General features: G+C 32.5%; 7 protein-coding genes across 8 annotated transcripts; 2 read left to right on the top strand and 5 right to left on the bottom strand.

Moving 5' to 3' along the window:
- Positions 1-16,397: 16,397 nt before the first annotated feature.
- On the bottom strand, positions 16,398-18,902 carry LOC139524197 (toll-like receptor 4). Its single transcript, XM_071318874.1, has one exon. The coding sequence runs from the start codon at positions 18,900-18,902 to the stop codon at positions 16,398-16,400; it is 2,505 nt and encodes an 834-aa protein (XP_071174975.1).
- A 71,399-nt stretch (positions 18,903-90,301) lies between these two features.
- Positions 90,302-282,543, top strand: LOC139514520 (plexin-A4-like). The gene is made up of 36 exons (XM_071303881.1): positions 90,302-90,503; positions 95,189-95,308; positions 100,296-100,399; positions 119,307-119,412; positions 139,208-139,355; positions 164,474-164,576; positions 167,051-167,141; positions 184,517-184,636; positions 186,795-186,899; positions 208,038-208,116; positions 211,977-212,155; positions 227,940-228,079; positions 234,036-234,150; positions 241,167-241,318; positions 242,383-242,592; positions 248,382-248,451; positions 254,794-255,021; positions 255,489-255,653; positions 257,063-257,288; positions 258,443-258,591; positions 258,766-258,896; positions 259,964-260,023; positions 261,227-261,298; positions 262,619-262,685; positions 263,047-263,193; positions 263,902-264,058; positions 264,704-264,874; positions 266,583-266,627; positions 270,686-270,786; positions 271,170-271,217; positions 272,691-272,771; positions 273,859-274,013; positions 274,480-274,627; positions 277,997-278,128; positions 278,338-278,418; positions 278,898-282,543. The coding sequence occupies exons 2-36, from the start codon at positions 95,294-95,296 to the stop codon at positions 278,988-278,990; spliced, it is 4,194 nt and encodes a 1,397-aa protein (XP_071159982.1). The 5' UTR covers positions 90,302-90,503; positions 95,189-95,293; the 3' UTR covers positions 278,991-282,543.
- Positions 282,544-284,074: 1,531 nt separating this feature from the next.
- On the bottom strand, positions 284,075-292,215 carry LOC139514622 (plexin-B-like). The gene is made up of 6 exons (XM_071304058.1): positions 291,594-292,215; positions 290,824-290,978; positions 290,335-290,482; positions 287,472-287,603; positions 285,250-285,333; positions 284,075-284,216 (listed from the first exon to the last, which is right to left on the bottom strand). Exons 2-6 carry the CDS (start codon positions 290,889-290,891, stop codon positions 284,112-284,114), a joined length of 537 nt encoding a protein of 178 aa, XP_071160159.1. The 5' UTR covers positions 290,892-290,978; positions 291,594-292,215; the 3' UTR covers positions 284,075-284,111.
- Positions 292,216-295,260: 3,045 nt separating this feature from the next.
- On the bottom strand, positions 295,261-325,991 carry LOC139514537 (plexin-B1-like). The gene is made up of 16 exons (XM_071303905.1): positions 325,886-325,991; positions 324,802-324,956; positions 323,545-323,736; positions 319,901-319,970; positions 317,573-317,776; positions 315,939-316,112; positions 314,528-314,753; positions 312,427-312,575; positions 309,627-309,757; positions 308,599-308,658; positions 307,746-307,817; positions 305,108-305,174; positions 303,939-304,085; positions 303,481-303,637; positions 296,236-296,400; positions 295,261-295,785 (listed from the first exon to the last, which is right to left on the bottom strand). Exons 1-16 carry the CDS (start codon positions 325,940-325,942, stop codon positions 295,616-295,618), a joined length of 2,196 nt encoding a protein of 731 aa, XP_071160006.1. The 5' UTR covers positions 325,943-325,991; the 3' UTR covers positions 295,261-295,615.
- Positions 325,992-326,490: 499 nt separating this feature from the next.
- LOC139524125 (plexin-B-like) lies at positions 326,491-372,189 on the bottom strand. Its single transcript, XM_071318747.1, has 15 exons — positions 371,175-372,189; positions 365,597-366,738; positions 364,645-364,827; positions 362,987-363,112; positions 361,041-361,141; positions 359,227-359,329; positions 357,755-357,917; positions 356,752-356,836; positions 352,842-352,929; positions 332,475-332,576; positions 331,509-331,631; positions 329,909-329,987; positions 327,931-328,025; positions 327,227-327,363; positions 326,491-326,548 (listed from the first exon to the last, which is right to left on the bottom strand). The coding sequence occupies exons 2-15, from the start codon at positions 366,590-366,592 to the stop codon at positions 326,491-326,493; spliced, it is 2,439 nt and encodes an 812-aa protein (XP_071174848.1). The 5' UTR covers positions 366,593-366,738; positions 371,175-372,189.
- A 145-nt stretch (positions 372,190-372,334) lies between these two features.
- On the bottom strand, positions 372,335-428,357 carry LOC139514495 (plexin-A2-like). Of its 2 annotated transcripts, XM_071303824.1 has the most exons (32): positions 428,224-428,357; positions 424,184-425,305; positions 419,146-419,331; positions 416,958-417,080; positions 412,920-413,020; positions 410,912-411,014; positions 408,754-408,952; positions 407,142-407,226; positions 405,216-405,276; positions 401,046-401,179; positions 400,169-400,277; positions 397,241-397,401; positions 395,667-395,855; positions 395,116-395,185; positions 393,405-393,608; positions 391,591-391,755; positions 390,512-390,737; positions 387,637-387,785; positions 386,419-386,549; positions 385,501-385,560; positions 384,980-385,051; positions 383,496-383,562; positions 382,736-382,882; positions 382,271-382,427; positions 381,488-381,652; positions 380,944-381,050; positions 379,135-379,212; positions 378,142-378,296; positions 376,977-377,124; positions 376,401-376,532; positions 375,163-375,249; positions 372,335-374,705 (listed from the first exon to the last, which is right to left on the bottom strand). In XM_071303824.1, exons 2-32 carry the CDS (start codon positions 425,180-425,182, stop codon positions 374,601-374,603), a joined length of 4,875 nt encoding a protein of 1,624 aa, XP_071159925.1. In that variant the 5' UTR covers positions 425,183-425,305; positions 428,224-428,357; the 3' UTR covers positions 372,335-374,600. The 2 variants fall into 2 exon arrangements, with proteins under 2 accessions (XP_071159925.1, XP_071159934.1); XM_071303833.1 differs by lacking the exons at positions 372,335-374,705; positions 375,163-375,249; positions 376,401-376,532; ... (1 more) ...; positions 378,142-378,296; positions 379,135-379,212 and adding an exon at positions 379,228-380,412.
- Positions 428,358-448,555: 20,198 nt separating this feature from the next.
- LOC139524048 (uncharacterized) lies at positions 448,556-450,820 on the top strand. The gene has a single exon (XM_071318629.1). The coding sequence runs from the start codon at positions 448,556-448,558 to the stop codon at positions 450,818-450,820; it is 2,265 nt and encodes a 754-aa protein (XP_071174730.1).
- Positions 450,821-459,678: the final 8,858 nt, after the last annotated feature.

Here is a 459,678-nt window from a genome sequence, read left to right as displayed (position 1 = left end):
ATATATGAAGACTCCCTTAAACAATAAATTATTTCCTGTCTATTTAACTGTGTGATAAAAACCTTCTTCATGCTGGAAATAGAAATTTTGAAGCAGGGACAAAAAGTTTTTATCTTTTACTACACATTAATCAATATAGATCCCTGTTTGTTTGAACTTACAATAGAAATAGAATTGAAAGCATTGAAAATGATTTGAACACTTTCTGTATTTAATTATTAATAGTAATTATAATTGACCAGGTAAAGATTGGTTTTTATAGTAATGACAACTCAAAATTTCAATCGACCAGTATTTGCCGGTATTTCCCAGTATTTGCCAGTATTTCCCGGTAATTACCGGTATTTACCACTGGCATGGTCAATACTAGTATTGACCACTTTTTTGCCAACCTTGACTATATGTCTCCATTCAATTCAAATGCATTGATCAACAAAAAAAGGGAGGTTCCAACCCCCAGAATCCCCCCCTGGATCCGCTACTGCTTTCTGTAACATTATCGCATGGCATTCCGGTGGTACTCTGCAAATTCCGGAAAATTCACCTCAATGGTACGTTTTCAGTGAATAACATTACAAAGTAGGGTACAAAACAATTATTTGGATACTGGAAAGTATATTGTGTAAAATGAAAAAGAAAAAACAACAAACTACAATGTAATGATAAAATTTCAAACATAATTCAGAAAGTTACTTTAAAAATGTTGACCTTTCCAAAACAGTGTTCATTATTTATACTGTTGAAATATTTTTATGCTTCATATTAAAATACATTGATCATGCTGCTGTTTTTCTTCTCTGTTAAGGCATATGCTAGAAAGATTTCATATCGAATGTACTACATTTGGGGTCCGACAACTGAAATCCGTGAACTTTTCACTCTTTGAACTTCTATTTGAGAACAATGTAAAAGGATCAATATATTAATCTGTTATTTTTCTCCATTGTTGAAGCATATGATAAAAAGATCATAACATCATTAACATGTCATTTTTCATATTGCATGTATTATCAGCCCTCTAGCCATGCGGCTCATGCTGTAATACATGAGATATGTAAAATGCCATGTTATAATCTGACAATTTATTTATGATTATTTTTTGCTGTATGTCTTATTTGCAAAAATTCAAGTTGTGCATATTAAAGGGGCATTAGCTGTCAAATTCATGTTCTCGAATTTGACTCAAATTCTAATATTTTATGTACATGATTGTATTACGTTCTAAAATGTATACGGTATCTAAATTTTAAAAAGTGTAAAAGATCAATAACAATTCACAATTCATTTACTGGCATGGGTAATATGTATCGGCATTTTATGTGTATTTAAGCCTAGGCACCTTCTAATTAACCACCAAGGTGACCACTTCTGACTGTCATTTTACTCAATAATATAAATATAAATAGAAAGTGATCACGTCTTGCAATTGGATTTTTCTAGGTCTCTTTGATTTCATATTATAGGTAAAAAAATATATGTTAATCATCATTTTTACCTGTATAAGAATGAGTTTTTGTGAATTGAATCAGTCAACCAAATTGTTTACCATTGTTTTTGACTTGAATCTGTTTTTGTTAAAATAGTTGAACATGCCTACATGTAGTTCATGCATTCCCATCTCTATTTAAGGGGTTAAGTTGACATTAATGTGGATTGAATGAGGTCAATTTATTCACTTGCAGGTGAATAATTCATCAGCATTGTTTCTTTGTCTATTTTGACAAAATTGAACCATTATTTCACTGTTTGAATTTCATAAATGATCGAACCATAACAAAAAATGTTAACTGATTTATTTCTTTTTGCTAATGTCCTTTTAATTTACCCCTGTCCATGCTCTGTTCGGTATTATTTTGGGTACATGGTTGTCTGTCAAGATGTTTATGATAGGACCTTCTAGGGTAGTCGAGTCAAGTTCTGCTGTATATCTTTCATTGTGAACTTCATTGATACATACACAGGAAAATAATTGCTGTCTTGTTTACTTTCAGATTCACAATTGTATAATGTATACTTGAAAACTACATCACAATGGAGAAAAGGCATCAAGAATCTTTACGTAAAAACTGGGTTTTTCTTATGGATAGTTTAATTTTGGAAGATCTTCTGGACTTAATGATAGAAAAAGAAATTTTTACACCAAGTATGGGAGAAGAAGTTAGTGTGAAACATACAAAAAAGGATAAAGCTACACAGTTTTTATTCACCTTAATAAGACGAGGACCTAAAGCTTTTGAAACATTTGTTGAATGTTTGAATGAATCCTCTCAAGACTTTATAGCTGACAAATTAATTTCAACTTTGAATGAAGAACCAATGCAGCAATAGTATATAAACATTTGTTTTGTAATATTTAACCATAGCTTGACTTCCATATATTGACAATTTACGTAACTCTTTTTAATACAATCATACATAAAATTCTGTACAAAAGTATTATTTGTATGTTTTAATTTTTGTCTCTCACACAAAGAATGTCAAGGGGCACACTTTATTCAGATACCACTGGAATTTGTAAGAACCTTGTTATTTTATATTTCTCAAGCCCCCTGTTATTTTTCAGGAGAATATATAGTGATTGCTTTGTCAATCTGTCTTTTCTGTCTGTGCTATCATTAACCATTTGGCCATCTGAATATTTTGAAATATATTGTTTCTTGATGGTAACTTAAATTTCCCTATTACTTATTGTTTTTTTGGTCAAAACTAGAGCAGTAACTTTTTTTTAAACTTTGGTTTCCTTGAAAATTGTAAAAAATAGTCAGCTTAGACAGACCATATATGTTTGGCATTTTTTCTCTCTTTTTTTCCTTTCAATTCATATGCAGTTTAGAGAACGTCTGTTTTCTTGTTTCAATCTAAGTCAATGGAATTTTGTATGGCTGCTGAATATGATTTAATCTTGAATGCCATTCACTCATTGTTCCCTGGCCTTATATTTACTCCTTGTTATATTGAAAGAATGTTCATCAATGAGAGCAAATGAAAATCACAATTAAACAAGGGAGGGCAAACATTTAGACCTCAATAATAGAAATGGTTCTACAGTGAATCTACACTATACCTAAAGCTTCAAACCACCCTAAGCTTAAACAAGTTTAAATGTTTGCACTCAAAATAAATTTAGAAACAATCATCCTTTCAATAATGTACCCAAAAGGCTGTTCTTTGACCCATAAGGGTTTACTTTTACAAAATGTGACTTGTTTCATTGGCACTCATACCACATCTTCTTATATCTATCAATATAACAGACTTTAATATTTCAATGACATCAATATTTTGCTTTGTACAAAAATGAAATTCAATCTATTCTAACTCCTTAACATAGTTATAATAACCCATTAAGTAGTTTGTATGTATTAAACATACTGGAAAAGATATTTTGAAAATTTTACTTCGCCATGGTATTTTGACCCCCTGCGGTATATTGAACCCCCTACTCAAGACCTTGAATTTCAAAAATTCTAGCTATTCTAACTCCTTAACATAGTTGTAATACTCCAATAAGTAGTTTGTATGAATTAAACATACTGGAAAAGATATTTTGAAAATTTTACTTCGCCATGGTATTTTGACCCCCCTGCGGTATATTGAACCCCCTACTCAAGACCTTGAATTTCAAAAATTCAATCTATTCTAACTCCTTTACATAGTTATAATACTCCAATAAGTAGTTTGTATGTATTTAACATACTGGAAAAGATATTTTGAAAATTTTACTTTAATAGCCATGGTATTTTGACCCCCCTGCGGTATATTGAACCCCCTACTATAGACCTTGAATTTCAAAAACTCAATCTATTCTAGCTTCTTTACATAGTTATAATAATCCAATAAGTAGTTTGTATGTATTAGATATGCTGGAAAAGATATTTTGAAAATTTTACTTTGCCATGGCATGTTATTTTGACCCCCCTACCATGGTATATTGAGCCCCCTACTATACATCTAAAGACCTTTAATGCTAAAATATCTAGCTCCTTTCCATATTTATTATACTCCAATAAGAAGTTTGTATTTATTTTAGTAGCTTGAAAAGATGTTTTGAAAATTTTACTTTTTAGATTAACTGAGCCATGGTAATTTGACCCCCTCCCCCTTTTTTTACCATGGAGAATCAAAACTTAAGTCTACCATTCTATATAAATATTACAAATTTCAAAAAATTAAAGTGTCCAAGCTACATGGTCTAGTTATAATGCTTTCAGAAGTTTTTTGATTGAAATTTTGTTGGTTAAGACTTCAGAGCACTAAATATACCAAGCAAATATTTTTCTTTTAACCAATCATTGAAAATTGACCTCCCCTTCTTGTATTAATGATTTTTAATATTTGATTAGCTTTTATATAATGTTAAATGTTTTATTAATCATCTAGAATTAAAAAAACAGGGGGGTTCAATTTACCATGGGGGTTCAATTTTCCATACAGGGGGGGTTCAATTTACCATGGGGGGGTTCAATTTACCATAGCGGTATTTTGACCCCGGGGTCATTTTACCATGGGGTTCAAAATACCATATGACACCGGTATTTACCGCCCCGGACAATACTCTCCAAGTGGTCAATACTGGCAAATACTGGTCAATTGACATTTTCATGGTTGTTTTTACTATTAATTGAAGTACAAACTTGATAAAAAGTTAAATATACTTAAACTTTAATTTTTATGCATGTGTCAGCTTATAAAATTAATCAATTTGATATGTTTTATTCATTTATAACACTTATTCCTACTGATTTAAAATTTAGTTATTCAAATTATGATACTGTATACTTAAGATATATATAAAAATGTACATATTATTTCAACATTTATAAATTAATATATTTTTTATTCAAAATGTATGATTTTACAGGTAACTAAAATTAAAGGTAAATAAAACCACAGGTAAAAAAGTTACATGTGTCTTTTTACCTATCACCTGGCATTGCTAGGTGTGAAATTTTAATTACTAAAACAACAGCCCCCAATAAAAGTTGTCAGTACATGTGTTGAAAGTAATAAAAGTGATATATGAAGACTCCCTTAAACAATAAATTATTTCCTGTCTATTTAACTGTGTGATAAAAACCTTCTTCATGCTGGAAATAGAAATTTTGAAGCAGGGACAAAAAGTTTTTATCTTTTACTACACATTAATCAATATAGATCCCTGTTTGTTTGAACTTACAATAGAAATAGAATTGAAAGCATTGAAAATGATTTGAACACTTTCTGTATTTAATTATTAATAGTAATTATAATTGACCAGGTAAAGATTGGTTTTTATAGTAATGACAACTCAAAATTTCAATCGACCAGTATTTGCCGGTATTTCCCAGTATTTGCCAGTATTTCCCGGTAATTACCGGTATTTACCACTGGCATGGTCAATACTAGTATTGACCACTTTTTTGCCAACCTTGACTATATGTCTCCATTCAATTCAAATGCATTGATCAACAAAAAAAGGGAGGTTCCAACCCCCAGAATCCCCCCCTGGATCCGCTACTGCTTTCTGTAACATTATCGCATGGCATTCCGGTGGTACTCTGCAAATTCCGGAAAATTCACCTCAATGGTACGTTTTCAGTGAATAACATTACAAAGTAGGGTACAAAACAATTATTTGGATACTGGAAAGTATATTGTGTAAAATGAAAAAGAAAAAACAACAAACTACAATGTAATGATAAAATTTCAAACATAATTCAGAAAGTTACTTTAAAAATGTTGACCTTTCCAAAACAGTGTTCATTATTTATACTGTTGAAATATTTTTATGCTTCATATTAAAATACATTGATCATGCTGCTGTTTTTCTTCTCTGTTAAGGCATATGCTAGAAAGATTTCATATCGAATGTACTACATTTGGGGTCCGACAACTGAAATCCGTGAACTTTTCACTCTTTGAACTTCTATTTGAGAACAATGTAAAAGGATCAATATATTAATCTGTTATTTTTCTCCATTGTTGAAGCATATGATAAAAAGATCATAACATCATTAACATGTCATTTTTCATATTGCATGTATTATCAGCCCTCTAGCCATGCGGCTCATGCTGTAATACATGAGATATGTAAAATGCCATGTTATAATCTGACAATTTATTTATGATTATTTTTTGCTGTATGTCTTATTTGCAAAAATTCAAGTTGTGCATATTAAAGGGGCATTAGCTGTCAAATTCATGTTCTCGAATTTGACTCAAATTCTAATATTTTATGTACATGATTGTATTACGTTCTAAAATGTATACGGTATCTAAATTTTAAAAAGTGTAAAAGATCAATAACAATTCACAATTCATTTACTGGCATGGGTAATATGTATCGGCATTTTATGTGTATTTAAGCCTAGGCACCTTCTAATTAACCACCAAGGTGACCACTTCTGACTGTCATTTTACTCAATAATATAAATATAAATAGAAAGTGATCACGTCTTGCAATTGGATTTTTCTAGGTCTCTTTGATTTCATATTATAGGTAAAAAAATATATGTTAATCATCATTTTTACCTGTATAAGAATGAGTTTTTGTGAATTGAATCAGTCAACCAAATTGTTTACCATTGTTTTTGACTTGAATCTGTTTTTGTTAAAATAGTTGAACATGCCTACATGTAGTTCATGCATTCCCATCTCTATTTAAGGGGTTAAGTTGACATTAATGTGGATTGAATGAGGTCAATTTATTCACTTGCAGGTGAATAATTCATCAGCATTGTTTCTTTGTCTATTTTGACAAAATTGAACCATTATTTCACTGTTTGAATTTCATAAATGATCGAACCATAACAAAAAATGTTAACTGATTTATTTCTTTTTGCTAATGTCCTTTTAATTTACCCCTGTCCATGCTCTGTTCGGTATTATTTTGGGTACATGGTTGTCTGTCAAGATGTTTATGATAGGACCTTCTAGGGTAGTCGAGTCAAGTTCTGCTGTATATCTTTCATTGTGAACTTCATTGATACATACACAGGAAAATAATTGCTGTCTTGTTTACTTTCAGATTCACAATTGTATAATGTATACTTGAAAACTACATCACAATGGAGAAAAGGCATCAAGAATCTTTACGTAAAAACTGGGTTTTTCTTATGGATAGTTTAATTTTGGAAGATCTTCTGGACTTAATGATAGAAAAAGAAATTTTTACACCAAGTATGGGAGAAGAAGTTAGTGTGAAACATACAAAAAAGGATAAAGCTACACAGTTTTTATTCACCTTAATAAGACGAGGACCTAAAGCTTTTGAAACATTTGTTGAATGTTTGAATGAATCCTCTCAAGACTTTATAGCTGACAAATTAATTTCAACTTTGAATGAAGAACCAATGCAGCAATAGTATATAAACATTTGTTTTGTAATATTTAACCATAGCTTGACTTCCATATATTGACAATTTACGTAACTCTTTTTAATACAATCATACATAAAATTCTGTACAAAAGTATTATTTGTATGTTTTAATTTTTGTCTCTCACACAAAGAATGTCAAGGGGCACACTTTATTCAGATACCACTGGAATTTGTAAGAACCTTGTTATTTTATATTTCTCAAGCCCCCTGTTATTTTTCAGGAGAATATATAGTGATTGCTTTGTCAATCTGTCTTTTCTGTCTGTGCTATCATTAACCATTTGGCCATCTGAATATTTTGAAATATATTGTTTCTTGATGGTAACTTAAATTTCCCTATTACTTATTGTTTTTTTGGTCAAAACTAGAGCAGTAACTTTTTTTTAAACTTTGGTTTCCTTGAAAATTGTAAAAAATAGTCAGCTTAGACAGACCATATATGTTTGGCATTTTTTCTCTCTTTTTTTCCTTTCAATTCATATGCAGTTTAGAGAACGTCTGTTTTCTTGTTTCAATCTAAGTCAATGGAATTTTGTATGGCTGCTGAATATGATTTAATCTTGAATGCCATTCACTCATTGTTCCCTGGCCTTATATTTACTCCTTGTTATATTGAAAGAATGTTCATCAATGAGAGCAAATGAAAATCACAATTAAACAAGGGAGGGCAAACATTTAGACCTCAATAATAGAAATGGTTCTACAGTGAATCTACACTATACCTAAAGCTTCAAACCACCCTAAGCTTAAACAAGTTTAAATGTTTGCACTCAAAATAAATTTAGAAACAATCATCCTTTCAATAATGTACCCAAAAGGCTGTTCTTTGACCCATAAGGGTTTACTTTTACAAAATGTGACTTGTTTCATTGGCACTCATACCACATCTTCTTATATCTATCAATATAACAGACTTTAATATTTCAATGACATCAATATTTTGCTTTGTACAAAAATGAAATTCAATCTATTCTAACTCCTTAACATAGTTATAATAACCCATTAAGTAGTTTGTATGTATTAAACATACTGGAAAAGATATTTTGAAAATTTTACTTCGCCATGGTATTTTGACCCCCTGCGGTATATTGAACCCCCTACTCAAGACCTTGAATTTCAAAAATTCTAGCTATTCTAACTCCTTAACATAGTTGTAATACTCCAATAAGTAGTTTGTATGAATTAAACATACTGGAAAAGATATTTTGAAAATTTTACTTCGCCATGGTATTTTGACCCCCCTGCGGTATATTGAACCCCCTACTCAAGACCTTGAATTTCAAAAATTCAATCTATTCTAACTCCTTTACATAGTTATAATACTCCAATAAGTAGTTTGTATGTATTTAACATACTGGAAAAGATATTTTGAAAATTTTACTTTAATAGCCATGGTATTTTGACCCCCCTGCGGTATATTGAACCCCCTACTATAGACCTTGAATTTCAAAAACTCAATCTATTCTAGCTTCTTTACATAGTTATAATAATCCAATAAGTAGTTTGTATGTATTAGATATGCTGGAAAAGATATTTTGAAAATTTTACTTTGCCATGGCATGTTATTTTGACCCCCCTACCATGGTATATTGAGCCCCCTACTATACATCTAAAGACCTTTAATGCTAAAATATCTAGCTCCTTTCCATATTTATTATACTCCAATAAGAAGTTTGTATTTATTTTAGTAGCTTGAAAAGATGTTTTGAAAATTTTACTTTTTAGATTAACTGAGCCATGGTAATTTGACCCCCTCCCCCTTTTTTTACCATGGAGAATCAAAACTTAAGTCTACCATTCTATATAAATATTACAAATTTCAAAAAATTAAAGTGTCCAAGCTACATGGTCTAGTTATAATGCTTTCAGAAGTTTTTTGATTGAAATTTTGTTGGTTAAGACTTCAGAGCACTAAATATACCAAGCAAATATTTTTCTTTTAACCAATCATTGAAAATTGACCTCCCCTTCTTGTATTAATGATTTTTAATATTTGATTAGCTTTTATATAATGTTAAATGTTTTATTAATCATCTAGAATTAAAAAAACAGGGGGGTTCAATTTACCATGGGGGTTCAATTTTCCATACAGGGGGGGTTCAATTTACCATGGGGGGGTTCAATTTACCATAGCGGTATTTTGACCCCGGGGTCATTTTACCATGGGGTTCAAAATACCATATGACACCGGTATTTACCGCCCCGGACAATACTCTCCAAGTGGTCAATACTGGCAAATACTGGTCAATTGACATTTTCATGGTTGTTTTTACTATTAATTGAAGTACAAACTTGATAAAAAGTTAAATATACTTAAACTTTAATTTTTATGCATGTGTCAGCTTATAAAATTAATCAATTTGATATGTTTTATTCATTTATAACACTTATTCCTACTGATTTAAAATTTAGTTATTCAAATTATGATACTGTATACTTAAGATATATATAAAAATGTACATATTATTTCAACATTTATAAATTAATATATTTTTTATTCAAAATGTATGATTTTACAGGTAACTAAAATTAAAGGTAAATAAAACCACAGGTAAAAAAGTTACATGTGTCTTTTTACCTATCACCTGGCATTGCTAGGTGTGAAATTTTAATTACTAAAACAACAGCCCCCAATAAAAGTTGTCAGTACATGTGTTGAAAGTAATAAAAGTGATATATGAAGACTCCCTTAAACAATAAATTATTTCCTGTCTATTTAACTGTGTGATAAAAACCTTCTTCATGCTGGAAATAGAAATTTTGAAGCAGGGACAAAAAGTTTTTATCTTTTACTACACATTAATCAATATAGATCCCTGTTTGTTTGAACTTACAATAGAAATAGAATTGAAAGCATTGAAAATGATTTGAACACTTTCTGTATTTAATTATTAATAGTAATTATAATTGACCAGGTAAAGATTGGTTTTTATAGTAATGACAACTCAAAATTTCAATCGACCAGTATTTGCCGGTATTTCCCAGTATTTGCCAGTATTTCCCGGTAATTACCGGTATTTACCACTGGCATGGTCAATACTAGTATTGACCACTTTTTTGCCAACCTTGACTATATGTCTCCATTCAATTCAAATGCATTGATCAACAAAAAAAGGGAGGTTCCAACCCCCAGAATCCCCCCCTGGATCCGCTACTGCTTTCTGTAACATTATCGCATGGCATTCCGGTGGTACTCTGCAAATTCCGGAAAATTCACCTCAATGGTACGTTTTCAGTGAATAACATTACAAAGTAGGGTACAAAACAATTATTTGGATACTGGAAAGTATATTGTGTAAAATGAAAAAGAAAAAACAACAAACTACAATGTAATGATAAAATTTCAAACATAATTCAGAAAGTTACTTTAAAAATGTTGACCTTTCCAAAACAGTGTTCATTATTTATACTGTTGAAATATTTTTATGCTTCATATTAAAATACATTGATCATGCTGCTGTTTTTCTTCTCTGTTAAGGCATATGCTAGAAAGATTTCATATCGAATGTACTACATTTGGGGTCCGACAACTGAAATCCGTGAACTTTTCACTCTTTGAACTTCTATTTGAGAACAATGTAAAAGGATCAATATATTAATCTGTTATTTTTCTCCATTGTTGAAGCATATGATAAAAAGATCATAACATCATTAACATGTCATTTTTCATATTGCATGTATTATCAGCCCTCTAGCCATGCGGCTCATGCTGTAATACATGAGATATGTAAAATGCCATGTTATAATCTGACAATTTATTTATGATTATTTTTTGCTGTATGTCTTATTTGCAAAAATTCAAGTTGTGCATATTAAAGGGGCATTAGCTGTCAAATTCATGTTCTCGAATTTGACTCAAATTCTAATATTTTATGTACATGATTGTATTACGTTCTAAAATGTATACGGTATCTAAATTTTAAAAAGTGTAAAAGATCAATAACAATTCACAATTCATTTACTGGCATGGGTAATATGTATCGGCATTTTATGTGTATTTAAGCCTAGGCACCTTCTAATTAACCACCAAGGTGACCACTTCTGACTGTCATTTTACTCAATAATATAAATATAAATAGAAAGTGATCACGTCTTGCAATTGGATTTTTCTAGGTCTCTTTGATTTCATATTATAGGTAAAAAAATATATGTTAATCATCATTTTTACCTGTATAAGAATGAGTTTTTGTGAATTGAATCAGTCAACCAAATTGTTTACCATTGTTTTTGACTTGAATCTGTTTTTGTTAAAATAGTTGAACATGCCTACATGTAGTTCATGCATTCCCATCTCTATTTAAGGGGTTAAGTTGACATTAATGTGGATTGAATGAGGTCAATTTATTCACTTGCAGGTGAATAATTCATCAGCATTGTTTCTTTGTCTATTTTGACAAAATTGAACCATTATTTCACTGTTTGAATTTCATAAATGATCGAACCATAACAAAAAATGTTAACTGATTTATTTCTTTTTGCTAATGTCCTTTTAATTTACCCCTGTCCATGCTCTGTTCGGTATTATTTTGGGTACATGGTTGTCTGTCAAGATGTTTATGATAGGACCTTCTAGGGTAGTCGAGTCAAGTTCTGCTGTATATCTTTCATTGTGAACTTCATTGATACATACACAGGAAAATAATTGCTGTCTTGTTTACTTTCAGATTCACAATTGTATAATGTATACTTGAAAACTACATCACAATGGAGAAAAGGCATCAAGAATCTTTACGTAAAAACTGGGTTTTTCTTATGGATAGTTTAATTTTGGAAGATCTTCTGGACTTAATGATAGAAAAAGAAATTTTTACACCAAGTATGGGAGAAGAAGTTAGTGTGAAACATACAAAAAAGGATAAAGCTACACAGTTTTTATTCACCTTAATAAGACGAGGACCTAAAGCTTTTGAAACATTTGTTGAATGTTTGAATGAATCCTCTCAAGACTTTATAGCTGACAAATTAATTTCAACTTTGAATGAAGAACCAATGCAGCAATAGTATATAAACATTTGTTTTGTAATATTTAACCATAGCTTGACTTCCATATATTGACAATTTACGTAACTCTTTTTAATACAATCATACATAAAATTCTGTACAAAAGTATTATTTGTATGTTTTAATTTTTGTCTCTCACACAAAGAATGTCAAGGGGCACACTTTATTCAGATACCACTGGAATTTGTAAGAACCTTGTTATTTTATATTTCTCAAGCCCCCTGTTATTTTTCAGGAGAATATATAGTGATTGCTTTGTCAATCTGTCTTTTCTGTCTGTGCTATCATTAACCATTTGGCCATCTGAATATTTTGAAATATATTGTTTCTTGATGGTAACTTAAATTTCCCTATTACTTATTGTTTTTTTGGTCAAAACTAGAGCAGTAACTTTTTTTTAAACTTTGGTTTCCTTGAAAATTGTAAAAAATAGTCAGCTTAGACAGACCATATATGTTTGGCATTTTTTCTCTCTTTTTTTCCTTTCAATTCATATGCAGTTTAGAGAACGTCTGTTTTCTTGTTTCAATCTAAGTCAATGGAATTTTGTATGGCTGCTGAATATGATTTAATCTTGAATGCCATTCACTCATTGTTCCCTGGCCTTATATTTACTCCTTGTTATATTGAAAGAATGTTCATCAATGAGAGCAAATGAAAATCACAATTAAACAAGGGAGGGCAAACATTTAGACCTCAATAATAGAAATGGTTCTACAGTGAATCTACACTATACCTAAAGCTTCAAACCACCCTAAGCTTAAACAAGTTTAAATGTTTGCACTCAAAATAAATTTAGAAACAATCATCCTTTCAATAATGTACCCAAAAGGCTGTTCTTTGACCCATAAGGGTTTACTTTTACAAAATGTGACTTGTTTCATTGGCACTCATACCACATCTTCTTATATCTATCAATATAACAGACTTTAATATTTCAATGACATCAATATTTTGCTTTGTACAAAAATGAAAAAAGGGCCAGATATAAACTTGCAGGCTTAACAATCATCATACCTATACACCATTACTGTAAATTCAGAAATTATTGCGAGGTTTTTATTATTGCGAATAATGCGACAGAGTTATAAACGCAATAATTAAAACTCGCATTTTGTAATATTTTAACTAAATTAAGCATGACTTTTCCCAAAATCATAAAAATTAAAATCGCATTTAAGTTGAAACTGACAAAATCGCAATAATAAATGCACGCAATAATTTCTGAATTTACAGTATTCACTTTAAGTCATTCTCCACTATGTTTCTCATTTCTAATTTGCTTTAATTGATAAGAAGTGATATCCGGTTTTAAAGATTGCAAAATATTTCTGAATTTATATTCAAACTTATTTGAGGTCAAATAGAGTTCGAACTATACGAGTTATTTTAAAAATAAATAAGAAAAATTATTGGCAAGATTAGATTATGCTTCTTTAAATGCTCTAAATTAACAGCTTTCAAGTGAGTATGTGTTCACAACTTTGTCCTTTAATACAAGTGCGTCTTTCTTCAAAGGTTTCAGTGAACTTGACAGTTTTCTCAATTCTGTGTGATGAAAAAGGTGCGTATTATAGTCGGTCACTTACGGTATATCTTTTCACTGCAAATTCCATTTCGTTTATATTTTACAGCTTAAAGTTGACGTAATAACATTCACATTACTAGAGTACCAATATCATGTATTAAATACATACATGCAGGTTAAGTGAAACATATTTTTAACTCAGTAATGACAGCTAAATCAAGATGCCTGAGAGGAAAAAAAAGTTGAAAATAATTAATTGAAGTGAATTCATTTGTATTTCTTTGACATCTGTTATCATAAAATTGTGCAAACTAATTGTCTTATTCATGTAAAAATTAATTTAGATAAAAGCACCCCTTAAATTATGTCAAACACCATTGACGACATAATTTACTTTTTGATCTTGAAGAAATTTCTAATTGATGTCATGATTTCTGTGGCTATTGGTATTTTTCAACTTCGAAAGTATGTTGTCAGCCCTTTAATAAAATATCTATGCTGGTTTATTTAAGTGTCTTAAACTCGAGCGCTCGAGCACAGGAATTTATTAAAGATTTTTTTGATTTTTTTTTTTTATTGTTTCCACTTAATTAATATCATGACAAATATTTTTTTTAATTTGTATACCATATACTTCAAAACACTACTGTAATGCCTTTTGGGATTCTGATTCTGGACCGATTTTCATATTTTGCTGTCTCGTATCAGAAAATCGCTGCAGATTAACTTAACACTTCTATATAGATATAAGAAGATGTGATATGAGTGCCAATGAGACAACTTTCCATCAAAGTCTCAATTTGTAAAAGTAAACCATAATAGGTCAAACGGTACGGTCGTCACTGAACACGGACTCATCACTCTAGCCTTATCTTACACCGAACATCAAGCCAATAACGGACCCAATAATTTACTAGTGCATGCAAAACCATTCCAACAGGAAAACCAACGGTCTAATCTATATAAAAACGAGAAACATTTATAAACCTCAACAAACGACAACCACTGAACATGTGATTCCTCACTCTATGCAGGGACTTTATAGATTAACTATACTAGTATAGAAAGTCCCTGCTCAATTCCTGATTTTACTATCCGTTGGTGGTTTTTTTTTCTGAATATTTATCGTAAAATCAGCATCCATAAAATGCCACTGATGCTGATAATCGATCAGTCGCTAATCATTCAATGGAAGATCACCAACAGCAAACAGAACGACACAAGTAATAAATAAGAATAACACAACTATCCACCAGAAACGTTACAAGTTAACGGGGATGTAATATACTCAATAGTTTATACACTCTTGACCAAACATGATAATTTGACTGTGAAACTTTACAACTCATGATATGATACGAATATGACGAAAATCGGAAATTGAAATTCTTGTTGTGCCAAGGTTAATTGATCTTAATTAGAAAAACATTCTGGAAAAAAATAAAATTGTGAAGCAAAACTATATGCATGTTTCACAAAATATCGTCAAGCAGTTCAGGAGCAATATAAATGAATATAAAAATGGAATGGATAAAGAGATCGAAGGACGTAAAACGGACATACATGTTATCTTAAACCAACGCGAAATATTCTCTAAAATTTATTAATCAAACAGATTAAAATTCACTCGCTCTCGTATAAGCATGACGAAATCAGAGATCTGTATTGTAATTCTATTGGTATGTAATATATGGTGTGATTTTGGTTTGCACTAAGGAGTAATCTCATATATTCCAAACCTAGTGATTTGTTTGAAGTTTAGTTTATCTGTAATAGACGAGAGCAATTCATCGATAAATGAATCACTAAAACATCAAATATACATATTAACATCCTTCCTTGTCTCTTGACAAACAAACCACATCGTATTATTTTATAATACATGTACTGGGTAGGACACACCCTTGTGTGAGTTATGTTTTATTAATGTGACTTCAAGAGTTTAAAATGTAGAAGTTTATGCATGAATAGAAGATGATACAAACACGAATTCTACAGTCCCCATGCAACTATAGGCACTGCATGCAGATGTGGATCCAGGGTTTTGAAAAAAATGAACCCGGGACCCTAACTAGGCAACGTTTGGAGTGAGACATGCATAAACCATGAATATATAGCTCAATAAGGGTGCCCACTAAATCCTCATCTTAGCAGGCTTCTATGCAAGATACCAATCCCTATAGCTAAATACGAAACGAAAAACGTTAGCAAAGGAAAAATTTATATGTTATATAGTAGTTTTTACTCTCAGTATAGGTTGAAACGTTGTCGCGGGCTGCTGGGGTCAAATAACTTAATAAATAAAGAGCATATTTTAAATATAATATAGATTTAATATAAACTAGACACATGTGTTATTAAATTCTTTGACTTTCAATTCGTGTTGAAAATATAAGGCATGGAGTATACTAATTCATTGATATGAAATGTTTGTTTTCAAAAAAATACTTATAGATTGTTTTAATCGGTCTAAATCAAGCATCGAGTCATTTCAACAGCTGATTCTACCGGCTATGACAGTTCTGACCATAAAGCTAGCTTTAATGTTTGCCATCCATTGTCTGATTCATTTTCGGGCCAAGTTACTCCTATAACATCTTTCCATATATGACAGAGTTCGTCTGGAATACATCCCATGTCTGCTTTTCCTGTAATAACAATTATTTTTTGTAAGAAATTAGCATCTTTCTCATATCTAGCACGATCTATTTCAAACCGTAGCCATTGTTCATCTTTAGAATCTTTTGATATGAAGAATATAACATGTCTGCTTTCGCTGATAGCATTTGCAATCGCTTCAGATTTCGACTCCCCAACAAGAAAGTCTCGATCTCCTATGCAAACCTTCATTTTCCACGTCTCTTCTAGTTTCGGACGTAAAGAGTTAATGACCCAACTTTGACTGTCTTCTGCATATGAAAGATACACATCATATTGACATTTCTGTCTCAATCCCTTTTCTACAACTCGTCGAAATTTTTTATAAATGTAAAACGTTATTTTCCACCTATAACTTATGATAATAGCAACAGGAACGGCACACACAAAGAACGCCACTATTAAACCGATTCCAACTTGAAGCCAGGTTTCACTGTCACAATGACTGAACAGGTCATGAAAGTTTGTATTTGCGTGTAATGTATTGATGACTGAACCGTTACTGAGGCGACAATCAAAATCTCTTTGGGGTCTGTCAAAATGTGTTTTCGTTGTGAACAACCACTTTACGAAATCCATGGTATCGCAGTTACAACTGAAGGTATTTCCACCCAAATACAGCTTTAACATTCTCGGGTATTGTTGATCTAACCACTTTCTTATTGTCTCATTAATTGACTGGATGTAGTTGTTCCTGAGATCTAGAAATTCTAAATTTGACAAAGCAGTTACTGCTGTCGGTATTTCGGTGAACGAATTTATCTTCATGTTAAGAATTCTTAGCTTATTGTTATACATAAATGCATTTTTAGGTAGAAACCACATATTGTTCGAAGATACATCCAAATTTTCTATTACTGGAAGAAGATTGAAAATGTCACATCCGCTTAATATAGCTTGCCCAAGTTTGATATTTTGCATGACGGCTACTGATAGGTTTTGAAAAAGACTTTTTACTTTTGAATGTTTCAAACAGTAAAGATTTGCATCAATTCCAGACATATTCATGAATTCAATATTGTGGTCACCATCAAAATATATCTGAGGAAAATAACTAGTTTGAAAATATGACACGTCCAGATGACGCAAATTCTGTGCTCTTTTGATCATCAAGTTTATCCGACTGTCCGTCGGAGTAAGATAATGTGAAAATCTCAGAGCTTCAAGGTTTGGAGGTAATGAAACCGTATAGGTATAAATATATTGGTCTTTATGCGGTGATACGTTTTGTCGAACTAGTGGATTATTTTCGTGTTGTAGTGTCTCGTATTGGTATTCTCCATCTGAGTTATTGTTACTCTGTATATAGTCAGAACCATAGTCAATATTTGAGTATTTGATTGGGTTGTATGAATAATCAAATACCCGTAGGTTAATTGTTCTTGATTGGAAAGTAATAAATTCCATTGTCTTAGATTTTCCATCGCGCATTGAAAACCTGTTCCCAGTAAAAACTATTCTTTTGAAACATTCTGGATGGTTGTAGGTCAACAAGGAGCCTGGTTCAAAATCAACAATACCGCTTTCTGCTAAAACTAAATCATCTACACATATAGTTTGTAAATATTTCATCATTTCTCTTGTGACTCTGACTGCATACGGATATTTGTTTGAATCCTGAAAATCAACAGTTACCCTTTTGAAAATTATAGATGTCATATTCTTATTTTGAAACGGATATAAAAGTTCTAATGCCCTCGATAGATGAATGAAAACGCCACAAAGTTCTAAAATCTGTAGATTCAAAAACGGTTTTAAAAAATTAGCTTCAACTATTTTCACTTTTTCACAATTGTTGAGATATATTTGTTTTACAGAAGGTGGCATGTCAACAAAAGTACCATTAAGCATTTCCTCAAGAGTACAGCTCGAAAATCGAACTGTATCAAGGTTCTTTAGTTTATATAATCCACTTGAGTTAAAGACTGGAAGATTCACTAGATCCAAGTATAAAGTTTGTAAATTTTTCATATCTCCGAAATACGGATACATCGTCAGTGTAGTATATTTGTGAGTTGTTACCTGGTTGCTTCCGATATCCAGATATCGCAGTTGTGGAGTATGACTAAATATTCCATTGGAGTAAGCTGTCGAAAGATTCAGTTTGTTATTATTCATAGACAATTTCACTAAATTGTGTAATCCAAAGAATGTATCAGCATCCAGGAAATACAGGTCGTTACTAGCAATTGTCAAAGCAGCTAACTGTGTATATCTTTCAAATGAATTGTTCCCGAGGATTTTAATTCTATTTTTACTTAAATCCAGCGCAAAAATGATATGATTTAGATCTTGCGGAACTCGTGTAAGTCCAAGGTTTGAACAATCAGCCGTTAATTCCAGTTTCTCTTGTTTCATGGTACATGATATTTTTCGTTGTCTACATGATTTTCCCGAAAAGATGATACAAACAAGTACTAAAATAAGCCTTTTTAATTTCATTTTAACATTAACTTTTTACGAATGATTTTGCAGAGAAGAACACTGTTAAGTTAAAATATTCAGATAAACTGATTGCCAGGAAGTAAGTTTCTTTTAACCCTATCATTTCAGTGAACTATCTTTTTAGTGGAGATAATTAACATGTGTTTTCGGAACACATACTTTTAAATCATAGGAAGTAAATATTTACATTCCTAATTTGTAAGTAAAAGTTGTGCTTGTTATTAACTGGACCCCTGCTGTTGTTACAATCTTATCTACACAGTATCAATCAGCGGGTGGCCAGTTAATGCTTGTTAAAGTTTTACTTGGTCGTCCGGTTACGAAGCTCTGGGTGGGGGTTTCCGGATAAAGAACAATGAATGGGCCAATGATATAGTAGAGAAACTCGATCTTAGAATAAAATAAAGAATAGAGCATACCGAGGTGTTCAACTTTAAATAAAAGAGAGTTTAAATTGGCAGACAAAATTCGAGTAGAGAATATGGACTAAAATTACAAAATACAGACCCCTCTTTCAGACCTTCGGTTATCATATGGTACAACTTGTGTAAATATAAATGATTCTTGAATTGTCGTATGAGGTATTGACCATGATTAAGTGAACCGCTGGAGATGTGAAGTCCAGCGCGCTGTCCTGGGATGTAAAGTCTAGTCCGGTAAATATAAATATTTCTACCTGACTGCTATCCGACCTTAACCAGACCATTCACGACTCCTTAACGACTCTATCACGACTCAAACCCGACCACTAATTAAAAACATATTCGATAATTCCAACAAATTCACGATCTCTACACGATCTTTACTCGACTAGCTCAACCAAATCAACTATAATCGATCTCAGCAAGATCTCGGCCAGACCAGATCGACTTGATCGTATAGGGGTCGTAGGGATAGTCGGTCATTGGTCGGGTATGTACAATTTCAGTATAAAAACATATGATTTTTTTTATATCACCCGCTGCAGCGGAGGAGGCATTAAGTTTTGCCCTTGTCCGTCCGTAAGTACACATACGTACGTCCCAACAATTAGTTTCCGTTCTCTAATTTTATTTTGCCTCAACCAAATTTTATGAATAGCAATACCATAAAACACAGATCAAGTGCGAATTTTGGTGGTGTCACTTTTACCGTTCTTGCATGAGTAATGACTCTAAATATAACGTTATATATGTAAGCTCGGTCGTTATCTGTGTCCAATGGACACGTTCCCCGTTTATTTAGTTATACTCAGTAGTTCGCAGAGGGTCTGCATGAGTAAAAGTATACATATAAAATGCCTACATGGAAATAAAGCAGTTGGATTGTTTGGCAAGGTGGTTAGAGCTTAGAGGTTATAAATAGCTGTGACGGAGCTTGAAGAGAGCGTAGAAAACGAACAAAAACGGGTAGACAGCAAAAAGTGCCAAACAATCTAGATGATGTAGCGGCTGACAATGCAACCACTGTGTGGATAGTATAAATTGTAATAAACTACGAGGAAAATTTAAAACGGAAATGGCAAAATCAAAAGTATGGGAGACTTGCAGGAGCTGAGCAAAGAGGACCTCATTTGTTATAAAAACTTCCTGAAAGTAAAGTAGGGCGTTAAGCCTACTGTTTGTGTCATATATGTACATATGTATGTAATCAGTATTTTCCATAGATCTGGTACCCAGTAGTTAAATGGTTCAAGATATTTCTTTTTGATGTACGGAGTGGCTATTTGTCCGGCTAGCCGGACGAATAGTGCCAGGGCTATTTGTCCGGCCATTGCAATGCGCATGTCATATAATGTGCTTTCGGAAGTGTGTGTAATATTATCTTCAGTAGCACCGAGGGGGCGCGTTTAATCCGATCACTGATTTTCAATTTTAAGATCGTGGCTGAAAACGGTGATATCAATATTTGTGATAAATATTGCAGTTTTCGGAATTTGACAATGAAAAACGATAGTATGAACTTCAAAAAATGATATAATCTTATGAAAGGAACTAAAGAAAGGGGGGGGGGGGGGGAGGTTACAACCTTGAAGTGGGGATGTTGGATATAGGATTATAAAAAGTGGGATAATGAAATACAGGGGACAACAAAGATGAGATTAGGAGAAAAAAAAGAAAAGAGTAATTTGGGAAAAGGAGCACACCGTGTCACCCCGACCCCTCACGTAAATAAAATAAAATTCAACCTAGAATTTCTGAACAAGATTTTAACAGTATTTTCCACTTTTTTTTCTTTTTTTTTTTTGGGGGGGGCATTATAGAAAAATCTCCCATCTCTCACTCACAATATGGATAACTTTATGTCAAGGGGTTTATAATTCTATTTGACAGCTACAGACATAATAATTTTGTACCTTTTTCAGCTACACAAAATCCTTCACGTTAACTTAAAATGCACTACTGAGTCAAACAATACTTAAGTTTGTTTTACTAGTAATTTATTCTCTCTACTTATTTAAAAAATATGGAATATACATGATTTTTTTATAATTATTCGTCATCCACATTGGACTGTATGAAGAAAATAACAATTTCAATTACTAGTAACAAGATTAGGCCCTAACAATAAAGATTACAAACATGTGCTACCCCCTGGTGCTGCTGAAGATAATATTACACGCACACACAAATAGTGACACATGCGCATTGTATTGGCCGGACAAATAGCAACTGCCTTTGATGTATCCATGGCAACAACCTGCCTTTTTACTAATAATAATGCAAAAGGGGGTAAAGATGTCACATAATTTCCCAAAATTTAGCCAAAAATAGAATTTCAATCCCCTGGAGGATATCTTTTCTGAAAATGATTTCATATATCTATCACGAACCCTCCTTTCTTTCATTAAAATAACAGCTATGAAAGAAAGGAGGGTAATACCTAAATTTGAGTAATTTTAGACAATATTTTGAGTTATGACAAGCAAGAACATACCTCTTTAAAAAAAAAGGCTTTATCATCACTATCTTCATACATTCATCTGTTTAAGATGAAGGACTGCCTAAGGCCGCATTCTTTCTAACCAAAATTTTGTAAGCGTTGTGTCGCGTTTGATGTTGTTTACTAAACGCTACAAAAGTAGAAACAAATACATCGTTTAATCAGTGTTTACTGACCCTGTTTGAACTTTCAATACTGCATGCACATGTTGTTGGTAAACAGACTTTTTACAAACGTAGGAACACATACTCCGTTTGATCAGGTTGGAGTTAACTTAGAAACAAATGTAGCTTTGGTACTGACAAACGACAAACGACAAACTGCAGACGCATTTTTAGCGTGTGCATAGTTTGTCAAAGTTTATGCAAACTTTGCAAACGTATGTTTGAAAGAAATGATCAAAACATGTGCGCGCTTAGTCGTTTGCATCGTTTGTGTTAGAAAGAAATGCATCCTTAATATTTATAGAGGAGAGATTTTCTCTGAGTCTATAACAGCTTCTACGGAGACTATTTCCCCCCCGTAATAAGTTCAAATAACAACAAAATGTGCATGCGTTTTTAACAGTTCAAACGTGGTCAGCAAACTCTGATTAAACGATGCATTTGTTTCTACTTTTGTTTAACAAACTATAACAAACGACAAACAACGTTTACCAAACTTTGGTTAGAAAGAAATAAACTCTTGACCATCTCTTGATAGATATATGTAAAGTTGTAAACAGTTTCAGAACAGGTATCACTCCAAGGGATTGAAATTCTACTTTGGGTCAAATTTTGGGGAAATTTGTGACATCTTTGCCCTCCTTTTGTAATATATTTTAGCAAATACATGCAGGTTGTTGCGATACAGCAAAACGAAACTAAATATTTTTTACCATTCAACTACTGGATATCAAATTTATGAAAACTACTGATTACATACTTATGCACATATATGACACAAACAGTACGCTTTGTTTGTAAGAAAGCACGGAAGGTAAAGTTTATGTACATTGCAATCTAGTATAAGTACTAATCCAGTGACAAATCTCATTTTGTGATGTCATTTCCAAAAAAGGGCTACAAAACTACCATTAGATAGCAGTGTCCACTATGAGGAAGTTTTTATAAGCATTAGGTTCCATTTTATTGATTCTTGTGAAAGTCTTTTATACTGCCAACTCAGTGGTCGTCGTGTCAGCCACTGCCCCACCTAGATTTCTCGGCGCCCGTTGCTGTCTACATCATCTTGTTCGTCTTCTATGCACTCTTTCAGCTCCGTCACAGTTATTAACCTGGGGCCGGTAACAAGAAGCATTCTTATGTCTTACGAACATCTAAAGAGTGTCTTAACATTTATAAGAGTGTAACAAGACCCGACCTCAGACCTATCTTAGAATGATTGACAGCCCTTAATGTTTTGAAAAAATGCATGATTTAAGAACGATTCTTAGGTCTAACTTAAAGCGATCTTACTAATTCCGGTAACACGAAATCATTCTTAAATTTTGGTCAGTTATTAAGTGTTCTTAAAACAAACTTAGCAACTTAGGGGTGTACCAAAAACAATTCGCAACAGCTTCTCTTGATATTTTTTATAAGAGTGGTCCCGACTACTCTTAGCTGCACATTCACTTGTTAATCTAACAAGATGCTTTTTGAAAAAAGACAAAACGTGAACCCTGGAACTTTTTATTATAATAATTAAAACAACTAAATAAGAAATTATATATAAGTGTTATCTTGGCCATGTGTGTAGGCCTTCCTAGGTCAAAGGTCAAGGTCAAAAACTTTGGTTTCAGTTGACAACCCCATGTCCTATGGTAAAGATCGTGTCCGCTCTATATCTTGAGAACCTTTATCATTTCAAAGTTTATACTTCACATGTTTATAAACCAACACCAAAGGGTGTGTCATAATTTATTTACAACTTCATAGGTCAAAGGTCAAGGTCAAAAACTTTGATTTCAGTTGACAAACCTATGTCCTATGGTAAAGATACAATTTTTTAATGCACATTATTCACAACGGGGCCCACAGAGATGGCTCCCATCTCAATGATATCTAGTTCAATTTGACTTTTATTAAAAATGCTTTGTAGCAAAGGGGGATAATATATGAGGTCTGAGGCCAGAATTAGTTTCCTTACGTTAAATGGGAAGTTTATTGTTGTCTGCATTTTATCGTTCGTTTTTAAAACACGGACACGCCGGATAATTATTAAGAACTCGTAACTTGAAAACTATTACGATGCAACTTAAGGGGGAAATAAGACCGATCTACGAGCAACCTGAGGGAGCTTTGATTTACACTCTTTGAATGATCTTAGGATTATCTTATCTTCCCCTTAAGAAGTTGTACAAGTTTATTTGATACAAATGTATATGGCAGATCAACATAACTTATATCTGAAATTAATATAAAAAGTTCAATAGTAATTGAAATAAAAACTTTTCATATTATAACTATTTTAAAAAAATCACGCTTATTCAATCTGTTAATCTCCTGTATTTAGCATGTCAGTAATTCATTAATAGCAGCCCAGTATGCTCATTGAAACTATCTGAAGTAAACATAGGGTGGAAGAACAATAGTTATAGAATATTTAGGAACTTTACAAAAAAATGCATATGCAAAGGAACATGCATGAACAAAAAATGTTAATGTAAAAAAAATATGACGTTCTCTGTGGAAACCAGTGTCACCTTGAGTAACAAAATAAAATTATCGGATAAACAAATATTTAATTTCAATTGTTCCCTTATTCACTTTATCCATCCATGGAAGTAATATTTGAATATTACTTCCATGATCCATCTATTAAACTGTAATAATAACAATTTATATAACGAAAAATAAAGATTTTGATAAATGTTTGTTTGAATTTAACCCATATGATCCCAAAACATGTATGGTCAGCTGGACCGTACGCGTACGGTCCAAATACTCGTATGGTCTGGAACATATACGCCGTTTAATAAAATTTTGTTGAGGCGAAATAAAATTATAGAGAACGGAAACGAATATTGTTGGGACGTACGTGCGTACGGACGGACGGACAAGGGTAACACTTAATGCCCACTCCGAAGCGACGGGGAATTTCCGATTATCCCTACGACCCATATACGATCAGGTCGATCTGGTCTGGTCGACATCAGGCTGAGATCGTGAATAGTTGATTTGGTCGAGTAAAGATCGTGAATTGATCGGAATTATCGAATAAGTATCCCTTTTGTTGTCGGGATGGAGTCGTGATGGAGTCATTAAGGAGTCGTGAATGGTTGAGTGAAGGTCATGTACAGTCACATGGCGGTCGGGTAGAAGTCGTAAACAGGCCCGATCAAGAATTTGGTTGAGCTTGGTCGTGGAAATGTGGACAATCGGGATCATCGAGTTGATCTGATCGGCAGTGTGAACCTAGTTTTAGGTTAGATCGTTTACCTTAGTTACAGGAGTCGATTTCACAAAAAAAACCTTACGACTAAGATTGGTCTTAAGTCATGAACAATAAATAAGTTTTTTTGTGAAATCGACTCCAGGTCAGCAGGAGCCTTACTTTTATGTATTTGTATATATACTTTCTTAAAACATAAAAAAAGAACAAGATATTTGGCGGGTAAACCTGAGGTCAGATCAAATGTGAAGGGGGTTTTCAAAGGAAACTGTTAATACGAGTAATTATATATGCACTTTGGAAGAACACCCCTCCTTCCAATGGCACGACTATACGGTATATATATGTTCCGGACCATATGAGTATTTGGACTATACGCGTATGGTCGGACCATATGAGTATATATACTGGATTGGTTATTAACCGGACGGTCGACCATATTATATGAGTATTTGGACCATATAGGTATTTTTTCAAATATTAATAAACTTTATCTAAAACAAACAACAATGATGTTGACATGCAAATGTATTAATTTTATAATACAAAGGCTATATAAAAATCAAATATAGTTGGCACAGTTAGTTTACATCGCGAATTTTATTCTTAAATTTACGCTTAGGAAGGATTTACTTCCACATGGTAACATAACTTTTACTGCAGTTGCACGTATTGATTGTGCACGATCCTTTGCAATAACATCATTTGCATTCGAGCAGAAAGCTAGCCTTCTTATCAGCTGTGTGCAGTGATACCGAGGTATCGGCCTTCCTAATATAATGGGAACTGCAGTTTCAGATATAAGGAAAATTTTCACATGTTGTTCAATAACTTAAAAAACCTTACATAATTATAAAAACTAGTGAACATAACAAACTGTTTGAGTAAAAAAAAACCGATATTTCATTCCCGAGTTATGGGGCTTTGACCCTCAGCTAAAAAAAGCATTATTAAATGTGCACATAGTTTCTACTTTTGAATAAATTGGTCATGATAAACTTAACACTGTTGTTTGGATAGGTGAATATAGACACACTTTTGATTTTGAGAATCGACTGTTTTGGTCAATACCACAGTTGAGCAATAAAAAGGACGTTTGCGCGCCAAAGTGTAGGACATTAGTGTGCCGAAATCAAAAATAAGCACAGAACATTTGAGCGGGGAAAAATGGAGTAAGAGAACTTCTTCCGTTCATTAAATATAATCTGTTACCCCTTATCATCACGAGGAGGTGGACGTAGGATTTCGAACATGATAGTTGATACCATATGGAGTGGATAAGATATATTTTATTTCCAATAGTGGACCCATTACAGGCATAATCAGTACATTGATTTATGTAGTCACATATGTATGTTTAGTGATTATTGACCATGCACCAGTAGCCATTTTCACCCAGTTTTTTTTCTCTATAATGGATCAGAAGCAGCATCACATCAATTATAGAGAAAAAAAACTTAGAGTTAAGTCCTTCCTCGTGGCTGGTGCATATGAGCAAATATTATTGTTGTTCATATGCAAGAGACACCAAGGGCAGGTGCTTAAAGGACACTCAAGCCTATTCACAGAAATCTGAAAAATTTAATCATTTTACAACACAGGCATAAACTAATACTTAAAAAAGAATTACTATATTATAGTCCTCCTTGTGGCTGAAGCACATACATAAGATTAATATGTAGTTATCCAAATGCAGGAGCCACCAAGGGCAGGTGCTTAAAGGACAAAGTAATATATTGTGTAAAATTTCTGTGTGAAAATATTTGGATTTGGATGCAGCCTCTAGTACAACCTGTCCCAATGCTCTAAGAGAAAAAAGAGAATACACAAAAAACACAAACAATGAATTATGAGTATTTTTCATTTTATTTTATAAAAGCACACATTTCATACAAGATATCCTTGTTCTCATTACTCATTAACCAAATAAACTGGTCTTTCATTGTCAACATATCAAAATTAGCACAATATTTCCAAGCACAAAGTATTAATTTATTTCTCTCATTATTTAATGAGGTACAATTAAGAAGAAAATGTAATTCATCTTCAACTTCAGAACTTGAGCATCTGGGACAAGTTCTATCGTGTCGAGGATTACTCTGATATCTTCCCTTTTCACTCTTTAGTGAGTGTGCTGAAACACACAGCCTTATCAGATTTTTTCTAATATCAACATTGTGGATTACAGATAAATATTTTTTCACAGACAAAATTATTTTTATAAAGTACATAAGAGCATAGTTTACTACCAGCATGTATTTGTAATGTCTGCTCCCATTCTTGTAAAAAACAATTCTTTATAAACTTACTATTTACATTTAGTAAGTTTTGGTTGTTCGCTGGGTTAGCAGATTTAATTATTTTTAATATCCCATTGAAACTACCATACCATGAAGTTTTTTTTTGCATCAGATAAAAACATTGATTCAGAATTCAGATAAAACAGCTATATTTGTTGCCTTTGAGGGGACACCAAGAATGTATTTACAGAATTTTAAATGCAGTTTTTCAGCTTGACATTTATCATAAATTAATGAAAGGTTAACAAGCCATTCCTTAATTTAGATGTGAATGGATTAAACATTCCCCACACTTCACAACCATATAATAGAATTGGTTTAATTGTCATGATGATAAAAAAAAATGCATACTAGTTTTAACAGAAGGATTCAGTGACAATATATCTTTTGATAATTTGAAGTATGCTTTTAAGGCTTTTTTATACAGTCCTTCTTGTGCAAAGGAAAATGATCCTGATGCACAAAAGTGAATACCAAGATATTTGTATCTATTTACACATTCAAGCAACACATTTTAATCGTAAATATATGATGGATATGTTTGTCTGCCTTGTTGGATATTAATACGTTTGTTTTATTGGTATTTACAGTAAGACACCAATCATTACAATATTGATCAAGTAAATCAAGTTTCTTTTGAACTGAGTCCTTCCAGAGAACTTGATAGTAAAATAATGTCGTCTGCATGCATTGAACAATGAACCTAACAGTCAGGATCCTACTTCGTCAAAATTATCTCCCCATTACGCCAGTTCATTTTCACAATCGTAAAAATGGAAGCCATTGTAGCGATGACGCGCTACCAATTTTGCTCTTAGAATCCGATAAATTTATCCACATTGCACCAATACGATCCTTATATGTCAGTTATATTTTAAAAGACAAATGTATCAACTAGCTAATGAGCATCAGTTAATGATATTGTCTGCATTGATTCAACTTAAAACTATTGTCTGATCGGTTGTTAGGTGGAATTTTCGAAAAATCATAAACATTTAAAAAAAATCTAATTAAATATTTCGTGGAAGGGCAGACTAGATTTTTTTAGTGGTTGAAGACTATAAATAAACCCTAGTTATCACACACAAAAAAATTATAATTTTTCGAAGATATGCATTTTCATCATCCAACTTGCAAGACTGTCGTCAAGTACTTTCAGTAAAAAAATAGCTATTCGAACACACCTTCCCTGTTTTTGTGACTCATTAGATAGGTATTTCACTTGACCCATATATTTCATCTTTTAGTACTGTTATTTTTTTGTGTTATAAAGTCAACCTGTAGCTTTAATATATAAAAATGATAGAATCTGAAGCGAGACGATGTATGAAATATTCTTACTTTGAACGATATCAAGACAAAATACTCAACTCAAACACGCCCTAACATAAAAAGGTGCACTCGATTTTCTCTTTTCGATACAATTGTTACCTATTTTTTGGAATTTTTTCTTCAGTCACATAATGGAAGGGCAGACACGAAAATTACTGAACTAATAGATTGATATCTTTTCCGTCCGTGGTAATTTTTTCAAAAAAATCGGAGGTTATGCATTTTTGTCATCCAACTTGAAAGATACCCATGTCGTCGACTTGATATCTAATTGTTCTGCTTAACTATGTACTAGGTAAATTGAAAACTTATGCAAATGGTGTTTTTGAAATAAAACACCTCGTAATTGAGAAGAAAATTGCAGTTTTGTTTGTTTCTATTAACTTTTTAAAAATTTGTCACTATAGTAAACAATACAGTAAACATTTATCGCCTTCTCTAATAGAGAGCTTCGACTCTTTTGTTCTATTTCAACCTGGTTTCCGACTGAACGGTTGTTCAAGGTTATAGTATCATCTATAGTCTGTAGGTATTTTGGTAAATTATTAATAAAAATATTAAAAAGATTATGGCTAAGGTTAATATCCCCTTGTTTAACACCAAGCTTGACACCATAACTTTCTGTTACAGGTATTATTTGTCTTGATTATTTGCTCAATGCATACATATTCTTTATAATGTTATAGAATAGAGACCCAACACCGATTTCCAAGAGTTTCAATTTAATACCAGTGTGAATAACAGTATCATATGCTTTTTGAAAATCAACAAAGCAGGCATACTGTCTTCCATTACCTGAATTACAATACTTATCAATAATCGTTTTTAAAACAAACATATGGTCAGAAGTTCTTGCTTTCGTTTTAAAACCAATTTGACACTCATCTATAATATTAAATTTAATTAAAAATTTGTCAAGACTTGAATTTAAAACACAATTAAATAATTTGCCTATCGAGCTTGTAATTGTCAATCCACGATAGTTGTTCGGATCATGAATATCATGTGCTTTATGTTATGGTGTTATGTAACCCTCTGCCCAGCTTGAAGGGTATTGTCCTGAACTTAAACAGACATTAAATAGCTTCTTAAAACATTTTAAGAGAGCTGACTGGCTACATTTTATCATGTTATTTCTGATTTTATCCAAACCTGGAGATTTTTTCTTTTTAATCTTTGATATGGCATCTGCAATCTCACTCTCAGGTATTGGAAAATCAAGCTTGTTGAAACATTTTATATTTTCCAAGCTTTTTTGTTTTATTTCAAGTTCATTTATTCTTGAAAAAAAGTGTTCTTTTTGTGGTGTTTATACATTTAACGACATCTTTTAATTGTAAAAAACAAATCAGAGCACTCTCATTTATAAAACTTAAAACTCGGCAATTGAATTATTTATAAGTTAGATCGGGCTTGAAATTATTTGTTAATCTTCTGACAAAAAAAAAAACCCAACTTTTTCTTACATATAGTGTGACGCCCATTTTCACTGAACTAGTACACATTTTTGTTTAGGGGCAAACTGTATCATAAAGCAGAAGATATGTTTATGGTTAATCGTATACTCATACATGTTTTTCTTCAGAGCCGACATATCATATGCTTCTGATTATATAAATGCCTTCTAAATATCCCATTTTATTATTGCAACCATTTAAATATTCACAATAAGGACATATCATTATGTAATATGCTCTTCAACTTGAAGCAACTGTTTCAAATTTGTTTCGTCTTTAATATGCATAAAGAATTTTCCACTACACTAGACGATAGACATACCAACAATTAATCGTCTTGGAAATGTATGACAACACTGAGCTCCTTCGTTTATCATTCGGGTCATATTGTAATTCCTTAATTCCCCTTTTATCTAATGCACAATTTCATACAAACAGACCAATATTTGTCAGTTGACTGCTTTTGCGTGTACAAAAAATAGCCGATTATAAAAAAAATACTCTATATTAGTGATTCATCAAGTTAAATTATCTCATATATACAATACAAGTAGTTTATATGATGATCATCTAAAACAGGAAGGCCACTCCTTTATTTCCGATAAAACAGGAATGTTTCAGTCCGACAGTGTCACTTGTGATGTTTTTTCACATACAAAATGTTATGTTACTGAGAAATACTTATATAAACCTATCGAGAAAGGAAGAGTGAAAATACCACACCTATATACATATATAGTGATGAAATTTATTTAGATAGTCTGCAATCAAATAAGTAGCTACTTGTATCACGTGATTAAAAAAAAAGATAATAACGAAACATTAATTATGTAAGAAATACTGTCAACAATTTCAATCTTAAATACATATTTTGTAATGAAAAACATTTCAACTAATGTAAATACGTGTACATAGTGATGTGACGTTACCATGAAAAAGACAACAACCCAACTGAACAGGTTCGAAAAAAGAGACATTCGAACATGAATTAAAGAAGGTATGGGTATATACGAGACAGCTATAAACCAAAAGACATAAAAGGTCAACATTGTACAGACTTCGATATGTGTTAGAGGCTGTTTCCATATAAAGAAAAACAAAAATAGTTCTTCTTTTGGTGTGTCTTTTTAGTCATCTTCGCTAGCCAAGGGTTACGATCCACGTGATTTGTATGGGATTTTAATTAGTAAAGAGTCAAAATTCGAAATTCTACCAGTAGATCTTAGAATTTCAATAGAACTCGTTGTATGCTTGTTTTAAAGAACACTTTGCAATTTTATGAAATTTTGAGTTTTATTGAGCTCACCAGCATGAAACTTAGGAAAGGTTATATACGACAGAATGCTTAGCGAAAACACCTAGGCAACCAATAGGTATAAATTACCAGCACTTTAATTACTAGTATCATAAATGTACCCTTGTAAAGTTACTGTGATTGCAATGCTTACTGACAGTATAGAAAGTCCCTGTTCCAACCTTCAATATTTAGAATCACAAGGAGCTTGTCATTCGGAAACTTCAAACGGTCACCGCCGAAACTAAGTTTTTTGAAGTGTGTATACAATAAACACTTCAGAAATGAATTTCATATAATTTGCTTACTTTACAATTCAATCCCTTTTAAAGTAGTCCATTTCCGTTCGAAAGCTAAGACTATTAGACGCTTTCATTATATAATCTCTTCACGAACTACAAAGTTAGAATTGCAATACTTTTTCTTTTAACGTTCCCTAGTCGGGGTCTGTGGGCCCATCGCAACACCTGCACTGTGATAAGCGCCCTTATAATAGACCATCCTTAAATAAAGTTATGAAATAGTAAAAATGGATGACGACCACTACCAAACGCTAAAACTACATTCATCCTCTTGTCTTACTTAGTCAAAGGACACTATCACCTATATAACGCATAACACCGTATTACAATGTTTAATTGTGCATAGTAAACAATACAATACAATATTTTTTATTTTCCAAATTAAAGGACCCATTAAGAGCATAACATTATTAACAACATGATATAAACATTACAGAGTGATTAAAGAAACATAAAATAATAGTATTAATTTTGACCGTGAAATTCAGCTTAACAATGTTAGATCATTCTGCTTTCCTTTTTTCACCTGGATATGATCTTCGCTCGTTTGAATTGTCATTTTTATGCGATTGATAGCCGAGTATGCGGTATTAATTTTGCTCATTGTTGAAGTCCGTACGGTCATCTATAGTTGTTAATTCTATGTCATTTGGTCTCTTGTGGAGAGTTCTCTCGTTAGCAATTATAGTACATCTTCTTATTTTCATTTTGTTTAATGTATAAATATATTTGTGTGTCCTCATAGTAGGCTACCTTTTTTTCTTATTTATTCACATTCTATACCATTTAGAAAATGTTTGTGTCAAGTTTCCTTTTTACTATTTAACTCAAAATTTGTCAAGAGTTGCTCTTAATACCGTATTCATATTTCTAATAAAGACTTTATTCAACATTTTAAGTGTTCGAGAAGAGATGATAATTACAAACATTTATATGTTTAAGTGTTGATACATTTACAAACCACATTGACACCCTACATATCTTGTAAACATAAGTCAAGAGCTGGGTGTACTTCAAAACGAAGCGGAGCAACGCGTTCGTTTATTTTTTATTTTTTTTGTTTGCGTAAAGATTAGACATTTTTAAGTATATTTGAAATATTTAATAAGTGTCAACATTTGTAAATAATACAATCTATGTTTTAAAGTATATCGCAAACAAGACGATTTCATATCCTTCAAATTAAGTAGAAAGTTAAAATTTGTTAGGATTATTTTCGTAATATAAAAAAAACTGAGAATATCATGATGTTTAGGTACAAAAATTCATTTATTACACTATTAGTTATTATTTTATGATATGGTACAAAAATCAACCCAAAAAATCGATTCGGTTTGGCCCCAGATGACTTTTAAAATGTTCATTGAAAAAGCTCCAAATTATCTCCCTTTGGTGCAACAATGCCATTTTTTTTGCATTAAAATTTGAAACTTTTTAAAACTTCTGTGACCTTTATTTTTTATTATTGTTTTCAAAAAAGCTGTACATAAACTAAATAATTGTAAAATTTAAGCAATTTCTGTAATTTAGTTCTTTTTTTATTTCGATATTACCCGTCTATTTCTCCTATTAGTGCAACCGAAAAAAAGGACATAAACAAAAATGTATGCGTCTTTCGGAGGCAGATTGTGACCTTAAATGAACGGTGACCCCATTTTTTTATTTCATTTTTCTATTAAGTATATGCTAAAGTTCATTTATGAAAAAAAATAGCGAAATCCTATATTAGAAAAAAAAAAGATTTATACCCGCGAGCCCCCTTAAAAGTCTTTTAAAACCAATGTGAGCTATATTTTCTTAATTTGCTATTATTATTTCATAAGCTCATCTCAAAAGGTTGTTTGAAAGCATGTGTTCGTTTTGCTCGATCTTTAGTTTTCCATGTTGTGTTTTGTAGACTATTTGCTTCCTTTTGATCGTTTTTCGTTAATTTTCACATGTTATTGTCAGTTTGTCTTTTTCTTATGATATTAGAATGATAAGATGTGGTATGGCTACCAATGAGACAACTCTAAACCATAGATCATTTGACGTATATTAGTAAGCATCTATACTATGAGTTTGATTATACATTTGATACCTTCCACTCCTCCTTTAGAGAAGACGAATGACATTACACATCTTACATTGGAGTTCAATCTAGTGAACTCAGCTCCCAGCATTCCCGGTAAATAGAGAGGCTTGTTTAGGGGGGGTATCAATATCCCATATCCCATTAAGTTTTTATCCCAATATCCCGTATCCCTATAATGTTTACCCCTAATATCCCAATAAATATGTTTTACAAATATCCCATATCCCTAAAACTATTTTGAAATATCCCAAAAAATCATTATAAATTCATTCCCAAGCCCATTTTTTCCCGCATCATCACAACTTCAACAATTTTGACTGAAAAATGACCAAATTATATTATTTATTTTCAAAATACTAACATTTGATTAAAATTATATTCCTTGTTGAGCTAGAATATAAAGGGAAACAAACTAGTAGTAAAGGAAATTTACAGTGCATACTTCCAGTGTTAAATAAGAATATATGTGTCCAAAAGATGAAGTGTTCCATCTTACAGCATTATCTTTTTATGTGATCTTAAACGATAAATTTTGTCGGAGATTGCTCTGACATCCAACGGCTGTTTTGCCAGACAAGCTGAGATTGTGGGACGTCAGAGTGCGTCCTATCAAAAAGTGGATATTTAGCATGCAAGTTCAATAACTCAAAATCTAACACAAGAAAGCTTTTCGCTAATGCACTTACATTAAACTTAACTGTTCCAATATTTTTACAGCAGGCAAAATGTGCACAGCCCGGTTTTGCAAAGACATAACCCAGCATTTGACTCTGTGATCTTGAACTTTATGAATTTCATAGATCACAATATGTTTGTTACCTTTTTTTTAATTTCCTTCCTCAAAACACCAGTAATAAAAGACAAATATATTAATTTACATTGATCATTTAGTAATTATTCGTTATTAACACAGTTTAAGCTTTTAAAAAGCTGTTTAAGAGATAATTTCAAATTCAAACAAGGCATCCATTTTATACGGCGAAATATCTACTTTTTTATATAATACGTGCTCTGACATCCCTCGGCCCCAGCTTGTCTGGCATAACAGCCGTTGCACATCAGAGCAATCTGTGAAAAGTGGAGACCTCTGAAGATCCTCGCCACGTAAACAATAAGAGGTAAAACACTAGAAAATATCCTGTAATCATATAAAGCATCAAAATAAATAAAAATATTGACAACAATAAAGCTTTTAACTCATCAGATGGATACACCAAAAATCTATGACTATTTCAAGAAAATTATCAATGCATATGAGCATATAATATAAAAAAAGAAGACGTGGTATGATTGCCAATGAGACAACTCTTAACAAGAGACCAAGTGACACAGACATTAACAAGTATAGGTCACTTTACGACCTTCAACAATGAACAAAGCTCATACCGCATAGTTAGCTATAAAAGGTCCTTAAATGACAAATATAGAACAATTCAAACGAGAAAACTAACGGCCTAATTTGTGTATAAAAAAATGAACAAAAAACAATATGTAACACAGCATCAAACGACAACCACTTAATTACAGGCTCCTGACTTTAGACAGGCACATACATACAGAATGTGGCGAGGTTAAACATGTTAGCAGGATCCCAATCCTCCCCTTAACCTGGGACAGTGGTGTAACAGTACAAAATAAGAACGAACTATAGAAATCAGTTGAAAAAGGCTTAACTCATCAGATTAATACACATAGAAATACATCTAACAAAAACACAGGGTGGACGTGACCGAGTACTTGTACATCACATCAACAACAAAACAAAAACGAAGTACAGATCTGAGAGTACTCGCAGTTACTGACAACTAGTTCAAAGCCAATAACAACTAATACAAAAAGTAATGCATCTGAGACTTAATTATCTATCATTACACATCCAACATCCAATGGCACGGTAAACAACATCTCTGTAAAATGAGGATGTGCTATCCCATTTGAAATAAGTTTTCTACAGGTAGAACCAAACTTCAAAACCAAATCTTTACATCTACGGAAGAATTTAGTAAAGATTTTAAGTGATTTGGGGTAACGAAATCCCTGACTTAATAATTTACCAGTAATACATAGATTATGTTCATTAAAATTTGAAACGTTAGAACAGACACGGGCATAGCGGAGGAGTTGTGATATACAAACACCGTAAGATATTGCCAAAGGAACATCATCATCCAAAAAAAAAGAAAATTAACAATAAGGAACGAAGTATGGAAAGCAAAACAAATACTTTTAAAATTATCACTACATATGAGCATATAAATATCGAAAAAAGATAAATACTTTTTGCTTGGGTGGGTTTGGATGACTTATAAATAAAACGACCATAAACTCAATGAAAATCGACAAAACACTAAAGTGACCTTCAATATTAAACTTTTTTTGGCAATTTTATCAAGTGAGATGTAAATATTTCTGTATTTAACTTTTAAATTCAAATATTTTTTTTCATGTTAAAAATTCAATATCCTTATAAATGCATCAATATCCCATATCCCATTTACTTTTAGGACAAATATCCCATATCCCTAAAATTAAAATGGCAAATATCCTGTATCCCAATATAACCTATACAAGCCTCAATAGAGAAAGATAAGTTTGACTCGTAATGAAAATTTATTAAAAAAAATCTGTGATAAAAAGAATTATATTGTCGCGATATAGCATTTATTACCAGCAGGATCTGCTATGCCTTTCCGTAGCACCTAAGATCAACCCCAGTTTTTAGTGGAGTTCGTGTTGCTTAGTCTTGAGTTTTCTATGTTGTGCTTTAATAGTATACTATTTGTCTGTTTTGTCATTTTTCCTTTTTAGCCATGGCGTTTTTAGTTTATTATCGATCTATGCGTTTGAATGTCCCTCTGGTATCTTTCGTCTCTCTTTTACTAAAATGACATAAAGCAAACACAAATCAATCTTCACCAATTTTTAAAAATCGGATTAAACCCATCTTCAATTTCTTTTTTTACAGAATCTATTTATCAAACATGTATAAAGTTGTCCTTGATATCGTTCATCGGATGAACAGAAAGAGGAAGAACCGTTGAAATAACATCTTTTTGATGTGACTAGTCTAAAAGTAAGTACTAGTATCATATTTACATACATTCCTGGAAAAAAATTCATGTATGTAGTTACAGTAGTACTAGTATTTACAAACAGATGAACCGATATCGGCTTCAGGGTCAATAGTAAAGAAGAAGTACAATATACAACAAGTTTTTCGATATGAATAATACATAACAAAAACCTCAGCTAAACTTGTAAATGTCCAGTATCTTTTTAATTGTAGTGTTAACATTTAATAATAACAATGGTAAGATCCTCCTCTTGGTGTTCACTCTACTCACGCGTGACGCGGAGTGCTAAACGGTTCATGTACAGCAATTGCGCGAATAGATTAAGGGAGTGTACAGCAGTACGACAGCAGTTAAATTCAACAATACAGTAATGTCAGTAATTTAAAAGACATCTTATCATCTTCCTTAAACCAAACAATAGGCATTTCCAACAAACAACTGCATGTGAATAATAACATAAGGCCAGCGTGGATGCGCATTAAGTCATTTTGAAAAGGAAGGTTCTACCCCCCCCCCCCCCCTCCCCTTTCCGGAAGGACTCTGAAACGTTAACATATTAAAAACAATGGGGTTCAAATCCCCCAGAACGTATCTACTGGATTTTCCAATGAAAAGCATGATAATAATATAGAAATGTCATATAATACTTATCATTACAATAATGCATTTAATCAGTGATTTTTTTAACATTTTAATGAGGGACAACACGCATCCATCATGATCTGAATTAACATCAACATTATAGTTACATCAGGTACAAATGAGGGAATGCTGTCTATACCACTGTTAAACAGGTCATATCAGGGGCGTGTCCAGGATATTTGAAAGGGGCGTAGAATAAAATATTTCGCCGAGCGAAGCGAGGCGAAAATTTTTTTGGACCTGTTTTGGCTTAAAAACATAAAATAATAGAGAATTGCACTAATGTAACGGTTCCTGACTTGGAGCATGTATATTTTATAGTTAAAGTGTCAGGGTGTGACATTTTTTATGCCGAGTTTTCTCCATTAATTGTCTATGGTATATTAAAATGATTGGATGGATCTTAACAGCAGTAGACCAATAACGAGAAATTCCAAACTCAAGGGTATAAGGAGTAACTTAAGGTTCATCATAAGGAATTGAAAAATATGGCCGTATTTACACCTCCAAAATTACTATGAGTACAGACAAACTGGTACATCCAGGAAAGTTTTAAGGCATGGCAGGAACTAGATATATAAAAGTTATATGAAGTCTACGTTTCAGAAAATTAAAAACTTACCTGGATTTTGATGTTCATTTTTTTCCAGTCTGCAGAAGATAGCAAAATAAACAAACACCCGAGTTTCATTTGATACGGTCCACTCAGTTACACAGTTTAAACCTGTTAAATCACCTATTGTTTACAGGTGTCTATTGTCCATCTATTGTCCATTTAAATCAATACTACTCACAACATTGATTATATGAGGGGAGCTTCTCAATCGTTTTCACTACTTAGTTAATTTTTGCACCTTCTGCAGGAACGAAAAAAAATGGATAGCAAAATCTAGAAAAGTTTATAATTTTCTGAAACATGAAATGAATTTAAAATTTATATATCTAGTTCCTGCCATCCCTTAAAACTGTTGCGGGTGTATAGGTTAGTCTGTACTCAGAGTAAAATTTGGGGTGTAAATACGGCCATTTTAGCCAAAAGGTTATGATGAACCTTAACATTTCAATACCTAGGCCAGGATTTTATGAACGAGAGGCGTGATTACGGTTGAGGGTCCATGGGGAAGCTCAGAAGCTCCTGAATTTCAACAATTTAGCATCAAATTATGAAGTAATCCCTCTATTTTTGATTAAGTTCGGGTTTCGTTGAACGACACACATGATACAAGACAAATAAACACTGAAGAATAAAGTTCTTTCGTTCTGAGTATTGCTTTAATGTGGAAATATACATATTTCTAGTATACATGTACCTTGACGCAAAACCTAAAATGAACACAGAAAAATACTGACAGACTCTCATTTTCAATTACTAGAGTGGATTCATAAGAACCATTTTACGTGGATTTTTGACATCGACATCTTTGCGAATTCTTTATCACATCAACAACAATGGATACTAATCGCAGAGTCGAACACGCCGGACTCCGAGAAACGAAATTTTACGGTTGATGATGACCCATCAAATTGGGGAATCAGTATAAAAAGAAATCAGAGTATGTGTTTAATTAATGAATATGATAAATTGCCATCATTCAATACAATACTAGCAGATTATAACGATAGTTTTTTTTTTTTTTTTTTTTTTTTTTTTAAAGGGGGGCGTACGCCCATTACGCCCTTACCTGGACCCGCCCCTGCATATGCATAATCTATTTCGACTGAACGACTTCTTGAAAAAATTTCTTAAGTGTTAAATAAATGCAAATGTGCAGATAGTATTTTATTCCATTGAAACATTTAAAATATGTCAATAAATGTTCATAACTATGAAATAATGTAGGGTAAGATTACATGACTTACTAATGCAATCATTGAATTCGATATTAGGCTATGCGATGCAACAAAGTATGGTGCGATGCAACACTGTCCAATACCGGGCGATGCGGCACAGTACGGTACGCGACGATGCAATGAGATGCGGTATGATATTTTACGATGCGCGATAAAATACGATATGCTACGATGGAATGCGGTACGAAACGATAATATATGATGCAATGTGATAGGATACGATATGATTTGATGCTGTGCGACAGGATACAATACAAAATGATACGATGACGTGCGATGTAATGTAATGTATTGTAATGTAATGTAATGTAATGTAATGTAATGTAATGTAATGTAATGTAATGTAATGTAATGTAATGTAATGTAATGTAATGTAATGTAATATTATGTAATGTAATGTAATGTAATGTAATGTAATTAAGGAATGATTGTAATATTTTTTTCTGTCTATGCAGAAATAACATAAAAAATGTGGTGCACACTGAATAACGCGCGTAGCGAGTTATTGAACAGTGTGCACCACATTTTTTATGTTATGTCGAATAGACAGAAAAAATATTACAGTCATTTCTTACAATTTAAATCGTAGAAAACCACGAAAAAACGTTGATGACGTCACGGTCACATGACTAAATTATGTCTATGTGCTGATAACAAAATAACGTCGGCCAATCAGAAGACGCGTTACATCCAAAATTAAATTATTGTGATGTAATGTAATGTAAGGTAATGTAATGTAATGTAATGTAAATACAAAAGAAAAGAAGTACAATACAATGCAATGTAGTACAATACAATAGAATACAATAGCTGATATCAGTGAAAAACTCTCCAAACAGTATAGTAAGTGCAATTATTCAATACAAGGACTAAACGACTGATTCATTATATGATTGCTTTAAAAATAGATACAACAGAACATGAAAATGTACACACACACATACCTATATAAGTGTTGACATTTCCTGAGACGTTGTCATTTTAAATATTTTAAAATTAATTGTCCACCATATTTGTTAAGAAATTTACGCTAAAAGACAGCGAATTATTGTTCTTTGAACAAAACTGCAACATAAATGCAAAATGTTTTATTTAACTACCATGACTACCTGGACAAAAAAATAAACGAAACTCATTTTTTTATAATAGAGGATGAATAGGTCTTGTCTTGGGTTGTTCATTTAAAGTTGATCGCCCTCAATTTCATTGTCCTTGGGATAAGTTAATTTAGTTATTTCTTCCTCATGCAGTTATACATCAACATCTACTTATAAAGGCCCTTAGCTATCAGGAAAATCTAATGAATTGTTAGTAAAAGCACTCTGACAATGAGGAAGTAAAATCTGGTCTACCGAGAAAGTCTACTGTAAAAAGTGTGTGGTGTAAAATGTGAGAAAGGTAAGACTTTAATTAAGTTTAATTTAATCTCGCTCATGTGAAATGTTAATTCTATTTATCATATCTCTTGATATCTCTTTCTAAGATATATGTTTGGTATAAAGGATACAATCTATAATTATGCTTGGTCTTTTGGTTGATAATTGTCTATTAGACCATTAAGTTTTAATCTCGCTCATGTGAAATGTTAATTCTATTTATCATATCTCTTGATATCTCTTTCTATATATTTATTATAAAGGATACAATCTATGAACATCACATATCCTTATGTTTGGTCGTTTGTTCGATGATTGTATACGGCCATTAGACCATATTTAATTACTATTTATTATAACATGTAGAGGCGGACTAAGAGGGCGCCCCACCCCATATGGAGCTACATTTATGGTTAATGCAAAAACTGTTCAAAAGTCCGACTCCTAACGTTACCTTATACGTACCCCCTTATCAAAATCATGGATCTGCACCCAGAATCATCAGAATCTAGCTTGAATACTGTGACCAGGTGTTAACTTAATTCATATAATTGAGAGCAGACAGAAATAAAACGATAACAAAGTCCGATGACGCTATATATATACAACAACGACGAAGTAATGAACACGATTTGATATATTTCAAATACTCAACGCGGAAAGTTGATGGATAATAGTTAAATTCCAAACTGCATGAAATAATACCAATATTCAATGCTGTTTATCATGCTAGTTCGTACCATCAGAGACATTATACACATGTGTCTGGTATCATGCATCTTCTTGGAGTATATAAAATTGGCCATATCAGGGGCGGATCCAGCCATTTAAAAAAGGGGGGGGTTCCTAACCCAGGACAAAGGGGGGGGGGGGGGGGTTCCAATTACATGTCCCCATTCCCCATCAAATGCATTGATCGTCCCAAAAAAAAGGGGGTTCCAACCCCCGGACCCCCCCCCCCCCTGGATCCGCGCCTGCATATAGATACAGATATAACCCCTAATCTTCCCAACAGTTACATGGTTTTGATTTTTGGTCAAGCAATAGAATGATACCACAATTGGTGGACTGTTAGTCCCCGAGGGTATCATAGCTTTAACTCATTGGTCAGTGCTTCGGTGTCGTGACATCAGTTTTAACAAATTTGACTTAAAAATTACTGTATGGTCATATAGTTTTTTCCTGCATTTATTTAAGTCTGGTACATTCTTGGCTTTCAAATTTTTCAGTTCTTGGTAAAGTAAATATAGAAAGCGCGTCGGAAGCACACAATCAATAAAGTATTTTTTGCATGGCATAAGTCGAATAGATCTAACTCGAGAACTATATAACTAAATTTATTTGAAAGGTACGTTATTTAGAAAAGCGATGATAGTTTGTTATAGGTGTATATTAATTTCATTCAGGAACCAAGTCATGTATTTCTGTCTCATCACATGACTACATCAATTTCGCTCTCAAAATAAAATAAATCGAAATTATTCGAAAAAATGTTTAGATTGACGGTGGCTTGCAGATGCTTTCATAGGATATTATCTTCTTAATTTAAGAAAAAAAATGATGTAAGCTTTACTTTCTTGTAGGTTTAACATGGATATGCATTATATTCGTGATTATTTTGCCCGATCGATAATGAGGCCTAAAATAACACGAATAAAATGCCTACCCAAGTTAAAACTACAAGCGATAGTGAGATCTAAAATAACACAAATAAAATGCCTACCCATGTTAAAACTTCAATGAAGTATAGCTTGCATCAATTATTTCGATTCTGATTAGGACAATTAAGGTAATTTCTATGTCCTTTTGTCATGGTAAGTGTAGATTGTTTGTGTATGCTCTTCCATGAACCCCCTCCCCTTTTTCAAGTTTCGTTTGTAAACAAGCAAACGATTGTCCTATATCTACTTCAAATATGTCAATTTCGAATTGCAACACATGACAGCCGTAATAAATAAATTTGTAACAACATGTGCATTATTTAAGAGTTTGGAAGTGTTTTAAGTTAAACTTAATGAAATATATTAAATGCATGCCAATTTGATATAATTCATAATTCTGCAGTAGTCAATATACGCATGTGCAATCAAATTTTATTAGATTTAGAGCATGCACGGGTTTCTTCACAAAGCGAAAGAAGCACGTCATATTAGAATATCCCGTAGTATTTTGGATAGAATATAGTTAAATGGAAAATCTCTGTCATGTTCATCATGCAATGTATGAAATGGTTTTACACTAGTAAATTTGGGGCCCTTTATACGGCTTCACGGTTGTTCGGTGTGAGCCAAGGCTCCGTGTTGAAGACCGTACATTGATCTATAATTATGGTTTACTTTTATGAATTGTTATTTGGATGGAGAGTTGTCCCCCTTTATTTTTGCCGATCAATGCATTTGTATCGGGACATATGTTTTGCACCCCCCCTTTGCCCTGGGTGCCCTGGGTTAGCACCCCCTTTCGAAAATTCCTGCATCCGCCCCTGCACCGAACAGCAAGCTATAAAGGTTGAATACTTAAAATTCTTTACTTGATTTTTTGTTATGGTTTGACCATCAATTTTCCTAATATGATATCGAACGTTCTTTCAGATTATTTTTTTTACTTAATTGGCTTTAAAAGTTACAATGCATGATGTCGTCTGTTTATGTATAGTTCATATGTGTTTTTCGTTTCTCGTTGGTTTTCCCGTTTGAATGGTTTTACACTAGTAGTTTTGGTGCCCTCTATAACTTGCTGTTCGGTGTGAGCCAAGGCTCCGTGTTGCAGGTCGTACCTTGACCTATAATGGTTTACTTTTATGAATTATTACTTGGGAGGAGAGTTGTCTCATTGGCACTCATACCACATCTTCCTATATCTATCTATATCTATACATTTTTTTTTCAACAAAAGAATACATCACAAGAATATAAGTTTTGTAAGAAACGTGAGAAATTGTGTTGGACTTGAAGATAAGGCAAAGTGACAAATATCTGAAAGAATGAAACGTTTTATGGTATTAAACAAAGAAATCAAATGATTTTTTAATTATCCAGAACTCTTCACAAACAAAACCCACATGTATACGCATTGAATAAATAGTAGGCCATTCTTAAATGATCACACCGTAGAAGTAGTTGTGCTCTTAGTTGTGCTCTTAATCAATGAGATATTTTGTGAATTAACCCCATCAAGTTTTTTTTTACAATGGATAAACCTATTTTTTTTATTATTATTAAATAATATCATCTCTGAACATTATTATTCTTATAAATGACACGGTTGTGTGTGATGATTATAATAAATATCTAAACCAAATTCCTTTCAAGCTTTGTAAAAAGAAAGTTTCATTTTATGTATCGGAATGTGTAACAAGTGAATATTTCAATCCCCACTGGAAGGCCTCTGACAGACTGGGTGAGCATAAAATCATAGCCGTTGACAAACAAGTTACAACCTACAAACGTTTTACTGTCGACCACACTGTTATGCAATTAATTCTATTATTACATTGGTTGCAATGAATTACATTGATTTCCCAGTTAGATAAAAACCGATAATTTCACATGTGAAATAAACGTGGTTATTTCACTCTCTGACGTCATACAACAATAGGCGTTGTCAAGACGTCGATAACGTCGGATCAAAACAAATTGTCAATGCGTAGGAAAAAGATATAGTTCCTTACATTTTCTACATTAATTTCATAAAAAAGCCATTTGCCAATGTAATAAAAAGAATAACTAATCGCCGTATTTGAATATCAAAAATAAGACAACTTGTGACCGAACGCCGCTATGGATTAAACTCGTGCTGCGCACTCGTTTAATCCATGCGTCGTTCGGTCACGCGTTGTCTTATTTTTGATATTCAAATACGGCACGAGTTTAATCCATAGCGGCGTTCGGTCACAAGTTGTCTTATTTTTGATATTCAAATACGGCGATTAGTTATACTATAATTAACTTGGACTATCAATGCTATTATTAGTTAGTAGTCGGTATCAATGTATAGAGGTTAAATCAATATAGTGTTCATTTATGTGCATCCTACCCACTGAGACTACGGTTACACTGAGTCTCAGATCTCAAAAGATATATGGATATTTAGACGAATTATATAAATGTATATAAATTTCAAAAATGACGTTTTTTTGTTGATGTGTGATATTTGATTTATTTTGTGTATTCATGATTTCTCAATTATGAGGAAATAAAGACGTGATTCACTTCTTTTAATATGAAAAGTTTTATAAAGTATTTTTACGAGGAATATAAAAAAACTTAAAAGATTAAACTTGTATCAGTTCGATTGTCATAAGCTGTCTCCTGTCTTTTTCGGACGTGTATCAATTTTGATTATACATTAGGCTTTGGTGTTTCCAGTCTTTTTGACTTGTAGTCTTGATTATCCTATTGGTATGCTATATTCCGTCAGATTTGGTATTTGTTTTCAGTCATATGAAAACATGTTATAAAAATAAGATGTGGTTTGATCACAATGAGACAAATCTCCACAAGAGACTAAATGACATAGAATCTGAAAGTCAGAAGTTTTAAAACAACTACACTGGCCGCCAAGGAAACCGTTCGGCCTTCAACATGTATTTGCAGATTTATTCTTTATTTAGTCTAGAAGTCCTGTCACTTAGATTATATTTTTCGTTTTGATAACTGAATGATATTTAATTCATAATTTAACAAAATCTAGATTTCAAGGAAACTCTTTGAAAGAAATAAAAGAAAGAAGTCTGAAAAAAATATATCAACTGAGACTATTAATTATAACGTGACAGTCTGCAGTGTTATAGTATTCTCAGATAGTGGAATTTCAGGTTTCGCCGGGTTTTCGATTCTCTGTCCAGATCCGGGTTTTGGCAACCAAGGATTTGTCAAGGATTTGTATAGTGACAGTCTTACTATACAAATCATTGTGTCAACAAAAACATATTTTTCATGATTAGTTTAATTTTTGATTTTAACAAAATTTTGTATTTTCAATTTTACAATCGAAAGTTGAAGGACATCCATTGAATATTTAAAAGTTATTAAAGTTAGAAAAAGTCCGACCATAGATTTGTTCAGCCAGAGACATATATACACATATATATAATTTAGCCTCTTAATTCCGATTTCTCCGTGCAGCGGGTCCAAGTTTCGTTTTTTTTTATTTGAAACATTTTATTTTTGATAAAATATGGTTCTTAACACGAAATAAAAAAAAAATCTAACTTGGAGAAAATCCACTGAAAAATTAAGAAGTTATTGTTATTTTAATTTTGAGTCGTATATCTTCAAGTTTTTCAGGGTTATTCAGGTCTTTTCAGTTTCACCTTCGGTCTTTAGTGTAACCCCCGAGGAGAGGAATTACCAAATGGCGGGAAATATTTTTCTGGAGGTTTGTGAACTGAATAACCGGGCAATGTTACATTTTAAGATAGGCAATTATCTTCTTGGAAAATGATCAAGGAATATAAATCGGTAACTGACCCTGAAATTTTCTGAAGGAAAAAAAGGGGGGTGGGGTGGGTTATATAATCAACAAGAGGTGCCTGGGCACCCTGTCCCCCCTTAAATCCGCCTCTGTAAGCGACTTTGTGTATAAGTGGTGTTTATAGCTTAACACAATGTGTACAGTTCATTAGACATCACCCTATTTATTAAACATGTTTAACCCTCGGAGGTTTAACCCCACCACATAATTTCTGCATGTAGGGGGTCTCATTGGGGGGTTACGATCCAGGATCCCGCTTACTGTTTTGTCAGATCCCGCTTACACTATGTACGTAAACAATTCTCATTTTTTTGTCATTTCCCTGGTCCCGCTAGACCTCATTTAAGATCACCGACACGAAACATGGAAAATAAGTAAGGGGAAACACGATGCACGCTAATCGAGCCAAACACGAGAAAACGAGAAATAAAACACCAAAACACGAAAATATGTGATATAAAAAGGCCGAAAACGTTGCACAAAAAATAAACATTAACCTGTTAAACACCCTCTTAATATAGCACAAGGTACTTAACTCCAATTTAAAAAAAAAATGGCAGCTGGTTGCGAAATTCTGTTAAATGCCTATTTCTCAGTTGCCAACCCCACTAAAACTTGTTTTGTCGTAAATATAAATTGGTTTTTCTACACAATCATGGTGTATAACACGCCTACTTTTGTTGTAAGAATGATCTGTATCAGGCATACTGAAGTATGTCAATCGTAATTATTTCGACTGCCGACGATGGATTGGAAACACAAAACTTGCTGTAAATGATTAATTATAAAAATTGTTTCAGAAAAACTGTTAGATTTTGTCAGAATAGAACATGTAGAACTTATTATCCAGTTAGTAAAATTGTAGATATATATTAAAAATACTGTGAAACAAAATCTAACAAGTGTTATTTGTGGTATGTCTAATAAGTTGAGTTTCCTTTTTTAGACACAAATTTTCCCATTACGTCAATATCATTGAAGCTCTCTTGACTTTATGTATGAAATGAAATAAGATCAGATAACTCCGAGAATCATTTAGACTTTCCCATTAAATTTGACCAATCGGAAACAGAGATATATAAAGAGAGTTGGGAAGATACCTTTTACTGCAAGACGTTTATTTCCAATCTGCGTCTGTAGACGAAATAATTATGATTGTTATACTTGGATAGGATTGTGATGAATGATTCCGACAACAATAGTAGGCGTGTTATACACCATTGTGAAGATAAATCAATTTTGATTTATGACATAACAAGTTTTAGTGGGGTTGACAGTTGAGAAATCAGCATATAACGGAATTTCACCATTGGCTGACATTTTTTTTAAATGTGAATGAAGTACCTTGTGTTATATTAAGGTATATATAGGAAATTTTTGTCTGAGACAAGTGCCTGTAGACGTCTGGCATTATGACATCAATTCATTTACCATGTTTACATCCCAATAAAATTTAAAGAAGAAGTTTTATTTCTAATAATTAAATTCTAATTGAAAAACCATAAAAATGATACTTGAATATTTTTTTTTCTGAGTTGTCATATAAGAAAAATTGTGTGATTCTGAAAAGACTTAAAGTGGGACAATTTGGGTTTTATTTGGCATGCAAATTGTCTGAAAATATAAGAATTGGATGTTTTTTCTTTAACCTTCTAAATACAGCCCTGGGGTCAGTCTTCTATGAAGATGCAATGTGATTTTGATGGCATTAAAATAACCTCATATAAATGGGGATTAAACTATTGACCAAAATAAAATCGTCAAAATGGAAGACTCGATAAGACCCGTTTTTGGCCCCTAAATATAATCTTTGTACAAAGTTGTTGAATATGTAAACTTTTTGCTATCTATTGAAAAGTTGAATATTTTGTTACATATGGACAGTTTGTTGACAATACAAAAGATATATATACATCAGGTACTATCATCATAAAAGTTAGGTAAATAAAAGCAGCATGATTTATATGTGTTTGTAAATATAAATTTTAGTGGTAACCATGATGACACAATGTAACTAAAATTTTCCAGAACTTATATAGCTAGGATGTTGTAAATTCTTTCATAAAAAAGTCAAATAGTTTGATTTACAAACAAATATAAACGTGAGAAAATTTTATTTATATGTTTAAAAAAATTGATACACAAGTTAAAAAAAACACAGATGTAACAAAAGCTGACTTAATATACCTGTAAGACAAGAAATACCCTACAGTCATTTCAGATTTAAAGATATGTATGCTAAGGTTTTAGAATTTAAATTCCGGGTCATGATACCAGTGTGGTTAGTAAAAATCGTGTCGCACAGTAAATACTTTTATCTTTTCACAATATTCTAAATTTAATTATAGAAAATTTTGACATTTCTCAACAAATCTGCATCTTGCTTATAATAAGTAAATAAGTATACATACCAGTGAGTGAGTAAACAGTCTGCCTAGAAATTGGGGGTACATTCATATTTAAAACAATAAACCTACTACCCTAAAAATCTCTTTAAAGTTATCTGATGGTCAATATACAATCTTCAACCTTCAATCTATTCAATGTCCCTAAGTTCTCTATTACAAAACTTTGAATAATATGCAATATTAGGATTTTAATAGATTACCTTAGTTAACCATATATTATCTTAAATAGCAAATTACATTATCTTAAACTTGCCAAAACATGACTTACTTCACCTGTTATTTAAAGCGGTTCAGAAGATATAAAAAGACTCTTTGAGAAAATATCAGTGTATTCTGTAAAATTCCTTATATTTTCATTGTTTCATATCTTATATATACTTTTGAGAATATATATTTTATTTGAAAAGAATGGGATCCATCCCTAAATTAGCTTTCTATATGTAGGTATTATTTAAATACTTGGCATGTAGGTATACAGCTTTTGAAAAATTGTATTTTGTAATTTTGCTTTTGGATAATATTTTTTTGTTAATGGTCTCAAATTAAATTGTCATGAATTGAATCAAATTCAGGGTTTTAGTTGAAAGGACTTTATCCTCAAATGTATATAGTCATGGGTTATGATTATCAGTTTAGTTTGCATTGGATGTATTTTGAATATAAGTATCATATGACAAGTGTGTTATTCATTCACTTTATATCCAAATATGTATCAATGAAAATGACTTATTATTAATAGTACTATATTAACATGTACATGTACATCACCAAATGATTTTGAATCATGAATTTTGTTTAAAGTGCTTTGTAATTTTCAAATAGAATACACACATGTACAATGTACACATGTATATTATGGCAGAGGTATACAGAGATTTGTATGGTGGGTCTAATTTTATTTTTGATAGATTTTTTTCTTAAGTGAACTTTATTTGTACCAATAACAGAAGAAACAACTTGATAAAAAAAATTTGCAACAAATTATGTGGAAAACTGTGCTCTTTTAGTATTAAGCAACATATATGTACCATTTGTTCTCACTAGATATTATTGAAGGTGATTCTAATATGACGTCCTTATTCAATTTGTAACCAAAGCCGTGTTCTAATGAACACAAAATATGTTTGACACATGCGCACAAATTTACTGTTTATATTAAAGTTATTTCCATCGTTATCCTATAAAATATATACATTCAAGTAGCTTACATAAAATTTTATAATATATGTTATATTGAACAACATATATTTACCCTGCTCGTATTTTTAACCTTATCAAATATGAAATATAATGTACAGACTCCTCGGGAAGGAAACAGGAACAGCTAAACATTTTTACAGTATTTTCGTACGCTTCGACCTATAAAAATACTGTATTTGTCCTATTAGAATCGAAATAATTCCTTCATGTCATGCTCTATGCTCATTTTAATATGGGTAGGCATTATATTTGACCACAATTTACACCTCGCTAATGCTCAGTGTAAAATATTGACAAATATAATGCCTACCCATGTTAAAATGAGCATAGAGCATGACATGAAGGAATTATTTCTTAAGTCGCATTTTTTGCCACAGCATTTCCAACAGTGAAAAGAGGATTTTTTATTATTTTAGACCCCCATGACAAAAAAGATTAAATAAATGATATATAATTTTTGATAAGCATAATGAATGTGTATGTGTTCAGTTGATACACACTTATAATTTTGATGCATTTTGGACTCACCAGATTTGAAAATGAAGAATAAAGACAGATTTTTATGAGTCAAGGACTCATGGAGTACCCTGAGTTAAAACTCTACTAAAAATAATTTTGAAAAACAAATCTGACATTTGTACTTTCATTTGAGTACAATGTACATGTATTTAAAAAAAAAAATTGTACTTCTTAGTTTCTTGTGTATATTTTGAAGTTCTAGTATGATGTCATTATCACTGAATTAGCATACATTTTTGTTTAGGGGCTAGCTGAAGCACACCTCTGTGTAAGGGAGAGTTTCTCAATGCCTCAAAGACCCATTATCGCTATTCAGCTGTTATCTGCTCTTTGGTCGGGTTGTTTTTAAATCTTACATCCGTACTTCAACTAGTGTATTTTAAAAACAAATCTGACATCGATACTTCAACAAGAGTATTTAAAAAAACAAAAACTGTCCTTTGTACATCAACTAGAGTATTTAAAAAAACAAATCTGAATTTTGTACTTCAACTTGAGTATTTAAAATAACAAATCTGACATGTGTACTTCAATATTAGAATATTTAAAAATCTAACATTTGTACTAAAGTTATAGTATTTTAAAAATCAAATCTGACATTTGTCATGTTTGTACTTCAATTATAGAAACCTATATAGAAAATCAGATAGGTTTGTTCCAAATTTACAGCATTTTATATTTTTATGTACCGTAATAAAGTTATGTCATTAATGAATACACATTTTGTTGTTGTTGAAAGAAACACGGCATAGACAGGATACAACTTAGCAACAAAAAAAGACCGATTTATTCTTCGTTCCCTGTATAATAGCTATATATAGAGATATACAACAATAGTAGTATAAATAGTAGCAACTCAATCTTTTTAGTAGTGGGTTTGTTGGTAAGGAAATTATTGCAATTTGTATTAATACAAGGTTAGTTATTATCCAGATAATCGTGAAATCTTGTTATATTGCTTTAAATCACACAAGAGCAGGAAGATGTTTATAAAGCAAACATTTAAAATATTGCCTTCCAAAATGGTAGGATTATTTGGAATAGGTTTATAAATAATAGTTATAAACAGTAAAAGTAACCTTTAATTTATTTTACTGATCTTTCTACTATTGTAAATAACTTTTTGATTAAACTTTCACTCAATTCAGCAAATTAAAAGTACCACCAAACATTCATTCACTTGAGCTATGTCTTTTTACATAAATGGTGATTGTTTTTTTTTACATTGAGTCAATGGGAGCAACATTGTGACTTTAACAGTGCTAAATAAAAAATGGCCAAACGAACTTTAGGGTCAAGGATAAAAATAAGGGTAGGTAGGGTTACAGTAAACACACATACTTTTTTTTTGCCCAATTATGAATCTTATACACAATGCTTATTGACACTAAACACAGATCAAGTTCAAAAATATGTGGTGTTTATTACTAAATAAATACACTGTTATTCAGTTACCCCATCACTGTTTGTTATTGCAGTCAAACACCCAAGCAATCTTGAATTACAACACACTGAAACTAATTACTTTAAGTTTCAAAGAAAACAAATTGAAAATAGGTATGCATGAAACAGTGACCTTTAATTTACAAGCAGGAGCCCACATATGTGTCCCATGGACACATTCTTCTTTTATTTGTATTGGAAATTGCATTCTAGTAAAAAAAAAAGTGCTGGCAAAACAGCCACTGCCAAAAAAGAAAGTAATTAATGTGGGTAAAGAAAAGTGTTGTATTTTCTTCAGATCCTGGCACAGAGATTTTCATATTATTTCAAATTTTGTATAAGGTTATTAATGATTTGTGGAATGCAACGTTTTGAAAAATAAATTATTTTTGAAATTTGGAAATTCCTAAGGAACCACTGTTATTTTACTTGAGCCTTAAACCAAAATTGAACAGGAAGTTTTTATTGATCATAAAATTGTGAAAGAAAATTATTTGGATTTATTATACTAGTATTGTGTTTCTGCTGACTATCATTAAGTAACATTCACTAGGTCATATTTTCAACTTCCTACTTAAAACTCAATGGCACTTGTCTCAGAAAAAAAGTTTCCTTTATACCTTTAATATTATAATACATAAATTGTTATATTAAGGTATATAGGGAAAACAAATTCTGAGACAAGTGCTTGTGTTGAAACTTTGGCCTAATAATAAGCTTTACTTGTGTACTTTGGCATAGGAATTATTTGATATTTATGATTTAACATCTAATATTGCATATTTTAAAGAAGGGTATACTTACACAAAAGCCTATTGTTTGAAAAATAAAATTCAATTATAATTCTGTTCCACTTGACAAAATCTTCAAAATTCCTGTTGTAGAAAGTTTTATATATAAACATCAAAATCCGAATTTTGAGTATAAAATGTGACACTTCATCATTAAATTTAATTCACATCTCCTGGTTGATTCTATTTGCATTGGTACACTGAAGGATGGAAAACTTAAAGACATCACAGTCCACACTGTCAGTCCCTGTGGGAATCATCAGCTTAATAGTGATTTTCAGTACTGAGTTCTGACATGATTTATAACCAACCTTTCTCAAAAAGTCTGCATAAAAATTTGGAAATTATTAAAAGATGAAGGTTTCAACTACCTCTGGCAAAGTTGACCTAAGATGGATTTGGCTTTTATTTTCTGGTCATATAGCTCTCCAACTGTTTTGATATTTATAAATCCTTTGCTATTAAAAATTATGTTTTGAGCATCCTGATAAACTGGTAAATCAAGAAAAGAACTTTAGACACACAATTTTAAAGTGTTGCTTTAATTTTTTTTTATTAAGTCTCCCAAACAAAGTTTGGAGACTTATTGTTTTTGCTCAGTTCTTATTATATTTTTATTATTCTTCTTCTTCTTCTTCTTTTTCTTCTTTTTCTTCCGCCACTTTTAAAAATGAACTTGTCCGCAGCGTTTCTCTAAAACCGCTTGTCAGATTTACTTAGGGTTTCATAGAATGGTAGACTAATATGTCTAGGTGAGCCATCAATCTTTCGTTTGTGCATTGGGGTTTATTAAGGGGTATTTTGGGAGGTAGAAAGGAGGGAGGGGTTTACTATAGAACCCTATGGGATTTTATTTTCTAAAATTTTCAAATGAATATAACTTGAAAACTGTAAGTGATAGACACATGCAGTCTTCAGAAATGATTATAGGACAATAAAACAAATCACATGAAATATAGGGGGAGTCCCTAGGGGGTCATCCCCACCCCCTTAAATTTGAGAATATGCTTTTATCTTGTAAACGGTCCAAATCCCCACCCCTAAACCATATATATTCTTGAATGGGACGATAAAACAAGTCAAATGAAATTAAAGGGAAGTCCCCGGGGGTCATCCCCACCCCGTTCAATTTTAGAATGTGCTATTATCTTGTAAACGGTTCAGATCCCCACCCCTAAACCATATATATTTTTGTAGGGGACAATAAAACAAATGAAATGATATAAAAGGGAAGTTCCTAGGGGGTCACCCCACCCCCTCTTGTTTGAAAACTTGTAAACGGTCAACATCCCCACCCCTAAACCATATATATTCTTGAATGGGACGATAAAACAAATCAAATGAAATTAAAGGGAAGTCCCCGGGGGTCATCCCCACCCCGTTCAATTTGAGAATGTGCTATTATCTTGTAAACGGTCCAGATCCCCACCCCTAAACCATATATATTCTTGTAGGGGACAATAAAACGAAATGATACCAAAGGGAAGTTGCTAGGGGGTCAGCCCACCCCCTCTTGTTTGAAAACTTGTAAACGGTCAACATCCCCACCCCTAAACCATATATATTCTTGTATGGGACAATAAAACTAATCAAATGAAATTAAAGGGGAGTTCCTGGGGGTCACCCTTACCCCGTTCAATTTGAGAATGTGCTATTATCTTGTAAACAGTCCAGATCCCCACCCCTAAACCATTTATATTCTTGTAGGGGACAATAAAACAAATGAAATGAAATAAAAGGGAAGTCCTGAGGGAGTCACCCCACCCCCTCTTGTTTGAAAACTTGTAAACGGTGAACATCATCAACCCTAAAACATATATATTCTTGTATGGGACAATAAAACAAATCAAATGAAATGTACGTAAAGTACCTGGGGGTCACCACCACCCCTTCCTGTTTAAATACTTGTAAATGGTGGAGATCCCCACCCCTAAGCCATATATATTCTTGTATGGGACAACAAATCAAATCAAATGAATATGGGACCATATGAATGGAGAGTTATGGGAGCTTTGTTTGGGAGACTTCGTAACAGCATCCTGTTACAATTACTTCTTGTTCAGTTTAAGAATACTCAATACTTGATTTTTATTGCATTTTGATTTCAACTTATATTTAAGCTGTGATCAGTTATTTAACTGAATTTCAACATGTTCTATGACCTCAGTGCATGAAAAACAATTAGATGAATATTTATTAGACTTTGATTCCAATTGACAATCAGATAAGGGATTTTAAATATATTCCTAAAAGCCTTACCTGGCTTGTCGTTTTTATACGACCGCAAAAATTGAAAATTTTTGGGTCGTATATTGGTATGAACCTGGCGTCGTCGTCTGCGTCGTCGTCTTCGTCGTCATCAGAATACTTTTAGTTTTCGCACTCTAACTTTAGTAAAAGTGAAAAAAAATCTATGAAATTTTAACACAAGGTTTATGACCACAAAAGGAAGGTTGGGATTGATTTTGGGAGTTTTGGTCCCAACATTTTAGGAATTAAGGGCCAAAAAGGGCCCAAATAAGCATTTTCTTGGTTTTCGCACTATAACTTTAGTAAAAGTAAATAGAAATTTATGAAATTTTGACACAAGGTTTATGACCACTAAAGGAAGGTTGGGATTGATTTTGGGAGTTTTAGTTCAAACAGTTTAGGAATAAGGGGCCAAAAAAGGGCCCAAGTAAGCATTATTCTTGGTTTTCGCACAATAACTTTATTATAAGTGAATAGAAATCAATGAAATTTAAACACAAGGTTTATGACCACAAAAGGAAGGTTGGGATTGATTTTGGGAGTTGAGGTCTGAACAGTTTAGGAATTAGGGGCCAAAAAGGGGCCCAAGTAAGCATTATTCTTGGTTTTCGCACCATAACTTTATTATAAGTAGATAGAAATCTATGAAATTTAAACACAAGGTTTATGACCACAAAAGGAAGGTTGGGTTTGATTTTGGGAGTTTTGGTCCCAACAGTTTAGGAATAAGGGGCCCAAAGGGTCCAAAATTGAACTTTGTTTGATTTCATCAAAAATTGAATAATTGGGGTTCTTTGATATGCCGAATCTAAATGTGTATGTAGATTCTTAACGTTTGGTTCTGTTTTCAAATTGGTTTACATTAAGGTCCAAAGGGTCCAAAATTAAACTAAGTTTGATTTTAACAAAAATTGAATCCTTGGGGTTCTTTGATATACTGAATCTTAAAATGTACTTAGATTTTTGCTTATGGGCCCAGTTTTCAAGTTGGTCCAAATCGGGGTCCAAAATTAAACTTTGTTTGATTTCATCAAAAATTGAATAGTTGTGGTTCTTTGATATGCCAAATCTAACTTTGTATGTTGATTCTTAATTTTTAGTCCTGTTTTCAAATTGGTCTACATTAAGGTCCAAAGGGTCCAAAATTAAACTAAGTTTGATTTTAAGAAAAATTGAATTCTTGGGCTTCTTTGATATGCTGAATCTAAACATGTACTCAGATTTTTGATTATGGGCCCAGTTTTCAAGTTGGTTCAAATCAGGATCCAAAATTATTATATTAAGTATTGTGCAATAGCAAGAAATTTTCAATTGCACAGTATTCAGTAATAGCAAGAAATCTTCAATTGCACAGTATTGTGCAATAGCAAGAAATTTTCAATTGCACAATATTGCGCAATAGCAAGAAATCTTCAATTGCACAGTATTGTGGCCCCAGGGGTTTCATTATCTTTCATGTTGACTGGTACTTTCCACGTTTCTAGGTGGTACTTTTCAATTTAGTCCATGAATATCTTATATAAAAATTCCTACATTTTGGCGGTACTTGTCAATAACATAGGAGTGTAAAAGTACCGGGTACCGCCTCCTAATGAATGGCCTGATTGTGCAATAGCAAATATTTTCAATTGCACAGTTGCACAGTATTGCGCAATAGCAAGAAAAATCTAATTGAGCAATATTGTGCAATAGAAAGAAATTTTCAATTGATTGTAGTTATGTTTCTTTGTCCAGAATAGTAGTTGAATCAACTTAAGGTGAGAGGTATGTAAATGAACGCCTCTAGCGGAAAACGGGAAAATCGACGTCTGTTGTTATGGGAGTTATCTCCCGTACACCAGAAAATATATTTTCAAGATGTCAGAATATATTCCGCTTCGTCGAAATAATGGTCCATTTGGTGGAAGAGTATTGAATGCACCTCATCAATATATAACAAAAATTGAAGTATATAAATGAAATATCTTGTCACAGTTAAACAGTGCTTCTCTCCCATGGAAATAAAAGTAACTTGGCATGTCGTGATGGTCGGAGAGGGATTGACTTGGGTTTACTAGCCACTTAAAGCTTGCAAGAACTGCTATTCACCATAATGTTTCTACAAAACTGTTTAAAAGAACAAAGAATCGGTTTCGGAAGTATTTTGTTTATACCTTGGGGTAACTGTCCATATATTAACTTACTATACGCTGGCAATCGGCACAGATAAGACACTTAACTTAAAAATTGGGAATGTTGATATGGGACGTGAAAACGAAATCAATCCTCGACAAAAATGATGTTAATTCTGATATTCCTGTAATATAACCATTTTCTCATTTAAATATAAATAAATGAATGTTCATAGAAAAAAAAACCCTTTATTTACAGTGCTTTCTTTCACGTCCGCGATATGGTCTATAAATAGAATTTGAAAATGAAAGTACTAGTACTGTTAACAATGATTAAATTTAAAGTGTTAAAACAAATGATTTATAGTAAAAATTATTGAAGCAAAAGAGTTAAATGCTGTGTGACATGAACATGATGAAACTTGTGAAATATACCCTCATGAAAATATTTTTCTGAATTTTTTCTGAACTCAATGCTGAAATTTTACTGAACACATTTAGTAAACCCTTTTCTTAAAAATGCCTGAATTTGGCACGTTCCAGCAAGTTTTCAGCACATTTTCAGTAAAAATTCAGCAGTATGTTTTCAGTAAATATTCAGCAATATTCAGAAATAATTCAGCATTAATTCTGAATTTTTCTGAACACCTTGCTGAATTTTACAGAATCTATTAAAAACCTTTTGCTTAAAAATGTCTGAATTTGGCACATTCCAGCACATTTTCAGCAAATTTTCAGTAAATATTCAGCAATATTCAGAAATAATTCAGCATTAATTCTGAATTTTTCTGAACACCTTTCTGAAATATTCAGAACCTATAAAAAACCTTTTGCTTAAAGATGGCTGAATTTGGCACATTCCAGCAAGTTTTCAGCAAACTTTCAGTTACAATTCAGCAAGACATTTTCAGTAAATATTCAAAAATAATTAGTATTACTTCTGAATCTTTCTGAACAACTTGCTGAAATATTCAGAACCTCTTAAACACCATTTTCTAAAAAAAAATCAGCTATAATTTAACCCGTTCCAGTGGGTTTTCAGCAAATTTTCTGTTAAAGTTCATCTAAGACTCTAAAGGTAAATTTTTTAGCATTTCTTTCTAAAATGTTCAACAAACAAAACAATATTTAAGCAAATATTCAGTAAAAATTTGAATTAATCTATACTCAGCCAATATTCAGTCTTCAGCTATTGTTCAGGATGGGTTCAGACCAATTTCAGCTTTAGCTTACATTTTTCAGGAAAGGTTCACATGATTTCAGTTATAATTCAGGAAAGTTTCCATTGGTATTTAGACAATATGAGCTTTTTAATATTCTGTCTGAAAGACACTGTTTATCCAAAACAAATAAACATTATTTAAGAAATACAATGGTGTCATATGTGAAGTAGAATAATTAGTTGTGTCTTTGTCTTTTTTATTATTGCTTTTTATTTTGTGTCTTATATAGTTGCAATCAGATAAGTCAAGCCTTTTACAACTGATGATTAGTTTGTTATGTTGTGACATCAATGACCCAGCATTGTGACATAAGAAATTTATGAGAAAGTGGACACATTTTGAAGTCGGTTATACATAATACAGTATAGATTTTGCCCATTTTAATCTTTAACTGACCAGTAATGACCATTTATTATATCTCTGGGTTTTTTGTTTATTTTTTATCTATGAATTGTTTGCTCAGCATCAATCATGCCACATCTAATTATTTTTATATTTTGTATAATAAACTTATAATTGTCCCAAGTGAAAGCTTCCATGCTGCTGTTGATACTTGGGCCAAGTATTGTACACCGTTAGGTTACCACACGAAAGGAGCACTACAGTAAATCTACATGTAATCTCACGTCTTTCACTTGAAACATTTCGTATCTATAACAGTAACATTAACAATATGCGTCTTGTTCTATTTTTCCAACTAAAAAAAAGAAGTCTTTTGGACTCTTTCCTGTCCTTCAACCCTTTGAAATTTTCCTGTGTTAATAGGGAAAATCATCAATCCAATTTCAACGGCCTGATAATTATTTCAAATAATGTGAATCATGAATTATTCATGAACTTTTAATTCTATTAATTCAGAAATTGAGAATCATTTGTATATTAAATAAAAATCAGATTATAATATATGTAAACTTCTCTTTCTTTCTGTATTAATCAAAATTGAAGTTTCAGAGCTTCAAACTTAGATCAGTTCAATTTCTGCTTGAATTTCAAAAAGTTTCTGTGGAAGATGCAGGACTTTCACCTGCAAGAAAATACAATCCACAAAGAATCCAATGTCTTACTTATTTTTTAATTCAATATAAATTATGATTTTTTTATAATGCCATTTTTTTAATTGATTGATTTAATATATCATGAAAAAAATAAATTTTAGAAGGGAAGCGAAAAAAAGTATAAACATTTCTTAGAGTTTTCTGTATTGAAAGGTGCAGATCCATGATTTTGTTAGAGGAAAGGGCGCCCCTTTTTTTTTAATGATCAATGCATTTGTCGATTTGAATTAGGACATATAGTTGCCGCATCCCCACTTTTTAAAATGTCTAGATCCGCTCCTGTTGGTGTGAATACTTGTAAAAAGTCTATGCAATTATCATATATATGAAGCTCCATATGTGGGACCCTGGCACCCTGTATCTGCCATTGATTGATACTTTCATAAAGAAAAGCAATGTGTCATATCTAAGTTCAGGTTAGGCAGCAACCATTTGATTTTCTGGGGAGAGCTATGGTTTTTTTTCTGTGCAAACTTTTTTTTTCGCCTTTGGCGAAGAACAATCTATCAATCTATTTTTTTAGCGACAAACCGAAAACCATAGCCCCCCCCCGAAAATCAAATGGTTGCTGCCTTAGGGGTACAATATGGTTCATTTTCCGAAATCCTGCTTTTTTGTATTTTTTTTCCATTATTCCTCTCACATTTGACATCTTCCCCCTCACTCAATTTCATATCCCCACAATCCCCTATAATTCACATCCCAAACTTTGCAAAAGCATGCCCCCCCCTTTTGTCCCTCAAATTAAAAAAAACTGCTGGTTCCCAAAATATGGTTCATTTACCAAATCCGGTTATTTTGTAAAAAAAAATCATGAATTCTCTCACATTCTCCCCCTCCCTTTGTTCCATATTCAACCCATGTATCTCACATACCAAAACTTGCAAAAGCATGTCCCCCTTTTTCTTTTTTCCCCATTAAAGTAAAAAAACAGCTGGTTCCTAAAAAAACAAGAACATTCCCCTTCCTCCTCTGATTTTCTCTAAATACATGTAAGTTGAATGGTCAGTGCACAAGTTCAATACATAATTTCAAGGATTTTCTTCATTTATAAATATTTATTTTCTGGTGTTGACTTTCTCAAAAATGGTATTTATAGATTGTCTCAATAAACTTTTATCTTTAAATATGATTTAAAATTAGCAATAAACATTTCAGTTCAAACTGTAATATACTTATCTGATAAATATAGCCATCATTTCACAAATCGTATTTAGGGCGCCTAAATAGTTTTTTGTTGACGTAATTTATTATGCGTTTCCGGTTCAGAAAGGTTTCACTTATTAAACTGGTATCTACTTTCTACGAACATAGTGTAGAAGCCAGCAGGGGATCAGCTTAGATCATGAAAACGTTTTAACTCCCTATATAACTCACTGTACTATCCGTGCTTGTAAATAACACTGTATTAGTTTACAATTACGATTGACTAATCTGATATTTTTCTTAGTTCTTTTTTATGCCGAAATACAATTAAAGTAAGGCATATTTAAGAACTTGGAGAGAGATTCAGAAAACTTCTTCTACAGATAAAATTAACACTGGCAGTGCACCAACAAAAACGGATAGGCTATGGAACAAATCGGAAATAATTTCAACATAAGTTCCCTTTTCAAATTTTGAATTTTTATAAATACTTCGACATCAAGACACATAATGACACCTGTCAAGACCTCCGGTGTCAATATTTTAATATAACATAGGTCCTTGCTGGTATAATTTTGGTATGCCTCTCAAGTCTTCATATAAATGAATTCTAGACATTCCTGCACCTTGTCAAATCGGCACCGTTATAGACAGTTCGGCACCAAGTCAAATCGGACCTGGTTAATTCGCCCCCAAAATTAACAGATTATGTTTTGCAAGTTGGGGAATCATGACTTTTTAAGAAAGGAAATTTATTATAGAAAAAACAAACTTGTTATAAATTGTAATTGATATAAGATCTTCAGTTTTTAATGTGATTACCAATCATAACATTATTAATAGAGAACTCATGACTTTAAACAGAAAGCCAGCTTATTATTGTTTATTGTAGATTTCACAGGTACCTGTGGACATGATTACATTTTGGGTGCCCCTGAGTGGGAGAAGCTTAAATGACATCCCCCCTTTTTTTTGGTACATGTAGTTAATGATTTTGAGATTTTTTTATTTGTTTATATAAACTATTTTCACTTATATTTTGATTTTACTGATTGGCTAATATCTCAAAAAGATACGACCCAAATTCTTAAACTTTCCCTTAAAAATCATATGTCACAATGCTATGTTATATCAATTACTCTTGCTCTAAAAATTAATTGTTTACGTTGTTAAAGCCAATTGACTTCAGATCAACTCATGTTATAAAAAAACAACTTCAGTTTGGTGGTCTTTGGTGTACATGTATTCTGCTATGGTCTGATATAAAAGTTTGAAAAATATTTTTTATGCCCCACCTACGATAGTAGAGGCCGGTGGCATTATGTTTTCTGGTCTGTGGGTCTGTTCGTCTGTCTGTTTGTCCGTCCATTCATCTGTCCGTCTGTCTGTCCCGCTTCAGGTTAAAGGTTTTGTTCAAGGTAGTTTTTTTATGAAGACTTGAAGTCCAAGCAACTTTAAACTTAGTATACATGTTCCTGATGATATGATCTATCTAATTCTAATGCCAAATTAGAGTTTTACCTCAATTTCAAGGTCCACTAAATATAGAATATGATAGTGTGAGTGGACACATTCTTGTTTGTATTATTTTCAGAAGATTTTCAGTATTCTGTCTGAACAGTTCAGCATCTGGCAAATCTGTTCATATAAGCTCTTAGAGCTGTTCTGAACAGTTCAGCTTTCTATCATTTCAGAAAGGTTTTTTTTTTAGCTGTTTTGAACAATTCAACACTGTCTGGATAGTTCAACACATTTTCAGATGTCTCTCTGAAAAATTTAGCAAGTATTTATTCTGTTCAGAATGATTTCAGTATTGTTTCTGAACATTTCAGGATCTTGAAAATCTGTTCAGAAAGTTTTCAGGGCTGTTCTGAAAAATTCATCACTGTTCAAAGATATCAAAAAATTCTCAGCATAGTTTCAGATGTTTGTCTGAGGAGTTCAGCAATAACTGAACAGTTCAGATTATTTTCAGCTTCAGTTCAGCGATGTCTGAATTTTTCAGCACAGTCTGAACTTTTCAGAAAATGTTACAGCACTTTTTCAGCAAATCTGAACATTCCAGTAAGTTTTCAGTATTTGTTCAGAATTTGGAAAAAGTGCTTCAGCACGTTTTCAGATCCCAAAATTTGGTTCAGCATGCATTCAGCTAGGGTCCAGAACCTATTCAGCAAAACTCAGCAAAAATTCAGACATTCTTTTTCATGAGGGTAATGTCGGAAATTTCTTCAGACGGGTAAGGAAGAGAAAAGAAAAGAAACTTGAACGAGAATTGAAATGGGGATGGTGCCTTGTATAAGGACAAACGGGAAGTAAAATTGTCTTTAAAAATGAACGAAAATTTAAAAAAAAAGTTACACGTTGCTTTTCAGTCAATTTGAATTAATGGAACATTGTGAACTACAAGCTTCCTGCACCAAAATGCGGTAAGGGAAAATAGAGACCCGCTGCATAAAAATTACTCTTTACCGCCACTCCGCAAAATCGTCGGTGCTTTTTAACTACTTATTTAAAATTGATGTATTTTAGTTTTTTGAAAAATAACATTTTAAAAAATCATAAAATTCTAACATTATAAGAGCAGTGATAAGCAAACAATTGACGTTAATTTGAGTTGAGTTGGTTTTTACGTCAAAAAATGGTGATGCGACAACGTTGTAAGCCTGAAAAATCGCTCATAAATTATCATATATCATTTTTCAGGATATTTGTCCTTAAATTCATAAAATGAAGCAAATTAACATTGATGTAGTGAATACAAATACTAAACTTTTTTTCATTTTAGATGTATGTTTTTTGTTTCTCAAAACTGGAATACCAATTTTTTTCCCCGTGGGACAGATTTGCCCTTGTAGTATGAAACGCGTTATTTTTTCTATGACGTCATCATAACGTCATAAAAAATGCATAATAGACTGAAGGAATCATTCTGTTTAATAATGGAAAAAACTGTTTTTCAAAATACTAAATAGTTTTGACGAAAATCATAGTTCAGTGGTTACAATAAATGAAAATGATATATGAGTTCATGTTTGTGTTGCGTTTTCGTGCCATTGAAACATAATTTTATATATTTTATATGCATGATTTTCTGCAACTATCGGGCGAATAAAAGTATACTGTTGTGTTTTTATTATGCACCCGCCGTAGTGGAGGTGGCATTACGTTTTACACTTGTCCGTCTGTCTGGGTTCGTCCATCCCAAAATTGGTTTCCGTTCTCCGACTTTAGTTTGCCTCAACCAAATGTTAGGAAATTTATACGTTATACATAGTGCTGATTACCACAAAACACAGATCTAGTTTTTAGTGGCGTCACTTTTTTTCGTTCTAGAGTTATGCCCCATAACAAATTGAAAAATTGCTACCTTTCCGTTTCCGTTCTCTAAGTTTAGTTTGTCTCAATCAAATGTTACGATACTTATACTCAATGCTTATTACCACAAAACACAGATCATTTTGAATTTTGGTGGCATCACTTTTACCGTTCTAAAGTTATGCCCCATAAAAATTGAAAAAATTGCTACCTTTCTGTTTCCGTTCTCTTAGTTTAGTTTGTCTCAATCAAATGTTACGATACTTATACGCAATGCTTATTACCACAAAACACAGATCATTTTGAATTTTGGTGGCATCACTTTTACCGTTCTAGAGTTATGCCCGTTTACAAATGAAAGAATTGCTGAATTTTTCGTTTCCGTTTTCTCACATAACTTTGCCTCAACTAAATCTTTTGAAACGTATACACAATGCTTATTAACACAAAACTAAGATCAAGTACAAATTTGGGTAGCGTCACTTTTTCCGGTTTTGAGTTATGTCACTTTATAACATTATATGCTAGTGGGAGCCTCATCTGTGACCCATGGACATATTTCCCCATTTATTTACTATTGTTTGTCTTTTGACCGTTTTTCGTTTTTTTTTCTCTCATGGCATTGTCGTATGTTTTCGGCTTATAAGTTTGAATTTCCCGTTGCGGGGTATATTTCGCCTCCCTAATTGTGAAACAGCAAAATTGCGGTCAAAAATATTAATGTATATCTATTTTAATGACAGATCTTTTATTGTTTTAGTTAAATATGTTTATAAACATGTCAGTGGCGGATCCAGAACTTTTCATAAGGGGGGCCAGCTGACTGACCTTAGGGGGGCCAGCTCCAGTCATGCTTCAGTGATACCCTGTAACTAAAATTTTGTGTGGCCCCTAGGCCCCCCCCCCCCCCCCCCCAAACTTGGCCACATTTATCAATTGGGTATCTAGTTAAAAAATACATTGAAGATGGCCAACATTTCTAAAAATAGAACATAGGGGGCAAATTTTTTTCAGAAAGTTGAACTTTACCAATTGTTCATACAGGTTAAAACTGTCAGACAAATTCTTATAGGAGTTATTGCCCTTATTTTAAAAAGACAAATTTTTCCATTTTTAGCTCAGCTTTCTGAAGGAACTGTGAGCCTTTGCCATCACTTGGCGTCCATTGTCATCTGTCATCTTCCGTCTGGTGTAAACTATTTCAAACATCTTCTCCTCTGAAACTGCTGAACCAATTCCTACCAAACTTTGGCTCTAAAGGAGTTATTGCCCTTTGTAGTCTATTTTTAACAATTTTCAAATTTTGTAAATTTTTACAAAATATTTTCCTCTGAAACTACTGGGCCAAGTTCATTATAGATAGAGATAATTGTAAGCAGCAAGAAAGTAAGATCTACAAACACATCACCATCACCAAACACAATTTTGTCATGAATCCATCTGTATCCTTTGTCTGATATGCACATAGACCAAGATGAGCGACACAGGCTCTTTTACTAAGAGTCTCTAGTTTCATTTTTGCATAATTTCTTGAAAATTATGATAGATAAAGATAAACTTTAAATTGCAAAACTAATCATCAAGACAAGATCTACAATTAAGGTATTTAATCAGGGTGATGGTTCAACAACTTCTTATTGGAGTTATTGCCCCTTAATGACAATTTGATTTTTTTTTTGTGTTTTGCCCTATATTAATAAAATTATAATAGATAAATAGACACTTTAAATAACAAAAATGATCAGCAAGGCAAGAAGGGGGTAAAGCCTTCCATATAAATGTATCAAATGAGTTTTCATTCTCTAACTTTAGTTAATGCCTCAACCAAATGTTATGAAAATTATACACAATGCTTATCACCACAAAATACAGATCAAGTTCTAATTTGGGTGGCTTCACTTTAATAGTACACAAGTTATGCCCCTTTACAACATTATGATAATATATGCAAGTGGAACCTGGAATCATCTGTGTCCCATGGACACATTCTCCATTTATTTTTAATTGTATTTCATTGATATATCAAAAAGCATACTGAAGATGAGATGTGCATTTACATGCATGTGCATATTACAAATACACAATTTAAAAAGATTGAAATAGAAAAGAATAAAATGACCAAATTAAACGATGAACTTTTTATGTAATGTCAGTATAATGAACATGGAGGAGAAATAAAAAAAAAAAATAAAACTAGTATCTCAATTGTTTGTAAAAACAATTGAAAGGTCTTTGCTGTAAAAGTGATGTTTTCGTAATGTACTTTCTAGGACCTTTCGATTGATATACAACAAGCATAACTTCTGAAACTTTTCATTTTTTACACTTAATGACCCCATCCGCCTACTTTTTCGAGATTGGAAGTATGATATATGTAATGTAGACTTGATGATCTTTCATTTGATATGCGACAATGCCATGTTCTACAAAGTTTGATTTTTGCACTATATAACCCAATCCAACCAATTTTTTGAGGACAGGAATTTGATATTTGAAATGTACAGGTTAAGACCTTTCATTTGATATACAACAACCTTATCTTAAATGAAAATTTATTTTTTGCACTCAATGACCCCACCCAACCAATTTTTTGGGGATTTCAGTTTGATATTTGTAATGTACGCTTTATGGACTTTCATTTGATATGCCACAACCTAAGCACCAGAGAAGTTTGAATTTTTTGCACTAAATGACCCTACCCTTCCCACTGGGATGAGAAAGGGGTTTGAAATTTTCATTTTTGAGTAGAGCTTATTTAGATGTCCAATTTGATATACATAATGACCGCATTTGGCCAAGTGCCAAAAATGACACAATATCAATTATATAAATAGAACTTATGAAACTTACAAAGTCAATGTAAAAGATGAAAATTTCAAATTGATTTTATTTTTGAGTTTTTCATTGAAAGTTTTTGGTAATAAGTCAAATATATACCCATGTTAAACTCTTCAACTTCTGAAAATTTCAGGTGGTAAACTGTTGATTCAGAAATACATGCCTCCGCTCGCCAAATTTCAAATTGCATTATCTCTAAAACGCAATAGATATCTCAAATCTGTTAAATGATAAATGATCTGCAGTTGAAGGACAACTTTGGGACAACTCCGAAGTTCATCAAGGTCACAATGAATTATCAAATATATGATGCAATACAAAGCTTGAGAACCAGAAGTCGTAGAGACATGGGACTACCACCATTCAACTCAGCACCACTTGACCTTTCAAATATCAGAAGGTCAAGGTCATAGTTCACTTTAAAGGTCAAGGTAGTTTGATACCATTAAAAAGATATACACACAATTCTATACTTTTAAGAATCATCCAGTCGATATTTTTGAACAGACAGTTGGACATTTTTGGGCTTATTGTATAAAATGTAGAGCTGGTCGAGAGGAACATTTTATACACTGTATGTATGCAGCAAATTCTTATTGTTTTCTTAATATGTAAGATTGAAATTGCAGCTTAATTTCTTTTTGCACTTAGTAACCTTTGACATTGGGTGTAAATTAAAGGTCACATGAACTAAAGATTATTGGTGAAGGTTCCAAGTCTCTACGACTTCCAGTCCCCGAATTAGAATTTTTCAAAAATTATGTATAATCTTGCAAGAGAAATAACTCCCTGTAAGGGTTGATAACAAAATACTTGTTTATGTTTATTAACATTGCCAGCTGTTCCTGTACATGTTGCCGTTTTCAATTCAATTCTATCTCTTATACTTTTTAAGAAAAATGCAATTAAAAGAAATTGCTTCAAAGGGATACAACTTTCAAAGGGGATGATGAAATCCTATGCAGCCTCATATGGTAATACATCATGATGAGCCATTGTGAAAAAAAATCAATGAAAGGGAGATAACTTCTAAAGGGGATGATGAAATCCTACAAAAGTTCATCTGGTAAAAGTTCATGAGGAGGTCTATCGAGGGTTCAAATTTGGTAATGATAACTCCTAGATAGAAGCGGTAGGAGGGCGTGCCAAAAAAACAGAAAAACAATAAGGTCTTTCCTCGCCTAGAGGAAAGACCTAAATTCCCCAACAGATTTATGAGAATTTTTGTTTACATGGGATGATAGCTATATATAGTGAATTGTTCATGTTATCACAAGTATAGGTGTTGTCCATTAATGAAGATGATTGTATAATAACAATATCCTGGTCTGTTTATAAGAAATGTTACAAATAGAAGGTTTTATTGTCTTATAAAGATTTTAAAATACAAAACTGCACATTTAATGTGTTAAAGTTAGAACATTTGTTTTGTGTTTTTATAGATCCTGATTTTATGACCAAAGAATTTTCAAACAGTAAAGACCTTTAATGCATATTGGTAAATATACAATAAATATAGAAATAAAGAGATAGGATAATTTTATAGTTTGATGGTATGGTAAAACATATTTTTTAAATTGTCACATAAATATGTAGTAAGCTTTTGAAGGAAATAAAACGTACCTTTTCAGAAGTATATAACTTTTATTAATTAACTTTATAGTCGATCATTTTTATAAATGTTTTTCTAATTTCGTAATTAGTTGAAAAGTATTGTATTAAATTTTAGTATTGCATGTCATAAATTAGTATCACTTTTCTCAAGTTTAGGCATGATTTGTCATGCAATAGAAATTGCAATATATCCATTATTGCAGGGTGAATGTTAATTCAACCTAATTTTGGCATCTTATATCAAATATCAGAATTGATAATCGAATATTTTAAATGATGACAATAAATTAATTTTGTTTTTCTTGGGCAACCTTTACAACAGAAATTGAAACATTCACATGCAATCACTGATTTCATTTGATTTTGAACAGTATTATATGTTGTATCATGTATAATCATACACAAATAAGTTTCATAGTGACTTATCATTGTTATTGAATGCACAGATCAGTCAAAATGTGACCACATTTGCAATTTGCTAAATCATTAAATAAATTTAACCAGTTCTACTGCACCATTGTTTTTACCAAACTTCTGTACTGTACCCACAGTCAAGTTTTCAATGTTAAAAGTGTCAAGTGAAAAATAACCTTAATGAGTACTTTTTTATGCTCCCTTCTCCAAAATTCAGGAGCATACAGTCGTAGGTTTTTTTCCTCCCTCCTTCCCTCCGTCCTTTAGTCTTGCTGTTTATTGGAAACAGTTTTTTTTTATGTGGTAATTTGAGATTCCATTGCTTGATTGGAATAAAACTTGTACAGATATATTAGGAAGGAAAGGAAGCAGAGGTCGAAGTTCAAGATCACTGACTTCAAATACAATTATTATGGAAAATTGATTTCATAATGGTAACTTAATTGATCTAGTTTCTTTTACCTGCTTTAGTTCAAAACTTATATGTTAATGGAAATATAAGAAAGGGGAAGAATCCTACTGATTTCAGGATCAAAAGGTCAAAGTTCAACTGTTCAAGGTCACTATTACCATAAATAGAATTTTGGATAAATGCTTTCCAGATGGTAGCTTGAGATTACCTTGCTTAGTTGGAAGAAATTTATACAGATGGAAGATTATAAGCATGGGTAGATACCCTGAATATTTTTGGGTCACTGGGTAAATTTTTCGGATTCATTTCATGGCTTTGATATATATTGGTATTCATGCATAAATTATTGAAATGACAATCTTTTGGTAGTCTAATCAATTACAAGATGAAATGAAAAGAAGTTTTGTTTTGGTAGAGTTTTTTTTTTAATAAAAATTCAGTTGTCTAGTTACAGGAAAAAATTGCCGGAGCAAAAATAAAAACTAAAATTTGACATTTAAAATTTGAACATAGAGTATGTATTAATTCCATATGAACTTCATCACCCTACACAATGATTATACTTCCAAGTAAAGAACAAAAATGTAACATTACACCTACATTCAAATTTAGATGGAAGTTATTGTGTGTGAAATTCAACCATTTGACATGACTTGTTTACAAACATATTGTATAGTGAATACCATCGTTTTACATTACATATTACCAACATAACTGTCCTTATTTTCAATTTGGACCAAACCTACTTTTATAGTGGTATGTAAAATGGTTAACATCAGTGTTCATATTGAATTACATGTAATGAGGTAACTTTGAAGGCCATAGGTGATTTTAAGTTTATGGGACAGTAAATTATAAGTATTTCTATTTTTAGATCAGGTAACTTCCTGGTTTGTGTAGTAAAGATGAAGAAGTCATTTTAATTTGGAAGAACTGAAATGCTTTAAGTGCAGTCAGTGTCACTTTCAGTTTTAGTGAATTTGATAATATATTGATCATTGTTGATTCTAAGTGGAATAATTTTGTTTATCTTGTGGAAGTTGGTGCTGTACAGATTTACAATTTGAAAAGTTCGGTAAGGTTAATTACCATTTTAAAATATATTATTATAATTACAAGTGTGGACACAGATGAGAGTGGATAGTATGTTTGGATGTTTGACAGTGTCTAATGAAAAAAGGGAGTTCTATGTTTTCCTATATGGTGTTATTAACTGTGTTGTAGGATGACAACCAACCTGAGCATTAGGAGTTTTCTTTATTTAATATTTAGGTTTTATGTTCAAGACGGGCATGGAAGAGACAGTAATTACAATAGTTACCAAATGATTATGATAGAATATGTTCCACATCTTTGATTTTGGATACATTTTGTAGCTAGGAGAGCAACACATAATAGGTTCATTTTTTCATGTGTTTTTTTTTCTAAATGGGAGATGATATATATAGATTTGATAACATGATATAAGGAGCCTGTAATTCAGTGGTTGTCGTTTGTTTGTGCGTTACATATTCACTTTTTGTTTATTTTTTGTACATAAATAAGGCCGTTAGTTTTCTCGTTTGAATTGTTTTACATTGCCATTTTGGAGCCTTTTATAGCTGATAATGGAGTATTGGCTTTGCTCATTGTTGATGGCCATATGGTGACCTGTAGTTGTTAATTTCTGTGTCATTTTGGTCTCTTGTGGATAATTATCTCATTAGCATCATACCTCATCTTTTTAGCTCACCTTTCCAAAAGGAAATGTGAGCTTTTGCCATCACTTGGCGTCTGTCGTCGTCCGTCCGTCCGTCGTCGTAAACTATTTCAAAGATCTTCTCCTCTGAAACTACTGAACAAATTCAAACCAAACTTCATCTGATTGATTCCTAGGGTATCTAGAATAAAGTTTGTGTTTTAATTCCCATTTCATCAAAAAACATGGCCGCCATGGCTAAAAATAGAACATAGGGGTAAAATGCAGTTTTTAGCTTACAACTCGCAAACCAAAGCATTTAGAGCAAATCTGACATGGGGTAAAATTGTTTATCAGGTCAAGATCTAACTGCCCTGAAATTTTCAGATGAATCGGACAACCTGTTGTTAGGTTGCTGCCCCTGAATTGGTAATTTTAAGGAAATTTTGCTGTTTTTGGTTATTATCATGAATATTATTATAGATAAAGATAAACTGTAAACTGCAAAAATGTTCAGCAAAGTAAGATTTACAAATAAGTCAGTTGACCCCTTTAGGAGTTATGGCCCTTTATAGTCAATTTTTAACCATTTTCTGTAAATCTTTGTTATCTTTTACAAAAATCTTCTCCTCTGAAACTACTGGGCCAAATTGAACCAAACTTGGCAACAATCATTATTGGATATCTAGTTTAAATATTGTGTCTGGTGACCTGGGCATCAAATCAAGATGGCCACCATGGCTAAAAATAGAACATAGGGGTAAAATCAGTTTTTGGCTTGTAACTCAAAAACCAAAGCATTTAGAGCAAATCTGACATGAGGTTAAATGGTTTATCAGGTCAAGATCTATCTGCCCTGAAATTTTCAGATGAATCAGACAACCGATTGTTAGGTTGCTGCCTCTGAACCAGTTATTTTAAGGAAATTTTGCTGTTTTTGGTTATTATCATGAATATTATTATAGATAGAGATAAACTGTAAACAGCAAAAATGTTCAGGAAAGTAAGATTTACAAATAAGTCAACATGACCGAAATGGTCAGTTGACCCCTTTAGGAGTTATGGCCCTTTATAGTGAATTTTTAACCATTTTCCGTAAATCTTAGTTATCTTTTACAAAAATCTTCTCCTCTGAAACTACTTATCCAAATTGAACCAAACTTGGCCACAATCATCATTGGGGTATCTAGTTTAAAAAATGTGTGGCGTTACCCGGTCAACCAACCAAGATGGCCGCCACGGCTAAAAATAGAACATAGGGGTAAAATGCAGTTTTTGGCTTATAACTCAAAAACCAAAGCATTTAGAGGAAATCTGACATGGGGTAAAAATGTTTATCAGGTCAAGATCTATCTGCCCTGAAATTGTCAGATGAATCCGTCAACCCGTTGTTCGGTTGCTGCCCCTGAATTGGTAATTTTGAGGAAATTTTGCTGTTTTTGGTTATTATCTTGAATATTATTATAGATAGAGATAAACTGTAAACAGCAATAATGTTCATCAAAGTAAGATTTACAAATAAGTCAACATGACCGAAATGGTCAGTTGACCCCTTTAGGAGTTATTGCCCTTTATAGTCAATTTTTAACCATTTTTCATAAATCTTAAGTAATCTTTTACAAAAATCTTCTCTGAAACTACTGGGCCAAATTAATCCAAACTTGGCCACAATCATCTTTGGGGTATTTAGTTTAAAAATGTGTGGCATGACCCGATCAACCAACCAAGATGGCCGCCACGGCTAAACATAGAACATAGGAGTAAAATGCAGTTTTTGGCTTATAACTCAAAAACCAAAGCATTGAGAGGAAATCTGACGAGGGGTAAAAATGTTTATCAGGTCAAGATCTATCTGCCCTGAAATTTTCAGATGAACCGGTCAACCTGTTATTGGGTTGCTGCCCCTGAATTGGTAATTTTGAGGAAATTTTGCTGTTTTTGGTTATTATCTTGAATATTATTATAGATAGAGATAAACTGTAAACAGCAATAATGTTCATCAAAGTAAGATTTACAAATAAGTCAACATGACCGAAATGGTCAGTTGACCCCTTTAGGAGTTATTGCCCTTTATAGTCAATTTTTAACCATTTTTAGCTCACCTGGCCCGAAGGGCCAAGTGAGCTTTTCTCATCACTTGGCGTGCGGCGTCCGTCGTCGTCCGTCGTCGTCCGTCGTCCTGCGTCCGTCGTCGTTAACTTTTACAAAAATCTTCTCCTCTGAAACTGCTGGGCCAAATTTAACCAAACATGGCCAAAATCATTATTAGGGTATCTAGTTTAAAAATTGTGTCCGGTGACCCGCCCAACCAACCAAGATGGCTGCCATGGCTAAAAATAGAACATAGGGTTAAAATGCAGTTTTTGGCTTATAACTCAAAAACCAAAGCATTTAGAGCAAATCTGACATGGGGTAAAATTGTTTATCAGGTGAAGATCTATCTGCCCTGAAATTGTCAGATGAATCGGACAACCCGTTGTTGGGTTGCTGCCCCTGAATTGGTAATTTTGAGAAAATTTTGATGTTTTTGGTTATTATCTTGAATATTATTATAGATAGAGATAAACTGTAAACAGCAAAAATGTTCAGCAAAGTAAGATCTACAAATAAGTCAACATGACCAAAATGGTCTGTTGACCCCTTTAGACGTTATTGCCCTTTATAGTCAACTTTTAACCATTTTTCGTAAATCTTAATTATCTTTTACAAAAATCTTCTCCTCTGAAACTACTGGACCAAATTAAACCAAACTTGGCCACAATCATCATTGGGGTATCTAGTTTAAAAATTGTGTCCGGTGATCCAGCCAACCAACCAAGATGGCCGCCATGGCTAAAAATAGAACATAGGGGTAAAATGCAGTTTTTGGCTTATCACTCAAAAACCGAAGCATTTAGAGCAAATCTGACTGTAGTAAAATTGTTTATCAGGTCAAGATCTATCTGCCCTGAAATTTTGAGATGAATGGGACAACTCTTTGATAGGTTGCTGCCCCTGAATTGGTAATTTTAAGGAAATTTTGCTGTTTTTGGTTATTATCTTGAATATTATTATAGATAGAGATAAACTGTAAACAGCAAAAATGTTCAGCTAAGTAAGATCTACAAATAAGTCAACATGACCAAAATGGTCTGTTGACCCCTTTAGGAGTTATTGCCCTTTAAAGTCAATTTTTAACCATTTTTCGTAAATCTTAGTTATCTTTTACAAAAATCTTCTCCTCTGAAACTACTGGATTAAATTAAACCAAACTTGGCCACAATCATCATTGGGGTATCTAGTTTAAAAATTGTGTCCGGTGATCCAGCCAACCAACCAAGATGCCCGCCATGGCTAACAATAGAAGATAGGGGTAAAATGCAGTTTTTGGCTTATCACTCAAAAACCAAAGCATTTAGAGCAAATCTGACATGTGGTAAAATTGTTTATCAGGTCAAGATCTATCTGCAACAACAAAAGAAAGAGAGTTTTTCACGACCTCAGCTGGCTATACAACCCTTGCACTGGTGGCAAAGTGGGTGGGGGGGGGGGGGGGGGGGGGGGGGGGTTACGCAACAACAAAACTACTTCACAACTTTCTCATTACTTTGCATTTCTTGTTAGATAAATTTTACAAAAATTCTCCCCTGAAACAACTGTCGAATTTAAACAAACTTGGTTTAAATCACCACTAGGATATCCAGGGACCACTGTGTATGATGACCCTACCTGCCCACATGGCTGAAATAAAACATAGGTTTCAAATGCACTTTTTAGTATTATATCTCTGAAACTAAACGACAGTACAACAGTTGCATTTATCATGCAACAATTGTAAATAAAAATATCAGGTGAGCGACACAGGGTCCTTCTAGTTCATAAATCTTAAGTAATCTTTTACAAAAATCTTCTCTGAAACTACTGGGCCAAATTAATCCAAACTTGGCCACAATCATCTTTGGGGTATTTAGTTTAAAAAATGTGTGGCGTGACCCGATCAACCAACCAAGATGGCCGCCACGGCTAAACATAGAACATAGGGGTAAAATGCAGTTTTTGGCTTATAACTCAAAAACCAAAGCATTGAGAGGAAATCTGACGAGGGGTAAAAATGTTTATCAGGTCAAGATCTATCTGCCCTGAAATTTTCAGATGAACCGGTCAACCTGTTATTGGGTTGCTGCCCCTGAATTGGTAATTTTGAGGAAATTTTGCTGTTTTTGGTTATTATCTTGAATATTATTATAGATAGAGATAAACTGTAAACAGCAATAATGTTCATCAAAGTAAGATTTACAAATAAGTCAACATGACCGAAATGGTCAGTTGACCCCTTTAGGAGTTATTGCCCTTTATAGTCAATTTTTAACCATTTTTCATAAATCTAAGTAATCTTTTACAAAAATCTTCTTCTCTGAAACCAGTGGGCCAAATTAATCCAAACTTGGCCACAATCATCTTTGGGGTATTTAGTTTAAAAAATGTGTGGCGTGACCCGGTCAACCAACCAAGATGGCCGCCACGGCTAAAAATAGAACATAGGGGTAAAATGCAGTTTTTGGCTTATAACTCAAAAACCAAAGCATTGAGAGGAAATCTGACGAGGGGTAAAAATGTTTATCAGGTCAAGATCTATCTGCCCTGAAATTTTCAGATGAACCGGTCAATCTGTTATTGGGTTGCTGCCCCTGAATTGGTAATTTTGAGGAAATTTTGCTGTTTTTGGTTATTATCTTGAATATTATTATAGATAGAGATAAACTGTAAACAGCAATAATGTTCATCAAAGTAAGATTTACAAATAAGTCAACATGACCGAAATGGTCAGTTGACCCCTTTAGGAGTTATTGCCCGTTATAGTCAATTTTTAACCATTTTTCGTAAATCTTAGTTATTGTTTACAAAAATCTTCTCCTCTGAAACTACTGGGCCAAATTAATTAAAACTTGGCCACAATCATCTTTGATGTACCTTGTTTGAAAAATGTGTCCGATGACCTGGCCATCCAACCAAGATGGCCACCAAGGCTAAAAATAGAACAGGGGTAAAATGTAGTTTTTTGCTTATAACTCTGTAACCAAATCATTTAGAGGAAATCTGACAAGGATTTAAATTGTTTATCAAGTCAATATATATCTGCCCTGAAATATTCAAATGAATTGGACAACCAGTTGTTGGGTTGCTGCCCTCCAATTGGTAATTTTTAAAGAAATTTTGCTGTTTTTGGTTATTATCTTGACTACTATTATAGATAGCGATAAACTGTTAACAGCGATAATGTTCATCAAAGTAAGATCTACAAATAAGTCAACATGACCTAAATGGTCAATTGACCGCTTAAGGAGTTATTGCCCTTTATAGTCAATTTTTAACAATTTTCATTAATTTGGTAAATTAATGTAAATTTTTACCAAATATTTTTCTCTGTTACTAATGGGCAAAGTTCATTATAGATATAATTGTAAGAAGCAAGAACGTTCAGTAAAGTAAGAACTTCAAACACATCACCATCACCAAAATACAATTTTGTCATGAATCCATTTGTGTCCTTTGCTTAATATGCACATAGACCAAGGTGAGCGACACAGGCTCTTTAGAGCCTCTAGTTTATACTTTCATCATAAATTATATTATGAACACGAGACAAATGAGACATTTCAGTGTGTCCACTCTTGTTTTTGCTTTTGAAGAAGATATGACAGAATCGAAGAGCCATTTATATAAATTGAAAACCCAAAATAATCATTCATGGAAGATTTAAGCAAAAAATTTAAGGTGAGCGATTCAGGCTCTTGAGAGCCTCTTGTTTATATGTATTTGCTTACTATTTATCATCAGTATTATTAGTAAAATTTTTTGTTAAAAAATGTTCCTCAGATTAGAATACATTTATTGGTTTTTAGCTCACCTGGCCCGAAGGGCCAAGTGAGCTTTTCCAATCACTTTGCGTCTGTCGTCCGTCGTCTGTCGTTGTCCGTCTTCGTTAACTTTTACAAAAATCTTCTTCTCTGAAACTACTGGGCCAAATTAATCCAAACTTGGCCACAATCATCATTAGGGAATCTAGTTTAAAAAATGTGTGGCGTGACCCCGCCAACCAACCAAGATGGCCGCCATGGCTAAAAATAGAACATAGGGGTAAAATGAAGTTTTTGGCTTATAACTCAAAAACTAAAGCATTTAGAGCAAATCTGACAGGGGGTAAAATTGTTAACCAGGTCAAGATCTATCTGCTCTTAAATTTTCAGATGAATCGGACAACCCGTTAATGGGTTGCTGCCCCTGAATTGGTAATTTTAAGGAAATTTTACTGTTTTTGGTTATTATCTTGAATATTATTATAGATAGAGATAAACTGTTAACAGCAATAATGTTCAGCAAAGTAAGATTTACAAATAAGTCAACATGACCGAAATGGTCAGTTGACCCCTTTAGGAGTTATGGCCCTTTATAGTGAATTTTTAACCATTTTCCGTAAATCTTAGTTATCTTTTACAAAAATCTTCTCCTCTGAAACTACTTATCCAAATTGAACCAAACTTGGCCACAATCATCATTGGGGTATCTAGTTTAAAAAATGTGTGGCGTTACCCGGTCAACCAACCAAGATGGCCGCCACGGCTAAAAATAGAACATAGGGGTAAAATGCAGTTTTTGGCTTATAACTCAAAAACCAAAGCATTTAGAGGAAATCTGACATGGGGTAAAAATGTTTATCAGGTCAAGATCTATCTGCCCTGAAATTGTCAGATGAATCCGTCAACCCGTTGTTCGGTTGCTGCCCCTGAATTGGTAATTTTGAGGAAATTTTGCTGTTTTTGGTTATTATCTTGAATATTATTATAGATAGAGATAAACTGTAAACAGCAATAATGTTCATCAAAGTAAGATTTACAAATAAGTCAACATGACCGAAATGGTCAGTTGACCCCTTTAGGAGTTATTGCCCTTTATAGTCAATTTTTAACCATTTTTCATAAATCTTAAGTAATCTTTTACAAAAATCTTCTCTGAAACTACTGGGCCAAATTAATCCAAACTTGGCCACAATCATCTTTGGGGTATTTAGTTTAAAAAATGTGTGGCATGACCCGATCAACCAACCAAGATGGCCGCCACGGCTAAACATAGAACATAGGAGTAAAATGCAGTTTTTGGCTTATAACTCAAAAACCAAAGCATTGAGAGGAAATCTGACGAGGGGTAAAAATGTTTATCAGGTCAAGATCTATCTGCCCTGAAATTTTCAGATGAACCGGTCAACCTGTTATTGGGTTGCTGCCCCTGAATTGGTAATTTTGAGGAAATTTTGCTGTTTTTGGTTATTATCTTGAATATTATTATAGATAGAGATAAACTGTAAACAGCAATAATGTTCATCAAAGTAAGATTTACAAATAAGTCAACATGACCGAAATGGTCAGTTGACCCCTTTAGGAGTTATTGCCCTTTATAGTCAATTTTTAACCATTTTTAGCTCACCTGGCCCGAAGGGCCAAGTGAGCTTTTCTCATCACTTGGCGTGCGGCGTCCGTCGTCGTCCGTCGTCGTCCGTCGTCCTGCGTCCGTCGTCGTTAACTTTTACAAAAATCTTCTCCTCTGAAACTGCTGGGCCAAATTTAACCAAACATGGCCAAAATCATTATTAGGGTATCTAGTTTAAAAATTGTGTCCGGTGACCCGCCCAACCAACCAAGATGGCTGCCATGGCTAAAAATAGAACATAGGGTTAAAATGCAGTTTTTGGCTTATAACTCAAAAACCAAAGCATTTAGAGCAAATCTGACATGGGGTAAAATTGTTTATCAGGTGAAGATCTATCTGCCCTGAAATTGTCAGATGAATCGGACAACCCGTTGTTGGGTTGCTGCCCCTGAATTGGTAATTTTGAGAAAATTTTGATGTTTTTGGTTATTATCTTGAATATTATTATAGATAGAGATAAACTGTAAACAGCAAAAATGTTCAGCAAAGTAAGATCTACAAATAAGTCAACATGACCAAAATGGTCTGTTGACCCCTTTAGACGTTATTGCCCTTTATAGTCAACTTTTAACCATTTTTCGTAAATCTTAATTATCTTTTACAAAAATCTTCTCCTCTGAAACTACTGGACCAAATTAAACCAAACTTGGCCACAATCATCATTGGGGTATCTAGTTTAAAAATTGTGTCCGGTGATCCAGCCAACCAACCAAGATGGCCGCCATGGCTAAAAATAGAACATAGGGGTAAAATGCAGTTTTTGGCTTATCACTCAAAAACCGAAGCATTTAGAGCAAATCTGACTGTAGTAAAATTGTTTATCAGGTCAAGATCTATCTGCCCTGAAATTTTGAGATGAATGGGACAACTCTTTGATAGGTTGCTGCCCCTGAATTGGTAATTTTAAGGAAATTTTGCTGTTTTTGGTTATTATCTTGAATATTATTATAGATAGAGATAAACTGTAAACAGCAAAAATGTTCAGCTAAGTAAGATCTACAAATAAGTCAACATGACCAAAATGGTCTGTTGACCCCTTTAGGAGTTATTGCCCTTTAAAGTCAATTTTTAACCATTTTTCGTAAATCTTAGTTATCTTTTACAAAAATCTTCTCCTCTGAAACTACTGGATTAAATTAAACCAAACTTGGCCACAATCATCATTGGGGTATCTAGTTTAAAAATTGTGTCCGGTGATCCAGCCAACCAACCAAGATGCCCGCCATGGCTAACAATAGAAGATAGGGGTAAAATGCAGTTTTTGGCTTATCACTCAAAAACCAAAGCATTTAGAGCAAATCTGACATGTGGTAAAATTGTTTATCAGGTCAAGATCTATCTGCAACAACAAAAGAAAGAGAGTTTTTCACGACCTCAGCTGGCTATACAACCCTTGCACTGGTGGCAAAGTGGGTGGGGGGGGGGGGGGGGGGGGGTTACGCAACAACAAAACTACTTCACAACTTTCTCATTACTTTGCATTTCTTGTTAGATAAATTTTACAAAAATTCTCCCCTGAAACAACTGTCGAATTTAAACAAACTTGGTTTAAATCACCACTAGGATATCCAGGGACCACTGTGTATGATGACCCTACCTGCCCACATGGCTGAAATAAAACATAGGTTTCAAATGCACTTTTTAGTATTATATCTCTGAAACTAAACGACAGTACAACAGTTGCATTTATCATGCAACAATTGTAAATAAAAATATCAGGTGAGCGACACAGGGTCCTTCTAGTTCATAAATCTTAAGTAATCTTTTACAAAAATCTTCTCTGAAACTACTGGGCCAAATTAATCCAAACTTGGCCACAATCATCTTTGGGGTATTTAGTTTAAAAAATGTGTGGCGTGACCCGATCAACCAACCAAGATGGCCGCCACGGCTAAACATAGAACATAGGGGTAAAATGCAGTTTTTGGCTTATAACTCAAAAACCAAAGCATTGAGAGGAAATCTGACGAGGGGTAAAAATGTTTATCAGGTCAAGATCTATCTGCCCTGAAATTTTCAGATGAACCGGTCAACCTGTTATTGGGTTGCTGCCCCTGAATTGGTAATTTTGAGGAAATTTTGCTGTTTTTGGTTATTATCTTGAATATTATTATAGATAGAGATAAACTGTAAACAGCAATAATGTTCATCAAAGTAAGATTTACAAATAAGTCAACATGACCGAAATGGTCAGTTGACCCCTTTAGGAGTTATTGCCCTTTATAGTCAATTTTTAACCATTTTTCATAAATCTAAGTAATCTTTTACAAAAATCTTCTTCTCTGAAACCAGTGGGCCAAATTAATCCAAACTTGGCCACAATCATCTTTGGGGTATTTAGTTTAAAAAATGTGTGGCGTGACCCGGTCAACCAACCAAGATGGCCGCCACGGCTAAAAATAGAACATAGGGGTAAAATGCAGTTTTTGGCTTATAACTCAAAAACCAAAGCATTGAGAGGAAATCTGACGAGGGGTAAAAATGTTTATCAGGTCAAGATCTATCTGCCCTGAAATTTTCAGATGAACCGGTCAATCTGTTATTGGGTTGCTGCCCCTGAATTGGTAATTTTGAGGAAATTTTGCTGTTTTTGGTTATTATCTTGAATATTATTATAGATAGAGATAAACTGTAAACAGCAATAATGTTCATCAAAGTAAGATTTACAAATAAGTCAACATGACCGAAATGGTCAGTTGACCCCTTTAGGAGTTATTGCCCGTTATAGTCAATTTTTAACCATTTTTCGTAAATCTTAGTTATTGTTTACAAAAATCTTCTCCTCTGAAACTACTGGGCCAAATTAATTAAAACTTGGCCACAATCATCTTTGATGTACCTTGTTTGAAAAATGTGTCCGATGACCTGGCCATCCAACCAAGATGGCCACCAAGGCTAAAAATAGAACAGGGGTAAAATGTAGTTTTTTGCTTATAACTCTGTAACCAAATCATTTAGAGGAAATCTGACAAGGATTTAAATTGTTTATCAAGTCAATATATATCTGCCCTGAAATATTCAAATGAATTGGACAACCAGTTGTTGGGTTGCTGCCCTCCAATTGGTAATTTTTAAAGAAATTTTGCTGTTTTTGGTTATTATCTTGACTACTATTATAGATAGCGATAAACTGTTAACAGCGATAATGTTCATCAAAGTAAGATCTACAAATAAGTCAACATGACCTAAATGGTCAATTGACCGCTTAAGGAGTTATTGCCCTTTATAGTCAATTTTTAACAATTTTCATTAATTTGGTAAATTAATGTAAATTTTTACCAAATATTTTTCTCTGTTACTAATGGGCAAAGTTCATTATAGATATAATTGTAAGAAGCAAGAACGTTCAGTAAAGTAAGAACTTCAAACACATCACCATCACCAAAATACAATTTTGTCATGAATCCATTTGTGTCCTTTGCTTAATATGCACATAGACCAAGGTGAGCGACACAGGCTCTTTAGAGCCTCTAGTTTATACTTTCATCATAAATTATATTATGAACACGAGACAAATGAGACATTTCAGTGTGTCCACTCTTGTTTTTGCTTTTGAAGAAGATATGACAGAATCGAAGAGCCATTTATATAAATTGAAAACCCAAAATAATCATTCATGGAAGATTTAAGCAAAAAATTTAAGGTGAGCGATTCAGGCTCTTGAGAGCCTCTTGTTTATATGTATTTGCTTACTATTTATCATCAGTATTATTAGTAAAATTTTTTGTTAAAAAATGTTCCTCAGATTAGAATACATTTATTGGTTTTTAGCTCACCTGGCCCGAAGGGCCAAGTGAGCTTTTCCAATCACTTTGCGTCTGTCGTCCGTCGTCTGTCGTTGTCCGTCTTCGTTAACTTTTACAAAAATCTTCTTCTCTGAAACTACTGGGCCAAATTAATCCAAACTTGGCCACAATCATCATTAGGGAATCTAGTTTAAAAAATGTGTGGCGTGACCCCGCCAACCAACCAAGATGGCCGCCATGGCTAAAAATAGAACATAGGGGTAAAATGAAGTTTTTGGCTTATAACTCAAAAACTAAAGCATTTAGAGCAAATCTGACAGGGGGTAAAATTGTTAACCAGGTCAAGATCTATCTGCTCTTAAATTTTCAGATGAATCGGACAACCCGTTAATGGGTTGCTGCCCCTGAATTGGTAATTTTAAGGAAATTTTACTGTTTTTGGTTATTATCTTGAATATTATTATAGATAGAGATAAACTGTTAACAGCAATAATGTTCAGCAAAGTAAGATTTACAAATAAGTCAACATGACCGAAATGGTCAGTTGACCCCTTTAGGAGTTATTGCCTTTTATAGTAAATTTTTATCCATTTTTCATAAATCTTAGTAATCTATTACAAAAATCTTCTCCTCTGAAACTACTGGGCCAAATTAATCCAAACTTGGCCACAATCATCTTTGGGGTATTTATTTTAAAAAATGTGTGGCGTGACCCGGCCAACCAACCAAGATAGCTGACATGGCCAAAAATAGAGCATAGGGGTGAAATGTAGATTTTGGCTTATATTTCTGAAACCAAAGCATTTAGAGCAAATCTGACATGGGGTAAATTGTTCATTAAGTGAAAATCTGTCAGCCCTGAAATTTTCAAATGAATAGGACAACTGGTTATTGGGTTGCTGCCCCGAAATAAGTAATTTGAAGGAAATTTTGCAGATTTTGGTTATTATCTTGAATATTATTATAGAAAGAGATAAACTGTAAACAGCAATAATGTTCAGCTAAGTAAGATCTACAAATAAGTCACATGACCAAAATTATTAGTTGACCCCTTAAGGAGTTATTGCCCTTTATAGTCAATTTTGACCAATTTTTCGTAAATTTTTGTAATCATTTACAAAAATCTTCTCCTCTGAAACTACTGGGCCAAATTTAACCAAACTTGGCCACAATCATTATTGGCGTATCTGGTTTAAAAAATGTGTGGCGTGACCCGTCCAACCAACCAAGATGGCTGCCATGGCTAAAAATAGAACATAGAGGGGAAATGTAGATTTTGGCTTATATCTCTGAAACCAAAGCATTTAGAGCAAATCTGACTGGGTAAAATTGTTTATCAGGTCAAGATAATTGCTCCAAAAGTAATCTGATAGAATTTCAAGCATGTCAAGTGGATATTTTCAACAGCTACTATGTCTAAATATCTAAAAAGTTATATATTCAAAAGGTTATGCAAAATTATTCTCTTTTCATTTTTTGTTTGTTATATGGATACAAATATAAGTGATACATGTGCCAATACAGTATTTGTTGTGGTATGAAAGTGTAGTAATTAACATTTACTGTAACAATGTTAATTCACACAAATTAAGAAATAAACAAATGAATGAAAAATGTTAAACGTACAATGAAACAGAATGACAGATAGGCCTTATAATTTTTGTTTAAACATAATTGAAGGACCATTTACACTCAGGAGTGAGTCATCAGTAGGCAGTACAGATGTACTAACAACCTAGCATTATATTGCTAGTAGCGGGAGTAGCATTGTCTGGCAAATTTGGTATTTTTTTAAAATTTGGTCAATGGACATATAGGTTATGCAAAATTATTCTCTTTTCATTTTTTGTTTGTTATATGGATACAAATATAAGTGATACATGTGCCAATACAGTATTTGTTGTGGTATGAAAGTGTAGTAATTAACATTTACTGTAACAATGTTAATTCACACAAATTAAGAAATAAACAAATGAATGAAAAATGTTAAACATGTACAATGAAACAGAATGACAGATAGGCCTTATAATTTTTTTTTAAACATAATTGAAGGACCATTTACACTCAGGAGTGAGTCATCAGTAGGCAGTACAGATGTACTAACAACCTAGCATTATATTGCTAGTAGCGGGAGTAGCATTGTCGGGTAAATTTGGTATTTTTTTTAAATTTGGTCAATGGACATATAGTGTTTGGTTAAAATCGAAATAGGATGCTTTTATCTCCCTATTACTTACATTGTACATAGAGGTGATACTTCTTTGACAAATCCTTGTACATGAGAGTTGTCCGTCAAATCTTTATTTTACAAAGAATGAATTGCATTACAATGAACTGAGCTCAAAGCAAAGTATTTTAATAATACACTGAGACAAAGAGGTAAATCCAGTGATATACTTTGTACTACAGGTCCTTCATGAACATCCATCGACCAAAACCAAATCTCAAAAACATGCCATACTACGTATACATGGTTGGATCAGAAGTCCTGAAAAAGACATGATTTTTTTGTTATCGTATTTTAAGTATATATGCACAGGTTAAAACTTTCTTGTGGTATAAATTCATTCAGTATCTAGAAACTATCAATTTGCTTCATGCACAAATTGATTATAGGTTGAGTGCCCCTCTGTTGGAAATAAGAACACACCTCCACCTAATTTTAGTCAACTGATGAACAAACATTTAAAACTATATAATGTTATCTAAGACTTGTCAGTGTCTATTTACCATTGCCACTGAATCAGTGATATATGTACACATAACTATATACATGTAAGACTAAAATGTTGAAGTACACTAGAACACACTCGAGATTTCACGGGTTCGTGACTAAATTAAAGTATATATCTATGCGTAAATTAAGCCTTATTTTAGTATTGGTATCAGTGTCATCTGATAAAGTCATGAAGATTATAAGATGTACAGTTTTCTCTGCTTTCAAAATCTTTCTGTTAGAAACTGTCAACCTGGAACTTATCAATTATTGGTAATATTAATTATTTGGAAAACAAAAGGGCCTGGAATGGAGTTTTTTTTAATCAACAGCATTGTCCTATATGAGTTATAAATAAAGTTGAATTCTTTGATTCTCTGTTTTACGTCATTCCGGCTTACAAATTGAAAACTGTATCTATACGCCTTTTTAAGTCCAGATTTTTAGTATTCGTATTGTCATCTTAGACAGTTATACTGATTTAAATACTACAATAGGGAACAATGTGACAATGATTGAATTTAGTAGTGTCAACCCTGTGAATATGACCCGTGTATATAGCAAAATCATAAATACACCATTTGGTGGTACAATAGGTAACAGGTGAATATACTATTGGTATCGGTATGGATTCGACCCGGAACTTGTTAATTATTGCCAATATTAATTATGTGGAAAACGAAAGGGTCTGAAGTGGTGTCATTTTTAATCAACATCATTGTCTTATACAAGTATTAGCCTTTTAAAAAAGGCTAGCCATCTCTTAGCTGATGAAAATGGAAAGTGTTCTCGCTTTGTAGATTAATTCATTTAGAATAGCCACAAGCATCAATCAACAAATTTTACCACACACGTGAGGTCACACGTTATGAAGTATTTTATATCTTTTAACGTTGTTGTTTACAAAACTCCAGAAGATTTGGCTATTTATAGATAAAAGTTACCTGTGTACCAATATCATGAATATGCATGATTAATGACCAGGAAAAATCTAATTGCTAAAATAGAGAGGACAAATCCGAAACTTTACAGGATTGAAGGACCTTTACTATGTTTGGATTGTCCTAACCAATCAATAAACTTTGATTATTCACGTCTCGTAATATCTTCCAATCATGTAGTAAGGAGCATTCACTCACTAACTGTCCTCCGTTCAATTCTTTTAGCTTTATATAAAGTTGAATTCTTTGATTGTTGTTTTTACCTGATGACGGCTGACAAATTGGACCTTGTTATTTTAGAATTATATATATATAAGACTAAAACTGACATTCGGTCTTTACTGACAACTTCATTTTCAAATCTGACTTCATGATAAAATAAGATTCCATATGTACATGTACAACCAATGAAAATCAAATATCCCTCTAATAGACTAGGATTGAAATCCAAGTTTTCTAAAATTGTAGCTAGGGGAAACCTAAAATTAAAAAATTTGAAACAATATATCTTAAATATTTCAAATGCATGTACATGTTATAATATAAATTCTCCAAAATTCGCTATATTTTTCTTTTTTTTTGTCTTCTGTTCAAGACTGTATAATGACCTCTAGATGTCTTTCAATTACATTCAGTTTGGTGTTGATGTTTGATTGTTGTACATATTACAACCAGATGCAGGGTGCAGCTTTATACGTCACCGGCTCCAAGTTTAATAGACAGTTGGGCACCGTAGGAGACATATTTCATAGACATGATTAATAGACAGTTTGGCAAGGCAGTAGACATTTAGAGAAAAATATAGAGAAATCCTACATGTATATTGAAAAAAAAAATGATTTAGACCTGCGAGCCCCCTTTAGCACAATGATTGTGGTTTATTCACAACATATCATGATATGATGAAACAAAGAAAACATGGATAAGAATTAAAAGCAAAAATTTGAGTATTTTACTCTTTGTTTTTATCGATATCCATCAGTATGACCCTCTGTCTTGAGACATTGACTTTGCAGATCAAACAGATGGTCGTTACCAACCCAGGATAAAGGGGGTGGGGAGGGGTGTGTGTTCCAACTTCCAACTATATGTCCCTGTTCAAATGCATTGATTGTCCAAAAAAAGTGGAGAGGGTTCCAAGTTCCAACCCCCAGAACCCTTCCACTGGATCCGCCACTGTGGAAGCCACATTTCAATTGAAGCAAAACAACATTTTTTTCTATTCAGGGAGATTTCTCATGGTAATTTTCATTATGATTTATTTTTGTATTTTCAGATTACAACAAGTTTGTCATACTGGGATCATCTTCTTATTCTTCTAGAAACAGAATTATACATAAGGGAGTGTATGTCTGCTTTTGATTCTTAGGGGTATTGCCACCTTATTATTCAGTAATGCCACTTAACACAGTGTCTGGTCTTTGGGTCATTATATTATACATCACAAGTGAATTCAGTTGTAGTGGTGAAAAATCATACAGAAATTATACTGAGAAATTTATTAACTTAGCTGTGTCAACAGACTATGTGTACATTGGAGGAGATTCAAGTTTGATTCAGTTAAGTTCATCTCTTCAACTCATTCAACAAAAAATACACAATAAAACTGTCAAGTTAAAGAATTGGTTATTGACTGTCTACAACAACGAAACTTTAATTGAATGCATCTATGAATTGGATTACAATACGAGATGTCGAAGTTATAATCATAGTCTTACTCAGCTCCAAATCTCAACAGCTCTGAAATTCAAAGAGCCATTAGCTAGATTTGTCACTACAATGGTGGGAGGTGAAGATATTTTAATGATAGCATCTTCCAGTTGTTTAGAGTTTAATACAATAACTGTGGACACAAATTGCAATGCCATATCAAGTTATAAGTTTCAAAATTCTTTTACAAAGTACTCCTCACAGTATGAAGTCACATATATTGAAAAGACAAAGCGAGTATATTACAAAACTTTATTCCAAAATGACAAATTTGTTTATGCATTATTTAACACAGAGGAAAAGCATTCTAAATTGGGAAAAATGTGTACTGTTATCAATGCTGAAACGAAATTTAACACGTATGAACATATACCCATCCGATGCATTCATAACTCAAAAGTCTACAAAATAGCGCAAGATGCAGTATCTTGGAAAGAATATTTGTATGTTGCCTTTAATGATGATTCTTCAAGTGTGATCTGTAAATATAAATTTGTGGAAATCAAAGCCAAATTCATGGAAGCTAGAAAAGAAAGACTTAGCTGTCCATACAGTGATGTGCATAACAGTTATTTTAAAAAAACAAACTTACCAGGATGGTGCTTTAACACAACATCAAAATTATGTCAAGGAAATTCTCGGAATGTGAGTAATTTTATTACAATACAGGAGGCTCTGGGAGTGGGGTTCTCCATTTCTGTATTCATTGATTTATTATGCCATTTTATGCTTACCTGGCCGGAAGGGCCAAGTCAGCTTTTCACTTATGACATGTGAGTTAACCATGATGAGTTACAGATCAAGTTTAAGTTTTGTTCCGCTCCACTTAGTTATGCCGAAATTATGGGCTTTGGACTTTGATAAATTGTTAAAAATAACAGTTATGGCAGACTTATTTTCTATACACCTCCAGATTTTGAGCAGATGTTTGATATATATGTGAGACTACCATCCTGTTTGTGTCCACATGTGTTATTCGAGACGGGGCTTTTCATGTCACTTTGACACATCTAGTTTGCAATACTATATGCAATTGGTCTACTATATTTGGTGTATTGAAATATTTTATGATGTACATGTCAGACTTGCAGGTTTTATTTGACCTTGACTCGATTTTCATGATTCATTGCTTGATTAGTGTTATGATTTTGTGTTTTTGTCTTTTTCTTAAGCTATAACTTATAAGCAATAGTGTTGTATGGAAGGATAATGAGCTGTACATGTTTGACTGGCATGGTTCACCTGACCTTGACCTAATTTCATTGGGGAATATTTAGTTTTTCTTGTTCAAGTCTGTTTCTTAGAAATTATAAGCACTAGGTCAACAATATTTAGTGTATTGAATGATTGTAAGGTGTACCGGTACATGTATTTCTTCTTAGGTTTATATGAACTCATTTTCTTGGATCATGTAAAGTTTATGTAATAGTTGTAGTAAATAGAGAATAATACATGGCAAAATCCATATCATATGTCGTATCATCCCGAGACATCAATATCGGCCCACGGGCCTTTAGGCCCGTGGGATGATATTGATCGAGGGTGATACAGCATTTGATACGGATTTTGCCATGTGTTATACGCTTTATCATATATATTTCAACAGAAGAGTATTATATTATATAAACTGTTTTCTGATCCATAGCACCGGCTTACCTTCAGTTCTACCTTTGTCTTATTTCAAAGGCCTTAAAAGAACTGCTCACTTACTTAAATGAAGCACCTGGGTTACCTTACAATTTGTGTGCTGTTGTTTTAAAAATATTTTGTTTATTATTGTATTTATTTGTGGGTTTTGTATTTTTTATAGTTGCATTCAGTGTGCCTAAAAATATGAAAACTTGACGTTTGTGACGTCACATACCAAAGAATGACGTCATTCAAAAAATTGACCTATTTTGAGGAAATTTTTTCTTAAGCAAAAAAAAAAACCAAAACCGACTTTATGTAAAAAAAAAAGAAGGTTGGGATGTGATAAAGGGTAGGGGTGCGATAAAGGGTAGGGGTGTGATAAAGAGTATGCGATAAAGGGTGCGCATCAAAGTTGCGCGATATGGATTAAACAGCAGGCTATTTATCATTTATGCAAAACTGCTGTATTTACTACTAAACATATGATAAAGCTTTTTATCATATGTTTAGTACAAAATACAGCATTTTTGTATATCTGATAAAGGTTCTTTTTTCCAGTCTGTATCACCTACCCTGTATCGCATACCCCGTATCGCATGGCTAAACTCGTATCGCATAGCAAAATCTGTATCGCATACCTGGTGTGACGTCATAAATAAAATGACGTCATCGTTTGAAATATGAAATCCTGTTGCTGCATTTTCAGGCTTAGGGAAAAAATGATTTCTTTTTAAAAAAACATCCTATCATTTCAACTAAAATCGATTTTTTTCCAAATAGTTATTACCCACTAACTTGACGAGCGATTTTAATATAAAATAGTACAATAAGATGTAGAAATATCTGAAGTTTTATTGTTTATTTGGTCATAACTTTCGTGAAGTTTTTTTCTGCACAAATGCATTTTTTTACGATTTTAATTTGGTTTTAAAAAATATATGATAAACAGAATAATACATGACAAAATCCGTATCACATGCCGTATCACCCTCGACCAATATCATCCCTCAGGCCTAAAGGCCCTCTGGCTGATATTGGTATCTCGGGATGATACGACATATGATACGGATTTTGTCATGAATTATTCTCTATATATTTAGGACTATCAACATTATATCAATGGTTAGTAAAGAAGTGGGACATTTCAGCGTTTGCACTCTTGTCAAAAAAAGAAGCTGGGATAAGTAATGATTTATCATTTCAGAGCTCTTGTGATGAAGTAACTGATGAAAATAATGGTTTTTGCAAAACAAAATTTTTTGGTTCAGTGGAAGGAAATTTATCTTTAACAGTGGACAAAACAATCTATAGTGAGGATATTTCAGTGAGCGGTGCAATAGTAAAATTGGGTGTACTTCAGTTTGACCATCATGCTGTGATTTATGCAGGAACAGCAACTGGGAAAATTGGAAAGGTTTGTTATTATTGTTTTAGATTGAGTTAAAAACATCTTCTATGAAGTCTTTGCATGTCTACTTAACCCTCTTAAGGCAAATGATGCCTCAAGGCATTGCTGACGTCATGCCGAGTGATGCCTTGAGGCAACACCTTAGCCAGGCCGAATGATTCATGAAGGTATTGTCAGTCACATGATAAAACTATTGTTATACGACAGCAAAAATTGAAAATTTTTTTGTCGTATATTGGTTACTTATTATGACGTTGGCACCGTCGTAGTCGTCGTCTGAAGAAATTTGGTTTTTGTACTATAACTTTAGTATAAGTAAATAGAAATCTATGAAATTTTAACACAAGGTTTATGACCTTAAAAGAAAGGTTGGGATTGATTTGGGGAGTTTTGGTTCCAACAGTTTAGGAATTAGGGGCCAAAAAGGTCCCAAATAAGCATTGTTCTTGGTTTTCGCACAATAACTTTAGTATAACTAAACAGAAATCTATGAAATTTTAACATAAGGTTTATGACCACAAAAGGAAGGTTGGGATTGATTTTGGGAGTTTTGATCCCAACAGTTTAGAAAGTAGGGGCCAAAAGGGTCCAAAATTAAACTTTGTTTGATTTCATCAAAAAATGAATTATTGGGGTTCTTAAATTTAATATGCCAAATCTAACCTTGTATTTAGATTCTAAATTTTTGGTCCTGTTTTCAAATTGGTCAACATTAAGGTCCAAAGGGTCCAAAATTAAACTTAGTTTGATTTTAGCAAAATTTGAATTCTTGGGGTTCTTTGATATGCTGAATCTAAACATTTTCAAGTTGGTCCAAACTGGGGTCCAAAATTAAACTTTGTTTGATTTCAACAAAAATTGAATATATGGGGTTCTTCAATATATGCCGAATCTAACCATGTATTTAGATTTTTAATATTTGGGCCTGGTTATCAAATTGGTCCACATTGAGGTCTAAAGGGTCTAAAATTGAACATTATTTGCATTTCATCAAAAATTGAATTCTTGGGGTTCTATGATATGCTGAATCTAACCATGTATTTAGATTTTGAATATTGGACCATAATAGGTATATTTGATATATCTTTGAAAGAGGTCTCCCCATGGAAGTGCTCACAAAACATATTACTATTAGGCCCAGAGAAGGACATCATTGACTTTTTCCCGACCTTTTCTATCTGACAAAATTGTACAAAATATGATTAAGAAAACTGATAGTTATGATAAGATAAGGCCTAAAAAAAATAATGTTGTGTTTCCGATCACCCCCTTGAAATTTTGAAGGGACGGTAGGTAGGGATTTTTTTTTTTTTTTTTTTTTTTATTATATATATCATACCAGACAAAAGTTTGGGATTTAATAGAAAGAGATTGATTACCCACTTTAAAAATCTCCCTGAGATAAATTTTAGTTTACCCCTTTTAAAATCCCCCTGAAGTAACTTTTAGTTTACCCCCTTTTAAAATACCCCTGAAAAAAAAAAACTAAGTCCAAACCTAAAAAAAATTGAGGCAGCACATCCCCTAGAAAATTAGCTTTTTAAACCCTATTCCCCTATTTTAGGACCAAAAGTTTGGGATTGTCAGAGAAAGAAATTGAGAAGATGTGGGGCAGTTTCATTTATAGGAACATGAACCAAACATCATCCCAAACCGACAGATAAACGAATATATTATATACACTGTACCTGGCAGGACACTTTCTTTTGGCATAGTAGGAGATTACTCTGACGTCCGACGGCTGTTTTGCCAGACAAGCTGGGGCCGTGGGAGCCCAGCTTGTCTAGCAAAACAGCCGTCGGACATCAGAGTAATCTCGGACTATTTTGGCAAAGCATCTGTGGCTTTTCATCAGAATGTCTAAAGCGTTGATTGGCTGACCAGTTTCAGATGGATTAATATCAGGTTCATATTGAAGAAGGGTCTGGCATGAAAATTTGATAAATTCAATTCCAAAAGATTGCATTGTTCCAACAGTTGTGTTATTGTCATCAATCTCGGTCCAGTCATTTTTGCCGGTGGCCGAGCACAAAATTTGTGTTGTGTATTTTTTTCATCGATGTTAGACATTGGATGAATTTCATTGCTAATGTCAAAAATTTAGAAATATTTTTTTCTCCGCGAAATGGTCACACTTTCCGTGTTGAACATTGAATAGGACGCGTTGTGTTGCCATGTACAAACACTGACAAGAGACAATAACTACTGCGCATGCTCCCGCATATATAATTAGCAAAGAAGATCCCACTTTCCAGTACATTCTAAAAATAAGCCTCGAGTTTAAAATTAGCGTTGTTTTCTTTTGGGGCGATAAAAAGATCGAGGGACTTAAATTTTTTTATTTTCTTTCAGAAAAAACGGTCGGTAGGTATACAAATTATTTTTTTTCCCACATCAGCTTTAAAAACTTTTGAGTCGGGGGGGTCTGAAGAACGGTAGGTCAGGTGACCGGAAACACAACATTTTTTTTTAGGCCTAAGATGAGATATTTTATCCCAATTAAAGGGCCCACGGCATGAACTGATGAATAGCAAAGTAATTTATCACAATGATTTCGATAATTGACATGATGATGTTGATATAAATCACATATACATATGAATATAAGTTATTGTAATCATCTCAATTCTAAGATATTAAACCATCCAGATCAGAGCCACGTACATATTGATCACATATTAGTAGTAGGCATAACAATTATATACATGATATAAACAGGCACTTATAATCAAGGAGGTTACATAAAAACGTCTTTTTAACACAATATTTATGCCCCACCTACGATAGTAGAGAGGCATTATGTTTTCTGGTCTGTGGCTCCGTTCGTTCGTTCGTTCACAGGTTAAAGTTTTTGGTCAAGGTAGTTTCTGATGAAGCTGAAATCTAATCAACTTGAAACTTAGTACACTTGTTGCTTATGATATGATCTTTCTAATTTTAAAGCCAAATTAGACTTTTGACCCCAATTTCAAGGTCAACTGAACATAGAAAATGAAAATGGGAGTTTCAGGTTAAAGTTCTTGGTCAAGGTAGTTTTTGATGAAGCTGAAGTCCAATCAACTTGAAACTTAGTACACTTGCTGCTTATGATATGATCTTTCTAATTTTAAAGCCAAATTAGACTTTTGACCCCAATTTCAAGGTCAACTGAACATAGAAAATGAAAATGGGAGTTTCAGGTTAAAGTTTTTGGTCAAGGTAGTTTTTGATGAAGCTGAAGTCCAATCAACTTGAAACTTAGTACACTTGCTGCTTATGGTATGATCTTTCTAATTTTAAAGCCAAATTAGACTTTTGACCCAATTTCACGGTCCATGGAACATAGAAAATGATAGTGCCAGTGGGGCATCTGTGTACTTTGGACACATTCTTGTTTTTATATAAGTTTCTGTGATATTTAGTCCTTGACTGATTAATTTTTACATTTAAAATTTCTACTTTTCAGGATAATCCAGGTGACCTTTGCTATATACATTAATCAGTTTGTCATTGTGTATATATTTACTAAGAAAATTTTTGTCACCCCCAGTAACAGGAAAACATCCTTGTGACAGTATAAAACTTAACCCCTGAATAATTAAAATAATGTCACTCACTATTTTAAATCCTCTTAGAAAAATAAATTCTGGGCAGATTTTCACTTTTAATGCATCAGTCGATTTGTTTAAATAAGTGGTTCATGAATAAAGGTCAACTGTACCTTGAAATAAGTAAAGGTGTTTTCCTTCAATCAGATACATGTTACAAATAATCACTGTAGGAGAGGAAAAGCAGCATATGATACTAGCTCTATCAGGATCACTCATCAACAGTTACAAAAAAGCAAAAAATTACACAACCTCCAACTAAAACTACAGAAATATAATATTCACACTTAGAGACTTCAGGAAATATATGATAAGAGACACAAAAGAAAATACAAAATGAGACTACAGAATACAAACAAAACACCATTGAAGTTTGTATAAAATTCTAACATGACGTCCTTCAAATGCTTTGAGTACACACCCGTGGTAAAATAAGAATATATTGGTTGGGCGATTGTACTCCCACGTCATATGATTGTTTATGGATGGAGAACATGACTTCATAGAATGATAACGTAATAGTTTAAGCATTTTTCGGGAAAATACACGCTTCTGATACCGAAAATCATCACCAGAATGAAACGTAAACAAACAATACTAAAATGTGGTATAAGCCCTTTTTTATATACATAGAAGATATATAAGTAAATTATCATTAAAATTCATCCAAATCTATCTAAATATATTATTGTAAATAGTTTGAGCATGTCACTAAATCTGTTTGCTCCGTTCTTTACCGCCAATCTTAAAGTGGGTTAATTTATGGGAACGGCAAATATTTGCCTCCATCTAGTGCGCTTTGAACCAAAACAATTGCTATATTTGTCTTATCAGAATCGAAATAATTCATGGGGGCTTGAGTATATCTAAATTTTACCACGGGTTGTCCCTTTATGCCGATATTTTACCCCTCGCTATCGCTCAGGGTAAAATATTTGTCATAAAGGGCCAACCCGTGGTAAAATAACGATATATTCAAGCCCCCATGAATTATTTCTTAATTATATTTAGTGGAGAAATATTGTAACTTACTTTAAGCAACATAAGTATAAGAATTTAATTGATTTATGATAGTTTGTTTTACCAGGAGTTTTTTACTTGCAGATATTTCTGAACAAGATACATAGCAAATCTTTAGGAAGATTCAAAACCGTTCAGAATTCTTTTCCTGTTTTGGACATTAAAATTCATTTCCAGGATGTCTATGTAATGACTGAAAATATGGTAATATAAACTTATATTTATAAAGTTTATCATCAAGTCTACAATAAATATATCAAACTTCTAATCTCGAAAATTTAGGCAGATGGGGTCATCAAGTGTTAAAAGCAAAAAGTTTCAGAAGATGTGCTTGTCGTATATCAAATGAAAGGTTGTATTAAAAGTACATTACTAAAACATCACTTTTACAGGAAAGACCTTTCAATTGATCTACAGATTGAGTTACTAGTTTATAAATCAATTTCTATGTCAAACCTTAATGGAACCACTACATGAGGGCTATAATATATATTATCCCCTGCAAAAATTTGAAGGTGCATTAAGCAAAAGTCTGGTGTAGATTAGAACTCAATAATCATACAGTTATGAGTCCATATCCAGGCTGACATGACACACAAGTTTATAGCAGTGATATGCATGAAATATGTATTAACCTTAGCAGCATAAGTTGAAATTATTATTATAAAGCCAGTTGTAAATATTGTTACAGGCAAAAAAATACTTGAAGGCTTAAATAATGACACCCAGGATGTTTTGAAAGAAATGATCCGGTGAACATTTGTAGCTCACCTGGCCCAAAGGTTTTCTCACCACTTGGCGTCTGTCGTCGTTAACTTTTTATACGACGTCGTATATTGCTATCACGTTGGTGTCGTCGTCGGCATCGTCGTCCGAATACTTTTAGTTTTCGCACTCTAACTTAAGTAAAAGTGAATAGAAATCTATAAAATTTTGACACAAGGTTTATGACCACAAAAGGAAGGTTGGGATTAATTTTGGGAATTTTGATCCCAATATTTTAGGAATAAGGGGCCAAAAAGGGCCCAAATAAGCATTATCTTGTTTTTCGCACAGTTTAGTTTAAGTAAATAGAAATCTATGAAATTTTGACACAAGGTTTATGACCACAAAAGGAAAGTTGGTATTGATTTTGGGAGCATTGGTCCTAACAGTTTAGGAATTAGGGGCCAAAAGGGGTCCAAATAAGCATTTTTCTTGGTTTTCGCACCATAACTTTAGTATAAGTAAATAGAAACCTATGAAATTTAAACACAAGGTTTATGACCATAAAAGGAAGGTTGGTATTGATTTTGGGAGTTTTGGTCCTAACAGTATAGGAATAAGGGGCCCAAAGGGGCCAAAATTAAACTTTGTTTGATTTCATCAAAAATTGAACAATTGGGGTTCTTTGATATGTCGAATCTAACTGTGTATGTAGTTTCTAAATTTCTGGTCCAGTTTTCAAATTGGTCTACATTGGTATTGATTTTGGGTGTTTTGGTCCTAACAGTATAGGAATAAGGGGCCCAAAGGGGCCAAAATTAAACTTAGTTTGATTTTGACAAAAATTGAATCCTTGGGGTTCTTTGATATGCCGAATCTAAAAATGTACTTAGATTTTTGATTATTGGCCCAGTTTTCAAGTTGGTCCAAATTGGGGTCCAAAATCAAACTTTGTTTGATTTCATCAAATTTGAATAAATGGGGTTCTTTGATATGCCAAATCTAACTGTGTATGCAGATTCTTAATTTTTGGTCCTGTTTTCAAATTGGTCTACATTAAAGTCCAAAGGGTCCAAAATTAAACTTATTTTGATTATAACAAAAATTGAATTCTTGGGGTTCTTTGATATGCTGAATCCAAACATGTACTTAGATTTTTGATTATGGGCCCAGTTTTCAAGTTGGTCCAAATCAGGATCTAAAATTATTATATTAAGTATTGTGCTATAGCAAGAAATTTTCAATTGCACAGTACTCAGCAATAACAAGAAATCTTCAATTGCACAGTATTGTGCAATAGCAAGAAATTTTCAATTGCACAGTATTGCACAATAGCAAGAAATCTTCAATTGCACAAGATTGTGCAATAGCAAGTATTATCAATTGCACAGTATTGCGCAATAGCAAGAAATATCTAATTGCACAATATTGTGCAATAGCAAGAATTTCAATTGGAGTTATCTTTCTTTGTCCAGAGTAGGTAGTTGAATCAACTTAAATCATTGTTTTATACAATATACAATGTATATTCACTTTTACTACCAACTGATAAATTAAAACAATCTTTACCATTCAGTGATAACAAGCACTTTTTTACATTTTAATATTTTATGATGTATTTAAATGAGTAATTATTGTTGCAAACTCCATTAGAAATTTGAATTGAGATCAGTTTTGGAATAAAGGATAGGGGGATTTGAAAAAAAAAATTGGGCAGGGGGTGGGGTGGGGCTGTTTCAATTTTTCTCATTTGAAATTTCATAAATAAAAAGAAAATTTCTTCAAACATTTTTATGAGAGGATTAATATTCAACAGCATAGTGAATTGCTCAAAGGCAAAACAAAAATTTTAAGTTCATTAGACCACATTCATTTTGTGTCAGAAACCTATGCTGTGTCAACTATTTAATTGCAATCCAAATTTAGAGCTGAATTCAGCTTGAATGTTGTGTCCATACTTTCCCCAACTGTTCAGGGTTCAACCTCTGCGGTCGTATAAAGCTGCGACTTGCGGAGCATCTGGTTACATTTTGAACTTCTTCTAGGAACCACTGAATGGAATGAAACCAAACATGGCATGAATGTTCCTTATGAGGTGCTGACCAAGTGTTGTTACTTTGTAGCCGATCCATCATCCAAGATGGCCGCTAGCGGGGGACTTAGTTTAAGATTGAAATAAACAATTAATTTCCCCATAGGCGACAATGGTAGCCTTTTTCGAGATACAGACTTTAGAAAGTTGATTTTTTTAACGAAACCTTGCTAGAAGCAAAGAAAAGTTATTAGGACAGTATTTTTTGGTCCAAGAAATATAGGTTCGCGTTGCTTTTCTTAGCGTATTTTGTACTTATCTCCCATGCCTATCAATTTTGCCCGTAAAAATACGTGTCTTGTCCAAGCGTTGAAAAGTCATCTCAGTGCCTTTAGGGCTACGGAATAATTTTTATTTTGCCTTTTGTATAAAGCAGAGTGCACGAAGTCTCTAATAATAAAAAATAACGGGCACACATATCGACCAATCAGGATTCGCCATACTCTTAATTCTGAATACCATGTTATGCTCATAAAATGGCTGCGCCCATAAAATCTAATGGTGTTGTAACCTCTAACATAGGGCCCTATGGGAAATGCATACAAATGACTTCTTTTAGAGAACCACTGAATGGAATGAAACCAAACATGGCATGAATGTTCCTTATGAGGTGCTGACCAAGTGTTGTTACTTTGTAGCCGATCCATCATTCAAGATGGCCGCCAGGGGGGAACTTAGTTTAACATAGGACCCTATGGGAAATGCATACAAATGATTTCTTTTAGAGAACCACTGAATGGAATGAAACCAAACATGGCATGAATGTTCCTTATGAGGTGCTGACCAAGTGTTGTTACTTTGTAGCCGATCCATCATTCAAGATGGCCGCCAGGGGGGAACTTAGTTTAACATAGGACCCTATGGGAAATGCATACAAATGATTTCTTTTAGAGAACCACTGAATGGAATGAAACCAAACATGGCATGAATGTTCCTTATGAGGTGCTGACCAAGTGTTGTTACTTTGTAGCCGATCCATCATTCAAGATGGCCGCCAGGGGGGAACTTAGTTTAACATAGGACCCTATGGGAAATGCATACAAATGACTTTTTTTAGAGAACCACTGAATGGAATGAAACCAAACATGGCATGAATGTTCCTTATGGGGTGCTGACCAAGTGTTGGTACTTTGTAGCCGATCCATCATCAAAGATGGCCACCAGCAGGGGACTTAGTTTAACATAGGACCCTAAGGGAAATTCATACAAATGACTTCTTTTAGAGAACCACAGAATGGAATGAAACCAAACATGGCATGAATGTTCCTTATGAGGTGCTGACCAAGTGTTGTTACTTTGTAGCCGATCCATCATCAAAGATGGCCGCCAGCAGGGGACTTAGTTTAACATAGGACCCTAAGGGAAATTCATACAAATGACTTCTTTTAGAGAACCACTAGTACTGAATGGAATGAAACCAAACATGGCATGAATGTTCCTTATGAGGTGCTGACCAAGTGTTGTTACTTTGTAGCTGATCCATCATCAAAGATGGCCGCCAGCAGGGGACTTAGTTTAACATAGGACCCTAAGGGAAATTCATACAAATGACTTCTTTTAGAGAACCACTGAATGGAATGAAACCAAACATGGCATGAATGTTCCTTATGAGGTGCTGACCAAGTGCTGTTACTTTGTAGCCGATCCATCATCCAAGATGGCCACCAGGGGGGGACTTAGTTTAACATAGGACCCTATGGGAAATATATACAAATGTCTTCTTTTAGAGAACCAATGAATCTAATTAAACCAAACATGGCATGAATGTTCCCTATGAGGTGCTTACCAAGTGTTGTTACTTTGTAGCCCATCCAACATCCAAGATGGCCGCCAGCAGGGGGACTTAGTATTAACATAGGACCCTACGGGAAATGCATACAAATGAATTCTTTTAGAGAACCACTGAATGGAATGAAACCAAACATGGCATGAATGTTCCTTATGAGGTGCTGACCAAGTGTTGTTACTTTGTAGCCGATCCATCATCCAAGATGGCCACCAGTGGGGGACTTTAGAATGAAATCAAACAGAGCCTGAATGTTCCTTTCCTAATATGAGGTTGTGTTGTTACTTTTTGCCAAATTTTATATTTTTTTTATATGATTCAAAAACCCAAGTAGAATCAGGTGAATGATACCGGCTCTTGAGAGCCTCTAGTTCAAAATTAAACTCATTGGTATAAGATTTTAAGGCCTGGAAATTAATTCTGAATTTTAAGCCTAGTTTAAGTTTATGGTTCTGTGGTACCTTGTTTAGGCTTGTATACTGTTTTCTAAATATTGCCATAACACCAGGTATGAATTTGATACATGGTTTCTATACTGATTTTACATTTGATACAGGTATCTATAATTTTTAATGTAGCATAATTGATAATAAAATTTCTATTTACAGGTTATAAATGTAGCTAACAAAGAATCATGTCCTTTGTCCAGTTCATGTGAAACTTGTATGACATCAGATAATCCTGCTTGTGGATGGGACATAGCCAGTTCAAAGTAGGATATATTCATAAAATTTGTGCTTAAATCAATAATATTAATGTTTGGTTTCAGACATTCTATTTGTAATTTCATTGGAATTTTAACACAAGGTCTAATAGAATCTTCTTATGATGGATTTTAAATGTTTTAATATGGAAGATGTTTTTCAGGTTATCTATTCCTATGTAATCTTGGGATATCAATGCATTGAATAAAATACCTCAATTCAGAAGTATAGATTTTAACCATCATAAATTAGAGTTTTTGTAACAGCTTTGAGGTACTGTCAAATCAATATCAAAAGGGTACAGTATAAATAATTAAAAAAGTTAAAGTTATAATTTTAATGATGTTGTGTATCAATAATAACTGAAAAAATGGTAATTCCAACACAATTATATAGATAAATATTTCCACAGCCCTAATCTTTTACTGATTGGTATGGTTGGTATCATGGATGCTAGCCAATCATTGCTCTTGATTTATTTAAATTATCCAATCAGATTGTTAATTACAGTCTTTGTTTTATCACAAGCGCGCTTGATCACTTTTGAATTTGCACAAAGCGTGTGCAGGCTGCTTTTCATATTCCAGTTACAATTCAATTTTATTTATCACTGGAATTATTCAATTTTTAAAGCTAAATGTTTTTTAAACATGTTTGTTTAAAATATGACGTCTGAACGTGCATATGTTCGTGCAGAACAACAAATTAGAAACATTCTAAATATTCCGAAATGGTATATTTTCTCCAATGCGGAAATTCGGTATGTGGCCAGAATATTAAAGAATTGTAGAGGAAATTTAACGAGCTTTTATTGGATATTATGAATGGATTGTGCAGCGCAATGCAACAGGTGTCTATTCTGTGGAGAAATTCTTAAATTGTGTAATATTCACAACAGATATTCCAGACAGGTGTAAAGGATTTTATAAAGCCATTGGATTTACATTTTGAACACTTTCATCGTTAATAAACTTAACCCTTCACCGATTGCTGCCCAGACAGAAGCTACTCACTAACACCATGTTCACAGTTTTGTTCATGTTTTGATAATTTTTTCTTCATAAAAAATTCAAATTTTCGGCATTATCTAGGTGAAATTCTCAAAATTCTGCTCTTTGACCCCAAATCGTAATTTTTCAACCCAAAACAGCAAAATTTTGAAAAAATTTATGAGGCTGTACAAATTCCTCACACTGAACGATGTTCCTTCCAGGTGTTTTGTACATAAAACAACATTTAATGTCCAAAAAGTATACTAGTTTGGCTTCATTTCTTCCATATTCCTTCAAAAAAATGTTCCCTCATTTCAAATTCTCTTAAATTCCGTAAATTTCCTCTGATTTTGACACGGTTTTCAACAAACGGAAGCGCCATGTTTATACTTTCATCCAGGTATTCATCTAAGAAAGATAACTCATGTTTGCACTGTTTGAGCAGGAAATATAAAAGAGGTATTCCGATCCGGTAAGACGGCACTCATCGTCAGCTGTCTGAATCGTGAATCCCGGTAAACCGGGACTCATCGGGGAAAGGGTTAAACAATGTTTGAATCGGAAAACAAGGAGATCGGAAACCCGATGGTCAAACTATCTGACATTGACGGGGTCAAAAAGTAAGCGGCCAGCAAAAAAGTAATTGAACATTCTGCGGCTGAGTTAATCAGGCCAGGATATGACTCTATAGAAGTGCTTTCTTGCCTCCTGCCTGAGGATTTGAAAAAGTCCAAGATCCCAATCGGACAACAAAAGCTACTGCTGCGTGCAGTAAGATTTATGTTTCCAGTGGAGAGCAGGAACAAATCCAACATGGCGGCACAGGAACAACTTTCGGCAACTTCACCTGCAGCCCAACTCAACACATGCGCAACAGAGACAATAGATGGCTGTGCAGTTCAAACCTGAAGTGGAGATATATACATTCAAGCTATAATGAAACAGCTTCAACAGCAACAATTGTTACTGTTGGGCAATAGTCTAAACAAACACCAAGGACAATCAACAGTGCATCCCGAAGGTATTTAAGATTTTGACTGTGTTTCTAACATTATTTCGTGGAAAGACCCACAAATATTTTTTAAATCTTCCTTCAATCAATATGTAACTATAAATTTTTATGACATTACTGATTTGTAAATGTACAAATGCCAGGTACTTCAGAGGAAAAACTTATTTCAGATGCTTCGGGGGGTCTGCTGATTTGCAAATCTGGTCCAGTTAAGCCCAAACTTGGGTCCCTGAGTTTGTGTCAATGGTCTAGTGAGAATTTATCTATTATGTACAAACTGCTGTCCTCTGGTAATTTGCCACAGACTCAGTTACTTGATTACCTATCATATACTGCAAGGATTTACAATCTTGTATCTTGTGACATGGTTTCTGTTTTTTTAGGCCACCTGGCCCGAAGGGCCAAGTGAGCTTTTCTCACCACTTGGCGTCCGTCGTCCGTCGTCGTCGTCCGTCGTCGTCGTCGTCGTTAACAATTTACATTTTGAACTTCTTCTAGAGAACCACTGAATGGAATGGACCCAAACATGGCATGAATGTTCCTTATGAGGTGCTGACCAAGTGTTGTTACTTTGTAGCCGATCCATCATCCAAGATGGCCGCCAGCGGGGGACTTAGTTTAACATAGGACGCTATGGGAAATGCATACAAATGACTTCTTTTAGAGAACCACTGAATGGAATGAAACCAAACATGGCATGAATGTTCCTTATGAGGTGCTGACCAAGTGTTGTTACTTTGTTGCTGATCCATCGTCCAAGATGGCCGCCAGCCGGGGACTTAGTTTAACATAGGACCCTATGGAAAATGCATACAAATGACTTCTTTTAGAGAACCACTGAATGGAATAAAACCAAACATAGCATGAATTATCCTTATGGGGTGCTGACCAAGTGTTGTTACTTTGTAGCCGATCCGTCATCCAAGATGGCCGCCAGCGGGGGACTTAGTTTAACATAGGACCCTATGGGAAATGCATACAAATGACTTCTTCTAGAGAACCACTAAATGGAATGAAACCAAACATTGCATGAATGTTCCTTATGGAGTGCTGACCAATTGTTGTTACTTTGTAGCCGATCCATTATCCAAGATGGCCGCCAGCGGGGACTTAGTTAAACATAGGACTTAATGGAAATGCATACAAATGACTTCTTCTAGTGAACCACTGAATAGAATGAAACCAAACATGGCATGAATGTTCCTTATGTGGTGCTGACCAAGTGTTGTTACTTTGTAGCCGATCCATCATCAAAGATGGCCCCAAGCAGGGGACTTAGTTTAACATAGGACCCTATGGGAAATGCATACAAATGACTTCTTTTAGAGAACCACTGAATGGAATAAAACCAAACATAGCATGAATGTTCCTTATGGGGTGCTGACCAAGTGTTGTTACTTTGTAGCCGATCCATCATCCAAGATGGCCGCCAGCGGGGGACTTAGTTTAACATAAGACCCTATGGGAAATGCATACAAATGACTTCTTCTAGAGAACCACTAAATAGAATTAAACCAAACATAGCATGAATGTTTCTTATGGAGTGCTGACCAAGTGTTGTTACTTTGTAGCTGATCCATTATCCAAGATGGCTGCCAGCGGGGGACTTAGTTTAACATAGGACCCTATTGGAAATGCATACAAATCACTTCTTCTAGTGAACCACTGAATGGAATGAAACCAAACATGGCATGAATGTTCCTTATGTGGTGTTGACCAAGTGTTGTTACTTTGTAGCGGATCCATCAACCAAGATGGCCGCCAGCGTGGGACTTAGTTTAACATAGGACCCTATGGGAAATGCATACAAATGACTTCTTTTAGAGAACCACTGAATGGAATAAAATCAAACATGGCATGAATGTTCCTAATGTGGTGCTGACCAAGTGTTGTTACATTGTAGCCGATCCATTATCCAAGATTGCCGCCAGCGGGGGAACTTAGTTTAACATAGGACCCTATGGGAAATGCATACAAATGACTTCTTTAAGAGAACCACTGAATGGAATAAAACCAAACAATGCATGAATGTTCCTTATGAGGTGCTGACCAAGTGTTGTTACTTTGTAGCCGATCCATCATCCAAGATGGCCGCCAGCAGGGGACTTAGTTTAACATAGGACCCTATGGGAAATGCATACAAATGACTTCTTTTAGAGAACCACTGAATGGAATAAAACCAAACATGGCATGAATGTTCCATATGAGGTGCTGACCAAGTGTTGTTACTTTGTAGCCGATCCGTCATCCAAGATGGCCACCAGTGGGGGACTTTTGAATGAAATTAAACATGTTCCTTTCCTTATAAATGAGGTTGTGTTGTCACTTTAAGCCAAATTTTATATATTTTTATATGATTTCAAAAACCCAAGTAGAATCAGGTGAGCGATACAGGCTCTTGAGAGCCTCTAGTTTTATGACCGAGAATATAGGCAGCTGCAGAAACAGCTCAAGTTTCGTTGGGGTACAGATGTTCCACATTTACATTCCATATATTTACTTCCAAAGGGTTTTGTAAAGCCTCAGACAGGAGGCTTCAAATATCAGACCTGGGGTTAAACATGAGATTTCATATGCTTCCCATACATCAGGTGGGCGGGAAATATGCAAAAGGTTTAACAGCAGGAAGGGATGTTTTCTGTCAAATTGTAGGTTTGAGCATGTTTGCGCTGTACCAGGCTGTGCTAATAAGCATCCTGCTCATTCTCACTCTAACTCAATGCATGGCAATCCAAAAAACAGGGTATAATGGTAAAGCCTGCACGTGACCTCATCCTGTCTGCCTGGTCAAACGAATTACAAAATGATTTTGAGAAAGAATTTCTTCTTCATGATATTGAGTTTGGCTTTGACATTATTGATGCTTCTGATATCCCTTTAAATATTCAAGCAAAAAATTACCCCTCTGCTAGTCCGTCTGGCCCTCTTTTCAGTAAAGCACATACACAAGATTTGATTGAATTTGAAAACGGTAACTATATTTTTGCAGATGAAAAACCCAAAATTATTAGTCCCATGGGTGTTATACCTAAGCCAGGGGGCGGTATACGGCTCATACATGATTGTAGTAGACCTGAAGGTTCTGCTGTCAATGACTTTGCAGGTGACCCATTGAAAACAAATTTTTCAAACTTTAGATGCTTTATTCTGGACATAGTTTTCGAAGAGGAGGGGCCACGTTTGCCTTTCAGTGTGGTGTTCCAGGGGAACTAATTTAGTCTCAGGGAGACTGGAAAAGTGATGCATATAAGGGCTATTTGGACCCCTCTCCTTCATATAGATTGCATGTTATGAAAACTTTTGCTAATGCACTAAAACTTTCTACTTAACCTATCTCTACACTATTCCTACATTGTACCTGGTTTGGGCAAGTGTTGGAGTACCACAAAAATTATCAGTGAATTAATATTTGTGAAACAATTGACTTTTTATGATTCTTTCATTGTTCTTTGTCATGTTTATTATATAATGAAAGAAATTAATAAAACTGTGGCTAGTTTGCTCAAACCAGTATTTTGTCTCATTTCAACTTATATGTGTTATAATTATCTGGTCCAACCTGTACATAACGGTTAAAATACAAGATTCTGTACGGCTTCAGTAAACACAAGCTCTTCAGGGTCTGGTCTTACATCCAATTGTGTTTAATATGGGCATGGACCAGAATATAGCCTTTGTCCGCTGGGTGCATATTACATACACACATACTTTACATGTCATTCTCTCAGATACCCATGATCGAGGAGGTGGTTTGTGCCAGAACAAGTGTATCGGGATTAATGTGCTTATTTTTATTAAATAAAGTATTAATACAGAGGAAACTTGAACATAGCATTTGCTTAATTAATTACCGTCTCCAGGAAGTTCTTTTTATCCAATCATGATTGGTAATCATAATTTCTGCAGCCTTAATCTTTTACTAATTGGTATGGTTGGTATCTAGGAAACTAGCCAATCATTGTTCTTGATTTATTTAAATTATCCAATCATATTGTTAATTACAGTCTTTGTTTTATCACAAGCGCGCTTGATCACTTTTGAATTTGCACAAAGCATGTGCAGGCTGCTTTTCATATTCCGGTTACAATTCAATTTTATTCCCACCCACCACATTCCTCGCAATACTTGAATGTATGTTGATTTTGTTTTTTTATGACTATATGTTGTCATTGTATGACTGTCACCTATTTGTAGATTTTGTTTATTTGATGATATTGTATTTTAGTGAAATCTTTTAATTTTTAATTTCATGTGTTTTAGTAGTATAGTTTCCATTTTCATGTTGATAAGCACAGTTGTTTGGCTTTCAGCTTCCTGTGTGGAGTACCACAGACTTATCAGTGAATTAATATTTGTGAAACAATTGACTTTTTATGATTCTTTCATTGTTCTTTGTCATGTTTATATATACTGAAAGAAATTAATAAAACTGTGGCTCATTTGCTCAAACCAGTATTTTGTCTCATTTCAACTTATATATGTAAGACTCAGATCGATGTCCGGTCTCTAATCGACGTCCGTTCCTCAAATCGACGTCCAAATGAGACGTCATAATAAAATAACATTCCAAATCGACGGCCAATTTTATGCCTATCTAATCGACGTCTATTTCTTGGCATTTTCTAATCGTCGTCCGATTTTGAGCCTTTCTAATCAACGTCCGTTTTGGATAAAGAATACAAAACTTAACTGAACAGCTCGTGTTATTAAAACAAAACAGTTATGTTTTTCTATCGAAAGGAAAAATATGTCCACAAATGCGTATTTTTAGGAAATATCCGAAATTTGAACCTCAGTTTACTTAAAAAGTAGCACATGAAGGTATATTTTTTTATAACATATTTGATTTAATCAGGTAAAAAATAGCCTACATGCAAATTTTCATCAAAATTTCAATATTGGGTCAAAACTGTATCGTATGCCATTAAAAAGAAATGTGTGTGTGTGTTTTTTTTTAATTTGTTACATACTACACTAAGTATGTAAACAGGTTGTGATATCATCCAATTGTGTTATGGGTATGGACCAGAATATAGCCTTTGTCTGCTGGATGCATATTACATACATAACATGTCATTCTCTCAGATACCCATGAGGAGGTGGGTTGGGCCAGAACAAGTGTATCTGGATTAATGTGTTAAATGCCTTCGATTGGCCAATTTCTATATATACAAGGTGATAGCATGTGCAGCTGGAATAGTTCACATTTTCCAGCTGAAAATGTGTGAACAGATGGGGAAAATTATCAGAAATATATGATATAAGTTTATTAGTTTAATAGATATAAAATTTGTAAGGGTTCCGAGGAACCCAGTGTCTCGCTACTTTTGCTGTAAATTGTAGGCTCAACAAAAATGAGGAAAAAAATAAATAAAAAAATATTCCTCTTTGTTCTATCTTTTGATTGTAAGAAGCTTCTGTCAAAATTTTGCAAAAATCCAGGATAGTTTATGAATCTAATAAATGTTTTAAAAACTTTAACTGCAGACCGTATGTAATGTTAACTGGAAGAAAATCTAAGTTGATTTAAAAGTAAAATACGAAAAAAACGGATTTATCTTTTTACAAAATTTATTTCTGGATACTATCTTATCTTCATAAATGAGCTTCTGTCCAAGTTTGGTACAAACCCAGGATAGTTTAAGAAAGTTATTGAGCTTATAAAAACTTGAACCACAGAGTGAATGTAATGTTTCCTCACAGAAAAAAACTAAGTCCATTTTAACATGTTTAAATGTCAAATACGGAAAAAATGGATTTTTGTACCCCCGTTTTAAAAAAAGGGGGGGGGGGGGTATACTGTTTTACCTCTGTCTGTCCTTCCGTCAGTCTGTCCGTCCATCCATCCGTCCGTCCCATGAATATTTTTCGTCGCATTTTTCTCAGGAACTACAATACAAGGATTTCTGAAATTTGGCTTCAGGGTTTATCTAAGTCAGCTATACTGTGTGATGCGTTTTCAGATTGATCACTTGACAACTTCCTGTTTACCGAACACTTGTATGATTTTACACATGATAGCCAAGTTGAAAATTTCGTCACATTTTTCTCAGGAACTACAATACAAGGATTTCTGAAATTTGGTTTCAGGATTTATATAAGTCAGCTATACCATGTGATGCGTTTTCAGATTCATCACTCGACAACTTCCTGTTTACCGAACACATGCATATTTTTACACTATTAATATTATCCACTTGCGGCGGGGGTTTCATCAGTGAGCAGTAGCTCGCAGTTTCACTTGTTTTTTTTTTTTACAAAATTTACTTCTGGATATTATCTTATGATCATAAACAAGCTTCTGTCCAAGTTTTGTACAAACCCAGGATAGTTAGAAAGTTATTAAAATTCTAAAGACTTTAACCACAGAGTGAATGTAATGTTTCCCCGCAGAAAAAATCTAAGTCCATTTATAAGTAAAATACGGAAAAAATGGAATTTTATTTTTACAAAATTTACTTCTAGATACTATCTCATGATCATAAACAAGCTTCTGTCCATGTTTGATAGAAATCTAGTATAGTTTAAGAAAGTTATTAAAACTTCAAAAAACTTTAACCACTAGTGAGAGTGAATATTTGTGGACACCGGCGACGACGGAATGTAGGATCGCTTTGTCTCGCTTTTTCAACTAAAGTTGAAGGCTCAACAAAAATGAAGATGTGGTACGAGACAACTCTCCAAAGCCCCCTTGACTTGTAATATGAAAAGCCCTGTAACTTTTTCACAGCTGAAAGTTTCATGTTCAGTAAAAGTTATTTAAGGAATTTTTTTGCTCAGTGCAAAGGAGATATTTTATCGGTTATGTCATAATGTGATTTTCATCTAAATGGGAAAGGGTTACATTTCTACCATCGCAGTACATGAAAAGGCATACATTTTTGTCGAGCCTGCAACTTTTGTTGCAGAAAGCTCGACATAGGGATAGTGATCCGGCGGTGTTAGCTTACTTTTTAAAAGCTTTATATTTTAGAAGGTGGAAGACCTGGATGCTTCATACTTTGTATATAGATGCCTCATGTTACAAAGTTTCCGTCAGTCACATGTCAAATGTCCTTGACCTCATTGACATGGTTCAGTGACCTCTTGAAAAAAAGTTCATATTTTTTGTGATGTTGAATTCTCTCTTATTATAAGTAATAGGATAATTATATTTGGTATGTGCGTACCTTGCAAGGTCCTCATGCCTGTCAGACAGTTTTCACTTGACCTCGACCTCATTTCATGGATCAGTGAACAAGGTTAAGTTTTGGTGGTCAAGTCCATATCTCAGATACTATAAGCAATAGGGCTAGTATATTTGGTGTATGGAAGGACTGTAAGGTGTACATGTCCAACTGGCAGGTGTCATCTGACCTTGACCTCATTTTCATGGTTCAGTGGTTATTGTTAAGTTTTTGTGTGTTTTTGTGTTTTGGTCTGTTTTTCTCATACTTTATGCAATAGATCTACTATATTTGTTGTATGGAATGATTGTAAGGTGTACATGTCTAGCGGGCATATGTCATCTGACCTTGACCTTATTTTCATGGTTGAGTGGTCAAAGTTAAGTTTTTGAGTTTTGGTCTTTTTATCTAATACTATATGCCATAGGTCAACTATATTTGGTGTATGGAAATATTTAATGATCTATATGTTAGTCGTGACAGTTTTATTTGACCTCGAAATCATTTTCACGGTTCATTGCTCAGTGTTAAATTTTTGTGTTTTGGTCTATTTTTTTTAAAACTATAAGTATTAGGTCAACTATATTTGTTTTATGGAAGCATTGTTAGCTGTACATGTCTGCCTGGCATGGTTAATCTGACCTTGACCTCATTTTCATGGTTCATTGGTCTTTGTTTAGTTATCTTGGTTAATATTAAGTTTATGTGACAGCTTTAAATAAAGCTTTATACTTAGGACTATCAACATAATATCAATGATTAGTAAAGAAGGCGAGACATTTCAGCATGTGCACTCTTGTTACAATCTAAAGGTGGTATGAGAGTCTTAATTAGGGCCCCGCCTTCAGGCGGTTGCCCTATAGTGATCAGTCTGTCCGTCTGTCCGTAACACTTTAACTTTGTGTCCGCTCCATATCTAGAGAACCATTATGATTTCATACTTTATACTTTACATGTTTATTAACCACCACCAGAAGGCGTGTCATGATGTATGTAAACTTCCTAGGTCAAAGGTCAAGGTAAAAAAACTTTGGTTTCAGTTGACAACCCTGTGTCCAGTGGTGAAGATCGTGTCCACTCTATATCTTGAGAACCGTTATGATTTCAAAGTTTATACTTTACATCCATTTTAACCAACACCAGAGGGTGTGTCATGATGTATGTACAACTTCTTAGGTCAAAGGTCAAGGTCAAAAACTTTGGTTTCAGTTGACAACCCCGTGTCCTGTGGTGAAGATCGTGTCCGCTCCATATCTAGATAACCGTTATGATTTTATACTTAATACTCAACATGTTTATTAACCAACACCAGAGGGTGTGTCATGATGTATGTACAACTTCCTAGGTCAAAGGTCAAGGTCAAAAACTTTGGTTTCAGTTGACAACCCCGTGTCCTGTGGTGAAGATTGTGTACGCTCCATATATAGATAACCGTTTTGATTTCAAAGTTTATACTTGACATCCATTTTAACCACCACCAGAGGGCGTGTCATGATGTACGTACAACTTCCTAGGTCAAAGGTCAAGGTCAAAATAACTTTGGTTTCAGTTGACAACCCTGTGTCCTGTGGTGAAGATCGTGTCCGCTCCATATCTTGAGAACCGTTATGATTTCAAAAAATCTTGACATCCATTTTAACCAACACCAGAGGGTGTGTCATGATGTATGTACAACTTCCTAGGTCAAAGGTCTGTCTGTCTGTTGGTCTGTCCATCGCTAACAAATTTGATCCACACTATATTTTGAGAGGACAGCGGTTATTATTTCATACTTTATACCTGACAAACATTTTCAACTTAACATATATATTAACCAACACCAGAGAATGTGTCATAATGTATGCATCCTAGGTTAAAGGTCAGTCCGTTGGTCTTTCCATCCATTCGATGTTCTTGACAAATTGTGTCCGCTCTACCTCTCGAGAACCGTTAATATTTCATACTTTATACTTGACCGTCTGTCTGTCGGTTTGTACATGACACCAGAGTGTGTGTGACACCAGAGTGTGTGTTACCAGAGTGTGTGTCAACTTATTTACCCCACATTATTGACAGGGGGGCCCACAGAGATGGCTCCCATCTCAATGGTATCTAGTTAAAACTGATGGAAATTGTTTATACTATGCCATAATGAAGTATTTATTGTGATATGTTCTAAAATATAATAAAAATGATTGGTCACCAGGCAATTTTTCAAGCTAGTCAGGTTGTGACAAAATTACACATTTTGTATGGATTATACAGGAAAAACATCATTATGTGATAAGAAGCAAAACTAAATGATAGAAAAGGCAGACCTTAGGTTATCTGTTATTTGCAATCCAAGATAAGGAAAGACACCCATACCACTTAATGTACCGACTGTGCGAGGGCTGAAAAGCCAGTCAAGGTCGTTAAACACTTCCATATACACTTAATGTAAGCCAGTCATGTTCGTTAAAAACTTCCATTTGTTGTCACATAATGTACAATCACAGTCACGTCTCAGTCATTACAGCTGAATGGACGTGCTGGGCCAGCTTTCTTTTACTCGCTATCTTCGATGAGGGTTTACAGTTAGATGATCATCGACTTACTACTGTAGAGGACAGAAACCAATCCAAGCCAGACAGTAGATGTAGTAGTAGGTGTACCCGCGTTAACATGCACTCCAAAACCCATTGTATCATTGGGGAGTGTTATGCTGTCATCTATAATACTACGTCCGAGACTCATCTACCTGTGAGTACTCCTTCATCGAAGTAAGTTGGCTGCCAAGCTGACCAATCTGGCCCTGAAAGCGGCCGTTGTGAAATAAAAGAAAAACATCAAAATAGTCAACAAAAGAAAAACAACTCGCCAAAACCAAGATGGCAGCCTACATATGGTGTCCTTACCTGTTCCTGACCCTATTCATCAAAATATAATAAAGCTCACCAAATGCTTCCAGCACAGAGCCGACCATGCGAGGGCTGAAAAGCCAGTCAAGGTCGTTAAACACTTCCATATATATACATACCTGTCAACCTGTGATGAAATCTCAGGTCATAACGCTTACAAACTTTTCGAGCTGAACTTTAGTATTTAGGGTACATTTTTAAATCAAGAATCAAAGTTACCAAAACATCAATGCATGTCACTTGGTTAAATACTTTGAAATCTTATTAATTATTATTTCATTGCACTTTTAAAAGATTTGGATACATTTGTGTAGCACTGTCTTATATCCTTTTCTTAATGTTATGATGAGTTTCAACCTAATACTATCTACAAGGTATTTGAAATTAGTCTATAATACAATATAGTAAAACAGTTAAAGGAAGTATAGATACGGTAAACAAAATAATTTTCAACTTTTTTTTTATAATTGTATAAAGGTATGAATATAATGTAAAGTTATATTTCATTATGTATTTGAATTTTATTTTTTCAAGATATAATCTTTTTTCAACCAAAAAACGTAAATATAAGGAATAATTTTGAATGGTGGCAAACTAAGGGGAAGTAACTCAGGTGAAATATGTTTGTAAAATAACTGCAATTTATTTATGACCTAAAGCTAAGGTAATTGGTGTTAATTAAACAAAAGCTGTCAAGTGAACCCATGCACTTAATGGGGGTCACTTAATTTGACAGTTTACACAGCTAGATGAACTTCCTGTTCATGGAAAAATTACGAATTTAAAGGAATATCACTTATGAAATCAATCTCAAGGTTAAGAAATCTGGGTGAAAACGGGTCATTTTTGGAATTCCCGGGTTATTCAATAACCCAGAGGGTGTCCCGGGCCGGGTGATCCCTCAGAATTGTGAAAATCTCGGGTCACACCCGCAAAATACTGGTCAGTTGACAGGTATGTATATACATTTTGTATATGAAAAGGGTACGGTGAAAGAACCCCACCCCTGCAAAATCCCAGCACTGGTAATTTTGTAAATCCTGATATTTCTTATTCTCTTAGGACTTCAGATTATTAACAGGAATTACTGGGATATTTCAAGTCTTGTCTTGTCTTGTACGAATAGCGTATCACAAGGGGAAACGTTGTCAATTTGTATATATACACAGAAATGTTATTCATACAGTCAGGATTCTACTTCTTCAAAATTATTTCCCCATTACGCCAGGCAGTTGATTTTCACAATCGTAGAAATGGAAGCCATTGTAGGAATGACACGCTGCCAATTTTGCTTTTGAAAATCAATACATTTATCCACATAGCACCATTACTATCCTTATCTGTCAGTTGTATTTTAAAAGACAAATGTATCTACTAGCTAATAAGCATCAGTTAAAGATCTTGTCTGCATTAATTCAACTTAAAACTATTGTCTAATCGGATGTCAGGTGGAATTTCGAAAATTCTTAAACATTTAAAAAAAAAATCTGATTAAATATTTCATGGAAGGGCAGACTAAAAATTTTCAGTGGTTGCATGAGGATTATAAACCCTAGTTATCACACAAACACACAAATATTTTTTCGAAGATATGCATTTTCATCATGCAAATTAAAAGACTGTCGTAAAGTACTTTTAGAAAAAAATAGCTATTTGAACACACCTACTCTGTTTTTGTGATTCATTAGATAGGTATTTCACTTGACCCATATATAGACAATAATAGTGCATTGACTTGACATATCAACGATATCAGGATGAGGCTTAGAAACGGGGAAAGCGAGGCTATGCCGAGCATTTTCCCCGTTTCGTGCCGAATCCTTATATCGTTGATATGTCAAGTCAATGCACTATTATTGTCTTTATACTGCAACAAAAAAAAAACATTTTCAATTGTTGTTTAATGTGTGAACTTTATTATTTTATTTAAATATTGGGAAACCGTCCCCTTTTATAAAAAGGCCTCATATCATGCAGGTGGAGAAATATACAACACGATGAAATGGACATTTCCTGATGAAACCCTTAATCGATGGTGAAAGAATTGTTTGAGAATGAACTAAAAGATCAACAATAAGCATAAAACATAATGATTAAAGTGAAATATTTTTTTTCTAAAAATTGTAAAAGAAATAAGTTTGAGTCGTTGTATACATTGAAAACAAGAACAGGTTGAATAGCCAGGTCGCATGAATAATTAATTACAATTTGGGCAATTTCTATTTAAATATCCATGAGGAAAAGTGATATCAGGTCAGTGACTGTATATGACATAGAAATATACAGTCAACGCATTTTGACTGCTCAAATAGAACGAGTGCAGTATAAATAAAAATTGTAGAATCTGAAGCGAGATGCTATATCAAATACTCTTGCTTTGTACGTTTTTATTTAAAGACAAAATATACACCTCAAACAAGCCCTAACATAAGAAGGTGCACTCGATTTTCTCTTTTCGATACAATAGTTACCTATTTTTGGGAACTTTTTCTTGATTCACATAATGGAAGGGCAGACAAGAAAAATTCTGAACTATTAGATTGATATGTTCTCCGTCTGTGGTAAAAAAAAAAAAATCGGAGGTTATGCATTTTCTACATCCAACTTATAGTACCCATGTCGTCGACTTGATATCTTATTGTTCTGCATTACTATGTAATAGATAAATTGAAAACTTTGGCAAATGGTGTTTTTAAAATTAAACACTTCGTAATTGAGAAGAAAATTGTCGTTTCTAATAACTTTTAAAAAATTTGTTACTAAAGTAAACATTACAGTCAACATTTATCGCCTTCTCTAACAAAGAGCTACGATTTTTTGTTCTATTTCAAATCGGTTTTCGCCTGCATATATCAAGACAAATTAAGATTTTAATCAGCTTCCTCTGGAACCATACTCATGGGCTCGATTACCGAATATTCATACATGCATGTATTATTAATGTTTTTTATGCTCCGGCCATTTATGAACATTATGTTTTTTTGGTCTGTGCGTGCATTCGTCCGTTTGTCTGCTCGTTTGTCCGTTTGTCCAGCTTCAGGTTATCAACTTGAATCTTAGTACACATTTTCACTATGGTATGATCTTTTTAATTCTAATGCCAAATTAGTTTGATCCCATTTTCAAGGTCCACTAAACATAGAAAATGATAGTGTAGATGAGGGATCCGTGTACTAGGGACACATTCATGTTTCTTCAAATTTTCGTCGTATTGCTGTCAATTTGTATTAAAATTTTAACATCGTTATCAATAAATATTTCATTGTTTACGAGAAATATGCAATTTACTATCATTGTCATGACCCAAAATACGGCCAATAGTTTAAAAAAAGAAATTTATGAAACATATTTATATCCGCTAACCGAGCCCCTATTGAAATCGACAACTCAACGAAAAGCTTTGAATACAAGTACGGATATTTTTTAGAATTGAAGGTCGTCCTTTATAAATTACAGTCACCCTTTACAAATTACGGTCATCCTTTACAAGTTACGGTCATCTTTTTACCAATCAAGGTCATCCTTGTTATATGTAACGGTCATCTTGAAAATATTTTGATTATGATTTAATACGGTCATCTTTTTTTAAAATTTTTATTATTTTCAAGATTTACAACAAATACAACACATCAAACATACATACAGTAATATTAGCGATAGATTTGAATATATATTTGTTTATGACAATAAACATTGTTGTAAATTAATGTTTTCTATTTATATGAAAAAAAAGGACCAAGAAAATACAGAAAAAAATATAATTAGAGTTAAATGTTTACGTACCACTGTGTGGCACTTGAAAATTGTAAAGAATTTTATAAAAATAAAAAAAAAATAAAAAAGAATTTTGAAGAAGTTAAAAAATATCCCGTAAGATTTTCAGTACATAATAAATTGTGCTATTAGATACTATAATATTTTATGTTAGTTTTGACAATAAATATAGATTGTAAAAATAAATGACAAATTGAATTATAAAAATAATATTTTAAACGCATTCCACACGCTATCAAAGTGTTTTTGTCTCTTTTTTTTGACTGCCATTATTTTTTCTAAATTGTACATATATTTTAACTTTTCTTTAATGGCACCGACTGAAATACGGTCATCTTAACGATTATTTCAAATGGAATTTTCCATTTCATGCACATTTCTCGGTAATTATTTGTGATTTCCGAGTGATTCTTTTATGAACTTATGTCGTTTTAATGTATGATTTGTAAAGAAAATGATATAGAAACACTTTAACAGACAATACAGAAACTGACCTAATTTTTCATCCGACATCTTGGGATGACCGTGAATGCAGTGTAACGGTCGTCAGCTTTACCCCAGTGAAAAGATTCTTGCAAGGGCTGAGTGAGAGCCGCCTCATATCAACTAATGATCTATAGAATTTTTTCTTCAATCACTGTTGACATTAAAAGCAGTTTAACATTTGTGCAACTGATGAGCGTCATATCAATAACTGACCTATTGATTGCTTAAAATTAGTGATGTCATCGCTCGGTAGTACCGAGTATTGATTACCAAAATGATATTTGACTAATTGCTTTACTGTTAGAGTGTTGTTGCTTTCTTAAGTTTAAACAAAAAACATTTTTATCTAGAAGTTAGAACATATGATCTCCTGGGACCATTATATATTATTCAAAATTAATAAAAATTGAAAAAGATTCAAATGTTTGTGTTAAACTGTCATTTGAAATTCCCCAGGTATATGTAGGATATATGAGCAAGAGCATTTTTCAAAGGCTGGCACTTTTAGCTAATTTTTAAGTCACTCCCTACCTCTGTTCTATCAGGGCATATATTTTCATTAGCGGGACTGTTGAGAAATCTATACATTGTATGTCCTAGAAAAAATTGACAAGATAATATTTTCAAATAAGAACAATTTTGTTGCACCCTGTATCGACCCTCAGAAAATAACTAAAGGCATAAGTAAGTTATAACTATCACCCCTTTCTTGATCATTTAATGTGTTTATATACAGTTTTCAAATACTGTTGTTCGAGTTATAATTTTGCTATAGATACTAATTATTAACTTGATTAGATTTACCTGTTTACATAATTAGTACAGGCAGTAAACGAGTGATAAACTGTGGAATAAAACTTCTTGGACTATTATCTAGTCCTAGGTAATTATCCTGAAGATTTTATGATTATGTGACAACGACCTACAATACATAAAGTAGTATAATTTTGTGTTTCCATTTTGTTACCTAAATGTTTTACTTAGCAAGTACTCAAGTATTGCTTGGTAAATACAACAAGTAATCGATTATTAAATCCTCACCGAGTTGACATTCCTACTTAATATGGAATAAAAAAAGTAGCAACTCAAATTTATAGCATAAATTAGCCCTGTCAAACTAATATAACAATACTGTATTTACATATCATACATGTGAACCTCCAGACGGGAATACAATAATCCTGTTTTCATGGGTCTCCTCCCATCCTCCGGTTGAAGAAAAAAAAATCCTGTGTATGAAATGTTTCATGAATGGATTTCAGTGGCCATTTTTTTACCATTGAGTTTTTAGCTATCTGGCATTAAAACATAAAACATTTAACATGTCCAAGTGTCAAAGACTACAGTGTTTCAGTTACTAAACAATATTCATCAATTTCAGATGAACATTGATTTAGCTTAAAAATAGAAAAATATTTTACACTGTTTGAGTCTAAAGTTTTCTAGAAAAAATGACTTTTATAATGCTCAAAAACCATGCATAACAATTGTTATTGTTTGTTATTTTTTCATTTATTTATCATGTTTTATATTTACATGTATAGCATATTTCTTTCTTATTTATCTATACCATTGATAGGAGATGGCGACATGAATACAAATATATATATATGTTGTGTACAAGATGTAAGTTTGTACAAATTATAATTTGTACAGGATTTTTGTACAAGTTATAAGTTTTTTGACACCTTCCTTCTTGCAACAGGTGATACAGGTGTATCTTATAAAATGTACCAGTGGAATGTTTTAAATTCAAAATATTATACTTCAACCTAACATTTAGTGCTTTTCTCCTTGTCTTCAAACTGGAAATGAGGATACCTGAATGGTTTAAATTCTAATTTTATTTTTTTCCTTATACCATATTCATCTCCATACAAAATCTTTGTGTGGTCTTATAATGTTTTTGTGTCAATGCTCAGTATCAGACTGTATCATGAAGTTATGAAAATATGACAGAAATATGCGAAGCAAAAGACTGTGTGCTTGCATCATCAATTTGTGTTCAGCAGGTCATAAAACACTGATAACTTGTACAAAAAATCTGTACAAATTATAATTTGTACAACATTACAACTTGTACACAACATATACACAAAAAAAAGGTCATAAGCACTTTATTAACACACAGCTGTCAAGAATCAATTATAGAAATACAAAGAAAGAATCGGAATCTTCTCAATAATTTCTTTTAGCAATGTGATATCATTCAAATAGAAAGGCTACATGGGTACTATAAACATATTATATTCAGATAGAAAGTTGAAGAAAAAACACAATTTCTACATGATATACAGTTGCCTTTACTATAAAATTTATGTAAATAAAAACCTCCTGATCTGAGTCCTAATCTCCTGACCAAAATTTCCCAATCTCCTGATCTCAGTTTCACAGTCCATCACATGTATGACATATCGTTCTTGAAATTTGATAAATTGACAAATTTAGTACAAAATGTACGTTGAAACGGACATCTGTATTGTTCGAATTCAATTAATTAGAATGACTAGTTGTGGCACAATTATGGCACCAATTGCTTCATTTGTCTTCTTAAAGCTTTATAGGATTATTTGATACAGTTTGTAGTAACTCTTTTTCACTTTCAGATGTGTGATTAATCCGGATAAAACTACATGGTGGTTGCCATCTATTGGTAGGCAGTGCTTAAAAGTTATAATAAAGGAACACCAGATTAGTGAGACCACAAGTTCTGTGAGTAACAATATAAACACTTGATTTTAAACATTTTCAACTGAGAAAAATATTTTACCTATATGTTATATAGATATTTTGTTAAATTATCAGTGGCGTAGCTAGGTAATTTTTACATGTACGCCCGAACCTCGATGAGGGGCCTGAAGGCCCAAGCTCACTCACTTACAGGTCCAGGTCGAAGAACCTGCTGGTAGTGTATTAGCGGGAGCGAAGTCTCCCAGAATGACATACCATTCATGTCATTAAAAACTCACTGATAACAACATTCCTAAAAATACTTGAGACAAAATGTTTTTTTTTTAATGATTAATCTATTCATTGATTTTATTTAGAATCTAATGGCGGTCATTGGCTTAATTTGGAGTAAACGTCAGAAGCAGTTACTTTGAAATATGAATAAAGCCGGGGAGCCGTGGGGTAAAACACTCAATCAATAAAAGCACATGATTTTATTTATATGCAAATTTCGTAAATGAACATGAAATAATTAATTTTCTGAGTTGTTCAGGTGCAATATTAAAATGTGTAAGGGTTCTCTATGAAACCCTAAGGCTTAATGTTCTTCTGGCTGGGGATTTCTCCCCGCGAAAAGTAAATTTATTTATCAGTCCATTACAGGATTTAAACTTTTAACAAATCAAATATTTTCATTAGATGTTTTTCTTGGTCTGGAATATTAATTTCTGCACAACTTCATGGAGAAAATGGAGGTTTAATTTAGAAAGATTAAAATTAAATTGTACTTGTGCCAAATGCGAGTTTTGTTTTAAGAGACCCATCAATGTCGCTGGAAACAAACGTGACAAAAATTCAAGATGGTCTGACAAAAATTGTGAAAAGAATTTTTTAAGTCTGTCTGTCAGTATAAAATTGAAAATGAACGAAAACAAATTGATTCAGAACTTAACCATGAAAAAGACCCTCCAAGAAAGATGATGAAGATATGAAAAAATTACAAAGTAATTGATATGTAACAAATTTTAACCTTAGAATTTAAATGCAAAACGAAATTTCTTTTATTCATAAAATTCAGGAAAACTAAATATATATAATTTCGTCATCATTATCTGGATACTCTTTTAATCATAAACAGTTTTTGTTCAGCTAAGGTAAATGTTTACGAAGGTTTGACAAAGTTATTGACATCTTAAAACTTATCACATAATGAACCTAGTTACATTGTATAATATTGGCACCGCTGATAAAATTTAGGATCCAAATGTCTCGCTTTCGCAGCATAAATGTCAATGGCGCGACCAACAATGCAGACCTCATATCGAATCATAGCACATGATAATTGCTTTAAAAAATTTGTAAGGGTTCGACGGAACCCAGTGTCTCGCCTACTTTTGCTGTAACTCCCAGGCTCAACAAAAATGAGGAAAACAATCAATAAAAATATTCCTCTTGATACTCTCTTTTTGATTGTAAGAAGCTTCTGTCCAAGTTAGATAAAAATTTCAGGATAGTTTATGAATGAATAAATGTTTTAAAAACTTTAACTGTAGACTGTATGTAATGTTAACTGGAAGAAAAACTTAAGTCCATTTATAAGTAAAATACAGATATACAGGTACCAAATATTAACAAAATTTCCTTATTAGATACTAGCTTTTGATCATAAACAAGCTTCTATCCAATTTTGCTACAAATTTAAAATAGTATAAGAAAGTTATTAAATTTAAAAAAAAATTAACCACAGAGGGAATGTGTTGTTTTCTGGCAGAAAACCCAAGTCCATTTAAAAGTATAATCGGAAAAAATGAATTTATTTTTTTACAAAAATTTATTTCTGGATACTATCTTATGATCATAAACAAGCTTCTGTTCAAGTTTGGTACAAATCCAGGATAGTTAAAGAAAGTTATTAAAATTTTAAAACATTAACCACAGAGTGAATGTTATGTGTCCCCGCAGAAAAACTAAGTCCATCTATAAGTAAAAAACAGAAAAAATGGAATTTAATTTTGGCAAACTTCACTTCTGGATACTATCGTATGATCATAAACAAGCTTCTGTCCAAGTTTGGTAGAAATCCAGTATAGTTTAAGAAAGATATTCAAATTTTAAAAACTTTAACCACAGAGTGAATGTAATGTTTTCCCGCAGAAAAACTAAGTCCATTTATAAATAAAATACGGAAAAAATGGAATTTTATTTGTACAAAATTTATTTCTGGATACTATCTTATGATCATAAACAAGCTTCTGTCCAAGTTTGGTAGAAATCCAGTATAGTTTAAGAAAGTTATTAAATTTTCAAAAACGTTAACCACAGAGTGAATATTTGTGGACACCGCCGCCGACGACACAGACGACGACGGAATGTAGGATCGCTTAGTCTCCCTTTTTCGACTAAAGTCGAAGGCTCGACAAAAAAGGAAAGTGAGTCACAGTAGATTTAGACTTTGACAGAAAGTGAACAAATATATAATATGATATTAAGTTTTGTCCCTTGTATTTGCAATTACAAGTTATCGAGAAAAGACTTAGAAGGTTGATATACTGTTAACCAATTCTTTTATTTTTTTTAGATGATTTTTTTTTTTTACCAAATTCAAATTCAAATCCAATAAGCCTGGGCGTTTTGACGTTAATGTAGCTACGCGCATGATTATTAAATGCCAAAAAAGGCCCAAGCCAGTGCCCTACCGTGCAAGGGCTGTAAAGCCAGTCAAGGTCATTAAAAATTCCATCTTAGCTATTGTTTATACGAAAAAAACCTTTTTCAGTTTACAAATATAATTTATGTTATGACAAAGATGCTGACATCCTGGATACAATTCCTTAACATTATTTACACATACCAGTTTTTAGCTCACTTGGCTTCTTTTATCACTTGGTGTCAGGCACATGTCTGGAAACGGCCATATATACCAGACATGACCGATTTGGAAACTCAAAAGTCCCAAAGGATTTATTGCATGGATTTAGGATTTTTTTACAGAAATAATTTCATTCTTTCATTGAGATTAGAGTTTTTCAATCGCCATTTTGAACTTATTTTTCACCAGCTATCATTTTTAGCTCACCTGGCCCAAAGGGCCAAGTGAGCTTTTCTCATCACTTGGCGTCCGTCGTCTGTCGTCGTCCAGCATTGTTAACTTTAACAAAAATCTTCTCCTCTGAAACTACTGGGCCAAATTTAACCAAACTTGGCCACAATCATCATTGATGTATCTAGTTTAAAATTTTTTTTTGACCCGGCCAACCAACCAAGATGGCCGCCATGGCTAAAAATAGAACATAGGGGTAAAATGCAGTTTTTGGCTTATAACTCAAAAACCAAAGCATTTAGAGCAAATCTGACATGATGTAAAATTGTTTCTCAGGTCAAGATCTATCTGCCCTGAAATTTTCAGATGAATCAGACAACCCATTGTTGGGTTGCTGCCCCTAAATTGGTAATTTTAAGGAAATTTTACTGTTTTTGGTTATTATCTTGAATATTATTATAGATGGAGATAAACTGTAAACAGCAATAATGTTCAGCAAAGTAAGATTTACAAATAAGTCAACATGACCAAAATGGTCAGTTGACCCCTTTAGGAGTTATTGCCCTTTATAGTCAATTTTTAACCTTTTTTCGTAAATCTCCATGATCTTTTACAAAAATCTTCTCCTCTGAAACTACCGGGCCAAATTAATCCAAACTTGGCCACAATCATCATTGATGTATCTAGTTTAAAGTTTGTGTTTTTTGACCCGGCCAACCAACCAAAATGGCCACCATGGCTAAAAATAGAACATAGGGGTAAAATGCAGTTTTTGGCTTATAACTCAAAAACCAAAGCATTTAAAGAAAATCTGACAAGGGGTAAAATTGTTCATTTGGTCAAGATCTATCTGCCCAGAAATTTTTAGATGAATGGGACAACTCGTTGTTAGGTTGCTGCCCCTAAAATTGGTAATTTTAAGGAAATTTTGCTGTTTTGGGTTATTATCTTGAATATTATTATAGATAGAGATAAACTGTAAACAGCAATATAAATGTACAGCTATTTAGCAATTTAAGACTAAAAAATAAGTCAAAATGACCAAAATGGTCAATTGACCCCCTAAGAAGTTATTGTCCTTTATAAACAATTTTTAACAATTTTCATAAAATTTGTAAATTTTTACTAACATTTTCCACTGAAGCTACACGGACAATTTAGTTCATTATAGATAGAGATAATTGTAAGCAGCAAGAATGTTCAGTAAAGTAAGATGTACAAACACATCACAATCACCTAAACACAATTTTGTCATCAACTGTCTGCTTCCTTTGTTTACTTCACATATACCAAGGTGAGCGACACAGGCTCTTTAGAGCCTCTAGTTCCTATTGCTCGTGCTGAATCTGTGATTGTTACTTTCTTTTGATAGAGAAGCCGTTTACATTATTCTATTAAACCTTTTTTCCTTTCAGAAGTTAACTGTAAAGTCATATTGTTTATAATGAACCCCAGAAAAACAATTCCTTGAGTAGGTAAAAATACTGATTTTTCAGGATGAATTGTGAATCCTCATACATCTAGTAAAGTAACAGTTTCTTCAATATTTTTCAAACACTCATGATATGTATCAAGGAATTTGTTTTTGTCTCGGCCGATAAAGCTGTTAATAATATTATTATTGTTTGACGTAAATTTTACATTGAGGTTCTGAAAAAAGATATGACAAATTCCCCAACATTCCAACTGATATATAAAAAAGAAGATGTGGTACGATTGCCAATGAGACAACTATCCACAGAAGACCAAAATGACACAAACATTAACAATTATAGGTCACCGTACGGCCTTCAACAATGAGCAAAGCCCATACCGCATATAGTCAGCTATAAAAGGCCCCGATAAGACAATGTAAAACAATTCAAGCGAGAAAGCTAACGGCCTTATTTATGTAAAAAAATGAACGAAAAACAAATATGTAACACGTAAACCAACGACAACCACTGAATTACAGGCTTTAAATAAAGCTAATACTAACAATAACCACTGCCCTTACCTCGATCTTGATATCTATATCACTAATGGAAAGCTGAATACTAAAATTTATGATAAAAGAGATGAATTTTCATTTCCTATCGTTAATTATCCATTTTTAGATGGTGACGTTACCTTGTCACCATCTTAAGGTGTTTATATTTCTCAACTTGTACGATTCACTCGTGTATGTAACAATGTTTTAGATTTTAACGAGAGAAATTTATGTATTACTGAAAAATTATTACATCAGGGTTTTCGATATCACAAACTAGTCAAAACATTTACTAAATTTCATCATCGGTATAAGGACATCATTCGTAAATATAGCTCAACATGCAGACTTCTTATACGTTCAGGTGTTTCACATCCAATTTTTTATGAAAATATTCTTTATAAAGCACAAAGGTGTCAGTATTCACCTCATAAACTAACTAAATCTTTGAATAGACTTATTAAAAAGGGATATAGTTACGATACTGTTGTCAGGTCATTAAAGATTGCATATTTTGGCGTTAATATTGATTCACTTATAGGGTCTTTGCATTGGAACTAAACATATTTATTCAAAAACCAATTGTTGGCATGACACGGGTTATGTTCTTCTCATATATGTTATGATGGTATGATACTAAACCCCTAACAGGAAGGATTGTGCCTGATTTGGTTACATCTTCTGACAACAGACATGGACTTCTCTTGAACTGAATTTTAATGTAGGTATTGTTATGCGTTTACTTTTCTACATTGGCTACAGGTATAGGGGAGGGTTGAGATCTCACAAACATGTTGAACACCGCCGCATTTTTGCGCCTGTCCCAAGTCGGGAGCCTCTGGCCTTTGTTAGTTTTGTATCATTTTAATTTTAGTTTCTTGTGTACAATTTGGAAATTAGTATGGCGGTCATTATCACTGAACTAGTATATATTTTTTTAGGGGCCAGCTGAAGAACGCCTCTGGGTGCGGGAATTTCTCGCTACATTGAAGACCTGAACAGTTCGTGACCTTCTGCTGTTGTTTTTTTTTTTCTATGGTCGGGTTGTTGTCTCTTTGACACATTCCCCATTTCCAATCTCAATTTTATCACCCAATAATAAACTGTCATCAATATAAGGCACATTGACATGTCCCATTTCACGTTATTTTCCATAAACAGGTTTTAACAATTTGGTAAAAACCCTTGGGCTGCTCGATAACCCTTGTGGAAGTACTTTAAATTGGTATTCACTATTGATCATTTTTCCATCTAAATCTTAAATACTTTTTATCACTTTCTTGTATCGGCACACTATAATATGCATCTTTCAAGTCGACTGAAGCCATAAATTTGTTAAGTTTAATGTTGTTTAAAATAGCTGTATGCAGAGTTTCCATTTTGAAATATTTTTTGACAACATTATTATTGTATGATTTGAGATTTAAAATTACTCTAACACTACCATCCTTTTTGTTGAGCTTTCGACTTTAGCGATCCTACATTCCATCCTTGTCGTCGTCTGCGGCAGTGTCCACAAATATTCACTCTGTGGTTAAAGTTTTTGAAATTTAAATACCTTTCTTAAACTATACTGGATTTGTACCAAACTTAGACAGAAGCTTGTTTATGATCATAAGATAGTATTCAGAAGTAAATTTTGTAAAAATAAAATTCCATTTTTTCTGTATTTTACTTATAAATGGACTTAGTTTTTCTGCGGGGAAACATAACATTCACTCTGTGGTTAAAGTTTTTAGAATTTTAATAACTTTCTTAAACTATCCTGGGTTTGTACCAAACTTGGACAGAAACTTGTTTTAGATCAGAAGATAGTATCAAGAAGTAAGTTTTGTAAAAATAAAATTCCATTTTTTCCGTATTTTACTTATAAATGGACTTTGTTTTTTCTGCGGGGAAACATAACATTCACTCTGTGGTTAAAGTTTTTAGAATTTTAATAACTTTCTTAAACTATCCTGGGTTTGTACTAAACTTGGACAGAAGCATGTTTATGATCATACGATAGTGTCCAGAAGTAAAGTTTGCAAAAAAATAAATCCATATTTTCCGTATTTTACTTGTAAATGGACTTAGTTTTTCTGCGGGGAAACATTACATTCACTCTGTGGTTAAAGTTTTTAAAATTTCAATAACTTTCTTAAACTATCCTGGGTTTGTACCAAGCTTGGACAGAAGCTTGTTTATGATCATACGATAGTATCCAGAAGTAAAGTTTGCAAAAATTAAATTCCATTTTTTCTGTTTTTTACTTATAGATGGACTTAGTTTTTCTGCGGGGACACATTACATTCACTCTGTGGTTAAAGTTTTTAAACTATCCTGGGTTTGTACCAAACTCAGACAGAAGCTTGTTTATGATCATAAGATAGTATCCAGAAGTAAATTTTTGTAAAAAAATAAATCCATTTTTTCCAATTATACTTTTAATTGGACTTAGGTTTTCTGCCAGAAAACAACACATTCACTCCTGTTTGAAAACTTGATAACGGTCGAGATCGCAACCCATAAACCATATATATTCATGTATGGGACAATATAAAAAATCAAATGAAAAATAGGGGTAGTCCCCAGGGTCACCCCACACCCTCTTGTGTGCGTTTTGAGAACTTGCAAAAGATTAAGATACCAATGCCTAAGCCATATTCATTCCTGTTTTTCATTTAAAAAAAGATTGAATGACATACAAGGTCAATCTCATAGGCGACACATATGCATATCACTTTGCTAGACCCTAACACCTGTCATTTTATTCCAAACATAGACATCATGAACTTAAAGTGAAGGTGGGAGTCATTTACATTTACTATGGACAGGTCAGTCAGACCTCACCATTGATCCCTGTAGTAGTAAACATTTGTCTGATTTGTGTCTCATAACTTTTGTACTGTACAACACAAACTCAGTTTTCTTTCCAGGAAAGCAAGTCCATTCATACTTTTACAAACTTGTACTAAAGTCAACTTGAACTACTAATAGTCAACTAATACGAACAATTACGATCAACTAGTAGAACTGCATTCATTGCAAATTTGTACCACTGCTGACTTATGAAAGGCTCATGACCATTCGTGGTCATGTGCGTCGCTATTGAAAACCTTGATAAAATATGAATTATTTGCCTTAATGATTAATTCATTAAATGAACATAAATGTACAATTATATATGAATGTTTAATGTTTGTTCTTTTAAATCTTAAAGAAAATGTTGAAGCAACATTGCCACAGTTTTCATAATTATGTTTGCCTTGGTTTTTGGTGAACTGCCTACAGTGCTTACAGCGCTTTGATTAAAAGACCTTGTATACAGAGATTGGCAAAACCACAAAATCAAATACCCACGAATATGCAAGTTTTTAGCAATCCACGAAAATTGATACCCAAGAAAATAAATGAATCCACAGTAACATCAAAGGGTAGATAACTCAGATACAAGGGGAGGTAAATCGATTAAGTAACTTTTGGAATTAGAATGTGTTGTGTATTTATCTATTTTATTATGTTACTGTAACAGAGATGCAACTAATCGTCGGACCTGTTGGACCTAAGGGGCAGAATTTATGCAGGTCCGGCAAAACTAGTTGCTCTGCAGGACCTGATGGCCGGCAATATTTTAGTCTGCTTGGGTCAGCCAAAACTGATTTCCCTGTCGGTCCCAGCATAGTATTTTGTTTATAAAATTGTGATTTTACAACCACGTTGCATGATTAGATAGAACAACATGCAAGGCTTCGATTACATAATAGAAATTGGGAGTTCAAACTGTTTTAATGATAAATATTATAGCCTGACACAACTTCCAAATATCCCTCCTTAAAAAATAAAAAAATAAACCTTTTGCAGTATAAATTTCTGTTTTGAAATGGTAAGTTTTGACATCTCAATTTATTGAAATATTTATATCAAACGCAGTTGATTAGTTGTAACAGAGAATACACACCATTGGCTTGAAAAATGATGTAACTTTGACCCCTAGCAGAGTTCCAAAAATATATAGGTCACTGAATATTCATAATATATTTCAGATCGTCTGTTGTTTTGATGTCTAAAATTGTTTTATTTTTTAAACTTTTCTTTCAAATTAGTTTTAATCCATAAAAAAATTAAAAACATTGCCTGACTGTACCTTACATGTAAGTTGAATATCTATATCCAAATTCAATTAATTAAAGCTGTAATCCATGATCACAAATTGAATGCTTTGTTTACAATTGTTGAAAGCCATGTACTTTTTGGCGGGAAAATTCGGGAAACCCCTTAACAGAAAACAGTTACATTTCATTGTTATTTATAAACAGTAAGAATTTCATTTTTATTAACTGCTAACATTTATTCATGAAAAATAAAAAAATTCTTGAGGTGAAACTGATAATACTTTTTATACTCTACATCTACTAAAGGGATGGTAAAATGGAAAAAAAGGGGGGGGGGCTGGGTTTTTTTTTCATAATATTACAAAAATAGATAATTTTGAGTGAAAATATAGGTCTGGCAGAAATGTGTTGTTATGTATTAGGGTTGAATTCTGTTCGAGGTCGGGGCTATTCCAGGTAAGGGTGTAAGGTCAGACCCGTAATGCTGTTTTTGATGTTTCTTTAGTATGAACGTGCTTATGGAGAATAAAGACGTGTTTGTAATGATGTCTTGTCTATTTATTTAGTCCCCGTAAAAGGCAAGAACATCTCATGGTGGAGGACTTCAAATGGATTAATTTGTTTTGTAAACCGCTTTTGACAATTTGTTTCAATTTTATACTGTGTAACTGAAATATTTTTGTGAATTACCACGAGGATCGATTGGCGTGCACTGAAGCGTGACATTACATGTAGGCGGCAAGCACATGGTTTTTACACAGAGACAATTTTTATTTCCGTTGGTTGTTGAAATTTTTGTACCCGAATGAGTCTTATTTCTAAAGCCGAGAAAAATCTCACCAACTTAAGTCCGAGGTTAGAAAATGTGAGAATTTATCTCGCTGCTCTTTGTATTGATACATGAACATGGTTGTATGTATAGTGGTTCAGTGTATGTGAGAATTAACTCGCTACACAAGGCATTAAACAAAAGCGTATTACATTTAGACTGAAGTATACATATAAAAGCGTAATATCATTCTAGCTCGCTAGACCCACAACTGTTGATTTTTGCTCTTTATATTAAAATGACTTCTTATGAATGTGTATGTGAGAATTTACTCGCTACATGTATAGGGTAATCCTGATCGTTGGTAACATAATTTTGTAAATGACTTCAAATCAACTCTCGGCAAATTTTTCTGATAACGAGTACGACAGTGAGGTCGAATTTGGATTGATATCAATTAAGTCACCTGAAACCCCACTACTGCCTTTACCCGTTTCTATATCACCATTGTCCCAGTACTCTGACGATTCCCTAGAATTTGAACTTGAACAACCAAACTCTGTTCTATCAGACGAATTTTTGTCGCTAAATCAGCTTCGGGAGCCAGATATTAATTATTTACTTACTCCGTCCCCAAAACTACCTTTGAACTTTTCAACATGTAATTCAAATCTTGCAATTTCAGACACGATGGAAAAACTAGCAAACTGTCGGAAATTTGGCGGCTATCCCCATGAAAATGCTGCATTATTTATTGCTGAGTTTGAATCATATGCAACCTTACATAACATTTCACCACTGGACGACAACCGCATAATAGCGGCGCTTCATTTACATTTGACTGGTCCAGCATTAACCTGGTTTAATTCACTATCGTCTGAAAATAAGGCATCATGGGAAGCTATAGTACATTTGTTCACAAATAAATATGTTGATTTAGACTGGCAAAATCCTACAGTTATGCTTGATAGTGAAATCTTTGAAAACATGTCTTTATCGTCAGGCCAGTCAATTGATGATTTTTATTGCCAACTTGTGGAAAAAGCAAATACATTGAAAAAACCTGATCACGAAATTTTAGTTAAATTTATTAAAGGGTTACCCGAACAACTAGCATTTTTTGTAAGAGCCGGTCACCATAGAGACAGTCCATCGGCATTAGCAGCCGCTAAAATGGGCGAAGCTTATGGGTATAGGAAGGCTGAGCTACAAGTAGCTGTGGCAAGTAAACAGGCAAAACCTAGTGATAAACGTGACTCCGAGTTCGCCTCCTTACAGTCACAAATAGACACTCTCACTACGGCAGTCCAAAATTTAACTGCATCTAAAACTGATGAAAGTACAAAACAAAACAGACGTACCGATCGATTTGCTTATAGTCGTCAGCAGGCAACGTACCCCCCTCAGGCAACAAACAGTCGTCAGCAGGCAACCAACCCCCCTCAGGCAACCAACAGTCGTCAGCAGGCAACCTACCTCCCTCAGGCAACAAACAATCTTTGTTTCAATTGTAATTCGCCAAATCATATTAAACGTTATTGCAACTGGAACGGACAAGGAGTTAGCAGTTCCGATATCACATGTCAGTTGTGTGACCAAATTGGTCATTCAGCGGTTACTTGTAAGAGTTTTTCGGGAAACTAAACAGTCCCGGAGGACACCAGGCACGGTTTTTCGGGAGGACTGATATAGGTGCCAGATGTCGTAGTCGTTCGCCTTCTAGGTCATTTATTAACAGTGTTCAATCTGAACATTTTCAAACTTCGGATGATGAAATGCAGTGTTCTACATCAAATATGGAAAGCCGGAATAAGTTTATTTATTTGCCTGTACAGATTTTGAATTTGAAAATTGCAGCCCTAGTAGATACGGGAAGCTCAATAAATGTAATTTCACAACAATTATTTAATTCAATACCTGAAACTCACAAGTCATGGGTAAATTCAACTAGTGAGAAAATTGTTTTAGCTAATAACCAATCTGTTAACATTATTGGTGTTTCACGAATTAAAATACAAATTCCACAAGGAAAACATTGGATTTTAGTACATGTATTTTCACAAACATCACATCCGTTATTATTAGGCACAGACTATTTGGTCTCGAAGAAAATAATGCTAGATTTTTCAAAGTTGACCGTATGTTCCCGTTCTTGTAAAGTGAAAAATCAAAAGCGTTTGTCAGTTTTGCCAAATTCTGAGATGATAGTATGGGGCAAAGTTCATAATGATATTTTACATGGTATGCAAGGAATATGCACGAACCATAATTATTTGTTTAAATTAGGTGTTTTGACAGCGAAATCGGTAGTTTCTGTAAATAAAGATAAACTGGTGCCTGTCAAACTGTTTAATTCTACAAGTGAAATAGTTGATATTCCAAGGGGTCAGATTGTTGCGAAATTTGAGATACTTGACAATGACTCTGATTTAATACCTACATGTATAGGAAATAGAGAAAATCCAGAGGTTAATAATGTACAGTTTTTGACCGAAAAGTGTGAAGATGAAGAACTTAGTGGGACAAAATTTTTCTCCTATTTTGATATTCCAAAACATTTATCTGAGTCTGAACAAGGACAATTGAAAGGGTTTTTAAAATCGCATGACAACATATTTGTAACAGATGAAAATCCTGCTTTAGGTTTCACGGACGTAGTGCAACACAAGATTATACTAAAACCGGATTTCAAGCCAAAATATCAGCGATCGTATCGCCTTACCCCAGATAAAAAACAAGTACTTCGGGATCATCTCGATCATTTGCTAAAACAAGGAATAATTTCCCCGGTTGGTGAAACCGAAGATATACCCATCACAAGTCCCATAGTGTTAGTTTCAAAAAGAGCCAAGGAGTCCCGAACTAGCCAAAATAGCGATTTCAATCAGTCTTCAAACAGTCTCTCTCAGTTCAGATTTTGTTGCGATTTCCGTTATTTAAATTCTCAGTCTCAGCAGTTTTTTTATGGACTACCAGAATTACAGGATTTAACAGAGTCTTTCTCAAACAGGACCCCGAATTTCATAACTCATATCGATTTAAGTTCAGGATTTTTTCAGATGCCTATATCTCCAGACAGCCAACGATATACCGCATTCAACACTTGTTACGGTACATATCAATTTCTCCGCCTACCAATGGGTTTAAGTTCATCGCCAGGATCATTTCAACTTTTAATGGACAAAGTGCTCCATGGGTTAACATTCAATTCTTGTCTGTGTTATTTAGATGACGTTTTAATAACATCAGAAACCTTTGAGCAACACCTTAGTGATTTACATGAGGTATTTAATCGTTTACAAGCCGCTGGCCTAAAATTGGGCCCTAAGAAATGTCATTTTGCACAGAAATCTTGTTTGTTTCTTGGCCACCTTATTTCTAAAGACGGTATACAACCACCGCCTGATCGAATTACAGCAGTTCAAGAATATCCGTCACCCCGATCAGTACGTGAACTTCGCCGTGCACTAGGTCTGTTGAACTGGTTCAAGAAATTTATTCCAAATTTTAGCGCTGAAATAGAACCTCTAACCAAACTTCTTCGGAAAAACGCCAAATTTCGTTGGACATCAGAACAAGAAAATGCATTTACCAAGTTGAAATCTTTATTGACAAATTCTCCGGTCTTAGCATTTCCAAATTTTCATACTGAGTTTTATTTAGCAGTGGATACCAGTTCTAAAGGTATAGGATACATGTTGTACCAGTATCAGGAGACAGCTAGCGATAGTAAGGATGTCAGTGTAATTCGTTTTGGTTCTAAGTCATTAAGCAAATGGCAAAGATCGTACGGACCTACAAAATTAGAATTACTAGGGATGGTAACAGCTATTTTAGATTGTGCAATGTATTTGAGGGGTCGTAAATTTATTGTCGAGTGCGACCACCAGGCCCTTCGGCCTATATTTCAAAAACAACTTAAAGGGGCCATATATGAACGCTGGGTAGCAATATTGCAACAGTTCAATTTTGAACTACGATATAAACCGGCAAAAGATATGCAGGTTGCAGACGCTCTATCTCGGTCAACTCGATTGACAAGTTGTGAAGGTATTGATAGTCCTGATCAAGAGGACCCATTTTTTCCGTACGTTCCCGAACATGTTGGTGATATACAATTTGAAGGAAAGCGTGTTAAATTTCCGAATTTTATGGATTCTGAAAGTACTGATTTTCAAGAACACAATCTTCCGGAAGTTAACAACGTAATGCAAAGTCACGACTCCATTAGGAATTTAAAACATTTTAAGCGCAGTAAACAATTTCAAAACAAACAATTAGATTTTGGATATGATGCTGATACAGAAGATTACGATGTAGCAGATCAAACAATTTCCAAAATAAAAAGTCAGTTACCAGATTACATAAAATATCAACAATTCACGGACAAATGTGACTCTGAAGACCGTAATATAACAGCAGATACAGGAAACCGTGATATACCGGAAACTTCATCTCAAAATATTGACACTGAAAATCAGTCAGAATCAGTCGATGAAAGTGCTAAAAATCAGGATACAGAAATTTCTACGGAAAAGGAAGATCATTCAAATTTTACAACGTTAAATACCGATGGTGACGAAACCCAAACTAATCTTAGTACAGAAACGGCTACAAGTGAAAACAATACGCAAGTTAAATTCACTGATTCAATTGAAATTTTTAGACATGGTGATTTTAGTAAGGACACTTTTCAAAAACTGCAAGTGCGGGACCCATACTTTGGACCTTTTATATCATATTTTGAACAGAATAAATTACCGTCTTCACAGAAAGCTGCTAGAAAACTTCTACTCGAAACTCCAAATTATGACATGGTGGATGGATTGCTTTTTCATACTCGTACAGCAAAGTGTAAACGGACAAAACTTTTCACTTCGTATCAACTAGCATTACCAGAGGTCGCTATTAAAACCGTTCTTCGATTGTACCATGACTCACCGTTAGGTGGACACGGTGGCATTCAACATACAGCGGACATGTTAAAAGAACATTATTATTTTCCGAAATTATTACAGAGTGTGACGGATTATGTTAGAAGTTGTCACGATTGTCAGAGCCGAAAAGTTACTCAAGTTAAAACAAAAGCCGGTATCGTCGCTTTTAAGACACCTGAAGCGCCTTTTCAGGTTTGGCAAATGGACCTATACGGACCTGTACCAGTGTCAGCAAAAGGAAACTCTTATATATTTACAGCCGTCGATGCGTTCACAAAATTTTTAGTTGCAGAGCCTATACCAAACAAAGATGCGTTGACAGTTGCGGAAGTCTTGTTTAAACTTGTATCTCAATATGGAGTTTGCGATACTCTGATCAGTGACCGTGGTTCGGAAGCCACCGCTCGTGCAATTAAGGAAGTGTGTCGATTACTGGAGATAAATCAGCAATTCACACCGAGTTTTACTCACCACTGTCTTGGTTTGTGTGAAAGAACGCATAGAACGTTTGCAGAACGCATGACGCCTTACATTCAACAGGGAAAACATTGGGAGGATATGGTACCATCTATTTTATTTTCATTAAATTCAACTGCCAATGACAGTGTAAAATATTCACCTTTTGAAATTCTTTACGGCAGTCGTCCTAAATTTCCTTTGTCGGGACACGTTCGTGATTTGAATTTAGCGTCAATCCCAAAAGATTATCATGACTATCTTAAACAATTTTCCGAAAGATTAGATATTATTCGGAATGAAGTAAAGGATCACGCACTAAAGTCGCAAACAGCAATGATGGAACGCGCTAATCAAAAAGTTCATAACTTAACATTAAGACTTGGCGACTTTGTATACATGAGTAAAGACCCGACAGGTGCAGGACATAAATTTAAATTCAAATTTGCAGGACCATATGTTGTTGAAAATTGTGAAAGTCCACACTTATATACATTAAAAGACCAGACTACATCTAAAATTTTCCCGTCAATCCATATTAACAGACTAAAGCCGGCATATGTTCGCAAACCTAATCAATGTAACTATTTCATGGATCCAGTTATTACAAATGTCAATCAGTTCACAGTAGAACACGATTTACTATCAGATGAACATTCGGAACACAGTGAGAACGATAGTCCATGCAATGATCTTGTTTCATCCGAAAATAAATTATCCAATGTCCCGGATGTAAGCACATCAGAAAATAATTTACCCGTGCGACGTTCTAAAAGGACACACAGAAAACCCATGCGTTTCCGAGACACTAATTTTACGACACCTGAATCGTCCACAGATAGTCATATCAAAGACAATGTTAAAATCAAACGTATACTAGCTTGTAAAATAGTGAACGGAACACATAAATATTTAGTTCATCTTTGTGGCGAACCTGCACAGAACGCACGTTGGATGGATATTTCTGATCTCAACGTTAAAGCCAAAGAGATTATTAATAAAAGGCCCCCGCCTATAATAAATTAAGTGTATTATAGCTTGGGCGTGTGGAAATTATTCCGCCGCTTACAATGAAATAAATGATCAAAGTAGCGTCTTCTCGTAACTGCATAAGCGTGTGGGATTTTCACCGCCGCTAATTCATAAGTATCCAGAGATAAAGTTTGCACATTTAGTAATGTAAGAAAAAGAAAAGAAAAGAATCACCAGCATCATCTCTTTTGCACCTGATATTTGTGCGAGGTTTATCTCGCCGTCATTCGTATTCTTGTATAGATGTCCAACAATTTGATAAACTTTGAACTGTTAATTGAAGCACTTTATTAATGTTAATCGTTTGTTCAAATTTATTGCATTTCATTATATTTTTGGTTGACTTGGAATAGCCCATTTTTTTGAAAAATAAGTGTGCATAAATTCATTCAAGATTTGCATATCAGTTTTCACTATTTGCACATAACTGATTTTCATCAAATTTGTTCATGATAACGGAAATCATTTGATAGCGTGTACATTTGATACAGTAGAAGGAATGTTTATGTGGAATATTGTCAGTAGCGGTGTGATAGAAATCATAAATTGCCGTTTCAAGAGGTGTTGCTTTTCTGAAACATGTTTCATTAACTATAAATACGGATCCACGAGTCTGTGAGAGAGAGTAGGGGGGTGGGGGTATGAGAGTGTGAGAGAAACAGTTATGGTGGATGAAACCTATTGTGGAAAGCTCATTTTCAATAAGAGGTAGCGGTCTCTGTTGGATTCTTATCGATGTATAATAAACAGCTACAGTCATGACAACATTGTTTCACTTATATATATGCTATTTTACAAATAATTGTATTGTGATTTCATAACGTTATCAAATTTTACTAGAGCATATGGAGTAAGATGTGAGATTGTAGAGCAAAGAGTTGAAACGTATTTCAATAAGATTTTTGCATATGGAGTCGTATTGTACTGAAGATTGTTTTTTATAAATTTATATTTACATAGTATTATGGTTTGAACTGAATTCAACCTGTGGAAAAAAATTATCCAAATTTTTGCTAAGCGGGGGGATGTTATGTATTAGGGTTGAATTCTGTTCGAGGTCGGGGCTATTCCAGGTAAGGGTGTAAGGTCAGACCCGTAATGCTGTTTTTGATGTTTCTTTAGTATGAACGTGCTTATGGAGAATAAAGACGTGTTTGTAATGATGTCTTGTCTATTTATTTAGTCCCCGTAAAAGGCAAGAACATCTCAGTGTTGGGTCTGGCAAAACTTGGTACCCTGAAGGCCCCAATGTCTGACAGGAAAAAAAAACTGTTTGCATCTCTGTACTGTAAGCTAGAAAACTACTCATTTGACCCCATTATTTCTTTTTCTTATCATATTTCATCTTAAAATTCTATGATGTAGTTTTCTTTTTATCAACCAAATTTGTGTTTTCCATGCATATTCTATACAAAATCTGTCTATTTTGCACAACCTGTAGCATGAAAGAATTAAGCACTGTGATCAATACTTTTATTATATTTATGTTAAACACTTCATTTTAACAAATTATCAAAACATTCTATGGATTTAAATCCGTTGAAATTGGTCTGTGACGTAAAGCAGTAGCAAGAAGCCTCTGTCTTGTTAAAAAGTAATCTGACTTGTGCAGAAGCATCTGTTATTGTTTGCAAAATTAAAGCCAGTATTTTATTGCATCTATGAAAACTAACAAGTTACAAATGTGTTGTCTACTTTCTTCTTCTTTATTCTTTCCTCCAGTATCTGGAGTACCACTACTTTTATAGTGTAGCACGGATAAGCAACTGATTACTGTAAGCAAATGTGTGCATGTGCAGGAATATTGTACAGTGAATATGATCGGTGCACAAACCAGTATTATTTCGCCTAAAATATATTGTTCTAGATACTGGTATAAAGGATATCAACACAGCCTGGCATACCCTTCACCAATTTACAGCCCAACGACAGTTGGTCTTATCCAAAGTGAGCTAAGGCTGCGATCCCAGCCGGGTGCTCAATTCAAACATAAAACTTTAAAATAACTTAATGTCAAATCATTTTTGTAAACGTGCAGGAAACTGTTCCATCACCATACTATATACATTTGAGCTCCATATAAATCACACATGTTATGTCAATTATACACTAATCAATGTATATTACTTTAAAAGTTCATGCACTGTGGCATATACTAAAATCTAAAATCACTTCGTGTACCACCAAATTATCAATGTTACTGTGACAGTTTGTAACTCAGCATTTAACTCAACTTTCTATTGTTCATTCTAAATTAAACCAATATGCACATCTTTATTGGTACTTCACTCATGTTTCCTTACACTGCACCAGTAGCCTTATATCTCCTACTTCACTAAAAAAACACACAACAAGTTAAGTTAGGGAGAAAATCAGTAGCTTACATAAGGCCACAGTTTTTTAATTTGTTGGTTTACAGATTTTCCCCATAAAAAAGTCGGGTCGGTAGGTCGGGAAAAAAAAAGAAAAAAAAATATCTTTCAAGACAGAAAATATGCAAAATAAATATATATTTCACCTTTCTAACATGCTATTTTGTCATCATTTCTTAAATTTTAGTTCGATGAAATATTATAGCTCAGCTGTCATAAACATCGCATGACATTGTCTAATAATTTCCCGTAAAAAATGGGGGTGCACGGACAAAGACGAAATTAAATCGTCATTTCACAAACAAGAAAAACAGATTCGCGTAGCTCTTAATCAATTCCAGAAAACTTGGTGAATAATGATCTTCAAGCACGAAAACTGATAAAAAAAAAATGTAAAAACGTCGTACGAAAATAAGTTTCAACACACGTGTCAAAAAACGTAATAGACTCGTCCACTGGAAAAACGAGAATATTGGGTTAATCTGATGTCATGCATTCCCGTTTGTTATCCAAATGCCGATATTTTTTTTTTATCTATGAAACAAGAAAATTCCAAATGTTTTTTTAATATTCAGTATTTTAACTTGATATCCACATTTGGACAAGTCTATTCCTATGAGATGATGCATCTTACGGACTGATGACAAATAAGTGAAACGAACTTATTGTGTAAGTGGTTTTAAACACAGGTTTCGTTCTGCAAAATTATTTGTGCAAACGACATTTCAAGGTCAGTTATAATTGATTTGTCTATTTTAAGAACCGTAAACTGGAAGTTCTATTTTTTGACAACAGAAAGTGTTATCAATTTTGTTAGTGATTAATGCATTTCATTTCATAAAAAAAGAATATTTTGAATTATTTTTCATGGATAATGCATTTGTTAGGGTCGGCGGAAATAAAAAAGCATGAAAAGTCAATTTTATTTTTATTCTGAAAATCGGCAAAATCGGGTCGGCGGATCCGTAAACCAACAAATTAAAAAACCATGGCCTTATATCAAAACGTTAAACCTCCTATGTTTAACTGTTATATATTCTCATTCAAACAGATTCTTAAAACTATATACTAGTAATTAAAAAGCAATATATTTAACATTGCTTTTGTATAAAAAAATATCCTGTACATATAAAGCTAATGCATATGTATATATATATTTTTTTTGTAGTCACACCATGAAGATATTCCAATCAATTTTAGGCTTGATCCAGATTTGATATTTTATAATGTTGGTTGTCAGAAGAGTCCTTCAGGTCCAATAACAGCACTTAAAATGGGCAATGGTTACTTTAGATGTAACATGTCAGTAGGATCTGGTAAAATATAGTTTATATAAATTTTCATATAGATAACAGGTTGGTTTGCCTTATTAGCTCACCTGGCCCGAAGGGCCAAGTGAGCTTTTCCCATCACTTTGCGTCCGGCGTCCGTCGTCGTCCGTCGTCGTTAACTTTTACAAAAATCTTCTCCTGAAACTGCGGGCCAAATTAAACAAAACTTGGCCACAATCATCATTGGGGTATCTAGTTTAAAAAATGTGTGGCGTGACCCCGCCTACCAACCAAGATGGCCGCCATGACTAAAAATAGAACATAGGGGTAAAATGCAGTTTTTGGCTTGTTACTCAAAAACCGAAGCATTTAGAGCAAATCTGACATGGGGTAAAATTGTTTATCAGGTCAAGATCTATCTGCCCTGAAATTTTCAGATGAATCAAACAACCCATTTTTCGTAAATCTTAGTTATCTTTTACAAAAATCTTCTCCTCTGAAAATACTGGGACAAATTAATCCAAACTTGGCCACAATCATCATTGGGGTATCTAGTTTAAAAAATGTGTGGCGTGACCCGGCCAACCAACCAAGATGGCCGCCATGGCTAAAAATAGAACATAGGGGTCAAATGCAGTTTTTGGCTTATAACTCAAAAACCAAAGCATTTAGAGTAAATCTGACATGGGTAATATTGTTCATCAGGTCAAGATCTATCTGCCCTTAAATTTTCAGATGAATCGAACAACTCGTTGTTGGGTTGCTGCCCCTGAATTGATGATTTTAAGGAAATTTTGCTGTTTTTGGTTATTATCTTGAATATTATTTTTTTTTTTTTTTTAACAACATAATTAAATATTTATTTCAAATATTGGCTTGTTACATTATCTTTCAAGAGTCCAAGCTCCTCCTGATGTTCCCTGTTACAATCCACTAATCACTCAGGGTAGTGAAAAGTTGTAAAATACATATTACATGTGTATAGCAAATATATATTAAATAATACACTTAGTATGACTATTCATATGTTTTCTAATAGTTGCTAAGAAATTACTTTTTATATGTAGACATACTCTTCTATTGAACTCATTGAGAAAAATTGAGAAAACATTGACATTTTTTGTCTTTTGATCAGATATGTAATAGGATTTGTAAATTGAAAAACCAACAATTGTTAAAAAATAGTTAAAGTCAAAATATTCTTCGTCAGAAGTTTTATATCCAAATATCAAGTGTCTTAGTTTTATCTTAAACGTTATTTTACTGTTCTTTAAAACATCATCTATTTTATTCCAAAAAAGTTTTAAATACGGACACAGCATAAAGAAGTGATCATAATCCTCTTCTTGTGTACAAAAATTACAAGAACTATTGTTTACAATTTTCCACCTGCATAAAAGTTTCTTTGTAGGTAGAATATGGGCAGGAATTCGCTAATGCTACTTTAGTGTGACATTGTAAGAAAAAAATAAAAATCATTATAAGCTTCTAAATTTTTTACAAATTATTGCTACAAATGGTGTCTTTCTATTTGTAACCAAAAAAATCATTTTTAAACTTGCGTCAGTTTGGAACCAAAGCAAATAATGAATTTGGAGCATGTAACATGGACACTTTTTCCAAATTGAGATTAATGATTCCTTAACCTATTCAACATTCAATATCATATATATTGATCACAAAACATTGTCTATCATCAAAACTCTAAAATGTATATTTTCATTTCTTTCAGAAATTTTGTGAAAGCAAGTTTCCTCTACTTTTCTGTCAATGTTACATGCAATGTTTAAGAGATAAATACAGTAAGAATCATTTTCTTTCTGAACTCGTAAAGGCTCTTTTTCATTGTGTTACCCTCACATTAAAAAATTGTATTAATATTTTTGCAATTATCTCATTTCTGTCATAAAATAGTGACTTAAATGTTGCATGTAACGTGGACACAAAAAATATGAATAATGAACCATGCCAGAATTGACCTTAAAAGATATAAAAAGCCTCCAAACAACCATCTGAATGTAAATTATACAATTGTACTGCCACATTTCTCATAAATGATATTATTTAAATAGTGGTTAATACCAAAACCATTCACCTAAATTTCAGACAGCAGACATATTTTTTAACTATACCAGTAGTTATGATTGTTCATTGTGGTACACTATGGAAGGCTAAATTAAACGATATTCAAATGTCAAAATAACCAGAAAAATAAAATTAAGACCAAAGATAGATCAATTGATGAAGGAGTCATCCAAAATTTCCACAACATGAAACATTTTTATATCAGTTAGTAAGCAACCCGTTTTGTTATGCACAGGGATGAGATTGATAAGAAGACAACCACACAACCATCAGCATCCACGAAGTTTCTCACTCAATAACTAATACTGACAAAGTAAGGGTACAAAATGATTACCTGTATCCCTCATTCATGTGACACAGTTACACTTAAAACTAATAGTATGAAAAACCAAGACAAAATATGGACAAATCTATGAGAGGTTGATACAGCTGCATTTATTGAGAATCTTATTTTCAATCGTTTACATAACTTCTATAAAGAACAATTTGGGTTTCATCTTTGAGGTTGTTGTCTGATAGACATATTACCCTATATCTCGTTTTATTTCTGCTGGTTAATCTCACATTTATGATAACTTATTAAGGTTTAAACAATAAATTTTATTTCAAACATTCAAAACAAGTTTCTTGTTTCTTGTTTTCTGTCTCCAACATCTTCAACTATCTATCTGAAAAAAGAAAAAAAACAAAACAACAATTAATCTATCCTCAATCAGAACCAAAATCCATGCATAGATTATAAAATTTACAATAATATAGAAACTCTCAAATATCTTGTTTCGATTTTTCAATGCTATTTCATCTTGAAAACTTGTTACCTAAACTACAGGAAGCTACAATTTAAAGGGCCCCATAATGACCAGTGTAAAACAATTCAGAAGAGAAAACCAACACCCATTAGACCATAGTCCTGTTTTCAACTTTATTTGGCCTTCTTTTACTTTTTTGTTTCATTAATTAGCGTCACTGAATAGTCTTTTGTAAACGAAAAGCGTTTCTGGTCTACAAAATTTCAATTCTGGTATCCATGATGAGTTTATTATTATTATTTTGAAATCAGAAGGAGCCTGAACCTCTTATAATGCAAAAGATATTCTGGAATGTCAATTATTGGCATAACAATTTAAAAAAAAATGTTACAAATTGAATTCCTCATGATTTCTATAATGAGCATCAGTAAATACATATGATACATGTGTTGACTGGTGAATGAAAAGGGATAAATAAACAAGATTTTGAAATAACTATCTTCTACACTGCTGTAGAATGGTCAAATTGGAGATCACTAGTATGTCTGCATACACAGTCACCATCATCTGGTTTTCTGACACAGAACTACTATCTGACTGGCTGAAAGGACCGTCACCCCCCGATGACTCACTAATAGGGACCTTATCAGACTGGCTAACACAGACATCATAATCTGCCAGGCTGATAGGGTTATCACCATCTGACAGGCTGAAAGGGATATCACCATCTGACTGGCTGACAGGGACATCACCAACTGACAGACTAATATAAACATCACCATCTGCCAGGCTGACTAGGACATCACCATCTGTTGGCTGACAGGGACATTACCCTCTGACTGGCTTACAAGAACATCACAGACTGACTGACAGGAACATCACCAACTAACTGATTGACTGATATGTACATCACCATCTTCCAGGCTGACAGGGACATCACCATCTGTCTGGCTGCCAGGGACATTACCATCTGACTGGTTGACAGGGACAGTATCTTTTTGCAGCATCTTCCTGAGAGTTTTCTTCATCACATTTATTGCTGATCATCTTTTTCTTTCTTAGGTTTATATTGCCTGTAGATTTTTTTAATTAAAAATTGCATGTAAATTTTCAAGACGGACACTAATTTTGTTGTCAATGAAGAAAATACACTTCTAAAAAAAATATCTATATTTAGAAATAAAGATGAAGTTTGATGGTGGTAAAACAAGTTAAATTATCAATAATCTCTTTATAGAGCAAAGGAGTAAGTAAATGTTATCAGTTCTGTTCATGGGTGTAACATTGACAGAAAAGTAAAAGGTTGTATGTCAATGTTACATACATGAAGACCAGAAGATGAAAGTGGTGTGCTTAATAGTCAACTTTGGAGAAATAATATAATTGCTGCCCAGTAATATCTAATTAATCATTTAGGTTATAAAATGTTATATAAATGTCTGACTTTAAGGAAGTAATACCTTTGCATGTAACATAAAAAAATCTTGACACAAAATATTGTTGTCAATGTTACTAACTAGTATTAAAAGACAAATTAAACAGGAAAACATGAAAACGCTTTAATTTTGTAAAATAAAAATAAGATAATAGCTCCATATGGCAGTAAGTTTTGTTTACGCATGTAACACTGGCCTGAACATGTAAAAGTCTAATTAATAGACTCTGTCAATGTTACATACACAATTTCTTAATGAAAAAAAAGTTTAATTTGGGTTTACTTTATACATTATTTTTTAAAATAGGTATCATAATAATAACTTTGAATATTAAAAATTAGATTAACTGTTGATTTCAACACAGTAAAATCTTCTCATGTAACACAAAAAAGACCTGATACAAAAATCGTAGTCCATGTTACTCATAAAGTTATCATAGGAGCATCAAAGAAATTGTGTGATGACAATATTTCAGATGTTAGTCATTTATAAACTCAGATAAACTCATTTTAAAGCTCATAACAGAGGTTTGGAAATCAATGCTTTTAAAACATTATAATTCTGGGTTATGTATGTAACATTGACAGGAACACCAACAAATGATGAGGAAAAATTGCTAGTCAATCAGGAAAAAAATAAACACAAATAATTAAAACTCATTTATTTCTTTAATATCATTTTAATGAAGCAAATTTAAATTTCAACAAGATTTTATTGATTGAATAATTGTATGCACATTTATTAGGTTGTAGCATGTAACCTGGACGCAGAAGATGTGTCAATGTTACATGCCTTTAAACGATAAGAATTACAAGTAAATATTGTAAAGTCTAGAAATCAAGAAAGATCAACAACTTCTCTGTTAAGAATTCAGCATAAATTTACATTTGATTTAATATTATGCACTGGCCAATTATGCTTTAAGTGTAATAAAGTAATATTGATTTTATTCTGGTGTCAATGTTACATTTTATGTTTTCAAATTAAGTGGCCAGTTATCTTTATAATGCTGAGAATGAATACAAGTACTAGTTAATCAAATTGGCAATTAATCTGTGGTATTTCATGTAAAAAATTAGATTGATAAGGCAAACCGTACAAAAAAAAGCTTTTGCATGTATCATAGACACCTTTCCTTGGTAAATATTTTCGTGTCAATGTTATGTACAGAAATCTCTCCAGCAATAAAATGAATATCGTAAGGGTCAAACCTGTTTAAATACAAGATAAACTTATATTTTTTGACAAAATTGCAAAGCAAGTCACACATCATTATCAAAGAACCTAATTTACACAGAAAGTGCATGTAACACTTCATTGTGAGGTCAAATTAACCTGGTCCCACTCTCTTATCATCTGCTTGATCACTGGTAGATGCCTAGTGTGAAAGATGACAAAGCCACATTTTAATGAAATTGTCAGTGGGTTGAAATGTGAAAAAAATAATTATGGTAATGCTTACTATAAAAAGAATACAACTGTTATAAAAAGATGAGTATTATTGGGCAGTATTGACACGAAAATGAAATAAATTTTCTTACCTTCTATATTTTTCAAACTTCAGTTGATTGATGAAAATCATGAAATCCAAATTGTACCCATTGTTGACACCTTTCAAAATTTGCCATGCTGGACCAATAACTTGTTTCCAAAGCTAATCAGCTAATGAAAAGGTGCATGTAACATTTGTTGACGCGAAAAGTTACATGCACTTGTCCATTTTCAAACGTATTTTATTTGCAGCAATAATCGGATTCTGTACAAAATGGGGTTTCTAAATGATAGACGGATCATTTTGCAGTTGTTTTTCAACTATTATAGTAGAACAATTCTTCAGGCATATTCTAATTATGACTAGGGGTTTTGCCACTGCAGAAATGTCACACTTTTTGTCTACAGTTTTCAACTACCAGCACATAACAAGTGCTGATTTTTTGTTGATTTTTTTAATTGGATCCATTTTTTTTGCATTTGGCAATAAAGACTAACCCACTTTGATATTTAAACAATGTTTATTCTCCATATTTGCATGATTTCTTTATTTTTTAATTGGATAAACACTATTGACCCTAAAATTTCACTAGCGAATTCCTGCCCATATGTTGTAGTAATTTCCATCTAAAAATTTTAAGTTTATTTTCTTTTAAATATATGAATAAAAATTTATTTAAATTGTTTTGATATAACACATCATCTATATTAAATATACGCAGCCATTTTTTAGGTCCAATAGCTGGTTCAAATTTTTTATCTATCAGAGACTTATATAAAAGTTTATTTGATAGTGATTCTAATTTTATAGGTAAACCTTCCATTATAAATTGGTTTCTTTTTATATTAACAATACTTTTTACAGAATTTTCCGATTTTAAAGTTGCTACCCAATCTTTCGGTATTGATTTCTTTATTAAATTAATTTCAGCTATCCAATTTGATTTATTTTTTAGTTTATTTAAAATGATGTCTTCAGAAATACAGCCTTTTTCATCTATGATATCATTTACATAAACAAGATCGCTTTTAATCCAATTTTTTAAAAATATAGCTTTATTTTCAAATTTAATAAATTTATTGTTCCATAATATTTGTTTTCTTATGTCTGTAAATGTTTCTGGTTTTTTTGTTAGTCCTCCGCCAGTTAATTTCCAACATTTAATGATATCTTTATAAAAATCTGGGATGTGTTCAATGCTTTCGTCTGGCTTATCCCCACTGTTTGTTTGAAACACTAACCAATTTGACCCAAAATTATAAAAATAGTGCTGAGGTATAATTTTCCAACCTCCTTCACAATCATTTACTAATCTTTTTACCCAAATAGCTTTTAAAGCAGTGAAATAACTCCTTATATCTATCATATCTAATCCCCCCTTTTCATATGGACCAATAATTGAATTTCTTTTTACTTTATCTGGTTTATTATCCCAAACAAATTTAAAACAACTTTTTTCTATTTCTTTTAAATATTTCTCTGGAACTATGCAGGCAGATCCCACAAAAGTAAAAATGGGCACAATTAGTGTTTTGATTATCAAAATTTTTCCTAAAATAGTAAGATTTCTTTTTTGCCAAGAACAAAATAATTTATTCATCTTTTCAATTTTATTTTCCCAATTTAATTTTTCACATTCCTCCCTACAATGCCCAAAGTATATACCAAGAGTTTTGACTGGTCCATTACTCCAGTTGATTCCCTCAATTTTGTCTTTACATGATTTAAGCTTGCCTACCCATAACCCCTCTGTTTTATTTCTATTTAATTTTAGTCCTGAATAAGAACCAAATATTTCAATTTCGTTCATAGCTACTTGAACGTCATTTTTAGAACAACAAAATAAAGTAGTATCATCTGCTAGTTGCGAAATTTTTATACTATGACTTTTGCAATCTAATTTGATTCTTATACCTTTAAAATCAGTATTGCTTCTCAATCTTGAAGCCATTATTTCCACAGATAAAACAAATAATAATGCAGATAAAGGACATCCTTGGCGTATACCTCTGGTGTTTTTAAAGACATCAGATATCCAACCATTATTCATAACACATGTTTGAATATCGCTATATAAAGTCTTAACCCATCTTATAAAAGAATCATTAAATCCAAAATGTTTTAAAACTGAAAACATAAAATTCCATTCTAATGAGTCAAACGCTTTAGAAAAATCAACGAAGACTATAGCCCCCTCAATTTTGTATAAATCAGTGAAATCAATGATATCTTGTATCTGTCTTAGATTAAAACCAATAAATCTATTCTTTACATATCCAGTTTGGTCCTCTTTAACAAGTTTTGGTAAGATTTTTTTCAATCGTTGTGCTAGAGCATACGATAGAAGTTTCATGTCTATATTTAAAAGAGAAATAGGACGGTAATTATTTAGTGACAATGGATCACCTTTTTTAAATAATAGCGTTAATACACTTGTACGCTGTGAGTATGTAAGTGTTTGATCTTTATATCCACTATTAAGAATATTTACTACTATAAACTTTAATTTATCCCAAAATTTTCTATAAAATTCAACTGTTAAGCCGTCTAATCCAGGAGATTTATTAAGTTTCATTTTATAAATAGCATCTGAGCATTCTTCTACTGTAATATCCCCATCGCAGAGTGATTTATCATTTTCGTCCATTTCTTTCTCTAGTTTTGTCTTAAATATATATTTATCACTTAATGTTTTATCAGGGCTGTGCGTCGAGTATAACTTTTTATAGTATTCTTTAATATTAGATAATATATCACTTTGATCTGTTAAAATCTCACCATTTTCCCTTTTTAATTTATTAATTGACTTTTTGACCTGTCTCTGTTTTTCTAAACCTAAAAAGTACGAGTTATTTTTTTCCCCAAATTCGACCCATTTCTCACGTGATCTTATTTGAGCCCCTTTAGCCTTTTGTTCATAAATTTTGGTGATATTATTTTCAAGTTCTTCAATATCTTTATCTAAAAAGTTATTCTCAGATTCTTGCTCATCTCTAATTTTCAATTTTATTTCTAATTTTTTTTCAAGAGTTCGTAAATTTTCTCTTGTACGTTTGGCTTTAGATTTACAATAAGCTATAGTTGTCTCCCTTACCTTTATTTTAAATATATCCCATGCTAAACCAAGATTTTGTAAATTACGATTACCCTTAAAGCAGCTTTCCAGTTCTTTATCAACTAATTTTATGTAGTCATTATCTTCTAATATAGAATTATTTATTTTCCAGTACCCCCTTCCCTTTTCTGATGCACCAGTTCTAAATCTCATAAAAACACTTTGATGATCCGTAGAATTAATAACTGCAGGTTTAATTTTGCAACATTCTACTAGTGGTATGAAGTCTGAACCTATCAGAATCATATCAATCCTACTTGCCTGCGATTTATCTTTTCTCCGCCAAGTATATTGTTGTTTATTCTTATTTGAATATCTCCAAATGTCTGTTAAGTTATTTATTTTTATTAAAGATTTTAAACTATTTACAGATTGGATATGTTTTACCTCAGAGCTAGTACTTTTTCTGTCTATCCCTTTCATCGTATCATTGAAATCTCCCCCCATTATTGTAATTCCTATCCCTTGTTCTTTTAATATATTATTAACTTTTTTGAAAAATATATTTCTATTACTTTTACAATTGGGTGCATATATACACATTAGTGTAAAAACGCTTTCATCAATTTCTACGTTAAGAAGAACTAATCGTCCATCAACATCGTTGTGTTTATTTATCAACTTATAATTTAGAGACTTTTTAATGAGAATAGCCACACCCCTACTAGAGGTCGTTCCGTGACTGCAAAATATATCATATTCTGAATTATTTCTTATTTCTGTTTCTATTCTTTCGTCAAAGTGAGTTTCTTGTAAAAAACAAATAGAACTATTTTGACATTTAATCCATTCAATTACTCTGTCTCTTTTAGCTTTATTATTAGTACCATTTACATTTAAACTACTTAAGTTTATTAAAAATTTAGAAGCCATTTCTAAGTATAATTTCATATTTTTGTATTATTTCCTCACATAACTGTACATGCCTACAAACAGTACAATTAAAACACATGCGTATAACAATCATACAGAAATCAACAATGTATAACTTTCTATTTCTACGAACATAAAAAGTACAATTTATCCGACCACATAAAATTACAGGTAACAAATAAAACACACTACCTGTGAAAACGGCGTTTAAATTACCGGCCTGATTTGACCTTATGTTAAAATCAATAGACAATAAAATTGACACTGAAATAATCAACAGCCACGTGTGATTTGTTACAGTATTACAATGACTATTCGGATGGATATAAATTTCCAATATGCAGCATGTCTTATTCACATAATGTGTGAATATATTTTTATTTAAATAAGTGAAATGGAGAATGCAGACAAATTTAAGATAATAATGTATGTCAACTTCTCCGTTTTTAAAGTCTTCTATAGCTGTTTCGTTAGCTATGTTTACTAAAGAAGTAATCTGTTTGCAAAAAATAGATATTTTACATGTATCTAATAGGAAGTGTGAAGGAATATTTCGTGGATTTATTACATGTACAATATTCAAATATGTTTCGAAAATATATTGTGTTAAACTACAAATACAGTATTGATGAATACGCTGACAGTGAGGTAAGTATTTATACATTTTAAATAGCGAAAAGTTGTGTATAGTTGTATTCAGTGTTTTACCTAATGTCAACAATTGTTCATTTACTATTAATAGCACACAGCATTTGTATACTTGCGCTAAATATAGCACAGGTAAAAACCAACATAGAAGCAATATGTTAAATATAACAATAAACATGATAAATATTCGCTGCTTGATTTTGTTCAGCGATTGACCTATAGTAAATACCATCTTTGTTATCAATGTTTCAAATGTAATGCACATTATACAAACACACATTTCATGAGATAGCTGGTCTTCACTACTCCAAATATAATACATTGATCGATTGAAAAAGTACTTTTGTTTGATTAATGTATAAAGATCAATTATAACGGACAAACAAAGAAAAATCATGTGTAGCTCTTTCCAGATTTCAAAATAAATAGTTATTAGAACTTTTACTTTCCACAAATATGATTCAGAATTTAATATTTTTGATAGTAAGTTAAAAAATATAATAGTTAACAATATACTTCTTTTTGACATACAAATCTCACACTTTATATATCTTTTGTTATAGCTTAATAAAGCCTTTAAAAAGAAGGTTATGAGTTTGCATTTATAAAAATTTCTACCCGAGTTGCATTTATGACCAATGGTTAACTTCACAACCAACAACATCAACACATTGAAGTAAACTCTTTGATAGAGCTGAAATATCTTGAATATTATTATAGATACAGATAAACTGTAAACAACAATAATGTTCAGCAAAGTAAGATCTACAAATAAGTCAACAAATCCAAAATGGTCAGTTGACCACTTTAGGAGTTATTGCCCTTTATAGTCAATTTTTAACCATTTTTCGTAAATCTTAGTAATCTTTTAGAAAAATCTTCTCCTCTGAAACTACTGGGCCAAATTTAACCAAACTTAGCCATAATTGGGGTATCTAGTTAAAAAAATGTGTCCAGTAAATCGGCCAACAAACCAAGATGGCTGCCATGGCTAAAAATAGAACATAGGGGTAAAATGCAGTTTTTGGCTTATAACTCAAAAACCAAAGCATTAAGAGCAAATCTGACATGGGGTAAAATTGTTTATCAGGTCAAGATCTATCTTCCCTGAAATTTTCAGCTGAATCGGACATTCCGTTGTTGGGTTACTGCCCCTGAAATGGTAATTTTAAGGAAATTTTGCTGTTTTTGGTTATTATCTTGAATATTATTATAGATAGAGATAAACTGTAAACAGCAATAATGTTCAGCAAAGTAAGATCTACAAATAAGTCAACATGACTACTTTAGGAGTTATTGCCCTTAATAGTCAATTTTTAACCATTTTTCGTAAATCTTAGTAATCTTTTAGAAAAATCTTCTCCTCTGAAACTACTGGGCCAAATTTAACCAAACTTAGTCATAATTAGGGTATCTAGTTAAAAAAATGTGTCCGGTAACTCGGCCAACAAACCAAGATGGCCACCATGGCTAAAAATAGAACATGGGAGTAAAATGCAGTTTTTGGCTTATAACTCAAAAACCAAAGCATTAAGGGCAAATCTGACAGGAAGTAAAATTGTTGATTAGGTCAGGATCTATCTGCCCTGGAATTTTCAGATGAATCGGATAATCGGTTGTTAGGTTGCTGCCCCTGAATTGGTAATTTTGAGGAAATTTTGCTGTTTTTTTTGTTATCTTGAATATTATTATAGATAAGAGATAAACTGTTAACAGCAATAATGAACAGCAAAGTAAGAACTAAAAATAAGTCACTATGACCAAAATAGTCAATTGACCCCCTAAGGAGTTATTGCCCTTCATAGTCAATTTTTAACAATTTTCTTAAAATTTGAAGATTTTCAATAACATTTTCCACAGAAAGTACTGTTATAGATAGAGATAATTGTAAGCAGCAAGAATGTTTAGTAAAGTAAGATCTACAAACACATCACCATCACCAAAACACTATTTTGTCATGAATCCATCTGTGTCCATTGTTTAATATTCACATAGACCAAGGTGAGTACACAGGCTCTTTAGAGCCTCTAGTTTTTTTAAATGGGACATCTGTTTCCATGGACAGATTCTTTTTTTACTTTCAAATGGCAGAAGTGAACAATAATTATGCTTTCACTAGGAATTACATGTCAAGTAAGAAAAAGCCATTTGTCCATCATATACTATAAGAATAAAAAAAGATATTTCCCTCTTCAACACAGTCTCCATTGTAAGTTGAATTAAGGTCTAGTCAAAGAAAATTGGTTATGTCACAGATTTTGGATACAATTTAAGCTAATTAAACTATAAATGAAAATTAAATAATAATGAATTAATCTCTTTAAAGGGATAATTCGCGATTTTTCACTTTTCATCTTATTATGTTCATAATACCATAAAAAACATATTCACCAAGTTTTATTTTGATATGAAATCTAATAAAGAAGAAAATTGGGAATTATTAATTTTATTTTTTGAAACTTCCTGACTTATGTGACGTAGTTTAAGTCTTTGATGCATGCCGGGAGTGAAAATATCTCATTTAAGTCTTGTTCGTTAACCATCTAATAACGCGATTTAAAGCGCATCGACGACTTTTGGTGTAGCTATTAACCAACGAAAAATAAGTGATAGCCATGCAACTTTTAAAATAAGATCGTTTGGATTTTTTAAAACGAATTTTAATAAAAAAAAAAGTAAATCATACAATAGAACATTTTTATGATTTTTAGCTCACCTGGCCCGAAGGGCCAAGTGAGCTTTTCTCATCACTTGGCGTCCGTCGTCCGTCGTCGTCCGTCGTCCGTCGTCGTCGTCGTCGTCCGTCGTCGTTAACTTTTACAAAAATCTTCTCCTCTGAAACTACTGGGCCAAATCAAACCAAACTTGGCCACAATCATCATTGGGGTATCTAGTTTAAAAAATGTGTGGCGTGACCCGGTCAACCAACCAAGATGGCCGCCACGGCTAAAAATAGAACATAGGGGTAAAATGCAGTTTTTGGCTTATAACTCAAAAACCAAAGCATTTAGAGCAAATCTGACATGGGGTAAAAATGTTTATCAGGTCAAGATCTATCTGCCCTGAAATTTTCAGATGAATCGGTCAATCGGTTGTTGGGTTGCTGCCCCTGAATTGGTAATTTTGAAGAAATTTTGCTGTTTTTGGTTATTATCTTGAATATTATTATAGTTAGAGATAAACTGTAAACAGCAATAATGTTCAGCAAAGTAAGATCTACAAATAAGTCAACATGACCAAAATGGTCAGTTGACCCGTTTAGGAGTTATTGCCCTTTATAGTCAATTTTTAACCATTTTTCGTTAATTAAAGTAATCTTTTACAAAAATCTTCTCCTCTGAAACTACTAGGCCAAATTAATCCAAACTTGGCCACAATCATCTTTGGGGTATCTAGTTTAAAAAATGTGTGGCGTGACCTGGTCAACCAACCAAGATGGCCGCCACGGCTAAAAATAGAACAAAGGGGTAAAATGCAGTTTTTGGCTTATAACTCAAAAACCAAAGCATTTTGAGGAAATCTGACATGGGATAAAAATGTTTATCAGGTCAAGATCTATCTGCCCTAAAATTTTCAGATGAATCGGTCAAATGGTTGTTGAGTTGCTGCCCCTGAATTGGTAATTTTGAGGAAATTTTGCTGTTTTTGGTTATTATCTTGAATATTATTATAGATAGAGATAAACTGTAAACAGCAATAATGTTCAGCAAAGTAAGATCTACAAATAAGTCAACATGACCAAAATGGTCAGTTGACCTGTTTAGGAGTTATTGCCCTTTATAGTCAATTTTTAACCATTTTTCGTAAATTAAAGTAATCTTTTACAAAAATCTTCTCCTCTGAAACTACTTGGCCAAATTAATCCAAACTTGGCCACAATCATCTTTGGGGTATCTAGTTTAAAAAATGTGTGGCGTGACCTGGTCAACCAACCAAGATGGCCGCCACCGCTAAAAATAGAACATAGGGGTAAAATGCAGTTTTTGGCTTATAACTCAAAAACCAAAGCATTTTGAGGAAATCTGACAGGGGATAAAAATGTTTATCAGGTCAAGAACTATCTGCCCTGAAATTTTCAGATGAATCGGTCAATTGGTTGTTGGGTTGCTGCCCCTGAATTGGTAATTTTGAAGAAATTTTGCTGTTTTTGGTTATTATCTTGAATATTATTATAGTTAGAGATAAACTGTAAACAGCAATAATGTTCAGCAAAGTAAGATCTACAAATAAGTCAACATGACCTAAATGGTCAATTGACCCCTTAAGGAGTTATTGCCCTTTATAGTCAATTTTTAACAATTTTCATTAATTTGGTAAATTTATGTAAATTTTTACCAAATATAGTTCTCTGTTACTAATGGGCAAAGTTCATGATAGATATAATTGTAAGAAGCAAAATCGTTCAGTAAAGTAAGAACTTCAAACACATCACCATCACCAAAATACAATTTTGTCATGAATCCATTTGTGTCCTTTGTTTAATATGCACATAGACCAAGGTGAGCGACACAGGCTCTTTAGAGCCTCTAGTTTTTCTAAAAATACTTTAAACAAACATACGAAACTGACATGATCGATAGTGTATTAAAAATACATGTTTGTATTCTGACCTTTTTGCTTCATTCCAGCAATCATTTTCACTTGCTTGTACGGTGGAAACAATAAAATGTGTATTGTTTTGTGACACCTAAAGACTGTGGAATGCGTAGTTTAACTCAAGGTAATTAAAAGATTAGCATTATGTAATTCTAATCTTTTGATCCTCATTCAGTGAATTCTAGGCGTCACGGTTCACTGGCATTTCAGGTGTGAACAACATTTCGTATCAATTGTAAACGGGAGTCAGACAAAGTTTCAGACACATGAATGTAAAAAAAAATAATTAAAATTAATTAACGGGAATAATAAGATCGCACAATAACTGGATAGCTGTATATTTTTATATTTTGCATAAAATCACTTTTAATGAATTATGACTTTTGATTACTTTAGTAACGATAAAATACTGAATTATTTTAATTGAAGAATTTATAAATAAAAATAGCCTTCTAAACACGAGTTTATGAACTAAAAATTGTACTATTTCAAATTAGGAACGGCAGCCTTAAATATTTCAAACAGATCATTAACAATTGCAATTATATAATTTAGTCCATCCAAAGTGATCTTTTTAATTACCTATTTAGGAATTAAACTGCTCACCAAATATTTTAAATCTCACAACACATGAATACTTCAGATATTTGAAAAAAGATGTTTTGAAAGATTGACAGGAAATTAAAGGATCTAATTGGAATGGAATCAACAAATCACGAACAGATATGCTTTTCAAGTGTGAAAAACATCAACAAAATTTATACATAATCGGGAATGTCCTTCTTAAAATACTCTTTGTCTCACACCGTAACTATATATAATACTTTAGCTATTTGACCAACGATGTATTAAAAAAAATGAACGAATTAAATGTCATCTTTCCCTATTTTTTAATGTAATTATAAGTCTGTTTCAACTGGCAAGAATACCACTAAAACGGACAAGCAGTTTATTCTTTAAATTGCTGTCATTGAATATCAAGAGAGAAAATAAATCCCGAGATTGATTTGAAACTTTGATACTCTATAGTTTTCCTGGAAAATATTCACATCCCTCGGTATTGATGTACTTCCAGTTGCGTATATATATTACATGCATGTCGGAACAATTGTGATCACGGCGAATTTCTTCCTTTTTTCGAGAACAATCTAATTGATATATAAATGTCCATAACTTCGATGAGCCAAATAAAGTTATATATCGACCTGTATTTAAATATCTTCTTCTTCTTTTGATGATTACATACTGTTGGCATACGTGGACTTGTCATTTTACAAAACTTTTACCCCAATTTACGCAAAATATATGTTTCTTTCTTATGTTCTATGTATACATGTTACTTTTTGTATATGTTTTAATTTGCTCTATAGGTCCGTAACTTATAATCCAGGCGTATATACGAATGGTCGACAAGTGCGTACATTTTTTTAAATCAATATTTCTGGCCTTCACCATTGACAACGGGTATATATTACATTTTACCAAATTTACCCTTGGAAAAAATACGTATATAGATTTTTATTTCATCAAATCTGTTTGGTTTTTTTTTGGTATTATTTATATTTTTATAAATAATTTTCTTTTCACCAGAAATGTTATTCATAAACAAGCGTATGAGTTTAGTAATATCACTTTCGGACACGCAAGATAGAGATGTATATTATACACCTAATAGTTCAAAATGGAAAGTTATAAGTTATCGGCCGTGTACACTTATCAATACACTAAGAAGTGAAACGATGCATGAATTTGCAAACTCGACAGGAAATCGCTTGAATACCTGGACGTGTCACCTCACACCCCCTACAATATCTTTGGGAGTAATACCTTTAGCCATGCGGGTGATCAGTGGAGCGAAGATCCTAATTTATTTGAATAAAGTTTATTACATAAAAGAATTATGAAGTAATTAGATTTCCGAAAACAATTCAAGTTTCACGGAAGACTTATTTATGATTTGAAATTTTGACTTTTTCACTATTAAATTCCTATATTATCAGTCTAAAAATAACAGATCATGGTTATTTAAAAAGAAAAGAAGAAAATTTTCCGTATCAAGATAAAACAACCGTACGATTGACGAGATATCGACACGCATTTACGACTACATCGGGTTACTGTAGTTTTGGTCCTTAGACATATCGTGCTGCAAATCGGAGAAGGTGACAAAATGGCTGACAGCAGAGAATTGATACTCTAAATTTAAAATCGATGGTGATCTCTTATCTAGCAGAATAAAACTTTAATATCTATGAATTTGAGCATTTTTATACAGAATAAACATAATATCAATTTTTGATTTTTTTGCGAAGTTTCCCTTTAAGTGACATGCCAGCTCCAGACTTCAATTAAACTGGCTGAAAGATTATGATTTCATCATATGAACATCAGGCACAATCCTTCCCGTTAGGGGTTTAGTATCATACCATCATAACATATATGAGAAAAACATAACCCGTGTCATGCCAACAACTGTTTTTAGAATAAATGTGTTTAGTTCCGATGCAAAGACCTTATCAGTGACTCAATATCAACGCCAAAATATGCAATCTTTAATGACTTGACAACAGTATCGTAATTATATCCCTTCTTAATAAGTCTATTCAAAGGTTTTGTAAGTTTCTGAGGTGAATACTGACACCTTTGTGCTTTATAAAGAATATTTCCATAAAAAATTGGATGTGAAATACCTGAACGTATTAGAAGTCTGCATGTTGAGCTATATTTACGAATGATGTCTTTATACCGATGATAAAATTTAGTAAATGTTTTGACTAGTTTGTGATATCGAAAACCCTGGTGTAATAATTTTTCAGTAATACATAAATTTCTCTCGTTAAAATCTAAAACATTGTTACATACACGACCGAATCGTACAAGTTGAGATATATAAACACCGTAAGATGGTGACAAGGGAACGTCACCATCTAAAAACGGATTTAAACATGAATATAGATAACATAGAAAGCGAACTCCTGCAATAAACGGTATTATCCTTTTTACCTGTATAAAGATAAGATTTTGTGAATCGAATAAGTTACTGGTATTGGTTTTTTTTACCGTGTTGTTCTTTTTACCTTACTCACGGTGTGTAAAACAATGTATTTCTGTACTCGTTTATAAACAATACACGGGAAGTTTTACCGACGTCACCTCACACCCCTCACAATACCTTTGGAAGTAATACCTTTAGCCATGCTGTTGATCAGATGAGGGAAGATCAAAATATATTTGTTTATTACTTTAAAGAATTATGAACAAATTAGATTTTCGAAAACAATTTTCACGGAACACTTATTTATGATTTCAACTTTGACTTTTCACCTAATTCCAATATCAACAGTTTAAAAACAAAAGACCATGGTAATTTAAAAAAAGTAAGAATATTTTTCGTATCAAGTTAGTTAGTCGGATAAAACAACCGTACGATTGACAAGATATCGACACGCAATTACGACTTACATCGGTTACTGTAGTTTTGTTTCTTTGTGGTTTATAGACATATCGTTTTTATTAATCGGGAAAGAAGACAAAATGGCGGATCGCAGAGAATTGATACTCTAAATTAAAAATCGATGGTGATCGCTTATCTAGCGGAATAAAACTTTAATATCTATGAATTTTAGCATTTTTATACAGAATGAACATAATATCAATTTTTGATTTTTTTGCGAAGTTTCCCTTTAATTATCTGAAATATAACTGATTGAACTCTTTCTAGAAAAATTCAAACAAAAATTTATTGATATGTTAGCAGTGGGCCGGTTAGCAGCAATTAGTGAAATAAGCCCTTAGCTTATATCCTAGGCAATAATAGTGTCTTCAACCTATGCCAACATTTGATAAAAATATATTCAACCTATGCCTACAAACAAAATACAATAGGTGTTGTTATAGCAATTTTTAATTAATAATAGGTTAAATACAGTCAGTATATTTAAGCATTAAAAATTACTCTTTTAAAACTCAGAAACAAACATAAAGTATTTGCAAAATTGTATTGTAGTAAAATTAGAATAGAATTTTTTTTTCTTAAAAGACGAAAATTGTCAAATACTTGAAAAGTGTGCTGAAATAAATATAAAATTAATAATAATAAAAAAAAAATCTAAAATTAAACATTTAAGTATATTAACTGTACTTGAGAAAACAATAAATTTTGATCATTATTTTGTTGTATTTAATATGAAACATACTTAATAGACTGTTGGTTAACCCGTTTGAATGGTTTACCACTAGTAATGTTTGGGCCCTTTATAGCTCAATGTTCGAGATGAGCCAAGACTCCGTGTTGAAGGCCGTACTTTGACCTATATTGGTTTAATTTTATAAATTGTTTCTTGGGTGGAGAGATGTTTCATGGCATTTATACCACATTTTCCAATATACTAGTATCTATTCAACAAGCAACAAAATATATCATACTTCAACAGAATTTTTTTTTTTTTAAATCAAATGAATTTTGCAATATAAAATTTAAAATAGATATCAAATAAAATGATTTTGGTCCATTTATAGGCTGCGACTTTTCAGTGGGACAGTATACCCTGTAATTACTTTGTTTTAGTTTAGAAAATTGAAGTACATATTTATGTGTTTGTATTTATTCATTATATTGAGTTGTAAGATGTATGGTTACTTTTTGTGTCTCTTATTTGGAACTCTATCATCCGAATTGGTAATTGGGTAATAAAAAAGATAATTTGCAAAATTAATATTAAAAATGAGTGTTATTTATATGAATGAACTTGTTTAACTATCCTAAGACCATAAGAAACCTCTTGTGTAGTCCTTACTAATTTACACTCTTAGGCATTAAGTTATTGGCAGAAATATTCAGGCATTAAACTCATTTCCTGAAATTTGATGATGAATAGTATTCCTAAAATTAATATATTATTAAGCTAATTGAAAAAAAATTAAACTTAAACTTAACTTTTTAGCTCACCTGGCCTAAAAGGCCAAGTGAGCTTTTCTCATCACTTGGCGTCAGGCGTCCGTCGTCTGTCGTCGTTAACTTTTACAAAAATCTTCTCCTCTGAAACTACCGGGCCAAATTAAACCAAACTTGGCCACAATCATCATTGATGTATCTAGTTTAAAGTTTGTGTTTTTTGACCCGGCCAACCAACCAAGATGGCCGCCATGGCTAAAAATAGAACATAGGGGTAAAATGTAGTTTTTGGCTTATAACTCAAAAACCAAAGCATTTAGAGCAAATCTAACATGGGGGGAAAATTGTTTATCTGGTCTAGATCTATCTGCCCTGAAATTTTTAGATGAATCAGACAACCCATTGTTGGGTTGCTGCCCCTAAATTGGTAATTTTAAGGAAATTTTACTGTTTTGGTTATTTTCTTGAATATTATTATAGATGGAGATAAACTGTAAAGAGCAATATTGTTCAGCAAAGTAAGATTTACAAATAAGTCAACATGACCAAAATGGTCAGTTGACCCCTTTAGGAGTTATTGCCCTTTATAGTCAACTTTTAACCTTTTTTCGTAAATCTCCATGATCTTTTACAAAAATCTTCTCCTCTGAAACTACCGGGCCAAATTATCCAAACTTGGCCACAATCATCATTGATGTATCTAGTTTAAAAATTGTGTCTTTTGACCCGGCCAACCAACCAAGATGGCCGCCACGGCTAAAAATAGAACATGGAGGTTAAATGCAGTTTTTGGTTATTACTCAAAAACAAAGCATTTAGAGCAAATCTGACAAGGGGTAAAATTGTTTATCAGGTCAAGATCTATCTGCCCTGAAATTTTAAGATGAATGGGACAACTCATTGTTAGAGTGCTGCCCCTAAATTGGTAATTTTAAGGAAATTTTGCTGTTTTGGGTTATTATCTTGAATATTATTATAGATAGAGATAAACTGTAAACAGCAATAATGTACAGCAATTTAGGACTCAAAAATAAATCAAAATGACCAAAATGTTCAATTGACCCCCTAAGAAGTTATTGTCCTTTATAATCAATTTTTAACAATTTTCATAAAATTTGTAAATTTTTACTAACATTTTCCACTGAAACTACACGGACAAGTTCATTATAGATAGAGATAATTGTAAGCAGCAAGAATTTTCAGTAAAGTAAGATGTACAAACACATTACAATCACCTAAACACAATTTTGTCATGAACTGTCTGCTTCCTTTGTTTAATTCACATATACCAAGGTGAGCGACACAGGCTCTTTAGAGCCTCTAGTTTAAAGTGTTAACAGAACTTACTCATATTTCTTTGTGTTATTTATTTTCAATGTACAGGCCTATGTTGAGCTAGTCAAAAATGTACAATTGAAAATATTAAATTTTGCCAGTCACATCATCTTTCCATCTTTATTATTGGATGTGTAAATTTTATCGAATATCCACCTTGTTTTTCACTTCTTAGGCCAAATAAAAATAGTTTATGTGTGGTTCCAGTTTCGTCGTCATCGTTAACTTTTACAAAAATCTTCTCCTCTGAAACTACTGGGCCAAATTAAACAAAACTTGGCCACAACCATCACTTGGGTATCTAGTTTAAAAATTGTGTCAGGTGACCTGGTCAATCATCCAAGATGGCCGCCATGGCTAAAAATAGAACACAGGGGTAAAATGCAGTTTTTGGCTTATAACTCAAAAATCAAAACATTTAGAGCAAATCTGACAGGGTTAAATTGTTTATCAGGTCAAGATCTATCTGCCCTGAAAATTTCAGATGAATCGAACAACCTGTTGTTGGGTTGCTACCTCTGAATTGGTAATTTTAAGGAAATTTTGCTGTTTTGGATTATTGTCTTGTTTAATATTATAGAAAGAGATAAACAGTAAACAGCAAAAATGTTCAGCAAAGTAAGATCTACAAATAGGTCAACACGACCGATATGGTCAGTTGACCCCTTTAGGAGTTATTGCCCTTTATAGTCAATTTATTACATTTTTTATAAATTTTTGCAGACTTTTAGAAAATATTTTCCACTGTAATTACTGGGCCAAGTTCATAATTGTAACAACAAGAATGTTCAGTAAAGTAAGATCTACAAACACATCATCATAATCAAAACACAATTTTGTTATGAATTTATCTGTGTCCATTGTTTAATATGCACATAAACCAAGGTGAGCGACACAGGCTCTTGAGAGCCTCTAGCTTTTTATTTCTGAAAAAAAAAAAAAAATTCAAACGATCAAACTTTGAGGATTGTGAATTAAATCAATTAAATTCATAGATTTCTGTCATCTGAATTTCCATCAGAAGTATGTTAAAATGCATGAATTCATCACAGAATGTAACAAGATTAACTAAAAACTTAAATGACTGTCTTTAATTTACAACCAAACATTTTTAAAATGGCAGATTTCTGGTAGGGGCGTGTATAATTCTGGAAACTATTTTGGTGAACACACGATTTTTTTGTGGATTTTGACAATCCAAAAAAAAATTTAGAAAGAAAATAAATAAAATTTGTCGACCAACTGACCCTAATTTTTAAAAGTTTGTTACTGGAAACACACATATATTTTTATTTGGCCTTAATTTAATTTGGATTATTAATATTTTAACAACAAACTAATTTCTTGAATCTTTGCAGATCTGTTATATATCTAAATCAGCTAAAACAAATATCATATTCCATGTCAAAAGTTCAATATTTATTTGGCAAAGATTAGCATTTTGAAAAAGAAGGCAACTGTAGACTGTTACAATAAGAGATTCAATTGACTAGTAACTTAAAAATTAGAGAGAGTGATTAAGAAAATTTCAAAGTTAATGTTTTTCTATAGGGAACTGTATGGTATTTTGGGAAGAACTTGTACACATAAAGATGTATGTCAAAGTGGCCAATTATCATTTTGGACAGTGGAATTTAACAACCTAATATTATGGCTTGGCAAACATTTTCCATTGTATCTTTTCTTCCATTTTGTTAAATTTAAATATAAAATGTGCATTAAGGGCATAAGATACAGTTACAGGGGAGGTAATGATGTTGCAAATGTAATTTGTTATTTTCATGATGTCAAACTAAGACTTAATGGGAAATGTTTTCAGTTTTTCAGCTGATTTTTATCATTCAAACTTATTTAACTTGAAAATGAGTTCATCAACCCCTCTTTTTTAAAATGCCATTAGGTTTGATTACGTAAGACAATAATGAGTGCAAATTTTCTAGAAAATGTAAGTAGTGCATTTTTTTTGATTAGATAAATATACAGCAACAAATGACGTTTTTTCTACATTCTTAAACACTTCATAAATATGAGTTATTTGATGAAAAAAATGCACATTAAACTACATATAAAACAGAATTTACAAATAATTTAACGAAAAACAGCTTGTGTTTATCTTTTAAAACAAAAAAGTTAATTATTTCTGTCGAAAGGAAAAATGTGTCCAAAAATCAAGATTTTGGGCAAATGTTTAAAATTTTGACCTCATTTTACTCAAAAAAGAGCATGTGAAGCAGCTGACATGAAGGTATATTTTCTGATACTTATTTAATTTAATCAGGCAAAAATTAGCCTACATTTGTATATGCAAATTGTCAGCCAACTGTCAATATAAGATCAAAACTGTATTGTATGCCTTTAGGGGAAGTGAATATTAGTAGTAAAGATTTTTAGAACTACTAATAAAATTAACGGTACCAATTTTCTTGCACCAGATACACATTTACTAAATGTTCACAGGAATCCAATGTCTATCCAAATACAGGAAAGTATTGAGTGTAACTCAAACACTGAAATATTCATAACATGATTACTTCATGGATGAGGAAAAACAAATTAACAGTCGTGAATTTGAATAAAATTTGTCAATATAAATAAGTTACCATATTTTTATAATAAAAGTCTTTTCATGAGAAAAGGGTAATTGAAGTATTAATTGTTGTAACATAACCACCAAGCTCAAACAGCATGATCTTAACATCCATTGGGCATTGAGTCCAATGATACTAGTTGGTTTTACGGTACCGGTATGTAAAAAAAACCCACAACAACAGCTGAAAGCTGAATACAAACAGAATTATCATAAACCAAAACCAGAAATCTTCATCAAAATAAGAAAACCTAATTATTAATTGTAAGTGTTATCCATTACATTTGTTGCTATAAGTTTGTTATTTGACAGGTCTTTAAAATTGTTCCAACTAATTTTAATAATTCACTCTGAAAACATGGTCCATGCATTGTTGCATTGAATTTGTGCTAATATTTAGACTTGGTTCCATTAGTCTTTACATATTTACAAAACACTCCCAGTTTGGAACATTTTGAAAGATGTGGCAAATAACTTTATAGCAACTTAGACCGCGTTTACACTAGCAAAAATGATTGATCTTGGTCTAATGTAAATGGAAAAGATTGATCTTCAATCGGACTTGAAAAGTCTACCTCCAGAGGTGGTTTTGAAAAGATCTATCTTATTTGAATCGATCTTTCTTTTAGTGTAAACACTTAGATCTATCGTGATCTATCTTTTTTCAGGTGAATATTATATTTAGATATGAAAACAAATCTGCTTATGTTAGGCGGCAAAACCACACATGTTTCAAAACGATGGATGGAATAAGAAAAGTAAAGAGAGATTCCACTGTTTTTGGATTATCTTCTAAATCGATAAGATCAAATTCTTTACTGCAAATCCTCATCTTCAAACACATTGACAGTTTTTAGTGAGAGTGTACACACACATCTTTGTTTGATAACTTATAATGTATGAACCAAAATAATAATTAATAAATCCAAACAAAATCCCAAAGAGCAAACTATTTTCTCTATCATTTTGCAGTGTGTGCAAGATGCAGGATTTTCTTTAATATTCTATTTTTAGGATTATTTGTTTACGAAATATAGGTAAGAAGGTCATACCATTTCTTTTTATGTTGTAGCGTATATGCACTGGATTAAAAAAAAAAAAAATCTTGCTTGTTCAATGTAAACGCAAACTGAACTATTTAAGATCGATTCAAATAAAGATTGATTCAATTTCCTACAAGTGTAAACATGGTCTATCTTAATGATACGATAAAATTTGAAAATAAAGTTGACCTCTCTTAAAAAAAAAAAAAAGGAAAAATTAATGTTGTGTAACTTTTTTCTTAATAAGAATCTAAATTTGATCTTATTTCATGTTAATATAGATGGATATAATAAATTGTTTATTTTTCAGAAGATTTTCATTTAAATGTGACTCACACAGTAAAGGTAGATCCTTATTATGTGGTTATAGCCTCAGCATTTGTAAAGTTGTACAAGTGTTCATCATCTCAAAGGTAAAAAACTTTATATTCAAGTCATTAAGTTTTGGACAATGTAACTGAATACTGATTTATTCAAGCAATATCTGATAACATGCATAATCTGTTAATGACACTATCATACTGACAAGTGTTATTATAGACACTGATTTCCAAATTTTAAAGGCAATTATAGGCAACTGTACAGCCTTCAACAAACAAAACAACCTATCTAAATGATAAAAAAAGCCCTGACATGAAAAATATGAAACAATTCAATTGAGAAGATAAATAAAGAATGCATTTTGATGTCCAACCTAGGTATATTTTGTTTTTATTCCCTTATTTATGGGCATTACATTTTCTAGTCTGTCCGTCTGTCTGTTTTTTGTTCGTTTGTCTGTTTGTCTGTCCCGCTTCTGGTTAAATTATTTGGTTGATGTAGTTTTTGATGAAGTCAAATCAACTTGAAACTTAGTACACATGTTCCCTATGACATGTTCTTTCTAATTTTATTGCCAAATTAGAGATTTTACCCCATTTTCACAGTCCACTGAACATAGAAAATGATTATGTAATATGGACACATTCTTGTTTAGTCTATGTGTAAGTTAGTCCGTTTGTTTCCCATTCATCTTTCTATTCTGCTTCACTTTAAAGCTTTTGATCAAGTTTGTTTTAGATGAAGTTGAAGTTCATTCAACTTGAAACTTAGTACACATGTTTCCTATAATTTGATCAATCTAATTTTAATGCAAAATTTAAGTTTTGACCCCAATTTCACGGTCCACTAAACATAGAACATAATAGTGTTAGTGGCATCTGTTTACTTTTGACACATTCTTGTTTCTCTTTTTTAATCTGTTTGATTAGATATTGGGGAATTATCTTTGAAAACTGATATTCTTCACACTAACAAACCTTGTGTTTATATTTGTTGCCACTTAAACATGTTTGTGAGTGCTCAATCCTCTTCTTAACTTTGACAGTGGCACAAAACATAAGAATACATTGTATGTTGAAATCAGTTGCAAATCGCTTAATTCAATCGACAAATGAGAAGCACAAACAATTGTGTTTTATTTACAACATATTTATGAGCAAATGATATCATTGTCAACTGGTCACTTCTAAACTCAGTTTGAACTTATTCTTAACCCTTGTCGTGCGTGGGCCGTAATATTAGGGCTGTACCCAGACCACGGTTAATTTGGCATCAATGGCACTCCATACATTTGTAGGTCATCGTAATGCCATTTAATTCGTAGTGTATACACGTTTCCTCAATCTGACACTATTGATTGTCATGTTTCTCACTTTTAATATTCATTTTGAGCTCTAATACGAAATTCAAAATTTGATATTGAGCAAAATTGTTTTTTTTGGAGGGATGGGCTTACCTTTGAGGTCTGAAACTAAGAGTACTGAAACCTTGACAAATACTGTAACCTAAAGGCACATAATGACTGATCATGTTTATATCAAAATACGCCAAGGAAACAACTACTTCCGGTTGCAAGTCCAGTTAAAGTTCAAAATCAGAAAATTCTGAAATTTTGTGAATTTTGGTGCAATTGACCTTCTTTACACTGATGATCCAAGATCAGTTTCACTACGACCTAACAACTGTTGTGATAAAAGTGTACATGAAAACTATAGATGGATGCATCTATTAGCATCTCTCTGACTTACTGTTCGAGAAAAGAAAAAAAAGAAAAACGTCAAAATTGACACTTTTTGCACCTGAGGACCAACTTTGGGGCAAATTCCTGCCTATAGTTGGATGACACTTCATTACAATGAAGAACAAACGTCATATGTTTTCTCTCATTTTATGACTAAATATAGATATTCATAAATACAGCTGATATTCTGTAAGGTTCATTTTTTTTCTTCAAATTTGCCATATAAAGGGAGATCACTCAAATAAATTAGCTTTAGTGTGAAGTAAGTTTCCTAATTTTGATTTGTAAGCAAGAACACAGACATGTGCTTTGACCCAATTTTTTCTGTTTTTCACTCTAAAGCACATTGCAGCTTGGAGCTCTCCTTTTTAATTTGTCATCATAATATTGCATGGTTTACAAAAGCTGATAATTTTACACACTACATGTACAATGTAGCTAGAAAAAGGTCTAACAAGACAGCTGTGAGTGTTATTGACCCCTACTTCTAATTATATTTTTTTAAAAGCCTGATATCAACAATATTTTGGCAAATTATTTAAAAAAAAAGTTATATTGATTTTAATTTAGACCATTGACATAAATAGCTAAACCGCTTCATTTTGTATGTAAAAAGCTATATGTTTTAATAAATTGTTGAGATTTGATTCAATTCCTTTTGAGACACTTCACAACATCATGAGAACATTTTCCCAATTGTTTGATACTTTTATATGAACTACAAAATTATGTTTTTGGTATACATATGTGCTTTCATGAAAATTGATGATTTGCTAATATTTCAATTTTTATTGATTAGTGACACATTCTTTTAATATTTGATAGCTGTAATTCCTGTTTAAATGGGAGACAGTGTGTTTGGTGTCTGACAAAATGTGGAAGCAGTACAAGGGATTGTTCAGCAAAACATGTGAATGTAAGTTATAAAGCCCTAATGCAGTGCAATTATGATCTATTTTCCATTTAAAAGTCATTGTTCTATTTAAAAAAAACACATTGACTTGGATAAAACAACCAAACAATTATCATTTAGATAAACTTTACATCGGAAACAATATGTTCTTCATATAGGCTGATATTTCAGGTTTTAAAAGACATCATTCATTTGACTGTCAATAAATGACATAAATGACATACATACAGTGTATGACCAAAAAGTATTTATCCCCTGCATTTTTATGCTCCACCTACGATAGTAGAGGGGCATTATGTTTTCTTGTCTTTGTGTCTGTTCATTCATCCATCCATCCGTCCATCTGTCCCACTTCAGGTTAAAGTTTTTGGTCAAGGTAGTTTTTGATGAAGCTGAAATCCAATCAACTTTAAATTTAGTACACATGTTCCCTATGATATGATCTTGTCCCCAATTACACTGTCCACTGAACATAGATTATAGTGTGAGTGGGGCATTCATGTACTATGAACACATTCATGTTTTACAATATATTCATATAAAAACAAATTTTTCAAAAAATTATTTTGAAGGCATTTATGGTTGGATTTTAATAAACAAGGCGTTAAAAGATGTAAATTGTCTAAACAATACTTGTTTATTGGATCATTGTTTTGTTTTTGCTTTCTGTTGTTGTAAACACTGATGATAAAAAATTTCAATTTAATTTGGTTGAAATATATAGCAAATTTCTGAACAGAAAATAATATTTCTGTGTATCTCGTGAGAAAATGAAAAAGAGACAACAAAAGTACAACCAAATAAACTCGATCAACTGTAACAAATCTGCTTCAATTGGTACCAAGTTTCTAAAAATCAAACCAGAAATGAAACCAAAAAAATGAAGTTTTTGTCGAGCCTGCAACTTTTCGCACAAAAAGCTTGACATAAGGATGGTGATCTGGCAGTGGCTTAGGCGACGGCTTACACTGACTTCTAATATTAAAAAGTTTCTGTCTCTCACATTTCCATTGATGTTGACATTATTTTCATGGTTAAGTGACTACTTGAAAAAAAAAAGTTAAGATTTTTTGTGATGTTTATTTCTCTCTTATTATGAGTAATAGGATAACTATATTTGGTAGTACTTTGCAAGGTCCTTGTGCCAGTCAGATAGTTTTCACCTAATCTCAGCCTCATTTCATGGATCAGTGAACGAGGTTAAATTTTTGTGGTCAAGTCCATATTTCAGATGCTATAAGCAATAGGTCTTGAATATTTGGTGTATGAAAGGACTAGTGTACTGTAAAGTGTAGATGTCTTATTGGCATGTGTCATCTGACCTCAACCTCATTTTCATGGTTCAGGGGATATAGTTTAAAGTTTTTGTGTTTTGGTCTGTTATTCTTATACAGTATGCAATAGTTCTACTATATTTTGTGTATGGAATGATTGAAGGTGTACATGCATGTGTCTAGCTGGCAGGTGCCATCTGACCTTGTCCTCATTTTCATGGTTCAGTGGTCAAAGTAAAGTTTTTTTAAGTTGTGGTCTTTTTTTCTAATACCATATGCAATAGGTCAACTGTATTTGGAATATATGGAAATACTTTATGATGTACATGTGAGTCTCACAGGTTTTATTTGACCTTTACCTCATTTTCATGGTTCATTGATCAGCATTAAGTTTTTGTGTTTTGGTCTGTTTTTCTTAAACTATAAGCAAAAGGTCAACTATATTTGTTGTATGGGAGAATTGAAAGCAGTACATGTCTGCTTGGCATGGTTCTTGACCTTGACCTCATTTTCATGGTTCATTGGCCAAAGTTTAGTTTTCGTGGTTAAGTCTGTTTTTAAGTAACTATAAGCAATAGGTCAACTATATTTAGTGTATTGAATGATTGTAAGGTGTACATGTATTTCTTATTTGGTTTATATGACCTTGACCTCATTTTTGTCTCGCCTTGACAGAGTCAAAAAGCGAGACATAGGTATGCTGTTTCTGGCGTCGTCAGCGACGGCAGCGTCAACAATATATTAGTTTGTGATTAGGTCTTGTTTATGGTGAACCACAAGTGGTAGGTCAATCATATTTGGTATGCAGTTGTATAAGCATGGGCACATCTTATTTCCATGGAGATTATATGGCCCTGCCCCCTCAGTCATGGTCTATTGACTTTGAAACTTTTGCTTATTTTATATGTATTAGTTTGTGATTAGGTCAGTTTATGGGGAACCACAAGTGGTAGGTCAATGATATTTGGTATGCAGTTGTGTAAGCATCAGCATAACTCATTTCCATGGAGATAATTTAGCTCCGCCCCCTTAGTCATGGTCTATTGACTTTGAAACTTTTGCTGATTTTACATGTATTAGTTTGTGATTAGGTCAGTTTATGGGGAACCACAAGCATACCTGTCAACTGACCCGTATTCTGCGGGTGTGACCCGAGATTTTCACAATAACCCGGGAATTCCGAAAATGACCCGATTTCACCCGTATTTCTTAGCCTTGGGATTGGTTTCATAAGTAATATTCCTTTGAAATACCGGCAAATTCGTAATTCTCCCATGAACAGGTAGTTCATCTAGCTATATGTAAACTGTCAAATTAAGTGACCCATTAAGTGCATGGCTTCACTTGACAGCTTTGGTGTCAAACACACTGTTAATTAAGGTTTATGTACCCTTCTGTAGCCATTTTTGTACGAACTTTTCGAACTTCAATTGTATCAAAACTACAGATATTATGAATAATAGAGATAGGCCATTTTGTACATATTCCAAGGGGAAACTTGATGCAAAGCATTATTTTTTACTGTTCCATTGCATTTAATAGAAATACAAAAATGGCTACAGAAGGGTACATAAATCTTAACACCAATTACCTTAGCTTTAGGTCGTAAATAAATAGCACCATCGGTTACAAACAGAACTAGAGTTACTTCCCCTATTTGTCACCATTCAAAATTATTCCTTATATTTACGTTTTATGGGTGAAAAAGATTAAATCATTCAAAATATAAAATTCAAATACATATTGAAAAATAACTATTCATTATTTTTATACCTTTATACAATTTTTTTTTAAAAGTTGAAAATTATTTTTTACATTTATACTTCCTTTAACTGTATTACTATATTTTATGATAGTCTAATTTCCTTGTTTAATAAATAATAATATGGTTAAAGGCTACTTAGTGAAAAGATAAAAAGAGGTGAATAGTCTCAGACAATTAAGAATTACATTAAATTCTAGTGTTTGATGATTGTGTTAATTTTTTTCAAAAAGTAAAGCACATAAGACTGAGTTACACAAATTTATAAAAAATCTTTAAAAGTGCAATGAAATAATATTTAATAAGATTTAAAATGACTTAACAAAGTGAACATGCATTGATGTTTTGGTATCTTTGATACACATTATAATTATAAGAAAATGTACCATAAATACTGAAATTCAGCTCGAAAAAGTTTGTACGCGTTATGACCTGAGATTTGATTCTTCAATGCAGGTCATGACCTGCATTTTCATCATCACAGGTTGACAAGGTATGCACAAGTGGTAGATCAATGATATTTGGTATGTAGCTGTGTAAGCATGATCATATCTCATTTCCATAGAGACAATTTGGCTCCGCCCCCTTAGTCATGGTCTATTGACTTTGAAACTTTTCTAAAGTTTACTAGTTAATGTTTGTATTTAGATTTGGGAACAACTTATGATTAGTCAATGGTCGTAATGGTATTTGGTATGCAGTTGTATAAGCATTGGCACATCTCATTTACATGGAGATTGTTTAGCCATGTAACTCAGTCATGATTCATTGACTTTGAATATTTTCATAACTTGTGTAAGATGTTAAAGTATTGCTATTTTGATTTCAACATTTGCATAATCAAAATTACAAAAAGGCAAGACATATCTCTGTGATAACAGTTTATCTTCGATCATGTTAAGTTTATGTGATAGTTGTAGTTAAGCTTTATATTTAGGACTATCAACATTTCATCTATAATTAGCAAAGAAGGCGAGACATTTCAGCGTTTGCACTTTTGCGTATGAAATATATAGTGAAAATCTAAAGTGACGAATACTTATGGTAACAATCTGTGTATTATGATGTTTTTTTTAGTCAGATTATTTGTACATAATTCTTCCTTTCTAATATCTCTATAATAACTCAAGTTTCTTTAAGAAATTTGAAATTTTATGCGGGTTTTATGAAGATTGCAATTTGTCTTTTGATATTCCGATACTGCAATACACATTTTTAACTGGATGATCGAAGAAAATATTATTTTTTTATTTGGGGATGTAGGGCGTTCGAAAGGTGGGCAGGTGGGCGGATGGCAGCCAAATGTTGTCTGTGCAATTTTTGACTTTGTTTGACTTTTACGGTTCAGGAGTTATGGTTCTTGAAAGATTGAAAAATGGTGTTTCCAATTGTGTCCATGCATTTACTCATGAACTGTTCAACCAAGGCTTTTGAAATTAAAATATGTTGTTACTGATGACAAAATGGGGGTCAAGTTCAATAATGGCAAAATTCACTTTTCCTGTTCAGGAGTTATGATTCCTGAAAGATTGAAAAATGGTGTTTCCAGTCATGTCTTACATTTACTCATAAACCATTCAACCAAAGCTTTTCAAATTTTAAAATGTTGTTACATGTTGATGACAAAATCGAGGTCAAGTAGGATAATGATGATTTTCACTTTTATCATTCAGGAGTTACCGGTATGGTTCTTGAAATATTAAAAAATAAAAAACGTTTCCAGTTCTCTGTGCAATTATTTTTTATATTGTTATCACGTTGGCGTCGGCGTCGTCGTCGTCGTCGTCGTCCGGCGTCCGAATACTTTTAGTTTTCGCACTCTAACTTTAGTAAAAGTGAATGGAAATCTATGAAATTTTAACACAAGGTTTATGACCACAAAAGGAAGGTTGATATTGATTTTGGGAGTTTTGGTCCCAACATTTTAGGAATTAGGGGCCAAAAAGGGCCCAAATAAGCATTTTCTTGGTTTTCGCACTATAACTTTAGTTTAAGTTAATAGAAATCTATGAAATTTTGACACAATGTTAATGACCACAAAAGAACGGTTGGGATTGATTTTGGGAGTTTTGGTCTCAACAGTTTAGGAATTAGGGGCCAAAAAAGGGCCCAAATAAGCATTATTCTTGGTTTTCGCACCATAACGTTAGTATAAGTAAATAGAAATCTATGAAATTTAAACACAAGGTTTATGACCATAAAAGAAAGGTTGGGTTTGATTTTGGGAGTTTTGGTCCCAACATAATAAGGGGCCCAAAGGGTCCAAAATTAAACTTTTGTTTGATTTCATCAAAATTGAATAATTGGGGTTCTTTGATATGCTGAATCTAACTGTCATGACTGTGTATGTAGATTCTTAACTTTTGGTCCCGTTTTCAAATTGGTCTACATTAAGGTCCAAAGGGTCCAAAATTAAACTTAGTTTGATTTTGACAAAAAATGAATCAGTTAGGTTCTTTGATATGCTGAATCTAAAAATGTACTTAGATTCTTGATTATTGGCCCAGTTTTCAAGTTGGTCCAAATCGGGGTCCAAAATTAAACTTTGTTTGATTTCATCAAAAATTGAATAAATGGGGTTCTTTGATATTCCAAATCTAACTGTGTATGTAGATTCTTCATTTTTGGTCCTGTTTTCAAATTGGTCTACACTAAAGTCCAAAGGGTCCAAAATTAAACTTAGTCTGATTTTAACAAAAATTGAAATCTTGAAGTTCTTTGATATGCTGAATCCAAAAATGTACTTAGATTTTTTATTATGGGCCCAGTTTTCAAGTTGGTCCAAATCAGGATCTAAAATTATTATATTAAGTATTGTGTAATAGCAAGTCTTTTCAATTGCACAGTATTGCGCAATGGCAAGAAATATCTAATTGCACAATATTGTGAAATATCAAATTTTTTTTTTAATTAGAGTTATCTTTCTTTGTCCAGAATAGTAAGCAAGAAATATCTAATTGCAAAATATTGTGCAATAGCAAGATTTTTTTTTAATTGGAGTTATCTTTCTTTGTCCAGAATCAACTTAAATCTTTGTTATATACAATATACAATGTATATTCACTTTTTACTACCAACTGATAAATTAAAATAATCTTTACCATTCAGTGATAACAAGCAGTTTTTTTACATCTTAATATTTTATGATGTATTTAAATGAGTAGTTATTGTTGCAAACTCCATTAGAAATTTTAATTGAGATTAGTTTTGGAATAAGGGAAAGGGGGATGTGATTAAAAAAATTGGGTTCAATTTTTCTCATTTGAAATTTCATAAATAAAAAAGAAAATTTCTTCAAACATTTTTTTGAGAGGATTAATATTCAACAGCATAGTGAATTGCTCTAAGAGAAACAAAAATTTTAAGTTCATTAGAACACATTCATTCTGTGTCAGAAACCTATGCTGTGTCAACTATTTAATCACAATCCAAATTTAGAGCTGAATCCAGCTTGAATGTTGTGTCCATACTTGCCCTAACCGTTCAGGGTTCAACCTCTGCGGTCGTATAAAGCTAAGCCCTGCGGAGCATCTGGTTAAATATTCTTAAAATCCTAGGAAGGTGGACTTAGTAATTTTATCTTACAATATGCATTAAGGGCACACAGTTTGTCCCCCCTAGAGGGGCATTTTCTATTTAGTTTGTTACTGTTGACAAGATAGAGGTCAAGTTTGATATTGATGATTGTTACTTTTACCATTTAGGAGTTTTGGTCCTTGTGATATTGAAAAATGCCAGGACACAAATAAATGTTAAAAAATCTGGTTTACTGTCATTCTGACAGCTCTTGTTGTCTAATATTTTGAAAACTAGAATAGACAGATAAAAACTTTATGTAGCAAAAAATATCTACAAGTCAAGACTTACAAATATGCCTTAATGGCTGAAAATTTTAACAATTTATTATTGTAGTTATTTCCCTTTAAAGATGTTTTGCTGGCTTATGCAAAGTTTTATGCGTTTACCATCAAGTGATCAATTTAACCAATATATTGAACATCAGGGACTTTCCAACCCTCATATTTGGGTCCAAATATGGGCTCATGTCCCAAAGAGAAATATGCTCTTTTTTTCCCAATTTTCTGCTCTAAAATTCTCAATTGTATATATAGTCATGATTGCAAGATATAGTTGGTGTCGTAATGTGGTATTTTGTTTACAAAGTCTTGAATTTCGTTCACAATTCAAGTAATTATAACTTATTCCTTCTCAGAATGCAGGATTTTGCCCCTAATTTTTCAAAATTCTCTTGGGGACTATGCCCCCAAAGTGAATCCCTCTTTCAAGATGGACATGGCTGGTGCTACAGGTGCTGTGTGCCATTGTTATAAATCAACTAAAATATTTTCCGCAAATCCAACATTTCACACACATTTAATCTCAATTGCATGGGCCCTGGACCCCTTCCCCTAAACACTATGAAAATCACTGAACATAGCTATTAGCTGATGGACTATACATTCCAAAGCCAGGAAAGCAGGAATATATTGATCAATCACTTACAGTGAGTTTAAAGGTCCAGCTGGAAACATTTAAATCTATGATGAATGTTTGGAAAGGTCTACTAATGTTACTGTAAGTGTCGTCCTTTTTAGGAAAATGCAGATGTTAAAAATCATGCAGACTTCAAAATTTTCTGAATTTAGACTAATTCTGGTTACAAAAGGTTACTTTCATCAAACTGTCAATGATTGAACTTCAAAATATCAAATTGTAAGTAGAGTGATAAAATTTTACACATATTCCATTTTATTTTACAAAATCCTCCTTGGAATATTAGGCTTTAGAAGAAAAGGTTAAATATTTGATATAACTTCTGCTTGCACCATTAAAATAACTGACGTTTAGCATGATCGATCAGTATATGGACAGGAATATGGCAAACTATGACTGGATTCCCTTCATTTTTATACGACCGCAAAAATTAAAAATTTTTTGGTCGTATATTGCGGTATCATGTTGGCGTTGTCGTCTGAATACTTTTGGTTTTCGCACTATAACTTTAGTATAAGTCAATAGAAATCTATGAAATATAAACACAAGGTTTATGACCACAAAAGGAAGGTTGGGATTGATTTTGGGAGTTTTGGTCCCAACAGTTTAGGAATAAGGGGCCATAAAGGGCCCAAATAAGCATTTTCTTGGTTTTCGCACAATAACTTTAGTATAAGTGAATAGAAATCAATGAAATTTAAATACAAGGTTTATGACCACAAAAGAAAGGTTGGGATTGATTTTGGGAGTTTTAATCCCAACAGTTTAGGAATTAGGGGCCAAAAAGGGCCCAAATAAGCATTTTTGTTGGTTTTCACACCATAACATTAGTATAAGTAAATAGAAATCTATGAAATTTAAACACAAGGTTTATGACCATAAAAGGAAGAGTGGGATTGATTTCGGGAGTTTTGGTCCCAACAAATTAGGGGCCAAAAGGTGCCAAAATTAAACTTTGTTTGATTTTATCAAAAATTGAACTTTTGGGGTTCTCTGATATACTGAATCTTACCGTGTATTTAGATTCTTAATTTTTGGTCCCGTTTTCAAATTGGTCTACATTAAGGTCCAAAGGGTCCAAAATTAAACGTAGTTTGATTTTAACAAAAATTGAATTCTTGGGGTTCTTTGATATGCTGAATCTAAACATGTACTTTGTTTTTTTTATTATGGGCCCAGTTTTCAAGTTGGTCCAAATCGGGTCCAAAATGAAACTTTGTTTCATTTCAACAAAAATTCAATATATGGGGTTCTTCAATTTGCTGAATCTAACCATGTATTTAGATTTTTTATATTTAGGACCGGTTATCAAATTGGTTCACATTGAGGTCTAAAGGGTCCAAAATTGAAGTTAATTTGATTTCATCAAAAATTGAATTCATGGGGTTCTTTGATATGATGAATCTAACCATGTATTTAGATTTTGGATATTGGAATACCACAAAGGGATGGTAAGAATTGTCTTTGGGAGTTATGGCTCAAACCGTTAAGGAATAAGGTGCAAAAAAGGGGGAAAAAGGGTTTCCAGGTTAATGGACAATTACTTGAGTACAAAACATAATTTAAAAGCAGTGTAAGGTTGGTATATGAAACTCATTTTAATATCTTACCTAAACTGCTCTTAAGTTATGTATATTGGAAATTTGCCAAAAACATTATTATAAATAAATTCCATTGGAAATTAGCCAATATAAAATGTTGCATTGGAGTTATCTTTCTTTGTTCAGTATAGTAGTTAAATCAACTTAAATTATGACTGTATGACATTTTATATTTTATGATGTATTTAAATGAGTAGTTATTGTTGAAAACTCCATAAGAAATTTGAATTGAGAACATTTTTGGAATAAGGGAATGGGGGAGGTGAAAAAAATTGGTGGGGTTTAATTTTTCTTATTTCAGATTTCAGAAATGAAAAAGAAATTTCTTCAAATATCAAAGGATTAATATTCAACAGCATACTGAATTGCTCAAAATAAAAAAAAAAACATTTAAAGTTCATTAGACCACATTCATTCTGTGTCAGAAACCTATGCTGTGTCAACTTTTTAATCACAATCCAAATTCAGAGCTGTATCCAGTTTGAATGTTGTGTCCATACTAGCCCCAACCGTTCAGGGTTCGACCTCTGCGGTCGTATAAAGCTGCGCCCTGTGGAACATCTGGTTTAAACAAAGTAACATAAATTATTGGGATACAATTGCTTTCAAGCAATCTGTAGACTTATACCATTGACTCAGGACCATGCCCTCACATCAACCGTTTTATTCTAAACATTAAGGAACATCTCAGATTCTTAAGATTGTCTTGCTTTAAAAGGTAAAAACAAACAAAAGGATTGAATTTAAACATCTTTCCTTTAATGTTCTTCTCATAATCTTTATTGTTTCGATATTTTCTTTGACTTATATGCATGTTTTTAAAAATCAGAATTAAGCAGTATTTATATTTAGTGTTTTTATACGACCTCAAAAATTGAAAATTTTTTGGTCGTATATTGGTATCGCGTTGGCGTCGTCGTCGTCGTCATTGTCCGAATACTTTTAGTTTTCACACTCTAACTTTAGTAAAAGTGAATGGAAATCTATGAAATTTTAACACAAGGTTTATAACAACAAAAGAAAGGTTGGGATTGATTTTGGAAGTTTTGGTCCCAACATTTTTGGAATTAAGGGCCAAAAAGGGCCCAAATAAGCATTTTCTTGGTTTTCGCACTATAACTTCTGTTTAAGTAAACAGAAATCTATGAAATTTTGACACAAGGTTTATGACCATAAAAGGAAGGTTGTGATTGATTTTGGGAGTTTTGGCCCCAATATTTTCGGAATTAGGGGCCAAAAAGGGCCCAAATAAGCATTTTCTTGGTTTTCGCACTAAAACTTCAGTTTAAGTAAATAGAAATCTATGAAATTTTGACACAAGGTTTATGACCATAAAAGGAAGGCTGGGATTGATTTTGGGAGTTTTGGTTCTAACAGATTAGGAATTAGGGGCCAAAAAAGGGCCCAAATAAGCATTATTCTTGGTTTTCGAACCATAACTTTGGTATAAGTATATAAAAATCTATGAAATTTAAACACAAGGTTTATGACCATAAAAGGAAGGTTGGTATTGATTTTTGGGAGTTTTGGTCCCAACAGTTTAGGAATAAGGGGCCCAAAGGGTCCAAAATTTAACTTGGTTTGATTTCATCAAAAATTGAATAATTGGGGTTCTTTGATATGCCGAATCTAACTGTGTATGTAGATTGTTAATTTTTGGTCCCGTTTTCAAATTGGTTTACATTAAGGTCAAAAGGGTTCAAAATTAAACTTAGTTTGATTTTAACCAAAATTGAATCCTTGGGGTTCTTTGATTTGCTGAATCTAAAAATGTACTTAGATTTTTTATTATTGGCCCAGTTTTCAAGTTGGTCCAAACTGGGGTCCAAAATTAAACTTTTTTGTTTGATATCATCAAAAATTGAATAATTGGGGTTCTTTGATATGCCAAATCTAACTGTGTATATAGATTCTTAATTTTTGGTCCCGTTTTCAAATTGGTCTACAATAAAGTCCAAAGGGTCCAAAATTAAACTAAGTTTGATTTTGACAAAAATTGAATTCTTGGGCTTTTTCGATATGCTGAATCTGAACATGTACTTAGATTTTTGATTATGGGCCCAGTTTTCAAGTTGGTTCAAATCAGGATCCAAAATTATTATATTAAGTATTGTGCAATAGCAAGAAATTTTCAATTGCACAGTATTCAGCAATAGCAAGAAATCTTCAATTGCACAGTATTGTGCAATAGCAAGAAATTTTCAATTGCACAATATTACTCAATATCAAGAAATCTTCAATTGCACAGTATTGTGCAATAGCAAGAAATATCTAATTGCACAATATTGTGCAATAACAAGAAATTTTCAATTGGAGTTATCTTTCTTTGTCTAGAATAGTAGTTGAATCAACTTAAATCATTGTTTTATACAATATACAATGTATATTCACTTTTACTACCAACTGATAAATTAAAACAATCTTTACCATTCAGTGATAACAAGCACTTTATTTTACATTATAATATTTTATGATGTATTTAAATGAGCAGTTATTGTTGCAAACTCCATTAGAAATTGGAATTGAGATTAGTTTTGGAAAAAGGGAAAGGGTGATGTGAAAAAAAATGGGGGCGGGGGTTACATTTTTCTCATTTCAGATTTCATAAATAAAAAGAAAATTTCTTCAAACATTTTTTTGAGAGGATTAATATTCAACAGCATAGTGAATTGCTCAAAGGCAAAAAAAAATATTTTAAGTTCATTAGACCACATTCATTTTGTGTCAGAAACCTTATAATGCTATGTCAACTATTTAATCACAATCCAAATTTAGAGCTGAATCCAGCTTGAATGTTGTGTCCATACTTGCCCCAACCGTTCAGGGTTCGACCTCTGCGGTCGTATAAAGCTGCGCCCTGCGGAGCATCTGGTTATAAATTTAGAAACAAGTCAGAGGAAATTCCCCAGTTTTGATAAAATGCGAGAGTTCTCTGAATTCTAAAAAATCTATTTATGTCATGTAAGAACTGAAGTGGAGTTTTTCTTATATATCACAGTTATGAAACTGATATTTGATATTGTACTTCCATCAAAAAATTGGAGAACCATCTAGGTCTTTTAATTAACATTTGATATATGTCACAAGTTTAGGGTTTGTTTAGGTAATTATGTACATGCATATAGTTTTCTTGACTTCAAAAGTTCAAGGTTTATCAGATTGAATGGTTGCTCTGCATTCCCCAATCCATTGATTAATTTTAAACTCATGAGATCCTTTCTATGTCTGTCTGCCATTGATGGTTATTGTTGCATAATTTTAAATCATATGCATCATTTGAATTAAAATAAATGTAGTCCACAACGTAAAGGCTTAACTAGAACACCCCTTCCGAAATGGAATATTTACCGGCTTTGTTATAACATAAGCAACACTACGGGTACCACATGTGAAGCAGGATCTGCTTACCCTTCCGGAGCACCTGAGATCACCCCTTGTTTTTGGTGGGGTTTGTGTTGCTTAATCTTTAGTTTTCTATGCGTCATGTGTTCTATTTTTGTCTGTTTGTCTCCTTTCATTTTTAGCCAGGCGTTGTCAGTTTATTTTCAATTTAAGAGTTTGATTGTCCCTCTGGTATCTTTAGTCCCTCTTCCATATTATAGCTTCGAGTTGTCTCCCTTCTGTAAGTAACTTCCGTCAATCCTGAATCAAAATACGACAATACGTCGAGAAAATTAAATCGTTCTGTCGATAGAAGTTGTATTATATAAAATAGCAATCACAATATAAACAGAGGAATGTGTACGCATGCCCACTGACCCAAAGGAAATTAAATATTTAAAGAGTTAGAAATGGGGTTCCTCCTAGAATTTACCTAGGAAAATAGGTGATAAGATATGAAGTGAAATTTATACCTTCTCTCACTCTCGGTGAATTTGCTGTGGAAAGTAAACTTGGAATTGATAGTACAAAAATAAAACACAATTAAAAACCAATTGTTCAGAGAACAATTGAAAGTCTTTCCACACCAAAGAAATTTCGATAAGAAGATATTTTTTTCATAATGATGAGATAAATAACGGTTTAATTATATTTTTGAGTGATAAAAGGGAGATAATATGCTACTTCCGGTGAAATAAATGTCACTTCCGGTTTCATATGATTTCACACTGATTCCAAAAATATATAGTTTCTATATACTATTGTATGTAGAAGGGGAGATAATTGGCCACTTCCGGTTTGTTGGAAGTCATGCATACCTGTCAACTCACCCGTTTTTTGCGGGTGACACCCGTTATTTTCACCTCTCACCCGGGAGTTTTTCTTTACCTGGCGGGTCCCGGGAATTTCTAACATTACCCGTTTCACCCGGATTTCTGACCGGAATTGTTTCCGGTATTTTGAAGTAATACGACCTTCGGTTTTATCGGTCTTTTTCAATGTAACCAAAAGTCAAAATGTAGGACTGTTTACCTGAGCTATGTAACGATATGAAGAGACAACACAGCTACAAGATGAGTTCAGTGACTATCAGTTGACCCCATTAGATGAACTTCCACTTTGCACTTCCCCTGAAACTGACATTGGTACATTTTGGGGAGAAATGTCCAAGTTGCATGACATTTTTATTAACAAGCCAAGATTTTTTGTTTTGTCAAAACTTGCTTAAACATTACTGGTTTTGCCAAACAGCAATGCAGACAGTGAGAGGGCATTTTCTTTAGTAAAGAAAATAGCTACAGAGTTTAGGGCTGATCTTAATAAGGATACACTGTGTGCTCTTCTTTCTTGTAAAATGAATACACATTTGCATTGCTATGAACTGAAACCAAGTGCAGTTCTTTTAAAGAATGCCAAGTCTGCTACTATGGAATATAACAATAGTCTGAAATAAACTTGTATACATGTTCTAACTGTTTCATATACATATTGACTATATAAATTATATGTAAACATATTTTTGTTCTTCAATTGAGCCCGCAAAATGTCGTACGCGTTATGACCTGAGATTTTTTTCTCAATGCAGGTCATGACCTGACTTTTCATTTTCAGAGGTTGACAGGTATGAGTCATGTTTCGTCTCCAGTAATCAGTGTATGTATCTATATGACAAAATATATTGATTCTGGGTACTTTGAGATGAAAAAATTGCAAAAAAGGCTACTTCCGGTTTTTTCAAGGTCACTTTTGGTAGTCATTTTTCAAGGTCATTTGTCACCTAATCTTTTGTACAAGGTCAAATGCCTTTATAATGAACTTATTTGAAGTCATAATCAAATAACCTCATATCAAGACATTTGAGGGGCAATAACTCCTATAAGATGCCATTAAATTGTATAAGACTAAATGTAGCATATCTTCATTACAATAAAGCTGACATTTTGCACTTGTTCTTTAGTATGTATCTTTCATAGTGTCGGAGAAAATGCAAAAACAAGCAAAAGTCACAATTGACAACTTGACCTTGACCTTTGACCTTGACGTCATTTTCTAAGTTTGGACCCAGGGGACTCAAATAAAAACATTCCAGGGTTATACGGTTAACGGTTTATGAGTTAAAAAAACCTACCGACAAATTTGTTCCGTAAAGATAGATAACTCCTATAAAATTTCATCGAATCGCTTCGTTCCAAATACGCCAAAAATTACTGAGGATGTAACGAACAATTTGCAAAAAGAATTTTGTCGCTATCTTGTTTTGTTACGAAGAAGATGCACACAGAGGATAAACAGTGAAAAGGGAGATAACTCTTACATAGAAAATGGTTCGCCTTAGCAGGGTGAAATTTAAAAGCGCATAAACTATACGATACCATATGAGTAATATCTAAGCGACATATTGCGAAACAAACTTTTTGCGCAAGAACAAAATTTGGCGGAAGAAAAAAAAATAAAAAAATAATAATAATTAAAAACCAATTGTTCAGAGAACAATTGAAAGTCTTTCCACACCAAAGAAATTTGGATAAGAAGGTAGTTTCTTCATACTGATGCGATAAATGATGGTTTAATTATCTTTTTGAGTGATATAAGGGAGATAATATGCTACTTCCGGTCAAATGAATGTCACATTCGGTCTCATATGATAGCCTCTTTCACACTGATTCCAAAAATATATAGTTTCTATATACTTTTGTATGTAGAATAGGAGATAATTGGCCACTTCCGGTTTGTTGGAAGTCATTTTTAGTCTTCAGTAATCTGTTCATGTATCTATATGACAAAATATATGGATTCTGGGTACTTTTATGTGAAAAAATTGCAAAAAAAACTTTTTCCGGTTTTCTAAAGGTCACTTCCAGTAGCCATTTTTCAAGGTCATTTGTCACTTAACCTTTTGTATAAGGTCAAATGTCTTTATAATGAACTTAATTGAAGTTATAATCAAATAACCTCATATCAAGACATTCCAGGGGCACCAACTCCTATAAGATGCCATTTAATTGTATAAGACTAAATGTAGCATATCTTCATTACAATAAAGCAGACATTTTGCACTTGTTCTTTTATATGTATCTCTCAAAGTGTCGGAGAAAATGCAAAAACAAGCAACAGTCACTATTGAGAACTTGACCTTGAACTTTGACCTTGACCTCATTTTCTAAGTAAGGACCCAGGGGACTCAAATAAAAACATTCCAGGGTTATACGGTTAACGGTTTATGAGTTAAAAAAACATACGAACAAATTTATTCCGTAAAGGTAGATAACTCCTATAAAATTTCATCGAATCGCTTCGATCCAAATACGCCAAAAGAAAGTCTTAGCAGGGTGAAATTTAAAAGCGCATAAACTATACGATACAATATGAAAAATATCTAAGCGACATATTGCGAAACAAACATTTATCGCAAGAACAAAATTTGGCGGAAAAAAAAAAAAAATAATAATAATAATAATAATAATAATAATTAAAAACCAATTGTTCAGAGAACAATTGAAAGTCTTTCCACAACAAAGAAATTTGGATAAGAAGGTAGTTTCTTCATACTGATGAGATAAATAATGGTTAAATTATCTTTTTGAGTGATGTAAGGGAGATAGTATGCTACCTCCGGTCTCATATGATAGCTTCTTTCACACTGATTCCAAAAATATATAGTTTCTATATACTTTTGTATGTAGAATGGGTGATAATGGTTCACTTCCGGTTTGTTGGAAGTCATTTTTAGTCTTCAGTAATCAGTTTATGTACAAAATATATGGATTCTGAGTACTTGTATGTGAAAAAACTGCAAAAAAAACTACTTCCGGTTTTCCCAAGGTCACTTCCGGTAGCCATGTTGTAAGGTCATTTGTCACTTAACCTTTTGTATGAGGTCAAATGTCTTTATAATGAACTTACTTGAAGTTATAATCAAATAACCTCATATCAAGACATTTCAGGGGCACCAACTCCTATAAGATGCCATTTAATTGTATAAGACTAAATGTAGCATATCTTCATTACAATTAGGCAGACATTTTGCACTTGTTCTTTCATATGTATCTCTCAAAGTGAGGGAGAAAATGCAAAAACAAGCAACCTTGGGGACTCAAATAAAAACATTCCAGGGTTATACGCTTAACTGTTTATGAGTTAAATAAACATACCGACAAATTTATTTTGAAAAGGTAGATAACTCCTATAAAATTTCATTGAATCGCTTCGATCCAAATACGCCAAAAATTACTGAGGATGTAACGAACAATTTGTAAAAAGAATTTTGTGGCTATCTTTTTTTGTTACGAAGGAGATACACTCTGATGATAAACAGTGAATAGGGAGATAACTCTTACAAAGAAAATGGTTTGGCTTAGCAGGGTGAAATTTAAAAGCGCATAAACTATACGATACAATATGAAAAATATCTAAGCGACATATTGCGAAACAAACATTTATCGCAAGAACAAAAGTTGGCGGAAAAAAAAAAATAATAATAATAATAATAATAATAATAATAATCAGAACAAAAACAATAAGTCTTTCCACAGAAAAGTGGAAAGACTTAATAATAATAATAATCAGAAGAAATACAATAAGTCTTTCCACAGAAAAGTGGAAAGACTTAATAATAATAATCAGAAGAAAAACAATAAGTCTTTCTACAGAAAAGTGGAAAGACTTAATAATTACATTGTTCATACACTTGAATCGATGATTGGCTATTTCTAAAATTGAGTAACTACCTAACTTATGTAAATAACATTTTACATGACTATGTGCAGTTGAATTATTTTTGAAAATAATACTAATACATGTATCAATGGAAACAATATTATGGCAATCGTATCCCTCAGAGCATAATGCTCTTTGGTTTTTTTAAAGGAATCAAACAGATGTCCAAGGTTAACCAATACTAAACTACTGATCCCTACTAAACTGAAAAGTAATGGAAAAGTGGATACTGTAGAAGTGCCTGTAGAGATAGCTGGTGCAGAGTTTTTTGTAAGTATTTCAACATTAGATTGTCACCTACTTCTGTACAAATAGTATTTCTTAGCCTTGAGGTCATAAAAATTTTGAGAAAGATAATTGTTCTCAAGACTCAGAAATCAACCAATCAAAATACTGGATTAGCTGTTTTAAGCACAAATTTTGTATTACAAGTACTTAGTTAACTTTTATGACCAAGACAGTGACATCCGAGGCCCCTGGGGTCCATAAAACTCATTTCTCTGCCATAAAACAATATTCTCAACAGTGAGAATGTTCATTTGAATGGCATGCCTGCCAACTGTCACTATTTGCGAGGGATTTTTCCCATTGAGGCTCCCAAATAAAACTTTTGAAAGAGCAATTAAATTGTCCACTTCTTTAAACAAAACAATTAATTTTACAATGGCTATAGACTTAAAAGGATGAAGAAGCCAAAAAACAGCATTAAAATATATTTGAAGGCCTCCTTGAAGTATTTTAGGATTATAAAACCCATGCACCCATCTTGTAAATAAATTTTTAAAAGTTGGCAGGTATGGATTGGTGGATTTCATTCAATGGTAAATTTAAACTTTTTGATAAAACTATTTTCACGGATTGATTTGTCTGTACATATATATAAACAATATCTGTTAGCGGTGAAAGCAGTTTACAAAGCACTGCAAAGAAAACAAAAAACAGAGAAACATTAACCACACCAAAAAACATGTATAAAAAGGCTGTCTCATGTCTGAGCAATCTCGAACTAGGTTATCATATTAGTATGACAAGGGCTTTCAAGGGTTTTAAATTATCACATAATCCTTTCCATGGCATACCAATCCCAATAAGGTTTGGAATAAATGCAAATACTGATTAATTTATACAATGTACAACATATGTGATAAATATTCTTGTTTGATATTAATGACTGTTTGGCTAAAAGAGGATACATATCATGGCACCTGTGTTAATATGTGACCTTGACATACAAAAAATCACTCAACTGTTAAAAGTCATGTGACTGGTATACAAGTTCACTATTAACATGATGAGTCAAGCCTTGGTTGTGATATATGATGATTTATTAAACTTCCTGTTTAAATGACATATTTTGAATGGCTATTATGAGGGTGTTAATTTACTTTATCATATACTTAGCATTAATATGATAGCTTTTGCATATGTGTAATGGGCGGAAGTGCACAAGCCATATCTTCCCACCCGGGCTGATTATAACCCATATCAAGTGCCTCTCGTGCAAAAAACCCATATCAATGCCTCTCGTGCAAGTTACTTCCGGTGTTTCCGGTATCGGTTGTTTACTTTTCCATTGTGACGTCAGATGTTTTTTATGACGACATCAAAATTTACGGGAACTTTTGTGGGGATAGTTTAATACTTGCTAACAAATGCCATTGACAATTATGAATCATTTTATAGTACAACAAACATGGAGTAGTAATGATCGTAAAACTCTTCCAAATGTTCAATGCCTCTATAGGAAATGTTACCATAAATATACAAGGAGTTAATGATGCTGTTGTTGGACAACTATAGTATATTTGATTCATAATTTTAATTTTCTTTATAAAATGTTTGACTGTTTTAGTTATTGCATTAGTTTATTTGCCTTACATAAAACTATTGTCGGAAGTATATGATAAAGCGATTAATACATGGCCTTTTCCATATCAGCCTGGGTATCATCCCTCGACCCATATCAGCACCTCGACTCCGTCTCGGGCTGATATGGGGGTCTCGGGATGATACCCAGGCTGATATGGAAAAGGCCATGTATTAATCTCTATCTATCACATGGCTGAGCGGGTGACAATTTTTTTGAGTGTCACCCTCTCGTCCAGACCAATCAAAAATCAATAATTTAAAGGACAATGATTTGAATTTACATCAAGTTATTAAAGACATTGCTTAAGTACTACCTTTTGGCTCAGATTCTTTTATTTGACTCAAAATTAAAAAAATAAAACATCGATCTTGCATTACTTCTGTTGATTTTTCTAATGTTGTGACGTCGTAGAAAATACTTTTGAATAAAATTCATCCATAAAAGACAATAATGATAGGCCATTCAGTATAATAAATTAAATAACACATAGCTGAGATGGTGATAAAGCAGATTGGTACCCCTTGATCATGTTAATCTTGATGTAAAAAATATCTGTAGGATAATACAGACAAGAAACTGAAGTGCTTTGTGGGTAGTTCAGAATATGGTACAACAGCAGATCCAGATTCAGACAAAAAATTTTTTATTTGTAACAAAGTTGAGGTGAGTAGATTGTAGAGAAAAAAAATATTGTATTGTTTTTTACTTTTTAACTTTTAATTTAATTCTCATCACTTCACATTCTTCGTTGTCTTTCGTCAGTTGTGTTTACTTTTTACATTTTGAACTTCTTCTAGACAACCACTGAAAGAAATGAAACCAAAATATAGCATGAATATTCCTTATGAAGTGCATCCAGAAATCCAGATTATAAAGCAAACTGAGTGCATAAATTTATATTGCGATAGGTTTGTTCAATTTGCATAAGTCATCTGGTTAGTAGAAATTAGGATTTGTAACTGTTTAGGCGATCAATAATCCAAGATGGCCACCAGTGGAGACTTAGTTTAACATAGGACCTATTGGAAAAACATACAAATGTTTTCTTTTAAAAAAACACTGAATGGATTGAAACCAAACATGGCATAAAAGTTCCTAATGAGGTGCTGACCAAACTTTTTGTACTCAATAGATACTGTTCTAAACAAAGTAAAATATATGACACAAGTTTGTGCTTGGGTTAATTTCATTATTCCAGTCACTTGTTTTCCCATCACTTGGCGTCCGGCGTCGTCGTCGTCCGTTGTCGTTCGTCGTCCGTCGTTGTTAACTTTTACAAAAATCTTCTCCTCTGAGACTACTCGGCCAAATTAAACCAAACTTGGCCACAATCATCATTGGGGTATCTAGTTTAAAAAATGTGTGGCGTGACCCGGCCAACCAACCAAGATGGCCACCATGGCTAAAAATAGAACATAGGGGTAAAATGCAGTTTTTGGCTTATAACTCAAAAACCAAAGCATTTAGAGCAAATCTGACATGGGGCGAAATTGTTAATCAGGTCAAGCTATATCTGCCCTCAAATTTTCAGATGAATCCGACAACCCGTTATTGGGTTGCTGGCCCTGAACTGGTAATTTAAGGGAATTTTTGCTGTTTTTGGCTATTATCTTGAATATTATTATAGATAGAGATAAACTGTAAACAGCAATAATATTCAGCAAAATAAGATCTACAAATAAGTCAACATGACCAAAATGGTCAGTTGACCCCTTTAGGAGTTATTGACCTTTATAGTCAATTTTTAACCATTTTTCGTAAATCTTAGTAATCTTTTACAAAAATCTTCTCCTCTGAAACTACTGGGCCAAATTAATCCAAACTTGGCCACAATCATCTTTGGGATATCTAGTTTAAAAAATGTGTGGCGTGACCCGGCCAACCAACCAAGATGGCCGCCATGGCTAAAAATAGAACATAGGGGTAAAATGCAGTTTTTGGCTTATAACTCAAAAACCAAAGCATTTAGAGCAAATCTGACTGCGGTAAAAGTGTTTATCAGGTCAAGATCTACCTGTCCTGAAATTTTCAGATGAATCGGACAACCTGTTGTTGGGTTGCTGCCCCTGAATTGGTAATTTTAAGGAAATTTAGATGTTTTTAACCGGATTTTTGTGACAAAAATGTCGGTTATTGATTTTGGGATGTACGGCGGGCGGCCGGGCGGCAATCAAATGTTGTAAGTGCATTAACTCATGAACCATTCAACCAAAGCTTTTAAAATTTTAATATGTTGTTACTGACAACTAAACGAAGGTCAAGTTAAATAATGGCGATTTTGACTTTTACCGTTCAGGAGTTATGGTTCTTGAAAGATTGAAAAATGGAGTTTCCAGTCGTGTCCGTGCATTTACGCATGAACTGTTTTACCAAAGCTTCCCAAATTTTAATATGTTGTTACTGATGACAAAATGGAGGTCAAGTTCAATAATGACGATTTTGACTTTTACCGTTCAGGAGTTATGGTTCTTGAAAGATTGAAAAATGGAGTTTCCAGTTGTGTCCGTGCATTTACGCATGAACTGTTTTACCAAAGCTTCCCAAATTTTAATATGTTGTTACTGATGACAAAATGGAGGTCAAGTTAAATAATGACGATTTTGACTTTTACCGTTCAGGAGTTATGGTTCTTGAAAGATTGAAAAATGGAGTTTCCAGTTGTGTCCGTGCATTTAGGCATGAACTGTTTTACCAAAGCTTCCCAAATTTTAATATGTTGTTACTGATGACAAAATAGAGGTCAAGATCAATAATGACGATTTTGACTTTTACCGTTCAGGCGTTATGGTTCTTGAAAGATTGTAAAATGGCGTTTCCATTCACGTTGTTGCATTTACTCATGAACCATTCAATCTAAGCTTTTCAAATTTTAATATGTTGATACTGATGACAAAATGGAGGTCAAATTTGATATTGATGATTTTCACTTTCACCATTCATCAGTAATGGTTCTTGTGATATTGCCAGGACACAAATAAATATTAATAAATCCGGTTTGCTGTCGTTGTGACAGCCTCTTGTTCATAAATTTTTGTAAATTTGTAGAAAATATTTTCCACTGTAATTACTGGGCCAAGTTCATTATAGACAGAGATATTTGTAGCAACAAGAATGTTCAGTAAAGTAAGATCTACAAACACATCACTATCACCAAAACACAATTATGTCATGAATTTATCCGTGTCCATTATTTAATATGCACAAGACCAAGGTGAGCGACACAGGCTCTTTAGAGCCTCTAGTTTTTATTTAACCAATGTGTGAAATGATTTGCTTTGGATATCATTCACTCAAAATTTGCTGACATGAAGTCAAAATGTATGAAATAAAAAAAAAATGTAAATTTTTTAAATATCGTGATCTGCGTTTGCGTTCTTTGACACTGAATAACCTGAATGTTTTAAGGTCTCTCAGTAATCAAAATCTTTTCTTGGAAGGTAGGGAAGTCATCATAGAGTGTCAGAATATATTGACTTATAATTATTTTGGTTGAATTACATGTTCATAAAGAAACAGTAAAACCGAATTTTACAAGAAGTTTAAATTAAACAAAATTATTTACGTAGTTACTGGTATTAATGGAAGTGAATCCGGAAATCCTAAATTTGGGGTAGGATCATTATAGAAGGGCAGGTGGGATGGCAAACTATCAAATTATGTTAATTGGCCTTACTTAGTCGCTTACTTAGTCGCTCACCAGTCAGTTATTTTCAACTTCTACTTTTGTTCTGTTAATATGGCAATATAATGATACAAATAACAAAAGACATGTTGCAATTTTTTTCTAATTTCAAGTTTCAGAAATTAAAAACAAAATTTCTTGAATTATTTGAAGTCAATTCTCAACAGCATAGTGTCATAGTGTATTGCTCAAAAGCAAAAAAATTAATATAAATCCAAATTATGTAACCAATTCTAAGTTATACTGTGTCAGAAACCTACTATTTGTCATATAATTAATATTCCAGTCCAAATTCAAACCTGTTTCAAGCGCAAATAATGTTTCCATTTTTGCCCCAACTGTTCAGGGTTGGACCTCTGCAGTCATATCCAGCTGTGCTTGGCAAAACAATTTTATTTTAAGTTGAAATATAAATAATATCTTGTCACATGAATGGTAATTTTTCCGTTGATCTTCAACTGAGTTGCGTAAACTTTTGTTTTTTAGCTCATCGTCCGTCGTCGTTAACTTTTACAAAAATCTTCTCCTGAAATTACTGGGCCAAATTTAAATTAACTTGGCCACAATCATCATTAGGTTATCTAGTTTAAAAAATGTGTCCGGTGACCCTGCCAACTAACCAAGATGGCCGCCATGGCTAAAAATAGAACATGGGGGTAAAATGTAGATTTTGGCTTATATCTCTGAAACAAAACAATAAGGGCCAATCTGACATGGGGTCAAATTGTTCATTAGGTCAAGATCTATCTGCCCTGAAATTTTCAGATGAATCATAGAACCTGTTGTTGGGTTGCTGCCCCTGAATTGGTAATTTTAAGGAAATTTTGCCGTTTTTTGTTGCAGAAAGCTTGATATAGGGAAAGTGATCCGGTGGCTACGGCGGTGGCGGCGGTGGCGGCGTTAGCTCACTTCTTAAAAGGTTTATATTTTAGAAGGTAAAAGACCTGGATGCTTCATACTTTGTATATAGATGCCTCATGTTACGAAGTTTCCGTCAGTCACATGTCCAATGTCCTTGACCTCATTTTCATGGTTCAGTGACCACTTAAAAAAAAAGTTCAAAATTTTTGTATTGTTGAATTCTCTCTTATTATAAGTAATAAGATAACTATATTTGGTATATGCGTACCTTGCAAGGTCCTCAAGCCCGTCAGACAGTTTTCACTTGACCTCGACCTCATTTCATGGATCAGTGAACAAGGTTAAGTTATGGTGGTCAAGTCCATATCTCAGATACTATAAGTAATAGGGCTAGTATATTTGGTGTATGGAAGGACTGGAAGGTGTACATGTCCAACTGGCAGGTGTCATCTGACCTTGACCTCATTTTCATGGTTCAGTTGTTATAGTTAAGTTTTTGTGTTTTGGTCTGTTTTTCTCATACTTTATGCAATAGGTCTACTATATTTGTTGTATGGAATGGTTGTAAGGTGTACATGTCTAGCGGGCAGATGTCATCTGACCTTGACCTCATTTTCATGGTTCATGCAGTGGTCAAAGTTAAGTTTTTAAGTTTTGGTCTTTTTATCTAATATTATATGCCAAAGGTCAACTATATTTGGTGTATGGAAATATATTATGATCTATATGTCAGTCCCGCAGGTTTTATTTGACCATGACCTCAATTGCATGGTTCATTGCACAGTGTTAAGTTTTTGTGTTTTGGTCTATTTTTCTTTAACTATAAGTAATAGGTCAACTATATTTGTTGTATGGAAGCTTTGTTAGTTGTACACAGGGGTTAAGAAATTTTGTTATAGCTCACTAGCCCAGGGCTAATTGATTTTACTAGCCCTGTTGAAAAAACAACTAGTCCAACAAAACTGACCTACTAGCCCGAGTATGCCTTACAAATTCAGAGTTTGCTGCAATATATATATACAATGAATTTTATAAACTTAACAAATTTTATCTGTTGAACAGTAGATGTTTGCAAATTGGATACCCAAAACTTATGTCAGCAAAAAAATATCCCATTAGCAGATATATTCAATTAATCGATAATTGAATATTCATTGAAAATACTGTTACGAGATGGTACAAGTCTTGACCACTGCTATGCATGGTTATATAAAAGGATTGGAGTATTTTTTTGAGATATGTACATCATCACGTTTGTGTAAAAGAAATATCAGCTGGTTATATGTATAAATGCTCATATTTGTTTTCAGTTTTAAAATTCTATTTATAAGAATACAGCAAATATTTATGTGAATAAATATCACCATCCATAGTTTGTGTCTTTTATAATTGTTTTATAAATGAAGTACAGTAATATCCATATTTAAAATTATCACAGGTAAGCTAATTGTGGGCTATAAATAGATTACAAACTGAGCTCAGTCTCTAATAGTACGGTGACCAAGTAAGGAAATGTTGCTTATTTAAGGAGTTTAATCGTCATTCGGACTATACGGCTATAAATCACAGTATTGGTAGTTCAAAGGTTACACTTCACGTTTTGACTTGTCGTCAAAAAATCGTACGGTGCAATTTTTGTAAAATGGGCTTTGAAGTTCGTTCCCTTATTTTAAAGACAAAAATTCTTTTAAAAGATTTTAGGCCTACATTCTTAAAGTACATTTGTGATATACTTTTTGTTATTATATACATTGTTGTTACACCTTATTTTAACAATTTCAAACAAAGTTTAGCAAAATTAATCCGTTATTGAAGAGTTTTTGTAAATATTGAACACTACGAGTATTTTTCATTTAATTAATAGAGTACGTTTCAATTCATTTCATCATTTATTTTTTTCGCAAAATGTAAAATAATCAACATTTATATGATATTTCAAACCTTTATTAAACAACAATTTCAAAATCCTTTATCTCAGAAGCATTATTTTGACTTTTGCATTGAAACAAATTATACACTATAAAATGAAGTTACAGGTTTTCCTCTTGAAATTCAACTTTCCAAAAATACTGAACCGGACAGATACTATTATTTTAATCTATTATGATAAATGATATTTGGTATCACAAAGATTTTTCATGGCTAAAATTTGTTCAATTCGATCTTTTTTGTTAGTTCATGATCCCATTTCGTGTTGGTTGTCGTGTTTTTATTTATTTTTTAAAAGATTTCTTATTTTCGTATGTTTATTAATGATATGGTTTTTTTTCTTTTTATTTATTTAGAAAATTAATTAAGAACCAAGTCAGAATTTGGACATGTAGTTATCTGGAAAATGTTTGAATTAGGAAGTCCTGTACGATTAGATCCTAGTAGTTAATAGTTATCAAAGGATTATAATTCACTACGCTAGACGCGCATTTCGTCTACATAAGAATCATCGGTGATGCTCAGATCAAAATAGTTATAACCCAAGAGAAAATTAATCTGGAATTCCACTGGAATCCCGGCTGGAATTTTGATGGGATTCCAAGTGGGATCCCACCTAATTCCACCGGGATAAAATTTCGGGAATCCCGCCAAGTCCGGGAATTCCGATGTAAATCCCGGTTGAAATATACTGGGATCCCACTGGGATATTGTGGGAATTCAATTGGGATCAAACTGGGATAAAATTTCGGGATTCCCGCTAAATAAGCGGGATCCCGATGTAAATGTAATGGGATAAAATTTCGGGATTCCCGTAAAAGAAGCGGGATCCCGATGTAAATCCCAGTGGAAATATACTGGGATTCCCGGAAAAAAAACGGGATCCCAAAAATAAATACCAGCAGGATATACATGCACCAATTCAAATTGCACTGCCACTGGGATTCCTGGGTTATTTATGCAAAAGGATACATATGTCATGTTTTCCTTTCTGTTAATTAATTTGCTGTCTCTGTACTTCCAACTAGAATTGCTGAGTAAGTTATGGTAACTGGAATATCTGCATGCAATCTGTTTCGTTGGCAGCTCCATTTAAAAAGATCAGTATATCCCCTAAAAGTATCAAAAAAATCCACAAAGAATCATTTGTTCAATACGTTTTGAAGCAACAAATTCAATAGAAATATTATTGCATGGTAATGTTTATAGAATACAGTAGATTGGAAGCTAGTCCAAATAATTATGAAGTCTTGGAAGGTTATTTTATTTTTTTTGCAAATTAATTACCTTCCCCCTTTTTTATCCCCTGACGATAAATAACTAGTGACTCATTATTTTCACCAAATAAACATACACACAACTGAATTAAAGTTTGACATACCTACTATTTATGCCTGTTATGTGACAAGTTTAAAATAAGTTTATTCATGGCAATCATGCATGTATATATATATATTTTCAGTTTATGCTTTCAGACTTTCTGAATTAAGTTGATTTGCTCAGATAAAAACCATACAAATCATAGTTCCTCAATAAATTATTTTTATAATCGTTATATGCACATATACACATGTTAAATTAAATTATTAATGCACCTATCTGAAAACATCTTCATCTTCGTCCTGTCCATATTTCAGCGTAAACAAATTTTGATGACGTTTTTACCAGTACACAAACGTCGACGTGACAATCTCGCCCCAAATTATATTGGCCAAGTTGATCTGTCTCCGTAACGGTATTATAAATAAATTAAGGGTATCGCATAAAAGTATTAATTACTGGCCAGTTTTTACTAAATATAAGAAAAGAATACTTTAGTAATCGGCACATGGTGCATGCGGATAAGATAGTGGCCGCATTATTTAGGACAGTATTTTCTTGGGTCGAACTGTTCAGTACATATTGAAAACAAAGCACGTGGTCATCATTTTTTTTTACATTTTACATAAGTTGAGAGACCAACGTTTTACGACGTCAGTCATTATCTTATCATTGATGCCGGACGACAACTAATAGAAACGCACTTATGAGAAGTTGGGGAACATTAGAAACGCCCAAGCTTGTCTGGCAAAACACCCGTTGACATTTCCTCGGACGCCCTGTCATTTTTATCGCGAAAATCTCGGCATTTTTCTGACTTATAAATATCTGTCAAACTGAGTATTAAGTGACACTTAAATGTGATTGGCTTCACCTGACAGCTTTGGTGTCATACACATTGTTAATTAACACCAATAACCTATACTTGATGTTATAAGACACATTTGTATACACAAACAAAACACTTGCATATTTTCAACAACATAAATTAATTATGGTTCATACAATTTCCCGTTTTAACTAGACTGGGATCCCAGCATCAGACAGTTTTCCCGATTGGGATCCCGGCTTTAAACAGTTCCGATTGGGATCCCAGTGTCCGATATTTATCCCGTTTCATCTTGACTGGAATCCCGGCTTCAGACAGTTATCCCGAATGGGATCCCAGTTTCAGATATTTATCCCGAATGGGATCCCGCCTCCAGATGCTTATCCTGGCTTATCCCGACAATTTCACCGGGATTGCATTGGGATCCCGATCGATCCCGTTTTCGTTTTCTCTTGGGAAAGCCAAACAAGTACAAAGTTGAAGAGTATTGAGGACCAAAATTCCAAAAAGTTGTGCCAAATACGGCTAAGGTAATCTATTCCTGGGATAGGAAAATCCTTAGTTTTTTTTTAATATTTCAAAGTTTTGTAACAGGAAATTTATAAAAATGACCATATAAAAAAGGCAACACATGTGTTTTAATTTTGAAAAGTGTATCGTGTGCAAGAGAAGAAGTACTGAATCACTTCCTTTACTGTAGAGAGTAAAGTAACGTTGTTTCTTAAGTTCTGTTGAAAGACTTAATGATGGAATCTGCCAGCAATATGTTGAAGCGTAAGGGTCTTTTGTTGAAATTCATGATTTGGTGAACCAATTCGATTCTGATGTCTTTTTGCACTTTCCCTACCACCCTTTGGCCCATTACTCACAACTTACACCAGTCTGAGAGGTGGTATCGCATTGCTTATTTAAAAATGTATTGATGATAACAAAAATGTAAACAAATTGGTGACCTTGCAGCTGACTATTATAAAAATGTGACCCTATGCTTTTCTCTAGCGCACACAGTAACAGACATTTTTTTACCGCTACGATATGAAAAACTCAATAAAGTTGTCTGCTGAAAAGGAAAGCCGCACAAAGACTACAGCTTCCACCAAATTGTATCAGATTATTGAAGGGAGAAGGATTCCTGACTGGAAGAAGTTTTTTTCTGTTCTGTTAAAAAAAATCAACAGGCTCTCCATAATTTCTTTGGTAGATTTTCTTCTTCAAAACTATGACAAATCTCTTTCTACCTTATAGCGGGTTTTACTTAGCCGGAACTTTTGTAAATCAGAAATTGTAGAAGTTATTTCAGACAATAATGTTAATTGTAAATGACTGTCGTAACTTGGTTAGCACTCAACAAGGGCCAATACTCTTATGATAATTATTGCCTTGTACTTTGACATGAAGTTAACAGAAATGGGAAAGAGTGACAGAATAATCATACGGACCTCTGATACGGGTGTGACTGTTCTGTGTGTTCACTACTACAAACAGATGACACATGCACTCGAGTTGTAGGTGCAGATGGGGAACATTAGCAGTATAAAAAATAGTTAGATTTTTTCCCATTCACCAACTACAGGCTTGCTTTTCCCCAACTGTAAAATCTAGAAATTGACAATGAGGGTCGGTTGAAAACAAAAATTTACGACAAAAGAGATGATTTCAGATTTCCAAGTGAACTTTCCATTTCTAAGTAGTAACATTCCAGCAGCACCTGCATACGGGGTATATATCTCCCAATTGATATGATATTCCCGTGCTTGCATTCCTATCATGATTTTCATGATAAACTATCCCATCCCTAGATTTTCCATCATCTATCATGGAAAACTTCATGGAATTCCATGGAATATTTTTCCATGGAATTCCATGGAGTATTGGAACCTGTTTTCCATGGAAATCCATGGAAAATAAAAAGAGAAAAAAAAGAAAATAATAATATTTCCATCTGAAACATTTTCCATGGAATTCCATGGAAATATTTTCCATGATGTTTTTCCATGGAATTCCATGGAAATATATTCCATAGAGTGTCTTTTTCCATGGAATTCCATGGAAATATTTCCATCATTTTCATTTAAAACGGATTGCTCAAATTAACCTTTTGGCAATATACCCTGTTTAACTGTACCTGTAATAATGAGGGTATAAAAACTAGGTGCCATGCTTTTTTCTGTTTGATAAGGTCTTTTGAGTCTTGCACTGGTCAGTAATAAGCAATAAAACTCAACCATCATTTTAACCTTTAATTCAAATTCATTTGATGTATTATAATAAATACAATAAACAAGCAAAAATTTTCAAAATTGGTATAAGTTTGCACTGTCTTTATAACAAGAAATTAAGGTTATAAATGTCACTTTTTTCAACACAAGGCTTCAGTAGATCCATCTTGTAGAACAGCATTAACCATTGTATTTGGAGTTTCATTTCTTCCTCATGATACCTAAAAATAATTTTACTGTTATAAATAAAGAGATATTCTTTAAATATGTCCTTAACACAATACTGGTTAACAACTTTAGTCTTTGTCCTAAATATTTTTTTCTTCATAATTTTTGTATATAAATGTCTTCATTGGTATTGTCCATATCTTTAGAACTTAGTTTCGATCTGCAGTTTGCTGTAATTTTTTTTAGATACACTTTTTTTTACTTTTATGGATCTATTTCTCATTGGCAACCAATTTCAACAGATCTTAAATTTTATAAACAAATTACTTCATTAGTGGATCGTTAGTTATTATGATACACTATATACAGTTGTCTTAATACCCAATCATTATAATTATAAGTGAAAAATCTACTATAGGTGTTTTCATTATGTTATTATGTTGAACTAAAGGAGCTTGCACATATTCAAAATGGTAGAATCTAATTCAGTGTACTTACCAAAAAATATGCTCCTAAATCCAACAGTCAATGCAAGTCATCAGAGAATAAATCTGCACTATTCGATGTCAAGAACTATTTGGAACTATTTAATCTATGTCCAATATAAATTTGAATTTTGTTCAGGAGAGAAGACATCTTTGTTTGTTGCCTGCATATCCATTGCCAGTTCAAACTTTCAATGTGTTGGGGGTTGTATGAGGAGTTATCTGATTTCTTTTAAAAGAGTCCCAATTGAATACTGTTATTTACCTATATCTTGAATATTTTAGATATATTTTAATAAAAGATTATCCATTTATTGTCTATTTACCATTTTTATGTTTTAAGTAATAATTATTGCACAAAAATGTATAAATCCATGTGCTACCCTGCATTTGGCCTCACACTGTATGGTCATACCATTTCCTGTTTTCTACACAAAGACTTATGAAAAACAGATGGCATTTCTTTCACTGGCTCACATGTCTAATTGATGATAAAGAATTAATGTATGTAATTTGTGTGTACATTTTTTCCATGACTTTCCATCTCAAAAGTATTCTAAGTTAAGATTCTATAATTTTTCCATGTTAAAAATATTCTAAGTCAAGATTCCATCCTCTTTTCCATCTCAAAAATATTCTAAGTCCACTTTCCATCCTCTTTTCCATCTACAAAGTTTTATTAGTCTACTTTCCATCCCATTTTCCATCCAAAAAGTATTTTTTCCATGGAATTCCATGGAAAGTTTTCCATCTTATCATGGAAAATGATGGAATAAGTAACACATATATGTTTTCCATCTATGATGGAATATTTTTCCATGAAATTCCATGGAAATCCATGGAAAAAAACGAAATTTCCATCATTTTCCATCATTTTATCATGGAAAAAGTTCAATTGCATGGAAAATCTAGGGATGGGATTAAACCAAGAGTTCCAAATAGTTAAGTTGAAATCATTCCTTCGTAAATTTTACAGACGCCATCACGAGTTGGTTGACCGTTATGGAATAACCGTTTCACAAATGATATCGGATATGTTCCTGCATCGTAAATACAATCCTCTTCCCTTTCATAAATGTGACCTACCGAATTAAACTATTTACCGGATTTGTATTAATATAAGCAACACGACGGGTGCCACATGTAAAACAGGACCTGCTTACCCTTCCAAAGCACCTGAGATCACCCCCAGTTTTTGGTGGGGTTAGTGTTGCTTATTCTTTAGTTTTCTATGTTTTGTCATGTGTTCTATTGTTTGTCTGTTTGTCTTCTTTCGCTTTTAGCAAGAAGTTGACAGTTTATTTTCGATTTATGAGTTTGACTGTCCCTCTGGTATCTTTCGTCCCTCTTTTACATATTGAGAACAACATTTATCATTTATTGCTGAGGTTGGATGTCACCCGGCAAGGTAACTACTGTAACTTTAACGGAATTTGTATTGATCTTTTATAATTGAACAAGTGTTTGAAAAACGCCAATTTTCAGAATTAATCAATTACTAAGTAATAAGTTCCCTTTTTTTACATTTTCAAGATAATTCAAAATCAATTGATTTAAAATTTAACACAAAATGCTGCTGATATCTTTCAAATTTGAAAATATAGAAAGAAAAAAAGAAAACAATATGTTGATCTTTGACCTTAATTTATGCAAAATTGTTACCACATTTCTTTTTGACGACATTGATATTCAAAAAGTACTCATTTTTTCGAATCCAATGATATATAATATAGCCATATAGTATGTTTGACGATTAAAGGAGTAGGTCCGGTAAGACCCCTTTTTGGCCCCAAAATATAACAGTTTTACAAAATTATTAAAATGTAAACTTTTAGTTATTTATTGGACAGTTGAATGCTTCTGCTACATAAATGTGGGCTGTTTTTGACAATACAATGCACATATATTGGGTTGTAGCACCATTAAGTTATGCTAAATTACTGAAATCTTCAAAATTCTATCATTTTAGTTAAATTTTAGACGGTTTCCTTGTAAAACGAAAGTGGCCGCATTCGTGTTCATCCTTAATATTGAAATGTAAGTTGTATTTTATGATAATACATAACATATATAAAGGTTGTGGATGAACACGGATGCGGCCACTTTCATTTTTGACAAAAACCATCTGAAAAGTGACGTTTTTTGGCATATTTGAGAGATTTTTCATATTTGAGCTTGAATCGGATCGTTTTTATACGACCGCAAATTTTGAAAAAATTTTCGTCGTATATTGCTATCACGTTGGCGTCGGCGTCGGCGTCGTCGTCGTCGTCCGGCGTCCGAATACTTTTAGTTTTCGCACTCTAACTTTAGTAAAAGTGAATGGAAATCTATGAAATTTTAACACAAGGTTTATGACCACAAAAGGAAGGTTGGTATTGATTTTGGGAGTTTTGGTCCCAACATTTTAGGAATTAGGGGCCAAAAAGGGCCCAAATAAGCATTTTCTTGGTTTTCGCACTATAACTTTAGTTTAAGTTAATAGAAATATATGAAATTTTGACACAAGGTTTATGACCACAAAAGAACGGTTGGGATTGATTTTGGGAGTTTTGGTCTCAACAGTTTAGGAATTAGGGGCCAAAAAAGGGCCCAAATAAGCATTATTCTTGGTTTTCGCACAATAACATTAGTTTAAGTAAATAGAAATCAATGAAATTTAAACACAATGTTAATGACCATAAAAGAAAGGTTGGGTTTGATTTTGGGAGTTTTGGTCCCAACATAATAAGGGGCCCAAAGGGTCCAAAATTAAACTTTTGTTTGATTTCATCAAAATTGAATAATTGGGGTTCTTTGATATGCTGAATCTAACTGTCATGACTGTGTATGTAGATTCTTAACTTTTGGTCCCGTTTTCAAATTGGTCTACATTAAGGTCCAAAGGGTCCAAAATTAAACTTAGTTTGATTTTGAAAAAAAATGAATCAGTTAGGTTCTTTGATATGCTGAATCTAAAAATGTACTTAGATTCTTGATTATTGGCCCAGTTTTCAAGTTGGTCCAAATCGGGGTCCAAAATTAAACTTTGTTTGATTTCATCAAAAATTGAATAAATGGGGTTCTTTGATATACCAAATCTAACTGTGTATGTAGATTCTTCATTTTTGGTCCTGTTTTCAAATTGGTCTACACTAAAGTCCAAAGGGTCCAAAATTAAACTTAGTCTGATTTTAACAAAAATTGAAATCTTGAAGTTCTTTGATATGCTGAATCCAAAAATGTACTTAGATTTTTTATTATGGGCCCAGTTTTCAAGTTGGTCCAAATCAGGATCTAAAATTATTATATTAAGTATTGTGCAATAGCAATTAAGTCTTTTCAATTGCACAGTATTGCGCAATGGCAAGAAATATCTAATTGCACAATATTGTGAAATATCAAATTTTTTTAGCTCACCTGGCCTAAAAGGCCATGTGAGCTTTTCTCATCACTTGGCGTCCGTCGTCGTCGTCGTCGTCGACGTCGTCGTCGTCGACGTCGTCGTCGTCGTTAACAATTTTTCAAACATCTTCTCCTCTGAAACTACTGAATGGATTTGAATGAAACTTAACATGATTGTTCCTTAGTATATCCTGCACAAAATGTGCGCTTCGATTTTTGATCCGTCAAAAAACATGGCCGCCGTTACTTAAAATAGAACATAGGGGTCAAATGCAGTTTTATGCTTATATCTCAAAAACGAAAGCATTTAGAGCAAATCTGACATGGGGTAAAAATGTTCATTAGGTCAAGATCTATCAGCCCTGAAATTTTCAGATGAATCAAACAAACCATTGTTGGGTTGCTGCCACTTAATTGGTAATTTTAAGGAAATTTTGCAGTTTTTGGTCATTATCTTGAATATTATTATAGATAAAGATAAACTGTAAACAGCAAAAAAGATCAGCAAAGTAAGATCTACAAATAAGTTAATATGACCAAAATTGTCAATTGACCCCTTAAGGGGTTATTGTCCTTTAATGACAATTTTTCACAATTTGTTCATCATATTTGCTAACTTTAAAAAATCTTCTCCTCTGAAACTACTGAATGGATTTGGTTAAAACTTAGCATGATTGTTCCTTAGATTATCCTGCACAAAGTGTGTGCTTTGATTTTTGATCCGTCAAAAAACATGGCCGCTGTTACTTAAAATAGAACATAGGGGTCAAATGCAGTTTTTGGCTTATATCTCAAAAACGAAAGCATTTAGAGCAAATCTGACATGGAGTAAAAATGTTCATTAGGTCAAGATCTATCAGCCCAGAAATTTTCAGATGAATCAAACAAACCATTGTTGGGTTGCTGCCACTTAATTGGTAATTTTAAGGAAATTTTGCAGTTTTTGGTCATTATCTTGAATATTATTATAGATAAAGATAAACTGTAAACAGCAAAAAAGATCAGCAAAGTAAGATCTACAAATAAGTTAATTTGACCAAAATTGTCAATTGACCCCTTAAGGGGTTATTGTCCTTTAATGACAATTTTTCACAATTTGTTCATCATATTTGCTAACTTTAAAAAATCTTCTCCTCTAAAACTACTGAATGGATTTGGTTAAAACTTAGCATGGTTGTTCCTTAGATTATCCTGCACAAAGTGTGTGCTTTGATTTTTGATCCGTCAAAAAACATGGCCACCGTTACTTAAAATAGAACATAGGGGTCAAATGCAGTTTTTGGCTTATATCTCAAAAACGAAAGCATTAAGAGCAAATCTGACATGGAGTAAAAATGTTCATTAGGTCAATATCTATCAGCCCTGAAATTTTCAGATGAATCAAACATCCAATTGTTGGGTTGCTGCCACTTAATTGGTAATTTTAAGGAAATTTTGCAGTTTTTGGTCATTATCTTGAATATTATTATAGATAAAGATAAACTGTAAACAGCAAATATGATCAGCAAAGTAAGATCTACAAATAAGTCAATTTGACCAAAATTGTCAATTGACCTCTTTAGGAGTTATTGCCCTTTAAAGACTTTTTTCACAATTTGTTCACCATGTTGACTTACTTTAAAAAATCTTCTCTTATGAAACTGCTGTATCAATTTCAGCCAAACTTAGGCTAAATGAGTTTCAGAGTTTCAGAGTATCTAGTATAAATTTTATATTTCATTTCCTTGTATGTCAAGAAACATAGCTCCTATGGCTAAAATAGAACATAGGAGAAAATGATTTTTTTTTGCTTTTGAAGAAAATAGGACGATTCAAAGAACATTTAAATAAATTGAAAAGCCAAAATAATCATTGATGAGAGATTAAACCAAAAAAATTCAGGTGAGCGATTCAGGCTCTTGAGAGCCTCTTGTTTTAATAAGAGTTATCTTTCTTTGTCCAGAATAGTAAGCAAGAAATATCTAATTGCAAAATATTGTGCAATAGCAAGATTTTTTTTAATTGGAGTTATCTTTCTTTGTCCAGAATCAACTTAAATCTTTGTTATATACAATATACAATGTATATTCACTTTTTACTACCAACTGATAAATTAAAATAATCTTTACCATTCAGTGATAACAAGCAGTTTTTTTACATCTTAATATTTTATGATGTATTTAAATGAGTAGTTATTGTTGCAAACTCCATTAGAAATTTTAATTGAGATTAGTTTTGGAATAAGGGAAAGGGGGATGTGATTAAAAAAATTGGGTTCAATTTTTCTCATTTGAAATTTCATAAATAAAAAAGAAAATTTCTTCAAACATTTTTTTGAGAGGATTAATATTCAACAGCATAGTGAATTGCTCTAAGAGAAACAAAAATTTTAAGTTCATTAGAACACATTCATTCTGTGTCAGAAACCTATGCTGTGTCAACTATTTAATCACAATCCAAATTTAGAGCTGAATCCAGCTTGAATGTTGTGTCCATACTTGCCCTAACCGTTCAGGGTTCAACCTCTGCGGTCGTATAAAGCTACGCCCTGCATCTGGTTAATGACTAAATCAGTTAAAATCTTTCACTTATACTAATTAAATCAAGTGAAATAGACACTTAAGTCTTTAAAAAGTGGTCAAAATCATTCGTCAGATGAAACTGAAATTTGAGGCCAAAATGAGTCCTTATCGGACCTATTCCTTTTAAAAATATTGGGTCTGGTCACCGTACTATAAACTGAAATTGTATTTGTTATAAATTTTATTTCTTTAAAAATCGAATTCATTTGAATATCAATGAAGATAATCATTATTAATGAGATATTATTGCATCAAGTTTAAGTTTTCTGAAGACTGTTAATGTTTAAGTCATGGTTCTGGAGGCTTCTTCACAGTATGTAAACAAAAACAAAATGGCGTCCATAACATTTGCACATGTTACAAATTTATATCTGACAAAAGTCAGGTTTCTGCTGTCAAAAGGGATTCACATTTATATTGCAATAAATTATTCAGAAGGAGGTACAATCCGGTTACATTATATTTTTATTTTAAAACTTGTACAAAATCAGTTCAAATTCTGGGAATCCCGGATGACGTAGTCGATCTGATTGGCTTAGATAGAATAGTGATGAGGGGATTTTCGATTTTCTATTTTGGATACGCCAAGAATTTTTTGTTACTAGTCCGTCGAGCATATTGGGTTACAAGTTTTGGTTGCCCGAGGCCTAAATGATGTAGTCCTGGGCGTCGGGCTAGTGGATTTTTTAACCCCTGCTGTACATGTCTGCCTGGAATGGTTCATCTGACCTTGACCTCATTTTCATGGTTCATTGGTCTTTGTTTAGCTATCTTGGTTAATGTTAAGCTTATGTGACAGTTGTAATCAAGCTTTATACCTAGGACTATCAACATAGTATCAATGATTAGTAAAGAAGGCGAGACATTTCAGTGTGTGCACTCTTGTGGTAATTATCTTGAATATTGTTATAGATAGAGATAATCTGAAAACAGCAATAATGTTCAGCAAAGTAAGATCTACAAATAAGTCAGCATGACCAAAATAGTCAGTTGACCCCTTAAGGAGTAATTACCCTTTATAGTCAATTTTTAACATTTTTTTGTAAATTTTTGTAATCTTTTACAAGGTCACTGTCACTAAACCAAGTTCATTATAGATAGAGATAATTGTAAGCTGCAAGATCGTTCAGTAAAGTAGGATCTACAAACACATCACCAACACCAAAACACAATTTTGTCATGAATTCATCTGTGTCCGTTGTTTAATACGCACATAGACCAAGGTGAGCGACACAGGCTCTTTAGAGCCTCTAGTTTAGAGGAGTACGTACATCTAACAAAAGAAAAAGTATCACAACAAGAATTTATTTACATGTGAATCTATCATTAAATCAAATCATTCTGAAAAATCCAACCCATGAGCACATTTTCTGAAAATAAGAGACAATTTGCCTTAAAAAGAGGAGCTATTTGATTGACATATTTAAATCATGAAATGTACAGTTAAGTTTAACCTTTGACATGTGTCATTCCAATTAATATACAAATCATATATAGCCATGCCTTATACTCATCTTATTTAATCCAATTATTAAAGCTATGTTTTCATAAATTAAATATGTTAATTCTTATAATCTTATATTCTTATACCGCCCTTGAACACCCTATATCTGACTCTATACTCCTACGTGCTAATCAGAAAATTGGCAAATTTAATATTACATTTAAAAAAATCAAAATTTTAAAAAGTCTTTGGTTTGACTTGAACAGAAATTAAAAGATCTTCCAAACGCGAGACTAGCAGCTACTTTTGTAAAATCTAAATAATGTGATTTCATTTTAACAGCTCATGTACGTAAACATTTTGCTTTTTAGCTCACCTGGCCCAAAGGGCCAAGTGAGCTTTTCCCATCACTTGGCGTCCGTCATCCATCGATAGCTTTTACAAAAATGTTCTCCTCTGAAACTACTGGATCAAATTAAACCAAACTTGGCCACAATCATCATTGGGGTATCTAGTTTAAAAAATGTGTGGCGTGACCTGGCCAACCAACCAAGATGGTCGCCATGGCTAAAAATAGAACATAGGGGTAAAATGCAGTTTTTGGCTTATAACTCAGAAACCAAAGCATATTCCCCTGATGACAAAATGGAGGTCAAGTTCAATAATGACGATTTTGACTTTTACCGTTCAGGAGTTATGGTTCTTGAAAGATTGAAAATGGTGTTTCCAGTCGTGTCCGTGCATTTTCTCATGAACCATTCAACCAAAGCTTTTCAAATTTTAATATGTTGTTACTGATGACAAAATAGAGGTCAAGTTCAATAATGATGATTTTGACATAAAATGGTGTTTCCAGTCGTGTCCATGCATTTACCCATGAACTATTCTACTAAAGCTTCCCAAATTTTAATATGTTGTTACTGATGACAAAATGGAGGTCAAGTTCAATAATGACGATTTTGACTTTTACCGTTCAGGAGTTATGGTTCTTGAAAGATTGAAAAATGGTGTTTCCAGTCGTGTACGTGCATTTTCTGATGAACCATTCAACCAAAGCTTTTCAAATTTTAATATGTTGTTACTGATGACAAAATAGAGGTCAAGTTCAATAATGACGATTTTGACTTTTACTGTTCAGGAGTTATGGTTCTTGAAAGATCGTAAAATGGTGTTTCTAAGTTGATTCACATTGTTGCATTTACTCACGAACCATTAAATCTTAGCTTTTCAAATTTTAATATGTTGATACTTATGACAAAATGGAGGTCAATTTTGATATTGACGATTTTCACTTTCACCAATCATCAGTAATGGTTCTTGTGATATTGCCAGGACACAAATAAATGTTAATAAATCCGGTTTGCTGTCGTTGTGACTCTTCTCCTCTGAAACTACTGGGCCAAATTTAACCAAACTTAGCCACAATCATCATTTGTGTATCTAGTTTTAAAAATGTGTGGCGTGACCCTGCCAACCAACCAAGATGGACGCCATGGCTAAAAATAGAACATAGGGGCGAAATGAAGATTTTTGCTTGTATCACTGAAACCAAAGCATTTAGAGCAAATCTGACAGTGGATAAATTGTTTATCAGGTCAAGATCTATCTGCCCTGAAATTTTCAGACAAAACAGACAACCTGTTGTTGGGTTGCTGCCCCAGAATTATTAATTTTAAGGAAATTTTGCAGTTTTTGGTTATTATCTTGAATATTATAACAGATAGAGATAAACTGTAAACAGCAATAATGTTCAGCAAAGTAAGATCTACAAATAAGTCAACATGACCAAAATTGTCAGTTTACCCCTTAAGGAGTTATTGCCCTTTATAGTCATTTTTTTACAATTTTCATAAATTTTTTTTAGTTTTGTAAATTTTTATGCCCCACCTACGATAGTAGAGGGGCATTATGTTTTCTGGTCTGTGCGTCCGTCCGTCCGTCCATCCTTCTGTCTGTCTGTTCGTTCGTTCAGGTTAAAGTTTTTGGTCAAGGTAGTTTTTGATGAAGTTGAAGTCCAATCTGAATCAACTTCAAACTTAGTACACATGTTCCCTATGATATGATCTCTCTAATTTAATTGCAAAATTAGAGTTTTGACCCCAATTTCACAGTCTACTGAACATAGAAAATGATAATGCGAGTGGGGCATCCATGTACTATGGACACATTCTTGTTAGAATATATTTTCCACTGTAATTACGATTACTGGGCCAAGTTCATTATAGATAGAGATAATTGTAGCAACAAGAATGTACAGTAGAGTAAGATCTACAAACACATCACAATCACCAAAACACAATTTCGTCATAGAATTTATCTGTGTCCATTGTTTAATATGCACCAAGGTGAGCGACACAGGCTCTTGAGAACCTCTAGTTGTCCTTTATGGTCAATTTTTAACAATTTTCATAAAATTTGGAAATTTTTATTAACATTTTCCACTGAACTACTGGGCGAAGTTCATTATAGATAGAGCTAGACTGTTTACCAAAGTAAGATGTACAAACACATCACCATCACCAAAACACAATTTTGTCATGAATCCATCTGCTTCCTTTGTTTAATATTCACATAGACCAAGGTGAGCGACACAGGCTCTTTAGAGCCTCTAGTTATTCAATGTGACAGGTAGACCATCACACTTCAGCGTAACAACCGTTGCACTTCAGTGTAGATATCAACAAGTTAACGTCACAATGTAACCATCACACTTTAGCCTGTTAACCATCGCACTTCAGCACGAACCATCTAACTTTAGCGTGACCATCATAGTTCAGAGTACCATCGCGGTTCCGAGTCCTACATATATAATAATGATACATGTATCAGATTAAGTGATGTGAATGATAATTTAATACATTGTTTACATAATCACTGTCAATAGTTGTTATATTCATTAAAACTTTTTTTCATTTTTAGGTTCCAAGTGTTAATGCTAACAAAACATTATATTTGAAATATGATGAAACAAAGCTGGACAATAGTGTTGAGGTAGATGGTATGTAGTTTTGCAGTTTTCATCAAAAAAATTTCCCTTTTCTTAGTTAAAAAAAAACATTGCCATGCATGCATGATATTTGAGACTAGATTTATAGGTTAAATTTACTTTTGGTCGGGAGGAATGAAGTGAAAAGCAGGGTAACTATAATACTTTTAGGTAGAACTTTTATTAAGAAGGGTTTAATTTTTTTTTCTTATTTTACAATTAAGACAAAATTGTGAAAATGTTCCCTAACATATATATTGATATATATATACAGAAACCTTTGATTTGTTTACTGACCGGTTAACAGAGACACCAATTAATGAAACCATGCTGATTAAGCAGGTCAAAGTACTTCATATTAAACAGAATGTTCAAATTCAGAATGGCCAGAGTACAAAACTTCAAGCAACATTTCCATCATGATTATCATACTCAGACTATGAAATAATAATTCTGTACTCATAGTACTCACTTAAGTTTTATGACAAAGAGAACAGATTTGCACATTGAACAAAAAGAAAATTCACAGTACCTTTTACTCTACTGATGTCCCATTTATTATACCCCATTTATGGGCATTATGTTTTCTGTTCCGTGCGTCCATCCGTCCGTTCGTCTGTTCCTTCATCTGTCCCTTCGTCTGTTTGTCTGTCCGTTTGTCTGTCAGTCCCGCTTCAGGTTGAAGTTTTTGGTCGAGGTAGTTTTTAATGAAGTTGAAGTCCAATCAACTTGAAACTTAATACACATGTTCCCTATGATATGATTTTTATACGACCGCAAAATTTGAAAAATTTTTCGTCGTATATTGCTATCACGTTGGCGTCGTCGTCGTCGTCGTCGTCGTCGTCGTCGTCCGAATACTTTTAGTTTTCGCACTCTAACTTTAGTAAAAGTGAATAGAAATCTATGAAATTTTAACATAAGGTTTATGACCACAAAAGGAAGGTTGGGATTGATTTTGGGAGTTTTGGTCCCAACATTTTAGGAATAAGGGGCCAAAAAGGGCCCAAATAAGCATTTTCTTGGTTTTCGCACTATAACTTTAGTTTAAGTTAATAGAAATCTATGAAATTTTGACACAAGGTTTATGACCACAAAAGAAAGGTTGGGATTGATTTTGGGAGTTTTGGTTCCAACAGTTTAGGAATTAGGGGCAAAAAAAGAGCCCAAATAAGCATTATTCTTGGTTTTCGCACAATAACTTTAGTTGAAGTAAATAGAAATCTATGAAATTTAAACACAAGGTTTATGACCATAAAAGGAAGGTTGGTATTGATTTTGGGAGTTTTGGTCCCAACAGTTTAGGAATAAAGGGCCCAAAGGGTCCAAATTAAACTTTGTTTGATTTCATCAAAAATTGAATAATTGGGGTTCTTTGATATGCCGAATCTAACTGTGTATGCAGATTCTTAATTTTTGGTCCCGTTTTCAAATTGGTCTACATTAAGGTCCAAAGGGTCCAAAATTAAACTTAGTTTGATTTTAACAAAAATTGAATCCTGGGGGTTGTTTGATATGCTGAATTTAGAAATGTACTTAGATTTTTAATTATTGGCCTAGTTTTCAAGTTGGTCCAAATGGGGGTCCAAAATTAAACTTTGTTCATCAAAAATTGAATTATGGGTTCTTTGATATGCCAAATCTAACTGTGTATGTAGATTCTTAATTTTTGGTCCAGTTTTCAAATGGTCTACATTAAGGTCCAAAGGGTCAAAAATTAAACTAAGTTTGATTTTAACAAAAATTAAATTCTTGGGCTTATTTGATATGCTTTATCTAAATATGTACTTTGATTTTTGATTATGGGCCCAGTTTTCAAGTTGGTCCAAATCAGGATTCCATATCAAGTATTGTGCAATAGCAAGAAATTTTCAATTGCACAGTATTGCATAATAGCAAGAAATATCTAATTGCACAATATTGTGCAATAGCAATTAATTTTCAATTGGAGTTATCTTTCTTTGTATAGAATTTTAGTTGATAATATATGTTGGAAATTTGCCAGACATGACTATGATGTCATTTTCTATTTTTATTTGCCAATAACTTTATGTAAATAACTTCATTGGAAATTTGCCATTATAAAATGTTGCTGATGAAGCTTTTTTTCCTTATCTTATCTAAAATGTTTTTAGATAATGTATGTTGGACATTTGCCAGACATATGACTATGATGTCATTTTCTATTTTTATTTGCCAATAACTTTATGTAAATAACTTCATTGGAAATTTGCCAATATAAAATGTTGCTGATGAATTTTTTTTTATTGTTTTATACAATAAACAATGTATATTCACTTTTACTACCAACCAATCTTTACCATTCAGTGATAACAAGCACTTTATTTTACATTTTAATATTTTATGATGTATTTAAAAGAGTAGTTATTGTTGCAAACTCCATTAGAAATTTGAATTGATATCAGTTTTGGAAAAAGGGAAACGGGGATGTGAAAAAAAAGGGGGGGGTTTAAATTTTTCTCATTTCAGATTTCATAAATAAAAAGAAAATTTCTTCAAACATTTTTTTGAGAGGATTAATATTCAACAGCATAGTGAATTGCTCAAAGGCAAAAAAAATATTTTAAGTTCATTAGACCACATTCATTCTGTGTCAGAAACCTATGCTGTGTCAACTATTTATTCTAATTTAATGCCAAAGTAGAGATTTTCTCCCATTTTCATGGTCCACTGAACATAGAAAATGATAGTGCGGATGGGGCATCCATGTACTGGGGACACATTCTTGTTAAAAATAAAGGAGTAGGTTCAGTAAGACCCCTTTTTGGCCCCAAAATATAGCAGTTTTACAAATTTGTTAAAATGTAAACCTTTAGTTATTTATTGGACAGTATAATGCTTCTGCTACATAAATATGGGCTGTTTTTGACAATACAATGCACATATATCCGGTACTAGCACTATTAAGTCATGCTAAATTACTGAAATCCTCATAATTCAAGCATTTTAGTTAAATTTTAGACGGTTTTCGTGTAAAACGAAAGTGGCCGCATTCGTGTTCATCCTTAATATTGAAATGTAAGTTGTATTTTATGATAATACATAACATATATAAAGGTTGAGGATGAACACGGATGCGGCCACTTTCATTTTTACCAAAAAACATCTGAAAAGTGACATTTTTCGGCATATTAGGTAGATTTTTCATATTTGAGCTTTAATCGGATCGTTTTTAATGACTAAATCTGTTAAAATCTTTCACATAAACTAATTAATTCAAATAAAATAGACACTTAAGTGTTTAAAAAGTGGTCAAAATCTTTCGTCAGATGAACCTGAAATTTGAGGCCAAAATCGGTCCTTACCGGACCTACTCCTTTGGCAAGTATAGAGCCAGTTATGAGTTGAAAAATGTGATGGCTTTTGGAAGCTAACTTCCTGTTTTTGTACACTTTGAATTACTCAGAATTATAATTAGGGTATGTTAATTGCCATGGCAAGAAATTTCTAAATATGTAAATATTGCTAAATCTGTCATTTCCCTGCTGTAACTTTTGTTTGCCTCAACCAAAAATGGTCAACTACATGAATCCTGCATCTTTATGTGGAAGTTGACTCTTGCATACAAGCAGGGCATCTAAGCTATAGCCCATAGGCGTATCCTCCATTTATTTTTACAAGATGAGGATTCAGCCTCAATGCAGCCTCTAGTAATTGTTACATAATGTCAAAACAATTTTAAAACTCCATATTTATATCTGGTTGCACAATGATATCAATGAATGTGTGAATATTTTTTTCCTGATGATAACATGGTGAAATGAGTGTATGTTGCACACTTAAAATATTTGTTAAGGTTCTACATGGATGTTATAACAAAGATGCTACATTATAAAATTTTATCATTGTAGTATATGACTGTAGGAATTATGGAGACTGTGTTAACTGTATGTATAGACAAAGCAAGGGGTATAGGTGTAGGTGGAAGGAAGAAGGAAGTAGTGGAAAAGGAGGAAAATGTCAGTATTGCAGTGGTCAAAGTGGGTGTCCTACCAGTCCATGTGAAGCAATTAATGTTGAACCCCTTAGTGTAAGTTATCATTTAATTCAATGATGAAAATAAGTATAAGGAAATGTAGTTTAAATGCAAACTCAACTTAACAAAGATCATTTAAGGAAATGTTAAAGAGCAAATTTCCTCTTCAAGGAGATGAATTGTATCACATTTACAACATTTCCACATGGTACCATGGAACAGAGCTGAAGGTATGGGACCAATAGGATATACCAATATCCTGACTACAGTCTCATTCTCACGAACATTAGTAAGAACTAAAGCAAGGCGAACTAGTTTTACTGGGTTTATGTGTGCCTTAACAAAGTCACCTCAAGTTGAGTTTTGAGGTCTTGGTCGTATCATCGAAAGTATTGAGAGATACCTCGACATAGGACTGTAGAAGACAGGGGTTTCTGACTCATTAGCACAGCCTTCCACAGAAGATTTAACTATCTTGTTGTCACGTTCAAGAGATTTTAGAAGAGAATCATGAACATTTATTGAGGCTTTCATTTCTGTAGAAATACTAGTATTTATCAATGGCTAAGGATGATCGGCAATGTTAAATGTATCGGTCATATTTGAATGCATATACCCTATCAAATCAGAGACATTCTTCTTGTCTGGTGTCACTGCCTTTGGCTTGTTTTCTTCCTGTTCAATTTCTTAATCTGTGGCTTATCCCGATCTTGATCTCATTTCAGAACTAAAATTAACAAGGATATGTCTTGTAAGCATCTATCGAAGTAAAGCGGTGTTTTCCTTGTCAGTTTATTTATGATGCCTATATGATGCCTCTACAACCTTTCGAATCTTTAATAATAGTTTTCTCTGTAGCCATATCACTCCAGATACTATTTAAACCTCCATGTTTATTAAAATTAAAAACCTGATAATAAATTGTTCAAATAAGGCCTTCGAAAATAGTGGAATAAATTACTTTTGGAGTGTCAAGAACTCGTTGGAAGTACTTGATAAATTGCATGCTTATATTGGTGATTTTGAATCTGTTCAAAGTTTTGATTTTTCTACCCTGTATACCACATTGCCTCACATTCTCATTAAGAAAAAATTCACACACCTAATTAAATGGGCATTCAAAAAATCAGAATGTGAATATATATGTTCAAACTCTTTTAGGTCATTTTTTAGTAGCAATAAACAAAAAAACTATGTTAATTGGACATGCTTTGATACTATATATGCCCTTGAATTTTTACTAGATAACATTTTTGTTCGCTTTGGGGATTCCGTATATTGTCAGATTATCGGAATTCCAATGGGGACTAACTGTGCACCACTTATTGCTGACCTGTTTTTGTATTGTTATGAGTTACAATTTATGACAAAAATAAGCAAAGACCCATCGAAACAACATCTGATAAACAAATTTAATAATACTTTTAGATATTTGGATGATATTTTGACTCTCAATAATGACGACTTCAGTATGTATATTAATGAAATTTATCCTGTTGAACTTACTTTAAATAAAGCTAATACTCACACTGACCACTGCCCTTTTCTCGATCTTGATATCTATATCACTAATGGAAAGCTGAATACTAAAATTTATGATAAAAGGGATGATTTTTCATTTCCTATCGTTAATTATCCATTTTTAGATGGTGACGTTCCCTTGTCACCATCTTACGGTGTTTATATATTTCAACTTGTACGATTCGCTCGTGTATGTGACAATGTTTTAGATTTTAACGAGAGAAATTTATGTATTACTGAAAAATTATTACACCAGGGTTTTCGATATCACAAACTAGTCAAAACATTTACTAAATTTTATCATCGGTATAAAGACATTATTCGTAAATATAGCTCAACATGCAGACTTTTAATACGTTCAGGTATTTCACATCCAATTTTTTATGGTAATATTCTTTATAAAGCACAAAGGTGTCAGTATTCACCTCAGAAACTTACAAAACCTTTGAATAGACTTATTAAGAAGGGATATAATTACCATACTGTTGTCAAGTCATTAAAGATTGCATATTTTGGCGTTAATATTGAGTCATTGATAAGGTCTTTGCATCGGAACTAAACACATTTATTCTAAAAACAGTTGTTGGCATGACACGGGTTATGTTCTTCTCATATATGTTATGATGGTATGATACTAAACCCCTAACGGGAAGGATTGTGCCTGATGTTCATATGATGAAATCATAATCTTTCAGTCAGTTTAGTTGAAGTCTGGAGCTGGCATGTCAGTTAACTGCTAGTAGTCTGTTGTTATTTATGTATTATTGTCATTTTGTTCATTTTCTTTGGTTACATCTTCTGACATCAGACTCGGATTTCTCTTGAACTGAATTTTAATGTGCGTATTGTTATGCGTTTACTTTACTACATTGGTTAGAGGTATAGGGGGAGGGTTGAGATCTCACAAACATGTTTAACCCCGCGGCATTTTTGCGCCTGTCCCAAGTCAGGAGCCTCTGGCCTTTGTTAGTCTTGTATTATTTTAATTTTAGTTTCTTGTGTACAATTTGGAAATTAGTATGGCGTTCATTATCACTGGACTAGTATATATTTGTTTAGGGGCCAGCTGAAGGACGCCTCCGGGTGCGGGAATTTCTCGCTACATTGAAGACCTGTTGGTGACCCTCTGCTGTTGTTTTTTATTTGGGCCGGTTGTTGTCTCTTTGACACATTCCCCATTTCCATTCTCAATTTTATTATGCCTGATTGAAAACTCACCTGACATAAAGACAGATTTTACTGTTTCCGACAGATTCAACATATCCAATATATAGGCTGGTGTCCACCTAGCATAGTTTGTCCGATTGGTGATGAAAAATCAACGCAACATTGCAGCTATCATTTTCACATGTAAAAGCCACTACCCATTCCCTTCAGCCCTAATGTTCTGTAACAACATCTCAACTGCACGAAAAAACATATCTCGAAATGCAAAGGTTGGTGATAGTTTTCAAGAGTGTATTCTGAATTCTTCAAACAATGGCAACATATGTTTTTTAAAATTAGAAAAACAACCTGTGCAATACCTTCAGCGTTTTTGGGTGTTTCAGCAACTGAACTGTGACATACATTTGGTTTAATATTATTTAACGATTTTTGTCTTAACACCAATATTTTATAATGGTTATATTCTCCCACTGATAGATTATTGTTGTATTATTTTGAGTGGTTGTGCTAAAAATGAGCTAGTCAGAAAAATAAAATTGCAAAAAAGGGCTGCAAGACTTATTTTAGATGCTGATCCACTTTCATCATCAGCTCCACTGTTTAAACAGCTTGGATGGATGACAGTAGAGAACAGAATCTCATACCACAAATCAGTTTTGATGCATAAATGCCTTAAGAATGAAGCCCCTGTATATCTCACTGAAAAGTTTAAAGAAATGCCAGAAATAAACCAATATTGTTTGAGAAAAAATGCCTCTTGCAAAAATTTACAAGTTCCAAAAGCCAAAACAGAGCTTTATAAGAAATCTTTTATATATTCAGGATCTATTTTATGGAATAACTTACCAATATCCCTGAAAAAATCAACCTCAAGTACAAGCTCATTCAAATAAGATTTAAAAAATTACTTGATGGAACATTAAGTAGCTGTGCGTTTTTTATATGCATAATAATTTTATATGAATTTGGTTAAATATACTTACCATGAAATTACATTATATTATATAGAATATGTTTGCTTTCACAACATGTTCTCATCGCAATTAACTAGGTGATTAAAAATTACATCCATGAGATGTACTCACCTACGTCATAGTTCACCTGTGTAACATACACTAGCTTTAGTTTTAATTTTTGCGTTCAAGAGAACGCATGTTTCTCGTCGGCAAGGATTTTTAACAGTTTTACTGTTGAAAATCCTTATGTTTTTATAAAAGACATTATTTGTTTTCGGAATATCGGTATACGATTAATTTAATGTGAATCAGAATACAGCGCTTCTGCCAAGTTTCTGATATGCACGTTTTCGTCATTTTTACAGCTTACGAGTCTGGAAATACGACGACATAGAAAATGACCTTTGTTTAGCCGCCATTAAATCGGGTCCGAGGAAAGGCAGAATTTAGCTGTCAAAATCGGACATGTTACGTGAGTGCTACGTTTTTAAAAAGATATATTTTTAAACGGATGTTTTAAAATTTCCTTTTTCACGCTCAGCTGACCGGATTTTTCACTGCATTAGAGCAATGCTACGAAACGGGTCGAGTGTAAAGTTTGGATAAAGTCGATTGTTTACAATTTGCAGTCTGTACACGAGACTGTGTAAACACATCACTATATTAAAATCAGAATTGGTATTTTGACCAGATCTGATTGTTTTTCATGTGGAAAACGTCCGTATGGGAGCGTATACCACTATTGTCACTAGAACCTCAATTGGTTCGATTGTTTACAATTTGCAGTCTGTTACGTGTACACCGGGTACACGAGACTGTGTAAACACATAACTATTAAATCAGAATAGGTATTTTGACCAGATCTGATTATTTTAATGTGGATAACGTCCGTATGGGAGCGTATACCACTATTGTGACTAGAACCTCAATTGGTTCAATAAATTTCAATCAGAAAAGGGAATCTGCCCATTTCTGATTGTTTTATTTGGAAAACGTTCCATACAGGGAGCGTAGACCAACAGTGATACTGTTTTAACAGTTGATAAATACATCACAATCAGAATAGGGATTTTGCCCACAACTGATGATGTTTTTTTGGTTAACCTTCCATTCAGGGAACATAAACCATATTTATTGAAAATAAAACGTGCTCAATGGATCACTATAGACTTAAAATAGAATAGGGATTTTGCCCAAGTCTATTTGATTAATGTTGACATGTTTCATACAGGAAACATAGGAACTAGAACAACATGCATGATTTAGAATCTATAAGTTGCATTCATTATAATAAAATACAGATTTGATATCTTACATAAAATTAAATCATAACTATTTATTGATTGCACATTGATATTTATGGAGCATAGAATTGCACATGGATGATTGTTGCAAATAAAATAAATTAGAATCAGACTAGTGAATTTAAGTCCAGGTCTATCTGACTTTTCTAGACATCCTTCCACCCAGGGAACATTATGTCTACTTTTATTATATTTTAAAACAACACAAGCATAGCTAATATTTGGTTGCACATTGTTTTTTGTGATGAACCAACAGTTTAGTCAATTAACATATTTGATCATATTGAAAATATATTGAACAAGTGTCTGGAAATAGTCAAGACAGATATTAAAGACACTAAAATGATACATTGTTATCTAGTACAATACAAATGTGATTGTAGTTTAAGCATACCAATACATACTTCTTTTAAATATGTCCAGTTTAAATCAGGACAGTAATTCTAGAAGCCTGAAATATTTTTCCAGAACAGCAAATTGCTGTAAATATTTAATTATTTTTTTACTGATAAATAATTCTCCAATGCTCTAACAGACATGGAGACAGTAAGAATGGAGCACTGTTCTAAATACAGTTGATAGCTTGTGACAACTCTTTTTACTAATATTAAATTTCATGGTCAGTTTACTTATGACAAGAAGAACATGAATATTATAAGTATGAACTGCTATAACCAATTGTTTGTTTTTGTCGGCAGTAAGGAAACAAAGGCTTTTATATGTTTTTATGTAAACATTAGATTGTCTATTGAATAAAGAGTTTAGGGGATGCCATGATGCATTTCACAAAGACTCATTCAAGGTAATGGCTTATATATTGATTACATAATTCAGAGTGTACATTGCCAATGCATTTATTAAATATAATATGTACTAATTCTGTTTTGTTTTGAGTACACAAAAAAGAGGTGATAACGTAAGACTTAAGAGACTATCTTACCCTCACTATATGGGAATCACTGTCAAATTATACATATATCTTCCAATCATGAAAGCAAAAGGAGTTTGGATGTTCTTTTTAAGATAGAAAATTATGCCTTAATTTACATCTTAAGTTTTCTAAGCAATGCCAACAGATGGGCAAGTTTCTGCTATAAGGATTCATTCATTGGGTCTGTTTTATTCTTAATGTGAGATTGGTAGAACCCAACAGTTTATGCAATGGCTACACATTGTTTTTTCCTAGAGTTAAATATTGATTCAGAATTCTGAAGTATAGAGGACTCAAATATGCTGATTTATAGAAACAAGATTATCATTAATTTAGATCTTGTAAAAAAAAAAATTAGTAAAATATTGGTAAATAAATAAATAAGATTTAAAGCATTGTGGATGCAGGATTTATTTAAAATGCTAGACATGGTCTAGGAAATTGAAGTAGTTCTGAAGATTTGAAACTATCTATTATACAGCTCTTTATATAAACCTTTTATTTAGTCAGTCTTTACGAGATGCAGAAAAAAAGAAGAGGTTTTTTTTTTGGAGTAACACATGATGTACCAATATAAACATATAATATATATACATTTCAATTGGTTCTCAAATTTTAGCACCAGTGTAGAAGCAGTTAATCTAACAGCAAAATGTAGGAAAAGCAATGTATTTAAAAGACTGATTAATAGTTAGCAAATAGCTTTCAATAGTCTAAGAATAGTACATGGAAGTAAAATATAGTATGATAATTCCATGATTATATCAAATCAAATGCGAGACATTTTCTTAATATTATACCTAAATATTAAAATGTCACTGTTTATTTTTTATTTTTGCTCATTATAAGCATAAAGTTACAAAAATCTAGTCTGGTCAAAGTCAAGTTGTGTATTATCTATATGCAGGAAGGTTTTCCGAATGCATGTGATTTTAACCTCGGAATTGATGGTAATTATTCACTTTTCAATTTCCATATTACCAGCCAGAATAATATAAATATATAGCATAGAGTTAGTATCTTATGCAAGAATATGCTACACAAAATTGAAATGTGTTTATTTTAAACAATTACTTTGAATTTTGATTCAATTTTGTTTTGAAAGATGTGATTATTTAAATCACATTAATTTTGTTTTTGCCAAATCTGGGGACAAATGCAAAATTCTTCTGAGTGACTAAGTTAACCAAATGACTGGGTTGAAGTCACAAAATACTACCAAAAGCTGTTTGGTTGATATATATTGAATCATATCAGAATGTATAGGATTCAGATGAGGTGAACCAAGACAGAAATAAAATGAGCATTTTTGATAGTGAAACCATTTCTGAAATAACTAAGAACACTTAAGGATACTGCAAGTTAGTACAAGTGTTTTCCATATTGCCAAACAAGTGTTTTTTCTTTAAATACAACTATAGAACTATATTTGACAAGTTGCATTTTAGTATTTCTGATAGCGAAATAATTTCTGAAATTAATATAAACAATTATCAAGAGCAACATACAAGAGTAATGTTCATTATGTCAAATTTTTGTTTTCTTTAAATTTGGAACTGTACATGGCAAGATATTCTAGAAAGTTAACTGTTGTCAAATGTTAATTAGAAATATCAAAACATTTTATTTTAGACAGATTTTTCATAGCTGGAGAAAATCATCTGTTAGCATTCTTTTTGGACTTATAAGGACAACAATCATGGCTTTAATTCAGCTCAACATCCAAATGTTCTGTGGAAGCAGTATATCAATGAAAACATGTATACTGAAACTTTTCCACTGATTTGTCCATTTCTGTATTTTTTACACTTGAGTAGTCCAATACAATACAAAAATATTGGTCATGGTTGAAATGGTAGACATTGTATTCAAAGGTTCTACCACTCATAGAAATTTTATCAGATTTTTTAAATTTAGTCAGTTTAGAGAATTGTCATTATACAATAGTACAAGACTTCTCTTGATGAAAATATTTTATTCTAAATCTATAAAATATTAAAAGTAGTATATCTAGCAGAGAAGCAAATTCTCAGGGACTATAACTTTAAAAAAGTTTAAAGATTAATCCAGATTTAGCATAATCATGAAACAACTTTGGTTTGAGTCTTTAATAAACTTTGATTGTATTAAGGACACCTATTTACAAAGTATATTTTAATTGATTATAATTCTTTAATTAAGTGGAAAAGAATTTATTTCCAAAGATGTGATATTGATCAGGTTATCAAAAGATGACAGCAATCATATATTATCTGTTATTATATTAACATAGAGAAAACAATGGAAAGTTAAAGAAAGGTAATAATGTTTCCAAATAAACTTAAATTTCAAAGTGGAAAGTAATGAAATTAAGGTTGGATTAGTTCTTGTCGATTTGTACAAGCAACAAGAACAACCTATTCAGAAATAAATGCTTATTTACTGTTGCATAAATATTACAACACATTTAGCTCATAATGAAGGAGCTTTAATATAATTATTTCTATACTGACCTGCAGATTATTTATTCATCAGATATAGAAAGATGGGGTATATATACATGTGAGTGCCATTGAGACAACTCTACATCAAGTCTATTAATTTTGCATACTTGTATTTATACAATCTGCAAAGTTTGCCATTGATACATATAGTTATGCAGCATAGCTTCATTGTATAATAAATTAAGTAATTTCGGTTTTTACTAATATCCGTATTTACAAAATTTAATGGAGTTATTTTTAAAAAAAATTTCACATAATTTTTTATATGTTGAAATTGTATGTGTGTGAGAGAATTTATCCTCCACCAAATGAAATACTGCTTGTTAATCAGTAAATATTCTATATAATATAATGTAATTTCATGGTAAGTATATTTAACCAAATTCATATAAAATGGTAATTTTTGAAATCTCAAGAAGAGATTTTATATGAATTTATAGGGTTAAATATACTTACCACAATCCACCACCACCCCTGGAATAAATTCAGTTTTTTGTTCACTTAATTGAAATTATTCAATTAAACGACAAATTAAAACTAAAGCTAGTGTATGTTACACAGGTGAACTATGACGTAGGTGAGTACATCTCATGGATGTAATTTTTAATCACCTAGTTAATTGCGATGAGAACATGTTGTGAAAGCAAACATATTCTATATAATATAATGTAATTTCATGGTAAGTATATTTAACCCTATAAATTCATATAAAATCTCTTCTTGAGATTTCAAAAATTACCATTTTCACACACTTACTCAAACTTATGATATTGTTGATGCCAATACTATACATGTCATATATGAATTTGTAACTTTTACCTGTTTTGAAAATTGTATATTTCATAACAATTTTTAATTTCATTATTCATGTATGTGTGTCTGTTTGATATTTTGTAATTGTTTGTTATATTTCATTGTATTTTATGAGGACCTCAGGGAAGATTAGCTTTACAGCTAACTGTGTAACCCTCTTTAAATAAAGAATTATTATTATATTATTATTATTAATTGAAGAATGCTTTTACATTAAACAAAAGAGCCATGAGAGCTTGCCTCATATACCAAAGTTCATCCTCAAACACGTCTAGAATAAATTATTTTTTACATTTGGGCAACAGCATACAATTAATTGTCAAATGTTTGCACAGCATATTGTTGACCAGCAGGTTTTGACATATCTAAACATTGTTCCATAGTTGTAAATACTATTGCCATGTCGAGGCATGGCATCTATAACTGGAGCATAGGCCTCAGTCGAAATTTCAGATTAAGCTTTTTGTAAGAACCGGTCCAAAATGGAACAATTTGTTGTGTGATTTCGGAAGAAAATGGAATCGAATCTAAGTTTTGTCTCGAAAGAAGTCACAGATATACCAAAGACAGGAAAGATATATCTTGGTTTTCGATTAAACAAGACTCAATCTTCCCATAAACATTAGAATAACGAGCAGGTTCATAACGCTCTATTGGCTTGTCGAAAGGTAAACATGCCATAAGATTGGTATTCGAATCATTCAACGTCAAAGATCTTTCTATTCCCCGTTTAACCTTTATGGAACTCATGTGGGCGTTTGATGATTCGTTTTGATACTGGAATACAACTCTAGCCATCAAGTGAAATGTTTGTTTACCATCGATTGTTTCAGCATTTAAGTCAATATTTTCTGCTCCCTCCTGTATAATATGGCCACCTTTTCTAAATACAGCAATACCATTAGGTAAATGTCTGGGATTCTGTCTATTTCCAAATTTGCTAAACTAGTCCGATATCTACATACTTCAGAATAGGATGCACAAAAACCGTGAGAGTTTGGAATTTCAATATTTTTTTTAGATCCAAACTTATTGTGTAATTGTAATGCCAAAGCAAGATGAAATAGGGTTAACAGGTTTATGTCTAATGCAAGTATGCATTCTGTTATTGCCAGGAATTTTCGCAGTTTGTTGATAGGAGGTTTAGAAAGATTATACTACAATCTTTCATTATGAGCATCAGAATAATGAGGAGTTACATTTCATATTCATTGAATTAAATGCAAAGTTAAAAATCCTCATTAAAGTTAATTCATAAGAAATACTGACTTGGAATGGCTTAGAAACTTTACAATAGGAAGTTTAAAACATTTGAATTCGGAAAATCATTAAATTATCATTGTAATCTAAATTTACAAATGTTGTAACCCCTTCATTTAAATAATACAGAGTGTGCTTTCCCTAAACTGAGTGCAAATGAACAAAATTAAGAAAAAAGAGAAAAAGTATAAAATGCAAAATCATATGTCAAAAGACAAAAAAAGTAACAAAATTGAAATTTTGTCTCATCTTGAAATTTAACAAAAAAATCCAAATGTCTTTTTTCTTTCCATTTTATAAAAAAATTGCATCGCATGAAATGCCTACGACCAGGCAAAAAAGCTAGCTTAAGGTATTGGCTTTGCGAAAAAATCGTTTTTAGCCTGCAGGTATGCCGGTCCATTAAAGTCTTAAAATAAGCACCTTTTTCTTGATCTCATCCCACTTATAGTCATAAAAACCAAATATTGCAAAGGCAAATGTCCTATATAAAAAGCGCAAATGTCCTATGATTTAAAGCCGATCCTATGAAAAAAGGCAAACGTCCAACGCCGAGTTTATTCAATGGGACCTTTAAACTCTTCTAAGAGAAATCTATCACTCATTGATTAATTTACCTGCACAAAAAATTGAACTGTCATTGAAAAAAAGTACTTATCCCAATACTAAATAAGGACTCACAAAACTGGTCCGAGACCACAATTGTCGTCCCTTGATTTTTGTTGTCCACAAATATAGTCCCTACTGTTGACAGTGGGTTACTTGCCATTAATTTTTATACCCCTTCCAAATTTATTTCTCCATGTTTAATGCCTCAAATTGCAAGTCGAGGGGTGAAATTACTCTGTAAAAAAATTTGGGTCCAGAATTTTAAAGGAAAGTAGTGATTTGGTCCAGCTAAAAAGGGTTAAAAATTAGCACTTCGGAAGCTGTCAAAGATTTCAAGACGCCCTAAAAATAAAATTGTCCATATTTTGAGTAAGAGCCGATGGAATTTTCTGTAATTTTGATATAATTTGTCTCAAAAGTAGTACAACACACTGTAAAAATTTCATTGAGAAAGCGCAGGTGGGATTTTTTAAATTTTCATTTATGTTCTAAAAGAAATGCACTACAAAATAAGAAGTCAATTGTTCATGAACAGTTGAAAGGTATTTCCTTTTTTCTTTTATTAATTGCCTTCTTAGTTAAAAAATGTATGGTTTCTAAGGACTTTTATGTTCATAACAAGTGGTTGCTAAGGACAAAAATCATTCCTAAGGATAGAAATATTACTACCAGTATTAAAAATGTCATATGTACTATTCATAGTATTCAAAGTTAAAAAAATAAGTGATTGCTAAGGACTTATATGTCGTTGCTGGGGACAAAAATTTCATTTCCAGTATTAAAAATTTTATATTTATATTATTCATAGCCTTCTAAGTTAATATGGTTGCTAAGGTGTATTATGTCGTTGTTAGGGACTTGACCTCTGACCTTGACTTAAATTTGAAGATCTTATGCTGAACATTTTTGCATTTCAAAGTTTCTTTCTATCTCTAACCACTTTTGAGTTATAAGCAAACAATCATCATTTCGGACCCAAAAACAGTTTTGGTGCCCTAGTTCCATAACATTTCGTCCAATAATTTTGAACCCAACATAACAAATGTAGATCTCTACAAGACACACATTTTCTCTGTTACATTTTATCAGCTATCTTTTACGGTTATTAAGTAAATCCGATAACAAGCTAAGGTCAAAATCTAGGTCATGACCTTGACCTTTGACCTTAAGTCAATTTTCATGGTCACGTGAATTGATGATCATTGGTGATGATCCTAGGTCTCTGAGTTTTAGTGGCCAACCAATATTGGTTAATTTTCAAAGGGGCATAACCCTTCCAATGAGTCTTTGAATCTTTTTTATCCAAATTTAAGGAAGAACCAGGGTCTGTTCCTGAACAAATTCCACCCTTTGTTGTTGTTTTTATGCCCCACCTACGATAGTAGAGGGGCATTATGTTTTCTGGTCTGTGCGTCCGTTCGTCCGTCTGTTCGTTCGTCCGTTCGTCCGTTCGTCCCGCTTCAGGTTAAAGTTTTTGGTCGAGGTAGTTTTTGATGAAGTTGAAGTCCAATCGACTTCAAACTTGGTACACATGTTCCCTATGATATGATCTTTCTAATTTTAATGCCAAATTAGAGATTTTACCCCAATTTCACGGTCCATTGAACATGGAAAATGATAGTGCGAGTGGGGCATTTGTGTACTGAGGACACATTCTTGTTTTTACCTATTATGGTTATGGAGTTAGAATGATAAGGTTTTCGGTGTTAGGGGAGATAACTGCTATAAAGGAAATGTAACGGGGTTGTGCCCTCATCACAAGATAGCTTTTGGTCAACCAATACTAGATACCTAATATCATTTCAACATGTCGCATACTTTTTTGGGGAAATTTTTTTAAAGTTTGGCAGAAAGAATTATAATAATAATCAGAAGAAATACAGTAAGGTCTTTCCTTATAGAAATTGGAAAGACCTTAATGATTGTGGTCTCGGACCAAACTGCATGTGGTGTTGTATTTATACAATATCAATTATACATTTTTAATGTGTTCAATATAAACACTGATTTAAAAATTTAAAGTGTTCTTATCAAATATTCATTATTTTACCTATTAAAATTTGCCTTTTTTTTTTTAGTGTTTGACAAATAAAAACTTGAATATTATTATTTTTGAATTAAGGTCGTCATAAATGTATTCTATAATTGAACAACAACAAAAACCTGCAAATTCATTGGAAAAATACAAAAAATGTGTCAGATATAAACTTTTTATTATTAATCAGATTTTATATTGAACAGATAGGAAATATAGAAATAATATTGCATACAGTTTATGTAAGTTTATAGAAGAATTTCAATAAAAAAAAAAAAGATAATTTTTTGGTCTTGTGAATTAATCAATGAGTGATAAATTCAATAGGACAAATGAACTGCCAAAAGTTTAAATGGGCAGGTAACTATTTATATATTTTGTGTGCAAGTTGTAATGTTGTACACATTATAATTTGTACAGATTTTTTGTACAAGTTATCAGTGTTTTATGACCTGCTGAACACAAATGGATGATGCATTAGCACACAGTCTTTTATTTCACATATTTCTGTCTTATTTTCACAACTTCGTGATACAGCTTAATACTGAGCATTGATACAAATACATTATAAGACAACAAAATGACTTTGTATGGACATGAATATGGTATTAGGAGAAAAATAAAACTAGAATTTATACCATTCAGGTATCCTCATTTCCAGTTTGAAGACAAGGATAATAGCACTAAATGTTAGGTTGAAGTACATTGTAATTTGAATTAGAACATTATACTGGTACATTTTATAAGATAAACCTGTAGCACATGTTGCAAGAAGGTATGTGTTAAAAAACTTATAACTTGTACAAAAACCCTGTATAAATTATAATTTGTACAGTACAACTTACATCTTGTACACAACATATATATATCTTTATTTTGTCAAACCTTTGCAATTACAATGGTATACAGACACTACATGACATCAATAATACAGACATAAATACATGAATACACAGAGCAAAATATGTACACTATTTACAATTATACTGATAGAATTTAGCTAGGAGGGCACACATGAGAATTTATAAATCTAATGAAAGTACACAGCTTTCTCAATTTAGATTTTATATTTTAATTCATAATTTTCTTAAATATAATTATATTTGGACGATTTACATATTTTTTATCAATACATTCGTTTTTTTTACTGACATCTCTGTGCACATCATAATATAATGATACTCATCGCCAAGATCTTTAGAGTTACTTAATTTACAATTTCGTCTATCTCTCTGAATATTTGTCCATCTCCCTATCTCAATGGGTAATTTATGGTTGATGGTTCTAAATTTGCATAAAGCATAAATATCACGAAATTTGAAATATCAAAATAGTTCTCAAACCCAAAAGTATCCTTAAAAATTCGATAATTTAATGTCTTCGAACATGCTTGCTCATTTGAAAACCATGTTTGTTGAAACTGATCTTGGAGTGATGTTCTGATTGTATTCTTTAACCAAATGTCACTAATACATGTTTGAGATAACCACACAAAAGATAATCTGGTTTCATTAAAAATGGATTCAACATGGTTTAACCAACTAAACTTTACATCATTTTCATTTGACAGCTTAAACAGTAGTTTATAAATGATGGCTGATAATTTAGTCGGTTTACCACATATATACTAATTTCACCCAAAATGATACCATACGGACTTTAATGTTCTTCTCATATATTTTATGATAGTATGATACTAAACCCCTAACGGGAGGGATTGTGCCTGATATTCATATGATGAAGGCATAATCTTTCAATTTGTTTAATTGAGGTCTGGAGCTTGCATGTCAGTTAACTGCTAGTAGTCTGTTGTTATTTATGTATTATTGTCATTTTATTTATTTTCTTTTGTTACATCTTCTGACATCTGACTCGGACTTCTCTTGAACTGAATTTTAATGTGCGTATTGTTATGAGTTTACTTTTCTACATTGGCTAGAGGTATAGGGAGAGGGTTGAGATCTAATAAACATGTTTAACTCCGCCACAATTTTGCACCTGTCCCAAGTCAGGAGCCTCTGGCCTTTGTTAGTCTTGTATGATTTTTAATTTTAGTTTCTTGTGTATAATTCGGAGTTTAGTATGACGTCCATTATCACCGTACTAGTATACATATTTTTAAGGGGCCAGCTGAAGGATGCATAAGCGGTGCAGGAGTTTCTTGCTACATTGAAGACCCATTGGTGGCCTTTGGCTGTTGTCTGCTCTATGGTCGGGTTGTTGTCGCTTTGACACATTCCCCATTTCCTTTCTCAATTTTATTTACTATCTTAATTGATTGGATGTCGTCCAATGTAATTTCTTTTTGGTACATTAATGACTACTAATTTGTTTAAAGTATCATTTAGCATGTTTAGTGTATTCTCTTGTTGATAAAGACCTTTTGTTTAAAGAGGAAATAAAAACAACAGGTTTTAAAAAAAATAATAATGAATCATTTTCTGATGGTAAAGTGCTGAAATGGGTTTAATATCTTTTAGTGCTACAGTATCTGATTTTTTCCCGCTCAAATGTCCTTCCCCTTCTTCATGGATTCCTTACAACTCAGCGGTCTTGGGTTCACATGTTACTTTTCTTTTTTTTTTAAGAAAGCAACCTGCTTTTTTCTGGGGATAATAAATCAATGTGTAATGGATTTCTCTTAGAAGAGTTTAAAGATAGCTATTGTATATCATCTGGTTGGCATAATTGTTTTCTTTCAGAAATTAAAGTTATATAATAGAACAGATATTTATTGTAGTCTTTATAACAATTTACAGGTTTATCCAGATTCTGGTCCAGAAAAAGGAGGTACTAACATAACTATAAGTAACATTGGAATTGGTTATCCAGGAGACAACGTAACAGTAAAAGTAAATGGTATAAAATGTATTGAGGCAAAGGTTGAAAAAGAAAATGTGTGAGTTTTATACTAAGTTCAAAAACATGTGTGCTGCATACCAATAAAATTATTTGTTGTTATAATTTCACTATGGTTGTATATGTTTACCTTTCAAAAAAACTTATAAGAATCCTGACTTTTTGATTAATACACAGACATGCTTATACTGTGTTCCTAATTAGACTTATCATCAGAAATCATTTTTTTTTTATTAAAGCCAAATCAAAAACAAATTTGAAAGTTATAGAAAAGTGTGTTAATTAATCTGGCAAAGGACATCCATGAAGGTAGAAAAGTTTAAGTGCTTTGAAACTTTGATCTCTATTGTACATCCAACCATAGGGTTATTTCACAAAGACAACGAAAAGGTACTTTTATTCCGGTTCTTCAAAATGACATAAACTCACATGAAAAAACTATAAATTTATTGGAAGTAAGTACAGCTGATAGGTCCATCATCTAAGATGGCCACCAGCGAGGGACTTAGTTTACCAAAGGACCCTATGGGAAATACATACAAATGTCTTCTTTTAGAGAACCACTGAATGGAATGAAACAAAACATAGCATGAATGTTACTTATAAGGTGCTGACCAAGTGTTGTGACTTTGTAGCTGTTCCATCATCCAAGATGGCCACCAGCTGGGGTCTAAGTTTATCATACGACCCTATGGGAAATACATGCAAATGTCTTCTTTTAGAGAACCACTGAATGGAATGAAACCAAACGTTAACATACCACGAATGTTACTTATAAGGTGCTGCCCAAGTGTTGTGACTTTGTAGACGTCCCATCATCCAAGATAGCCACCAGTTGGGGTCTAAGTTTATCATATGACCCTATGGGAAATACATACTAATGTCTTCTTTTAGAGAACCACTGAATGGAATGAAACCAAACGTTAACATACCACGAATGTTACTTATAAGGTGCTGCCCAAGTGTTGTGACTTTGTAGCCGTCCCATCATCCAAGATAGCCACCAGTTGGGGTCTAAGTTTATCATATGACCCTATGGGAAATACATACAAATGTCTTCTTTTAGAGAACCACTGAATGGAATGAAACCAAACGTTAACATACCACGAATGTTACTTATAAGGTGCTGCCCAAGTGTTGTGACTTTGTAGCCGTCCCATCATCCAAGATAGCCACCAGTTGGGGTCTAAGTTTATCATATGACCCTATGGGAAATACATACAAATGTCTTCTTTTAGAGAACCACTGAATGGAATGAAACCAAACGTTAACATACCACGAATGTTACTTATAAGGTGCTGCCCAAGTGTTGTGACTTTGTAGCCGTCCCATCATCCAAGATAGCCACCAGTTGGGGTCTAAGTTTATCATATGACCCTATGGGAAATACATACAAATGTCTTCTTTTAGAGAACCACTGAATGGAATGAAACCAAACATACCACGAATGTTACTTATAAGGTGCTGCCCAAGTGTTGTGACTTTGTAGCCGTCCCATCATCCAAGATAGCCACCAGTTGGGGTCTAAGTTTATCATATGACCCTATGGGAAATACATGCAAATGTCTTCTTTTAGAGAACCACAAAATGGAATGAAACCAAACATAGCATGAATGTTCCTTATGAAATGCTGACCATGTGTTATGACTTTGTAGCTGTTCCATCATCCATGATGGCCACCAGCTGGGGTCTAAGTTTATCATACGACCCTATGAGAAATACATGCAAATGTCTTCTTTTAGAGAACCACAAAATGGAAAGAAACCAATCATAGCATGAATGTTCCTTATAAGGTGCTGACCAAGTGTTGTAACTTTGTAGCCGATCTATCATCCAAGATAGCTACTAGTGGGGGACTAAATTTAACAAAGGACACCATGAGAAACACATACAAATGTCTTCTTTTAGAAAACCACAGAATGGAATGCAATATTAAACCAAATTTAATCTTTTTTGATATGATTTAAAAAACCCAAGTAGAGTCAGGTGAGTGATACAGGCTCTTGAGAGCCTGTACTGGTGGTTTCCCACCAAAAACCAAATTTGGCCTCAATCATTTGTTAAGTATCTTTTATGATTGTTATCTTATTTTTTCAAATGATTTAAAAAAAACCAAGTAGATTCAGGTGAGCGACAATCAAGAGCCTCTAGTTTATTTTCAGAATCATATAAACATTTCCTTCAGCCAACCACTAAAGAAAGGATTAGTTGGGTTTGTTTTATGAGGGGGGAGAGGGAGGATAATGTCCTAATGCTTTTGTAATTGGGAGCCAAAAAGATCATTTTTTTTGGTTCATAGAAAATGAAATGGTTCAAAGACAATATTAGTTTGTTATAAGTGCATAGATCTGAAGTTTTAGCACAAGGTTTCATACCACAAGAGAAGGGTTGTGTATTTTTTTCGGGTTATTATCATAGCTGTTTGTAATGAGGGGCCAGATAGCTGTAGTGTAATTAGGGACCAGAAAGTGGGCATAACAATTGTTTGTCTGGTTAATATAATGGGTTCTTTGATATTTTGAATTTAAGTGTGTAGTAGTATTTTAGATTTTTGGTCTTGTTATCAAATTTGTCCATTTGAGTTTTTAAGGGTCCACAAATTAAGTTTGTTGGTTTACTTCAATATTAATTCTTGGGGTTCTTTGATATACTGAATTCAAACCATGTATTTATAATTTGGTCATTGGACCATAATTTGTAAATGTTCAATTCTGAATCAGTAAGTACTTAGACCATATTCAATCTGTTCAAAAAACCATGCTATATCAAGTATTTAACCAGAATCATAACTTAGAGCTGTATTGCACAATTGTTAGTGATTTTAAATTAGGTCTTATAGTTAAGAATAGATTAACCCCGCCACATAAATCATGTATGTGCCTGTTCAAGTCAAGAGCCTGTAATTCAGTGATTGGGTCTTTTGTTTATATCGTTACATATTTGTTTTTCTTTCATTTTTAGCTCACCTGGCCCAAAGGGCCAAGTGAGCTTTTCCCATCACTTTGCGTCCGGCGTCTGTCGTCGTTAACTTTTACAAAAATCTTCTCCTCTGAAACTAGAGTGGGGTGCTCATTTTCGCCATATCTTTCCATGTTTTCTACAGTTTATGTTCAGGTCTATATGTTTTTGAAGTATACTGATATTTCTATATGAAGATAACTTCAAATGCAAAACATTCCTAAGCTTGAAAACATGTTTGTTTGAAAATAATCATCTGTAAAGTTAGATTAAAGGGTGTTTGAAATTTCCAGAAGTTTTGTAAATGGGGGACACATATTCGTCGTTTTTACACATCTATTCAAAACCAAATAATTGCAGCTTTATATATCATTTATAAAATAAATTTCATTATAGATGAACAGCAGACATTTCTAAGGTGTAAAAAACAGAAATTTAGGGCAATAAGTCAAAAAATTACTAAGAAAAAAATCTTTGAAAATCCTGTTTTTCATTCAGGAAATTGACTGAAAATCGTTGTACTTTTTTCGATCTTTTGCAGTAAGTGCCGTAATTTTGATTAAGTTTAAAAAATAATCATATTTGGTTTAAAATTATAATTTATCGGCATATTTCTTCCATTTCAGCCATCCTTTGAAGTGTTGACACCTCAAAATCATAAAACGGCGAAATTGTGTCCCTGGCAATTATGGGCCCCCCACTCTACTTTAAACCAAACTTGGCCACAATCATCATTGGGGTATCTAGTTTAAAAAATGTGTCCGATGACCCGGCCAACCAACCAAGATGGCCGCCATGGCTAAAAATAGAACATAGGGATAAAATGCAGTTTTTGGCTCATAACTCAAAAACCAAAGCATTTAGAGCAAGTAAGATTAACAAATAAGTCAACATGACTGAAATGGTCAGTTGACCCCTTTAGGAGTTATTGCCCTTTATAGTCAATTTTTAACCATTTTTCGTAAATCTTAGTAATCTTTTACAAAAGTCTTCTCCTCTGAAACTACTAGGCCAAATTAAACCAAACTTGGCCACAATCATCATTGGGGTATCTAGTTGAAAAAATGTGTGGCGTGACCCGGCCAACCAACCAAGATGGCCGCCATGGCTAAAAATAGAACATAGGGATAAAATGCAGATTTTGGCTTATAACTCAAAAACCAAAGCATTTAGAGCAAATCTGACATGGGGTAAAATTGTTTATCAGGTCAAGATCTATGTGCCATGAAATTTTCAGATGAATCGGACAACCTGTTGTTAGGTTGCTGCCCCTGAATTGGTAATTTTAAGGAAATTTTGCTGTTTTTGGTTATTATCTTGAATATTATTATAGATAGAGATAAAGGGAAAACAGCAATAATGTTCAGCAAAGTAAGACCTAAAAATAAGTGAACATGAACGAAATGGTCAGTTGACCCCTTTAGGAGTTATTGCCCTTTATAGTCAATTTTGAACCATTTTTCGTAAATCTTAGTAATCTTTTACAGAAATCTTCTGCTCTGAAAATACTCGGCCAAATTAAACCAAACTTGGCCACAATCATCATTGGGGTATCTAGTTTAAAAAATGTGTGGTGTGACCCGGCCAACCAACCAAGATGGCCGCCACAGCTAAAAATAGAACATAGGGGTAAAATGCAGTTTTTAGCTTATAACTCAAAAACCAAAGCATTTAGGGCAAATATAACACAAGTAAAATTGATTATCAGGTCAAGATCTATCTGCCCCGAAATTTTCAGATGAATCGGACAATTTGTTGTTGGGTTGCTGCCCCTGAATTAGTATTTTTAAGGAAATTTTGCTGTTTTTGGTTATTATCTTGAATATTATTATAGATAGAGATAAACTGTAAACAGCAATAATGTTCAGCAAAGTAAGATTTACAAATAAGTCAATATGACTGAAATGGTCAGTTGACCCCTTTAGGAGTAATTGCCCTTTATAGTCAATTTTTAACCATTCTTCTCTGAAACTACTGGGCCAAGTTCATTATAGATAAAGATAATTGTAGGCAGCAAGAATGTTCAGTAAAGTAAGATGTACAAACACATCACCATCACTAAAACACAATTTTGTCATGAATCCATCTGCGTCCTTTGTTTAATATTCACATAGACCAAGGTGAGCGACACAGGCTCTTTAGAGCCTCTAGTTTGTTACATAAATAAGGCCGTTAGTTTTCTCATTTGAATTGTTTTACATTGACATTTCTGGGTCTTTTATAGCTGACTATGCGGTATGGGCTTTGCTCATTGTTGAAGAACTTTGGTTAGGATTGTTTGATATTTTGTTTTGATTAGTTTTCAGATTATTATATATATATTTTTTTAAATAGGAAAACTCCTTTTACAACTTAGCTAATATTGCCCATTAACAAATACATTAATTCTTAGTGTACTAAGATATTACGGTTTATAAATAAATGGACCATAATAGGTCAAATCCAATTTTCACATTTTTCTGTTCTTTGACCTCATTCTTTCTGTAACAGAATTATATGATGTGTCAAATATACAATCCAAATTCAGAGCAGTGGCAGTATCAAGCTTTAATGTAGTGTCCCTGTTCAGGTTTCAAACTCTGCAATTATATCCGGTAGTGCCTAGCAGAGACAATAACAATCAAAACCAAGGAGTAAACAAAGACTCACAAAACCAAAGGACATTTACATCAACAATAAATAATAATTAAGAAACAACATGAACTCCACTAAAAACCGGGAATAAAATCAGGTGCTCCTGAAGGATAAGCTTTTCCTGCACCGTATACGGCACCCGTTGTGTTATTTCTTTGTTCAGTTCGGTAATGATGGAAGGTTATTATGACTGAGGAAGAATATCAGATATGATTTCTGACACACTTTTGTCATAATGGCTTAAATTAGCCTATGATGGCGACCGTAAAATTTCTTGAGTGATGACCTTAATTTTATCTATATTAGAGCATTTTATCTATATTTATAGGTTTGAATAGGTTTTATAAGCTTTGTTTGTGTTATTACATTGATTTGTTTTCATATTTTCATCTTCTTTTTTTTAGAGTCAATTGCAAGACTGGTTCTGTGGAATCAGGAAGTGTTGTTATGGATCACAGTATAACTGTAACAATAAATAGTGTAACAGTCAAGAGAACAGGAAATGTGTTTACCTATAAGGTAAAAAAAGCTTTTTACAATTGTTGAAATTTTTATAAATGGCTACATCTTAATTTTGAACCGGATTTTTGTGACAAAAATGTCGGTTATTGATTTGGGGATGTACAGCGGTCCGGTGGCCGGGCAGTCTGGCAGGTGGCAACCAAATGTTGTCGTGCATTTACTTATGAACTGTTCAACAAAAGCTTTTAAAATTTTAATATGTTGTTACTGAAGACAAAATGAAGGTCAAGTTTAATAATGAAGATTTTGACTTTTACCGTTCAGGAGTTATGGTTCTTGAAAGATTGAAAAATGGTGTTTCCAGTCGTGTCCATGCATTTACGCATGAACTGTTCAACAAAAGCTTCCCAAATCTTAAAATGTTGTTACTGATGACAAAATGAAAGTCAAGTTCAGTAATGACCATTTTGACTTTTACCGTTCAGGAGTTATGGTTCTTGAAAGATTGAAAAATGGTGTTTCCAGTCGAGTCCATGCATTTACGCATGAACTGTTCAACCAAAGCTTCCCAAATTTTAAAATGTTGTTACTGATGACAAAATGAAAGTCAAGTTCAATAATGACCATTTTGACTTTTACCGTACAGGAGTTATGGTTCTTGAAAGATTGAAAAATGGCGTTTCCAGTCGTGTCCTTGCATTTACTCATGAACTGTTCAACCAAAGGTTTTCAAATTTTAATATGTTTTTACTGATGACAAAATGGAGGTCAAGTTTAATAATGTCGATTTTGACTTTTACCGTTTAGGAGTTATGGTTCTTGAAAGATTGAAAAATGGTGTTTCCAGTCGTGTCCATGCATTTACGCATGAACTGTTCAACCAAGCTTAGCTTCCCAAATTTTAAAATGTTGTTACTGATGACAAAATGAAAGTCAAGTTCAATAATGACCATTTTGACTTTTACCGTTCAGGAGTTATGGTTCTTGAAAGATTGAAAAATGGTGTTTCCAGTCGTGTCCATGCATTTACGCATGAACTGTTCAACCAAAGCTTCCCAAATTTTAAAATGTTGTTACTGATGACAAAATTAAAGTCAAGTTCAATAATGACCATTTTGACTTTTACCGTACAGGAGTTATGGTTCTTGAAAGATTGAAAAATGGCGTTTCCAGTCGTGTCCTTGCATTTACTCATGAACTGTTCAACCAAAGGTTTTCAAATTTTAATATGTTTTTACTGATGACAAAATGGAGGTCAAGTTTAATAATGTCGATTTTGACTTTTACCGTACAGGAGTTATGGTTCTTGAAAGATCGAAAAATGATGTTTCCATTCATGTTGTTGCATATACTTATGAACCATTCAACCTAAGATTTTAAATTGTAATATGTTGATACTGAAGACAAAATGGAGGTAAAATTTGATATTGATGATTTTCACTTTCATCATTCATCAGTTATGGTTCTTGTGATATTGCCAGGACACAAATAAATGTTAATAAATCTGGTTTGCTGTCGTTGTGACAGCCTCTAAAATTCAGGTATGCCATTCAAAGAGTTTGTAGGAGACAGATCTAAGGCTATTTTTCATATGTTTACTTAATTTACTTGATTAAGGATGTACTTAGGTGAGGTTTTGGAAATTGGTGTCAAATGTTTGGACTCCTTGGTATTTTTCCATCAATACTGGCTAAAATATTTTGCCCCATAACACCAATTTTTCTTTGTATAAAATACTTCAAAAGCTCATAAAAGGCCATTTTCCAAAATTTAAGCAATTTCTTAATTTTTGTTCTTTGGATTTGAGACCCAAATAAGTTGTCTGAGTCAACCTTTTCCCGCTTTTTAAAAAAACTCAAATATCTCGAAAAAGAGTTCCATGACCTATCAATATTTTTAGCTTATTTTGTTTCTTAACTGGGGCTCTTTCAAAATGTAGTATCAATTTTAATTTCTTGATTTTTTAAATTTCACCTAATTAATATATAAGTACATCCTTAACTTTTATCATGCACCCCTGTAATTAAATCTTTGAATTTGATGAAAAATAGTAGTGTATCTTAACTTTTTGAATGCAAAATGCTTTTCATACAACAGCAAAATTTTGCAGAAGTATATTGGTATCACATCCTTGTCTTTATATGCTTTGTCCAAAGACATTTGACTCCGGACAATAAATTAAGTAGAGGTAAATGGAAATCTATGAAATTTAAACACAAGGTTTATAACCACAAAAGGAAGGTTGGGATTGATTTTGGGGGTTATGGTTCTAACAGTTAAGAATGAGGGGGCAACAAAGGGCTCAAATAAGCATTTTTCTAGTTTCCAGACGGTGAATAACTGGTGGAACAGTGTATCAATGTCTCTGAAATTATGCGACAAAAATTAAGTTTCCATACAAGAAACGGATGGTTGTGATTGCCTTTTTGGGGTTATAGCTCAACCTGTTAAGGAATTAGGGACAACAAAAAGGGGAAAACATGGGTTTCCTGGTTGATGGATATTTACTTAACAGTCATGGCAGTGTAAAGGAGGTAATCCTAACACATTTAAAGTACAATGTTGTGAACGTTTGGATGACCTCGAGCTCCCTTACCCTGCTTTTAAATTATGTTTAAAGAAATGTTGTATTGTCTTGAGGTGACTAGCTGTCAATTTATACAAGTTACTATTGAAGGAATATTGGGAAAGTATTTTTTTGGGTGAAAAAAGGGTGGGGAGGAATGAAGAAAAAAAAATTGGAGGGGGGGGTTGTAAAAAAGAAATTGTTGGGGGACAATCTTTTCTCATCTTGATTTTTTTTTCTTTTTTTTTCGCAACAGCATAGTGTATGGCTTGAAATTAAAATTAAGAGAGTTAAATTATGCAAAAAATTGAATATAGAATCAAAATCATATAACCAATTCAAAATTCTTTGACTACAGTTATTCCAGGGGTGTGGAAATGCTATGCCCGACTCCCCTGACTCGTACATCTGAACAACCGGACAAGTAATTATTTTTGTCTCGGTTGTCTGTGGACAAGTAAAAAAAATATACAAGACGAGACAGTCTGCTTAGATGACATTTACATTTTATAGCAAGTCGCGTAACATTGCATTGGCTTTATCTGTTGACTTGGGATCAACAATTAGGTTTTATCCATTATTCACCAGAAGTATCATTTCTTTAGATTTTGTATGGAGATTCAGATTGATGAATATTTAATAAAACACCGGTCAAGCAAGACAAAAAGAGTTAGGAGTCAAGTAGAAAACTTAAATGCAAATGGAGGAGGACACGATGTATTTTTAAAAAGATACATAAGCGAAAATTTTGGATTACAGAATTTGCCCCTGGCTATCTTGGATGGAAATTTGGAAAATAGGCATCGACCTCAAACTTATGGTGACAGATTATCGCAATTTATTCTGCTCCGAGATAATTTAGTACTAGTACTAGTGTTTGAATTCTGATTCTTGGAAGATTCTTTTAAAATTTTGAGTAACTACTCTTTTGACTGAATAGATTACAGCTTGAACAAAAAAGAAATGAATGTTCACCGACGATTCAGATGAATTTAACTTCATTTTGAAAATGAGTATGACAAACACTACTTCGCGGATCTGCCATGCGCTGAAGAGAAAATCACAAGAAATATACGCGAGATTGGGTTTTCATTCATAAATTTTTTTATGAATGAACATTTTCCGCTCTACTTTTACCTGTTTACTATGTACGTACGTAAACGTGGTAAAAGTCTGAGAGTATCGAAAAAATTTGGAATGACTGCCGGATTAAAATGCGAGAACAAGTTGACATTTTCACCAAGCCGTCGGATAATTGACAAGTGATAATGGTTTGTTATAACAAAACACAGGTGTGGAATATAAAATACTCGATAATCATATGTCTAATGTCTCACGCTAAGGAAGAGTAAAGTTAAATACCGGCTTTGATAAAAAAATGCATTGTTTTTGTCTAAACATCGATTGGAAGGTTTTGATGCCAAAAATCATATGAAACTTGTTAATTCCGTTATTTAAATACATTCCAATGTGGATATAAGGCCAATCACTCGTTCAGCATGCTCAAGTGGATCAAACTGACAGCAGAAAAAAAAATTGACCCAACGTCAATTCTTCTTCAGTCTTCTTCCAATAATTTACATCATACCACCTCTGGTGTATTATCGCAAATTGGTATCATATAGCATCCGTATTAAAAGCAACCGAGTCAGCATCTACTTCTTAAAATATCAAAGCTCAGGGTATGATGACAAGTGCTGTAGAAATTATTAAGGTTCATGATGTGTACCCTTTGGCTAAAATGGCTGCATTTTAACCTCAAAATTTAGATAGATTACAGACAAACATGTGCATCTGGAAAAGTTTAAAGGCATAGCATGACCTATATAAATAGATTTCAATTTCTGTGTCATCCAAACACAGAGGCAATGATTACCGTAATATATCAAATGAATGGCTTACAACAAAAATTCTATGAATCTAGTGTATATAAACTTTTTATTCCTATGGTCATACTGCTGTTGTTATGCTCCCATCGTATTGAGTTTTATCCTGTTCTCTTACTTAAGTTTGCCTGAACCAAATTGTATGAAACTTATATGCAATGCTTATAACCACAATTCACAAGTCAAGTTTGAATTTTAATTGTGTCACTTTTACCGTTCTAACGTTTTATTCTACATGTACTTAACAAATAGAAAAGTTGCTGGAAATTTTAGTTTCTGTTCTCTAACTTCAGTTTGTTTTAACCAAATGTTATGAAACTTATACAGAATTCTCATTAACACAAACACTGATCAAGTTTGAATTTTTGTGGCGATAGTTATACTGTTTAAGAGTTATGCCCCTATACATACATTGTATGTAAAAATTGCTGAATATTTTCGTTTCAATTATCTAACTTTTGTTCGCTCAACCAAATGTTATGAAACTTATACACAATACGTTTAACCATAAAACCAAGATCAAGTTTGAATTTTGGTGGAGTCATTTTTACTGCTCTAGGGTTGTGCCTTGTTACAAATGGAACCAGATGCTCCGCAGGGCACAGCTTTATACAACCGCAGAGGTCGAACCCTGAACAGTTGGTACAAGTATGGACACAACATTCAAGCTTGATACAGCTCTGAATTTGGATTGCGATCAATTTTCTTTACATAACATATAGGTTTCTGACACAAAACAAATGTCAAGATCTTACAAACCTATTGTGCAATACTGTGTAATTAGAATGAATACACAATGCTTATTTCCCCATAATTCAGATCAAGTCAAAATTTTGGTAGTTTTGAAGTTGACATAGATTGCCCATGATTGGTTTAATAAAATAATGTCTAATGTCTAATGTCAAATGCCATAGCATGGGTACTTAAAGAAATTAACAAAGCTTTCTGCATGTATATATTTCATTATTTTAGATCTACAGTTCAAGATTGCAATAGAATATATCAAAACTTTTTATGATAAACATAAAAAAGTGATTTTTGATAATTACTGACGAGACAATGGTTTCGTTTAAAACATTAAAGCTGGGATGAAATACATATTTGAAATAATACACGTCTATAACCTTTTTGGAATAATACACAACTGCAGTTGCAAACTTTCCAGAGGTGCTATCCAGCACTTTGATTATACAGAAACTGCTGCAAAATTATCCTCTGCATGATATCTCATTGGTTGGTTTGCTGTTAGGTTTCTGTCCCATTGATGTTAACCCATTTCCTAGACTATACTTTTTTAAATTTTTACACAATATAAACAATTGGATTTCATTTGTTTGTGATGCAAAAAAAGTGTGAAGAATCATATATTAGCTAACAATGAAATACTTCAATATTTATTAGGACCATCAGGTCATGTAACTTTTTTTCAGGACAAGTAAAATTTACAGTTGTACTTGCCCAGGTACAAGTGCTCAAAACAAATATTTCCACACCCTGATTTAGTCCGTGTCAGACTATTATTTGTCAAATATTTAATTACAATCTAAATTCAGACCTGTATCAAGCGTGAATATTGTGTCCATTTTTGCCCCAACTGTTCAGGGTTGGACCTCTGTAGTCATATCCAGCTGCGTTCAGCGAAGCATTTTACTAAAGCTTAAAAGGATAATATTTCTTAGAAAGCTGGATTGAGATTGTATAAAGAAACAATTCTTTCGTAATATGTTGGATTTTAAATTTTTTATCAGTAGGCATTATTTTTGTAAAATAACTAATTTTATTGTATAGCAGTATAATATTTCCCACAGAACGTAACCAAAAGTTAGCATGCAATAAATTCTAATATAGCACTAGTGCAATAAATCTTCAAAATTCATGACTTCATCAACGTTCAAATCTTAGTTTAAACCAATTTTTACTTTCAAATATTATATTGCTATACAATAAAAGGGTTATTGTATGAATATTGGGGAATATTGTCCCTCGTAGAACATATATTGCACTCGCAAGCTCGTGCAATATAAAATTCTACTCGGGACAATATTCATCAATATTCATGCAATAACCCTATATTATACTGAGCAATAGTGAGGTGTAAAATATTTACAAATATATAAATTGCCTAACCATGTTAGAATAAGCACAGATATAGCATGACAATGAATAGAGAATTATTTTGATTTTAATGGTAAAATTCAGAACTATCAAAAGAGAGCACATTCCAAAGACAATCAATTTTGATCTGATGATGCAAAAAAAGTTTATATATACAAATTTACTTAATAATAAGATTTTATTGAACAAGATTACCAAATTCTGCAGAAAAGTCAAAGCCTTCAATATTAAAATACAAGGAAAATACATGCACACTTAATTGTGACTTTTACTGTGGGTACCCCTTGGAATGTTTTAATTTTAATAAGAAAATGGTTTTCGTTAACAAAGTGAAAGACGAGCACCATGCATATGCATATGCCAAATACAGATTAAGGTATAGTCATATCATATATAAATTAAACCTGAATGTAATTTAAACATGTTGAAAATTCAGTAATTGAAAAAAATGCAAAAGATATAGATTGATAAATCAATTGTTTAAATCTTTTCTTTTTCCTTCACAGAAACCCCTGCAGCTGTCAGATTTTAATCCAAAAAGAAGTATACGAGCTGGTGGTAAAAAGATAACAATAACTGGACAGAACATTGGGTTTCCAAGTAGTGTGTACAACATTTCCTTCTGCAGTAATAGTAAACAAATATGCATTCCATGCAGGTAATTTTATTTATTTTTGACTGATAGATAAAAGGTCAAACTTAAACGACTAATGTAAACATTTTTGATATGATTATAAATATTTTACAATATAAGATATGAGAGTTTTTAATTCAGTATTTTATTTTATAAAATATCATGTTAAAAAAAAATTGCAATATCAGGTATACAAATAATTGAAATACCGATTTGTTGGATATAGAATAGTTTTTTTGTCACCCTGTTCAATGCATTGCCAGTGACATAGAAATACAAGGCAAATCTCTGCCTATGTGTCTGTCCATCAGTCCCTCTGTCCGCCCATCCCTTTGTCTGTCTTTCTGGTCTTTTTAAAAGCACTCTCACTTGTACAAATATTTACCAGATATTTATGAAACTTATATCAGTAATGTTTGAACAAGTTGGAAAATCAGGCCAAATGAATCATTTTTAAGAGTTAGGGAATCATTAATTATATGGCAAATTGCATTTTTAGCACTTTTATTTGTTCAATTCTTGCTGGATTTTTATGAGTCTTATATCATAGGTTTATATTAGCATTGTCTTGGACAAGTTTAGAAATCATTTCTGATCAGTTATTTTTATAAGAATTATGCCCTATGAATTATTAATTGTATGGAAAATTGCCATTTAAGCACCCTTATATGTACATTTTTTGACAGATTTTTATCAATGGAAGGCACTAAGCTACAGAACCATAGCTCTTAGGTCCTTATGGTATTTATATTTTACTATTTATAGGAATCATTTGGAATTCTGGAAAGTTAATAAGTACTGTAAGTATGATGAAAAGTAACCCCATGGAATAGGGCTAAGCCATGCCTGCATGGCTACGATTTATTCTACTTTAACTGATATTACGGTATGAACTAACTATGTATAACCCCCAGTGTATGACAATAATGACTATTAAACTATTTAGTTGGATTAGTTTTCATCATACAATTTTTGTCAATTTTCCAGAATTTAAAATTAGTCTATATTCAAATAATTCCTTGTTATTAGTTTTCTTTTTTGTACGTACAGTATGAGAAGTTTCTATTCTGCTTATTTTCTACTTTAAGGTATATAGACATGATAGAAGACAGGAGAACGAAAGACACCAAAATAAGGTGTAAAATTGGCAAATTTGTTCATGATGGCTCAGAACTTAAAAATTTGTATGTTACTATAGATGATAACACAGAACTAAACTTAACTGCAGAAATCTTCCAGTTTGTTCAAAATCCAACAATAATGCCTATTCAACCAGAAAGTGGAAAAGTCTTTAAAAGGTAAATATAATTTAGATTGACTACCTTATATTACATTCTCAAAAAGAAGACATTTTAAAGTAGTTTCACAAAAAGATTTTTTAACAGTTATACATTTGTGAAGTTGGTTTGATTTTCTTGGTAATGCATAATGTTTATATGAGATGCCTTACGATCTGTAGTTTCTGTCTGGCATATTTCTGTTGTCATTCACCTCATTTTCATGGTTTGATGACTGCTTGAAAATTGGTACGGTTATTAAGGATATCAATATGGTTTTCCTGGACTTCGGAGGCGGATTTTGTAGGTGGGGGTGGGGGCAGTGGGCTAGTCCCCCTTTTTAGCTCACCTGATCTTTTCCCATCACTTTGGGTCTGTAGTCTGTCATCGTCTGTCATCGTCTGTCGTCGTCCGTCAGCGTTAACTTTTACAAAAATCTTCTCCTCGAAAACTACTGGGCCAAATTAAACCAAACTTGGCCACAATCACCTTTGGGGTATCTAGTTTAAAAAAATGTGTCTGGTGAACTGGCTTTCCAATCAAGATGGCCGCCACGGCTAAAAATAGAACATAGGGTAAAATGCAGTTTTTTGCTTATAACTCAAAAACCAAAGCATTTACAGCAATTGTGACAGTGGTTAAACCGTTTGTCAGGTCAAGATCTATCTGCCCTGTGTTTTCAGATGGATCAGACAATCGGTTGTTGGGTTGCTGCCACTGAATTGGTAATTTTTAAGGAAATTTTGTCTTTTTTTGTCATTATCTTGAATATTATTATAGATAGAGATAAACAGTAAAGAGCAATAATGTACAGCAAAGTAAGACCTAAGAATAAGTCAAACATGACCAAAATGGTCAATTGACCCCCTAATGAGTTATTGTCCTTTATATGTTTATAGTCAATTTTTAACAATTTTCATAAAATTTGTAAACTTTTACTAACATTTTCCACTGAAACTACTGGGCAAAGTTCATATAGATAGAGATAATTGTAAGCAGCAAGAATTTTCAGTAAAGTAAGATGTACAAACACATCACCATCACCAAAACACAATTTGGTCATGAATCCATCTGCTACCTCTGATTAATATTCACATAGACCAAGGTGAGTGACACAGGTTCTTTAGAGCCTCTAGTTTTCAGAAAAAAGTTAGTTGATCATATTTGGAATCACTGAAGCATAACTTGAGCGAGCTTCCTCTTAGGAAGTCAATGGGCTCCCACCTGTGAAAATTTCTGGAACTGCCACTTGACTTACTTTTTCGTGATCAAATGATTAAGGTATAGTTTTTGTGAACAGGATTGCATACATGTGAACCTCCCGAAGGGAGTACAATAATCCCGTTTCAGGGGTCTCCTCCCGTCCTCCCGTTTAGGAAAAAAAACTCTTGTGTATGAAATATTTCATGAATGAAAATTTTGGGCCGCCATATTTGATTAATTTCTTACTACCATATGGGTGTAATTTATACCTGTGTTAAATTTTACCTGTAAATCATAGAAGATGTATAATCATATGGTCCAAGGACACAGTTATCGTCCTTTGGTGTTCGTTGTCTACGAATATAGTCCCTAGTGTAAACAGTGTATAACTTGCATGTTTTATTTAATACACTTTCCCAATTTATTTCTTTATATTAAATGCATGAAATATTAAGTAGGGGGATGTAATTACATGTCAAAAAAATTTGGGTGCTAAAACTTTATGTTAAGTAGTGAATTGGTCCAGTTCTAAAAGGTCAAATTTTATCACGTCTGAAGCTGTCAAACTGAATTTTACACCCCCTTAACACAGAATTGTCAATATTTTGAGTTAGAGCTGGGAGAAGTTTCTATAATTTTGATATTATTTGTCTCACTGGTAGTACACTACACTGTAAAAATATTATTGAGAAAGAGCAGGTGCGATTTTTTTAATTTGAATTTATTGTCTAAAAGAAATGCACTACGAAATAACTGTGTTCTTGGGCCTAAGAGATGGATTCCTGAAATCTAGATTCTGTACTTTGGGAACTTTCCTGAATGATTTGCTGGTTTCAATTTGACAAACTCAATAAAAGTAAAGGATTTACATCTTTGGTTTACAGAAATTCTGTTAAAAAGTGCCATTTTGGCATTCTACGGCTATAATAAGCATTTTAAAGCAGTTTACATTTTATGCCTAAGAGGCATGCAGACTTTCTATCTGACAGCTTTTTTGATCCTGATATTTGTGTTTCTATGCTTAAATCAAATTAAATTAACCATTTGTGAACTCTGAATAAAGAGAAAAGTAGATTATCACAGAAAAAAGTGCAGCATATTTTGTATTCATGGCCCTGGTTAAACGGCCTAATTGATGTATGTAAAATGTGAAGTGCTTTGTACATCAAATCTGTAGTCCATCATAAATATTTCACTAAATCTGTAAAAAAAGTATTTAACTATATTCAGTACACCTTACTCCTTTAAAGGCTACCATATGTTTTTTTCCTGTATGATAGTAAGTGGTCAAAATTTATGCCTATTGAGACTAAAACTAAATGCAAGTTTTCCATCGAAAAGTGAAAAAACAGGCCGTCAGACCATATTGTCTTTCAAAAAATTTAAATGCAAGAGTCCTTTTGCATTTAGACTTCTTGTATCATAACATCTCAGCATAGAAATGAGCAAAAAGTAACACATTTTCACTTTTGATAGCTTCTGTGTGCATTTTTATATGTCAATATGGACTACCGCCTAAATTGACTCTAAATAATTCTCAGTACTACATGCTCCAAGACCATTTTATACTCATGTGGTATACTTTTTGTAACTTTTCTATACATTTAAAGTACATTTAATATATATGAAAGAATAATTTAAGCTTCAAAAACTTCAAAAACTTCAAATTGGCTGAGAAAAATGCATATTTATATAAGGCTTCCCTGAATTGGAAAATCTCTATTTTCAGGCATAGGCGCATATAAATTTGACTTTGGAATAAATACAATACATCTGATAAATAAAATGAGTATGCAGATGCTTTAAATACTTAATATCTAATATTCAAGAGCATTTTAAAAGCAAATTTTTGCAAAATTTCAAGTTTTTAGGCCAAAATCTTGACAATTGAAGATATTTAATTTATACGTCAAAAATAAACATCCAAATGTCAATACTAAAATGACCATAGTTTCTGTTATATATGACATATGGCCATGAAACTTGGCAAACTATCTCATTATTGCCTAAGCTTAGGTTATGCAAAGTTTAATAAAGATTGGTCAAGTCTTTCTGTCCTATTAGGTCCAAGGACACAGTTATCGTCCATTGGTTTTCGTTGTCTACGAATATAGTCCCTAGTGTAAACAGTGTATAACTTGCATGTTTTATTTAATACACTTTCCCAATTTATTTCTTTATATTAATGCATGAAATATTAAGTAGGGGGATGTAATTACATGTCAAAAAAATTTGGGTGCTAAAACTTTGTTAAGTAGTGAATTGTTCCAGTTCTAAAAGGTCAAATTTTATCACGTCGGAAGCTGTCAAACTGAATTTTACACCCCCTTAACACAGAATTGTCAATATTTTGAGTTAGAGCTGGAAAGAAGTTTCTATAATTTTGATATTATTTGTCTCACTGGTAGTACACTACACTGTAAAAATATTATTGAGAAAGAGCAGGTGCGATTTTTTTTAATTTGAATTTATTGTCTAAAAGAAATGCACTACGAAATAACTGTGTTCTCGGGCCATATATATGGCTTCACTTGACAGCTTGGGTGTCAAACATACTGGTAATCAATGATGTTTAACTCTGGCTAACTGCCATTATGTAATACAAACTTTGCTGTTTTTTATTTGGTCGGGTTGTTGTCACTTTGACACATTCCCCATTTCCATTCTCAATTTTATTTGTGTATTAAAAAAAAATTGTTACTTCCCTTTGTATTATCCTGTTTTAAGTTATTTTGCTCTTCAAAGTGTAAATTGTAAAAAGACTATAAATGAGTAATAATTTAATCAATTTATCATAAAAGGATGGTAATTAAATGAATTTAAATATTTTGGGACAAATAAAAAAATATAATTTTATAAATTTATTTTAGCTATCTAAACTTCTTTTCAAGGATTAAATTGAAGTTTATATTGCAAGTCTCTCTACAAATCTTTGAAAGGAGAATACAACAAGCACAAATTATTTTAGACTGAATAAAAGTCCTTGTTAGGTTTATTCCTAGTAGAACCTTTGAGTTTGAGAATTAGAATTGTTTATGTCAGTATATTAGAATTAATCCATTAAGTTTACAAAACATAGCAAAACATTTCACACTGTCTGAGTCTTGTAAGTTTTCTAGAAATATGGCTTTCATAATGCTTAAAAACCATGCAATACTATTGTTAGTGTTTGTTATTTTTCTTATTAATTAATTTATCATGTTGCAAATATACATGTATAGCAAATTTCTTTCGTATTTGTCTATACAGTTACCAATGATAAGGAGATGAAGACATGAATACAAATCTATACAGATAAGATAAATAAATATAATGATTTATTTGCAAGCAGTGAATACTCAATTATCAAAAACAAAACCTAACAAGAAACAGATTCTTCTTAATATTTTATTTTCATTCAAATAGAAAGGCAATAAGGGTACTATAAACATATTACAATTTAATGGAAATTTGAAGAAAAACACCATTTCTACATCATACTGTTACATTTACGACAAAATTTATGTCAATAAAAAACCTCCTGATCTGAGTCCTTATCTCCTGACCAAAATTTCCAAATCTCCTGATCTAAGTTTCACAGTCCATCACATGTATGTATATTTGTTCTTCTTAGAAAAGTACTGTTAACATGTTTAACTGGCAGGTGTCATCTGACCTTGACCTCATTTTCATGGTTCAGTGGTTATACATGTAGTTAAGTTTTTGTGTTTTGGTCTGTTTTTCTCATACTATATGCAATAGGTCTACTATATTTGGTGTATGGAATGGTTGTAAGGTGTACATGTCTAGCTGAACGGTGTCATATTACCTTGACCTCATTTTCATGGTTCAGTGGTCAAAGTTAAGTTTTTTTGAGTTTTGACCTCATTTTCATGGTTCATTGGTCTTTGTTTAGCTATCTTGATTAATGTTAAGTTTATGTGACAGTTGTAATAAAGCTTTATACTTAGTACTATCAACATAATATCAATGATTAGTAAAGAAGGCGAGACATTTCAGTGTGTGCACTCTTGTTACTCAAAGTCTTTAAGATTTTATCCTTTAAACAGGGACAGAGGTTATACACAAAGCAAATCAAGATGCACTCAGCAGGTTGAAAGATGCTAAATTTTTTTTTTTTTTTTTTTTAAATGATCACCCTTGCACACAAACAAATTGTGTGGCAAAGCATTTTGTTTGCTTTCCTTGATTCTGAATCATGTAGACGCTAAAGCATCAGAAAGGTATCACCAAAACCCTACGCTCATTGACTACAGCATCAGAAAGATATCACCAATAACCAACATAGCAACAAAAAAAATAGTGGACAAGAATGGCCAATAAAATTTTTCAGGTCGCGGTGAGGGGAAACAAACAATATTTTATTTTTGGCCTCAGGAGTTATGGGCTCATGTTTATATTGTGCAGCAATTGTAGAATTGTTCAACAAATCCTTCTCAAATTTGAGGATATAGTTTCTGATGACAAAATGAGTGTAAGTTTATAATATTCATATCCCTTGGTTGCTTTAACAATAAATGTAATTAAAACTTGGTTTCATTTTGAAACTCTCTTTAGATCAGTCTTAATGTTTATGAATAAAAACAATAGTTCTTTTATATTTTTAGTGGAGGCTCAAAGATTACAATACAAGGAAGTGGCTTTGAGGATGTCGGCGAAGTTAGAATGGATAATGTAGTAAGATAAATATATAAATTAATTTTAAAGTTCTAGGTAATGCTTTCATTTTTTGAAGACATGTATTAAAAAAAACAACGCTGTGTTATGCTGGAGACAAAGAAATTGTAAAATGTATTGATGTACATATATGTTAAACTGGAGGATGGGATTAGATGAAAATGCCAATTTAGTGCTTGCCAAGATAACTTTTTCAGTTAATTGCTTTAGAAATTTTTATTGTTTAACTTCTTCAGGCAAAGTTACTCATATATGGTTTGACTATTCTTTTAGGTCTATTTGTCATATAACTCATTATATCATAAGTATTTATCAGTTCTTTGATTTCCAATTTTTGGTTTTGAGTGTTCCTGTTTGAGACCTTGTTAATCCAGAATAGAGTTTCAAACACCAAATATGACTTAGTTCAAAAATGCATATATTTTTTATGAAATGAAAACTAAAGGAATTGATAACACTTTCAGTTGTGAAATATAAAACTTCCTATAACATATCTAAAAATAGACAAATCAATCAAAACTGACCTTGAAATGTTGTTTGCGCAAATAATTTTGCGGAACGAAACCTGTTTTTAAAACCCATTACACAACAAGTTAATTTCCCGTATTTGTCATCATTCTGTAAGATGCATCGTCTCATACAAGAAGGGAAAATGAACTTGTCCAACTGTGGAAGATGTCAAGTAAAAGTACTAAATTATATAAACGAATCACTTGGAGTTTTCTTCAGAAGTGTGTCATTGATAATAAAAACAATTCGTCCATATGGATATAAAAAACAGGAATGCATGACAACTGATGCATGATGAACCTCGTTTTTCCAGTGGACAAATCTATTATGTCTTTGAATTAGGGCTACGTTTGTAAAATGACAATTTAATTTTGTCTTTGTCCGTGGACACAAACCCCCTTTTTCACAGAAAACTATTAGACAATGTCATGCAATGTTTATGACAGCTGAGCAATAATATTTCATCAAACTAATATTTAAGAAATTATGATAAAACAGCATACCAAACATATTGTTAGAAAGGTTAAATATATATTTTTTTGGCATATATTTTTCTGTCTTGAAAGATATATTTTTTAAATTTTTTTTCTACTGACCAACCTGACTTTTACATGGGAAAAATCGGTAAACCAAGAAATTAAAAAACCCTGGCCTAATATTGTCGAGCCTGCGACTTTGTCGTAGAAAGTTCCACATAGTTATGGTGATCCATTGGCAGCAACTATAGCACCAGTGTAAGTTAACTTCTTAAAAGCTTTATATTAAAAGAAGTTGGAAGACTTGGATGGTTCATACTTTGTTTATAGATGATTCATGTTATGAAGTTTCCATCAGTAACATATTCAATGTCCTTGACCTCATTTCATGGTTCAGTGACTACTTGAAAAAAAGTTAAGATTTTTTTGTAATGTTAAATTCTCTCTATTATAATTATATTTACAGTGAAACCTGTCCAAACCGAACACCCATGTGACTTTGCGCTTTGTAAGGTTTTCACAGGTGTTCCGATTATAGAGGTAAACAGAAGTTGACACCAAAATAATTTTGGCACCTACTGACAAGGGATTATAGGTGACACAACAGACGGCAATTTATTTTTGTGTTGATTAAGATGTAAATGTTAAAAATTTAAGTAAATGATAAACGTATTGCTTATTTTTTGTTAATAAATCAAACGCCACCCTGTCAATCATGCTCGTCATTGTGAGATGTCCGACAGAGTGATTTTGCTTTTGATCATTATTTTCTCATCTATAATTCACTGACTAATTCAGGTTCACAGTCGCTGTCAAATGACGATTCCGTAGTTGAATCTGGAACATCATTGTCACACGAGTTCTCGGACTAAACTGGTCACCCACTGATTGATACTTCGGCACACCATAAGAGTGAAACAACAGCAGGGGTCCAGTTTATGCTCGGACTTTATCGTTGCTGAATAGCTAACGGAAGTTTTGGGAGCATCCGAATCAAATATATAGGGAATCTGACAATTGGTAGCCAATGACCTTGTTGTGTTACACAACTTCTTAATCTAGTGAAAAGCTTTAAAACAATTATCTAATTAAACAGTTAAGCTACAAAATTGCAGTTACGATTTTGTTGTCGTAATTATTAGAGTAACGTGCATTTAATTGATCTGAAAGTTTCTTCCTTTTCATTATAAGCCATGGGGTAGCTGACCAGTTTAACGTTTCTTTACAAAAAAAATCATTTTAGACATGGACACAAACATGCTAATTAGTTTTATAAAAACTCACCAGTTAATTAACCTCAAAAACCCTCGGGAATACTCTGTCTTCCTGTGTTTGTTTAATTAATTAATTATAAATCATGCAAATAATTAAAAATGCTTTTTTGTTTTGATTGCTATTGATCGATTTTGACAGGTAATTTTTAAAGACAAGTTTACTAGGGTTGACAATTTTGGATATTCATCGATTCTAAGGGGCCACAATTGATTTATTATACCGAACTAACAGTGGAAAGGCCTTTCGAACACTTTCTATATGTTTTACATAACAAAGTCAAAGACCAGTTGACGTCAGATGAAAATACATTTGTGTTCTAGAATTTCTAGATTGTACAACAAAAGTAGAATCTTTTTGTAAAATATTGATGGCCCTGAAAAGGACCGTTACTCTATAAGAGCTATCATCAGCTGCTGTCACTCTATTCATGTCTAATGCCTCATCTCCTCGTCTCTTTTTATTCTTCGTCTCTCGGTGAGCTTCAACTGTAACATGAACGCTGCCATTTTGTTTATTTACGTCTGTGACGTCATAATCATGGGAGAGAACTCAAGTACAAATCAACAATCTCAAAAGGTTATTCGCCGGTGAATAATAGGGTTATTCACCGCTGGTGGAAATTTTTAGGGTTATTCGTCCTTCCTTGCAATTGAATGAAAAACAACTGAATTATTCCATGTCACGTGACAACGTTTCACCCAATAGAATTGTTTAAAGTATATGTAAGGTATAATAATACAAGACCAAGGATTTGTGTATTCACTATACAAATCCTTGATTACAACAATCCATGTTTGTTTTTTTTAAATTTTTTATCATTACATTTTTTCTTCTCCCTCTTTCACCTTTTTCATATTCATATATTTATTACAGAGCATGCCAGTATTTATATTTATGTATTGTTCAATAAGTGTATTATTTTTGTAAAGGAGACAGATTTGTAAAAGCAAATTGCTTGTTTCTGAATCCTGAATATTATTTCCTTGGTATAATATCGTATAATGATGAATGATCTGAATAAATATTGTTTAAACTAATGTTGTCTTATAAATACGTCTTACACCAACACGATTAAATATTTGATACAACAAAGGTAATACAAATACGGATATTTCTTAGAAATGACGGTTATACTATGAAAGGTACGGTCATCCTTTATAAATTACGGTCATCATTTTACCAATCACGGTCATCCTTATTATATGTTACGGTCATCTTGAAAATATTTTAAAGATGATTTACGGTCATCTTAGCGAATTTTTCAAATCCAATTTCTCGTTTTCTACACGTTCCTCGGTAGAGATTTGTTACTTCTGTGTGAATCTTTTATAAATTTACATCGTACCAATGTATGATTTGTAAAGAAAATGAAGTAGAAACACCTTAACAGGCGGTACAAATACTGACCTAATTTTTCGTCCGACATCTTGGGATGACCGTGAATGCAGTTACGGTCATCAGCTTTACCCCAGTGAATATGGTTCGAAAACAGTAGATAATAACTGATTGTAATTGCATCAAATACAACGATGCTTCCTCTCAATTCATCAACAATACTCTAACCCCCCTCTAGGGCACTATTCCTACTAAGCTAAAAATAGATGTTATGTAATTTCCTAAGAATAGACTAGATACCTGCGTGCTGAAATCATTGATAACAGATACATTGTATTGTGTATAAACTATAATTTAATAAATCAAATTTCCTTAACGGAAAGCTGAATACTAAAACTTATGATAAAAGGGATGATTTTTCATTTCCTATTGTAAATTATCTGTTTTTAGATGGTGACGTTTCCTTGTCACCAGCTTACGGTGTTTATATATCTCAACTTGTACAATTCGCTCGTGTATGTAACAATGTTTTAGATTTTAACGAGAGAAATTTATGTATTACTGAAAAATTATTACATCAGGGTTTTCGATATCACAAACTAGTCAAAACATTTACTAAATTTTATCATCGGTAAAAAGACATCATTCGTAAATATAGCTCAACATGCAGACTTCTTATACGTTCAGGTATTTCACATCCAATTTTTTATGGAAATATTCTTTATAAAGCACAAAGGTGTCAGTATTCACCTCATAAACTTACAAAACCTTTGAATAGACTTATTAAGAAGGGATATAATTACGATACTGTTGTCAAGTCATTAAAGATTGCATATTTTGGCGTTAATATTGAGTCACTGATAAGGTCTTTGCGTCGGAACTAAACATATTTATTCTAAAAACAGTTGTTGGCATGACACGGGTTATGTTCTTCTCATATATGTTATGATGGTATGATACTAAACCCGTAACGGGAAGGATTGTACCTGATGTTCATATGATGAAATCATAATCTTTCAGTCAGTTTAATTGAAGTCTCGAGCTGGCATGTCAGTGAACTGCTAGTAGTCTGTTGTTATTTATGTATTATTGTCATTTTGTTTATTTTCTTTGGTTACATCTTCTGACATCAGACTCGGACTCCTCTTGAAATGAATTTTAATGTGCGTATTGTTATGCTTTTACTTTTCTACATTGGTTAGAGGTATAGGGGGAGGGTTGAGATCTCACAAACATGTTTAACCCCGCCGCATTTTTGCGCCTGTCCCAAGTCAGGAGCCTCTGGCCTTTGTTAGTCTTGTATTATTTTAATTTTAGTTTCTTGTGTACAATTTGGAAATAAGAATGGCGTTCATTATCACTGAACTAGTATATATTTGTTTAGGGGCCAGCTGAAGGACGCCTCCGGGTGCGGGAATTTCTCGCTACATTGAAGACCTGTTGGTGACCTTCTGCTGTTGTTTTTTTATTTGGTCGGGTTGTTGTCTCTTTGACACATTCCCCATTTCCATTCTCAATTTTAATAAAGCTTTATATTTAGGACTATCAACATAATATCAATGATTAATAAAGAAGACGAGACATTTCAGTGTGTGCTCTCTTGTTGTCATTTTTGAAGGGTTTTGACATGCATTGAAAGTTATGATAGATAAAAGACACTTTTAAATCTGCACGGCAATTTCTACTTTCAAGTCACATTTTTTACTTATCTAGGTAGTAAAATAAGGCTGTCACTTTTTATAGGAATAAGGAGTGACTGCCAAGCCTCTTCAATAAGATAATTTTTAACCCTTTTGTGGTTTGATCAAAAACCCAATATAACATCAACAAAACAGATTTTTGCTATGAGTTCTATTCTCTTCTATTAATGTTGGAAGCTGATATACATAGATAATGGTGAGCAAGACAAACTCTTTAGAGCCTTTTGTATGGGTCAGGGGGCTTTTATAAGCTGGAAGTTGTACAAAATTGTATGAGCTTAAATAGATTATGCACAAAAAACCCAATTCTGTGTGATAGAAAGAAAATAAATGATAAAATTGTAAGAGAAAACATCAAAAGATTTTTATATAAGTTCTTATAATGTTCACTATGAAAATAAAAATTGAAATTAATGTCACCATGACTTTTTCCAGCATTAAAACAAATAGGTAAATTCGTAAAAGATTCTTTCATAAAATTGAAATTATCTGAGAAATCTGCTCTTGTATGGCAATTTAAAAAAAAAATCCATTAAAAACAAAAAATATTGGGTATTGTCTGTATTGATAGACATAAAAAAAAAAGAGAAACATAAAGAAACACAGAAATTTCTTTATTTAGATGAAATTTTCGCATATTACATAACGATCTAGATTTATAAAAAAGAAGATGTAGTCTGATTACCAATGAGACGAGTCTTCACAAAAGATCAAAAGTCACAGAAATTAAAAACTATAGATAATTGACAGCCTAACTGTATAGTAAGCTTAATATCTAAAGAAACTGACAGTATTGTTTGTAAAACTCCTCCTTTTGTAAAGTCTGATTTTAACAGGAGGAAAAGAGCAACTGGTCAAAATGTATAGATAATTGACAGCCTAACTGTATAGTAAGCTTTAAAAAAGCCTGGAATCGACAAATGTAGATTGATTGTTTGATGCCATTTTACATCAAAGATGGCAGAAAACATCTGATCTACCTTAAGACTGGTTTTTAACACATATGCTTAAATAATATGTCTAATTAATAAATCATATTTTTACAGGATGATCCTTGTTCTAAAGAAACTGACAGTATTGTTTGTAAAACTCCTCCTTTTGTAAAGTCTGATTTTGACAGGAGGAAAAGAGCAACTGGTCAAAATGTTGTTATTCGATTGGATGATTACAGTCATATTTCAACGATCTACTTTGTTGAAGATCCTACATTTTCCCCTTGGTCAAATGTAATAGAGTATGAAGAAGGTGAACAGGGTGCACCTATTGTGATTGAGGTATGCATTTAAATTTTAGAATTAAAACATTTTATATTCAGTAAAATATGTGTTAAATTACAATACATTGTTATGAAGTTTCCATGGGAGATAATCAACTCTTTTTTCAAAAAGTCTTTATTCAAATGAATTATGTTTTAGGTTATCTCCCATCGTAACTTATAAACCAAGTATTGTAATTTCACATATATTTTACTGAATATATGATGTTTTAATTCAAATCATGACTGATTCTTATGAATATACAAGATTTCAAAAATTGTATGAAAGCTTAGTTTTTTTAACATTTTTATAGCAATTCAAATTTACTACCTATCACTTTTAGCATGAAAATTAAAGGGCTCACCAGGAGAACATATTGAGATTGAAGTGCTTTTGCTCTTCATACAAAATGTACTCTGGTCACACCCCAAAAAATTTACATTAAAAGCATTGAATTCCTAATAAATTTGGTTTTTAATTTTTAGGGAACACATTTATTGGATGGAGCCAAACAAGAGGATTATGTTGTAAATATTGGACTTGATGGGAAATGTTTTATAGAAAAAATGACTGACTGGAACATAACATGCTTTCCACCAAAAAATAAACCACGTACAAATCACAGTGATGAAAATATAGCATTTGTTATAGTGAGTGGATTGATTATATTTTTGATCAATTTTTTTTTTCAATATCCTTAGAAATATTTTTTCCTAGATCATTAGACTATTTCTTCCACCAAAATGACAAAATTAACATTCCAGAGTTCTAAAAAATAACCTGTCATTCTTTTAACCACCAACAAATAGACAGATCAAAACGATTTTGAGTGCAGTGGTATCTCCAATGCCAATTTAAAGTCAGTGGTACATACCTTTTGTAGCCTAGATTAAGTCCTTGCCAAATATCTGCCCCACTTCCTGCAGGGATATTTAATCTACTCTTTTTGCAGCTTTCCAGGTTCAGGAAATGTTTGAGCTGGCTGTTGTAATAAACTATAAGTTACCATAGTCATGATAGTACAGCTCACTGAGTGAGTTACTACAATGATGTATATGAAATTACCAAGGCAGCTTTCCACAATAGATAAGATTCAAATTTTGATTTTATGAATCAACTGACACAGTTGACCTTGGGGGGAAGCATTGTAGGACATTGTGAAGTGGTGATGAATTTACTTTATGATGTCCAGGAAAAAGCATTTATTTCAGAAAGATCATGTACTGTACAGCAAATGGCTGTAAAACCTTTAAAGCAGGTTTATTTAACAAAAAAAATTGATACTATTGGAAGAAAGGTTACTCTTAAAAAAAAATAGTGCATTTTGTTACCTGTCAATTATGACAAATTTGAATATCTGATGACCATTATGTTTTCCCACTTATTTTACATGTTAAATGCAGTAAGTGGACATTAATAAATTAAATATAATGTTTTGAACTTTGACTTTTTTATCCAATTTGTAGCCTTTTTTGTCCTAATGACAGATCCTAGTAATAAAGAGGATTTGTAGAACTAAGCATGCTGCAATTAAAAAACTGTTTGAAAATTAATGGAGACCTGAGTTTTATCCAAACATCCAAATGAATACATCTATACTTCTAAAATAAAGAGGTCCAATTTGTTAGCCAGCATGAAGTTAGAAAGACAAATCAAAGAATTCAACTTTATGTATAAAATAGTGTTGATTAAAAATTACTCCATTCCAGGTTCTTTTGTTTTCAATACAATAAATTTTACAAAAAATTAACAAGTTCCTGGTTCAATCAAATACCAATAGTATATGTCACATGTAGTTTTGGATATAGTAAGAAAACCAGTAGGAGTTTAAACAGAAAGATTTTGAATGCAGAGATAACCGAGTGAGTTGACAGTGCACCTCATAATCACCATAACTTGATCATTTAACAATACCAAGACTATAGAAATCATGGCCAAAAATATGGCTTTTGTGTCCTAGTTTTTATTAATGAAGAGTAAAAATTCAGACTTACATTTAAACACTAAGTATTATGATGGAAATCTACATAAATATATTATTTTTTTCTCTGTCTTTTAGGTACAGGTTGCACGCATTCAGGTAAATCTCGGATATATAAAATACATTACAGCGTTACCGATATTGCCAATGGTAATTGGAATTTTAGGTGGTCTCCTTGTTGTGGCTGTTGTTTTAGGTTCAGCATTAGTTTGTGTATCTAGACGCAAGAGGAAAATAGCAGAGAAAAACTTCCAAATGGAGTTAGTAAATATGGAAGATAAAATCAGAGAAACCAGTAGAGAGGGTAAATTGAAAATGCTTTATATGTAATATTACTTATATTTGCATATTTATATATATGTCTTTGAAATTGTCAGATAACAATTTTATACAACTGTTAAAAGACAAAAAAATATTGTGTCAGTCTGTCCATCAATTCAACCACATAACATCAAGCATGCAGTAACAAATCCTTACCAATTTTTACATGTAAAATTTTTTTGTAAGGTTTCGGGATATTACTTGCAAACTTTATATTTTTGATGATTTTGGATTAGCCATTCCAAAGTTACTGAACTTTTATAATTGAATAAACGAAGCAGTTTTATGCCCCGATTTAGAGGCATTATGTTTTTCTGTCTGTTTGTCCCGCTTCAGGTTAAAGGTTTAGGTCAAGGTAGTATTTGGTGAAGTTGAAGTCCAATCAACTTAAAACTTAGTACACATGTGATATGATCTTTCTAATTGTAATAATGCCAAATTAGAGTTCTGACCCCCTATTTCAATGTCCATTGAACATAGAAAATGATATTGCCTGTTGGGCACCTGTATTCTATGGACACATTCTTGTTTTAAATGTCTTAAAAAAACTCAGGCATACTTTCAAAAACCTTGTGAGTTTTTCTGTTTACACACTGTTCTATTCATTTATTGCAAACCCAATGAAAGTTTACCATAGATTCACCTGATAGTTACCTATCCATTCAAACTTTTGGCAGTTCTATTGTCCCATTGAACAAATACAACACCTATTTTTCTCTGTGTAGGTTATTCACTAGGACCTTTAAATTTCTTCTAAGAGAAATCTACCACTCATTGATTAATCTACCTGAGTAAAAATTTATCTGCTAAATAGATGGAAATATCATGTTAACCATTAAAAAACAAAATCAAGTTATCAAAGTGCAAGGTGATAATATAAAGCATATGTTACTTACAATCAAATAAGACTTCATTGCTATTTTGATAATCCAGCTAAAAATTTCTGTTCATATTTTTATTGTAAAGAGTCAATTGACAGGTGAGAGGTAGTATTTTTTGTTAAAATTTTCATGTCAGTCTTACCCTTACCATGAACAGTTGTCAACTGGATGTAATTAGAATTTTCCTAAATTCTGATTGAAATGGTATTTTAAAATAATTTTACATTTATTAATGAACTGAAAATATTTATTTCAGAATTTGCTGATGCTCAAATGACTATTCGAGACATTAAATCCGATTTAGTAACATCACGAGTGCCGTACTGTAATTACCAGTCATATGCCTTCCATCAACTGTTCCCTAACCAAGATATGGACACACATCCAATTCTATTTGAACCAATGGTAAGTAGCATGTGCTCATAGGTAGCTATTTATTTGCCAAAGTTTTTTGAAAATTTTACAAAACCACAAAATCGATTATTCACAAAAATACAAAATTTCTTCAATCCATGAAAATTGGTACTAATAAGAATAAATGAATCTAACAGTACATACTTCTATTATCTTTATTTGTAGGTAACAGACGACAACAGAAGGAAAGTACAGAAAGCTATGGATATGTTTGACAAGCTTATGACTAATAAACTCTTTATGAAATCACTCGTGCAAACATTAGAAAGTCAGAATAAACTCACACCACAAGACAAGTAAGACTATTATAGAGAACTTTTTTTATTTTTTTTAAACTATGCAAATTTAGAAAAAGGTTTGATACAGAATTTTATTGAAAGGTGAATAGCAGGTTATGAAAAAACCGACATGAAAAAACATCGGACATTCAAAAGTTTTTCATGCAAAGATATTTTTTAAAGATTACTCACTGAAGTACATTACAGAATTTATCTGAAAGTTTTCATGTAAAAACACAATTGATCTTTTACAAAAAATTGAATCAAATCATGTAAAAACATAAATACTGAGATAATAAAATAAGGAGATGTTATAATGTTATAAGTATGATTGCCAATGAGACGTTACTATCCACCAAAATTCAAATGCAGTGGATGAAAGCATTCATAGGCAACCTATACAATAGCCTTCAACAATGAGAAAAACACAAACCGTATGGTAAGCTATAAAAGACTGCAACAAAAATATGAAACAATTTAAATAAGAAAAATATAGGCCAAATAAATTTGATACAAAACAATTAAAGAAAAAAAACCCAAATATAACAGACATGAACCAACAACAACCACAACCACTGGCACTACAAACATAAGAGTTTATTTAAAAGTTCACCTAAATTACTGAAATATGTTACATTAAAGGTGTTCATTTTAAAACTTTTTTTTTAATTAAATAAAATATTTAAGTTTATCAGATGTATTTAGTCTGAAACTTAGTATCAGGTTTTCAGCATATTGGTACTTTCAAGTATGACCAGCAAGTCCCAAGCTTTTTGTCAAGGGACTCACCTACAAAAAGGCTTCGTATTGTGTTAAGCAGCTTATATTCTACAATATCAATATGATGAAAATTTGATAAAAGTCTATAGGAGATGCCACACTTACATAATATAATATCAGTTGACATCTTTAACTAACCCACAGTATGAACTGCCTGACTAACTGGATGTTTTTATCTCCAAAGCTAAAAAAGTGATTAAATTATGATCAATAATAAAAAAAAAATGAATAACTCAAGACAGCCATTTGTTTGTTTTTCCAAGTACCAGTAGATTTTTTAAAAAGTCGTATTTTTTTTTTGACAGAGCCATGTTTGCTTCATTACTGTCAGTCTGTTTGATTGGAAACATGAAACTTTTCTATCAGTAAGTATACATTTAAATGGATATTTGTAGCAAATTTAAAAAGAAAAGAACTCTGAAAAATTTAAAGACCCTGGTATACTGAAATCAGTCTATATACTGATAGATTATGGAATTGAAATTCATGTTATTATGTAATATTAGCAAAAACAGATTGCCACACTCCTAGTTCCCCCTAAAAGACGATAAAAGAACATGCATTCAGGCTAGGGTAATATTGAAATTTATTTTTCTTTCCCAGTATTATATTACAAATTTTGTAAATTGGTAATGTTTTATCGATTTAAAGAAGAGTTGTAGCCAGTTAATTTCATTTTAATTTGATATTTATGGATTTTTAACCGGATTTTTGTGACAAAAATGTCGGTTATTGATTTGGGGATGTACGGCGGGCGGGCGGGCGGCCGGGCGGCCGGGCGGCAATCAAATGTTGTCCGTGCATTAACTCATGAACCGTTCAACCAAAGCTTTTAAAATTTTAATATGTTGTTACTGACAACTAAATGAAGGTCAAGTTCAATAATGGCGATTTTGACTTTTACCGTTCAGGAGTTATGGTTCTTGAAAGATTGAAAAATGGAGTTTCCAGATGAACTGTTCTACCAAAGCTTCCCAAATTTTAATATGTTGTTAACGATGACAAAATGGAGGTCAAGTTCAATAATGACGATTTTGACTTTTACGGTTCAGGAGTTATGGTTCTTGAAAGTTTGAAAAATTGAGTTTCCAGTCGTGTCCGTGCATTTACGCATGAACTGTTCAACCAAAGCTTTTAAAATTTTAATATATTGTTACTGATGACAAAATGGAGGTCAAGTTCAATAATGACGATTTTGACTTTTACCGTTCAGGAGTTATGGTTCTTGAAAGATCGTAAAATGGTGTTTCCATTCACGTTGTTGCATTTACTAATGAACCATTCAATCTAAGCTTTTCAAATTTTAATATGTTGATACTGACTACAAAATGGAGGTCAAATTTGATATTGACGATTTTCACTTTCAGCATTCATCAGTTATGGTTCTTGTGATATTGCCAGGACACAAATAAATGTTAATAAATCCGGTTTGCTGTCGTTGTGACAGCCTCTTGTAATGTGTGTAATACACTATCCGTGGTGTTAAAAAGCATTTTTTCAACAAATTTAATTATATATGTTCTGTTTTCAACATGAGGATTATAATTTATATGTTGTTGTTTTTTCAGATTGATTAATAGTTTACTCATAGACATGATAAAATCAGCAACCAAAAAGCAACAAAAAGTTCTTTTCAGAAGGTAATTAACTTTGATAGTTTCTTACTTTATAATATTGTAATTCTATCAATTGAAGTGGTGATTGTGTGGTAGGGTTGATTCTAATCAAATTTATGATTTTCATTGATGATACATTATAAAATTCATAAAAAAAAAAAAAACACTATGTCGAATCCAGAAATATTATTTATTTCTTTCAAAAATTTAAGCAGAATACATGTCCCTCAGAGATATGACAACATGCATCAACCAAAAATTTTAATGTTATCTCAATTAAATGTACTAAAAATTTAGTAGGTAGTTTTTGATGAAGTTGAAGTCCAATCAACTTGAAACTTAGTACAAATGTTCCCTATGATATGATCTTTTTAATTTTAATGCCTAATTATATTTTTTACCCATTTTCACGGTCCATTGAACATGGAAAATGATAGTGCGAGTGGGGCATCCGTGTACTTTGGACACATTCTTGTTTAGTCTGTGTGTCCATTTCGTCCGTTTGTTTGTTTGTTAATTGTTCATTCCTTCTTTTGTCTATTTGTTTGTCCGTCTGTTTGTTTGTGTTTGTTCATCTGTCTTGTTTAGGTTAAATTTTTTGGTCAAGGTAGATTTTGATGAAGTTGAAGTCCAAACAACTTGAAACTGTGTACACACATGTTCCCTATGATATGCCAAACTAGAGTTTTTTCACAGTCTACTGAACATAAAAAAATGATAGTGCATGATGGGCATCCAAGTACTATCAACACATTCTTGTTAATAGTCTTCAATGATTATTATTTATGCCTCAAATGTTTTGTCTTGAGTGTTCTTTGTGCAGGTTATACTAGAAACATGTTTCTTTGTTTCGGGTTCTTACATTTATAGGTTTGAAGTTAACCTAATTGTTTGCAATAATGAATTGTAGATTAAGTCAATTTACAAGAGTATAGAGGTTTTCACATGAATGAGGAAACATATTGTATTTGTATGCCAATTTATTTACAGCATTAAGAATAGAGCCCCTCCCCCTAAATCCCCTTGAATGACAGTGTAAATAATGTGTTGGAATCAAGACCAAATTCAGAACCAATGCAGAATTTAGTATGTGACATACTCTGTTTGGAATGCTGTTCAGAAACCAGTGAATACAGTTGGTAGTTAAAAAAAACTACATGTTTGGGGAAAGAACCACAGTTTTAAATGTTTAGTTTTTCATATTACACAATACATCATTTGTCTGAAAATAATATCTGCCAAACTCTGAAAAAATGCTTTCCTTAATTGTTGCAATTAGTAAAAAAAAATATGAACATATGTTTATCAATTAAGACATACATAAAATGCTTCTTCATATTGTAGATTCGAGTCAATTACACAGAGACTTGTGGTACACTGGTTGGCATTATCATTGTTTGATCACTTGAAGGTAATTTCTAATATTTTGTTACTGAAGATCATACATTAAATAATAATAATGATAATAATGATTTATTTTATTATAGTGTCACATATTTGATCAAACATATATATATACACAATTAAAGGTTTCTTTTTAGTGCTGCTATGTTCACTTTTGTAACAGTGTCATCAGTATTGGGTAAATACTTTAAAAATTAAATTGTTAACAGGATGTATATGTATATTGTATTGTGGATTCATTTTATGCCTGATAGATGGGTTGCTGTCTATTTGGATAATTTCTCATCAGAATTTATACACAATAATATGTTGGTCCAGTCATTTCAGTAAAAACAAATATATATGAAAAAAATGATTTTACTTTACAGAAAAATGGAGGTATGCAGCTGTTTATGTTGTACAAAGCCACACAAACTGTGATAGAAAAAGCTCCTATCGATGCTGTAACAATTCTTTGTAAAAACACACTCGCTGAAGAAAGACTACTGAAAAACAGGGTGGAACATGAAATATTGGTATATTACATTTATTCTATATCTATGTTTTGAATTGATTATAAGTCAATCATGAAGTGTACACAAAAAATGCAATATTTTTCCAATTTTAACCCTTGGTATACAGGTGTGAATCTAGCCAATTTGAAAGGGTGTTTTAACCCCAGAACACCATGAAAGTTTACATATGAAACATTTTCTTTTTTCTTGTGACAAAAAGTTCTTGTTATGTTTGAAAATGTTGGTAGAATGAATACAGTTTCTATATGCACATTTTGTTTTTATAAAGAAGCTCTTTTTTACATGTACACAAATTATGTGAAACTTTTAGATTTAATTGTTTTCATTTTGGAAAAATACATCAGGTTTATAACAATTCGCCTTTTCAGAATCTAATGCATTCTGGGTAATATTTTCAAAAGCGTTCACCAAAGCATCATGATTGGTTAAACACGTCCTAAACAATGGAAATTCAACCAATGACGTGACGTTATTTTTATTTTGGGGTACAAACAATTGAATTACCCACAGTCCTTTAGTTTCTGAAACGGCCAATTAAAGCTTTATATGGAAAAATATCTTTATATATTTGGTTATTCTGTTTAAAAGCTGCAGATATTTATCATTTTCTTATCTTTCCACTAGTAAGAAAGATTATTCTAAAATGAAAGTCATGTTTTGCCCACCATGGTGATATTCAATATATAAAGTTTCAATTTCCTGTTATAGACTTTAGATATTGACCTGAATGGAAACAGTGACCAGAGGATACCAGTTATTGTCCTAGATTGTGACACAATAACACAGGTCAAAAAGAAATGTTGTACAGCTATATACAAAAACCAACCAGCATCAGAAATACCCACCCCAGATGAACTGGAATTAGGTGTGTATTCCATACTGTTATTGCATTGTGTTGGATTATGATATCTTTGCAGAGAGTATTTGGTGGGGCCATGATGGTGCACCCAACTCTGATATTAATTGACTAGAATTTTCAGTTTTCTTTACAAGCACTCAGGCTAATTACTTCACATTGAGAATTGGGTAACCAAGGAAAAAATTGTGGGTTAATTTAATTTTTTGACTTGCACCTTTTTAAATGTTTAACAGCTTCAGGTAACTGGTATAGTAAGTAGTCCTTAATGAGTTATCAGACCATTAAAAGAACAAGGATATATTCTTATGGAAGGCCATATGTACAAAAATATCTGAAATTCTTAATTTTCATCTTTTTATCTTAATAAATCTGTACCTAAAATAAAAAATAACCACGATGGGGAAATAATTTAGCAACCCTTAACATTGGAACAGTGGGAGGTCTTAAGCAAATAATTGTAACTAATTGCTGATAAAAGTGAAACTATTTGTAAAGATTTATGCAATTGGTGATTAATTAGGAACAGAAATAGACCAGAAATTCATACAATTGATGAACAGCTAGGTATTCATGTGGTTGAATTAAAATGCGATTATTTGTGATCTATCGAAAAACCTGATTTAGTTCCTATAATGATTTTAATGTTTACAGAATGGCATGCTGGGAAAAGTGGAAAATTGACATTACAGGACATTGATAACATCAGTGACCGTAGCAACGGAATGATACGTCTGAATACCCTTAAACATTACATGGTGAAGAATGGAAGTGTAATGGCCCTGATGTATAAAGAATCATCAGGTCCAGATGATGACATATATGGTAAGAATTTGTAATGATCAATGCTCCTATAAATGAGATAGAAAAAAATGGTATCTTTATTTTGTATGCCCCATCTTAAAATTATTTATGAGAAACCGTATTGTGTACATACATAAATTGGCCATGGAACCTAAAGTGTGCATGTTTGTAAATATAGCATGAATAGATAGACAAAATTTATATAACATTGATGTATTCTCCGTGTATTCTTCATATTAATATTTATACCCCACGCAACAAAGTTGTGGAGGGTATAATGTTTTTGACCCGTCCGTCCGTCAGTCAGTCCGTCAGTCCTGTTTCTTGTCATCGCAACTTCTCTCAAACCACACAACAGAATTTCACGAAACCTTTTCAGATAATAAGGACATGCTATGTATTTGTGCATATCGACGGGAGATTGCGATTCAATTTTTTTTCTAGGAGTTACGCCCCTTTGAACTTATTTCCTTTAATGTACTACTGCAACAGTTTGTCATCGCAACTCCTCTCAAACCACACTACAGAATTTCACGAAACCTTTTCAGATAATAAGGACAAACTATGTAGTTGTGCATATTGACGGGAAATTGCGATTCAATTTTTTTTCTAGGAGTTACACCCCTTTGAACTTATTTACTTTAATGTACTACTGCAACAGTTTGTCATCGCAACTCCTCTCAAACCACACAACAGAATTTCACGAAACCTTTTCCGATAATAAGGACATACTATGTAGTTGTGCATATCGACGGGAAATTGCGATTCAATTTTTTTTCTAGGAGTTACGCCCCTTTGAACTTATTTCCTTTAATGTACTACTGCAACAGTTTGTCATCGCAACTCCTCTCAAACCACACAACAGAATTTCACCAAACCTTTTCAGATAATAAGGACATACTATGTAGTTGTGCATATCGATGGGAAATTGCAATTCAATTTTTTTTCTAGGAGTTACGCCCCTTTGAACTTATTTACTTTAATGTATTACTGCAACAGTTTGTCATCGCAACTCCTCTCAAACCACACAACAGAATTTCACGAAACCTTTTCAGATAATAAGGACATACTATGTAGTTGTGCATATCGACGGGAAATTGCGATTCAATTTTTTTTCTAGGAGTTACGCCCCTTTGAACTTATTTCCTTTAATTTACTACTGCAACAGTTTGTCATCGCAACTCCTCTCAAACCACACAACAGAATTTCATGAAACTTTGTAGATAATAAGGACATACTATGTAGATGTGCATATCAACAGGAAATTACGGTTCAATTTTTTTTCTAGGAGTTATGCCCCTTTGAACTTATTTGCCTCAATGTACTTCTGCAACAGTTTGTCATCTCAACTCCTCTGAAAACACACTACAGAATTTCATGAAATTTTGTAGATAATAAGGACATACTATGTATATTGACAGGAAATTATTATTCAATATTTTTTCTTATACAATTTTTTTTTCTTATACTTATTTAATTTCTCCAATGACAATGTGGGGACGTGGGGTATGTGAGCGTGCTCACTAAGGTTCTTTAATTATTTTAAGTATCTAGTTTAATTGAACACATTACACAGAGAAAAACTACAATTTCAATACCCTTGAAAATTGAAACTGCTTAACCCAATTACAAGAAAATTGGTAAGGAGAAATTGAGTCTGCTGTAAGAAGATTTTTCTTTCTTTCCTCCTTTTAAAATAAGTTTTACTTATGTATGTGGCCTATTTTAGTGAATCAAGGGGGTACTATTGCTGCTGATGATATAGAAGATATGGGTAAGATTTGATATGCATGCTTCTTTGGTCATGCTTTAAGATCTGTGAATGAATTAAATTGAATGTATTTAGGAGACTTGCATTGTCTTAATGAAAGTCATGCTTAGATCTATTATTTCTATATGAGTATGTGAGATCTTCAGTTGGAAATAACACAAACTCTTGTATAGATGAACCAAGCTTGTATAAATGGCTGTAAAAATACACACACTTGAAACTTTTCATTCTGGTGATAAGGGAGGTTTAAGGGAGATAACTGTTTTAATGTATGGAATATATACCGGTAGTCAGTTTCATCAATGTTTCTAAGTATAAATGTGAAACTGAACTCATACCAGTGATTTTTTCAAGAGTTATTTCCCTTAACAAAAGGTTTGCTAGTAAAGAATATAATGAATAGTTATAATTGAAAAAACAGGGCCTTAACTTTCATGAATGGAATTTGCTATTTTGCCTCGTCAATTTCTTTAGCTATAATTTCTTTCTTTTGTCAGTTCAGTGCATGAGACAAGTATGGATAAAAACACTCATAAGTGACTGAGTCATACCTTCATTGATGACTTATAACTTTGGTAACGGAACAGTGTTTCTTTTTCAATACTTCCCAAGAGTCATATACAGCATGAATGACTGTAAATGGATGTATAATTATATCAAACCCTTAACTTTTAGCTGTATTCCTGTGGACATAAGGTAACTGATAAAGCTGTTATTTACATGACCAAATTACTGCAAAGAAACTAATCTTTGCCTATTTTGTCTGAGTAAAAAATAAAGTGAATTGTCTTGAATATCGAACTTGGTTCCTTATGTAAATGAAAACATGAGGAAAATAAAAAAAATTCGAATACAACTTGCTGCAAAATTGCCAGATAATTAAATGCTAAAAAATCTAAAAATTTGTTGGTTAACAGTTTTGTCTGTAAAATGTGTGGGACTAGGTGATATTTTACAGAGTGGCTGTTTTATGCATTAATGAATGGTTGCATGTACACGTTTCTTTTTTCCTTCAGTTCCTAATTCCTTTTTAGCGCACCTGGCCTAAAGGGGTTTGATCTTGGCATTGATCTATATCATGTATATTTGTACTGTTTATGATTTTGCTGTTTGAAGTATACAGTATAACATCTGACATTATGATGTTGGAGAACAAATTATGTCATTTCAACTGACTAGCACTGGTACTTTGAAGTTAGTTGAATCCATATTTATTATTTGAATTATGACAAATATAAAGTAGGTAATGATAAGTAACAGCAATTGATGATTCATAGCTTCATTTGAATTATCATTTATTGAAGTCATGGCCCGACTTGATGTCAGCTTATGATATTACGAAATATCAAGTCTTTTAAATTAAACCTATAATTATGCTTTCAATCATCTTTTTAAATGTTGAGGGTGAGTGTCAATGTAAATTAAAAAACTTGATATTTCAATAAATCATAAGCCTAGAAATTTCAAGGAAAATACAAATAACTGATCAGATAACGATGATCTGGTTATTGGTAACAGATAACAGATAACAGATAATATTCAGACACTATATTAATAGTGTGGCACTATCAATCCATCATTCTGCCTCTCAAGAAGGGGCAATTAACTATTGAAAAAATCTTAAAGAAATAAGAATTTTGAAATATTTTACTAAATAAAATTGAGAATGGAAATGGGGAATGTGCCAAAGAGACAACAACCCGACCATAGAAAAAAACAACAGCAGAAGGTCACCAACAGGTCTTCAATGTAGCGAGAAATTCCCGCACCTGGAGGCGTCCTTCAACTGGCCCCATGCAATTGTATTAGGATGTAAGAAAGATTGGGATTAATAAGTAAAATATTACTGTAAAACCTATGGAAAGGATAGAGGTTACCAATATTATGGTAAAGGTGAAAGATCTGTAATAGTTTATTGAAGATTTATAATTACCAATCAATGTCATTCATCGTTTTTATTTATCTCTAGAAAATAATTATTTTTGGTTACAACAACTTAAAGGTAAATAAAAGTGTGTAAAAAGAGTTTTCTCACTCATTTTAACTCTTTAACAAGATTTTTGACTAACAAACTGAAGTTTTGAAAACTGTTTCACTTTTAGCCATTGCACACTTTGTTGAGCATTTCTACAAGATACTGTATCTTTTTTTCTTGCTGATAGATTCTTTTGCTAGTTGTAGTTTGTAATAGAAAATCCATAAATTTATGTTCCTTTTGTCTTTGATATTACAGAAATATATGTGATTCAAGAAAAAATATCAATATTTATAATTAAACATCATGAATTTTTCATCATGTAGACATCTGGGTGAAGTTTCTGAATTTACAATAGCTTGTTTTAGTGTGGCTGTACTGAAGGATGTACGTTAGTCAGATGATAAAACTGACTATAACAAACACATTATGGATTTGAACATTTAGCTCTAATTTACCTTTAACTAAGGTTGTATAAGCTCCTTTAACTCGAAAGGAAAAGAAAAAAATTGATGCTTTCTGTAACAATAACGTTATCTTATCGATGATTTTATTTAATTAATTACATTTGATATACTTTTTTTAATAGTGAAAGTGTGCAGGTCTTTCAAAGTGTCAAAAAAGAGAGATGTTAAAAAAAAAAAAAAAAATTAAAAACCCTGGAAGCATTCGAAAATTTCCAACTTTTTGCTTGATTAAAAAGTCCATTATTATATGTATCCCTGGTCCTATTTAAGCCATATTTCAGATAAGTTTGACATTTCTTTTTAAATAATGCTTTGCTCTTATATTAACTGTACATTTATATCAGGGAAATAATGTTTTAACTTTTAAAAAAAAACCTAGTTTCAACTTTTTTTGTAAAATTCAAAACTTTTAACCATAATAATACAGTGCTAAACATGCACACACATAAAGTTGAGGTTTAAAGAATTGAGAGTAGAGGAATATCATAAATCCTGAGATCCAGATCATGAGCTTACAGCCTTAATGTAATAGATATAGGAAGATGTGGTATAAGTGCCAATGAGACAACTCTCCATCCAAGTCACAATTTATAAAAGTAAACCATTATAGGTCAAGCTATGGTCTACAACACAGAGCCTTGTCTCACACTGAACAGCAAGCTATAAGGGGCCCCAAAAATTACTAGACGTGTAAAACCATTGAAATGGGGAAACCAATCTATATAAAAAGAGAGAAATGAGAAACGCTTTTGAACCACATAATAAGACGACAACCACTGCACATGACTTCGGTCAGGTGCAAACAATTGCAGCGGTATAATAAACGTTTAAATGGTACCAAACCTTCTTTTGGCTGTCAAAAAATTACACGGTTTTTCATATAACATAGTAAACACGTAACTGAAACTTGATTGACTTTATCCTATATTTCTGTTAGTTTTCCCCACCTTTTCTCATATTTCAAGCAGGTAAATGTGGCATCACATCCCATGACCTTGTATATAGGAAATGACCCCCTGAGGTTTTTTAGTGTTAACTGAACATCTGTATAGTATGATTTTTAAGTTTGTTGCTTGTTTTATGTGTAAAATTAAGAATATTATTTTATCCTTTGAACTATTTACAAAGCAATATTTTATCGACTAAGCTAGATTATTTTTTAATGCTTATGAATACTAACAATACTTTGCAAAATCATCTACTGGTTAAGAACTTGTGTTTGCTGTTCAAATTCAAAATCATAACATTTTCAGGAATGCATCAAAATTATTGATACTTAAAGATAAGAACGTAATTGTGATTTTTATTTAGATACATAATAGGATCAAAGTACAAGTTTCTGTTAAAAAAAAGTTGCCTTTACAATTTTGTCAAATAAATATAGAACTATATGAAAGATAGATAACAAAAATAATGTTTTGAATGTTTTGATATTGCATGGTATATGTAATTGTATTTTTAAAATTTAAAAATACTATGAAATATATTAAAATTTTTTTTAGTATGTAGCCTATGAAAAGACATAGAGAGAATACAAAATACATAGGAAAAGTAACGATCACAATGCAACAATAAGTAATCAAATTAATCATATTTATAATTGTGGTTTTTTTCTTTAGAGAACCAACATGTACAAGGAATGGTTCCTACAAGTACAGACCATGTCAAACTATTGATGCCAGAGACAGCAGCAGACAATCAGGATCTCAAATGGCATTTGGTTAGTGTACTAGTGTATCATTATAATGATCAAAAATCGGAACATAGACCAAAATCACAGGTTATGATGTTCCGTTACAAATGCATTATTAAAACTAGATATCATAATCTATACAAGGAAGTTTGGTAAATAATTTTTTATACTTTGCCAAAATAGAGTTTATACATTTTTATTATTTTAAAAATTATAGTAAAAAGAACTAGCCACCAGGGCAAGCTTTGCAAATTCTTGTAAGCGCAGCATAGTTAAGTCCAACTTTGCTCAATAATCAAGCTTTTTCACATGTTCATACTGACATGAATATCTTAGATGAATCCCATGTTTCTCCCATCTTCCCATGATTTTTTGGTTAAATCTGCAATATTATTTATTTTCTAATGAAGGTCGCTTGTTCCAAAAACAATCGTGATGTAGAAAATTTTCCTGAGAAAGTAAGTTTTTCATTCCAGACCAGATCATTTGAAGATCTAAAAAGTTTGATTCTTTTAACAAAGTATCTAGTAATTCAAATTAAGCTTGAAGCATATTTCAAAAGTGAAAATTTGCATGCCACTGTTAAGGTTATGCAACTACTGCTTGCATTTAGGCATGAATAAAAAGGGTGATATAGCAATATTAATCAAAATTTGAACTAAACATGAAATGCTCTTTACGCTTTTGATGTAGGCCTTCTACACAACAAATCCAAATTTACCTGCTTTTTGGGGGTATTTTTAAGTATTGAGAAAAACCCCAGCATGCCATGTGTTCTGTTTTAAATTATTGGAGATCTGACAACTTCCTTAGAAGACAATCTCAACTAAGTTAAAAGAAAACAACCTCAATTAAGTTAAAGTACGACAATCCCAGTTTAGTTAAAAGTAGACAATCTTTATTTAGTTAAAAAGTAGACAATCTCAATTTAGTTTAAAGATTACAATCTCAATAGGTAAAAGTAATCCACCTTAAACACATTTTGTTATCAGACTGCAAATACTAGGCTAGTATTCAATCAATTCCGCAAAAATAAATTTTGGAAAATTAGCTTTCAATATTTTTGACTTATCTTTTATATTATGATTTACGTATCTATTGAACTTTTGAAATCTACAGTGAATTATTGTACTCTATGGAATCAATACACCTTATCGCTATTTAGTCCAATCCGGGGAAAAAGTCATTTACACAACTTCCTGTTTGGGTCATGCCGCCAAAAATAGAGGTCATCAGTAGTGAGCTGAGGGAGGAAAAACTTTAGAAAGCGACCATTAAGAAACTTTGATAGAGTATGATCCACTTTTTCAAAATTAAAATTGAAGTAAAAAAATATTTTGTTTGAAGTATTTACAGTAGTTTAAACAGGTCTCATTAAAAAGTATCATGCATGGTGCATTGTTTAAACAGGGTCCCAGATAGCTTCAACTGGATGAAAAAGTTGTGTAGTTTTAGATCTTATCCGAAATGGAATAAATAGCGATTAGGTGTATAAAATGTTTCAGAGCTCGGCTTTAAAAGCTTAACTCACTATTTAAACTGCTTTTGGGGTGAAGGAAAACAAATTTCTTATGTGCATCCTGCCAGAATCAACTGAAATATTGAGATTTTCCAATTCCTTTATACATGGACTGTCTGTATATATGTGCTGAAAAAGAATGTTTTTCACATATACATTTTTTCTAACATCAGGTATGTTTTGACCAATCAGAATTGCTAATTAGTTTGTTTGAGATTTTGTTACTGTCATGTATCAAACACTTAATTTAGATAAGATTAACAGAAATTATTAAACATTGTTGTGAGGTTGATACATTGAAACAGTACTGAATGAAAATTAAATGATAGAAAATATCATTTTATTGAAAGTTTTGAAAATAAAGAATTCAAACATTATCATACCAGATATTATATCAAATTTTTCATTTCAGTCAAATTTACCAGATGAAGAAAAATCCAACAAAGAACATGAAATAGGAGAAATATTTCTCAACAGATTATTCCATACAAAGGTAAATTTTGTCACTTTCAGTGAATGTATGCAGGTAAATGTTGTCTTGGTCTATGACTGTGTACAGGTAAATGTTGTCTTGGTCTATGACTATACAGGTAAATGTTGTCTTGGTCTATGACTGTACAGGTAAATGTTGTCTTGGTCTATGACTATGCAGGTAAATGTTGTCTTGGTCTATGACTGTGTACAGGTAAATGTTGTCTTGGTCTATGACTATACAGGTAAATGTTGTCTTGGTCTATGACTGTGTACAGGTAAATGTTAACTTGGTCTATGACTATACAGGTAAATGTTGTCTTGGTCTATGACTGTGTACAGGTAAATGTTGTCTTGGTCTATGACTATATAGGTAAATGTTGTCTTGGTCTATGACTGTACAGGTAAATGTTGTCTTGGTCTATGACTATACAGGTAAATGTTGTCTTAGTCTGATTGTGTACAGGTAAATGTTGTCTTGCATGGTCTATGACTGTACATTAGTGAAGTTGTATTGGTCTATGACTGTGTACAGGTAAATGTTGTCTTGGTCTATAATTGTGTACTGGTAAATGTTGTCATGGTCTGTTTCTGTGTACATGGAAATGGTTTCTTGATTATAATAATAATAATAATATAATAATAATTCTTTATTTAAAGAGGGTTACACAGTTAGCTGTAAAGCTAATCTTCCCTGAGGCCCTCATGAAATACAATGAAATATAACAAACAATTACAAAATATCAAACAGACACACATACATGAATAATGAAATAAAAAATTGCTATATGAAATAGATTGTTGTTGTCTTCATCTGTTTCTTTGTACAGGTCAATTTTGTGGTAATCTGTGTACACTCAGATACTAGTCATCTGAATAAGTGACTGGATATTGAAATGTTTCTTAGAGAGGAAAATTGCACTCTTACAACAAAAACTATAACCTATAGAGATATATATTATATACTTTCAGCTGAGATCCACTTGAATAATTTTAGCTGTTAGATTTCAACTAACTTTTATACAATATTTCAAGTTGTCAGAGAAATAAATTACATTTACTACAGCAGTTGTCTTTTTATTGCCAACTAATATTTTCTATTATTACAGCTGATATTAAGAGACTACATTGAAGCCTGTTTTGAGGGGATTACTGATTCTCAGTCCTTGTCAATACCTGTACGGTACTTTCTGTGTATGATTGACAAGCAGGGGAAGGAAGTGGGCGTTGATGGAGATATTCTACAATCTTGGAAGAGCGAATGGTAATTTCTTGAGCTTTTCATGGATATCTTCAAGATTTAATGTCAATTTTTTTATAGAAAATATACTGTTCTGATATGAAACCAGAAAATTCATGATTCTACAAACTATCACTCTCATTTAAATACATTGACATTAAGAAATGAAAGAGCGTTTACAATAAATGATTGATAATAGACTCACCTTTTTCACTGATTGTTTATTTTTGCTCTATATTCCTTGGATGTTGTCGCATGTACATTTGTCTCTATCATTCTTTTTTATTTGGACTGTAAAAAGCTGCAGAGCATAGATCTGACAAAAAAAATTCCCCCTCCACCAAAAAAAAAGTTTTATTGATTCAAATTAAAATTTATAATAGATAGGTAGAAACAGTTATTGGTATTACCCTGTGATGGATGTGGTTCAGGCTCTTTAAAGAGCTTTTTGTTCCATTTCATTTCTATGAAATTATTTCTTTCGTTTTAGCTATGCAACTAGAGTTTGGGCTTCATTGATAGCCAAGCCTCAGATATTGTTTGATGTCAATGTACCAAGTCATGTGGAACCATGCATGGATATCCTTAAACAAGTATTCATTGACAGCTTTACACAATGTCCTCAGCATGTCACAAAGGTTGGTAGACAGTTACAAATAACAAAAGATTAGGTTCAATGTATATATATACTGCACCACGTAAAATGACATGTCACTCAGCTAGAAAGGGTGTGTTTATGCTTTTGTACCATTTTAGATTTTTGTATACAGGTAAATTATTTCTTTTTGGAGAAAGGTGAATCATATGAAATAACGATTAATGAAATTCACCTGTAATTTGAGTTATAGTCAATCTAGTATACCGGTACATTAACCTCCTCATGTAAATAGTAAATCAAGAAAAAGATCAAACTCGAGGGGCATTGGATTTGTATTAATCAGACTTTAAAATAACCTTCTATGTCTTGTAACTATATTATCCTATATGTTTGTGTCTTAATATTTATGTCATAACATTTGTGAATTTGTGTAGTAATTGTTTGTATAATATTTATTCCTGCTGCATCTGTTCTGTTCTGTTCTGTTCTGTTTGTTAATGTGATATGTATATGTCTTGTGCCTTTTGTTACAGTGTGAACTAATCTAAGAGAGTAAAAATCTTTATATTGAACTGAAGACAAAAGGTCAAAATTAAAAATTAAAAATATAATTATTTCTTCAAAAGCACTAAATAAATATAGATGAACAGTGATTTACAACAAAGGAAATAAGACATGTTTGACATAATTTCATTGAGTTGTGTATCTTATCTTTAATATGGGTGGTTGGATATCCGCTTCTGTATTGGAATAAAACATGAATTAGATTTTTCAAATATTGGAAAACAATAAACACTGGAAAGTATAATACTTCATAAAGTAAAATTGAAATTTAATAATGACCTAGTCATACTGCTTCTGTAGCTAGATACCAATACATGGCAAAGGTATTTACAACTGTACATCAGGGAATACCATGACATCATGTTACTATAGCTTTTCCTGTTGATACAAATTTATTGATGATAATTATTTTGAACTAGGTGCACTTCTCCAGGTCAAAAGGACAAAGGGTAAATCAGTCTTTGCAAACTTGTGCAAAATTCCACTGCAGAAATAATTATAAGCTATAATAAGCAATCTTCTATCACTTAAGAACTAAAAGAAGATTTTGTAAGTTTGAAGTGAAATGAATGCAAGTTGTGTTGCCAATGCACATTTTGCACGAAATGGGCAAAGTTGCTTGCTTTTGTATCACTTAAAATGTTATAAAATCTGTTATCAGTTCTTTGATTTACAATCAACAAGAATTAATATAACATTTCTAAATAAAAAAATAAAGATATCATTAGTAAAAGTGAAAAGATTTGACTACAGTTGAAAAGTGATGACATATGATAGGGTTGAAAATCACATAACTATCCATTTAAGACCAAATGACAAAATTACAGGTCTCTAATTTCACTGTATAGCCAACTGGCTGATTTGCAATACAATAATAAAGGAAAGGACAAATTGTTATGGCAGGAAGGAATCAACAACAACCACAGGAATAAGCCCACTCAACCTTTCCTTTTCATCAGCGAATTTATTTTTTATACAGGATAACTGAATAAAATATATCTATATTAATACGTAGCTTAGCTAACTAATAAAAGCTAACACACTATTGAGTCTAATACAAGCTTTTTCAACTGTAATTGTTTTCTGATGAAATTCTAATTCATCAGAAACTTGTATACTAACTGCATTTAAATACGAAAAAAAGATCATCTTAGATTTTAGTATAGAACTGCATCATCTTTTTTTTTTTTTATGCCCCACCTACGATATTAGAGGGGCATTATGTTTTCTGGTCTGTGCGTCCGTTCGTCCGTCTGTTCGTTCGTCTGTTCGTTCGTCCGTCCGTTCGTTCGTCCGTCCGTCCATTCGTCCGTCCGTCCATTCGTCCGTCCGTCTGTCCCGCTTCAGGTTAAAGTTTTTGGTCAAGGTAGTTTTTGATGAAGCTGAAGTCCAATCAACTTGTAACTTAGTACATATGTTCCTTATGATATGATCTTTCTAATTTTAAAGACAAATTAAACTTTTGTCCCCTATTTCACGGTCCACTGAACATAGAAAATGAAAGTGCGAGTTTCAGGTTAAAGTTTTTGGTCAAGGTAGTTTTTGATGAAGTTGAAGTCCAATCAACTTGAAACTTAGTACAAATGTTCCCTATGATATGATCTTTTTAATTTTAATGCCTAATTCTATTTTTTACCCAATTTCACAGTCCATTGAACATGGAAAATGATAGTGCGAGTGGGGCATCCGTGTACTTTGGACACATTCTTGTTTGAATATATTTATACCCCACTTTTCTTAAATGGAAAAATGTGTTGAAAATTTATTTAATCCTTATGCCTGAATTATTGGCTCCTGACTTGGGAAAGGCACTTAGTTTGACATAATTTGAACTGCACAACACTCCTGTAACCCAGGACATTACTGTAACAACACAACATAAGAACAAACTGTAAAAAACAGTTGAGAAAAAGGCTTGACTATAGTAACCAGCAGTTTGCCTCAAATTACAGCCGAAATTCTGCCTTTTCCCCTAGAGAAAATTCCCAATTACTAAAAAAAATGGCTGAAAATTCCTCCCAAAAAGTTTTACATTTTCCCTAAAGAGTGATGGCATTGGTAGTAATGTTTGTAAATATCGTATTCATGTCATTATTTTGATAGTAGAAAGCACTTTTGAGATCCGGTTTTCTGATCAGAATCATCATGGTGTTTGTAACACATGAAGTTTTCAATGCATTAAGTACCATCATTGCTTCTGTTTCTTTCCCCCTCTCCGAAAAGTACCTTTCGAGTTTGAAAAATGTCTGACAACCAAAATATACATGAAAAAAACAGTGCAAAAAAGACAGCAAAGGTCAGCAAAAAATCAGAGATGTGTTTAGAATAAAATATACAAATTTCCCAATTTCAATAAAAAATATGCATTTTCCCCAATAAAAAACGGTAGAGGTAGTTCTAAAAAAAGACAACAATATCACTGACCAGATCTACACATTGCACAAAAACAACTAAAACAAGCACTATAGAGACACATGTACTGATCTTGAGAACTCACTCTGCTGTAAGCTAGTTCATATCCAGTTATAACCAAATGATAAATCTTGGAACCTAAACTTACTACATAATTGTCAGGATACTTTAAATGAATTCAGTGTAAAGAAATCATAAACCCGTTTGACCTTGTGTAGCCTTTGCAAGTTCTCAGTTCTATCATAATACTGGTTTGATCATAAGATGCTGTTTCCAAACAAGTATGGCTCAGATGAAATTTATGTTTATCTAAGGTCAACTAAATTATATATAAATGAATCTGTTAAAAATTGTAACTTTTATTTCAAGCCAGACAGTTAATTTGACAAATGGATACATTGTGTTTGCTAACATATTCTTGTATATTTTTTAGGATGCTTCTACCCAGAAGTTACTGTTCTGTAAGGATATTCCAGAATACAGGAAAAATGTGAATTCTTTCTTCATAAAAGTAGAGGCAGTTAATGATCAAGAGTTCTGGAAAGCAATGGACGAAATATCTAGTGTAAGTTGATTTTATTTCAATTTAAAGTAATATAAAATTAACATTAATCATTTGGGCCATGATAAAAGTAATTCCTAAATTCTCATCCCCATCCAGGCAATTTTTTTTTAATTATTTTGTGAATTTCTGGTAATTTTTTTTCAACTTGCCTGGTGTTTCCACAGTTTGTGACAAATAATGAAAAATAGTAGACTTATCTATAATTATAGGAACAGACGAAAGAAATGAAGTTCAGTCGACAGGCCACTTTACATCAGCTGTACAAATTTATAGCTAAATACAAAGATGAGGTAAGATCAGTCAATAATTAAGACTTAATATTGTATAGTTCATACAAATGTATTGGAAATGATCCTTATTTTTTTTGTGGCCTTGAGGAAGTGGTACATCTATGTGTCTCTGATTTCTGAACGTTTAGTTTATTAAAAAATACCTTTTATAACAAACAAAAAACATAAGGAACACATAATTTACTGAACCCTTTACTCAGTTTATGTCACAATAAAAAAAACAGATTTTTCTCTTCTTTTAAGCAATTGTGGCAAGGAATGGTTTTTATGGCTTTTTTTTCAAATTGACTGAATAAAATATCAGGAAATCAAAATCAAATTGAGTGGATTAGTTTGAGCTTCTTTGGGAAATGCCAGCAGCATCATGATATTTCTGATGCATTTAAAATTTAATGTGGTATTTTGTTGGATACACTTTTTATGCATTTGACTGAAAACCTGTTTTTTTGTGTAATAATATAAGTAATATTACCTTGTAGATAATAGAAGATTTCCAAGAAAAAGATGAGACTAAGGATCTTGCCTTTGGAAACAAGTTGGAAGAAGTCATAGATCTGATGGAAGAACCATAAACACTGACTAGTTTTCAGGAATATAAATCATTATTAACATTACAACCAATCAAAACTGTCATTGTAGTATAATTGCTTTTAAATGTTTTGGCAGAAAAAAATTGAATTTTGAAATCCTTTATATTTTGTATATAAAAAGAATATTCAGATTTATTAAGCTATGTTGTGATAAAGTGTTAGTTTTGTTTGAGATTTAGTCAGTATACACTTTTGTTTTGTTCATCAATTTGAAAATGGTAGTACATGTAATCAGCAGATACTCCTGATAAGGGGTAGGGAAGTATTCCTTAGGTTTAGGGTCAATTTAGAAAAAGTAAAGTGGATCTTTATGTTACATTAAAAGTTGAAACAAATAAAAACAGGACCTGAAGCAGAAAACCTTGAGCCCCATCTAATATCATAATAATAGTATATTTAGGCTTGCTATAAAGATTTGGTGTCCTTTATGAAAATAGATTGGGATTCCAAAAGCTCTTTTTTCAAAAGTCGTAAATAAAGGGTGACAATAAGGGAAATAGCTAACAACATATTCAAGTGTAAAACAATTTAAGTGTTTTTATTATTTCCTATGTTATTATGACATGGTTTTTTTTGTTTTTTTTTAAAGATGACATTACTTTTTGCAACTTTAATAGCTTTCACAGTTAAAGGCTGTTGAACATTTTTGTTATTGTTTTTATTAGTTATATATTTTATGTCTTGCATTTTAGACCATAATGTTATCATTATTATCATTCCATCGTTTTATCAGTATCCTGTTGTTATTTTAATTCATAAATCATCTTTCATTTTTAGAAAATTTTTATTATCTGTTGTTGTACGTTATGGTACTAAAAATTATATGTTTTGTTTTAAAGATATTAAGAATTGTTTTTTCAAAGACTATTTGTTTTTAAAAGATTACTTCACATTTATTAGTTCTAGACACATGTCTTTCACGTATCAAGTGCTTTAATTTTTAAAGTTTCACAGGGTTTTCTTTTTTTGTACATAATATTTTTAAATTAAATTTGTTTATTCAAAGACAAAAGTTGTAATTCTTAATTAAATTTGTTTATTCAAAGACAAAAGTTGTAATTCTTAATTAAATTTGTTTATTCAAAGACAAAAGTTGTAATTCTTAATTAAATTTGTTTATTCAAAGACAGAAGTTGTAATTCTAAATGTCAATTAATTATTGGCTCGAGTAAATTTAAAAAAAACCAAAAAACAAACTAGAGATCATATAAATCTCAAGGTCAGAAGTTTCATTTTGAATGTGGCAATATAGGAAAGGTGTACGAACATAAGTGCTCTCTAAACACATTTAACTTCAAATGGAGCTTTCGTTAGTAGAAGCCATATTTACCATGTGTATCAGTGAGAAAAATGTAAAAGCATGAAAATATAAAAAAAGTATATATACCAATACACATAATTAACAGCACCTGGTGATGTTTCAAAGACTGACCGGTTTCGGTCCAAAAAGGACCTTCATCAGAGGCAGAACGGTGGATTAATGTTTGCACTTTTTGGACCAAAACCGGTCAGTCTATGATACATCACCAGGCGCTGTTAATTATGTGTATTGGTATATATACTTTATTTTTATGCTTCTTTATTTTGAATGTGATTTCATTTCAAAAAAATTAATACCAACTAGTAAAAAGAATTTGATTTACTTGACTTAATGTTGATTTACCATTATTAAACATTTTAGTGTAGAAATGTGTAGAAATTTGGGATATCCATAAATAGGACAACCACCCAATGTTGCAAAAAAATCAAAAGTTATCTAGAGGTAACCTTTTCATTATAAGTTCTGATGTATGTATAGCACTTTTAACTCACCATGATAAGAAAGTTAAATTTAAGACCACTTAAATTCTAAATTCTTATTTGTAAATATATCCAGTTCTTACTTAATTGTCTATCAGCAACTTAGACCAGAAAAAATTATACAACTGTATCTAAAATACTGTTAAAAGTTCATAACAAGGGAAACATTGTATAAAAGGGCAAGCAAGGGAAACAGTGTACATGTATAAATAGTCAATCAAAGCTTAAGGAAACAGTGTAAGAAGGCAGAGTATAAAATACATAAAAACCTTCCTGTTTAATATATACAGAACTTAAAATTTGAAAATTTTAAGAATTGGTCTTGTAAAGATTATGCCTCTTGATAAATTTACTTCACTTTTACTAGTGTTAGACTCTTGTTTTTCTTTGTAGCAGGTACTTTAATCTAAAGAGCTTGACAGGGTTTGTTTTTTGTGTACAAAAGGTTTTTGTGAAAAGTATAATTGAGTAAATAAGTATTGGTATTCAAAAATGTTATTTAGTTTGGCATGCACACATTTTTTTTTATTCAGGTGCCCATATTATGCTCAAGGTCAGAAGTTCATAATAAATATTGAATTACACTCATGTATAAATTTTAGACAAGCTGTGATATATGATGTGCCTTTTGATTATATTAAAAACATTTTATAATTTACATTCCTTTATTACCATTAATATCTTTATAATAGTGCTAATATGTCCACTTTCTCATGAAGAAAACTAATTATTGTCTTGCCTACAATAAAAGTTAAAGAAATATGTCGCTAGCAGCTGCATATTCAATTTGTATAAAGCTCTTGTATTTCAGATTTTATATATTTTGTATAGATGTCTTGTTTTTAAGTTTTTGACTTCATTTTCATAGTTTAGCGACTTCCTAAAAAAATGTTTTTTTATCACATGATTTTCTCATTTATACTGAGTAATAAGATAGCTATATTCCATATATAGATCATTGCAAGGTCTTAATGTCTATCTAACAGGGTTCACTTGACCTTGACCTGACATTTTATGGCTGTGATCAAGCATTTTTTTGTAAGTTTCAACTGACTCATTTTCATGGTTGATTTTTCAATTTTAAGTTTTTGTAGTAAAGACCATTTACCAGAGACTATAAAATGTAGGTCTACAATGTTTTGTATTCGATTTGTCTAGGTTTAACCGACTGTTACATTACTTTCACGGATCATTGACAAATTTTAGTTTATTTGATTCTTGTATTTAATCCTATGTCTAAAAAGACTTTCTTCATAATGCTAATCATGATCAGTAAAGCAGGCAAGCCAATGTCAGCATGTACATTGTAAGGATTCATTAATTTTAGTTTTAAAGTATATTATCATTTCATTGTTGTTATTTTTATGGCCATTTTAAAGCTCATGTTTATTGTTAAAGTAGCAAACACAAAGGCCCATTCTGATTTTGTGATGTTCCATACATGCCTCAATACACTTTGTACAAATGCACAAACTTACAAGTTCCTTATATTAAGCTTTAACATGGAAAAATATCCTCAGTATTTCTACAAAATATAGTATTCTTGCATTGTTGTTATTTTCATGTTTGATATTAATACTTCCATTTAAACCATTCATGTTTAGTGATATCTTTTTACTTGTTATTGAATTTTATATTGGATATTTAATATATAGTATATATTTGTTCATTTGTTGACTGTGACTGATCACTGTGCTTCCAGCTTTATATGCTACTAATAAAATATATTTTTTGATTTGGTGGTTCATATTTTTATTTTAAATAGAATTGTACAATTTTGGTGCTCCATTTGAGGTAATCAGATTTGCTTTATTTCTCAACAGTATGTCCGTATATCAGGTGGCGAAGAGTTATCATGCAATTGCCATTAGAAATTGACTCTTCTAATCCCTAGGTAATTCAAATAACGATGATGTCTTGGAAAGCTATTTTATTTTTTGGCTTTGAAGGTGCAGGAAGAAGTGAAGCAAAGATATGAAATAGCCTGGCAAGACCTAAAATGACTAGTGTAAAACCATTCAAACAAGAAAACCAACAGTATTATTAATAAACAAGAATGTGTCCTCAGTACACGAATGCCCCACTCGCACTATCATTTTCTATGTTCATTGGAACGTGAAATTGGGGTAAAATCTCTAATTTGGCATTAAAATTAGAAAGATCATATCATAGGGAACATGTGTACCAAGTTTGAAGTCGATTGGACTTCAACTTCATCAAAAACTACCTCGACCAAAAACTTTAACCTGAAGCGGGACAGACGGACGGACGAACGAACGGACGAACGGACGGACGCACGGACGGACAAACGGACGCACAGACCAGAAAACATAATGCCCCTCTACTATCGTAGGTGGGGCATAAAAACAAGAAACGTGAAAACCACATCAACATGTTAATTTAAGTAGTTTATCATGAATTATTTATCACACAAAGCACTAACATTACATTTTGTACACATTTCACTTATTAGGTGGTATTTTAAAACTATATGTTTGTCAGATATGGAAATTTTAAAGTTTCAACCAAGCAATTGAATCAGTGAACACTTGACATGTAATATGAAAGTATCATTTTCATTTGTTGTGTCAAGGTATTTTCTGTCTTGAAGCTTGTGAGTGCACACTGTGTGGTTGATTATATGGAAATCTTCATGAACAAGTACATTTTTTTCATTGCCAAATCAATTTGGTTGCTTAAATTAAAGACAAGCTATGTTTGATGTTTTTATTTAATATTAATATTAATTGATAATATATAATAACAAAAAGTCTTTGTATTAAGATTGAAAACAAAAATTATATATAACACAGCGGTCATCCATATAGCCCAATAATAAATATGAATCGGAAAAATTACCATTGATTCAATGCATAATACTGGTAATTGTGTAAATCGACAAACATTTTTATAATCAATTAAATTACAAGAAAGAAGAAGAATAGTGATGTGTTAAAAATGGTGTTTACGAGATTAGTATCTAGATGTATTTGGCAAGTTAAATTATTCAGTTCATGATATTCCTGTTGCTCAATTTTCGTAAGTGCATGTTTTTTTTATTACAAAGTTAATATTGAGAAACTATTTTTTGTACAAATCTTAATTCAAAAATTATTTGAAAAGAATTTTCAGTTGACATGAACATCTTTAAAATAAACAGTTTATGTGAAATACTCCATTGAAACCTCTATTATATGAAAAATTAGTTCATTTTCAGTTTCTGTGTTACAATTCATATATTCATAGTATTTGTATTAAAAAAAATATATTATTTACAGTATGTGTATATATAAAGTACACAATTTAACAGGTGGTAGATGTTTCCTCCATCAATTTTATGACTTCTTCAAGTTTACTTGCGAGTTTGATGTTTGAAGCTTCTTCTATGTCCTCCAAATCATTTATAATCTAAAAAGGGACAGAGAAAATTACTGCTATTAACAACAATAACACATATCCAGTACAGTTTTTATAGATGTGATTATTTGTGAAAAAAGGCGAAAACTGTGGCTTAGATTTTAAGTAATCTATTCTATAAAGAGTAAAATAATAATATAATCCTTTTAAAAGAAGGACTAAATGCTTATGTTTACTAACAATATGATATTAGTTTTATGTGTCATCTTACCAACAGATGTATAGAAAAATAAAAAAATAAATCCATCTTCTATTTAAAATCTACAATTTTTTTCATTTCAATTATCAATTATTCTGTCAATCTGAATAATTTTGTATAGGAGATTTTGAGGGTGATTAGGGTGTTTATAATATGCCTCCATTTGATATATGGATATTAGTTAACTACAATGAAACTTTTGTTTAATCGAAAACGTTCCAAAATATTATCAACAAAAAAAAAGGACCAAAATGGCATTTATATTTTTTCTGCAGTCCAAAAAGTTGATTATCTGTACCTACCCATATTTTATACGGATACTAGTTTTGTAAGCCATATAAACAATGATACCAGGATTGCTATTTTGTATTTGCGCCAGACGCGCGTTCTGTCTACAATAGACTTATCAGTGATGCTCGAATAAAAAAAGTTCAGAAGGCCAATTAAAGTACGAAGGTGAAGAGCAGTTAATTTATAATTATGACCATCTCAATGATATTTCATGTCAACACAGAAGTGCTGAATACTAGGCTGGTAATAGGCTCGGGGAATAAAAACTGCACAAGCAGCGGCATCGACCCAGTGGTTGTAAATAAACTCATCATATATACCAGGATTGCACGGACGCAAATGTTTGATTCTTAAAGAAGATTTTTTTAATTCCTTTCTAGAAATACAATACGTGTGACAAGCATACTATCGCAAATACGTTCATTAAAATACTGTCTATGGAACTTTACACGACTGATCGGCTTTGCAATGTTATAATTTTATTATTATTTTTAAAAATGTTTTCAATCATAGCATTGTAATGGAATCACTCACTTGACTCTTGTATTTTCCAATGTATAGATTATACAGTTGGTGAAGGGCAGACTGTCGACTGAACCTCAGTTCTGATTTCTGTTTCTGAAATTGATGTAAAAAATTATATCACCAAGAAATTAATGGAGCATCATGGTTACTAATTAAGGAACTATATAACAAAACAACTACACTAGTTAAATCTCAAGGATACATCTCAGAAACATTTGTAAATAAGCAGAGAGTCAAACAAGGTGGAATCCTCTCTGCCAATTTTTACAAGGCTTATTATAATAATATCCTAGATACTCTTGAATCCACAAACATTGGAATTAAAATTGGAACCAATTACGTGGGCTGCCCAACGTGCTCAGATGACATAATGCTATGTGCTGGTTCAGAACATGATGCCTCAACCCAACTCTGCATTATTGAAAACTACCAAGAACGATCGGGTAAAGATAAACATAAAAAAAACTGAAATTCTGCTGATTAACAAGAAGAATAAAGATAAAAATCTTCAACTTTTTAATAAAAAAATCGATGAAAAGCAAAACATCAAACATTTAGGTATTGAAAGACAAGAGAAAAATAATCCAAACATGGAGAAAAGAATCTCTGCTGCAAGAGCTACAATGTATTCACTGTTGGGTTCAGGATTACATGGAATAAATGGTATAAATTCACTATTATCGCATAAACTATGGCGGACATACGTTATACCGAGAATGCTCTATGGAATTGAAATTCTCAACATTACTAAAACTGATATCCAAAAATTAGAAGCTTTTCAGAAAAAAAACCATTTAAACAAATTCTATCTTTACCAAAAAGAACTGCTGATGCTGCTATCTATATATTGCTCGGAGCAGACACTATTGAACAACTCATACACAAATCTGTCATTTCCCTATTTCTAAGAATATCAAAAGATCCCAACTCAGTTGAGTGTAAAATTGGAATTAGACTGCTAGCAACAAAAGACGATACATCAAATAGTTGGTACATAAACGTGGACAAAATCCTCAAATCTTATGATCTTCCATCCGCACATGGGATTATACTAAATCCAGAGAAAAATTAGAATCGATTGGCGTAAGACGTCATAGACAAAACCTGGAAAAATAGATGGACCGAAATTGCTAGAAGCAAAACAACTCAAATACATGGAAGTAAACAACTGGAATTAAAAAAAAAAAAATCTGTTGGAGCAGTGTCAGAAATAAAAAAAGAGATGTAAGCAAAGGTATAATAAAATCCAGGATACTTACAGGAACTTACAAAACCCAAAGTATTACCAACCGATTTGACGAAACAAAATCTGCAGAATGCAAACTGTGCATGGTAGGATCTGAGGATTATAAACACTTCCTAGTTGTGTGTGAAAGTCTGAATAGTGTGAGAAAAATTCATCACAATAGACTAAATTCCCTCCTGGAGGATTATCATATCCCTTATTACAGTATATTTAATTCTGATGAGGACCTTCTCGAATTCTTAGTTGACTGTTCTAGGAACAACCTTATAACTGTGTCTCAGCAGAGCGATTTAGAACAAATCTGCAAAGACTGGATCTATGCGTTGCATGCTAAAAGAGCCCTACTTTTGGAAAACAAATGAACAATCAGTTAAAGTTCTTGGTGTTTAACTTGCAAGTGGCTGTCAGTCGTTTGAATGTAATATGTAACAAGTATTATATATACTACGTATGTGTATATACTTAATTAAATACTAAGTGATATAGTGAAGTACTCCTAAGTTAAAATTATTACTAGAATATATGAATATTAAATAAACTTGTAGACCTTAAATTGTGTTGACGGCCTCTACTGTTTTTAAAACTAATCTTATAGTTTTTTCTTTTATTTTTATATTTATTTTTACTATTTTAGATTTTAAGTACATATAAACTAAATATGAAACCACACTAGTGCATAAGTTTACCCATTACTAATACGGAAAGTAATTCATATCACTTTCCTTTTGCTAAGAGAAATTTACAAACAACTGATAAGTTAGTATTTTTATTCATTTTAAAATGTATAGTGTAAATACAAGTTCCTGGTTTTTAACTAATTTTTAATCTTACCCTATTCTAACTCTGTTACTAACCCATCAGTGTTGAAGATAACATATTGACCTGTAGGTGTTGTTTAGTTGTTTATGTTTTTGCCTAGCCCGTATCGCCTTTTGTTCATATTCACTAGTGCAATTTAATTAAATATAACAATGCTACTACTTACATCCGAGATTTCGTCCATTTCACTCCAGAATTCTTTATCTGTCACTGGTTCCAAACGGATGAAAAAAGGATCAATAAGCTTTCTGTATCTTGGTATATCTTTATGAAATAATAACTTCTGCGGAGGTGATTCCTGTAAAATTGAATGCAAAAACATTGCATACACATATATGGTCTATCAAAATCCCTTTTTTCATCAGCACAAAACTGTAACGGTCGTTGCAATGATGTTCATACTATACTAAGTCAGCCGTTATCATCTGTTACTCTTTTTTAACATTGTATTCAGATTGGTGTTTGTTCCTCAAGTTCATCCCGACGACGATTTCTCTTATTGTTTTCCTTTGATTGAATTTTGTTTACCATTTTTATCTTTATTTAGGCTATGCTTATTTTTGTTTTACTTTTATAAAGGTAAAAAGATAAAGATATACGCACGATACTTTTTTCTACAAGAACGCATTTCACTTTCCTCTATCATGATTCAAATGTTAAATGTATCTTATATAATAACACCAGGAGATGAGCTAGGGTATCCCGTAATAAACCAGCTACTCAAAAATAAATATGTATAGGACATAAAATAGTCATTAACAGTTGAGCAATGTCTATGCAAAAGAAAAACTAGAGGCTCTAAAGAGCCTGTGTCGCTCACCTTGGTCTATGTGCATATTAAACAAAGGACACAAATGGATTCATGACAAAATTGTATTTTGGTGATGGTGATGTGTTTGAAGTTCTTACTTTACTGAATGTTCTTGCTTCTTACAATTATATCTATAATGAACTTTGCCCATTAGTAACAGAGAAAAATATTTGGTAAAAATTTACATAAATTTACCAAATTAATGAAAATTGTTAAAAATTGACTATAAAGGGCAATAACTCTATAAGGGGTCAATTGACCACTTAGGTCATGTTGACTTATTTTTAGATCTTACTTTGCTGAACATTATCGCTGTTTACAGTTTATCGCTATCTATAATAGTATTCAAGATAATAACCAATAACGGCAAATTTAAAAAAAAAAATTACCAATTGGAGGGCAGCAACCCAATTGGTTGTCCAATTCATTTGAATATTTCAGGGCAGATATATATTGACTTGATTAACAATTTAACTCTTGTCAGAATTGCTCTAAATGATTTGGTTTCAGAGTTATAAGCCAAAATCTACATTTTACCCCTGTTCTATTTTAAGCCGTGGTGGCCATCTTGGTTGAATGGCCAGGTCATCGGACACATTTTTCAAGCAAGATACCCGAAAGATGATTGTGGCCAAGTTTGAAATAATTTGGCCAATTAGTTTCAGAGGAGAAGATTTTTGTAAAAGATAACTAAGATTTACGAAAAATGGTTAAAAATTGACTATAAAGGACAATAACTCCTAAAGGGGTCAACTGACCATTACGGTCATGTTGACTTATTTGTAAATATTACTTTGATGAACATTATTGCTGTTCACAGTTTATCTCTATCTATAATAATATTCAAGATAATATCCAAAAACAGCAAAATTTCCTCAAAATTACCACTTCAGGGGCAGCAACCCAACAACGGGTTGACCGATTCATCTGAAAATATCAGGGCAGATAGATCTTGACCTGATAAATATTTTACCCCCCACATCAGATTTCCTCTAAATGTTTTGGTTTTTGAGTTATAAGCCATAAACTGCATTTTACCCCTATGTTCTATTTTTAGCCGTGGCGGCCATCTTGGTTGATTGACCGGGTCACGCCACACATTTTTTAAACTAGATACCCCAAAGATGATTGTGGCCAAGTTTGGATTAATCTGGCATATTAGTTTCAGAGGAGAAGATTTTTGTAAAAGATTACTTAGATTTATGAAATATGGTTAAAAATTGACTATAAAGGGCAATAACTCCTAAAGGGGTCAACTGACCATTTCGGTCATGTTAACTTATTTGTTAATCTAACTTTGTTGAACATTATTGCTGTTCACAGTTTATCTCTATCTATAATAATATTCAAGATAATAACCAAAAACAGCAAAATTTCCTCAAAATTACCAATTCAGGTGCAGCAACCCAACAACCGGTTGACCGATTCATCTGAAAATTTCAGGGCAGATAGATCTTGACCTGATAAACATTTTTACACCATGTCAGATTTCCTCTAAATGCTTTGGTTTTTGAGTTATAAGCCAAAAACTGCATTTTACCCCTATGTTCTATTTTTAGCCGTGGCGGCCATCTTGGTTGGTTGACCGAGTCACGCCACACATTTTTTAATATAGATAGCCCAATGATGATTGTGGCCAAGTTTGGTTCAATTTGGCTCAGTAGTTTCAGAGGAGAAGATTTTTGTAAAAGCTAACGACGACGGACGACGACGGACGCCGGACGCCAAGTGATGAGAAAAAAAAAGTATTTGAAGTAAAGAATACTTATAAATCATTTTAACGTATATCTGTCATTGGATTTCCCTAAAATACCCTATCCCCACTCACAAAAAAAAAAAAAAATTTTTAGAAGTGTTTCTTATTTACAATAGTTACGGTCATTACAAAAACTAAAAAACAAAAACAAAAATACAAACCCACGTGTCTCTCAAGACATCTCATAATACTAGAAATACCTTGTTTGAATAGTTTTTTGTTCGGACTTTTTTTTTTATAAATAATGTTTAACCCAAAAAGAGACTAAAATTTCAAACTCATCATATATGTTTAACAACGTGAATTACATGTTTTAACATATTCAAGAAAAAGATCTCAGATATCAAGAATTATGTACATTTTTCGAACTCCCCCCTTTCTTCTCATCTCCGGAAAACGGATATTCCATATATCAGACGTCTTCAAAATACTGATGATTTGTAAGTTAATATTTTCTCTAACCTTATTGACTTTGTGGGCTGTTTGGGTAAAACTTTCAACAAAGACTTGTCTCAGAATGTCCATGCATGGTCCAACATAAGCAGGCACACTAACATCAAACAATATATCTGGTTTACCAATCAGTGGAGCCCAAACTCGTGTTGCATAGCTAAGCAAAAAATGATTGATTACTAAAATATGTCGAGAAAGCTGTTTAAATATACAGCCATGTTATTAGTTTAGGTATAATTTTGTCCAAAGATTAAACAAAACAGATTTTTGACGGCGTGAAATAATTTAGTAATGCAAATTGAAGAAGATTAGGAATAGCAATAAACATAAAAAAAGAAAAATGTCAGAAGGCATTAATTTTGACATAGATATAAAGCAGAAAAATAAAATAACTGCAAAAATGAACAGTTTTTTCTAATGACTAGATGAGTAATTAACTTTTAAAAGTACCCTTACGAAAGAAATATTGAATACCTATGATAAATGCCACTCACTCACCATTCGTTTTTCCATGACTGTAGAACGTCTTGTTCTACTCCATAAGTTTTTCCAAGTCTATCCAACATACTGATGAAATATCGAATTGGTATTGATAATGATTGTGGATCTAATAAACTCTCAAAAGTAGTATCAATGCATTCCGAAAGTAGCAGCTGAAACAAACAAAAAAATATTTAAAAAAAAAAGAGCCATATTTTGCAATTATCTATGGTCATTTGCTTTGACTTAAACATGCTTAAAAGATATTGGTTAAGTTTTCATATATGAAAAAAAAAACAATTTTATAAATCAACGATTTATTGACCCAGTTCTAACAAATCATGCACGTGGTGCTTAGGAAGCTGTTTTGTTTGAATTATTTGAGTTTGACCCTGCCATCAGAAGAAATCATGGCGTTCACAATGCATCAACCACTTGACAAGCTTCGATCAACCAGGTTATTGAAGGGATACTTTCTTAAGAAGATAATGTTTCTGTAATATTGAATATCATAAATTAAAGATAAACTTTCATTAGATAAACTTTCCCTTTTCACTTTTCTTCTGACAAACCCGCACATTCAAGTTATTGAGATATTACTTTCTTCATTCAAACCATATTCTAAGGCTAAGTTTAAAATAAAAAGGAACACGATATTTCCTGGAAAAATATGAATAATGAATGCAAATACACATAATATAAACTAGTTGATAGATTTAAAAGTTTATAATGGATCCGGTTAAAACACAAAACTGAATGATATTTTGAATAGTCAACGCTGTATTTACCTTTGTAAGAAATAATCTATTCAGGAAAATGTCACCAAAGTCTGCATCTGTATTAGACTGTCCATCTGGTAAGTTTGACTAGAATATTCATTATTTGTAATGACATATATACGTTTTGTAAAGATAAAATACATAACAGCACACCAAAGTTTCAAGGCAGATGAGAAAGTATTGTGGTTGCATTCCACAACCACCGCAATTAATAGTTAAGGGGAACCAGGAACTACTTATCCTTTTTTTATTCTGAATCCTATCCTAGTTATTTTAAGCAAACGTGTTGCCCGCTCATTAGTTTTCTGTTTAGTGTTTTGAGTTTTTTTTTCCTTTTCGTATTGTCGTTTTTCCATAGTGTAGTCTGTTATTCGTCTAATTGATGTAAGATTGATCTATTTTTAACATAGAGCCACACAATATAAAACAGGTTAAACATTAACAATTATGTATGATATTACATGATGGTTCCGCTTACACTGCTGGAAATTTGTATATTGTTATAGCGTCTAATTGCTGGACATTTGTATATTGTTAAGGCGTCTAATTGCTGGACATTTGTATATTGTTAAAGCGTCTAATTGCTGGAAATTTGTATATTGTTAAAGCGTCTAATTGCTGGACATTTGTATATTGTTAAAGCGTCTAATTGCTGGACATTTGTATATTGTTAAAGCGTCTAATTGCTGGAAATTTGTATATTGTTAAAGCGTCTAATTGCTGGACATTTGTATATTGTTAAAGCGTCTAATTGCTGGACATTTGTATATTGTTAAAGTGTATAATTGCTGGACATATATATATTGTTAAAGCGTCTAATTGCTGGACATTTGTATATTGTTAAAGTGTATAATTGCTGGACATTTGTATATTGTTAAAGCGTCTAATTGCTGGACATTTGTATATTGTTAAAGCGTCTAATTGCAAGACTTTTGTATATTGTTATAGCGTCTAATGGTCAACATATTTACTGCACCAATCACTTCATATACATACTTACACGGGGCAATGTTGGGTAATATTTCGTATGTTTGATATCGCACAGCATTAAGGAATACTTCAATATATCAAAATCTTTGTACGACTTTGATTGTAAAATACTTCAAGGATAAGAACAACGACATAAATTTTTAAAACATTTAGATCGTGTTAAAAGCAATTAAAAACAGCTGAACAATGTTCATGTTATTAGGCATATCTTTTTGAAGATAAATAATGTATCCAGCAGGACAAAATATGCTGTTTTTTTTATAAGAAATGCTGTTAAAAATTATTATCATGATTGTGTAGATCTTATATTGCAGGGTCCATTAACAATAGGCATAATATAGTATTCTGATTAATACATTTCGATGACTTGTCTTCTTTTGCTTCAATTGACATGATTTGATTTTCTTCTGTATGGACCTCGAGCATCACTGAGGAGAAATTATCTGTAGAATTCGCATTTGGTGCAGAAATAATAGTACCGTTTATGTTTTTGTTAAGTGTAAATCAAATGATAGGATCAGTGACGAAAGAAAAGAAATATGTGAAGCATGAACGTGGGTCGAATTTAAGCTTTTTTGTGTACTGGCCAGCCGAACAAGTGGACTGAAAATCTACTGGTCCGGCTCCAAACCTACTGGTCCTGTAAAAATGACATTAACTTGACAAGCAGTAAATTATATAAATGAAAGATGTTTACTTTTATTTTCATGCTTTCTTTTACATATGCTTGACAAGAAAGTGCTTTCCTCTCTTTTATTCTTGTAGATTTTTTGTGCTGTTCTGATTGTTTATGAGCAAGTACAGAATCTAACTTTAAAAGTAACTGTTGAAGATCCCGTTACAAAATTACATTTCTTATCTAGGTCTGTCACTGCAAATTGTTCACATGTTATACAATTCATTGAAATGCGATCGCCTATATAATCTAACTATTTGTGATCTTTCCCCCTGGATTTTTGATAGTTACGTTTCCTTTTGTCAATTTCCAATCTTTCTTTTGAATGTCATAATTTTGTTTTGTCCGGCTGTTTAACTCCTTCCAAAAATTTCCACATCACTCAAGAAATTTTACGGTCGCCATCATGAGCTGATTGGCCATTATGACAAAAGTGTGTCAGAAATCATATCTGATATTCTTCCTTAGTCATAATAATCTTCCATCATTACCGAACGGAACAAAGAGAGTACACGACGGGTGCCGTATACGGTGCAGAAAATGCTTACCCTTCCGGAGCACCTGATTTCACTCCCGGGGTTTAGTGGAGTTCGTGTTGTTTCTTATTTTTTTTTATAACTGTTGATGTAATGTCTTTGGTTTTGTGAGTCCTGGTTTACTCCTAAGTTTTGATTGTTATTGTCTTTGTGTTGTTGTGAAGGATTTTCACCCAAAAATTGTTTTTTTTAGTACCCCCAGTGCCATGTAATTGATTTCGTAGGTAATTTTTTTTTGTAAACAAAACAACATTGCGATGCACTCAGTGATTTTTATCATAAAATCTACTGGTCCAGCGCAAATTCTACTTGTCTCAGTACCACCAGACCAGCACCAATTTGGACCCTTGAGCATGAACATTTTTGAATATTAAAAGTTACATTTTAAAACTGAAAAGAAATACCCGAAATTGTCGGTCTGTGAACTAACAACCTGCCATCAAAGTTGATTCGGATTTACAGGAAATTAAATAATGACATTATTCTAACCTTCAACATTTGTCCAGCGAATAAAGGGTATTTATGTGAATGCGTTACTTACCAAATTTGTTTCCTGCACAATTCAAAGAAGAATTATATTTTTTAAAATATAAGTAAATTAATAAAATTTAATGATCTAATAATTAAATTGATTTATTGCATTAAAATTACATTAAGTTGTTTATTGTGTTTTAAATGTACGTCAGTCCATTATTTACGTTTTGCCATTTAAATAATTACAACCATATATTTAAACATACGAAAGACTATGCTTTGAAGCGCCTCGTGGACTTTGGTCATATAAAAACACGTGCTCCCGCTAAAATTTCATTCCACGAGTATTTATCAACAAGATTGCACAACCCACCCTCCCTCCCTTTAATAAACAAAATTGCTGCTGTTTTTAGTTTATTTTTCAGATTACATGGTGAACAGGTCCAAATGTGTTGAATGTTCCTATTAGATTGTCATGTATCATCAAAAGTGTCAGACGTTTCAATATTCATCGGAAGATCCAATGAAACCTAAATATTCAAGGAATTTGCAGGAATAATAATAAACAAGTGTCTATCGTCATGGCATTTCGTTCAATATGGAAAGTGCGTTGGATGTCATCATCAACATGTTTCAACTGGCAGTGATTTATTCAAATATCGTTCATTAAGCTGTTATGGATCTGCCCAGCAGCTAGAAATTATTATGCATTTACTGTTGGTTTCCCTTCAGTGACCAATTGTCATCAAGTTTTAACTTGTTGGCCAGTTTGTTGATGTTGGTTGTTTGTTGGTTTATATTGTTGAATATTGTTGAATAAATGCCATGACAAATAATCAGCCAAATTTCAAATTTCAATTGTTTGTTTGTTGTTTATATATTTTCTTGCGAAAGAATGAAACAAAACAATTCTGCAGTTGTATATTCATTGCGCACATTGAATATGCAATAATGAAATACATGTGTAAAAGAACATAATATAATATTAAAATTCCTTTTTGCTTGACTTCTAATGAAATGGAATAATCATTACATAGTCGATTTAATGTTTATAATTGTCTTTGAAATTTACGTTGAGAGCTTGCACTAACTATATCAAAGGCAATGGTATTATCGAAGGGTTATATTTGTATTAAAATATATAAAATGGTTTTCTATTTATGATTGATTATACACTTGAGAAATTTCAAAAATTAACTCTCTTTTTTAATCCAACGGGATAATGTTTATTATGATAATGACCGATGGCAGTATAAATCATGTATAAGACATGTAAAGTGAATAAAGGATGAACGATTTATATTTCAAGCATGTATGTTTCTGAAGCTCTTATTTGCGACCCACACAAAATTTCTTTATTGGTGGAAAATCAATTTGAAGAATAAAATATTTGAGAAATATTTTATAAATGAACATACCAGGTGCCACTTTTCACCTTCTAGTTCCAAGCATTCGACGTCTTCCGGCATGAGTAAAGTAATATCCTCTGAGACGAGACTTTCTTCTTTGAACGCTGTCGGATTCGCTGGTTATATTGAAAAAAATGTTAACTAAAATACCTGTGTTGTGATCCAAATTTACGGTCCCTTTTGCAATGAAAAGGAAAAGAGATAAGCCAATCATCAAAGTACCGATCTATAAACTTATTTAGCTGATTTTTATCTATTGACAAATGTAACAAAGCTTAATATTATTTTTAATTCGAGCGTCACTGATGAGTCTTTAATTAACGTAACGCGCTTCTGGCGTAAAAATTTCGATCCTGGTAACATGATGTGTTTATTGAACTTAATTTTAGATGGAGGTCTGGACAACAATCAGACCGTTCGAACTTTATTGCACATTTTTCAGGTATAACTAACATAGAGATCGAAGTTTAATATCAGAACTTGACGATAAAAGATAAAGATAGTATAAAAGCAAGTTCTTAAAAAAACGTCATAGAATTTTGCCAATTTTTAATATACATATTTACCATTATCTGTGCGGTCGTCATTTTGCTTATACATCAGGGCCATTCTACTGTTGTCTTTAACCATATAATGTTTTAAGGTATTAAGACATACCAATCCATTGTTTCGTTCACTTGTGTTGTCAATATCATTGAGTGTAAGTTTTCCAGCTCTCCCTTCTTGCCACTCTAAAATATTGATAATTGTAATGTGAAACATGACGTTTCGTTTAAATGAAACAGAAACTGCTGATCCTTCCTGAATATCTCAGTTCAAACCTTGGGCTCCAGCTGCTCAAGTTTAGTTTGCTTTCTTGTATTTTAGTTATAATTGTTTGTCAATTAGTTTCTTTTATCTAACGCCATGTTTCTTTTGTCTTTTAATTCTTTAATTAGATCCTTGTGTGTTGGTGGCTCTGCCACAGGGATTGTGTATGCGTCTAGTGCAGTGGGGGTTTAATACTCAAACATTGCCGCTGGCTAACTCACTTGTGGGTGAAAAGAGAGTCGAGTGCGTAAATCTCTCCTGCCAGTACAAAGCCTCTACACTGTCCAAGACTTCTACAGTGCCTCCCCGCGACAGCACACGGTAACTAGGTATATGATCTAGGCATTATCTGTAGAGGATCTCGGAGCAGCAAGGGCCCTAGAAATGCAGTGTGTAGGCCCACCGGCGTGTGGACATGCCCTAGCACTCATTAGCCTTGACCCAGCTATGGGTTAAATAGCATCACTGCCTTGTGATTGGATTTTTGAATCAAAGGCTATGGAAGTAAATCCAGACAGAAAATCCGGGTAGATGGAACTCGTTAGCAACAGCAATCGTCTAAGGGATGGAATCCCCTACAGAAAAGCCACAGGTCCTCCGCCATTGCCGGTCTCAAGCACGGATGAGAAAGGGAGGAGAGTTAAGCATAGGGCCAGCACCCCTATCATGTAAAAAAAACCTACGCTACGGAAACCACACTAGTAAATCAAAATAACTTCACCGGTACTCAAGGAGACATTCATCAAACTGTTGATGGAATGACTGTTATTAGTGAAAGCAGAGATGAAGCTAATAACACGAGAAATGGACTTCTGAGGCCAAAATCCCTACTTAGAGTGGGTGAATGGAATGTCCGCACCATGTACGAAGTAGGAAAAACTGCGCAAATTGAAAAAGAAATGTTGAACTATAACATCGATATACTGGGCATAAGTGAATGCAGATGGACAGGTTATGGGTCAGTTATAACAACAAATGGACAGAAGATAGTTTACTCTGGGAGAAAAGATAATATCCATAGAGAAGGTGTAGCCATCATTATGAATAAGCAAGCAAGTAAAGCTCTTATAGAATGGAAACCTATAGATGAGAGAATAATAATAGCAAGATTCCATTCAAAATATGTTAAACTTACTCTGATTCAATGCTATGCACCAACTAATGAAGCAGACATTGAAACTAAAACCGACTTCTATGAAAAGCTCAGAAGTGTAATGGAAGGAGTACATGCCCATGATGTTGTACTGGTAAATGGAGACTTGAATGCAAAAGTAGGTAATGACAACATCGGAGTGGAGAGAATAATGGGTAACAACGGATGTGGAACTAGTAATGAAAACGGAAACCTGCTGATTGAATTTTGTGGACTAAATGATCTGGTTATTGGTGGTACACTATTCCAGCACAAAGAGATACATAAACTTACATGGACATCGCCAAACAGGAGAGACAAAAATCAAATTGACCATCTAATGATAAATGGCAGATGGCGGCATTCACTGAATGATGTATCTGTAAAAAGAGGGGCAGATTGTGGAAGTGACCACTTCCTGATTATCGGCAAAATTAAATTGAAACTCAAGAAAGCTCCGAAGATAAACAAGCTGAGCAGGAAAACATTTGATCTGCAGAGACTGAAGGACAACAAAATAAGACAAAAATTTAATACTGAAGTAAAAAACAGATACCAAGTACTCCGTGAAATTGATGACAATAATGAAAACATGGGTGAAAACATAACTGAAATTTGGGATAACATCAAGGACATTTATACTAAAACAGCTGAGAAAGTATTGGGTTTAAAAAAACAGAAAAAGAAAACAGTGGCTGTCAGACAAGACTTGGGAAAACTTCAAGGAAAGGAAAGCCATAAAAATAAAACTTAATGCATCTAAATCTAACAGATTGAAAACCAAATTGCAATCAGACTATAGAGATAAAGACAAAGAAGTTAAAAAAGGGGCAAAGAATGATAGGAGAAACTATGTTGAAGAACTTGCAAATGAAGCTGAAGAAGCGTCAAAGCGTGGAGAGCTCAGTGTAGTATATAAAATCACTAGACAGCTCTGTGGAAAGTCCAGGAATAATGATGCACCAGTACTATCCAAAGAGGGGAAGCTACTAACTACAGACAAGGAAAAGTTAGATCGTTGGGCCGAACACTTTAAAACTATCCTGAATAGGGCTGAAATCAACAATGATATACCAGACATTCAACCGTTTGGAGATGCACTTGAAATAGACACAGAAGCTGTATGCAAAGATGAGATCCAAAAGGCAATAAGACAACTGAAAAATGGTAAAGCACCAGGCATAGATAACATCAGTGCAGAATTATTAAAATCAGACATACAATCAACAAGTGAAATACTACATTATCTATTTACGAACATATGGATAGATGAAGAAATACCAACTGAATGGGACAAAGGAATCATTATAAAACTGCAAAAGAAGGGAGATCTGAAACTTTGAAACAACTGGCGAGGAATATCACTACTTTCAATCCCTAGTAAAGTATTCCTTAGAGTCATCAAGAATAGAATAACTGATTCCATTAACAGTAAGCTGCGTGAAGAACAGGCAGGTTTTAGAAATAACAGAGGCTGCATCGACCATCTATTTACCCTCCGAAACATCATAGAACAATCCATAGAGTGGCAGAACAAAATAGTACTAAACTTCATTGACTTCCAAAGAGCATTTGACAGTGTTATAAGAGAATATATTTGGGACATACTAAGAGCATATGGAGTACCATCGAGAATTATCAAGCTGATAAAGATATTCTACGACAAGTATGAATGTAGTGTATTGCACAATGGACAGCTTTCTGATTGGTTCTCAGTGGATACAGGCGTCAGACAAGGATGCGTAATCTCTCCTCTTCTCTTCTTAATAGTTGTTGATTGGTGTATGAGATCAACCTTAGGAAATGGAAACACTGGGATAAGATGGACACTCAACTCCTATCTTGAAGATTTAGACTTTGCAGATGACATTTGCTTACTATCCAGCAACAGAGCACAAATGCAAAAGAAAACATCAAGACTGAACACCATGTCAAACAAACTTGGGCTCAAAATAAACATCGAGAAAACGAAAGTCATGTCAATCAACGACCAATCAAATAAAATTCCAATAAAGATTGGATCCGTGAACATCGAGGAAATAGAAGACTTTACATACCTAGGCAGCATAATAAGCAGTGATAATGGGACCACCAAAGACATCAAAGCAAGACTGAGTAAGGCTAGAACATCCTTTTGTCTACTCAGACCCATCTGGAAATCGTCATCCCTTGCAAGAAACACAAAACTCAAAATCTACAACAGCAATGTCAAATCTGTACTGCTTTATGGATCAGAATGTTGGAGAATTATACAAACTGACTTCAACAAACTGGTCGCATTCCACAATACCTGCCTGAGAAGAATATGCAAAATCTTTTGGCCAAACAAAATATCCAACCAGGAACTTTTCAAACTGACAGCACAAAGAGATATAAGAGACGAAATAAAAACAAGAAGATGGAAATGGATAGGCCATGTCTTAAGGAAGGAACCAGCAAACATCGCTAAAGTGTCACTGAGGTGGACTCCAACTGGTAAGAGGAAAAGGGGGAGACCTAAAGAAACATGGAGAAGAACAGTGGAAAGCGAGATGAAGGAGGTTGGGATGTCTTGGCGAGAAGTAGAGAAGAAAGCACAAGACAGAGTGTTATGGAGAGAGCTAGTGTCGGCCTTATGTGCATCAAAGCACGAAGAGGATTAAGTAAGTAAGTATCTTCCCTTTTGTTGCTAACTTTAATAAAGTAAAAACGGAACTGATAACGCTGTGCCAAAAAAGACAAATAAAACTTGAAGCTCTGAAGAGCCTGTGTTGCTCCCCTTGGTCTATGAGAATATTAAACAAAGGACACAGATGGATTCATGACAAAATTGTGTTTTGGTGATGGTGATGTGTTTGTAGATCTTACTTTACTAAACCTTCATGCTGCTTACAATTATCTCTATCTATAATGAACTTAGCCCAGGAGTTTTAGTGGAAAATGTAAGTGAAAATTAAAAAAAATAATGAAAATTGTTTAAAATTGACTATAAAGGGCAATAACTCCTTAAGGGGTCAATTGACCATTTTGCTCACGGAGACTTATTTTTAGGTCTTACTTTGCTGTACATTATTGCCGTTTACAGTTTATCTCTATCTACAATAAAATTCAAGATAATAACAAAAAACAACAAAATTTCCTTAAAATTACCAATTCAGGGTCAGCAACCTTACACCCGGTTATCTAATTAATCTGAAAATTTTACACCTATTTTCTATTTTTAGCCATGGCGGCCATCTTGGTTGGTTGGCCGAGTCAACGGACATATTTTTAAACAAGATACCCCAATGATGATTGTGGCCAAGTTTGGTTTGATTTGGCCCAGTAGTTTCAGAGGAGAAGAATTTTCTAAAAGATTACTAATATTTACGAAAAATGGTAAAAAATTGACTATGAAGGGCAATAACTCCTAAAGGGGTCAACTGACCATTTTGGTCATGTTGACTTATTTGTAAAACTTACTTTGCTGAACATTATTGATGTTTACAGTTTATCTCTATCTATAATAATATTTAAGATAATAACAAAAAATAGCAAAATTTCCTTAAAATTACCATTTCAGAGGCGGCAATCTAACAATAGGTTGTCCGATTCATCTGAAAATGACAGGGTAGATAGATCTTGACCTAATAAACAATTCAACCCCCATGTCAGATTTGCTCTTAATGCTTTTGGTTTTTGAGTTATAAGCCAAAAACTGTATTTTACCCCTATGTTCTATTTTTAGCCATGGCGGCCATCTTGGTTGGTTAGCCGGGTCATTGGACACATTGTATAAACTAGATACCCAAATGATGGTTGTGGTAAAGTTTGGTTAAATTTGGCCCAGTAGTTTCAGAGGGGAAGATGTTTCTAAAAGTTAACGACGTTGGACGACGGACGACGGACGCCAAGTGATGAGAAAAGCTCACTTGGCCCTTTGGGGCAGGTGAGCTAAAAAGACAAATAACGGTACATTATTTAAATTAAAGACTGAGCCACACAAACATCATATACAATCTCGGAGTGATGTATATTGTGTAGGCAGGGTAGGCAGATTCTGCTCCCAGTGTGACACCTGTCGTTTGGTTTCCTAATGCAGGTACAAACCTTGTTAAACCCGGTGGAATTGACATATCCATTGTTATCTGTTAAACAGATATCAAATCTTTAAACAAGAATGTGTCCAAAGTACACGGATGCCCCACTCTCACTATCATTTTTCCATGTTCAATGGACTGTGAAATTGGAAAACTAGAGGCTCTTAAGAGCCTGTGTCGCTCACCTTGGTCTTTGTGCATATTAAACAAATTACACAGATGGAGTCATGACAAAATTGTGTTTCGGTGATGGTGATGTGTTTGTAGATCTTTATTTACTAAAATTCTTGCTAAACTTGGCCCTTTCGTTACAGAGGAAAATATTTTGTAAAAATTTACAAATATTTACCAAATTAATAGAAATTGTTAAAAATTGACTATGAAGGGCAATAACTTCTTAAGGGGGTCAACTGACCATTTTGGTCATGTTGACTTATTTGTGGATCTTACTTTGCTAAACATTATTGCTGTGTACAGCCTATCTATGTCTATAATAGTATTCAAGATAATAACCATAAATGGCAAAATTTCTTTAAAAATTACCAATTGGGGGACAGCAACCAATCAACCAGTTGTCCAATTCATCTGAAAAATTCAGGGCAGATAGATAATAACTTGATGAACAATTTTCTTTAAATGCTTTGGTTTCAAAGTTATAAGCCAAAATCTACATTTTACCCCTATGTTCTATTTTTAGCCATGGCGGCCATCTTGGTTGGGTGGCCGGGTCACTGCACACATTTTTTAAACTAGATACCCTAATAATAATTGTGGCTTAGTAGTTTCAGAGGAGAAGATTTTTGTAGTAGATAACAAAAATTTACGAAAAATTGGTAAAAAATGACTATAAAGGGCAATAACTTCTTAAGGAGTCAACTGACCATTTTGGTCATGTTGACTTATTTGTAGATCATACTGTGCTGAACATTATGATTGACAGTTTATTTTTATCTATAATAATATTCAAAATAATAACCAAAAACTGCAAAATTTTCTTAAAATTACCAATTTAGTGGTAGCAACCCAACAACAGGTTCTCCGATTCATCTGAAAATTTCAGGGCAGATAGATCCTAACCTGATGTCCGATTTGCTCTAAATTCTTTGGTTTCAGAGATATAAGCCAAAATCTACATTTTACCCCTGTGTTCTATTTTAAGCCATGGCGGCCATCTTGTTGGTTAAACTAGATACCACAATGATGATTGTGGCCAAGTTTGGTTAAATTTGACCCAGTGGTTTCAGAGGAGAAGATTTTTGTAAAAGTTAACAGACGACGACGGACGACGGACGCAAAGTGATGGGAAAAGCTCACTTGGCTCTTCGGGCCAGGTGAGCTTAAAATCTAATTTGGCATTAAAATTTGAAAGATTATACCATAGGGAACATGTGTACTAAGTTTCAAGTTGATTGGACTTCAACTTCATCAAAAACTACCTTGACCAAAAACTTTAACCTGAAACTCCCACTTTCATTTTTTATGTTCATTTGACCGTGGCACTGGGGTCAAAAGTCTAATTTGGCTTTAAAATTGAAACCTTGACCAAAAACTTTAACCTGAAGCGGTACGAACGGACGAACGGACAGACGAACGAATAGACGGAAGGACGTACAGACAAGAAAACATAATGCCCATCTACTATCGTAGGTACGGCATAAAAAGTAATTTGATTAAGTGCACCTGTCCTAGGTGATCCAAATTTGTCAAAAATTAAACTCATATTTGCACAAAAAGTTAAGAAACTGTTTTTCTGCACACATGATTAAATACATGTAAATGCACTTTATTGTTTCATTACAAGAACTACTTACCTAAAGACAGTTCATCATTGTTTGGTATTTCCGAAGCAGGTTTATTTTTATAAATCTGTTCACAACATTTCTGTTTCACCTGTGATATTGTATCACAGTCAAGAACTTTCACAGCATAATGCTTGTCACTATTTCCATTCAAATCTATTTGCAATGTCTAAAAAAACACATATTTATAGTAATATCAACAAAAACATTTTACAAAACATAATTTTCCATTCAATAAATAGAGTTCGTGATATTGTTTATTCAACAGAAATAGTATTATTGTTTATCCTAAAATCTGAATAAAAGCATATTTACAACAAAAACGATAAACATTTATAGGTTCGAAAGTGAAATGATGTTTTACTTTTTTTAATAGATCAAAATATTTCAAATTAAAATTTAGTCAGATTTCAATTGTCATATCCTATAATAAAAAAATCATGTTATACATCTATTTTTGAATATCTTACAATAGATTGATGCTCAATCCTCATTTTAAGAAGTTTTTCCTCCGCGATTGTGTTCTTTGAATTCGAAGTGAGTGCATCTATTGGGGCCATTTCAACAATTGTCTGCACTGCTTTGTAGAGCATAAACAGTTGCATTCCACAATTTGACTGTAATTATATGCAATATAACAATCATATTACATAATGAATAATTTAACAAATAAGGTTTGCTATTTTGTATGCATCATTTTTAATGTAATGCTTAAATTAAACTGCGAATGACATGGGCAATATGTCAAAGACACACGAACCGACAAGAGAGCAGATTTTTTCTATATCAAATCGAAATATAGGTTTACACCTTAAATTATCATGCACACAGTTTTTTCCACAGTTTATCACTGTGATTTTTTTCGAGAGTAAACTACAAAGCCATGGGATCTTAATGCCTTATGATGTATACTGACGAAATCAGGCTCTAATATGGGATAAAATGTGTAATATAGTTAATTTAAACGCAACTGATGTATCTAATGTATACAAATAAACTCATCATAGATACCCGAATTGGAATTTTGTATTAGCGCCAGATTCGCGTTTCGTCTACAAAAGACTCATTAAAGAGGCTCGAATTATAAAGTTAAAAAGGCAAAAAAATAGGAAGTCGAAGAGCACTGAAGACAAAACATTACTAAACGTTTTGGCAAATACAGTTAAGGTAATCTATTCCTGATGTAGCCTTAGAACTCCAAAAATTGAAAGTTTTATAAACAGTTAATTTATAATTATAACCATATCAATGATAATTCAATTCATGTCAAGACAGAAGTGCTTACTACTGATTGTGCGCGTCTGCGTTTAAAATTATACATATAAGCCTGATGTCCTTGGTGAGTTTTTAAAGGTGAGCATTTGCATGTAATTTGTCATAGCCAGAATTCATTAACTCTTTCGTCTTTTATAAATATCATTAAATACTATGCGCATGCATTGCCAGATTTTGTCATCAAGAGCATTAGAACACTCCAGCTTTTTAAAACATTGAATATGATTATTGTCCAGTTAATATTTATATGTATCATATATAAAACAACGTTTCGTAAGTAACACAGTATGTAATATTGTGTTTTTAAGAATCAGAATTTGTTCCCTGTATAATTTGTTTATGAAGGTTAGACAACAACAATTACCGTTAACTGCCCATAAAGTCCTATCTGTAACCAGTTTGCCATCAATCTCAGGGTGATAGATTCAAACCTGTAAAATAACGATATTTCAAACTAGCCAATCATGATTACATCATACATATATATTCTATGTACTTGATATTATTGCATCATTTTTATTTGAAAAGAATACGTATTAAACAATGTCCAACAATTTTATTTTTTTCAAATTTGATAACTAGACCTCCTTCAAGCCTTATTGTTCAACTGACATGTTTGTTTAAATGGGGGATTGTCAATTTCTAGCTCATACAAGTTTAAATACTCTATTTATGTTTTCAAAATGTATCCATTTATCTGAACCATCTTGAGGCCAAACATTGTCAAAAGAGATCGGGCTTGAAGTCAGGAAAATAGAGGAAGAGTCTTCGTACCGTACAATTTATGTTCGGTAACAAAACGTACGAAAGAGTAAGATTAAGTATTCAATTATAAGTGATTTGATATCACTCTGAACATAATATACAATACATTGCTGTAACGCCATCCTCAAAACTTTTGAAACTGGAATGGGCATATATGATCTCTATATCTTTTCAAACAATTAGAAACATTTGAGACAAATGTTTAATATAAAGCATAATATACTGGGAACCATTTACATAAATGAAAAAAACTTAGTGTACGCTTCAGAATTCAATATATTATGTCATATTTGGTCTGTAACTTTATAATAGCCAAAGTACATGTAAGCAATTTCAAATCTGCCGTGCACCAATTTCATGTTTGGTGATAGTTCAAACATTGACAACACTCATTCTACGAGAAAGCTTTTCATCAAATTTTGAACTGTTTTCTATGGAAGGAAATGGTCAGTTATGCTTCAGTATATATGTAACCGCAATCAATTTGTTACATATACACAGTTCCAGACTCGGTATTCGTGTAGTTTTATACATGTACATGTATATACATTTAAATTAAGAAATAATTCATGGGGGCTTGAATATATCGTGATTTTACCACGGGTTGGCCCTTCATGACAAATATTTCACCCTGAGCCATAGCGAGGGGTAAAATATCGGCATAACGGGACAACCCAAGGTAAAATCACGATATATTCAAGTCCCACGAATTATTTCGATTCTAATAGGACAAATACGGCAATTCTTTTGGATTGAAGCGCTCTAGGTGAAGCGTTATTTGCCGTTCCCATAAATAAACGCACTATTAGATTAGCGTAAAAGAATAGAGAAAACTGAATAAGTGACATGCTTAAACTATTTGCAATAACATATTTAGATAGGTTTGATGAATCGAAAAGACTATTTTACTGATATTTCTTATATGTATACAAAAAAATGGCTTATATAACACATTTTAGCATCGTTTGTACAAATAATACACGATGGTCTTGATGTATAGATTCTGCGTACTGATGTTGTTTATCATCTTAACAACGTGTTTTATAGTTTTTTTCATTTGTCTTTGTTCTATTAATAATATTACTTTTACTGTTGAATGGTTTTATGTGATATCCGTTTGACGTGGCTCGGTACTTATACATCTCGTCAATGTGTTTGTATTGACTTTCATTTTTTGGTGGTGTGTTTTGTATATGCGACTTTTTGTATTTCTTTGGTTCTTATAACGTGACTATGTACTTTAAAAGATCCCGTCAGTATGATATTGTTCTATTTTATGTCATTATGATATATTTCTATTGTGAATTACAAGTTACGTTGAACAACAAACGTCAAAATCATTCAATCGCGTAGTGGACTTAACTATTTGTGGATTCTTATAAATTATATATATAACTTTTGGACTAGTTTAAATCTCGGTCTATTTCTGAAATTTATTCTTACATACTTTTTTAACCCTGTATGCTAACATTGCCAATTTTTTAACCCTGTATGCTTTAATTGCTTAGGTAAATTTAAAAATTGTTTGAATGCACATTGAACGACAAATATATGTGACGTATAAAATTTTCTGACGTCAGACACACAAATCAATAAATGTGTTTGTAGATAGATGTTTTTGTGTTCTGTTAAATTGTTCCTTTTAAATTGTTATACGATGATGACTGATGTACCCATATTTGGCTATTTTATTTATTGTGTCTGTTTAGTTAACGCATCAATGTAAATATAACGGAATTTGATGAGACTGTCATCAAAGTGAGAGGGTTAGCGCTATAAAACCAGGTTTAATCCACCATTTTCTACATTTGAAAATGCCTGTACCAAGTCAGGAATATGACAGTGCTTGTCCATTTGTTTTTGATGCGTTTTGTTATTTGATTTTGCCATGAGATTATGGACTTTCCGAATTGATTTTCCTCTAAGTTTAGTATTTTTGTGATTTTACTTTTTGTTTAAGTTTCCTTGATGATTTTCGGTTTTACGAGCGTGTATTTTCCCGTAAAATCCTAATAATCTGACGTCATTGTTCTATGACGTCGAGTAGCTCATTCATAAAAAAACATATGAAGTGGGAGTACGATCGGAATACCCAAACAATATATTCACATTTTACCACGGGTGTGTAATCAAAGCGTTTGGAGGACGTCATGTTAGAATTGACGTTAGACCCCATGCCAGATAGACAGCTCACATTTGTATTTCAAGTCATATGATCTGGAGTATATTCTACTTACCTTCTAAATAAAACTTTTTGCTGTTTTTTAGAAGCTGAACGAATCATATCTACCATCAGACAATCTATCAAACTGCAAAATTAAGTTTTGTAAGTTTATATAAAAAGAGAGTTTAAGACAAGAACACATATTATTATAATTTAATTTTGGATGTTACACGTCTTCTGATTGGCTGACGTTATTTTGTTATCAGCCCATAAACATAATTTAGTCATGTGACCGTGACGTCATTAACGTTTTGTCATGGTTTTCTACGGTTTTAAATGGAATTTAGAATTAAATTATAAGAAATGACTTTAATATTTTTTCTGTCTATTCGAAATAACATAAAAAATGTGGTGCACACTGTTAGATAACCCGCTACGCGCGTTATTCAGTGTGCACCAAATTTTTTATGTTATTTCTTCATAGACAGAAAAAAATATTACAGTCATTCCTTAAATGTCTACTCAAAGTGTGCACCTTTTCAATTGTTTTTTCGAGAGTTAAAACTTTAAAAAAGACGTCCTTGTTTTAGTGGTTACAAATTCAAGTTTTCAAAACGTCTATTTATCAATTGTCAGCGACTTTGAGAATACACACATTCTTAATGATGGAAATTGAAGTCGTATATCTATTCACAAATCATTTGTATTGTTCACTGTCTCTTCAATGGAACAATCGAAAACAATTGTCACAACATGATAAATTCCCGTCCAAGCAGCTGCCTGCATGTTGTGTTAGTATTTTTTTCTATTACTTCTTTATCCCATGCTTATAACTAAATGATAATCGTATTTGAAAGATTTGTATTATACACAAAAAGTAAAATAGATGGTTTCGGAAAACTACTTCGTATTCAATGTATACTTACTCGAAGAAGAGTCTCATATTTCCCATCAGTGAAATTATCAGAACTGATGAAAAATGTGCTCTAAAACGACAAATCATTATTAGTTTTAATGATATTCCTTTCCCATGTGGTCTTGTCCAGTTTACAGATAGAGAATAGTATGTAAAAAAGTAATTAATTTGAGACAAAACAACATTACAGAATAATAATGTGATTGAGAACGAAGAATATGAAATTATGAACACTAATTGATATTAAATAAAAATGGCTTATAAGTGAAAGTAAACAGAAATGTAAACCCTCCACCAAGGCGCTGTTGCATCGATATGCATTTAATATTATTATATTGGCATGAGTATCGAAATTGTAAAGGAAGAGGTTTAAAAGAGGCAATAATTGGTTCTGAAATGCTAAATTTAGCTGAAGTCCTAAATTATGTAGATTTTTGATAATTGAACACAATAACGTATTATCGTAGCTTCCTTTTAGAAATTTCAGTTGAAATGTCATAATACTGTCATTATGTTGAATGTGATCTAACATTACTATTTGATATGTAGATTTAAGAATGGACATGAGAGCGAGCCAAAGAAACACCCAGCCGACCAAAGAACAGAAAATACTTGATTAAAATCTTTTATTGTTAAAATCAGACAAACATATTTGAAACAAGTTTTTCAGCTCAATAACGTCAACTAAAAAAACAATGGTCATTAATGGGTCTGCAACACAGCGAAAAATGTGGTAGTATTAGATGAGAATATGTGTTTAAGCATCATGTAAAACATTTTACTGAAATAATCATTTTCGACCATGCCGTATTGCAGAAAGTTTCGTTTTCATTATTTGATGATTTGAAATCCTTTTTTCAAGGGGTAAAATTGTGGTATTCTGATGACCACATATTACTGTATATGTATGGTGTTTGCTTGGATGATGTTGCTTTATTTGATAAATTTAGGAATAGTTCTATTATCTTTTTTACATTTTTTACATTGTTTTGTCATTTTTTGTTGTTGTAAATATTGAAAGCAATTAATTTTACTTACTTTTCTTGAATTGTCAGAATATTTGGGCGGTCAAGTGTCTGGACTAATGACGTCAGAAAATGTTTATTCGACAACAAAATTTCCAAATTGTGCATTGCAGTCTTAATTCCGTCATTTCTTTTATCTGATATCTAAATGACGAGAAACATATTTTCAATATTTGCATGTGTGCATTTACAAGCCGTATTTGTAAATAGAGGCGACTTTTCACACTGATCTTCAAAATTTATAATCTATTTTGAATAATTCAAAATAACTAGAGGCTCTAAAGAGCCTGTGTCGCTCACCTTGGTCTATGTGCATATTAAACAAAGGACACAAATGGATTCATGATAAAATTGTATTTTGGTGATGGTGATGTGTTTGAAGTTTTTACTTTACTGAACGATTTTGCTTCTTACAATTATATCTATAATGAACTTTGCCCATTAGTAACAGAGAACTATATTTGGTAAAAATTTACATAAATTTACCATATGAATGAAAATTGTTAAAAATTGACTATAAAGGGCAATAACTCCTTAAGGGGTCAATTGACCATTTAGGTCATGTTGACTTATTTGTAGATCATTATTGCTGTTTACAGTTTATTGCTATCTATAATAGTATTCAAGATAACCAAAAACGGCAAAATTTCTTTAAAAATTACCAATTGGAGGGCAGCAACCCAACAACCAGTTGTCCAATTCATCTGAAAAATTCAGGGCAGATAGATATTGACTTGATTAACAATTTAACTTCTTGTCAGATTTGCTCTAGATGCTTTGGTTTCATAATTATAAGCCAAAAACTGCATTTTACCCCTATGTTCTATTTTTAGCCGTGGCGGCCATCTTGGTTGAATGGCCAGGTCATCAGACACATTTTTCAAACTAGATACCCCAAAGATGATTGTGGCCTAGTAGTTTCAGTGGAGATTTTGTAAAAGATTACTTAGATTTATGAAAAATGGTTAAAGATTGACTATAAAGGGCAATAACTCCTAAAGGGGTCAACTGACCATTTTGGTCATGTTGACTTATTTGTAGATCTTACTTTGCTGAACATTATTGCTGTTTACAGTTTATCTCTATCTATAATAATATTTAAGATAATAACCAGAAACAGCAAAATTTCCTCAAAATTACTAATTCAGGGGCAGCAACCCAACAACCGATTGACTGATTCATCTGAAAATTTCAGGGCAGATAGATCTTGACCTGATAAACATTTTTATCCCCATGTCAGATTTCCTCAAAATGCTTTGGTTTTTGAGTTATAAGCCAAAAACTGCATTTTACCCCTATGTTCTATTTTTAGCGGTGGCGGCCATCTTGGATGGTTGACCAGGTCACGCCACACATTTTTAAAACAAGATACCCCAAAGATGATTGTGGCCAAGTTTGGATTAATTTGGCCCAGTAGTTTCAGAGGAGAAGATTTTTGTAAAAGATTACTTTAATTTACGAAAAATTGTTAAAAATTGACTATAAAGGGCAATAACTCCTAAACGGGTCAACTGACCATTTTGGTCATGTTGCCTTATTTGTAGATCTTACTTTGCTGAACATTATTGCTGTTTACAGTTTATCTCTATCTATAATAATATTCAAGATAATAACCAAAAACAGCAAAATTTCCTCAAAATTACCAATTCAGGGGCAGCAACCCAACAACCGATTGACCGATTCATCTGAAAATTTCAGGGCAGATAGATCTTGACCTGATAAACATTTTTATCCCGTCAGATTTCCTCAAAATGCTTTGGTTTTTGAGTTATAAGCCAAAAACTGCATTTTACCCCTTTGTTCTATTCTTAGCCGTGGCGGCCATCTTGGTTGGTTGACCAGGTCACGCCACACATTTTTTAAACTAGATACCCCAAAGATGATTGTGGCCAAGTTTGGATTAATTTGGCCCAGTAGTTTCAGAGGAGAAGATTTTTGTAAAAGATTACTTTAATTAACGAAAAATGGTTAAAAATTGACTATAAAGGGCAATAACTCCTAAACGGGTCAACTGACCATTTTGGTCATGTTGACTTATTTGTAGATCTTACTTTGCTGAACATTATTGCTGTTTACAGTTTATCTCTATCTATAATAATATTCAAGATAATAACCAAAAACAGCAAAATTTCCTCAAAATTACCAATTCAGGGGCAGCAACCCAACAACCGATTGACCGATTCATCTGAAAATTTCAGGGCAGATAGATCTTGACCTGATAAACATTTTTACCCATGTCAGATTTGCTCTAAATGCTTTGGTTTTTGAGTTATAAGCCAAAAACTGCATTTTACCCCTATGTTCTATTTTTAGCCGTGGCGGCCATCTTGGTTGGTTGACCGGGTCACGCCACACATTTTTTAAACTAGATACCCCAATGATGATTGTGGTTAAGTTTGGTTTGATTTGGCCCAGTAGTTTCAGAGGAGAAGATTTTTGTAAAAGCTAACGCCGGACGACGACGGACGACGGACGACGGACGACGGACGCCGGACGCCGGACGCAAAGTGATGAGAAAAGCTCACTTGGCCCTTTGGGCCAGGTGAGCTAAAAACACCCGATTGCATGAACTCTTCATATATAAAGTTGGTGCTGTGATAAAGCAGTCTAATTTTTTCTTGTTTTACTCAATATAATCAAACGTAACTGCCTGATTAAACTTTTGTAGGCACGTCTTGTGTACATAATAAATTGGTGTCTATAAACAGTGTGTTGTCAATGCCAAAAAGCTTTAAAAACAAAAAAATCTATTTTTTTTTTTAGAAAAATGTAACTTGAAAATGATTAAATATAAAACAACTGGTGAAAGTTACCTCTAAATTCTGAAGTAAAGGATTGATTGTTATATCTTGGTTTGGAAAGAGCTGACGAAAAACATACGTCTGGTAGTCACAAAATGGTACCTTTGAGGTGAAAAGGTCAGATTTGATACTTCTCATTGTCATCTGAGCATCTGCAAATTCTAACAAAGAAATAGAAAATATTTGAAAGTAAAACAATAATACAATTCAGAATTTTTTAAAAATCGTTAAGAAATGTTCCAAGTGCTTCTTGATCAAATACCACAGCTTGTCAACATATGCAGTTTTGGGGATGATAAGTTTAAATCAAACTTACAAAGTACAACGTTTCATTATTTCTTAACATTATTTATCGAATATTACTAATTAAATTTGCACACCAATACTGTTATGATGAGATTTTTGGAAGTCACAACAGCATATTGCACAGGGCATACTATTCCAACATGTGACTAAAACGAAATTCTAAATATTCCCAATTTCCGTTCTTCATGCAAAATCCGCAATAGTTGTTGATAACAATTGTACCTTTGGTTGAGGTCAATACTATGTTATATCGACCAAGGACTTCGTCCTCAGTCAATATGCTTTTCTTGTTTCGATATAACTGCCTATCGACCTCATACAAAGGCTTTATTGTATTGTAATACATAGAATTAAGGCATCTGAGTTCATTTGGACATTTTGCATATCTCTTATTGAATTATGTGTCGATTTTACCAGTAAATAACATCAAAATGATGTATCTTGTTTTGGTGGTTGATTGTGAAAATTTTAATGGTTGTTAATTAGAAAAAAATCGTGGTCACACCATCACCTTTTCTTCTTTATTATATTTTTATCATAAGCAACTGCTATAAGTCCATATCACAAGAGGCCATCCCTAGTTTGTGTTGCTTATAATTTGATATGAAATTTCACGTTGTTTTTGAAACATATATTGTAAGCATATAAGTGTCCATTTCAAGTCTTCAAAACCTTATCTAACAATCTGCATGTCACTGGTAGAGGGAACTGTAAACCGCCTAGAACACCTGATTTCTCTTTTAGCTCATAATGGTGTTTGAGTAGTAACACAGGTTTGTGAAGAAGTTTAAAGACTTTCATCTGGTTGTGGGTTTGTTAATTTTTATCAATGGTTCTTACTTTGATTTGACCTACATTTACCCTTTTTTAAATGAACATAACTTATTGGATTTAAATAGAACAAAAATAGCGCCAGCACAAAAGTGAGACACACGCAACCGGACAAGAAACATGAATGCTTCACACTGAGGTATTTCAGAAAGTTTTTATATATATTGACATTCTAGAGAAATCAGTTGTTTTCCTTCATTGTAATAAGATTAACGGTACCAATTTTCCTGCACAAGATGCGCATTTCGACAAGTGACAGTCCTGTGGTAAGTCTCATGGACTGATGCTACCATCGTTAAAACACAGGACAGGGTTATTTTTACATCTTTGTACTTATTGAATGAAACATGTACATGTTTATTAGGATACATAAACACAATGAATGCAAATAAAACCTTGAGTTCACCAATCAAATTATCTCAGAAATTTCTTCAACTTGAATTTACATAATATCGGGGCAATCTCGATACGTAACGTAAACTTTGGAATAAAGTATCGGCTTTGCTTATTGTTGAAGGCCGTATGGTAACATATAGTTGTTCATTTTTTTGCCTCTTATGAATAGTTGTCTCATTGGCAATCATACCACATCTGTTTTTATATCATCTGCTAAATGTGTACTTGATTATTTTTACAAAGCAATGTTTTGTTTACAATTATTTCATGACAGTCGGCTCTCTTCGAAAGTTTTAAATGGACCATCATTGTTGAAGAACTACTATATTAGAATATTAAGCATTAGAAAAATCCGTATTTATAGACGAAACGCGCGTCTGGCGTACTAAATTATAATCCTGGTACCTTTGATAACTATTAGTTTGTATGTATTTGCAATGTAGACATTTAAAGTGTTTTTACTTGATCTACCACTTTTGAATACTTTACAGTTGATCAACGGATGTGAAAACAAATACACATTTTTAGGCCTAATTTACCATTGCCAATTTCCCTTTTACATAATTAATATTATCAATACCTTCTCTGCTAGCTTTTCGCACCATTTCTTCACGTGTCATTAATTCCATTTTGAATTCCTTTATGGTTTTTCTTTTTTTCTTTCTTAAAACCACAACAGACAATATACCGATTACAACAGCAATAACCAATGCTGCAGCCAAAACACCAACTATAATTGCCAATACTTGGACGTCTTCTTGGTACTGCAAGTCACCAATATAAACCTCTATTCTACCAACTTCAACCTGTAAAACTTTCATAACTTATGCAACAACCTTCTAGACCTGTGTCAACGGTTGAGATTGCTTCACATTAGATATAAAAAAAATATTCCCTTTAATAATAGACACAAATATTTCGCTTTACAATAAATAAGTGGTTTAATTTGAATCAATAAGCATTTCAACAATTCAACTGTTCTCTTGCAAATTTTCAATGCAGAACGAGTATTTTTAATTTCAAACTATCGGCTAAATGATTGTAGTTACATGGAAAATTAACAAAAAAAGTTTTCATGCTACCACCATATTATAATAGTTGCAGATTAAACATGAACTCATTTCTTTTCATAGAAATCCATTTTGACAGAGTAACTGACGGATGGAGTCAATTGTTTATTAGATTTGTTTCGCTGTTGATATGGAAGGTAATAAAATACAATTTACTTATAATTTATTAATATAGGAAGAACTAGATGTATCAAAGCGACACAATAAGCCTCGTCTCAAAAAGTTGAAAAATCTGAAATTTCAAAAACACATGTGGACAAAAACATGATGGTAGTCTCGCATATAAAAAATCAGCTCAAAATCTGGAGGCGTTTAGAAAAAAAGTCCTTATAAACGTGATTTTCAACAATTTTTAAAAAGTTTTAACCCTTACTTTTGTCAAGGGTTAAGGAACAAAACTTAAACTTGATATGTAACTCATCATGAGTAACTCACATACCAAAATTCAGCCCAATATCTGAAAGCGTTTAGAAACAAAGTCCGTATAACTGTGATTTTCAACAATTTATCATAGTCCAAAGCCCGTAATTTCGACAAAAATTAGTGGAGCGGAACGAAACTTAAACTTGATCTGTAACTCATCACGGTTAACTCAAATACCAAAATTCAGCCCAATATTTGAAGGCGTTTAGAAAAAAAATCCGTATAATGGTTTGTTGTGGAATGACGGAATGACAGAATGACGGAATTTCAGAATGACGGTATGACAGAATTTCGGAATGACGGAACTACGGACAAGGGTAAATCTATATGGCAACGACAACTTCGTTGCGGGGCCATAAAAAAGTAATGGATTACTAAACTATTTCTAGAAATATTGCATGAACAATTCAGATCCGAAAAGGTAGATTTCTAATGATGTCTCTTAGTTAATATAGACAATTGTCAAACATTGAAAAGACTATTTTCATTTATACTTACAATAACATGAACTGTATTTACATCTGACTTATTTGTTCGAGGAACGTTTTTTGGTGGAACACATTTAATAAAATCCATTGTTATGTCAGATATTTCAGAGATGAGGCATTTTCCATCCAAACCAACTAGTATGTTGTAATCGTCAAATCTAGCTCCATTTAAAATATTTTTACCCTATAAGGACAAATCAAAATGGAAACATAGCATTACAAAAATAAGTACGTTTCTTGATATGAAATTGTTTTGATTTAAACACGAATCCCGTAAATTGAAATCCAAAAGAAGAAGAGGTTTTGTGACATTAAATTAGACTTTATATACTAGCATTTGGAAACTTCCGATAAAATGTCACCTTCTTGTAGAAATGTTGGTTTTGTTTCTGTGGGGGGTATGAAGGACAGCATATATGTTCTAGTAGTTGAACCTTGAAAAATTTTGAATAAATCTTGAAAAGTCATTAATTATCGCAAAATTGATTTCAGGTGTTTCTGGTCAAATTTTACTAAGGAGTGGGAGGGGGACTTATATTTTCGATATAATTATCATCAGAAAATTAGAAAAAAGGTGTGATATAAATCATGTTAATCCGGAAGCACAGACTACTGAGTAGATGAGGACTATAATGTTTTCATATGTATTTGTATCAATGTTTAAGGGCATACGATACAGTTTTGATCCCGTATTTACAAGTTGATCAAAATTTGCATATAGGCTATTTCTTACCTGATTAAGTCAAATATTTAATAAAAATTATACCTTCATGTGCTACTTTTTGGGTTAATCGAGGTCGAAATTTTGTGTATTTGCTCAAAATTCGGATTTGTCGCCGTATTTTCCTTTTCGAAAGAAAGACATAACTTTTTTGTTTTAAAAGATAAGCACAAATTGTTTTTTGTTAAATAATTTGTAATTTCTGTATTTTATAAGTATTCTAAAAATTTATGCATTTTTTGTTCAGAAATAACTCATATTTATCAAATGGTCATAAATTGAGAAAAAAACGTAATTTTTTGCTGTATATTTATCAAAATTAAAAAAAAATGCACTATTCACAGTTTTATAAAATTTGGTCCACATAATCTCCGTGCCAAATGAAACAAAATGTTGGTTTGAAGAATGGGGGTCCATGCAATCGTTTTCAAATTAAATCAGTTTGAATGATAAAAATCAGTCAAAAAATGCATCTTTTTACGATATGTCACAGTTTGACGTCGCGAAAATAACATTTTACGTTAGCAACGTCATTACCTCCCCTGTAACTGTATCGTTTGCCCTTAAAAATGGCTATACATTTGAAATAAGAAAAAAATGTTTCACCTTCTAATACTCCGCAGTCTTATATCTAAAGAGGGGATTCAAAATAGAAATAGGTTCATAACAATAAAGGCAAAAGTACTATACCGCCTTTCAATAGTCATAAATCGTTTAAACTGAAACAAATCCGGGTCAAAAACCAAAACCGAGGAATACACATTTCTTTTATAGTCTAACTTGATTACGAATGATTCAAAATCAGTTTACTTTAATAATTAAAAAAAATAACATGTTATTATTTCAAGAGTCAAATAATACTCAGGAACTCTTTATTAATTTATGAAACTGTTTATGTTGATACGTGATTTTGTTTAACGTACCTTGATTGTAATGGAAGATTCCTTGTCATACTTAATCACACCATCGAATCTTTCGAAAGAAGGATCATCAACATAATTAATTTCAAAAGCACGTGCTATTCCGTCAAAATTAACAATAACAGTTTGGACATTTGGCTGATTTGATAATTTTTCAGGTGTTTGGCAAACAGCTTTCTTATCAGAAGGTACTTCACAAGGGTCATCCTAAAAATACAGGAAAATGAAAGTACAGATATGGATGTTTTCGCTTTGCAACCCTCTCTTTAAACATGGTTTCGTTCAATTTGCGACGATTGAATGACTAAATAGGGTATATGTCTATGAAAATTACTTATCAAGTTCATATAACTTGTGGTGGATCTTTTTCATGTGAGGAAGTTGTTGAACGTGCGAAGGAGACTTTGAGATGCAGACAATTGATTAAAGGATGTTACTTAACAATATGGCTGTATAATTTGAACTATGTTAATCCATTGTTTCCTTACAAGTTTTTTTTATCAAAATTATAGATGAGAGATGTGTTAGCCTAAATGTTCGAATTCTTATTTTTTCTTGTTCTTACAAAAATATTGTCAAGCAAGTAAAACCAATCATTTACTACATTTTAGAAAAAAAGAAGCTGAACTTCACTGAAAGCTACCTAAGGAGTCCAAGTTAATGAGCATACGTCGAAACTACAGTAAAAAAACTACGTTTTTCCTTTCCAAATTTGTGTTTTATCAATGTCAGTTGAACATGAATGCCATGTTTAAAAGATTTCAACTCCAACAAATCGAAAGCGCATGTCGAATCATATCAAATCAACTTTATTGGTTTATTGCACAAATAAGAATTTTCTCACGGTACAAGTTTATATCATTTATAAACAGCCGGTCAAAATTGACTGTCCCTTTGGTATCTTTCGTCCCTCTTTTACACGGGTAGTACAGTATGCAATGAAAAGGATCACATTTATCAGTCTTCGAGATTTGGCGGTGACCACCTTAGTTACAATAGGGAATACATATTTCCAGTTGTTTAGACAATTATATGGTCATTTTTATAAATTTCCTGTTTTTAGAATTTTCGAAAAACTAAGGATTTTCTTATTACAGGAATAGATTATTTGTGTTGACATGAATTATCATTTATAAATTAACTGTTTACAAACTTTTGAATTTTTTGAAATAATAACGCTTTTCTACCTCAGGCATAGATTACCTTAGCTGTATTTGGCAACACTTTTAGTAATTTTGGATCTGAACGCTCTTCAACTTTGTACTTTATTTGGCTTTTTTTTCTTTTTTACTTTTTTTTTAACCTTTTTGGATTCGAGCGTCACTGATGAGTCTTTTGTAGACGAAACGCGCGTATGGCGTATATACAAAATTTAATCCTGGTATCTATGATGAGTTTTATTTACCTTAGCCGTATGTGGCAAAACATTTTTGGAATTTTGGGTCCTCATTGCTTTTCAACTTTGTACTTGATTGGCTTTATAACTATTTTGATCTGAGCGTGACTGATGAGTCTTGTGTAGACGAAACGCGCTTCTGGCGTATTAAATTATAATCGTGGTACCTTTGATAACAATTAGAGTCATTATGTAATTCAGAGATTACTTGTTTGACTTTATGAATATTTTGATATAAGCGTCACTGATGAGTCTATTAGAGGAAATGTATACATAATTATGATCCACCTTATGTGGAATTTTAATATAAGGTGGATCATATGTATACATTTTCTCTTATAGATTTTTTTTGATGATTTAACAAAAAAATGATTTTACTATGCTTTTTTTTCAAAAATATAATAAAAGTATGGGTCACCGTGCTATGTGTCAAGCTAAAAGTCGTACACAATTACACAAATAAGAATAGATTGTTATGAAAAAACACTTTATAGGTTTTATGATTTGCTTTAAGAAAACAAAAAGAAAAAAAATATCACCGAACTTGTTTCCATGCTATAAGTGAATCAAAAGAATATTCAAATCATAACATTATATTTTTTTCAGTAAAAGTGTTTTCTCACCTTGAATGGCTAATTTGAAAAATTGATTCTAAAAACACGAGTGTTTTGGAATTTGTTAAATCATTTTAGTTAGTGCAATTAATCTCTTACTTTCCTTTATGCAAATTAAAGTTTTTCCAATAAATTGCACATCTATGTACAAATTTGTAAGTTTAGACTAAGAACTTGCCGATTGTGTACTGCGATTGTACAATCAAAGATGGCGGTATGAATCTACTATAATATTATGACATTATGCTAGACAAAATTAAAAATGTGTTTTCTTAATTTATGAAAGAGTATACAATAAGGGGTAAATTAGAAATCACTTACCACTCTTTCGACAGTTATCTGTCCAACGTTATTGAAACCATCACCATTAATTGTAAATGTTGAGCCTCCACTAATGTATAAAATCACACAAATTTATAAATTTACACTACTGAAATGACTCATGTATACTTTTAAGATGACAATTAACATGTGAAAAAAATCAAACATATAATAATGGAGCGTTACTCCTTGGATTCTTAACTTAACCGGGTTAATTCAGTTCTATCTTATTATCTTTTAGATACTTGAAGTAGACGTTATAAGGTGTTTAACCGTATACCTATTTAATGAAACGTTATAAAGTCTTAACCTTGTACAATTTTACGAAACAGTTGTGAACCTTAGATGAGTATTTTGAAGAACTATATTTTTAAAATCTGTAAAATAAAGGGCTGCGCTTTAGCGCATGATACGCCCGTTGCTCTTTTAACTTGTCTTTTATGCTTTAAATGAATTTATATGATCAACTAGAAATATATATACAAATCAAAAGGGATGTTACATTAATATATTCACCAAAGTTTCATAAAATCCCCCTTTTTTAAGTATAAAAATTCATTACTTAAGAAAACGTAAAATCTAAAATTTATAAAAATGGAAAGGGAGCTTATGTCAATAGATATAAACAATTTATCAAAGTTGCATAAAATTTTGTGAAAGTGTTTATAGTTATTGTCCCAAAATTGGAAAATCCCCCCTTTTTTAAATTCATAACACGGAAATGTAAAATCTGAAATTTATAAAAATTGAAAGGGAGCTTACATCAATAGATATAAACAATTCACCAAAGTTTCATGGACATTGGTGAAAGCCTTTTTGAGTTATTGTCCGAAGTGTTGAAAATCCCCCTTTTTAGCTCACCTGGCCCGAAGGGCCAAGTGAGCTTTTCTCACCACTTGGCGTCCGTCGTCCGTCGTCGTCGTCCGTCGTCCGTCGTCGTCGTCCGTCGTCCGTCGTCGTCCGTCGTCGTCGTCGTTAACAATTTACATTTTGAACTTCTTCTAGAGAACCACTGAATGGAATGGAACCAAACATGGCATGCATGTTCCTTATGAGGTGCTGACCAAGTGTTGTTACTTTGTAGCCGATCCATCATCCAAGATGGCCGCCAGCGGGGGACTTAGTTTAACATAGGACCCTATGGGAAATGCATACAAATGACTTCTTTTAGAGAACCACTGAATGGAATGAAACCAAACATGGCATGAATGTTTCTTATGAGGTACTGACCAAGTGTTGTTACTTTGTTGCCGATCCATCATCCAAGATGGCTGCTAGCCGGGGACTAAGTTTAACATAGGACCCTATGGGAAATGCATACAAATGACTTCTTTTAGAGAACCACTGAATTGAATGAAACCAAACATGGCATGAATGTTCCTTATGAGGTGCTGACCAAGTGTTGTTACTTTGTTGCCGATCCATCATCCAAGATGGCCGCCAGCGGGGGACTTAGTTTAACATAGGACCCTATGGGAAATGCATACAAATGACTTCCTCTAGAGAACCACTGAATGGAATGAAACCAAACATGGCATGAATGTTCCTTATGAGGTGCTGACCAAGTGTTGTTACTTTGTTGCCAATCCATCATCCAAGATGGCCGCCAGCCGGGAACTTAGTTTAACATAGAACCCTATGGGAAATGCATACAAATGACTTCTTTTAGAGAACCACTGAATGGAATAAAACCAAACATAGCATGAATGTTCCTTATGGGGTGCTGACCAAGTGTTGTTACTTTGTAGCCGATCCATCATCCAAGATGGCCGCCAGCGGGGGACTTAGTTTAACATAGGACCCTATGGGAAATGCATACAAATGACTTCTTCTAGAGAACCACTAAATGGAATGAAACCAAACATAGCATGAATGTTCCTTATGGAGTGCTGACCAAGTGTTGTTACTTTGTAGCCGATCCATCATCCAAGATGGCCGCCAGCGGGGGACTTAGTTTAACATAGGACCCTATGGGAAATGCATACAAATGACTTCTTCTAGAGAACCACAAAATGGAATGAAACCAAACATAGCATGAATGTTCCTAATGGAGTGCTGACCAAGTGTTGTTACTTTGTAGCCAATCCATCATCCAAGATGGCCACCAGCGGGGGACTTAGTTTAACATAGGACCCTATGGGAAATGCATACAAATGACTTCTTTTAGAGAACCACTGAATGGAATGAAATCAAACATGGCATGAATGTTCCTAATGTGCTGCTGACCAAGTGTTGTTACTTTGTAGCTGATCCATTATCCAAGATGGACGCCAGCGGGGGACTTAGTTTAACATAGGACCCTATGGGAAATGCATACAAATTACTTCTTTTAGAGAACAACTGAATGGAATGCAACCAAACATTGCATGAATGTTCCTTATGCCGTGCTGACCATGTGTTGTTACTTTGTAGCCCATCCATCATCCAAGATGGCCGCCAGCATGGGACTTAGTTTAACATAGGACCCTATGGGAAATGCATACAAATGACTTCTTTTAGAGAACCAAAGAATGGAATGAAATCAAACATAGCATGAATGTTCCTAATGTGGTGCTGACCAAGTGTTGTTACTTTGTAGCCGATCCATTATCCAAGATGGCCGCCAGCAGGGACTTAGTTTAACATAGGACCCTATTGGAAATGCATACAAATGACTTCTTTTAGAGAACCACTGAATGGAATAAAACTAAACATTGCATGAATGTTCCTTATGAGGTGCTGACCAAGTGTTGTTACTTTGTAGCAGATCCATCATCCAAGATGGCCGCCAGCAGGGGACTTAGTTTAACATAGGACCCTATGGGAAATGCATACAAATGACTTCTTTTAGAGAACCACTGAATGGAATAAAACCAAACATGGCATGAATGTTCCTTATGAGGTGCTGACCAAGTGTTGTTACTTTGTAGCCGATCCGCCATCCAATATGGCCGCCAGTGGGGGACTTTTGAATGAAATTAAACATGTTCCTTTCCTTATCAATGAGGTTGTGTTGTCACTTTTAGCCAAATTTTATATTTTTTCATGATTTCAAAAACCCAAGTAGAATCAGGTGAGCGATACAGGCTCTTGAAAGCCTCTAGTTTTATGAATAAAGCCCCATAAATCCAAAACTTAAAATCTAAAATTTATAAAAATTGAAAGGGAGCTTACATCAATAGATATAAACAATTCACCAAAGTTTCATGGACATTGGTGAAAGCCTTTTTGAGTTATTGTCCGAAGTGTTGAAAATCCCCCCTTTTTTATGAATAAAGCCCCATAAATCCAAAACTTAAAATCTGAAATTAAAAAAAAACGAAAGGGAGCTTACGTCAATAGATATAAACAATTCACTTAAGTTTCATGGAAATTGGTGAAAGTGTTTTTGAGTTATTGTCCGAAGTGTAGACGACGGACGGACAGACGGACGGACGGACGGACGGACAACGGTATACCATAATACGTCCCGTCTAAAAGACGACGGGCGTATAAAAAGTAAAATTACAAAATTACACAACGCGGAGGAAAGTAACATAGTTCTAAACAAAAAGTCCACAAGCAAATGGCAAAATCAAAAGCTCAAACACATCAATCGAATGAGTAATTCAATGTTTCTGTCACTTATATACGTCATCGTGTATTTTAAATTAACGAATACTAACCTCTCTATAGCTTTTAATGTCTCATTCGAAATATCAATTGTTGGATCCGGTAAATACTGAAATGTTCTTGTCAGTTGTAATGTTGTATAAGTATCTATAACAACCACCAGCTTTGTCAAGTTACGAGGTTCATTTGATTTACCAGTTTTGCACATTATTTTCGAATCATTCATATTTACACTATCAAGAATGCTGAAACAACGTGAAAACGCATTTCAAAAATGGTTTCAAACTAACAATACAAAATAATTATATATAACAAAACGTGTGTCTCTGTATTTCATTAATATGTCTCGCAATTGTTATAACAACTGTTTTGGAATTCAACAGGACTGAAGTTATTAAAAATTAATCTCTCGCGTTAACAGAATTATGGTGGAGAGGAACCTCACTTATCCAGTCCCAAAAACTGAATGTATACAACTTGTATGTTTATATTTCATTTGACCTATTTACTGTTGTTTTACAGTTTAAATACATTTTGACTTTGACTATCGTTAGTACTAGCGTCAAGATAATAGAAGTTAGTCCAGGTTAAAATTTCGCTTTAACTCTAAATTCGTTATTGAATTATTTGTCATATGAACTTTATCACTACATGTAGGTCAATGGAAATATGTGTTAGAATGTCGGCACAACCTAATGTTCCTATCGATTATTTTTTAAATTCTGAATTACTCATAGCTTCAGTTTTGTGTGATCGCGTGCGTGGTTTTTGTTGTTGTTATATATCTTATTCATTTGGTGATTTCTTGTATTATCATCTGGATTTTGACCACCCCATTCAACTTGTATATTTCGGCATATACTCTCACTATAATTTATTCTCTTGGGAAAAACAATTTTTTTTATGTTCGTTTAGTATGGTTCAGCTGAAAACTGAAGTATTAAAAATTCGGCAATCGAATAACTCGGTTTTGGTTTGTGATTTGTTGTTTTCTATCGATTTATGAGTTTGGACATCGGTAAACTACTGTTGCCTTTATTTCTGAGTTACAAAATGTTATATAAAATGGCAGATGATGAAATGAACATATACTAAAAAAGTCGACTTGAATTGTGGAATGCTCATAATCAAATCATATAACTTTTGGGGCCCTTTATAGCTTGTTGTTGGGTGTGAGCCAATGCTCCATGTTGAAGGCCGAACCTTGACCTATAATGGTTTAATTTTATGAAATGTTACTTGGATGGAGAGATGTCACATCGGCACTCATACCGAATCTTCCTATATCTATATAATCAATTTCAAATAACCTGCATTCTATGCATCGGACGCTACTTTCATCACAGAATTCTATACTATATCGGTCTGGTCCTTCAAACGTGATATTTTGGCCTGATATGATAATGGTTGTATTTCCAGCTAAAATTCCCTTATTAGGATAAAAGTTCTGGATGTCACCTGGATTCTGAAATATCAATGGCGATTTAACTCTATAGGCAAAACATAGAATAAACCAAAGTCTTGTAGCATTAATTATTTATTTGAATATATCTGACAGTTCAAATATGATTTTCATAGAATTGTTCAGTGAAAGAACAATACTTCGTGGATTAGATATAGATATGTTCAAATTTGTTATGCACACAATAGAATGTTTCGTATCATTTAACTTTGCTGTGTCATACAAGGGTAAATATTGATATAAGAGTGCATAATAGTTAATGAAAGCCATCCTTCCACATAAATGCAAATACATATTACTAATTTGCTGTCAATTAAATGTAAGAAAATAAATTTTGAAATTTAATAGTAGTAGACTACATATGTTTATACTAAATACATTGTAAATCATATGAATCCACAAAATTTTGCAACATATAATAAGGAAACAAAATGACTAGCAACCACGTACAAGCAGTAAATAAAAAAATAAAATTATTGAAACAGTCACTTGAACAGATAAATAAACATCAGACATTACAGCTTGTGAACTAATGATTTAAATGTTTTCTTTCCTTTAGTGGGATAAGTTACAAATCTATAATTCAGTCAGAAGATTAATATTCCGTTTGTATTTTAAGCATCTCTGTAAGCATATCACCATACTTTTGGTGCAATTATTAGTATGATCAATTTTTAATTAACATAAGGTGTCAAAATTTGCATATTAACAACGAACAATTCAAAATGTTACATATTGCATATTTTCGGGATTGTGAATATCTACAGAAACTATGACTATGCTACAAAGAATTTAGAGCAGCATAATTATTTTAAATTGATGATCAACATATCTCAATGCAGTTTTATTTTGACAAGAAATGTCGAAAATTTACAAAATTAACTTCCGTATACTTTGTCAATTTAATAAATGTTTGTATCCAATATATTTACCTTGTATGTAAAATATATATTTTTCGTTATAGGGCTTGGACAACCTTTAAATGACATTTGTATTGTTGCATTATTCGGTTCTAAAATTTTTCCAGTTACACAACTGAACCTGCTAAAAAATATGAATATTGATTGAATAACACTGTTACACAATAAAAGACATTCCTTTGTATTATAACGAATTCAATCTTACTTTTGGTTAAACTATATATTTATAGAGTAATAAAGTACACTGTATACCGATATTCATCTAATTCTAAATTGTATTAAGTTTTATTGCATTCTCTAAATCCGTTTTTTTTTCTGTTTTACATCTCGGATTTGTCCCTGCGATATCTGTTATCTGCACATTTTTGTGTCTTGTGTGGTTTAGAGTGTAAACCTATACACTCTTAAAGTGAGATTAAAAAAGAAATATATAGGTGGTTCAGAAACCATTACGTTTTGTCAATTAGAGAACAATCTTACGTTTCTTGAATATATTTGAAACAAAGGAAAAGTGTTAATATATACATCAAAAGGACAGCAAATCATTGACAAAAATAGCCAAATTATATCCTTGATTTGTGTATCATATTACAAACTAATGCACTTATATAGTAAACTTACGAACTCTCGTTTTTATCTGATTTGTCTGATCTTTCACTGTCGTAACCTTCATCACTGAGAGGGAAAAAGTATGCTGTATAGGTATTCTGATATCTAATGTATTTTCAAGTGCAATGTTTTAATTTCGGTTACGTTATTTCTTAAATCGTTCTATAGACGTTGTTTGTGCAAGCGTCCTTGTCTGTTTTTGTATGTCAGATTTTCATTATCCCTGAGAATTTCTGATATCAGGACCGTGTTATTTAGAGTGTGTCATTCTTAAAATTCAGAATGTAAAAGAGTAAAGTGTCAACCCGACAAAAGAGCAAAAAAAACCCAGATAATAGTTCAGCAACGGTCTCCAGCACAGCAAAAAAAATCCTGCATCCGGATGTGGGCGTCAGCTGGGCCTAATGCAAAATGTGTTATAGTTCAGCGAAAATCGATTTCACATTAAACAATGAAACAATATTTAACAAAAGAGACTCTAAATGTAACAAAGAACAGAGGCTCCTGACTTGAGACAGGCGCAAAAATTGGACTCGCTTTTCAACTATTCACTCTTTAATGAAAACTGTTTCGAATACAAAACTCACATAAACAACTTAACGTACCATTAGTTTATATATATATAGAAAGGAAATGTGTTTATACATCAATGAAACAACATCTCTTTGACAAATAAATAGCTAAATTATAATATTGATGTTATTATCATATTTCAAAACTATTGAATTACTATGGTAAACTTACAATTTTTTTTCTTTTTCTTCTGTAATGTCAGTGCATTCAGCTTCATCAATGAAAAAATATTCCGGCTCATCATCTTCGTTATTGACAGTTACAGTTATTGATGTCCCTCCGTTGACTGGTCCACTTACAGGATATATCTAAAAATGTATAAATGTTATCTTCATTGATAAAAAAGGTGTATGATAATGCTACTTGTATATTTCTTTTAACCGATTGTTACCTGGTGTTAACAACATTGATCTACAAGACTTAGTTATTTTAAAATTTTATGTTTCGTCTTCTATATAAGCAACTGGACCACCACTGTTTTTGTTGCAGTTGTGTTTATCAGAATTTGGATTTTTGTGTAGTGTTTTGTGGGCTTTTGATTTGTCTTTTCATAATTTTCTGTTTTGTTAATGTATAATTGTCTTGTTTTCTTCGACTTATGAGTTTAAGTTGTCTCCTTGATATATATTGCCTCTTGAATATTTTATAATATATCTTAATATAAAACTTAAATCACATGTTTCAACATACTGTATGATAATGTTGGTAAAACATTTTCTATATATATGGTGTAAAAATTCAATATATCCTTATTAGCAATAACAGTAGACGCGATTTAATCGTATTAAGAAAAAAGATGATTCATTTACTTTTTACATTTTACTATGGCATACTGACAAGTTAAATATAAAGAGTATCAAGGCTTTCACATATACCTTTTCAACTGTCACGTTGTTATTCCTTTGACAGTTCTTAACATATTGTGAGTTGCTACAGTCTTCATATTTATAGAATCCATCACATGTGTATACTACAAATTCACAAAAACTAAATATATCGTACGTTAGATCATAATTTTCATTTCGAATAAGATTTGACAAAAAAAAAAATATAGACCTTATTCTGTTTTCAAACAGCACACAGAATAAACGTTTTGAATAACAAATGTTTTTTCACACTATTTTAGATTTATGAATAATATCGGAATTACTCTAAACACTGAAAAAAAATACATGTTTTTTTTTCTTCATGTTTTCATGTTTTGTTTCAAGTTTTTTTTAAAGAGTTTATATCTCTATCCGTTTTGCAATCTTAAATGGAATTTCAATATCATCAGCAAATTCGTTCTATCAAAGAAATGCATATTCAAGTAATATAACAAGGTTTGTTCTCGCTTTTCCGACATAATCTTATTTGCGATAAAAAAAAAATGCATTTTACCTGAACTTTCTAAAAATTTTGTATTCTGGCAACATTATAATTTTCTTGAATTTTGTGATGAACACAAAGATTTGCAGTACGATCATAGCTTCGTCGACTTTGAGACAACCTCCATGTTCAGTATGTTATATCTGGTTTTTTTGTTATTATGGCGTTGTCAGTTTGTCGTCTAAAAAAATGTACTTATGAGTTTGAATGTACCTTTTGTATCTTTTGTCTCTCTATCATTAATAACAGCATTCAATTTGACTTACAGGAACTTCATGTCCACATGTAATTACTAATATACTGTCATTTCTATTAAAAAATTATCTTGATGAGCGCCAAGGAGGTTAAACATTTACATTGTCCTTGTATTTTGCATTGACACGAAATGGTATTACAGAATGACAGGTTATTTTAGTGGTTTTTATAACAAACATGAACATGTTTAACCCCGCCACATTATTTATGTATGTGCCTGTCCCAAGTCAGGAGCCTGTAATTCAGTGGTTATCGTTTGTTTATATGCTACATATTTGTTTTTCGTTCATATTGTTTTTTACATAAATAAGGCCGTTAGTTTTCTCGTTTGAATTGTTTTACATTGTCTTATCAGGGCCTATTATAGCTGACTATGCGGTATGGGCTTTGCTCATTGTTGAAGACCGTACGGTGACCTATAGTTGTTAATGTCTGTGTCATTTTGGTCTTTTGTTGATAGTTGTCTCATTGGCAATCATACTACATCTTCTTTTTTATATGATCGAAACAGAAAATGTACAGTAATGCAAAATCAGTTATATCTAAGGAAATTGTCCAAAACATAACAAAAACCTATTACATTGTAATACACCATTATGCCGTAACAAGCTTGGACTTCTTTTGAGAACTTGACTGTACATTGACAAATTCTTTTAAATGGTAATGATAATGAATATTTGTATTTGTTTTTCATAGTTTAATTGGTAACAAAAATAGCGAACATATTGATATTAAATCAACGTTTTATGATTTTTATATGTTTTGCTGTTACACCATTGTCCAGGTTAACGGAGCGGTTGAGCGCCCACAAACATATATTACGCCGTCACATTCTTTATTTGCCTGTCCCAAGTCAGGAGCATATAGTTCAAAAGTTATCGTTTGGTCATCTGTCATATTTGTATTTCGTTGATTGTTTTGTTATAATATAATGCCGGTAGTTCCATTGCAACGCATTATTTCATAACTTGTATGTCATGGTCTTTTATATCCGACTATACTCTATACGGATTTCTCATTGTTGAAGGCCGTATGATGCTTATAATTGTTACCACCCATCATTTTTGTACATTAGTGGATAGTTCTTTCATTGGCAATCTTACCACAACTTCTCATTCCAATAGGAACAATATAAAACTTTTTTAGTTAGGGTGGTAATAGTCATGTTAATTTTTGTTTTATCATTTCGTGCAAAGCATAGCAATGTGTACAGAAATAGTCTAATCTTACCATTTAAAGTCACCTCATTGTCGAAGTACAAATTATTGAATTTTAGACGAACGATGTAAGGTTTTACTGATTCATTCAACTAAAATAGAGATAAATATAGGTAACAGTAGTATACCGCTGTTCGAAAGTCATAAATCGATTGAAATAAAACAAATCCGGGTTACAAACTAAAACTGAGATAAACACAACTAAACAGCAGAAACACTGAAGTGCAACAAAAAAAGAACTGTACATCATCAATATTCGGCTGACAGCAATTTTTGTTAGGTTTAAAATCTGCAGCTACTTTGTATCATAAAGTTTTGATTGCTCAAAAGCAATCTTTGGTACCGTCTTGTTAAAAAGAAGTGGCTTCCAAAGATTTTTAATTGTTTAAATATAATCGTTGGCCAATTTGTTGAAATATGCGGTGTTTGCCTAGGAATATCATTTTTTTGAATAAGTGATATTTATGTCGTCGAATGTTATTATAATGTAAATTTTTGTGGGTTTGTATTGCTACGTTTTTAGTCTTTTATGTTGTGTTTTGTTTACAATGGTGTGTTTGCTGGTATAATTCTTTTTTACCATGGCATCGTCAGTCTATTTTCGAATTATGAGTTTGAATGTCCATCTGGTGTGTGTGCCTCTCCTAAACTATTCGAACGTATGCCTTACAATGTCATCAAACACAAGTTTTCCTACTTACTTGAATTTACTAAAACGGTCTTTCAATAAGCAGTGTAGCAACTTATACATGTTATAATACTCCTTTCAGCAGTAAAATAATGTATATGGTAAATTTTGATAATCTTCTATGTAAAACAAGATTTTTTTTATATTCTTATGCAAGCAACTAACAATTTAAACCAACTTTGACTAAATCAATTATTACAGATATGTTTGCAATCCTAGAGATTAAAATATACACTTCATACCTTATGACAAACTTGACGAATGTATGGGAAGAGATTTTCGCCACGATGCAAAGTTTACTGTTACAAATTGTGACTTTGATGGAGAGTTGTCTCATTGGCACCACTCATCCCATATTTTCTTATATCAATGAATATAAACTGATCAGGTGTTCAGGAAGTATTACTGAATTTTCGAAAAAAACAAATTCATTCACATCTCAATGTCTAGTTACATCCCAATCTTTTCCTCGTGAAACCTTACTTTCTATCGTGACAGTGATTATAGAAATCAACGTAACGGGTAGAAAACGACGGCGACAGTCATATACTCAGTTAGAACAGGCATGTTTGTTGATGTGGTTCATAAGTGTTTCTCGTTTCATGTGTTTTTTATACAAATTAGACCGTTGGTTTTCCCGTTTGAATGGTTTTACGATTATAAATACTAGAAATTGTTGGGGCCCTTTATAGTTATCAAAGGTACCAGGATGTAATTCATTAAAGCTTGCTGTTCGTAATGAGGCAAAGTTCCGTGTTGATGGTTTATTTTTATAAATTGTGACTTGGATAGAGAGTTGTCTCATTGGCACTCATACCATATCTTCTTATATCCATGTAAATGCTTGGTCAAACAGGTTTTATTTCTAGATACTCTGTTAGATGACATGCTTATTTTTATGATAGTTATAATCTTTAAGTCTCACCTGAACTCCAATACACGTAAAATATGTATGGTTCCTACCCCACAGTACTTCTACAGTATTTACAATACTACCATCTTGACTTATTTCACATGTATAGTTTGATGAAGGCATGTTATCAGTCAACTACAAAATGAATATACTACATGTATATTGAATTAAAATATTTGATTTAGTTTATTATTATGATAAGTTCATTTAAGATTTCGAGCAGCTCATGGATTACTAGTATTTCTCCGAATATCAATATCACAAATGAATACAGTAAAAATTATATTTTAGCGGCATAATTGTTTTGAATAAAATTACAGTCGAATACTAAAAAACAGACTTAGATTCCGTAAAAAGTGAAAATTGACAATTTTGTTCACAATCCAAAACAAGCTATAAGTTTACAAGTACAACCAATTGCATTGTGTGTATAGGCAAAGGTAATAATGTATCTTTGGTTAGCTTGCTTGCTAGCTGAACCGTATAGTTATTATTAGGCAAGGTATACTTGTACCCTCCTTTTGAAGTCCACTCTTAAATGAGGGTAGTTTACCTAACCTAATAATGACTTCACGGTTCAGCTAGCGAGCAAGGTTACCAAAGATATTACCTTTGCCTACACACTAAATGCAATCGGCTGTAATAGCATTGGATGTTGTCTACTGAATTATGAAATTTCTAAATAATACAGAAAATTGTAGCATTTATTTTATATAAGATTTTAGCAACATGCTCATTTAAATTTCCGTACATGGATTGAATAATTGTGTTTGCTTTAGCATCTTCTTTTTACCATAATGTCTATCTTTTCGTTGCTATATGTTTTTGTTGATACATGTATGTCTTGAAAGTCCGTGAAAAATACATGTAGAGCTTATAAATTATAAAACCTTTTAACCGAACCTAAAGTATACTTAAAAGTAAGACCATGAAAATCTGGTTTAAAGAAGATCACTTATTATTTTACTATGATCTTACATTGCTTTCAAATTCTCTCACTGGAATGGTTAAATTTTTATGTCGTTTAGCATGCAAGTCAAACTTCAAATTTGTTTCTAAGTGGGGACACAAATCGTCTTTCTGTAAATTAATATACATGAAAAAAACAAAACAGTGAAATATTCGTTCAATCAGTTTAATTGAGGTCTGGAGCTGGCATTTCAATAACTGATAGTAGTCCTTTGTTAATTCATATTTCATTAACTTAATTTTTCATTATTTAACTTACATTATGACATGCGTATTTCTTACGACAAACAGAACTAGTTCATTTATTCACCTCTTAGCTTCATCTTTTCCTCAGAAAGAACTTCCAATAAATTAATAAAATTATATCTGTCCAATTGCAGGCGTTATTTTTATGCCCCACCTACGATAGTAGAGGGGCATTATGTTTTCTGGTCTGTGCGTCCGTTCGTCCGTCCGTCCGTTCGTCTGTCTGTCTGTTCGTCCGTCTGTCCCGCTTCAGGTTAAAGTTTTTGGTCAAGGTAGTTTTTGATGAAGTTGAAGTCCAATTGACTTCAAACTTGGTACACATGTTCCCTATGATATGATCTTTTTAATTTTAATGCCAAATTAGAGATTTTACCCGAATTTCACGGTCCACTGAACATAGAAAATGATAGTGCGAGTGGGGCATTCGTGTACTGAGGACACATTCTTGTTTTTTTCTGATATAGTTTTCAATCGAATTGCCTTGATAACATGACTTCAACAACTGTTTCAATTTGTTTGCAGGGCAGTATCAATTATAAAATTGAGAATGGAAATGGGGAATGTGTCAAAGAAACAACAACCCGACCATAGAAAAAACAACAGCAGAAGATCACCAACAGGTGACTGTATTCGGTAATTTCCGATAAAAAATCCTAAGTTTACCGAATGAACCACCACCATCACATACATCAATCATCATCATCACCATCACTGATCATCACCTTCATCAACAAAAAACGTATCATGTTGTGACCACTGCATATAATGTTGTGACCACTTCATATAATGTTTTAACCACTTCATATAATGTTGTGACCACTTCATATAGTGTTGTGACCACTTCGTATAATGTTTTAACCACTTCATATAATGTTGTGACCACTGCAATGCATATAATGTTTGGACCACTGCGTATAAAGTTATGAGCACTTCATATAATGTTGTGACCACTGCAATGCATATAATGTTGTGACCACTGCAATGCATATAATGTTGTGACCACTGCAATGCATATAATGTTGTGACCACTGCATATAATGCTGATCATCAAAATAAGGCAGTCATGGCGTTCCATAAAATGACACAGAAATTAACAACGATAGGTCACCGTAAGGCCTTCAACAATTAGCATAGTCAGCTATAAAAGGCCCCGAAATGGCAACTGTAAAACAATTCATATGAGAAAACTAACGGCATAATTCATATGCAAAAAAACGAACAAAAAACAAATACATAACACATTAACAAACGACAACTGAATTACAGGCTCCTGACTTGGGACAGGCAAATACATACAGAATGTGGGGGTTGAACATGTTAGCGGGATCCTAACCCTCCCTTTTACCCGGGACAGTGGTGTAACAGTGTAACATAAGAACGAACAATCAGTTGAAAAAGGCTTGACTCATCAGAGATGGATACAAACAAAAATACTACACAGAGTGGACGTGGCCGGGTATTTGTATATCCCAACAACAAAAAGCCACTTAGTACAGATTTGAGAGTACTCACAGTTACTGACAGCTAGTTCAAAGCCACTCACAACTAATTAAAAAAAAATCATGCATCTAAGACATGTTGTCAAATGTTAAGACTCCTTGTTTTTTTCCTACAATAAAGGGCAAACTATTTCCCCCATAACAACCTTTTTCACATAAGACTGCAATAACTCACGAAAGGTCATTAACCAATATCTAGATAGAATCTAAATGTCTTTCTTTCGATTTGAGACCCAAATTATACAAACGCAAATATTAGGTAAAAGTCCGAGTCAGCCTTTTCCCGCCATGAAAAAACAGCTAACAGTTTCTATATCATGAAACTGTATATGCACGCTGAATACATAGTCCATACTATGTATCATAAAACATTCAAGCTCGAACTGGTACCAATTCAGAACTGGCCACTCAGGATAGACATGAGATGGTCTCAACAGAACTTCTTTCCTGCGGTACTGCAGGAAAGTAAAAACCTAATATGATCCGACGTACAATTACGGAAAACGATCATAACCCCTTAATCTTGTCAGATCCCAACATCCTTTTTGACTGTGACGAATGATTTTCTTACAAAATAATAAGCAAATAGAATCAAGTAATCAAAATAAATGTTGATCTTTATCCAAATAAAGTCAAAAGTTAAATGCATTCCAGGCGAATAACTAATCGCAGGTATTGATAATTCAATTTTCACACTGCTGGTGTCTGAATATTTAGATAAAAGTTGATGAAAAATTAGCATTAACATATATAGTTCTCGAAAGTATGATTCAGCAAGCAAATCAATCGGCTTGTTTGTCTCCTCTTTTTTGTCCAAAAAGTTATAGATCCGCCTGTTCTGGTAATTCTGAAAAGATACATAAAACAGCAGCAGACAAAAGAATTGTTATTAGATGGAAGATTGTAAGGGTAGGTGGGGGTGGGTTTTTGAAAATTTTACATATTATCTACAAGAGTGGCTAGTGCAATGTAATGGTGAGAATCATGTGACGTTGATTAGCGGGAAACGAGAACCGGATCCGAATGATGCAGTAATCATTTCTCCTTCATTAAATTAGTTTATCTTATAAATGAGATAAACCGTATTAATCAAAGAATCAAGTGTCAGGCAAAAACATAACAAACAAATAATTAATGTGGAAATAACGGTCACAGTTCACTTTGAATGACGAGGTCTGACATAATTACAGAATGCCGACATGATTGATTTAACTGACAAATCTTTGCACCATTGGTAGCAATTGATGCTCAAGTTCCTCAAGGTTCAGCCTAAAGAGAACGAGGGTTATGATCCCCAAATACGTCGGGTCCTAATCGCATCACCCCCTGGTTTCAGGGGAGTAAGAATTAGCAGTATATCATGTATATATCATAAAACTCTATATAGTCCATACTATGTATCATAAAACATTCAAGCTCGAACTGGTAACAATTTAGAACCGGCCACTAAGGGTAGACATGAGATGGTCTCAACAGAACTTCCTGCGGTACCGCGGGAAAGTAAAAACCTAGAATGATCCGACGTACAATTACGGAAAGCGATCATAACCCCTTAACACATGGCAAGAGTAAAATCTCTTTGTTCTTACTGTGTTATAATCTGGATAATGCACAGCAAAGGTGTGCATTAACTACCTCAGATATACTGCACAGTTCAAATCTATTTTTATCTTAGGGGCGGTTCCTGGATTTTAAAAGGGGCGTCATTCTATCAAATTAAAAAAAATATCACCGAGAGTAGCGAGACTAAAGACAAAATTGACTATTTTAAGCTAAAACACGATACTTTGTCCAATCCAAGGGTTAAAGACCTGTTCGCCCCCACCCCCGAATCCGCCATCTGCCTTGAAATTACGACAAAGTTGAACTTCGTACAAACATCGTAGTTTCAAAATAGGAAAACGAAAGGTTTCTCATTCCTTTTTTTTTTATCTAAGCTGGGACATAAACTATTTAATTATATTTTGTGTACAACGTAAATCTAAATCAGTGTTTTAAAGTTAGAAAGATAGTTAAAACAATTTTTGGTAATTTTTGCCAAAAAAGAAATGTATCTAAGAATATCCGAATAAAAGAAATCTGATTTGGATTAGTTTCAGACTCAATGGAATTATAACGACTTTTTGGATAGCTATTCCTATAAAAGGACTATTTTTGGATCGAATTTAATGAGGATCATATTTAAGCTAGTTTAAAAACGGGGATTAGCTGGAAAAGGGGGGGGGGTAAAGGTTTTAAAAGAGAAATGTATTTTCTGTTTATTTAACATTTAAAATTTAGGTAATATAACATCTTCCTCGGTTCTTTTTCTCTCTAAGCATATCATTGAGGGAAAGAAATTCAAAAGCAATTAATCTAATTTAAACTCAATAACCCTTGCAGTTATTTTTCTTTTCATACACCAATTTGAAAGTACACAATTTGTCAAAGTCTTAATCGTCACCAATTAAATAAAAATTGGGAATAAATTTAACGGAACCGATAAAAATAAATATACCATTAAATCGCTATTTTAGAATGAGTCTAAATATAAAAAAAATTATTAATTTTAAACTTACCAAAGTCGTATTTCCCCTACAAGAAACTTTCCTAGGATCAGTGGATTGCGGAATAACGTCCACATTTCTAAAACGTTCACGTAAATTGATTGCGTCATGTGTTAAAACAGTTATTGGCCAATCAAATCGGTATATGTAATTTAATCTGCACAGCACGAGATGACCCAATAACCCCGACTTCCTACGTCGTTCGGGTTATTGGGTCATCTCGTGCTGTGCAGATTAAATGTCATATACCGACTTGCTTGGTCAATAACTATAACTTAATCTTGCCACTTGGGTGTGTCTATACACACTCATCAGAATCACCCCTCCCCTTTCAACAAGCTAAAGGTCCATTTAAGTGAACTAGCTATGAAGGCATTACTCTTTGTTCATACGTTTGAATCTTGGACAATCATATTTTTCCTTTTGTAATAGCTTTGTTATAAAGGGGCTGTTATCCTTCCATGATATCCCCTCAGCAAGATTTGTTTTGGACGATATCACTTCCTTTGTTGTTTTATCTATATTATCTATATTTTTAATATCATCATACAAACGCAATAGTTTAGCACTAATACATCCACTGATAAACCGATAATGAATTATCAATAGGTTTATTAAAAGAGTTATCTCGCCTTAACCGGCTTAGTTGAACAAATTTATTCTAAAACACATGTTTGGTACTTGCTAAAATATTTTTAATAATGCGATAAATCAGGAAGTTTTCTTCATAGAGATAAACAGTCTAATCAATAAAATTGAACATCTGTTTACAAATTAGGGTAACAACTAGACTGATTGTTCACTGCAAAAGTGCAATCCAAGATGGTGGTATACCATGAATCTATTTGTTAACCTGCAATAGGGAATGGTCATTATTTATCAGCTGAGGGGGTCGGTTCATATTTTTGATATAAAATTTTATGTTGGGAACCCCCCCATTTAATATTTTATAAAACCACATAATGACCCCCCCCTAAGAACATCAAAAGTTTGACCCCCCCCCCCCCAAAAAAAAATCCCAGTTGTGTTTAGGAGATGATGATCAGCTACATAGTAACTGGCTTTGAGAAGCTCCGAGTATAACAAACAGCTTTTCTTCTTGTTTTTTTTCAAAAAGGAATATCTGACAAGTGCATGTAGAAAAATAGAAAAAAATATACAGAAAATTGTATGTTCCAATTTATTAATTTATTTTACTGCAACCTATAATTCTACAAATTTTGTCAGTATACTGGTAGATAAACTTTCAATTCTGACTGTTATTTTAATCCCAATCACAGTCCCTTGTTTCTTATTTTTTTTAACCTTTGAACTTAAAAATATCTAGTTATGAATGGGGGGGGGGGGGGGGGGGGGTTCAGGATTCACATGTACAAATGATTTAGGAAGTGCAAATAAAATAACATCGATTAAATTAAATGATTTATTTGAGATAAAGAAATATATACAACCAAGCCAGGAACCTCTGACCTTTCTTAGTTTTGTACAGATGTATGTTTTAAGAGTTTAGTGTGTTATCAATTTTCTCTGAACAAGTACACATGTTTGTTTAGGGCCCCAGCTGAATATATTTGTTCTTTTTCCAAATCATATAGTGTATTGTTTAGTGTGTGAATACCATGGTGCCCATCAAGTATTTTTTTTTTTATTAAGGTCTGAAATCTGGATAGGAAAGAATATCGGAGAATGGATAAAATTTACAGAAAAATGGACAAAAAAAAAAAAGGATCAGAGAACACTGGTGTTCAAATATGAATAAAAGGATCAAATATGAATAAAAGGAGAAAAAGGCAAAAAATACTAAGGAATAAAAAAAAAATACCTTAAAAATTAAAGAATACAGAAGGGTTATACCTATAATATCGAGATCATTTTTTAATCTTATTCGACATCTTTGTAATAATTTCATAAAACAAGTTGCTTTCTTTAAAAAAAGAAATGCAATCGTAAACCCAAATGCTTGTTTGGCATTATATATATATTAGATAATTGTTTAATAAAGATGTATTGTCTTATATTACTTTTGTTGTGCATAAGAATTAGAAACTGACATTGCCTGTTTATTTAATGTAATACCGGCTTCACACATCAACGTATAGATCCGACGTACGTCGGTCGTGGTAAAAAAAAAATCATGCACGCTACCAATACGCTAGTAATTTTGATGCATTCAACCTGTCAATCATATCTGTATCGTGTGCACAACGAGCTTAAAGCGTGTATTGGGTGTGCGTAAAGCGTACCTAAGCGTTTCTCCTAGTCTTTCTACATTCCCAACTGCAGGTCTGTCTATATGTGAATGTTTGTCAATACGTCTGTCACATTCGCCCGTCTGTTTACATGTTTACCAGTCCGTCTATGTCCACTGATTCGTCTAAATGTTCACAAGCTTTCGGTAAGTGCGATTATTTCAGTGATTTGTGTCTATTGTTTTTTATGTAAGTGATTATTGTGCACCGTACCCATATTTTTAGGGACGCGAATTGCAACTGATATTTTACATTTTTTTCTTGCGATGTGTTGTCCTTAAGGTTTGGTTCATTTGGGAGGGTTAGATTTATGGCCACCACATTGTTTATGTGCCAACGTCCATTATAAAGCCAGGAACATGTAGTGAAGTGGTTGTTGTTCATAACTCATGTCGGTCAAGTTTTTTTCGTAAATTATTTTGTTATCAATAAGGCTGTTTAGTTTTGTTTGATTTTTGTTTTTAAATCTTAATGGTCGGGGCATTTAATAGCCGACTAAATAGTGTTTTTTTTTTTTCATTTTTGGAGGCCGCTCGGTGCATGCCTTTAAAGACTTACAACCACGGCATTGTAACTCTGGTTGGTACTTGCATCATTAGTGCTGGAACATGGTCGATCCTATGCACCTTTGAGGCAGGCGGGATATTTTTGTAGATCTTGTACAGCTCAAACTAATGGGAGTAGTTCCTGTACTTCTATGTCTAGTCCCATGTTGCATGGTTGGAGAGGGTGTAATATCTTCTGTAGGTTTGAAGAATTTCACCCGTATCGGACTTCTTCTCCTGAATGAAAGCTTTAAGGCGACGCGTATTTTTGTATGTGTCTCAAACTTATCTGTAGCGTTTTCAACGCTCGTATAGCGTGTATATTATGTGCGTGCAGTTTACAGGTATACTCTTGACAAACGCTTGAGCTGAATGAAATTTTTTATGTTCCATTAAAATTTTCATGAAGTAAAAGCGTTCACTAAGCCTATATATACCTTTGCATTTCGACGTACTTCAAACTTATGGAACGCGGATTTAAACGCTTGCGTAGCGTTCCTCTGGTGAGCAACTAAGTTATGCATACGATGATACGGACTTTGTTAATTTTCTTTTTTGACTGATTGTTTTACATTGTCATTTCGGGGCCTTTTATAGCCGACTACGCGGTGCGTGCTTTGCCTGTTGTTGAAGGCCGTACGGTGACCCATAGTTTGTATTTCTGTGTTATTTTGGTTTCTTGTAGATAGTTTTCTCATTGACATCTTCTTTTTTATATTTCGATATCTTATCGCCGACCTGGTTAAGTCTGCTAAAAATGCATGCATAATTCATTTTTAGGTTATCAGTCGTAATTAAAGTGGCACATTTAATTAGTTGTTTCATTGCTTGAAGTATCATTTCTTACCATGATCTGCATGGTCAAGTGTGTATTTTTTAAAAATAAATCTAAGATTTAGATTTCAGTCACGGTTATTTTTCCCCCTTCATATTGAATATCTATATACTTATCAGTCGCATTTTAATGACAAAAAGGATTCAGAGGTTATTATGTGACCTCCTTGTTTTAAAAAAAAGTAAATAATGTTGCAATATTGAAACAAAGAAAATAACTTTAAATTTGCAATATTACTGAAAATAAATACGAACATAACTTTCATAATTAATTTTAACGTTATTTTCAAAAAACGATTTTTTTTTTAAAAAATCCTCGTTTTTACACCTATTAGAGGCACATATTTATGATTATATTTCCATGTCCTTGGTCTATCCTAGACGTAAAATTTCAAAATAGTGCTAATACCTTTTTAAAGATTTTATTTTTAATTGTTCTCGTTCAAAATATTTTATTTTTTCATATTCAATATCTATTTAATTTTATTTTTAATAACCATTTTTTTTTTTATTAAAGTTGCAATATTTAACCAAAAAAATAACTGTAATTTAATCATATGCAAGAAAGACTTCCCTTTAATTTCAGTAAAAAAAAAAATAGCTTGGTTTTTACAACATGTACATCTTCACTAAACGTAAAATCTAAAATAAAATGCTACTAAAACTCTTTCTAAAGATTTTATTTTTAATTATTCTCGTTCAGAATATAAAGCGCATTGTTTACATGAAATCTTATCTCATATCTAAACACAGCTGGTTACATCGTTTGACTAATTAAAATACTACGCATGTAGGTTGATATTAGCAGCTTGTAATCGTGTGCAAGAAAATATTATATCATAATAAATTTTAGATCATACGTAAAATATCTCTATAGCAACTTAAGATGCTAATGCATATTCAACAGATTAGTAAGCTATTGCGTATGCATTTGAAAGGTGGTCATAGCTATTGCGCATGTATTTGAAAGGTGGTCATAGAAAGAAGGAAGTACACCACTAATTCATGGTCCCATTGCTTTCTATGTTAAATTCCTCCGTTTCAAGCAGGCACACCTCTTTTATTTTAAGTTCAAATAAAGTGGCAATCATTGCATTTCAAAGCAACACTTTATGGTGTCTTGTACTGAAAAAATCAACATACCTTACATTGCATATAAGAAAGAACTGGTTCCCGGAACTTCAGATGTACCAAAACAGGTACTTCAGATCTGACAAACAGACAAAATGTACCCTCTTTTTAAAATTTGGTGCAGTTTTTTTACTATTCAAAATTAAAAGTCCAAAAGTGTTCTACAATGATCACCAGTCCTTCAGCTTTCATTTGATACCCAAAATACCTAAATATTCTACATATTTTGAAAGTTACACTCATGCGTAGGAACTATTTTGTGTTAAATATGTACTACTTTCTGGTATGTGCTTTCTGGCCGGGCCTGAATTAGTGGTGTTACACCAGAACAGAAGTGTTCCGAATAACATCCGGTGTTCCGAAAGACTACATCACTCGTCCAATATATACTGCGTAAACCCTCAGGGGTTTACGCAATAAGTATACCTATTACCACGTGACGGACATATAACTAACATGCATCCTTGCTTTCATCAAAATAATCATATATATACACCCATTTCATCTCAAGAATCACATCAAAATGATTCAAACACTATCTTGACTATAGAAAGTTAATTATGCATGTCCAGAAACCTTTCCAACTCACTGTTTCCTGTGGTCAAAACTAGGGAGAAACGTTTCACAGAGTTGTTAATTTATTGATTGTAAATTTATGTTCTGTGATAAGGAGTGATCAGATTCACTGCCCTTGAGAAATTAGCCATATCCTGCTGCATGGTGCTTTACAGCCTACACTATCAAAGATTTAATAAACAGACATTATTTCACAGATTGCACACTCACTTCAATTATGTCAACAATTTATCTGTACAAGTCAGACATAAAAACCTTTATTGTGTGACCCCCCTAGTGAAAATATTTTTTGATGGTAACCCCCCCAGTGATATGATATTTTTGGCAATGACCCCCCCTAAAATGCACCGACCCCCTCAGTTGATAAATAATGACTGTTCCCTTATGCAAAGCTATGTTCCTCTACAAAGTTTACGAAAATGCATTACATATATATATGATTCATGCTATTCCAGGCACCCCTTCCAAGTGTTGATTTGTATATATTTTTAATTTCAACAAGTAACGTGACCAATATTTTAAAACCATGGGTGTATTAGTACTGCAACCAGAGTTCATTTTTTAAAACTTTAATGGTCCGGAAGAACACACACCTAAATTATATATCGATGGAAAGAGGAAAACGTGTACAATAAGAAAAGTTGGGTCGTAAAAATCCAGAGTGGTCACAATTTTGTGAAATTGAGGTCAAAGGTCAGACCTAAAATTATCAACATTTCAACCACAAGGACAAAAAGGAGAAATATTTTGATATTTATTCAATAGAATGCTACAAAAACGATTCAATCATAAGCATATGCTATAAACGATGTTAAAACGACAAATTTGACTACTTATATGAAAAGCTGCCATAAAAAATGGCGTTGATTTGGAACCTTCTGATTTTTTTCCATTTAAGACATAGCAAAAGAAGAAGTGGCCTTGACCTTTTCACATCCATAAACTTTCATAGTGTGTATAGTATTTCACTAAAGTATATAACAGAATTATTTTCTAAAGTATAAAACACCAGTTTATCAAATTATTTCAATATTTTTTTCTATCTTTGAAAAAAACAAAATTCAAGCGCTGAAACAGTGTTTTTAATTTTGCATCTTAAAGGTTGTGTATTTTGTGAAAATTAGTATCTAGTTATAGATAAATACATATTGTGTATTTGCAAAGTCTGGACAGAGCAGTTATAACACAAAATATACTATAGTCACCCGAGGCGAATGCGAAGTTTCAAAAAAATTTGAGTGTAAAACAAAGTCAGTTTGGTGCATGATCATTTTTTTAGTGGGATAATCCTGGTGAAAAAGTTAACTCATTAATTTTTTAAGGGAAGGATAAAAAATTATACAATGCAATGCCAATTTTCTAATGTTGTAATTCAAAATCAGTCATGGTCCTTATATAACTTTTAAAAGCGACACACACTAGCTCAAGTATTCATAAAATAGGGACATGAATCAATCTCTTAGTCATCATATGCGGATTCAGTACGCGTATTAGCATTACAAGACACTTCCCTTTTTTATAAGAACAAGTTCGGCGCAGGACAGAGTTTGTTCAAAGCAAACACAGTTTTTGAGTACAAATGCTATCTGGAGCGTAAATACCGTCATGATTCGGTCAAACTCGTCAGATATAGTCTTACCTTTGCATAGAAAACATAGAATAAATGTGAGTACAAAGTTTCGATCAATGTTCGTGACCCATATTCCCATAGGCATATGCATGATGTATCTGCATTGCCAATCCCAAATGTAATGGGGAGAATGTTGCTACAGAAACGATTGATTTTGTAATAGCCTTACATTTACGAATTGTTGTTATCTTTAAGGACAATATACGGTTCAGAAGCGCTTTTGTGTTATATTTCATCAATTAACGAACAAATGAACTTTTGAGCCTAGGCTCCGTGTTGAAGACCGGACAGTGACCTATAATGGTTTACTTTTATAAATTGTGACTTGGATGGTGTGTTGTATCATTGGCACTCATACCACATCTTCCTATATCTATTAACAAGCTATGCGGGCATCATTTCCATAGAAATATCAAAACGAGGACATAGCTCATAAGAGCACTGGTGGCAGGGTGAAGTAATTGTTCTTCTTTTAATGTATCCTTGATATTTTCAGACACACCTTGGTGTAATTCTGAAAGTGTTAACATAGACTTCAATTTTCCTGCAGCAGATATGGCACCCCCTAAATTGAGTTCAGAGCTAAACTTTATATTTCATATCCCTTGGCCCCACTGTGTCTGAATTGCGTAGTTTTCTGGGTTTTTTTTTTAAAGGTTTGTCTTTTACACAAAAACCCTGTTTTCATATCCAAACTACAAGGAAGAAACTGAGCGCGAGATCGTATAAAAGTGTCAGGTTGTGAGGATACATATGGATTTCTGTTGTTTCTAATTTAAAGTTCCCCAAGGGTGACTGGGGAAACGAAACATGATCACTTGGTCTTCTCCCGACCGGCAGTAAAACGAAGTGGGCGTCCGTTTGGCTATGCGGGATGTATCAAGTTCGCAGTCACGTCCGGTCAGAATGGGGACGTTAAGTCCGATGCCTCGTGTAAAGGGAGTGTCACGTTCTTTGCACGTGAAAAACCCTTGCATCAACTCTTTGAGGAGTCCGTAGGTGGCATGTTGCAATGGAAAATTTCTGTCCCAATCCAATATACCATCATTTTCCAGTGGCAGTCTAAATTTTCCCGATCATCATCCCGAATGACCTGTATTATGACAAATCCTACCTATTGTTTTTATTGTTAACTTGTTCTCGTCCTGAACATGCATGAAATATTTGTCACTGGACGTTAAGCAACAAACAATCAATCAATCAATCTAATTTAAAGACGCACCAATTTTGCCTTCTGGTGCAAGTCTCATAACATCACTGATGATTCGCCCACTGAAAGCAGAATATTAAGAGAAGTTGGTTTTAGCATCACCTTGTCACACACCAAATCTCTGCGAATCTTCAATAGTACTTTTTCCCCCGACCACTTGCATGCATATTAATTGCTCTGAGGTTAAACATTGACATACAATGTATTTTCTATAGTCATTATCCGGAAAAACCTCTTATCCGAAGGATTTGGTTAACTTTTATATAAAGTCAATATTTTATTAACAAAAATATAACTTATTTACAGAAAATACACGAAAGAAATACTATATATTTTCAAATCACTCAAAAATAAATTAACTTCTCCTACAAAATCTACATAATCACATCGAAACTATCAAATTGATGGTGAAGGAAAAAATAAATGGTGGAGCTGATTGACGGATAGGAAATTTCCGTAATTAAAAAAGGTACAAATGATGTTTTTATTTTTGAGTTTTTGACAAAATTCTTTGGAATTTGCCCAACAAAATTTGCATGCAGTATCGAAATAATATGTTTTGTCCTCTCAAATGTCAAATACTATTTTTGAATCATATGTTTTCTCGTTTTCAAAGAAAAACATGTTAAATTTCTATCTAAAAAACAGCCAACTTTAAGTTTGAAAGTTTTACTTGGAGATGGTATTATATTTATGTCTTCATCATTCCGATGCTCCTTGATGATATGTGCATAGAAAATATTTACGAAAATAGCAGGAAATTTAACCAAAAAATATATTTTTGGATTTTAAGGTAACTACCCAAAACCGTAAATTGAGGGGTACCCCCATTAAAGGGATAAAATACAAAAATGTGACCATAGAAACTTTTTACGACCCGACGGAAATTAAAATATAGATATTATTCTATCATTTAAAACAATTTGCAGCCGTGTGTTATTCCGGACCATTAAACTCGTTAACTAAGCGTCTTTTTCGATGTCAGTTGCAGTACTATATATATACACGTACACTTTTAAAAATTAATTTACTCGTATCAATCAATATATAGAAAGTATCACACTTCCTGTACTAAATCGGCAACCACATGCATTCCTAGTAGTACTTAAAATTCGGATACAGCTTAGCAGTCCGTGCAGCTTTTTTGAAAGTTCAAACTTGAATAGTTTTATATCGTGTTATAATGTTATTAATTGAGATAAAGGTTGACAAATTTGCGCTTATTGCCCTCGTGTGTATCTTGTGTGTAATTATCGCTAAGTGCGTCTTCTAAACGACTGCATGGTGATATAAAATATTGTACATGAAAGCAGAGACATGTAAAAAAGTCACAGTGCGATCATAATACTCATGTGAAATTCATATTAAAAATATGACAGTCTATGGAAGAAGCGAATCGATAAAAACTTTTCTTATATCACATTGCGATACTGTATAATATCAATTGTAAATATGCAGACATTCCATGTGTAAAATGTTGATTTCGGCAACGGAAACTTAAGAAAATACTAACTTTAAAACTTATTGTTCAAATATAAACAACAATGGAGTCTAAATATACATTCAGAAGTTAGTTAGAAGCAAACGTTTATGTCCGTGTAAAATTTGAAGTGCTGTGTTTTTCTTATATACATAAATATACAAATGCTATTAGTTCCAATATCAATGGGATACTTTTAAAATATCATAGCGGTGTTTTTGTTATATCAATATTAGTACTTATTAGTATTAATATTTGACTGCTGTACCCATATTTTGACAATTTTACCTATTATGTCTGTTTTGTTTACGCATCGTTGTATATATGACAGAATTTGATGAGACTGTCATAAACGTGAGAAGTTTAGCGCTATAAAACCAGGTTAAATCCACCATTTTCGAAATTTGAAAATGCCAGTACCGATGGGGCTTAATAAACAATGTCGTAATCAAAAAGCTTAGTATCAAAATTATTGTTTACATATATAACATTTTGCAAATTTTATAATGAACGCACCGAAATAATATATATCTGATATGCTCGCAACGCACGCATGAAAGACTTTCTTTATTGATAACAATTAAAATAACTTGTGACAAAGATGAATCATACTGTCCTCGTTCAGGTTGATTCGAAAAAAATCTGACCTGTACTTTTGAATCTCCTATTTTTATACAAATTAGACCGTTGGTTTTCCTGTTTGAATTGTTTAACACTAGTATTTTTTTGGTTCCTATATAGCGTGGTGTTCGCTGTGAGCCAAGGCTCCGTGTTTAATGCCCTACTTTGATCTATAATGGCTTACTTGAAACAAACTATTATACTTTGATGGAAAGTTGTCTCATTCGAATTCATGCACCATCTTCTTGTATCTATCAATCTTTAAAATTTCCGCTTATAAATAACTGCTTTCCAGTCCTCCAAAAACGTCATTTGGGTGCTGAATCTTTTGTACAGTATAATATGAACTATCACACTTCTATTTAGCTTTAACGGTAAAGACAGTTATGATGGTACAAGAACGATTACGTAAATAAAAATACCAAATAAACAGCACTGAACGATCTAAATTTATAATTCTAGTATGACGTGCTTCTTTCGCTTTGTAAACAGCACTGTGATATATCTATACTTAGCGCAGAATCAGAGGTATACATAATAATGGCTGTTACAATATACTTCCCGAGTAAATCTACATGTATTGGAACCTATTTGCAGACCCTTTGCCGATAAAAAGTGCAATTAAAACCCCCCAATATAACTGTTATTCTTATTCGGATGCATGATAAAAAGAAGTAATGCACAAGAGCTCGGAGAAATCAACAGGATAAAATTCGAATATCACGGCCCAGGCCATGTGTAAATTTCCAACTCATTTATTTGTTTTCTAAACATTTTTTTTAGTATTCATTAAACAAACGAATTTATAACAAGCGATACGGATTATTATTTTGCACTTAGAAATGTTCGAGTATTTATACGATCGGTTACTGGTCAAAAACTAAAGTCAAATCTCTGTGGCAACAATATATCGGAATATCCTCACGGTCATCGCGATGTAAAAAGATTACCGGTACCAATTTTCCTGCCCCAGATGCGCATATCGACAATACATGTCTCTTCAGTGATGCTTGTAGCCAAAATGTTTGAAATCCAAAGCTTATATAAAAAATGAAGAGCTATAATCCAAAAGGTCCAAAAAGTATAGCCAAATCCGTGAAAGGAATCAGAGCTTTGCATGAGGGAGATACATTCCTTAATTTATAATGATTTCTAACAATTTGTAACAGCAAATTTTAATAACACAAAAAATCCGTATTTTCATGCCAGTACCGAAGTACTGGCTACTGGGCTGGTGATACCCTCGGGAACTAACAGTCCACCAGCAGAGGCATCGACCCAGTGGTAGTAATAAAATTAACGGTACCAATTTTCTTGCACCAGATGCGCTTTTCGAAAATACATGTCTCTTCAGTGATGCTCGTAGCCAAAATACTTGAAATTCAAAGCTTATATAAAAGATATAGAGCTATAATCCAAAAGGTCCAAAAAGTATAGCCAAATTCGTAAAAGAGCGTCCACGCGGCGAGCTGATTATGTTCAAAGAGATATCAATTCACCAACGGGGAAAGTCTTTGATATTCAAAAAGAACTGTTTTTTTTCTCAATATTTTTTTCTATGTTGATAATAAATACATTTTCTGTTTGACAAGATTTTTGATTTTCGTTGTATCTGAAGTTGTTCAATTTATAGTCTGAGGCTACTCAGTTGGTACATGTATCTGCAAAGTTCGGGACATCAGCATTTGAACATTTTAATTTGATTGGAATATTTATTTTACCATTTGAATATTCATTGTTATTTGGAGCTGTATTGGATTGGATTGTTTGAATGAATGTTTTTTTTTCTTTTAAGAAATGCTATTTTTTGTTTATTTCGATATTAACCAAGAGGATAGGCTATAACTATAACAGTGTGACATTAAGGGCCGATCCAGCCGTTTTCAAAAGGGGGTTCCAAACCCAGGATAAAAGGAGTGGTTCCAACCATAGGTCCTAATTCAAATGCATTGCTAAAAAAGGGTTTTTTTTTAACCCCCGTACCCCCTCTTGGATCAGCCACTAGACCTATATTAGAATCTAATAGGTCGGTGGACTATCTACAATCGCATTTAAATTCCGCCATTGCATCATCACTTCAAATAGAATTAGTCGGTTAAAGCATGTGATTGCAAAACAATAGACTGAACAAGTTGTTAACACTTTCAACTATCAAAAGGGGCAAGCAACATTTTCGAAATGATAAGTTCATGTGAGCGTTAATTTTGTTACAGATCTTACGAATTTTAGTGATATTGATCCTAAAACATTAAGCCGGTCATGAAATAAGTTTGTGAATTATGTTTGTGGTTTTCGTGATATGCATTGTGACGTGTCATCGTATATATTTTATATAAGAAAACTAGAGCAGTTATATTAGAAAAGTATGGCATTCATAATATTTTGATATAAAAAAAACATCGCTATGATATATTACGACAAACATCGCATTGATATAAGACAATATAGCAGTATCTTTGACTTATAGGTGGTTTTGGCTTAACAAACAATTGAATTCATTTCAATTGCATTCCACTGAATTTGCTACATGATATTTATTGAATGTGTACATCTACAAATGATAAATCGTGCATTTATGTTTCATTTATTCAACAATTCAATTTTCTCATTTAAAGACACCTTTCTTGTTATTACATTAAATAATTCATGGAAATTATACAGCAGACGTATGTCGTGTTAAATGTCGCCCTGTTATAAGAAAATAGTCATTACTTTATACCGAGAAATCTGCCTTTCTTCGTACAAATGCTAACATTCGTCTGAAATTTCCCACAATGCAACTCGTTGATATAAGACAATATCGCTCGTTGATATAAGAAAAGTTTTTTTTATCGATTCGCTTCTTCCATAGACTGTATGACATCAAATTTTAATCTTTTCAGTAATCTTATCTTTATCACTATCAGATTAATATGAGATAGATATCAACAGAATATTTATACGCCACAAAACATCAACTTTTTTTTTATAAATTCAACATACCAAGGTTAATGTTTGACGAAATCTGCAAACCGCTGGAACCAGGTTATGAATTCTTTTGATCAGTGGTTCTTTTATTTTGAATCGTGTTTTCCTTGTGCATGTTGTGCCGTGTGGAATTATGAATGGGGCTCCTGGTGTGAAGATTTTATTCTGCCATTAAATTGATCACCGGTCCGTGAGCCACTGACAAATTGGAAGCTGTCCCCATCATTGGTGCATTGTATAACTTTTATGGCGAAGATACATTAATTAAATTGTTCTATGATCTTTACACATCCATACATGTCGAAAGAAGTCGTGTTGATGGCATCGGATCGTATGGTGACAGTTCGGTTTACCTTTTAATTTCGTCATTTGCTGGCCCTTGCAAATGAAAATCCTTTCTTGGAGAATTACCTTGTCTCTTCGATAGTTTCATATAAAAAAAAAATGGAATACGACATGCGGATGTCAATGATTTTTTACGATTACATTTTTTGAAACTTTTACATATCTTCAAGAGTGGCTAGTGCAATGTAATGGTGAAGAATCATTTGACGTTGATTGGCGAGAACCGGGTCCGAATGATGCAGTAATCATTTCTCTTTCATTAAATTAACCACTTTCGAGTTCATCCGTCACCGGAAAAACTCGTCATTTATACGCGCCTTTGTGACGTCATTTACCAGATAGAGGGGCTCGCCTATATCCCTGCACTATAAACGTTTATCAAGCGTCTTAGTGATCGTCATTGTGCAGGATACACTAGAAATAATGTTTGTTCAGTAGGTACTTTATCACAATTCCCTAATGACAGCGGCACATATTGTCAATTATGAGAATTTTGTTTGCCGAATAATTCGTGTTTCAACATTGAAACGGAAGTCACGACGCACCTAAACGCACGAGTGACCGACTAAAACCAAAGATTTTGACGGAAATGCATCGAACTCGAAAGTTGTCTATTGGTTTATCTTTTAAATGAGATAAAACCGTATTATATGATTTTCCGCAAATTATGCTTATAAAATTAAGGTACATACATTTTAGATAGACCAAATCAAAATCGATTTTTTTGCAGCACTCACACCACATATAAAAATGCAACGATTTCTTGCAAGATGTAATTTCGCCGCTTTTAACAAATAAACTGTCATTTGCGACGTTATTTATTGAAATTTCAGATTTGTTGTATGCTAAATAGTGATTTTTCGTAATTGTACTTTACATGTACGTTTTTGATATTTTGCGTAGTCAAAACTACTTCGTTTTCAAAGAAATGAAATGTCTTGCAAGTTTGTCCACTGGACGATTTTTATACGTTTTCAACGTTGTCGATTCGGTCCGCTATTCATTTGCATATATTTCCTCAGATATAATTTTGTTGATAGTCAGATGATATCAATAAGACCACAAAGTATAAGAAAAATCATGACTGGGGTTGTTTGTTTAGACGAGGTTCTAAAGTTGTAAAGGTTGTGTATTACGAGAGGATAAAAAATCATTTTTGTTTTAAATTTTCAAATTTCTGAAGCGTAAAACTGCGTTTTTATTTTATTTCTCTGCAATAAGATTCATATGTACAGAACTTAAAAGTGAAAAAAAATGGGCTATGTATACTTCTCCTTATCATACGAAGCTTAAAAACATATGAGATGAATATAACTAACCTTTTTTTCTGACAATCCTTTCATTTCTGAATTTAATCGTTCCGTTATTAAAGAAAGTAAAGTGAATTTTATGACAAGACCCGTCAAACCTTTTTTATTAAAGCAAAATATATATCTTCTTCCTTTTCGGATCTAATTTGGAAACATTGCATTATTGTTTTACGTGTGTCAATTGTTCTCCAGTTGAGAGTTGTCTCATTGGTACTCATTATACCGTATATAATTATCTTTTCATTTCATATAGACTCATGCAATACACAAATACGATATATTTTGTTGTTTGCTAATAAGTTTACTTTCAGTGGGAAATATTTCATGCATATTCAGTACAACCAAACATTAAGAAGTATCCATATTGATGTGCAAAACAAAAATAGAAAGCGAAATAAAAACATATCCCCAATGATCATTAATTGCCGTAATACGTAAAAATTTAAAGTTACATGTACCATTTGAGTCGCAAGATCGTGCGTAACGTCTTTATGTAGACGAAACGCGCGTCTGGCGTACTAAATTATAATCCTGGTACCTTTGATAACTATTTACACCACTGGGTCGATGCCACTGCTGGTGGACGTTTCGTCACCAGCCCAGTAGTCAACACTTCTGTGTGTTGACATGAATATCAATAATGTGGTCATTTTTTTTTATAAATTTCCTGTTTACAAAACTTTGAATTTTCCAAAAAACTAAGGATTTTCTTATCCCAGGCATAGACGTATTTCCTAATATGCAAATTATATAAGAATTATAAATAAATATTGTCACAATAACACACGAATCCAAAATATATTTTCAACAGTATGAAGTCATTTAAGAATTGAATGCTAATTTTTGTAAATTCATTTAGTGTAAAAGCGTAGACTGAAGTACATTTTGTATGAAATTACTGAAAGAATTATTCAATACTTATAATTACATTTTTTCATGATCATGAAAAGTCGATTCTTATTATTTCTTTCTTTACGGCATAACCTGTGCATGTATTGTAATATCACGTGTCATCATGAATGTTAAACCCAGTCATTGGGATATGAAGGGGAATTTTAGTATGACGCTTACGCGTTGGTATCCAATCAAAATAACGGATTCTTCTGAAACCTACATTTAATGTAACAGTAATGATATGAAAATGATATACCAGTATTACAATAAAGTAAACTTAAAATAACACTTACATAATAAGGTAAAATACTTTCAGGTTTACCACACAACAGATTAATCGGATCCCAGCTACATAGCCGTCTTTTTACACATTCCTTACATCTGTCAAAATAAGAAATATTTTTTTGTGGCTTACTTCAGTAAGTTCACAAAATATCTGGGTCATTTTCAAAAAATGTCGAATTTTCAGTACACCCATGCTAAAATTTGTATTTCTAATGGAAATTTCAGTTGTAATGGTTTAGATGAAAGGTTGTCAGATTTGTGATTCAGAACATTAATAATAAACACATCTTACATCTATTTTGATAAGATTAAACTGCATTTAAGGCCGATTTTTGGGGTATTTGTGTGCGTACATTGTCAGAAAAAGACATTTCAAATGATTTTTTTCCCGATTTTCTGATCGCCGTGATATCTGCAAAAGGGACTTTTTAAGAACGTTAATTATAATTCTAACGAAAAATTAGAAAAAACGTAGCTTCTTTGTCATTGTATGTAACAGATTATCTACAAACTAAATAGATAGGTGTTTTAGGATAAACTCACCATTAGAAATTAGTAATGATTATAACGGCAATCATCCTTATTACACACATTTTCAAATAGACTGTCCTATGCAACTTAAAACGTAATCTCCGCCCGATCAGTTGAAATAACATTGGTAATACCAGGATTAAATTTTGTATTTACGCCGACGGGCGTTTCGTCAACAAAAGACTCATCAGTTACGCTATAAGAAATTGTTTGTGAGGCTACTTTGGTTTATTTTCAAAGTACATGTAACTGATATATCCATAGAAATAAATGATGATAACTGCAAATAATTCATGACTATCTAGTACGGGAACATATTATTGGTATAATGATATTAACTTTACTTTTCATTAGACAGTCAAGATTAGCTGATGTTTTTAAGTACGTGTTCGCGATAAGGACACATTATTCTGAACTGAGCTAACTAATTTTTACCCTTATACTTTCAATTGTTTGCTTTTCTAAGATGCAACCGGACACAGTTCGAACTTGCTCCTTCTATTAGACAACGTTCGAGTAATGTCCTTCAACGGAAAAGTTCGTCAATTATGCGCGCGCGCCTTTATTATCAGTCATTTACAGTAGATTCCAACGAGTTTAGCTCAACCATGAAATGATTATTTATTTACCTCAAAATTGGGAGGAGCATAGCATCAATTCATCATCCAATGAAAACACTCATATCAATGGTCTGTTTATAATGTGTATGTTCATACAAACAGGTTTCCCTAAACAACTTTGAAAATAAAATTTCATTACTTATAGTTTTTGATTGAATTAAATAATTCTATGTATTACAATAAATTAGAAGCGGATTTACTGTTTATGTTTTGTTCATGGATGATGTACCCTTGTGTTGATTCCATGCTAAACAAATGGAAATTTTATAGAAAATCAACAGCATTTCCCCTTGCACTTTCATAGTTGGCAATTTAGTACTTGATATATGGAGGATGTTTTCAAGCAGTGCTAGCAATGATTTCATTAAAACAAGTTTATATATTTAGATATTGGTTTAATCAAATATATATATGGACCAATTCAAGTACACCTTCTAGGTTGCGCTCGAATTTCGTGACTTCGGACGATTTTTAAAAATTTACATTAACGATTGTCTAGGACTTTTTGTAAACAATAAACGATAGCACATCATAGAAAATCAAGTTAGTAATCTATGCTTAAAATTTGGATTTTCTACAAAAATCTCGGTTTATTTGCCACAAAATCCCGTTTAACTTTTAAATGCAATAAAACTACAAATAATAATGCTTGATCGAAGTTGCCTCATTGTAAATGTACAAAATGGCCCATCATTATTTTTGCTGTTTTTATATTATTGCATTTTGAAACATTCGTAATTCAAAGGCTACAGAAGGGGTCATTAACCTTATACATACACATAACTGGATTTATAAATGAACTGAGTAATCGATTGAAATAAAATTGGAAAATCAAACACACCTACAACCTGCTTGTGAATTAGCTTATACTTATCAATAAATCTTAAATCTAGATTGAAAACTTATTTTTAAACTGACTTGTAAAACAAGTTTTACAATGTTTATATTCTGTCACTAGTTCTGATTGGTTCTCTGTTCAACTATTTACTCCACCCAAAGGCTTGTGTACCTTACCTAATAATGATTTCATGGTTGAGCTAGCAAGGAAGCTAACCAAAGAATCTACATTTAGCTTCATACTCGTTGGAATCTGCTGTAACATATATTTAAGTTTATCAAGCGTGTTTGTGATCGTCATTGTGCAAGATAAACTAGAAATAACTTTTTTTAGTAGGTACTTAATCACAATTCCCTTCTGACAGCAGTGCGAATTATCAACTATAGGCTTTTGGGTTACGGAATAATTTGTGCAATATACCATCATATTTTGTTAACCACTCGCTTTACATGCTATGGAAGTGTCAACGGCTGTTCACGCACGTAAAATGTTCTAAAAAAAACCCCGGATTTTTTGACAGAAATGCATCAAACTCGAAAGTGATCTGTTCAATGGGAAATTTTTTTCCTTAATACGCTACCTACATAGCAAATTTCTTTCGTTTGATCTAAAGGATTGATCTACGATAATTTACAATTATTATACTAAACTGATTCTATATTATAAAACATAATGCAGTGATAAGTTTGAGTTAACAAAGGTGATATATTGTATTATTATTCTGTGTAAAAAATACAGCATTTCCTATATTTCAATTTCTTTGATGTGATTAAGATTTATAAGATGGTGAGGAGGATATGTTCTATAACCAGTTACTTTTTCACAGATATTTTTTAACACTCAGTATTACACAAAGGAACTTGTCTGGTCAATTGTTTGGAAGGAGATGTATATATATCCTGGAGACATATTTTGAAGTAAAAATATTCTGTCAGGAAATAACAACAAACTAAACTGTCAGCTCTCTTTCGCTCTCTAGAAGATTACTGGATGTACCAAATTTAAAGTAGAGCTATGGTCTCTGTTCTTGTGTTTATCCGATGAGTGTTGTCTAGATTACATTATATTGTCATTTAAATACTATATAAATGTTCATAATGTTTCATTTTCAATTTACACAAAAACTATTCACATGTTTATTAAATTTAGAATATCTATAAGAATATGAAGAACATACCAAATCATATCAAAACCAAACTAATAACTAGAAGGCATTTGATGTCATTTTAATAGAGTACATAGCAGACACAAATGGTAGGCTATTACATTTGCTATTGATTTATTTTTTTCTCTCGTTTGTTCCATTTCCCATGCAAATTTTATTTACTTTAATTCTATAACTCAATATTTATGTAACGAAAAACATGTAAGTCTATTGCACGAAAAGACATTTTCCAAGGCGCCTTTGACTTTTAGAGTTGCTCAAATTGTTAGACTTTTTATCAATACAAATTTTAAACTTTAATTTACATAATAAGCAGCAGGCTCGATACAGTGACCTGTACATTTTTTAAAAGAAACTGCCGTCTGAGGCAAAATTGCTCTGATATTGTTTTTTTGTGCTTCTGTTTATAAATCTTTTCGACTATTTCGGTTCATATGATCCTTCTCCTTCAAATAATTAGCTTGAAACGTTCCTAGTGAGGTCAAAGCTAGGAATCGCGTCGGACTTATGAAATTTATAACTTTTTGTTTTTATTTGGAAAAAAAGTCCATGTTTATAAATAACAAGAAAAAAACAGGCAGTTTGCACAACTTTTTTTAGATTCACATTCAGAAGTCAAATTTATTTCTTGATGCTTAATGAGATATCGATACAATGCGTCACAATTCATTTGTTTATGGACTTACAAAGAGGTCGTTAATTTAACTTGGTACTCTAAAACTATTACATAAAATGCGCAAATATAAAATCAGAAGTCAACATACGTTTTTAAACCTGGACACTTGTAAAGTTCAATTGAGGCATTTGCCAGGATCACTCCATTATATTTAATTTCAAAGGAATAGTTACCTGAAAAAGAATTACATATATATTATAAGTTTTGAGCAGGTGTCCATACAAATTGGTCTTTGTGTTCTAAAAAGAATATATATAATACATAATCTTCACGATTTGTTTGACAAAGTTAGTTGCAAAGTGGTTACATCCAGAAAAAAGAAAGGACAACACACCTGAGTACTAGTCTGTTCTATTTTCTCGAGCGTTCACTATATAAAGACCGTTCTCATGTAATAAAGATTAAAGCTTGAAATAAGTAATTTCTTAATTGTGTTACATTGTCTCAAACATGTTATCTTCTTCGCACATTTCGGGCCTAGGTGGATAATTGAAAAATGCAGTCGAAGAACTGTATCATGATCTTGTCAACATTATGGTTGTGAGTGCGCATCCTGCACGTTTTAGGTGAGCTAGACTCTAATCATAATCAAAATGGATAATAAGTTTTCCTTTCGAAGGTCAGTTCTGTAGTTTTTACCGGACTTCATCCATCAGAAAAAGGTTACCACAACGGAAAAGCTCTATATTGCTGAAAGTTGGGTCAAACACCAATCAATCAATCAATTTATCAATTGATATTCATAGATCTAATTTTAAACAGTATGTAAAATAAATGGTAAGATATAAAAAATATATATAAATTAAGATATGTAAATATGCTTCGATACCATTACTAATAGAAATGGTCGGAAAGTGTTACACAAGCAACTACTAAAATAGTTTTTTCCAATCAGAGAATATTTTAAAAATTAAATATTACAATATTGAAGAAGCAAAGCACTTGAATAATTTGAAATGCAATATTTTTACCAGTGCTTATAGATATTTAAGAGTTAAACATGATGTATTTTTGTATCTGGATTTCCGATTTGCAATAATTTATCAAACTTCAAATATTTTATAGCTTCTTGTATAACACATAAATCTTACCAGTCAAAAGTCCCCGGATGTCAATTTTACACCGGCCCTTATTGGTGTTGTTCCATGTTATATTTCCTTCACTTTCATTTACTTTACATCCGATATACTGTAGTTTGATTTTGTTCTTGGCATCTTGAGGGACCATTAAAGTAAAATCAATGCTAGTATAGTTCTAAAAAAATTCATCAAAACTAATTTTAAGCAACATAATATGTATGACATGTACATGATGTACACATGAACGCGTTGATGATGCCAAATTAATCTTCAATTCAATTTTTTGACAGTCGCATTTATACTCATGGATACATTTTTGTATGTTATCTTCAGAACCTGATATGTTTTAGTACATTTATAAGTAATAAGCCAATAACGATATCAGTATGTAATTAAGTGAATACACCAGACAATGTAACCAACCAATGATGGTTGTCACGAGGTCACCCTTTAATTATATAAGGACCAGTATACAAAGACATATGTTTGGCACTATTGAAACATAATGAAAGGTTTTCAATGATTTTTCAATAGGATTGTGCGACTTTGATTTTCGTGAACAGTTTTAACGAATACTGATCTTTGCATCCATATATTACTCTGTTACTTTGATTACGAATGCATATTTCAAAAGGACATCTTTTGATGCTCGAGTTATCAAACTATATATAGCTGAAGAATTATATGCATTACAATTTAATATTTTGTATTGTAATTCACTTTTGATGCTTTGGATCTCTGATCATATTTTTGATTAAATTATTAAACAAAAGTTGAATGTTGTACAGGTAAACAGCACATGAGGTGATTTTGAATTCTAACACATCTAGTCAATTTCAGTAAATTCATCTCAACCGATTACAAATTATGTCTGGGACGTTTGACATAATTAACTCGACCTAAACATGCATGCCATATTTGTCAGTTGATTTATAAATCAACAATCAATCACTCAACCAAGATAATATACCGCCATATACCTTTCATTATAAAATACAAATGTGATCAGAGTTAGATGAAGGAGTCAATACAAATGTGATCAGAGTTAGATGAAGGAGTCAATATAGCTTAATTATATTAATCACCCTGATTTATGAAAACTATATAATTTTGGTGACTGTTAAATATCTCGAAGTAGTGTACTCAAGATATATAGAAATCATTCTGTCGTCAGCTCACGAATTCAAACGTATATTGGAGGACATTTCTTACATAATGTAAATACAGTGGAAGACAATATATTTTTGTCAAACTTCAATTCGTACACCTCATTAGCAATAGTAAAAGAAAAAAACTTTTTTTTTATTTCTGGTTAACATCTCAATGTTGTTTTTCCAGTCTCTATTTGTTCACGTATGGATAAAATCCTAAAACAAATGTTAATTCACATGAAGCAACCACTTGTAGTATATAAAACTAAGATGCCTTGTGCATGTGATTCTAATTACGACAACGAACGAGTCATTAGTTAATATTCAGCATACCTCAGTGTTAATCTGTATACCGTTTGATATATTGGTAAAATGAATACAAAATCCTGTTTCTGGCGAAATCCATAACACTGGATCTGAGTTGTTTTTGCTGCACCTGTTTAAAAAAAAGAAATACCAATTCATCAATGGTTATGTAAGTCACAGAACTACTACATTGTAACTAGATCCCAGTCAAGAAGAAAATAGTACATTTTTTTCACAAAAAAGTCCCTACACATAGCTTAGTAAGCATCAGCTTGCAATTCTGATTTTTGACAACTCTGACAACAAATTGGCTAAATTATTAATCAACATTGGGTCTAAAGTAAATGTTAAGCAGTGTAATTGGTCATAAAATTAAATGTCCTCGGCACAATTTAAAAATCAGAATACAAATATGTTGAGTGCTGTGACAGTCATCATGTTATTGTAGTTTCACTTTAAATTTAATGTTAGTCGATATAACAGGCGGAAAGAAACCCTGTTAAAATTAAACAAAAGAAATAAAAGTCTATTTGTAATTCTTATCGGTATATTTAACATTGTCATAAAGCGCGGAGGTTGAGCTAGCCACAACACCAGGTTCAACCCACATTTTTTTAAAATGTCCTGTACGAAGTCAGGAATGTGGCAGTTGTTAATAAATAGTTCGTTTCTATGTTGCATTTTGCTGCACTTCTGTGTTCTGCAGTTTCGTTGTTTTATTCTTACAGTTGGTGTGTCTCCCTCGGTTTTGGTTTATAAAATTGATTTGTATTCTCACAATCGATTTATGACTTTTCAGCAGCGATAAACTACTGTTCCCTTTATTTAGAGAAGGTGCAAATTCTCGTAAATCTTTTTTGTGCATAAGCATTAAATTCCGCCGAATATTTTTCCAGAAAGATATAATAAATTTATCTTCTTATCGATTTTCATCTCTGCCCCCCGCTACAGTTATTTGGAAAACAATTCCCCAAAATAGGCAATAATTTAACCGAAAAGAGAAAGTCGAGTACATCATTTTAGGATCAGGCGTGTTTGCGTTGACTGTTCTGTCTGGAAAACGTATGAAAGAAAAAGATTTGATACATCATTTCGCTTCAGATTCGATAATTTTGATGTATTTAGGCTATATGTTGATACAAAAATTTAAATTTGCAGAACTAAAAAATGAATATATGGGTAAAGTGAAATACCTTTCTAATGAGATATGACAACATATTTAGCTAGAGAAGCTGTGTTCGAACAGCATGTTTTTTCCTAAATGTACTTGACGACAAACGTTTCTGGTGGATCTTAAAAAAGCATTACTTCCAAAAATCTTCACTCTTTGTGGTTGTTATCTAGGGTAATTAGTCTTGAACATCTGAAATGTTTTATTCTGCCCTTCCACAAAATGGTAACCAGATTTGTTTTTAAGTTTTGAACTTTCTAACATCCATCCGGATAATCGACAAGACAATAGTTTAAAGTTGACTAAATGCTTAAAAGAACTTTAACTGATGCTTAATAGCTAGTAGATAAATTTGTATTTAAAAATAAAACTGGCATATGAGGATCGTAATAATACTATGTGGATATATTCATCGCTTTTCAAGAGCTAAATTTACAGCGCGTCATCACTACAATGGCTTTAATTTTTAGCTGAATTAGCTGGCGTAATGGATAGATATTTTGAAGAAGTAGAATCCTGACTGATAAGAAAATATTTATCCTGAAATGAGATTTTCGAGTACCTTTGATGATACAATTACTCATCGACATGCATGTAATATCATTATATTACTGTACATACATATGGATATCTTTATGATATAACTTGTAATAACTCAATACTTATTCACCTCTTTTCAGTATATCCCCATCCACAATATGGAGTCAAAGAATCCATACATTGTTTACAATCCGTGTATCTTGAACAATCTTTGAAATCAATTTTATCTATCTGAAAAATAAAAAATAAATGTTTTATAGCATTCATGATGTAATAAGTAAAATCACAATACTGAACTCAGAGGGAAATCAAATAGGAAAGTCCATAATCACATGGCAAATTCAAATAACAAAACACATCAACAACGAATGGACATATTCTATGACTTGGTACAGGCATTTTCAAATGTAGAAAATGATGGATTACACCTGGTTTTAAAGCGCTACACCTCTCATTTTGTACAACAGTCTCGTCAAACTCCGTTATATTTACAATGATGCGTGAACTAAACAGACATAATAAATAAAATAGGAACAATTTAACAGAACACCAAATCATCTATCATATAAAAAACACACTCATTGATTTGCATGTCTGACGTCAGAAAAGTTTTACGTCACATATTTTTGTCATTCTATATATGTTTATACAAACGATTTTTAAAATTTTACATGGGCAATGTTAGCATACAGGGTTAATAAATTAAAAGTAATAAGAATTAATATTAGAAATAGCGACGAACGATGGAATGCAATGAACGTACCATGAAATGCAAATACCAATTACTCGACCACAACTTGAAAACTTTTGTCGTACTAAATCTTAAGCAATGAACCTTTAATACGTTTTACAAACCGATGCTTCCTCTCGGGAAAGTTTTGTTATCAGTTTATGGTAAATGACATACTTTTATTTCGCTTGACTATCTTACACACTGAATATTGAGTTTCAAATAAATCATGATGTATTGGAATGGGACCATTATTGGTACAGAACGTGATTTTCTCTATGATTCTCATAAGATTGTATTTCGACTTTTGTAATTTCTTGAAATTTTGCTGCATTTCCCTTAAACGATGTGCACAGTTTTAGTAAGGAAGTTTAATTATTTTTACAAACACATTTCTTTTTTCTGATTTGTTCAAATTGAAATTTTACGCTGATTTCTAACAGATTTTGAAGAAGAATTACAATTGATTAAATTCCAATACCAGAGTTTTCATTAACAGATCGCAATGGGTCACCACCGTTTATTATTCTTTTGCGACGATATTTTTCGATAAACCGAATTAAACCCGTGAACATTGGTCATCGTTCAAATGAACAAATCAAAATATTAACAATTTTTGTAGTGGATATTTTGTGCCTATGTTGAACGCATCTTTCCAATCGAACTAGAGATAACGGAAACAACAGATAAAGATTAGTCGGCCTCATAACTTGACTTACATCTAGAAACTGACAATGAGGGTCGGTTAAAAAAACTTTACAACAAAAGAGATGATTTCAGTTTTCCAATTGTGAACTTTCCATTTCTAAGTAGCAACATTCCAGCAGCAAATGTATACGGGGTATATATTTCCCAATTGATACGATATTTCCGTGCTTGTATTTCCTTTCTCGATTTTCTTGATAGTGGGTTGCTGCTAACATGGAGACTATTAAACCAAGAGTTTTAAATGGTGAAGTTTAAATCATCCATTCGTAAATATTACGGACGCCCTCACGAGGTGGTTGACCATTATGGAATAACCGTTTCACAGATGATATCAGATATGTTCCTTACGTCGTAACTACAATCCCCTTCCCTTTCACGAATGTATCCTAAATGTGGACTATTTACCGGATTTGTTGTAACATGAGCACCACGACGGGTGCCACATGTTAAGCAGGATCTGCTTACCCTTCCGAAGCACCTGAGAGTAGCCCTAGTTTTTGTGTCATGTGTACAACTGTTTGTCTGTTTGTCTTTTTCAATTTTAGAGTAACACTGGCGCTGTTAGTTTATTTTCGATTAATGAGTTTGACTGTCCCTCTGGTATCTTTCGTCCCTCTTTTACAGGACTGAGTTAATACCTTGTTTTCAGTTAAATAGTATGCTCTTTCCTTTTCAACTTTTAAATGGAGGATTCTCGAGGTGGCTTCCAGCAAAACAGATACCTTGGGTTCTCCGGATTTCTCTTCTTCAAGGTACAAAAAAACCTACACATATATTAAGTATTTTTAAAACTAGACAATAAACTGGTTTGAAGTATAGTTTTATTCTAGTTCTTCTTTTCTGTATGCATTTATATTTATTCATTATCAAGTTGTGAGGTTGTAGCTACTGTGAAACTATGACTGAATCGTTTATCTTTTTTAAGATATTTAAATAGTTTTGCCTCGAGCATCATTTATTGAAATGCAATGTCGAAATGTGATTCCGGTACAATAAATCTGATACAAGTCAGAACCGAATGTTATCACATGTTTGTTCTTACTCATAGCTCTGTTAGTTGATTGTATATCATCGAAAGTATATTAGGCCTAGTAACCAGTATTTTGGCTTACAAGGCATACAAATACGGAAATTGTTTTATTAAAAATTTGCTGTATTAGGAATTCAAAAATCTTGATAAATAAAAAAATATATATTTGCATAGCTCTCATTCCCTATCGGGTTTGGCTATACTTTTTGTCCTGTTTGGTGTTATTTCTGATTTTCAATGTTTATATTAGGTTACGGAATATCAAATATTTCTACCTCGATCAGACATTGACATAAAATGACGAAATGTGCATCTAATCAATTAATATTTATAATATAACGTAACAGTTTCCAACGTTTCGACTACGGTAAACTGTACTTTGTACTTTGATGGGACCCATACTGCTATCGACTATTGATCATCTCTCTTTTACTCGGTAATTGGAAACTGGGTATTTTGTCAATTACTAAACGAGACAAAATATCAAATTTTACAAACATTTACGATTGAACTTCGAAATAATAATGAATCTGTGATAATAAAATAAAGTTACATGTTTTTTTTCTGACTGTTTATGACGTCTTTACACTAAATCCATTGGATATTGGATGTGTACGGATTGATAGTTTAGTCTTAGTTGCATGCTTTTTTATTAGTTATTTGTGGCTTTGAACTAGCTGTCAGATAACTGCGAGTACTCTCAGATCTGTTTATTATGTCTTTTTGTGTCGGGATGTTTGAGTATCGGGCCACGTCCACTTGTATTTTTGTCCATCTGATGAGTTAAGCCTTTTTCAACTGATTTGTACATGTATAGTTCGTTCTTATGTTGTACTGTTATACCACTGTCCCAGGTTAGGGGAGGGTTGGGATCCCGCTAACATCTTTAACCCCGCCACATTATTTATATGTGCGCCTTTTCCAAGTCAGGAGCCTGTAATTCAGTGGTTGTCGTTTGTTTATGTGTTACATATTTGTTTTCGTTCATTTTTTTTAAAGATAAATAAGGCCTTTAGTTTTCTTATTTGGGTTGTTTTACATTGTCTTATCGGGGCCTTTTATACCTGACTATGCGGTATGGGCTTTGCTCATTGTTGAAGGCCGTACGGTGACCTATAGTTGTTAATGTCTGTGTCATTTTGGTCTTTTTTGGATAGTTGTCTCATTGGCAATCATACCACATCTTCTTTTTTATACATACAACAGAAGAAAAATACAAGCTTAATTATAAATTGTCAATTCTTTTTTTAACTCTTTAATACAAACCCTGCCAAGTTCACCATCAATTGTTCCAAAATATAAAACTGATTTATTGTCAGTTTGTAAAATGTCCAGTGCTGTTATAGTAGTGTTGGCAGCGTAGTAAGCGATCTTTTCAATGCCTCTCCCACCTACCAGAGTGTAATGATATGTTGTACTACAAAAATCGCCGTTGAGTTCTTCACAAATCTACATTAACGACAAGTCTGATTACATAAAGCATAGTTTATTATTGATCAAATAATAACAAAACGAAATATTTCTGAACTACTGTGTGTTAGACCTTTAATTTGGTATTCATGTGACCCGTGGTACTTAAAATACCTAAATTAAAAATTATTATTAAACAATTTTGAGGGAGGACAACAATTCCTGGTTAAACTTAGATTTGAGGAAAAAGAACATTTTTTAAATACGTCTTTGTATTTGCACCCATACGATTAGTTTGATCACTTGATATACAAATAAGAAAACGTGCTTTGAATGCCAATTAAACAATCGTACACCAGAGACCAAATGTCGAGGATGGTCAACTACATATGCTTATGTACTGCTTTCAAACCAATACCGCACAGTTAGCTATAGTTGCTCTGGAATAGCAAAATGTGACACATGTCGAACTGGGAAAATCAACAGAATACATTTTTCTTAATTAAGGTTGACAAATATAACTTGTAGAAAGTATTGATTAGTGTTCACAAATTTAAGATATTTATTTTGAATCCGGATAATGAAAAAACTTTTAAATAAAGTTGAATTTATCATTATCAAATTTGAAGATTAAATAACGCAGTTATAAAATTTGATCTGAATACTGTTATCATGATAAGAAACATTTCAAATTGACACAAAGGCGAAGAAATTTAGTTTTCATTGCTATATAAATAAGTAAGGAACAGTAACTTTTGATAGTCTTATTTCGTTCCTATTATACAAAAGACATTTTTTTTCTACTTACGTTCTCGGCCTTATCACAAACGGTTTCATTTCCTATAGTTACGAAACAATCTACATGTCTATTTTGCTGACGGGTAAATTCGAAATATTCACCGTCTTCGGTTGTGTTTCCACATCGTAATTTTGATTTCCTGGATTCCAAAAAATCTATGTTTATATCATCCCATGAGTATACGCAGATCACACTGCTTCTGTTATGAAGAAACAAAACTATGACCGATTCACCGTCATCTAATGCATATTCAATCTTCCTTAAGGTAATTCCTCCATGTGTACACGTCATATTCATATCTTCGTAGGAATGGTAGAATCCAGTTTTATTGGATTTTTTTTCGTAATTCAAACAAAGTTTGCCTATTCTTGAAGAAGCAAACGTGTTGTATGCATGTACTTGAAAGAAGAAGAAAACATGTGGTACATGAAAAAAAGATGATTTGAATGCAAGCGTATAATTTTCGCTATCAGCAAGTTCTATATTCATTGGTCCCTTTCCAAATAATTCTGTTTGAAACAGGTTAAAGTCTGTCAGGTTAAATGACAAAATTCCATACGATATGTTCCTAAACTTTACAACATTTGCACCAATGATAACAATGTTAGTGTTAACTTCCGTTACATTGACCATACTGTAGGTTGGTATGTTTTGTAAATCCACTGTCATATCTTGGCTTTTCCTGCTTTCAAAAAGAGTTCTTGCGTGAAGTTTTGAACAACTGCTTATGTTGTTGAGATTTTCATTACACTGAGTTATTTCATTTCCATCAAATAACAACAACCAATTATTTGAATAATGATTGCTATTTTGTCGTTCTTCCATTGTTTCTTTGTTCATAACTGCAATACCACCAGCACCCCCAATAAGTATTGTATCGTTTGAAACGACCATTTGCCTTAATGGAGCAAATTTATGTGTGCTATTTTGGCTCAATGTAATTTCAACACCAAAAGCAGTAAAACACAATAAAACACGAAAGGACATTTCACCATTGATGCTCATAATTTAAATACTATTAATTAGATCGTTTCAGTGTGACCAAGTACTACCGTGTATCGTGCACATATTTCTTCTCTGTCCTTTTCTGTATGAAGTCTAGCAATTGAAAGTACGTTTTTTCTATTCAAATATAGAAGTCCACAGACAACCTAAAGTGCAATACAACACAATTTCAAATGGAATGTTGATCCATATCATGAAATGTAGACATCTTTGCTAAATATATATACAAGGATGTAAGTGTTTTATATGTCAGAAACTATCAAAGTATAAACGACGTGTTTTTTAAAAACAACTAACCCAATTGGAACCTCAATAGCATCATCGTACGTAACTATCAGTCAAAACCTGACCTCAATAGCATCATCGTACGTAACTATCAGTTAAAACCTGACCTCAATAGCATCATCGTACGTAACTATCAGTCAAAACCTGACCCCAATAACTTCATTTTATTTCTTTTTTGTTTCTGTTGAAAATAAAGCACTGTGATGGGGGCTGTACTCACTTTATTTAGTGGCGTGGTCTAAAACTGTAACTGACCAATCCTTTCACGAGTTGGTTGACCGTTATAGTATAACAGTTTCACAGATGATATCGGATATGTTCCTTATGTCGTAACTACAATTCCCTTCCCTTTTCACGAATGTCACCTTCCGAATTAGACTATAAACCGGATTTGTAATAAAATAAGCAACAGGACGGATGCCACATGTGGAGCAGGATCTGCTTACCCTTCCGGAGCAGAGATCACCCCTAGCTTTTGGTGGGGTTCGTTTCGCTTAGTCTTTAGTTTTCTATGTTGTGTCTTCTGTACTATTATTTGTCTGTTTGTTTGTATTTTTAGACAGTTTTGTCTGTTTGTCAGTTTATTTTCAATCTATGAGTTTGACTGTCCCTCTGGTATCTTTCGTCCCTCTTTCATAATTTTGGGTCCTCAATTCTTTTTTTAGCTTTTTACTTCATTTCATCTTGTTAACTTTTTTCATTTGAGCGTTACTTATGAATCTTATTTAGACGAAACGTGCATCTTGAGTAAAATAAATTAGTCCTAGTATATGTGATGAATTTATTTACTATACATAACAGTTATAGAATTCAGAGGCTCTCAAATGGTTAATTGTGTTCCCTACCCCTCAATAATGATAAGTTTTTGTCATGATCCCGGTTTAAATGTATTTTTTTATTATAAAAAAAATCATAGCCCCGGGTGTTTTACTTTTACATATTCACGTATGTTGCTACCCATTACTTCGGGGAACTTGACATGCGTTGTCTTGAGTTTCATGGTTGTTTCTAGAGAACGATTATATTATTTAGATTATCCATGAAGTCTGTAACATAAAATATGTAATCTATTGACAATTTTTGTTCTATTATGACTTAGTCACATGCAAATGAATCACGTTAACGTGACGCTGTCGATGATGAAACGTTCGCGACATTGAACATTATATTTTTTTCTGTTTTTGGATTAAAAACTTATATTATTTGAGTAACTGTAGGATTCCTTCTACCCATTGTAACCTACACCTCGTAAACAGTATGTCAAGTTTAAAACATTTTTAAATAATACAAAAAAGAAAACCACGTCAATTTCACTGTACATTTTGTTCCCGAATTTCATTATAAGTCGGACAGAGACGGGGAAGAATCGTTAACTATGCAACTTCTTTGAAGGTAGGAGTAATCTGTAAAATATGTGTAATTCAAGTTTCAGGCAGGGTTTATGGTTTTGAACTCTTTGCCAACGCTATAATGCAACAAGAAACCTATATAACTTCAAAATCTCGTCTATAAAATTCATGTCTTAGTCTAGGTTGTTCCTAAAAAACCATTTTCTCATAGATGTATTCTACAAAAACGTGTATAAAATATCTTTTTAGGTAAGGTCCTTGCTCAAATATTTTCGGTTCAAAACTATGTGGAAAAACACAGATATGTAAATTGATGAATGTACAAGCGAGTGAACCATTGTGACATCATAAGGTATAAATGAGTTTTTTTGCCAATCCAGGGGGCCCAATAATTGCTCTTTTTACACATCCTCCTTTAAATTTACATTACTGAGTTTTTTGTATCTCAACATTCATATACTAAGTTGTAAAATAGATATTTTTTCCGTAGTACAATTTTTTATTATTGTAAAGTAAGTATTCGACAGTTTCATTTTAAACATAATCCTGGATACTCATGTTTCCTATATCTTGACATATTTTTAATACTCTTAACATGAAACGATATATCTTTAGACATCGACATTATTTTAAATGTTCACTCTTTTGTTTGCGATAAAAATTTGTGACATTTATAACATATGACATGATACAGCTCAACTTTTATTGGATACACTATTGTTTAAGCACTTCAATAATACAATATCAATTGTTTTGCGTAAAAATTGCGTATATTTTAAACACTTTATGTGAAACTACCAGATTTTATGAATCGGAGGTCCATTTTATGATTTTATTTTTAAATGAGTGCAATGCATTATAAGTGAAAAGCACATTTTAATCCACCCTTTTCTACATTTGACCATGCCCGTACCAAGTTAAGAATATGACAGTTATTGTCCATTCGTTCGAAAAACTAGGCACATTCCTACAACTATCTTTCCCCATATCATAGTTATATCATATTATTATTTAAGAGTTTATATTTGACGACTCTGTTGATAGAATCTATTGATTTGAAAATTGTAACAGTAATTTATTACACAAATTGAAATTGGAGCTGCTTTTAGGACCAAGTGAGCTTTTCTCATCACTTGTCGTCCGATGTCCTCGTCCGTCATCAGTCGTTGTCGTCATCCGTCATCGTCCGTTTACTTTTAGAAATATTTTCTCCTCTGAAACTATTGAGCATAAAGAAACCAAACTGGGCCTTATTCATCCTTAGGGTATCTAGTTTATAAATGTAACCAATGACCCCAACCATCGACCAAGATCTTCTCCTCCGAAACTATTGAGACAAATTTACCAAGGTATCTTCCAAAATAAATGTCAGATAACCCTGCCTACCAACTAACAGGGCTGACATCGCTTGAAGTAGAACATAGGGGTAAAAAGCAAGTTCTGTCTTATATTTTTGAACTGTTATAATTAGAGAAAATATAAAAGGAAAACATATTTTCAGAATAATGTGGTCTACCAAATAAACTTATAATAGATACCAGGACTAAATTTTGAATATACGCCAGACGCGCGTTTCGTCTACAAAAGACTCATCAGTGACGCTCGAATCCAAAAATGGTAAAAAAGGCAAAATAAAGTACGAAGTTGAAGAGCATTGAGGACCAAAATTACTAAAAGTTTTGCTAAATACAGCTAAGGTAATCTATGCCTGAGGTAGAAAAGCCTTAGTATTTTAAAACTTTAAATTTTTTTTAAACAGGTAATTTATGAATATAACCATATCAATGATAATTCATGTCAGCACAAAAAAGTACTGACTACTGGGATGGTGATACCCTCGGGGAAATAAATCTCCAACAGCAGTGGCATCGACCCAGTGGTTGTAAATAAACTCATCATAGATACCAGGACTAAATTTTGAATATACGCCAGACGCGCGTTTCGTCTACAAAGGACTCATCAGTGACGCTCGAATCCAAAAAAGGTAAAAAGGCCAAAAAAGTACGAAGTTGAAGAGCATTGAGGACCACAATTACTAAAAATTTTGCTAAATACAGCTTAGGTCGTTTTTGCCGTTTATTATGAAAACTATGATATGTTTTTCCTGTTATGCTTTATTTTAAAGATAAAACACTTTAAATCACAAAAATGATCAGCAATTCAAAATCTATTAATAAGCCAAAGAAATTAAACAGACTAAATGTGAGTAATACAAGATCATCAAAACAGAAATTTTTGTAATGGTCTATTGTAATTTCTTGTCCACAATGTTAGATATTGTGCTTTGTTTGATATTCCTATAGAGCAAAGGTGAGCAAAACAGGCTCTTCATCTTTTTTTCGTATTTTTCTCTATTTGTCATGTTTTCGAATAAAACTGATTAAATTTTGTGAAACACATTGACTGAATCGTGATTACTTCCTTTTCTTTATTTTTTGAGAACATAATCCATTGTTAAGATAACAATTTAATTGTTTAAAACTTTAACGTATGAAAGAGTGTAAAAATAGTTTATTGTTTAGTTTATTATCAAAAGTCAAAAGAAATTCTATTTACTCGGATGAAAAGAGTTTAACAATTTATTAAAAGATTTTCTCAAGAAAATACAATGATCAAATAGACATATTATATACTATGGAAAAAACTCTAAAATACATGTATAAATGAGGCAACCCACTACAACACAAAAACTTATAAATGTAGGTGAACATCGAGACATCAATAATAAACGATACAAATGAATATGTAAACTAATTTTGATTTAATTATTTATGTTTTATGTACTTACATAAAGTAACCATATGATTAGACGATATTAACAGTTATCACATTCGAAAATGCTTTTTTTTATAATTTTGTTTTTATAATCACATAAAGCTATTTATGTTTTAGTTAATTAAAAAAAAAAACCCAAAATATTGGGAAAATGTAACCTTTATCATTCCTACCTTTATGTTCGAGGACAATTTGACACAAAACAATCCGTATTAAAATCGATATTTAATTATGGTGCTAGAGACTTAAACTATCTTTATTTCCTTATAGAGAAGCACAAGGCAAACCGAATACTTCCCTGTTTACAGTCCATTAATCCCGTGTCAAGTTTCTCATAGGTAACAAACTAGATTGACCATGTAATTCTCGGTATTGTGTTATCAATCATATTTTCTGTTTCCAATTTTGTTCAATGATAGATAGTAAATAAACAACACAACATAAACATTATAAGCATTGATCGGACTCGATATTAAGAAAAAGTGTAATATAACAGTCACCACCGTAAACGCCTTCTTCGATAGGTACAATAAAACATATCATCATTATATAAAAATGAAATATATCTCTGTGATAAGAACACTATATTCTGCAAAAAAAATACGATGCATTTGTTTTATTTAGGGTGCAAGGTTCAAATTTCGGAATTTTAACATTGCCGTAATTAAAAAAAAATACCTATCTAAAACCTACAAAAAAAACAGCATCACCAGTTTCGCTTTTTACTGCAAAAGATGAGGCTTTCGACAATGTATGTCTTTTGAATGATGTTCCGAAGACAAATAATTGAAAGTCGAGATCCTAATACAAACGCTGATGAGCTATCTATCAACTTGTTTGGATTATATAAAGATCCAGTTACCATGTTTTGATCACAAGGAAATGTTCTATCATCATTACTCAATTATTTACTACCTTCTCAATATGTTGTATTTACTAGACAAACGTCCTTTACTAACAGGCGAAAATCCTTGGTTCACTTAGTCCAATTGTAAAATTAAATACTTCTCAATTGTATTATTAGTAATCCAATTTCTTTAAGATATTTCATAATTCAGGAGACATTTGTTCAATGGTTGTTTTGTTATTTCTGTGGTTCGTAATGTTTGTAGTTTCTCGTGTTTTTTTTTTTTTTTAAATTATACCGTTGATTTACCTGTTGACACTAGTCATTTAAAGGCCTTTTATAGCCCTATTCGGTGTGAGCTGTGGACCCGTATTGCAGGCAGTATTTACCTATCATTGTTAATGTTACAAATTTCGACTTAAATGTTTCATTGGCCATTGGCACTCATACCACATCTTCTATTTTTTATAAATTAAACAGTATGCGTTAAATTTATAAGAATTTTATTTGGACAATTTTCAATTTAACGATCAATTCTATAAAGCAATATCTATCAAATATACATGATGTTTCATTTGTAGAGTAGTCAATATTCATCAAAATAAAAAAAACAACAATATTCATTATATTCCGTACGTATATACTGTTCTATTTTTTGCTTGCACAGCGGTCTCCAGTTAATCCATTTTTACATGCACATTTTGGCTGAATTTTATCAGGGAAACACGTTTCACCATTGTGACAGCTATATCATAATGATAATTGTCAAGTTCTTTCACCTTTATTCAACTTATACATTTATTTTCAAATTTTGTTTCAATTGAATATTCATTTACAACAAATTGATCAATACGTAACAATGAATTTGTAAAATATAAGATCTTGTATATTAAATGAAATATTTAGAGATTTTATAATATCGCTCACAGTTTTATGATTTTTATAAGAAAAGACTGAAATTGTAATGATATCACAGTCTAAATTGATTGGAATTATGTAATTTATCTGAAATTGTCGGGAATTTATAAACTCATTGATAAGATGTATTAGTCTTTTCTTAATTCATTGAATTAAACCAGCGAATCATTGACCAAAGTTTAAAATTATTCTAGTGATCTTAAACATATATAGTACAAAATCTTTAATAAATCCTTGATTTTATAAATTCAATAATAAATTCAGATTATACAAAACTTCCAAACCTTTAGGGATTTTGCAAAATACCTTATAAAAAATTTCCCTGTAATATACATCGTTATACATCTGTAAGGGAACATATGAGTATTTGAACGATACGTATATAGTCTTGATATACATCTTCATCTACATTGTGGGTTGATCTGTCAAATTTGACCAATTCTCAACCCTTCAGGTGGGTGCACGAGATAAAGTGATTTCAGAACATAAAACCCAAAATATAAAAAATAAGCAAGCATAATGTATGATAAAAAAATATAATAAAGTAAAATAATAAAAGGGGGATGGGGTGTTGGGTGTTCCATTTACCTTTCGTTCATCGGTCTGGGTACGTGACACAATGAAAGTTAAAAAATCGCTGTAAGTGTAAATTGCAAAAAGTATAAAATTCAAAGTGTCATTCAGTAAAGACATTTGTCCTAACGAAAAACAACATGTCGACTTTGAAAAATGATGTCAAAAACAACGTTATAAGTTAATTAACAAAATGTCATATTTCACACGCGCCTTTGACCTTGCACCCTTTACTTTCTTTCTTTACTGTGATGTTAAATTTTGATTTTTATAAATAAAAAAAAAAAATTCAAATTAATAACGGTATTTACTTACAATGACAGTAGTATGAGTTGTTCCTTTGCTCTTAAGTGGGAAATAAGAGTTGAAGAACAGCACATTCTGTCATTTCAAGATATGTTTTACAGAAGCAAGAACATATTGGTTAAAGGAAAATTCAGTGCATTCAAATAAAAACAAAAGCAACTTATCTAATTACCGGGGAGAAAAAATAAAGAACCATGCTCAAAACGACCGTGGTTTTATGCACAAACGAAAACCTCGACAAGACGAAAATAATTTTGATGTACTTTTAGCAAAGGTAAAGTACACCAGGATGTAGATAATATGTCAAAAATTATTTCATTTATATAAGAAAGTGTTTAGGTTCGGAAGCCGCTTTCATAATATTTACAAGACATAAAACGCTGTGTATAAATGTACGTGCTGTACACATAGTATAATGTACAAATGAAAAATATAAATGTTTATCAATTGAAAAATTGATGTAAAAGCTGGTTTATTTATTTGAGTAAATTATCAAAGAACTTCATTAGAATAAAACAATACCTCTCTCATCAAATACACAATGAGCATGAGGTTAAATGTGTCTATCATTTCTTTGTTTGTTTTGTATTTCAAAATAACTTTTCATAATTTTATTGTTGTTGGCCCATTGTTCTCCAATTAATACACCTATCCAGACCATTTATAAATGACTTTGTCCATTGTTTTAGATCAATTATACATGTGTATTGCCTAACTTGTCTTCATAAATTCATTAACAAATAAATATTAAAGAAATAACAATTTTCATAAGTAAAAGTAACAGTATTATGTGAAATACTCCTGTATATTTCATAATATCTTCCAGGTGAGAAATAAGTGCTTTCGCCATTTCTGGTTGTGTGTTATAACTCGTGTATTCACAGTATCCGTATTCAAAAAGAAGAAAAAGAAGCTGTATCTATTTACAGTCTGTGTAATACGAGAAGTACACACTTTAACAAGTGACAGAAGATTCATCCATCAGTTTTATGACTTCTTCCAGTTTATTTGCAAGTTGTAGGTCTGTCGCTTCTTCCATATCCTCCAAATCATTTATAATCTGAAAATGGGCAGAAAAAACTGCTTTGGTCAACAATAAATCATATCTAAAGAAAATAAATGGGAAATGTTTGCAGATAAATAACATTTTTATTATTGTTATCTTATCTTAGATGTCAGGAGAATCTACAAAAAAATATTTCTTATATAAAAGCAAAAGGAGCAACAAATATCATTTAGAATTTTTGATTTTCACCGCAGTCCGAAAAATTGATTATCAGAACATACATGTACACATATCTGGAATTTATACGTACTTTGCGAGCCAAATGTTTTATTGTTAAAGTAAAATCTTCATGTACAAATATCCTCTAAAATGCAATTTATTTGGACAACAGATCAACAATGACCAATAGACCAATGTAAGAACTTGTAGAATTAAGTCCGAGTGATGGATCTGACAAAATTGTTAATATTCAAAATGTTTTCAATCATAGCTTTGCAATGAAATCACTTACTTTAGTCTTGTGTTTTCTAATATATAGATTATATAGCTGTTGAAGGGCAGATTGGCGACTGAACCTCATAGGTTCTAGTTTCTGTTTCTGAAGTAGATGTAAACTGATGTTAACATTTATTTTATCAATTCTGATGACAAAGGAATTATAGGAACACATGCATTTAAATAACTCAATAAAATATGTACAATTAAGCTAATGCAACACTAAAACATTTTGATTGCATATTTGTTCTTGATTGTCATATTCACTTCGGTGCATTAACATTCCTTTCCACCATTATCAAATTATGATGTTTTTAAAAACCTATCATTCAACAATTAATTTATTAAAACAAATAAAAGGATTGTTTTCTGATTTTACTTAAAAGAATGAGCCAAACAGTTTCAAATCTCATAAACATGTTTAACCCCTCCGCAATTTTGTGCCTGTCCCAAGTCTGGATTCTCTGGCCTTTGTTAGTCTTGTATGATTTTTAATTTTAGTTTATTTGTATAATTCGGAGTATGACGTCCATTATCACTGTACTAGTATACATATTTTTTAAGGGGCCAACTGAAGGACGCCTACGGGTACAAGAGTTTCTCGCTACATTGAAGACCAATTGGTGGCTTTCGGCTGTTGTCTCCTCTATGGTCGGGTTGTTGTCGCTTTGACACATTCCCCATTTCCTTTCTCAATTTTATTAGTATCAAACCACAATTCTAATGATTAGGAACAAACTTATTCATGTTATACAGATACCAGGATTAAAATTTTATACGCAAGTAGTCCGTGTCGTCACTGAAACTCGAATCAAAAACTTTTAAAAGATGGTATACTGTTTCAAATGTGATGTAAACGTCAATGCATAGGAAGGTAATGCAAAAATTAAATCTCGTAAATTTTTGGCTTAGGTCACTACTGTTTGAAGCTTTTAGTGTTATCATAGAAGATCTGTGATAGCGTTTGTATAATTTTTCGTGTTCATATGAAACCACTAGTAAAATAATCCCACAAAAAACAAAAACAAGACAGATTGAGCGACACTGAAACATGGGATGAATATCTTTGACTTGAATATATGCAATATTTGCTACGCTCAAATATATTGAGCTTAACACAAGTTAAAACACCTGTCCACTGTTGAAGATCGTATGTTTACCTCCAGAGGTTTGTTTGCATGTTTCTATCATTTTGCATACCCCGTACCTTTAATTTACACCTACAATTGTAATATGAAAAATGTCAATACTTACATCTGAGATTTCGTCCATTTCACTCCAGAATTCATTATCAGTCACTGGTTCCAGGCGGATGAAAAAAGGACTAATAAGCTTTCTGTATCTTGGTATGTCTTTATGAAACAACAACTTCTGTGATGGTGATTCCTAACAAATTCCCATGCAAATATCGATAATGCTAATTAATATTACATATAGACATATATTCTATCAAAATCAAAGCACAACAATAAATAAAAAACACACAAAGTCATCGGTAGTAATACGTAAAACAATTAGTTATTTTTTTTTTTATTCAAAATGAATTTTATTCCTCACGTAAACCCAGACTAGTTTTTTTGTGTTTTTTTTTTGTTGGACTTTTTTAAAGGATTTTTAAATACCTTTTTGTATTTTTATTTTATTTTAGCCTTGTATTTTTTATCCCTAATCTTATTTCATAACTAAGTCAAATGATAAGAATAGAGGCACGAGACGACTCATCAATCATAAATAAATGTTTCTCTCATTTAACCCACCTCAAAATTTGATATCCCATATATCAGATTTCTTCAAAACACAGATGATTTATAAGTTTAAATTTACTCTAACCTTATTGATTTTGTGGGATGTTTGGGTAAAACTTTCCACAAAAACTTGTCTTAGGATGTCCATACATGGTTCCACGTATGCAGGCACACTAACATCAAACAATATATCTGGTTTACCGATCAGTGGAGCCCAAACTCGTGTTGCATAGCTAAGCAAAAGCAAATGTGTATCATTAGAAACATAGGTTCAGCAAAACATCAATTATTTTGACATGATATACGTTTTGAAATTTGTTTGTCCAAAGAATATATAAACCACATTTAGTAACATTACCGGTACCAATTTTTCTACACCAGATGCACATTTCGACAATACATGTCTATTCACTGATGCGTGGCCAAAATATTTGAAATCCAAAACTTATATAAAAGTTGAGGGGCGATAATCTAAAAGATCCAAAACGTATAGCCAAATCCGTGAAATGAATCAGTGCTATGCATGAGGGAGATATATTCCTTAATTCATAATAATTTTTAACATTTGGAAAAATCAAACTTTAATAACCAAAACAAATTCGTATTTTCATGCCAGTACCGAAGTACTGGCTACTGGGCTGGTGATACCCTCGGGGACTAACAGTCCACCACCAGAGGCATCGACCCAGTGATGGTAATAACATTAACGGTTCCAATTTTCCTGCACCAGATGCGCATTTCGACAATACAAGTCTCTTCAGGGATGCTCGTGGCCAAAACATTTGAAATCCAAAGCTTATATAAATGTTGAGGAGGTCCAAAAAGTATAGCCAAATTCGTGTGAAAGGAATCAGAGCTATGCATGAGGGAGATACATTCCTTAATCTATAATAATTTCTAACATTTAGTAACAGCAAATTTTGATAACCAAAAAAAATCTGTAAACCTCTTGATAATATGCTAAAACATATATAATAACATAAATAAGACTGGGAATAATAACGAAAATGTCAGAAGGCGTAAGCTTTTATATATCTATAAAAAAGAAAGATAAATAAAATGCACGATTTTCACCAATTACCTGATAAACATTCAGCTCAATTCAAATGTCCCAAATTGTACAATCTGTTTGAACAACTACAGGTAAAGTTAAACATAAACACCTTTATTCAAGTTACAGTAAAGTTAAAAAAGTTAAAACCAAAGCTTAAAAAATATTTTTTATCTATGAATAAGAGTCAACCACTCACCATTCATTTTTCCATGACTGCAGAACGTCCTGATCTACTCCAAAGTTTTTTCCAAGTTTATCCAACATACCGATGAAGTATCGAATTGGTATTGATGATGATTGTGGATCTATTAAATTCTCAAAAGTAGTATCTATGCACTCCGAAAGTAGCAGCTGAAACAAAGAAAAATTTCTTTTTTGGCAATGGTTAAAGACCTTTGCATTGACGGCAACATGCTTTTGTAGTATTGTCCAATTTCGTCGTTGAAAAAAAACCTATGCTTACCAGGCTCGGAAATGTAAGAATATAGTTATCAAGGTACCAGGATTATAATTTAGTACACCAGACGCGCGTTTCGTCTACACAAGACTAACCAGTGACGCCCAGATCAAAACAGCCACAAACCACAAAGTACAAAGTTGGAGATAATTGAGGACCCAAAATTCCAACAAAAAGTTGTGCCAAATACGGTTCAGGTTATCTATTCCTGGGGATAAGAAAATCCTTAGTTTTTCTATAAAATTCAATTTTTTTTAAACAGGAAATTTATAAGAAATAAGATGAATTCTGCTAAAAAGGGCGAGGTGGCTGTTTCAATTTTATGACTTCAACTCGACCCTGCTTTGAGTAAATATTACTTTGCTCAAAAGACATGCTTCAACTGTAAAACTGTGATCAACCAGATCATTGAAGGGAAATTTGGAATGAAATCAGAAAAAGAATGATGCTGTATATACCATTCAGTGTCCCGATTACTATTTGCAAAGACTATGCTCTTTTTATACCGCAAATTTAAGATTTTACATCCGAATGGGACAAATCCAGGTGATCATATTTCTATACCTCAGTTCTTGTTGAAAAAGATTTTCCTGAACTAAAAAATAAGTTTAAGTGGATAAAATTCCCAAATTCACTCTTATCCTGACAAAACCGCATTGTTAAATTATTAAAAAATTTGTTTATCAAAATTTTAATACGGTTGTATTTTGGATAATAAAAAAACTATATTACCTTGGTGAGAAATAATCTATTCAGGAAGATGTCACCAAAATCTAGATCTTTATTAGACCGTCCGTCTGGTAAGTTTGACTAGAAAAAATATTATATACATATAACTCTGTCGTGTATCTAGAGTAGAAAGATGCACATACAAAACAGAATTCGGATGATAACCGGTCAAAGAATACGAAGTAAACATAAGGTCATAATTAATATACGGCACATTGTGTTCATTTTAAAATTATATTGCTTTAAAAATTTGAACATACAACAAAAATGGAAGTAGCAGAGACATTCATATGACTAGCGGCAACAAGAATCCATTGTGAATCTTTTATTGGCAAACATTTCAAACAAGACAGATAAATTACTACTTCATAGTATGACAATTAGGAATGATGATATTTTTGGTAAACTTATTACGATTATTGAATGCAACTTACTTTCCCTATTCATATGAAGCAGATTTATCCAAGAAATTATCTCAGTCTTCGATGTATAAAGTTATCAGCAAATACCAAGTTAGGAATATGACAGTTATTTTCCGTTTGTTAAATGTGTAAGAGCTTTTGATTCTACCATTTTATAAAAAAGGACTTTCCGTTTTGAATTTACATTGCAATTCGGTATTTTTGTTATTTCATATATTATCAATGGAGATAGACGAATATATATTTCGTGGCAACAAATATAAACGACTCGTCCGTTTAGTAAACATAAATCAATAATATAAATCATGTATTTGCAAAGATGCATGAGTTGCTCGACTTCTCTGTAATACATATCAAATATAAGAACAATGATGCATCTTAATAAAACATTACCATCGTGTCAGTCTGTCAAGACAAAGTAAAATATTGGGCAAGAAGTTGTATCAATCATTAGGCATATCATTATAAAAATGAATATTGTATAAGCAAAACAAAGTAAATGGAAGTTAGGCAACTTGCTGTTAAAAATCATTTACATGATTAGGTAGGTTCACTATTCCAGTTTCTTGTAATTACCAACGAAAAATAAGCATGGTTTTGTAGCCCTTTTTCACAAAATGACTAATCAAAGAACGTGAAGCATATTTATTTTTTGAATAATAAAATTTGCAATAAAAAAAGATAAATGGCCCAAAATTGTCAGTATGATAATAACTAAGCTTTCATCGAAGTAACCAAAAATCAAAGATAGTGTTTCCAAAGCAAGTTGAGCTATAACATTGTTTTAAATGAAAACGATCCTTCACTGTTTAATCTAGCTAAAAGAGGTTATACATGATTTACTCACCACATTTGTTTCCTGCACATTTAAGATTTTCAAATAAATTGATAAAAACTCAGATATTAGAATAACATGTACAAAAAATATGCGTATGAAAATAACAGAATTTTAAAACTCTTTTTTGATTGACTTCTCATACGATTGTACGTATAAGCATAACATCGTAATTTTCTAAATTAAAAACTGTCTTTAAAAAAGATATTGACAGCTTGTACTTTACCAGAAGCAATAGTATCACAAATGTGTTATATTGGAATTCAAAATTGATAGAATTGCCTCTTATTCATGTTTATACACCTACGAAATGCTATAATTCTGGAATTCAGTTCACAAATAGGGGATTATTTTGATGATGATTTAACTAAATTATAGTTTATTTTTTTTGTACCTATGTGTATCTATCATAAGTATTAACAATGCATATTTGAACAAATATTTATTTCTATTTTTTAAAACAATTTCAATTTTGGTTTTGACTCATGAAAGTGTTGTTGTAGAACATCAAATTGAGCAATGATATACATAAGAAAAAGTTAATAAAAAACTAACCAGATGCCATTTCTGGCCTTCTAATTCCGAACATTCGACGTTTTCCGGCACAAGTAAAGTAATATCCTCTGACGCGAGACTTTCATCTTGGAACGCTATCGAATTCACTGTAAAGATAAACAAAAGTTCTATACAGCTAATAAGACAATTATCCACTAAAGTGATAAAGAAGTAGATGTAAGCAATTATAGTAACCGTTCGGCTTTTGACAATGAGGTAACCCCATAAAACCTCTAATGTCTATGCGTTTATTATCAAACCTGATCTGATTTTCAAATCTTTAAACTGATTCCATTTACATATAATTTATAGATATAGGAAGATGTTAGTATGTTTAACATGGCGACTCACATTGTAAATTTTAAGAAGACCATCAGAACTTCATCTTTGGGTTGCAAGTTCAACTAACATTGACATAAAACTTCGATAAAGTTAGTGAACGTCATCTACATATCAGAATGTGATGACAAAAAACAAATAGCAAGTACTTAATATAATGTTTATAAACTTTGAATGTGTGCAAATTTTAAATATAAATATTTACCGTTGACATTGTGGCTGTCACGTTGCTTATACATCAGGGCCAGTCTACTGTTGTCTTTAACCATATAATGTTTTAAGGTATTCAGACATACCATTCCATTGTTTCGTTCACTTGTGTTGTCAATATCATTTAGTGTAAGTTTTCCAGCCCTCCCTTCTTGCCATTCTAAAAATACATAAAATAAAAGGTTATATTGTAAAACTAAACTTTATAAATTCTTAATTTAAGTCAAGTGAGAGCAATTCTTAGAAAGTTCCTTAAACTTATTATTTTTTCCTGTCTTAAAACCTTTCGTGTATATGTATTTAAACAACGACTTTCAACTCCTGTTACTGGCCTATATTATGTTAAAAATAAAACGTGGCGAATACTGGGGGTGGTATAATTGCCCCGGAGAGGTCAACTGATCCTGGCCTAAATGTGACAACCGTCGTGTTGACCATGTTAGTACAAACCCGGGAATAAATCTAATCTTGTTGGCCACATTCGGTCTTTCAAAAGTTTAAAAGATGTTGTTGGTATGTTTATCCCAGGGTTTAATTTCAAGTACTATAGCTACATGTGTTTCAGCAAAAGAGTAATTTGTGACGAGTAACACAACATGTTGCCTCAGTGGAACAGAGACAGCTAACCTTCAGAAACATCTTAGTTCTTAGAATATTTGAATCAGTGTATCAGTCTTAGGTGATCCAAATTTATGACTTCTTTGATTCATATTTGTTCACATTTGCTCAAATGTATTTCAGCATAAATTAAAATAGTTTCATTACAAGTTCTACTTACCTAAAGAAAGTTCATCATTGTGTGGTATTTTTGAAGAAGGGTTATTTTTATAAATCTGTTCACAACATTTCTGTTTCACTTGTGATATTGTATCACAGTCCAAAACTTTCACATGATAACGCTTGTCATTATTCCCATTTAAATCTATTTGCAAAGTCTAAATAAAACAAATAATAATATGAACAAAGGTACATCGCAAAACATAACCCTTCCTCCAATAAATACAGTTCCTTATATTACGTAATTCAATGTATTTCGTTTTTTATCCAAAAGTCTGAATTATGCATGTTTGAAACAAAAACTTGAACATTATAAGTACAAGAGTGAAAAGATATTGCTTCTTTTCCTTTAACATGTGAAAAAGAAATCAAATAAATCTAAAATTAAGTCAGATTTTGTACTAGAGATTATTTACCTTTCATCCTATTAAAAACATATGATAAATAAATTTTCAAATACTCTTACAAAAGATTGATGCTCAATCCTCATTTTAAGTAGTTTTTCCTCTGCGATAGTGTTCTTTGAATTAGATGTAAGTGCGTCTATTGGTGCCATTTCAACAATTGTCTTCACTGCTTTGTACAGCATGAACAGTTGCATTCCACAATTTGACTGTAATTATTCAATATAATAATCCTGTTACATAATGAATAATTTGACTCTTAAGGCTTTAGGTCATACGATGCAATTATGCTTCGCTTTGTGATAAATTTGTGTTACATATATTTATCCTTATATACACTAAGATTTTTATATTCCTACCTCCGATTCCGGGTAAAGACAGTTTCATCTTATTTGGAGCAATTTTTAGGAATTTTGTTTTTAAAGCTCTTCAGCTGTTTGTTTGATTTTTCATCCTAATTTTATTTTAAATAAATGCACGACTGATAAATCTAATGTTTACGGAACGCTAGTCAATGTTTATTTAAAGATTATTATATTTTGATATGCCGTAGCCAGACTCCCGTACTTCTTTTGTTATGAATTCAATAGAATGCAAATCATTGAAACAGATAATGATTTTACGTTCTGGCATACATTATATCATTCTTGAAATCTTAATCATTTTATTGTCTCTATTCCACGATTAAAGTGTATCGTTCATACGTTATAAGTAACATGTATGAAACATCGTTGAGCAAATACATGTAATAACGTATGTCATATTGTGTTATATATGGAATATAAAGTTGCTCCTTGTCATAGGTTTAACACTACTAGTTACCGTTAACTGTCCATAAAGTCCTATCTGTAACCAGTTTACCATCAATCTCAGTGTGATAGATTCAAACCTACAAAATAACAAGCACAGTAAACTAGACAATGCTGTTGATCGATAACATGTTTATTAATGAAACCCAGATACTCTCCAATAATTTACATTCGAAAATTTAATTAAAAAAGGAAATGTATCAAAATGTGTCCAACAATGTTTAAAACAAGTGAATAATTTAAACAAGACGTTCTCCAATCATAATTGCTCAATGTGTATGTTTAAATGTACGATCCAGACATACAGTTTTAATACACCATCTGCATATACGAAAAGTTGACATTGCTCTGAACCTTCTTTGGGTCAAAATATACAATCGAACTTTTGGTTAGGGTGTCGCCGAAGGTATCACTAGCCCAGCAGTCAGCACTTCTGTTTTGACAAGAGTTATCACTGATTAGATGATAATTGAAAAATCTATTTGAATTTTTCTAAATACTTATGATTTCTCCCCTGGAATAGATGGAGCTTAGCTGTATTTGGCTAAACCTTCGTAATTAAGGTTCACAATGCCATTAAACGTCGAACGTTTTTAGTATTTATTTAAAAAAAATGTTGACTTTAAAATTTAAATTGCTGTTACAAAATTATATACATAAGAAAACGAGGAAAATAAACAACCAGGTAGTATAAAAAACAGAACAAATAATGCAATTGCTGTACACTAATCTTAATTTTTGGAAATTTCCTATATTCGGCGAAGAAAATGTGAAACAAAATCAATATGGAACTGTTGATTACACAACTATCTGGTAAAATACTTCAAATATATTAGATAAGAATTTAGTGTTACTCCAGTTTGACCTCAAAAAGCTGCCAAAAGTACTATCAGATGGTTCACAATACTTGTCTGCAATATGCTGACAGTGACACATTTTATTTTTGATTGAAAGAATCTGTTTTACCTAAGTCGCAACAGGAGATGCAGGTTCTAGTATTCGTTCGATTCCGCCCTCTTTCTGTCCGTCTGATATGAATTTAGTTTTTGATGCTCAGTTTGAAGTATGTCAGAAATTTTAGCATCTGCCGTGCAGAGGTTTCTGGCTTGCTGATAGTTTGCAATTTTACAATACTTATTATGAAAGAAAAAGTCACGTCAAATTTTTCTCAATTTCTAAGGAAAAGTATTATGTAGAGTGAAAGTTATATCAACATCTTCCGTGCTACCACTTACTATTTGTTGATAGTTTGACATGTTGGAATTTCATAACAGTCACTGTACAAGTTCAATTCTCTTCAAACATTTTTCATGGAAGAGAATGATAAGTTATGCTTCAGTATATATGTAATATTAATCAATTTTATGCATTAACGCATGTCCAGACTCGCTATTGGTCTTGTTTTGTAAAAACATTAAAAGAATGGAAGTGGCACGCCATGACAAATTGACACATGAAATTGGTTCTTCAAGCCACATGATATGACATATTACTTACCTTCTAAATAAAACTTTTTGTTGCTTTTTATTAGCTGACCGAATTATGTCTACCATCAAACATTCTATCAAACTACAAAATGATCAGTGTTTGTTTACTATAAAAAGTGATTTTAGAACATGAAAGAATTTGCTATGTCTACATAATTTTAGACAATGAAAGAAAGAAGACGTCCAGGTATACTCCAGTCTGTCTCGAAAGTTATATTTCAAGTTTTCAAAACTAAGAATTAATGGTCAACAACTTTCAGAATTTGAACATTGATGTACAAAGAATTTATAAACATATGCAAATACAATTATAAGTATTGTTTTAAATTTCTTGAATGAATTAACCGATAATCATTGTCACACCATGTTTAATTCCAATCCGAGCAGCGGTCACTTGTCCTTAATGTTTTGTTTTTATTTATAAAACTTGATCACATGGCAACGAGTAAATAATAACCTTATTTGAACTATTTTTATTTCTTCATAGAACAAAACAAGTTGGTTAAGGCAAATTATGTAATTTATACTTACTCGAAAAAGAGTGTCATATTTCCTATCAATGAAATTGACAGAACGGATGAAAAATGTGCTCTGAAATAACCAAGTATTATTTATTTTATTGATAGCTATTTTCACGAGGTTTTGTTAAGCTTATAACTTGAGAAATATTCAAAATAGTGATTAATTGAGAGAAAAAATACCAATACAGACTAATTATGTTCTTAAAAAAATAATTTTGAAATATGGTCAATAATGGTATAAACATGAAAGATTACAGACATGTTAACTCTCACAGGGCATTTTTTTCATCGATTAGCACTGATTAAACTGATTAGGACCAGTAATGAAATTGTTAAGCAAGAGCTTCAAAAGTGTCATTGATTGGTCCCTGAAATGCTTAAAATCTAAATCTCGATAATTATGTAGATTCGGTAAATGAAAAGCACTATTTCTTGATGTCAGTTGAAATTTGACTTTATCGTTATAATCATGTTGGTGTGGACATAAAATGAGCATTTGATATAAAATTTGTAGTAAAATGATTTACCAGTTAAAACATTATATAAAACATTTTTAGATTTCTTACTGAAATTAACATCTTTGTATAAGCCATCTGCATCAAAGTACTGTTTGAGGCAAGGCATTTTATAATTTCTAAAAGCCCTTAGCCAATATGAACTCACTATACATGTACACATATGCGATTACTGTTAGATAGTTTTTCTATTTTAATCTCTGGTTTTGTTAAAAAAAAAAGTACAAAGGTCGGTGCAAGTTTTATTGTAGCTTTACTCATGTGTCATCCATATGTTTTCAGAATTAGAATACGTTTGTGCGTAAAATGGAGCTAAGAGGATCATATCTCTGAACGTAAAAACGTATCACAACAGATAAAAAGACAACTTTATTTTGTATTAAATAACCTTGAAACCAACAATTTCTACTTACTTTTCTTGAATTGTCAGCATACTTGGGCGATCAATAGTTTGGACTAGTGACTTCAGAAACAGTTTATTCGACAATAACATTTTAAAATTGTCAATCGCAGTTTCAGTAACGTCTTTTTTTTCATCCGATATCTTGAATAAAAATATAAATGTTGAAAACATTTCTTGTACTTTATATTGATGTGATGAAAATATAATATTTTATTCAGTTGAATTAGGGTCTGGAGCTGGCATGTCAGTAACTACTTGTAGTCCTTTGTTAATTTATGTATCATTGTCTTATGGTTTAGTTCTTTTGTTACCTATTCTGACATCGGACTCGGTCTTCTTTTGAACTGAGTTTTACTGTTTGTATTGTTGTGTGTTTTTTCTCCCTTGGCTAGAGGGTATAGATATCATGAAACATGTTTGACCCCGCCGCATTTTTTGCGGCTGCTTCAATTTAGGAGCCCTGGCCTTTGTCAGTCTTGTATGATTTTTTTGTTTAGGGGCCAGCTGAGGCACATCTCCGGGTACGGAAGTTTCTCGCTGCATTGCATTGGTGGCCTTCGCCTGTTGTCTGCTCTATGGTCGGATTATTTTCTCTTTGACACATTCCACATTTCCATTTCCAATTTTACTTGATATCTCAAATTTATCAGCCGTAATGTGTAAATATGGGCAACTTATAAAAATTAATAAATACTGTTATAAACTACTGAATGTTCAATACAAATTAATTACATTAGATTTCATTATAACACGTTATTCTGATTGGCTAACTGCACATCACGTGTTAGTCCTTAAGCAATTGCATTACACAATAAAACTGATTATTCATGAAAACAGGAGGTCCCACAATAACGTGCACAGGTGTATTAAATAAAAAAATTCATAAAATTCGTGTTTTCAAGATCCTGGCTAAAAAATGTAATTATAAGTATTGAATGCTTCTTTTTGTAACTTTATATGGTTGTAAAAGCGTTGACCACGCTTCATACAAAATGTACTTCGGTCAACGCTTTTACACCCAAATGAAGTTACAAAAAGAAGCATTCAATTCGTAAATAAAAGCACTTCAATCACATAAACTCTAAGCGCTTTAAGATTGGTTGAGACTCTCCTGTATCATAAAATGCAAAAACTAACTCATTAAAAACTATTTTTAAGTAGCTATTTTTTACTTTAAAATGATATAAAAGATTTACGTTCAAATCTAAAACACCTCTGTGCAAGTTACCTTTAAACCGTGGAGTAAGGGATTTGTTGTTATATCCTGGTTCGGAAAAAGCTGACGAAGAACATACGTCTTGTAGTCACAAAAGGGTACCTTTGACGTGAAAAGGTCAGATTTTATACTTTTCATTGTCATCTGAGCATCTGCGAATTCTAAAATAAAAATAAAAAAATATATTAAAGCGAAATTATAAATAAAACAATTGAATTAAAAAAAATGTTTAATATGTTAAAACAAGAATTGCTCCAAGTGTCACATAATGAAAAACCTCAGCTTGTCAATATGAACCGTTTTAAAAAAAAAAAAAAATTTAAGAATTTATATGTGTTGATGCTGCATGTAATTCAGACCAAATGTCCTCTTCATCATACTGTCTATCAGCTTACAATTATACTTTTATGAAAGACTGATACATTCGGTCTTGATGTACGATTTTGATATCAAGCTTTGCGAACAACTTCCTCAATCTAAGTCGAAATCATAATCGTGGTCATTTGGAAAACAATCAAGGCGATGCAATCATCAATACATTATGTAGTCAACTTCAGTCTTTTGCTAAATTATTAAACTGATCGACTGCTGTAAATGAAGTACTGTTCAAGTATTAAATATGTTTGCAGTAATTTCAATATTATTCCATACATTTCCAGACAAATTAGTTTATATTACAGTGTATAGTTAAAAACAAACTATTGAACAGTCCGAACACATTGATAAGATCTTACCGACTGCATGTAATTTGTCTAACCCGTACTAAATATACCGTAGTGAATAAGTAATTAAGCAACTAAAAATAACTTAATAATAAACTCATCATAGATACCAGGACTAAATTTTATATATACGCCAGACGCGCGTTTCGTCTACAAAAGACTCATCAGTGACGCTCGAATCCAAAATGTATAAATCAATCCTTTCCTTATTTTGTCTGTTTCGGATCAAAATTAGATAATCTTATATTTTCAAAATTTTTTTATAGATGGAAATGCCAATTTATTGGAATTCTTGAACTCACTCTGAGTCGGGTTGTGTCAAATTCACAAGTTTTGTGGGAAATTATTAAGTGTTTTCTCTAGCAGTGCTTTGCTTTGGATATATTTCTTATCATTAATGTTTTTTACTACGTAACTGATCTGAATCTTCCAATTTTTTTGATAGAGACACCAGTTAAGGGCTTTTAAATAAAGAAAAACGCGTCCGCCAAAAAATAATTTAACGTCTAATATCTTTGATGAATATTAAGAAACATTTTAAATCATTCTTCTAATGAAACTATATATCTTAAAGTGAAACAAACAGAGTTTACCTTAATCATCCATAAACCATGGAACGTCAGTCTTTATATTTTAAACTGCAAAGGTGTTTACTTCATGTACATTCAAATCGTAGTGTGGGCGATACTTTTTTGTCACATGCAAGCAAAATGTCAACCTCTTTACACGTCAGAATACATCAACCTCAGTTTTTGACAAAAGGAGTCCATTCAACATTTTAAAAAACACCACTACCAGTAAATTTTGGTACGGAGTATCATATGTATTTCCCGATGTTATAAGACCTTCAACAACATACGGATATAGTTTACGTTTTCAAATAATTTGGCCTTGAGCATGATTGAAGAGATGTTAAAGGCCGAAAAACACATCTGATGAACAAACAGGAACCATTAATGTAATTTAACGTCTAATATCTTTGATGAATATTAAGAAACATTTTAAATCATTCTTCTAATGAAACTATATATCTTAAAGTGAAACAAACAGAGTTTACCTTAATCATCCATAAACCATGGAACGTCAGTCTTTATATTTTAAACTGCAAAGGTGTTTACTTCATGTACATTCAAATCGTAGTGTGGGCGATACTTTTTTGTCACATGCAAGCAAAATGTCAACCTCTTTACACGTCAGAATACATCAACCTCAGTTTTTGACAAAAGGAGTCCATTCAACATTTTAAAAAACACCACTACCAGTAAATTTTGGTACGGAGTATCATATGTATTTCCCGATGTTATAAGACCTTCAACAACATACGGATATAGTTTACGTTTTCAAATAATTTGGCCTTGAGCATGATTGAAGAGATGTTAAAGGCCGAAAAACACATCTGATGAACAAACAGGAACCATTAATGTAATTTTTTTTATGTTTGTCCAATGTATGTCAAACTAGAAAATGACAAACGGACTGAAAACAGTCTGCTCTACCACACATTTAAAAGATGAGACACAAGAGACAGAACAAGATATATAAGAGGTAAACAGAAAAAATTCAGAAACTTAGACAAATGATTTACCAGTGGTATCAATCTTTTTTTTCCAATGGCTTTGGAAAATAAAACCATCGAAGAAAACAGGACAGGGTTGTGTGTACAATTGTAACATTACCACAAACATGATAAAGATACACCATAACAGTATTTGCAACAATGATGTCGCCATTCAAAATGGCTTAGAAATGTTTCCAACTTAATAACATGTAAGCGGCAAACTACGCAACATTAACCTTGAAATAAAGTGTCAACTGCGAAATACATATATCATGTTTAAGCAGTTTCTTTTAGATAGAAAATAAATGATCACAGTGAAATAATGGAAGTCAGCTTTCCTCATAGAAATATTAGTGCCTAATCGACCCTCATTTTTTTTTACGTTTACGTTAAAAATACACGAACATCACAAACGCTTAATACATCCCAAAATGTTGCGTCAGTTTCTTGTGTAATTGTAATTTGGACTTTGAAAATATTTATTCATTAAATTTCACATTTCAATTATTTATAATTCATAGACGATTTTGAATATAAATCCACATTTATTTACATGCTTAATTCATCATGGACAACTTCTTTATCGTATTTTCATATTTATCATTACCTTCTCTGCTAGCTTTTCGTACCATTTCTTCACGTGTCATAAGTTCCATTTTAAATTCCTTGATAGCTTTTCTTTTTTTCTTTTTTAATACAAAAACAGCAAGTATTCCAATGGTAACAGCAATAGCCAAAGCTGCAGCTAAAACACCGGCTATAATAGCTAATACTTTGACGTCTTCCTGGTACTGTATGTCGCCAATATAAACTGCTATCCTACCAACCTCAACCTGTAAAACTTTCATAACTTATGCTACATTCGAGCAGAACATAAGAGTCATTTAAAAAAAGCAGGAAAATGGCTGGTACCTGCGTTACCGCGTACGATTGTATCAGACCAAATAAATTATAATTGCATTTTATAGAAGACACGATAACTAATTTTAGTTCTGTTAAACGTTTCCGTGTTTTTTCAGAAAAACTCTTTTGACAGACCAAAAATAATTTCTCTTTCACAGTAGCAAAAGAAACTTTGACGATTTGTTTTTGCACACGGTCTCCCTAACAGATAGACGAAAACAATGACGGAACGAAAGAAGGAGTCGAGCGGTTACCAGACCTGCTTTTGACGTGATTGTGAATAAGGTTGTAAAATACAACAAACTCACAAAGATATCGATGTTCGCAGTTAAATTACTATAAATGTGAACGAACATTTCGATGTCAAGAAGGGGAAAACACATTTTGTACGTAAGGTGTCACTAGCGTATAGCTTTCCCATCTATCTGTGATTAATACACATCTACTGATCTTTGCAGCACGTACTTTTCTTTACAGGACTATTAAGTATAGACTGAAACAAACGAAAGTTCGTGATCTTCATCACAGATGCCTACTGTCTTAACGAATAAAAAATTTGTAAATATGTATTCAATCGAAGAGCCATACAAAACCCCTTTCGAATTCGCATTGCATAAATTCCTTTGACAGGCATCTTACTTTTACAGGTTTTGGAAAGGATTTTTTAAATTCTTGAAAATTCTTATATTATCTTTTAACATTTTAAACTGCTCTACTAGATTTGATCATGGGTAAAGAATTCACTGCTATATAAATGTACAAGTTATTATCATTTATACTTACAATAACATGAACTGTATTTACTTCTGATTTATTTGTTCGAGGAACGTTTTTCGGTGGAACACAAATGATAAATTCCATTGATATTTTAGATATCAGGCATTTTCCGTCCAAACCAACTTGAATTTTATAATCTACAAATCGGGCGCCATTTAAAATATTTTTACCCTATAAGAAAAGATTATAAAGAATATTTTAAAACAGATAAATTCCGATTTACAACTATTCTGAACATGTGTCATTTGAATCATGAAACCTAAAATATGAAAACCAATACGGCAAAAAAGAAAGTTATCAAAACATTATCATCGAAATAAAATAAAAAAATGTTACGCTGGTTTGCAACGACACAGCGTGATTTCCAAGTCCAATAATAACCGGTATTGTCAATCCACCAGAAATAACACATGAAATGAAGTCATTACTTATTACATTTCTTTAAGCATTTGAAGAAAGGCTCTGACTTTAGAAATAAATTCATGCGTCGGATGGATTTTCCATCATCGGGAAAGATTAATATTTGAAATCCAGTAATTATTAAAACAGTCGAAGACATACACATTTAATTGACAAGAAGTAAATCAGTTGGAGCTTAACATTTAGTATAACACTTTAACAATGTATAGTTAAGAGATTTAAAAGTTATTAAAGATAAAAAAAAAAAATACAAACTTTCGCTCTCGCTTTCCGATTTGAATACCAATCTCAGTATGTCACTCAATGTATCTTTTTCATTATTACAAGGCAAAGTTTATGTAAGTTATTTAAATAAAGGCAAAAGTAGTATGCCGCTGTTCAAAAGTCATAAATCGATTGAGAAAAAATAAGTCCAGGTTACAAACTAAAACTGAAGAAAACACATCAAACATAAGAGGAAAAAAACGAAACAAAAGAAACATTATACTAAAGTGCAACAAAAAATCCAAACGACAATGCAACACACAAAGAAACGAACTATGAGATAACACTTGCCATTTTCTTGATTTGGCACAGGAGATTTTAAGATTTATTGTTTAGGTTGAACAGGCATAATACATATTGAAAGTGTCACATTTTGTAAAAAATATTGAATTGTCTGCCATTAGGTGACATGGTCGACAACATATAATCAAGAAAAATAACCAACAACATTCTTCTGCTTGCAGAGTTATAAATCGGTACATTATAAAAATGAAATAATATTATTTTCCAGATGATATCTGACAAGATGCAGTAGTCGATAAAGTTTTGTTTTGAGTAAAGCCTAGAACCTTCATTAAATTTGCCAAAACCTCCCAAAGCACGATTTATTCTTCATTTGAAACTATCAAATCCAAATATTTGAAATCAAAGAAATTATAGGTACTTTAATAGATAAGAACCTTTATGACCTAATCCATTGAGGGATTCGAGAACTTCCACGTTTTCTTTAACATTTTTTAAATTCAAGAACTCAATGTAAGAAGTTTAAGAAAAATATGTTAAAAATCTAGTCAGTATCGACGCACTTACAATTGAGCGCATGCTACCTCCGAAACTATATGTTTAAATGAAAAAAATACTTATTCCAAAATTTTTAATTGTTTACAAATTGTAAAAAAGATTATCAGTTGTCACCATTTTGTAGTCAGATACCTTAATAGGACTTTTTTTTTTTTTTTTTTTTTATAATATACAGGTTTAACACAAAATAGTTTGAATTGATTATGAACGATTCAGGATCAGCTATTATAATATCTTATGATAAATGGGCAATTCCATGGCCAATGCAGTATTATCAAATGAGTGATATGAGAAAAATTCGTTAGTAATCTATTTTTAAAAACTAATTTACGTACCTTGATTGTGATTGGAGATTCCTTGTTATAATCAACTACACCATCGAACCTTTCGAAAGAAGGATCATCAACATAATTAATTTCAAAAGCACGTGCTATTCCGTCAAAATTCACAATAACAGTTTGGTTATTTGGTTGATCTGGTACTTTTTCAGGGATTTGGCATAAAGCTTGGTTATCAGAAGGAACTTTACAAGGCTCGACCTGAAATAAAAAAACTAAAAGTTAAGATATGGATGTTTTTAATTTTTAACAATTTTTTTTTCATATACTATTTTTCATTTTCTCTTCATTTTTAATTTTGTGATCGAAATTGGTTTGTAGTCCTGCCGAATTATTTGCGCGATTCATACATTATTTCATGACGAGTTTTTGAACAACCTTCTTGGTGTGAAACGTGTTTTCCTACACGATTGAGTAATTACTGCTTCTTTTATTAAGAGAACAATGTCGGCCAAATGCTATACATGGGGGTATTTTAGAAGATCTATTTGCATGCAATATTCTGTTTTACTTGTATCGGTATTAATTAAACTAGCTGAATGTAATCAAAATCTGTCATAAATCATATCAAGTCAATTTTAGGGAATTGGTTGAATCATTATGGTAAAAAAAAACAAGCATTATGGATTTTACTCATTGTTGAAGGCCATAGGGTGATTTACTACATCTTCGTATCTGTAGGCCCGGTATAAATATTAAGTTTACAATTTGCCAAAGACTTTAACAAATTGGTGGAAAATTCGTACTGAATGTCGAGTCTGTAGTTAGCTTTTGTTCTGTACTGAAGACCTTACTGTGATTTTCAAATACAACAGTAAAATAACATTCGTTCCTTTTTTAATTTGACAAGTACGTAATAATTCAAAAGCAGCATAACAAATATTACCAAAATACTGGACAGTACAACAAACCAAACAATTACTCAACAACCAATTACTCCAATAAGGTATACGTTCAACCAAAGTCATACAACGCGCCCAGATAGCCGGACTACATACAAGTTCATAAAATGGTTCTAAGTGCACGTCAACCTCAGAATGAAGGATGACAAACATTAAAACACTTCACAGCACAGCTACCAACAAGACAAAAGAAGACTTTGTTCAACCTTTCCAAAAAGGTACAGAGAGCTTCACAGAATCATAAATAATCGACAGCTTTAATTCGAGTGTAGGTCACGAATAAAGGCTTTTAAAATTGTTAAACTGACAAAATATTCATTGGACGAAGAAAATTCTTTCCAGATCTTTTTGATTATCCTGACACATGATACCGTTAATTCTGTCTGAACATTTGAATTCTCTAATGAATGGGCCTTTTATATTTGACTATGCGGTACGGATTTTGTTAATTGTTTAAGTCCATATGGTGACATATACATGTAGTTGTAATTTCTAAGTAATTTGGTCTCCGATGGAGGGTTGCTTCAGTTGCAACCATACCACATCTTCTAATCGTTTTATTATATGATTGTCTGTTATTTGCTTTGTTGTTCTATTTTCAAGCGCCGTTTTGACCCATAATTAGTTGGATACGTTCAATGCTTAAAAACAACTACATTATAATTTGAAATTAATGCTGTTTAGTAAAACGTTTAAAGATGCATGTTTATCGACTGAATCTAATAGCAACATAACGTGATGCAACACAAGAGCGCTGAGTAATGATTTATTTCAATACTTTAAAACTTTTAAATGAAATCACTTACTACTCTTTCAACAGTTATCTGTCCAACGTTATTGAAACCATTACCATTAATAGTAAATTTAGCTCCTCCACTGAAGTAAAAAAGAAGCAGATTTTGATGAAATTCAAAATTCCCACAACTGACAACTATATGCATTGTATAAACATGTTTTATAATATAATTGAGCACTTCTCCTTACTTTCAAATTTTTACAAAAACTAAATAAAAGATAGAGCTAAATTCAAATGATATTCAAATGCACCGCAAAATAAAGCATGAATCATTAAGCTGAATGTAAATCTCTTTGGAATTGTAAACATTGAAGTGCACTCGCCTTTCAATGTTTTTCGAAGAATCAATAGTAAATTCTAGGTGTTTGAAAATAGTTGTCTTAATAATATCCAATATAGTTCTCGGTTAACTTTTTTTTTTTACAAAATCGTCATCCGTAAAAGAATTTTTTTTTTTTAATTTGTTGAACAATTTTCAATTTACACAGAAATCTACATGACTTTACATGCATGCTACAGTTTGCAAGGAATGCTTTTAAAGATGTGAACACAAATACTCACCTCTCTAAAGCATTTAAAGTTTCATTCACAAATTCAAATGTTGGGTCAGGCAAATACTGAAATGTTCCATTTAGTGTAAAATGTGTATTAGTATCGATAAAAACTACCAGTTCCGTCGAGTTGATAGGTCCTGTTGAATTCCCGGTTTTGCACATTATTGTGGAATCTTGCAAATCTAGTTTATACAGCCTTAAATAAAATGAGATATTTTAAAGAATAGCCACTAAAACTATAAAACCTACATACTATGCACATACACAACATTCCTAGTGAGGATAAGTGAGTGTTAGTGAAAAACGATGTTTTTCATAAATTCACTTGACTTCATTGCTTCTGTATAAAAAAATTGCTATATTATACAAAATGTGAGATATTTATCTAGGTACACAAACCAAGTGTAATCTAACAATTTTTACATAAAACAATACATGTACCAAGTCAGGAACATCTGACTGTTGTTTTCAGTTCGTTTAATGTGATTGAGCTTTTGATTTTGTAATTCAATAATTACTTTCCGTCTTGATTTTTCCCTGTAGTTTGTTATTTTTGTTATTCTACTTTTTGTAGTCTTTCATGATGATCTTGAACTGATTATTTTTCAAACCCTCTGAATATATGTTACTTGAACCATGGACGTTATATTACTTCCATGCTTGAACGTACATATTCATAAGGGTGCAACCGTCAATAAATTGATTTATATCGAGAAGTTTTACCTAGTACAAAGTTAAGAACAATATAACACATGTACATGTATGGAAAAAAAACCACCCAAGGTGTTGTCTACATTTCGTCAAACCACACACACACACACACACACATACACATGTATATTGCTTCTAAGTATTTAAGTATTCCATGATGTCAATTAAATACTGAGCTTTGAACAAACTGGTCATCTTTTCAATAGTGGAAAAGGGAAATATAATGCAATCTCAAACCATAAGTGACAGAAGCTAAGATTAACCCATAACCAAAAGCAAAATATTTAAACAGATATATAACAGTCCATAAAGATTTCCTCGAAATTTGAAAAAAAATTTGGCGAAACCAAGAATGCACTCAGGAAGGGTATTCGATCTTATTAGGAATGATGCAGGTCATTCTATAAGATTCATTTGTGTTCTTTTATTTGAATAATAAAAAATATTAAAAAAAAACAGAAAAGGGAATTTTGTATAATTCTTGAAACTTTATAGAATGTTCATCCTTGATTTTTTTTTATCTTGGTTTCTTGGAAATTGCAAGTTTGGATATATGACGACCGGACACACTACATATTACGGTAAAAGGTCTTCTTGAAAAATGCCACTTGCCTTTACAAACCTTCGCAATGCAGCAATCAATTGTTAGTTTAGAACTTATATCAAAACTGTAATATAAAGCTTTTTTTCCTTACGCATTGGCATGGTTTAACCATTTAGAACGCATGTAACCATATGGATGTTTTTATTTAAGAAATACACATCCCTTAAAAGCATCTGAGTGTATTTCCTTTGGCGGAATCTTTATGAACAATTAACAAAATTGACTATATTTGTATATCTTCCAGCTTTAAAATCAAATAAGCATACTCATTTTGAAAAAACCTGCATGTTATACATGAGTCATTTTCACACAATGATATGTTGTATCGGTTTGGTCCTTCAAACGTAATGTTTTGCCCTGTTATGGTTATGGTGGTGTTTCCAGATGTGATTCCCTTTCTAGGAAAAAAGTTGTAGATCTCTGGATTCTTAAAAACATAATATATGATTTACAAACATACATATGTATACCGGTATATTTAAAACACAGAAATATTCAATCGAATATATTTTATTGTTTTACTTCCATTGGTATCTAATGTTTTAGAAAATAATTTTACAGAATTTCCTTATGAAAACACAAGAGTTGTTTTTATGAATCACTTTTTTTTAAAGGTTTTCGATTTCTTATGCCTAATAGAAAACTGCTTTGAAAAAACTGTGCATATTTCGTCGGGAATCATTGTTTGAATATATCCAGTTAAAACGTTTACATAAAACTAGTCAGTGCCTGTAACAAGTCAGGAATACAACAGTTGTTATCCATTCAATTGTATCTTTTAGCTTTGGATTTTGCCATTTGATTAGAGACTTTCCATTATGAATTTTCCTTGGAGTTCAGTATTTTTGTGCTTTTACAAATATGCAATTGCAAATATCTCTTCGGTTCTATGTTTTTCCTGTAAATTAAAGTCATATTTTATTAGAAGCGAACCTTCGTTCTCTTAAAGATTAAATCACGAATTTAAAGTAATTTTCTTGTTCATAACAGCAAACATATCAACATTAATTACATGTGTTTACAATATTCTTAAAATCTTGAAAACCATAACATAAATTGTATTGGACAGGTTGGGCGTTGGTTGTGCTAATTAAGAGATAACTGTATTGTATTTGAAGCTTTCAGGACGTCCATCGGTAGTTTTACTGTCGCAAATTTAGTTTACCTGGCGACGCGTAGCGGAGACAGGTAAACGGGTATTTGCGACAGTAAAACTACCGATGGACGTCCGCAAAGCTTCAAATACAATACAGTTATTTCTATTCTAATGCAAAACAAGCTCATAACTTAATTTCAATCATTATTTCAGTGTAAAATCTTCTTTAAAAAAATTCCGCGAAAAGATGTTATCTTCTTTGGAATACACTAGGTGACGTCATAGATATGCTTTCCGCGTCAAACATACACACTGGGCGTTTTCTGGCTTCTGTGCCGCTTCAAAATGTAATGAAATTTGATAAAAAGAAGATTTTTAGGTGCAACATGTGAGTTTTTTGGCTTATTATTGTAGAAATTACATGTCAATACATTCAGCAATTCAAAATGTCGGCTTCCTTAGTTACAGACAAGGAGATAGAGAATTTTACGCTAACTGTCATCCAATCAGAACCATTGATACAAAGTAATTGCATTAGAATTCAGTTTCCCTGAATGAGACGTTATAATGACAAGACTTAATTAAAGTAAAAAAAATTGAAGACATAAATGTTCTTTAGAAAGAATTAACAAATCAACATGATATTATAATAATATGAATATTTTCTTATTCTTTGTTTCCAAGAATATTTTCTTATTCTTTGTTCCCAAAAATACTTTCTTGTTTTTTGTTTCCAAGAATATTCATACAACAAAAGATCATACGCTGAAATGTCTCGCCTTCTTTACTAATCATTGATATTATCATAATTGTCCTAAATAAAAAGCTTTATTACAACTGTCTCATAAACTTAACATTAACCAAGTAAACTAAACATTGACCAATAAACCATTAAAATGAGGTCAAGGTCAGATGAACCATATCAGTCAAGCATGACCAGCTTACAATTCTTCCATACAACAAGTATAGTTGACCTATTGCTTAAAGTTTAAGAAAAACAGACCAAAACACAAACTTAACACTGAGCAATGAACCGTGAAAATCAGGTCAAGGTCATATTTAACCTATTCAACTGACATATAGATCATAAAATATTTTCATACACCAAATATAGTTGACCTATTGCATATAGTATTAGAAAAAAGACACTAACACAAACACTTAACTATAACCACTGAACCATGCAAATGAGGTCAAGGTCAGATGACACCTGCCAGTTGGATATGTACACCTTACAACCTTCCATACACCAAGTATACTAGACCATTTGCTTTTAGTATCTGAGATATTGACCACCAAAACTTAACCTTGTTCAATGATCCATAGATGAGGTTGAGGTCAAGTGAAAACTGCCTGACGGATATGAGAATCTTGCAATAAAATTAACGGTACCAATTTTGTTGCACCAGATGCGCATTTCGACAATACATGTCTCTTCAGTGATGCTCGTGGCCAAAATATTTGAAATCCAAAGCTTATATAAAAGATGAAGAGCTATAATCCAAAAGGTCCAAAAAGTATAGCCAAATCCGTGAAAGGAATCAGAGCTTTGCATGAGGGAGATACATTCCTTAATTTATAATAATTTCCATCATTTTGTAACAGCAAATTTTAATAACACAAAAAATCCGTATTTTCATGGTACGCACATACCAAATATAGTTATCCTATTACTTATAATAAGAGAGAATAATATAACAAAAAAAAAATAACTTTATTTTTCAAGTAGTCACTGAACCATGAAAATGAGATCAAGGACATTGGATATATGACTGACAGAAACTTTTTAACATGTGGCATCTATATACAAAGTATTAAGCATCCAGGTCTTCCACCTTCTAAAATAAATAGCTTTTAAGGAACTAGCTAACGTCGCAGCCGCCGTAGCCGCCGTAGCCGACGCAGCCGGGTCACTATCTCTATGTCGAGCTTTCTAAATTGATATTTTAAAATAGGGTATGGTTCAAAATATGTTTTGGTTAACAGTATATTTAAAATTCAATTATTAAACCAATAGACTGAGAAAGTAAAACTTACAAAAGCGATTTAAAAGCAATAAATTCTCGTGATAAATATTAATAATTATTAATATTGATACCTTGTATGTAAAATATGTATCATTCTCTAAAGTGATCGGTTCTTTGCTAACTGATATATTTATTTTGCCAATTGTTGAGTTTGCTACTTCTCCAGTAATACAGCTAACTCTAAACAAAATAAAAATCAAACAATTTATTGATGCCTACATAACTTTCTTCAAGAGGTCATATAACACTACAATAATAGATTTGTTAAAGTCAGAGCTACATTTTTTAATTGAATGTATGCTCCTACTTCTAAAAACTGTGCGCGTAGGTTTAAGGCAGAATAACAGTTTAAGGTATGCAGGTCGACACAGTCGGGATCAAGTCTACATGTATTATCTCCAGCACTGAAGAAGAACGCTCTTCCAGAAGACTAGCGACGCTGTTGCCATATAGTGAAATCACTTACTATGTAAAATGGTCAATTGATAACGACCATGTGAGACTCCCATTGGTAGTCATTGTCGTTAAACACGCCTAAGTAGTACATTAAAATATGCGAAAATGATTATACTCATGACCATTTAAAAACGAGGGATTATGTCCTTTTATCTATCATAAAATAAGATTAAACGGTATGATTGTCAATCAGAGTATAAAGGATATGGATTCAAGTTTAGTTTGATAATAAAAATGAAACACATCATTAAAATATAAAAAAAAGATTTGGAGGTAAATAATTAGTCAGTAGCTTACAGTGTACCAACACATATGTCTATAAATAATCGGCTATTGCTCTCATATAGTTCAATGAAAAAATCAAGTACACAAGGGAATAGTTTGATTAATATTAACAGGTATTAACAGATATCTATTCTGAATTTGTGGCTTGAATAATTTGAAGTTACGTGTATGCGAATAATAACAGTTGAAAAAGTAGTTTAAACTTACGAATTATTTGCTGTTTCTTTCACTTCGCAATTGACTTCAGCAATGGAGATAGTTGCATTTTCTATATTCATTGTGCTATTCGTAAATACCGTTATTAACGTCCCTCCATTTATTGGTCCACTTAAAGGGAAAATCTAAAAATATTTAAATATATTTTTACTTGAAAGAAAAGGATTGTATGAAATTATTTTTTATTTGAATAATTTATCGAATGTAAAGCGAAACGCAAGTTATTTTCAAAATTTATGATCTTGCAAACAAATTCTGTAATTTAAAAAAGGATGAATTCATAAATGTTTTCACTGTCTGCATTAATTTTATCGTAATTGTCTAGAAATGTCTTTACAAAAACATGACGCATTTTATATGATTAGCATATTTTTTTTCGGCTCAATGCTTAGATAATAACAAAAAGTATGCATAATTTAAGTATATTGCTAATGCATACCCGTATTAAGTCAAGCAACTATGATCTTATATAATAAATACCAAAAAAAGTAAAACAAATATGTTCTGACAAATTGTAAATTATGTAAGATAAAACTAAATTGGTCTTATTATGGTGTATCTGAATCAATCTTTACTAAAAATTGTCTAGTAGTTTCCTATAAGAAATGATCAATTCTATATATAAGATTAAAAGAAAGAAATTATTTGATAACACTGATTTTGTTTAGATGTACACATTCAAGGTCCATATTTTTATTTTCACATTGGTACAAAACCATGCTTATAAATATACAATATTAGGTCAATGAAAGAAATATATAAACTTTTTTGTATGAGGCTGAAAAACTGGGAAAGAGCGAGGTTTTGCCGAGCTCTTCCTTAGTTTTGCGCCGAGTACAATTTTTTTTTAATGTTTTATGACATTGACCTAATATTGCTTTTATTCTGGAACTTAAACTAAAACATTGATAGCTTTTTAAATCGTTACACAAATGTCAAACTTATTGTTATCCCTTAATGAACCCCTGATTGTGGAGAAAGTGTTCCATGATAAAATTGACATTATACAAAATATAGCTATGTTACTATATTTAGGAAATAAACACAACTAGTTGCAGTATAAATCTTATTACACGGTATCGTATTGGTTTGTACATTGTCGAAGGTCGTATAGATTGAGTTGTTACTAGTAACGGCCCTATTTGTCTCTAATATATATGCAATCTTAGTTCTATACATAAGCTATGACCTGTAGGAAGGTAATAATTGTCTATTCTATAGACAGTTCGAGTAGTCGTTTGTTATTACAGACAGTGATAGTTGTCTTCATGCCGAGTTGTATTGTACCCGGAAAAGACAACTTTCCCTTTCTTATAGTCAAAGGAGAGTACAGTATGGCGGCTATTGTCACAAGGTATTTTTTTCCTATAAAGTCTCAAAATTTTAAGGAATATGACATTTTTCCACGTTATTGCATGCGCATGAGCGAATAGTTCCATTATTAATTGCACAAAATTTGATGTCAAATGAATTTGTTAAAAAACAATGGTCTACAAAATGAAACTGACTGGTGTTTAAAATATATTATAGCTATTTGCAAGATATGTACTAGAATAGCAACGAAAATCCAATCGTACTAATAACTCTAACGCTCCCTGTGCAGTAGAACTATATTACGGGTAGAAATCTGAAAATAATCATTAGATCGATTTCAGTACTCCTCGATGGCTTTAGTTTTACTCGAAATTGAAAAAAGAAACCCTCTACCTTCAGTATGAAAAAAAATGATTTTTTTAGAAGAAAAATAATCAATTTTAGAAATAACCCAAATTTACAGAATTTTGTTTTTCAAACATCAAATCCAAATGTTTTAATAAGTTTAATTTCTAATAGACAATAACGTTAGTAGATGTTTTGCATTTCTTTATTCATGTAATTTTGACAAGGATAGTGTAACTGTCACATAAACTAAAGCTTTACCTTTTCCACTATTTGTTTGCAATATAATGATTTGCAATATAAAATAATAAAATATTAGACTATATGTATACGGCAGCAGTCCTTTTGCGCCAATTACTGTTTTTCGGGGGTATCATTTGCGCCAAAGGGGTAGGGGCTATAATGGCCTAAAATGGCCCCAGATTTACAAGATAATAAAAATTCTAACAGAGCAGAATTTTCTCCATAAATTATTAGAATATAAGTCAATGATTTAAAAAAAATGTTTTTATCTAAACAAAAAAGGTTCAACGACGTCACAATGGTAGGTGCAAATGACGTCATAATTGGCAAAATACGCAAAAATACAGAAATTTGGATGCTTTTTCTAAATTTTAACCACCGCACCATGCTTGCACCAATTAGACATTTTAACATTTTGACAAGATCATTCATATCAAACTTCGGATAAAAAATCTTCTTGGTGCAAGGTTGGTGCGATAGTTTATTTTATATTTTTCATAACCAAGCGGAGCAATAAAAAGCTGAAATTTGCCGTCCAAACTGGACCTATTGATCAGACAAAGTTTAGTTTATACATTCTTATGCCTATCGGAACTTTATTTTTTTGTTTATGAATGTAACGTGTATTCCTAATATTATTTCCATAAGTATATCTAGTTAAATTTCTTAAAAAAATCCGAAAGCAATGAACTACATGTGTAAGGGTGCCAATAACAACTTTGAGGACATTTTTTTAATTATGAAATTTTAGATAGACCTTCAATATAACAAAATCTGTATATTTCTTTTGTTTCTGCTAATTATCCATTCAAAATCTGGTTTTTGAATGAGGCAATCTTCTCTCTCTGGTATTAGGGTCGGATCCATGAATAAGGGGGGGGGGGAGGGGGGGGGGGAGGTGGCGAATTTAAAAGATTATTTTGCTTAAATTTACATTTTATTGGCAAGAAACACGAAAACAAATTTTAAAATGAAACTACCTATATTCCAATTGGATGTTTCTTTGTTGATAATGAGCATAGAGACCAAGTTCTATTAAATTTGATGATAAGACAATGGAAACGACATAAGGTAGACAATCCATATATCCGTATAAACATATGTATATATACTAGTATATGGATATTTGACCTGTCCATGCATAAAACAAATGCCTGAAGTCTGTAAGCATATCCTACATGTCTGTAACCTTTGAAAACGTTATGTTTTGGATAGTTTAATGATCATGTGTACAAATAAAGTGTAATTTTAAATATGTGACCCGGTTTTGTTGTTACGCCCAATTTGTGGGCATTATGTTTTCAGGTCCGTGTGTCTGTGCATATGTTTGTCTGTTCGTTCGATCATCATTGTGTCCCGTCCACTTCAGGTTTAAGTTTTCGGTCAAGGTAGTTTAATCTGACACCAGACTCAGACTTCTTTTGAACCAAGTTTTACTGTGCGAAATGCTGTGTTTGATTTTTTCCTTCTTTGGCTAGAGGTAAAGGCCAATTACTGTTTTCCAAATGTATCAATTGCGCCAATATTCGGAACTCATTTGCGCCAATTTACCTGTTCACATATCTATCATAAATATTAATGATTAATTTTAATTCTTATCGTTGGCTTTAAAAGAATCATATGTTCAAAGATATTTAACCATCTGGTGAGAAATGACTTCAAATGCATTAGACGGTCTATGTACACAGAGAGAAGAAAACTTACTGCTTTGCTGAATATTTAATACTAGATATGCCAAAAGAGAAGAAAATAGAAGCTTTTACTGATTATGTTTTAGCCACATATGTTGATGACACAGTGCTATATTCCGACTTTCCGTATGGGATGAAACTCTATCTACCACAAGACTTACCAGTAACGGAGCAATAGAATTCTACAGAAATTCTTCCGAACTGTTTTTATGCATTTCATCTTTCAATGTTTGTTATTTTTGACAATAAAGTGAAGTTACAATCTACTACATACATTAAATTGAGAAGCACTCATGCAGCAGCAGTAAGAAGAAAGTATGTTGCAGAAAAGGAAACATTTACCGTGTAAACTGCCGGTTCCAAGTCCGAAACAGGAGGAGGGAAGTCATTTTTTTTCTAATTGGCGCAATCGTATTTTATTTTTGGTGGCAATGATATCATGTAATTTTAAAACAGGTGGCACAAACGTAGCATTGGAGAAAAAAGTTGTGGCGCAAAAGGACGCATTTTTGGCGCAAACGGATCTTTCCCATGTATACGTATGTAGAAAACTTAAAAGACCACCTACCTCAATTTTCAGTGGATCCAAACTTTCACAACAATCATAATATTTTCTACATGTCTCAAGTCTGTCAAAATAAGGAATCATTATAACGACTTTTCTAGTTTTCACAACGAAAAAGATAGATTGATGGAACGTCCGAAGGGCCAATATCAAACTAATTTTCAGAACATGAACATGTTCATGTTGTATGATCATATACACATTGGTACATACTAGACCAACTGGACTATCGGAATTGATGACATTCTAGTTCACAGAGGTGGTCATATCCTTTTAAACGCATTATTTTTATTTCGACAAAACATTTTTTTTTTTTAAAGTTTTCTCTTTTCCCTAAAGGCAGTTTACACAGTCGAATCACAGCAAATATCAATTTTAAAGTCTATGGTTTAACCATGATTAGGATTGAAGGCATCAGCTTCTACGATAGGCAAACCTGCCATTACGAGACAACCGATGCTAATAAAAAAAACAAATGTACATGTGTTCAATTTAATGGAGAAAAATGTGTGTGTGTTTTTAATGACAAACCAAACGATTTTTAAAACAATTTCGAATAAGAATTGAATTGGTGAGTAATTGTCTTCACTCCGTTCTCAGAAAGCTTCTCTTTGAAGAATGTTTCCTTATGTAGCTTGTTGCTAACATGTTGTAAAGCAAAATTTCTTAACTACCCCAAAACATCTTATATTTGTGTAATAGTATTCGCTCCTAAAGTTTATCCACTTCTTCTCGTACAATTTTGTAATTCATTTTTTTCTTTGTGTTGAGACTCGGTATATGTTTCACAAAATATCAACTAGTAAACAATGGTTAATACACGTATATAATTTATTATCAATTTGATGGTCGAACCCGCAGTTTTACTGGCGATGCTTATGTTGATCACAGCATGATGAGATATATGGCGGCTCACTAAAAAAATTACAACACGTCAACCGTTGATTTGATTGTGAAAAATACCCCAACGAAACAAAAATATTTAAAAATTGCACGAGAATCAACATAGATACTTTCTGACTCTTCTTGTACGAATAAATACAAAATAATTTCAAATTAAATTTTTAGATAAAACAATTATTCATTGAATTATGAAAGTTAGTTATAATTGCTTAATAGTCTAGTTATTATCTCATGAGTATATTATCTACAAAGCTTATGTGTGCTTTAATCTTAACTTGCGGAAAAAAATTAATTAACTGTGTAAGTTTTTCCGGCAAAAAAGAGCTTTGTAGCACCCACTTAGGTCATTGACTGTCAATTAACAATAGCTTTGTTTAATATGATATTTCCTTAAAGTGTTCATAATGACGTTTGTTTTAAATATATATGTTGGCCATTGATGAAAAGGCAGAACTTTATGTAGCCAACGATTTCTGTCGATAATGTATACCATAAGGGATCGACAGCCTACATGTGGCGCTTGTACCAACACATATACTTATTTGCAAACTACTGCATCACTAATAGTAATACTATTTTTGTTATGTCTGAATCTTACATATTTGTAATTTACTATCCACAAGTTGAATTTATTTCAATATTTTATATATGTATCGATAGTAGACGGATGCTCCACTTGCATTATCATGTTCAGTGGACCGTGATATTAGGTGTAAAAACTCTAATTTAACATTAAAATTAGAAAGATCACAACATAGGGAACATGTACTAAGTTTCAAGTTGATTGATTAACTTTACCAAAACTACTTTGACCAAAACTTTAACCTGAAGTAAGACAGAGGACCGACGGACAAACAAACGAAAGGTTGAACGAAGTGATGCACAGAACAAAAAACATATTAATACCTATAAAAGGGGCATTAATATTTTGTCAGAGATAACACGGATGATAACACGGATAACGTTTATATCAATTAATACAAGGCATATTAATAAATAACAGATTACAAATAAAACAGAACCTACATTTCTAAATCCTGGCACTTGTAAAATTCAATCGTGGCATTTCCCATAATAACTTCCTTATACATTATTTCAAATGTATACCGACCTAAAACAAAAAGCTATCAGAATTTGTGTGTAACAATACAACTTTCTATCAGTCTTTCTGTAACAATGTAACTGTAACGTGTAAGAAAATGTAATATTTTTTGCAGCTTCACTAAATATTGAGAATAGGTACGTGACATTTTTATCAGTGCTAGGTTTGATTACCTCCAAATAAAGACTAAAACTGTACGTATTGACCTCAACTCTGAACTATTCAAACCATTAGTTTAAAAAAAAACATTATATTATATTTTTTTTATCCTATCATCTATGATGTACATATACGGACAACTAAAGACACACCAGTCTGATGTAAATCATTGATGATAATGCGTTCTTCACTTACTTTTTTGTGGGTCAACGTAGTTCTTGATTTTAAAAAAATCATTAAGTTCATGAACTTAAAAAAAAACATAAATGTTAAAATTCTTGATTAGATATGAAGATACCCTCAGTGCCAATTTCGATGTTTTTTTGAATATTTTACAAAACTGTTTTTTCTTTTCATATACGAATATTGATAAGTTAACAGGATTTTTGAGGTAGACGAAATTTACCTTCATACGATGGTTTGAAATTTGATGTACCAAAATAGACAGATCGGACATAGTTTGACTTTAACTACTGACTACTTTTGTTTGGTATAAATTGTAGCCATAACATTATAATCAGACATAAAAATGTTTGTGTTTGTTGGGATAGAAGATACGCCATTTAAAAATATTTAATGTTTCACTAGGAATACATGGATACAAAGTAAATAATTTCTCTATACACTGCAAACAAGAATGTGTCCCCAGCACACGGATGCCACATTTGCACTATCATTTTCTATGTTCAGTGGACCGCACAAATGGAGGATAATCTCTAATTTGGCATTACAATTAGAAAGATCATATCATAGGGAATATGTGTACTAAGTTTCAAGTTGATTGGACTTCCACTTCATCAGAAACTGCCTCGACCAAAATCTTTAACCTGAAGCTGGACAGACAGACGAACGAACAAACGGACGCACAGACCAGAAAATATCATGCCTATAAATAGGGCATAAAAATCGATTTGATTGGTATAGGGGTATTGTCATAAAATCAATGAAACTAAAGGTATGACAGGTAGGGATTGACAACTCGTGTATTTTCATTCATTTTTCACATATAGAGAATATGATTTATTTTTTAATAGCCTATTCCTGACAAAAAACAGAAAGTTTACAAAATTAGACGTTTTATCATGTTAAACAGGTCATTTTTCGAAGAAAATGTCGAAATCTAGGGTACACACGACAACGCAAGGTATAAGTGTTGTTTATCTTAACAAAACTAAAATTCAGTTTTATTATAATATTATAATTACAATGTATCCCAAACAATAGCAGCCAGTAGTTGAAGTCGAAATACGTCCGATCTGCGTATATTTGTACATCAAAATTCGATACGATTACAAAATCTTGTTAACTTCAATTTTTCAATAAATTGTCTTTTTGTAAACACTAAGTTTCTTGTATCTAGTAATCTACCAGTCTTACCGGTAGTTAGATTTTGTACGTCAATTTGACAAAACGAACTGCCATTAGTGCTTATGCTAACATTCCCCTGTTTTATATCTCTTCTATATGTGACGTTGTCATCACCACCTCCCTCACTTTGTTTTATTCTACATGTGACGTATTCATTACCATCTACTGGTTTACGAGGGAATGTTTGAAACATTATAATTGTGATGTCCTAGAATAGAGGAAAAATTTTCAATTTTATAAACAAGATTTTATAAACAAGACATTATTAAAGTGAAATAAAACTAAAACGTATTTCAAAAAGAATTAAAAAGAGAAGATATAATTAAAAACTCATATGCTGAAGACAAACATACATTATGAAAAAACGACAAAAGACAAATAACAGTTTACAAAAGACTTCAGGTACATAGAAAACTGGAAAATAACCAACACACACACTATCAAAAACCGAGATGATCTCGGATACCCCGGAAGTGTGAGAATATCCTGCATGCGTCGTGTTGCTTACGGCGATTTCAAAAGAGGATGCCCAGGAAGAGTTCATAATGGCCATAGAACTCAATGAAATTCAACTGAGCTGTATTTTGCAAAACATTTAGAAATTATGGTCCTCAATGCTCTTCAACTTAGTACTTTGTTTTGCCTTTAACATTTCTTGATTTGAGCGTCACTGATGAGTCTTTTGGAGACGAAACGCACGTCAGACTCAAATATAAAATTTCAATCCAGGTATCTATGATGAGTTTATATTCAGTAAAATTTTGAAATTTTTGTTGTCTAAATATGAAAATGTTTTGCTTCACACGACATCAGCTTAATACAAGGACCCCACAATATGTACCTGACTACCTGACCTATATACACATTTGAATAACAATTTTATATTGGTCGAAGGTTGTGGCCAAAATTTGGCAAAAGGAATATAATTTTCAAATGCACAAAAAGCGTCAAGTTTGCTAAAAACTAGTAAAAAAAATCACTTTTTGAGCTGTCAACGTTGTAAGTTAGAAACAGACAACACATGTGTCTTGTTAATCTAAATTTGCATATTTGAGATCGCAGTTATTGGTCTTTACATATAGTTTGACAAAATCTGATTTTTAGGGCCAATATAAAGCCTTCGTGGTCATACCACTTTCGAAACATGTATCAGTGGATGACACAAGTACAAGTAAGTCACAATCTAGGAAATAAACTCATCAAAGATACCAGGATTAAAATTAAGCATTAATTAATGCTTAATTAAGGATTAAATTAAGCCAGACACCGTTTCGTCCACAAAAGACACATCACTAAAAGGTTGGCCATTAGGAAACATTTGATTTGAAAAATTAAAATTATAAATCGAGGATTAATTTTTCTTTGCATTATTTGTTTTTGTTGTTATTTTTGCGATTTGAAAATCGAAACAAAATGAGGAAGTGGTTTAAATTCTGCGTATGTTTTTTTTTTAAATTTTCTTATTATTTAGTATAGTTTAATGTATTCTTAGCGCAGATGAAAATTTAAAGTTTTAAAAGTGTAAAAGGAAAAACCATGCGGGATCATGATTACCGAAATGTTGTTGGATTTGTTGGATTGATATTACATAACCGTTATAATACATTCATCCCGACTTCATTTTTTATTTAATAGATTCTGAACTAAAACAGAACGGTTTGGGATGTCTCGAGAAAATGAAAGCCTTACAGCTGCCATTTGCCAAATTGCAAATATCTTTATATATATGTTAATCAATGTATAATCCACTGTGTAGCATAACCATCGAATATACTAGGTACCTCCGAAACTGTGGAACAAACAAAATCTAAGGTAAATTTCTTCTTACTTTCATTATATGGCTTTATTAAATTTTACCATAATTTTATGTCAACGTTTTGCTGACAAGTAACGTTTTGTGATATTGTGTTTTCTGATATTGTAGCTACAAGGTTTATCGTGATGCAATAATAAACTAGTTTTTACACAGAGAAATTTATGTTATTCAAGCGGATAAACTGTACGGCGAGTTTGTGATGATACACAGTGAGATCTAACGATTCAAATTTTTAGCTGAAATACCCCAGTAAACATGCACACAGCTAGTCATACAAATCTATACAAGAAATGAATGTCCTTAGTTCACATGAATGTTTTAGATTTAATAAAATCAATCTTATTTACATACCATAGTGTCGATCTTTACATGCTGAGGTATGTCGCTGAAACGTATGCAGTTTCCTTCCTGTGATGGAATCCACATCGATGAATTTGTTTTATCTAAGTTGCACCTATATTATTAATTTTACGTAATCATGTGTCGTGAAAAAGAATACATATACATACATGAAACCATAATAATATAATGCTATATTACTAGTAATTTTAATCTGATTCAAACATCACAATTAAGCGTAAATTATTATACCGTTAATATACTTTGATATTTAATTACTTTTGATTTCTCTCAACTATCCAGTTTCATATACTAATTTGAAAGGGAAAGAGGAACTACACTGTATCCCGGCATTATGTCCCACTGGGAATGAAGAGGATAAGTAAGTTGATAAATTGTATCCCGAAAACAGTTTAAAATTCTTGTTTTTCAAGGGTCTATTTTTTGTATCTCACTCATACGGAAGGAGCAATCCAAGGATAGATTCACAATTGCTTGAAAAACAAAAAAGAAATTTGTAGCGAATACAACTAAAGGTTAAGAACGGATAAATAGTGCACATTAGTTATACTGATTGATTTTTTGGTTTGTTAAACACCACTTTCAGCACTACTGTGTTATTTTGTGTGGGTAATTTTTTGGCAAAGAAGCTTATATGTCTGGAGAGAACCACCGACATTCGGTAGGAAAACAGACATTCTTAATCAATTATCATAATAAATAGGCGCTGAATAATAACTTTTGTTTTCGGTCCGTTCATTCCAAATCATAACATAATACATGCACCAACACTTAAAAAAAAAAACACAAAAAAAAAACGGGCACATTTAGATCTTCTTGAAAGAATAGGTATTTGTAGTATTTTGCAAGCTTTTGAGGACCTTCAAAATGTAATTGGAGCAATATTGGTTCATGGAATCTTTTTATTTTTTATTTGCAGATATTTTAAGACCTGGGTCCTTAAATGCTTATAACAGATATCACATTTGACTAAAGTGACCACATTGAGTATATTTGTTTTAAATATTTATTAATCTAGTGCTGTTATCAATTCTGAATCTAGCGAACCAATTTGAGTTTATTCCAGTTGTTCGGATGAAAACCATATACCCTGTTTCAATCTGATATTCACCATAATGATTGAAATTCTAATTATAATGTAGGTTCTAGCGTAAAAATAAATCATTTTGTCATTAACTCCTTGAATCAAAGATGGCATTGACGGTTTCGTCTCTTAGGTATGTTTTTTTGTGGTTCTACAATATATTGATTGATTGTTGGTTGCTAAACGTCCAGTGGCAAATATTTCATGCATATTCAGGACGAGAACAAGTTCACAATAAATACAATAGGTAGGTCTTGTCATAATAGAGGCTATAAGGGATGATGGTCGGGGAAATTTCGACTGTCACTGGAAAATGAGGGAATATCGGATAGGGACAGAAATGTTGCCTTACAACAGGCCTCCTACGGGCCCTCAACGAGTTGTTGTACTGGTTCTTAACGTGCAAAGAGCGTGGCACTATCTTTACACGACACATCGGAGTTAACGTCCCCATTCTGACCGGACGTGACTGCGAACGTTATACATCCCGCACAGCCAAACGGACGCCCAACTTCGGCAAGCGTTTTACTGCCGGTCGGGAGAAGACTAAGTGACCATATTTCTATTCCCCAGTCACCATTGGGGGGTTGTACAATAGAGAAACATAATTCGGTACTTTAAATATAGAAATAGTTTACATTTCTCAAACGGTTGTGTATATTAGAAAATTATAGATAATTTGTTTTTTCATTAGACCATAACGCTAAAATTAAAACAAAAAATCAATTTTTTAGTTAAAATTTAATTAATAAAGAAGACTAAACCCCTACAATGTATATATTGGTTTAAATTTTCCTAAATTTTCCGAGGAAATTTCAGTTTTAATGTGTTTCTATGATTGTAATGTCCTATATGTCTGTTCATATATCTGTATATTAGTATAATTTCTTTAAATTCAAAACAATACTTATACACCTGTTTTCAACATAATCCCATCCACAAGATGAACTAAAGGAATTCATACATGACATACAGTCCTTGTGTATTGAACAATTGTTGATATCCAGTTTCCCTATCTAAAATATAGTTACATGTATTACAATTATTTACATACATGTATAATTTTATATAACTTTTGCCTTTATCCAGAAATATGGCATGTTTAGGTGATTAGTCTATGTCTTGGAGAGCTCTTGAAATCGATGTACATATACATTTTACTGGAACCAATTAAGCTATGTTGTTTTGTGTCGAACAATGATTTCGAATTGCTTTAAATTATTTACATACCACATTCTCTTATTTTTGTAAGTTAAAAATTAAATGTATGGTGTTTGGGATACATTTTGTAACTGTGTATTTTTCATTTGTTTAGAATAATCTGAAAAAGAATATGTTGGGTATACGTCAACAATACAACAATCAAGCGACAAAAAACTACAGTCAGGAATCTGATGTACAGTAGTTGTCGTATGTAATGTATAAATGTTTCTCGTTTCTCGTTTTAGCTCACCTGGCCTAAAAGGCCAAGTGAGCTTTTCTCATCACTTGGCGTCTGGCGTCCGGCGTCGTCCGTCGTCCGTCGTCGTCCGTCGTCGTCGTCGTTAACTTTTACAAAAATTTTCTCCTCTGAAACTACTGGGCCAAATTAACTAAACTAAACTTGGCCACAATCATCATTGGGGTATCTAGTTTATAAAATGTGTCCGGTGACCCGGCCAACCATCCAAGATGGCCGCCATGGCTAAAAATAGAACATAGGGGTAAAATGCAGTTTTTGGCTTATAACTCAAAAACCAAAGCATTTAGAGCAAATCTGACTGAAGTAGAATTGTTAAACAGGTGAAGATCTATCTGCCCTGAAATTTTCAGATGAATCGGATCACCCGTTGTTGGGTTGCTGACTTGAATAAGTAATTTTAAGGAAATTTTGCTGTTTTAGGTTATTATCTTGAATATTATTATAGATAGAGATAAACAGTAAACAGCAATAATGTTCAGCAAAGTAAGATTTACAAATAGGTCAACATGACTGAAATGGTTAGTTGACCCCTTTAGGAGTTATTGCCATTAATAGTCAATTTTTAACCATTTTTCGTAAATCTTAGTAATATTTTACAAAAACTCCTCTGAAACTACTGGGCCAAATTAATCCAAACTTGGCCACAATTAATCTTTTGGGTTAGCAGTTTGAAAAATGTGTCCGGTGATCCGGCCATCAATCCAAGAAGGCCGCCATGGCTAAAAATAGAACATGGGATAAAATGCAGGTTTTGGCTCATAACTCAAAACCCAAAGCATTTAGAGCAAATCTGACATGGGGGTAAAATTGTTTATCAGTTCAAGATCTATCTGCCCTGAAATTTTCAGATGAATCGGACAACCCGTTGTTGGGTTGCTGGCCCTGAATTAGTAATTTTAAGGAAATATTGTTCTTTTTGGTTATTATCTTGAATATTATTATAGATAGAGATAAACTATAAACAGCAATAATGTTCACCAAAGTAAGATTTACAAATAAGTCCCCTTTAGGAGTTATTGCCCTTTATAGTAAATTTTTAACCATTTTTCGTAAATCTTAGTAATCTTTTAGAAAAATCTTCTCCTCTGAAACTAATTGGCCATATTAATCCAAACTTGGCCACAATCATCTTTTGGGTTAGTAGTTTGGAAAAATGTGTCCGGTGACCCGGCCATCCAACCAAGATGGCCGCCATGGCTAAAAATAGAACATGGGGTAAAATGCAGTTTTTGGCTTATAACTCAAAACCCAAAGCATTAAGAGCAAATCTGACATGGGGTAAAATTGTTTATCAGGTCAACATTTATCTGCTCTGAAATTTTTAGATGAATCGGACAACCCGTTGTTGGGTTGCTGACCCTGAATTGTTAGTTTTAAGGAAATTTTGCTGTTTTTGGTCATTATCTTGAATATTATTATTGATAGAGATAAACTGTAAACAACAATAATGTTCAGCAAAGTAAGATTTACAAATCAGTCAACATGAACGAAATGGTCAATTGACCCCCTTAGGAGTTATTGTTCTTTATAGCCAATTTTTAACAATTTTCATAAAATTTGTAAATTTTTACTAACATTTTCCACTGAAACTAATGGGCCAAGTTCATTATAGATAGAGATAATTTTAAGCAGCAAGAATGTTCAGTAAAGTAAGATGTACAAACACATCACCATCACCAAATCACAATTTTGTAATGAATCCATCTGCTTCCTTTAATATTCACATAGACCAAGGTGAGCGACACAGGCTCTTTAGAGCCTCTAGCTTTATATAGATTAGACCGTTGGTTTTTCCCGTTTGAATGGTTTTACACTAGTAATTTTAAGGCTATTCTTTGGTTTCATAAAACAGAATGGCCAACGTAGATATAAGTATCTTTTCTTAGGGAGGAACTTCTTAGGAAGAAAGATAAGAAGTTAGCGATATTCTTAAACTCTTCTTGCCGCTATAGAGAATGAAATTCAAAACAGTGTAGCTGTGGCCATTGATTGGCACATTAAATTCAGTGGTCGTTTCAGACAAACGTTCACGTAAATTGTCCCAGTCAATGGATGAATTTAATGTGTCAATCAATGGCCACAGCCACACTGTTTTGAATTTCATTCTAGATAGTGTTCTTTCACTAAATAATTCAAAATTTGCTGACTATGTGGAACACATCTATCCCATCGAACTAGAGATGAAGGATACTACAGATACAGTTAAGTCTGCCTTACATATTGACTTACATCTAGAAATTGACAATGAGGGTCGGTTGATAACATTACTTTACGACAAAAGAGACGATTTCAGCTTTCCAATTGTGAACTTAAATTATGAAGTAGCAACATTCCAGCAGCACCTGCATAAGGGGTATATATCTCCCAGTTGATACGATATTCCCGTGCTTGCATTTTCTATCATGATTTTCTTGATTGAGGGTGGCTGCTCACAAGGAAGCTATTAAACCAAGAGTTCCAAATGGTGAAGTTGAAATCATAAGGCTTCGTAAATTTTACTGACGCCATCACGAGTTGGTTGACCGTTATGGAATAACCGTTTCACAAATGATATCGGATATTTTCCTCACGTCGTAACTACAATCCCCTTCCCTTTCATGAATGTGACCTATCGAATAAGACTATTTACCGGATTTGTTATCACATAAGCAACACGACGGGTGCCACATGTAGAGCAGGATCTGCTTACCCCTCCGGAGCACCTGAGATCACCCCTAGTTTTTTCGTGGGGTTCGTGTTGCTTATTCTTTAGTTTTCTATGTTGTGTCATGTGTACTGTTGTTTGTCTGTTTGTCTTTTTTTCATTTTAGCCATGGCGTTGTCAGTTTATTTTCGATTTATGAGTTTGACTGTCCCTCTGGTATCTTTCGTCCCTCTTTTATAGCTTGTTGTTTGGTGTGAGCAAAGGCTCCGTGTTGAAGGTCGTACATTGAACTATAATGGTTGACTTTTATAAATTGTTATTTGGATGGAGAGTTGTCTCATTGGCACTCATACCACAAGTTCCCATATCTATTGATATAATAGAAGATACGTATCTATAAATATACCAAACTCTGATTCGTCAAAAATTAAAAAAAAACCAGTGTGAATAAATTTTAAAGAGACTGCCTTCGATACCAATGCTAATATAAACGAACAACATGAGGAAGATCAGTGACAAGGTTCCTGACTCGCACTTTAACATATGGTTCTCAACTAGTTTTAAAGTTTCTAAAACGTGGTATCCTTTCAATCACGATTAACAACCAGTGAACAAATAGAACATAAATCATTTCAAGAACTATCTACTGGTATGAAATAATGTCGTCATATACTCTGAAAGACGACGTTATAAAACATCATCATAAATATAGCAGCAAGACATGATATTGCACAATGTCCATACAAAATTTAAAGTGATTTCAATGCAGAAACATATTCTTTATCTATGAAATAAAAAATTATGCAGTTTTGCATTACATATTAATAATACTAGAATAGTATCGTACCTTCTTTTCGGTTATAAAATATACACTGTTCTGTTCAACTTTGATATTAATAATCGTCGAATTGGCTACAGACACAAACTTTGTTGTAAGGTTTTCATGTTCTCCACCAAGTTGTAAATAGACCTACAAACATGGTAAATATTTTAAACTTAGTTAGGGAAAAAGTTTATACTTTGTATCACATGAATGTAACATGGTATAATGGGATATCAAAGCACATATTGTCAAAATTGCAGTAGAACGTACACACTAGTTTAGTGTGAGGTGTTGTTATAAATTTTATTATAAAGACACCAAACCCATCTCTAATCAGATAACACCAAGAAGAGAAAGGATTAGCTGAAATGAAGAAAAAAATTGTATCAAATAGACGAATAACAGTTACTTATTAATTTATGCTGTGTTAATTAAAAATGGAATTGCATTTCGTCTTCGTACTGGAAATTATTGTTATCAGATTTAAAAGGACGTTTTGTTTTATTGCAAATCTTCGGTTTTTAGGCATGATCATGTTGGCACATTTTCTTATTGCTCGCTGGCTTATTGTTTGCTACATTTTGATTGAGTCTGGTTTAGAACTGTTTAATTTTTATCAATATAATTTTTAAACAAAATTATCTAATTTATACTTCGTGTTACTTCTTCTACCAGTGAACAACTAGCTTCTCATCAAAAGTCATCGATCTTTCAAATAGGGGTCACAATTATTTTTGTTGCAATAAACGTCTTTATCTTATCTTAAATTTTAGGCACAATATTCATGATTTCAAAATACAATTTTATAGTTCCAGGACAAAGGTTACTCCGTGCAAATTTTTCCGAATACTTTCTGAGCTCAATAAAGACAATGGTCATGATAATTATCAGTTGCAAAATAGCTAAGACTCCGGTCATTCCCATTAGGTTCATTCTGATAGCATGTCTTGAACGATAATAAAGAAAATAATGTACAGTCAGGATTCTACTTCGTCAAAGTTATCTCCCAATTACGCCAGTTCATTTTTACAATTCTAAAAAATAGTAGCCATTGTAGGGATGACGTGCTGCCAATTTAACTCTTGAAAACCTATAAAGTTATCCACATAGCACCATTACGATACTTATATGCCAGTTGTATTTTGAAAGGCAAATGTATCTACTAGCATTCAGCATTAGTTAAAATTAAAAGAAAGATGCATTCAGTCAACTTGAAACTATTGTCTGATCGGTTTTCAGGTGGAATTTTTGAAAATTCATAAAACACTTTGAAAAAATCATAATTAAATATTTTGTGGAAGAGCAGACTAAAAATATCAGTGGCTGAAGACTATATAAACCCAACTTATCATACACAAAAATTAAAGTTTTTCGAAGATATGCATTTTTAAGATCTAACTTAACAGTCTGTCGTCAAGTACTTTTAGTAAAAAAATTACTATTCGAACACACCTGCTCTGTTTTTGTGATTCATTAGAAAGGTATTTCGCTTGACCCATATATTTCATTTTTTTGTACTGTGCTTTTTTATGTTATAACTTCTAACTGTAGCGTTTATATATAAAAATGATAGAATTTGAAGCGAGATGAATTATCAGATACTCTTGTTTTAAACGTTTTCAAGACAAAATATTCAAACATACTCTGACATAAAAAGGTGCACTCGATTTGCTCTTTCAATGAAATTGTTACCAATTTGTGGGATCTTTTTTTTGATACACATAATGGAAGGGCAGAAACCAAAATTTATAAACAAATATATTGATACGTCCATGGTATTTAAAAAAATATCGGAGGCTATGCATTTTTAGATCTAACTTAATAGACACCCATGTCGTCGACTAGATATCTAAGTGTTTTGCTTAATTATGGAATTATAGATAAATTGAAAACTTGTGCAAACGGTATTTTTATGATAAAACACTTCGTAACTTGGCCGAAAACTGTCAATTTATTTGATTCTATTAAGTTATATTTGAAAAAATCAGAAACATTATTGATGACATATTAATTATTATTGTGAACATCTGAGGTGTGTTATTTGATTTACAGATTTATATTAAGTGGTTCACCAAAAAGAGGCCACTTAAGTATACTTTTTTTTTATTTCAGTAACAGGACATGCAAAACATGGAAACGACGAAGGTTTTTTTTAGTAGCTACTTATATACTCTATTTTGTCTGTTGAAAATAAACATACTTTAGTACATACCCTGCCAAGTAGACCATCTACTGTTCCAAAATATAATACCGAGTAATTACTAGTTTGAAGAATATCCATGGCTGTAATTGTTTTGTCAATGTCGTAGACGTTGTCCATGTTGTCAATTCCTTTACCACTGACAAGAGTATGATAATGTTTCATATCACAAAAGTCGCCTTCGAGTTCTTTACAAAGCTGAAATCATATATGCTGTACCAAACTTAGAATGTTCATGTACATGCCATATATTTTTCATCAATATCGAATTCTATGAAATTATTTTAAAATTACTAACCAATGAGAGATATAATTTATAGTTGTCGGCTTGTGTAATTAAAGCATTTCTTAATTATAATCACCAGCATATAGAAATAAACGTAGTAATCCTAAAATAAGCCTTACAATTTTTTGTGTGACATGTAAACGTTATGTCAGATTAGTTGTTTGATTTTCAATATAAGAGAAATGAAAAAAATAAGTGGTTTCTTACCATGCTAAATAAAAAAAAAACACAAAAGAAAACACACAAAAAACCAAGACGGCATTAAAAAATACTTCTTGTACATAAAAAAGAAGATGTGGTATGATTGCCAATGAGACACCTATCCACAAAAGACCAAAATGACACAAACATTAACAACTATAGGTCTCCGTACGGCCTTCAACAATGAGCAAAGCCCATACCGCATAGTCAGTTATAAAAGGCCCCGATAAGACAATGTAAAACAATTCAAACGAGAAAACTAACGTCCTTATTTATGTAAAAAAATGAACGAAAAACAAATATGTAACACATAAACAAACGACAACCACTGAATTACAGGCTCCTGACTTGGGACAGGCACGTACATAAATAATGTGGCGGGGTTAAACATGTTAGCGGGATCCCAACCCTCCCCTAACCTGGGACAGTGGTATAACAGTACAACATAAGAACGAACTATAAAAATCAGTTGAAAAAGGCTTAACTCATCAGATAGACAAAAAATACAAGTGGACGTGGTACCTGTATATCGTTAAAAAACTACCATGTAATATAATTAAACTCATCATAGATACCAGGAATAAAATTTAATATTTTCGTCTACAAAAGACTCATCAGTGACGCTCGAATCCAAAATGTTATAAAAGGCCAAATAAAGTACGAAGTTGAAGAGCATTGAGGACCAAAAATTCCTAAAAGTTTTGCCAACTACAGCTAAGGTAGTCCATTCCTGAGGTAGAAAATGGTAAGAATGAGCCTCATTGATAGGTCACTATTTCAGTTTATATGATACAGATATGATAAGGTCGAGGGAGTTGGATCATTTATATGCCAAGGTAACTTTTCAATTCAAAAGTTTTTGAAACTATCAAACATGTAGTTTTTGTTACCGACTCCATCAAATCCACAATCGTAAATGAAAGAGAAACATGCATATAGAAATAAGAAGATGTGGTTTGAGTGCCGATTAGACAACTCTCCATCCAAGTAACAATTTGCAAAAGTAAACAATTAAAGTTTAAAGTACGGCTCTGAACACTAAACCTGGCTTTCACTGAACAGCAAGCCATACAGTACCCCAAAATGACAAGCAACTGTAAAAAAAATCAAACAGGAAAACCAACAATTTAATCTATATAAAAAACGAGAAACACATATAACCACACCAACAAACGACAACCACTGAACAGGCTCCTGGTTTAAGTGAGAAGCATAAAAATGCAGCAGGTTTACACGTTTTGACAGGAGCAAGCTTTCACACTAATCTGAAACAGTTACAAGATAAAAAGACACTATAAAATTTCAATTGAAATTACGAAACTCGTCCAAATAGGGGTATAATAGACAAGAACAAGTAAACATACACTGAACGAATAAATATGATCTATGACAAAATATCAACATAATATCAATAAACAAGAATGTGTTCATAGTACACAGTTGCCCAATCCGCACTGTCATTTTCTATGGTCAATGAACCGTGAAAATGGGGGAAAATCTCTGATTTGGCATTTAAATTAAAAAGATCATATCATAAGGAACATGTGTACTAAGTTTCAAGTTGATTGGACTTCAACATCATCAAAAACTACCTCGACCAAACACTTTAGCCTGAAGCGGAACGAACGGACGGACGGACGGACGAACAGACGAACGAACGAACGAACGAACGGACCCACAGACCAGAAAACATTATGCCCATAAATGGGGCATACAAAATATTTGAAACAATTACAAATAGAGACATCTCTAACCTAGGACAAACTGGTGTTAAAAAAATAATGTACACAAGAAAAGTTATTAGTATAATGATTTTGTTGTTACGTGTATTCGGAAATATTTTACATTTTACAAAACAAATAAACTTGTTGTGCACAGTATACGTACGAGAACAGAAAAGAAATTTATCGTCATACTAAATGCTTATCAAAGACAGCATTAAAATAGGGATACGAGATGTAACACAAAATGTGTAAGCATTGAATAACAAAAATGCATCACAAATTGTGTCTCCATGTCAAATTAACACAAAAATACGATTTTAGAGTACTCGCAGTTAATGAAAGCTAGTTAAAAGGCAAAACCATAAATACTAATATGTCAATATGAAATATGAAGATGTGGTATAATTGCCAATAAGACCTCTCTACACCAAAGATCAAATGACGTACCATGAAATATCGTAACTATGTTTGCTTACATGTATATGTATATTTAGTCAATGAATACTGGTATGCTTTTTTAATATTCATAATATATGAAATGGGTGACTGGATGTCTGAGCTACTCATCCCATCCTATTACTGGATTGAAGTGCCGTGTGCCCCCCGAACAAAAATACATAAAAGAGGTACCAACAAAAGTGTTGTTTTTTTATTGCAAAAAAAGTTACAATTAAACATCCAAGCTACCACTATTAAAAAATCACACAAAAAGTATCATTCTTCTAAAGGAAAGGAAATTATTTCAAAATAAATTGCCTGTTAAGGTTTTGCATACAGGCAATTGCCAGAATTTAAGTGAAATGATGCGCTTATAAAATTGTCTAAGAATTATGTAGAGGGTAACAAAATATGACAAAATTATCCCAAATACAAAATTTTCGCCTGAAATTTCTTGGCAAGTTTTCACAAGAGTCGATTTTTGGCAATTAGTTAGTCCTTTTCCATCATTTCATAATCAACTAAGATCATGGTTATTGACAAGGAAAAAGGTCTTAAACAACACATATCAGAAAAAAATAGTAAGCCAACTTAGAAGAAAAAAACCAAGGGTACAAAAATGTATTTGCAGATAAACCTTTTCTTGCCATGGACACTATCGTAAGTGTACTCTAAAGTACAATCCCAGAAAAGATAACCATCATGGTATCTTTACTGTATCGTAAGCCTATAAATTTTGGGGTGGGCGACTTTTTCAATTCTTTTATAAAAAAAAATGCGTATGGTTTTATTTTAACATTTTTGAGTGTCTGGAAACTTTCCAATTCGAAAAAAAAGAAGATAGTAAAATTTATCAGAGTGCAACTATTCATTCATTTCAAGTGCACCTTTATTCACGTTTTTTGTTCGACCAGCTTGTAGTTGCCAATATGACTGACATAGACTAACATAAATTAGCATTGCAATATATTTTTGTAAGAAAAAATATGTAAAGATACCTTATACATTTTGTGTGTTTTGAGTTCCAAGTCTGCAATTTACCTTATCGAACTATGCAAAATGAAAAAAAAAAGCCATTTCATGTTTGATATATTCTAGTTATTTGACATTTTTTGCAGGACCTGCAATTTTAGTACGAAAAAAGAAAATTGTACCGGTCTCCGCTCAGGAGTCACAGTGACTGCTCATGTCTCGAGTGTAACATACGTACTCATGTTCATGGGAAAAAAAAGTTATTAGTAGGTAATCCACAGCCAGAGGAAAACACACAAAATGCCATACAGATGCAGAAGAGTCCTGAACAAGAGGAATAGAAAGAGCAAGAGACTGACCAAAATCGAGCCGATAAGAGGCAAAAGCTACAAAAAGCAAAAAAAACCAAAAAAACCAAACAAACAAACAAACAAAAAACAAAAAGTGACGATTATGATTTTGATTCTCAAAAATCATGAGAAATACAACATGTTTTTGACGAATCTGACGATGGTGGCTTATAGTTTAAATAAAACATTTGGTAACTATGTTCACTAGAATGCAACAATAAGATCCAAAATGTTTAAACATTATGATACACATTATTTTGTGCCAAATGTGTGAAATAGATATTCTGATAGCACATATTAATAATGGAAAAGGTTAGTTTTCTAAAAGTTCACGACACGAGACATGAGCAGTGACTCAGTTCCCCACTGGTCCTGACTCTTCTGCACCTGTTTATCAATTTCTGTATTGTTTTCCAAATTCAGAAGAAATAAAAGATGAAAGAAATAAAACGAAAGGCAAGTAAAATACCACAAATAATAAATATTTCTTTACAACCCGTATACTGTATCCCTCATTAACCAATTAAACTAGAGATTCTCACCTGTGTATTTCGTATTTTTATATTTTTAGGTCGAGGTAATAATCATTTCATAGAAGCGAAATAAGTTACTTAAGGAAGTTCGCTACCTCAGTTTCAAAATAACACGCTTTTCATAACACTATTATATAATGATAGAGGCTTGATAAAGGAACCAAAAGAGAGAGAAATATATATAGTAGGTCCGTGTGTTTGTTTTCGAGATATAAGCCATTGAAATTTTAGCTGGAAAATGTTCTCTCTTGATTTTTCTAAGATTGATTATTGACAAATTCAAAAAAGTTAAAAAAAAAAAACTATAAAAAAAATAACATAGATTTTACAAGACTTTAACAGATGGCTTATAATTATATATGTACAAGATATATAAAAAGATATATGTGGGTTTGTTGGCAATTTTTTTTTAAAGGATTCAAATGGATAAAACTAGAGGATTTAGAAAATCTGACAAAAATTCCAAAACATGACAAGCGAACACCCTTAACTTTGAATATCATTTATGGGGTTTCCCAACAAATTTTATACTATATGTTTACTTACATTAGTTGCCTTATTGCAATATGTTTTATTTTCGAAGCAATTTTCAGAGGTTCCACGCTCAATGTCTGGTTTGAAATATTCTCCATCTTCGTTAGCAGAGGTTCCACATACTAATTGCAACCTCCTGGATACATTATAATCCTTTTCTATATCGACCCAGGAACGTACACAGATGACACTCGAGTTGTTTTGAAGGAAAAGAAATATGACAAATTCACCCTCATCTATGACATTTTCTATTGCTGTTAAGTTCATTTCATTATGTTTACACGTAATATTCATATCTTCATATGAGTGGTAGTATCCAGATTTATTGTAGTTGTTTTTGTAATTGAGACAAAGTTTACCTATTCTTGAAGATTCAGACTTGTTGTGTACATGCACTCTAAAGAAAAAGTAAACATGCTGTGCATGATAAAATGATGATTTGAATGCAAGAGTTATTTTTTCTCTCTCAGCACGTTCAATATTCATTGATCCTTTTCGAAATGATGTGGTATTAAACAAGGTAAAATCTGTCAAGTTAAAAGACAAAACTCCATACGATGTGTTCTGTACTTCTGCAGAATTAGCACCGATCACTACAATGCTTGTGTTAACTTCGTTTACATAGATCATACTATAGGTCGGAAGGTATCGTATATCGACTGACATATTACTGCTTTCGGTTCCAGTCATCTGTAAATCTATATCCAGTTTCAAACAATGGCTCACGTTTATATTATTTTGGTTACACTGTATAATTTCTTCATTTTCCTCATCATATAACAGTAACCAAACGTTTGAAAATTTAGTGGCAATTGACTTGATCGTCATGTTTTCTTTATGATAAGATTCAATACCGCCAACACCTCCTACATATATCATTTCATTTGAAACGATTATTTGCCGTAATGTAGAAATCTTAGTTTCTGTGCTGGTTAAGCTCAACGTACTTTCAGCTGCAATTGCGATTATGTACAGTAATAATCTAAGAGATAATTTCCTTTTGAAAGCCATGATAAAAGGATGTTTTTGTTAATACTCTCGGCGTGTAGATGATAGCAAGTTAATTAAACTCTTATTGTTTGAGCTGCTTTGTCCTAGCCAAACATGATCAAAAATCGAATCTATGGAATCAGCCTGCAGTTAAATGAATTTGATTAAGTATGAATTTCAACTAAATAGAATAGATATTTCATAAGTTGCGTTTATGTACAAATGTACTACAATTTGTATCTCAAATATATCCAAGTTCATAAAAAGTAAATATTTATAATTGCCAAGGTGAATGGAAAACTCATAAATAAATTTTGATAAAGTATATGAATACAACCAGACTAGAAACATATGGTTGTACGGATGTTTCAAAATACCATAAAAATCAAATCTTGACAAAATAATTATTATAAAATGTGTGGCTAGAAAAAAAAACCCGACTGTTTAAACTAATTTAAAAGTGTGATCTTATAATATGCATAAATGAAGGTACAATATTCATCCGTGGTCTCTTTTGTTAACAGCGGCTCCTTTTTGATACCACGTTTGTTTATTTACACTGATTTATACTGTTTTTATCAACAGAGTTTGATTTTTACAATAAACGGACATCGGCAAGAATTTACTCAATCAATATAATACACATATTTAAAAAACAAGCACTACTTCAACTAATACAGTCATGTAATAGTTATAAAGTGGAAAGGCTAACCTATATAAAACAAAAACGTCTGAATTTTAACTGATCCCAATATTTCTCTACCTGTATGCAGGTGATTCCAAGCAGAGGTTTGACGTGCATGTAGAAGTCAGGATTTTAAAACCTTGGATTGTAAAACTTTTGATTTTTCAACTCTTTATACCACTATTCCACATACTAAACTTAAAGCTCGACTGAAAGAACTCGTCAGCTTATGTTTCTTTAACAAAAAGGGCACTAGACGTTTTAAATATCTAGTTATGGGCTGGAATTCAGCTTACGTTGTGAAAAATCATACAGAGTCAAAGAACAAATATACCGAAGAGGATATCACTGCAATGCTGGACTTTTTAATTGACAACATATTTTTTGAATATGGAGGTTTGGTCTTCCAACAGACTATTGGGATCCCAATGGGTACCAATTGCGCTCCTCTACTTGCAGATTTGTTTTTATATTCCTATGAAGCAGAATTTATCCAAGGGCTTGTACAGAAAGGAGAAAAGAACCTAGCCCAGTCTTTTAATTTCACCTTTCGGTATATTGATGATGTACTGTCTCTTAATAATAATAGATTCAGTGATCACTTACATTTAATATATCTTGAAATTAAAGATACTACCGACACAGATAAATCTGCTTCATATTTAGACCTTTTTCTCCAAATGACTACTGATGGTAGGTTGAATACCAAAATTTATGACAACCGCGATGATTTTAATTTTCCTATAGTCAACTTTCCATTTCTGTGTAGCAACATCCCAGCGGCACCAGCATATGGAGTATACGTGTCTCAATTGATACGTTACTCTAGAGCTAGCTCAAAGTACGCTAATTTTGTTGAACGAGGAATACTGCTTTCTCAAAAGTTGCTAAGACAGGGCTATGAATCAATCAAATTAAGGTCATCACTCAAGAAATTTTACGGTCGCCACCATGAGCTGATTGGCCATTATGACAAAAGTGTGTCAGAAATCATATCTGATATTCTTCCTCAGTCACAATAACCTTCAATCATTATCGGACTGAACAAAGAAATAACACGACGGGTGCCGTATACGGTGCAGGAAATGCTTACCCTTCCGGAGCACTTGATTTCACTCCCGGTTTTCAATGGAGTTCGTGTTGTTTCTTTAATTATTATTTATAACTGTTGATGTAAATGTCCTTTGTTTTTTGTGAGTCTTTGTTTACTCCTTGGTTTTGATTGTTATTGTTTTCTGTCACTTTCATTTATCTATTAATATTTTGTTCTGTTCTGATTTTTGTTCAATTGTGACGTCGGAGCCTTTTATAGCGTTTACGGCTTTTATAAAGCAATTCGCTAAGTTGGAAATTTTTGGAGCAGTACCGTAACCAATAGTTGATTACGAATCAGGGGCGGATCCAGCAATTTATAAAAGGGGGATCAAACCCAGGACAAAGGGGGAGGTCCAACTATATGTCCCCATTCAAATGCATTGATGGTCCAAAAAAAGGGGGTTCCGACCCCCGGAACCCACCCCTGGATCCGCCACTACATTCCTCTGGTGGTTAGTTGTCTAATAAGCAATCGTACCACATCTCCCGATCTTTAAGTAGTAGCATTCTTAGAAAACAGTTATTGGTTAAGCGTAAAAATCCGACCGGATGTGACGACCAACTTTAATGAACATGCATATGTACTACCTATATTCAAAAGAACGCCATTTCAGCATTGCTCTTGTGTTCAGACTGTAATAGACCAGGTGCGTAAATATTTCTATACTCTATTCGAGCTAATTAAAACGTAACTGTATGTAAGATGTTTTAAATTCGTGGACAATTTGTTGTGATACTGTCTTTTTCAGGATGTGGTACATGTTAACACAAATAACATCACCAGCTGCAACAGCCATTTCGGATTTTCTATTTGAAAGCAATAGTGAACACTTTTGTGGTACATTAATTTTCAATTTTCCAATTAGTAATTAGTATTTACCAAATGTTTAAATGAAGATAAGAATTTAACTGAATATGTATTTTGTTCATAAAAAAGTTAAAATGCTACGTTTGAAAGAATCTGACAATAGCCTTCTTTGTTTGGACTTTAATTCAAAGTTAAAAAAGGCGACTATAAATAAAAATTAAATGTAGGTCAGCATCAAATCTTTAAACATTTATTAGCTTATTAAAATTACAGTTTTATTTGTATAAATATAAAGTAACCGCGTACTTAAGATTTAATTTGGTGTCAAATTTATAGATACACCACGTTTTTTTTTGTGTCAAATAATTTCTAATGTACAACATCACGCAAACAATTAACTTTATGTAAAGTTTACCTGAACTTTCTTTGAAACCCTAAAATCATATGATAGACAATCATGGATCCTTTTCCTACCTTTATGTATGAGCATAATTTTGAAGGATACAATCCATATCAAAAACAGTGTTTTATAACTACGCCAGTATCATGAGTATTGTCCTAATGAATAGCTGTAAGATACACTGTACGCTAAATACTTCCCTGTTTACACTAACAAACAAAGTGTCGAGTTTCTCACAGGTAAACATATAGAAAACGGGCCTACGAAATTCTCAGAATTTTATAAGTAGAATGTACGTTTTTTTTTCTATTCTCAGTCCAAAAACCTACTTCGCAACAATTAGATTAAGTTTCGGTTACAAAAGGTAAACATAAAAGATGTGATCTACAGCCATAAGAGGGGGATGCGCGGGGGTGCTAATTTCTTTCAAATGTTTTGTTTTTAAATTATTTTTCCTTTTCTAACATGTTTTCCTTCGTTTCCCTTGATCCCTATATCCAACATCCCTATTTTCACCCTTATATTCCACACACCCTTTATTCAACATAAAAAAAGCGTGTTACTCCAATCTAAAATAAAGTGGAGATCACTTCTAACCTCTCATTCAATCTGTCAGAAGAACTGTTCTAGAACAGTACGTAGAACTGTCAGCCTGACACCTTTTAGTCAGTTCTAGGTTAGAACTGATCTAGCTAGAACTGATTTGGTCAGTTCTACCTAGAACTGATTTTGTCAGTTCTACCTAGAAAAGTTTTAGACAGTTCTAGCTAGAACTGACCAAATATTTGATCAGTTCTACTTCTAGAACAGTTCTACGGTTAGAATTGATTTCTAATTCTACGGCTAGAATTGATTTTTTTATAAATTCTACGGCCAGAATTGATTCATAAATTCTACGGCTAAAATTGATTTATAAATTCTACTGCTAAAATTGATTTATAAATTCTACGGCTTAAATTGATTTTTATAAATTCTACGGCCAGAATTGATTTATAAATTCTACGGCTTAAATTGATTTATAAATTCTGCGGCTAAAATTGATTTATAAATTCTACGGCTAGAGTTGATTTATAAGTTTAAGCCTTAATATAAAAGGTTGGGTAAAAAAGCGATCTAAATTATATAGAGTTTTGCTATTTTGCCGGTTTTATTTCAGATTTATAATCGGCAAGACTTAGGCAGCAACCATTTGATTTTCTTTGGAGGGGGGGGGGGTGGGGGGCTATGCTTTTTTTGGAAAAAAAGTTTGGTTCCATTTTTTGGTGAAAAAAATAATTTGTTTTGGACCCTGCGAAAAAAAATTGTTTGGTTTGTTTCATCCTCAGCTTCCACTATATGTAATGCTAAAATTGAAAAAAAAAAATTGTTCTCGGTTTGTCGCTAAAAAAAATAGATCGTTCTTCGCCGAAGGCGAATAAAAAAGTTTGTACAGAAAAAAAACCTATAGCCCCCCCCCCCCCCCCCCGAAAATCAAAAGGTTGCTGCCTTAGAGAACATGTTTAACCTGTTAACTCCGCCATATTCTGCATGTATGTGCCTGTTCCAAGTCAGGAGCATGTACAACTGTAATTCAGTGATTTTCTTTTGTTGATGTACATGTGTTACATAAATTTTTGTTTTTCTCTCAATTTTTGTACATAAATTAGGCCGTTAGTATTAGGGGGGGGGGGCATTATTATTTTAATTGTTTTACGTTTGTTATTCCGGGAGTCAGGATGGCTCATTATCACATAGCAAAATTATCGGACCTCAATAACCAATATAATATCTGTTTACGACTTTACGAGTAGTTTTCATACCTCGGACGACCTGTTTAACAAAAATCTTTTGACCGCATCAATCTAAACTGCCTTTATTTGCTTTTTCTTTCTGGAAATCTATATAGCTGCACAGTACTTCAGTTTTAATTTTAGGTCTAGAGGGACTGTAATATACAAGTAACAGCAATTTTGGAGAAAAAAATGTAATTGTTCATATCAATTTATAGTGCGAGCATGCAGGGGCAGCTAGATCCAGGCTTGGGGTCCAACTATATGCTCCCATTCATATGCATTGATGCAAAGTGGGGTTCCAACCCCTGGACCATCTCCCCTTGATCCTCCAATGAGCATGTCCTTGTTTTATTCAAAATATTGAATCATAAACAACTATCAGTAGTTCTTATACTTCAGACTGAGTCGTGTAATAAAATCTTTTGACTGCATCAACCAAAACTTACCATATTTGCTTTTTATTATGTAAATCTATATAGCTGCACAGCAATTCAGTTGTAATTTTAGTTCGAGAGGGACTGTAGTATATAAATAACTGCAATATTGGAAATCAATGACCATAAATTTTTTTTTCGCATTAATTGAGGGTGCCAGCATTTCCTATTTTTATTCAAAATATCACATCAGAAACAAATATCAGTAGTTTTCATACCTCAGACTGACTCATGTAACAAAATTATTTCTCTGTATCAATCAAAACTGACCATATTTGACAGCATCAACCAAAACTGACCATATTTGACCACTTCAACCAAAACTGACCATATAAATTTGCTCTTTTTTATACAACTCTTATAGTCGCATAGTAAATCTGTATTATTGTTATGTAAGGATGGAATGTATGATCATTATAATACAAATGATCTATATTATAGGGTTATTGCATGAATATTGGGGAATATTGTTCCGAGTAGAATTTTATATTGCGCGTGCTTATATTTTTATATCAGGATGGATTGTTCAATATAAAGGAAAGCAACATTGGAAAACAAAATTATGCTCGCATCAGTTTAAAGTGCCAGCATGTCCTCTTTTTAATCAAAATTTTGAATCGTAAACTAATTTCAGTAGTTTTGATATCTCAGACTGACTCATGGATATAATAAAATTATTTGTCCGCATCAACCAAAACCATGAAAACTGACCATATTTGACCGCATCAACCAAAACTGACCATATGTGACAGCATCAACCAAAACTGACCATATTTACACTTTATAATGTAAATCTTAATATATATATATATATATTTATAGCCGCATAGTAAATCACTTAAACATGTAGTTACATATCACGATGGATAATTTGTATAATTCAAATGACAGCAATATTGTAACAAATTGGCTAAAAAAAATTTCACATCAATTTAGAGTACCAGCAATTTTCTGCAAGTCCTCTTTTTATTCAAAATATTGAATTGTAAACAAATTTCAGTAGTTTCGATATACATTCATCAGACTGAGTCGTTTTAATAAAATTATTTGACCATATCAACCAAAACTGAACTTATTTACACTCAGTGATATTGTTGGCTTTTTTCAAAACTACCTCTACCCTTTTTTTATTGGGAAAATATGCGTCATTTTCATCAAATTGGGAAATTTAAAATAAACCATGAATTTGACTGAAACTCCAATTTACAGACCCATTTTCAGGAGTCAAACCCTGCTTTAAAATAAGACCCCATTTAGTCAGTGATGATACATAAATAGACCCTCAAATGTGCACATATAGTCATTTTAGGCAAGCAAATTGTTTAAATGAGTGTTTTTCAGTTTGTATTCATGCACAATTACTACTGAAACTGCACTGTTTGGGAAAAAAGTTGTCTTTTTGTGAATAATTTTAAGCCATTTTTTTTTCAAATTGGGATTTTTCTCCAGGGGAAAAAGCCTGTATTCTCCACTAATTTAAGGCAAACAATATCACTGACACTTATCATGTAAATATATATGGTCTCATTGTAAACCAATAATATTTCTATGTCAGGACGGATCGTATGATAAAAATGACACCAACTTTGGAACACAATACACCTATATTGCTAATCCCGCTGACCCGGCCTCTGGAACTTTTGAAGCATACAACAATCACTTTTCCATTGTGGAGTCAGATATTGTGTTTTATGATGTCAAATTTTTACGGGAACCTGTGCGATATTTAGTAATGGCAGACAAATAGCGGTAAGGTGTATTTATACCATATCTAAAAATTATTTTCTCTCTGTATCCATAATAATGAACCGTCACTAAAGTGACTTTTTAAGTCAGTTAGTTTGTGATGTTGTTTTTTTTTTAAACAAAACTATTTTACTGCATCATCCAACACTCACATGACTGATTCATATACTTTATTTTAAAATAAAAAAGTACATGTATGGGAAGTTCTCTTCTTGGAATAGTATGTTAAGGTTTATGTACCCTTCTGTAGCCATTTTTGTACGAATTTTTCAAACCTCAATTGTATCAAAACTAAAGATATAATAAATAATAGAGATAGGCCATTTAGTACATGTTCCAAGGGGAAACTTGATGTAAAGCATTATTTTTTACTGTTTCATTGCATTTGATAGAAAAAGAGGACTGTGTGGCAAATAAATCAAAATTTTTATAGAAAATCCACAGCCGTTAATACAGAGATTTTTGTTATAAAATTTGAAACATATATTACTCACTTGATTTTCTATGATGTGCTAGTGTGTTTTTTTTTTTAAGTTCTAAGTAACCTGTAAATTCCAAAACACCTCGTGCTTAGTCACTAAAGTCGAGCGCACCCTAAAAGGTGTACTTGATTTTGACCATATTTATACTTGTCTTAACTAATAACTACATTTATAAACTTGTTTTAAGGAAATCAATGCTAGCACTGCATGCAATAATCCTATATCTATCACTCATCAAATTGCCAAATATGAGAGTACAAGGATAAAGGCTGTGGATTTTCTATAAAAATCTTGATTTCTTTTGCCACAAAGTCCTCTTTTTCTATTATATGCAACGGAACAGTAAAAAATAATGCTTTGCATCAAGTTTCCTCTTGGAATATGTACAAAATGGCCTATCTCTATTATTCATTATATCTGTAGTTTTCATACAATTGAAGTTTGAAAAGTTCGTACAAAAATGGCTACAGAAGGGTACATAAACCTTAATATAATTTGAAGACAAATGGAAGAAGTCAATGAAAAATGCATGATTTTGTTTGTAGCCGAACGTCCAGTGGCAAATGCTTCATTCATGTTCAGATGAGTATATTTTTCTGAGTTTCAGACTCCCAGATATCATTTATAATCGTTATGGATAAGTCTGGCTAAATTGACGAGATGGTGCAAATGTATATAGTTTTTTTACGTTATAATACAACACTTTTTTCATTAATATCCCATAATTCATCCACTGTACAATTTTCATATAAACATTTGTCAAAACAGAATCTTAAATGAATGTAAATCCAAGGCAAACAAGGTAAATTACGATTAAAATTCCATGAATTAAATGCAGAGTTATATTTATGAAGAGACTGTTAAAAACGGGGAACGAAGAAACGTAAACAATGATGTTTCCTATGCAATCTTATAAAAATATTTCTCCGATGAGTTCGATAACCTATTCACTTCGATATTTGTACATGTAACGTTTGATCAGAAAAAAATTTAGTCAGTTCTACCTAGAACTGATTCTGACAGTTCTACTTAGAACAGTTCTAGGGTAGAACTGTTCTAGGTAGAACTGTTCTAGGACAGGCTAGAACAGTTCTATGACAGTTCCCCTGACAGTTCTAATGAGAGGTTAGAAGTGATCTCCACTGTAGATCCATCAAGCGGTATCAAGTGAAGTTATTGGTCAATTTAGGAATCAAGACAGTGAAAAGCTCTTTCATTCATTCATAAAGTTATTTGGTTGAAAATCTTTCCTGAACCTGTAGAAATCTGGATAAAAAACGAGATGTCACATCCTAATTTTAAGACTGATGTTATCAATAGAGTCTGTAAACTTAATATGTACAACCCATATAATTTTTTTTTGTTGTGTGATCCTAATAGGCTTTCGTATATACGCTATGTCATTTTTTTTTTATCTATGCTTCGTGTAGATCAGTGAGACAAACCCTTTTGCAGTTTCTTGCGTTATGACAACATTGTCCTTAGTTATAATTAATGGGAAGATGTAGTGTTCACAAAATTTAACTCCTGCAAAATTCTGAATAAACTTTTTGGCTTTGAAAATTCATTGTATAAGATCATTTCCCTTTATGGACACATATAATAAAGACTCTAAACAATCTCATCTAAGACTTCAAAATTGTGTCTGTAGTTTAAATCTGAATATTTAAGTAACAGTACTACAGTTATAATGTACGCTTCCGTTTTTAATACTAAAAAAGATGAAAGTTTTCAAGGTTGACTTTGTCCTTTTGTTCACGATTAAAATACAGATAATGTTTAACGTTCGAGAGGATGTTGACAGATTGTTGATCGTAACAAATGGTATATGTGCACTTTTGTATTTGGGGCATGAATAATCTCATTGAAATCACTGTTGTTTAAATAAAGTCAATAAAACAGCTATTGAATTTAACAAAGTACTAAATATTCTATCATATATATTGGTCTCAAAAAAAGGTCTAAGCCACATTTAAGATTAAGTAGATCTTATTAAACTTTGATATATGCAGTGAACAGACTCAACATTCAAAAATAGTAATAATATTGGAAACAACTAAATCATTGACAAGAAGAGGGATCATGAAATTTAATATCACTGATTTTTTGTGTTATCATTTAGGGAATTTGGTATTTACATACTATGATACGAAGTAGTAAAACATCGAGGACCCAAAATGGTTCTCTAAATGCAGCTTTCATTGTTGACGTGTTTCACTTTGATAAAAAAAATATTAGATACATGCATGATCATGATTTATTTCAATAAAACACTTAGTCTGAATTCTTTTTACAGTATATATATTCTTGATAGTGCGGAAGAATAGGTTTCGTGGCTATTTCACGGAAGGGACATTTTGTTTTTCCTTCAGAAGTTTTATATTCTACACAGTCACGCACATATACATTGAAACAATAAATTAACATGATAGTAATTTTTAAGTTATCTTATTTTACAATGTATCAATATTTGGATTTGTACATTTAAATATATGATTATTGTGTAACTTTATGACGTTCAATAAAAATACCCGGACATATTACACTAGTTAAAACTATCAAGGATGCTTAAAAAACACAATAAAAGATCACATTTTATTGTTATATTCTCAAGATTTTTATCCAGATGACCGACTTTGATAATATTAATAGAATAGTAAAAGTCAGCGCTTGTTTCTCTTTATCGTAAACACAATGTTATAAAAATATTTCTCCGATGAGTTGGATAACCTCCTATTCACTTCGATATTTGTACATGTAACGTTTGATCAGAAAGAAATATAGAAAATCTGCTATTATATAGCAAAGTAATTGGAAGTGATTTATTTCTTCTAAATTCTAAAGTGCCCTTACTGCAGTGACGTCATTTAGAACTGTTCTACAGTCCTGACTGATTTAGTCAGTTCTGCTGACAGTTCTACGGTTAGAACTGATTTGGAGAGTTCTATCTAGAACTGATTTAGACAGTTCTACCCTAGAACTGATCCTGACAGTTCTACCTAGAACCGATTTAGTCAGTTTTACCTAGAACTGATTCTGACAGTTCTACTTAGAACAGTTCTACCTAGAACAGTTCTATGACAGTTCTCGTGACAGTTCTAATGAGAGGTTAGAAGTGATCTCCACTGTAGATCCATCAAGCGGTATCAAGTGAAGTTATTGGTCAATTTAGGAATCAAGACAGTGAAAAGCTCTTTCATTCATTCATAAAGTTATTTGGTTGAAAATCTTTCCTGAACCTGTAGAAATCTGGATAAAAAACGAGATGTCACATCCTAATTTTAAGACTGATGTTATCAATAGAGTCTGTAAACTTAATATGTACAACCCATATAATTACGAGATAATTTTTTTTTTGTGTGATCCTAATAGGCTTTCGTATATACGCTATGTCATTTTTTTTTATCTATGCTTCGTGTAGATCAGTGAGACAAACCCTTTTGCAGTTTCTTGCGTTATGACAACATTGTCCTTAGTTATAATTAATGGGAAGATGTAGTGTTCACAAAATTTAACTCCTGCAAAATTCTGAATAAACTTTTTGGCTTTGAAAATTCATTGTATAAGATCATTTCCCTTTATGGACACATATAATAAAGACTCTAAACAATCTCATCTAAGACTTCAAAATTGTGTCTGTAGTTTAAATCTGAATATTTAAGTAACAGTACTACAGTTATAATGTACGCTTCCGTTTTTAATACTAAAAAAGATGAAAGTTTTCAAGGTTGACTTTGTCCTTTTGTTCACGATTAAAATACAGATAATGTTTAACGTTCGAGAGGATGTTGACAGATTGTTGATCGTAACAAATGGTATATGTGCACTTTTGTATTTGGGGCATGAATAATCTCATTGAAATCACTGTTGTTTAAATAAAGTCAATAAAACAGCTATTGAATTTAACAAAGTACTAAATATTCTATCATATATATTGGTCTCAAAATAAGGTCTAAGCCACATTTAAGATTAAGTAGATCTTATTAAACTTTGATATATGCAGTGAACAGACTCAACATTCAAAAATAGTAATAATATTGGAAACAACTAAATCATTGACAAGAAGAGGGGTCATAAAATTTAATATCACTGATTTTTTGTGTTATCATTTAGGGAATTTGGTATTTACATACTATGATACGAAGTAGTAAAACATCGAGGACTCAAAATGGTTCTCTAAATGCAGCTTTCATTGTTGACGTGTTTCACTTTGATAAAACAAATATTAGATACATGCATGATCATGATTTATTTCAATAAAACACTCAGTCTGAATTCTTTCTACAGTATATATATTCTTGATAGTGCGGAAGAATAGGTTTCGTGGCTATTTCACGGAAGGGACATTTTGTTTTTCCTTCAGAAGTTTTATATTCTACACAGTCACGCACATATACATTGAAACAATAAATTAACATGATAGTAATTTTTAAGTTATCTTATTTTACAATGTATCAATATTTGGATTTGTACATTTAAATATATGATTATTGTGTAACTTTATGACGTTCAATAAAAATACCCGGACATATTACACTAGTTAAAACTATCAAGGATGCTTAAAAAAACACAATAAAAGATCACATTTTATTGTTATATTCTCAAGATTTTTATCCAGATGACCGACTTTGATAATATTAATAGAATATTAAAAGTCAGCGCTTGTTTCTCTTTATCGTAAACACAATGTTATAAAAATATTTCTCCGATGAGTTGGATAACCTCCTATTCACTTCGATATTTGTACATGTAACGTTTGATCAGAAAGAAATATAGAAAATCTGCTATTATATAGCAAAGTAATTGGAAGTGATTTATTTCTTCTAAATTCTAAAGTGCCCTTACTGCAGTGACGTCATTTAGAACTGTTCTACAGTCCTGACTGATTTAGTCAGTTCTGCTGACAGTTCTACGGTTAGAACTGATTTGGACAGTTCTACCTAGAACTGATTTAGACAGTTCTACCCTAGAACTGATCCTGACAGTTCTACCTAGAACTGATTCTGACAGTTCTACTTATAACAGTTTTAGGGTAGAACAGTTCTAGGTAGAACTGTTCTAACAGTTCTAGGTAGAACTGTTCTAGGACAGGTTAGAACAGTTCTATGACAGAATATTCTGACAGTTCTAATGAGAGATTAGAAGTGATCTCCACTGTACATGTAGCTTTGCTGAAAACTTTTAACTTGTGCATTTACCCCAGTTTGAATATTTCACGTCTTATGATAAATTTACAGTTCTAGTAATGTGAGAATAAACCAAGGTTGTGAGTTCATTACCAGCTTTTTACTAAAAGACATGCATTGATATATACGCCATCTGATAAATAAGTGCGATAGATTTTACCTTTGCTCATTTCAATTTTGCATTTATTAACAGCTCTTTTCGTATCCCACCTTGAAATTATTACAGCCGTAATTCCAATAATAACAGATGTCACCAATCCACCAGTTAAAATTCAAATAATTAGAGAAAACTGATTGTCATCTTCTGTATAATGTAAGTCATCGATGTGTGCAGGAATCGTAGATACTGCAAACTGTGGTATTTAAAATGTGGTGTTAAAAGCTGCATCATTATTTCTCTAGGACAAAAGCATCTCTGTACTTTACAGAGTTGTTGCAACAAGCATAAAACAGATCAGTATATGGCCTGTTGCAAACAAAATGTCTAGTTTTCAAGATGCATACGAAAGTACTTCTGGTTATACCGACCGCTAGAACGATTTCAAGAACTTACCAATTGGCTTATATCTTGGCATTGCATAAGGTCATATATTCTTTGACTGTTTATGACGTCTTTACACTAAATCCATTGGATGTTGGATGTGTACGTATTGATAATTTAGTCTTAGATGTATGACTTTTTTATTAGTTGTTAGTGGCTTTGAACTAGCTGTCAGTTAACTGCTAGTACTCTCATATCTGTACTTAGTGTCTTTTTTGTTGTTGGGATGTACAAGGAACCGGCCACGTCCACTTGAATATTTGTCCATCTGATGAGTGGAGCCTTTTTCAACTGATTTTATTGATTTTAATAGTGCGTTATTATGGTCTACTGTTATACCACTGTCCCAGGATAGGGGTAGGGTTGGGATCCCACTAACATGTTTAGCCCCGCCACTAGCCTGTAATTCAGTGGTTGTCGTTTGTTTTTCGTTCATTTTTGGTACATTAATAAGGCCGTGAGTTTTCTCGTTTGAATTGTTGTACACTGTCATTTCGAGGCTTTTTATAGATGACTATGCGGTATGGGCTTTGCTCATTGTTGAAGACAGTACGATTACCCATAGTTGTTAGTTTTCGTGTCATTTCGATCTCTATAGCTAGTGAAGAGTTGTCTCATTGGCAATCATACCACATCTTCTTTTCTTATATATATTGATGAATTTGTTGTCGTCATCAATATGTATGGCATACTTTCAACTGAATGTTATGGAAATAATAATTAACCAATTACTCTGGTGTACAAAGTTTCAAGAAACAACATGTCTAAAAGGTAACTGTCCTCTTTGTAAAGTTCTACAAACTACCATGCACGAGAATTAGAAAATAAGCGTAAGTATACAGAAATTGGATAAATTTTTATGTGTTACGTGTCCTATGTATGCACAAAAAAAATGAAAGAGAAATACATCAATCCTAATTAAAAGAACGGTATCTTAGTAGAGTGGTGTCTGGTGTGAAAATAAGCGAATGAATAATGTCAGGTATATTTTGTTGAACAAATTCCTGTATCAAACCGTGACTGAAAAGGAGATACAAAAAATGTAGAACTTTCAAGGACATCAAAGTTTCTTGATAACACTGAAGGGTACTGATGATGTACTGATGATGACACTATAGAACAAGACTAAATAACTAGTAAACTGTTACGTATATTTCCCAAATTTGAAATACAATTACAGAATAGTAGTAATACCATTAGATATTTTTATGGAACGCCAAAACTGTCTTGTTATGACCATTTTCATTATATGATGTGTATTTACCTTTATATGATGTGTACTTGTCATTGTATTATGTGCATTTACCTTTACATGATGTGCACTTGTCATTATATGATGTGCAAACACCTTTATATGACCTGCAAATATGCTTATATTATGTGCAAGTATCTATATATGATGTCCAAACATCCCTATATGATGTGCAAATATACTTATATGATGTTCATAAATACTTATATGATGTTCATAAATACTTATATGATGTGCAAATGTTCTTATATGATGTGCAAACATACTTATATGAAGTGCAAACATTCTTATATGATGTGCAAATATCCTTATATGATGTGCACATATACTTAGTTATATTATGTGCAAATGTACTTATATGATGTGCAAACATCCTTATATGATGTGCATTTTCCCTTATATTATGTGCAAACATCTTGATATGATGTGGTTGTGTCATTATATTATGTGCTTGTAATCTTATATCATGTGGTTCGGTTAACTTCATTATATTATGTCGAAACGTCATTATATGATGTGCTTTCATCGTCGTTATGGTCAATGAACATGATTACGATTAGAATGATTACTGTCTACGTCATAACTGATTCCGATCTGCTTCTGCAGAATTAATATAAACCCGAATCAAATCTGTAGCTATCGTTTGGAAAATGGTTGAGATGTAAAAAAATTAAAAAAAACCTTGACATGTTTGTTCCTCGATTTAAGATGAAAAAAATCACACCAGATATTATTGGAAAATTGTGAATTGCAAAGTTTAGACAATGGGTCTACAATAATGAATATACCAGGTCTGCAATAACGGGCATACAGTTAACTAAAGTTATTAAATTAAAGAAATGATTCTATTATGCCATGCTCTATGCTCATTGTACTAGGCTTATATTTGGCAATATCTTTATATCTTGCGTTAGCGTTTTTTTTTTTTTAAAGAACTAAGTACATGAATTTCCAGTATGTTCATTGTTTTGTAAAGTTTGCTTTGCTGATCATTTTAGCTGTGGAAGTTTGTCTTTATATATCACTTTTCTGAAGAAAGACACAAAAATGGGTAATGACCAAAATAATGGACCGATCATTTGCAACCCCCAGAAAGAGGGGATAGGAAGAAATTAAGGGAGCCTTTAATTTTGATTTAAAAAAAAAAATAAAATGGTGGTATTCAATTGTTTATATTTATAGATTTGACGCAGTATAATGTTTTTGCGATGTGTTCGTTGTCCGTAAATACTTTGTTGCCAGACGAAAACTTTTTAGAAATAAGGGGCCAAAACGGCACTTAAAACAAGCAATTCTTAGGGTTCTTTGATATGTTGAATCTAGCAATATATTTAGATTTCGGATATTGGACAATATAAAAGGTAATGTGTCACAAACCTATGATGCGTCAGATATTGAATAATGAATAAATTGAAATTCAGACCTGTATAAAGCTGGAGTGGTTATGTCCATACTTGCCTCAACTGTTTAGGGTTCGACCCTCATCGTAAAAATTAATAGTTTTGACTCGAAAGACGTCAATTTTACGCCTAGCTCCGCTAGCCTCGTCTGTTAAAATCTAAATCCTTATTTTTTCAACAAATAATTTCTTCCAGCAGAGTATGTTTAATCTGAAGCTTATTATATTATATATAAATGAAGGTGTGATAAATATCAATGAGACCATAACCGGCATATCCAAATTAAATTCCAAGTCGCAAACAACTTCCACACTTGAAGTTTTAGATCCACTATTGACGTGCTATTTCAAACTTATATAATGCAAAAGGAATTTAATGCGTTTTTTTTTGTTATTACGAACAAATGTATTGAAAAAGGTGTATGTAATTGTTCTCTGGTGGTTTTTTTAGGGGGAGGGGGGCGAGTGTAAAGTATATGTCTTTGGAATTATTGTGTTTTCCCCCTATTTCACGTTAAAAAATTATTAGAGGAATTCCCATCTTTCCTATCCCGTCCCCACCACCAATGGTGAAAATTGAAAATGACAATAATTATAATTTATTTATTTTTAAATCTGTTTTTATAATATAAAAAAAGAAGATGTGATATGATTGCCAATGAGACAACTCTCCACAAGAGACCAAAATGACACAGAAATTAACTACTAGGTAACCGTAAGTCCCTCAACAATGAGCAAAGCCCATACCGCATAGTCAGTATAAAAGGCCCCATGATGACAATGTAAAACATTTCAAACGAGAAAACTATTTTGCTAAGATAAGGTTACTCGGTAAATAAGTATCAAGATAATATGCAATAAAACAATAAAACTCATAAGAGCCAAAATGGCCCAAAATTATACTTAGAAAAATTAAAAACACAACTCTCTATCTGTCAGGGACCACCAGGCCTCAGTAAACAAAAAATAAATACAGTGTGTTTATGTTCATTCAGACAAAAATCTAATTAAATTACAGATATTGTGTCCAAGCTATGCTTACGCGGATCTGAAAACGCTCCATTCTATTTTCTGTTTAAAGACCATTGGGATTCTCGGTTTTGTCGGATTTATATACACCTTCAAAAATGTGAAGGCCGAATTTCATTGGCTGATGTAATATTTACTAGAACAAACTGTATCAAAGGACTGAAGTACTGAACATCAGATGACCGCAAGTTCTCGTGGATGGTCAGAAGCACTTGTCTTAAAGAAAATCACATCTCAATACCTGAAAGTGAGGTTAACTTACAGAGATATATTTTTTTTGAGACAAGTTCGTGCTTGGATGATGAATAAACAACAGGGATTTCAACCTCACCGTATTCACAATTATATTGTAGTGATACAAATCAGTATACTCTGGTTTGTTGTTATATATTAAATTAATATTTGTATATAACAGTTACATGTATACATAATTTTGATCCAAATGCTATTCTACTATTCTAATAATAGTGCAGTGCAAGTACATAGTGAAAACTCTTCTGTAATAATTCGGATTTTCTAATAGTTTGGATTTATGTAGGCATTCATTTTCCCAGCATAAACGTTCTGGAGATATTATTTCCGCATGCGATAACACAATTGTTCTGTACGTGTGCATATATATTACTTACAAATGTATAAATACATTTCTAACGACACAACATTTTCATATTATTATATGTTCTAAATGTTCTAAAAAAATGTTTTTATGAGTATTACTTGAAGCGACAAATAATGTTATTTTGCACTCGATTATGTCTGCGTTTTTATACGATCAATTACATGTACCAGTCAAAATCGAAAGTCAAATCTCTGTTGCGACAATACATCGGAATGCCCTCACGGTCAACGTGATGTAAACATGAAGTGTGGGCATGAGGACGTGTACTTCCTTGTTTTTAGACTTTAATGAAAAAACTCTTTTTTTTAAATAATATAGTTTTTTTCTTAATTTCATTATTGTTTTATTTTTTCTCTCATTTTCAATGGAAACAATTATTTTGATTCCCCCCTGAAAAAGATAAAATATCTTTCAAGAAACTTGGAATCAAACATTTACAAAAAAAAACATGTCCCCATTTCCCCTGCAATCACCCCAAAAAAATTAATGGTCAGTATGTTAGCCCTGTTTACGCAGTTGTATATCTGAACGGCTTTCCTTTTATTTTACGGGTAACTGTCTAGTGGCGGTGCTTTCATGGTAGCATGTTAGCCTCTAGTGTTGCTGTTCGTAGGTTCGAATTCCGGCCGGTTCAAATACAAAGAATTTAAAATTGGTATTTGCTGCTTCCCTGCTAAATCAAGGAGTAAAATCAAAGACTTGTTCGGCTCGGAATCAAAATAATCTGTCCGGGTAACATCGTAAGGTGAAATGGATTTCTGCGAAGTAGCATGTTAAAAATCCGACTCAGGGTGCCGGTCTAATACAGAACAGGGTTAATATTCATTTCACATTAATATGTTCTCGTACGAATATGCACCTGTCCCAAGTCAGGAGCCTGTAATTCAGTGGTCGTCTGTTGATGTGTTACATACCGGTAATTTCGTTCATTTTTTGTACATAAATTATGCCGTTAGTTTTCTCGTTTGAATTGTTTAACATTTGTCATTTCGGGGCCTTTTATAGCTGATTATGTGGTATGGGCTTTGCTCATTGTTGAAGGCCGTACGGGGACCTATAGTTGTTAATTTCTGTGTCATTTGGTGTCTTGTCGAGAGTTGTCTCATAGGCAATCATACTACATAGTCTTTTATTTAACAATTTTCCGCTGGACGTCAAGCATACATTCATAATCATGTAAGTGTGCAATAAATGCATGAATAAAAATAAAAAGATGCAAGCAAATGTCATGCAACGAGTTGAAGGTCATCCCATATCTCCTTTCATTCCTTTTTTTTTGGGGGGGGGGGGGGCTCAGTGGCCGAGGGGTCCAAGTGTCTAGCATGTCAACACTTAAATGTAGGTTGTGAGTTTGAATCCCACACGTGGCAGGTAAGCTCGACTCCAATCACAATTGAATAGAATTATTAGTTTTTCGTGTTTCTTTCCGGGGACTTCGGCTTCCTCCATCAATATAAACTCACCACCACGAATTAGCATGATAGTGTTAAAAGTGGCGTTAAAAAGCAATCAATCAACAAATTAATCAACCAATCACCCATACCGGTATAATTCTATATGCGAGAGGATAATATTGTAGCTATCGTTATAAAATATTTTTGAAATTGACTTTGAGTTCATTGGTGTCTTTTGAAATGAATAGAAATTGGAAGATATGATATGAGTGCCAATGAGACAACTCTACATCTAAGTCATAATGTGTAAAAAGTAAACAATTATAGGTTTAACTACGGCCTTCAACACGGAGCTTTTACTCAAACCGAACAGCAAGCTATAAACAAGAGCCACACAGTTTGTTTTATTTTATTTTCGCCGCTGCCGGGAAATACTTCAACTAGTTCCTACATTAATTGATCTTTATCTTCCGTCGAAATGTTTGAAACTTTAATTTTTGTTAAAATGCACTTTGTTTAGGGGCCAGCTGAAGAACGCCTCCGGGTGCGAGAATTCTTGTTGCATTGAAGACCTGTTGGTGACCTTCTGCTGTTGTCTGCTCTATGGTCGGGTTGTTGTCTCTTTGGCACATTCCCCATTTCCATTCTCAAATTTACTGTCTCACTTTATCTTAAAAATGCACTTTCGCTTAAAAGATTAAAGATTTATTTCTAAAACGTAATAAGTTAACTGTATGCTCATTATTGTAGATCCCGTATATTCATTATTGTAGACCCATCGATAAAAATTCATAATTTGACAATTTTCCATCAATATTTGGTGTGATTTTTTTCATCTTGAAAATCGAGGAACAAACATGTCAAGGTTTTCCTCTTTTTAAATAACCTCAGATTTGATCCGGGTTTATATCAATTCTGCAGAAGCAGATCGGAATCAGTTATGACGTAGACAGTAATCATTCTAATCGTAATCATGTTCATTGACCATAACGACGACGAAAGCACATCATATAATGACGTTTCGACATCATATAATGAAGTTAACCGAATCACATGATATAAGATTACAAGCACATAATATAATGACACAACCACATCATATAAAGATGTTTGCACATAATATAAGGGAAAATGCACATCGTATAAGGATATTTGCATATCATATAAGGACATTTGCACATCATATAAGTACATTTGCACATCATATAAGTACATTTGCACATCATATATGTACATTTGCACATCGTATAAGTACATTAGCACATCATATAAGTATGTATGCACATCATATAAGCATGTATGCACATCATATAAGTATGTATGCATATCATATAAGTGTAGTTGCACATCATATAAAGATGTTTGGACATCATATAAAGATACTTGCACATAATATAAGCATATTTGCACGTCATATAAAGGTGTTTGCACATCATATAAGTCCAAGTGCACATCATATAAAGGTAAGTGCGCATCATATAATGACAAGTGCACATCATATAAAGGTAAATGTACATCATATAATGAAAAATGGTCATAACAAGACAGTTTTGGCGTTCCATATATTTTGCTTTTTCAAACTAGTTGACAGTGGAAAAGCCAATTAGAACATATCTTTCAGTGAAAGCCGTAGCAAAATGTAGTTTTAACAGCTCTTTAATGTATATTAAAAAGTTGATAACCTTTGGCTTCTTAAAAAGTAATGACTTCTTCTTTGGGTTGAAATGACAAATGGTATCAAAATCAAAACAGTATGAGATCATTCTATGAATAAGATAAAACATTTTAGAAGCTTGGATAGCAGCTCTTTTAAAGAAGATTCATTTGTTTTACGTCTGCATTGAGGAGAAGGACACAAACACTGTTGGGGAACAGTCTAGGTCTAACAAGGTTACACATTTGATATATAGGTAATATAATGAAAAATTTATGACACAATAACTATTCTGATTCCAATATTTAATAACTCGGACTTTTCTATGAATGGTTTATAACTTTATAGACTAGTGTTTGACACTTTAATAATATAAATAGTTATTACTTATATATAGGGAGTGATTTCAGTTGGTTTATTTGGAGGAATTTGACTTATTAAAACTAATATTTTTACATACTGTAGTGTCGATCTTTTTATGGCCAATTATATTGCTGAAACGTATGAAGTTTCCGTTTTCAGATGAAATCCACACCGAGGAATATGAATTGTTGATGTTGCACCTGTTTTATCAATTTTATATTATCATTTGTGGTGAAAAGGAATACTGTTCAAAAAGGTATGTGTAAGATTTGAAATATTCAAATTTGAAATATAAGTTTATTATTAATTAATTGTTTAACTAACGTATTCATTTATTTTTGTAAGAATACGAAACTCAGTTTTTTACTATTTATTTATGAAAGCGCTAATGTAACGTTGCGCTCTTTTGAACAACACATTTTCCCGTTTCTGTTTTATGACGTTACGCCTTTGACGTGCGCTTCGTCGTCTAGACTTTATTTTGATAACATACGGATGCACATTATTTTATTAGACAGATCAAAGTTGGTAAGAAACTTTTTATGTATACTATCTTTTTATTATATCAAAACTTATTTAAAGAGAGAAAACATTGTGTACTATTTATTAGAAATATGCGTAACTTTAAATTATTATTTTAAACGTAATTGGACTATTAGTCCCCGAGGGTATCACCAGCCCAGTAGCCAGTACTTCGGTACTGGCATGAAAATACGGATTTTTTTTGTGTTATTAAAATTTGCTGTTACAAAATGATAGAAATTATTATAAATTAAGGAATGTATCTCCCTCATGCAAAGCTCTGATTCCTTTCACGGATTTGGCTATACTTTTTGGACCTTTTGGATTATAGCTCTTCATCTTTTATATAAGCTTTGGATTACAAATATTTTGGCCACGAGCATCACTGAAGAGACATGTATTGTCGAAATGCGCATCTGGTGCAAGAAAATTGATACCGTTAATTTTATTACTATCACTGGGTCGATGCCTCTGCTGGTGGACTATTAGTCCCCGAGGGTATCACCAGCCCAGTAGCCAGTACTTCGGTACTGGCATGAAAATACGGATTTTTTTTTGTGTTATTAAAATTTGCTGTTACAAAATGATAGAAATTATTATAAATTAAGGAATGTATCTCCCTCATGCAAAGCTCTGATTCCTTTCACGGATTTGGCTATACTTTTTGGACCTTTTGGATTATAGCTCTTCATCTTTTATATAAGCTTTGGATTACAAATATTTTGGCCACGAGCATCACTGAAGAGACATGTATTGTCGAAATGCGCATCTGGTGCAAGAAAATTGATACCGTTAATTTTATTACTATCACTGGGTCGATGCCTCTGCTGGTGGACTATTAGTCCCCGAGGGTATCACCAGCCCAGTAGCCAGTACTTCGGTACTGGCATGAAAATACGGATTTTTTTTGTGTTATTAAAATTTGCTGTTACAAAATGATAGAAATTATTATAAATTAAGGAATGTATCTCCCTCATGCAAAGCTCTGATTCCTTTCACGGATTTGGCTATACTTTTTGGACCTTTTGGATTATAGCTCTTCATCTTTTATATAAGCTTTGGATTACAAATATTTTGGCCACGAGCATCACTGAAGAGACATGTATTGTCGAAATGCGCATCTGGTGCAAGAAAATTGATACCGTTAATTTTATTAACTTACGAGAGAAATTATGATACATGAATGAAATGGTTTTATTGTTTGTTTAGTTTAATATGAATACTTAAACATGTACATCTTATTATAATTTATGTATTTTATTTATGTGAAATTATTCTTTATTTGTAGAGAATCGATTATTAGCGACCATATGATTTTTATAAAAGAATAAAAGATAGATACATGGTGCAACTTAACTCGCATACTCATTTCTTCGCCCTAAGTTAAACTTTATGTGATTCGTACAATTCTCAACTCTGGAGAGGAGGAAATTCTAAAATTGTGCCGAATTTTGACTATTTGTTAAAAAGAAAATGGCTACCGATAGACGGAAAGAAGACTGTCTGAACTTCAGTGATGTAAAACGGACTCGTAGTACGAATTTAGCGCAGCTTACTAAATTGTACAAAGAATTGGAGAAGAATTTAATTTCATATGAGAACGTGGAACATGCAAAACAATTATATTCAAAGTTATGTGAAAGGTTTGAACAATTTAAGTTAGCACACTTACAGTGTTTAGATTTGTGTACACAATCAGAAGTTATAGAAAATTTGGAAGTGAACTATGAACGTTGTCATGAGAACTTTGTAGAATTCCGGGATAGATTTTCTCAGTATATCGCGAGTGAAAAATCGCATGAAGAGGAAATACCCGAAGAAAGTGATACAGTTTCAATTGATAGCAGTTTGAGTTCACGATCTTCAGTTTCATCACAATCTAGATTTCGCAGTGCCAAAGCTAAGCGGCTAATCGCAGAACTTAAACTCAGGAAATTATCAGAACAGCATGAACTAGAGCGTGCACAAATAGAAATTAAATTTAGACAACAGGTATTTAATCAACTATCCGAGATGGAAGAGGCCAATATCGAAGAATCAGTGTGGCAAGAAGCAGTGGAAGAAGACACAGATAATACCAGTGGAATCGTGAACATTCGGAACATTTCGCAAACAGTCTCGCAAACATTACAGAGCTCTGTTCCTGCGAGTGAAAAGTGTATTAATATGAACTCTCTTTCCGGACAAACTGCAGCAACTGATAAACCAAAGATGAACATTAATAACAGTACACAGGGAATCAGTGCTCAGTCTGGATTTTCGGATGTAAGTGTTTCCAGCATAGATTCGGCTTTTCAACGCCTAGCATCTACACTTCACGAAGGGTTTAATTTGCCAAAACCAGAATTATTAACTTTTAATGGAACTCCGTTAGACTATAGTAAGTTTATAAGGAACTTTGAGACAAACATTGAAGGTAGAATAAGTGATAATAGTTTGAGACTGAGTTATTTAATTCAGTACTGTAGAGGTGAAGCCAAGTGTTGTATAGAAGATTGTGTATTATTAGATTCTGATGAGGGTTACAAACGTGCTAGGGCAATATTGTACTCCCGATACGGTAGGCCACATGTAATTGCTAGATCATTTATTGAAAAATTAGTGTACGGCGCTCAGATTAAAGCGTCAGATATTGAAGGTTTATCTAAATTGGCATTAGAAATGCAAAAATGTGAAATCACATTGTCTCAGTTAGGTTTTAATTCAGATATTGATAATTCTGAAAATTTAAGGTGTATTGTTAAACGCTTTCCAATGCATATGAGAACAAGATGGGTCGACATTGCTCATTCAATTAGTGAGTCTGGTAGAGAACCCCGTTTTTCTGACTTAGCTAAATTTGTAGACGAAAAATCACGCATTGCTAGTTCTATGTATGGGTACGATCTTTGTAGAGAAAACAATCAGAACAAGACTGATAAAAGGGTTTTTACAAGTAACCATCATAATAATGATACAGTTAATAGTAAGGTTACTACGTTAAGTACTCAAAGTTTAAATAACACAGCTAAATATGAGCACAAATGTAAATGTTGTACAGGTACTTGTGTAGATTTGACAGCTTGTAGCAAATTCAAGTCAATGAGTTTAGATGATAGGTATAAATTAGTACGCATGTTAAAATTGTGTTATAATTGTTTAAAAGGGAAGCATTTTGCTAACAATTGTAGAAAACCAAAGGCATGCACTGTATCTGACTGTAATGTTAAGCATAATATTTTATTGCATAGTTGGTCTAAGCCCGGTTTTGATCATGCAGCTACTCAGCCTTCAGTTAATTGCGCAGCTACTAAAGGTTCTATGATTAAGAACTGTTTAGGAATTATTCCTGTCCTCGTTAAGGGTCGGAACGGTAACTCTTGCAAAACATTTGCCTTGCTAGATGACGGAGCAGATAAAACTTTATGTGATGAACGATTACTTCAGAAATTAAATATAGCCAGCAAGCCGGTCACTTTCGAGATGTCTACTGTTAGCTCTTCTGGTAGTACAATTCACGGTCAAGAAGTTGACTTACAAGTAAAAGCTATTGACGGAAATGATAACGTGTCGTTAAAAAAGGTCTGGTCAGTTAAGAAGCTTCCAATTTCTGCTCGATCTGCCGCAGAAAATGTAGATATAAGAAAATTGCCGTATTTGGCCGATATACAGATACCCTCTACTGATTTAACCGAGGTCATGTTGTTAATTGGTACAGATTCACCTAACGCTCACATTCCGTTAGAAGTAAGGTCCGGTAACGAAAACCAACCATATGCAATTCGCTCACGCCTCGGATGGGCTATTCGTGGTCCTATTGAAGATACGCATGCGTCAAACGTTATAAATGTACATTTTGAGGAGGCAAGGGATGTTTTGTTGCAGCGACAATTAGAACGGATGTGGACCTCTGATTTTGATGATAGAGCACGAGAAGACAAGAATGGCTTGTCTACAAATGATACAGAGGCTATGAAAATGACGGAGTCAGTCTTATATCACCCAGCAAGACGGATGCCAAGCCCAACTCATCGTTCATCCAAGTCCATGTCCAACAGAAGGAGCAGGAGCAGGTCAGCATTCGCCTCCCCGGGAAAGGCAGCAAAACGTGCTCGTTCCAAGAACCCAAGAAGGGGAAAGAAAAGGGCAAGGTCTCCATCCAAAAAAGCAAGAAAGGAGGAAACAAAAGGAGGTCCAGGGGAAAGAAAGCCGCAGCAAAGAAGCAAATGGCAGAGGGAACAACAAGATATTGAAATAGACGATATTGTTTTAGTTGCTGATGATATACAGAGAGGATAACGGGTAGAATATAGTCGAGATCACAAGGAGCCGTCATGGTCATATCCGTAGCTGCGTGGTCAAAACTAGTCAGTCACAAATTTTAAGACCTATAAATAAACTATGCGTACTCGAGTGTTCTAAATAGAACTGTTTTTTTTTTATTGGTGACAAAATTGTATTATATTTTTCTAACTGTATTAAGAAATTATTTGGTAATTTCATTGTGGGGAGTGTAAGATTTGAAATATTCAAATTTGAAATATAAGTTTATTATTAATTAATTGTTTAACTAACGTATTCATTTATTTTTGTAAGAATACGAAACTCAGTTTTTTACTATTTATTTATGAAAGCGCTAATGTAACGTTGCGCTCTTTTGAACAACACATTTTCCCGTTTCTGTTTTATGACGTTACGCCTTTGACGTGCGCTTCGTCGTCTAGACTTTATTTTGATAACATACGGATGCACATTATTTTATTAGACAGATCAAAGTTGGTAAGAAACTTTTTATGTATACTATCTTTTTATTATATCAAAACTTATTTAAAGAGAGAAAACATTGTGTACTATTTATTAGAAATATGCGTAACTTTAAATTATTATTTTAAACGTAATTTAACTTACGAGAGAAATTATGATACATGAATGAAATGGTTTTATTGTTTGTTTAGTTTAATATGAATACTTAAACATGTACATCTTATTATAATTTATGTATTTTATTTATGTGAAATTATTCTTTATTTGTAGAGAATCGATTATTAGCGACCATATGATTTTTATAAAAGAATAAAAGATAGATACATGGTGCAACTTAACTCGCATACTCATTTCTTCGCCCTAAGTTAAACTTTATGTGATTCGTACAGTATGTACATACATGAAACTATGATCACATTGTGCAATGGCAGTCAGTTTTTATTGGTGGAGTAAGCCGGAGTGTCGGAGAGATATAAAAAACTGGTTCTATCAACTGCTAAAACAATATACATGTATATGTATAATATATAAATTACTTAACAATCAGTAAAATTTGTCACTTTCTATATTTATGCCCGTTTTCAATTGGGCACCTAGCGAACTTAATGGAAATAAAGTGTTGTGCGCTTGTAAACCATATACCTTTTTCCATTTGGTATTCGCTACAAGCATAATCAAACTTATCAAATATTTAGGTTCAAACATATAAAAAAGTAAATGTGACAATAACGTCTTGAATCAGGGATGACATTTGACGTTTTTGTCTCCTTGGTCCGTTTTCGTGTTGTATAATAAAGAAGCATTCGTTTTGATACTTATACTGCAAAAATCGGGTATTTTTTTCAGAAACTGTTGCAGATATTAGAAAATAATAGATACATTGTAATTTGTTCTTTTAATCAGACCCTATAAGGCTAATACTGCCAAATTCTAACTTTTAAAAGTACATTTCTTTAAAGAGAAGATTATAACCAGCTGAGATGTATATAGTTCCAAGTTTTATTAGAACCGAACGAGTAAATCGTGTTATTCATGTATGAATATGTCTATACTTTTGTATATTAGAATAAATTCTTCAAAATTAAACAATACGTATACACCTGTTTTCATCATAATCCCTTCCACAAGATGAATTAAAGGAATTCATACGAGATTCACAGTCCGTGTGTATTAAGCAATCGTTGATATCTATTTTACCTATCTGAAACGAGTTATCAAAAATCAATTATATTAATACATATGTTTAACTTTGAAACGAGAACGAGTAAATAAAGCAGGGGTGCTCTTCTTGAAAAAAAAATCAATTTTAGGATAGACTAAGTATCATCTCAGGACACTCTAAAGGTCTGTCTCAAATCCTTCTGAGACGCATCTTAGTTAAGACGTCTTTAGCATATCCTAATTGCGACATTTTAGCATGTTTTGTTGTGTTGTGTGTCGTACAGTAACATCTAGTTGTTTTAAATCATTTGGTCTCTTGTGGATAGTTGTCTCATAGATAGCCAATATCTCTGAAATAGTCTGCCTTTTTGAACAAATTGCGTGTGTGATGTAATAATGCTTTAAACATGATAACAGGAAAATCAATTCAGAATAAGTTCTTACACGAAGTCCTTCAGTTTATAACTTTATAGACTAGACTAGTGTTTGACACTTTAATAATATAAATAGTTATTACTTATATATAGGGAGTGATTTCAGTTGGTTTATTTGGAGGAATTTGACTTATTAAAACTAATATTTTTACATACTGTAGTATCGATCTTTTTATGGCCAATTATATTGCTGAAACGTATGCAGTTTCCGTTTTCAGATGAAATCCACACCGAGGAATATTAATTGTTGATGTTGCACCTGTTTTATCAATTTTATATTATCATTTGTGGTGAAAAGGAATACTGTTCAAAAAGGTATGTACATACATGAAACTATGATTACATTGTGCAATGGCAGTCAGTTTTTATTGGTGGAGTAAGCCGGAGTGTCGGAGAGATATAAAAACCTGGTTCTATCAACTGCTAAAACAATATCCATGTATATGTATAATATATAAATTACTTAACAATCAGTAAAATTTGTCACTTTCTATATTTATGCCCGTTTTCAATTGGGCACCTAGCGAACTCAATGGAAATAAAGTGTTGTGCGCTTGTAAACCATATACCTTTTTCCATTTGGTATTCGCTACAGGCATAATCAAACTTATCAAATATTTAGGTTCAAACATAAAAAAAAGTAAATGTGACAATAACGTCTTGAATCAGGGATGACATTTGACGTTTTTGTCTCCTTGGTCCGTTTTCGTGTTGTATAATAAAGAAGCATTCTTTTTGATACTTATACTGCAAAAATCGGGTATTTTTTTCAGAAACTGTTGCAGATATTAGAAAATAATAGATACATTGTAATTTGTTCTTTTAATCAGACCCTATAAGGCTAACACTGCCAAATTCTAACTTTTAAAAGTACATTTCTTTAAAGAGAAGATTATAACCAGCTGAGATGTATATAGTTCCAAGTTTTATTAGAACCGAACGAGTAAATCGTGTTATTCATGTATGAATATGTCTATACTTTTGTATATTAGAATAAATTCTTCAAAATTAAACAATACGTATACACCTGTTTTCATCATAATCCCTTCCACAAGATGAATTAAAGGAATTCATACGAGATTCACAGTCCGTGTGTATTAAGCAATCGTTGATATCTTATTTTACCTATCTGAAACGAGTTATCAAAAATCAATTATAGTAATACATATGTTTAACTTTGAAAGGAGAACGAGTAAATTAAGCAGGGGTGCTCTTCTTGAAAAAAAAAATCAATTTTAGGATAGACTAAGTATCATCTCAAGACACTCTAAAGGTCTCACTGTCTCGAATCCTTCTGAGACGCATCTTAGTTAAGACGTCTTTAGCATCTCCTAATTGCGACATTTTAGCATGTTTTGTTGTGTTGTGTGTCGTACAGTAACATCTAGTTGTTTTAAATCATTTGGTCTCTTGTGGATAGTTGTCTCATAGATAGCCAATATCTCTGAAATAGTCTGCCTTTTTGAACAAATTGCGTGTGTGATGTAATAATGCTTTAAACATGATAACAGGAAAATCAATTCAGAATAAGTTCTTACACGAAGTCCTTCAGAAAAATTAGGCGAAATTCTAAAATTTGTAAGTTTAGTTTGTTGAATTGCCTGACAAAATTATTTCGTTAATACAATTTTACGAAGTTATTTGTTGATTTGACAACTTTGTGTAGAATATGTTACGAATAGTCATTTCTTAATTTGTAAGAAATATTTGTATATTGTATCCTGTTTAAACAAACTGATATGTTGTTTCATGTATACATATATGGACCTTTTAAGACTGCAATAGATATTATCATATCTTTTTAATAGAAGAACCATATAATACAAAATTAAGTCGACATACTCTCAAATATGAAATTTAATAAAGAATTGTCCTAAACGTTGCAACAAGACACCGTATTGTGATATATCCATGAGACACATTATTAGAATTCGATGCAGAAACACATTCTTGATTTATTAAATAAACAAGAATGCAGTTTTTCATGACATATTTATAAATGTGGGGTAGAATAGTAACGCACCTTCTTTTCAGTTATGTAATATACACTGTCCTTTTCAACTTTGATATGAATAATCTTCGAATTGGCTACAGACACAAGCTTTGTTGTAAAGTTTTCACGTTTTCCACCAAGTTGTAAATAAACCTACAAACATGTTTAATATTTTACACTGAAACAGTTTTGACAAAGGAACTATGCCAAATATTTAAAACTTAATACGTTTGGACTAGGAAAAAAACTATTTTCCTCTAATATTCCTATCATCATTTTACTTAAAATGATAGCGTAGCACATAATACATTGTTAAAACTGCAGCCAAACATCTTACTATTTAATTGCTGATCAGTCTTTTACAAAATATGTAAGGCAAATTATCTATTTTTCACTTGGTACTTCTTGTTTCTTATCTTAAGTCACAGATCTTTCACAATGCGATCAAAAGTTTAAGCCACAACTATTCGCAATAACTGTCTGATAGTTTAGACGTATGCATGTTTAGATTGAATGTCGAGAACGAGCGTTACATTTCATAACAAAAGTCGAAAAGAGATCGTAAATGTATTTAAATCATAAAAAGAGTAGAATTGTACGATCAGAAATTATAATTATTTTACTTAAATAACCTATTTTATTCTCGAAAAATAATTTGAGGATAAACATTACAAATAAAAATGAATGAATGCGCGGATCGTTTTTTTTTAAATTTATTATTTAACCAAGCACGCGGCTTACATTTTCGTGTAGTTTACGTTGCAAACACAAGTATTGCTTAAATGATATTTAATAGACATTGGTATGAGACAGCACATGAGACCATATACTATAACGGTGTCATCCTGGTTTGCCCACTTTTAATTACATGTATATGTAAACATAGAGGGAATGGTTGTTTTAACAATTATAGTTTATTTCTGAATTATAGTCATATCTTTTACCTTTTATTTTACCTGTAAAATTAAAAAAGAATATTATATTCTGCTATGAAATCAAGGAAAATGTGCAAAAATTTTCTATATTTTATATATATTTGGCAGAATAATGTGTTTTATTTTATAAAAATAAAAATAGGAAAAAATGTGTACTAAAATGAATAAATATTTCAATTTATCAACAAATATTTTTATTGGTACATTCTGAAAAAAAGATGAAAAGTGAAATAAAGAAACTAAAGATTAAAAATTTAATAGAATAAATCTCATTTGAATATCAGTTTATCTTTTATCTTAATAAAGAAACTAAAGATTAAAAATTTAATAGAATAAATCTCATTTGAATATCAGTTTATCTTTTAATTTATTCAACTTAATTTTTTTTTATGTTCAATGAGGGACAACCCTTAGTCAAGGGGTCACTCTTGTAAAAATTAAATAGGAAAATGTAGATATGTTAACTTAAAAATGGGAAATTCTGACATTATATTTGGAACAGCTTTCCTAAATGAAGAGTCCTATTATTTTGAATAATAAAGAAGATATAAGGCCAAGAACATATCAAAATTCTTGGACATGTGTTGACCATATAATACCAGATAGACAATGATAGATCATAAGATGTACAGTTCTTGGGAAAAGTTTCTTCAAATAATATGAATGCTCATTTGTACTTAAAAAGTGGTTTTTAATGTCCTAACATTGAGGGGGGATCCCTATGTGTTGTTCCCAACCCGATAAAAGTCCTTCTTTGTGTATAATTTTAAATTGGAAAAGTCAACAACTATTTAGTATCCTTACACATGAAAATAATTCCTGGTCTTACAGCTACATGTTCATATTTTCTGCTGATATAATAACTAGAATCATGCAAATAAACTTAAAAAAAAGGGATGTAAGCTCATCTTACAAATCATGCAAAAATGACACTTTTTCGCGCAAAATAGTCGTCGCAAAGAATTTTAAACTTTGAAATTGTTGTCGCGCGCTAAAACCCCCATGGGCATTTTCAAAAGTTGGCAGGTATGATATCTTTTAATTTATTCAACTTAATTTTTTTTTATGTTCAATACAATAAACTGTTTCAAAATTTAGTAAAATATTAAATTATCCAATTAAATTTAACAACTAGAATATGCAACTGTTCAGTAGACATTATCAACAATACCAGTTACAACTTCAACCAGAAACACTATCTATTGACTACGAGACAGCAACCAACAACGCAACACAGACAGTATGTCCAGGGGTATCCGTGAAAGGCTGCTTCTTCCACTTCACCCAGTGTATATGGCGAACGGCACAGAAATATGGACTACAGTCCTATTATAGAGAAAATGAAGACATTACTTAACTCATACGACGAGCCGCAGTACTACTGGTGCCTCTTGTTCCACCCACCTTGTTGACGATGTTTGGCTAAACACTTTAGAAGACATTGGAGAAACTGAAAACATACCCGCTACAACTTCATTTACAGATTACGTGACAGGGTTTTGGGTTGAAAACTACCGCTTTCTATGGAACCACTATTACACAGAAGGACCCTGCACCATGCACAAATCACCTGGAAGGATGGCACAACAAACATAAGAAGCTACTCAAACACGCTCACCCAAACATCTACGAGATCATTGAGCTACTGAAGAAGACAAAGGCACTAACATAAAGCAACATTATTCAGTATGCAGCAGGAGGAACACGCCCACCTTAAAGACGACCATACAGAGTAATAGACACCAGACTCATATACAGATACCAACAAGGACCCATCAACGTGGTAGATTACTCTGACGCAACATCCCATCTTCTCCATTTGAAATGAACAATGAAGTGAATTATTGTTAATTGTGACTGTAAATATATTAAATGTTTTGTTACTTTTTATGTATATATAAAAGATTGTATTTCTCATCATTTTACATATAGTGCCCTTATTATTTTTTTGTGCTTAATTGATTTCCTTATGCAATGCATTTATAAAATTAATTAATTTATTAAATAAAGTTTGCAATAAAAGAGAACTAAATGTATAAATATATTTCTATCATGAAAATCATTCAGAAACTAATGAACATAAAGACAATTTTATAACTGAATATCATTTTTTAGTTATTTGCTGTATATGTATGTTGAATTAATTGATTGAATTGATATCAAATTACTGAGAAAAAATATTTGATTTTTTTAAAAATTATTTTTCTATACAAAAAAACAACCTGAATATCTAGAAAAACACTTACAAACTATATACTTAAGTTGGAACAGACTATACAATTGTATGCTCATTAAACCTTTTGTCTTTTTTGTTTTCTTAACTAATAAATTATAATTGGTAGAATTAAAAGTGGGCAAACCAGGAGTAAACCACTATAACAAAGTAAAGACTAATTGGTATAACTGTAATTAAGACAAGTAATTGCTATGGTACATGTATCCACGGTATATATTTTTGTGACCAGATACTTATGTATGCAGCTAAGTTTGCATGGTAATGAATTACGAACATTCTAGTTTTAATTATTATTACTTAGTAAACAGATTTATCCATCTGTTAATTATAAGAACATTTATATTTTACAGCGCTGTATTTGCGTATCCATTATTTTAGTTTGTTTTCGTCTGAATAAAAAGTTACAGAACCCTAGATTGAAGTTAGGTATTTGTTTTTAAAAGCCTGAAAAATCCAGCTTTTACATGCTTACTCCTTGAAAAGTGTACCAAAATGTTTCAAAAAAAGACAGTGGTCCGGATTATCATCAGTTGAAAAACAGCTTTGACGCGGTAATTCGTTTGGTCATTCGTTTCAGGTATACATATTGTTATATATATAATGACTCTTTATATCAGCACAACAATGCAAAATCTGCCACGCCGGGGTTCGAACTCGTACAACTTTGATATTGAAACAACACTGCCTACACTGTATCCATCTCTCTAGACTACTTGGCCACCTAGACTGAACAAAATAGTTCTGATTTCGGTGACCTAGAGTTACCTTTCCTCGTCAGTAGAATCTAGATTTGTATTACAATATATACTACTAGTATTATATTATTTTTTTTAATGTTGTCAAGTTTGGTTATTTAAAAACACCCTGGCAAGAGCAACATTCGGGGTACAGACATTCGTACTCTAATTGAAGGAGATAACTTTAATAACGAATCAACAATTCGTGAAATTAATATAAATATTGACTTTTTTTATAATATGATGGGTATAACGGTCCCAAATTAAACAGAAACACAGAAAAAAATCAAAATTTGTTATAAGCAAAACGAAAAGGAAAAAAATCTTTGAGGTTAGATTGAAATGGACTAAATGTATTGCTGAATGGACTTCTTTTTTCTGTTATTAATACTAGTACCTTTTACCCCCGTAACTTTTGTTTAACTACAGTTTATACTGCAAGTAACTAACTTGAAATGCTGACATTGGTTTTGGCTTTTAACTAGCTGTCAGTAACTGCGAGTACTCTCAAATCGTATTTTCTTAATTCGACCTGTTGATACTGTTTATAATGCTTTTTTGTTATTTTTTATTTTATGGATCTTGTCTGTACACCAGCTTTGATTATTTGTAATATCTTCAATTTTCCACTTATTCTTACAACATTTGTATAAACTTCAAGATTATAAAAAAAAACGTTTTTTTTTCTAAAGTGAACATTGATTGGTTAAATATTTCTCAGTCATGTCCTGTGTTTGAATTTGTTTGTTAGCTTTTTGGTCATGAATGTTTGTCTCTAATATTTAATTAACTGTGCATTTGTATTCAGATATCGCAGATCAAATTTATTCGTTCATTGTTTAATCATACGTTTTTTGATTGAGTTAAGTCTGCCAATTGATATTTTATCGTATGTTT

Source organism: Mytilus edulis, chromosome 1, assembly GCF_963676685.1.
Source record: "Mytilus edulis chromosome 1, xbMytEdul2.2, whole genome shotgun sequence".
Classification (NCBI taxonomy): domain Eukaryota; kingdom Metazoa; phylum Mollusca; class Bivalvia; order Mytilida; family Mytilidae; genus Mytilus; species Mytilus edulis.
This window is presented reverse-complemented; position numbering and strand designations above follow the sequence as displayed.

Excerpts from the sequence above, each read along its gene's own strand:
- LOC139524197 (XM_071318874.1), bottom strand. The coding sequence starts at position 18,902 with ATGAAACAAGAGAAACTGGAATTAACGGCTGATTGTTCAAACCTTGGA.
- LOC139514520 (XM_071303881.1), top strand. Across the intron at positions 186,900-208,037 it reads TTATTTGTAACAAAGTTGAG|GTTCCAAGTGTTAATGCTAA; the intron begins GTGAGTAGATTG and ends TTTCATTTTTAG. Across the intron at positions 274,014-274,479 it reads CAATCTTGGAAGAGCGAATG|CTATGCAACTAGAGTTTGGG; the intron begins GTAATTTCTTGA and ends CTTTCGTTTTAG.
- LOC139514622 (XM_071304058.1), bottom strand. The coding sequence starts at position 290,891 with ATGTTGGATAGACTTGGAAAAACTTATGGAGTAGAACAAGACGTTCTA. Across the intron at positions 287,604-290,334 it reads CAGCCCACAAAGTCAATAAG|GAATCACCTCCGCAGAAGTT; the intron begins GTTAGAGAAAAT and ends TCAATTTTACAG. Across the intron at positions 284,217-285,249 it reads TTGGAAAATACAAGAGTCAA|ATTATAAATGATTTGGAGGA; the intron begins GTGAGTGATTCC and ends GTCCCTTTTTAG.
- LOC139514537 (XM_071303905.1), bottom strand. The coding sequence starts at position 325,942 with ATGTCATTTAAAGGTTGTCCAAGCCCTATAACGAAAAATATATATTTT. Across the intron at positions 303,638-303,938 it reads GGATTGAGCATCAATCTATT|ACATTGCAAATAGATTTGAA; the intron begins GTAAGATATTCA and ends GTGTTTTTTTAG. Across the intron at positions 295,786-296,235 it reads TGACGACCGCACAGATAATG|CGAATCCGACAGCGTTCAAA; the intron begins GTAAATATGTAT and ends CAATATAACCAG.
- LOC139524125 (XM_071318747.1), bottom strand. The coding sequence starts at position 366,592 with ATGAGCATCAATGGTGAAATGTCCTTTCGTGTTTTATTGTGTTTTACT. Across the intron at positions 361,142-362,986 it reads ACTATTTAACTGAAAACAAG|ATAGATAAAATTGATTTCAA; the intron begins GTATTAACTCAG and ends TTTATTTTTCAG. Across the intron at positions 356,837-357,754 it reads CATCCGGGGACTTTTGACTG|GTAACTATTCCTTTGAAATT; the intron begins GTAAGATTTATG and ends ATTCTTTTTCAG.
- LOC139514495 (XM_071303824.1), bottom strand. The coding sequence starts at position 425,182 with ATGGCTTTCAAAAGGAAATTATCTCTTAGATTATTACTGTACATAATC. Across the intron at positions 408,953-410,911 it reads ATGTAAAGATCGACACTATG|GACATCACAATTATAATGTT; the intron begins GTATGTAAATAA and ends CCTCTATTCTAG. Across the intron at positions 400,278-401,045 it reads AAAGAAACAGCAAATAATTC|AGTTAGCTGTATTACTGGAG; the intron begins GTAAGTTTAAAC and ends TATTTTGTTTAG.
- LOC139524048 (XM_071318629.1), top strand. The coding sequence starts at position 448,556 with ATGGAAGAGGCCAATATCGAAGAATCAGTGTGGCAAGAAGCAGTGGAA.